Source organism: Myotis nattereri (genome assembly GCF_964212035.1).
Source record: "Myotis nattereri genome assembly, chromosome: 11".
Taxonomy (NCBI): Eukaryota; Metazoa; Chordata; class Mammalia; order Chiroptera; family Vespertilionidae; genus Myotis; species Myotis nattereri.
The window spans coordinates 24,239,796-24,646,546 of record NC_138086.1 but is presented as its reverse complement, the minus strand read 5'-3'; the positions used below and the strand labels follow the sequence as shown (position 1 = coordinate 24,646,546).

The 406,751-nt window shown below is 41.9% G+C and overlaps 1 protein-coding gene and 1 pseudogene across 3 annotated transcripts; both read left to right on the top strand.

Annotated features, from left to right (window-relative positions):
• The first annotated feature begins 60,576 nt into the window (after positions 1 to 60,576).
• Positions 60,577 to 61,706, top strand: LOC308527441 (adiponectin receptor protein 1-like; annotated as a pseudogene). The gene has a single exon. The product of its transcript is annotated as an adiponectin receptor protein 1-like (transcript).
• A 46,288-nt stretch (positions 61,707 to 107,994) lies between these two features.
• On the top strand, positions 107,995 to 364,319 carry CHCHD3 (coiled-coil-helix-coiled-coil-helix domain containing 3). 2 transcript variants are annotated; one of them, XM_081101974.1, is made up of 9 exons: positions 107,996 to 108,253; positions 119,743 to 119,830; positions 163,561 to 163,642; positions 204,955 to 205,072; positions 279,572 to 279,586; positions 280,492 to 280,575; positions 313,814 to 313,884; positions 351,726 to 351,861; positions 363,612 to 364,319. In XM_081101974.1, the coding sequence occupies exons 1-9, from the start codon at positions 108,173 to 108,175 to the stop codon at positions 363,633 to 363,635; spliced, it is 699 nt and encodes a 232-aa protein (XP_080958100.1). In that variant the 5' UTR covers positions 107,996 to 108,172; the 3' UTR covers positions 363,636 to 364,319. The 2 variants fall into 2 exon arrangements, with proteins under 2 accessions (XP_080958101.1, XP_080958100.1); XM_081101975.1 differs by lacking the exon at positions 279,572 to 279,586 and having other exon boundaries at positions 107,995 to 108,253.
• The last annotated feature ends 42,432 nt before the right edge of the window (positions 364,320 to 406,751 follow it).

The window sequence follows — 406,751 nt, the reverse complement described above, 5'->3', positions numbered from 1 at the left end:
TTGCCAGGATAAGAACTTTAAATGAAAGCTGTCCGAAACAGAGGTATTCTAGATGATGACAAAATCTAGGGCTGTGGCCTTGGAAGGAGGTGGCTGAGAAAAGGTAAAGGAGATGTTTATTGGCATTATGTAAATCAAGGAACTGATTGAGTAGGGTGTTGAATCACCCATGAGTTCTTGGTGAGAGGAACATTCAAAAGAATCCAGACTTGTTACTGATGTCAGCTTGTCCTATTTGCAGGTTTTGCTATTGTAAATGATACGGTACCTCTGGAGAAATTGCACTCCTAAACTAATAAAATGATCATAAAATACTAGTATGCCTGAAATATTTTGATCAGAAAAATTGTGTATTTACTGATCTATCTGGTGCAACCTTTTTTGTTGTTGTTGTTCTTTTATGTTATTTTTACCTTTCACGGTATAGGAATTTTAGATATCTATATTTATATCTATATCTATCTATCTATCTATTATCTATTTACCTATCTATCTACCTAGCTAGCTATTTTTTCTATTTATATACATATTAGAAAACTTCCTTTCCTGCTATTGATCTTTCCTAACACCTCACCTGGCAACTGTGCTTCAGCAAGGTAACTTGAGTGGTTATGATTGGATGAACTCTACGAAGTGAGGACATTGGATTAGATCAGTGAGAGGTTCTGGACCTTTTTTTTTTTTTTTTTTTTAAATTGTCAATCTCTTTGTAAATTTGATGAAAGTGTGACTTCTTTATGCAGGAAAATGAATGTTTTCAGATACCCACAGAATTCTGTCACTTAATATAATCTGAATTTTATTATTGTGGATATCTTTTCAGCTGTACAATATTACAACTACAGTTATACTATGAAATCAGTTGGCTTATTTGCCAATTTTTAAAGTCTAATTGCAATCTTTTCCCTTAAACTTGTCTCTCAGATCTCATTCTGTAATGGGTGAGATCAAGGGAGCATATACATTTCTGTCTGTGGCCTGATAGCTCTCTCTGAGTGTGACCTTTCCCTGACAGAGCACCGGGGAGTATTCTGCTAGTCACCTCAACAGGTTTTATTTTAAAAGGGTGGGTCTCTCTGACTGGAACAGCTGAGCCTATCTTCCTGTTTGTTGACTGGCAACAGCCCAACTTCACAGCTGAAGTGGTGGAAGGGACATCAGGGACACTTCTGTCAGCCATTTCACTCTGCCCTGGGAATTACAAGTCAGAGAGAGGAGTTTAGCACAGAAGGCAGCGAGGGAACTGATGGGCTGATGACAGTCTCCACTGAGCACATTTGTGCTCGTGGTCTCAAGAGTGCTTAGAAGGACAAGCCTAGGGAGAGACCCTGGGTGCAATGAGAAAAGAGAAAAGAAAAATTACCCCCCAAACAAGCAAGCAAGCAAGCAAAAAACATACACCATTAAAAAAAAATTGCTAACAGTTTGTCCAAAGTAGCCGTTGGAGATTTAACTGCTCAGTATCCAGAGTAGGTGCAAATTCGAATCCATTTTAGAAAATAAGTGGGCTTCATAGACCAGACTATTTCTTTCCACTCTTCCTCTTAGGCAGAAAAGCTACCTCTCCCCTGTTACTCTCTAACTATGCCTTCTCTCCTCCCACCCCCTTTTTTATGATAGTTTTATTCTCTCTTCACCTATAGCTATACTGTATCAAATTCCTAGAATGGTAAAATAAAAAATTTTGTACAATTTATTTACTTACCATTGGGAAATAGATAAAATAGATTTTATCTGTTGCCCAAAAGATTTGAAATGATTTACAATAAAGACTAAATTGCTAGAAACCACTAAAATATAGCAAAAGAATAAGAGTCAAACAATAGGTGGATTATAGTTGTGTTGTAAAAAATTAGGCCAAGCAAAACTACTACAATTGACCCAGAACATAGCTCTGAGTTCCACGGAATCCAAGGTAAAAAAATATAATCCCTTGAGGTAGGCTTCATTGCCTATTAAATTAAATATACACATTTCTTCCTGTTATTAAATTTTCAAATGAATTTATATGTCATAGAGGTATTCAATTAACATAGTATATTTAAATATCTTCAATTTTATTTGAGATATGGAAACATTTTTCCATGGAATGTTTTCAAGTATATCCTTTATAAATGCCAAGGGGGAGAATTTAAGTCATGGATTTGTTAAGGTTTTCTCATAGGTAGGTTGAAGAAATCTGTCATAGTAATGTTATTGGCTAGTTTTTGACTTGTCATGAGGATAGAATTTATTTATTTATTTATTTATTTATTTATTTATTATTTTTTAATTAAATCTTTATTGTTCAGATTATTACATTTGTTCCTCTTTTTTCCCCCGGTAACTCCCCTCCTCCCAGTTCCTACCCCACCCTCCGCCCTCACTCCCCACCCACTGTCCTCATCCATAGGTGCACGATTTTTGTCCAGTCTCTTCCCGCATCTCCCACATCCCTTTCCCCCGCAAGAATAGTCAGTCCATTCCCTTTCTATGTCCCTGATTCTATTATGATCACCAGATTATTTATTCACTTGATTCTTAGATTCACTTGTTGATAGATGCATGATTGTTGTTCATAATTTGTATCTTTACCTCTTTCTTCTTCTTCCTCTTCTTAAAGGATACCTTTCAGCATTTCATATAATACTGGTTTGGTGGTGATGAACTTCTTTAGCTTTTCCTTATCTGTGAAGCTCTTTATCTGACCTTCAGTTCTGAATGATAGCTTTGCTGGATAAAGTAATCTTGGTTGTAGGTTCTTGGTATTCATCACTTTGAATATTTCTTGCCATTCCCTTCTGGCCTGCAAAGTTTCTGTTGAGAAATCAGCTGACAGTCGTATGGGTATTCCCTTGTAGGTAACTGAGTTTCTTTCTCTTGCTGCTTTCAAGATTCTCTCTTTGTCTTTTGCTCTTGGCATTTTAATTATGATGTGTCTTGGTGTGGTCCTCTTTGGATTCCTTTTGTTTGGGGTTCTCTGCGCTTCCTGGACCTGTAAGTCTATTTCTCTCACCAGGTGGGGGAAGTTTTCTGTCATTATTTCTTCAAATAGGTTTTCAATATCTTGCTCTCTCTCATCTTCTGGCACCCCTATAATTCTGATGTTGGTACGCTTGAAGCTGTCCCAGAGGCTCCTTACACTATCTTCGTATCTTTGCCTTGATTCTTGCGCTCCTCTGGTCTGCTGTTGGGAGTCTGTATAGTATTCATTATTTCAGTCCGTGTATGCTTAATTTCTAGTAGGTTCTTTATCATAACATCGAGGGTCTCATTAGATTTCTTGAGGATCTCACTACATTTATCGACGGCTTCTAGACAGTTCTTAAGAGACCTTAAAAGTGTGGTTTTGAACTCAATATCCTCCATTGACAGTTTTGTCCTGTTTCTTTGTCTCCGCATTTTTTATGCTTTCTTGGTGCACCCTCTAGTGGTCTTTGTGCGCAGTCTTGTTGTAGTTAAGCCTTGATTGATGTCAGCAATACCGGGGGTGATTTGACCTCCAGGCTAACTGGCTATGAGAGTTCGCTGTGTCTGCAGTGGGAGAGCTTCTGTGCTGGATCTCTAGGGCGGTGCTAATCTAGCATTTGCCTGAGGCTATCCGGCAAATGGCTCTGTGCAGGGCTTGGGCAGGGTGGGTCCCCGGGGATCTACAGGGCGGGCCGGAGCGAGCAGTTATGGCTGCTCTCAGTTCCATCCCTAGGGGCTCTGCCTCACAGAGTCCCAGCAACCGCTGCAAACCTCGGAGAGAAAGCTGCCTTTGAGTTCCGACCGAAGCCAGACAGTCCCGCTTCTCCCGTATGAGTCTGGGTCCCTAGAGACTCACCCGGATCTGGAGATCAGAGTCTGAAACTCCCTCCCGATTGAAAACAACAACCGCGCCCTCCGCCACCAGCCCGCTCCGCGCGCACTCCACACCTGAGTATTTCACTTCAGCACTGCACCTCCTCTGAGTCTGGGTATGATATTCTCTTTCCTCCTAGTTGTAGAATTTCCACTCAGCCAGCCTTCCTGTGTTTCTGGATGATGTCCGTTCCGTCGTTTAGTTGTTTTTTGAAGTGGTTGTTCGAGGCAGCAATCTCCGGCGTTAACCTATGTCGCCATCTTGGTTTCTCATGAGGATAGAATTTAGGCTTGAGGGGAATTTAGTCTAAATGAATAAATTGTTAGCTATACTTCTTAGAACATTCTTTTCAATGGTCAATTGTCTCAGTTAGGTTATTAACCAACAATGGATGGCAGGTAATGTGAGATCTGAAGCATAGGTCTTCCATTGTGTTGATATTAGAAGGTTGGTGTATATTAGGTGTCTGGCATGCTGATGGCAAAGCCAAGGTTTTACTATAAAAACAGGAGCCTGATATGGAAAGCCTTCTCATTTTTACCCTGGGTAGGTTTCAGGTGCCTATGCAAACAGTGCCAACATTTTTCTCAGGAAGCAGCTTTGGTGGAAAAGTAAAATATCGCTGAAAACTGAATGAAATAACAAGGTTGTGCAGTCTATAAACTGAAGCACATCTGCCCATGGCAACGATTTTGAATTTGGCACAGTTCATTTTGGGCTTTTCTTCTTGAAAGCAGTTAGTTGATGGCATTATTGGCTTTAAGATGATGGCTACCATGGACACAGACAATAGTGTGGTGAAGGCCTGGGGGTGGGGGTGGTGCAGGGTGGAGGGGTCAATGGGGAATGAAAAGGGAACATCTGTAATACTTTCAACAAATTTTTAAAAAAAGAGAGAGTAAGACTATGCCATCATCAAAGGATAGAATGATGAATGATCTTCCTATTTGCTATTGAAAGAGAGAATGCATCCAGCTCATCTAAAAGTTGTTCCAAATATATTTGCATGAGTTTGAGAGGATGAAAAGGAGCTGTATAGTTGCTACTAACAAGGCCCAGGATCTCTTGTTTCTGCTCCTCAGGACTCATTTAAAGGTAACATTGGCATTAGACACAGTAGGATCAGATTTACATTATTCATTTCAATAAGGACAAAAGGGGACATAGTACAAGCTATGAGAAGCAAAAGATTCATAATGTCAGCATGGTTGTTAAAACAAGAGGGAATTTGCATTACAGTTTTTCAGATTATACCAAATTTTTTTTCTCCTTTAGATTCAGAGTCTACTTAAATACCTTGTCCTATGATTTAGCCTTTGAGAACAAAGAATTCCTTTCCTCTGTGTCCCGTTATTTCCCCTCTGGGAATTTGATTATCTTGCAAATCAATAGTCGTGTAGAATAGAGGTTCTAAGAAGAAAATAGTAATAAAAGACACTTCTTTGAAAAAACAAATCCAACCAATGTTGCCAGTGGGCCATGAACAGCAGAATATAATCAATAGAATCACCTAGACCTGACGTCCAAATAAACAACATTGAAAACAACAACCAAATGTCTAGGTCGTAAAATAGACTTTAATAATATTATAATAACTATGTATAGGGTCAGGGGGCATTAGGTTTATTGGGGTGATCAATTTGTAAATTATATAAATGTCTAACCACTGTGCTATACACCTGAAACTAATATAATGTTGAATGTCAACTGTAATTTAAAAATAAATATTAGAACATTCAATGGAGTCAAGACAGTCTCTTCAATAAATGGTGTTGGGAAAATTGGACAGATACATGCAAAAAAAAATGAAACTAGACCACCAACTTACACCATACACAAAAATAAAATCAAAATGGATAAAGGACTTAAATGTAAGATGGGAAACCATAAAAATACTAGAGGAATCCAAAGGCAACAAAATCTCAGACATATGCCAAAGCAATTTCTTCACTGATACAGCTCCTAGGGCAATGGAAACTAAAGAGAAAATGAACAAATGGGACTACATCAAAATAAAAAGCTTCTGCACAGCAAAAGAAACCATCAACAAAACAACAAGAAAGCCCACTGCATGGGAGAACATATTTGCCAATGTTATCACCGAAAAGGATTTAATCTCCAACATTTATAGGGAACTCATACAACTTAACAAAAGGAAGATAAACAATCCAATCAAAAAATGGGCAAAGGACCTAAATAGACACTTTTCAAAAGAGGACATTCAGAAAGCCAAGAGACATATGAAAACATGCTCAAAGTCACTAATCATCCAAGAAATGCAAATCAAAACAACAATGAGGTACCATCTCACACCTGTCAGACTGGCTATCATCAACAAATCAACAAACGACAAGTGCTGGAGAGGATGAGGAGAAAAAGGAACACTCATGCACTGCTGGTGGTAATGCAGACTGGTGCAGCCACTATGGAGTTTCCTCAAAAAGTTAAAAATGGAATTCCCATTTGATCCAGTGATCCCACTTCTAGGAATATATCCCAAGAAATCAGAAACACCAGTCAGAAAGGATATATGCACCCCTATGTTCATAGCAGCACAATTCACCATAGCTAAGATCTGGAAACAGCCTAAACGCCCATCAGCAGATGAATGGATTCGAAAACTGTGGTACATCTACATGATGGAATACTATGCTACTGTAAAAAAGAAGGAATTCTTACCATTTGCGACAGCATGGATGGAACTGGAGAGCATTATGCTAAGTGAAATAAGCCAGTAAATGAAAGAAAAATACCACATGATCTCACTCATTTATGGATAATTAAGACCATTCTAAACTGATGAGCAAAAATAGATACAGAGGCAGAGCAACATCGAACAGACTGTCAAACTACAGCGGGAAGGCTGGGGAGGGTTGGGGGGTGGGGGTAAGAGATCAACCGAAGGACTTGTATGCATGCATACAAGCATAACCAATGGACACAGTACACTGGGGGGCATGGGAGTCTAGGGGAGGGTCAAGGGGAGAAATAAAAAGGAGTCATATATAATACTCTTTGTAATACTTTAAGCAATAAAACAATTTAAAAAAAGAGAAACTAGTGGGGGGAAAAATAAAAATTAAAAAAAAATAGAATTTAAGTCAAAACTGGTTACAAGCAACAAGGAAGGTTATTATATTGTGATAAAGTGGTCACCTCATTAAGAGGATATAATAATTTTATACATATATGCATCAACATTAGAGCACCTAGTCATATTAAGCAAATACCAACATATCTGAAAGGGGAACTAGACAACAACACCATAGTATTAGGGACTTTAATACCCCACGTTCAATAATGAACAGATCATCCAGATATAAATTCATTAAGGAAACACTGGACTTGAACTACATCTAAGACAAAATGGACATTCCACCCCAAAGCAGAAGAATATATATCCTTTTTTAGTGCCCACAGACATCTTTAGAATGGATTCATATTAACTCACAAAATAAGCCTTAGCAAATGTAAGATTAAATTTTTATCAAGCACCTTTTCTGACCACGATGGTTTGAAATTAGAAATCAATACCTGGAGGAAAACTGGAAAATTCACAAATGTGTGAAAATTAAACAACACACCACTCACAAAAAATTAACTAGAAATGCATTAAAGGCTTTAAGACCTGAAACTGTAAAACTACTTGGAAAAAAAATACACACAGAAGGAAAAAGCTCCTTGGCATTGGTCTTGGCAGTGATTTTTTTGGATATGACGCCAAAAGCACAAGCAACAGAGCAAAAATAAATAAGAGGAACTATATAAGCTTCTGCACAGCAAAAGAAACCATCAGCAAAATAAAAAGGCAACCTGTGGAATGGGAGAAAATATTGGCAACTCATCTATCTGATAAGGGGTTAACACCCAAATTATATAAGAAACTTATACAACTCAGTAGCAAAAAAAACAATTAAATGAAAAAATAGGAAAAGAACTTGAATAGACATTTTTCCAAAGGAGACACAAATGGGCAAAAGGTAAATGGAAAGATAGTCAATATCACTAATCATTGGGACAATAGGAACCAAAATCTAAGAGAGGTATCACCTCACATCTGTTAGAATGGCTCCTATGAGAAAGACAGGAGACAAGCATTGTCTTAAAACTCATGGTAAGGCTGTGGAGAAAAGGGAGCCCTTGGGCACTGTTTGTAGCAATGTAAATTGATACAGCCACTATGGAAAATAGTATGAAGGTTCCTCAAAAATTAAAAATAAAGCTACCATGATTCAGCAGTCCCACTTCTGGGTATACATCAGCAGGAAATGAAATTACTATCTTGAAGAGATATCTGCACCTCCTTCCATGTTCACTGCAATATTCACAGTAATATTCACAGTAGCCAAGACAGGGAAACAACTTAATGGATGAACTAATCAAGAAAATATGGTTTTATATACTCAATAGAATGTTGTTCAGCTACACAAAAAAAGGAAATCCTGCCTTTTGCGACCACATGGGCGCAAGTTGAGGACATTATACTAATTGAAATTAGTCACACAGAGAAAGGCAAATACTGTATTTCTCCCTTATGTGTGGAATCTAAAAAAGCTGAACTTGAAGAAGTAGAGAGTAGAATGGTGATTAACAGGGTCTGGAGGTGATGAGGGTGGGTAAAGGAAATGGAGAGATGCTAGTCAAAGAGTACCAACTTTCAGATATAAGATGAATAAACTCTAGGGATTTAATGTACAATGTAGTGACTATAATTAACAAAATACTATACACTTGAAAGTTGTTAAAAGTAGATCTTAAATGTTATCACTAAAAAATGGGAATTATGTGAGGGGATGGAGGTATTAACTAACTATTGTGCTAATCATTTCATAATATATATGTTTACACATGTGTCAAATCATAACATTGTATACCTTAAACTTACATATGTCATATGTCAATAATCTATAATAAGAAAAGTATAATATGCTAATTAGACTGGACAGCCAAATGACATGCTGAACAATCTTCCAGATGAAGCCGGGGCTGTGAGGACTGAGCCCCTTGCACGAATTTTGTGCACCGGGCCTCTAGTATCTCAATAAAGCCGGAAGGGGGGTGTGCCGGGGGGGGGGTGGGGAGTCTAGGTATTGACTTGAGAACTGTTTGTGTGTGTACTCATAATGAAGGAAGCGAAAGAACTGTGAACACATTTGTACCCTGAGTTTGTGGAGCAGGCAGTCATACCACTGAAATAAGCAATGCTCTACTTCCTGAAGCATCTTGCCACCTTTCCACTCCAGCTCACCCATTACAGGACCTTGTTGTGTAAGCCTCTTAGAAGGAGCTGGGGAATATTCACACCACCCTTTTGCCACCATCTTTTGTGAACAGGGCTACAGACAAGCCTCAATGGGTTCTGACATTTGCCAAATTCCTACACAAATAACCACTACCTGGACCTCTAGCAGCTGGGAAATAGATCATATCTAATCGGTTTAGACCAGTGGTCGGCAAACTGCGGCTCGCGAGCCACATGTGGCTCTTCCACAAAATACCGACTTCTGCGCATGGGCCACGAAGTTTCAATCGCACTGTACGTGTGCGCCCGCATGTGGTATTTTGTGGAAGAGCCACACTCAAGGGGCCAAAGTGCTGCATGTGGCTCGCGAACCGCAGTTTGCCGACCACTGGTTTAGACTGACAAGGAGGTCGAGTCGGGCTGACTTTGTTTTGAAACAAGACTAGATACTTGTTTAGGAGCTGTGAGAGGGTAACTATGTGTTAAAAACAGCACAGTGAGCCTGGGAGACGCAGCTCTGGACTTCCCAGTGGGGTGGCTGGGGGGCAGTGGTTGGCAAACCGTGACTCGCGAGCCACATGTGGCTCTTTGGCCCCTTGAGTGTGGCTCTTCCACAAAATACCACGTGCGGGCGCACACATACAGTGCGATTGAAACTTTGTGGCCCATGCGCAGAAGTCGGTTTTCGGCCTGGGCGAGTCTATTTTTGAAGAAGTGGCGTTAGAAGAAGTGGGGGTACGTTTGCTGAGGTCGACCCCTCAGATTGAGGACGTTTTTAGCAAAGGCCAGCTTAGGAGTACCCTAATTAAGTTAATAATAATGTACCTACCTATATAGTTTAAGTTTAAAAAATTTGGCTCTCAAAAGAAATTTCAATCGTTGTACTGTTGATACTTGGCTCTGTTGACTAATGAGTTTGCCGACCACTGTCCTGGGTGCACAACTGGAGAAAATTTTAACACCTTCTGTCTCTGAATGAAGTACTATCATTCTGTTCCCTCTAAAGCCTCTCTGTTCTTGTTTTTTTAACATTCAGTTTAATTCAAAGAAAGTGATACATGGACATTTTAAGAGGGAGCATCGCTGGAAGAGGTCAGGTTGGAAACGTTAACTGCTCCAGGCTCTGGCGCTCTTACTAAGGAGACAGAGAGTGCCGGTGCTGACAAAGACACACTCTCAGATAGAGGGACTGTTTACTGCAGTTTGGTAGAGACCAGAAAATCTTTTCCTATAGGACAATGATCACAATGACCGTTGTGGACCTTCCATGGTGCCGACCTGCAGGTATGGTGGGGTTACAAATCTCTCTTCACAGTTAAGGAGGCTCTGCGTACACTCATTTGCATGAAATGAAGTGAAAGGGAATTGGTAGTGGAGAAGCCTAAAGGAGAGTGGGTTTCCATCTGAAATGTCTTCCAATTGTTCTCTGATACTCTAGGCCCAGCCGTGGGCAAACTACGGCCCACAGGCCGGATGCGGCCAGTTTGAAATGAATAAAACTAAAAAAAAAAGACCGTACCCTTTTATGTAATGATGTTTACTTTGAATTTATATTAGTTCACACAAACACTCCATCCATGCTTTTCTTCCGGCCCTCCGGTCCAGTTTAAGAACCCACTGTGGCCCTCCAGTCAAAAAGTTTGCCCACCCCTGCTCTAGGCCAGTGGTTCTCAACCTTCCTAATGCCACGATCCTTTAATACAGATCCTCATGTTGTGGTGACCCCCAACCATAAAATTATTTTCGTTGCTACTTCATAACTGTAATTTTGCTACTGTTATGAATCGTAATGTAAATACCTGATATGCAGGATGTACTTTTATTGTTCGCGACCCACAGGTTGAGAACCGCTGCTAGGCTAACAATTCAAAACGGGCCAGGATCTCAACAGTCAAGGGGCTTGGGGCTGAAACTCTGCCACCTGATGCCAGTCACCTGCCCAGGTGGGGTCTTTCCACCTGTAGGAGAATGACTCGTCTTGCAGCAGGGATGGGGAGTCCAGAGTCCAGAACTTCCCAGCATTTTGAAGTTCTCTGTGTCCCAAGACCTTATAGGAAAATGCCTGGGCTCATCCTGTGGCCTGGTGGTGGAGGCAGAGGCTGGGACATTTGAGCGTACCTAACTAGGGCCACTCATAACTCAGGTGGTAATGTCTGAAGTTTCAGAAAATGCCAAAGGGGTCTGTTAGGAATGCAATGGTCAGAAAAGACGTGGGGCACCAATAGTAGATTGTGTTATGGGGCACGTTTGTCCTGGTGTGAATGACAAGTATAGCGTATGGAAATAATTCTTGGTTCAAGTGTGACCTGTGCAACCTACCCCAGATCCTTCGGATTTTGCATCCTTAAAACTCTAGCTCCTGTCTCAGTAAGAGCTGGATGCTGTTAGTCGACGGGCTGAGAACCATCAATTTCAATATCCCCAGATTATGGCAAAATCATTTAGCAGCTCCTCTGACTGATGGGCTATTCTTTTTCTCTTCCATCATCACAGCATGCCGACTATGTGTTTGCCATAATTAACTAACTTAATGTTAATAGGAAACTTCAGTGATGTGTATCGGCCCTCAAACTCACTAAGATCTTAGGAGGGGAAATAAGAGAGTAATTTTTTTTCTTACTTTACACAATCCCCTGGGGAAATCAGAAGCTAAGGAAATTTCCAACGATGAAATTAAAAACCATTCCCTCAGTGAATTAAGTGAAATAATAGAGAACAATAGTGGCTGAAATGGAACTGTAAGGGACTTTTTAATGTCATTTTAGAGTTGACAATGCTGGCCCACAATAGGACTTCAATAAATGTTGAAAGCAAAAGGTGGAGGAGAGAGATTGAGAGAATGAGGGATGGATGGAGAGGTGACGGGGGAAGGGACATGGAAAGGAAAGATTGCTGACTCAAGTTTAGCGCTGATTTTTGAGGAAACCAATGAAAAGAGAGACTAAAATGTCTGTAAACAGGTTTGTTGCAAAAGCATTTCATTGCTTCCAAAACCTTTGGACATGTCAATAGTTACACTGACATGTAGCTAACAATCAAGGAGATCCTATAATCTCTTATTACAGTGGGAGCAGTGTCCCAACATTGCAGTTATGATACTGTCATCCGGAAGTGGAATGAGTAAGGCTTATTTGAGTCAGGTAGAGCTAAAAACTACCAGGAAAGATGTTCTCTCAACACTTTCGGATTAATATGAGAAAATACAATGGTACCCCATACTCTCAAGCTCTTAAAACATTATATAACACACACACACACACACACACACACATATACATATATATATATATATATATATATAGAGAGAGAGAGAGAGAGAGAGAGAGAGAGAGAGATGCACACATGTATATTTGGTTTTTAATTCAAAGATTCAGTTGTGGAAGTCAGTGCTCACCCAAGACCCTTTCCTGGTGATTAAATTAAAGCTGTCTATATCACTTGAGAAACCTGTCTGTACAGTTTTGGAGCTGAACATTAGCATAATGTTGACAGGCGATTTGTCCTAGTCCATAGTATTTTCGTTTGGGGCTTGGGGTTAGAATTATATACACTTTCATCACTCCGCCAGAAATTCTAAGTGAAGGATGTGACCTTAATCCACAGATATTAATCAAAACCCAATTAAATACCAAATGATTAATGATGACAATCTCAAGTTCCTCTTTTGAACTCACTTGAGGGAGAGAAGACTGGAAAATATATAAAAATGGAAATAGAATCAAAGGAAGAGGAAGGTGGGAAGAAGGAAATAATGACAAAAGCCTTGAGAAGCAATCAAAAGTAAAAGAAATCCCAAGAAAAGTCATTGATTAAGTGGGCCAGAGTGCCCACCCAGGAGATGGCTGTCATAACACCAACAGAAATGTATGTCACCATCCTCCGAAAGGCAAAGCTGTTGCATCTAAAGCGTGAAGTCTTATGTTCAGAGCAATTGCCTTTCTTCCCTCTGATGCTCTTTCTCAATCACATCTTCCACACAATACAGACTCCACCCTCCAGAAAATAGGGACCTGACTATTCATACTGTCCAGAGAGTAACCACCAGGGCTCATTCAGCCCATACAGCTTCCACATACTGATAAGCTACCCAAGAGGGGCTCCAGCCTTCTTTCTTAATTAAGGGTTTATACTATCATGCCTCAGTCTATTCATTGTGGATTATAATTTGAGTATAAAGAAACAAATCAAGATTTTGTTGTTGTTGTGGTTGTTGCAAGTGACAGAAATTTAACTCAAAGTGACTTTAGCACAAAAGAGGAACATATAGGTTCTCATGATGGAAAAATCCAGAACTTCAGGTAAGGTTGGGTCAAGGGGCTTGAATCATATCAAGTCATTATAACTAAACTAGAGGCCCAGTGCATGAATTCGTGCACCAATGGAGTCCCTGGGCCGGGCCTGTGAAATCCAGCTGAAACTGGCTCTCCGACATCCCCCGAGGGGTCCCAGATTGTGAGAGGGTGGAGGCCAGGCCGAGGGACCCCACTGGTTCATGATCTGGGTCAGGGAGGGATGTGGGAGGTTGGCCAGCTGGGAGAGACCACGGGAGGGCTCCAGGGCATGTCCGGCCCAGCTTGCTTAGTCCTGATCGGCCGGACTCCAGCAGCAAGCTAACCTACCTGGTGGTTAGTGCACTTCATAGTAACTGGTCGACCAGTCAACTGTTTGCCCCCTTGTGGTCAGTGCACATCATAGCGAGTGGTTGAGTGGTCTTAGCATACCATCAGCATATTATGCTTTGATTGGTTGAATGGCTGATCGGTCAACCAGACACTTAGAATATTAGGCTTTTATTATATAGGATTTTCTTATTTTATCTGTAATAATGTCATTTTAAAGATGTTCCCCATATGAGGCACCCAGACACTTCAAGTATCTATCCTCCTTCTGTTACTAGCCAGAAATATCTGCAAGGGCTTATCTTTCCCCATAATTCCAGCGAAAGTCACAGGATTGAATTTCATTGCTTGGCTTGGATTGCATGGCCATCATTAAACTAATCAGGGTAGTTCGCATAATGGAATACTAATATGTTCACGGGCCATGCTTGGGCCACATGACAATTTCAGGACGTGTGGGTGGGATGAATTCTGTAGAACTACCCAGACTGGGAGAGGTATTGTGACCAGAAGAGCAGTCAGTGACCATTAGGAATCCTTTCTCTTTTTTTTCTTTTTCTCCACATTCCTCGAAACTTTCCTTTGCTTTCCAGGAACCACTTCCCTTACCTCCAATTCCAATTGGAAAGTGAATTTCTCAGTTACTTATCCACCCAAATGGTGTGTTACTCATGCCCTGCCTTCTTTTCTCTTCTCTCAGAGCTTTCAAACTAAGTGAAAATATTCCCCTCAGCACTTGCTGCCTGCTTTCAAGACTCTTCTAGATAACTTGTCTCTGCTCAGGTAATTTTCTCTTCTCTGATGACTTCCGCTTTCCTCCAAATCCTGTCACATCGCTCTGCACCATTTTGCTGCCTGCTCCCATGCCTCTTAATACTTCCCTTTGCCTCATTCTGTCAGCATCTTTGAGCTTCCAAGCCTAAAGAGCCTGCCAAACAGTGCTGATGTTAGCGTATAGTAACACAATTGTTAAACTATTGACCAAAAAGAAATAGTTTTTAAAAATCCACAGGAATTTGTGTGTGTGTGTGTGGGGGGGGGGGGGGGTAATTTGCTATAATGAATGATGGTCATAATTGCAAAATTATTGCACCTGGGTAAATGTATGGACTTATTTTAAATTCCAGGGGTTAGTAATTTCATGGTGTGATAAGTATCCTGAGAGGTTAAGGGGAGAATTCTGAATTTATAGGCTGGGGTTTCTTTCCCTCACAAAATATGTAATGCTAAGATTGCAAATTCAAATGTCTACAGAGCCCTGGCAGGTTGACTTAAATAAGAACAGACGTGGATCTTAGATGGTAAAGTGATGGGGAAGACTGGTGAACTGGAACATGCATGACCCTTCTAATGGTGGTGGGTAGTGGTGAAAAGCTCAGATTCTGGAACCAGACAGACTGAGTTCAAGTCCTGGTTCCATCACTTCTTACTCTGTGATCATAGGCTGAATAGCTGACCTCTCTGTGCCTCAGTTCCCTGTCTGTAAAATGGGAATATCACCAATATCTGCCTTGGAGGATTGTTGGGAGCTATTAAATGAGATAATATAGCTAAAGCACTTAGAATGGTTTCTGGCACATAATGAGCACTGTATGTGTTGACAACTATGATTTCCAAGTGCAGCCTATTATTTCCATACAGAAATGTGTTCTATCTTGTGGGATCTTTTAATATTAATTTAGAAATGTAGTTTTATGTTGTTTCCAAATGATATTTGTTTGAATTGAAACTATTTAGTTGATTTTCAGTTTAATTAAAAATATTTTAAAACACCAAGAAAGCTCTATTGGTTAGAAATGCATTCAGTTGCTGATTACTGAAAATCTACCTTACATTAGGTTTACCAACTACAGCTTTATTTTTTTTTCACATAAAACGATGTCTGATACAACCACTTTTTAAAAAAATATACATTTTATTGATTTTTTATAGAGAGGAAGTCAGAGGGATAGAGAGTTAGAAACATCGATGAGAGAGAAGCATCTATCAGCTGCCTCCTGCACACCCCCTACTGGGGATGTGCCTGCAACCAAGGTACATGCCCTTGACCGGAATCGAACCTGGGACCCCTCAGTCCCCAGGCCGATGCTCTATCCAGTGAGCCAAGCCAGCTAGGGCTGATACAACCACTTTGGAAAACTTTTTAGTTGTGCATCTCCTAAGACCCAGCAATTCTACTCTTAGGTATATACCCAATAGGAATGTGCTTATTATTAGATTATTTAAGAATCTTCTTTGATAATAACCCAAAACTGGATAGTTCAGAAATGCTCACCAAGGTAGAATCAATAAATTGTGATCTTTACACATATGGATACCATAAGGTAATGAAAGCAAATGAACCACAAGTACATACACAAATAGGGAAGAAGCTCACAAACATAATATTGAGTGAATAAGATCAGACACCAATTCATTCACACTGTAGAGTCTCATTTATATAAAGTACAAAATCGGGCCCTAACCAGATTGGCTCAGTGGATAGAGCATCAGCCTACGGACTGAAGAGTCTCAGGTTCAATTCCAGTCAAGGGCATGTACCTGGGTTGCGGGCACATCCCCAGTAGGGAGTGTGCAGGAGGCAGCTGATCGATGTTTCTCTCTCACTGATGTTTCTAACTCTCTATCCCTCTCTCTTCCTCTCTGCAAAAAATCAATAAAACGTATTTAAAAAATAAAATAAAGTTCAAAATCGGGCCAAATTAATCAGGGGTATCGAAGCAGGAAGGGGTTATCCTCATGGAGGTAAAGACTGAAAGAGGGCACGGTGTGGGAGGGCACTGGGATGCTGGTCACATTCTGTTCTCGATCTGGGCTCTGCTTTCTTGTGTACATACAGTTTGTGAGATTTCGTTGAGCTGTACACTTATGGTTGGTGTCTTCTCTGTACGTACATTATACTTCAAAGAAAGTATGTTTTAAAAAGAGGAAGGAGTCTAGAGGTGAGTGATGTCTGGTATTGATCCTGGGGCCCAAGTCTGTATACATTTTTGCTCTGTATCCTCAGCCTGTTGGCCTTCATCCTCTGTCTGTCACCACATGTGGCAGTTACAGGCATACTTAATACAGCGTACTTGTGAGAATTAAATAAGATAGAGCATATAAAGTTTTTAGTAATTGCCTTCAAGCATTCTGTGTCATATTCACCTTTATGGACATCTCCCTTTTTACCACAACGTAAAAACATTCTTTCCAAAAGCTTCCCCTTACCCTAGCCCAGTGGTTGGCAAACTGTGGCTCGCAAGCCACATACGGCTCTTTGGCCCCTTGAGTGTGGCTCTTCCACAAAATACCGACTTCTGCGCATGGTACGTGCGTGCCCACACATGGTATTTTGTGGAAGAGCCACACTCAAGGGGCCAAAGAGCCGCATGTGGCTCGCGAGCCGCAGTTTGCCAACCACTGCCCTAGCCCAACAGTCTTACTTATATCTCAAAGGCCAAAGGTGGGTCATGTGCTCACTCTTAGTTGTAAAAGAGCAATCTCCCCACCCTCAGTAATGGGAAATACCAAGGAGGTAGACAATTGGAAAAGGTATTTTTGTAATCAATCAATAGTGTCTGTCTTTTAGGCAGATACATTTGCAAGCTGAGTGTAATGGTTGTTATTTCTTCCTAGAACTATAAGGGTATTTCCCTGTGTGTTTTCATGGATAGAATTTATCGTATTAAATTTAAGTGATGTGTTTGTGATTAACATGCTGCTCTTGTCCAGCCTGATAAGTCAGGTTTAGCAAAAATGATAAGGTGGTCCAACGTGATGGGACTCTTTCATCATGAATTGTGAGACTTTCTTTTGATTAAAAAAGCAATGAAATGTATAATTGCTCTTCTAAAAATATCTATATTAGATTTCAGACTACAAAGGCTAATTTTGTGTATAAGTAAAAGCAAATTTATTCATGAGGTGAACACTGAACACCTTTCCAAAAATCCAGAGTCCCTAGTAATCTCAAATTTTTGGCTCTATCAATTGGCCTCTTCTAGATATATCATGTAAGTGGAATCAAACAATATTTGTTATTTTGTGTCTGACTTAATTCACTCAGTATAATGTTTTTAAGGTTCATCTATGTTGTAGCATGCATCAGGACTTCATTCCTTTTTAGGGTTGAATAATATTCCATTGTACAGACATACCAGGCTTTTTTAATCCACTCATCTTCATTGGCTATTGGATTGTTTATACCTTTTGACTATCCTATATAATAAAAGGCTAATATGCAAATTGGTGGCTATGATGCACACTAACCACCAGGAGGCAGATGCTCAATGCAGGAGTTGCCCCCTGGTGGTCATTGCGCTTCCACAGGGGGAGCGCTGCTCAGCCAGAAGCAGGGAGCGGGCCTAAGCAGTCAGTCAGACATCTTGAGCTGGGCTGAGGGACACCCCTCTCCCCGAGTGCACAAATTTTGTGCACTGAGCCTCTAGTTGTAAATAATACTCCAATGAACATTAGTGTATAAGTATCTTAGTCTCTGTTTTCAATTCTCTTGGTAATATACCCAGGAGTTGAATTGCTGGGTCATATGGTAATTTTATGTTTAGTTTTTTGAAGAACCGCCAAACTATTCTCCACAATTGCTGCATCATTGTATTTTACATACAATTTTACATTCCATCAGCAATATAAGAGGTTCCACTTTCTTCCAGGATATGTTCTCTTGCTGAATTTGTGCCACTGATGGGCATACTCCACATATGTTTCTCCTCACTTCACATGCCATGTTTCTGGGAGAGAGTGCAAACGGCCCAGCTTAGGTTGGGTCAGGCGATTGCCCTTGTTAGCAATTGACAATGGGGAGGGAGAGGAGGGATCATGTGATATAGATGTGGTCACATGGGGGCGGGGTTGCCTGAGCTGTAAACAGTAAACCCAGGAAGTTTGTACAATATTAGGTTGCTTCTTTTCTGAAATGGGGACAATAATACTTAATACAGTGTACCTGCGAGAATTAAATAAGATAGTGTATACCAGGGGTCCTCAAACTATGGCCCACAGGCCACATGCAAATACAAATATTGTATTTGTCCCCATTTTGTTTTTTTACTTCAAAATAAGATATGTGCAGTGTGCATAGGAATTTGTTCATAGTTTTTTTTAAAACTATAGTCTGGCCCTCCAACGGTCTGAGGGACAATGAACTGGCCCCCTGTTTAAAAAGTTTGAGGACCCCTGGTGTATACTGTATGAAGTTTTTCATAATTGCCTAGCATTCAATAAATGAAAGATAATAGCAACAGTAGCAGCAGCAGCAGCATCTCAGGGTGGGAGGGAGTAAGGATGTTTATGGGCAAGCACAGCTCTTCTCCGTCAAGCATCAAGTGTGCTGAGCTTACCTATTACAAAGGAAACCCTCTGTCATAGACATATAAGTTTGACTTTAACCAAAGTAATTTTTGAGCCTATTTCTATTTTCACCCTATATTGCCTTCAGGGGCAATATGTTTCATTTCTTTATTATCTGCTTCGTCGAGTAGTAATTTGTTGTATTTCCTAAAAACCACCCCCTTTAAGCTCCGGAGGCAGCCTCTTGTGTCTACCTCAGTGGCCCTCAAGACCTTCTCCACAAGGACCCGCTCACGTCTCTGAATTCAAGTGAATGAGAGCATCTGTACAGGTGCTGGGCTTTCTTCTGGGTTGTATTCCAAATCACGCGTTTTCTTTGCCTATCTTCACAGACACGCTGGCAGCCTTTCTAGCTTTATTGAAGTGTCAGAGTGAAACCACTTCTTTACAGCCTTTGTGTGAGCTGCTGCCTGTAAGGACAAAGCCAAGATGCTGAGTGGCTGCTTGGTGACTGGATAGGTGCCGTCACCATTTATGCGCCTCGTGCCTGTCACATGTCACCCGGCACAGGTGATCCAAACTCATGCCTCAATAAAATGACTAATTACCTTACCTGCTTTTGGAGTGAGTCTGATCACAAACCAAAAATCATGAAGGCAAGAGTCTACTGGTTCAGAAGTTAGCGAGCACACACATTTTTTACCCTCCTATTCCTTTTATGATTAGGGGTGCAATTAGGGACATCTGAAAAGATATTTTTCTCTCTATAAAACTATAAAGATCTGGTTCATGTTTTTCCTTGGCCTCCATCAACTGAATTAGTCACATTAACCCAAACTCTGAGAAATGCTACTGTGATGTGAGCCACAGGCGACAACTGTGTATCTTTCCTCCATGTAGTCACCTCCCCATTATCTGCACAAATGCAGGGGTGCGGTGGTGCAGATAATTCAAAACAGCAAATAATCCAAATGCCATTTCTGCTTGGCTTGAGAAGACATTATGCAAATTTGGGGCAGCAAATTTACCTTCTTTATTACATTTTGCTTGCATTCATATTAAACATTTATTTGCATTCTCTGTGAGTGTGAGTGTGTGTGTGTGTGTGTGTGTGTGTGTAGGGGGGTGAGGGGTGTTGGGGGGTGGGGGTAGGAATGCCATCCCTGGAGTTCAAGAGAATCATAAAACCTTGGTACTTGGAGGAGCCGTAGAAATCATTATGCAACTTTTTCTTTTATTTTTGTTAGAGGAAGCAGCCTAGGCCCCCAGAGGTAATGTGACTTATGAGAGATCCCAGTGTAAATTGGTGGCAGAGCAGGGACCAGACTTAGCTCTCTGGCTCCCTTATTTCAAGAGGAGAAACACACACTATTAAATCAGAAGCCAGCCCTGGTTGAGTGGCTCATTTGGTTGGAGCATCGTACGTACATCAAAAGGTTGTGGGGTTCAATTCCTGGTGGGGGTGAGTACAGGAGCAACCGATCTCCTCTCTCTCTCTCTCTCTCTCTCTCTCTCTCTCTCTCTCTCATCAATAAAAACATATCCTCAGGTGAGGATTAAAAATAAATAAATCACAAGCTGACAGAGTGTCCCAGCCTTTAGGTTTCCAAATGCAAACCCATAAACAAACTCTCAGTTCCTCCAAAGGGTGAAGCCATCTGCGTTCTCACTTCTGGAGGCACAAACCTTCCTAATGAGGCTGGATCAGGAGACCCTCCCTCCTTGTGGACTAGACAACATCTGTTTCCCACAGCAGCCAATGGCCCTGTGGGCTCTGAGTCTTCTGACACATGCTGTCGGGATGTGATTTGCTTGGCATCAGCCAAGAGCTCGCTCTCCGGAAGTCAGCTGAGATCCGTGAGAGTTGGATGTGGGAATTGCTGGAATCAGTGCGTCTGTGCCTCCGGGAGTGCGGCAGGGGAGAGCTCGAGTGAGCACTGTGCTTTGAATCAGGACTCCAGGAGCTATGCCCACCTGATGGGTAATCTAGGGCTTGGCTGCCAGTGAGTTAAGTTGACCTTAAAATAACAGCTAAAGAGCAAACACGAAGCAGATAGGCAGCCTCCACCGCTGGCTAACTCGCCGAGAAGTACAGCAGGGAGGTTTGAGAAAAGGCACTCAGAAGACCAGCCAGCCAGCAAACATCAGCTCAGGTGCTCTGGGGAGCTGGGGGGCTGGAGGCGACATTAATGAGCTCGGCATCAACTTTCAATCCAACGGGTGGCTGTGCCAAGGGTCATTATCAGCTAATAGCTTTTTGTAGCTGGGAGCTGACTGGCAGTCATTTTCCGTGTGGGCAGGTGTTCTCGGTGCGGGTCCTCCTGGAGCAATGCGGCAGAAGCTCTGGAGCACCTGGAGGCGCCCAGGGGGCTGAGAACCGAACCCAGAGACGGAGATGCGCGGGGCAGGGGCACAGGCAGGCTTTGCTTTGAGCTTCCAGTCTGGCAAGTTGGATCTATCCGTGCCCCTCACCTGTGCGGCCCACTCTTATTTCCTGCCAAGGATGAAGACAATATTTACCGCTGAATGCAGAATAACGTCTGAAGCTACTTAATGGGTGAAAGACCTTCTTTTTCATCAGAGGTGGATTTTATTAATGGTTTCTTCTTCCTGGGCAAAGCCTTTCTCTCTGCTCATAGCCACATCTGCTTAGAACTGCTAGGATTATCAATGATAGCAATGTTACAATATAATAGGTTCCTAACACGAATGCATAAGAGTATAACTTTAGTTTATGAAGTGTTAGCATTGAGGGAATAGTTTGTACAGAATTTTCCACTTAAGTCTCACAACAGCCATGTAAAGTAGGTGAGAGCATTTTATTATCTCCAAGGCTCAGAGAGGTAAACTGCTTTAACAAGGACATAGAATAGAAACTTGAACCCAGGCCTTTTACGTCTTTTCCAGTTCCTATGGCTCTCCCTCCAAGCACCTGGGAGGAAAGATTAAATGGTTTATGAGAAGAAAAATGGAAAGCTGTGAGTTGAATCCTAGTGCTCAGCAGAATGCTCAGTGCATGGGAGACAGAGCAATTATCAGCTCAGAGGGACACAGAATGGGTAGTCGCCTACATAGGGTAATTTGAGGATTATTTGAGAGAATTGGAAATGCAAATTCGTCGGCGTGATCCAGACCAGCTGAATTAGAAACTCTAGCGGTAGACACAGCAATCTGTGTTTTAATATGTCCTCCAGGTAATCCTGAGGCACACCACTGGCTTAGACCAGGGGTCAGCAACTTTTGTCTGTTAAGGACCAAATAAATATTTTAGACTTTGGAGGCCACACAGTCTCTGTCAAGATTATTCAATTCTGCCAACGTAATGAAAGCAGCCACCGAGAGTGTACAAATGAATGGATGAGGCTATGTTCTAATAAAACTTTATTTAGACTAATTAGGGCTCACTTGGTTAATGATATTAATGCACTTCAGTGTGAGTACACCGACAGAATAAATTCCTGTAGGTAAAGTTGATTTTTCAAAGTGTAATGCACTTTTTTATGAAACTTTAAGATATTTATTTTTCCCGGTGACTCACCTCAAGTGTAAGAGGCTAGCTGTCCAGTATTACAAAGACATTCCCTGCTATCTTCCAAGTTCCAAGAATGCTGTTGAGAAGCCCACTGCCATTCTGATTTCTGATCTTTTGTATATGACTTTTAAAACATCTCCAAAAGTCTTAGGCCCTTTATTCCTGATCTATTGAAGTTTCACAAGGCTGTCCTTTGGTGTGGGTCTTTTTCATTCCTTGTATTGACATTTTGGGGCTCTTTTAATCTGGAGACTCATATCCTACAATTTTCTTGTATTATTTCTTTGATAATTCCTTCCACATGACTCCCTTTGTTCTCTCTTTCTGGTATATCCATTAATCAGATATTGGATCTCTTGGTTTCAAACTCTAATTTTCTCATTGTTTCTCTTATGATTTATCTCCATGTCTTTTTGTTATACTTTCTGAGAGATATTTCTTTAAGCTCTCCCTTCTCCGTTAGTAAAAAAAAAAAAAAAAAAAAAATTTCTGTAATATTTTTAATTTTCAAGGGCTTCTTTTCTCTGATTATTCTTTTTATAGTTCCCATTCTTTACCCATAGATATTTTATTTTTGTTATTTCTAAGAATATAAATTATATTTATTTTTTGAAGATAATGTTTTTGCTACCTACCTTGTCTCTTTTTCTTCCTAGTTCCTTCCCCCCTCTTTGTGTTTGTGTGTGTGTGGTATGTGTGATGTGTGTGTTTGTGTGTGATGTGTGTGTGCATGTGTTATGAATGATGTGTGCATGTTTGTGTGTAATGTATATGTGATATGTATGATATGTGTGTTTGTGTGTGATGTGTGTGTGTGATGTGTGTATGTGTCTCTGTGTGATTGTGTGTGTGTCTTTCACATTGGAAGATTTCCTCAGATGAGATTCTTGGTTGTCAGTTCATATTTTAAAGGGAGCTATTATATTAAAGAGCCGAACTTGCTGGTTTCCATGTAAGTTAGTGAAATATAACAAACTGCTTGGTTTTCATTGGTGGAAATCACAATTAGTGGTATCTCTATCTCTAGGCCGTTTCTCTGGGACATTCAGTGATTGCACGGAAGAATTCTATAACTTACTTTACTTTCTTTGGGTAGAGGTTGTGGGGAAGGAGGAGGCCACGGCAATAAGGCTGGGTCCTAGTGTTCCGGCAGCTTTGCATGGGTAGGAAGTGGGTCTCTCCATTCATTTTACACATGACCTTTTTTTTTTAAAGACTAGTGCCTATTCTCTGCCTTCTACTGGGCTGGTGTCCCTGAGTTTGAAGCTTCTCTGGCTTGACTTCTTCTTGGTACAGAATCTTGAAAGATAGTCACCTGGTTGCACAGGCCGGGTGAGGCTCTGAGGGGTTCTCTCTGCTCCTTATTTAGACTTTTAACAAATCTCCCCGCTTTCAGCCGCTTCTCTCACACATGCCTTCTGAGGTATTAAATGTCTTAAAAATCCTATTGTTAACCGATTATCAGGCTTCCTCCAGTCTGCAAAACCATTTTAACTCTTTCATTCCATTTCATATATTATAGTTGGAGGTTGTAAATATTTCCTGATTTTGTGGACTATGGAATAGCATTTTGTTTCTCATTATCCTTGTTGATTTGGGTGATTTCCGGGGAGAAAGGGGGCAGGAAAAACTTTACTCTGCCATCTTAAACTTGGACATCTCTGATAGCACATTTTTATCTTGTTAGATATTCTCAAATTGCCCTCCATACAGTTCACGTCAGTTTACACGCAGTAATATAAAAGTGTTCATTCCCCATATCCTCCTCACCGTCTTAATATAATCACTTTATAACCTCAGTCAATCTTAGTGAAAAGTGGAGATTAGAAAAAACACTATATCTTTTGTAAAGGGCACTGAAATCGCATTAATTCTCAATTCAGTCATTTAGTAAGTACAAGTTCCTACATGCAGATAGTTGTAGATAAATTACTATAAACCTCTCTTTGAAAAATACCTCCAAGGGCTCACTTGTCTGACAACAGAGTGACAGTAAACATGGACATTGTCAGCAGAGCTGTATTTATTGTTGAGAAATTGCGTCCAAGTGGGCTTGTTAGTATATAATCCAGGACCCAGGGAAGCAGAATCCGAAGAAAACTTGGAATTCTGTGCCATTATCCCCTCATTTTCCCTCTTAGACTTTCCTCCAGGGAGGCAAGGAGAGGTGATGGAACAGAGTTGGGAGACTTACCTGCATTATGCTTTCTTCTCAGACTCTTGACTTCTCACTCTTAGTTTTACACATATGTGTCCTCTCAGCTGTTCAAGGCGGTACATAATCTCTTTGGCAGTGAACATTTCATGAGCAGCACAATAGTCCAGCAGCTAGACACCATGCTAAAGGGAAGCATTTGGCACAGAAGCTAATCCAAATCTCTGCACTATGGTCACTGAGGGTTGTGGAAGGAGCCTTCTAGAAGAGAAAGATCTGATTGTCTTCATGTTTGAAAAATGAGAGCAGATGGGGTTTTCCATTTAGTGGCCACTTCTCCTCCATCAAGGGTCCCTGCCTATCTAGAAATACAGAGATAAAGGACCAGAGACGCTAATGGAAGGTCTATAGGGAGATTTGCCACAGTTTAGCAACTGCGTAGAGCAAATTGTGAAAGTGCATTGCTAATATGTGGAACACCTGCTTCTTTCCCCTTATGGACATCACTTTGATACCTAATTCCCATCCCTAGCTGGTATCTGTGGCTAAGCTGGAGGAGTCATCTCAGTCCGGGGGACACTCAGGGAGTGGATAAGAAGTGTTTCTATTTAGTGTGGAAGGTTAGCAACACAAAACTTTTTATTTCTTTTGAGCCTTTATGATTATATCTTGTCTTCTAAAACAAGATTTACTTATTTAAAATATGTTTTTATTAATTTTAGAGAGAGAGAAAGGGAGAGGGATAGAGAGATAGAAACATCTATTGGCTGCCTTCTGCATGCCTCCTACTGGGGATTAATCCCGCAATCCAGGCATGGGTCCTGACCGGGAATTGAACCAGTGACCTCTTAGTTCACGGGTTCACACTCAACCACTGAGCCACACTGGCTGGGCCTCCTCAAAGATTTAAATCAATTTTTAATGTTATGAATTTTTTAAGAAAACAAATGGAAAATAAGGTCAGTTTTGTTGGAAGATGATTTATGGTTCTGAATCTACCTCACTGCATTTCATCACCCTCATAAAAAGGCAAAAATGGAAATAAACTTCTTTCTTCTTTAACATTAGCTGAGAAAACACAAGCGTATACTCTGCCAGACGTTTTAGGTGGAATAGAGACAGGAATGTCTGCCATACATTTCAGTGTGATTTTCAGTTTCCCTGGTGAATGCTGAACACCTGTGGGTCTCCAGCACCATACCGCTTTTCTGCCTTATTTAAGAGACATCTAGCACGTTCATCAATAAGGTGTTTTTGTCGTCACTTGACAAGGGAACAATATGCTGACAGACTAAGCCCACAATAGCTTCTATCAGTCAAGCACGTTGGGAAATCACAAATGACAATGAAACCCACTGCATTAAATAACCCACGGTGCTGGGAATTAATCAGAAATCTGGTGTTGTTGAAAATAAATGAGTTTTTAATAAATTAGATTTGAGAATTACTTACAAGCTGTGGGTTATGGGTGTGTGCAGAGGCGGTTTCTGATTCACTGGGAACTCCATGGGGGGTAACTGCTGCTAAAGTAGATGAAAAAATATGCTTGTTCCCCTAGAGAGAAGGGAAGAGGGGGAGGAGGTTCCCCAAGTATGCGCCAACTTCTCTTGCTTATTCCCACATTGGCCAGGCCGGATCTTTGCTTGAGGCCCTTGCCTTCTGTGTTGACTGTAATATCTAACAAAAAAACCCACTTTTCCTACTTACACTCTTACTCTCACCATCTGCTTTTTATCTTGGATTTAAATTACCTGAAGTTTTAGAATAAATTATTAAAATATGATGATGCTCAATTTCATAATTAGATTAATCAAGATGAGAAACATTCAATTAAGGATCCATAATAGACAGCAAGACCTGGTCTACCAGACCCTAACAATCAATTAGATTTAATTCAAGACAATACACCAATTGGCTTTGGAGTGCGTAATGTGTGTGAGATGCTATGCTAGGTATTAGGAATACAGAGTTGCTAAAGTTCTCTCAAATATCTTAGAATCTTAAGTTGGATCTTAATACAAAACAAGATGTCCTAAGGGTTTAGATGAACTTGCAAGTTGCTATAGAATGGCAGAGGGCAGGAAATTCTAGCTTGAGGTGTTTGGGAAGACATCACAGATAAAGGGGCATTTGGAGTGGATGCTGGAAGAGTACTCTAATTACAACAGGTGAAGGAAGTGTTAATGGCATTCCCAGAAGATGAAACAGTATGAACTACTACAATGATGAAATCTCAAAAGTGCAAAATAAATACAGTTAACAATAATGTTTGTATACTTGAAATTTGCTAAGAGGGCAGATCTTAAATGTTTTCACCATGCACACACACACAAAAGAAAAGGAACGAAAAGAGGTAAACATGTGAGGTGATGGATATGCTAATTAGTTTGATTGTAGCAATTAAATCACATTGTGTATGTATAACATCAAGTTGTCTACCTTAAATATATATAATATTTATTTGTCAATTATACCTCAATAAAGATAGGGGGGTGAGAAGTGAAGGACATGCTTGAAAATTATAATTTATTCATTCATCCAACAATCATTGAATGTCTACTCTAGCTTAGCTACTGTACACTGTAGCTGAAGTGCAAAGTTGAGGCAGGAATAAAGTGGAGATGAGGCAAAGGATAGCTTAGGACTCAAGTTCAAAGGATCAAGGTTCATTTGAAATGTTAGTTTTATTTTGTTTAATATTGTTTTCATAAATGGGGATAGACTGAATCTATTTTTTCCTATTGCTTGATTTTTTCCCCCCACTTAATATATCTCAGAGATACTTCTACGTCCATACCTATAAGACTGTCTCATTCTTTGTATCTTATATAGATATTAGAGGCCCAGTGCACAACATTCGTAAAGGGGTGTGTGTGTGTCCTTCAGCCCAGCCTGCACCCTCTCACAATCCTGGACCCCTTGGGGGATGTCCAAATGCTGGTCCCTGTAGGATCGAGCCTAAACTGGCAGTTGGATATCTGTCTCGAAATCTAAGACCACTGGCTCCTAACCACTCGCCTGCCTGCCTGCCTCATTGCCCCTAACTGCACACCTGCCTGCCTGCTCACCCCCTAACTGCTCGCTGCCTGCCTGATAGCCCCTAACCTCTCACCTGCCTGCCTGATCATCCCTAACCACTCTTCCTGCCTGCCTAATTATCCCTATCCACCTCTGTCTCATTCCCCACCACCGCAGCTTCATCCAGAAGGATGTCCAGAATGACGTCTGGAAGGTTGTTTGGCTGCCCAGTCTAATTAGCATATTACACTTTTATTATTATAGACTAGAGGCCCAGTGCACAGAATTCGTGCACTGGTAGGGTCCCTAGCGCTTCCGGCTACTGGCTGCCAGCTGGATACTCCCTCCCTTCCCCTAGCCACCTGCAGCTGCCACCGGCCAGGGCCTCCCTCCCTTCCCCTGGCTGGCCCTGTCCCCTGGTAGAACTCCTGGACAATTCCCAGTCAAGGGGACAATTTGCATACTACGCTTATATTAATAGGATGGGCTATAATTTATTTAGCGATTTTCCTTTTTTTTCTTTAAATATATATTTTATTGATTTTTTACAGAGAGGAAGGGAGAGAGATAGAAAGTTAGAAACATCGATGAGAGAGAAACATCGATCAGCCGCCTCCTGCACACCTCCCACTGGGGATGTGCCCGCAACCAACTTATATGCCCTTGACTGGAATCAAATTTGGGACCTTTCAGTCCACAGGCCGATGCTCTATCCACTGAGCCAAACCAGTTATGGCTGCTATTTTCCTATTGATAAGTATTTAAGTTGAGAAAAACTATCTTAAGCATTCTCATTCATAAAAAGAAATCAACCTAAAGACCATTACAATGCCACAGAATTTCTTAAAAGGAGTTATATTAGAACTAAGACCTAATAATATCAATTAACCAGTCAATCAATCAATATTTGTAGAGGATTCTATCAGAGTCATGTCAAAAAAAAAGACAGTAATTGAGAATACTATAATAAAGTAATAAAGTTTGACAAAATTAATAAAGCTTAAAAATGCATTATTTACAAAAGCATAGCCTGGGTTTAGGGACACTAACAAAGGATGATGTTACTTTCCACAGGCTAACATCAGAGAGCTGTCAGCACCTCTAGGCCAGACTGGCAGGGAGGGGGAGTGGTTACTGGAACCTAAAGCAAGTAGCTGTGCAGAGAGAGGCAGCCAACTCCTCATGACTAAGCAAAGAGGGGTCCATGGGGAATAGACATCTTGACCTCACGCTCCTCTTGACTCTTATCTTTCACCAGGGTCTCCCATTGGCCAAACCATTTGGCGGCCAGAGGGCATGATGAAGCATACAGTCCACAGAGGTCAGCCTCATGGAGAAGAATAGACAGGAAATCTGGAAGTGCACTAAAAAAAATCTATAGTAAAAGGATCAATTAGGAGTTACCAAAACTTTTACATTGAAATTGATAATAAAATATGGGGATTTTTCATTGAGAGTTTCAGGATAAATACTTATCTAGGAAGAAATGAAGTATTTTTGAGGATGAAAAACAGGACATCTAGAACATTCTACAGTATACCTTAGCAATATTCCATAAAAACAGGACTTCTACATTATATCTCTTTTCTTGACTTTTCTTTTTCATTATTTTTTATTTATTTATCTTTATTGTTGAAAGTATTACAGATGTTCCCCTCTTTTTCCCCATTGACCCCTCTCCACCCTGCACCCCGCCCCTTATTCTTGACTTTTCTCCCGAGTTTCAGACTCAGACTTCAGTTGATTTCTGGGCATATCATTTCCATGTCAAACTTAATATGTCTCAATGATGCCTCTCCAAACCTGTCACTAACCCCAGCCCTCCTCAACTACTCCTCCCTCTCCCTGCACCTGAACTCTATTTCTCTCACCTTATTATATGAGCCATCACTGTAAGCTTCTTCCTCAACTAGAATGTTAGGTCGCTGAACTCAACACAAGGAGGTGGCTACTTGTTCACCCTCCACAATGCCCAGTGTAGAGCTGGTCTACCTCCATTTGGGGGAGAAATAGGAACTTTCTCTCCCGAAGCAGATCTGTGTCATGGGACTCCCCCTAGTTTGTATCACCTTAGTTATTCCAAAGCCATTCAATTTTGTGGCTATTGCCTTACTATATTGTAAGTTATGTGAGGGCAAGGACCATGTTTATTTACATCGACTTGTCTCCTGGTACCCCCTTTTTGAAGAAAAGAACTTAACACTCATTAGAAGACCAGTGGCTACAGTTGATGTTTTGTCCTCACTGTTAAGTGTATCTGGAGTTAACCATGTCTAAGCTTCCTAGACAAACTTCAGAGTAAGAGCTAAGTTTGGAAGTGTTTTCTTAAAGGTGGATTCCTGTTGTGTCTGGGCTCCCAACTGGGAAAATTGCTCTCAGTTCAGCCAGTATTTAACTGCTTCGTCACTGACATGAATATGCAAAGAGGAAAGAAAGGCCATCAGCAGATCCTGTGGCTTGGTGATTAGGCAATAATAGACAATCAAAGTTTGGACAGACCTCCTCTTCAAGTGCTGCAGGTATCAAGAAAGGGTATTGAATTGCTCTGATTTCCTTGAAATAGCTGTTTGACAAGACTGAAAAAATGCGTGATTATAACTATCCCTTTGTGGGTCTTTTCCACATTCATTTGAAAGAGGTATGGCAGCCCATAAAGAACAGCAACTTCCTCGCAAGCCAGAGGGCTTAATGAAGAATTAAGAATACTTCAACCTTGTAGCTGAAATAATAGAAAGAAAATTGAATTATTCTTCCCATAGTAAATGTATATATTCCTGAGTGTTTTTGTTAAAATGACTTTGCTAACCCGTGGAGTGAAATACACCTTGTTTTCACAGGGGTGCATTAAGCAGAGCTGTGGGCTCTACTACGCTGCTTAGCAGAGAACAAAACACATCAGAATGAAAAAGCACTCTCCACGTCCGGGCATATCAGCTCTAAATTGTATCCCAGCTGCTTCTGGCACCGTTAGATGGAGCACTGGGTAATTCAGAGAAGTCATTTTTAACAATTTGATTGTTGGTATATATCTGCTGAATTGATTGGTTGCGGAGACAGATCTTTATTTGTATAATAGCAATAACATCCTTTGCAGATTACTGCTCAATTTATTCCTGATGCTAACATTACCAACCAGCATCTATCAATTTATGTTGAAAAAATATGTTCTTATTTCTTAATTATCTGTTTAATTGTAGGGAGACTAGAGTCCCATGATGCCTCGATTTGCCAGCACTGGGGAGTCTGCCAGAGTCAATGAGAGTCATGCTGTTTGGCTTCCAGAGGGCCCTGTGCAAGCTCAGGATATTAACAACCTTCACCCCTGTGCACATGAAGGCGCTCATGCCCTGAATCAGTCACCAGCACAGCCTTCCCTTCTACACCCCAGCTGCAGTCTTCACAAGCCAGCAAATGACTTCTCCATTGACCTACTTTCCTGCTGCTCTAATCTTGCCAGCTCTAGTAATCAGGAATCCTGGTGATGACACCCTCCATCAGATCTCCCTTGGGGCACCATGGATGTCTCTGCAGAGTGAATGGCAGGAGGGCGGGATTGCCCAAAATTTTGTGGCAGCTCCCAGGAATAAATTATAGGCCCCATTTCTGACCAATGAGTTCGGATTGGCTGAGATGGAAGCTATACACATTTAGCCAGTTTCCTCTTCACCCCAGCTGCCACCACCACTAAATATAAACATTAATCTATGCAACAGCTGTGCTTTAGAAGGCAACTACTGTAAGTCATGTCATCCTTATTTGCCCACTCCTTTTAAATGAGATTTTCTTTATATCTTATTTCTTATTATGGTCAAATATATATAACATAAAATTTGCCATTTTAGTCATTTTTAAATATACAGGTCAGTGACATTAAGTGCACTCACATTGATTGTTCTGCAATCATCTCCACCATCTATCTTCAGAACTTTTTCGTCTTCACAAACTGAAACTCTGTACCCATTAAACAATAATTCTCCATATCTCTCTGCTCCTACCCTGACAATCACCAATCAACTTTCTGTTTATGAATTTGACTACTCTAGTGCCCTGAATAAGTGGAATCATATAATATCTATCATTTTGTGTCTGCCTTAAAAAATAAATTATAAAGAAATTTTTATTTAGAAAATCACTGAGGTAGTAGAAGGGCCTTTGGAGCATAGGAGAAAGAGAGATATGTGCCTTGAAAGAGGAAAGAGGGAGGGGAGGTATGGGCTTGCTCTGGAAAAGAGAGAGAGCACCCCCTGGGGAAAGAGGGGGGGGTGGAGGAAAGCACAGTGCCACCGGCCTTCTTATATCTTCAAGGTTCATCGATATAGTAGCATATATCAGAATTTCATTTTATTTTGAGGCCGAATAACATTTCATTGTATGGGTAGACCATATTTTATTTATCCATTTATCCATCAATGAACATTTGGATTGTTTTGAGCTCTAGGCTATTGTGGTTTTTTTTTAGTGTTATGCTTGATTACATTCTCTTTATTTTTTGTGTATCTACTAGAGGTTTTTACTTTGCGGCTACCATGATGTTGGCATAAAAGACCTTATAACATTCTCTTTTAAGTTGGCTATTGTGAATAATGCTACCATGAACTCGGGTGTACAAATATCTGTTCAAGTGTCTTCTCTCAATTATTTTGGTCTTTGCCAAATACTACTCATCTCCTTAACCATGTGAACCCATCCCAACTTTTATCTCTCTGTGATTCACAGTTCCTGCCAGTGCCTTTCACTGTTACTACCTAAATTTCACCTCTTCTCAGTATCTGCCCTCCCTGCGTCTACCTACTTCAGTCACAGATTCTGATTTATCTCCCAAGCTTCCTTCCCACCATGAGCCTGCTATGGAAGAGGCAGAAGCCCAGGCCAGACTCTGAAAAGAGGATACTCTCATCTTTTCCCACTGATGCCCATTAGCCTAGGTGGATCCCATTCCCAAGCCTTTCATAGCTAAAAGCAACAATCCCTGATTTCCACCTGGCAGCCCACATGAATACACAAAGATCATCCCTGACCTTGAGACTCTGGCAAAAGATAAAGGGTAAGCACATTCTCAAAGACCCAAATCCAGAACTGTGTTCGTGCTCAGCAGCTTTGAACTCCATCAGCACTGTGGCAGGAAGAGACAGTCTTCCCCCACATGTGGGATCAAGCACAAGTAAAGAAAGCCCTCTCTCCAATAAGGATAACAGTTTGCTTGGGGCGAGCAGCCCTTCCAGGGATTCTAATCACACCTTCTCTAAATCACTTTGATTTTTTATTGTTCTTTTCATCACAATTATCATCATTATTTTATTATTACTAGAGGCCCCGTGTACGAATTCATGCATGGGTGGGGTCTGGGGGAGAGGGGCAGGACACGATCAGCTCTCCGAGGGGGCAGTGGGATGCCCTTGCCAGCCTGGGATCCAGATCTGTCCTGCTGACGTTCACGCTGGTTGTTGGGAGCTACCTGGCAGCTGCTTTTGTATCCTTTCTTCCTTGTAGAACATCTAGGGATGGGGGAAGTGGCTGTAATGCCTAAGATTGAATTCCAGGAGGCAGGCAGCACTGTTGGGATCCTGCCAGTGGCGCTGGTCCATCAGTGCTGGGCCTGTTCTCCAGAGATTGGATAGGACTACTGAGGGAGTGGCTGTCGCCGGCCTGGTGGGCTGCTGGGATGGCTGAGCAGCACTCCCACTGTAGGAGCGCACTGACCACCAGGGGGAAGCTCCTACATTGAGTGTCTTCCCCCTGGTGGTCAGTGCGCATCATAGCAACTGGTCTTTCCGATTGTTCTGGTCATTAGGTCGCTTAGGCTTTTATATATATATAGGTTATTATTAATTCTCGCCCGAGGATATTTTTTTCATTTTTTTTTTTTTTTTAGAGAGAGTGTAGGGAAGGGTGGATGGGGTGCGAGAGAAAGAGAGAGAGAGAGAGAGAGAGAGAGAGAGAGAGAGAGAGAGAGAGAAACATCAATGTGAGAGAGATACATCAATTGGTTGCCTCCCACTTGGGCCCTGACCAGGCCAAGGATTGAGCCTGCAACTGAGTTACGTGCCCTTGACCGGGAATCAAACTGGGGACCCTTCGCTACGTGGGCTGATGGTCTAACCACTGAGCCACCAGCCAGGGCATCATCATTATTTTAGATTACTACCATTTGTTGCTTGCTTACCATACACAAAGTGCATGGTAAGGAATTTTTCTCTGTTTATATTTTTAACAATATCGCTATTAATGGGAGGCAGAATACTCTCTGGAGCTAGTCTGCCAAGTTCAAACCCCAGCTTTGCCACTTACTAATGGCTTGAAACTCTCTATCTCTCTGTTTCTTCATGCAAGAAGGATTATAATAGTTTGTATATTAACAGGTGTGATAATTGAGTGAGATAATGCATGCATCATACCTAGCAAATAGTCAGTGCTTGATTAAGATGGACTCTTATTATTTTCTCCATCTTGAAGATCAAGAAACTAAGAGCAGGTTAAGCAGCTTGCCTAAGGCAACACATGCTGGGTCTGTTGACTCTCAGGTGTATGCTCATACTATTTCTCAGGTTTATATATGCCTGCTCTCTTGTCCATGGAGGACGAAATAGAACAAGCTATATATCAGCCTTTTATATAAGTTGTAAATATGTACTCACTCCAGATATACTTTGTATTAACTAGTCTACCTCTACCTCAAGTTGCAAGGAGTAGATAACACAGAGTTAAATAAAATGTGTCTCTAATTTTTACTGACCTAAGGCAAGTGGCTATCTAAAAGGCTGATATACTAGTATTGATAATATCTTCCACGTACAAACACACATGAAGTGTGGAGATTCCTTATTGCGTCCGCTGCTAAATATCTATTCTCAACCTTCCCAGTCATTGGAAAGCAGACTATTAATCCTTTCTCCTATCTCACCACCCTCATCACTCTCCACAAATTGGTACATGAGAGATAGTGAATGTAGATGGCAGTTCACAGAGCAGGAAATGATCTCTACAGGTGTTCCTTATAGAGGAAACTCCCTATTCCCCAAGAGGAAGGACCAGATGAATCCCACTCAAGTGCATTTCAAAGTCATTACAGTAAAACTTTAAAAAAATCTAGACCATTTCAAAATTACTTTTAATAGACTTGCTTCATTTTCTCAGGCTTTCTTCAAATCAAAAGCAGTTTCACTCCCCTCCTCCCCATCAGACCTCATGCTGTGGTTGATATCGACTGGCTGTTTATAATTGGGCCTAACCCAGGGGTGGGCAAACTTTTTTACTTGAGGGCCACAATGGGTTCTTAAACTGGACCGGAGGGCCGGAACAAAAGCATGGATGGAGTGTTTGTGTGAACTAATATAAATTCAAAGTGAACATCATTACATAAAAGGGTACGGTCTTTTTTTTGAATAGTTTTATTCATTTCAAACGCCTGGCCTAGCCCATCTGACCCCATGAAGGTAATAGGGCAGGTTTCTGAATGTAGATTTATATTGGAGCATCATTCTGTCTCAGTTGTAGATGCGTCTCTGGACACAGATATGAGCTCATTTTTGAAAGATAACAGCATGTGGTATGGAAATTATGGAGTACATGTGAACTTCTCTTTTCTGGAGGTGGCTGACAAAAGGTTAGTGGGGCACATGTCTAGATTTTATGGGAAATTTTCTTACAGAAAACCAGGTGTTAGATTAGAAATTGCAGTGTAAAGTGTCTTCCAATGGCCACATTTTCTGATTTAATAATAATACTTTTTAAAAAAGAGTAAATGTGTATTTTGGGAGAAAGATTATATCTGGGTCAGGTGTTGGCAAACACTTTCTGTAAAGAGACAGATAGTAAATATTTTAGGTTTGCAGACCATATGGTCTCTGTCACAACTACTCAACTCGTCCTCTGTAGCAGACAAGCAGCCACAGACAATACAGAAATGAATGGTCATGGCCGTGTTCCAGTAGAACTCTGTTTACTAAGACAGGCTGTGGGCCGCTTTGGTGTGTGGGCCATACTGGGTCAGCCCCTATGCTGGGCACTTTATAAACATTATCTTCGTTGCTCAGGCCACTGAACATCAAGGTATTGTCTATGCTAACCTAAGCTAGGTAAATGATATGAACACAGGTAAAGAGACATTCTTCCCGCGCACCCAGTAAGGAACAGTAACCAGGCTGGCGCCAGACTTCTCCACAAAAGCATTCAATGCGAGAAGAAAGCAGAGGAGGAGCACCACCCAAGGTGTCAGGGAAGGAACGTGTGACCTGCGAGCATTACTTTATCTAAGAAGACGTCAAGTAAATAACTCAAAGAATACAGACCTGTGAGCACTTAGGAAAAAAACTGTGAGCAACAAAATTCTGCATTGATAAATAAAAATAGAGAATGCAGGAATGGACATTCCAGGATAAATGGGAGTGAGCATTAAATACATTTGAATATAGAGCCATATGTAGAACCAAAGCCAGATTCCAGCAACTGTGGGAATTATGTGCATAAATTAAAGTGAAAGTTACAAATATGGACAATAAAAAAAAACAACAGTGCAGCTAACACAAATCAGGAGGTTGCAAAGGGAGTTGAGAGGAACTGGGAGGATGCTGATGTCTAAAATATAAATAAATATCACTCTAGGCGCCTAATATTTTTATATTCTCTTTTTAACTTTGGAGGACTCTTTTAGAAAATTGTTTCTGTTGTAGTGAAAGAAATATTTATTTCAAGTTCAAGAATTCTTCTGTTTCACATCTATTAGATATAGTTAAGTTTAAATTTAAAATAGCATCTATAATGTGAGCTCATTTTTAAAAACAATGTATTTCCATCTATTTTTCTAGTTCCACATTTGCATTTAAAAAAAAGTGCTTTGGATAACAAAGTGATTTTGGTTGTGTTATTCTAAAGAAAGAATAGACCTTCAGGATGAAGAAATCTGAGCTACTTATAAATTTCTAATGTTTTTACATTTCCATATTAATTGAATTTATATCATGAGCAAGTAACTTTTTTATGAAATGGTGGTGTGATTTCCCTAAAGAAAATAATAAAAAAGAGAATCAGACACGTTAGCAGCAGTTAAGTTTTTGATGATACAAAGATAGATGATTTTTTTGTTCATTTATATGTTGAAATAATTTTAAAGAAACCAACATGGATTTGTAAAAACAGAATATACTGTAATAGAAACCATAGAAAGAGCATTTTCAAGGAGAGAATGGTTAATTCTAAAAAAAGAAAAAAGAAAAATGAATGAGATTAGTCCAAGTATTAGCAACAGGAAAATCATAGTTGACCTTAATGACAATAATTTCAAGGGAATGATAGAAGCAGAAGCCAGAAATAAGAGAGTATGGAGTGAATGGAAAATAAACAAATGAAGATTCTGAATTTAGGTGACTCTTCAGAAAATAAGTCATTATTCCTCACAAACACTTCTTGGGATGGATGCGATGTCGCTACTCTTATAGAGAAACTGAGGTTTATGCTTCTTAGCCAAGGTTATATAGCTGGTGATTACTGAGCTAGTATTTGAGCCTAAGTCTGTCCGACTCTTAAACTTATTCTATCTCACTATACCAGGATTTGTGTGAAGTTTGGTTGAAGGGTACAATTAAAGTGGAGAGAAAGCAGAAGTGATCAAGGGTGCCTTTTGAAGTGCAAGTCTTGACAGAGGTAGGAAGGTAACAATTTAGTCACATCAGGGAAGACTAATGGACACATGAAAGTTAAAGGATTACCTGACATCACCATGGCACCATGCCTGCTACTTATCAACAAATTGCTGGATAGATGGCTTATGCGTTGGAAGATTCCAAGACTGCTTACTGGAAAAAAAAAAATAGCCTTGACTCCTAATTCTAAGTGCTTTCCTTCCTCTATGGCTGGGCCAAGAGAACCTAGAGCATGAAATTTGCTTAAAGGATATAATAGGAAGCATCTGTAATCTAAAGGCAGGTTGGGAGCTCTTGAGGCCCTTCTGGCATTTTCTTAAGAGGAAGCCATGAGGATTCCCAGCCTGCGGTGAAACCGACAGCTTGAGCCATAACTCCAGTGCTTCTCAATTTTCGAGGGCTGTTATGTCCCCAAGTTCCGTTACCGATCCTTGAGTTGGGTTTGGAGAGCATCAGGTTTCCCGTAACTACCAGTCCCAGTCCTTCAGGCAGCAACTGGAGGAGGAGAAGACGATACAGTTTTACTGTCAATTCTTTCTCTATGGCAGTGGTTCTCAACCTTCTGGCCCTTTAAATACAGTTCCTCATGCTGTGACCCAACCATAAAATTATTTTCGTTGCTACTTCATAACTGTAGTGTTGCTACTGTTATGAATCATAATGTAAATATCTGCTATGCAGGATGGTCTTAGGCGACCCCTGTAAAAGGTTGTTCGACCGCCAAAGGGGTCGCGACCCTCGGGTTGAGAACCGCTGCTCTATGGCGAAGACTTGGCTTTAGAGTCTCGGGTCATTCATTTATTCATCATTTGTCATCAAAGTTCTCCTGAAAAGTCTCATGCATGGAATCAATTGCTTGGACAATTGATGATAACAAGCTCTTAAGTTTAAACTCCAAGAAAATCATTAAGCATTATTCTGACTTGAGGTGACAGTGGGAATCCAGTCATATGCTTCATAAGTTACTTGCTGTAAGTTTCAGCATCCATTGCATCCTCTGATTCATCAGCATCAATACTGGAAGAAGACCTGCTCACAGGGCACGGCCCATCCCACAGTAGTTTAGAGGTACCATCCTCTTAACAAAAGTTTGAAATATTTTCATCTGTCAGATCCTGTCTCCCAAGGACCCACTGGTAGTGGAGTTTACCAGTGGGAAACTGATACTTCAATGTGGCGAATGCACTTTGGCTCTCAGATGGAGAGTGACACAGATGCTCTCCCTTGGTGCATGTCATACCCCAGCCGGCACTTTCGGCACATTAGATCACTTCCTCTGGATAATGAGCATCTAGTGTCCAAGCCGATGTGTGCAGCTTGGCTGATGTAGACTTAAATGCTACAATGCATTACAAAGTGCTTCATGTCACCCCAGGTTGTGTTCGCCTCCATCACGGCTTAGGCTGATGGGATGCAACATAACGGGATGTGGCAAGCTGGGTGATAGCTAATGCACAGTTCCATGTTCTGCCTGCAAAGCAGTGTGTTCAGTAGGAGCACCACATGACCACAGAAAGCCCTGCTCTTAATGAATCCTGCCAGTGAACTGTCAGTGGACTGGGGGGAGTTGGCTCACTTAGGTAATGGGCTCTCTCAACACCTTAGAAACCACTGCTCAGTTCTAAGTTGCACTTATCCAATTCTATAGGCAATTGCTTTTTTTAAAAAAAAACACACACACAAAAACAAGGTTGAAGCCCACAGCTTCAACTTAAAGTCATTCCAGGGAGGAGATGAGCCTGGGCTTGCCTGTCTGTGGTTAGAATTAGTTGTGCTGGAGATCTGGGCATTGGCCTCAACTTCTGAAGGCTCTTATGAGGGCAACTTCCCATATAGCCCCTGATATGTTTGCCGGACTTGATTTCACTCTGAATATGATCAAGTCACTGGGATCCGCGTCTACCTAAGGCTACTGGTAGCCTAGAAGTTGCCTTTTTGTAAATTAGAAAAAGACACCGTTTTTTGTTTTTTTCTCCCAGATGTGCCTACACACATTCTGATCATAATTTTTGCTCTCCAGAACAACTGTCAGTTCTTGGTCACGTGAAAGGGTCTCTTACAAATTCCCTTCCCAGAAGACTTCCTCAGCCAGGCTGCCTTTGACTCTTGCCCACTGGCTTTGCCTCTGGAATGTGTCTGTCTCCACGGAGGGCATACTTCAGAGAACACTTACATGAAAAGTGAAAACTTAGATTAAAATTTCAAGCTGTTCCGGAATACCTGCTTCCTAAGGGCAGGACCAAGCACACCGATATGTATCCACAACAGTGGAGAGAATGGGGGTTTTCAATGATACTAGATATTCAATCATCATTAATAAGCGAGGTGTTGGTGTTTATGACTAAGGTGTTATATTGGCTTTCTCAAGTATAAAAATAATATCTACTAAAGAAAAATTGAAAAGTCCAAAGTAGAAAAGGTATAAAATAGAAAATTAAAATCGCTCATATCCTAGCACTCTAGTCACTATTAATATTTTAGTATATTTTCTTTTTGTTATAGACATACAATGCATTTAAAAAACTCATATATATATAATATGTATTATAACATATGTACATAATACATATAATGATTGTTATATATTATAACTATATGATACAGTATATAACATTATATGTGTAAAAATATATTATATGTAAATATATATAATTTTATGTCTTTTTTCCACTTAATAGAACTTTTTTTTGTTAATCCTCACCCAAGGATATTTTTCCATTGAATTTTAAAGAGAATGGAAGGGAAGGGGAGAGACAGAGAGAAAGAAACATTGAGACAGAGAGACATATCAATTGGTTGCCTACTGTACGCACCCTGACCAGGGCCAGGATTGAGCCTGCAACCGAGGTACATGACCTTGACCAGAAATCAAACCTGGGACCCTTCAGTCCACAGGCTGACGCTCTATCCACTAACCAGCGAGGGCTAATAGAACATTATTAACATTTCCTCGTGAGTTGCTAGCACAGAAATTCCTAGATCAGAGGGGTATTTGTAAATCATACAATACACATGGTCAAATAAGGGTATTGTCTGGCTTTGAAATCTGCACAGCCTCGCAGGCCAGTGGAGAACAATCCACCACCCTCCCCTGAGAAGGACCAGGTTCATTACAGGAACCATCCCACGTGGCTGGAGGCTGCGAGGGCTGCTGCCTCCGCTTCCCTCACGGAGTCTCTGGCACAATCAATATTTTCAGCCCCAAGTCTCAGTTCCACTTCTATAAGATGCACTTAAACATGAGGACCCCCAGGATTCCTCGGCTCGCCAGAGGACCACAGGACACCAGGTTGGGTTCTCAGACCTCCACACTCTTACTTTTCACCGCTGTCATGGTGGCTCCCCATCCCTGCCCCCCAGCAGGGCTCTGCCTCCTCACCAGGTCGGCACAGAAGCAAAGAATGAGTGTGAGTGTGTGTGTGTGTGTGTGGAGGGGGTGGGGAGGGAGTGGGTGGAGGAGGGAGGGCGGGGGACTGTTTCAGAAGCCTCAAGCTCTGCTCCATTTCCTGTCTTCTTGAATTCCCAAAGACTTCTCTCAGGAGAAGTTGGGAATAAAATAAAAACTTTTCCGTGAAACCTGCCCAATGCAGTAGCCACTAGGCACATGTGGCTATTTAAATGAAAATTAATTAAATGAATTTAAATGGAATACAATGAAAAATCCAGTTCCTCAGTCTCACTTCTCACCTCTTAAGCGCTCAATAGCACACGTGTCTGTGTAAAACATTTCCATGATCCCAGAAAGCTCCGTGGCGTGTGCGGCTCGAAGCTACATTTCCGTGGAGGAATGTAAATGCATTTCCCTGGGGCTCTGGAGCTTCTGCCAGAACTCTACCAGGGAAGAAAATTCTTTCAAATCTCTCATTTTCTTTCAAAAGCTCAGGCAAATTTTTCACTCTATGACATAATGCATGCACGTTTGCTTTAATGTAAAAATACGATTTTAAATATCGAAGATTGAATAAAACAGACAAACCACAACGGCATTAGATTTATCCTGCGGTTTTTCCTACTGCAGCTGGAGGAACACAGCTTTGGGGCACTGCTGTCCTCTGCCTGTCACCAGCGGTGAGCCTTCCTGCCTCGCCTGAGAGAAGGGGCCGTGCCAGCAAAGTGATTCCTGCTCCGGCCCTGAGAGTGACACAGGTGCAGACCTCTCGGAGAACCTCCGCTCCCACCCAGGGAAGCTCTGTGATGCTCAGGGAACAATGAAGGGCATCTCAGAATGACTACTTTTTGTTGTTGTTAATCCTCACCCAAGGATATTTTTTCTATTGGTTCTTTTTTAAAAAATAAATTTTTTATTTATTTCAGAGAGGAAGGGAGAAGGGGAGAGAGATAGAAACATTAATGATGAGAGAGAATCATTGATTGGCTGCCTCCTGCACACCTCTACTGGGGATCGAGCCTGAAACCCAGGCATGTGCCCTGACTGGGAATCGACCAGTGACCTCCTGGTTCATAGGTCGATGCTCAACTGAGCCACAGCGGGCTCTATGGATTCTTCTAGAGAGGGTGGAAGGGATAGAGGAATGGGGGGAGAGAGAGAAAGAAACATCAATGTGAGAGAGACACATTGATTGGTTGCTTCCTGCCTGTGCCCTGACCGGGGATAAGGATTGAACCTGCAACCCAGGTACGTGCCCTTGACCAGGAATCAAACCCGAGACCCTTTGGTGTGCAGGGTGGTGTTCTAACCACTGACCCACACCAGCCAGAGCAGAATGACCCTACTTTTTAACTATGCTGTGACAAGCTGGCAGGCTGAGTAGATGCAGGCTGAACTTGTTGACCACATAGCAGATTCCCTGTCTGATCACTGAGGCTCTAGGATGCTGTCCTCACAGGGATCCCTTCAGGCCCTCTGCTGAGCTTTGCTTGTCATAAGCCAGGGGTGTTCACAATCACTTGTGGGAAGGTTTTTAAACATGTAAATTTCCCGATGAAAACGGCCCTTAGTAATTATATGGCATGTGGTCCTTTAAAGGTGGGCGATAAAAATACAAGGCAAATAATCATTAATGTCTAGAATCTTAAGATTAGAAGCAATCTCCAAAGGATACAATAATTCACACGGAAGCCTTAAGTGGCTGCAGCCGTAACCTGCAGACTGACCTCAGTTCCAATGCATGAGATTGGGTCCTTTGCTATTGATTCATTCTAGATTTTTTCCAAAGCAGTGCTTTCATTTAGCGAAGGCTGCTCAGTGATTTCTAACAAAGAAGATGTCCAGCATAATATGAAGAAAAATTAAAATCTGTGCGGAGCATGGAGGGGGGGGGGGGGCTTCTGTTGGGATTTGTGACCTCCCTGCAGTTATAAAGCTTCAAGGGAATTGGATCAAATATATGTTATCACCTCCCATTTTAGAATCTAAAATTCAATTTTGTGCTTAGTTCAAATTTTTCATTGTCTAGTGGAGGTCTATTTCTTCTTTGTGCTGAGGAGAGATGGAAATGGCAAATTCCTATCCTTGAAAACAATGAAAATCTTACGGTTTTGAAAGTTTTCATTCATGTATTATGCAGATCTACAGCTTAGACGAAATCATCTCTTTTCTCTCACCTTCCCCACTGGGGCTATTTTCCAACTCAATTCATTCTTTGTTTCTGGAACTTCTCCAATTTATCTATGCCTGCTCTATAAAATGCTGGATAAAATAAGGTCCTAACCAGTGATACAGAACCTGATTCAACCAAAACGACACCAAGGCCATCAATTTTAACTGCCCATTTGGTTTTCCTCTAACCTGGGGCTTGACACCTGTTTTTCTGTTGTTTCCACCCCTGACCAGACCCCTCTATTAAGATTCTCTCGGCCAACTGTTGCAAATATATCATACACAGGAATTGTTATTGCAAATATTTGTTTCAATTAATTAGCAATGAACTTATGATGAAGCCTGACTGCCTTTTTCTATCATAACCATGTGGTAGCTCCAGCCCCAGGGTGATGCACAGCCCAGCAACATTCCTTAACGATCCTCTTAATTACACAGTTGGGGTAACCATTCTGTCTAAAAAATCTGCTTCGTAATTACAAAATCACCAGCCCAGCCAGCCGTGTTGACCCATCAATCGCTTGCCTTCCAGTGTGTCCTTAAAATGTGTGCTGTCTTCTCTCCAAACGACAGGGACGCGTTGGAAACGGATGAGCACAGGGTGCAGCTGCTCCTGTAATAAATGCCTCTGCCCAGGGCTGCTCCATCGCTGGGCTTTCTTCCTTTACCTCCTGCCATCTTTTCCTCCACAATAGCCTCCAACAACACAAGGGAATTCATCCTCCCTTTCAAAACAGCTCCAAAATGCTAGTTGCAGTAATTTAGCATAAGCTTGGAAAAAGTCATTATGGCCCCTCGGGTTGACTGGCTTGGTTCCTTGGATGCAGAGGCGGTGGCTGAAATTGCCACTTAACTTGTTCCCATTTACTTTCCGGTTTTGTCTCATCAGCTCCAAAATCAATGCGTGTCCCTTTGTTATTGTGTGCATTGCATTGAATCGTGATCGTTTGTGGGTGTGTTGGTCTCCTTGGTCGCACTGGGAGTTCTGGAATGCTAGCACCCAGCACAGTGACTGACCCAGAGGACAGGCGCAACGCAACTTTGTGGTCAAATGGTGGCAAATGAAAAAGCTGGCAAGTTCTTCAGTTCTCGGCTATGTCACATCTTTTCGCTCTCAGGGATCCTGCTGGTAGACTGGTCCTGACTGCAGTGTACATGGGGAAACCTTGGGACCACGGAACATGTGTGCATCTTGAGTGTCTGGTGAGTGAAGCTCCTTTTTGATATGACAGAATCTCTGTTTGACGGTGTAGTGAAGTTTCCTAGTCTTCTGGGTGTCCTCTACATGCCTGTTTCATCTAGGGCAGTGGTTCTCAACCTTCCTAATGCCGCGACCCTATAATATAGTTCCTCATGTTGTGGTGACCCCCAATTTCATTGTTACAAATTGAACATAATTAAAGCGTAGTGATTAATCACAGAAACAATATGTAATTATATATGTGTTTTCCAATGGTCTTAGGTGACCCCTATGAAAGGGTTGTTCGACCCCCAAAGGCATCGCGACCCACAGGTTGAGAACCGCTGATCTAGGGACTCATCACTTCCCCCCATATGACAAAAATATTGCTTCTTCAGGTGCCCTTTGGGGTCCCTGGAGTCATGAGAATGGTGATTTCTAAAGACCAGTGGTTCTCAACCTTCTGGCCCTTTAAATACAGTTCCTCATGTTGGGACCCAACCATAAAATTATTTTCGTTGCTACTTCATAACTGTAATGCTGCTACTGTTATGAATCGTAATGTAAATATCTGATATGCAGGATGGTCTTAGGCGACCCCTGTGAAAGGGTCGTTCGACCACCAAAGGGGTCGCGACCCACAGGTTGAGAACCACTGCTAAGGACTTAGGCCTCAGCCACCACCTCTTCTTGCGGACGCCCTGCCTTCTGCAGCAGCAGAGACTGGCTTAGGAGCTTTTCTTCACTTTGGGAGTGACATGATTGAAACTAAAAGGGAAGGCGTAGAGCAGCAGGAACCCTCATTCCTGGTAGGAATGCAAACTGGTGCAGGGACTTCGGAAGACAGGTTGGCAGTTTCTTGCAAAGCTAAAAATACACAGTCTTTTCACATGATGCAGGAATTGTGCTCCTGGGTATTTACCCAATTGATTTGAAAAAGATATGTTCACACAAAGGCCTGCACATAACTGTTTACACCGGCTTTATTCATAATTGTCAAAAAACTGGAAGGAATCAAGATGTCCCTCAATCGGTGAATGGTCAAACAAAATGTGGTGCATCCATACTATGGAATGTTATTCAGTAATAAAAAGAAAATGAGCTGTCAAGACACCAAAATATATGAAGGAATCTTTAAGCTCCTAAGCGAAAGGAGCCAGTCTGTAAGGTCATGTAGATTGTATGATTGCAATTATATGATATTCTAGAAAAGGCGAAACTATAAGCCAGGAAAATAATAAATGGTTTCCAGGGGTTCTGGGGGAGGAGAAGGAGAGATGAACAGGGGACTCACAGGGAATTTTTAAGGCAGTAAGATTATTTCATATGATACTGCAAAAGGTACATGACATTATGCACTTGTCAAAACCTGTAAAACTTTACAGCACAGAGTGAACCTTAATGTGAGTAATTTAAAAAATCATTTAGGGGATTGAGGGATCCCAGAGAAAAATGCAGACTATGGTAAGTTAATCTAAATGTAGGAAATAATTTCACTGAAGGGGGCGGGGGAAAGGTGCTGATCTTAGTAACTATAAATTAGTGGAGTCAGTAAGGTGCTACACATAAGCCCTGTGTTGCAGTAAAGGTGTGCACCACAGGGGTGCAGGCTAACAGTTCTGAGACTGCTATGCATGTATACTGGAAGTGAATGATGAAATAAATGAGTGGCAAATGGTAGAGCCAGGCTTCTTACTGTTGGAGTGAAAATTTACAGATCAGCAAAAGGAGGAACCTGCAGTGGTAATAAATTAGAGTTGGAGACATTCATATTAACTCATGTTTAGCATGATTACATATATGTAATTTTATTTCTCTGTTAGCTGAGAGGGCTTAAATGAACAATGCCCCAGGAACAACAAGCATACTGAACACCCAGAAATTGGTTTCTAATATCATTCTTCAATAAACAGAACCAGGGTTTCTTGAAAAAATGGCAGATTCTAGCCCTAGCTGATTTGGCTCAGTAGAAAGAGCAATGGCCTGCAGACTGAAGGGTCCTGGGTTCGATTCCGGTCAAGGGCATGTACCTCAGTTGCAGGCTCAATCCCCAGCCCTGGTTGAGGTGTGTGTGAAGGCAACCAATTGATGTGGCTCTCTCACATTGATGTTTCTCTCTCTCTCTGTCTCTCTCCCTTCCACTCTCTCTAAAAGTTAATGGGAAAATATTCTCAGGTGAGGATTAACAACAACAACAACAAAAGGCAGATTCTAGGAGTAGGGCATGTATGACATAACAAGAAATATATATTTGGTCTCTGTCTCCAGCTCCTGGCATAAAACTACCAAAACACTAGGGCTTTCCGGCATGTTAGGGTGAGAGAGACATCTTCGGTTATTCATAATAAGCCCCTTTCAACCAGGGGCTTATTTCTAAATTTCTGCTAACCAGGTTACTCTTGGGGGATTGAGGAGGTTTAGTTAGTAGAGGAACCAACTGTGTGATTAGAGAGTTGGAACTTCCAGCTCTACCTCCCACCTCCACAGAGGAAAGAGGGCCTGAAGATTGAGTTAATCATTAATGGCCAATGATGTAATCAATCACATCTTTGTAATTGAAGCTTCATAAAAACCACAGAATTTGGAGAGCTTCTGGGTTGGTGAACATGTCAAAGTGCTAGGAGGGTGGCCTAGCTGGTGAGAGCATGGATGCTCCATGCCCCCTGCTCCTTCCTTGCCCTGGGCATCTCTTCCATTTGGATGTTCCTAAAATGTATTTTTTTTATTCTTTTTTAAAAATATATATTTTATTGGTTTTTTACAGAGAGGAAAGGAGAGGGATATAGAGTTAGAAACATCGATGAGAGAGAAACATCGATCAGCCGCCTCCTGCACACCCCCCACTGGAGATGTGCCTGCAACCAAGGCACATGCCCCTGACTGGAATCGAACCTGGGACCCCCCAGTCCGTAGGCAGACGCTTCATCCACTGAGCCAAACCGGTCAGGGCCTAAAATGTATTTTTAAATAGTAAACCAGTCATAGTAAGTAAAATTGTGCTCTGAGTTCTGCAAGCCATTATAGCAAATAATCAAATCTGAGGAGAGAGCCATGGGAATCTTTAATTTATAGCCAAGTCCGACCTGAGGACCCACTGCTTGCACTTGACTCAAATTGGGGGCAGTCTTATAGAACTGAGCTCTTAATCTGTGGAGTCTGCACTAACTCCATGTACTTAGTGTCAGAATTGCTTAATGTGAGGGAGAACCCCACCATTTGGCATCATAAGTGTTCTGTAGGTAGAGTAAATTATTTTTATTTTAGTAAGAAATACACAAGATAAGCCTAGAGCATCTTGTAGTGCAAGAAAGTAAGAATATACACATTAAGGCTTCTGACAGCATAGGTAAATGCGGCATTCACATCCTCCCACAACCACATCAAAATTACAAATAAACTACAGAATAACCATCATTCAGAACTGCTTAAAATCTAGCTGAACAGAAGTCCTACAACTAAAGATACATAGAAGAAGCCACATGGAGCCTGGCAGGAGGCAGTGGAAGTGTAGAATGGGCTGGTCCCACATCCACATGTAGAGGACAAATTTTGTGAGGGACATCTCAGCTGAAGAGGTCCCCCATGAGGAGCAAGGGATCACAGCTCCACACCAGGCCCCCCCAGCCCAGGATTCCAGTGCCAGGAAGAGAAGTTCCCACAATTTCTGATAGTAAAAACCAGTGGTGATTGTGGCTGAGTGAGACAGAATCCCAGGCATTCCGCTTAAAGGGCTCACACACAAACTTACTTGGACTCATTCCCTCTGAGCTTCAGCTAGAAGGATACCAGGGACATGTGGGGAGAAACTGAATTGTCTGACATTAGTTTGAGGGATGGAGGAGCAGCTTTCTCCCAGAGAGAAGTGCTGGTGGAGGCCATTATTCCTTTGATGAGCCATCCCCTCACAGAGCTGGCAGGTGGGTGTCATTTCTCAGTCTCCATCAACCTGGCTATCACTGTTCGCCTGCCCTGGTGATTCCCTGAGACCCCCACCCAACCTGTTCCCAGTGGGTTTTCCATATGAATGGTCTTGGCTCATGCCTCAGACTTTTCTAAAAATTTCTCAAACCAGTAACATCTGGCCTTGGTGTGCCTGTACCTCTCACTAAGTGGTTCTCAACCTTCCTAATGCCGCGACCCTTTAATATAGTTCCTCATGTTGTGGTGACCCCCAACCATAAAATTATTTTTGTTGCTACTTCATAACTGTAATTTTGCTACTGTTATGAATCATAATGTAAATACCTGATATGCAGGATGTATTTTCAGGGGTTGCGACCCACAGGTTGAGAACCACTGCTTGATCCCATATCTATCAATAACTGAATCTAAAAAATAAAATAAACAAACTAGCAGAACGGAAACAGACTCATAGATACAGAGAACATTTTGATGGTTGCCAGATGGGAGGGGAATTGGGGGAATGGGTGAAAAAGGTGAAGGGATTAAGAAGAACAAATTGATAGGTACAGAATAGTCATGGTGATGCAAAGTACAATATAAGGAATATAGCCAATAACATACTATGTATGGTATGAGACTGGTACAAGATATATTGGGATGGCCACTTAGTACGTTATATAATGTCTAATCACTAGGGCGAGCACCTGAAACTAATATAATATTGTATGTCAACTTTAATTGAAAAATTTTAAATGATTTTTAAAAAGAAAATGCATATTAAAAAACAACAGAAACAAAACACATTGATGGGGATGTGTCAAAAGAGTGTGGGAGCCAACCACAATAGCTCCCAATGGCCAAAGCAGGGACAATTTGAGCAACAAGATAGATAAAATGGCATTGAATTATATCCTAAAGTAGAAGATAAATATCCAGGAGTCCATACTGATATAATAAATGAATGAATAAAATAATAAATGGAGAGAAAAGAGAAAGCCCCCATGCAGAAGAATTCTAAATAATTTATATAAATTCTTCACTTTAAGCTTATTCTCTACTCATTAGGGTTCACACACAGTGATTTCCTTCCAAGGAGCAAAATATGGAAAGGGGGAAAATTACTTTACAGTGCTGAAAGCTAACAAGCGCTGCTTCAGCCAGGTGATCAAGGTCAACATCAATAGTCATAAATCATGTTCATCGTATGTACTCTTGACATGCTGTGATAATGATGGTACTTTACCTCTGTGGTTTTCTTCCCCAGATCCCCTAACCTCAGTCTTATGATGAGAAAAACATAGAAAAATCCTAATAGAGTAGCATCCTACAAAATTCCTGACTAGCACTCTTCAAAACTGTCAAAGAACATCAAAAAACAAAAAAAGTCTGAGGAATTGCCACAGCTAAAACGAGCCTCAGAAAACGATGACTGAATGCAGTGTCATATGCTAGGTGGCAATCTGGAACCAAAAAAAGGACAGAGAAATACTTAAAAATCTGAAAAATCTATGCACTTTAATTAGTAGTAATATATCACTTTTGGTTCGTTAACCATAACAAATGTACCATACTAATTTAAGATGTTAATGATAGGGGAAGCTGGGTGCAGGGTATATGGGAACTCTGTATTGTCTTTTCAATTTTTCTGTAAGTTCAAAGCTGTTCTAAAATATAGCCTATTTTAAAGGGGAGGGGGCAGGCTCTATGGTCATCGAGGCTACCATCCTGGTCCCTTTCTCTCATGCATCCGCATTCTGGCATCCTTACAGTCCCTCTGCTTTGCCACCCTTGACCTTTGGCAAGGACGGTGGGGCAATGCTGGCAATTCTGTTGGCCTCTCCATAGTCACTCACCACCCTTTCTTTGTGCCTCTAGAAGTTGACCTTCATGAATTTCACCAACTGGGGCCCCTTGCCCTCTGCCTTCTGGTAGGTTCTGCAAATGGAAGGCACTGGTGGGAGATCAGAAAATAGGAGAAAGAATTTGGGATGTTTATTTCTCTGGTGCCAGCTGTGGGCTGGCAGTGACTGTTATGCAACCTCAGGCCAAAGCTCTGTCTGGGTGAGCCTCTTGACTGCTCTGTCTCAAAGTCTGCCTCCTTCAGGCCGAGGCTGGTAACTGCTGCACCCGCTGTCCAGGCATTTTCCCGTCACTTGCTGGTTTCTTTTAACCCTGCCCACACCCTTCATTAAAATCACCCCAATTTCCCCACTTGAATGGGCCATTGGTATCCTGGCCTGATCCTACTGATGCTCTGAGGCCTGTAGGGCCTCTTCCTGCTTTATCTACCTCCTGATACCCTGTACCCCCAACAGCCTGTAACCCACAATGCTTTTCTAAGAAAACAAGATAAATTTGTCTCCCACTAGCACTCTTGAACCCACCCTCCCTGCCCCATTGACTGCAGACCAGTCGGAAGTAGATGAGAGATGTGCTGAACCTCTCAGCATAAACTATTGGTAAATAGCACTGTCACTATTTACTGGGGTCTTCATGTGAAAAATGGGGGTATTGCCACAGGCCTACCTCATTTCTCTCTGTAAGAATTGCCAGTGATAACAAAAGTAAAGTCATTAGTAAACCCAAAGAAACAAGCAGTAACATCATTTTTATGACCTTTTCTCCTCATTATAGAAATAATATAACTTCTATAGTATTAAATTTTACAATAAGCATGTATTCATGTATTACTGTTATAATGAAAAGACTTTAAAAAGATAAAAGTAATATATGCTGATTATTAAAAATTTGAAAATATTTTTAAAATTCAGAGGAACATAAAAATGACCCACAATGCTGGGACAAACAACACGAGAATGCTGTTTGAACACGAGCATTCTCAGTTCAAATACTGGCTCCGTCACTTTTAACTGTAACCTTGCACAAGGCACCTAGCTCCTCTGAGCCTCATTTGTCACAGCTACAACAAGGGACACGAATACCTCCCTCGTAGTATTGTGGCCAGAATGAGAGATCCTCTCAGCATGGCCTTTAGCATAGTGCCTCATGCAGAGTATATACAAACAGAGGCTGACCTGGGTTTGAATCTCTGCCTTGCCTGTTATACCCTGTTTGACCGTGGGGAACCTAGGTCATCTCTCCAAGTCTATAAGATGGAGAGATAAAAATGATAACTATTTCCTAGGGTGGAGCAGGGTAGTTAATGAAAAAAAGAGCTTCTTTGTAAAATGAAGAGCCCACAGCAAGTACATGGCATTGCAGCCACTGTCTTCACCTTGTTCATGATCAAAACCTTTGTATCTTCATCATCATCAACAACCATCATCTTAGAAAAGGAAGTCAATCCCAAAGTGACCCAGCAGATCACAAGAGTATCCCCACTTCTGCGGCCCCAGACCAATAAAGCCTGGTAAGAACCAGAGCAGCAATAGCCCTAAATTAAAGGGGTGTGTGTGTGTGTGTGGTAAATTGGTGTGAATGAAAGGGAGGAAGGAAATGGGGTGGAAGGTGAAGAGGCTGGTGAGAGAGGTGGGAGTTAGGAGAGGCTCTCTTTTCGTATTTGTCTCAGCAGCGGGGAAAGGTGTACCGGCTTTTTATTTGTTTTATTTACGCTTGTTTGCTTGCTGAAGAAAAACCCCTGTACTGTTTTCTGTGAGCCAGGCATGTTCTAACCACCTTACAGATATTAAATTCATTACTTACAAATGTACATGCATAATCATTTGCTTATATGTAGGCCTCGGAGTCTCAGGCCTTTGCTAAAACAGCAGGTATATCTGTTCTGTCTCACTCCCACTCTCTTTTCTGGGGGTAAGACAGCATTTGTGTGCCCAACTACACACCACTCATTCGTTAATTTATTTGAGAAAGATTTACTGAGCACCTATTAAGCCAAGGAGACTTGCACTGACCTTCCGGAGTTTATATTCCAGTAGAAAGAGACAGACAACAAAACATTAGTTATAAAGCATTATTCCCGTGAACCCAGAATTTCAGCATGAAGCTCATCAGATAGTCTTTCTGAACTCAGCTTCTGATAGACGCGAGGGCGGCAAACACCTGGGATCTGGCTTTGGGGAGTGAGTTTACACGGAGACATGTCCATTAGAGGAAGACACAGATGGGGTGATCAGACGCCTGGGCAGGCACCCACCTCACACCTTTTCCTGGGGTGAGTCCGAAGTCCCTACCTGAAAACTGCAGGCGCAGCTCCGGCATCTCGAAGGGAAACAGTCTTCCCCACCTCACCACTTTCTCTGGCAGCTCTTGGATGAGACGTGTGCCCGCACAATCTCCAAGAATCCGATGAGTGCTGAACCCGAGGGCCGAGCGGTTTCAGAACTTCCTATCTCTTTATCTCGGGTGGGGACTCTTTCAACAGCTAGAGGGGAACTGGAGATGATAAATTTTCTTAGATAAATCATATTAAAGTTCAGTTTGTTAAATCAGCCCCCTGATCTTATCCACGGTGGGCACTTGTTCTAGCAAAAGAACCAGGAGGTGATACATCCTGTAAGCTAAGTCCGCAGATGGTTATCCGAACGGAGGACGAAATCAATGGGAAAGTCGTCTGAGGAACGTACTTGGTTGGGGCTTGTAGAACACCAGGCTCCTATACTGCTTGATCAGATTGCAATCATTATTTTCCCCTGGTGCGCGTGTCATTTCAATAACAAAGCTTTTGGCATGGTTGGGATTTTCCTCTTCTGGCGAGATCAGCAGAAACACCTGTTACCTGTGTTCCTGTTTTCAACACAAAATCCACTGTTTACTGTGCCAAGTTAATTTTTGGAAACACTGGAAAAGAGGGTTGTTTGCAGGTGGCAGCTAACGCAAACCCTGTGTTGTCAGTGCTTCCCAAAGAGCTTTTGGTGCTGAGGGAACATCCGAACAGCCTGCGGGGTATTAAATTGGGGAGCAACTGCCTTTGGGGAGACTTCATGGGCAGATAGGACATGAGGTTAAGCAAGTGAATGTTTTATAGGCAGCAGTACAGGGACTGGCATTTGTCCTGTTTATTTAGTCACCCAGTAAGTGCTGGGGGCAGTTTGTGTGCCAGGAAAGGCGCAGGACAGACTAGAGGCCACCTGAAAAACAAGCCTGTCCCTCCCCCCATGAGTGTGGGACCCAGGGCAGAGCCCGCTAAATCTGCACACGCTTGTTTTTGCACAGCCCGAGGGCTAAGAATGGTTTTTCCCTTCTTTGTCATGCTTGAAAAAAATAATATTTTCTGACCTGTGCAAATGACATGAAATGCAAATTTCAGCGTCCATAAGTAAAGTTTTATTGGAACAGCCCTGCTCCTACATTTATATATTGTCTGCAGCTGCTTTCTCACCACCATAACAGAGTCGAGTCATTGCGATAGAGACTTGCAGGCCTGCAAAGCCTGACATATGTGTTATCTAGCATTTTCAGGCAAATGCTTACCACCCATGACGTAGGGGACACCGGTGATAAGAGGAAGCTACCTCACAAGGGTGCAAGCGACAGAGGGGGTAAGTGCAGCAGCAGCTCCTTGCCTTGAGGACTCCAAGGCAGCCAAGATGTTGAGTCAGTCCTTAGCAAGTGTTATTACAGTTACAGAGAGCTGACTTTGCAATGAGGGAGCGTTTCAAAGAAAGGGGAGGCTGGGCTGGCTGGTGGTGGTTAATAATAAAAGTAAGAAGGCATCAACCTCGCCAGAGATGCAGAGGGTGGATTAGGGAAGGGAGCTGACTTGGGTATGGGTTTCTGTGATAGCAGAGCCTAAGACAAGAACTTGATATAAAGAGTTTATTTGGGAGCTGATCTCAGGAAACAGGACTGAGAGAATGCAGAGAGTGAAGCAGGGAAGGAAGGAAAGCTAATAGAAGGTGTGTTGATGATGGGTTACTGCCGAGGGCAGCTGAGGCTTAGTCCTTCTGGGAACCTGTGAGGAATAGGTAGAACAACCCTCCAAATTGCTCCACCCACCGTGGGGCAGCGAAGCTGGGTCATTTACTCTCTGATTCTTTATTGGTTAAGCTCCCATCTTCTCCTCTACGTGTCAAAGTTGCACCTGCAGGCGGCTGCTGAGCCCCTTCAGAAGCTAGGGAGGAAGTCCTGGGCCACCAAGAAAGTCCTGGGCCCATCTGGAAGTGGGCTGCTGCCCCAGGATGGAGCTGTCCACCACCGCCATGCTGGAGTCAAGTGGATCAAGGACCTGTGGCACCAGGTACCACAAGCATCTACTGCAGAGATGTCCACCCAGCTCGGTAGGAATAAGAGTAAGCTGTGGCCCACGGCTATGATATATTCTGTTAGCCTGGTGGCTCCTGCTGCTGGCTCCTCAGATCCCCTGGCTGGCTCCCGTCAGAGAGCATGTGCTAAAACGAACGCGTTCTGAGAGTTCAAAGCCTTGATTCCCTGGATTAGGGTTCTCCAGAGAAACAGAACCAATAGGACACACACACACACACACACACACACACACACACACACACACACACACAGACTTATCATAAGGATTGGCTCATCCAATTATGGAGACTGAGAAGCCCCACTATCTGCCGTCAGCGTGCTGGACACCCAGGAAAGCAAGTGATGTAATGCCGTCTGAGTAGGGAGGCTTGAGAACCGGAGTACCGAGAGCCAGAGAAGATTGATGTCCCAGCTCAACAGCCAGGCAGGAAGTGCTACAGTCTTCCTTCCCCTGCCTTTTTCTTCTAAGCAAGTCCTCAATGGATTGGATAATGCCCACCCACAATTGGGAGGCCAAACTGCTTTACTGAGTCCATCAATTCAAATGCCAAACTCGTCTGGAAATATGCTCACAGACACACCCAGAAAGAATGTTGAGCCAAGTGTCTGGAAGCCTGTGATCCAGTCAAGTTGACATAAAATTAACCATCGCAGTCCCCGACTGGCCCTGGCAAGCTATTTATCTTTTAAGACTAGAAAATTGTCCTCACGCATACATTCGTGATGAAGATTAAATATGTTTTGAGTCTCACAAAAAAGCAAAGTGCCATATAAACAAGACATTATTATTACTTTTCTGTCAAAGGCCCCTTCTCATTTCCTCTATAACACAGAAGACTTTCAGAGAGTCAGGCTCCTGCCAGCAGCTCGCCTCCAGCCCGATCAGTACACATCAGCAGTTCTCCGCAGTGGGAGTTGGCCCCTGTGCAGAAGATGGGTTTGCTTGGTCTCAGAATGTGTCTTGTTATCCACTCCGTATCTTGTCATTCCCCTACCTTGTTGCTGATCAGTGCAACTTCCACGCACTAAGAAACTGCAAACATCCACGAAAAAAACTATAGGAAGGTTCCTGTCTCTGACTCAAGCAGATAAATCTTTGACCAGGATTTTTCTTTGAAATTAAAAATGAATAATAATAAGAAAGCTATGGGACATTCCTGAAGCCCAGCCCACTCTTCGTTTCCTGGAGGAAAAAGAAAGACTATGTTGCCTGACTGGTGTGGCTCAGTAGTTGAGCATCAACCTATGAACCAGGAGGTCCTGGTTCAATTCCCAGTCAAGGCACATGCCTGGGTTGTGGGCTTGATCCCCAGTGGGGTGTGCAGGAGGCAGCTGATTGATGATTCTCTCTCATCATTGATGTTTCTATCTCTCTCTCCCTTCCTCTCTCTGAAATCAATAAAAAAAATTTTTTTTAAAAAAGACTGTTTGGGTGGCAGATGAGAAACCCACTCACATTATATGTGGCTTGCCTTCCTGGGACCATTGAAAAAACGCTTTTCATATTTCCAAGCAGTTGATTTTTTATTGTGTTTGCTACTTGTGCAATATCTGGGGAGAAAAACCCTGTTGCTTTTAAATATATGCAAAGTATCTCACCCTGATAGAAAACGGTTTTCATCAAAGGAAGAAATAAACAGGGAAACGGAGAGGGAGATAAGGAGGGGGAGAGACAGAGAGAGCAGTGAGCCATTTCAGGTTGCCATCCATACTCTGGGCTGTCAAAGAAGAGGCAGGCGCAGAGAGAAATGATAGCAATAGGGGAGCGTCAACATCTGGAATTCACTGCTCATCACTTCTTGGTTCAGGTTAGGTGAAAATGCTATGAAAAGATCTATTCTGTTTAAATCCATTTATTTTCACAACAGCTGAGAGAGGCACCAAGTAAAACCAATTCCATTTTACAGATATGGGACATGAGTACCTAGTTTTCTGTGACAGTGGGGTTGGCGAAGGCATCCAGAAACAACCATTCCCTAGGCCAGCGTTAGCTTGAAACAGTCCAGTTCCCTGGGGTCCTTTCCTTTTTGCCAGTTCATCCCTCACAGTCCATCCCCGTGCCTCTAATGGCATTTCCTTCTCCAAGGTAATTAGAAGCAGTAGTTCTGAGATTCTGTCATTTGTAGGAAGAATTTTTTTTTAATTGAAACTTTTACACTCTGGAATCAATTTCTTAAGGTTCCTTCTTGTTTTAAACACTGACGGGCAGAAATACTATTTTAAAAGAGAAGCACGGATCAAAGGCAAGAATTAAACCCACAGTGACAGATCCGTCATGTAAAAGATTCTCCCACCATTGCTGTGTTTGGAATTTGCAGGAAGCAACATGTCTCGTGTCCATTGCTTTGCATTTCTTTCATGCTCCCTATTCCTGAGAATTTGATAATCTAACAGATATGCTTTCCCCAACCACATAAGTCAACTTGATATCCTTATTTCTCCTTAGCAGATAAAGATCCTAAGAGGGGAAAATGACAAGTGTCTTTTCTTGCGGTCTTATGAAAATCAAGAGAAGAGTCAGCATTTGGAGATAGGACTCTGGAGTTTCTCCTTCCATGTGGGCTTCCTAGCTAATATACACAGTCCGGTCCTGGGCTGACTGGACTGAGCAGGGCAAAGAGGAACAGTTAACTAGAAAAACACCTTCACTGTGGCATCTGGATAGTATATCAGGGCATCCAGCACAGGGATCGTAAGGCAAACACAGATGGTTCCAGCAGAAAAATAGAAATTAGATGAGGAAGGAGAACCCAGCAGTCCCACTGTCCCCAGTGCCTGCAGCCCCCTGGGCAATGCTTTGGCAGGAAGCTTGTTACACTCATGAGAATAAGATCCACAGAGAGAAAGGCTCTGGAAGATGCAAGACATAAGCTGAGAGCCAGAAGCTTAAATCTTATTGCTGGTGGCTGCACAGCCCCTTACTCTGAAACAGAGGAGATGTCCACTAGCGCCAGGGAGCCAGACACAGATTCCACTGTTGATTCTACAAGGGAAGGACCTGATTCAGAGTAAGATGTCCTCATTGTCTCCAAGGAACCTGTGCTTGCAGAATTCAAATACGTTGAACCCAGAGGTACCCTGAGTTCAGTAAGCAACAATGGGCAAACTCGACAAGATTTCAATTATATAGTGGGAGTTGAACCATGCTGGGGCAGCTCCCCTACTGACTGTCAAAGTCAGAGCAATTCGTGGTTCCTGTGTGAGCTGCTCTGAGGACCCTCTACTTAGTATCTGGAGCCTGGATTTCCTAGCAATCTAATAGGTGATCATGAAATGGGATGACCCTAACAATGAGAATCAGATCTACAGGGAGAAAGTCTTCCCACCCTTAGGGTATAGATATCATTCCCCAGGCCTACACCCCAGCATTTGAAGCTTGGTCTGCGTGAGGGGGCCTGGGGACTGGAAGGAAGCTCTGGTCTCACAGAGCATAAGTGGGTTGGTTACAGTTGAAGAAGGTCCAAATTAAGTCAAGTGGTGAATAACTAGAGAGTTGAGTACACTGTTAGATCTGAGCCTAGTATAAGGCCTTATCTACTTGGATTATTTTGACTTCAGAAAATAAGTTCCTATATCAAAACCCTGTATAGACCTTCCCATTCATTCTTTAGACAGATATTTTTGTTGACCCTCTCTGGACTACCATTGTATTAGAAATTGCAGATACAAAAAGGCTAATTATTAAATGGGCCTTTCCCTTCAGGAAATCACAGTGGGCTTTCCAGTGCTATTTCCTGGAATCATTTTGCCAACCATAATGTTATATGGAACACGTTTAGGGTAGAGTAGAAAGCCTAATCAGGGTCTAGTCTGAAGCCCAAATGACCTTGATTATTTGATATGAACTCGAGGGTTTCTGCTGGGATAAGGGCCCTGCTCTGGACCTATGGCTCTTCTTATTTTTTAAATATATTTTTATTAATTTTAGGTTTTAGAGAGAGTAAAAGGGAGAGAGAGAGATAGAAACATCAACAAGAGAGAAACATCAACATCAATTGGTTGCCTACAGCATGCCCCCCACTGGGGATCGAGCCAGCAAGGGATGGTATGAGATGATGATTCCAACTTATGCATGGTCCAGCACCAGTGATTATTTGCCAACCATGTGAAACTTGTTTTTGGTGCCTTAATTTCTCCCATACACAGTAAGCAAGGGCCAAAGTCTATTGCCCTTTTTCTAACAGGAATAGACAGTGATGATAGTGAGGACCTTGTCATTCTCCCACGGAACAAGACCTCCAGTGACAGCTTTGGAACACATCATTTCACCATTACAAGAGATTTCTGAAAACTGCAATTTTCCAATCTGGCTTCCCCATCCCAAAACCTGTCCACAAATCCAGGATATAAGCATATCATACTTCCTCTCCCTCCTCAACTAGATAACTGTTTTAAATTCAGTATAAAACAATTCAAGATTAAAGTGACGAATTATCTTAACTGCTAAATATTTAATGTCAAGGAAAAGCCGTTTAAAACCCATAAAAATTCAGGCAGTAAATCTAAATAGTATAGTGGAAAAGTGTTATATTAACTTAGACTTTGCAGCACCTTAATATTGTCTTATATCAGACGATTGCCGATTGGAGAACACACAGCACATTTACTGCATGAATTTATGAACATGTTCCGGTAACCCCATCCATTTTCTCTGTATTGTTTTCTCTTGGCATTTATAGCAACTTCAGTTTGCCACCGCGCAAGGATAAATGATTTTTAAAATTTCATTCCGCTGTTGGCCCTTGTTTAGTGGAGTGCTCTCACGGCCCCCTCACTTTTCTTTCATTACCCTTGAAAAATCAAGTTGCGTTTTTAAAATGTAAGTGGCAGAATTTAAGGCAGGACTTGAGAGGAGCTTGAGCCCAAGGATGGGAGGCTCCCCTTCATCTCTGGCAGTAATTCACTCTCAGAATCCAGGTTGCTACTTTTAATGTATTCTACTGACGTTGCTCTGAAGGCAATAATACTTGCCCCAAAGCAATCCTCCAGAGAAATCAGGGGAGTTGAAATAATAATGAGGTGAAAATGCCTGTGAGTTATAGAATATTCCTTGAATTAAAGTGGTAATGAATGAATGTGAATCATACAAAAGTGGCTGGATCTTTAACACCGTTTTACTTCCTGGAATACTTAGTCCCTTTTTGCTGGCCTATCCACAGGGATGCCATATACAGCTATATGGACTGTGCACTGCAGACCACACAGGCCACAGTGTGAACACCTGTCCAGATCCTCATGCTCCACCTCTGAGAGGCCTTTCCTGACCCCCCACCCCCACCCTCACCCCTAGTCCTCAGGGCCCTCTCCCTTCAGTAGATACTCAAAGATGCTACCAGTGGTGCCTCTGACCCCAGTTTCATGAGAGACCATGCCCCCAAGAACGATTCTCACTAGGAAATCTAAAGACCTAAGATGAGCTGCCAAGAGTGAATCAAGAAGGGGGCTTTGACCCCACAAATGCAAGTCAGTCCCCTCAATGATTTTGTCACCTGCTGAAAAAGCAAGAGTTCCTGAGCCAAAGGGGACTCAGCATTGCCACAGGGAATCCAAAATGAATATTCGGCTGCCCTAGGCAGTTTGGCTCAGTGGATAGAGCAGGGGTGGGCAAACTTTTTGACTCGAGGGCCACAATGGGTTCTTAAACTGGACGGGACTGCCGGAACAAAAGCATGGATGGAGTGTTTGTGTGAACTAATATAAATTCAAAGTAAACATCATTACATAAAAGGGTACGGTCATTTATTTCAATAGTTTTATTCATTTCAAACGGGCTGGATCCGGCCCGCGGGCCGTAGTTTGCCCACGGCTGGGATAGAGCATTGGCCCAGGGACCCAAGGGTCTGGGGCTCAGTTCCTGTCAAGGGCATGTATCTCGGTTGCAGGCTCCTCCCCAGCCTGTGCCCTGGTCATGGTGTGTGCAGGAGGCAATCAATTGATGTGTTTCTCTCACATCGATGTTTCTCGCTATCTTTCCCTCTCTCTTCCACTCCCTCTAAAATCAATGGAAAAATATCCCTGGGTGAGGATTACAAAACAAAACAAACAAAATGAGTATTTCGGGCACAACCAATTCTTTCATCTGAGGGAAGCTGATGGTTGTGCCTGAGGCTACTGCTGAGTAGCTCAAGATACTGCTGCCAAAATTCCCTACCTAGATGCTGAGGCCTGAGCCAGTCGTGTGCACTTGTCCCCACCTCCATCCTTGGAAGCCATCAAGAACTGGGTTTAGGCCTTCCCTTGCGGTAGCTTAAAGATGGGGGCGCCTGGGCCGCAGGCCACCTGCGGCAGCACTGAGGGATGTAGTGCGGGGTCCGTGGCCCTAGCTGAGCCCGTCACCTGGCGTTTCTGCCCTCACAGGGAGATCTCTCCCCGTGGGGCTGAGACACCCAGCCTGTCCCCAAGCTGGAGCTGCAGGGTATTGAGGTACCAGCTAGATGTCTTCTCACAAAAGACCGGTGGTGGCATGGGGCAGTGGGGCTCCTGCCAGTAACAGGGAGACTGACAAGGTGGAGCTGGCTGAACTGGGACCCCTGCTAGAAGAGAAGGGCAAACAGGGAACCGCTGGCCCAGCCAAAGCTGAAGAAGAGCAAGCGTGCCCAGTGCCCCCGGAGGAGGAGGAGCAGGTGAGGGTCCTGACACTCCCCTGCAAGCACATCATGCCATGGAGAAGATGAGAGAGTTCGTGTATAAGGTCTGGGAGGGACGCGGGAGGGTCCTCCCGTACGATGTGCTCCCCGACTGGCTAAAGGGCAACGATTACGTGCTCCACGGCCACAGGCCACCCAGGCCCTCCTTCTGGGCCTGCTTCAGGGGCATCTTCCGCATCCACACAGACCAGCAATATCTGGGCCCATCTGCTTGGTTTTGTGCTGTTTCTGTTACTGGGAATCTTGACCCTGCTGAGACCAAACATGTACTTCCTGGCCCCCCTGCAGGAGAGGTGGTGTTTGGGATGTTCTTCCTGGACGTGGTGCTCTGCCTCAGCTTCTCCTGGCTCTTTCACACCGTCTACCGTCACTCAGAGTAAGCCTCTTGGACTTTTTCCAAACTGGATTATTCAGGGATTGCTCTACTGATTGCGGGGAGCTTTGTCCCCTGGCTCTATTGCTCCTTCTACTGCTCCCCACAGCCATGGCTCATCTACCTCTCCATCATCTGCGTCCTGGGCATTTCCACCATCATTGTGGCACAGTGGGACCAGTGTGCCACTCCTGAACACCGGCAGACAAGAGCAGGGGTGTTCCTGGGCCTGGGCCTGGGCTTGAGCGGCGATGTGCCCACGGTGCACTTTACGATCTCCGAGGGCTTTGTCAAGGCCACCACTGTGGGCCAGATGGGCTGCTTCTTCCTCATGGCTGTGATGTTCATCACCTGGGCTGGCCTCTTTGCTGCTCGGATTCCTGAGCGCTTCTTTCCTGGAAAGTTTGACACATGGTTCCAGTCGCATCAGATTTTTCAAGTCCTGGTGGTGGCAGCAGCCTTTGTCCACTTCCACGGGGTCTCCAACCTTCAGGAACTCCGCGGCGGCCTGGAAGGCGGCTGTACTGCTGCCTGTCTTCTCTGAGCCTCCCACCCAAGGCTGGAGGGGAACTTCCCAAGGGCTTTCAAAAAGAACTTCTTTGCTGAAGTGAAAGGAAGCGTCTGAGTTGTTTGTTTCTAAAGGAAACTCTTAGAGGATCTAGTGCCAGCCAGGCTTCAGCCCACCCTCCCACCTCAGGGCGGGGGGATACGCTTCTGTGTCCCTCGCCAAGGAAGGGGTGAGCCACCTGGCCATGCCCCTCCTCAGCAGCCCGCCTCAGCCAGCCAACTCTGTCCCCTTGGCACAGAGTGCTTTGAACCTCATGTTGAGGTTTTATCCCTCCTCCAACCATTTTGGGAAAAAGTGATGGTCTGGGACTCTTCAGAAATTCTATTTCTGGAAGAAAATGTCCCTCCCTTACCCTCATCCTTTGTAACCTGACTTGGAACAGGCCATCCATTTTGTAGCACACTTTTCAGAAATGATTGTAACCTGTCTCATCTTTCTGGGACCTGGATCTGCTGACAGCAGGAAGAAGCCACCAACTTTGAGGCAGCCAGCTAATCATGGAAGTGTGCCCAGGCTTCAGATAACTTGAGTTTTAATTTTTTTTTTCTTTAGAGTAATGTAATATTAAAATGGGGAGAGATATTTAATATTTAATACTAAGCTTTAAAAAGAAATCTGCTATCATTGCTGTGTACCCTGATACAAAGGCTATGATGATAATAAAAGGAAGTACAGAAGACAATTAGCATTCAAAAAAAAGAAAAAAGAAAAAAGAATTGAGTTTAGTTGAGCCGCACCTAAATCCCACCTGGCTTTAAACAAGAGCCTGCAGCCTTTTTCTTAATATCATTCAGGTCCCCAGCCCAACTCCATGGCCTGACCAGTTGGTATGTCCTCTAATCCTGGCTGGTATATCTTCACATCACTGCTTCTGTCCAGGCCATAAGCAGTCCAGGACAGGGCAGCTGTGCTAACAGTTTGACACTTGTCCCATGTTACCTGTGAAATGTCCTGTACATAGTACTCCACCACTCAGCCTGGAGGACACAGGCCAGGTTGCATTGATCCCCAGGGCCAGCCCGGTGATGAACACACAGTGGGTACTCAAAAAGCATTTGATAGGAGTGCCATGCATGTAAAATGAGCAGTTTTAAATTTCCTAGAGTAATAAAAGGAGCATAGCTCCAGTATCATCTGTTTTTTAGTGCCTGCTATTTACATGCCTATGGTTAATAATGCAAACCTGTTTCTATGGCGAATGTGGCAGGACTATGTGATTATGGGCCTGTAAATTTCTCCTCCCTTTGAAAAGCTATGTGATTACCACACCTATAAGTTTCTCTCCCTTTGTGAGTTCTTTCCAATATTAGCTTGAGCCTCCAAGAGTGGCTCCTCCTGCCAAATCATTGATTGTTTTGTGGAAAGTTCTTATAAATGTAAATGAAGAGCCAGGGCAGGAAATAACTAGAAGCCAGAATGAGAAGAGTCTAACATTTTTGTGGGGCTTTCTGATGCCAGGATATACATGACTTCGTTCAATCCTCACAACCCCATTTTACAGATGAGAAAAACGAAGCCACAGAGAGCTAAGTAACTGATAAGATTGATCAGGCCTTTGAAAGTAGAACTGGATCAAATCCAGATACGTCTGACTCCGGGGCCCGTGCACCTTTCCCTACCTGTGTTTCAGAAGATGGATCCGTAAGATAACAATGACACTATCGAAGGTCAAGGAAGTAGGTGAGAAAAATGATGTCCTATACAGGTGAATTGTTTGGAGATAAAGGAAGACAAAGGGAGGTAATATTCCTGTAATATCTGGCTTTGATTTTATCCGAGAGAAGGGCAAGGATCACATCTGTCTCATTTACCATTGTCTCTCCACTGCTTAGCACAGCGCCTGGCTCCTAATTTCTGCTTAATTGTTGAATAAATTTCCAGTCTCTGACATGAGGCTTTTTTTGCAATTAGGTCTCAGCAAGAATAATCAAGTGCACCTTTATTGGTTTTAGTTACTATGCTTGCAGATTGTTTAATGAATATGTAATCAGTGGGGCCTCGGAGCTTACCCTACATCTTTCCTAGAAAGCAATTGAACCAAGTGTTTGGTTTGGATAATCAGAGACCATCCAATATGAAAGTCACTAGCTGTGTGTGGCTATTTAATTTAAAGTTAATTAAAATTAAATAAAAATTCAGTTCCTGAGTTGGAGGAACCACATTTCGAGTCTCAATAGCCATATGAGGCTACTGGCCACTGCACTGAACAGTACAGGTAGCGACCATTTCCATCATCACAGAGAGGTCTATTGGGCAGCCCTGGGGCGGAGCAAAGCCTTTGGCATCAGACAGGCGGAGGCTGAGTCAGCAATGCACTATTGCACAGCTGTGTTACCCCGGACAAGTCATCAGTTGGCATCTGTAAAACAGAAATAACAATAGTGTTAGCCTAGCTCCCCAGAAAAAAAGAGTCTGAAACAGAGTATGTACACCTACGTTGTTGAGGAGTGTCACTGCAGGGAACAGGAATCAAAGATGGAACATGTGAAGTAGGACAGGAGGCGGAGCCCACTGCGGGTGTACATATGTTTGAGTGGCTTCCACTGTAAGAAACTAGCTACGTGATTCTGGGAGACGATCTGAAAAGCTGTGTACAGTGAAACTCAGATTCGGTTGTCTGGGAAGATGATGGCAAACACTTGTCCATTGGTTCCTACCCCCTTTGCTTCCCTCGTGGGGGTGATTCAGCTACTCATCTCTGAACAGTAAGCTTTGCTTGCCTTGGCCAGTCAGGCAGTGATCACTACAATTCCCATTCACCTCTCACTAAGAGATTCCCCTACTGAACCCTCAGACATAGTCCTCACACACTGAGGTAGAACAGTAATCAGGTCAATTACCCTTGCCGGTACATTAGTTCCTTTCTTCAGCATGAGGATCCGAAAGTGAGTAGTTGGTAGTGGCCGCTTCAAGTTCATTGACTAAGTCCCCTGGCACAATCCCTCCCCCTTCTGCATGCTAGTGTTGGGGAGATCGCACCATATCTCTTCTTTTGGCTCAATGCATATACTATATCCTGGAGCAAAATGTCACTACCCAGCAAGGGATTATTCCTGAGATGGAGCCTTATGGGAAATGACACTCCCTAGTAAAGTATTCTACCAGGCTGGTTGCCTCTGAATAATGGGATACGTGGTCAGACCAGAGGGTCCTGTGGTCACGTGTTCATTGTTGCACCTGTTTGTCATAAAAAATGGACCCATTCTTCTAAGGCAGCGGTTCTCAACCTGTGGGTCGCGACCCCTTTGGGGGGTCAAACGACCCTTTCACAGGGGTTGCCTAAGACTATCGGAAAACACATATATAATTACATATTGTTTTTGTGATTAATCACTATGCTTTAATTATGTTCAGTTTGTAACAATGAAATTGGGGGTCACCACAACATGAGGAACTGTATTAAAGGGTCGCAGCATTAGGAAGGTTGAGAACCACTGTACAAAGGCAATGTTGTGCTTGTTCTATACACATGCATAGGCATTCTGCAGATCAATAATGGTGGCTCTGAGGGAGACACTGTGCATGGAAAGGCAAATGCATATCTGGCGTAAGTATCAATTCTGTTAAGGGCAAATTTCTGCACCTTTTGGGGTAAAAGGGTCTGATATAATCAACCTGCTGTCAAGTGTCCGGGTGGTATCCTTGAGGAGTGGTACCATATCAAGGGCTCAAGGTCACTGTTTGCAGGTTGAACATTCAATGTGAAAGGGAACCCATGCTGTTGGACCCTTGCATAGTCTCCACTCCTGTTTTTAGATCCATTGTCCACCACTGGAGTGGCTTAGGCTAGAGGCTGGCTGACATCACAGGATGAGTCATCCTGTCTACCTGGCTGTTTACAGCCTTCCCCGCATGGGCCGTTCTCTGCTGAGCATTGGTGTGAGACACAAAGCACTGCATGCTTTCTACTCATTCCCAGAAGTCCATCCACATGCCTTTTTCTAAACTTCTCTATCTTATATCTTCCAGTCTTATTCCTTTCAAATCCATAACCAACTAGTCAAAGCATTCACCACTGCCCAGAAAACCATGTTTAGCCATACTTTTCTACCCATAGAAATGGAACAATTAAGTGACTATGCTCATTGCTCTGGCTAGTAGGAAAATTTTGTTTTACCACTGAACTTATAAAATCAATTTTTGGCCAGTACCAACATAAATGCCAGCCCATCCATGAGCCAGATGGAAATTCTTTCTTCCTCTATTAGTTTGCTGTAGGGACAGCCTCCTCCTGCTCCATAAAGCCTTTGGTGTAAATTGAGAGACAGGTGTTGGTGCAACAGGGGTAGGTGGCTTGGGAACTGGGCCAACTAATCATAAAATGTGCCTGTGTATTCTGGACCTGCTCTGACAGGATCCCAGATGCACTGTTTGTTATGCACAGTGAACTGCTGTTGTGCCCAACTGGCTTTGGACTTGGTAGTTCTGGTAACAGCGAGCTCAGAATGGTCACTTTGAGTTTCATAGTCATTTGGAGAGTCAGGTGTAAGATCTCTATTAGGGCCCAAGGGCACAGCTGCAACTACTTCTAAAAAGGAGAGTAATTCTTTGATTCAGAGGGTATAGTGTTGCTCCAGAAACCCGCTCTAATTCTCATGTCAGGGCTTGCCAGAAACTTCACACAGCATTCCTACCCACCAGGGACCACTGTCGTATTATTTGGTCTGCTGGGTCATGTGACCAAGGTGTCAGGGAGGTTTGCCCCACAGTCTGGATCTGTTGCTGAGTTCTTTTTGTTTTCTGCATCCCACTTAAAAATGGACACCTTTGCCCTGACCGGATTGGCTCAGTGGATAGAGTGTTGGCCTGTGGACTGAAGGGTCCCAGGTTTGATTCCAGTCAAGGTCATGTTCCTTGGTTGCGGGCACATCCCCAGTAGGGGGTGTGCAGGAGGCAGCTGATCAATGTTTCTCTCTCATCGATGTTTCTAACTCTCTATCCCTCTCCCTTCTTCTCTGTATAAAATCAATAAAATATATATTTTTTAAATGGACACCTTTCTGGTCCCCTGATAAACTGGTCAGAATAGTATTTTCAAATGTCCTGCATGCTGCTTCCCAAGTTCAAAAAGGCTCATCAAACATTGTGTCTCCTTCTTAGTGATAGGTGCAAGGTACAGAAACTTGTCCTCTACCTTAGAGTGGATATTCCAGTACATCCCAGACTCAGGGACTCCTAAAACTTTTATCACCAACTCTGTATTTACAGGAAACACAAAGGAATTTGCCAGAAGTCACCACAGGGAAGCCATTAGCAAAATCCAACCTTCAAAAAAAAATGACCTGATTTTTTAAAGTAAATTAATTGTAAGCAACAAAACTAGTGAGATGGAAGGGGAACTAATAAATTATAAGAGACTTAAATACACCTCAACCAATTGCAATCTATAGGCTTTATTTGTATCTATAATCAAACAACCAATTTTGAAAAATTTGTGATATTTATGAAACAACTGGAAATTTGAAAAATGACTGAATATTTATTTGATGAAATTAAGGAATTCTTAAGAGTTTTTGGATGCTCCCTGACCAGTTTGGCTCACTGGCTAGAGCGTCGGCCTGTGGACTGAAGAGTCCCAGGTTCTATTCCGGTCAAGGGCATGTACCTTGGTTGCAGGCACATCCCCAGTAGGGGGTGTGCAGGAGGCAGCTGATCGATGTTTCTCTCTCATCCATGTTTCTAACTCTCTATCCCTCTCCTTTCCTCTATGTAAAAGATCAATAAAATATATTTTAAAATAAATAAATAAGTAAAAGAGTTTTTGCATGCAAAAATGATATTGTAATTTTACTAAAAGGATGCCCTTTTTAGAGATATATATGGGATATTTATAGGTGAAAGGATATGATGTCTGGGATTTATTTCAAAATAATATGGGAAGGAGGAAGTGAATGAAGTCATAGATGAAACAGAATTGGTTATGAGTTGGTAATTGTCGAGGCTAAGTGAAGGATACATGGTGATTCATTATTTTATCTGCCTAATTTGTATATGTTTGCAATTTTCTATGGTAAATGTCTAACATTATTTTAATTTAAATAAAAAATTATTAGTACATAATTACTCTAGTAGTGCTTGCAACCTAAGTCATTGCAGAATTTATCTCCACAAATTGGTTCACTTACAAGGGCATCCAGGGCTTGCCATCCCATTCCCACCAAGTCCCATTGGTGTGATGCCGTTAATGTTCTGGTGGAACGTCATGTCAATCAAGTCCCTGCAGACTCCACTGGGGCAGCGAACAGGAAAGTTAACATCGCCCTGGGGCAAGACACTGAATGTACTTCTGCTCCTCATGTAAAATGAAACGGACTGTGATCCTCCCCACGCTGTTCTGGGTGAGGAAGAAGGCATTTGCCACATCAATAGCCACAAGCCGAGACCTAGAGGCTGTGTTGACCTGCTTTAGAACACAACAGCTGGCATGGCAGCTGCTAATTGAAGCTACCACCTGATTAAGGTTTATGGGTGTCATCCACCATGATCTAGCTTGGATTTTGTTTGTTTGTTTTTTAGCATTCAGATGAGTAAACTGGATGCAAATATTATGGGAATCACTACCCCTGCATCATTTTTTTTTTTACTTTAAATAATTTTTTTTATTTTTCAACCCTAAGCCTTTTAAGCCTCTGATGGTAGCGCTAGTCTACGATTCCTTCTAGGATGCACGATTGCTTTACTATGTTGGCCAGAATGATGGGGGAGGGAAGCAGTGACAAGAGCTTCCACACTGTCTCTCCTATCACAGTGTCTTTTATTCTAGAGGTCAGAGAACTAATGAGAGAATTCTTTCAACATCTGATTATATCCATCCCAGTGACATACTCAGGGACTCTTTCATATCAACCCATGCTGAGTGTGAGCAGAGAGGCACCCAGGCAGGCAGCACAGGACAAAGGGCAGATACCACCAGGTTGCATCTGTAGGAAGCTGGCTGGAGTCTGTGCAGGGCTGGTCACTGTAGCAGTGGCTAGACTAACAGGTAAGTGAGGCTCAGAACACTTGACGTATGTACAGGGAGTGTCCTATAGAGTCAAAACCATGTCAAAGGATTAATGGGGGGATCAAATGAGGAAACCATGTAGTGCTGCATTACACATTACATACTAAAGCTATTCTGTCATTGACGTAATAATTCTCCTCCTCCTCCTCCTCCTCCTCCTCCTCCTCCTCCTCCTCCTCTTCCTCCTTCTCCTCCTCCTCCTCCTCCTCCTCCTCCTCCTCCTCCTCCTCCTCCTCCTTCTTCTTCTTCTTTCCCTGAATAGACCTTTTGTTTAGGAAAAGGGCAAGTCACGGAAAACTTAGATTATTCTACCACCACCTCCTATCATTTCTGGAAACTTCTCATTTAAAGAACTAATTTTCCTGCTTGGCCCCATAAGGCAGGCAGGCATAATTGTCACTACAGTAGTAATTGTCTCTTTACCTCTTCTATGAGAATCTTCACCAATAACAAGTTATTTTTTTCAGCTTTCTTCCCATTGTTAATTAAGTTTTTGCTCACTAGTCATGCTGGATACTTCTCATTCCTTAAATTATCTTTTCAGCCTGTTGTGATTTCATTTTGGCACCTGGATTCTGAGCTGTCCTTATTCTGAATCTTGCTGATTATATTATCAGGTTCACAAAACTTGCTTTCATGATGTGTAATAGCCTAGCAACTTTTAAACTAGTCCAGAGGGGAAAATAATTTTTAAAAAAGTAAATAATTTAAAAGAAAGAAAAGAGAGAAATAAGAAAAAATATATAGATGGAGAGAAACAATATAAAGGTATCTGTGGGAAACAATATATCCCACAGATATAAACCTAAATAAATCAATAATTGCTTAACAAAAGTGGACTAATGCTTTAGCTAAAACACAAAGATTTTTAGACTAGACCTAAAAGATCCAATTACATATTATTTATCTAAAAAACACACCTAAAATATGAGGCTATTGCCTGGCAGGTGTGGTTTAGTGGTTGAGCCTCAACCTATGAACCTCCTGGTCATGGTTCAGTTCCCGGTCAGGGCATATTCCCCTGTTTCTGGCTCAATCCCCAGTAGAAGGCGTGCAGGAGGCAGGCAATCAGTGATTCTCTTTCATCATTGATGTTTCTATCTCTCTCTCCCTCTTCCTTCCTCTCTGAAATCAATAAAATATATTTTAAAAAATAAAATATGAGGCTATAGAAAATTTAAAAGTAAAATAAAACTGCTTCCAGCCAAGACAGAATAACAGGGATCAAACTTTACTCTCCCACTGGAATCAAATGATAGAAACAGACAAAATATTTGAAACAATGGTTTCCAAGACACTGGTATTAAGCAATGAGAAACAGTGGTCTCTGAAAAATAGGAAGCAAATGAGGTGAGTCCTGCCATTGTCCCAGTTTAATGTCTTAAAAATGTCCAGATTATAGTATAGGGAGGGAGAACCCAAGCAGAAATTAGTGGACTCCCTGAGTTGAGAAAACAGAGCTAAAAGTCTGAAAAGACACATGTGGCTAGGGTTTGCAGGACATAGTACTGTGAAGGAAAGAGCTGAACAGGTAGAGAAATCCAGGAATCGGCAGAGGGTCGTTTAATATTCAGCAGAGTACTGATCGGTGCATGCATGTGAGGAAACTACCTGAGACTGGGGAAAGAACCATTCGAAAGGCTCTCCAAAGGGCTGGGAACAGCAACTGTCCCCACTAGTCAGACTAGAAGGCTAATTCATGGATCATTGGATTGAATGCTTCGAAAGGTCTGGCTTTAGTAGTGAAGAATAATTAGTCCTAGACTAAATGCTGCTCTGGTCCTACCAAATGAAACTTAAAGAAAGAGCAGAAAGGATCAATTGGTTTCAAAGAAGCCTAGTCACCTCCCAGAACAAAGCTCAAAGATATTTATAGGCATACAAAACTATCCAGTACCCAGCAAGGGAAAATTCACAATGACTGGCATCCAATAAAAAATTACCAGGAAGGAAAAGAAGCAGGAAAATATAACCTACAAAGAGGAGCAAATTATATTCATTGAAATTGACCAGAACTGACAAAGGTATTAGAATTAACAGACAAGGATATTAAAATGGATATTATAACTCTTTTATATATTTAAAAAGGTAAGTAGTGATATGGAAGATATTAAGAAACTAATTGAACTTCTGGAAATGAAAATTATAATGTATGACATGCAAAACATGCTGGATGGGTTAATAGCAGATTAGGCATTACAGAAGAAAAGATTGTGAGTGTGAAGACAAATAGCAATGACAACTATCCAAAATAAAACACAGAGAAAAAATAATTTTTAAACAATAAAAAGAGTTTCACGGAACTATGACACAACTTCATGTAGGCTGATATATATATTAATGGAGTCCCTAAAAGAAGGGATTAGTAGAAATATTTGTAGAAATAAAATGGAATAATATATTCAGCATGAGTGAATTTTAAAATAATTTTGCTGAAAGAATTCATATAAAAAGAGTATATAATGTATTGTTCCATTTATATCAAATTTACAAAAGCTGACCATGTGTTAGGATAACAGAGAAATTTCCACCCATTTAAGAGTGTTGAAATCATGTAGAACAGTGTTGCAAGTTGGATTCTCCAGAATCATATCCCTTCCAAAGGGTAAGTGACCTAGGGGGACTTACATACCAACAACCATCAGTCATTATCTGAAGGCTGCTGCCTGGGTTCACTTAGGAGGAGGCATTAATACCAGCACTTCCCGTCTGGGTTCTGACTGCTCAGGCAAAGAAAAGCAGGGAGGGCAGTGGGAGGTTGGATCAGTGCCCACTGAAGTGGTAAGGGCAAGGGGATGGAGCACAACACCAACCACATTTGCCACATTGTGGAAGGCGGGTGAGGTGGGGAGTGTGGGATGAATAACATATGGATGGCCCTTTCCAAACATATACCAACTCTTGGTCTTTATTCCCTTTAATAAATGTGCTTTCTCTTATATTGTCTGGAGGGGTGCTGGGCCAATGCTGGCCAAAATGTTTGCAACCACCCCTTTTCCATGTCCTGCATCAATGATGTAGTACTGCAGTTTAGAATGTATGGTCACTTTGCACCAATAATTGTGAATCGGGGAGACTGAGCCCAAATTCTGGGACAGATACAATTCCCTTTTTACATCCTATTATAAATCCTTATAATTCTTTGTCCTTTCCTGTTTTCTCTTGGGGTAACTTGGGAAAATCTCTAGTCTTTGAAACCCTGAATACAATATAAATATACTAGAGGCCCGGTGCACAAAAAATTGTGCACTTGGGGGTGCCCTCTCACAGTCTGGGACCCCTTGGGGGATGTCCACCTTCTGGCTTAGGCCCGCTCCCCAGGGGATCAGGCCTAAGCTGGCAGCCAGACATCCCTCTGCTAGCCCGGGAGCCCTCGGGGGATGTCCACTTGCCAGCAGGGAGCAGGCCTAAGCTGCAGCCAGACATCCTTAGCACAGCTAAGGAGGCGGGAGAGGCTCCCGCCACCACCACTGTGCTGGCAGCCGTCAGCCTGGCTTGTGGCTGAGCAGAGCTTCCCCTGTGGGAGCACACTGACCACCAGGGGGCAGCTCCTGCATTGAGCATCTGCCTCCTGGTGGTCAGTGTGTGTCATAGTGGCCAGTCATTCCCAGTCGTTCTGCTGTTAGGGTCAATTTGCATATTACCCTTTTATTATATAGATTATGTTGTGAATGGGCTATTAATGATAGGACTGAGAACAGTAGTTTAAATATCTTTGGAAAGTATTGGAACATTAGTGATATTTGAAGCATATGGCACAAATTTTTTTTTGTTATTTCTTAAAGAGTGGAACAAAGTTTAGTGAGAAATGAAGTCTTCTAAATGCTGGAGTTCATTGTAGTCTGTATTCTCTAATATATCCATCTGTGCAGCCATTCCTTTGCCCCCAGAAGCTCAACTCCTACCCATGGTCCTCCCACCTACCCAAGTAAGGCATCCAGAGAAACTTTCTATTTCAAGTCCAAAAGCAAAAAGTTGGAGAGATCATTTAAAAAATCTGTTCAAATACCCACAGACTAGAACAACTTAATCCTCAGAAATGTCGGCAAAAATAATGCTGCCACATCCAACTGAGAGCTCCCACAACTCCTATCCAAAGGCTCCTAGTCCTAACCTCTGTTTCCCCACCTAGAAACACTTCTTGTTACTTCTTAATAGAAAGAATTTAAGCTTAGAGATTGAGATCACTGTTGTTGAGTAAGACAGAATTAAGTTTTAATTTCATGTACCGGATATTAGCTGGGTGACTTTGATTAAGATACTCAACCTTTCTGAACTATAACAAGAAAAAAATGAGTACTTTCCTTGGAGGATTTGTGGAAGAATTCAGTGAGAAATTGAACGTAAAGTGCTTCTTAGAGTGTCTTGTGTCTCTAAAGGAGGAACACATGAGGGCAAAAGTGGTAAATAATTATAAGTTTATTAGGTCATCTGGAAACCAGATGGGCTGAGCCCCCAAATGGCGCCAGACCCCAGGGATGGGGAATCAGGGATTTTAAAGGATTCTAGGAGGGCTTTTTGGACAGGGAATTCTCTGGTTGGGTCTGGATCCTGGGCAAGTCAGGAGAGGAAAGTTACTGGTCTTAGCAAATGGAATGTGATCTAAGTGAAAGGGAATGTTGGTTGTGAAATGATCTAAAGGTCAGTTTCCCAGGGGAGGGGATATCCATTCCATTATTTGATCAGACCTAACACGTTGGACATAGTAAATACTCAATAAATGTTAGAGATCAAGGCCAAGATCATCCACACCCTCGTAGTCCCAATTACTAAGTACAGATGTGAAAATTGGACAGAAGAAGGCTGATGGGGGGGAAAATTGATTCATTTGAAATATGGGCTGGAGAAAAGCTCTGGGAAAATGCTGGGCCACCAAGAAGATCAACCAGTGGGTCCTAGAAAACATTTAACCTGAAACATTGCTGGAGGCAAAAATGACAAAACTGAAGCTGTCTTATTGTGGGCACATCATGAGAAGGCATGGTTCTTTAGGAAAATAGAAGGCAGCAGGGAAAGAGGAAGACCATATCTGAGATGAACTGACTTCATAAAAGAAGCCACAAGCATGAGTCTACAGGAGCTGAGCAGGGCTGTTTAGGACAGGACACTGTGGACATCACTCACTCGTAGAGTCGCCAGGAATCAGAGACAACTCAATGACAGAACATATACACTCTTTCAATTTGAAAAAGAAAAAAAGACAAACAGGAAATATAATGTATATTTTTGTATGCATTATGATGTATATTTTACAAAAGGTAATGTGTTTAAATATACATATAATGCGTATAGTATAAAAATGTAGTATCTATCTGTCTATATAAAAGCCTAATATGCTAATTGTCCCTCTGACCATTTGACCATTCGACCAGTCACTGTGATGCACACTGACCACCAGGGGGCAGATGCTCCAGCCAGTAGGTTAGCTTGCTGTTGGGCTCCAGCTGATGGGGACTGGGAGAGATGAGCTGGACATGCCCTGGAGCCCTCCCGAGGTTCCTCCCAGGCCCCGATCATGCACTGGTGGGGTTCCTTGGCCTGGCCTGCACCCTCTCACAATCCAGGACCCCTTGGGGGATGTCGGAGAGCTGGTTTTGGCCCAATCTTTGCAGGGCCTCTAGTTTTCAAAATAAAATAATATAACAACCATGTGCCCACCACTAACAATGAACAACTGTTAACACTTCATCAATTTTTAGATATTTTCAAGTAAAAAAAATAGTGCATTTTAGATAAGCAGACATAAGTCTCTAGTGCTAAATGTGATGATTATAATTATTATTATTTTTCCACGCAGAAATGTTCCTTGAGGGTAATAATCATGTCATATATTTTTTCCACTCCTGCTTTCTTCCATTCCAGCCCTTCTCAAACAAATGCTGGCTTACGGGTTCTAGGAATACTGTACTTGTTGAATTAAATTGAGCTGGTAGTTTATTCACTGATTTAAATCTGTAAATTTAAAATCTGATTTAAAAAGGATAAGAGGTTTCTTGACTGTCAGAGCCAGAAAAAAGCTGCAGTGTTTTTAGATCACGTATAAAATATTTTATTACGTTTATCAGCTCTGCGACAAAGCTGGAGATAAGTCCTCTCCCTGGAAGACCTCAGAGAAACAACACAATTTAAAAATCACCAAGTGGGGGATTGGACCCAGAGGCACTTCACCTAGAAAGCCTTTGAAAGCAGCGCCAGCTCATCGGAGCTAGAAAGGCTTCCAGCAGGGGAGGGGTGATTAAGAAGATGGTCTTTTCCAGGCAGTCTCTTTTTGTGAACCAAATCAGGAAGCAGTGGGATTCTGGGTGCTGGGCGGTGCCACGCTGGGAGGCAGCACTACACAGAACCAGCGCCAGAGCCGCAGTCAGAAATGCAGGCCTAAGTCTTGCTGCTGCGGACTCGCTCCATGGCAATTCCCTGGCCTCCTTGGGCTCAGGGGCCTCATCTTCCTGATGAATTGGTCAGAACCTTTGAGCTCTCGGGTTCCTGTAAATTCTAATGTTGGGATATTCTGAGTCCAGTGTGTTTCTGAACCGTCTGCCTTCGTCATAGTTTGAGGTTGTATTTGTTATTCGTTTCCATGTAATAAGATAGCCCAAAACTTAAAGGCTAAAAGCAACATTTATTGTCTCTGTGTCTGAGTGTCAGGAGTCCCAGCACAACTTATCTGGGTGTCTCCTTAGGGACCCTCACAAGGCTATAGTCAAGGTGTTAGGGATGGGGGCTCACTTGGGACTGGTGGCAGGTCTCATGTCCTTGCTACCTGGTGGCACAGATCAATTCCTTGCCACCGATAGAGCAAGCATCTATAAGGCGGCTTGAAACCTGACAGGTGACTATCCTCAGAGGGAGAAGGATGGGGTTGGGGAGAGGGAGAGAGGGAAGAGGAAGACAAGGAGGAGGACGAAAAAGGAGGAGGAAGAGGAGCAGAAGGAAAGAAGGTGGAGAGGGAGTGCCCAAGATGGAAGCCACATTCCTTTTTCTAAAATAATTGAGGCATTGAAATCCTCTTATTTCTGCCCTATTCTCATTAGAAGTGAGGGAATAAGTCCAGCCCACTTCAACGGGAGGGGAGTAACAAAGGCATGAAAACCAGGAGGTGGGGATCATTAGGGCCATATGACGGGTGCCTACCATAAAAGTAGAAATGGAGATACAGGACCAGGAGGAATTTACCTGGTGGGGCCAGTGATGGGTACCCAGGTAGGTTGACCAACTCATCCCCATTTGCTCAAGGTTTTCTAGATTTTCCCCTGGAAGTCCAGCATCTCAGGAAACCCCGCAGTTCCTGTCACATCGGGACCGTTGGTCAACCTATGGGTGTTCTGACCATTGCTAATTCCCTTTCCGGGGTGTGTTCTGTCAGTGCGGGAGCCGCTCTCTACCACAGTAGCTCTATGCAGACAGAGCCAATGTTGCCCATGGGACAGTGTAATGAAATGGGCCATGCGTGACTTGCCATAATGAGAAACATGTTCCTCCTTTGGCAGCCTGTGCCTTCCCTGGGAAGACCTTCTTGCTGAATGGCATACAGTTTATTGTGTCATGCCGGGCATTGTTGCTAATGCCACTTTGGCTGGCGCCGGGGCTGGAGGATATTGGCATGTGGTCCTGCAGCAAGGGCACCATGCCATCCTGACAGATGGATTCGTGTGCTGGCATTTTGCGGAATCAACAGGTCCATCAAGTACGAAAGTGACGGCTAGAAAGTGATTTCAGAAAGTCAGAACTCAGAGGGAACCCTAGGAGATCTAGGGGTACTGTGAAGGCAGTGCTAAGAGCTGAAATTTTTCAGATGAGTGTTCTGAAAAAGAAACAAAGGAAACCAATTTCCTTTGAAAGGCTCTGCAGAAGAAGTTGGCATCAAAGAGAATTCCACCCACCCTTGCTTTTTGAGCTCTCAAGTGACAATAAATACCCAGATGGGAGAGCATCTCCTTCCCACCACCACCACAATGAATCGGAGCAAAGCAGAGAGAGAAAAGGAGGAAAAACAAGATCTTCCACGTCTAATTGGACTTTCAATCACCCCCTCTGCTTTTGCCTATTTATTTATGCCTGTATGGCTAAATCGGGTGTCAAGTTAATAGAAAAATCCTTTGGTGAAATCTCCTTTAAGAAACACCTTTGCAAAAAATATAGCATGCATTATTACAATTTTTTTTTTGTATCAGAAAGTCATCCTCATTGTATTAGAATGTAATTCAATTTACCCTGGTGACTTATTCCCTGCATTTTCCTTAAAAACCTTTGGAAATATACTCTCAGTAAAGAGAAATAATACCAGGAATAGAAAAGGGATGGTTTTGAGTTTCAATGTAATGCTTTCCTTAGCAATGAGGAAAACAGGGACAAAGGGTTAAAAAGTCAGGCACTGCACTAGACTGACATGCATCTGCTAATCCTTCCGGAGGCCCAGATGTTTGGAGCTTGTATCCTGATACAAACAGAAGCCACTACAAGTTCTAAACTTGGAAGGAAATTTCACAGGATCTCAGATGATGAGATTTCACAGGGTCTGTTAACTATTCTCTCTAATGCTTGCTCATCTACAATCCCACCTGGCCAGCGGAGTAGGGAGGGTGTTATGAACCCCACTTTACCCATGAAAAGGGGGTGAAGGGACTTATGCCACCTATCCGGACTCCCAGCCGGTGTCTATCCCTGGATCCAGAAGCTCTGACTGGAACCTGGCCCTAACCAGAGCTGAACCACATGGCATGCAGTGCCGAGGTTCCCCCCTAGCTCAGCACTTAACCCCCTTTACATAATGTGACAAAGGAAACGAATGTCATTTCAACCTCCCTCTCTTCCAAGAAAGGTGGATGCCAAAGAAGTTCTTTGTGAGGCTGCAAATAGAAGAAACCAGAGAAGTTCTTAGGTTGTTCCATGGAATAATGGAGCGAGGGACAGGGCGATGCTGAGCTCTAAATAGCTGGAGAGCCAGCAGCAGAGGGAAGGCTAGCCACTGTGTGCTGAGAGGAAATTAGAGGCCATCTTTATGAAATGTATTCCTCTGCTCTGTCTTATCACAGTCTGTCAAAATCTAAGCAACTTGCCAGTGCTTTTGGAGTTTGAGTTATTTTAGATGGGTTTGTGTGCTTGCTTGTTATGCCATAAGGGGAGATGGGGAGAATGCAGTGAAGTGCTGAGGCGACCTCCAGGGGGCAGCACTGAGAGTGAGATGGGATGCTGCCCACACAGGAAGTCAACCTCGGTCTTTCTGGCAGCTCAGGGCTTGAGCCCTTAGACCAGTGGTTCTCAACCTTCCTAATGCCGTGACCCTTTAATACAGTTCCTCATGTTGTGGTGACCCCCAACCATAAAATTATTTGCGTTGCTACTTCATAACTGTAATTTTGCTACTGTTATGCATCGTAATGTAAATATCTGATATGAAGGATGTATTTTCATTGTTACAAATTGAACATAATTAAAGCATAGTGATTAATCACAAAAACAATATGTAATTATATATGTGTTTTCCAATGGTCTTAGGCGACCCCTGTGAAAGGGTCGTTCGACCCCCAAAGGGGTCGCGACCCATAGGTTGAGAACCGCTGCCTTAGACGTTGTCAAAAATGATGCAACAGAGTCACAGAAGAGCTCAGGAACTAAGGGCATTCATTTCCTGATCTCAGGGAGTCATTTGGTGAAGAAGACCCTTGGCTATTACAGCTCAGGAGCAGGAATAGAGAGCAGCATTCTGATAGTGTGTAATGGGGAGCAGCATGATGGGGAGCAGCAGAATAGCATAGCGAGGCCATCCAGTGTCCTTTCAGGAAGGCTAATTTTTCCTACTTTCTCCATTCCTTTTCCTACTGATATGTTAGCTGCATAAAGGGAAATGATGAAACCTTACCCCTACTCATTTAATTATTTGTTAGGTCACCTCTGGCCCAGATTCTCCCTCACTCACACTTTCATCACCAAAGCTTGAAAACACCAGGTGGCATTAACCTGGTGTTTTAACTGAAAGGGCGAGGACTACGCCCTCCATCTTACCTGGGTCCTCCATTTTTGGGCAGAGCCATGTGCTCGGCAAGGCTTCTTCCCAGAAGCCCAAGCCTCTGCTAGCCACACCCAGGATTTCTCTGGACTAACCAATGATAATCAAGGGAAGTGCACGCCATCAATATAACCACATCCTGTGTAATGAGACACCGACTTGCGCCTGGCCAATCGGTGGGGCCCACAGTCCCCTCTCCTGCCCTTACTCCACCCCCCTATAAAACAACTCGTTCCATCGGGCTAGGCCTCTCTATGCCACTGGGCTTAACATTGCATCGGTGAGTGTGGTCGGGGAGCTGAACTAGTTTGAAATAAAGGACTCTTTGCTTTTGCATCAGACACGGCTGGCTCCCTTGCGTGGTCTCTTGGGAATCTTGAAATCTGGGCATAACATTAACTTGCTTTAAAATCAAGCAAGTCAAACACATCAGCGCCAGAAGCTTGAAATAAGAATCTTTGCACCAGTGTCTCAGCTGAGAAAATAACCTGTTGTAGTTGCTGGCAATTAATCAATTTAGTTCATCTGGGATTCAGGGGCGCCTGCTCTCCAGAGGCTGGTGGCCACTCCATTTATCCTGAGGAGACAGTCAGTTCTCTTCCAGTCCTCCATCACAGAAAGATCTAGAAGGGGCGATGCCCAGGAAAGAGAATGTGTGCTCAGCGTGGGGGACTCATACCGCTGGCCCTCTCCCCACGGCCCAGTGCTAGCTCTCAGTAGCAGAGAAAAAATGAGCTCCCTAACACCAGTGGAACATCTGTGTCTCCTGCAGCAAAACCCTGTACGCATTCCCTCTGCTTTTTGACTCATTGCAGGAATCTCATTATGAACTCATTTCATCTCTCCAGGGAGCAAGCTGATGGAAGACACTGCTAACATTGTATTTCAGTGTCTGGAACCCATTTAAAGGAGATTGCTGGGAGGTTATTATCACTTTTGTCATTAAAAGTGGAAACAATGATAACAATAATAATATTTTTATTGTGCACTCAGACCACAAATATATATTGGATAAGTATTATGTCTACCTAGCACTCCATCAGACATCAATGGAGTGTCAAAGCAGCTTGGTACCTTGCCCTGTCTCAAGAAATTCACAACATAGTTGGAAGACAAGATGCACTTCTAAATGTTTTTTGTTGTTGTCGTTATTGTTGTTAATCCTTACCTGAGGATGTTGTTCCATTGATTTTTAGAGAGAGTGGAAAGGAGGGGGAGAGACACAGAGAGAGAGAAATATCGATGTAAGAGAGACATATCGATAGGTTGCCTCCTGCATGCGCCACCTGACCAGGGCCGAGGACTGAGCTTGCAACCAAGATACATGGTCTTGAACAGAATCAAACCCAGGACCCTTCAGTCCGTAGGCCAATTCCCTATTCACTGAGCCAAACCAGCCAGGACACTTTTAAATGTTCTTATTAGAGTTGGCTGAGATTCAGCCCAGAGACACAGAGGACCTGGATCCTAGCTTGGACTCTACCACAGGTCTCAGAGTTCTTATGGATAGAGTGATGGGTTTATTCTGTCCACCAAACAAATATTGAGCATGTATGTATCAAGCATCATACTGGGAGTATAGAAACAAATCTACATTTTAGTGGGAACAGCAGCTATGTCACTTGGTAATTACAATGTCCCATGCAAGGTAATATAACAGAAATTCATTCTTTCAATTTCTCATGTATTCATTTAGCATCTACTATGTGCCATATTCTCTTATGTCCTTGGGATACATCAGGGACACAGATATGCTCTACTATTATGGAGCTTTTATTCTAGCAGGGAGGAGACAAAATAAATAATAAGTTGTATATTGGAAAGTGGTATGAGGAAGATAAAGTAAAAGCAGGGTAGATGGGATTAGGAGTGAGGAGAGAATGGGGCGAGGAGAGCTGAGAAGGTGACTTTTGAGCAAAGATTTGAAGGAAGTGAGGGAGTTGATTATCAAATAGCTTGGGAAGAGAGTTCAGCCAATGCAAGTTGAGGGGTGGTGAGGAGGTGAACATGGCTACATCTGGTGAGCAAGGGACAGATGAGCAGGTGCAGGCAGACTGTGTGGGGCGCAGACTGTCAGTTCCTGTGGGACTATGGAAGAATGGATGCCTATCAACCCTGCAAGATGGTTCCAGGAGGGTTGAGAGTAGAGGATGATATTCTCTAACTTTGGAGCAAATGAGAGCAGTCCTAACACCTCCACAACCCCGCGGAGCTTGAACTGTACCCAACAGGCAGGGAGCATTGGCAGCACTGGAGCAGCACTTCACTGCTGAGTTTGGAGGGAACCTGGCAGCTGTGCAGGTAGTGGGCTGAAGCATGAAGCCCGGAGGGATAAAAATAAGCCTCTTTCCCCCCAGAGCTTTATTGAAATACTAGAGGCCTGGTGCACGAATTCGTGCATGGGTGGGGTCTCTTGGCCTGGCCAGCGATCAGGGTCAATCAGGTTGTCTCACCCAGTCAGAGGACAGAGGCCATGGGAGGTTGGCTGTGGGAGTGCACTGCCTACCAGGGGGAAGCTCTTGTGTTGAATGTCTGCCTCCTGGTGGTCAGTGCACGTCATAGAGCAACTGACCAGTCGTTCAGTCATTTGGTTGTTCTGTTGCTTAGGCTTTTATATATATAGATAATTGACACATAATACTGGGTACGTTTAAGGTATGCAACGTGTTGATTTTATATGTTACAAAATGATTACCACTATAGTTTCGTTAATGCCTCCATCACATCACATAATAACTATTTTTTGTGGTGAGAACATTTAAGACCTACTCTCTTAGCAACTTTCAAGTATGTAATCCAGTATGATTACCTATAATCACCATGCTGTACATTAGATCCCCAGACCTCATTCATCTTATAGCTTGAGGTTTGCATGCTTTGACCAACATCTCCCCAGTTACTCCATTCCCTGGGCTCTGGTTACCATCACTCTACACTTTGTTTAAAAGAAGCCTTTTTTATTTTTTTTTATTTTATATTTTTATTGACTTCAGAGAGGAATGGAGAGGATGAGAAAGATAGAAACATCAATGATGAGAGAGTATCATTGATCAGCTGCCTCCTGCACGCCCCACTCTGGAGATCGTGTCCACAACCCAGGCATGTGCCCCGACCAGGAAGCGAACCTGTGACCTCCTAGTTCATAGGTTGATGCTCAACCACTGAGCCATGCTGGCTGGGCAGAAGTCTTTTCTAATACTCCAGGGGAGAAGCAAGGCAGGCTGAAAGTAAGGTGGTATTAGATGAAGAGGGAAAACCAAACCAAAACGTTTTAAGGCAACGGAATCAAAAAGGCCATGAGCAGTTGTATTTAGAGAGAAGTGGGGGGGATGGCCACCAGGCGTGGGCAGCTGGGTGGATGGCGGCGTCCGTCTCGGAGAGAAAACATCCGCAGTTCAGGCTCCAGTAGGAGACCTGTTCAGGTTCAGGTCTGTTGAGTATGAGGCCCTCGAGAGGGAGATGTTTGATAGGTACTACGGTAGACATCGCCGTGCTTGTCAGGCTTGCGGAAGCGTGCACGTCACAGCCCATGGCCGCTGGGCACGGCATGCAGTTTGATCTGACGCATGAGTTGGGAATGAACGTGCTGTGTGCCATTTCTGGGCTGAAGCACTTTTCTTTTGTGCAGACCCTGAAGCCTTAGCTCCCCTTGCCCACAGAAAGTAAGGCAGGGTACATGTCCCCGATGGTGCCCCTACCAGACGCTGGAGTCTCTGTCATGTGTGTCCCTGTGATGGGCTGAATTATGTCCCCCAACCCCTGATTCATATGTGGAAACCCTAACTCTTAGTACCTTGGAATGTGACCGTATTTGGGAAGAGAAAGAAAAAGACCTTTTTCAGAAAGATCACGAAGGATGTGCTCCATAAGAAGAGGGTAGTAACCCTAAAAAAGGGGAAACATGGACTCAAGGAAAAAGGAGGACAAATACAAGGAACCAGTAAAGGACATTCCCCGGGGGAAATTCACAGAGTTTGGAGCAGAAAGACAGAGTGCTTCTGGAGGTAACCTGCAGAGAGAAAATGGAACTGGTATGTGTGTGCATGCGAAGGTGTGATGCGTGGGCAGATGGCCCACACAAAAATCCAACTGGGTCATGATCAACTACTGAGCTCAATAATAAACAATATTTGCATATTCATTCAACACTTCGTCGTTGGATACCTACTATGTGACAGCCACTGTAATTGCGGTAGTGAGTGCAATAGACCAACTGCTTGCTTTTATGGACCTGATTCTAGTGTGTGTAGGGAAGGTGAGTTAACAAAACATTTTTTTCACCACATGTTAAGATGTGCCATATAAATGATGGTATGTCGTGCTTAATTGACATTTTTTTCTTAGCAGTATATAAAATAATAGTATGTTTTATAATTGATGACATCTTAAATTTGATAAAATATGGGTATAGATCATAATAGCCACAATAATATAAAAATGACTATTGATTTGACTAAAAGTTTGATATACTATGATAATATGTCACGGGAGAGTGAAAGCAGAGGTGGTATAAATAAGCGAAATTCTCCTCAATCGTTGTGGGAGGTCAATAAATAATGTTTAAAATGTAAATAACAGGATATGCCTATTACTTAAAACATTCAGGTAATTATTAAGGGCATTAAAATAATCCAGAATGATTGACTCTCTGCGACTGGGGTGGAAAGGAGTTGGGCAAGGGACTACTACTATTGACCAGTTGAAACCTTTTTATACCTTTTTACTTTTAACCATGTAATATATTTCTTTGATTAAAATGTAAACTAATTTTTAAAGAAACTACTGTGTGTCTTAGGGTTATGTTCCCTAAACGCAGAGGCTGAGACAGGGATTCAGGTACCTGGGACTTTCTGAGCTCATCAGGAAAACATTATAAAGAGGCGAGAGCAGCAGGTTGAGGAAGAAAAACAGCTGAGCAAAGAAGTGTCCTCAGCTAAAGTGGCCGATCCATGGAGAGCTCTGGGTCATAGGTTGTTCTGCCGAGTTGGCCCACCTAGAGCAGGACTGCATCAGTTAGCCAGCGGCTGTCCCTTGGAAAGGATGTGATGTCCTACGAAACTTAGGGTAAAGGTACATTGTCAACCAAGAGCATAAGCCATTAGCATAGCACCATGGCGTGATGCTGTCAATCTCGAGAATAAATGTATCATCTGTCGTAGTCAGGCCTCTTTGGATTGCAAGTGACAGAAAGCCACCTCCAATTAACCTAAAAGAAAACCAGGCAGGGAGAGGGTTTTATTGACTCATGAATAATCAGACTCGGCCGCATGCAGGGCTCATGCAATTCACCAGGGCTCCATGCATCTCTCCCCCTCTCAGATACGCTCTCTTGTTATGACGATAATGATGGCATCCCGCAGCCCAAGAATCCCTTCCTGCTGGCCTAGCAATCCCAGTGGAGAGAGAAGGTTGCTTGTAGCTCTGGCAGACAAGTAGCAGGGAGGCTGCTCATCGGCTCCTCCTTTGGTCCTATGCCTCTCCTTGAACCGAGCACTCTGGGCCTGGGTGGGGAGACGGAAAGGGGCAGAGAGTCCTCTGATTGTGGTGAAGGGTGGGGGCAACTCAATCCCAGCCCATGTAGAGGGTTTTCCATGGAAAAGAGGGATGCTACTCCCAGAAGGAGAAAGGGAGGCAAAGAACCAAAGCAGTCAATTTTCCTAATTCTTCTCATTCGCCTTGTGACCAGACCCCTAATGATCACAGAGATTTCGTCCATTTCTTCACTTTATTTGCTCTAGGAGTAATACACCTTTAACTGCCATCTTTAAGAAGCCCAGGGACTGAAGGGAAGCAATATTTGGGACTTGGCTTAGTTAATCTCAATGCTCTTTCTATGCCAAGGAAATCTAGGGAGAGTGGTGGGCTTGCGGAAACTCAAACTAGAGGTAAAAATTTTACCCAAGTGGTAAGACAATAACTTCTGCAGCTCTGAGGTCTTGAGTCAGGGTGTGATGACCTTTCCAGTCTTCAAGGTGTGAGCTCTGCTAACCTAGTTATTCCCTGAGCTGAGGAGCCTGGGGGATGAAAGGTCCTGTTGGGAGACTTTCAGCAATTACAGTTTAACTAAGCAGGCCTTGTACCGTTTCTTTCCTTCGACATTAAAACTATGCCTTAATGAAATAGAGGGTGACATTTCAGAAAAACAAGCGCATAATTCACTCATTCCACAATGCAGTTTATTTCCTCCCACTCACACGAGTATTTCTCAGCTCAGAATCCCTAAGCTGCTTTTAGTGAAGAAACACTCGCCCTTGTATCAAAATTAGATTCTGATTTAAACACCAACTGGTCTAAAATCTTGCACCTCCAAACCTATCTCTATCTCAAATCTGGACCTTGCGGGGCCGGAAAAAAAATGAAAAATTGGACCTTAATAGAGTCATTATGTGCACTGGGGAAATAGTCAGTATTGAAAAGCAGAATGACAGGGGTGTGTCAGATGCTACTTGGTAACAGTTTCTAGCCTAGGGAGGCAGGAAGCCACCAAGGGAATTTTAATCATTGAAACAGCAGTGTGGGGCTCAGATCACCTGCATCAGAATCACCCGGGATGCTCTTTAAAAATTGTAGAAGCCTGGGACCCCTCCCCAAACCTTTGGTGAATCACAATTTCTGGGGATGGGACCAGGAAATTGCACATTTAAGAAGTACCCAGTTGGCCCTGCAGGTGTGGCTCAGTGGTTGAGTGTCAACCTATGAGGGGATCACGGTTCGATTCCTGGCCAGGGCACATGCCTGGATTGCGGGCCAATCCCCAGTGGGGGGCATGCGCGAGGCAGCCGATTGATAATTCTCTCTCTCATCATTGATTTCTCTATCTCTCTCTCCCTCTCCTTTCCTCTCTGAAATCAATAGAAATATATTATTTAAAAAAAAGTGGCCAGGTGATCCTGGTGTATATTAATGCTTACAAATCCAAACAGCCAGGCACTAGAGGTAGAAATCTGTCTTTGGCACCTAACAGGACCTGGTGCTTGGTAGGCACTTAGATGTTAAGGCTACTTTGAGAGCTAGGCCTTCGTAAGAATAGACAAAGAAATTAGCAATGCACTGGCAATGTCATTCTCCCTAGATCACCCTGTGGAACGAGGGCAAGAAATGCTTAGCACAAGATTAGTATTTTTAAAGAGAATGTGCTATTTGATCAAGAAACCCTACCTTGAGTTTCAAAGGAGAAAAGAAATGAAAGGATCGGGGAGATCTGAACACGAATTTCTTTGAAAGTATATTTAAAGTATCACTTGAGTATTCAAACTTTCTGCCAGCCAGCATCACAGGGCTTTGTACGTGACCATGTTAAAGCTATTGCGAACAGCTCCGTCTCAGCGTGGAGCCAAATCAGGGACGTTCGGAGTGAAAATGCTACCTGCTCGCCAGGGTAACCCCACCAAGTTCCTGCGGGCTGAGCTCCCAGCTGTCAGGCCACAGGCCAGAGACAGGGAGAGACACTGAGGGCAGCTCCCTCCCTTCCCTGCACTGGCTGTCCCAGAGGAAAGTGTTTGTCTTGCATTTCATGGGGTCTTATAATTTCTAACTCAGCCTCAGCACGCTTTTGCAGTCTGGATTCTCTTCGGGTAAATTCCAGCTAGCACGAAAAGAGTTCCCGGTCAACTATTCACTTCTGACTCTGTTAGTTCTGTCCGAGGTTGGGAATTTGGCTTGTGCACATGGAACAATTTTCGCTCTGGGTCCCAGTGACGTGGCCTATACTAGTATACGGAGTGGGCTCAGTTCATTTTGTGAGAAAACATTCTGGAATGAGAGGGAGCTCAGTGCATGTTAATGGGAACAAATAAACGAGCAACAAAGTGACTTGCCTTTATTTAGCAAATTAAGTTTATGACTTTGATGGGTTATACTCTGGTGCCATATTTTGTCCACAAGTTTAACAGTATCCACAAATTGAAACTCCATTTCTATTCCAGGTGACCAGTGACTCCTAACCCTGACCAGCTATCTCCCGAAATCAAGCCCGTGGCCACCAGAGAAGCCTCATGGGTAACTGTCATTAACTCCATGGAAAATTATCCCCATTTTTGGAGAAACAACCGAGGGTGCATACCTACTGATGATGGTATAGTTTAAATGTTTTGTTCTCTAAAAAAGGAAAAAATGTATCTTCAAGTTCAAATGAAAGAAATATCATTTGGACATTGCACTTTCTTAGAAATCTTAGGAGGCTGCCTGGTGCTGCATAGATTTGATATACGTTAGTCATCTCAGGATCACCTGAGCTGAAAGTGTCCCCACCTGCCCCGAATGAGAAAAGGGAGGAGCCCAGGGACCTCCCCTCACTGTCCCTTCCCCCACATCCAGATCCCGGCCAGGGCTAGGCACGGCCTGTCCTCTCCTCCATTCACCTCAAAGCCAAAAAGTAAGTTGTTTACTGATTTACTAGTGGTTTGGCTTGTTTTAGACTTTTAGAAATTATAAAATATTCTCTTCAAATAATAGTAAAGTATGTACAGGAAAAATCTAAAGTCCGCTGTTCATCACCGGCCCCATTCTCCTCCTCAAAAACAACCAAGTTAATAAGTTTGTTGTTCTAAACGTGGACTTCTGTTTCCTTATACATTTATAGTACACATATCAAATGTTTTATTTGTATCAGTGCTTTCTACAAGGCTCCTTGAGTTTAGGAAAGCACTGGTATTTTCTAATTCTTTTTAGACTTATGACGACAGAGATAAACAATAATTGAAAATTTGTTTACAAAAACTAATAACTCTAAGTGCAAATTCCAGAGAACTTTCTAGAGAGGTTGCTGGGTTGTCAGTGGTCAAAAGCTTAATATGTGACACACAGAAGCATTGACATTATTATAATAATCCTTTTCAAAAAATTAAAAGAATCTTTGCAGAATTCTTCATAAACCACAATAATGTTTTAACTATTCTTGGTAAAGAAGAACAAGTACATGAAAAGATGGTATATTGTCATTAACATTATGTAATAGTTGGGGAAAGAGGTGACAAGACAACATATTCACTTTGATCCTATTTTTGAGGAGAAGAGTGTTTTTATATATGTCTCTAAGATATACACCAAAATATGACTTTTCACTTCTTTATATTTTTTGAACTATCTAAATGGTTTACAATGACCACACTGCTTTCTCATTGTGTGGTCTGGGGAAGTAGAAGGTGCCCTCAAGTGCCTGGAGCCCAGAGTTCAGGTGGGGACTCACACTTTCAGCAGGATTGCTCTGAATTCCCAACTCTTGGTCTTTGGACTCCTGCTGCTATTTCCTCAAAGCTTACACTCACCTCTGCCTCCAGCTCTGCTGTCCCCCCACCAACACCTGGTCTTTATCTGCCCCTCATCAGTCTGGAGCCAAATCCCAGCATGCTCACTACTTCCCACAGCCCCTTCGCTTACACCAGGTGTGCGGTAGGTTGGGGGGACCTTTCTGCAGCTGTGAAGTTCATGGGGAGGGGTCACAGGATACGACATGGCTTTCTTCCCTCTCTGACTACACTTTCTCCAACCAGGTCCCAACCTATCCCTCTCCCCTTTCTTCTTCCTTCTCCATTGGAAGCAAAAGATCTGTCCTTGTCTTAGAAAAGGCATGTCTTCATCTTTCTCTGAAACTTTTTTTTTTAAATATGTTTTATTGATTTTTTTACAGAGAGGAAGGGAGAGGGACAGAGAGTTAGAAACCTCAGTGAGAGAGAAACATTGATCAGCTGCCTCCTGCACACCCCCCACTGGGGATGTGCCCGCAACCAAGGTACATGCCCTTGACTGGAATCAAACCTGGGACCCTTCAGTCCGCAGGCTGACGCTCTACCCACTGAGCCAAACTGGTTAGGGCTTTCTCTGAAACTTTGACGTTTGTTCATGCCTGTGGAACTTGCCTACATGAAGTGATCAAATTTTTCCAACAAAAGGTTTTTTTTTTCTTTTGGAAATAAATTTTCTACCAGCATCTAAGATAATATATTTGTACTCATTTTGTTAAATAGATAGAGACCTCCAAATTCTACTTCAGAATCGGATGATTAGATAATAATATCAAATTTCTGCCCCGCCAAGAATTGTGTTTTGCTCAGAACTCCTGGTGTAATAGCCACTGGTTTACCCATATTTATCCCAAGCCACCCTCCAGTAATAACCTAGTGGTTATTGAAGAGTGATCTACGTGAGACAATATGGGGTGGATAGAAGGAGTCCATGGGGACCTGGTGAGCCAGTGTCCCATGACCTGGGAAGCTGACCCATTTGCAAACTCACTCCTGAGATCTTGCCACCTGGCAAGAAACGTTCTGGGGTGTGGTATGCCTGGTCCTGGCTCAGTAACAGGTGTCACCAGAGCTTCTGAGCAAGCCAGGTTGGCCAAGGTGAGTCAGTAATCAAACTCCAAGGCTGCCATCATGTGCAAGGTGAAGGGATGGTTCTATGGGGTAACAGGACTAGAAGTTTTCAGTATAGAGCAGAGATGGGTCCGAACAAAGCAGGGAAGCCCAGTTCCTGGGCACCAGGCAGAGACCAAGGCCAAACTCCAGTCCTAAGGGAGCGGAGCTGGTAGGCAGTGTAAGTTGTTAGAAATGAGGAGGGTGCAGGGGCCCAGCTTTTTAGACAAGCCATGTGGGGGAGCATTCTTAGGAATCCAGGCTTGGGACTGGCCTGGAGGGGACTGACTCAGTGAGGGAGGGGCCTAGTAGCATCTCCAGGCTCCTGGATTCCAGATCTGGAAGAATAATGGCTCCAGTTACTATGGGGTTGCAACAATATTGCCCTATAACAGCGTTTCTCAACCTGTGGGTCGCAACCCTTTGGGGGTCGAACGACCCTTTCACAGGGGTCGCCTAAGACCATCAGAAAACACATATATAATTACATATTGTTTTTGTGATTAATCACTATGCTTTAATTATGTTCAATTTATAACAATGAAAACACACTCTGCATATCAGATATTTACATTATGATTCATAACAGTAGCAAAATTACAGTTATGAAGTAGCAACAAAAATAATTTTATGGTTGGGGGTCACCACAACATGAGGAACTATATTAAAGGGTCGCAGCATTAGGAAGGTTGAGAACCACTGCCCTATAACTTTATGGCTTGAAACAAGACAACATTCATTTTGCTCACACATCTGTGATTTGGGCAGGGCTCCGCAGGGGTGGCTCATCCGCGCTTCACTCAGCAGAGGTGGGGATTGTGTCTCCTTCACTCACCTGTCCGGTGGTGATGCTAGCCGGAAGCGGGGGCCTGAGCTGGAACTGCCAGCTGGAACACGTGGCCTCTCTCTGCGGCCTGGGCTTCCTCACAGCACCGTGGCTGGGTGCCGTGGGTTGGCATCCTGTGAAAGAGAGATCCAAGCAGAGGCTATATTGCTTTCGATGACCTAGCCTAAGAAGTCACGTGGTGTCTCTTTGGCTGCGTTCTATTCATTGAGGTTGTCACAAAGTCCCAACCAGGCCCAAGGGATGGGGAAATAGGCCCCACTTCTTCATAGAGAATGGCAATGCTCTGGAAAGGAGCTCATGTGATGAAACATCAGAAATATTGCTGTGGCCATTTTTGGAAAATTCAGCCTGCCATAGTCATAACGTAAAATCATGATTGTGGCAGTTGACACACCTTCTCTCCTGGTCTGAGGGGCTCCGGTGCCTGGAGCCCACTTCAGCCTGAGAGGGGGTGGTCATGGGGGACGGGGGGCAGTGGCAGAGGTGGGAACTGGGCATTAGCACCCCATTCTTGTTCTGAAGGCAGGAATAGGCAGAGCAGAAGAAATGAAAGGAAAGAGGGGGAAGTTGACAAGAATGCTTCCTTCTGCTGTTCACAGCTACAGCAACCATTTAACATTCTGATAGGAGAAGGTGGCATTTCTCCCAGGGGTTTTGTTAAAATCAAATCCCTCTCTCAGAGCATACAGGCAGCAGACTCATGCAGATGGCACCAATACGCGATTGATAAGGTTCATCACAGCTCGAGATTGACTTTACATTCCTAATGTGTTTAGGTAAGACACATCTCTACTTCACAGCAGACAAAGAGAGGCGAACACAATGATCCATGAAAGAAAGAAACAGACACGCTGTCCAAGTGAAATGAGCCTTTATATGTCACCCGCCTCACCTTGTGTTTTTGTAGCTGTACCTGCAGACTTCCAGATCGCTGCCTGAGGTTTACTGATGGTTTCTTTCAGGGATCATTAAAAGTGATTTGTGGCCTGCAAGGCTTGCATTTTCCATGCTCAGGATTCAGTTTTCAGCATGTAACCTGGGAAGCGGTGTCTGGAGGACTTCTCCTCCACCCTGGGAACCTTTCCCTCCTGGAAGTCAGGGGGGCTTCCACAGCCCATTGGCGGTTGATGAGGCAGGGCTTGAGGAAATGGTTCTCAGGACTCAGGGTGAGGGTGAGGAGTGCGCTTTGGGACCACAGGGCTTCGAGCAGCCTACATTTGGGGCTCTAGAGAATGAAACTAATGAGAGAACTGACTCAGGTGAGTAGGCAGCGCAAGAAACCTTCTGCCTCTTTTTCCCCATTGCATGCAGAAGCTTGCTCCCCAGTGTCTCTCCTGGCCCCTTCTTTCTTCTTAGAAGACAGTTCCATGTACAAGTGAATAGCACCTTTGGACTTTGTGGATGGAGACACGAACTAAGTTACTGTGGATGAACCTACCCACATCAAGCATCAAGGTGCTCGCTTTCTCAAAACCACCCTTTCCTGGGCCAGCTCTTCATCCTGGGCTCACACATCAGCTTGCCCATCCTCAGAGAGGAGGCCCTCCCAGGACTCCTCTAAAGGCAGGGCCTGAAAGTCCCCCTGCCCGATTATTTTCTCTTTCTCCCCTCACCCTACAATTTTTGTTGTTGTTAATCCTCATCCAATATTTTTTCCATTGATTTTTAAAGAGCTTGGAGGGAGAGAGAGAGGGGAGCAGGGGAAAGAGAGAGAGAGAGAGAGAGAGAGAGAGAGAGAGAGAGAGAGAGGAGAGATACGTCAATTGTTACCCTCCCTCCACCCCCCAACGCACGCCTCCCTACTGGGGATTGAACTCCCAGTCGGGATATGTGCCCTTGACCAGGAATTGAACGTGAGGCCATTCACTGCACGGGGTGACCCTATAACTAATGAGAGAACTGACTCAGTGAGTTACACTGGCCAGGACTCACCCCCAGTTTTAATCAGCAAACATGCTTTACACAGCACTTGCTTAATCCTGGGAGTGGCACTGGTCCTTATGTTTGTGTGTCCAAGCTTTATCCTTGTTAACAGGAGTCAATCTCATTGCTCTGTGTGGTTCAGTATCTGGTCAGGACTCAGAGAAAGACCAGGGATAAAAATGTAAAGCAGCCGAAACCGGTTTGGCTCAGTGGATAGAGCGTCGGCCTGCGGACTGAAAGGTCCCAGGTTCGATTCCGGTCAAGGGCATGTACCTGGGTTGCGGGCATATCCCTAGTAGGAGATGTGCAGGAGGCAGCTGATCGATGTTTCTCTCTCATCAATGTTTCTAACTCTCTATCTCTTTCCCTTCCTCTCTGTAAAAAATCAATAAAATATATTTAAAAAAAAAATGTAAAGCAGATCCAATCTATACCGGTGTGATGGTCAGTTTTCTGTGTCAACTTGGCCAGGCTATAGTGTCCAGCTATTCAAACACACACCAACCGAGGTGTCCCTGTGCAGGCATTTTGCAGAGGTGGCTAACATCTACAATCAGATGACTTTAAGAAAAGGAAATGCTTCTTGATCATGTGGGTGGGCCTCACCCAATCAGCTGAAAGGCCATAACTATAAAGCCGAGGTATTCCTGAAGATGAAGAATTTCTGTCTGAAGATTATAGCATCAGCTTCTACCCCAGAGTTTCCAGCTTGACAACCTGTCCTGTAGATTTCAGACTCGCCAGTCCCCAGGTAAGCTACTCCCTACAAATAAATATCTGTCTCATATTATTTCTCTTACCCAGGAAAACCCTGACTGATACAAGTGGCATCTACTGAAAGACAATAAATAAAGTGGAGGCACTTCATAGTCCAGAGAAACATTTGTTGAATTTCTTATCTCTGTATCATTCTATTCTCTAGACCAGTGGTTCTCAACCTTCCTAATGCTGCGACCCTTTAATACAGTTCCTCATGTTGTGGTGACCCCCAATTTCATTGTTACAAATTGAACATAATTAAAGCATAGTGATAAATCACGAAAACAATATGTAATTATATATGTTTTCCAATGGTCTTAGGCGACCCCTGTGAAAGGGTCGTTCGACCCCCAAAGGGGTCGCGACCCACAGATTGAGAACCGCTACTCTAGACCCTAGTATCCTCATGGTCTGCAGCTAATCACAGTACCCGCTCATTCACATGTGTACCACCTATGTATAGATATCTACACAAATAGACAAATATGTAAGTTGACCATACCTCCACAACACCCCAACAGCCAATTCAGGAGGGAATATGCAAATTAGTGGGACAAAGATGGCGGTGGCCACGGGGCCAGCCAGAGTGGGCAGGAGACTTGGGTCACCCCTGGTGACAGAGGAAGCCAAGCTTCCCGCCCACCTGGGCCGGCTGCTGAAGGTGGGGCCTGTGGGTGGCGGCCATGGAGCAGGCCTGAACACGCAGGAGGCTTGGGTTGCCTGGGCTGGCCGCTGAAGGAGGTGCCTTCAAACAGCCCTTCAGCCTCTCGCCCAGGCTGGCCACGCCTCCCAGTGGGGACCCTCACCCCATGGGGGCGTGGCTGGCCTGCAAACTGCCCCAGACCCACGCCCAGGCCTGCACCATCCTCAGTGGGGACCCCGACCCCAATGGGAGCATGGCCAGCCTGCAAACCACCACAGGTCCCTTGCCCAGGCCTCCCTGCCCCCCAAGGTAACCCCCACCCTGATCCAGGGCACCCTTCAGGGCAAACCAGCCGGCCCCCACCTGTGCACCTGGCCTCTACCTATACTAATAAAAGGATAATATGCTAATTAGACTGGGAGACCTTCCAGGAGACCTCCCAGATGTTCTTCTGGACAAAGTGATGGTGGCAGGGCCAAGGTAGAGGCGGTTAGGGGCCAAGAAGGGAGGGTAGTTGTGGGTGATCAGGCTGGCTGGGGGGGGGGGGTCAGTTGGGGGTGAGCAGGCCAGCAGGGGGGCAGTTGGGAGTGAGCAGGCTGGTGGGGAGGGCAGGTGGGGGCAAGCAGGCCACAGGCAGAGTGGTTAGGGGCAATCAGGCAGGCAGGCAGGTGAACGGTTAGGAGCCAGCAGTCCCGGATTGCGAGAGGGATGTCCAACTGCCGGTTTAGACCTGATCCCACAGGTATAGGGCCTAAACTGGCAGTCGAACATCCCCTGAGGGGTCCCAGATTGAAGAGGGTACTGGTTGGGCTGAGGGACGCCCCCCCCATGCACGAATTTTGTGCACTGGGCCACTATTGTGTGTGTGTGTGTGTGTGTGTGTGTGTGTGTATGTATATATATATCCCATGTTCAAAGGCTGTATACACACACACACACACACACATACTGAGTGGCCAGATTATTATGACCATCTGACGTTAGTAGGCAAATTAACTATAATTTTGCACTGAAGTTGCTAGAGGGCCAGACCATTATAAACAGGGAAGCAGGTTGTTTACCACGACAGTAGAAGTGATTTTTTTCTGAAGATATGGGTAAACAACGCAATTTAACAACCTTTGAAAGTGGGATATACATATACACCGAGTGACCAGATTATTATGACCACCTGACAATTGTAGGCAAATTAGCTACACACTGCATCATATGGGATATGGAAGCCGAAGGCCTGTTTGAACACCTTTGCTGTCTGCAGTAACCGAGATAAAACGTCTCCAATTCACACAGGAACACAAGGATTGGATAGTGGAGAATTGGAAAAAAGTCATGTGGTCTGATGAATCACATTTCCAGTTGTATCATGCAGATGGCAGAGTGAGAATTTGGTGGAAACAGCATGAAAGCATGCACCCCACATGCATGAGTACAACCCTTCAAGCTGGTGGGGGCAGTGTTATGGTTTGGGGCATGTTTTCCTGGCATGATTTGGGCCCTTTAATTCATGTGGAACAATGTCTGAATAGCATAACATACCTAAGTATCATTGCTGATCAAGTTCATCCTATCATATTGATGGTGTATCCCAATGGAGATGGCTTCTTCCAACAAGACAATGCGCCATGCCACAGTGCTCGTATTGTGCAGGAGTGGTTTCAAGAACATGAAGGAGACTTTACCTTGCTTAGGTGGCCCCACAATCACCAGATCTCAATCCAATTGAGAATTTGTGGGACGAAGTTAAAAGAGTCATCAGGCAGCTGATTCCACAACCATCCAATCTCACAGAACTGGACAGTGCTATTCATCAGGCATGGTGTCAGATTCCTCGCATCACTTTTCAGCATCTCGTGGAGTCAATGCCAAGAAGAATCACCACAGTATTGAAGGCAAAAGGTGGCCCAGCGAAGTACTGATGGGGTGGTCACAATAATCTGGCCACTCAGTATATGTATATATATGTCCCACATTCAAAGGCTGTTAAATTGTGTTGTTTACCCATATCTTCAGAAAAAATCACTTCTACTGTCGTGGTAAACAACCTGCTTCCCTATTTATAATGGCCTGGCCTTCTAGCAACTTCAGTGCAAAATTATAGCTAATTTGCTTACAAACGTCAGGTGGTCATAATAATCTGCCCCTCATTGTGCCTGTGTGTTCCTGTGAGCTGTATATATATATATATATATAGCTCACTCCCGCTGTCCGTGAGGCTCTCCTCCTCTCTTCCCAACTCCGCCTCTCCCTCTGCTGCTGGTCTCTCTTGGAGTCAACCAGGCCCTTCCAGAAGAGAGCACCCATTCTCAGGCCTCTGCCTCCACTGGGTGAGCCTCTCTGGCCAGGGGTGGCGATGAAGAAAAAGGAAAAGGAAAAGGGGGCTGCTGAGTGAAAAGCCAAGCATGTATCTTATTGGACAAGAGCAAGGATAAAAGGACATGTAAACACATATTTTAATCTTTTTTTTTCTATTAAGTTTTTCCAAACTACTTTTTTTTTAATCCTCACATGAGGACAGTTTTTCCATTGATTTTTTTTTAGAGACAGTGGAAGGGAGAGGGAGAGACAGAGAGAAGCACTGATGTGAGAGAGACACATTGATTGGTTGCCTCCCACATGCCCCCGACCAGGGCTGGGAGCCTGCAACTGAGGTATGTGCTCTTGACTGGAATCGAACCCGGGACCCTTCAGTCCGCAGGCTCACGCTTTATCCACTGAGCCAAACTGGCTAGAGCAAACTACTTTTTAATATATATTAAATAATTAAATATTCTCCTGAAATCTTTCTAACCATTTCTAAGGCTATTTTATATTACCCTTATAGGGTCAAATAGGTAGGTACTATTACCTTTGAGAGATTTAAAAATGCAAGAATTAGAGAAACCAACCGTTGTATCAAAGGCTCCACCTTAGGTCTCACGTTACTAATACTAAGTTGAGGCTAGTACCTACGATTTCTGCCTCCATGGCATTACGCCAGCTCTTGATGAAAGAGAATTACTCGTTTCACACTATTAATCATTTAAAGAACACACATCCAAGGCTAGGGACTCCAGATGGGCTGAACGAGACACAACCCCCACCTTCAGAGTCAAGGAAGGAGAGTGGGTGCTATTCCATGGGTGCAACCCCTCTGGCTTCTCACCTCCATCAGGAGAGAGGCAGTCGTTGAGGGGACTTCCATGGGTGTGACCTCCTGCCTACCTCTCCACCTTCCTCATGGGGCCTGGTTGGCACAGCTTGCCCAGATCTGGTTGCCGCGTGTGCCAGGAATCCCACATGTTGACTTATAGCTCTGCAGTGCAGGTCGGGAAGCTGCAGAAGCACGCACAGGTCATACTGTGGTCAGAAGCATTGTTCTGTGGGTCCTGAGGGATGAGGAACCAACCTGGGAAGGAAAAAGTCCATTTCGTCTACAGAAGAGTAACCTCAGGGCGGCTGCGAGAGGAAGACTTCGGAACTCCCTGGAACAACATGGTCTCACCCCACCTGAACTATTGCGGGTCCTGTATCTCCTCTGAATTGTCCTATTATCATTACAAAGATCATTAAAAGCAGAAAAGATGATTTTCAAGAGAAATAAGAAGGGGATAAAACGAAGAATTATGTAAGAAGATAATGGTTGGAAGAAAAACTTTAAAAGACTCAAATTAGATAACAGCAATTATAAAAATTTGAGAACAAATTTGAAAATTAACAATTAAAATTAAATATAAAATGATTTAAAGTAAAAAATCATAATAGACTAAAACAAATTTGCAATTAATGTTAAAGTAAATTATAATTAAACTTACACTTTTTAAAGATTTTATGAATTATAATTACTTACACTTTATAAAGATTATAATTAGAGATAAATAGTATTAAGTTAAAAACTACAGTTAAAATAATATTTTAGAAATGATGAGCATACCAATAGAAAAATGGACAAAGAACATGAATTCACATATGAAAAATCCAAATAATAATATGTATGTGCAAAAATTTTCAATCTCTCAAGTAGTAAAATAAATGAAAATTAAAACTATGCATGCCCGGCCAGTGTGGCTCAGTGGTTGAATCTCGACCTGTGAACCAAGAGGTCACGGTTCAGTTTCTGGTCAGGGCAAACGCCTGGGTTGCAAGTTCGATCTCCAGTAAGGAGCATGCAGGAGGCAGCTGATCAATGATTCTCTCTCATCACTGATGTTTCTATCTCTCTGAAATCAATACAAATATTAAAAAAATAATTATGCACTATTGATTTTGATTTATCAAGTTGGTAACAGTTTGAAAAATAATGATATTCAGTATAGTCAGAGTACAGGAAACAACCACTTCACATTCTATAGGTGGAACTGTAAATTTTTTTGGCATATAGGGGTTAGTAAGACACACGAGAAGCTTGAAAATAAACATGGTTTTTTTTTCTTAATTTTTAAAATTGTTGTAAAATACATATAGCATAAACTTTATCATCACAACCCTGTTTTAAGTGTATAGTTCAGTGGCCTTCCTTAAGTACAGTCACCTCACTGTGCAATCACTACCACCATTTATCTCCAGAACTGTTCCATGTGACAAACCAAACTTTATAGCCATTAAACAATACCTCCCCATTCTTTCGGTCTCCAGTGCCAGGCAACCACTATTCCACTTCCTGTTTCTATGGATGTGACTACTCTATTATCTCATATAAGTGGAATCATACAGTATTTGTGTTTTAAATGCATACTCTTTTGCACAGTAATTTAATTGCTAGGACGTTATCCTCGGAAGATAATCACAAATATACACCACAAATTATCTACAAAAATCTTCAGCAAAACATTGTTAGTAATGTTTTAAAACTTAGGGGAAAAACCTAATTGCCCAATAGTGGGAAATTTGATAAATAAAGAGTTATTATATGAAGGAATACTATCTATCATTATTAAAATATTGTTGTAAAGGAATGACATGGAAAAGAGAATCACAATATATTTAGTAAAATCATTAGTAGGCTAAAGAACAGTAATTTTAGGATCCCATTAATTTTGTAGACAAAAAATGAAATGTATGTATATTCTTAATATATTAGTAGTTACTTATGGATAGTGGATATTTATGAGAGATTTTATTTTTCAATAGTCTGTTTATCTACATTTATACAATGAACACATGTCATTTTTAGTAACTAAAAGTTACTCAAAAAATTAAGAAAAATAAAATACTTTAAAATAGGAATTCTAAATTAAGAATTTAAACTTTTTTTTAAAAACATATATATTTTATTGATTTTTTACAGAGAGGAAGAAAGTGAGATAGAGAGTTAGAAACATCGATGAGAGAGAAACATCGATCAGCTGCTTCCTGCACACCTCCTACTGGGGATATGCCCGCAACCCAGGTACATGCCCTTGACTGGAATCGAACCTGGGACATTTCAGTCCGCAGGCCGACGCTCTATCCACTGAGCCAAACCGGTTTCGGCTAAATTAAGAATTTAAAAATAAAATTGATCTAAGTAATTTAAATACCTAAAACACAAACAAACAAAATACAATACCAGGTCTTAGAAATATTATTAATGAGATATTTTAAATCAAGCAGAATAAAATGAACACTACCAGAAAAAACACAGAATCACCATTTATTGAGCCCCATCGAATGCCAGATGCTGTCTGTACGAGGTGCTTTAAAATATGAACTGAAGCAGAGTAAGAGGTAAAATTATTTTTATTTAAATGAAGCAATGGTTCATAAAAACAGGAAGAGATTGACTGGGATCTGATCCTGACTGACTACGTGATAGCCAAGAGACCGAGAACAGATACATTTCATTTCTATGCAGTGCACCAAACCATGTGGTCTACCCTTACCTCCTATTCACCAACCTGCTGTTTAGCCATCAGCTTGAGGAAAGAGTAAAACAGCTCTGACTTGTAAGTGTTTGCCTTCTACTGTGGTAACACCATTCCCACCAGGGTCCATCTCAAGCTGCCCGGGTGATGTTGCTGCATGTAGCACTGGATGACACAGAATGGGGGCAGCTCGTACAAGGCAGGGAGAGCTTTCTCAGCACATTGCTGCCTTGAATTCCTCACTGAGGGGCTGCCTTGGACAGATCTGCGCTGCTGTTCCTCTCTTTCCATCTTTTGATTTTCTCGGTTTCCGAGATGAATGATTATAATAGATTCAACATGTTCTTTTGTTTTCTTTTTTAAATGTATTGATTTCAGAGAGGAAGGGAGAAGGTGAGAGAGATAGAAACATCAACGATGAGAATAATTGATTGGCTGCCTCCTGCACGCCCCACATTGAGAACCGAGCCGGAAACTGGCCATGTGCCCTTTGCCCAGGAATCGAACCGTGACCTCCTGGCTCATAGGTCAGTGCTCAACCACTGAGCACACTGATCAGCCTCCCTTTTCATCTTTGCCTAATAATCACATTTGCCACAATTCTAGCAATCACTGCAATATTCATATTGGGCTTCAGGGCTCGGGTATGTGGGGCTCATGAGGGCAGTTTCTTGTGAGAGAGCAGCATGAGGTGGTGGCAGAGTACTAGATAGCATCGCCGGAGATCTGGAATTTCCCCCGGCTCTGCTGAAATGAAGCTGTGTGTTCTTGGGAAACTCACTCAGCCTCTCTGTGCCAGCTTCATCTGTGAAATAAAGAGGAAGATTAGAGGATTGTCACAGTCACTTCCACCTGAAAGTCCTGAGATCCCTAATGAAAGCATTGCATTGTCTACTCTAGACTCTTGTTCCAGGCTGAGGATTGTGGCCCACTGTGCTTGGAACACGTGAGTAAGACAGTCCCACTGGAGCTGAGATGCCCACAAAGTGTCCTCCTGGGCTGCCTCTCTGAGCTGGGACAAAAGTGAAACCAAACAGGGCAACGTACTCGGTGAGAACCAGTTGTGTAGAATGTATACCTTTCCACGCGATTAGCATCAATAAACAGGCATTCCTCTGCTTGTCCAACCTCACAGTGGAAGTGCTCATGTAACCTTGATGCATTTTGAGCATTTGTTATTTGGAAGTAAAGAGGCTAACAGCCTGCCTTTCAGAAATCTCTCAAGATCTGTGACAGGTGGATATTGTGAAAGGGTTAGGGAAATGTCCTGTGCTCTCAAGGAAAAATTGTTTGAAAATTCATCAAGGCCAGAGGAGCCATTCAGGAGAGATGACAAATAGAATGTGCCTGTTTAAGGATTGGCGATGAGAAATGAGCCTTTTCTGACTTGCGAGCTGATTGTCAGAGGTGATCCCTCCAAATCTGACAGGAAGGAAATCAAAGGCTCTGGGACCCTGGTAGAGCTTCTGGGAGAATGAGACAGGAACGAGGCTGAGTTGGCCTCTCCCTCTGTCAAGAGACCTTTCCCCACTCACTGGCATCCCTCCTTCCCTGCCCTGATACCAGCACTCAGTATGTCAGCCACCATATTCTGATGAACGTAGAATAAGGAGAAAATAAATGAGGTGTCAAGGAAAAAAAAACATCAAAAAGAAAAAACTGTAACAGAAGAATGTCCAGGAAATGGCAGAGGATGGCCTTTTAGAAATCTGCTATAAATTTGTTGAGACTTTAAATAATCTTAATAGCAGAGGACCAAGAAATCCTGGAGCATTGCCAAGTTATAACTCATGTTCTAAAATTTATTTTAGCTACATGGTGTTAAGTGATGTCTGTGAAGCAGAATGGTCACCAGAGCCCATCCTATGACACGTTGTGGCCCAGAATATACAATTTTTTGTGAGCAAGAAATTAGTAGCAAAGGGTACTATTAAGCGGAAGTCAAAGATAGATGGAGAGGTTCCTGTAACATGGAATCTCTGACTCATGGTTTTACTAGATGCACAGGCAGTGCCATGAACAGTTTTACTTGAACAGTGATGAGATGCGAAAGGGAGACAATGTGATTTGTGTAGCATTGTTATATGGTATTTATGAATGATGTATTCATTGATGACTTGTTTCATGACATTTGGGGATATTTAATATCTTCTAGTTTCTTGCCCAAAATTCTTATATTCAAAATATGTCCAATAAGCACATTTGCACATGTACACACACACACACACACACCCACACACACACACTACAGTTTTAGGGCCTCATTGTTTTTGTATGATTCTTAATTGGTGGGAAAGCTTTAAGGCTGATGCCCTGTTACAGCTTGTCGAATGTCTTGGTCCATATTTGCAGAAAATCTTTATATTGATTGTGTGCACTACATAAGGAGCACTTGTCAGTGATTTTAATTAGTTTGCTATAACTATGGCAACTATATGCCCTAGATTTTCTAGGATGATCCTGATTTCAAGGACTGATGTAATTGTCTCTATAAGTACATAAGTAATAGTCAGAGCATGTGCTCCAATTTTTAGCTCATGTAGCATGATCATCCTATCTAATAAAAGAGAAACATGGTAATTGGCGTACGATCGCTACCCTTCCCATTGGCTAATCAGGGCAATATGCAAATTAACTGGCAGCCAAGATGGCGGCCGGCAGCCAGGCAGCTTGAAACTAACATGAGGCTTGCTTGCTTCAGTGACGGAGGACTCCAACGTTCCCCGCCTGCCGCTGCAGGCCTCTGAGCTGCAAGCAACTATGTAACAAACATAGAAGCTAAACAAAACCCCAGAAACCTGCTGGGCTTCAGCCAGCAGGATCGCAACATTGTAAGCAAAGGCCAGAAACCTACTTTCAGCAGCGGAGGCCTAAGAGCTGGAGCCAAGCCTCAAAGCTAAAGCTGGCCCAGAATAAAAAAAAAGAAAAGAAAAAAAGGAGCGGTTGGGAGCTTCAGTCACCCCCAGCCTGAAAACAGCCCTCAGCTCCTCACCCAGACTGGCCAGGCACCCCATTGGGGACCCCCACCCTGAAGGGTGTGTGACCAGCTGCAAACAGCCATCATCCCCTCACCCAGGCTGGCCAGGCACCCCAGTGGGGACCCCCACCCTGATCCAGGACACCCTTCAGGGCAAACCAGCCGGCACCCACCCGTGCACGAGGTCTCTACCCTATATAGTAAAAGGGTAATATGCCTCTCAGCACCGGGATCAGCGGAGCCGCGAGGCCTCCTGGCACTGGGATCAGCGTGACAGGGGGCAGCGACCAAACCCCCTGATCAGCCTTGCTCTGTGCCTGATAGGGGGGAGCTCCCCAACCCCCTGATCGCCCTGCGGCTCTGTGTGTGACAGGGTGCGGCACCCCAACCCCAAACCCCCCCCCCCCCCGATGGGCCCTGCTCTGTGTGTGACAGGGTAGAGCCATAACCTCCCCATCAGCCCTGCCCTGAGTGTGAGAGTGGCGGCGCCCCAACCCTCTGATTGGCCCTGCTCTGTGGGTGATAGAGGGCGGCGCCCCAACCACCTGATGGGCCCTGCTCTGTGCGTGACAGGGGGTGGTGCCACAACCTCCCCATCGACCCTGCCTTGAGTGTGACAGGGGACGGTGCCCCAACCCCCCATTCGGCCCTACCCTGAGCGTGACTGAGGGTGGCATCACAACCTCCCGATCGCCCTGCTCTGTGCATGACAGGGGGCGGCGCCCCAACTCCCCAATTGGCCCTGCTCTGAGCCCGACCAGGGGCTGCACCTAGGGATTGGGCCTGCCCTCTGCCACCCGGGAGCAGGCCTAAGCCAGCAGGTCATTATCTCCCGAGGGGTCCCAGACTGTGAGAGGGCACAGGCTTGGCTGAGGAACCTCCCTCCCCCCTGAGTGCACAAATTTTTGTGCACCGGGCCTCTAGTTATATCTATATTCTATTTCAGCACAGGTCAGAGTGCTCTATTGTGCAGTTTAAATGCTACTGAAAAGAGCTGGGGTGAGGGTAAGCAACACACTGGTTAGCTTTTCTAGCTGGGGACCAGACCCAGGGCTCTCCTCCCTGGTTCCTCATCATGCAGGTCATGGGCTTTCTGTTGTTACTCCTCCTCACACATCTTTTCCTACACTTCCAGCCAGCATATCAGGAACAGTCAAGTGATGTGTGAAGAAAAGGGTAGAAGGGGGATCACTAGGATTTTGCATTTGGCAAACTTTTGTTTAATGTTGGGATTGAGGCCCTAGCCAGGTAGCTCAGTTGGCTAGAGCATCATCCTGATAAGCCAAGATTGCAGGTTCAATCCCTGGTCAGGGCATATATAAGAATCAACCAATGAATGCATAAATAAGTGGAACAACAAAAATTTATGTTTCTCTCTCTCTCTCTCTCTCTCTCTCTCTCTCTCTCTCTCTCTCTCTCACACACACACACACACACACACACACACACACACACATATGCACACACACACACAGATCAATAAATAAAAATTAAAGAAAAAAAGTTGGGATTGAAAAACAGAGTATGTAGTGAAAACCTTCTTCCTACCTTGAGACTTTTGGAATTGCTTGTTAGAGTAATTTAGAAGTCTAGGTGGATTTCTTTCAAGGACGGGGGAAATTGGAGATGATTGGCATTTTAACAGCAAAAGCATTTGTTTATTTGTTTGCACCATTAATTCCAATTGCTAGCATGGTGGGAAAGCATGAAATTACTCAGGGTGAAGGAGTTTGAAGGTAATATTGCTCAATGGCCAAACTAAGATTTGTGAAGAATCAAATTACTGCTCAGTTCTCTGCCCTGCATCAAAGTTAACTGCTGATATTCATTCTTTTTACTTAGAGCACTGGTTTCTTGACTGGAGACTGAGAAAATATGTTGTATCATTGCTGTAGACATTTGGGTTGGCCTTATGTGATTAGGAAGATTCTTTAGTGAGGGCACCTGTGTCCCAGAACCTAGGAAACACAGAACAGCTGAACCTCAGGAAGACGAGGTGCCTTGACAAAACTGGCCATTATGAAAAGTACAGTTGGAAGGCCTTTCTCAGTTCTAGGCAATTCCGGAAGCTTCTGGAGCTGTGGGTCTTCACTCCAGTGCTCCTTGACTTGTAGGATTATGCTAATTCATGAATGTCTGATTTATTCTAGTCTCCTTTTCCACTGGCTTATTTTTCAGCACCTCTGACTTCTCACATTTTCTTTTCTTCCTTTTTCCTAAAAAAAAAGCACCCTATTTTGGACTTTATTAAATGATAAATTAATTTCTATCATGGTTGGATAGCTATGCATTCCTCAACAGCTTTATTGATATGTAATTTGCATGTCAAAAAGTTCATTCATACTTTAAGCAATTAAAAAAAAAAGTTCATTCATTTTAAGTGTGCAATTCAATGGGTGTTAGTATATTTACAGAGTTAGGCAATTATCACCATAATCTAATTGTAGACCGTTTTTTATCCCCCACTAAAAAAAAAGAAACCTTGTGCCAACTAGAGTAACACCTCATCTCACCCTCTTCCTGCCCTTGGCAAGCCTAAACTACTTTCATTTTCTATAGATTGGCCCATTCTGAACATTTCATCTAAATGAAATCATACAATATGTGGATTTTTGTGTCGGGCTTATTTTTTGTTTTGCATAATATCCTTGAGGTTCATCCATATTCTAGCATAAGTCAGTACTTTGCTCTTTTTTTATTGCTGAGTAATATTCCATTGTCTGGATATACTACATTTGTGTATACAGTCATCAGCTAATGGATATTTGAAGTGCTTTTATGCTATCATAAAGGAATTTCTTAGTTTAATTTTGGCATGTTAATTGCTAGTATATAGAAATGCAATTAATTCTGGTATGTTGATCTTGTATCTTGCACCTTGCTAAACTTGTTTTTTTATTAGCTTTAATAGTTTTTTAGTGGATTTCTTGGTATTTTTCTATTTTTAATGACACATCATCTGTAAATAGAGATAATTTTACTTCTTTTCTAATGGAAGTCTTTTATTCTTCTTACAGTTTATGTTTCCGCCTATCTCTAGTTTCCTACAATGCTTCATGTTTCTGAGTCAGTATCATACCTTCTCTGTTTCCTATCTTTTTGTATGTTCTAAATTTTCAAGTTTAAGTAGAGATACAGAAAAGGGAAAAAAAACTAGAGACTCAGATTGGCTCAAGTGTTAGCTATGATTTTTGTTTGGGCAAAGTTTGCATTCTAGCTCATAGCTCTCTGGTAAATAAATGCTGCCTTTGGGTTAGACACAGTGGTTCTCAACCTTCTGGCCCTTTAAATATAGTTCGTCATGTTGTGACCCAACCATAAAATTATTTTCATTGCTACTTCATAACTGTAATGTTGCTACTGTTATGAATTGTAATGTAAATTTTGGCATGTTAACTGCTAGTATATAGAAATGCAATTAATTCTTGTATGTTGATCTTGTATGTTGATCTTGTATCTTGCACCTTGCTAAACTTGTTTTTATTAGCTTTAATAGTTTTTTAGTGGATTTCTGATATCTGATATGCAGGATGGTCTTAGGTGACCCCTATGAAAGGGTCGTTCGACCCCCAAAGGAGTCACGACCCACAGGTTGAGAACCGCTGGTTAGAGGATCATTAATAAGCTGTGGTCAGAGAGAGTATAGGTTCTGGGTATTGCAACAGGTTTTCTTTAGGAGGGGCTGTAGGCCTGACTTTGAAATTGATAAAACAATATTGTTATATTAGGCATTTTTTATAAGAAGATATATCTTTTTTTAAAAACTCAGAAGTTTTCTTTGTTGTTTTTGGTTGTAATAGATTATGAATTCTAAAGTAATTTTTAAAAATATGTATTTATTGAATTTTTTTTGAGAGAGAGGAAAAGAGAGGTGGAGAGAGAGAGAGAGAGAGAGAGAGAGAGAGAGAGAGAGAAACATCAATCAGCTTCCCTCTCTCCATCCCTACATGCATTCTGGCTGGGGATCAAGTCCAAAAAATCAGACACACGCCCTGACCAGGAATCCAAATGGCGACCTGTGAGTGCACGGGAAGATGCTCAACCAACTGAGCCACACCAAGGCCTAAAGCATTTTTATTTATTTTATTTTTTAATTGATGTATAATTGACATATACACATTAGTTTCAGGCATACAACATCATGAGTCCATACTTGTACATATTGTGAAATGATCACCACAATAAATCTAGCTAACATCTGTCCTCACACATAGTTTCAATTTTTTTCTTGTTATGAGGACTTTCAAGATCCACTATAGTTAAAAATACTGTATTGCATCTCTAAAGTACTTTTAGATTACTTGATAAGACCATTTACATGTTTCTGTGTCATAAAAAGTGAAGGCACCACACTATAATTCATGATTAGCCTTCATCATATGTATTTGGTTGAATGAACACATTTAATATTATAAGGAGATAAATATATTTAAAATATATAGTGGTTCCTTTGTCTCTGTATTTCCCAAGGAACTCTTTCCTTTGTAATTGATTATTTTGGTAAGAATTTCTTGAGCACCTGTTTTATGTAGAACCTCCAAGAAGTGCTGTACTATTGGGGTAATAAGTGTAAAGGGTGTTGTTTGTGGAGGGGAGGTCCCAAAGAAACAAAAGACACCATTTCTGGGCTTTTTACTTCCCTGTAGAACGAAGGTTAAAACATATTGTACAACTTGAGAACTCGTACAAAATAGCATGTAGTCTCAGAACTGCAAAGGAGCACAATACAATTTGCATACATGTATGTCGAAAGTAACAAAATGATGATGTGCAATAATAAATCCAATACCCTGCTACTGATTAGGAATACAGAGATGAAAAAAACAGCCTCTGTCCTACAGACTCCAGGAGTAATAAATCAGCGCATAATTGGAGATGGAAAATGTTACTGCTTTTTTGGTGGTATCTTTGGAAGAAGAGGATGCCATGCTGTGTGGTGGCTGACTGCTTTTTAATGTTGAAAGGTACTGAAGATAGTAGTGTGGGCCACTTACTAAACCGGATGTGCTCAGGGGAGGCCTGCATGGTGGACTTCACAAACTCAGGGACTTCAAGCAACCACATAAGATGGTCTGAAAGTAAATCTTCTTAACTAAAATCGAGTCATGTGGATAGTTATGTCATAGGGCACTATCTTCCTTGACAAAGGTAAATCTTGACCCTAACTGAGCCTGTCTACTGTCTTTTTGCATCTAGGATAACATATCTTTGGAATGTTAGTATAATCCTCCTCTTTTCCAGACCTCTAAGGGCACCATCTCCCATCAGTGCAGGAGATCACAGAACCCCTCAATGTTACCCTGTTCCCTGATACCATCTCTATGTGCTGTAAATGTTAACTATCCTGTATGCACTGATGAAAAGAAGTATTTATTTCTTCATTTGGCTCATTATCCAGTCCCAGACATTTCCTCTCTTTGCTTTCTCCCACCTCCCTAATCTACCACTAATGAATTTCATGTACCCTCCTTACACCTCCTCCTTTGATTATAATTTGTAAAATAAACTGCAAAATTGTCATTCTACTGAGCATTTCCTCACTCTGTTGAGATTTTGCTTCCCAGCGACTGTCGTCAGTTTGGCTCAAATAAAGTCATAAAAATTCCTACAGGTTTGGATGTTTCTTATGTTGACAGTAGTTACTAGTAGAATGAACTTCCTGGGAAGTTGCCCCGTTAGGAGCCTTTGGAGCAGTGAGGACCACAACTCCCAGAATGCCACACTCCCCTTGCACTCTCCAGATTATGGGCGAGTTGTCCCGGCACCTCTGGCGCCAGATCGAGACTACAATTCCCACTATACCCAGGGGCTCCGGAAACCCTGTCAAACACCACCTGTTGCCATAGCATCCGGGTCCGGAACAACCAATCTGGGTGTCCCTTCAGAGTAGAGGCGGGCCGTTTGTATCTCCCACCAACCGGAGGCATTTCGTTGTGGAGCGTGACCGGAGGAGGTGGGAGCTGAGGGCCCGCGCCTTCTCCTTGCTTCTTGGGGTCGTGGCCTTGCCCTCGCCGTGCGAGGCAAGCGTCCGGGTACGTCCACGCGCGTGGGTGCGCGTGGGGCCTGAAGTGCTCAGGGGTCCGCGCTAGGGCTCTGCAGGGACAGAAGCAGCCATGGGCGGGGCCTCCAGCACACGCCGGGTCACCTTCGAGGCGGACGAGAATGAGAACATCACCGTGGTGAAGGGCATCCGGGTGAGTGACAGTGGGCGGGCGGAGGGCCAGTACTCGGACCCCAAACCATCGACCTTCCCGGGACCCGCTCAGCCTAGTTCCCCTCGTCCTGGCCCCCAGTGTTGTCCGGTCCGAAGCCGAGTTTTCTGCAAAGAAGCTTGAAGTTTCAAGACTTGGGACGTTCATTCAGAGCTGTGATCCGGTTGTGTGCCAAGTGCTGAGCACTGCTGGCTGGTCGGGTGGGGAGTGCCAGGTTGATTTAGATCCTCCAGAGGCTTGCAGTATAGTGTTGACTGCATTGATCACTCGTTGTGGGGCTTAATTTGAAACTCCTGCCTCACTGTACCCATCTGTGAAATGGGGCTCGTCTTATTTCTTCTGGGTTCAGGACCCGGACCTTGCTTGCGCACTGCCCACATTACCTCTCTTGGGGCCAAGTGGCATTTTTAAGGACCCCTTTATTTGTTCTGTCATTTAGTACTCTTTATCTCATGCCACCCATTTCCCCAGCACATACACACCCACACACCCATCCATCAGAGACTTTTTTGGGCCTCAGGTGACTTTTGGCTTCTCCCTCCTCCCATTTCACTCGACATCTCGTCTTTCCAAGGCACCTCCTCTGTGGCCCGTCAGGCCTTGGTTCTGGACGAGGCCCAGTTGCTTCAGGACCGGTGCCTGCCAGCCTGATAGGGCTGGAGATAGGATTGCAGTTTTTCAGGCCACTGGAAGGAACGCAGTCAGCTCCCACCCAGACATTGTAGGGAGTTTTTAAATGCCCCCAGCCATGTGCTTCATACATAAGCGGGGAACTTGATTTTTCTCCAGGGTGGCAGTATCCCAGCGCTAACTTCTCCCCTGCACCTGAACTTGGAGCCTCACATTTGTGGAAGTCTGCCTCACTCTAGTGAAAGGAAGCACTTTGACTTCAGAGAGTTTTATGATCGTTTTTACTTTTCTTCCTCTGTTATTGCACACCCAGCATAAGTGAATTATGTGTGTTAACTTTTAGCATTTGTGATTAGGAAATAAAACTTATTGAGTACTTTAAAGTGTTTAAAAACTTTTTACTCTGAAACTGTTAACCTTGAGAAGAATTTTATTAAAGTCTTCTTTACAGAAACTCAGACTGTTGAACTCCATTTTTGGTCTGTGACCAGCATTTCTTTATAGCATATTAATTAATGGCATAACCACATTTTAAAATAAGATGTCAGAGGCTGTATTCTTTGAGCTTTTGTGATTTAATTGGTACCATTTGGAGTAAAATAACAATTACTGTAAACTCTGAGTTTTATACAGAGATTTGTTTAATCTTGCCTTTAGGCATTGAGTGTTCTAAGCCAAAGGGTAGGAAAGAAATAAAAGCAAGGAAAAGCAAAGTAAGTTTTGGGTGAGAAGACACTGGGTAGAAAAATGTATAAATCCATGCTCACATATTCTAGTACAGATACGGCTACAGTACAGAGATTCTTGTCAAATATTAGGTAAAGTTAAATAAGTGTGATAGTAGGGATAGGCATTAGATCAAAATGGGAAGATGGACTAGAAAAGCCTTTTATTTTCAAACTTAATTTTTTTTTTTTTTTTTTTTTTTTTTACACAAAAGGAGCTATTTCCTTTGGGCACTCAACTTAATGGAGGTGTCTTATTTATTTTTTCTTTCTTGCAGAGTACGTGTTATCTATTCTGGTTCAAGCACACACCATGCTCCTTTGACCTCTGTGCTTGCTTTTCTGCAGTATATACCCTTCACCTGGAATGGCCTTTCAGTGTTCTCCCTGTTGCTTCAAATCCTTGTTTCAAGCATGATTTGCAATCTCTCTGACCTTCCGTTTTCTCATCTGCAAAATGATGGGGCTTGAGGACAGCACTACGCTCTCTAATCTCTTCCAGGTGTGAAATCCTGTGAGTTTAGTGGCACCATAAGTTTCTTGTGGCCGTACTCAGCCCATCGCAGCTTCCTCTAAAAATAGCACGCTGTTGAATTGTTGAGTACTAAGGGGCCACTGCGATTTTTTTCGAGGTCTTGGTCAAAAGAACACCAACTTGGAATTAAATAGACCTCAGTTTAAATTTCATATTAGGCGTTTACCAACCTACAGCCTTGGACAAGTCTCATATTTGTTCTTATTTCATTATCCTGAACCAGCACTACGCGATTGTGGTAAGAAGATGAGGTAAGGTATTGAGAGCACGTGGCACGTCGTGGATTTTTAATAAAAGGCAGCTGTTGTGTAGGGCTCCTTCCACACCTAATATTCTAAGGTTCTTCGGCAGTGCTGTGTGGTTTTGTGGAAAGAGCGTGGGCTGCAGAACCAGGCAGACCTGGGTTTGGTCCTAGCTCTGCCTCTCACTTCGCTGTGTGGCCCTGGACAGGCCACTTTGGATGTGTTTCCCTGTTCAGTCCATCTGGAGAATGCAGCCTAATTGTGATACTTAGGTATCCAGTGCTGCTTGTGAGAATTTGACATAATGTATGTAAGCATCTAGCACAGTGTCTAGTACTTTGAGAGCGTTTGGTACTTGTATGAGTAGTAGCTGTAGCAAGAGCTGATCAGAGGATGGATAGGTAAACGGATATGAACTTAAAATAATAGGTAAAAGCAAGAATATATTGTGCTCCCACAGGCACACCTGAAGAGGCATGGACTGGGAAAGCGAGTTCTGCAACGGATGGCCTGTGTGGTGGTTGTCTCGGTGTTTTTAGATATTTTCAGCTAATTATATTATTCTTAGCTTGAAACAGTCATCTCCTCTCCCCGAGCTATGGGGAAGGATAAGCAACAATGCCAGTTTTATGTTTGTCACTGTCTTTAGGTGATGGAAACGTGGTGCTGATGAGGCCCGAATGTCACTGTTGAATTGAAGATAGGCTAGTTCAACTTGGCTGAAGAAAACTTTCCAAATTTGCCCGATTGTCAAGCATTTATGGCAACACTCATAGAAATGAGAGTGTACAACAGTTCAGCAGACTCGGTCACTGCAGGAAAACCAATTCTGTGTTCCACTAATAAGGATACTAATTTCATCTTCATTTATCGTAATATACAAGGAGTAACATTTAGTAAGCAACAGGAGGCTTTGGGTAATAGGCTGTGTTTAGTAATTTTAAAATATGTTTTTATTGATTTTTTTTTTTTTTTAGAGAGGAAGGTAGTGGGGGGGGGGGAGAGACAGAAACATCAATGTGAGAGAAAAACATCTATCTGTTGCCTCCTGTATGCACCTCGATTGACTGGGGATCGAACCTGTAGTCTGGGCATGTGCCCTGACCAGGAATCAAACTGGAGACCTTTTGGTGCACAGGATGGTGCTCAACCAACTGAACCACACTGGCCAGGGCTAGTGTGGTTTATTAATAGATCATGTTTCCTAGATTTTTCTTGCTTCAATAGCTAGGAATTAAAGGACCTACTTATAATTTTAAGTTTAAAGTTTCTTCTCACCTATCAAGTGTTATTTTCATGGTATTTCTAAGGTCTTGTTTTTTTCTTTCTTTATTCTTAGTAATTGATAGCTTTCCCCACACTTCCATAAAATAACCCGTGTTCTTACACCTGATTCTAACTTTGAATCTGAAATAACTTACAGGTTGGATGAAAGGCCACCCTCCTGCCTTGCCCTCCTCTGCAAGTCTAAAATAAATTTCGTGTGATAAAAAAGACCAGGCATTTTTATTATGTTGCATGTGTTTAATAGGATTTTTCTGAGCACCTGCTGGGCCTGCTTGGCAAGTGTGGCTCTACTCAGTCTTTCACAAGTTTATCTGAAACATCAGAGCTGTGAGTGAACCCTTCCAGAGCAAATGCCAACTTCAATGAATATCACTTTCAAACTAATATTTATCATGCTTTCCAGGCATAAGCTAATCTCTGCACCTGGCCTTGAAGTTGCAAGCTGAGATTCACAGGAGCTGTACTCTGCTTACTTACATGGGACACAACTAGTGCTTTAGGAAGCTCTGACAGTGGAGAGCCTCTAAATCAGTGGTTCTCAGCCTTCTGGCCCTTTAAATACAGTTCCTCATGTTGTGACCCAACCATAAAATTATTTTCGTTGCTACTTCATAACTGTAATGTTGCTACTGTTATGAATCGTCATGTAAATATCTGCTATGCAGGATGGTCTTAGGCGACCCCTGTGAAAGGGTCATTCGACCGCCAAAGGGGTCGCGACCCACAGGTTGAGAACCGCTGCTCTGAATGAAGAGGTTATTTCATGTGGATGTTCTTGAGGCTCCTGGAGAGAGTACATTAATAGAAGCTGCAAATCCAGTCCGTCACTGGAATGTTAAGGCGTGTTGTCCCGGTAACCAGTTAACTGGTAGATGATTGGTTCCTTTCCATGAGTCTCTTGGGCATTGTACCATGTTCAGCTTTCTGGATGTTATACAGACTGTAGAAGTTCACATTTCCCACTAATAACAAATACAAAGAAATACAACTTACAAACTGCACACCTAAGCTAAAAATTACAACCTACAAACATAAGCTGAAAATTACATTATATAAATGGCATTTCCCCTCCTCCCATGCCCAAAGGTAAGTATTTGGGAGTAATTTCTCACAAAAAATAATGGCAATTTTTGGAGCCTATGTCTTAAAATGGTAATTGTAAAGAAAACCGGTACTCTCACAGAGAATGACCTATGCTGCATGGAAGGAAGACCAAGTGAGAAAATGGGTCTGAGTCCTTTAATCGATTTGATAAGACATCTGGAAGAAGATGAGAAAAACTATTGCACAGGTGAAGGTTTGAATGGTTCTGCCTCATGTGGTTCTAACTCTCCGTCTTAGAGAATGGCAACTTAAAAGAGTCTCTTTCTCCTTCTACTCTGTTCCTTGGAAGTAGAAATACTTTTTTTTTTTTTTTTAATCTATCTCATCCAGTCTCCTGTTCCTGAGAAATACTGGATTCTGGGTTGGTGGGTGGTGTATTTGTGCGAATTTTTGATAAGAACAGCCAAGGTGGGTGGGAAGAGATGAGTGCGGAGACCATAGAAGAGACACATATTTTCCTCTTCTCTGGAGCACATGGTGTGGTGAGCAGTACAAACCCAAAATTGGCCAGCCCCATTTACTTAGATTTGTTTCCAGGAGCAATAGAGAACAGGGTGGATAACCAAAGTCAGGGGACTGAATTCTGCTGTGCGGGCAGGCCTGCTTCTCTTCTCCCTACATTAGAACAGTGGTTCTTAACTTCTGTTCATTCATAGATTGCTGTACACCTGTAAGCTGGGACTCCGCCCAGAACAATGCAATAAGCAGACCATTTTGCATACAATTGAAGAATTAATCCATAGACTCCTGAATCCATGGACCTCAGAGCATAATTCTAGCATTAATGTGTATGAGTACATATGGGTTATTTCACCATTCTTTGCTACAAATAGTTTCTGTAAGTCGCACTTGGTATTTGCCTTGGTGGAGAGTCCAGAGATGTCTGGAAACCAGGTACAGTAGCTGTAGACCTTTATGGAAAGTTCTCTGTAAGCAAAGGTGTTTCCTAAAGAAGTTGCGTCTCATACAGAAGCTGCTTATCCGGCTCTTGCAGAAGCTTATGTTGTACTTTTGACCTCCATTTTGGGTCAGTTTCAATCACAAAGAAGAGCTGTTCTGTAGCTGCATGTTGTGTGTATAACCCTGGCCAGCATCTCTAAATCTTGGCAGCTGCTTCACAGTGAGTACCACAGTCCACAGAGGGGAGCAGGTGAGTGTGCAGGTCTGGAAGGTCAGCTCAGCAGGTATTAACTTGAGATCCAAAGGATAACATGGCTCTTGCTTGTATCCACGAAGCTGTGAGTGGACTGGGGAGAGGGTAAGTCAATGGGAGGCTGCCATTGCTGCTCCCAGCGAAAGACCCGAGAATGCACTTAGGAATGATTTTAAGAACAGTAACAACAAAAAAGAGGTTGACTCTCAATAAGGCAACCCTACAGCATGTTTATCAACTCAAAAAATGAAGTGTGCTCCTTTGAAGGACATGCTTATAAATTTACTTAAAAAACATAACCAAAGACCATAGTCGGAAATATTCTGAATTTGACATTTAAGTAAACAGTTTATTTTTGACAAAAATGAAAACAAGAAATAATTAGTGATTAGGCTGAAAGAGACATGCACTTTTACTACACAGAGAGCATAGATAAGGAACAATTAGCACCTTCTATGCTATCCCAGAACTCAGTGCAATGGCTAGCGGCCTTTTCTTCTGTATGCCGTAGAGCAGGAGCTCAGAACACAGCTCAGGCTGAGCCGATGAGAGGAAACCAAGATGAAGGCTCAGTTGAAATCCCAGTGACTGGAGCTGTATTGGTAATTGCCAGATATTTGTGGAGCACGTTAGAGTTTGCGATGCACCTGTTGTCCTTCCTGTAACTCCAGACGTCGGCATTATTTCCAGTTTTCATAAGAGGACAGTGAGGCCCATGGAGGTGCCTCCCTAGGCTGGTTGTAGCTAATAGGTGGCCAGTGTTTTTTTCCTTTGTTCTGGGCAAGCTTTTTATTTTACTCTTGAAGAATGATACTTTTGAGGCCGATTTGGGGGTTGGAGGATTTTTTGTAGCATTCGTTTTGAAAGCAGCAATAGACAATGGCAAGGCTTGGATTTTGGTGAGACGAAGATGAAGTGGTATTTAGAACTATGGTGGCTTGTCTCCAGTACAGGTGAGGGTGTATAGCTAGTGCTTGATTTTTAGCAAGCACATGCACCTCTGATTAGCTTAACTATATATACTAGTATATACATCTATAGTGTAGTTGTAGTTCTTTGACTTTGACCTGAGATATATAAATTCAAATATAAAATTATATTTGTCATATTAGCTTTATATATATGCGCTTTAAACACAAACTATATTAGATATGTAGTTTATAGTATATATTGTATATTGTAGTATATAGTATAGTTTATAACACAGTATAGTAATATATACTATAAATACAGATATACTATAAACATACATTGTATAACATACTATATTAGTATAATATATATTATATAGTACATGATATAGCAATTAAACTAGCTTTATGACTCTAAAACTTAAGGTTTATTTTATCTCCTTGAGAGGAAGTGGTGATATTTTTATTTTATCATGTGGGATTGAAGGAGTGCATTGTTTAATAGTGGAGAAAGCACTGGAGTAGAGGTTGGGGGTTACTGCTTGTCCTGATGTTACTCATAACTGGATGTTATTCAGGATCTCTCTCTCTCTCTCTTATATACATATATATATATATATATATATATATATATATATATATTATCTTGAGAGGATTAGAGTCAGTCTTAAAGGGTTTTTCCCAAGATGTATTTCAGCTTTGCAGGTGAGTTTCAGCAGCAGTCTCAGTGGCTTTCAGTTGCTGGAAAAGATGCACCTAGCACTGGCATCTTCAAATAGAAAGTCCCCTGGCGCTCCTTTCTATTTCTCTCCCAGGGAAGGAGTCATGGGGTTTTCCTTTAGAGCTGTGGTCTTTTCCTTTATTGTCTCACCATCATTCTGCTTTAGATCCTGAGATGTAAATAACTGTTTAGGTAGAAACTATTTTGTTCACTGATGTATCCCAAGGACCTCAATTAGTACTTGGCCTAGTGAACATAATATACAGGAACTCACAATTTTGTGGAAAGGCCTGTTGGAGATTTGTGCAGGGTGGGACACAGGGAAGGTAGCTTTGGTTAGGCAGTGTTGGGATGGAATGGGAAACTGGTGAGAGAAGGTGTTGGGATTTTTGAACTGGATTTTTGGAAAGGTGATTCCCTCCCAAGGTGCCAGGGAGGGGCAAAGGCAGGTAGGTGTGTGTAAAGGCAAAGAGAAGGCAATAAACAAGAAGCCAGTATGGGTGGAGAACAGGGTTCGAAGTATTACCAGAAAAGCTATGGAAGTTGAGGTTGGAGAGTTAGGCCATAAAACTAGATGATGAGGAAGTCTTCAACACCATGCAAAGAATTTGGAATTTCCTGTTGACAGAAGGTAATTTGCAGGATTTGAAGCAGGGAGTGATGTAATCAGGTTTGTATTTTAGGAGGATTATCAATGGTGCCATGAATTAGAGCAAGGGACAGGGGATTGGAAAGGAGATAATGGATTCATTAAATATTTAGGGGCTTAGGAAGTCATGGCTAAGAATGAGGGAGAGAGAAGAGTTGGGGACTGTCCTACGTTTTGATTTAGGAAATTCAATGGAAGTGGTCTCATTAATGAGATTAGGAATGCAAGAAGAAATTTTTGGTGAGCACCACTTCAATTTGCAACATGTTCAGTTGGACTGCTTGTAGTCTGAAGGGGAGGTGTCCAAAAAGCAATTCGATGTATAGGTTTGTCTTCTGGGATACAGGTCTTGGCTGGAGATAATGGATTTAGAATTTATTCATTATCAATAACAGTTAAAAGTAAAGAGTGAATGAGAGTACCAGCAAGAGCACTAGAGTGAGAAGAAAATGAAGGTAAAGAACAGGGTATGGGCCCCTCTAGTATTTAAGGGTAGGCAGGGAGAGGATGCCCACAAAAGAGATAAGATGTGGCCAGAGTCCTAGGACAGCCAGGCAGTGGGATGCCAGAAAAGCCAAGGGAGGGGTTCCCAGAAGAGGGAGTTACCAAAGGTGTTAGATGCTAAAGGGAACCCACATAAATTAAGTGCTTTATAAATAGAAATAGAAAAGATTTTTTTTATAGAAATATAAACATAAAGGTTATTTGTGTGGTCAGTGGTGACTTTCACTGCTTTATTGGGTTAGGGAAGGGAAATTGGAAGCAGGTCTTTGAGGGTTCAGGAGGGGACCACCCATTTACTTGACTCAGAACCCTGGGCGTCATGCTTGATGACTTCTGCTTCACTCCCACACCTAGTCAGACACTGAGTCTGGCATGGAACGGGGTTTCTGAGTGTGACCTTGAGATTCAGGATTTCTGGGTTTGAATCCTGGTTTCACTCCTAGTGAACTGTAAAACCCAGGGCGAGTTATTTAAGCTGGCTGTGCCTGGCACACAGTAAGCACCCAGTGAATGTTAGCTGTGTTGAATCCTAAATATCTTTTGGATGTGTTCTTCCTGGATTGCCATAATAGTTTTTTGGTTTTTTTTTCCAAAACAACTTTATCATGGTACTAGAGGCCCAGTGCACGAATTTGTGCACGGGGGGGTGGGGGGGGGGGAGGGAGGAGAGTTCCTTGCTTGGCCAGTGATCGGGGCCAATTGGGGCCATCTCACCCAGTCCCGATTGGGGCTGATCGGGGCCGGCCAGGAGAGGGCTTGGGGAGGGACCGTGGGAGGTTGGCCTGCCGCTGGAGGTGGTCAGTGAGCATCATAGCTACTGGCTGGTCATCTGGTTGTCCAGTCATCCAGTCGTAATGGTCACTTAGGCTTTTATATATATAGATATATAGATAATTTACCTATTATTAAATTTATCTGTTTTCTGTATACAACACATTCTAATAAATTTACAAAGTTGTGCAGCTGTCACCACAATTTAGTTTTAGAACATTTTCTTCACCCCAGTAAGCTCTCTCATGCCCATTTACAGTTAATCCCCACTCCCACCCCAGCCTTAGGCAACCATTTATCTACTTTCTGTCTAAATCCAGTTGCCTTTTCTGGGTAGTTCATAGAAATGGAATTAGACGATCTGAGGCCTTTTGTGTCTGGCTTCCTTCACTTTAATTCTCTTCTAGTTTTTTCTATGTTGTAGCATATATCAGAACTTCATTTCTTTTTATTGCTGAATTGTATTCCATGGTATGGAAATATAATGTTTTGTTTATCCATTCACCAGTAGATGGACATTTGTTTGTTTTCACTCTTGCTATTATGAATAATGATGCTGTGAGCATTCCTGTGCTCGTCTTTGTGTGGACATATGCTTAATGGCTTCTTAATTGGTCCTCCTGCTTCTGTTCTTGTCCCTGTTCAATCTGTTCTATACACTGTAGCTAGAGTGATCTTTTGAAAATGTCAGTCTGATTGTGTCATTACCCTGCTTAAATCCTCCAGTAGTGCCCAGTCTGCCCCGGGATCAAGTTGAAACTCCTTAACTTGAAGGGCTTACTAAGAGTATTCAAATGTAATCTTCTTTCCATCTTCTCTCACTAAGCCCCCTCTCCAGCTTCCTGCTTCAGCCATTGTTTTATTCATTCATATTGTTCCATTCATTTATTTAACCATTTATTCAGTTAACCAGGCTTATTGAGGCTCTGGGGATAACATAGTAGACAGGATAGCCATGTCCTTGCTTTCATGGAGCTTTCTTTCTAGTGTGAAAGGCAGGCTGTAAACGAGAAAGCATCAGATAATGGTAAGTGCTATAAAGAAAATGAAAAGGGATTATATGATAGAACTGAGGGATGATGACTCAGATCTTCTAACCTGAGTGTTCCTTAGAGCCCGCGCCCTATTGCCAACTGCCTATTTGTTATTCCTTCCTTTTGGAGTACTCTTATCCTACTCCTCTTCCTAAGTCCTATTCAGCCTTCCCAGCTCCATGCCCAGCCACACTCCCAAAGCCTACCTAGATGCCCCACCCATTATGCTTTTTGAGTACTTCATCACAGACCATCTGTCTTGAGTAGCACGCTTCATATTATATTTAAACTAGAGACCTGGTGCACGAGATTTGTGCACTGGGGGGTGGGGGGTGGGGTCCCTCAGCCCGGCCTGCACCCTCTTGCAGTCCAGGAGCCCTCGGGGGATGTCAGACTGACTGAGGGAGCAGGCCTAGGCTGGCAGTCATACATCCTTAGGACTGCACGGAGGTGGGAAAGGCTTCCGCCACTGCCGCTGTGCTAGCCACCTGTGAGCCCAGCTTCTGACAGAGTGGCATTCCCCCTGTGGGAGTGCACTGACCACCAGGGGGCAGCTCCTGCATTGACCACTGGTCTGCCCCCTGGCGGTCAGTGTGCATCATAGTGACCAGTTGTTCTGCCATTCGGTCAATTGCATATTAGCCTTTTGTTATATAGGATGTCTAATGATTTCCTATTTCTTCTTTACTTTAAGCAACTTGGTAATTGCTGAGTACCTAAAGTCTAGCTTAGTTCCTGGCACATAGTTGGTGCGTAATAAGATCTGTTGAAGACTGATTGTGGTTAGTCTTGAACAGAAGGGAGGACCAGACCATTTCCTTTGGGACTGGAGGGAAGGAAGGAGCTCGGGCGCATTGCATGCATACATTAATTTGTAGGATTGGGGGAAGCAAGTCAAAGGAGTTCTGGTGGCTTGCATTTTCTCAGAGGTTACCATTTAGTGCACAGTATAAAATGAGGAGAAGTTATTTATAATGAGCAATTAGCAGTGCATTAGAAGAAATAAAAAGTAGTGCTGTGGGGTGCATCTTGAAATCTTAAAACTGTTCTTACTTGCTTTTAGTTTTATAGCTATTAGATTTAGCCTAATTTCTTTAGGCCATTCATTATGTATTGATATGGATGATTAAATTACTTGGATGCTGTTGTACTGCTCTCTTTCTTGCTCTTTTATAATTGACTTTATTTCGATGTTGCTTTTTCAGCTTTCGGAAAATGTGATTGATCGTATGAAGGAAACATCTCCATCAGGCTCGAAGTCTCACCGATATTCTGGTGCTTATGGTGCCTCAGGTATTTCAGAACTTTAATATTAGAATTTTTTTGGTAGACAAATCAGAAGTCGTAAAAATCATTCGATAATCAAGATCTTTGGCCCATCTCTCTTTAGTTATCTGGATGTTCTGCTTTTTCTAGGGAATATTAGACATCAGGATCAGGGTTTCTTTTAAAGTGTTTTGAACTAAAAGTAGAAGAGTCTGCTTTCAAACAGTGTTTTGGAATTTTTTTTTCGTTCAGCTCCTGAACCCTCTGTTAGTCTTTGGAAGGTTATTTCATTATCTTTTTTTTGTGTAAAGTGGATTACTTACAGAGATATTAGAGATTGAATAGTAAATATTTATTAAAAAAATCAATTTAGAAAGTATTGATTTACTGTTTCCAAATTGTGACCTATCTCCCATGAGTTTATTTTCTAATGCATTTATTTTCTAAGTTTATAAACAGTCTATTTCTTTATAGTCATCTTAATTATTGATGAAAATATGGTGTTAAATGAAATACATAGGGAATTTTAAGCCTCATTTTATCTGTGGATCATGCAGGATAAGTGAGTATTTCTCTTTCCTTTCATCTCCCCTATCTGATCCATCTGCTCATCCAGCTACTATTTATCGAGCACCTGCTGTGTGTGGCACTGTTCTTGTTGCCCAATCCAATGAATGGACATGTGGTTTATTGATGAAGTGGCAATGAGAAAATACTCAGGATGGATAATTGTGGACTAAATGAGAATTTTCTGTGTTTATTAGGGGTTGTGTGGTAAATCTGGCTAGAGACAGAAATACATTGAGAAAAGTGAGATGCTGTCCAAATGCCATTCACTTCTCATAATCATTAAGTCGTAACCATGAATTCAGCTTCTGATATGTTTACAGCAGAAGGTACCAAGATAGAGAAGAAATAGTTCCTGCCCCTCTGAAACTTCTCGTTTAGTGGGAGCATTAGGAAGGCTTTACAGTTCATTAATGTTGGATAGAACATGACCACTCCCTCCTGGCTGGAAACCCCTTCTTTGGCTTCTGGGCTGCACTCTGGTTTTCCTCTCACCTCACTTGCATCCTTAGTCTAGCCTCCTTTGCTGATTTCCACTAAGTAATCTCTCCTTCTGAATAATTATGTAGATGCTGTGACTCCCCAAATTCCACCTAGCTTTGACCTCTCCATGCAACTCAACTGAGACATCTACCCACTTGAAGTCTCCACTTGGAGATCTTCCACTTAATCTAGCCAAATCCCGCCCCCCCCCCCCCCCCCCCCGCCCCACCACCACTTTTTTTTTCCTCTCCACAGTTCTATCTTTCCCAGTGAATGGTACAGGTAGTCAAGCCCCAAACTGGGGTTCATCCTGTTTCCTCTGTTACTTCTTACATAGCTAGTCTTGTCAACATCATCTCCAGAACATGCTGTCAACAGCTCCAGTCAAGGTAACCAGCTTCTCTTTATCTGTCTTCTGCAGAGGCCTCTTCACTGGCCTCCTGCTTCCACTCTTGTGTCCTTAAGCTTTGCCTCGCACACAGTGGCCTTGGCAGTCTTTAAAAAAAACTAGTTCATGTCTCATCCCAGTGGTGGAACGCAGTGGTACATAGAATATAATTTTAACTACTTTCTTGGGCTTCTGAGACACACCATGACTTGTCTTTTTCTGTTTTTCCAACATCACCTTGATATATGGATATTGTTAAAATTGGGATTTGATCTGAAATATAATTTGTTCTAGGTAGATTTTTTTTTTACCTAATGTGTTAAGGAGATAGGATGATGATAATGAAATGCTGGTAAATATTACTCAAATAGTGTTTATTACATGCCAGCTACTCTGCTAAGTCTTTGATATATCTTATCTCATTTAGTCCTTATAACCCTTTGAGGAAGGTGCTGTTATTAACCCATTTTACATAGAAGGAAACTGAGACTTGAAGTGATTGTCTTGCTCACAGACATACAGCTGGTAAGCAATGGAGGTGATAGTTGAATTCAGTCTGTTAGACTCCAGAGCAAATGCTGTTAAATGTTAACCACTCTGTTTTATTGTAATTTGAATGACACCTTGCTCCCTTTGTAGAAGGGATGTGACAGAAACTAGTTGGAGGGGAAGAGCTGCCTTGTAGTGATGTTCTGCTTGAGTTCAGGAAAAAACCTTCTATCTACAAGTGATTGTTGATGTTCATAGCTTTTTTGTTGTTGTATTGGTTTTTCATTCAGTAGTGACTTGAAGGAGAGAAAGTGTTTTCCTTCTTGGTTGGCTTCTTAATCTGACCCTTTGAGAGAGTGGATGTGGGTGGGGAGGCTTTCTGTAAATGCTCATGGTGCGGCCTGCTGGGCATGGCCCTGGCATTGTGACCATCTGGCTGTACTGAGGAAGCCACCCCTTCCCTTTGCTGGGTTTGACATGACTGATGGACTCTTTGGTTCATGACCAGCCTGGGCACTGAACACTCTTTGAGCACCACCTTGTATTCTGTTGGTCAGGCTAGAATTGCACTGTAAATGCTAGCCACTGGTCACCTGTGGCCTTAAGATTTAAATTAAAGTTAGTTAAAATGAAATAAAATAATTTCAGCTGCTCACTTGCACTGGTCACATTTCAGTGCTCAGTAAACCCATGTGGCTTGTGGCTACCATATTGGGCAAGTGTAGGTACAGGACATTTTCATCATCACAGGTAGTTCTGTTGCGCAGCTCTAGTCTAGACTGCATCAGTGCTCGGCGGTGTGACCTTCATCGGATGGTTTTAATGATGTGGTGACTGAGGTTATGGAGCTAGATGGCTCTGTGTGTTTGTGAATCTTGTTTTCTGCCTTTTCCACATCCCAGCTCCCCCAGGATTGTGGGTGAGTGGAAACACCAAGGAAGATTTCCCTCAGGTGCACTATCTTCACCTCAGTCTTTAACCCAGCTTCATAACTGCATGTCACAAGTGTGCTGGAGGTATTGATTCCTTAGACTCAGTGTCGCTGGGGAACACCTGTGTACCCTCATGTGTCAGATAAATTCCGTCTGCACCACGTGAAAAAGACTCAACAAAACTAATAGTGCAGGTTCTTTGACTACATGTCTCTCACCCTCTCCACCCCAGCTCTAGAAAAGAATGAAGATGTGTCATGATATTTTGATCTTGCCTTTAAGATAAGAATGCAATTAGACTACAATTGTGAAAATTAATAAAAAAGATTTCTTCTTCCTAAGAGTAAAAAAATGTGTATAAGAGTAGAAAATCTCAAAGTTTGTTCTCTTCAGTATTTGTCTCATTTGGGGGTCTTGTTAGTACTCAATAATAGATTTCTTAAGATGTATAATTCATATGTGTTACAGAATAATATTTCAAGTCTACAAAAATACATTGATAAAAATGTCACTAACCTTTTCTACATTTTTCAGTGTCAAGTGAATTATATAGTAAATGTGAATTGAAATTCTAATATTTATCAAAATGCTTTCTTCCTCACAAAACTGTAATTCATATCAGCCCTTGGCTATTCATATGTGTGAGTATAGGGCAGTGGATTTGATGGAGGGAGATTCCTAGAATTTATTATATAGGAACCAACTTTTGTCATATATATAGTTTTAAGAATATAATTTATTCTGTAAGAAAGTGAGTTACTCTAAAGAGTTTACTGAAACTATTTTTTTTGCCAAACCTTGAACCAGATCAATGACTCGTTGCAATAAGTATTTGCATGTTCAGGCAAAATAATAGACTGTGTGACACATGGCAGATTGTAATGCCACTTTAATAAATGAATGTGCTCTAAAGAAATTAACTGTGTCCTTGCTGCCTCAGATTCTTTGCTGTGTAATGTGTTATCTCAACTATATTGGTTTGCTTTTATAATAGGGAATTTTTTTTTTCTTTTGGCTGTGATAGGGTATGCCATCGCACATAGTTATAATCTTACCTTTTCATTAACATCTTGCCATCTTTTGATTTTACTTATTTATTTTTAATTTTTATTGAACTTATGGAGGTGACATTGGTTAATAAAATTATATAGGTTTTAGATGTGCAATTCTATAACACATCATCGGTATATTACGTTGTGTGTTCACCACCCTGAGTCAAGTGTCCTCCGTCTTCTCCTTTCCCCCACCCCCTTTCCCTCTGGTAATCACCATCCTGTTGTCTGTGTCTGTGAGTTTTTGTCTTTCTTTTTTTTCTTGGTCCCTTCTCCTTTTGCACCGAGCCCCACAACCCTCCTCCCCTGTGACAGCTGTCAATCTGTATCTGTGCGTCGGACAGCTGTCTGTCTGTTCTCCGTATTTATGAGTCTGTTTCTATTTTGTTTGTTAGTTTATTTTTTCATTAGATTCCACACATAAGTGAAATCGTATGGTATTTGTATTTCTTTGACTGACCTAATTTCACTTAGTGCAATATTCTCCAGGCCCATCCATGCTGTCACAAAAGCTAAGACATCCTTCTTTTTTTTACGCCAAGTGATATTCCATTGTGTAGATGCACCACAGCTTTATTATCCACTCATCTTCTGATGGGCACTTGGGCTGCATCCAAATCTTGGCTATTTTAAATATCACTGCAATGAACATAGGGATGCATGTATTATTACAAGTCAGTGTTTCCAGGTTTCGAGGATGTATTTCCAGAAGTGGGCTCGCCGGGTCATAGCAGCTCTTTAAGCTTCATTGAGACATAACACTGTAGGGAGAGGCCACCGTAAACAAGCTGTGCTTGCTCCTTTGACTTGAGTTACAAGAACTGAAGGCAGTGGTGATATCAAGGTTTCTAACTTTTAATAATCTGGAAATTTGTTGATGCCAGTGTCTCAACTCTCCACTTATTTTTGTGTGTGCTGTAATAGATAATGTGCCTGACAATTCCTAAAAGGAAGAAATATATACAATATCAATTTAAAGGTGTGATTTAAATAAAATTCTCTAGTTAGTAGTTTGTTCTTAAAAAGAAATCCATAAACAGTCCACTTTTAATGGATGGTTGATCTCCTGCTGTTTGCTCCATCAGTCAACAAGTATTAGCATGCAGTGGTTTTTGGCTTCAAGAGCTATTCGTTTGGTGAAAGCATATTTAACATTACTGTGTAGTAAATTAAGACTCGTGTAATACCCTTCACCTGCTTAGTTAATGTTTTTGAGTAGATTAATGAATATGTAAGTGACATAAAATATATAAGAGACCTAGCAAGTGCTTTAGGGATTCAGAGGAAGAAGGTCAAGAGCAGGGGCGGGCAGGCCATCAAGGAAAGTGGACCTGAGCCAGACCTTGAGGATAAGAGGGATGGGGGTGTTGTTTGTTCCTGGCAGAGGCGGTACACAGATTAATTCAGATAAAGAATGCATGTAGGTATCTCATGGGTGGGCAAGTTGGGCAAGTTAAGGAGCTTACTTTTATACTGTGGGGCCCAGTGGCTACTGAGCAAGTTTGTTTAATTTTAGGATGCAACTTTAAAAAGTTGCATTTGTTGCTACCTTTTAAATATACTCAGATATTAATAACTTTTTTTTTTCATACTCACCCGAGGATATGTTTATTGATTTTAGAGAGAGAGGGGCGGGGGGAGAGAAACATCGATTTGAGAGAAAAACACCATTCGGGTGCCTCCCAACCTTGGTATGTGTCCTGATCAGGAAATTGAATCCACGACCTGGACGATGCTCCAACCAACTCCACCAGGGCTTAGTGACATTTTTATAGCCCACAATGCAGTGCGGATTTTCTCATTGATATTTTTATATTTAACAAACAAATCCAATGGTAAGAATGTGTTTTCCACCACAGTACTATGTAAAACCATTTTCATGAATAAGATAAGCAACCCTGTAAGCATTTTTATTTGACCTTAATTGGCCCTATAGCAAAAAAAAAAAAAAAAAAAAAGGTTGCCCCTAACTGTTTGAGGCAGTGTAGGGTACAACCTACGATCCCTGAGCAGGGAGGTGAAATGATACCGGTGGGCTTTGGAAGGATCATGTAAGGATGAGCGGGGAAGCGCAGGCAGGGAGGACAGAGGCCGCATGACGAGGGAGAAGTGGCAGAGGCACAGAAGTGTCGAGTGGATTTGGTGACAGAGGCCGCGTGGCTCGTTAGTGGCAGTCCCTGACTCACACTTCAGTCCTTTCTCTCCTGGGCCAGGCCACTTTCCTCTGTGCCATTTGACTCATCACTCTTTTTGTGGTATTTAATTTTGAGAAACCAGCACACACTTAAACTCACTTTATTTTAAAATTGAGAAGAGAGCACAGGACACTTTAAAAAATGGAACAACGGATCATTGACAATGAGGTAAATATTCCACGGACTTTTGGCTGGTGAAAGGGGAGTCACGCAGAGAAGGAAAGGCTGCGGCAGTGGAGGGGAGGCAAGGAATTATGGAGAGAGCAGCTTCGAAGGTTCCGAAATGCTCGTGTCACACTGTCAGTAGTTCTGTGACTTAGAGCTTGGATTTCTTGGTTGACTGATTGGCCACTGGCCTCAGATGCTTATTATACCTTCAGAGGGCCCTGTGCTGTGACTACTGTAGCATAATTTACTTTCCATTAGTGCTTCCAAGTCGAATGAAATCAAGTGGGTCAGAGATTCCCTGCTTGTTCCAGAGTTACTAGAAGAAGCAGCTGTTTTGCTAGGTGCACTGCACACTTAGATCAGAAATCTAGTAATGCCATGGGTCATAGGACTCAGGAGCTGGAAGGAAGTCCCTGAGTGACCACAGGGAAAAGAGAAGCTCTATTAAAGAAACTCCATTTTTTGCTGTAGTAGATTCACTAAAGTGAATTGTGGGATAGCAGATTCTATTTTCTTATAGTACAAGTGTTGTTATTGGGCATAACAATCAAGAATGTCATGGGTGTCACCAATAATATAAGCTACAAAGAGATAACAACTGTAAGGTAAAAATTGTATAATCATGCTTTAAGGCTTATAAAATAAAATAAAATAAAATCAGACATTGGTTATATAAGCAGCTCTAATAGATCATATAGCATAGGACAGACAATAGATAAAAATGGTATTTTTGATGTAAATGTAATATGCCATTAGTAATAATGCTTGATTAACAATATTTGTTGCCTTTCTTGGCATTTAATAGACTTTGAGGGCATCGTCTGGATGGCCTAGAGATCTTAAATTGCCCAAAGGAGTTTCAAATGTGCATTTTTCTGCCGCAAGCAGAGCTTTTCAGAATCAATCCATTGACCCTTCCAGCTGTCAACCAAAGAGTAGGTTATTGTTGTTGATGATGATGTTTTCCTTGTAAAAAATCATTTAAAAAAGTAGGTCTGACCCAGCATTTCATTTCTTCCCTTTACCCTGTCTCTTCTGTTTATTCAGAATTATTGGTACAGCGCTCTGTACTGGTCCAAACCTGTGCTACCAGGGAACAATGAGTGCTTTTAAGTCCTTTTAAACTTGTTCTGCCCCCAGGGCTGCGTGACACTTTGTTGACAGCTGCCACTGCAGTTGAGTGTTCACCGAAAAGCTTTGGGAATCCATAGGGATCATTGTGGTAAGGTTCTTCAGATTGTTCCACAGAATTGCTCTGACACACTTACGACAGAGTTCTGGTTCTGCATGCCCTCTGTCCCCTGACTGCATGGTTAATTGAAATGTGGGTTTTAATTTGCTTGCATCAAATGATTGGGGTTTAAAATTATAGTACAGGGTAGTAATGATAAGTATCTCCTCATTTAAAGGTGTAAGGTGATGAGAATGTCTCACAGAGTGTGTGGTGGGGTGGTAGATGGCTGCTGAAAGCTCCTGTGGATTGACTCTGTTGGTGGGACTCACGTCATGCCCCCTTGCTCTCTTCTGATTGAGTTTTTTGCTGGCCCACCCTCATTGTCACTATAGTTATGAGAGTGACAGCCACAAGTCTTGCTCTGTATTTGATGAGTAGCAGCAAGGTTCTGTATTTCCAAACATGGATGTGATAGCAAAACATTGATTGGCTGCCTCCTGCACACCCCCTACCGGGGATTGAGCCTACAACCTGGGTATGTGCCCTGACTGGGAATTGAACCTGCAACCTTTTGGTGCGTGGGACAACGCTCAACCAACTGAGCCACACCGGCCAGGGCAAGATTTGATTTAAATAAAAATATTAAAGCAGTATTTAAGATTGACAGTTCGCCAAAAACATTTTTATTGTTTTATTAATGCAACCAACTGGGCTGTGGATTCTGAAGGTTGTCCTTATGATTATTTAACTGAATTATTTCAACAAATACTCTAACCAGATACCTGCAACAACCCTCAGTTTGCTGTCCTTCATGAAGCATGTTTGGCAGAAGGAGCTGGCTTTCACTCGGGTGTATGTACACACTTGCAGGCATGATGTGGCTGATCAACTCCGTTTTTTCTGGTAGGAAAAATGAGGCTGGCTGAGCAGCTTTTGTTTAATTCTGTGGGACAACATAGATACCCATTGGGCACAATGTTTTTCTTTAATTTTTCTAAATAACATGTTGAATTCTGGGAATCTCACAAGATTGAGCTCATAAACTGCATTGGTGACATCTTTCTTTATAACATTTTTCTAAGAAGTTGCTTTAATATTCTTTCTCAGAAACTTTTTAGAGTATCTATTTTAAGGTTATGGGAAGTTATAATCCTCTTTCATGATTAATTTTTGACCATTGACATATTTTATTAGTTTGTGTAGCAAAAGACTAAAAAACGTGAATTGCATTATATAAAAATAATGTTTTTTTTTATCAAACCTGATAACCATGAATGATAAATTGGTCCTTCTAATTTTTTTTCCTGACCTAGTCAACATTCTGCTTCCCCTGACATAGCCATTGTTTCATAACCCATGTTCATAATTTTGCAAAAATGATTAAGTAAAACTTTTTAAAGCAGTGATTTTAAAAAAATTGCTCATTATTGCTTATAGGGCTTTGAACTAAAACTTTTTAAGGCTATGTTATATATAATTTGATTGGGAATTACTGTCTTATCTCTATCCACTTAAAATTCTTACAGTTGAGTTGTCACAGAGGCCTCCCTAGTACCTCAGCCTGCAGCCTCATTCTGATGTATTTCAGGAGGCCTGGTGGGTACCAGTCTAGCCAGACCCAGGATGAGGCTGCACAGGCCGAATGAAATCGCCACTTCCTCTTCGCCAGTAGTGATGTATTGTGATTGCCTGCTTTCAGAAACGGGTTTCAGAGAAAATGAACCCCAGTTTCTTCAAATACGAAATGGGAAGTCTGCAGTCGAATTACCTCTAAATAAAAGTGTGTGTGTGCGTGTGTGTGTGTGTGTGTGTGTGTGTGTGTGTGTGTTCGTTCGCACTGTATGTTTAGTGTTCAAAGAGCTTTTGTCACTTAATAGTTGTGTGATCCTGTGTAAGTTATCTCAATTTCCTCCAGGATAAAATGGAATGAATAATTTCACATGGTTGCCATGGAGACTAAATGAAACATAGCAGGTGATCAATAAATGTCTCCTTTTTTTCTTCTTTTACATAGCGTCTAGGTCTGTAACTTTACTGTCACCTTTCACACACTTCAGGTTCATTCTGCCAACCTTTCTGTCTACCCTCTTTGCCTTTCACTTTGTTTTCTCTGCCTTTTCCCCAACAATCATTTATTTAGACCTGGCTATGCGCCAGACACTATGCTAAGTGCTGGGGTTTCATGGATGAACAGAGCAGAGAAATGCACTATGAGCTGGAATGGAGATACACATGTAGCATAAAGAACTGATTAGGGACTAACTCTGCCTGGGGAGGTCAGGGTAGACTTCATGAGAGAGGTGGTGATATTTGAGCTGAATATTGAAGGACAAACAGGAGTTTCCAAATCAGACATGATGGGCTTGATGGTGGGGCATGATGGGGAGGAGGGAGGACATTTCTTGGGAGAAAAATGCTGGCTGCAGTGGTTAGAATAACAAAGGGCTTAGTGATTTTTGGATCTTATCAGAACTTTATACTATTGACCTATATTTCCCCTAAACTCACATGGTATTTAGTCTGTATTTTTCGCTTGGCAGCCACTACTTTCTGCATTAAAACAGTACTTATTTATGGCTATGTTATTAGCATCTTACTTTGCAGTTAGCTCCTTGAGGGTGGAATTAGACCCATTGTGACCCATATGGCATATGTCTTACCTGTAAAAGGTGCTCAAGAAACACTTGAGAGTGCAGTGAGTGCGTGGGAGGACCTGTGAGCACCCAGCTTCTTCACAGTGCTTTTGACTTCAGAGTATTGTGTTCAATGAAAGAAGCCAGTCACAAAAGACCACATATTGTATGATCCCTTTTTTATGAAATATGCAGTATAAGCAAGTCATTAGAGCAGAAAGCAGATTAGTGGTTGCCTAGGGCTGGGGGTGGTGGGAGTGTGGGTGGCAAAGACAGGGAGTGACTGCTGATGTACAATTCTGTAAGTGTACTAAAACGATTGAACTGTACACTAGACAGATGAATTTCATGGCATATATATTTTATCTCAATAAAGGTGTTAAAATACTTTTGAAATCTTGTCAGATTTAAAAAAAATATCTTCAAATGCATGCTGTTTTTTTTTCTATTTCCACAATATACACTTAGGGCTTTGCGTTATCTGTTTCTTATGCTGTTTTAAGATTTGGGTTTGGGGCTCAGTAGGATGTAGGTGAAGTAGAGCTTTGGGTCTTCGGTGCCCCATAGAGATACAGGGGCATGTGGAAGGGAACCTCTGATGAGCTTATGCGAAGCCATCTAAGTCTCTGTCAAGGGAGCTCTGCACTCAGTTATGTATTTTAATATCAGTAGAGTGGCCCTTTGGATATATTGGAAAAATATATTTTTATTTTTCAAGTTTTTGAAGAAGTTGTCTTTAGGGGAGTAATGCTTTGCTTTGTCTTAATGAAGAGAAATATAGCATTTGCAGAAATAGAGGAATGGTGCTATTTTTCTGTCATCCTCAGAATAAGAGAGGCTAGTTTGTTTTTGAGCCTGTGAGTTTATATTCCTCATTTAACAGGTACTTTGTTTTTTAATTAAAAATATTTAAAATTTATCTTTATTATTGAAAGTATTACAGATGTTCCCCCCCACACACATTGATCCTCTCCCCCTCCCCTGGCGCCCCCCCCTCCCTGCCCCCCGCCTACCACACAATTGTCTGTGTCCATGGATTATAAAGGGTGTCCCAAAATTCACGCAAGAAGTAATTTTGATAGAAAACACGGGTTTATAATTAAAAATTGTAAATTTTTTATTGATTCATAAAGTATACAGTATAGGGTTATGTATGGAATAGCACATCGGGTAAATGGCCTCCACGGCTTTGCTGGCACATACGCAAAGCTGTGGTCTTCATTGGCCTTCATTGTCCCTGCTCCTGGGACATAATTGGTACTTGGTAATGCTTATCAAATTGAAGGGGTTGAAATCAAAGGGCAACAGATATTAGAATCTGATTCAATAAACCAAGTAAAATTAGGCTTTTATTTTTTGTTGTTGTTGTTGTTAATGCTCATGCAAAATTCAAATCTTGCGTGAATTTTGGGACACCCTTTACATAATATGCATGTAAGTTTGTTGGTCAATCTCCTCTCCCCCAATCCTCTTACCTTTGAGATTTGTCAGTCTGTTCCATGCTTTCATGTCTCCGGGTCTATTTTATTTGTCAGTGTATTTTGTATAGGTACTTTATTTTTAAAGAGTATTTTGTATGAAAACTTTTCGAAGCCATATGTATTAATATAACCTGCACCCTTAGATGAATTGTTTAATGTGGTTTTCTCTTTTCTTGCAAGTGTAGAACTAGTAGTTTCTGTGTTGATGTAACAGCAGGGAGTGCCTATTTCGGTGTGCTCATTCGTGGGAAATTTAGCCCTCTTGAAAAATGAACGAAGATCACAGCGAAAAGTATTCATCATGCAGTCTTTCCACAAGACATCTTGAATGAAATCATCATTAAAGAACTTAAGTAAAACAGTTATTTCCTGATACTATATCACCAAATGTACTCATTTAGGACATTATTATGCATGTACTAGTATTTTCTCTTTTTCATGTGATTGCCAACTATCTTAAAAAATGGGATGCTTCAGACTAATATTTTGGGGAGGCTGATATGATCTACTTGACCCTGATTTAACTTTAATAGTGGTAGTGGGTGTTCTTCATCATGGATCTGATTGTTATTAGGGTTTCTTCAGAGACTGCAAAATAGCAAAAACATTGCATTGATTTGTCTTCACTTACCCTGCTTGAGCCGGGTTAAAATCAGTAGGTCTTTCCCAGTAGGAATGGGAGGGCTTACTAGACCAGAGAGAGCCAGAGGCCTCAGGGTTTGGTGGGAGAGTTTCCCATTTGTCCAAATACGCCCCTCGACTCTCCTGTGCATGACCCAGTTCATTTCATTCTTTAGATTCCACGTATGAATGAGGTCATGTGACATTTGTCTTTCTCTGACTGGCTCATTTCGCTTAGCATAATACTCTCCAGGTCCCCCAAATTGGATTGCTGATTGGAAATGAGAAGATCTGACTTCTTCTTAGTAACCAGCCATTTTACCTCAGATAAGTTTCTTTTTTTCTCTGGGCCTTAGTGATCTTATCCGTCAAATGGTGCCGTGGCCTCTTGTCTCTAAGATTCCTTAGATAGATTGTGAGGTTTTTTTTTTAGAGAAGAACCATTTTCATTCACCTTTGAATATCAACACCTTACCTGGGCAAAATATTTTTTCAACTAATTAGTTTGTAGCTGTGTCTGTTTATCACTAGAGTCATAGTTATATCGTTATAGGTAATTATATAATAATTTTGAACATTTATAAATGGAAATTGTCTTTTGAAGTTTGTGCACAAGCAGTCCGATAAATGCCTTTATCTAAAAATTCATTCACAGGTACACATGTATGTGTGTGTATGCCTAGATCTAATGTATCCAATTTTAAAGTGAGACAAAAATACATATAAATGATCAAGGTGCAAGAATATGCATTTTTAAAAGATCTCTTGCTTTATAATAATTTATTTATGTTTCATTACTTGGATATGATACTCAGAATAATTGGCCAACAGCAACAAAAATGTTGTTGGCAGCTTCCAGTTTTTTAAAAAAAAAAACACTCTAGAGAATTAGGGAAAAATAGTAATTAACAGGGTACTGTCAAGGTTGGTAGGTCTAAATTTAACATACCAGCTGTGTTTTGGTTTGTGGTGGGGGGTGTGTGTCATGCTGTCCCCCCTGTGGTTTGCCTGCCTTGTTATGAGCCAGGAGCATGTACTGTGGAAATAGAGATAGTGCCTTCTGCATGCAGCCTCTAGAAGTGGCCGCTTGTGTGTGGCAGTGCCCTGCTGGCCGCAAGACCCTGTCCGTGTCTGGAGAAGTTTAAAGCTGCAGGTGGAGAATGCTAGGCTTTCCGCGTGGCTGTGGTCTGTGGTGAAGGAGCTCTTCAAGTACATACCTTCTCCTCTGTGCTGGAGACACTGTGGCTCATTGAATCTTAAGACGCCATTCATTATAAGATACACCATTGTTTTATGCTCCACTAAGAAATGACCTTGACAATTAAGCTCTGATAAAATGCTCTTATCTATGAGAATGTTCATTTTATATTTAGTGGAGGAGCATAGATTAAAACAAGAAAATTGAAGTGAAATGAATTGGTTATGATATTCTTGAAACGTATTCACGTTCAGAGTCCCAGTCTTTGAATCACTTTCTGACTCGGAGTTGTCCATGTCAGCGTATTTCTACACTCTCCCCCTCCGCACCATTGTGAGTGCGGGTGATGCAGCCGTTCTTCAGAGTGCTTCGCTCTTGACTGGAGTTTTCTCTCAAGCTGCAGACACTCATTCTTGCATGTTTCCATGTGATTGCTGTCCTGATCTTCTATAGACAATGCCATGAGGTATGTTATGATGGCCACGTGGCCATAGCAACAGCAACAGGTCCTCATCTCAGAGCTGTTACAATGTGAATAAATGTGTGTCTTAGGGTCAGTGGAATATGGCAGCTGTGGAAGGAACTTGGACCAAACAGTCCCTGTCCAGAGGTTATTAGTGGAAGTGTGGAAAATGGGGTGTTTTTCTTTCTTGTAAATGGTTAGCACCATGGTAAAGGGCAGTGTTTCACATTCAGACACTTATTCTCTAATTGCTTTAATGTACAATTCCCAATTCTCTATCATGGAGAATCTTAATTAATGGAAAGTTTAACCTGAAAAGATAGGCCGGTTTTCTCGGTCCTGTTGAAACATCTTTTAAACATCAAACTTGCTTTTCCCTTTAAACACTCATAGTTTATGTAAATCACAATGGATACAAAGATGAGTGAGGCTTGTTGTTCTCTAGGTAATGATGGTTAAATGAGAAATGGGAATGTACAAAACTGATGAGCATAGCACAGCCTTGTGAGATAAAGCATTTACTATATTTCATATTCTCAAATTTGTGTAAGTAAGCCTCTCCACTTTTTAAAATATGGAAGTCCACTATAATAGAATAAGTAAATAGTACTGAAAAATTGAGAAGGTTAAAATTGTTGGGCACTATGTCCCCTGCATTTATTAAGTTTGAGTTTGTCTTCAGTAAATTAAATCATACATTTAAAGAAATAAGATAACTAAATGCTTATGATCCTGCTTTAGATCTGAATCAGTTTTTTTTTTTTCCTTTAAAAAAGATATATGAACAGTTGGCTTAATAGAAGAGGGTTTGTGGATTATAGTATTATATGACTATTTCTTAATTTTGATCCTTTACTGTACTTATGTGGCACATTGTTTTTGTGTTTTGGAAATCACCCAGGAATACTTAGGATTAAAGGGCATCATGTCTGAAGCTATTAATTTCTTAATTTTGATCTTTGCACTATACTTATGTGGCAGATTGTCCTTGTTTTTTAGAAATTACCTGGGAATATTTAGGTTAAAGGGCATCAGATGTGCAGCTTATTGTCACATGTTTCAGAAGAAAGTTTTATGTGTGTGTTTAGAGAGAGTGATCATATATACTGTATCTGGTGAAATGTTAATGGGAAATGTGGATGAAGAGTACATGTGGTCTTTCTGTAATATTCATGCAACTTTTTTGTAAATTTGAAATGATTTCAAAATAAAAAGTTATGAAATTAAAGACTGTTGCTAAAATATCATATATACTAAATATAAACCAAAATATCAGGTGCCCAGTACTTTAAATTAACACATTTATTTTGTGTTTTTAGGGCAGATATGTGCATATTTTAAAAAAAATTCTACTCTTGGCAGAGACTTGCAACATGTCCTCACTTGTGTTCCCTGAGTTTGGACACCCTGAAGTACTTTCTCACTTTATGAATTTATATATATTTTGAGGCCTGTTTGGAGAGCATCTGCACATATGTTTATATTATTGCTGTTTTCCAGATACTCTATCATTATTGTTTCTGAGAGGTTTTACGTGGGGACAGTTTCCTACACTTAGCCTTTGATAGTGAATTTCCAACGATCTATGACTAGTTATTTTGACGATTTAATTCAAAAAGGTCTCCTTTTATTACTTTCTAAACTATCCCTTATGATCCTTGCTCCCCTCCTGCCTCTTTACCCTTTCCTACTTGATACCCCTCCCTTCTCTTCTTCATTAGGGCAGATTAATCTTTAAACTCAGTAAAATTCTGCCTCTTCTAGGAAGCCTTCCCTGGCCATTGCGATGGAACTGTGATCACTTATTATCTATCTATCTATCTATTAATTACTTGATTTATTTTTGTTAATCCTCACCTGAAGATATTTTTTCCATTGAGAGTAGAAGGGATGGAGGAGGTGGTGGTGGTGGTGGTGGTGGTGGTGGGGACAGAGAGAGAGAGGGAGAGAGGGAGAGGGAGAGGGAGGGAGAGAGAGAGAGAGAGAGAAACATTGGCGTGAGAGAGACACATCGATTGGTTGCCTCCTGCTTGTGTCTGGTCTGGAGCCAGGATCAACCCAGGTACGTGCTCTTAGTCCTGGAATCGTACCTGAGACTTTGGTCTGCTGGCTGACGTTATAACCACTGAGAAAACTGGCCAGGGCTGTGATCACTTTTTAATCAGCACTTACCACACTCAGTTTTGCAGTTATTGTAGTGTTTTACGTTGTTCTCAGTGTTAGATTAAAATTACTGTTGCTTTGTGGTCATTTAAAGTAATGTGTACATATATTATTTTCCCAGTCCATTGTCAGAATGTTGGCAGATACACACTGCTTTCTTTTTCCCCTTGAATTTATCCTCAGACCTCATGGCTGCTGTTTCCATAGCTGTGTCTCACTGGTTCTGTTGGAGTGAGTATCTCTTACTGGATCCCAAAGCAAACTACTGTGCTTGACGTTTTGGATTGTCTGTCTCTCTACTCTCTTCTGTGTAACCTGTCATCTCTGAGAATTAAAGATTTTCTTTTTGCCTCTGTTAGTTGAGATAGTTTTTAATAATTTGGCCAATTCATTTACTGTTTTAAATTCAGATATCACAAATTAGATTTTTCCTGCCTCTAATTAGAACCTATAATTGTAAATTACTTGTGTGTCTTAGGATTCTAGTCAGTTCTATGCCTCCCTGTCCCCAGAAACATAAAAGTTATAATGGGCTTTGGTATTTCCTTCATTGAAAAGTGTTAGGTTTCTGTATTTCAGCTCCTTTTGGGCAGCTGTTTGAATGAGGGTGACTAGCTGCCCGGAGGGGTCAGTTCTCTGTCAGGGGTGACTGGATGCAGGGCGCACACGGGACCTGAAATAGAATGCCAGATGGCGGAGACATGGTGGGCGCTCCTGCGCATGTTTAGCCCTGTAAGGTTTGTTTCACTGCTTTATACCTGGGAGGTATGAGCCTCTTCATCAGTTGTCAGACTTGACAGCTTAAGTGCATTGCAGTTGCTTTTGTCCTTGTCTAAAATCTAATTCTGCTAGTGCTTTTGTTAGTTAAATAGGAGGTAACCACTTAACAACATTGTATTTTCTCCCTAAGGTGGGGAATGACAGGTCCATGAGTTCTTCACTGTAAGGCCCCTCTGTCTACTCAGCTGTGGCAGGGATACTGAGTAGCTTGGGTGGTGCTGACAGGAGGAGCTTTAGGTTGGGGGGACAAGACCCCTTAGCATGTCTGCCACCTAACAGGGTGGCTGGCAGTTCCCCAGGACCAGGAAGTATGTGGCTTCGCTTTACCCAGTCAGCTTCCTAGGCCAGAGCTGTAGAACTTGAGAGGCACTGTGACACCGCCCTCTTCACCTCTCCCCCCTCCGGGGAGGAGGCTTGGAGAACTGGAGTAGGTGCCCCCATTCAACTTCCATGATTTTCTCTCCTGAGTCGGCCTTGCATTAACATCTACTGCATCTACTTCTGCTGTATGCAGTCTCTCCCTCTACTCTGCCCCGCCTCTCATTTGTTATTTTTCTAATCATTACCAACACTAACTTTTTGTACCTCATGTAAACAGTTAGCAAAAGCTTTTGGCCTGAATTTATATAACAAGCTTTTGCTTACAGTGGGGCTGGCGAATGCTGTTAACTCTGATTATTGGAAGACAAATCATTTTAAATTTGGCTTACATGTTGGATGGTACAGTTTCCCCTAGTATCTGTTTTATAATGACTTTTTCTGTATAACTATCCCCCTCCCTCCATTAACTTTTATTTTGCTGCATCCCCATTAGGAGACTTCTGAAGCCTAAAACATAAGCATTCATCCAATTATAGGGAAAGGTTGAAAGAATCCATGTCTGCTTAGGTGGATATTTTGTGCCATTTTAAAGCAGTATTTCCTGACTGGGGACTTGAATGACAATGTTCTGGAGAGCACATTGCCGTTAAAAGCGCTAATGGAGGGTATTTATTTTAGGTTCTATTAACAAATCAACCAGTAAACAGTTATTTAATTATGTTTTGCGTGTGTAATGAGTTTTGTGATTGTTAGTGGAGATTAGGCAAATGGGCTTCAGGCCCTCAATTGCTCCAACACAACATTGTTAGTTTATGGCACACTCTCCTTCCTGCCATGGCGAGTAGACATTTGTGTACTTTAGTGTTTTTATTCATAGTCATGTAGGGTTTAATTTGTGCCCACAATGGATTATTGACTAAAGTCTGTGAACATATGAGACACTGATGATGGAAAGCAGGTTAATGAACATCATAAAATGGTAATAGTTCTGAAAATTAGCTTTTGGATGCTCTTCACTAGATTAATAAGCTGTATTCATTTGATAAAAATTCTCACATAGCACATTGAGGTGTGTCTAATATTTTAATTTTCAATGTTAAAAAGAGAAAGATATGGTGATTATTATGTTTAGGTTTACTTTTAATTGATTGGGGAAAAACTGTTTTTTCCCCAAACATATTTGGATCCAAGAAATCTTCTTATATTATCATTTAGAAATAAAACACAAAAGGTCTGAAATTAAACCACTTAACTTACTTAACTGTAAAATGTGAAAATTCTGAACATTAGGTCCTGACTGTTTTTTGTCTATTTTTTTATTTTTGATAGTTTATTTAATAGAATTTATCTCCAAACCAAAGGTAATGTCTTTAAATATATATATATGTAAAATATATACATATATATATTTTGATTAATTGATTGATTTCAGACAGGAAGGGAGGAGAGAGAGATAGAAACATCAATGATGAGAGAGAATCATTGATTGGCTGCCTCCTGCACGCCCCCTCCTGGGGATCAAGCCCAAAACCTTAGGGCACGTAACCGTGACCTCCTGGTTCATAGGTCAACAACACTCAATGGCTGAGCAACACCGGCCAGCTGTAATGCCATTTTTAAAAACGTTTTTGTATAACTAAAGATAAGAAAAAGTTAGATTTTATTTTGATATAATGTAAATGCTATAAAAAGGTTATACTATACCTTATCATGATCATGATGTTATCAAATGTCTTAAAAGTCCTTTATTATATAACATATGAATTACAGATTCTTTAAGAACTTATGAAAGGGTTTCTTAAGATTGTTTTATTGTGAGAGGATTTGTACTTCTAAAAGCACTGAGAAACACAGTCGTCTAATGGAATGTGCAGCAGGGAGCAGAGCTTTGGGAAGGGAAATGAGCATCTTCCCAGTTTCTCTAACAGGGAGCCATGATATGGAAATGAATACTCACTGGCACAGACCGGAGGCAGCTTTGAATGACTTCAGCTGTACATTGGCCCTGCCTGGTTCCTTATGTTATTGCAGAGTTGATTAAATGATGAGTATTACCTTAACAGGGATGCCAGCTTCTTTCTGGGTAAGGATGGTTTGAGTAAAAGAGGTTGCCTGGAGGTATCAAATCCTGTAAGACTCCCTTCAAGGGTCTGTCCTGGGTGGCAAGTCAGTTGAAAGGAACAGTAATTGTGGATACTCAAAGGGAAACCTAAGATAGTTTGAGAGAATCTTAGGGAAAAGCAGAAATATTATGGCTGTGTAAGAGAAGCCTTTTTAAGATTATAAAAATGTACAAGTATTGTTCATTAAAAAAAATAGATGTGTTTCAACTAAGCCTGTTGTTATGTGAATATGTTTAAGTGGATTATAGTTCTCCATTTATATCTTTTATAGAGTTGGACATGCTATTTTGAAGTAATAGGGCCCCTGGATATAATTTGCATTTCATAAGAATGCAGCAAATCTGTTACTGTATGTTTAAAATAATTATTTTCTTATAAGATTTTAACACTAATGCTAAAAGCATCACCAGCAGCTCTAATGTATTAATATTCTTCCTAACTTATGCACAGGCAGACCATTTTTTAGACCTAAACTAATGTTTATATTTTTAGCTGATCATTGAAGTCCTCTTAGGGACTGTTAGCATATCAAAGCGAGTCTTGAAGTAGTGCATTTGTTTGTCTTGAGCCCTAGGGATTCCTGAAATCTTTGTAACAACAGAACTGGGTGGATGTGGGGCTCCTACCTGGAACACCAGGATAGGATGATTGCATTTGAGTTTTGTGCTTAGGGTGGAGATGGGGTGAGTGAACTTGTAACTTAATCCTTTTATTTTAAACTAGAGGCCCAGTGCACAAAAATTTGTGCCCTGGGGGGGAGGGGTCCCTCAGCCCGGCCTGTGCCCTCTCGCGCAGTCTGGGACCCCTCGGGGGATGACCACTTGCTGGCTTAGGCCTGCTCCCCGGGAGATTGGGCCTAAGCTGGCAGTCAGACATCTCTCTGGCAGCCCGGGAGCCCTTGGGGATGTCCACTTGCCAGTGGGGAGCAGGCCTAAGCTGCAGTCGGACAGCCTTAGCGCTGCTGAGGTGGCGGGAGAAGCTCCCACCACCACCGCTATACTGACAGCTGGCAGCCTGGCTTGTGGCTGAGCAGAGCTCCCCCATGTGGGAGCACACTGACCACCAGGGGGCAGCTCCTGCATTGAGCATCTGCCCCCTGGTGGTCAGTGTGTGTCATAGTGACCAGTCATTCCCAGTCGTTCTGCTGTTAGGGTCAATTTGCATATTACCCTTTTATTATATAGGATAGAGGCCTGGTGCACGGGTGGGGGCCGGCTGGTTTGCCCTGTAGTGTGTCCCGGATCAGGGTGGGGTCCCGCTGGGGTGCCTGGCCAGCCTGGGTGAGGGGCTGATGGGTGTTTGCAGGCTGGTCACACCCCCTTCAGGGTGGGGGTCCCCACTGGGGTGCCTGGCCAGCCTGGGTGAGGGGCTGATGGCTGTTTGCAGCTGGTCAAATCCTCTTCAGGGTGGGGGTCCCCACTGGGGTGCCTGGCCAGCCTGGGTGAGGGGCTGATGGCTGTTTACAGGCTGGTCAACCCCCCCCCCAGCGGGGACCCTCACCCCATGGAGGTTTGGCCAGCCTGGGTGAGGGGCTGATGGCTGTTTTCAGGTTGACCACACCCCCTTTAGGCTGTGGGGTCCCCACTGGGGTGCCTAGCCAGTCTGGGTGAGGGGCTGAGGGCTGTTTTCAGGCTGGCCAAGCCCTCCTGACGACGGAAGCTCCCAGCTTTTCCTTTTTTTCTTTTTATTCTGGGATTTATTTACCTTCTATAATTGAAACTTTGTTGCTTTGAGAGGAGCTCAGAGCCAGCCAGGATGGGCGGGAGGGAAGCCTTCTGCTCGCTCCAGCTCTGTGGCCATGGCTGGCTGAAAGCAGGTATCTGGGGTTTTGTTTAGCTTCTATATTTGTTACAATGTTTCTTAAACTGCAGGCTCAGAGCCTCATGTTAGTTTCAAGCTGCCGGCCTCCATCTTGGCTGGCAGTTAATTTGCATATCTCGCTGATTAGCCTATGGGAAGGGTAGTGGTCGTATGCTAATTACCATGTTTCTCTTTTATTAGATAGGATGTTGAAAAACTGAAAGCTTTTGCTCTAAGATCAGGACTAAGACAAGGATACCCCTTCTCACCACTGTTAGTCAGCAGAGTACTGGAAGTCCTAGCCAGAACAATCAGGCAAGAAAAAGAAATAAAAGACATCCAAATTGGTAATGAAGAAGTAAAATTGTCACTTTTTGTAGATGACATGATTCTATATATAGAAAACCCTAAAGGCTTCGCCAAAAAACTATTAGAAACAAACAAAAAAACAGTAAAGTTGAAGAAACTCAATGTACAAAAATTTGTTGGGTTCCTATATAATAACAATGAAATTTTAGAAAAAGAAATGAAAAAAGCAATTCCATTTGCAATTGCAACAAAAAGAATAAAATACCTAGGAATAAATTAAACAAAGGATGTGAAGGAACTATGCACTAAAAACTACATGACATTGTTGACAGCAATTGAAGAACATGTGAAAAAATGGAAATATATCCTGTGTTCATGGATTGGGAGAATCAACATAGTTAAAATGGCCATGTTACCTAAAGCAATATATGGATTTAATGCAATCTCCATCAAAATCCCAATGGCATCTTTTTCAAAGAAATAGAACAACAACAAATTCACAAATATGTATGAAACTCCAAAAGACCCAAAATAGCAAATGCAGTTCTTAGTAAAAAGAACTTAGCTCATAGGTATCACATTCCCTGATCTCAAATTATACTATAAAGCTATGATAATGAAAACAGTATGGCTGGCAGCAAAACAGAAACATAGTCCAATGGAACAGAATTGAGAGCCCAGAAATAAACTCATATGTATATGGGCAACTAATATTTGAAACAAAGAGTCAAAACACACAATGGAGAAGAGAAAGCCTCTTCAGTAAATGGTGCTGGGAAAATCAGAAAGCTACATGCAAAAGAATGAAAGTAGACTGCTCTTTGACACTATACCCCCAAATTAACTCAAAATGGATCAAAGATCCTATATAATAAAAGCCTAATATGCAAATTGTTCAACCTGGAGTTAGACCACTCGCTATGATGTGCACTGACTACCAGAGGGTGGCATGGAACATGGTGGGCATCCGTGACATGGCACTAGCAGCGGGCGGCAGTGGAGGTGCTGCCAGCCCCGATGGGCCCCGACGAGAGCAGGACTGTGGCGGGATGGTGAGCAGGTTAGCGGGTGGTGCCAGGCCAAGGCAGGTGAAAGCGGGGGCCCAATCGCCCCGCTGATCACCCCTCAGCGGGTACAGGCGGCCCAGCCCTGATTGGCCAGGCCACAATGGGGTACCAGGTGGGTCTGTGGGGCTGTGAGACTGGGGACATGAGCTGGGACCCTACCCCCACAGGCCACCCCAAGGGGCCCACTTGTGCACGAAATTGTGCACCGGGCCTCTAGTCTAAATATAAGACTCAAAACAATAAAATACATAGAAGAAAACATAGATTTTAAACTTATGGACCTTGGTCTCAGAGAGGATTTGATATCAATTTGACCTTAAAGGCAGGAGAAGTGAAAGCAAAAATAAATGAACATGACTACATCAAACTAGAAACCTTCTTCACAACAAAAGGAAGTTATCAACAAGACAAAAAGGCAACCAGCTGAAAGGGAGAAAATATTTGCAAACATTACCTCCAATAAGGGGCTAATATCCAAAATGTGTAAATAACTCATACAACTCAACAACAAAAATGCAATCAATCTTATTAAAAACTAGGGGCCCGGTGCACGAAATTCGTGCACTGGGTGTGTGTGTGGGGGGGGGGGGGGGGAGTGTCCCTCAGCCCAGCCTGCCCCCTCTCACATACTGGGAGCCCTCAGGCGTTGACCCCCATCACCCTCCGATCGCCTGATCGGCCCCTTGCCCAGGCCTGACGCCTCCGCCAGAGGTGTCAGGCTTGGACAGGGGACCCCCATCTCCCCCCGATCACTGGCTCTGGCCCCCGCCCAGGCCTGAGGCCTCTGGCCCAGGAATCATGCCTGGGCAGGGGACTCCCATCTCCCTCTGATCGCTTGCTCCACCCCCCGTCCAAGCCTGATGCCTCTTACCCAGGCTTCAGGCCTGGGCAAGGGGACCATCATATCCCCCCAATCCCCGGCTCCGCCCCCCACCCAGGCCTGATGCCTCAGCCAGAGGAGTTGACCCTCATCACCCTCCGATCACCAATCACCGGATCGGCCCCTTGACCAGGCCTGAGGCCTCCGGCAGAGGTGTCAGGCCTGGGCAGGGGACCCCCAGCTCCCCGCAGTTGCAGGCTCCGCCCCTGCCCAGGCCTGAGGCCTCTGGCCTAGGCGTCCGGCCCAGGCAGCGGGGACCTGCAGTGGCAGCGGGGGGCGCTGCGATTGTGGGCTTCGCTTTGGGCCCAGGCAAGGGACCCCTAGCTCCTGGGACTGCCAGTTTCGACCTTGCCCAGCTCCCATCGCTGGCTCCACCCCTACTTCCTGCTATCACTGGCCAGGGCGGCAAAGGCGCCTGATTCTCCGATCACGGCTGGGGGGCAGGGGAAAGGCGGCCCCAGGGCCGCCTTTGCCCTTCCCCCCAGCTCTTAGCTCCCCCCTGGGTTTCAGATCACTGTCAGTGGCAGGGGGCTTCTTCCTGCTTTCCCTTTCGTCTCCTTGCATTGTGCCTACATATGCAAATTAACCGCCATCTTGTTGGCAGTTAACTGCCAATCTTAGTTGGCAGTTAACTGCCAATCTTAGTTGGTAGTTAATTTGCATATAGCCCTGATTAGCCAATGAAAAAGGTATCGCTGTACACCAATTACCATTTTTCTCTTTTATTAGTGTAGATGGGCAGAACTTCTGAACACTTTTTCCAAGAAGACATACAAATGGCCAGCAAATATATGAAAAGATAGTCAACTTGACTAGCCATAAGGGAAATGCAAATCAAAACCGCAATGAGATGCAACCTCAGACCTATTATCAATAACGCATGAAAAAGTGTTGGAGATGTGGAGTAAAAGGAACCCTCATAAAATGCTTGTGGGAATATAAAGTGGAACAGCCCTATGGGAAACAGTATGGAGGTTACTCAGAAAATTAAGAATAGAGCTACCATATGAGCCAGCAATCCCTCTTCTGGGTATCTACCCTAAAAAGTTTTAAAACACTTATTTGTATAGATATATCTACCCCTATTTCAATGCAGAATTATTCATGGAACCAAGACATGGAAACAACCTGTGTCCTTTGATGGATGATTGGATAAAGAAGATGTGGTACATATATGCAATGGAATACTACTCAGCCATAAGAAAAGATGAAATACTGCCATTTGAGACAACATGGATGGATCTTGAGAATATCATGCTAAGTGAAATAAGATGAAAAAGGACTAGAACCATATGATTTCACTTATATGTGGGACATAAGTCAGAAAGCAACAAATGAACAAACAAAACAAACTTATAGTGACAAACAACAGTAAGATGGTAACCAGAGGGGAAGGGGAGTGAAGGGAGGATAAGAGAGGGTAAAAGGAGTCAAATACTCTAAGGTGACAGAAAGAGACTAGACTTTGTGTGGTGAGCACACCATGCAGTGTACTGATGATGTAGTGTAGAACTGTACACTTGAAACATAATGTCATGAGCCAATGTCACCCCAATACATTGAATTAGAAAAGACTTCACTTTCTCATATTTCTGACTTTCTGTTTGGATTTTGGTTACTCCTGATTTAGCAGCATGGATGAAATATTGTAAAGACTTGATATTTTCAGTTTATATCCACACTGCACAAACAGTATCTGAGGATTTCTCTGCTGTTGTAAGCAATGAATAATTTAGTTTGATTTTTCCTTAAATTCAAATAAATAAGATGAATATCAAACTCAAGATAAAGCTATAGTGTCCTGTCATTTGGCATTGCTACTCTGTCTCGAAAGCTTTGTGAAAGTGGTGGTTTTGATGTTTGTTATGAGATACAATTTCCACAAATAGGTGTTTAAAGCTTTTTCATTTTAGCCAGAGATTGCAGTGTGTGCATGTTCTAAGCAACTTAAAAAAAAACAAAGCAAGTTTGGTATGCTGAATAATAGGTTTCACAAGAAAAGCTTCCGGCAATGAAACCCTAGTGAGAAGTTGTCAGATACCATTTTAAGGAAGCAAGGTTAAATTTTGATGTGTATTTCCAAGTATAAATCTAATCAGCAAGCAGAGAACATTAAATGTTTTACTTTGCTAGTGGCAGCAAAGAATGTAATGACAGATAAAGTTTAAATTTATTATTGAAGTTATAGTTTCTTTAGGTTGGGTTTGTGTGGAATATAATACATAGGTCTCTATGTCTATCTCATAGCCAAAATTGACAATTTATAGAATGATTTTCTAGAACATCTCAAAATGTAGTGACTCTGTGTAGCAGTGACTTCTACATGCAGGAAATGTTTTTCATGGACCTTTACTATCATTGTGTCATTGGATATTTGTTGCATGATGTAGAAAATCCTATCAGTGGTTATATTTCATTCTTTTTATTGGACTTAACTTCAGTTCATTGCTTAAGTCAGTGACTAAGACTTTATCATCAGCTGCCCTTGGTGACATTTATTATTCATCATGCTAGGACCATTGGTGTTATCAATTGAAAAATGATAGACAAATGGCAGACAAAAAATTAAATGCTACTTGAAAAACTGAAGTGAGAAGAGACTGTTTTGGCTCTCTAAAATTCCGTCTATTTTCCTTTTCTTATCCTTACCTGAGGATGTGTTTAGAGAGAAGGGATAATGTGGGGGAGAGAGAGAACACAAAAAACAACAACAAGAATCGATCAGTTGCTTTCCATATGTGCCCTGTCCAGGAACTGAACCTGCAACCTTTTGGTGCCCGGGACAATGTTCCAACCATCTGTGCCACCTGGCCAGGGCTCCTTCCATTTTCTGCCTATTTAATATGGCCATGAAGTATTATTTTTCTGGCAGTTTGAATCTCATGCTTTTCAATGCAGAGGAGCTCCTCAGCAAATAGCCCTTGTCACGTGGGATTCTTTTAGATAGCATAATAAGAAGCTGTGATATAAATTCTGCTCTTCAGACATTATTATAATAGTGGTGTGTGATTGTACTTTCTTGAGTAACTTGCCTTTAAGAATACATAGTCTATTATAATGGAGTGAAGGCAGGATGGGTAAAAGGAAACAACAAAAACCAATTTTGTTTCCTTGAATCTTGTGGTACTCACTCTTAGGCACTTTAATCCCAACCAACTCTTTTTTGGTGTTAGTGTGGTTTGAACTTCTGTCAGCTAACCTGTTATGATTCATATATTTGGTGTTCATGATTAAATTGATAACGGTATTTTTTAAAAACTGGAACTTATTGCCCATTTATTCACACATTGTTTAAAAATTACTTTTTAAATGATTATGAAAGAAAAATGAATTTTTTGGTAAAATATTCAGTTAACTATAAAGAGAGAGGAAAAATGATCCATTTCCCACAAATTCAGAGTTAATCATTAGTCATTTTGTATGTATTATTCCAAGTCATATATGTGTATGTATATTTTTGTGATGGTTTCTTTATGTTTTTAAAGTACTAGATGTATATATAGCCCGGCGAGTGTTGCTCAGTGATTGATTGTCGACCCATGCACCAAGAGGTCATGGTTTGATTCCTGTCAGGGTAACATCTGGGTTGCAGACTCGATCCCCAGTAGGGGGTGTGCAGGAGGCAGCTGATCAAGGATGTTTCTCTCTCATTGATGGGTTTCTATCTCTCCTTCCCTCTTCCTCTCTCCCTAAAAATAAATAAAAATATTTTTAAAAAGCACTAGATGTATAACTTACAAAACAAAATGGATTTATATTCTTGAAAGCATGCTTTTTAATATTAGTATAGTATTTCATCATATGGTTATGTTGTATTACTATTTGATCACTTCCCTGTTTTTGGATATTGAGTTTGCTTATGGTTTTTCTATATAAAATGCATGTTGCTCTACCTCACTGTTTCAATTTTCTCTTTGCCACCAGCCTTCATGTTTCTAGGAGGAAGATTGAACAGTCATTTAAACTGGTCATGAAAATGAATTTTTAGGCAATGCTTGATCAACTTCAGTTTTACTTTAGCCTGTAGTCTCCTCATCATTCATCACAATCTATGACTTAGCACAGTTCCAAGACAATGAAAGAGATAGACTAATTCTTGTTACTGTCAGATCAAATTCATTCACAATACTAAATATGTGAACCTTCGAGATCAGAAGCTAAAGTACTTATGGAACTAGGACCTCAATATAGGCCAGATCCTGAATCCTCATAAAAGATACAGCACAAATTCTTTTTGTTACCTGATATTTTCTGTAGGTTGAAACAGTTGTAAATCCCAGCATGTTGGCATACTGAAGAATACACAGGGCCTAAAATAAAATATATTATTGGTTCAATGAGATGTTGTACAGTATGAAACAGTATTTTAAAAATAAAATACTGGCAGGTCTTCAGTTGAATTGAGCTTCATTTTGTTTTTGTAATGATGTTCATTTTGACCTTAAAATGCTACCTTAGTTCACTTCATCTCATCTTTAAGAAAACCTCGGGAGAACCAAGGTGGCGGCATAAGGTATAAACCTGTGCGTGCTGCCTCCCACAACAATGCTGAAATTACAACTATAAGACAAAACAGCTATCATCCAGAACCACGGGAAAGCTGGCCGAGTGGAATTTCTACAAGCTCATTGAGACCTGGTAGGAGGTGCAGACATACCAAGAACAGAAGTACGAAGGCATGCGCAAGGTGGCTGCACCTTGGTGTGTGGTTTTTTTCAATCGGAAGGGGATACAAGCTCTCGAACGCACTGAGCTCGTTTAAGGTGAGATTCTGAGGTCCCAGACTCCTACGGGGAGAAACTGGACTGTCTTGCAGCGGTTTGGAAAGTGAGGGGGGCTTTCTTGCAGAGCTGCTTGCAGGGATCATTGTTGCTGTGGGGGCGCGGGACTGCAGAGACTCAGAGACGCGAGGAGTTGCGGACACGCTGACGACAGTTGCTCCACCCTGGTGATTCTCCGAGACCCCGCCCCACTCAATTTACATCCCCTCCCAAGCTGTGCTCAGTGGTGCAAAGGAATCACCTTGGCTTTTGCAGCCTAATCTAACTGCAGCTGGGTCAGAGAGCTCTAAACCTTCCAAATTCCAAACAAAGAGGAGAAATCTGATATCGCTGTACCTCCTGCTGGGTGGACTCACACAGTGGTTGACTTGGAGATCCAGGAGCCAGGGTACCCCTAGTCAGATACCAGATTTCATCTCTTCACATCCATAAGGGACACACTCAAGAGGCAGACTCTTGAGAGCAGGCAGACCTGCTTCCAGCCATCCTCCACTGGGAGCTTGGGTGGCTGGGGGCCGTGGCCAGCCTGCAAACAGCCATCAGCCCCTCACCCAGGCTGGCCACACCCTCATGGGGTGAGGGTCCCCACTGGGGGGCTGTGGCCAGCCTGAAAACAGCCATCAGCCACCCACCCAGGCTAGCCAGGCACTCCAGCGGGACCCCCACCCTGATCCGGGATACCCTTCAGGGCAAACCAGTCGGCCCCCACCTGTGCACCAGGCCTCTATCCTATATAATAAAAGGGTAATATGCAAATTGACCCTAACAGCAGAACGACTGGGAATGACTGGTCACTATGACACACACTGACCACCAGGGGGCACACGCTCAATGTAGGAGCTGTCCCCTGGTGGTCAGTGTGCTCCCACATGGGGGAGCTCTGCTCAGCCACAAGCCAGGCTGACAGCTCCCAGTACAGCGGTGGTGGTGGGAGCCTCTCCTGCCTCCTCAGCAGTGCTAAGGATGTCTGACTGCCAGCTTAGGCCCAATCTCCCGGGGAGCAGGCCTAAGCCAGCAGGTGGCCATACCCTGTGGGGTCCCAGACTGCGCGAGAGGGCACAGGCCGGGCCGAGGTACCCCCCGAGTGCACAAATTTTTGTGCACCAGGCCTCTAGTTTTTAGATAAGAAATTAAGTTACAGAGGGTAGTGTCAGGAAAGGAGCACTGTTCTCTTTAAACCTGATTCTCTAATTAAAATTCCTTAGCCATGCTTCTCATGAGCCCTATTTATCTCTTCATTAAGAGAAATCAAACGTGATGTGCTTCTATATTTCACAGTCCTGCTTTGAACGAACACATGCACACACACATACACACACTCTGTATGTGACTGTGAAGTGCAAGTCATGGGCAGCATGTTGTTCCATTCTCTATTTCATGACCATTCTCATTATTTCATAGCCATGTTTCAGATGCTCATCAATTTAAATCTGAATCTTTTAAAAGATTTTATTTTATAAAAGTATAGTGTCTTGTTAGATTAACTTCTTACTGTTAAAGTCTATAAATTATATAATTGAGATAAAATATGTTAAAACCATAAAATTATTCAAGCATGCAGTAAAATCTTATAATTTGGGTTTATTTAACTTACAAGTTGTCAGGGAGTTAGAGAAGATTTATGTTTACTTAAACTAATAGCATTGAAGATGCATGGGGTGGAAGCGAGGTTAGGTTTGGTAAGAAAATTTTCTAAGAGGAAATCTCAGGTAACTTAGTAACTTATTTTATAATTGTCATGTATGTTAGAAGTTACTAGTTACAGAGAATAACCAGGTATTATAATTATTAGTTTCATTAAAACAGTTCCTAGGAACCTTTACCTAATAACACTTTTAGAAGACTGGATCCAATTGCTGAAGGTACTTGAAAATGACATAAATTCATTTATTTTAAAGTACTTAGATTTTACTCATTCTTGCTGTCCTCCTACCATTTATTTTAGGTAGTTTCATATTTTATGCTTTAGTGAAAGCTAATTTATTTTTGGTGTTTATAGAGAAATTATTCCTTACTAAACTCTTCATTCCTTAATTTCAAACTGGAATCCCTGTGAATTATTATATGTTAATTTAGAGTGAGTAACTTTAATTCCTTTTCTTATTTTCCTTAAATATAAAAACGATATGGCCGTATTGAACTGTTTGCTCATTGTTAATTCTAATATTGTCACCTACAAAACATACAGTTTTAATTGGCCAAAGGCTATTTGATGTAGATAAGTTTTGATGGGAAGTGTGTCAGCTTGAGATAAATCTATGTTTGGAAAATGGTTCTTTCAAAACCATTAACCTGAAAATGTCTGTAAATGTTTAAAAATGAAAAATTTTTAATAGTTTTTGGGTAAAGGGGTGTCACTCTGCATCTGTGTGCATTTCTGTGATATCAGAGAGCTGCAGTGTTTAAGCTGCAATTTGTACCCACCTTTCTCGTTTTCATTGGATTACTAATGGAGTCCTCGTCTGTGTAGACATCATGAGAGAAAAAATTTGACCATTTGATGGTTAGTAGAAAGTGGCTTTGGATACCCTACGGAAAATCAAGATGATCAGTGCGAAATACAGTTTTGGTGAGTGTGTTGACAGAGGAAGCTAGAAGTATGTGGGCAGCTCAAGGCAGAGAACACAGGAAAGGCATATTGCTGTCATCTGCAAATTTTTATCTGTGTTTGAAAAATCCATATTACTATTAGTGCATTATTTATGACTCTCAGTAGTCATGCAAACTGTAAGTAGCTAGGGTCCCATGTTTTTCTTGGGTCAGGGTGAACACTTTAGCCCAGTCTAAAACCATGGTGCTCAGTCTAGGGCAGTGCTGCTTCCATGGAGGCATCTTAGAAATTTCTGGGGGAGCTACTGGTATTTAGGGATGTGGGCAAGGATCTAGACCAGCGATTTTCAACCTTTCTCATCTCGTGGCACACATAAACTAATTACTAAAATTCTGCAGCAAACCAAAAAATATGTGTTTTTGCCAGACAAAAAACAAAAACAAAAACAGGTTAATTTTGATTCATTCACACCAGATGACTATTGTTGCTTTGGCTGTCATTTTTTTATTTGACAATCTATGGGCAAAGAGGTCAGCGCCCCTGACTAAGTAGTCAGGTATTGCATGTTTCAAAAATTCTTGGGACACATCTGTGTGCCGCTGCACACCAATTGAAAATCGCTGATCTAGACGCCTTGCTATGCCTGGGATGGTTCTGCCACTTGAAGAATTGTCTGCTCTCAGTTTCTGAACGTTCCTTCAGAAATTCATGCACTTGAAAACCTGCTTACCCAGCCCAGAACTTAATTGTTTTATATACTAGTATAAGCAGAGAGTATGTTTGGCACGGTTTTAAGACATACGGAGCTTTTCAGGAATGTGTAACAGTAGCTATATGATTTGCCATATAAGCTCATGATTCAGACTATTTTATTACATCTTCCAGTTAGGTTTGAGCATTTCATAGTGAAAAGCCATTATTTCATTATAAATTAGTTTATTTTTAAGTGTTTATTACACATCGGGTTTTATATGATCAAAACATTTAGTGTTAGATTATCGTCTATTTTCAGGATAGTAAAGGGAGTAGGACCACATGTTTGCTATAAAAGGGCAGCATTGGGCCTTTAAGGGTGAAACCACTGGGCTGCGTGGAGGCACCTTTTGCATTGCTGTTTTATAGTTCCAAGTATTCTAAAGGGTTTACACCTTACACAGCACGTAGTGTAAGTTACCAAGATGAAATGCTCCTGCAAGGCAAGAAAGTGTTCCGTCCCTTTCTTTCTCTATATAACACTGGCATTAAAGAAATGTGTGGCTCATCAGGAATATGATTATAATACATGTTTTTTACTGTTATCTTCTGTTCAGCTTAACTTTACTGTGGATAATTTACTTTATTTTTAGGAAAAAGGTTAAGTACCTTCTTGCATTTAAATTAAAGACAGGACCAGGCCTTTGGTCTTGAAATCCTTGTGCAGTCTTGTGTTTTGAAGGTGGTGAAATCATCTGTGATCAGCTAATTCCCAGAGCTTCCACAGTGCTTCATAGAGAATTATTTTTTAGAGATTATGACTACTTATGACTACATTGAAATGGTATTTTCTGAACAATGAGTGGAGATTTGTTACTTTAGACCAGCGGTTCTCAACCTGTGGGTCGCGACCCCTTTGGCAGTCAAACGACCCTTTCACAGGGGTCACGTAAGACCATCCTGCATATCAGATATTTACATTACGATTCATAACAGTAGCAACATTACAGTTACGAAGTAGCAACAAAAATGATTTTATGGTTGGGTCACAACATGAGGAACTGTATTTAAAGGGCCAGAAGGTTGAGAACCACTGCTTTAGATGAAGGAAAAAAATAACAGGGTTATGGATATAATTTGACTTAAAGAGGCTGAAATAATTATCACAATGTGAATTAAATAAAAAACAAAGCTCAGGATATTGCACTATAGTTTAATGAAAAAATTATACCAGTGCGTGTTTTGCTGTCTCACAGTTTTAATAAATTTGAAACACCATAAATAAAATATGAATTAAGCATGGGTAAAAAATCAGAATTGCTTTATTTAAAACGTCCCAGCAAAGGCCATTGTTCTGTGTGCGCTAGTGTTAACCAGTTAACTGCCATGCATCCAGAACGGAAGATAAACAATCCAATAAAAAATGGGCAAAGGACCGAAATAGACACTTTTTGAAAGAGGATATACAGAAGGCCAAGAGACATATGGAAACATGCGCAAAGTCACTAATTCGAGAAATGCAAATCAAAACAACAATGAGATATCATCTCACACCTGTCAGAATGGCTGTCATCAACAAATCAACAAACGACAAGTGCTGGCAAGGATGTGGAGAAAAAGGCACCCTTGTGCACTGCTGGTGGGAATGCAGACTGGTGCAGCCAGTAGGTGGAAAACAGTGTGGAGTTTCCTCAAAAAGTTAAAAATGGAACTCCCATTCAACCCAGTAAACCCACTTCTAGGAATATATCCCAAGAAACCAGAAACACCAACTAGAAAGGATATATGCACCCCTATGTTCATAGCAGCACAATTTATAGTAGCTAAGATTTGGAAACAGCCTAAGTGTCCATCAGCAGATGAGTGGATTAAAAACCTGTGGTACATCTACACGATGGAATACTACATTGCTATAAAAAAGAAGAAACTTTTACCATTTGCAACAGCATGGATGGAACTGGAGAGCATTATACTAAGTGAAATAAGCCAGTCGGAGAAAGATAAATATCATATGATCTCACTCATATGTGGGATATAATGATGAACATAAACTGATGAACCAAAATAGATCCAGAGACAAGATAGCACTGAACAGACCATCCAACCTCAGATAGAAGGCAGGGGAGAGCCCTGTGCAGGTTAGAGATCAACCAAAGGACTTGTATGCAGGCATATTAGCATAACCAATGGACACAGGTACTGGGGCAGTGAGGGCTTGCCCTCAGGGTTGGGAGTGGTGGGGGGAGGTCAATCGGGGGAGAAAAAGGAGACATATGTAATACCTTAAACAATAAAAGAAATCATAGCAAAATGTGCTGTGAGCCTTGCATCAGGGTGGTAATTAGGAAAGTGGACTAAAATATAACATATAAATATTAATTGGTCTGTGTTATGATACATTAAACAACTAGATATTTTTGACTCATGGATACATTGTAGTATCTAAATTTTAAAATTTAAATTTATTGAGGTAATTTTGGTTAACATAAATTTCAGGTGTTCAGCATTATAATTCAATATCTATGTACTCTATATTGTGCTCACCACCAAAAGTCTAGTTTCTTCTCTGAGTTACTTTTGAGAAACAACTACCATTCATCAGTTTCTTATAATTTAGTTACAGATTGTTGATTGTGGCTGCCCTTCACACTGCATAGATCTATTTGCAAAAATCACCTTCTATTCATTTTTTCCACCCTGTTCGTTGTTGTTTAATTTCTAAACTTGTTGAAGAGACACCTACCGTATATAATTGCTGCCTTCCGTTGTTCTCCTACTGATCACCGATGCCCACACACTGTGATTTCCATGCCCTCCATGGAGGGATAGGTAATTGTTAGCCATGCTGCCAAACCTTCCTCCAGTGCCCAGGGTAGACATTAATTCACTGAACTTGGATGTGGAGTCCTCCTACACACACCACCTCACGCCTCTACTGCCAGTTCATCAGAATTAGCCCATGGGATGAAATCTGTGTTTTTTTAAAAACATATTTTATTGATTTTTTACAGAGAGGAAGGGAGAGGGATAGTTAGAAACATCTATGAGAGAGAAACATCGATCAGCTGCCTCCTGCACACTCCCCACTGGGGATGTGCCCGCAACCAAGGTACATGCCCTTAACCGGCCGACTGAGCCAAACCGGGTAGGGCGGGATGAAATCTGTTTACCCTTTCTGCACATGGTATCTTGGTTCATTTCTTCCTTTCCATTCCATTTTTTCTTTGTCTGTATTGATGTTCTTTCACTTCCCTCCATCATCTGATGAATTTTTAAGGCCTATTCCTTAGCATTCTACTTTTTTTCCTTACACATTTTCCCCCAGATCTGTAATAGTCATTCCAAATCAGCTTTTCTAGCCAAGTCTCAAATCAAATCTGAATTTTAAATTCAAATATCTAAGTGCCTACAACTTTGTGTGGTGATTTTACCATTATTTTCAATTGAGTATGTCTGAAACTGAACTCATTATTTTTCTTCCCCAAAGAGCCTCTCCTTTACTTAATTGACCATAGCGTTTATTAATTTTTGGCATCTGGTTAAACATTTGACTTCTTTCTCTTCCATCTCTTGATCAATCACAGACGATCTGTTTTTTTCATGAAAGCTCTTGTGTTTTAGACTCCACCTTTATCGCCAGTATCCTCGCTCAGGTCCTCCTCACCTTATGTCAGTGTCTCAAATTTGAGTGAGCACCAGGGTCACCTGGAAGGGCTTGTTAATTCACAGATTGCTGGCCCTCATCCCCAGGGTTTTGTCTTGTAGATCTGGGGCTTAGCAGAAATACCAAAATGTATACACACTTTGAATGATGATAAAGTAATTGTTTACTAACATACAGTTCATTTTCAAAATTTAAAAGAACCTACAGAAATGAATAAATTTTTTTGTCAGTGCCTGTTTTCAAACTGATGACTGTTGTGGATCAGGCTCTGCTGATAACATGAAGCAGTGGAATCACAAACATTAAGAATCATTTCGTTCAGTATTTGTGCGCCCTCAATTCATCAACTGTTGCCGGGTTTTGTACTGTAAACTTTATCTTTTCTGTATCCCCCTAAAAAATAGTCTAGTGGCACTTTAGGATAAATTTTCTTTGTTCAAAGCTTAGTCTGCCTTCATTCACTATTTCAGATCAGTTAAACCTGAAAAAGAGTGAAAATTAAATGGGTTATCAGCTGTTAAAGTTTGTATACATTTTTTTGGGGGGACATCCTGTATTTGCATCTCTAACTAAGGCTACACTTTGAGAATCCATCATTGCCTTATACTTTCCCCATCCTGTTTGTCTGCAAACCTTTGCCAGCTAAAGTTTCCAATAACACCCTATATCATGGCATTATTCCCATACGTTAACAACTGTCCATGATGCCCTATTTTTTAAAAAACATTTCTTATCTAAATTTCTGCCTAGTTTCCAAGGCTCCTCATGATTGAGCATATTTTATCTCACAAACAAGCATTGTTTGCTTTCCTTTCCCTATGTCTAATGTAGGCCCTTGCTCACGTCCCTCCTTCATGAAGCACTTCATGACTGCAGCTGACCTTGGTAAGTGTCCTTAATGCTAAACCTCAGTAGTACAGTTTTGCTAACTTAGACTTTAGTCTCCTTAGTGGTAGGGACCATATGTCTTAATATCTTATAAAGCCTAGCATAGGATTGACTCAATGTGCATTTGCTACTAGCGAACTCATTGATTTCCCTAGTTTGTATATTCCCAGAGGTTGCTTGATTTTTGAGAAAAAAAACAAACAAAAAACACCACAAAAGGAACTTCAGATGGTTGACCAGGGAATAGAAAATTGAGCTTAAACATTAAAACTGGAACCATACAGCCAGCAAATAAGCTTATAATGAAGACCCATTCTTCTGTAACAGTATGCCATCAGCCAAGGTGGCTCCAGGCGTTACCCATTCTTTCCTTTATGAATATTATGCTGAGGGGCCTGGTGCCTGGTGGCTCCAGGTGTTCTGTAAAGGGTCCAGGGGCAGAAACCTGGGGTGGCAGTGGCGTGGAGAGGTTCGGGAAGGGGCTTGTCTGGCAGGGTTTTGTTGAGTAGCAGTCACACTATACTTCGATTGCATGACTTTTACAGTGTGTATGCTGTATTTCTTCTAAATCTTCCTTCAGTACTTCAAAAGTTGGTGACTTATTACCTAATGACTGACGTTTGACTCCACGAATCAATGAATTATCACGATTTCACGGACCTGTGTGCTTTGCAAAGCCTGTACAGTATGGCTCTCTTCCCCACTCTGTCCTGCCTCCCCTTAGATTTTGATTTGTCTGGAAAGCCTAGAGGCTGTTTTTGGTAGTTTGCTAGGTGAGTACAGATAGACAGTTTCTCCAAACGAACCAAGTGCAGTCACTTCAAGGCAAACAACGGACAGAATATGTCGCCAATGATACACTTTTTTATTCTTTTACCTTCCTTCTAACAGGTTTTCAGGGGAAGTGGAGGCTCCAGCATGAATTCTTGTGTCAGTCTCCCATTTAACATGACTGTGCCAGGGGAGGGCTGCTGGAGATTTTCCGGTTTGGGCCCTAATTTTACAGATGATAGCCTTGGCCTAAAGGAATGACATGTTTTTGAGTAAAATCACAGCACCTAAGGTGGCAGAGCCAGGACTGGGTAGGAACCCCCTTTATCACCATGTTGCTCCTCTTTGTATTTCAGAAGTCTTTCTGCAGAAACCTTGAATACAGCCCCAGTCAGGACCGCTGGAATGAGAGGAAACAGGCTTGGGTGGTTTGGGTACTTCATTTGGGGTTGGAGATTTAATGCTGTTTAATTTATAACTTTCTTCCCGGTGAACAAAATACATCCATTTGTGAAACAAACAAAAAAATTAAGCTATGCATCAAAAAGCAATATCCAGAGGTAATTATTATTTTTTAATTTAAATTATAGATCTTATTTTCCCAGAGGCTTTGGGAGGGCTCGCAACTGTTATTCAGGATATTAAGACACGAAATACTAAATGTATCTGATTCCCAATACTGGTTTAAAGAATTGTCTACTTACAAATGTGGGGACTGTGGCACATGAATGATGAGCTTGTCTGTGCTGTACAGCCTCTGCAGCCTGGTATTGATGTTTGTTTTCTCATAGAATGGGACGTGGATCTGGTTTCTGTGAGTGCTTGTTGTGGAGCAAGCAATGCAATGACACTATTTGCATATTATTAGAAATTTACAAATGTAGATAAATCCTACTGGCACAATAGTACTACAAAATAAACCATTAACTGAATGCTCTGAATGGTTAGGTTGCCAATCTCTTTGTAACACTGTGCATTCCAATTCAATATTTATGATTATGAATGTTCAGTTAAGGCTTTTCATTCTAACATCATTATTCACTTTAATGTATAAGTAGCCTCAGTTACCCTGCCAGGGATCTAGACAGATGGCTTTTTTTTTTTTTTTTTTTTTTGAAGGCAGTCTTAAGATACATTATCCTTAGGTGAATGTAATTGTCAGTTGAACATCATACTCTGTGTGTATTGTCTGCCAACTAGGTGGTGTCAGAAATGAATATTGTCAGATTATTACATGTTTTTTTCTAACCCCTGAGATTTATCCCAGTCATCTTTCGACTCTTCTTCTAATCAAACCCTGTACCTTAATAAGGAAAGTAGCAGGACAAGATTTATCCTGCAACCTATGCTGTGAGTTATTTATGTCTAATATACTGTGTGTTGGATCTCATGGGTGCTTCCATTATTATTTTTTAAACAACCAGAGCTCTTTTTGTATGAAGGAATTGGTTGAAATTATAACATTAAGGGATATTTCTATGAAGCTGAACATTTAATTTGGCTCTATCAAAAGGCATAAGTTTGGTTCAACTATCTCAATCCTAGCGGAATAATTCTTTATGTAAAATCTGCTGCTTGTGTTATGCAACTATATACATTTATTTTCTTTTTAGAGTAGATCTTCATATCTCTCCTCAGTGTTTTAAAACTAGCCTATGAAAATACAGGCTTTATAAAATTGGACATGGTATGTATCAACAAATGGTAAAGCCAGAAAGAGAAATGGAGTAAAGGAAAAAATCCCAAAGGACCTGACATTTTTCTAGTAGGCAAGGCATAATTTTTATTAAGTAACTTACAGAGATTCTTTAAGAATATTGTAATTAGGGAGGGGATTATAGGGTGAGGATTAGGCAAAGAAAATGAAGAAAAGGGAAAGTCATAGGTGGAAAAAGTTACCAAAGAAATTGGTATGTCCCTTGAGTTCCAGGGAATGAAAGTCTCAAATCGTGATTGCATTTTCAGTCTTTTGTTTTATTTCAGATGATGAGACATTTAATAAAGTCATTCTATTTTTTGGAGTCATTTCTGTTCACCAAAGAACTGTCTTAAATATATTATAGTGTCTCCCCATCCCCCTCATTCCCTCTCTACCAGTTTAACCAGTTTCTGAAAATGGAAAATTTGGACATAAAATCATATAACCCAGAAGACAGATGAGGTGTAATGAATTTATGCTACACGTTCTCTGAGGATTAAGATGTGGTATTCACAGTTGCTAAGAATACTCATAATTAAGTATAAGGTTAGGAGTTTCTCATTGATCCTGAACTCAAATTAGAAATATAGATTCTTAAAATGTCTTGAGAATTTAAATTCTTAGAAATTTGGAATGTGGCTAAGAGGGGTAAATTATTGCTAGGCATTCAGTAAAGAAGAAATTTTGGACTAACCAAAATATTCATTTAGAAATGTTGTTTACTAAACAAACAAACATAATTTTGTTAGGAGATCATGAGCTGCTTTCAACCACACAGATATTTATAATTTTCAGTAATAGTTTCAAATAGAGAGTTTAGGGCAGACTTGCTGTAACCAAGCAATAGCAATGCTTGACTTTTTCGTCATATGCCTTATGGTCAGTGTCGACCATATGCCAGTGTTTGCATTCACTAAGATACATTTGCGATTGAGACAGAACTTAAATTGGGTTCTGAGATTTTTAAAAGTATATGTACGAGAAGAAAACATCCTTTGTCTTCATACACTTTGAAAGGAAAGAGTGTATGTATGTAAAAGCTATAGAACCATACTTCCTGTGCTTGCAGTGGTTGTGCCGATTTCCATGGCAAATCTGATTTCTATGGCTTGGACATTTCTCATTTTTACTTTTTCTCATTTCACAGACTTTGCCAGTCCCTAAAGATCTGCTTGGAGACACACTGTGCTAATCAGCAAAGTTGGCCTTTCCTGTGCTTCTCTTAAAGTAGCCCATCCAGAAACACTGACCTTTTAGTTTAATAACAGTTTTGAGAAAATGTTCATATCCTGAGAGCTGGAAAGAGTGTTTTGAACAGGGCCGTTTAAAATAGCGGTCTCCCGAAGGTATATCTTTTCCCTTGCGCACTTGGGGTCAGACCTACCAGAAGAAATATGTTGTTGCTTTCTGTATTCTATTGATTTAAAAACAAATAACATGAAACTTAGATTTGCTAGAAACCCATTACTAGACTGGTTTATTTTCCTGCCTGGGTTTTGACTTGCTATTTTAGATTTTAAACTCACTATGCTCGATTGTGTTTTATCTTTTGTTATTTTAAATTCTCAATTGTAGCTAAAGAAATTACTTTTTCAGCTGTGACCTTGGAAGTGAGACCCAAAAGGTGTGTGTGTGTGTGTGTGTGTGTGTGTGTGTGTGTGTAATTTTTCGTTTCTCCCTTTGGTATATCTTCTTCAGTGGACCTGTAAGTGTGTCTCCACCCCCCCCCCCCCCCCCGCCACCACCCCTCCCCCCCTTGCATTGCTGCTGGTTTTCCTCTGCCGCCATCCCTGTCCCAGTTTCTCCCCACCTGACCTACCTAGATGATACCACAGTTGTCTCCATCTGTTTCTCACCTCACCCCGCAGCAGGTGGCAGGGCTGACTGTGATTGATAGGCAGGAGGGTATAGAGAAAGAAGACAGGCTTTGAAGCTACATTTGCTTCTCTGCAGTCTCTCCTGCATGGCTTCCTTTCCATCCAGCCAGCTGGTCCCCCTTGGATAGTGGAGTCCTTATTGTTCCATTCTAGATTGGAACATAATAAATAAAAAGCTCACTTCTGCCCTAGCTGGTGCTCAGTGGTTAGAGCATCAGTCCACAGACTAAAGAGTCGTGGGTTCTATTCCAGTCAAGGGCATGCAACTCAGTTGTGTGCACGGTAGGCAACCAATCCATATGTCTTTCTGTGTTTCTCCCTCTCCCTTTTTCTCTCTAAAAATCAATGGAAAAAATATCCTTGGGTGAGGATTAACAAAAAAACAACTCACTGCTGATTTCAGCTTTTCCCCTGGTAAGGAGCCCCTTTGTAAGAGGCACAACATGTATTGTGAAGATACGAAACTGTATTAGCAGCTCACTCAGAAAACTGATCTCATCGCTTCATATTTAGACCTGGTACACTGACATCTTTCGAAGCCGAGCCTTTAAAGGGCTGAATGGAATTCAGTTGCATTGTGATTGAGAATTTGAATTTTGCCTGAGAAAATTTTTGCTGTAGCAATTTGCAACAATCTAGGGGAAGTGGCATGATTTTACAGGTACAGTTTGGCTGTGTGTTGATCCTGATTGGTATGTAGAACTTCAGAGAATAGTTTTTTCAGATAATACTAATTAATTAAGTATTTGTTTCAATTTTTGCTAACAGAGTTAGTAGTTCTGAACACCTCCAAAAAATGAAGAGTCATGATTTTTGCTTGTTTTTGGGAAATCGATGAAAATGTGAAAATCATTACCTTGTGGGATGTATAATCTAGAACTTCTGAGATGGCAGACACCTATGTAACTCACCTGGTCCTGCTTTTGGGTGAGGAAATCAAAACTCAGGTAGGTTATCTGATTTATCCAAAGTTCAGCTAATAGAGAAACAAAGAGTATTCAGACTCTTTGCTGAGCTGTTACTAATTTCACTTTTATTTGTATTGTTTTCTAAAACTTTTAATATTGGAAAGTTCTAAGATTTGCCTGAATGCAAACAATTCCCTGTTCTAGTTTTTTTTTTCTTGATTTTGTGTGACCTTTTCAAAGCAGAGATGTGCATCTCTTCTACTACAGACTTTGAAGTAGGATCGAAGCCAAACAGCAACATGAAATACATAGTTTGAAGGGACTCTCGAGAACATCCATTTGAGAACATCTATTTGAGAAAACTGCTGCCCAGTTAGTTTACCAATAAAAGTGTACATTTTAGTGGTTTTTAGTATATTTGCAGAGTTGTGAGATGGCTCTCTCTCACTATCTAATTTTAGAACATTCTTAACACCCCCAAAAAGAAATCCTTTCCCCATTAGCTGTCACTCTCCATTCTCACCTTCCTTCCACTCCTGGCAACCAGTCTAGTCTCCTTTCTGAGTCTATAGACTTGCCTTTTCTAGATATTTCATATCAGTGGAAGCATGCAAGTTGTGCAACCTTTTGTGACATTCTTTCACTTAGCATGATGTTTCAAGGATCATCCATGTGGTAGCATCTATCAGTACCTCATGACTTCCATAGCTGAATAACATCACACTGAATGGATATACCACCAATTGTTTATCCATTCATCAGTTGATGGGCATTTAGGCTGTCTTCACTTTTGGGATGCCATGAATAATGCTACCATAATATTCATGTACAACTTTTTGTATAGACATATATTTTCAAGTTTCTTGTGTATATAGAATACCTAAGAGTGAAATTGCTAGCTAGGTCCTGTGGTCACTTTGTTTAGCATTTTGAGGCCCTGACTGTCTCTTTTCTACAGTGGGTGCATCATGTTATATTTCACCAGCAATGTATGAAGCTTCCAGTTTCTCTACATTTTCACTAACACTTGTTATCGTCTTATTGATTATAGTGGGTTCAAATTGGTGTATCACTGTGGTTTTTAATTGCATTTCCCAAATGACAAATGCTGTTGAGCAATTGTTCATGTGCTTATTGTGGTTTGTAACACTTCTTTAGGAAAATGCATATTCATATCTATGCCCATTTAAAATTGTCTTCTTATTGTTCTGTTATAAAAGTTCTTTGTATTTTCTGGATACAAGTTAATTGTCAGTTATGTGATTTGCCAGTATTTCCTCCTATATGTGGGTTGTCTTCACCTTCTTGATGTCCTTCGATGCTGTTGTTTTCTGATAGTCCAACAGTAAGAGAAAACATCCTTACGACCTCTCATATATCTTCTTTGTTATTGCCCAATGTCAACACAATTTAAAGAGGCTTGTGCATATCCTGTTGTAATTCACTTTTTGTCTGTGCCCTGAGGCAAGGTGCTTATAACGTTCAGATCATCAAGTAGAGTGTTGTTGCAGAGCAGACGGTGCTGTTTAGGTTTCCATTTAACAGGCTACCGTTTGAAATAAGTCCAGTGTGTCTTCCTAGATCCTCCTAAATGTTTCTGGTGCTTTCTTGGTCATAATTTTGGGTAGTGGGTTTTACTGAAGAGGAAATAGTTAGTCTCTGCATATTTTTTCTGTGGAAGGCTCTGAAGGAGTCTGTAAAATTTATCTATTTTGTTTGCTATCATAGCTGTAAGAATCTTTACAAAACGCATCGTACAAAATTTTCTAATTGTAAAGACCAGATGTTTCACATCAAGTCACCAGGTGTGTAAGAAGCTCCAGCCAAGTTCTCAGCACTGTTCTGAAGTCTCTCTCCAGTTGCTGGCACTTGAATTTGAATGATATGTATTCCCAAAAATAGGTTTCAAAATGTCCACAAATGCCTTTTTTTTCATAATTTATGGAAGAATGAATATAAACACAAATAATTTTCTCTCTGTAATAAATGATTTTTAAAAAATGTTTAATTATCAAAGTGAGAAAGCTTTGGTGTAATTTTCCTCTGTAAAGTCCCTTACATCGTCTCTTCGCTTTATATGCCATTGTCAGACTTTAGTGATAGGACATCCTTTTAAAGAATTTGTACTTAACAGCTAGCTCAGTCCCCATGGGCAGTAAGGAGCTCCTTGAGTTTATTCTAAATTTTGGCAGGTGTGGAAATTTCTAGGTCACCAGGGAACTCTTGATTAAGTCACTGCTGAAATGCACTAATTGGTCTTTTCTGTAGTGCTTAGATCAGCCATGGGCAAACTACGGCCCGCGGGCCGGATCCGGCCCGTCTGAAATGAATAAAACTAAAAAATAAAAAGACCGTGCCCTTTTATGTAATGATGTTTACTTTGAATTTATATTAGTTCACACAAACACTCCATCCATGCTTTTGTTCCGGCTCTCCGGTCCAGTTTAAGAACCCATTGTGGCCCTCGAGTCAAAAAGTTTGCCCACCCCTGGCTTAGATGGTCCCAAGGAGCCACTGGCCAGCTGGCAGAACTTTGCCCTTTTAGCTCCAGTCTCAGCTTGGTTTTTGTGAGTATTTTCTTGGTTTTGTTTTTCAAAAATCACTAATTTCATCTCCTTTTGCTCTGTACTGATTCCAGTTTCTGATGAAGAACTGAAGAGAAGAGTAGCCGAGGAGCTGGCTCTGGAGCAAGCCAAGAAAGAGTCTGAAAACCAGAAACGGTGAGTTTCCTGGCAGGCAGGAGATTTTGGTCGACTTGTTATAATTATTAAGTATTTTTAGAGAGGAATAATTGTAGTAAGACTCATTATTTGTGTCTGGCTGAACTTCAGAATGTGCTGAGCATATGAACTTGGCCATTTTCGGTTTTGGATTGTGCTTGTTAGCCCTAGGTTGCCCTCTCCCCAAACTTGGTTATAAGTGCCCATTATATCTTTTGTGTGGTTCTTTATTGCATGAATACTGACTAAGCCCTGTTTTCTCAATAATGTGAGAAGTAGTTCTTGAGGATTCTCCAGGAATTTCACAAGCTAGTTTCTTTCAATGAATGTAGTTAGGATTGAAAATTATATTGTCTACTGTGGTTATGAAGGTTAGCAATATTGTAGCTATTAATGAATGCCATGTATTATCCATAGTGCCCATATTAATAAATAGCACTAATTATGAATATACTCACTTAAAAAAACTGAAGATATATCAGAAAGATGTCAGGTTGAAAAATCAAAATCTTCTATAATTCCATTCTATGGAGAAAACCAATCTTGAACATTTTATTCCTCTGGATTTTTTTCTATATACATACTACTACATTATTTTTATCATTATTAAAACTACTACTACCACTAACAGTTAAAAGAATGTTCATTGAAGTGTTTTTGTAATAGTAGAAAACCAGAGGTAATTCATATGGCCATCATAGGGGACTGAATGACTGAGTTATGGCACATGTCTCAATACAGTACTAGACAGTCAAGTAGATCCTTATGTGCTGATTCAAAAAGATGTTCAAAGCTATAAACTAAAAACCATACAATATTCAAAACAGCATAGGTAATTTTTTGGGGTAAAAGGACGACTTCTTAAAGACCTTTAAAGTACACAGTTATTCATAAAAATGTGCCAATACTTTTTAATCTAAGATAGAGTCAAGTGCTTTCCATCTGTGCTACTTCTGAAATTTGCATACAGCACAGAGCATTACTGTTATATGATCATGCAAATGCGTTTCTGCTATGAGCACTAAGCACATGCCTGCCACCAGTGGATGCTTAGCGTGTGCTTGTTTTTGTTTTGGTTGCGTAACTGTTCTGCTTGGGAGAGCTAAATGTAAAGAATCTTTGAGTTGGATTCTTGTCTTCAATGGCCATAGGTCCTTCAACATATAATCTAACGTCTTTGAGCCTTAAATATTTCGTCTCTAAAATTTCTTTATTGATGTAAGTGCTAAGCTACCTCCAGTTTGCTTTCGAAACGTATAAAACAGAACATAAGTTTTAGATTAAGACTGCCATTGTCTCAGGAAATAGAGAAGGTTCATAGTTTAGGGTTTAAAAAATCAAGATGTAATTAGTACTGGTGAAAAGAGTCTGTGTATATTTCTGTAGTTTTCCACATAGCACTTTATAATTATTTAATTGGGTTAGGCTGATGGAGTATGTAATTAGATGGTGAAGTTTGAATATTCCAAAAAATTCAGACCATTTTCATTAAGAAGCAAAGAAAATCAATATATTATGGTAGAATTTCTTATCTTTGAAATTTTATTTTTAATTGAATTTTATTTTAATAAGGAGTTTTTTGGGGTTAAAATCATGTTTACTTTGCTTATTATATTTCACATAGAAATTTTTTAACTTCCCTTCTCTCCTTATGGTACAGGCTTCTTACAGTAACTCTCACTCTGGTGTTTTCTTTCTTTATTCTTCCTTTTTTATTCAGCTTCCATTTGCTTTGCCTTGGTCTGTGAGAGGTAAAGGGCAGATGAGATGAATAAAAGGTGCCAGGGAGAGCCAATTTCAAATCGCAAGTGGACTGGGGTTGGCAGCCTAGCTGTAACCTGGACAAATGACTATTGATAAAGAATTTATTTTCTGTCACCTTTTAGGAGAACAGAGGGTGGTATAGCCTTTTTATTATTTTTTTTCTTTTAAAAAATGTTTTATTTGAAGCCTTCTTCATGAAAACTTCCAGCTGTCAAATCTTGGCACAAAGTGTGTGTTCATCTATGTGATAGTTTTTAAAAGAATCAATAGCTGTTTTTTTGTTTGTTTTGTTTTTGTACCAGAGAAGAAACTTTAGAAAAAGCATTAAGAAAGTTTTGTGTGCAGTCTTTGCAAAGCAACTTTTGGTGTCAAGGCATTTATACATTACTAGAGGCCTGGTGCACGAAATTTGTGCAGGGGGGGAGGGGGTTGTCCTTCAGCCCGGCCTGAACCCTCTTATAATCTGGGACCCCTCGGGGGATGTCCAACTAATCCGGCAGTCAGACATCCCTCTCGCAATCTGGGAATGCTGGCTCCTAAATGCTCTCCTGCCTGCCTGCCTGATCTCCCCTAACCACTCTGCATGCCTGCCTGATCGCCCCTAACAACCTCTGCCTGCCTGCCTGATCACCCCTAACTGCTTCTGCCTCAGCCCCCACCATCACGGGTTCATCCAGAAGGATGTCTGGAATGACATCCGGAAGGTCGTTCAGCAGTCTGGTCTAATTAGCATATTACACTTTTATTATTATAGATTTTATCTGTTGCTTTAATTGAATGAAGCCTTGTAAGCAGTTATAGAGGGTTCCTTGTGCCACTGTTTCAGCAATCCTTGTGTCATCTATACATACCCCTACTCACTCTGCCTATGTGGTGAGTGGTAAGGAGAAGCAGTAACATTTTTAACAGGTGAACTTTGTGGCAGGGAAATACTCTGAAATGTCTTTTATTAGGGTAGCTTAAATAAGAACCTTGTTTCAGTCAGGATTTTTTGGTTGAAAGATTGAAACTTAACTCTGGTTAACTTAGGAAGCAAGGGGATTTTTAGAAGCATTTTGGAAAGCTCAAAAGAATCAAAAGGAAGATAGAGAACCCCAGCTAGGGAAGAACTGGTTACTACTAAGTTACTACTGAGAAGTACTTACTCAAAAGAAAATCAGGATAAGCATTCCATAACAAAAAGAAAAAGATGTTGGGTGGCTGAATTTCATTGAATTGAAGATGCCATTGATTATAAGAAGCATTTTATTTGATGTACCACAAGAAAAAAATTGCTGCAAATTGTAACACATTAGTTTATCTCTTAGAATTTTCTTATTGAAAGATCTCATTAAGCATGACTTTGATTTTTTTAAAAAACATCACTTGCATATTCAAAAAGAGAAAAATGTAAGCAAAATAAATAGGCTAAGGCATTGGGGGAGATTTTGGTCCCCAGGAGATACCTGATAGTGACTGGAGACATTTTTGGCTGTCACAACCTGTCAGGTGTTATTGGTATCTAGTGGGTAGAGGCCAGCAATGCTACTAACACCATTCTGGTGTGCAGGACAGCTCTCACCTCTGTCCCTGCCCAGAACAAAGAATTGTTGGGCTCAAAATGTCAACGTGCTGATAGTGAGAACCCCAGGGTTAAGGTCTTCTTAAAAACCGGCTCACATTGGGTCTAGTTCTTCTGAATCACTTCTTGACGCAGGGTCTTTCTGTCCTTGTTTTTCCTCACATCATATTCTGTGCCATCAAAGCCTTGGCGACAGCGTTCCTGAAATGATTGCTCCACTGCTGTTCCTGGGATTTTTCCAGGCTGCTGACACCAGTTTTTGCAAATTGTGATGCTTATGCTCAAGTTCTGACAACTGTGCAGGACCGCTGCCTGGCATACAGCAGTGTAAGATGCTCTCAGGCATGTGAAACAGAAAAATACTGTCCTAGGGCTGTATTTGGTCAATATAGTTCATGTACACTCTGGACCATACATTTGTGGGATTGGAAATGACTTCTGGGGTGACTTGCCTTACTTCCATCTAATGCAGAAGCCTTTTACAACCTCTCTGATTGGGAGTGCCACACTCGTTTAGATCCCATTCAAAAATCATTTAAACGGAAGATATGACATTAGACCATTTAAAATTAACCTAAACTCCTGTAAATCTCCACTCTTTCCTATCAGACATTAAAGGATAGTAAAGAGATGCTTTAAAGGAGTTTTCTGCTGGGCCACAGTGATGGTGCAGCTAATTGTAAAGCACTGTGACTGTATGTGTTGTATTCTCATTTCTAAAAACCATTTATTCATGAAATCTCAATTTGTCTTAGATCTGATTCTGTTTTATGAGACTCTTGAGTGATTTGCTTAGTTAACAAAATCATGCCCCAAAATATCACTGACATAATATTAGTACATGCACTAAATGTTGAGTTTAATTTGGCATTACAGTTTTGTTATCACAACATCTAATGGAGGGAATAGTTGTTTGGTGTATTGGGATTCAAGCGTAAATTAAATGCTCATGTCAGCAGTCTGTTTTTGCTGTAACACTCTATCGTGTGTTTTGGATAATAGCTGACCATATTGTGTTGTAACTATAGCAGGCCAATATAGCAAGGACATAATATGCCCCAGTTTGAGTACAGGCTTTTAAAATGTGATTTGCTTCTCTTCTGTGCCCTGCCTCCAAAAGTCAGTCTTTGACAGCAAGAATAATGTGACTGCTTCTGACCTCTGACCTTTGTCATTTGGATTTCACCTCTTTACCTATAAAAGCAAGTGAAAGTGTTTCAGTTTTAATAACTTTTCTTCAAGAAAACAAGAAGAAGGGGAACACCTATTGATATTGTAACTAGCTACACATCAACCAAGATTACTTGCTTGCTGTTTTTAAATGGACAACTGATGAGATTTCCCCCACTTTAAATTACTTGGATAATTACATTAGATATTTGAGATGTAAGCTAATTAATTTGATTTAATAAGTGATTTCATAAAGTAGTCATAAATTTTATTAACTGTATGGGTAAGTTAGAATATAGTACAGTCCATTAATTTTTTTCCACTTATAGCATGTACTAAGGGCTTAAAGATTTGGGGACTCTTTAGTTTCTTGTAGTAAAGGGGAAATTTATAGGGATGATACCTTCTGTTTAAATTCATTATATAAAAGAGTTCATTTCAATTTTATGAATACATATTTTCTGCCTCTGGAGGAAAAAGCTAAAAAAGGAAGGAGGAAAGAATCCAGTAGAGGCAAACAGGGTTTGTGGGTTAGCATCACACTGGAAATACATAATAGGGGAAATCGTCTGCCTGATGTGATACAAGTTACACAGTTATGATGATAGCACATGCCTTCAACCTGAACCTGCATGTGTTCTCTAGGTATATAGCACTAAAAAGAAGAAAAAGAGAAACCAACTTTCAGGAACAAGTACTTTTTGATAACTAATATTTATCAATGGCTTCTTGTAGAGTTTTGAAGTGAATAACAGATCAGTTAGCAGTGAGTATTTTCTCTTGGCACTTACAACTATTACAGGCAAATGCATCTCATTTCTAATTAATTAATATTTGCAAAGAAGATGGTTGCAGAAATTTGAGTTATAAGTCTTCAGTGACACACACCCTGCTGTGATGTGAGCTTATTTCCCAGTTCTGGTTCCAGTAGGAGTAGTGGAGACTTCGTTTGCATCTTCTGCAAAATGTTCCTGCATATACTCTGCCATATAGGAGTTCTGCAGTATAAAAGTCCTGTTATTTTAGATTAATTTTCTTACTAACCCCATTGTAGCCTTGATTTTAAAAATGCATACTGTGTTGCTGTTGTTTTACGCTTGCATGTTTCTATTCCGTTCTGCTTAAAAGTAGATAAAGACATACCAGTTCTGAAGGACACTCACACCCTAGCCTCCCGGTCCTTTTCACTGGAAGTTGATTGGAAGTGCTGTGTAGGTACCAGGCACTGGAATCGTGTGCCATCTGCTACTTTATCTTTTTCTTCAAGTGGCACTTTTCTATTTTTAATAAGGACAACTGCTTCCTATAATCAACAAATAGAGAAGGTTGGATTACCCAGTCTGTGTTTTATTCACATCTCTTTACTTATTTTTCCAAATCCAATTTTCTCTCCTTTTCAGTGTTATGCAGTTGTAGAGTCCTGCCCTGAATTCAGTTGTGAGAAGCTATTTTTACACTGTTGGAATATCAAACCTGGACTGGAATTAATCTAATTAATTCTAAGCATGCCATAGAATCAGCTTTATATCAGACTGTAACTTTTTTTATTGGTCGTGTTAGCAGCAGTGATGTTCAACCACTTTTTGTTCGGATGTTTCTTTTGACAGTAATTACAGCATTTTCTCTTGTGAAGCATAGTGTTTGATGTAACTTGTGCCAACGTTGGTTTCTGCCCTTGGAATTTCCTAGGAATAGGTTTCTGGATGTGCCATAGTTATAATAATCCTTGCTGAAGTTTCTCTTTTACTCAGAGCAATCTAGGGTAAGGGGAGAGAGGGTTGTAATGTACCCTATGAATAATTTATTATTCCTTACATAAACTATTAATGTTTATTGTCGGTGTTATCACTGTTTTAAAAACACCAATGACTGAAATAGATGTATGTAAAATTTTTCACTTTGCAGCAGAACCAGGACTTGAATTGCATGGCCCCATAACCTTACACTGTCTGATGAATCATTCTCTCTCATGATTTTGTAAATGTTTATTCAAAGGACACCCAACATGGCACTTCGATATAAAGCTGATTCAAGTGCCATCAGAGTATTGTTAGGACTAGGGATTTAGAGCTCTGTCCGCCCCTCCCCTTTCCCCTTCCTGGAGACCTGAGAATCATTCTTACCGGCGCTAATGCCTTGTCGGGCTGATTTTCTCTCAAAATTGGACACTGTGCAAGAGCGAGGAGCATACTTTTCTTGTGCAAATAGCACTGTTGGATGAGTTAGTTCCGTTTCTGTTTTAGAAGGGGTGGGGGGAGTGGCCAGATGTCCATTTCCTTGAGTCCAGAAGTCTGTATTTATGGGCAGTGGTCCACATTGTTTGGGTCTCACCCTGGCCGAGTCCTCAGTCCTGGACCTTCTGGAAGCCGTCTGCTGATCCTGCTGGTGATGAATGCTGTGTGAGGAGGAGTGGGAAATGTGAGGTCCTGGTATGCAGCTCACTCTGGAAACAGTGGGGAAATGTGCAGAGAGGGTCCCTGGACATTTCCTCTCCTGACCTGACCAGCTTTGCCTATAGAGCCTCAAGCTGAAAAGGAGCCTAGGCAACATGGTTGTTCCTTCCTTCTTCCCTTCCTTCCTTCCTTCCTTCCTTCCTTCCTTCCTTCCTTCCTTCCAAGGAGCCTTGGACTCATTCTATTATTTTGTATTGGTTGTGTTGGAGTTTTGGTTTGTAGTATTTATTATTTATTTGCCTTTTGTGTGATAGTCAAAGTATTTTGATAAGGCAGCACCTTTAGTCTAAAAGTGTACCTGTTTTTAAAAAATATATTTTATTAATTTTTTTTACAGAGAGGAAGGGAGAGAGATAGAGAGCTAGAAACATCGATGAGAGAGAAACATCGATCAGCCGCCTCCTGCACACTCCCCGCTGGGGATGTGCCCGCAACCAAGGTACATGCCCTTGACTGGAATCGAACCTGGGACCCTTCAGTCCGCAGGCTGACGCTCTATCCACTGAGCCAAACCGGTTTTGGCAAGTGTACCTATTTTTAAACCAGTCTTTAGAATTAGCTGCTGGGACAGTGTACCTCTGGAACTAGAACGTGGGTTCCTCCATTGACTACTGTGCAGCTGCAGCACAGGGACATTTCATCAATTCTATACCATTTTCACTTGCTTCCTTCCTCCCATAGAGCACCAGGGAGCGCCACTGGGCTTAGACCATTTCCTTCAGAAATTTTTAAAGTTATTCCATTAAAATGCTTCTTAGTGTGAAATTGGCATTGAGTATAAAGAATAAAATTAGAGGTTAACCATATAAATTTTTAAGATTATAATTTGAGTTTAAGTTCCTTCACAACTTCTTAGACCAGATCTCTTAAATTCTGTATTTCCTGGTGCCATTTTGTGAATGCTAATGTAAAATTTCTTAAAAATCCGTAAATTTTAATTTTGTTTTCCTGATAGGCTGATGGATTAAAACCAGATCAAATAAAAACAAAATAAAAAAGTCAACTGAAACTATTAATTTAATATGGATATGCCTATTAATTTAAAAACAATACCCAACAGAGTTTCTGCAATTTTTATTATTATTACAGAATCTGGTAGGTTTGACTTAGAGAGGTCATTCCATAAACGACTGAAAACATGGATGATATTGATTTGTTTAAAAAATGGTTACAAAAGAAATATACATCTACTGAAGAAATTAAAATAATACTGAATCATAAAAAGTTAATCATCCTCTGCCTTTCTAAAATCGTTCGCTACATTCTTACCCTAGGGAATATGTTTTCCTAACAGTGTTTTACATAAATATTTTTTATACCAAGCAAAATTGAAGTAATAATGTTGTATAACTTGCTTTTGTTTTTTGCACCCAATCATATATTGTGGTCTTCTTGTCTATAGTCTGTACTGATCTTGAGTAGACTTTAGATCTGATAATATATACCATTTAAGAAGACTTTAAGAAAAGTAATACTAATAGTAGTAATAATATATAATAGTAAGTAATCATATGCAATAATAGCAGGTAGTAGTTTTGAACAGTTTCTTTGTCCCAAGCACTGGTCCAAGCCCTTTGTATGTATTAATCCTCATAGTAACCCCGTAAGGCAGGTTGTGATCTGCTGGTACCTGACTTCATATTTGGGGTGGTTGGAACACAGAGAGATTCATTTGCTTACAGTCACATAACCAGAAAATAGAGGAGTTGGGACTTGAACCCAAGCAGTCTGGAATCTGAAGCTGCACTCATCATTGCTCTACTGAACTGTGTCTCAGAGGCTAAATTGAATTCCGGTCAAACAGTGATGGGTTACCTGTTATACATCATTCTGAGCCTCTAACTGAGGTTCTTCTGATGTGGTTGACTGAAGACTTATGTTTTTCAGGTTTCAGTGTAGTCAGTTTTTCCTTGATTATGGAGCTCATTAAATAAGGAATTTAGTTTTGAAAAGAATTCACAAATGAAGGGACCTTTTTGGTATTTTTTTTTTAATTCACAGGACTATAGTTTGAAATAAAACTGTCAAACTACTGTCAAATACTGGGTGAAAAATTTATATTTCTAGGTTTTTATGTAAAATGTTAGGAATTGTGTATTTTTTAATGAATATAACTGTCAACTGTACAATTCAGTTTGTGTAAGACTGAAGAAAAGGAGCCCGAACTATTGTCCTGGTGAGTTTGTGTGACCTAAATTATTTGTCAGCCCCAGGTAGGTTTGATTTGGAAAGCACTTCCTCAAACTACTGAATAGCTGGATGTTAGACTAACAAAAATTGAGGGTGACATCAGGATTTTGATGACTGATTATTCTTTTTTAAAAATATGTTTTTGATTTTATAAAAAGAAGAAAGGAGTGGAAGGGAGGGAGGGAGGGAGGAGGGGAAGAAGGAAAAGAGGGAGAGGAAGAGGGAGAGGGAGAGGGAAAGAGAGAGAGAGAGACATTGATGAGAGAAACATCGATTGGTTACCTCCCGTGTGCACTCACCCTGACAGGATCTAACCCTTAACCTGGGTATGGTCCCTGACCAGATATCAGACCGGCAACCTTTGCACGGGATGACACTCAACCAACTGAATCACACCAGCCAGGGCTGATTACTGCTTATTTTTGTTCCCTCCTTCTTGCCTTTATGTCTCTTCTTCCCCCCTTTAATTGATTAGCCCTGGTGTCTATTTTAAAATATATTGTAAGCCCATTACCTCTCACGATTTCTATCCCTACTTAGTCTAAGCCAGTGCTTCTTGATTGGGGGGACTTTTGCCTCCACATCTCCATTGGACATTTGGCCATGTCTGGAGATCTCTCAGGTTGGAGGGTGCTCCAGGCATGTAACGAGTAGAGGCCAGCGTTATGCCTCAGTACCCTACAGGCCAGCTATCCCACAGGACAGATCTCTACAATAAAGAATTCTTAGGTCCAAATGTCAGTAGTGCCGAGGTTGAGAAACCCTGCCTAAGCCATTGTCACTCTCACTTGGACTATTACAGAGTCTCCTGCAGGGAGCCACTCTTCTCTCCCGATTCTACTCTTCACCAAGCAGTGTTAATATATTTTGAATCACCGCAGTTTTTTTACTTATAATCCTAGGTTTAGCTTAAAGTCCAAACCTTTCCCTTGACCTTCTAGTCCTCTTCTTCCCTTTATATATTTATATACTCCTACCTCATCTCTTACCATCATTCATTGAAAGTTTCAGCTACATTAGTGGCCAAACCTCTTTGTGTCTGCAGCTGTTCGCCTAGAATATTAGTATTCCCTGCTCTGCATGGCTCGCTTCCTCTTACTATTTGGGCTTTGTTGATTGCTTTACCTAAATATTCTTTCTTTCTTGTCCCCTCTGTTAGTTGTCATTTCTGTCGACGGAAGAAAAGTCCAAACCTGTAAGAATTTTTATGAATTTATTTGCGACCAACTGACAATTGCTGGGAAGCAAAATCTCAATGGACTGAGAAATGCTCTGGAAAATGGCAGTCTTACCATTCATTTTATACATCAGAATCAAAGGGGAAAATGTAAAAGGGCTTCATGAAATTCATTGGTGGTAGATTATAAGGAGAGAGAAAGCAAAGCGGGGAAATCTCTGGGATTGTATAAAAAGTAAAACAAATAGGCAGACATATACTTCTTTTACATTGGTGGGTATAGAATAGTTGACATTTACAGCACATAGGCACGGCATGCGGGGGACAAGAGACAATGAGGGGTTCTGTGGTCTCCTGTCCTGGTGGGAGGTTGTGCCCTGAGGGGTCTACAGAAAGGATATTATTCTGACATCCGAAGGTATGTTATCCTAGATCAGCAGTTCTCAACCTGTGGGTCGCGACCCCTTTGGGGGTTGAACAACCCTTTCACAGGGGTCGCCTAAGACCATCGGAAAACACATATATAATTACATATTGTTTTTGTGATTAATCACTATGCTTTAATTATGTTCCATTTGTAACAATGAAAATACATCCTGCATATCAGATATTTATATTACGATTCATAACAGTAGCAACATTACAGTTATGAAGTAGCAACGAAAATAATTTTATGGTTGGGGGTCACCATAACATGAGGAACTGTATTAAAGGGTTGCAGCATTAGGAAGGTTGAGAACCACTGCCCTAGATAAAAAGAGACAATAGACAGGCTCAGTTAAGGTAAAGATTGACCTTTGTCGGGAAAGATACTGGTCTAGGACATGACTATCTGCCATGACACGCTTTTAGTTAAGTTTTACTCAGACCATCCTGTGTGGTTACTTGACGTCTCTGAGTTTTAAGGCCTGCCAGGAAGGCCTTTCCTGAGCTTGTCAGGTTTACTGAATGGCCCTTTTCCGTCCACATTTCTTTGCTTTCTTGATAGCACTTTATCTGTTTTATTGACTGCCTCCTCTCCTGGAATGTAAAACTCATTGTCTGTCCCATAGTAAGTGTCAACAAGAATGTATTACTAAATTACAGCTATATTTTATGGTTGTGGGTAAGTAGATTAAAATGGAATAGAATTTGTCCAAAAGGGAAAAGAGGCAGGAGAATTCTATGGCAACAGCAACTACCATTTAATGATTGCCTACTGTTTACCAGATGCTGTGCTGGTACCTTTGATTATATTAACCCTGAACATCCCCAGAGCCTTTTGCGGAGGCCTGCCTTAGCTCTGTGGCAGCCTGTAAGATGGTGCCCCTCACATGACCCCAGGAGCCAAGGCTGAGTGCCCCCTCAGCCTGCATACACACACACCAAACTGGGGTACAAAATGGTCACTGTGCTTCCTGGGTTTATTTCACAATCAGAATGCAGCTCGGAGAGGCTGAGTATCTGCCCAAGGCTGTGTTACTGACAAAAGGCAGCGTCAGGATTCAAATACAGTTCTCTTACTCCAAGCCTCTCCCCAGCATTTCCTTTTCAAGTTTTATTGGCTCTTAGAAAACAGCTGTCTTTCCTTCTCGCAGGCTTAATTGGCTTTTATTTTTTTGATATGGGGACTTAATTTTTAGCTTCAGAGGCAGCAATTTCTTTGGTTTCAGGTGACTTAGGCAGAAAGGATCTACTATTCCCTCCTTTCCTGCTTAGTAAGCATTGTCTAAAAGCGAAAAACTGATGTTATGAAAATATAGTCTGGGTTTTGGGTTATTTTTATTGGCAACCAAAAACAAACTCAAAATTTGTAACGAAACGTACAATGTAATATATTCTGTATGCATTCATATTTATGAGCCTGACCCTGAATGTGCTTTGTATAAGTCTTTGGGCCTTGATTATTGGGACGAAGTCAGGAAGTCTGTGGCTCTGGCCATGTACCTCTGATTAGTCCCCATGAACCCTGTCGAAGGCATTCCAATTTTCCATCGAACGTTTGGTGCTTTCAGTTCCAGAGGAACCTGGACGCACATGGATTTATGTCGTGGGAATTTGCATCCTTTACCTACTTGGTTTGGTGACAGTTTCTTTTGTTGAAACCTGAGAGATCGTCCTTCCCTTATCCTGCCTTCCCGGATCCTAGGAATCAGTGTCCACTCGAGGCACCAGGGGAGACAAAAGCCCCAGGGTGGCCCCCGATTGCAGATTGTTGTGCGTTTCAATGTTTCTGTCCCTTTCGAGAAATGAACCTTGTTGTCTGCGTCATGCTGTCTTGTATCTATCCTCCTACTACCTTTACATGTTTTTTTTTTCTTTTTGCTTGATTTTTTTTTTTTTTCATTTTCTAGCAGCTTGTCATAGAAATGACACACACTCAGCAAACTCAGCTTTAGACAGCTTTTTGAAGACAAGAACAACAAATTCACCAGTCAGGGAACAAAGTGAGAGAAAAATGAAGAACAATATTAGAAAAGAACCCTTTGGGAAGCTGCACAAAAAATGTTATATTAAAATCGATTCCAGGGCTTGACCTTTTGTGGTACTGTATATTTTAAAGCCTTCTATTGATTCTCTTTTAATAACATGTTTATTCTAGTTTACTGACATAAGACTAGGGAGAATACAAAAAGAAAAGATCAAATTCTTTATTATGTTGGTCATTTAAATTTGTCTCAGGCATTTTTTATAGCTGACTAGTATTGTCTTTATGTATTAACATACTATATCATTTTTAAACAGAATAAGAGGCTGAGAGATGTTATAAAAATGGCAAAGTGATTTTTAAGATGTACTTTTATTGAAAATATGCTGGCCTTGCGGTGAAATACAAGTGCGCCTCCCTGCCCCACTTCCCCCAAATTAGAATGTATTGCTTTTCTGCATGTGTGTAGAAGACAGAAAGGTCTCATTTTGATTTTTTTCCCCAGTCCTGAAAACCATCAGTAGTCATGCCGAGTCTGGGAACATTTGGTAACAATTCTCTGCATAAAGTCAGCTGTTTCTTACTGCATTCTAAAGTCAGAATGTCCATGCATAGGAAATCTCCTCACCTGACCATTTTGACCAATCTTTCCATTTCAAAGACAGAAATATTCATTGCTTTTCACTGTGAGGGGTCATTTGTACTACCTTTAGGAAGGCAGTCCTCTTAAAGGTGTCGTCTGGTCATGAATTTATTGCACTCTGTTCATCTCCTCCAGTTCATTGGGGGAAAAAATTAATTTTCTAACCTTATTGAGATGATTTTTTCTGAACATACAGATATTAAGAGGTATCCAGAACAGCAGGAAGGACTTGAAAGATACACCTGGAAAGGTTATTCTGTAAATGGCAAATTAAATGAGATTCAACCTGTAGAACATCAAGTTAATAGGCTTGGGGAGAAATGCTTGGATCTAATTCACGATTTTAATATAATAGTCCTGTTGTTTATGGGACATCTGATATCACATGTTGAGAAGCCAGACAGCAATTCCAGGAAGGCTGTAATGAATTAGAGGACATTTTGAAAGGGCAAATAAATTAATCAAGATGCTGAAAGTCACAGAAGATTGGGAGACGCAGAAGATTGCAATGTATTGTATCATTGTGGGGAGAAGGCTCAGCAGAGCTTGGGGCCCCCAAGGAGGTCCAGAGAGTTGCTCGTTACCTTTGGGTGTTTAAATGCTGTGAGGATCCGGAGTCGGCATCAGCTGTGATATAGTCATCTCTGTGCCCACCTTTGGTGGCCCCTTAGGCTGTTGATAAGGGAATTGGTTGCTGATTACTGACCATGTCCCCACCACTCCTGGAGTTCATCTCTGCTTGTTTCTCTTATCTTGTTCCATAGTCAATTCTTTATTGTAAGCTGGTGTTGGGGGGAAGCCCAAAAGTCTAAATTCAGGATCGATTCTGAAGAACTGACACGTGGCCTTATTCAAATTTATAAGAGTTTTAATAGGAGAAAATTATATTCTTGGGCAAAGCAGCTGCTTGCTCCCAGTAGCGGCCAGCCGGGAAGAGATCCACTCCCTCCCAGGACAGGGTCTCTTTTTTATAGGAGGTTAATAGTAAAACCTTATGGTAGGTAGTGACATAGACCACCAGAAAGAACAATGCATTCATAAGTTAACAGTTAGCGTCAGACAGTTATCACACTGTATACAGTCATTAACCTCTTTCCTGAGGCCTGACGTTTATCTTTCGGTGGCATTGCGGCTTTCTGGGCAGCCAGCCACACCCGAAGCTACAGAGAGTTAAACAGTCACAGAAGGTTAAACAGAGAGTCCAACATTTCCCAGACGCCTTTGCTGAGCTCCCCTCTACCTGGGCTGTGTTTCTATGTTCTCTCATCATCTCACCCATAATATCTTCCCAGCACCTTAGAATATCTATGGATCAAAGCAAAAGTCACATGGTAGTAAAAAGAAGTGTTTTTTTTCCTAATCACAAAAATAATATACACTGTATAGACAATTAGAGAAATGCAGCTAAACAAAATGAAGAAAATGAAAGTTGCTATAATTCCACTAGTCACACAAAACCATTGTAAATATTTTGGTATACAGGCATTAACACATAGGAGAAAGTAACAGAAGTGGTGTCATATTGTCCCTGTCATTTTCCCAAGCTTCTTTATTTTTGTTCTTAAGTTATATCATGGACTGTTTTGTCATTAGATAAATTCATGGCAGTTCACTATTAGACATTTAGTCTTCCCAACAAAATGGTTTGAAAATGTTTCACTATTATGAACACACTGTTTTAAATATTATTGTTATTAAATTTATCGGTAGCCAGTATTATTTCCCTAGGGTAAATTTCTGTAAGTGGAATTACTAGATCAAAGGTTATGTAAAATACTATTATTGTCAAATTACCTTCAAGAAATTGGGTTAGCTAACTTACTACCAATATGAGCCCCTGCTTGTGTCTCACTGTTTGGGAACACAGTAGTAAAACCATTGTTGTTTTATTTTATGCCCATGTCACCGTGCCTTATTTATCTATTCCTTTGGCAAGTATTTTCATTATTTCTAGATGGGTGGTTTTTAGTGTGATGGAATGGTCTTGTTACTGATGGAGTAAATGCCGTGAGAGTTTAAGCACCTGGTAAATACTTGCCAGATCATTTTGGGTTTTTGTTAAGCCTATGTAGTTTTAAAAAACCCCTCAATTTAAACTGTAATTTAATTTTAATAATGTTCTCTTGTTCTCTGCTATAAGATATAAAAACCTGTCACTAAGGCCTGTATCCAGCTGATGAGATACAATAGATACACAACATTGAGAGGGGCAGCTGGTGGTCTCCGTTTGCCTCAGAGTGAACTAAATGATATTTCTAAGCCACAAAAGATCTGGCCTAAATGTGAGTTAGGTATCCAGTCAACTTGCTGTATCTGTGAATGTGTGATTGTCATAAAATCAAGTGTCAGTAGAAGAAATAAACAAGCTTTGAGTTATTTGCAGCTTTATGAACAATGCTCTGCACATGATATGTCCTAATAAATAACTGTTGAATGTTGAATTTGACCATACTTTTATCTGTTGAAGGATAATATGTTTGCTTTTATACTTGCTACAAAAATAAATAAATAAATAAATAAATAAATAGAAAATCAAGTAAATCTGAATTTTCAGATGAAAAAATGTGGCAAATGAAGTGGATGACTGAACTCTAGGCTTTAAAAAATTACATACTTACACTTTTTTTCTTGATTCTCTATAATTACCTGATATTACATTTGTAATTAGCATAATTACATTATATGTTCTTATTATTTTAAAAAATATAAGTAAATATTTTTGCTAGAACTTTTCTTGATTCCAGACTAATAGCAGATGCACAAAACTATTTCATTGTTTAGGTTCACCCTGGAGTGAGGGAGCCTGGAGACATACATGCCCTTCACACTTACACACCACATAATGCCGATTAAGATAATGAAATGGCATGTTAGAGAAAAAGAGATTTTAGTGTGTGCATGGGTATATTTTGAGACAAAAGAGCAACCCAGAATTGGGAATCAGAAGACCAGGATTCTAGTCCTGCTGTCGCTACTTATTAGCTATTTGAGCATTTTCCTTATCTTTAAAAAATGAAAACTATTATGCAAGAGCAAAATCTCTCATAGTATTGTAGTGAAGATCCAATAATACGTTGCGTTTGCTTAGCCCCATAAGCTTTTGTAATAATGCTATTTTTAATAATAATACAAACAATAATGATTATTACCCCAACTACTTCTGTAACTATTAATCTCATGAATTACGAATATTACTGTGGAGGTTTCATGTGTTCGTTAAACCAGCAGAACCCAAATAGACTTTATTCAGTTTGCTGTATCGTGGTGATTAGACTCCATAGATCATTGAACCACAGTGATCTATTTGGTACTGGATTTTAAGCTTTTCTTCATTGTAGAATACTGTGTGTTTAAAAGGTTTCTCTTGCTTCTTTCCCAGCCTGGGTCTGGAAACTATTCCCCCTTTACATTGGATTTTTACTCATATTATCTTCCTTCTGCTGCTTAATTACCCCAGTGTCTTAATTGTTCTCATTCTCTTGGGCATAAGTCATAATTCAAGTTCAACCAGGAGATAGGTTAGCTTGACCTCTATGCTGGATATTGCTTTAAATCTTGGGGTCGTTTCAGTTTTATTTTTACTGGTAAGCCAGTTTCTTTGGAACTTGCCTTTTGCTGTCATAGCTCATCTTTGCACTGCTGTCAGAAAAGCTAACTCTGGTGAATACACCTTCAGGAGATGGTGTATTCATTTGCCAGGGCTGCTATAAAAAAAAAAAACAAAACCTACAGACTGGGCAGCTAAAACAACAGAAATTTATTTTTCCAGGGTTCTGCAGCTGGAAGTCCAAATAAAGTGTCAGCAGGTTTGGTTTCTCCTGAGGCCCGTCTTCTTGGCTTGCTGATGGCCGCCTTCTCTCTGTGTTTTCAACATGGCCTTTTTTTCTCTAGAGCTGCGGTCGTCAACCGGTCAGTGGACCACTGGTGGTCCGTGAGGTCCAAAAGTTTGGTGACCGCTGCTCTAGAGCACATCCCTGATGTCTCTTCTTCTTATATGGACACCAGTCCTACTGGATTTGGGCCCCAGCTTTCTGATTGCCTTTAACCATGATTACCTTTAAAGAACCCATCTCTAAATATAGTCTTATGAAGTATAGGAAGGACACAATTCAGTCCCTAAAAGATGGACAGATTGACAGATGCAAAAACTGATGGGTATGGTTTTATTTTATAGCTCTTCCTCAGCAGAAAATGATCCTTATAGTAAATCTTTAATGTATCTTTCCAGTCCGAAATTCTAAGTGTTGATTTTCTAATAGAAGTTATTTTCATCAGGGCTCTCCAGCGATTGTGGCTTGAAGTTTTAAGAGGGGTTAGGGTTAGGATTTCATTGACTTATAAAAATGTCATCTGTCCTTATTCATCTGTTTTTTTTAATGTAAGCAGTTAAGTTTGTGGGAGTAAAACAGGTGGGCCAAAGAGTTGCCAGTCAAAGGTGGCAAATTATGATGGGCAAGATGGTGTGTTGAAGTATAGAGCCTCTGCAAGTGTGGAATGGAAGAGTATCTAAATCTGAACTTGACAACTCACTATAAATTGTAGTGCTTTGTCATGGTAAGGAAGTTAAATTGGTCTTTACTGCCACATGGTGCTTGTTCACTGATGAAGGACAGTGAAGGAATTATCATTTCCTCAATTATTAAAGTTTTGAGTTATGTGAAATTTAACCAATTTTATGTATGTTACACAGATAAAAATAAAAAGCTCAGTGGTGGTATTTGTTATCCTTAATTTTGTTTTTAAAAAAGTAATGATTTATTTTGTTTTCCCTAGGACTGACCCAAATCCAGAGAGTTTACCATTTAAAGCCCATTTTTAAAGCACACAGGTCGCCTGCTATTTTAAGAGCATGTTTGCCAATCTTGTACTCCTTTAACCCTGTAGACCTGAATCTTAAAGGGCTTTTTGAAAATTGCCAGTAATGGGAGTTTCAAGTTTTACAAGCAATTTTCTGTAAATCATGTTGCATATTGTCTTTGAAACATTTATCTTACACGAAAATCGGCTTTTGGAGATTCATCTTCATTAATTTTAATATGTAGATAGATTCGTAATGCTTTTAGGATTAATTTTTTTCAAAACTGTCTGAATTGACCTCATTCCCCATTTCTATACTCCCAGATATATGTAAATTCTTAGCAATTAAAAAAATAATTTATTTTTCATGTGCATTTTCAATGACTTCGCCATTTCATTTCCCTCTGAAATCTCTAATGAAACCTAATAATGTTACTCATTTTCGTTTTTATTCTTGTTCAATCTCTACTTAAATCCTGTATAATAAAAGCCCAGAGACCAAAACAGCAGAATGACCAGAATGACCAGAGACCAGAATGAGTGCGGCCCCTCGCCCCGGCTGGCCCCGCCCCGCAGTGGGGATCCCCACCCTGACCGGGGGTGTGGCCAGCCTGCAAACTGCCCATGGCCCTGATCACAGGCCAGGCCTAGGGACCTTACCCATGCATGATTTCGTGCACTGGGCCTCTAGTAGTAAATAAATATCATTGCAACATTCATTGCCAACATTAGTGTATTGTATATCAAGGTTTCAGGAGGCATTATTGTTATGTGACATTTAATGGAAGGGCAATTTTAATAAGGGCTCTATAGACACTTGAAAAGAAAAAATTTATAAATGTGTTCAATAGCACTCCTGCTCTGAGTTAATTCTATTAAAATAAGCTGAAAATGAATTAGAAATTAAAGCAGTGTTGTAGCCTCTAAGAGTATTCTTATATGAGTGGCTTTGTTTTTTATTTTTGAAGTGCTTACTTTCATCCAGGCTATCTCTCTATAAAGAATGCCCTTTATGAACTGTTACATACTCCAAATAAAATTATTTTAGTAATAGGAAAGCCTAATGATTTCTACCATTATAGTAATTGCCACGCCACCTACATTATGAGGGGGAAAACGGGCTAAAGGTTATGTTGTTTTGGAGTTATGCGATTTGAATGCTAGCTTTGTCTTAGTAATCTGAGATCTTGAATAGATCTACACCTCAGTTTCCTCAGTTTTGAAATTGGGTTAAGTAAGAATGCCAACCTGATAAACTTGTTGTTGCATGGAAGTTAAATAAGATGATACATATAGTGCCTGGCACACCATCATTAAACAATACAAAATGCTTTTCTTACAGAGAACTCTTCTCCCTGAACTGAAGAGCAGTAGAATATGATGGTTAAGAGTGTAGTCTGGGTCAAATGGCTAGGACTTGAATTCCAACTTTATGGGTTATTAGTTTGGAAACTACATAGTGTATTAACTTTTTCAGGGGTCAGTTTTCTCTGTCAGATATAAGACAATAATAACATCTCCACCCTTGGGTTATTTTCAGGATTATTTTGAGGGTTAAAAGAGACATCCGCATGTAAAGTTCCTAGCACAATACAGAGACTCACACAGAATTATAATAAATACTCCATAAATGTGACCTATCTTACACATCTATCCATGTAGTAGGGAGTGAAAAATCTCTAATGTTCTCTACATGTGGCCTTTCTAGTTTATTCTTGCCTTTATTATTTCAAGGAAGGTAGAAAGTCTATATTGGTGAAAATGAGGGAAAAACAAGCAAAATGAAGGTAGGTGAACTTTTTCTTTTTTGCATGAGCTGTTGATAGTCTTTTCCCAAGGGTGTGCCCATGTCTAGTTTCAAAAGTGCTAAGTGGGTGGAATGAGGACATTTTTTCCTTATTAGATTACCGATATTTTAGTTTGAAAAATATTTCTTTATATATATACACTGAGTGGCCAGATTATTATGACCACCTGACGTTTGTAGGCAAATTAGCTGTAATTTCACGCTGAAGTTGCTAGAGGGCCAGATCATTATAAACGTCTGAATAGCACAGCATACCTAAGTATCGTTGCTGATCAAGTTCATCCTATTATGTTGATGGCGTATCACAATGGAGATGGCTTCTTCCAACAAGACAGTGCGCCATGCCACGGTGCTCGTATTGTGCAGGAGTGGTTTCAAGAACATGAGGGTGACTTTACCTTGCTTAGGTGGCCCCCACAATCACCAGATCTCAATCCAATTGAGCATTTGTGGGACGAAGTTAAAAGAGCCATCAGGCAGCTGGTTCCACACCATCTAATCTCACAGAACTGGACAGTGCTATTCATCAGGCATGGTGTCAGATTCCTCGCATCACCTTTCAACATCTTGTGGAGTCAATGCCAAGAAGAGTCGCCGCAGTATTGAAGGCAAAAGGTGGCTCAACGGAGTACTGATGGGGTGGTCATAATAATCTGGCCACTCAGTGTATATTATACACACACACATACATACACACATATAACTTTTAAAATTGCTATTGGTGCTCAATGGTTGGTTCTTATGTATTGGTGCCTTCACTTTTTTTGCTTGCTCAGAAAATTATTTTTAAGGGCTGGGAAGACCCTCTGTGAAGTCCATAGGCCTCTTCTGCTAGAGTATTGGAGTATTACATGGGAGGGAAAGGGGTGCATTGATTTTCTGAAAGGAGAGCAAGGTGATTCTCAGTAGTCAACTCTGCTAATGTAGTTAAAGCCCTGAAATAAATATAGTCAGTGTCATTCCACACAAATATGTAATTAAGAATTCTCATATAGCCTGGCTGGCGTGGCTCAGTGGTTGAGCATTGACCTATGAACCAGGACGTCATGGTTTGATTCCCAACCATGGGCACATGCCCCTGTTGTAGCTCAATCCCCAGTCGGGGGCATGCAGGAGGCAGCCTATCTTTCTCTCCTTCTCCCTTCCTCTCTGGAAAAAATTTATATATATTTATATATCTATCTATATCTATATCTATATCTATATCTATATCTATATCTATATCTATATCTATATCTATATCTAATCTATATCTATCAGGAAGGTAAACAACATGCAAGGGTGGTAGAGGTCATGGAATAGCAAGCTAAATATGACCTTGCAGAGAAAAGTTACATTATTGTTTAGTGAGGAAGATGCTATCAAAAGCTAAACCTGGATCCACAGTGAAACAGAAGTATGATGTGAGCTGAAAATTGATGAGAGAGAAGTTTCAATGAGTATCTCTTAATTGCTTTGAAAAATTTGGAAGAAAATTACCTACTTTGTGCCTGCATATGCCTTTTAAACTTTTTGTAACTCTGTGCTATCCTATTGTTATAGGTAAATTATTAATCACTTGAACTGTGGTTGGTTTGAATTGAGATTTGCTCCAAGTATACAACACATACCAGGTTTCAAAGACTCAATATGAAAAAAGCAATACAACATATTTTTTAAATAATTTATTGTATTGATTACATGTAGCAGTCATAATATTTTGCATGTATTGGGTTAAATAAAATATATTGTTAACTTTAATTTGATCTGCTTTTTTCACCTTTTCAATGTAGCTTTTAGAAAATTTAAAATTATATCTGTAGCTTGCATTATATTTCTATTAATCAGTGCTGCTCTAGCATATTTTATTTCACTAATACATCTAATTAATACATTTATTAACTTAATACTTATTAACTTAATACATTTGCATAAGAATGGCAGCATCACAAAAGTAAAAAATGCTAAGCCCAGTATCCCATCTTACTCCCCAGTGGTAACCCCATCATTAGTAATATCTCTTGTATTCTTCCTGTTATTCTTCTAAGCATACTGCTCTGCCCTTAAGTACATTGTAAATTAGAGAATAATCACAAGAGCTACTTTAATTTAATATAGATATTTGGATTGGGGTGCATAAAAAAGTACCAAGTGGATATCTATCTGCCTTTTTGTCTCAGTTATTCACATTTGAGAAAAGTCTAATTACAGAATTGGTGCTTCCTTAAAGAGACACTATCATTACCTGCAGGAGCATCAGGACCAGTGCTAAGGAGGAGTTAATTAATTTTCATTGAACTTGTAGCATCAATTCTTTTAAATAGTTTAACAGAAAAAAAAAAAGACTCTTCACTGAGTATGGTGGCACTATTACCTGTCATTGCCAAACTTCTCACGTTTTCTTCAGTATACAGGTTAAAGCAATTTTATTTCCATTTTTTAAAAATAATTGTTGATATAATTGCTGATCTTGTAAACGTGGAATAGAGTGAACTTAATTATGGCATTATATAAATGTTATGATATAAAAGAAGAAATGATACTGTGGTTCATGTTAGTATTGCTAATTTTTTTTAAAAAAGTATTTAGTACACTATTCTAGGCACATAAATGCTCAATGAATACTTTAATCAAGAATTAAAACATGTTATATCAAATTGATTACTAGAGTACTGAGTATCACTGATAATGTCTTTTTTTCCTAATTAAGACGATACTGTATATAAACTATCAAAATATGACATTAAAGGAAGTAAAATATTAGAAAATATTTCACTTATATGCTTGGGTTCATTCTCTTATTATTTTTGCACTTATTTTTTCTCCTTTATAGAAACTAAATGAGAAAACATAGAAATTGCCATTGCTTTCTCTTTATTCTAACAACAATGGTGATAACGTAGGTGAAGTGTTTGTGCAGGGTCTTTCTAGAGGTGCTCAGTAAATGTTACATAGATTTTGTTTTGTTGACTCACATTGGTATAACGCTTTCTGTTTGACTTAGTGCTTCATATTATTAATTCAGTTTGATTCCACAACAGTCATTTGGCATAGGGTGTTACTATGCCCATCTTCCTGAGAAAACAACAGTTCAGAGAGCTTATATTGACAAGTTCAGTATGTGGCAGAGTCTTAAACTCAGATCTTCTAACTCTAGGTTATTTACTATTGACATGGCTATTGTGAACTATAAATGCAAATAAATATTGAAAAGTCAGCCTGATTTTCATCTTGGGACTAGTATTTTATTTTAAAGCCATAGTAATATTAACATTCCCATCCTTCACAGCTCTAGTTTTGGGTATTAACTGATTTTAGTAAGTCCCTTATACTTATTCTGAAGACATAGGATTATTTGCAAATGAAGCAAGTCCAATAATGTGTGCAGATTACCATTCATTAGGTTAGATTGACACATTGAACCAACTTCAACTTCCTTCTGTGATCCTTTAGATTAGACATTTCCCTTTATAGAAGATATGGAGATAAGTCTTTATGTGATTTGAACTTTATTATAGTTTCACATATTTTTAAAAAGAAGAAGAATCAAATTGACATGTTGATGCAACTGGCAGATTTGATTCCTAAATGTGTTTGAATGCAGACTACCCAATGTTATTTTTACACTAATCCTCCTTTTTTTTCTACCTCTTGGCACAGACCTGTGAGTTCCTAGTAATTTAAAAGTTCTGTTGAATGACACTTGATAAATGATGTGATGTTGTGAATACTGATAAGTACTAGAAATTCAGTTGGAGAAGCATCAATTTCACACCTGAGACCCCAGCTCAAAGTTTAGGTTAAAGGTTTGCTTGGAGGCTGTAGTCTTTTTCTCAGGTCCCCTGATAGATGCAGTGATTTCAAACCACATTTTTCTTCTGCATCAAATCCAGGCAGCACTCTGAATCATTAAATATTAAACCTTATATTCAAGAACATTATTCACTCATTAATATTGCATCGTGGCCTAAACTACATTGTTCAAAACATTTTTGGATGTTATGCAAGTCTGTCAAAATACATTAACAAACTTAGTCATGTTGAACTAAGCAAAAAAAATGACAAACTGTTTGCACCACAAACGTGTTGTAGTTTAATTTTTGTACAATGTAAGCATTTTAAGTTGGGATATTTGGAAATCACTGTAAAGATAAAATGATTGCAGTGGAAGCCAGATGGAATGAATATTCATCTTCCACGTAACATCTGCTATATATCTTAATGAAATTTATAGTTATCCCTGAAATTTTTCTTCCTTGACAGTATATATTTATCTTTAAAATTATTTTAACTAGGAGTTGGATATGAGTTGGTACAATTCTAGCTGCTTATAAAAAGTGCATTATCTGATTCAGGGACCATTTTTCAGATCTCCGTGACGGCTATCATCTCTGCAAAATCGAAGCTAGATAGGCCTCCCGTGAACTTGGAGTAACCGGGAAGCTTTTGATTCTCGCCAGAGTGTAAGAGAGAGAGATGGAATTCAAGCCTTGCTCTCTGAGATAAAATTTGTTCTGGATTGCCGTGAACACATCTGGTTTCTTGCTGCTTCTCACAACCCTCTTAGTTCCAGTGAGAAGCCATAAAATTCTTCCCATGAAGGAAAACGACAGAAACATTTTTGTTTCTAAAATTGTTCTTTCTTTTTTTTTTTTTTTAAAAAAATCACTTCTGGTGCGATAAGGAGAATTCAAGTAGAAAAAGGTGTGGAAATACACAACTGATGAGATACATTGATTTTTATGCAGTGGCAATAACATAGCCTATGAGCTTTATTGATTATATTGATTATATATGGTTATGTTGATTATTTTATACATTAGTGATTATTGACATTTAATGGGTTACAGTTTAACGAGGAAAATCAATGAGAGAGTGTAGGTTGATTTTAAAACATCCTTGCTTACCTAGATTTTTTATTTTGAATGGAGAATTAACTAATTTTCCTGTGATCTGTAGGTCAGAAACTATGTAAGTAGCCAATGGGCTCATCTTGAATGCCTATAGCTATTGTTTCAAAAATGATAGAAATGGGTAATGTGAAGTTAATAATGAAGGTGGCTTCATGAATTCCTGCTGGCTGACGGATAAATTATTCATTTTGTTAGTTTAGCTAACAGGGTTTGTTCTGTGTGGGATGGGAGCACTGTGTCAGTGAGTAATATTGCATCACTAAAACGCCTCAGTTCCGTAGGCCTGCAATGCAGTGGAAATTTAGAAATGATTGTTAGCATCGTGGAAACAGTTTTATTTGTATAAGCAGATGTGGTTTACCTAGTGATTTTGAAGATTTCATGTTATTAAACATTCTTGGAACGTGTAGACAGTAATACACAAGATGTTTTTAACTAATGTTGTAATTCCTTTCCCTTGCTTTGCTTCCAAATGTTACAGCGTTTTCCTCTTGCAGGGCTGCCCCACAGTAAATAAATAGCCCATTTCAAAAGCCTGTCGAGCATACTCCCTCCTCACACCACCATCCCACTTCCTTTTCCTTCCCATTTAGAATTACATTGCTGATTTTAGGGGGCTCGGGAGCATCGCCACCCCTGTAACCACTGAGTTTGGGGCACTGCATTGGCATGTGTACCTTTACAAATCTCTTGAAACATTAATTTATTACCTTCTCAGCCTTAGTAACTCCGAAGGGAAAAAGGTCTAACATGAACCTTTTGAAATTTTTGTATCATGTTGTACACGATGTTTTGTAGTCATAGTAGTGTGGTCCTTAATCTTCACTGGGTGTAATTTTATATGCAGATCATACCTTCACAATAGAGCGGAAGCTGTATTTCTCACCCTCGAGTCTGGGAGCGAGAAAAGGAAAGTGTGGAGGCACATTGCCCGTCGTCTTCTAACCTCTCCTCGCCATGTGATGCCAGTACCTGTGTCTGCTTTTGCCGATGCATTAGAGTCGAGCAAAGGGCAAATTTTGTCCTGCACAAACGGATAAACGGCAGAAGGGCGTTGTTAAGGGAGGGCAGAGAGATTGTTCATGTATATTATTACTAGGGTTTGAGTTGGAACACAGAACGTTTTACCTTGAGAGGCTTCACCTAAGCAATCAAGATCATGCAGCATAGTGACTAGCACATGGGTTTTGGTGTTTTAAATCTAGAATACAAAAAATTCCACCACATACTGTTTTTCTACATAATTTTGAGCAACTTATTTACTTCTCTCTGCTTTTGCCTCTTTAGCTTTCCACGGCAAATAGTAACTACTCTGCGGGACTTTTGTGAGGATTTCATGAAATAACTTACGTGAAACACCTGTTAAAATATCTCGTACAGCCCTGGTCAGTGTGGCTCAGTTGGCTGGGTGTCTTCCTGAGCATCAAAAGGTTGTTGGTTCGATTCCTGGTCAGGGCAAATGCCCAGGTTGCAGGCTCAATCCCTAGTGGGGGCCTGTACGGGGGCAGCCAATAAGATGTTTTGCTCTTGCATAGATTTCTCTCTCTCTCTCTCTCTCTCCACCACTCTCTCTCTCTTTCTCTTTCTCTCTCTCTTTCTGCCCCCCTCTCCCTTTTCCTTCCTCTTTTTCTCTCAAAAAAACAAAACAAAATACAGTAAAGTAAAATAAAATAAAATACCTGGTACAAGTAGTTCTCCATAAATAGTAGCTATTATAAATATTACTAGTTGAATATTTTTTCATTTAAATGGAATAAATTGGATGTTAAAATCTTCAATAATAAAATAAATTAAATGGAATAGAGAGTGAAAGGACCACATGGGTCTGAACGTCTTTTGTTAGAGCCGGGCTATGGGCTCAGACCTTGTTCTCACATTGTGGCCTCCATATAAGTCACAAAAATACTTCTTAGTGTGTTTTCATTTCAGATGACTCCATTTGTTGTTTTCTTTTTGTTATTAATGTGAATTCTGAAGGGTAATTCTTATTAATGTATGTCTGTGATTTAATTTTTGAGTTGGCGATGGAAACTATCAAGGGAATGACCAGGAGTTACCCTAGAAAGACACCAGGGAAAAACCATACAGATTTTCACATTTTTTGCTCTTTTTGTTACATATTTATGCCATCTCATTTTATATTTAAAATGAAAATTAAATGAAATCCAGTATGCTGCTTAGTGTGGTTTTCAGATCAAGGTGTTTTTGTTAGAATTTGTTTTTTCTTTAGTGTGATTTCACAGAAATAAGCGTCTGCTCAGGAATGAATTTTTAGCTGGTGAAGAGTGTCAGAGAGGCCTGAAAATGGATTGATTGCTGTTATCTGGGGAGAATGCACACTGGAGCAGGCATGGTGGGTGCTGCTGTCCGTGGTACTTATGTGCAGATCAAGGTGACTTTTAACAGATGAGCTTGGTCAGGGACAAGGCTCCTTCAACTCTGCGATATTTCTTTTGAGGTTACAGATGAGTTGAAGTAAAAATATAGTCGTCTTTACTCAGAAGTGAGACTGATGGAGATTCTCTTTTAAGGCCTGTGTTTAACTAGCCAATAATAACAATTGTGATTGTGATCAATGGTGTAGAATTTGATTCTTAAGAGGCTATTTATCCTCTTGCTGAGTGGGTTTCAAATGGTTTTTGAGAACAAAATTGGTTTTGCTGCATATACTGTTGGAGATGGGTTGTGCCTGTTTCACGTATAACTTCATTCTGCTCCCAGCTTTCCAAAGGGGATGATGCTCTTCCCTCAGATATGCAGAACTTACGGCCACCTGCTGTGCGTCTCACAGCAATGCAGAGAAGGAGCTTGCTGCGGAGGCTGCTCCTGAGGTTACTACTGTGCAGTATTTAACCAAAGCAATACTCTGCAGTATAGGCAATCTGTCTATTCCTTGATCCTCTAAAACCTGCTCTTCAATTACTCCTCCTTATTGTCACTGAGCTGCAAAACTGGCCCGTGTTCTGTCCCAGTGTAAAGTTGCTCTCATTTGGTTGGGTGTTGGTGTCCGTAGTTCACATCCTGTATGTGTACCCAGGAGCTCTCCTAGTGCTTGTGGTACAGGCCAGCTATACTATACCTCAAGGTTCCTTGTTTTAGGAAAATGGAGCTCTCATAGTGAAAAGACAATATAGGGAAGTTATTTTCATAAGAATTCATGTGCAGTGCCCTAGATTGCCCCATTCAGCACTTTAGATCAATTCTGCACTAAAATGCTTTAAGTAGCCCTTTAATGTTAAGAAAAATAAAGATATAATAGAGAATTTTTAAGTGGAGAGGATTCTCGGGAATTGGAGGCTTGAAAGCATTGCTACTGTCTTCTCATTTCAATTGGAATTTCAGTCCAATTCCCAGCTGCTTTTTCTTAGAAGAGCATCTGATGGATGGATGGGAGCCAGTGGGTTAGTTCGGCATAGCATGTGGATCACCAGCATTGGCCCCAGTCTATCTGAATGTTCCTCAGAGAACCTTTGGGTTTCCATGTCCCAGTCAACTGGTCTGGGTGGGTAGTGGGTGGGAGACGGGAACAGGGAGACTTTTTTCCTAGTTCCCTTGACAAGGGGCTGAAAGCGTCTCAGCTGGAGGTATACACCAGTGAGCCATTCAGTGGTACCTCCACGTAACACAGCCCAGCAGCTGGGCCTGAGCCTGGTGAGTAGGAGGTGAAAAGCAGCACCGGCCAGGAAGATAAACAGAAGAGAAGAGCACTCAGAGAAGGCGCTTCTAGCAAGAAACGTTGGACTATCTCAGTGTGTTTTTGATATTTGTAGCATTGGCAACCATCGCCACTTGATTGTAAGATACATTAATTTTAAGGGGCATCTTGATTTCATAGATAGTGAAGGAAAGGGGGGGGGGATAAGCCCATGCACTGTATAGCTGATGAAATATACTAAATTCTGGTGGAGATAAAGGGAAGAGATAGAGGGGTGGTAATGGTGAAAGGATGTAAAACATTTTACTGAACTGAAGAAAGACTGGCAAATCGAGAGGCCTATTCTAGGAGGGACTGATGAGAAAAGATGCATGCCTAGTCCTAGGCTGCTCATGTTTCTGAACTTGAGGATCAAGAGGCTCTTTTACATGCTTCCCGACAGAAAGAACCACTAATTTATGAAGGAAGAAGTTTAGGCTTTTCTTCTGCCAAACTGGAAACTAGGAGGTGGAATGACTTCCAGGGATTCCCGAGAAAAAGGACCGAAGTCCCCAAATTCTGTGTTGAGCTCTCATTTACCTGTCAGGGTGAAAAAGAGACTTAGATATGCAAGGATTTAGAGAATTTATTAGTGTTATCAGCTAGCAGCCAGAATCCATTAAGGAGACAAAACTCATCAGTTATTTTTATAAGGAGAATTTAATATAAGAATTGTTAATGAGGTATTTGAGCTGAAAAGGCAAAACTCCCCTCCCCCAACAACAACACTAAGGCGGTGTTGTTTAATAGAAACATAATCTGAACTATCTATGTAATTAAAAAATGTTTAGTAACCACATTTAAAAAAAGTAAAAGGAAATGGGTAAAAATAATTGAAGGGTATTTCATTTCCCCCAATATATCCAAAAGATTATTATTTGCAATTGATTACCGAGGTAACGAGATATATTGCATTCCTATTTTCATGCTAAGTATTAAAAAATCCAGTGTATAGTTTTTACTGACAGCATATCTCAGTTTGGACAGGCGCATTTCATTCCATATGTGGATATAACATTGATGGTACTGGACAGTGCAGCCTTAAGGTGTCCCTGAGGTAGCACTGGGCGGAAGCAGTAGGAGTCGCTAAGATATTGGAGTTTGGGTGTCCCAGAGTAGCACTGGGTGGAAGCTGTAGGAGTCGCTAAGATATTGGAGTTTGGAGGGCAAAGGCACTTTGAAATTGCAGCTCAGATATCTGAAGAGGGGTGCCTCCTGGCTGGTGGGGCACCTGTCTCTGAGTTTGGAGGCAAGGCCAGGGGTTTGGGACTCAGATCTTTGAGGAGCCTACCAGTGGGTAGAACTGGTGTCTTCAGAGTGCAGGGTACATTGTGGTTGCTTCTGCAAGTGTGGGCAGACTGGATTAAACAGCTGCTGTGGTGACGCAGTGAGGCCTGAGTGACCAGAAAGGCTTAGACAGCAAGCAGGACAGCAGCCTTTTCTTCCTCCCGCCTTGCAGTCGCCCTCTGGCTCCCTCTATTGGCAGAGCCTAACAGGGACCCAGCTGCTAAGCACAGGATAGAAGAGGAGTGTGATGCTAGGAGTCATAGCTCAATACCTGACAGAGTGGTCCATCTTAGGAAAACGCTTAAAAGGACAATTCTAACCACATTACACATTAATTACAACGGAGATCTTAATGCAGAGAACTGCGGAGAGGAACGGAAGCACCCTTGGAGATCAGTCTTTGCATTGTGCACAGGAATGATAGACCACATCCGAAGGTGCTAATACAAGGTGCTAGTAAGGATTCTTGAGATTGAAGAGAAATCCTTGAAAAGAAAACCTAAAAATTATATGCATTTAAAAGCACTGCACTCTTTCTTAGCTAAGAGTTGGGTTGGAGGGAAAAGTCCAAGTATTCAAATGATACCATCTTACTAAGTTTGCAGAGTGTAGTGGTTGAGAAAATAACAGAAATTGTGTTTTTAAACAATACTTGGGGAAAAATGTGTGTGAATGTTCAGGAAGGGAATGATCACTCACTGCATGGAAAAATACCATAGATTTTTTGAGAGGGAAAGTGAATGTCTAGTAATTTGTTATAACTGGAAAACAAGGAAAGGGAAAAAAACATAAAATTAGTAGTAAACATAATATAAAAGGGAAGAAAAAAATTAAGTGTATCAGTGTTTATACTGTTAATAATTGTGACTGGCCACAGCTGCCGTTTAAAGATCAAGGCTGCCAGATTATGTTAAATACACATCACACACACCGTGAGCTATGTGTTATTTATATGACCTACACTTAAAACAAAATAATTTGTTTTAACCTTAATAAAGGTTAAAGGTTACTGGATCGGCAAAGCTATACCAAACAAAAAGAAGTATCAGAAAAAGTACAGTGGAAGGTTATAAGCACTAAAAGAATAAAGAAGCACAATTATGTAATGATAGCAAGCAGTTTATAAAGACAACAGTCATTAACCTTTATGCATCACTCAAATGAGCAGTTCAGTATATGAATGAAAAATGATTAGAAATTCAAAGACTACTTGATTTAAAAAAATAAAGGAATTTGTGTTTGTGTAATCATTCTTTCCTTAAAAATGTATACTCTGGTCTTGATGGAGGAATGTGCTGAGCTTTAACATTAAAGTGTCTATCCTGAGTAAAGGGGGAGCGAGTTAGGTGGTGTGTATGTCTGACACGGACAATGCAAGTAGAGGGGGAGAGGCTGTATTTTGATTCAAGCTTGAAAGTCCTTTGAAATAGGAAAGAAGTATTGATTCTTTCCCTCTGTAAGTCTCAGAATGGAGAATGATAATGTCTTCTCTCTCTTTCTCTTTCTCTCTGGCCAAGTTTCCCAAGACTGACCAGTTTACCAAGGATATAATTTCAAAATATGTGTCCTGCAAAAATGTCTCCTGCATGAAAAGGAAACATAAGTGCAAAACACTGTAAAAGGCAGGCATGCTGTATGTTTTGTATACATAAGGATACTAAGATGCCCAGAACCATGAATATTGTCCTAGTTTCTTATCTTCAGGAGGGAGCCATCTCACACTGTCATCTGTGCCTGCTGAAGCTGCCCATCTGGGAAGGGGCCAGTGCTTGCCAGAGGAGTCCATGGTTTGCCCTGCTGGACCAATGAAAGAGATTTACCCCACAGATGCCTGCATTTGACCTTAGTTCCTGTTTCCTGCAGCTGGCGCTGTGGCTGCCCTCCTCCAGCATCCAGCTGCAGCTCCATCCTGCGGGTGTTTGCAAGGGGAGGGGTGTGGAGACTTTCTAGACAAATCTTTGGTGGTGACAGGTCATGTAGGGGCATTAGCTCCCACTCCTTCTATAAAACTGTTCATTTTTAAGCCCTGCGGATGTGGCACAATTTAATAGTGTGTGTCTCTATATCCTCACTCCTACCTTTATTAAGTTGTATTTTGAATATTGTGCCAATTGGTGTATCCTTTAAGATAAAAAGTTCATTATTTTGGTTTAAGATGTCTCTAACCAGATAAAGAAGCAGCCGTAGGTCCCTGTGGTAGGGTGGAGACAGGGGTGATTCAGTGTTGTGTAACTTGGAGAGTTTAACTGAATTCCTAAAGGAGAAGGGGGTGCATAGGCCCTAGATATATTGACATAACTTGTGAACTAAAATCAGAATTCTTTTCAAATATAAATGCATTTTTCAGTGCACTAGCAGAGAGTATTTGATAAGAAAATGGTCTCAGCGCTAGCTGGTTTGGCTCAGTGGTTAAAGCATTGTCCTGTGGACTGAAGGGTCCCCGATTGGATTCTGGTCAAGGGCACATGCCCAGGGTTGTGGGCTCGATCCCCAGTAGGGGACGTGCAGGAGGCAGCCGACCAATGATGTTTCTATCTCTCTTTCCCTCTCCCTTCCTCTCTGAAATCAATTATATATATATATATATGTGTGTGTGTGTGTGTGTGTGTGTGTGTGTGTGTGTGTGTATATATATAAAATTTGCCCAAGGTCACAAGACTAGTGAGAGGTGTAGCCAAACAGCCTTCTTTAAAATATATATTTTGAAATCTTAAAAAAAAAGAACAAAAAAAAGATGGTCCCAGAAAATGAAAGTCAGGTAGAACTTGTTCCCAAGTGAGAACTGAAATGGTGACTTTAGGTGCAGAGTAATACCCAGTGTGGGCATGGTCAGTGATCACCTAGAAGGGGAGATGGGAACTGTTGGATTCCATCTGTGGGTGATCCTCAATAACAGTCGTAGGCTTCCAGTCCTGGGCTGAGTTTTCTTTCATCTGGCATCATTTTGAAGCTTTGCAGGAAAATCTCCAAATTGTGACTAAATTTTAGTGTGAATGAAAACAGAATCACTTATTCTTTTTTTAAAATACATTTTTTATTACTGATTTCAGAGAGGAAGGAAGAGGGAAAGAGAGATAGAAACATCATTGATGAGAGAGAATCATTGATTGGCTGGAGAATCACTTATTCTTAATGTTATTGTAGAAAAGAAGGTAAAACTCGCTTATTAAACTCTGAATGACATTTTAAATGATATTTATGTGGAAGTGTAGATGACCAGAATAAATGTCCTCTTGGCTACACCTCAGAACCAGGTCGTAAGCTGGTAACATACTACTGATTTACTTCATGGTTAGCTAGACTGCAGTTATTTTACTTTCTAAGACAGGGTTAGTTATTGCTGAGTTACTATTATGTAAAGAGTACCTGTGTTCCATAGTATTAAACTGTGCTCATCTTCTGTATTCATTCTTTCAAAAATATTTATTGAGTGTCTGCCAAAAGCCATATACTTTTTAGTGTCTGGGCTATAGTGGTGCATAAGACAAAGTTCTTATCCCATGGCTCACATTCTAATATATACGTGTGTGTGTGTGTGTGTGTGTGTGCGTGTGTGTGTGTCTTCTATAGACTGCAGGCTGCAAAGTCAAGCTCTCTGGCTACACTTCTCACTAGCCTTGTGACCTTGGGCAAATTATAACTTCGGTTAGCCTGAGTTTCACATAGCTTCTCTGTACCTCAGCCTCCTCATCTGAAATACAGTAATCGATTTGATAAGGCTGTTGTGAGGATTCAGTGAGTTATACTGTACCTGGCACAAAGTAAGCATTAATAAATGCCAATTTCTTCATCTGTGAAACATATAAATATTGTATATAGATACATATAGATATGATATATTAATGTAATATGGTTATGTTAATGTACATCTTATGAATTTACTTTGAAAGTTCAATGAATAAACATTCCTTCCAGGATTTTAAATAATTTTAACTGAGAAATATTAAGCTTGCTATGTACTTTTATTTTTGTAAGTTCTTATTAATAGAAAGCAGTATATTTATTCTGTCATTAATTTTAATAGTCTTACAATTAGTTTGCTGAATTACCAGTTCAGCTTTTCTGTTTAAAAAATGAACCGTAAACAGTATTTTGAGTGCTAGTTCAGCATGTTCTGACAAAGTATGATGCATTAAAATAAAATTCATCATTAGCATTAAAAACGACCTCTGAGGTTGTAGGCCTTCATTTTTCTTTTCCAGTGTTGGAAGCAGTCTTTCTGAGTCAAGTACATTGCAGTACTTTGCAGATATAATCTGTGTATAATGGTCATAGTTCAATTTTAAATAAATCATTTCATCAAATCACTTTATCTCTAACAATGTCAGTTTTCCATTTATTCTCACCCATTATCTGAGGTTCTTATCAACTTTCCCTCAGTAATATAATGGCCTTATATATGAAATTATAAAGTAATTTTCCAAGCTAGAATTAGATAGAATTACTTCTGTGTCAACCTACATGAAGATAAATCTGAGTATTTATGAATGGCTAAATGAGCAGTATATAAGTTCAGAGAAACATTTAGGACCACGTTGGGAAAGGGCTGGTAATAATTTTGGCTCTGGCAACCTCTGGCTGGATATAATGATAAAAAATAAAAAATCTTGTTTTAGAATAATTATGAATAATACAGGGTTTTCAAACTGTCCTTGTATGACCACGAAGGTGAGTAATGTAGTGGGAACTAATTCCTATAGGAGTTTACTTTCAGAGGTTTGAGAAGCTTGGCTTTGAGGACCAGATCAGATCATCTCACGTCTCCTGTGCCCTTGTCCACATCTCAGTTTTTCTCCTTAAAAAGGGGACATAGTAATGCCTCTTCCATGGAAGGAAATGAAGTTGAGTATATAAAAAATGCCTTGCTAAAGTTATCTTTAAAATGCCCTTCCCGCCTTCTTAAACCCTTTTGGTTCTTTGGAATAAAACAATATTGGCTAGTTTTATGTAGAAACCAAAATATATAGAACTAGATTTATATATACTAGCTACCTGTGGGAGCTGAATGTATATCAGTAGCTTATTGTTATTATTTTTTTTTTCCATTTAAAAGAACAGGTTCTAATAGTATTTATTAAAGGAGATTTGCTTGGTGTTTAGAAATTGATTTTGCTGGTGTATCTTAAATCTCTCACGTGACTGATAATATTCTAAGTTACTAGGGCCTGTGGTATAAGGGCAGAGCAGACTGGTATTTGTTTCATTAAGCTTAGGCAAGCTATCCAATTACTTAATGCAAATAAGAAAAGTTTACACTAAACTCCTACTACTTTGCTAAAAACTCTAGAGAATTTAAATGAGGAGAGATACGTATTTAAAGGAAGGAAATTTAAATGAAACTTATTATCACGGGCTTAATGTAGAATAATATTAGGCCAGGAGCTCTGAGATAGTAAGTGGGAAATGCCAATAAATAAAGAGAATGTATTCTCCAAGATACTTGGCAAGTTTAGTTTTATTTTGAGATAATTCTTAAATCTTTGGCAACCCAAGTTAATAATGAAAGACTTATTTTTATCTCTTGCCTTCTCTTCATGTAATAGGGACCTTAACAGTGAAGTGCTGCCTCTCATTGTCAGGGAGCACTTCCCCTTCTTTCTCTTGCAGAGTGTTTACAGAACAACCTGCTCTGACTATAGCTCAGCATTGGGCGGTAGCTTTCAGTGAGGCCCAGCAAGCATTGTCATCTCATTCGGCTCAGAATGAGAGAGAAGTTGTTTGAACATCTACCTTTCATAGATGACCATTGAACTAGGGCGGCTTGGTGGAATATAAAGCTCAGGGCACTGAGAAGAAGCTCGGAAAAGAACTGAGAATACAAGCAGCTGTTCTTTGCAAAATTGTTGTGAAAGGATCTAAATGAATCAGTGGGAGAGGACGCTTATAAGAAGAAAATGTTGCTGTAAATGAATTTCTTGGAGGGGAGAGTTGGGGAGACGAGGAGTAATACAGCTTAGAAGTGTTCAGTCTGTTGCTTTTACTTCTAAAGTAAAAAAGGAAACCTCAACTAGCTACACCATTTATGTGAAACTCGGCCCTTTAGAATAATTGGAAAGAAAGCAAAACTGTCTTCTAAGTTTTTTTTCTAAATTGCCAAGGCGATTTTAAGCTTTAGTGGACCCTTTAAGCCTTGCATTAATTTTTATTGAAAACTGTGTGTGTTGTGTGTGTCCGTGAGTGTGCTGTGGGGATGTGCCTGTGTTTTAAGAGAGCTCCCTCTGTGTCCCTAGATCTGCCAACCTTTGGTCTCTGAAACAGCAGTCACAGAATCTAAGACACTGGCCTTCCCTATGCTGCTATGTCAGTATTAATTAGATTTCAATTCAAATATCAGCTCCCTCTCATATAATTTCCCAGTATCCACACTTTGTATAAATAATGTTTTTTTCAGAGTTTGAGCTTCTTGAGGGTAAGGACGGTCTCTTTTGCTCATCATTTTATTCTCAGTAACCAGAATAGTGTCTGTCACCTAATAATTATACATAATTATATATATATATATATATATATATATTTTTTTTTTTTAAATATATTTTATTGATTTTTCACAGAGAGGAAGGGAGAGAGATAGAGAGTTAGAAACATCGATGAAAAAGAAACATTGATCAGCTGCCTCCTGCACATCTCCCACTGGGGATGTGCCCGCAACCCAGGTACATGCCCCTGACCGGAATCGAACCTGGGACCCCTCAGTCCGTAGGCCGACGCTCTATCCACTGAGCCAAACCGGTTTCGGCATATTATGTATATTGAATGAATTTGTGAATCCCATTTATTCTGACTTAGCATACAGTTTTATCAAGTAGTAGGAAACTCGAATGAGACTAGAAATATAAGTAAGTGCCCACTGAGATAACGATAAAATTTGGAGTAAACACTCCATAGTTTCATTTATTCCCTGCTATCACTTTTCTCACGAGTTTTAATGGAATGGGGAATAATATATTTAATGTATGATGCTTGTAAAACTTTTAGCTGAAAGGGACCTTAGGACTATATGTGGTTATATATATAAAATATGTAGTTCAATCTTCACATTTTAAAGCTGGAAAAACTGAGGTTTATTAAATTGTCCAGCTAAGTTGCTGGTAAGTAATGAGGATTTGTTCTGGGACCTCTCCTAAACTCCTACAGATACAGGCCTGTTTATAAGGATAAATGAAAGTAAAGGTAAGAATTAAGAAAGGAAAATAATTTTCTTTTTAGTCAGTTTGTGCCACTCCCAGTCTCTCTGCAGCCAAGAATCAAGCACAGCGAGGTACGGTATTCCACAGGCTGTGATAGCATCGGGTCTAGAAAATCTTCTATATTGAAAATATTATAACATCCTGCTGTTTTAAGGGACTTAGTGTATTCTGGGATTAAATCACACTCGTGACAGTTAGAACATGGTGGCTTGGCCCTGTAGGCTTCAACTCACCTAGTTGTTTCTAAAATTCTGTTTCTACAGCTGGTTTTCATTTTTTGTCTGAGTTTGGAAATATGCCATTCATTCCTTTATGTATGGGTACATTCAGAAGTATTTGAACACTTACCATGTGGCAGGGACTGTTAAAAGAATTGGGGATAGCCCGGCCTGTGTGGCCCAGTGGTTGAGCATCAACCCATGAACAAGGAGGTCACGGTTCGATTCCCAGTCACTGCATATGCCCAGGTTGTGGGCTTGATCCCCAGTAGGGAGCGAACAGGAGGCAGCCAGTCAATTCTTTCTCATCATTGATGTTTTTATTTCTCTATTTCCCCCCCCCCCCCCTTTCTTTGAAAAAAAAACCACCCAAAACCCAAACATTAAAAAAATGTGTCTATATAAAAAGAAGCATCAGGATATAGCAGTGAACAAAACCAGACCAGGTCCATGCCCTTGTGGCAAAGAAAAAAAGGCGTGTGAAAGGATGGGGCTGCCAGGTCATTATTGCCAATTTTTTATTTTAGAAGCTCTTGACGATAATAAAAAGAAAACAGAACTTTTTATTGATGAAAAATTGGAAACAAAGATAGAGAAAACAAAGCTGTATGTGGTGAATTGGGAGATTTTTCTTCTTTTCAGAAAATCACTGCTTTCTCTGAATTTCTGACCCCATAGTGGGTATTATTGCTGCTACTTACCTAACGTGTTGATTGCTTATTCTGTCACAGGCATTGTGCTAAGTGCTTTGTGTATATAGAACCCTGTAAGGTAGGGATTATACCATCCATTTTACTCTGAGAATACAGGACCCAGGGAGGTTCACTAGGTACTTACTCAGCTAGTAAGTGGTCGAGCCTTGATTTGGACCCAGGAGTCGGTCTCCAGAGTTTGTGCATCTGGGCCAAGTATTAAGTATTACAAGCTGAATAACCTATATTTTTTATTTTGACAGTAAAGGTTTTTGTGCTCAGTTTTTTGCTTTTATTTGTTAACTTGCCAAAACTTCATGATATTTCTTAAAGTTCAGCCACTTTTAACTCCATGTGTAATTAAAATTTATGCCATATGCAAGAAGATGCAGAAAAAACATGTACTATTAAAATATACTTTTTAAAAATGTGATATACCAAATATGGTAGATATGAGAAAAGTCTAGTGTATAGAACTCATTGTATAACTAATTTTTATAGGCGTCTTCTATATGTATTTAAAGTGCCCTGTGAACACAGTGCGTGCCATATAGTATAGGTGACCCGTAAATGATAGTAATTTTTAGTATTTTCGTTTCTACTTCACTTGTAAAGTAGGTAATAATTTTTACTTTCAGGTGATATGCTTTTAAAATACTTTAGCAGCAGAGGATGATAACCTGATTCAGTAACCTCAGCATTCATATGTGGACCTCTCCTTTTATATATCTCCAGGATTTATTTGGGTAAAACTGCATTTTGGTAATTGAGGGCTGAGGCCCACAAACTTCAGTATGCATCAGAATCACTTGGCAGGCTTCCTACAAGACAGTTTTCTGGCCACCCCGAGTTTCTGATCCCAGGAGGTGTGGGGTGTATCTGAGGATTTGCCTGGCATTCTCCCAGGTATTGCTGGTTTGTGGATCGTAGTTTTAGAATTGCCATTCCAGGAGTGACATGACTTCTAATTATGGCTGTTCTCTTACAGTCATACATGCCCAGTGAGTTAATGTGTGGAGTCATGATGTTGCTGTTCTTATTGTGAAATTTATTTTGATATGATATAGAGAAATTTGGTTTGTATAAGTATAATTGCTCTTTATTGCTTAAGAAAAAATATTCTAGCAGTTGCTTTTGCATTAGACAGTTTCAAAGTGCTGGTTTTAATTTGTTTCTATTCATCTTTATTTAAGAACACAAAAGCAAGCAGGTTTAATTTTTAGGGGGAGGAACGCATTACAACTTTTGATTTTAGAAGCTCTTGACGATAATGAAAAGAAAACGGAACTTTTTATTGATGAAAAATTGAAAACAAGGATAGAGAAAACAAAGCTGTATGTGGTGAATTAGGAGATTTTTCTTCTTTTCAGAAAATCACTGCTTTCTCTGTATTTCTGACCCCATAGTGGGTATTATTGCTGCTACTTACATGGTGATTTTATCTGTTATAATTGATATCTGAGGAATATAGTGTATCAGGATGACGTAGCAATTTAAAAATAGCAACACAAACTGTTTTCTTTTGCTCTTTTCAAGAATTATTTATTTAATTACTTATTTGTTTATTTTTCTGGCCCTCACCCCACGATATGTTCACTGATTTTAGACAGAGGGGTGGGGGGAAAGGGGGTGGAGAGAGAGAGATAAAGAGAGAGAGAGGGAGGGAGAGAAACATTGACTGGCTGCTTTCCTTTCATCCCCCTGACTGGGGATCGAACCCACAACCCAGGCATGTGCCCTGACTGGGAATCAAACCATGACCTTTTGGTCCACAGGAGGATGCTCCAAACTACTGAGCCAAACCAATCAGGGCTCAATCATTTTTTAAAATTAAAATTTGATAGATTAGTACTGAGTTCCATTTGTTATTCATCATTTTCACTTATAAAGTAGGTTTCACTGAGAATTTCACTTATACCAATGTAACAATTTTACCTTTTCTTTTCACAGCATGGCTTAGACCTTTGGGGATATGATCGTATAGAGGGGTTATTCTCTCCAAGAAGAAAAGGCAATCAGAAAATCTTTGTCCATGAAATTAAACTGAAATGTATGCTCATTTATCTGAATACCTTTATGTGCCAGGCTCTATGGCGAAGATCGGTGCCAAAGTAATTTATCTTTTTCATGCACAATGAGGGGTTTTAGTGGATTGTAAGTTAATATGACCTAATTGTGATGAGGTTTCTGATAAACCTAATGCAATAAGATGCTTTATTGCCGAAACCGGTTTGGCTCAGTGGATAGAGCGTCGGCCTGCGGACTGAGAGGTCCCAGGTTCGATTCCGGTCAAGGGCATGTACCTGGGTTGCGGGCACATCCCCAGGGGGAGATGTGCAGGAGGCAGCTGATCGATGATTCTCTCTCATCGATGTTTCTAACTCTCTATCTCTCTCCCTTCCTCTCTGTAAAAAATCAATAAAATATATTTTAAAAAAAAGATGCTTTATTAATATAATCAGCATTGTGTGCAGGTTTTGGGAGGTACAGTTCTGCTGTTTTATTTTGCTAGACCGTAGTGTTACATTTGGTGTAGAGCTAAGGGACAAATTGGAGCAGTTCCAGAGGTGAGGAGCTCTGCTGTTGAAAGGTCTGGCTAGTTTTGCATATGAGGATTGTTGGAAAATGGGAGTAATTCACTGGGTGGGAAGACATTTTTTTAAAAAAATACATTTCTATTGATTTCAGAGAGGAAGGGAGAGGGAGAGATAGAAACATTAATGATGAGAGATAATCACTGATTGGCTACCTCCTGCATGCCCTCACTGGGATCAAGAACACAACCTGGGCCTGTGCCCTGACTGGGATTTGAACCATGACCTCCTGGTTCATAGGTAGATGCTCAACCACTGAGCCACGCCTGCTGGGCCGAAAAGACATCTTAATTGTGATTTGAGTCCCCTGCTGTAATATAAGATCCATGAGGACTTCGACATGTCCACCTTGTTCAGCACTGTGTTATCAGTGCCTCCTATAGTGTCTGCTATGTATTCAAAACACAGTTGATTTTTGTGGGGAAGAGATGGTCACCTTCAAATATTGGTCTTATAGATGCTTGTTAATTAGATTTATTACTTATATCTCAGAGAGCATATGGTGGCATCGGAATTTTTAGGCGGCCAGATTTCAGTTTTACATAAGAACTTTGTAAAACTAGCTTAGCAGTCACACTGGTAAACTCCATGTATTTTAATTCTGTTATTTTAAATGCTCAGGGAAGAGCTGCATGAGGATTTACTAGAAAATACAACTGCTTTTGATAAAGTGTTGTCAAAATGATTTCAGCTGTTTCTCTTTATTTAAGTACTTTATTAAAAATAATGTCAACTAATAAATGTTTTCTTTCTAATTTAGACCTTTCTTGTCTTTTCAGACTAAAGCAAAGCAAAGAACTGGACCGAGAGAGGGCTCTTGCCAATGAGCAGTTAACCAGAGCTATTCTCCGAGAGAGGATATCGAGTGAGCAGGACCGCACGAAGGCAAAGCACCTGGTGAGCAGGAAACAAATAGTGGAAATGTCTTGTCTACAGGAAACCTCTGATATTTGGGGAAAGCTACATCAGCTTTTAGAGTTGATAAAATTCATGTTCTCTTTGCTTCAATTTCCTTGTTTTTGCCTTTTACAAGTAGTTGGCAATTTGCTTGGATTAACCACGAAGGACTTAAAAAGACAGGTAACTTCAGAATTATTGAAATAAAAGTCAACACAGAGACATAGGTACATGCATGTTGCCTGAAGGGATAGTGTGTGTGTGTGTGTGTGTGTGTGTGTGTGTGTGTGTGTTTCATCCATCCATCCATCCGTCCGTCCCTCCTTCCTCCCTTTTGATTTTATTGTATTGGAAATCTCTGGGGTGAGCAGCCTTGCTTGTTTCTGTGCTTCTGATGACTGCCAGATGTAAGTCTGGGAACTCTCCAGCAAAGGTGAGGAAGGTTGGATCAGTCACTTTCTGGGCTTTAGAAAGGGGAAAACATAGTGCAAGGGCTTTGAGAAACCAAAAGAAATAATTAAAACACTTTTTTTTAATTTAAAGAAAAGATGATATAAACATGTCTAAAAATAATTAGTAATAGAAGAAAATTTAAAAGGCATTCATCAATTTGTCATTATCTTGCAACCATTCCTTTCATTGGGTGTGTTTCCCTCTAGACCAGGGGTGGGCAAACTTTTTGACTTGAGGGCCACAATGGGTTCTTAAACTGGACCGGAGGGCCAGAACAAAAGCATGGATGGAGTGTTTGTGTGAACTAATATAAATTCAAAGTAAACATCATTACATAAAAGGGTACGGTCTTTTTTTTTTAGTTTTATTCATTTCAAACGGGCCGGATCCAGCCCATGGGCCGTAGTTTGCCCACAGCTGCTCTAGACAGCTCAAAAAAATGTTTTTATTGATTTTAGAGAGGAAGGGAGAGGGAGAGAGTAAGAAACATTGATGAGAGAGAGAGAGAAAAACATCAGCTGGCTGCCTCCTGCATGCCCTCTACTGCAGATCAAGTGCAACTAGGGCATGTGCCCTGACCAGGAATCGAACCTGTGACCTCTCGGTGTCCTTACTTTAGCAGGCATTTGGGAATTGTTGAAAATTTTAAGAAAAGGGCAGTTTCTGTTCTCTTATTCTTTCTCTCAGTCCTTTCTTTGGGAGGCTAACCTTTGACTGCATACCAATACGTAGAAACAGTTAAAGGAAGTTAGCATGTAATGAATCCATTACTTCAGTGACTCATCCAGGATCCAGGCTGAATGGGTAGACGTGAAGCTGGAATGGAGGTGATGGATTAAGAAAGAAATGTCAAGGTACTGGCTGGTAGCCATCATGAGGGGCGCACATGTTGATTGGAACCGAGGCCAAGACATGCGGAAGGAGAGCCAGGGGGATGATTTCAGAATTAAAGGCAGTAAGTGTTGAGTAATTCGATCATTGGTTATATCTGCTATACTCCTGAGAGTCGTCTTCACTAATGTCACAGCCTCCCAATTTGAGGGCCAGGAATGGAGTGGAGAGGGTTAATAGTGATGATGCAGAAGGAAGGCTGGGATCGAGCTTTTAGTTTCTAGCAGGTAGAAGAATCTTTGGCTGGCATTTTTCTTTGTGCCCCCATTTTTTTCTCTTGTCTTTGAAGCACTCTTTTCTCTACTTTCTTTGTGCCTAAATTTGGACATATTGTCATGTTCTTTTAGTTCAGGGAGATAAGCAAGATTGGGATTTAAGAACACATTAAACATACACGCATATATTAAAGCATAAAAAGTGTTTTCACCAAAAAATGTGAAAATATAAGAATTTCTTATTTAACAGTAACTAAAATATTATGTAATGTATTGTAAACTTGGTTGGAATAGCTATCTTCAGCCCATTTTTCTCTTTGTAACTTGCAAATCTTGTGTATTACACACATGTATATTTTAGCATGTTAAACATAAGAAACTGGCCTTGTATGTTCTGTTTTGTTAGGTCTTGTCTTTGTGATTCTGGGGATGTAGAATACAGATGGCAAATTGCCATGCTCTCAACTCCTGCATTTCAGCATCTATTATAATATTAGCCAAATAAAGCCTCAAAGCCCTTAGGGCAGTGGTTCTCAACCTTCCTAATGCCGCGACCCTTTAATACAGTTCCTCATGTTGTGGTGACCCCCAATTTCATTGTTACAAATTGAACATAATTAAAGCATAGTGATTAATCACAAAAACAATATGTAATTATATATGTGTTTTCCGATGGTCTTAGGCGACCCCTGTGAAAGGGTCATTCGACCTCCAAAGGGGTCGCGACCCACAGGTTGAGAACTGCTGTTTTAGGGAATAAAAGTAGAATTTATACAATAGGATCATCACTGAGTCAGAGGATCCTGTCCTGGCTTGAGTGTTCTCAGACATCTGAGTGACAGTTCCTGGCCACAGCAAGGTGGCTGCCTAACAGTTTTACCAAATTATCCCCTTCATTGTTATTATTCATTATTATAGAAGGCATGCATATTCATGGGTAAAGATAAGAAAATAAATACAAAAAATATTAACCCACTTAAATTACCACTATCCAGAGATAGTTACTGTTAAGTTTCTGGTTTATTGTTTTTATATTTCTTTTCACATTCCACTAAGTCTCTATAAAACAGAGTATATGTATACATATGGGAATATGTATACACACAAACATAGGTGATAATAAACTTAGTCTTGTATAACTCATGTAATAACCTTCATTTAAAAAATTAGACTATATGATAAAGGTCTTTCTATACCACTAAGTGTTTATGTGTGTAGTCACTTTTAATGGTTGAATGTATCTAACTGGATTTTTCTTTGATTATTAAAATAATACAGGGATATTTTAGAAAACTTGGGAGATATAAAAATTACTGAGGACCCAGCTCATATGCATGAGGACAGCCATTATAAAAAAGACAGACAACAACAAGATTGGCAAAGATGTTGTGGCAATATAAAATGGCAGAGCCACTGTGGAAGACAGTATGGCAGTTTTTCAAAAAATTAAAAATAGAATTACCATATGTTTCAACAATCCCACTCATGGCTATTTATCCAAAAGAATTAAAAGAGTGACTCAAGGAGATATTTGTATGCCCATGTTCATGGCAGCATTATTCACAATAGCCACAAAGTAGAAGCAACCCAAGTGTATAGTAGATGAATGGATAAACAAAACCGTGGTCTATACAGACAATGGAATGTTATTCAGCCTTAAAAAAAAGGAAGGAAATTCTGACACATCATGCAACATGGGTGAACCTTGAGGTCATTGTGCTAAGTGAAATAAGCTAGAGACAGTAAGTGGAAGGGTGGTTGCCGGTGCTGGAGGGGAGGGAGGAGTGGAGAGCTTTTTAATGGGTATGGCATTTCAGTTTTGCAAGATAAAGAGAATTCTGGAGATGGGTTGCACAACAATGAGAATGAACTTTATATTCTTGAACTGTATATTTCAAAATGGTTAAGACGGTAAATCTTGTTATGTGTATTTTACCACAATTAAAAGTTAGAAAAGAATTATTAAAGATGTAAGCAATATTACACATATTTTTCTATTCAAAATGGTTTAGGTGGACAATTTAATTCTAACATGTATTACTCCATTTCTTATTAACTAGATTATTTTTAATCGCTGGGTACCATCCAGGTTTCCAGATTCTGTATCGCACCATCTTGTAAAATGAGTGGTGTGGAACTTCAGGCCTGCTATTGTCCCTTACTTTTGTGATCCTGAGCTGGGGAGGTGGGCATCCTCAGAACCATGATCCATGTAAGCGTCACCCTGGGAACGTTAGCATTGCTCTGCTGCGAGTGCTGGGCTCCCATTGCTGCATTCTCAACCCTTAATATGTGGGGCCCTGAGTGAGGGCCAAACATTGATGTGTTCTTCTTTATTTAGAACCCAAATGTTGCAGCCTGTAAGAAAGTAAAGGTTAGATTTCACACATTTGAAGGAATTGGAAAGCTGTCTTTCTGGAGAACTAGGGAAAAACACACACAAAACTGATGTGGTGTTGGTACTGTGAAATAAAACGAACTCCTCCCTCCTCCCTCATCTTCCTCCTCCCTCCTCCCTCATCTTCCTCCTCCCACCAGCAGTTGACACTTGGATTGCTGTCTTTTTAGATGTGAATCCAGGCTTTTCCTCCCACAGTTGTAGATGCTGGCTTTCTTAAAGCTCTTTGAAGGGCAAAGTCATGGTGGCCCTGTCGTTGAAGTTTCAAAATAGGATCAGATTGAAATTTTCCCCTTTGGAAGAATTGCTTTAGCTGGAGAAGCCGGCAAGTCCTGCTCTAGATTCAAGAAGGGTACCCCAGCCACCCATTCTACCTCTCGGTGACGTACCAGTTTTCAATCAGCTGATTTCACCCCAAAGCTTCTGGGGAGGCAGTTCACTGATAATTTATGCACACAAAATGTTAATTAAAATCCACATTAAAGCTGTGCTTCTTAGGAGCAGGAAAGCACCTGCTCCTAAGAGTGAAGACTAAACAAGAGGAAACCTGTAAAGTTAACGCAACGTGACATTTTGTGTGATGTTTAAGATCTCGTACAGATCAATCTAATATTTGCTGTGTCGTCAGATTTTTTTTTTTTTAATAACAGAGCAGGAAGCTGTATTTTTTGACTTTTCAAATATATTTGATTTCTTCTTAAAATGTCAATTAAAATTTGATTGACTTCTTTTTCTCTCATTAGGCTGTTTTAACATTAGTCGTTCCTTATCACTGCAGAATTACGTTGTATTGTCTTTTTAAATTTAAACTTGAAAAGAAGCCCCACTTTACTTAAGGGGATAGCTACTGAAATATTCTGGAGTTTATCCAAACATACATGTGAAATAATTTTCTTCCTCTTTGGACAGATGCTTTATTGAGTGCTTACTGTATGCTAGATACTGAAGATATAGAAATGAAGACAAAAATCCTGTCCTTAAGGAATTCACAGTAAAATGTGGGAGATAGACTTAAAATAATGTTAAAAAGTGTTAAGTCTGTTATAGCGCCATGCTACTTACATTTTTGTGAGAATTCTCACTTTAGTGAAAGCAGGGACTTTTTTTTTTTTTTTAACTCATTGCTGTTTTTCATTTATTCACATTCAGACTTATTTCACACATTCAAGTGCCTAGTATGTGCCATTGCCTAGCAAAGAGTCAACAGTCAGTTAATACTTGCTGATGAAGTAAACAAAGACTTGAATCTACTTAAGCCTGTAAGTGGGAGGAGAGGAAAAGGGGAGGAAGCTTTCCTAGGCAAGTGGTGCTGAGCTGAGGCCTGCAGTGAGTGTAGGCATGCACTTCGCGGGGAGGACAGGGGATGATCCAGCCTGTGACATTGCAGGCAGAAGCATGGGGACAGTGGCACACTACAAGGGATGGCCGAGTGGGAAGGGCAGTGCCAGGAGTGTTGAGGGATGAGGCAGAAGAAGTTGGTTAAGGTCCTGAGTTTCATAGAGCATAAGGTTTGAAGGGGACAAATGAAATAGTTAGATGGGCATTTTGATAGCTCATTCTAGCAACATGTGAAGGATGGACTAGAGGAAGAAATGAATGGAAACTGAGAAAGCACTAGTCAGATCATTAGGTATTTTGGCCCCTTTCAACATTCCCCTCCATCACAAATTTGTTAAACACCTACTGTGTGCTAGGCACTGTTCGTTGCTAGAGATGCACAGGTGAATTCAACCTGGTTGCTTTTCCTCACAGTCTCCAGTCAAGTGTAGGGTTGTGGGGAAAAGCATTCTTACCTTCAGTTTTGTTTTTCTATTTATGCTACAATTTTGAATTTGTAAAAACCTCATAGTATTTAGGAAAAAAAGCCTTACAAAATTAGGGCAGGTGAGTGCATAAATCTAGTTTTTGCAAATTTAAGCAACTGTTTCACCAAAATGTCACTTTTTCTTTCCCAGTTTCCTTTTTGTCTGCAATGTACCAGTGAAGCAATCAATAATTGATTAATTTTGTGCTGTGTCCTTTTCAGTGTTTTGTTTGTGCTTCAAACTGTGACAGTTGAAATTTCATGGTAAAAGAGAAAAATGTTCTGAATTTGGGATATGGAGGGAAATGACTAAGTCAGAGGAAGTAGATAATAATACCACTGCTGCCCAGGTGTAAGCGAGGCCCTGCCCAAGGGCAGAGGATACGATTGGGGCTGTAATGTTGCTGTGATCAAGAAGGTCCATGCTCAGAAGTTCTGTGTAAAACAACAGCGAGTGATCATTTGGGGCTTTTAGTATCGATAATTATCCGGGTGAATGAGTGACAATGTAGCAGCGCTTATCCTGGGTTCTTTTATTGGGAACTTAACGAGAGTTAAATTTTATTTTAAGTTTTGCTATTTTTGGGGGTGCAAGTTAGTACTTTGATTTGAACTTCTATTAACGCGATCCCTCTGTTTATATATGCTTTGTGCTGGTTTTCTTGCTATATAGACCCTAAGCCCCAATTGTTTTGACATGCATTGAGTATTAATTTGCTTTCAGTTCCAAAGATGAAGTTGGTGATTCTGAGTTGTGCTTTTGAAGACTATTTAAATATAGAGTTTCTACTTTATGCTTGGGGATCTGAGCCATTTAGATATATCTTCCTCAGTGTTATTGGTGAGAATGGGCCTGGGTCCATCTGCAAGTCCCTTTCCTTGTAACTCTTTCTCAGTTACTCTCTTATTGGGAAATTTAAAGGGATGGGGGAGCAGAGCGGTAGCATCCTGTGCCTTCCGTGTGTTTGGATCCATTACGGTTTCCAGCACAGAGCATCCGCGTGCCATCTTCTCTCTTTATGTCCTTTGTTATTATGTGTGGTCCTTACCTCCTGTGTATGTTAAAGCAGCGTTACTACTGCCAGCTGGAAGGCATACTGCCCTGTGAAGAGACTGTTAATCAAAGATTGCTGGTCATGGAGTGCCAGGGCAGGTTCAGGTTTGTTTGCTTGCTGCTGCCGTAGAAAAGGAGAAACATGTTTTCTCTCAGTTTGCCAGCCCAGCCTTTGTTAAGGGCCCAGAGAAAGAATAGGACTGTTATTACAGATTGCAGGATTGCTTGCATACTGACAACTGAACCAGATGAATATATCTTTCTCAAATATACACAAACCACGCTCCCTCTCCAGCTCTGCAGAACTACCTGGGCCCTTAGCCCTAGCCAGCAGCCTCGGAGAGGCGTGGTGGCATGCTGGCGGGCACCGAGGGGCTGGAGGGAAGATTAACTCCCACTGTCCAGTGACCACAATGTAGAGGCGACTGCCAGTTGCTTGTATTGCTTTTTTCCAAGGGACTGTCTCAGCTTGTATGACTCACCTTGTTGACAAAGTGAGTAGAGAAGAAAATAGCACAGCTGAGTATAATGCTGTTGATGGTCTTGCCAACAATAAGTTGTATTTAAAGACAGCTATGAGGAGCAGCTCTGCTTAGAATGTGCTGTCATATTCTCATTCTAAATGTACTTGAAAAAATGCACCACGTTTCTTGCAAACTGATTGGCTCAAGGCAACTTTCGTTGAGCAGTGTCCTGTGTGGCGGCCCTGCCATAAATAGCATATTGACATCCCATCACTTGGGTCATTACGGGTGTCACGGTGAGGTACGGAGAGCGCTGAGTAAAAATCCATGGGCAACGAAGGTGCGGAAAGCTAGTTATAATTCCACCTCTTTGTAATGGCCTGGCATTTTGTTAACTTATTTGCTTCACTGCCTGGTCCTAAATGAACTGTCATTAGGGCTTTGGAATTTTATTGAACTGACACCAGAATCTCTTTTCCTACTGAAGAGGCTAAGAAATATGGCCCTGAGTGTTGGCTTTAACCTGTAACAAATTAAAAGTTTTACATAACCATAGTGAATTTCATCAATCCTTACAAACCCCAAATACGAGTTTTGCACAGTATGTTTTGAATGAGACTGTAAGGCACATGTTCCTGTGTGTTCAACATCGATCTGTCCACTTTGTCTTCAGTGGCCAGTCTCACACTGTCACTTCTGACACAGCCTTGAGAATTCCTCTCAGCCTGTTGTGCATGGGCCTGTGGCTCAGTGGCTTCAGTAATAGCAGGAATGGTGAATATGGGACTTACCTACCACGTGCAGTGAGATTTGCTCCCTTTTTGTTTATTGGTCATTAAATTCTTCGTAATGTTAAACATTCTCCAACAGCTCTGTATTTATTTCCTTTAATATCCCTGTTTTTATTGCTAAGATATGATTCCTAAATGGCACTGAGTTATGCTCTTTTTGTGTTTCTTGATATTTGGAGCTGAGCCTTGCTTTGGGGGTGTGAGGGTTTATTTTCATGTACCCTGGGTTATTCCTTTAACGTAAAGACGTTCACCATTTTGTCCCATTGTGCCTCTCTCCACTCTTTTCTTTACTAACTATATTTTAGGGATGACTTCTCCTGCAAATTACGAGGGGCAGAATTACTAAATGAAGTAAGGCCTCCATTCTCTTGAGAGCAGGAATCTGTTTACAAACCTGCAGTATTTATTACATACCTCATTTAGCTCATTCATCATTTTAATAGAAAAATGAGTCATTTTAGATGATTCTGAAATAATTCCGAGGTGAGCTACATAGCCCCAGGCAGAATATGATTTACTCAGACAGCACCAAGTTGTTTTCAAAACAATATAATGGAATGATCAGCACTAATAATTTATGATCACTTGTGGCAAACTTTATCGGATGTCTTTATTGTCACAGAAATTTGTTGATGAGATTAAATGTTTAGAGGAATTTTTGAGCTAACTTCTCTCTGTTCTTCCATCTTTTGTGACAAATATTACAAAGTTCCATACTTAGCTGTATGTCTAAATACTCTGCCTGCTTAAAACACTGACTGTAAATTTAATTCCACATTCCTGTTTAATATTCTCTTGATAAGAAAGAACACCAGTCAGTGTCACAGGCCAGTTTTATTGGAGATTATAAACCTACTCATATACATTTTCTGCTTTGACATTAAACATTAATCCTTTCGCAGTTTCCTTAGCCTCTGATTCTCAGAAACAGACAGAGCTCACCACCTGGAACCATAGTTTTGAACCCAAAAGGAATTAACGAAGTGTTTCCAGGTGTTGTAAGCTCATGAGCTTTATTAATAACCAGCATCACAACAAAAAATCGATATTTGTTTTTAGTACTGTTTATGTGAGAGCTTTTCAGTCCATTGTCTTATGTGGTATTAATGAATGCTTGCGATGGGTAGAACATCTAACATTCCTGTTAATGGATGATAAAACATGCTCAAAGAGACTGGGAGCCTGAAGGTTGCCCATGGAGAGAGCTACCAATCAGAGTCCCCTGCCTAGGTGATCTAATTGGGGTACAATTTAGCAAATTTAGTTATTGTTGTGTTTTTAACCTGTAGTGCATTGGAGCCATGTGTTAGCAAGGATGTGAGGGGCCTTTTAGGGACAAAGCTGATATTACTACAGACATTAAAAAGGCAATAAAAATGTATTCATATGATAAGCACACACGTGTGAAGTAAAAGCATCAAAGCACGATGGGCCTGCTCAGCACAGAGGCAGACAGCCCTGGCCACTCTAGTAGCCTTGTGTGTCATGCTTAGTAAAATAAAATATTCACAATCCTATCACTGCCAGGGATTAAGAATAATCTGTACAAGAACAAGGAATTGAGTAATACATGTTAGAATTAAATTTCCCACCTAAATCATTTTGAGTAGAAAAAGTTTTGGCACTTCAAGTTATAAATTCAGTATTCCCCAAAACATTTTCACCTGTGAATCTCTGCATTGCAGAGGATACTGGCTAAATGAGGTGTTATTACCTATGCTTATAAAGCCATTTCCAGTGTACTTATTAAAAAAAGTTTACTGTGATCTGTTTTTAGGGGGAGGTTGTTGATATAGATACAAAAGGACTTGATTTGTAGTAATTACCTTTTCCTTAAGAGGACACCAATTTATAAAGGCAGAAACTTCCCTTTTTTATGTGCATTGTAAACTTTTTTCAGGGGAAGTAAAAGATACTTTGACTATTTTTCTGCTTTGGATAATAAAGATGCGTTAATATGTAGGCTGCTTGTTGAGAATAGAGATAGGCTTGTTACAATAGGTTAGTTTAAAGATTATTTTATGTAATATATTTTAGCATTGACCACTTTACTCATGCAGTGAATTCAACCAATTTTATGTTTTATGTTTTTATTGAATTTTAAGAGAAACTGAAAGTGAAGATATTCCACAGGTTTTTTTTGTAGTCAACTTCTGAATTGAAGTTTAAAAACTATGTCATTGACCATTTTGGAGATTGGTTAAGTTAAAAAAAATGAAACAAATTTGGAACATAATTATATAACTATACATGTATCTTTTTTTTTATACATGTATCTTAACTTCAGAAGTAATTGTTATTGACATCAGGTTAATTAATGTAATGGAAAGTTAGTTTATTTAAAAAATTGTAGCTTTTCCCTCACAGATCTGTAGAATGATAGGAAAGAACTGGTAACTATTTTTTCTTTGAGTCTACTATTGTAAAATTAAGAGGTGAGTATAAACATTGCTAGATTATGTATACTTTATTGCCTGTGGTAAAGACATTTTTTTAAATGTGATAAGAAATAGGATTTTGAAATTTATTTCTTAAATTGTTTACTTTTAATTAATTTTTAGCTTACAGAAAAATTGTAAGAGCAAAGAACTTGACTCATTTATCTATTTCCTTAAAAAATTGATTTTAGTGGGCGGGAAGGAGGGAGGGAGGAATAGAGGTGAGGAGAAGAGAGAGGAGAGAGAGAAAGAGAGAAAGAAGAGGGGAAGGGAAGAGAGGGGAGAGGGGAAAGGAGGGGAGGGGAGGGTAAAAGAAACATCCATGTAAGAGAGAAACATAGATCGGTTGCCTCCAGGATGCCCTGACCAGAGCAAACCCACCACCATTTGGTGCATGGGATGATGCTCCAACCAACAGAGCCATACTGGCCAGGGCAGATTTATCTTTTTTGAAACATTTACTACCCTTGCTTTGTCATTCTCTCTCTTTTTACACACATAGACACATTTTGTGAACTACTTATACATGGTTTGCAGACATCATGCCAAATTGTCCCTATGCCTTAAAAATTAGTGTATTTCTTATATAACCAGTATAGTTTTCTAAATCAAGAAATTTGCATTGATGCAATATTTTAATTTTTAATCCAGATTCCAGTATTGTTCTTTACATTATTTTTCTCCCTGCTAAAACAGGATACATTCTGGGATCATATATTGCATTTATTTGTCATGTCTTAAAACATTTTAAACAAGATTTGCAAACTATAGTATCAAGATGAATGCCATGCTAACTTCAGTTTATAAATTCTTGCTATCTTGGTAGAGTTTTAGAAAGAGGAAAGTAGGATGGATTAAAGAAAGGGAATGAAGGCCTTACCATACTTAGATTAATATTTTATATTGTGGGGGAGGAAACAATTTTTTTTGGATATTTTCTTTCATGAACCCAAACTAAAAGCACTTAAATGCTTTCATCAGCATCTATATAGATCTTGTGTATTTTATTTATTTATTTATTTTTAAATATATTTTATTGATTTTTTTACAGAGAGGAAGGGGGAGGGATAGAGAGTTAGAAACATTGATGAGAGAGAAACATCGATCAGCTGCCTCCTGCACATCCCCTACTGGGGATGTGCCCGCAACCAAGGTACATGCCCTTGACTGGAATCGAACCTGGGACTCTTCAGTCCACAGGCTGACGCTCTATCCACTGGGCCAAACTGGTCAGGGCAGATCTTGTGTATTTTAAACATAGCAGACACTCAAGTTTTATCATTAAAAACTGTCAAAGAGTAAACTCTTTTCTTATTTTTATACAGAGTTTTTGGAAAAATAATTTAATCTGAAAAGGCCTTTTCTCTGGCACCTTCTGTAATCTCCCCCCCCCCCCCCCGCACCCTCCCCTCCCCATTCTGCTCCCTGTAATTTTAGGCAAATTGCTTTTTATTTTCTTATATTTTTGTTTCTATTTGTTTACAATGAGTACAAGGTCATGAATGTACTTTCCTTTCAAGTCTGTTACCTTGATGAAGAAATATATAAATACAGGAGTTCTTAGAATGCAAAGTTCTATGTAGTTATAAATTGATTTTTCATGAAGTAATTTTACTTTATGAATAGGTTACCAATTCCAAGAGTCACATCTATTTTAATGTTCTTTAGTTATTTAAAAAAAAGTCCACTTAAGAATAGAAAAATATTTAAGGTTGAAAGCCTCTATTTTCTTGGATAAATTGAATTTTGTTATTGAAAACCTTTTCTGATTAGTAGAAGTAGTTTAATTGTAGGCACAGTATTTAATCTTAGATACAGCTAGCAATCACTATATTGAAAGGGTCAAAATAAGAGGGTGGGGTCTTTCTGCTAATATGTGTTTGTTGGCGTAGAATGAAAATTCGACCTTTGATAGCAAATAAACTTAAATTGATATCATTTATATATATATACATATATATATGTATATATATATAAAATCAAGTTAAAAGAAACAATAATTGGTCTATAGTACTTTATGCCTTTAAGAAATGACTATTAAACTAAACTAAATTTCTGTATTACAATGAATTAAACCCATGTGCTACCACCAAGTCCAAATATTAATATCTTAAAATGTTTGCCTTATTTCCTATTTATTTCTTATTTACTTCTTCAACTCATTAAAATCTTTAAATTTTCAAATTTTATGATTATTCTGTGCCTTGCCCATTTGTGCCATAATTTTTCTTTTTTAAAATTTAAATTTAATTAAGCTTATTGGGGTGACATTGGTTAATAAGATTATATAAGTTTCACGTGTACATTTCTATGATACATGGTCTGGATATTGCACTGTGTGCCCATCACCCAAAGTCATATAATCTTTCGTCACCATATATTTGGCCCCCTTTACCCTTTCTGCCTCCCTACCCCCTTCCCTCTGGTAACCACCATAGTGTTGTCTGTGTCTATGAATTTCAGTTTTATATCCCACATGTGAGTGACTTCATATGGTTAATAGCTTTTTCCAAATGACATATTTCACTTAGCATAATATTTTCAAAGTTTACACATGCTGTCACAAGTGGTAATATTTCATCTTTTCTTATGGCTGAGTAGCATTCCATTGTATATATATGTACCACATCTTCTTTATCCAGTCATTGGTTGAAGAGCACTTTGGTTGTTTTCATGTCTTGGTCACCATGAATACTGCTACATTGAACCTAGGAGTGCATATATCTTTGCAAATAAATGTTTTCAAATTTTTTTGGGAAGATACCCAGAAGAGGGATTGCTGGGACAGATGGTTAACTCTATTCTTAATTTCTTGAGGAACCTCCATCCTGTTTTCCATAGTGGCTGTACCAGTTTACATTCCCACCAGCAGTGAATGAAGGCTCCTTTTTCTCTACACCCTCTCCAACACTTATTATTACTAGTCTTGTTTATAATAGCCATTCTAACAGGTGTCTGGTGCTATCTCATTGTATTTTGATTTGATTTGATTTGATTTTGATGGCTGATGGAGTTAACCGTCTTTTCGTATTTGTTGGCTACTTGTATGTCTTCTTTGGAGAAGTGTCTGTTCAGGTCCTCTGCCGATTTTTAATTGTTTTTTGTTTGTTTGTTTGGTGTTGCATTGTGTGTGTGTGTGTGTGTGTGTGTGTGTATTTATTGATTTCAGAGAGGAAGGAAGAGGGAAAGATAGAAACATCAGTGATGAGAGAGAATCATTGATCAGCTGCCTCTTGCATGCCCCACACTGGGGATCGAGCCTTGCAACCCAGACATGTGCCCTGACCGGGAATCCAACTGTGACCTCCTGGTTCATAGGTTGATACTCAGCCACTGAGCCATGCCAGCCGGGCTTCTTTATATATTTTGGATATTAACCCCCTTATTGGAACTGTTGTTTGCAAATATCTTCTCCCATTTGGTTGGTTGTCCTTTCAAATGGAATTTTTAGGGTGTTTTTTTTTTATATAAAGAACCATGTCATTTACAAAAATGGACATTTTACTTCTTCATTTCTAATTTAGATGCCTTTTGTTTCTTTCTCTTGATGGATTGCTCTGGCTAGGACTCCCCAGTAGTATGGCGAATAAGAGTGGTGAGCGTGGACATCCTTGCCTTGTTCCTGATTTTAGAGGAAAAGCTTTCAGTTCTTCTGCTTGGAGAATCATTTTTCACCCTTTCACTTAGAGTTTGTCTTTGTCTTTGCAGCTTAGATGTGTATCCTAAAGTCAGCATATGGTTGGGTTTTATTTTTTTGATCCAATCTGCTACTCTTTGCCTTTTTATTGGTGAATTCAGTCCATTTACATTTAGAGTAATTATTGATATGTGAGGATTTCCTATAGCCATTTTATTCTTTGTTTTCTGGTAGCTCTGTGCCTCTGTTCGTTCTTTACCTTTGTGTTTTTTTCTTTGGTGACATGCCATACTTCTTTCCTTTTTTTTTTAAAGTTGGGTGTCTTAGTTTTGGGTTTTGTTTGTGTGTGGTTACTATTAGGAGTATGTAAAAGGAAGTTTCATATAGTAGTTTTTTTTTCTTCTTTTGAACGCGTCTGATCACCACCTTCCTTTGCAAATTCAGACCTTTATTCCTTTCCCTCCCCTTTTATGTTTTTGTTGTCACAAATTATCCCTGTTTATGGCTGTAAGATTGTTGGTGATCTTACTCGTAGATTTGTGAACTTCTGTTCTTTGTTTCAGTAGAATACCCCCCTTCAGTATTTCCTGCAATAGAGGTCTTCTGATGATAAAACCTCTCAGCTTTTGTATGTCTGGAAAAGTCTTTATTCTTCCTTCATATCTAAAGGATAACTTTGCTGGATATATTATTCTTGGCTGGCTAGTAATTTCTTTTTTTCAGTAGTTTGAATACTTGGTTCTGCTCTCTTCTGGCTTATAGAGTTTCTGCTGAGAAGTCTGATGTTAACCTAATGGGCTTTCCTTTATAAGTTACTTTCCTTTTTTTCCTGGCTGCCTTGAGAATTCTTTCTTTAATTTTCGATAGTTTTAATATAATTTGCCTTGGAAAAGGCCTTTTTGGATTGAGGTAATTTGGTGTTCTGTTTGCTTCTTGGATTCAGGGATCTTGCTGTTTGATAGGTTTGGGAAATTTTTGTCAACTATTTGTTTGAATAGGGTTTTCGTTGCCTGCTCCCTCTCTGGTATGCCTATTATTCTTATACTAGTGGCCCAGTGCATGAAATTCATGCATATTAAAAGGAAATTAATTAGAGGAAATATTTTAATATTTCTATTTGCCCTTTCTCTATAATAGAAGTGTCAGAGATGAAAGAAAATTAGTAAAATGTATATGAAAATCTTCCTCCTGTCAGAGTCTGGGGAATGCTGCAGGACCCAGAGTCAAGTCCTTGCCCACCTGTGTGCATCTCGAAATTGTGCGAGACCCAAACCCGGCCGACCCCACCCCCGTCAAGCCCCGCTGGGCAGGGGGCGCAGCCTCAGGGCCCCCGTCAAGCCTTTCAGGGTGGGAGGCACAGCCTCAGATCCCCGCCCTGGCCTGGTGCCACATAGCCTCAGGTCCCTGCTGATTGCTCATTACAAGAACCCTGCCTCCGTTGTGGGCGTAGCCATCTTGTGACGGTGTGATGGAGTGATGGAGTGAGGGTCAATTTGCATATTACAGGTGTTATTTATATATATATATAGGATTGCTCTTTCTGATGGAGTCAAATAGTTCTTGTAGAGTTTTTTTTCTCTCTCTCAAGTCTCTTCTTTCCTCAACATCATTTCTAGATTTCTGTCTTCAATATCACTAATTTTTTTCTTTATCTGGTCAGCCATATTTCCTGTGCTTGCTAGTTCATTCTTGATCTCTTTTATTGAGTTCTTTATCTACAGATTTTCTCTTTGGTTCTTTTTTAAAGCTTCAGTCTTTTTGGTAAAGTACTCATTTTGGTCATTGATTTGGTTTCAGAGTTTATTAAACTATTTATCTGTGTTTTCTTGTATCTTGTCGAATTTTTTCAGAACTGCAATCTTGATTTCTCTGTCATTTAAAGTACATATTTTCATATCTTCAAGTTTATTTTCTGTAGATTTTTCATTTTCTTTCTGAGCTGCCTCATCATCTTGGTTATTCATGGTATTTGATGGATTCCTTCTCTGTCTAGGCATCTATATATGAGTGGCACTTTTCTAGTAGATTAATAAGAAGTCTTTCTGTTGTTTTCCAGTAGGTGGCCTTGAATCATAAAGTGTTTTGTTTTTTTTTTTTTTGCTCTCTTGCACTTCTCTGGCTTTTCAGGTCTCTGCAGGGTAGTGGAAAATCGCCTGTGCTCCCTGGGTAGGTGAGCGCTGCTCCTAGGATCCAGTTGTTCTGATACCAGGGACCAACACCCCAACTCCATAAGGAAATGCAGTGGCTGAAAGGGCTCCAATTTTGTGAAATCCCAGTGTTGTCTTCTGCAGCCAGACGTCTCCAGAAATGTAGTCCCAATACATGGTGGTGGGGTGAGCTGGGGGAACCTGGCTGCCTCCTTCGTTGCTGTCCCCTTCCAGCAGTGATGACCAGCGGACCTCTGAGGTGTCCGTTCTGTGCCTCCATCCGACCTGGGATTAGTCATAGAGTATACTTTTGCTCAGAGAAAAAGTAGTACCAGTTATCAGGTTTGCAGATAATGTACTCTGCAACCCTACCTGAAGGGGGTGAGTAAGGGAGGCAAGGTCTGGGAAGTTAAGGGAAAGCAACCAGGCTTGATGGCTTAGTTTCTCTGTCTGGTATGCTGATTATCAGATAACCGTGGCTGCATTTCTGTCCTGCCTAGGTCATTGGCTCAGCCGCAGCTCCTACTGCCTACTCCTGCAGGAGTGCTCACTCAATCTCTGTGCTACTTCTGGCTGAAGGGCCACAACCCGATTCTTCCCCTCTCTGAGCTGGATCCTGCAGTGAGCTCCCAGCTGCAGGGCTGTATCCGTAGTTCCTTTGAGTCCTTCTCCCTCTCACCTTCTCGGTTCACTCTCACTTGCCCACCTTTAGATGTTTCAATGCACAGATCTCTCAAATGTGTTTGTGCATTGATCAGGGGATCCTTTGTTGAATTATAGCTGTTCAAATTGTTGAATCTTCAAGGGAAGAGACCAAGGGGATCGTTCATGCTGCTGTTCCTCTGATATCACTCCTGATGTTCATAATTTTTCTTTCTTAACCCTCCCCCCTCTCTCTGGCCTCATGGTAAGCTAGCAGCACATGGGCAGTGGAATCTTTACATTGTTCCCATCATTACATGTCATGGTGATGACAAAATGTATTGAGTACTTCAAACTTTTTGAAAGCTTCTTGAGGAACTCAGTGTATTATAAAGAAATGGGCCAACTTCCAACCCTGAAGGCATCCAAAAGAACAAGTTCTAAATAATATCCTCCAATAGAATACAGCATATTTTAACTGGGTACCCCCCCTCTTTAGATCACCGTTTCCAAGGTATATCTATGGCTATACATGTGCTCTGCATGTACATTACAATATTGCTTCTCTCCGCCCACTCTTTTCTCTTTGATTTTTTTTTTTTTTTTTTTTTTTGTGAGCCTTGGGAACATGTGCACCAGGCCTGTAGAGTGACACAACAAAAGCAGACTCTTGAAATAGTCAGGCTTTGTCCTTGTAAATGACATGGTACCAATGCATGCAGTGGATTAAAATATGTTCACCCTGACAGAAATCTTTTGCTTGAAGTGGAAAAGCCTCCTGTTGATTCCAATCGCAGCATAGGTGGCTGCTGCGGGTGGGAGTGCCGTGCCAGGACTGCAGGTTTCTCAAGCTCACGTCTGCAGTTATGTTTGTTACTTGATTCTCAGCTTTGAGTTGATCATACTCTTGTCTTGGCATGCTCTTTTTCCAGTTTTCATGTTTTTCTGGCTTTTTCTCAAGATTTATGGGTGGGAAGATTTAGTTTTTTTTTGCCTGGTAAGTAGCAAAGCCTGTTTGAGTTCCCTAATCAATAATTGTAAAGTAACTAGAAATTGATCAATGCCAGTTGTAAATCCATCCATGCATTTCTGTTAATGTCTCATTCTAGAGAAGCTGTACAGAAGACATTTCTGTCCCCCCATCAGTGAAGGCAAGGCACAAGCAGGCCTCTGGGTGTTAAGGGATATTCTTATGGTGTCCACAGTTTGCTTTAAGGCAGTGATAGCGAAACTATGACACGTGTGGCAAACTCATTTTTTTGGTTGATTTTTCTTTGTTAAATGGCATTTAAATATATAAAATAAATAACAAAAATATAAATCTTTGTTTTACTATGGTTGCAAATATCAAAAAATTTCTATATGTGACACGGCACCAGAGTTAAGTTAGGGTTTTTCAAAATGCTCACATGCCGAGCTCAAAAGGTTCGCCATCACTGCTTTAAGGCAATGGGAGGTATTTGTCCAGATTTGTAGTATATGCATTGCAGGAGCCTGGAAAAGGTTCTGGGATATGAGCATAAACTGGTTTGGGGACTCGGGGATCATCCTGCATGTAGGTGGAGTCATGATGTTTCTGCCAGGTTATGCCTCCCCTGAAATAGAATTTTCACTGATTTGACATGGCCTCACCCTTGTCTAAATTTGGTCTGAAATTCTTATTTCCCCCTCTCTTTCAAGATAGAATTAGGGGTGAAAGTGCTGAGGGTTTGATTGGCAAAATCACATATCTGTTGTCTGGGCAAAAAGGATGCTGCTTAATATTTGGGGAACAAGAGCCCACCTTCTCCTCTCCTACTTACACGATGAGGACTCTGTCTGGCAGATATCCCCCTAGTCGTGTGGAGGTTTTATAAGGCCTAAGGTTCTCACTGGATAGGGCACTTTCACTTTGGGAGGTCTTTTCTGTGCTTGTAGATTGCAGTATGCCGTCTCCTTTTCAGTAGCTTGGGAATAAGGGAGAAATAAACAGGTGTCATACGATACAGTTCAAACATGCTCCGAGTGACTGCAGATGATGGACTATATTGCCTGTCACTGATGGAATATATTGACATATCTGCACAAAGAATGTGCCCATCTTTTTCAGTCTTTAAAGGAAAGTTTTAATGATTATTAATGTCCTGGGACATATTTGCAATGTGATGTTTAATAGAATAAAAATCAGCATGCTCTCTAATATCTGAACAAACAGAAAGCTTGGTATAGGATTTTAAAAAATATATATATTTTTTAAATCACCATGTTTACCTGATTCTCTTAATTGAATAGGCATTAATTTATCATGTATAGTAAAAAATAAATACGCACAATCACTCATTAATTAATTACTGTTTTTGAAAGATATATATACACACACACACACACACACACACACACACATATATATATACATACACAAAGAAAGAAAAGATTCAAAAGATAAGAACGCTGGTGCCTTCCCCAGCCCGGCCCTGGTCTAGCAATTGTCTGGTTCTGGTGGGTGCCTGTCTCTCGCGGAGATGCTTATAGGAGGCTCCTGCAGCTCATGCCAGCACTCTTCCCAGTCATAAAGCGTATCAACCAACCTTCTGGTTTCCACACAGACGGCCTGCACAAAGGGCCTGTCTTGGCTGGAGGTCCCATATGCCTGGTCTTCTTGGCAGATGTAATTCTTATTTTAAAGTGATAATTTGCCTTTTAGTTGGCTTGTCTCTCCAAACCTCTGAGGCTGTTGACAAATGAGGCTTCTAAATGTGCAGTACTAATTTCACCAAAGTAATTAATTCCTTACCTGGAGCCTTTTGACAGGTGGCCTGATGCCGTTCCCAGTAACAACCCCTGTGCCATGTGCCAAGCAGCCTCTCTCCTTTAAAAGCGCATTGAAGAAAGGGAGTTGAGAAGGATGTGCTCCGGAGGGCATGCCCCCGGATGGGAGCCACACCAAGCCATTGTGTCACGGTCCACTTCACCGCTTTGCCCAGAGCCTGCTGCTAGGGCTGCAGAATCTGAAGGGACTGTAGAGATCTCCCTACCTCACCTCCTCCTTCTGTTTGTTAAGGAAGTGTCCCAGGACTCCGGGATAAAGTGACAACAGACGGAGGATTAGCACCTAAATCTCTAGCTTCTCTGTCCGAGATGTTTTTCATCTTTCAGTGGTGATTATCAGATAGGCTCCAGGGAGTGCAGGCCAGAGAACACGAAGGCCAGGGCTCTTTCTACAAGTGTGAGCTGGCTTGGGGTCAGAAGCCCCACTGAGGCTGGGACAGCTCCCTTCTGCGTGAGCCAGACACACAGAGGGCATTTGGGATAGAACACTCTTCAATGGCGCTATGTGGAGGCATACTTATCTTCTGTGTTCCTTTGTATGTCACAGTTTTCTCAGGCGCCTTTTCTACCATTTACCTACCTCCTCCCGTAAGAGACTGCAGCAGCTGAGCAAAGATTAGTGTCGTAACTCCCTAGTGTCCTAACAGACAGTGAAATGGGGCCTTATGCCATCATCTCTCTCAAATGCTAGGGGAAAGGCCCATGCCATTTGTCAGTTATCTGCCAGGCCACTGCTTTGACAGCTGAGGTGGTAGGTAAATGTCCCTGGCTTTCTCTGATCTTACCTTGAAATACACAGGCAGAAATATGGCCATCGAACAATGATCATTCATAGATCCCATTGCATTATTTTAATGACATTTGATTGTACTAATGTGGGATTCTAATAAAGCTCTTATAATTTAAAACATAACTTGTCTATTATAACCAATCCCTACTGATTTAGCCAGTGAACTTTTTATTCTTGCTTGTTCCTCGTTTTGTGTGTGTGTGTGTGCGTGTGTGTGTGTGTATGTCATTTGCATGCACACATACGGGAGGGTAGCCATAATATAGAGTGCCATTTACAAAATACAGTAGTTAGGCTGGTCAGTGCCTCAGGAGGTGCCCCTGATTTCTTTTACCTCCTCATGCTGATCCCCATGCCTGGATGCTCTCCTCTGCTTTTTCTCCTACCTCCTTCAGCCTCCTCATTTAAATTTTGCTTTTTATTTCAAAGCACAGCATAAATACCTCTTTTGTAAAGCCATCCTGATTTTCTAATTCAGAAGCTATCACAACCTTTCCATATTTCTCAAAACCCTTGTTCCTAAGTCGATTACAACTATGGCAATGCTATAATTTATCATCCAAACAGGGAAAGTGGAAGGAGGCACTATTAATTAATTATATCAGGGCAGCACATAAACTGGGGCGTTCCAGGGAAGCCAGGATATATGGTCACCCTAGTTATGACCTTTTTTCCCTGTTTGAGTGAACTAGGTCTGGTCAAGTTTGTGTTCATCTCCTGTTTTAGAATGTAAATTCCATGGTAGGGGTAGGAGAGGCAGAAAAGAGCCATGCAGTTTATGTTTTCATTTCCACACAGGGATTCACACTCAGTAGGAGCCAAACAATGCCCACTGAAATGAAATTTAGGCTGTCCACAATGGTTTTCAGAAGTCGCAAAGTTGGGGCCAGGGAGAGTCAGCTGAGGGGACTCCTGGGTTGTCCAGTAGTCTAGTTCTCAGGGCAATGGCCATTTGGGCCCATTCTGGGCTGCTGTGGCCAACCAATGACAGGTCTCTTCTGTAAGGTGGTGCATGACCATGGATGATGTTCTTGGGTGCAACTATCTAAGGGGGCCTAGGACCCTAGCTGTGGGTGAGGCAGGCAGGTGGCAGGGCCCTGTTCCTACATGTCGCAGTTGGTCGGTATCTTCATTAAACTTGAACACCTGGCAATATATTAAACTCAAAGCACTTGAGAAGATTATAATCACTTAGCAAGGCTGTTAAAAAGTGGGTAGAGGACTCTATAAAGTTCTTTTATAGACTAGGTGTTTCTGACAGATTTTCTTGATGAAGCATCTACTTGACATTAGTTCATGGGCTTTGACCTTTGAATGAAGCACTTGCCATTTAAATAGTCCTTTTCACTGTCCAGTTGGTATAATGAAGGGAGGTACTGAATATAATGTTGAGTTTATTACCACATGGCTCTAAATTAAGTAAATAATAGATACATTGACTTCTACTTTATAGAAGGCTATAAGAGACCTCTTTTGAATACTTCAAAGGTCTTTTTAAAGGTGCAGTATTTTACCGTCACCTCCCTGTTATCATTATTCTTTAGTGCCTGGAGGTCAACTCCTGTTGCAAAGGTGGCCACTTGGAATCTTTTTGTGAGTAATGAGCATTTGGTTTTAGACTTCAATGGCAAATTGTTATTACAAACTTTTGAGCCTAGAGTATTATAACACTTTTTGTCAGACACTTATGCTCAGCAAAGTCTATAAGGCACAAGTTTATTGTATTTCCTATGAAAGTGAGTTTCCCATCTATCCATTTAGGGCTGCCTTGAGTGCTTTCCTTTCTGTAGTTAAAAATCCCTTAGGCTTGATGTTACCTTCCTGGACAGGATTGTTTATTGTTTAATCCTTGGCTACACTTTGCTGTCCTTCACTTGCTCTTGTAAAATCGGTAGCTGATTTTAAAGCTCTGAATTTTGCCCCAGCCTCTTTTTCTCTGTCAACTGTGGGTGGAGGTTGAAACAGCAAAGCTGTGATTCTAGGATGGAGGTTCCCAAGTCTGGCTGGTCACCAGAGTCTTCATGCCTCAGTGGACTCAGGCTTACAGGGTGGGACCTGGGCAAGTTTTTTTGTTTTTTAAAAACGTGATCCTCTGAACTCTTATTGTGCATGGCTGATGCATGAGAGAAGTGAGGCATCCTTCTCTTACTGGTGCTGGGAGCCCTGTCTGTGGTGTGATGGCTTTGATGTGAGCCTAGCAAGCTGTTTCTAAGTGTGCAAAGACCTCAGTGCCTGTGTTGATTTTCAAACTTCTACCACATTATCCAATATAAGAAAAGCCTAATATGCAAATTGACCAAAAGGCAGAATGACCAGTGGAATAACCGGTCGCCATGATGCGCACTGACCACCAGGGGGCAAGCGCTCAACGCAGGAGATGCCCCAGCCTGCAGGCCCCAGACCAGCCAAGGCAGGTGCCAGTGGGTCCCCCCACTCCCTGATTGCCCTGCTGGTTGCCCCACAGAGGGAGGCGACCGGTGACTGGTGGCAGCGGCGGCGGGGGGGCGAGGCCAGTGAGCTAGCCATGCCAGGCTGGCCAAGGCAGGTGCCAGCACTCCTCCCTCCCCCCTCCCCCCCAACACCACGCCGGTCACCCTGCAGATCAGCCCTGATCACCGGCTAGGTCTAGGGACCCTACCTGTGCATCAATTTCATGCACTGGGCCTCTAGTGCGATTATAAAATCTGTACTAAACATGTCATATACCAGTCATATTCTTCATATTTTTGTTAGGATTTAAAGAAGCTATCCCCACCTTCCTTCCTCCTGTTCTTCGCCCTCTTACTGCCACTTCATTCTTATTTGGTCTGAGAAAATCTCCAGCCTCAGAAACCTGACTTCTGGGCTCATCAACTCACCAGCTTGTGAGATGCAGCCAGTCACTTCCCATTATCTGAGTTTCAATTTCCTCTTTTCCAAAATCACTGTGGCATCTTGTGGATCGCCCTCTCAGTGGGACCCAGTGGGCTAATGTGTGCACTCACTTTGCGAAAATGCAGCGCTGTACTGCTCAGTTCCCGCAGTGTCTGGATCAGTGTTTCTCCTCAAAATGGATGACCAACAAGCACCCTAGACAGGCTGAGACAGAAGAATCTTGGAGTAATGGTGTGTTTCCATTGCCTCTTTCCAAACTATTCTCTTCTTCCCCCTGTACCTCTCTGAGGCTAGGATTTCCACCCCTTGATTTATCCCTAGGAAATTTAGGACTTGGTCTGCTTTCAGTTGTGTCAAGTGTTGGAGACGCACCAGCCCGTGAGCACATGGAACTTTCTCGTTGGCCTTTTCAGTGGTTTAATTCCAATCACATTGGTAAAACAATGTCTTACTCCTTCTGATTTTCCTAATTATCATGCAGATAAACAGTGGGGATCATGACATTAGAATAAGTGAGTGGCTTATGATTTTTTTGCCCGAAATAGAGGAACTCTTGCTGTTTCTCTCCCCCTGGAGCACAGCAGCAGTAATAAATGAGCAAGTTCAGAGCACTTTATGATGGATAGTTAATGGGGCTGTGCCTCAGCCAACAGGCCTGTTTCCACAGCATCTGTCACAATTCAGAGTCATTAGCATACCTTTAATGGTTTCTTTTCAAAATAATTTCTACTAAGGCATTTAAAATGCATCAGGAAAAATATTGAGTTATAGAAATGAGGAATTTTAAATGTAGACAAATGGTTTTCATTCTCTCAGATATAATTTTGAGAAAATTGAGATACCACATAGCAATACACTATAGAGCACAACACAATTGACAGCATTTAATGTACTATCTGGGAATTATTTTTTCGGGCATTCTAAAATAGTTCATTAAAAAACATATTATTCAGTAACAATTTTAATTTAAAAAATTGTAGGGTTTCTTAGTACCCCTGACCTCACCGTAGGCCTTCTTCTGCTCTGTGCTTGCACTGTCCATTGGCTGACTGTCTTTCACACTGTTTTATGATCAATCATGGAATCGATGTTATTCTCAGGCTATAAGATGAAAAATGTTTTATTGGGTACATGTCATTTTTGTATAACATGGGTAAATATTAGGCTTGTTTATTTAGTTGTGAGGGAGAAATATCAACAGCAGGTGAGAAGAAATCTTTATTAGACTTTTAAATATGAATGTATTTACAATGACATATATTAAAAAAATAAGTGACTTTCTTTACTTTTTAAACATGAAAGCCAAAGTATACTTGAGTGTGTATACATAGCTACTTGATAATAGTTCCTTATATTTGTAAAGGATCTTCTTTATTTAGATCTACTTATTATGTGTGGGTTTTTTTCATATTTTATGTCTACAATAGCACTGTGGAGTAGGTAGGACCACATATTACCCCATATTAGGAGTAGCTGGCAACTTAGCTACTCCTTATTCAAATTGTGAACTTCCAGGAGGAAAGCCAGTATGGTTACATTTATACAGCTGAGGATTGGAGGGGCCAAGGCTTTTGACTTGTTTTTATTAATCTTTAAAAAAAAATCAAATGTTGTTTTAACTATTCTGTGATCCTCTAGAACAGTGGTTCTCAACCTTCCTAATGCCGTGACCCTTTAATACAGTTCCTCATGTTGTGGTGACCCCCAACCATAAAATTATTTTCGTTGCTACTTCATAACTGTAATTTTGCTACTGTTATGAATCGTAATGTAAATATCTGATATGCAGGATGTATTTTCATTGTTACAAATTGAACATAATTAAAGCGTAGTGATTAATCACAAAAACAATATGTAATTATATATGTGTTTTCTGATGGTCTTAGGTGACCCCTGTGAAAGGGTCATTCGACCCCCAAAGGGGTCGCGACCCACAGGTTGAGAACTGCCACTCTAGAATGACTTTTATAGCCTCACAATATTAACATTTTCACACAACACTTTTACATCATTTTGGAGATACTTTTTTTCTATATTCTTTTCTTAGTACTTTGGAATAAAATAATTTGATTTTCAAAGATCCTAAGTCATATTTGATTAACTCTAGGGTCTGGGTATTTTTTTTTAAATTCGTTTGGAATATTGACACTAGATGAGGTCATTTATTCGTTGTTCTAGATTTTTTAAAAATTGGACTCTAGCATTTTGAACCAGTTGACTGAATTGGGGAAATACGTTTTCCATTTCTGGAAGACATCTGACACATTTTTGTGTTCTGTAACATTTACTGTTAAACTACTTAGGCAAATAAATAAAAGTCTTTAAAAGATGGAACTCATAATTTTAAACTTCATGTTATTATGTGTTTGTGGTTAGTGCTCATCCATAGGGTCCAAGAAAGCATATTTTCAGATTCTAGTTCCTAGTTCCAGACGACAGGACCGAGTGGGGGGAAGAGAGAAGTTGGGCTAGAGCCCCGCTAGTTGAGGATGAGTCCTGGAAGGTGCACCCATCACGTCCCCTCACATTCTGATGGTCAGAACTTAGCTACCTGTCCACAACCACCATCAAGGGAAGCTAGAAAAAAAAATTTTTCTGCTAGGATGATAATGATGCTTGCTTGCTATAGATAAAGATGACATGGATATTATGAGGAGTTATCAGTCTGCCAAAATCACATGGCTTTCAAAACTGATATTTGAGCTTTTCAGTGTAAAGCCAGTTTAAGAAGTGTTTAGATATTTAACATTTCTTGACAACTCCTCTGCGATTGAAATCATATTGAGTTTTTTTAATAGGTGGTAAACATGATGCCATTCTTTATTATGATGTGTTAACATGTAGAGGAAGAAAGAAAAGAAAGTGGGAAAGGGAATAACAAAAATTCCCAAATCTTTTCCAAGGCAGGATTCGAAAAATATCTAGTCTTTAAAAATGGATAAAGATAGCTACTTCCAGAACTTGTTAGGGAAATGGCATTTAGATCAGAAGCAAAGACATTCTTGAAATTCTTCTCTCATATGAGTGACACTCTTAACTTACTAGATAGTGGGGAATGCCATCTGTATCTCAGACCGAGCGCCTCGCTTAGGATTTACATTCCCAAGTCCAAGAACACTGTCACTGAGTTTTCCTTGTGCAGCTGTGATGGTAAATGAGACCGCACACTGATGCCTGTGCTGTGGACTCATGAAACTAAGTTGAAGGCCAGATCTCACTTACAGGCTGGCATCTTAGCTACTCCTGGTTCAAAGCTTAGAAATTACAGTTCTTGGTGGGGGAGGAACAAGCATAAGTTGTCTTCTGTAGTCAGGTAGGTGAGACCTCTTTAAAATTTTTTTAATTGAATTTATTGGAGTGACATTGGTTAATAAAATTATATAGGCTTTAGGTGTACAATTCCATAATACACCATCTTTATATTGTGTGCTCACCACCCCAGATCGAGTCTCCTTCTATCTCCTTTTATTCCCTCCACCCCGCCCCCCCCCCCCCGCAGCCTTAGCCTCTTCTACCTCCCCCCCTCACCGCTTTCCCTCTAGTAATTACCATACTTTTATGTGTGTCTTTGAGTTTTTCGTTTTCTTCTGTTTTTGTTTTGTTTTTTTTTCTTAATCCCTTCACCTTTTTCACCTAGCTCCCATAACCACCCTCCCCTCTGACAGTTGTCATTATGGTGTCTGATAGGCACTTGGTATAAATAATACTGCAGTGAACCTAGGGGTGCATATATTCTTTTGAATTAGTGTTTTGGGTTTCTTCAGATATATTTCCAGAAGTGGGATCACTGGATCCTAAGGCAATTCCATTTTTAATTTTTGAGGAAACTCCATACTGCTTTCCACAGTAGCTGCACCAGTCTGCATTCCCACCAACAGTGCACCAGGGTTCCCTTTTCTCCACATCCTCCCAGCACTATCAGACAGATGTGAAGTGGTATCTCACTGTGTTTTTGTTTTTTTATTGTTGACACTGTTACAGATGGCCCCCGTTTACGCCCCACTTTGCCCCCTCCCCGTTCCCAGGCCTTTGCCACATTATTGTGTTATGGGCTATGCATCTATGCATATATATTCTTTGGTTAATCGCTTCCAGCCCCTCCGCCCCCTCCCCTCTGAGCTTTGTCAGTCTGTTCCACGTATCTTTGCCTCTGGTCCTTTTATGTTCCTCAGTTTATTTTGTTCATTAGACTCCACATATGAGTGAGATTATGTGATATTTGTCTTTCTCTGACTGGCTTATTTCACTTAGCGTAATACTCTCCAGGTCCATTCATGCTGTCACAAAGGGCAAGAGTTCCTTCTTTTTAACAGCCCCATAGTATTTCATTGTGTAAATGTACTACATGTTTTTTATCCACTTATCTACTGATAGGCGTGCGGGCTGTTTCCAGATCTTGGCTATTGTAAATAATGCTGCTGTGAACATAAGGATGCATATATTCTTTCTGATTGGTGTTTCAGGTTTCTTAGGATATATTCCCAGAAGTGGGATTGCTGGGTCAAATGGTAATTCCATTTTTAATTTTTGGAGGAAACTCCATACTGCTTTCCATAGTCTGTGTTCCCACCAACACTACTCCAGGGTTCCCTTTTTGGTGGCCGTTCTGACAGATGTGAGGTGATATCTCATTGTGGTTTTAATTTGCATTTGTCTGATGATTAGTGATGTTTAACACTTTATGTCTATTGGCCATATGTATGTCTCTTTGGAGAAGTGTCTATTCAGGTCCACTGCCCTTTTTTTTTTTTTTAACTGGATTGTTTGTTCTTTGATTTTGAGTTGTATAATTTCTTTATAAATTTTGGATATTAATCCTTGTCTGATGTATCATTGTCAAATATCTTCTCCCATTCAGTAGGTTCTCTTTTCATTTTGTTGATGGTTTCCTTTGCTGTGCAAGAAAGTTTTAGTTTGATATAGTCCCATTTGTTTATTTCTTTTGTTTTCCTGCTGAGAAGATATGTCAGAAAAATTATTGCTATGGGAAATGTCCCAGATTTTACTGCCTATGTTTTCTTTTAGCATATTCATGGTTTTGAGTCTAACATTTAAATCTTTAATCCATTTTGGTTTATTCTTTTTTTATGGTATTAAAAAGGTCATCTAGTTTCTGGGTTTTTTTGTGTGTTTTTTTGTTTTAGTTTTTTTTTTTGCATGTATCTGTCTGATTTTCTCAGCACCATTTATTGAATAGACTATCTTTATCCCATTGTTTGTTCTTCCTCCTTTGGCAAATATTAATTGAGCATAAAAGCATGGGTTTACTTCTGACACATATTGACTGTTTGATTATATATATTCATTTGAAAACACCAAGTACTGTTATTTTCCTAGCTATTGTGGTGATTAAAAAGTTGTCAGTAAAATCTAGACTCTTTAAATACATTTTGAAAAGGGGTGATGGACCAAATGGAATTCTAATTACTTGATTCAACACATTTCTCTTTCATTTGAATCTTTGAAGAGAAAAGTGAAAAGCAGTATTATCCTTGAGAAATTCTCTCTCAGCATCTAAGCAGCCATTTTTAATTACAGAAAATGTCTTCAAAATCTATTTTGCTATTTTAAAGTTTTAGCTGTGAGAAAATCAATTGTCAGTTGTGTAATGGAGGGAAAAAAAATCTTCATGTATATATTATGTTGAGTAGACACATGTGTTATTTGAACTTTAGTGGCTGATTTTCCTCCTTGAATTTGGGATCATTATTGGTCATATGAACACCAAAGAGTCTTTGCTATTAACCCATTTTTGCCTGCAGAAGTGTGACTAAATTTAATGAGAATTGTGTAAACATAAAACAAAATCACATATTTCGAGTTCTTCCTTCTAAAGGAGTCTCCTGTGGAAACTGTGATATTTATTCTACTAGAACTATCCTTTTTCAAAGTCTCTCTCTAACGTCTGTTTCTCCCTTCCCCTCTTTTCCTCCCTCTTTCCTCTTTTCTTTCTTTCAAGAATTGCCGTAAAAAGCACATTTCTTTTAATATCCTCCAACGTAATAAATCTTCATCGGTTAAGAATAGATTTGATTTTTGGCAACAGCAAGAAGTCATTTGGAGTCAATGCTGTTGAGTGATGAAACTTGAATAACATTTTCATTTGGATACAAGGAAAACTATAAGTAATGAGACCAATTTTCCTGAGTTTTTGGAAGTTCCAAAATAGGCAGTCTCAAATTTTTATTCCAATAGAATGTGTTAACTAGCCTCATTATTTGATAAAACATTATAAAATTTGATTTTTTATTCACTCATTTTTGTGTTTGCCTCCTACCTCTTTTTCCCAGTGGCTGTGTCTTATGACTACTTGTGGGATTATGTTCATACTTCCATTTTATGATGATAGTTCTTTTGGAGTTTTTACTGATATTTTTATATCGTAGTTGTAATATAGTAATGAAACTGACACATAGGAGTAAATCAAACCATACTGAATGTTTAATTATAAAATTGGCTACCTGATAGATTTTTTTAACTTGATGTTTGACTTTTGAAAACTGGTGGCAAGGTTTTTATGCTTATTTTAAGCATAATTGTCAAGTATATCTATTATCAATGCATTGATATTATAATATCAAATAAGTGGTATTTTTTGTGCACTGTCAACTTATATTGCTTGAAAAGTATAACTTTCAAAAATAAATTGAGTTGTTCAGCAATTACACTAAACATTTGAGTCTTTATCTGTTAAATGTGAAACTTAATGATATTTAAACTTTAAAAATTTGTGGTTTTCATTTCTGTATTTCTTTTGCATTTGAATGGCATTTCATATTTTTAGACTATAATTTAGAAACTTTTTTATATTTCATTCTCACTGGCCATCAAGTTTTTGTTTTCTTTCCCCAAACTTCTTGTACACAGTTTTAAAAGAAAGTCAAGATGTGATTGAATTTTTCTGGCCCTGGCCAGGTACCTCAGTTAGAGCGTCATCCTAATACACTAAAGTTACAAATTTGATCTCTGGTCAAGGCATGCAGAAGAAGCAACCAATGAATGCATCAATCAATGGAACAACAAATGGATGTTTCTCTCTCTCAAATCAATAAATATATTTTTAAAAAGATGTGATTGAGTTTTCTTTATTAGGAAGAAAAAGAAATTGATATAAAAAGACAAATCAGTGTACTTAAATACTGAGATATACCTTTTGTTTTGATTGTGTTACATGGTTTATTTTATGTAATTTTTGATTAATGAAGTTATACCTTCAACTTTGATAACACAATTTAAGCCTTTAGTTGTGATTAGCTGTACATATAAGAAAGTTATTTTATTAGGGTATCCTTTAGTCTATTTGTTTTAAAAATCATTTATTTTAAAATAGCAACAGCCTTCATTAGATAATCTAGTGTTTTGACAGAATCGTCTCACTGGTTCTTGAGAATGAGCAAAAGTTTATGCTTATTTGGCAAAAGAAAAATGCTGACTCACATACTCTTTGGAACAATAAAAATACTGATAAAAGTTAGTGGCTTGGCAAAAGCTTCAGGATGGCGTAAATGTTACTGTGTATTTGAACATTAAAAAACAAACAATAAAATAAATAATAAAATTTAGATATTTCATATTAAAGACCTTATCTAAACACATAATGTTCACTCATTCATTTATTCATTTGATGAATGTAACAGGCTATAAGTTCAGTGATAGAAACCTAACTTTGCATTAAAATAGAATCCTATTTCATGGAACTCAGCCTGATTGATATATACCAATTTTTACTCTGTATATTTATGTTTGAATAGGAGACAAATAATTTTTGGGTAGAAATTCTCGGAGCTAACTCTCAGTGACCTGTGACAATAAAAAACTTAACATTTGCCATTCCCAATTGAGTGAAGTGCCAAGTGACATGAGAGTTCAATTTCAACTGAGCCTTAACCCTCTCAGGTAAACTGAGCAAGGTCACAAGAAGAATGGCGCTCCAGGCCTTGTGCAGACAGACCGTGGAGGTATTGGGGGTCGGTTCCAGACCACCACAGTAGAGCAACTCTTGCAATAAAGCAAGTCATAATATTTTTGCTGTGGAGGGTCTTATCTTCAATTTGTAAAAAATGCAACATCTGTGAAGCACGGTCACACCCGCTATTCCTGTAGTTTAAAACGACTGATTTTCTCAACAAGTATTTAATTAGTGCCTACTCTGTGCCAGGCTCTTATTTTCACCAAATCACTAAAGTTTTTAGTTAAATTATTCCCGTATGGTTTAATGAGGATATCTTATCAAGACCAAATATAGTAATCATCAGCATTATTTTTTAATGCCAGATATAATAATATGTCTAGTTTTTATCCAGTTTATAATTATTAAATAGATGTTTGGACAGTGTGTGGCTACAGATGGTTTTGTTTATTATTTTCCATAAAAACGTTTAGATGGCCTTTGTGAATCTGCCTTCTGAAGACATGCTTTATAGAATCACCAGTGTTTATTAGTATAATTGCTAACTGAGGTTTCTTGATGTAGATTGTGCTATTGTTTCAAACTTAATTCAGAAAATCTATGAGCACCTTTTGTGTGCCAAGTACATTTAGTTGATCTTCACTATTTATCTAAAGTAGCTTAATATTTCTTGTTAAAAGTTCTTTTAAAACCAAATTTTATTTGTTGAGTTGGCTTAAATTGGTATTATGTAAGTGATTGCCTATTCTTCATATTAATGTTATATTTCCAGCTTGCTCTTTTGCCTTTTCCCTTCTCTTGCTTCTTATATATCACTCTTGAAGTGAAGAAGTGTGGAGACATTTAATCACATATAGAGTATTTTAACTTTTAATAGAGAATAGGAATTCATTTTAGTGCTTGCCAACCCCATTGATGTGTGTGTGTGTGTGTGTGTAGATGTGTGTGCGTGTAAATTTTTATTCAGTTATATTTATTTGACATTGTATCACACCTAGATTTTATCATTATCAGTTTTTTAAATTATTTATTTATTCTCCTTAGAAGTATCTTGGTTATTTTACACCAAGTTCTAATGCAAATTTAAAGCTGTTTCTGATCTTTGAATTCTGTTCTCTTAGGTGTTTTTTCCAATTCTTTTTTTGTTTGTTAATCCTCACCAGAGGATATTTTTTACATTAATTTTTTAGAGGGAGTGCAAGGGAGGAAGGGAGGGCAAGAGAGAGATAAAGAGGGAAACTTCGAACCTGCAACCCAGGTATGTGCCCTTGACTGCTAATTGAACCCATGACCCTTTGGTGCACTGGCCAACACTCTAACCACTAAACCACACCAACCAGGGCTATATTAATCAATTCTTGAACCAATACCACACTTGTAAAATTATTGTAGATATACACTTCAATAAAATATTTGTCAAGGCAATTTCCCAGTCATGAGTATTAATTTTCAAAATTTTTTTATTGATATGATTTATCACAATGAACATTAACCTCTTCATTTAATAGTCAAGCTCCATTGTTAATCTTTTTGCATTAAAATACCTTTATGCAGTATTTGGAATGTATGTGTAAATAGGAATTTTTGTGCTTTGAATATTACTTTAGATAGTAGATGGTTTATTCTCTAAAGGATCTATTTATGCTTATTCCTTATTCTTTCTTTTCTTTTCTCATTGTTTGCTTGAGTACCTTCTCTCTATTTGCTACCAAACTATTATTTTTGCATGGTTGGGTGTGTGTAACCCTTGCAGCCAGTCAAATGCCTAGTGGTGGACAACACATATAATGTGGATTTTGCTATTAATAAATAACACTAGTTTGTTAATTATTTATGTTCACCCATAGCTCAAGAATTTGTTGAGCTAACTCTTCCTGTTTTCATTATGAAGAAGATTATGTCATAATGAAAATGTTTATCTTTTCATTGGACATTTGTGTCATATATTTTTCTCTCCATGTTTTAGGGATGTTGTTATATAGCATTTTCAAGCCTACAACACCAGTCTAGATCCCATTGTACCATTTTTAGCTCTTCAGTGTATTTCATATAGATATCCTCTTTTAATATCAGAAACACACAGGAGAAAGTGTCTGAAAATTCTTTGGATGTATAAAGCCATGGGACTCAATGATGTGAAATTATAGTGGATTCTTAGTATCTTTCGAGAATTGCAGTTATTAACACTGTGAGTAATTTTCTTTTTTTCTTAACTTGTAGTTAGAGAACAATTTAGAAAATTGATGCTTCTGTCAAAAATCTGGATGAGCAGGATACAGGCTACAACAGCCAGAACCCCACAACTTTTACTAACTGTGAAAAGAGGAATCTATTTTATACTTCATTAAACTGTTATACATCATAAATAATTTATTTCAACCCTTGTTCTCATCTGTATCTAGGATGATCAACTAGTCGCTTTAAGGGTGACTTCTGACGAATGAAATAGCCTTGTGTTACTGCCCACCTTCTCTCTTCTAGAAAGGTCTGTACACCCCAGTCAACAAATGCAGGCCTAGAATTGTTACAGGGATCCAGAGAAGCCACTTCAGGAAATCAAATGACTTGGGGTGATTTGCTCCCTAGTCCTCCTACTCTTCAAACATATTGTTTTGGCCACGATTCAGTCTTTCAGAATCTATTTTCTCATCGTTCAAATGAGCATAGGTACTTTAGAGGGCTATTTTGAGAATTCAAAGAGATATGTAAAAGTGCTTTATAAACTGTGATTTCTATACTCATTAAATTCCTATAGCTAACTATTCCTTTACTTATTTTTGGCAATATTAACAAGGATTGGCAGATCTATACAAAAATTTCACAAGTGGACATGGGAAGCCCAGAGCTGTTTTTTTTTTTTTTTTAAAAAAAAAAATATATATATATATTTTATTGATTTTTTTACAGAGAGGAAAGGAGAGGGATAGAGAGTTAGAGACATCGATGAGAGAGAAACATCGATCAGCTGCCTCCTGCACAGCCACTATTGGGGATGTGCCCGCAACCGAAGTACATGCCCTGGGCCGGAATCGAACCTGGGACTCTTCAGTCTGCAGGCCGACGCTCTATCCACTGAGCCAAACCGCTCAGGGCCCAGAGCTGTTCTTGACCATCTCCCACCTTGTCCTGTTCTTTTTATAAGCATCTCTTGCCTCCCTGACCAGACTCCTGCCCTGTCTGCTCACCCCACCACCACCCCCTCCACCCCACCGCCTCCAGGGTGTTGGCCAAAGAACAGTTGGAAGAGCAGGGGAGATGGTGTAATTGAAAAGAACAGTAATGAGTTTCTAATTTTTGGTGTCTCTAGACACATAGGGAACCCAACATCACCAGCAAGTGGGCAAATGATTGGTAAAGGTGGAAGGAAGGTTGGAGGAAGGATAGAGAGATAGGAGATAAGGAGGTTGTGGTGGAAGAGATGACACCCATTTAATATATTTCTTAACAAATTTGTTTATTCTCCCTCTGTCCCAGACAGTCCATGGAAGATGCAACAAACTCTTTGAAGGACGTAAATAATGGGGTCTGTGACTCTAAGCTGTCACAGTAATCAGGGGGAAATGACTGCTAGCAGCAGCCTGGCACTGAAGGACAAGACCAAATATAAAAGTGGGAACTGTATTACAGTACCTCAGTGGTGAATATGCCCACGGTGGTCTCGGTTCATCCATAAAACTGAAAACGCAGAATCACTTCACGCCTTTCCATCCATTTGCCTGTAAGGATACAGGGAAATGAAATACCCTGGGGAAAGGTTTCCTTTACAGAGGGCCACCAATGTAATCAGGGATTTAGGATGCATGAAGGGATAAGCCTGGGTTAGATAAAAAATGCACTTTATTTCCCAGGGACGCCAGCTAATTGAGTTACACCCCAAATATTGAACCATCTACATACATACATATACATCTAGCTTTGATGTGCCGAGAGGTGTTAAATGGTTTGAAAACCGTAATTAAATAGCTGAAATTGTGCTGCAAAGCCACTATAAGCATTGCCTCGTGTAGTATTTCAGTGTTAAGTGCTAAAATTTAATCTGAGTAGCTGTGACTAATCTAGTCTTTATTTGTAACACATTGAAATTAAGAGGTGTATGTTCTCGTTCATGTACTCTCTCATTAGCACTAATATTGCTAATGGGAGTGACAAATGTATTACGTTTTTGCCTTCTATCACTCACACCTTGTAGATAGCTAGCTCCTTAGAGGAGGCAGTTTTCAGTGTGATGCATTTATGCAGCTGTGTGTTTAATAGTTTTCCTCAAAAGAGAATGTGACCATAGGGACTGTTTATTACCTGATGCGCTCTGGGGAAAGAGTTTGAATTAATCACTTTGAATCATAGAAAAATTATGATGACAATCAATATAAATAGGAATACCACACACTCATTTTTCCTATATGTCTTTCAGGCTTTCTTTTTCTAATTTATTAGGCGATTTCAAGGTTTTTTCCTCCACGCTCTTGACTTTGATGCTTAAATACAACCTCTTCATTCCTCTTCTCTAAATGTCCCTGTTTATTCAAAGAACTCAATATTTGAATGACTGCATAGTTCTTATTATTTAAAGCCATGTTGAAGCCATCTTTTTGTCGAGACTCATCTCATTAAGGGCTGAGTGCTCGGTTTCCTTTGTGAGAGATGCAGAGTGGATTCTGCCCTGTTTTCTGGATCTCGCAGTGGTACACACTCTTACTAGCACACACTCACACTGGCACACCCCACACCCAGGGGGAGCAGGAGCAGTGGTGGTGTCTACCCAGCTTCCCTCAGCTCCCCCAACACACACACTCACACTCACACCCCCACTCCTCACACACCCTCAGGGCAATAATGGCTGTAGTTCTCACAGTTCTAGCTCCTCTTTGGGACACTACTGCTCTCTTCTCCCAAGGGCTCAGGAATTTAAGCTTTCCATCTGCAGAGGGGCCTCGTTGGAGACAATGTGTGAGAACAGTTTGGAAGCCTGGTCACTCTGGCCTGTGGGGACAGCTTTATGGCATTCCTGTTTCCAGTCAACATGCATGCTTGCTTAGAGACGGTGTTCTCCAGAGTGGTTAGGTTATTTAGGATTACGCAGTTTTTATGGTACTATAGTTCAGCTATATTATGGATTAGATAAGAACTTGTCTAGACTGGTCAGTACATTGATTTCTCAACACTAAGTTCCAAATGACCTTTTAGAACAGCCCATTTCTAAATTATGCGCTGTGTATATTTGTCATTTCTTTATGAGTTGCTCAAATTGTTTCCATCAGAATCAGAAAAGGAGTGTGTGAACCCTTGCTCTTACTAGCTTTATATCTTTGGACAAGTCATTTAACCTCCAGGAGCTTTATTTAGTATTTTCATCAAATGGAAATGATTAATTAGCCACATTATCTACTTCACAGAATGATCAAGAACATTATATGAGTCTAGGAGCCTAGTGCACGAATTCGTGCACCTTGAAAGGAACTGTGGGCCGTGAGGCTGCCATGGGCACAGGGGCGGGTCTCAGTTCATCCTCCGTGCCCTGCCTGGCCCCTTCCGCCGTAGCCCCTGGTACCCTGTCTGCCGGCAGCCCCGCTCCTGCTCCGGCTGCCGCCCCTCCCACACGCTGATGCTGCCGGCCCTGCTTGCACCTGCTGATGGTGCTGAGTGATCAGGGCCAGTGCTGGCGCCGGCTGCAGGTACAAGTGCCGGGCAGAACCGCAGCGTATGGGAGCAAAAAATTTTCAGTAGCCACCAGAGGCTTGCCTGAATGACAGCGACCGGCGCCCCACCATGGTCTGGCGCCCCCACTCACCTGCTCCACCATTCCGCCACGGCCGACACCCTCCATGTTCCGCACGTGCCCCCTGGTGGTCATCGCACGTCATAGCAACTGGTTGTTTGGTTGTTCCGCTGTTCGGTCTATTTGTATATTAGGGTTTTATATATATAGATAAAGTACATGCAGATACTGTGTAAGTTGTTAGGAAGGAAGAGATATTTAACAAAAAATACAATTATGGCCCTGGCCTGTGTGGTTCAGTTAGTTGGGCATTATCCAGTGCACTAATAGGTTGCCGGCTCAATTCCCAGTTAGGGCACATGCCCAGGTTGCAGGCTCTATTCCTGGTAGGGAGCATGCAAGATGATTCTCTTTCGTGTCAGTGTTTCTCTTTTCCTCTCCCTTCATCAAAAAATGAAAAAACAATTTTTTTAATTACAATTATGTAATATTTAATGATAAGACAGGTAGAAAATAGCTGTTTTTGCAGGTCTCCAATATATTACAAATTTTCTTTAGTTGCTAAAGGTATTTTCTAGGAGTTTTTTTATTCCTGTCATTTTATTACACCACTGGTGTTGTTTGGAAGTAATACAGATTTTTAATGAAATAATTTTTTTAATGGCAGTATGTTTATAAGTAAAGCACCTTACAGTAATAAGGTACTTCAAAAAGATGATGTCCTTTGACAAAGAAAGACCAGTCAGTCTCTTTATGTAGCACAGTGCAGAAATACCAGCCACATATTCATCATGTTCAATCTTAATCAGTAACAGTGTTCACTAACTTTAGGAGCTGATTTATATGTTGGGTGAGTTGCTATTTGTAAATTTTGGATTATATTAGCTAACATAGCTAATTGCCAGCAGCAGAATAAGCCTAAGATGTGCTAGAAGCTTTTGTAAGTAGGCACTGCTGCCTAGTGTTTAAGTCAGTGTGGAAAGGCAGGTAATGACATTATGAATACATTTATAATGCAGTCAATTTCTTCTGAAATGCACACAAGTATTATTACTTTACCAGGAGTCCGTGAAATATGATTTATTTAATGTATTTCAGCCCCCATAATATTAAGGTATAATTGAGATGCAGAGTAAAAATTTGCACGCAGTTAGTGTGGTATATGAATCATAGACTAAATTGCTAGTAATTTTAAGGACACTTAAAGGAATGGCGAAATTTATATAATGCATTCTTGTGTTTGGAAAAGGTTAGACGAACAATAGTCTGGTTATTTTAGTATTTCATTCTTAAAAATAGGGCTTTTATTATTAAACCTAAGATAGCCATATACATGATTAAACCCAAGTCCTTTTGTGTCCACTTGCCATTACTTAATTTTTTTGAGGGTTACCTTTTAACCTCTCATATTTAGCAAAGTAGTTGAGCAGCATGAAATTTCTGTAAAGGCCATAATCTAGTTTTCTTAAACCATACAACTGGATGAATGACATCAACATAAATGTTGCCAACATGTTTAGAAGGGAATCAGTTAGATGGTACTTGGAATTTTGATGATTATTGCTTTGAAAAGACTGGAAATCACAGGTCTGGGCTTTATAGTTTAATTACTTGCTTAACAATTGCTAGTGATTTACTAAATCACAAGGCTTCCAAACAAATAACATCAGTAACTGCTGCCATGCCTGAGCAACTCCAATTTTCTTGACAATGGCCCCCAGACTGTTTAGCCCAATAGAAACTGAGTTTCCCGGCCAGCACTAGGAGCTTCCTGCCACTGATGAGATGCCAGCACGCTGAGCGCGTTTCCAGAGGTGACGCACCCGTCCAGGATAACTTGAGCAGGTTTCATCGCGACCGCTTGGAAAAGCAAATGTAGTGATTATCCACATCTCCTTTCCGTGCTGGATTTAATAAGTGCTGTCCAGCAGTCTAGGGCTTCTAATTACTAATTGGTTCTTAAGAACCCAGCATGTGGCTCCTCACAGTTTGAATGGGACTAGGAAGCAGGGCACAGTGAAGGTGAAGGCCCTCCATACTTTTATGGGCCAGAGCCAGAATCGCTGGGGGCTGCGAGCAGAAGAGCTGGAGGAAGAGATCCAGGTGTCCTGGTGGGAAAAGCTAATTTGTGCCTCCCTTGACCTCCGCTCCCTTTCCTGGCTGAGCTTGTGGCATTTCCCAGAGTTCCGTCTTGCCGTTTTGTGCCGGCAAGCTCTTGACTTAAAATGGATTCTTCCAGAATTAGATGAGTTCCTCCGTTTTTACTTATGTAGTAGCCGCAGTCCTTTGCTCACACGTGAATGATCTTAACCTCTCTTGTGTTGAAATAATGGAGAAGAAACTCATCAGACCTACATTTACTAGTAAGCAGTGATAATAAAGACTAGAGCGCTTTCTCACGCCGGGCACTACGCCAGGAACTCTGCGTACATGTTGTTATATTGTGACAGCATGAGGTGGGAATATTATCTCTGTGATAGGAATTACTCAGGCTTAGAGAAGTTAAACAGTTTACCCAGAGCCACTGCGGTCAGTTTGGCAGCAGACCCATGCTCTGGGCCACACGGCCACACCACCTCTTTGGTATAAATGTCCACTCTTGCTTTAATTGTGAGCATTACTTATCCAGGTGAAATATGTTCCTTTTTGGTATAGGTGGATATTTAAAAATTTTTTAAAAATTGTGACCCATAATTTAATAATTTTACATGATGATCCAATGCACACACATAGGTTAATGCAAACATGAGAGATAATACTCCTTGTGATGTGTTCTATTTTATTATTTTCATTTTAAAATGCCAGTTGTGACCCACTGAAATGATTTCCCAGTGCACTAAGAGGTGGCAGCCTACGTTTGCAAATCATTGTGAGTCAGTGCTGGCCTTGTGAGGTTTATGCTGGTTCCACTGGTTTTACTCTTGCTCATATGCTGCCTCGGGTCCTTGCCCTTCTCATTTTGTTAGCTTTCTAATTTCATGAGACCTTGAATAGTTTTGCCGGTAGGCATTTGTGAGCGATTGAATTCTGGGGCTGGAGTAATACCTGTCCTGAGGCTGGGAGCGCCTCTCCTTTGCCATTTCATCATGGCCCTTGGGGACCAGTGGAGTTTAGATTTCAGGGTTATATTCAGAACTCGACTTTCCAGAGGCTGCCTCGCTTTCTTTCTGAAGTTCTCCGGGCCAGGCGAGTTCACTGTAGCAGTGAAGGAACCGGAAGTAGGAGGATGTTTTCTTTGCGGTTATCCCTCTTCCATCTTGTCTCATGCTGTGCTAGACACAGTATACCAGTGCGCTCTAAATGGAATCCAAAAGATGCCGAAAGTCTCTTGTCTTTGTCATCTTGTATCCTTTGCCAGGCAGACCTACCTAAGTATTAGCCAGAAGGCTCAACTCAGATTATTGTCCCACTTGTCTTTGCCTCGAATGAATGGGCGTCACAGGACCCGGGTAAACTATCCCCATCTTGATGTGCAGTGCCCATGGCATCCCATCGAATCCCTCCTTGAGCCAGCAAATTTGAGTGCCTGCCCTGTGCTGGAAGTCTCAAGGGTTACAGTGGGGGCGTGACACCCAAGTCGCTGCTGTCTTTGTATATTCTAGTGGGGAAAACAGACAACCAATAAGCAAATAGATGTATAAATATATGTTAATTTTCTAAAACACAGTCACTATTTGAGCAACAATAAGGTGTTAGAGAGTTGTGTGGACTGCAGCATTTCTCCGCTTACCTGGGCCCACACTCAGGGTTGTTAGTTTTTCCAGGACTTACACATCCTCCAAAGAAATCCAGACTGTATAAGCCTAAGACCACCACAGGGTTTTTGTTTGGGAGAGAACTGTAACTCAAGGGGAGAACGTAACAAGGCATAGGACCAGTGCAGTGCGTAGAGCTGTGTCGTTGGCATCCCTTGCAGCTGAGTAGAAGTGCAGACTCCTGCCCTGGGACCCCTCAAGGCAGGATCTGCACTTTAACAAGACCTCCAGCGGAATCCTCACACACTGGAGTTTGAGAAGTACGGTTAGAATGGTGGTTTTCTACTTGGCTAGAGATACAGTGTTGGACACCATAAGTCACTCCCAGCAAAATGACATTTGGCCAAACCTTTAAGCATCTGCCAATGTGGAAATCGCCAGATGCCCCCATTTTACTTACTTCTGCTACCCCCAGTTCTGCAAAGCAACCAGTTCTGCCCTTGTGACACATCCTTTCCTGAAATTAGCCTCTCCCAGCATTAATTCAGAAGTCCCACTGCCATGGTCCAGTCCTGTATGTATATCCCAGCACCAGACTGTTCTGTGTCCCTCCACATGGACCGGAGAGCCCTTTGCCTGTGGCTCTCGTGTCCAGGGACTCCCTTCGCTGTACCTGGGCCCGAGTGTGTAATAAACCTTTGATTTACTGTGGTCACTGGCTCCGCTGTGGTACGTTTTGACCTCCATTATCTTTCCAGGGAGGGACCTGCAGACCCAGGTGTGGCCAAGGCAAAGTAGGGCTCTTAAAAAAATTAAATAAAAGGAAATGTTGGTTCTTAGACATTACTCCAAACCAATGAAATCAGCATCCCTGCAGGGTGGGGATAGACCACAGCATTTTTCTTAAAAAACATATATATATATGTATATATGTATATGTGTGTATATATATGTATATGTATATGTGTATATATATGTATATGTATATGTGTATATATACAGATACATATATGTAGATAGATAGATATGTATACCTATATATATGTATGTATATGTATGTATATATATATATATATTTTATTGATTTATGGGAGAGGGAAAGAGAGAGAAAGAGAGAGGGTGGCGAGGGAGAGAGAGAAAGAGACTTCAATTTGTTGTTCCACTTTTTTATGCGTTCATTGGTTGTTTCTTGTTTGCGCCCTGACTGGAGATTGAACCTTGCCATATAGGGATGATGCTCTAACCAACTGAGCTACCTGGCCAGGGCCAAGCGTTTTTCAAATCTCCCAGGTGATTCCAAAGACCAATCAAGGCTGACAACCTCCGCTCTAGAGAAAAAATATCCTTTTTGTTGTTTAGGCCCTAGAACATTTGAGAAGCGACTTGTGATAAGTTCTGACATGTTTTAAATGCCCATCGTTGAAATACACCGTTCTCATGCTGATGTGTATGTGTACAGCACGCTGAGTACAGCACTAGTATTGCCTGGTCTCATCAAAACTGGCAGAGCTGACAGAGCCACCAGAGCTGAATTTGAGTCACCACAATGAGGTTGACGTCAGATCCTGTGGAAGAGATGTTGCAGCAAATGGACTCAGTTGATAAATGAATAATAGCATTTTTCCTTTTGAAAAATGACAGTTCCCCCTTTTCAAGTTTAGGACATGTGTGCTGTCATTGTCATCTAACTCAAATCAGAATCGGCTTAACATTTATGAAACTGATCAAGACCTAGGTTGTATGTGATTCTGAAGGTGACATCGCTAGTCCAATACTTCCATACTCTGCAGGGTTTTTGTGTCGGCCTTGCTTTTGCCATTAGCCTTTTCAGATGGCACAGAGCAGAAAGGATTGGCTGGGAGTCCCTCAAAGCCAGAGATGAAAAGGAATTAAGAGGAGGTGCTCTGCGGCTGGAAACTGGTTAGATGAAGGGACTCGCAAAAGATTTGGAGGTCCTTAGATTTTATGGAGTTTGATAAGCCAGGCTATAAGCTAGGGTGTGGAAGAGAAATTCAGGTGGAAAAATTGAAAGGAGGTCCCTAAAATTTTATAGGATGTAAAAAAAGGGAAATTTTTAATAGGAAAGGTTTGTGTGCTAATAATGAGCCTGATTTGAAATACAATCCTCCCAGCACTTTGATATTGTCTATTGATGGCCTGCCTTTGACGTTCAGACCCTGTGTGAGCTGGCCCAACGTGTGAATCCCAAAAAAAAGGGAACAGTTGGAGGTGGCAGGTCCTGTGGTCGTGTGCCACAGTGATTGGCTCCCAAGTTGCGTGGGCCAATAAGCAGTTCCTTCCAGGGTAGAGGCTGAGGGAAGCGCGTTGCTTTTGCTTTTGTCTTAGTGTCTGCGTGTCTTTTGACAAGTGAACAATGAAACGGACTGTTTGATTCCATACTGCCTTGTTTCTTTTCTCGGTTCCCTCCTGCAGTCTTTCTTTTTTATGTCACGTTACATGAGGTGCTTTTCACCTCCTTCCTGACCCTGGGTTCCCATGCTCATTGGCCGCTCTCACCCAGGATGCGCTGTAATTGGCAAAACTGTAACCTGGTAGCAGCGGTTCCCTGTTTCAGTTTCCTAATTGGTGTCAGGGGCTGTGGTGGAGCCTGGCCACGGCGGACTGACTGCGAGACCAGCCGCTGTGATGGCCGAGCTTCCGGCTGGCCAACAGGTTTATTACTTTTGAAACTAAAAATTTAAAATGTTAAAATATTTCCAATAGTGCTCATAGTGGGTCTGTAATAACATGAGCGATTTGTCATTAAGGAGCACTTTCCTTGTTCCCCAAAGGTCCCTTGAGTGTGCAGCTGACGATTTTGTTCTATTTTGTAACTCACAGCTGGCTGTTTTCTTCCCTAGATAATGCGGTGTAAAGCAGCATTCTACTTCACACTGCCTGCTGCCCAGTGGGTTTCTTCTTTTCAGAAATAATGCAGACAGGATGTTAAATGTGTGAGTGTGTGTATGTGTGTTGCGGGGGGGTTAGGGGTGCTTTGAAGGTACTCTTCTTACAGAGCTGGAAATTTATAAGCTCATTTACATTGGTCAGTGAGAATGTAAATTGTTAACAGTGAATCATAAGAAAAAATTGATATCAAGTTCTTTTTCAAAAGCAATTGCATGTAATTGACATTTATGTTGAAAGTATCACTGAGCATTTAGTTAGCCATATGAGTGTAATATAATAGTGTTTACTCAAATTAATACCTGTATTTACAGAAGACTCCAAAAATTGCATTTTAAAATCCAGTTTTAATACTTTGATTATCATATTACATCCCAGTATAATGAAACAATGCAGTGATCTTAAAAAAGATGAACTAGTACCAGTGAGCAAATCTCTTTGATGTTTGTGTTTCATCTAATTTCTGTAGCCAGTGATTAATCATTTATAGCAGCATTTCTTTTGTACAAAAATAAGTTTGAGTTAATCTTTATCAAAACACATTGAGTAAAATATTATAATAATACTGTCTTACACATTTTGTGCTATACTGGTTTTTTAAAGAACTTTCATACACATCACTTGGTCATTTGGATACCCTAAAGTTAAGAATCATTTTATTGACGAGGTGACTGAGAATCAAAAGTTCAGTCTTGATGGAAATCAGTACTTCCACATGTGACTGAGTCATGACGAGAGCCTGTCCTTAGGATTCCAAGTCCAGTGTCCCCACAGTGATGTGCTGCCCTCTGTGTGCTGAGTGTCACGTTAGTGCTTTGGGGTAACAAAGATGACTCGGACTCTCTTGGTCTTACAATCTAGTCTAGAAGATTGACACATGCAGAGACAGAAACACAGAGTGCTAAAGGGCTGAAGGATAAATCAGGCTCTGGAGATGGGGTTGGGCTGAGGAGGGAACCTGCCATAATGTCTTAGCAGAGTGAGCATCTGAGCTGGATGGAACTTTTCAAACGGGGGGATGAGGGATGTTGAAGGGTATTTGGCATCCAAAATGAGAGAGCAGCTGGGACAAGGTGTAAGATAGTAGCAGGTAGGCTCTGTTTCAGGATGTTGACTAAATGAGTGTGGTTAGAACTGAGAGTGCTGGGTAAGGGAGGGCTAATATGATTGACAGAGCAGCCAAGCTGCCACTTGTGTGCCCACGTTGAGGCTGGATTAAAGAGGGGATAAGAAAGAGGGAGAGGTCTGTTAGGAATGTGGTGCTGCCTTCCCAATGGGGTGTATGTGTGTGTGTGTTAAATTGGGGGGTTGTTTATTGGAGTCAGCCAGGGAGATTATAGATCAGGGGTGGGCAAACTTTTTGACTTGAGGGCCACAATGGGTTCTTAAACTGGACCGGAGGGCCGGAACAAAAGCATGGATGGAGTGTTTGTGTGAACTAATATAAATTCAAAGTTAACATCATTACATAAAAGAGTACGGTCTTTTTTTTTTTTTTTTTTTAGTTTTATTCATTTCAAATGGGCTGGATCCGGCCCGCGGGCCGTAGTTTGCCCATGGCTGTTATAGGTGGTAGACCTTATTGCTGAGGTTAGAGTGAAGTTAGAAGTGAGAGGTCAGAGTGAGCTGGGACAAACCATAGAGATCACTCCAGCTTTGAAGACTGGTGGGAGTCACATTTCAGTTTAATAAACTGGTTTATTGCTGAACTAGCAAACAAGCAATTTTAGAGTATATAGTGAGTTAAGGACCCAAGTAACTGGGTGAGGCTTCCTCTTGCCTTCTTCATTCATCACATAGCAGACCTAAATTTTCGTGGTCTTTATAGCCATTATGGAAAAAGTAGCCACATTGGTGCTAATCAGAAGCAGAGATTCTTCTATTTTCATATGCGAATCTGAGGAAGGCTCCCTCTCAGCCCTCAAGTGTCTGCCAGGTACCACAAGAAGAAAGCTTTCCTGTGCGTAGCTCTGTACTTGGTTTACTACTGTCTCATTGGGCCCACTGTGGACCTGGCCGTGGCCTAGCCACGGAGTAAAAGGTTATGTAGTATGAAGCTCAGTGACCAGCAGGATGGTGGTAGCTTTTGATTGGGTTAATGGCCAGTTACTTTCAGTTGCATGTTATGTATTTCCAAGGCTTACATCTGTCCATTCAGTAAATTGCAAACATGGGTCTGGAATTGAGAAGAGCAGCCAAGGATGGAGAGATTTCTGGGAATCATTCTCAAAGAGGTAAACATCTAGGAATGGGTGAGATCTGCAAGGAACAGAATATGGAGAGGAGAAAAAAGAGGGCAAAGGCAGACTTTTGGTGAACACCCACCTTTAAGTGGTGGGCGGAGGAAGCATTGTATATAGGGGGCTACATAGGAGCCTTTAGCAAGGCAAGGGCAGATGAGGAGTGCCGGGCAGCAGGTGCGGAGGTGTGTCAGGTGCAGGTTCCAGAGAGGGCCAGTGGGCTGAGCGCTGATGAGAGGCCATTGAGCCGGGCAACTACTAGCCTTAGCTACCTTACAAACATGCATAATCACAGAGAGCATTGGAATGGGATCCCAGATATCAGATGGTTAAAGAAGGGAAGAGCAAGAAGCTGAGGCAGCGATTATTCTCTCACAATTTTAATCTTTGAAAGAAAAGTGATAAGCATTTTAAAGCATTCTTTAAAGAAACTAATGTGTTTGAGAGCTGAAGGGAAGGAGCCAGTGGCAAGAGAAAAACTGAAATTGCAAGAAAAGGTGGTAATAAATAGACAGAGCACAATCTCAGAATTTTGGGAGAGGTACGTTCATTGGTAGAAAGTGTGTCTTTGCAAAGGGAAGGACACCCCCTCCTATTCAGAGAGAAGGAAAGAAAGGGTGATGGTGGACGTTTAGGTTGGAGGGAGGGAAGTTTCCTAATGGCCTCCGTTTTGTCAGTTATAGGATTTACTGAGATTCTACACTCTCTGTGTACTAGTCAAAGCTGAGTTAGTTTATGCTTTAGAGTAAGGGACTGAGGCACCCCAAGGTGAGTGAGGACAGATAGACAGAAGCGATGGAATCCCATCCTCGTATCCTGAGCAGGTGCATCTTCATTGCTGGTCAGATGTTGATACCTCTTACCTGACTTAATTGCCCCTTTCCTGGCACATCTGACTCAATTTCTGCTTTCATACAGGCCTCTTTAGTTTTTACTCTTTATGTCTGATTTCAGTTATAGGTCTTCCTTCTGCCTTAGCAGGATTCCTTCCTACTCAGGCCCCCAACTAAAGACCCTGGCCTAGTCTCTGGTTGGGGCTTGCTAGGCCTCTTCCGGAGCATGAGGAGGTTCTGTGCTGCTAAGAGAGAAAGGAGCTGAGGGTGCCTGATGGGTCCTCTCAACTGTATAGAGGACCCTTCAGGATACGGGTATCCTTGACTTTAGGGGTAGATTAAGACACTTCTTGGGAAAGATGGGACCTTGAAAAAAAAAAATGAAGTGAAGTCTTCAAGTTGTCTGACATCTTGTTTTCTATCAGATTCATTTTTTTCTTGCAGAAACATGCTTTTGAGTCTTTCTTAAGGCTGAGCTCTTCCAGTGCTTCTGAGATCTGTTCTGACGTTCTGACAGCAGAAATGGACATCCAATTCTAAGAATAGCCTTAAATTAAGGATTGCCAGTTTTAAACTGTTTAATAGATATGTGAGTGATAGCTCTATTTAACAGTGTCTTTCATTTTTTGAAAAATAACACGCGTTTTAGAAATTCAAGCTGATTTAAAACCAATTGCTTCCAGGCCACTTGGCAACAGCTGTTAGACACTGTTCTGCATGGCCTGTGCGAGGTTCAGTGTTGTTGAATGAAGTTGCGTGTTTTATCAAAATGCCAGCTTTTCCTGCCCTTACAGCTACGAGTAGACTGTTTCACATCTACCTATCTGGATTGGGAACACAGTTGTTTGATGGCTGGTGAGAAGTCAGGAACGCATGGAGAGGTTCCAGAGACTTGGTGTGCACATTCAAAGCAAAGGAGACCGCCGTTTCGCTTCATTCTGGTTCATAAAGGCAGCTGACGAAGGGGCCAGAAGGATCAGCAGTGTGTAGAAAAATCTGGGGGAATAGGCTAACTTCTCTTTCATAGGATTGGTTATAGTGGCCTGTTATCTGTATGTGGCTCTAATCTAGGGGTCATGGGCCTGTACGTTATCCACGTGTAGATAATGTTTTAGTAAATGACTCCCTAAAGTTGTGTCATACTTAGGATTCTAATCATTGATTCTATATTCCATGATATATAGACTGTTCATACAAAGATAATCAGTAGAGATTGTCGATAAACAAGATGGGCACTGATATCTTAAGACAAAAATACCTATGTGTCAAAAGCACAGCTTGCAGCATGCAGTCGCAGACGTCACCTCCTCTGCTTGTCTCAGATTTCTGAGTCCTTCTTCATCAACCTCTCCGATCTCCACATACAGTCCCGTCCATACCCATGGCTCTAGCCTTCCACTGGAAACCAACAACTGCAGAACCCATTGCCTTATGCTGTAGTTTTCAACATGTAACATTTAACTAGCCTTCTTTTCCCACTTGCCAACTTCATCAGAAACTCGTGTTTTCTTTGAGTGGGTGAGACCACCATCCCTATCAGAAATCCAGCTGTCCTCCTTCCCATCCCTGTCACCTTTTCCAAACTCTGCTGAAGTCAGTTCCTTATAACTCTGGAGTCCAGACCTGCTGCCACACTCTGTCCCCGCCTTCGGGACATCTTGCCTGTCTTACTTCAAGCACATCCCACCTGTCTACTCGCCTCTCTGTTCCAAGTCGCTCGTGGGCAGGTTCAGCTCGCATGGAACTGCTGTGCTACTCCAATGCAAGGAATCCTGCAGTGGCCCGCTGAGGCCTTAAGTAAAGCTGCAGGTTCAGTGTGATGCCGGGCCCAACTTCATAGGCCGCCCATGCTTGTTTTGGCGGCCTCATCTCTGGCCATATTTCTAAGCCACTTCCCTGAACCATGGGTAGGTTGCTGAACCTACTGGGCTCTTTCATGCTGCCATCTCGCCATGCTTTAATGCCTTTGCCTCTTTTCCCCCCAACTCCTTCTTGAACCCATCTTTTCTAACACTTTTGTTAATGTTCTCACCATCCACTATGGAGTTTGTTATCCTTCCTTCCTGTTCCCGCTCCACCTCCCCCGTGGACGGTGAGCTCTTAGAGGACGAGGACAATGTCTGATCATCTGTTACTCTAGCACCTTGTGTCATCTCTGTGTTCTTGAGTGTGCAAAGGGTGTTTGCAGTACACAAATATTAACTAAATGACTTCTTCAGGATTTCAGGACTAGAATTAACTACAACTGACTCTAAAATCTGACAAAAATAAGTCATGATTCAACTGACCAAAACTTTTGTCTTGGTTGAGTTAGCCTTTTTTTTTTTTTTTTTTTTAAGGAGTATTGATGTTATTCAGCTTGTTAGTGTGGCTGGGTGCTGGTAGGTTGTGCCATAAGTGAAAAATATTAGCCACAGATTTTTTTCCAGAAATTTCTATCGATAACAAACTCAGTAAGAACTTCTTCTTGCTGTCCAAAGGGTGTAGCTAGGGAACTGTGTCCCCTGTGAATAATGCATTTGGTTAAGTTCAATTTTAATGTTTAAAGACATCAACTAGACAAATTTATTACTCCCCATATTTCTATCTTATAAGTTGCTGGCAAGCAGTAATGAAATTCAGTCTTTTTGAAATGAATTCCAGAATTGCTATAGTGAGGGTTAATCCATGATGTACTGTGGCTTGTAGTTGGAGCTTTGCGCATAATCGGGTTCTTTCAAAACCATTCTTACTTAAATGAGAAACTGTCTCCCACTTATTTTTTAGAATATCTCCCCTTTCTAATGGGGATCAAAATGATTTTTTCCCACATTCATTCTTTTTACTTGGCTCACCTCTCTTCACTCCATTATTGATATTTTTATCTCATAAAGATTGTTTTGAGAATTTATTTCTTTCCCCCTAACTTCCCACCCCTTTCCCTTCCGAACAGATAAATTCAAAGAAAGAATAGGCCTTCTTTCATCCATTATAAATGATTTTTCATTTGAGCATGTCATCTTGCTTTTTTGTTACAATCGAGATCAAAGGGGTCCAGGTTCACCACCAATGTTCAGCAGCTCTTTTCAGTGCTGGGCCTTAAAGAAATGGGATCTAGTTTAATTTGTTGCCGCCTTAGATCTTTCTCAAGGCATGTGGCACTCAGCTGTTTGGTATTACTGCATGCTGTGTGTGTGTGTGTTTTAAGAAAGTGAGAGAGCTGGATATTTGGAATTTCATGTGCTTTGCAATACATATCCCAAAGATGTACATCTCAAAGGAATGTATTTGTGTTGAAACTACTACTTGTTTCTGTTTAAACCAAATTGGGAGTTCTTTGAAGATCCCCCTTTAACAGTAGCCACTTCACAGTTTGAACCTTGGTATCATTTTCAATTTGGAATATTCCACACTTGGTTGGCTTTTATTACTTTTTTAAATAAGGCTAAAAAAAAAAAAAGGAATTTCAGTTCTTTACCTTGACCCTTTTAAACAATGGCCTCTTAAGTTCATTGTCTCAGTTAGAAGTATTGGTTGTGTGAGAGGAGGTGAGATCAGGCATTACCTATACTTAAAACCAGGAACAATGAATTTCACTTAAATAGCTGTGAGACACTGACAGATTTATAAATTAAAAACAGCGGAACCATTATTGAATACCCTGCTTTGTATTTCACTCTGTGATTCGAGCATTTCTATCACAAGGCTATTGTGAGACCAGTGTTGGGTAATGTTAGATCAAAACCTCACCACTCAGGAGACTTACAGTCTGATCATCCTCAGTGTCCAAATTTCTATATTTCCCTAAAACCAGGCGTCTTTCCCCCAGTCTTATCATTGTCACCTATTCTCCCCCTTATCCCTGACCTTAACTCTCATCTAAATGCCAGGATGTCTTTTGCTGCCATCCCTTATTTCTCCATTTGCGGTCAATGTCCATTCTACTTCCAGTTGCATTGAATATCTGCTCCAAGATTTATAAGCCAGATATTATTCTTACAGTTCTGATGAATTACATAGTTTATCAGTGTTGTCTGCAAAGGATTGCAATATTCTTCAGAACTTTAATATCCATTCATTTATTGCATAGAAATAATGAATATTTAAACAAATCATCTATGTATTTTTTGTGCTTAATTATTCCTGCTCCTTCTCTACATCAAATTGAGCTTCCATATATCCATTTCTTTTTTTTATCATTGGGTGGCAAAAGCATTTAAATAAATTTTTCAAGGACTAAAGGTCAAAAATGTTTCTGGTTGCTGAGTGGGTCTAGCTCCTGTTGACAAGGCATATTTGAGGAAATGTGTTTATGGGATATAGAACTTGGGTACTGATTTTTGTCTTATTTTACATACATTTTTATGGACGAGGATCTGAAGGTAGATCCTCGTGTAGTGTTGGGTTTACAGACCCTGACACCCCTGTTGCTAAGAATTAAAAAAGAAAATTTTATTTGAGGTCAGTACTATATTCTATTGGTTGCACTTACCAGAACTCTGGCCCTTGCATAAATGGGATAATTTTAAAAATATTTTTCTTTCTCTGCATATCTTACATATTTACTTCTATCTGTGTCTAATCTTATCTGTTCTATCCATATGGAAAAAGCAAGTTTAGTGTCCAGTCACACATAAATCTGTCTATAAGTGAACAGCTATACTCTCCAACTATGTTGAAACACAGACATTTAAAATAAACAAAACTGAATTACATTAACTGAATTTTTGGAAAGGATTATTAATGTATTTTTTGTAACTAAACACATTTATTAAAAGATTCTCTTAATGCATTTGAACTTTGAGTGAATGTCTGCTGTGACAGTGCCTGTCATGACATATATTTGAACGGTATGTTTTATTCTCATTTGAGCAAGACATTATTCTTATTTTCTTGAATTAATCTTCTGAATGGCTCTTTCATTTTGGCTTTCCTTCTTGACCATTTTTAGATTCTGCTATGTGTGGGAATTGATAAGTTTCAAGTGTAAATTCTGTGTGAAAATACCTTAGCATGTTTATCCAGTAACAATCCCCACAACCATGAGTGGGGTAGGTTTGAAGAAGCAAGACTATTTGGAATAATGTTTCCTTATTATTGGCCAAGGGATAATGACAGCAAAGTAAGAAGTAGTTACAGCCGAAACCGGTTTGGCTCAGTGGATAGAGCGTCGGTCTGTGGACTGAAAGGTCCCAGGTTCGATTCCGGCCAAGGGCATGTACCTGGGTTGCGGGCACATCCCCAGTAGGAGATGTGCAGGAGGCAGCTGATCGATGTTTCTCTCTCATTGATGTCTCTAACTCTCTATCTCTCTCCCTTCCTCTCTGTAAAGAATCAATAAAATATATTTAAAGAAAAAGAAATAGTTACTTTATTGGTAGGTTTCCCCCTCCTTAAAATACAGGATAGCTGTTTATAAGTAGACTCAAGATAAAGCTGAGAGTTTCACCTGTGGCTAAAACCCTGAAAGTGAATAAAATTCCCTAAAAAAATGGTCAAGCCATTTAATTGGATTGCAGACTCAATCAGACTCTTTTCATGCTCACGTGAAAAATATGACTTATGCCTTTCAAAGCCATAACGATCATTTGACCAAAGTTCAAATTTATCAGCAGTACCTCCTAGTAGGTTTGCTGTTTTTCCTCTGTGGTATTGAGAGGAAGAGAAGTGGGGCTCTGTTATTGAGACCGCCCCCCCTGCCCCCCCTCCCCCCCCCCCACCCCATGAGTGAGCAGAGCACGGACTGTGGGCCTTGTGTGGCACATGGATGAGCAGCACTGCAGTGGGCCATGGCAGTTTTCTCAACTCGGAGGCATTCTCTTTGCCGTTTGGGCTTTGGAGGAGGTGAAGTGAGTACTGATGATTAATGAGCACACATGTTTAGTGGTAATAGCAGTTGTTTTGCTCAGGAGAGGCCCCTTTAAAAGCCTCTGAGCCGATTTTTGAGTCAGGAGATTGGTCAACCCCTTTCTTCCTTCTTAGGGTACAGTGCCCATGCCATACTTGCCCAATGTCTTCTTTTTCTAAAGCCCAGGCCAGTTCTCTACCATCTCAGGCAGCTTCACGTGCCCCAACTCTTGTCCACCAAGTTAACAGGTGCCCCCTTTAGTTTCTACATTCTCTTTGGGGGCCTAAGAAAACTGACCAAGTCTGGCTCAGTCATTCACATCAGGGAAACGAGGCAGAAGTGGGGCAGCCCTTGTTGCTCTTTCCACGGCCTCTTCCGGGCTGTGGGTCCTTGGCAGTCATTTATTCTTGCGGAACTTTGTTTCCTCCTCTGAGCAGAGATGTGGCTTGGTGGGAAGGCTTTCTCAAGTCCCCTGAAACTATAAAATTCTCTATCAAAGTCCTGTGTTCCGTAGGGAAATCAGGCATTGCGCTATCCCCAGTGCCATCAACTTCTGAGGTGATAAGAAGTTCTGCTTAGGCATTACCTTAGGACCATTTTCCAATGAAAAATTATATTCAAAATTCCAAACAATTGCTTTTGAATTTTTAGTCTTTGGATGATGATTTATATAAGCTGTTTTTGTGCTTTTTGTTTGTGTGTCATATTGAGTAAAAGACTCAAGCACTTCTTAATTTCAGTTTATTTATATATAAATTAAGATTTTGACACCTCCTGTAAGCAATTAGTGGGTTTATTTACTATTTACTTTTTCAATGAGCCTACTGTGATTTGTAGATTAGTAATCTCATTACTTCGGAAAAGAACTGTTTTGGGGGGGTGAGTACTGAAACTTGCCCTATACTTGGAATTTACTTCCTTTTATTACATTTCTTAAATGAAATTTCAGAGCCTGGAGGAAAGTAGTGGTGTAAGTTTACTTCAGGAATATATAATTGGTTTGATTCTTGGTAGAGAAGAATTTTATAAAATTAGAGTATCATTATGAGTACAATTTAGCTTTTTTGCTTGTGTATAGACCCTCAAATCTTTTGAAAATTGGAGTCATAATTTACTCAAATATAATGATATTAAAACTAAAATATCATTCAGGTTACATATATGAGTATTTTCTTTCCCTTGTTCTGCATAATGACATTCCATGGTTTTTGCTTCTTCGTGCTGGTGGTTTATCATGAGAAACTGGAAAACAGCTTCTCTCTGAGGGAGCCCAGAGGTGGGTAGGACCTGCACTTGTTGTTTTTGCCCAAGGAGTACCCATTACTGGACTTTTTACCCAGCCAGTGCGTGTGGGCAACTGAGCATAAAAGAACTGATGTTGAGAATCATCTTTCTTATAAGCACTCAACAAAGAAGCTGAGCTGCACTGGGATATATGGATATATGGTATGAAACCTGTTTTCATGATGAACTGCAGGGCCAGATTTTAAAGAAGATAATCTGTGAATAGCTTTTTTTTTTTTAAAACACCCTAAGAACATTAAAAAAAATTGATGCATAAAATAGTGCAACAACTGAACAGTGATTATATTTTTATCTGGGGACATGGCAAGTCTATGATGCAACTGACGTGCCAACCACGTGAACTTGTGTTGGAGGGCCATACATTGGCAGCCACATTGAGCACAAAACAAACTGGCCCTCAAGCATACAGGAGCATTTCATCAATATCCTTAAGCTCCAAACTATTCTTGCTTTTCTCTTTCAGGACAACAAACAGAAAAGAAAACCAATAAACAATACATAAATAAAACACAAATTAGGAAACAATATTCTCTCTCTGACTCATATTTTTTATATTTAAAAAGAGTAATAAATTGAGAGAACATATGGATGTTCATTGTGTGTTTGATCAGTTAGAAAATGGGCACTACATTTAAATGATCATTTTCTCTGTTTTTCAGGAGGACTGGCATGTCAGTATAGCTCAGTGGTTCTCAACCTTTCTATTGCCGCGATCCTTTAATACAGTTCCTCATGTTGTGGTGACCCCCGACCATAAAATTATTTTTGTTGCTACTTCATAACTGTAATTTTGCTACTGTTATGAATCGTCATGTAAATATCTGATATGCAGGATGTATTTTCATTGTTACAAATTGAACATAATTAAAGCATAGTGATTAATCACAAAAACAATATGTAATTATATATTCAATATGTGTTTTCCGATGGTCTTAGGCGAACCCTGTGAAAGGGTCGTTCGACCCCCAAAGGGGTCGCGACCCACAGGTTGAGAACCGCTATACACTCATTTTCTTACCCAAAGTGTTGGGAGGACTAGGATTTCTAGGTCTTTTGGATAAGATACCACGCTTTCTCTTAGAGCAGGGGTCAACCAACTGGTTTGGTAAAGGGCCTGATGGTAAATATCTTAGGCTTTACGTGCCGTACTGTATCTCTTGCAACAACTTACTCTGTCATTGTATTGTGAAAGGAGCCGTGGACAATACATGAATGAATAGATGGAGCTGGGTTCCCATAAAACTTTATTTCTAAAACAGATGGTGAGCAATATTTGGCTCTTGGGTGGCATAGAACACAATTTGTCAAAGCTGAAATGAGACATCTTCACTCATCCAATAGTGGGCCACACAGAGTTGGGTGTGCACAAAATGCTCTCATTTGTTGTTCATAGAGGTATGAAAATGAAGTGAGCCAAACAGTAACATGCCTTGAGCGTCTTAGGTCTTTTCCTGTCTACTGCGAGTTAGAATTACTACAGACTGATCTTGAAAACATGTGACTGGATTTGGCCAACTTGAAATTTTGTTTTATAACTTTGTGGGAGGGAGTTAGATCCCTTCTCGTAGGCTATGATTTGGAAGGGTAAACAATAGTTTATGCGGGAACTTCAAGGAACAAACCCACATAATTGCAATTAGCATGAAATGAAAGATAATGTTGTTGTTGGTGGTGATGGTGGTGGTAGTGATGATGATGGTGATGGTATGGTGCTGGTGGTGTTGGTGATAGTGCTGGTAATGATGGTAGTGATGGTGGTGGTGATGATGGTGGTGAAGATGATGATTGTGATTCAGATATAGTATAATTCTTATTTGACCCCCACAGAATCTATTTAGTAGGTTAAACAACTTTCATTCCCTCATAGAACTTGTTCTGTGATGTCCACGGCCCACTGATGCTCATCACCAGTAGACTTTATGACTTTTCTGTGCATTTCCTACCTAATCAGTTAGGTTGGATGCTTACCAAAAGCCTGTTGTGCTTCTTTGCAACGTGTTTATGTCAGTTGTGTTTGTTATTACATAGATTAGTTAGATGTCATGTCAACTGTTGCTATTCGTATAATACTAGTAATTAAGGTGAGTGGTTTGGAAAGACTTGTAAAGGTGATTTACTGAAAACTTGCTATTGAATTAGGAATGTGTATGGGTAGGAGAATGTGGAAAGAACTCAGGGGTAATCTAGAAGGATCTTGCACCTTGATTGCTCTGTGAATGCCTTCTAGTTCTCACTCAACTTTAAGGAAATTGGTTGAAGTTTCCAGGTAACCCATCATGAAGATGACAGGGAACCAGCACAGCCATTCTTGTAGCAGGCTCATTTTTGTATTAGACAATTGGCAAAGAATTTATACTTAGATATTTTATTGTAGTTTGATATATAAAGTACATAGATACCTTTTGTTTTTCACATTGTATTCTAAAGGTATCATTTACTGGTCCTGCCTGTATCTAAGTGCTTCCCAAATGTGCCACACACTGCAGCAGAGCTTTACATAAACTCTCTTATTTAATCGTCACAACAGCCCATTTGAAGAGACTCCTATTTTCTTCACTTTACAAATATGGCATCTAAGAGTTAGATAGCCCGTGTAATTTCCCCAAGCTCCTAAAACTGGTAAATGCTAAATCTGAGAGTCTGTGTTCTTGTCTCCCTAACTATACCATCTCCCATCAGCAGCCAATGCAATAAATCTTTTTGAATATAGTAGTTAGTAAGATCTTGTTATGAATCTGTAAGTCAGTCTTTATTAGAACCAAAACTGTAGGTTGTCAAAGAGTGGATTAGCTTTAGTTAGTGCAGGAAATATAGACAAAGCTTGACTTAAATCTAAACTATGTTTATGCTGCTTATACTGCATTCTGGTCCTTTTTCCCCCCCTCTTTTGTTTGGTTACATACCTACTTGGGACAAGAATATTGCTTTTACTTCTTAAAAAAATGCTTGTAATTCATTTGATTCTTAAAAGAAAAGTAATAGGGCAGGTATAATTAACTTCATTTTGTGGACGAAGAAACAGATCATTGAGAAGGATGTAGAGTTGCAATAACATAAAAAAAAGATCCATATTGCAGATGAAAAGTTGGATAAAGAAATATTTGTGGTATCAAACATATTTAGTTAAAAGAGAAGAAAGTTGAGGGGAATCATCTTCTAGGATGTGGAGAAGTATGATGTGGAGGCTTACGATGGGCTGTTTTCTGGCTACATCTGAGCATTGGGTTAATTTTTTTTAAGGATTCAATTTCAGGAGGGGCGATTCGGTGTAAAGATGGGAACTCACTCTAGTAGAAGGAAAGTATTGGTTAATCTTTTCTGTGGAATTGTATAAAACAGTTTTAGATTCTGTCCAGATTCAGAAAAATAAACTAGCCAACCAAGTACAGCCTTTACAGTTACAAATATTTATTTTACTCCTAAAAAACAACACCACCAACAACCGTGAAATCATAAACTTGGATGCAGCCTGTAATATTTGAATGCACTCAAAATAAATTATATAGATTTTTATTGTTCCTTTCATTCTAGGAAAATAAAGAATGGTGACATAAAACAATGTACTTAGGTAAAAAGAGGCTTCTCAACACTTTCACTTATAGCAATTTATATCCTTTCCTACTGAGTGATTTAGTTCTTATTCCTAATTCTCCCAAAGAACACTTTAAAAGTAGGCCCAAACAGCAATACACTGGTTAAGATGAACAGTGGAAGAAGAGATAACGGAGTTAAAAGTTGGAAGAATGTGAAATTCAGGAATAAGAAGCATTGTTGAACTAGATTACAGAAAAATAATTAGAAAAGTAATCAGTAGATAAGAGACACTTAGAAATCTATTTTAAGGAGGAGGCTCAGGAGTTCACTGGACTATCCACCCACACGTGTTAATTCTGTGGTGTGAGATTCCAGAATGACTGCTAATTTTCGCTTACCAGAGAAAACCAGTTTGCTTTCTGGGAGATATTACTTTTTTAAAAAAATATATATTTTGTTGATTTTTTTACAGAGCGGAAGAGAGAGAGATAGAGAGTTAGAAACATCGATGAGAGAGAAACATCAGTCAGCTGCCTCCTGCACACCCTCTACTGGGGATGTGCCCACAAACAAGGCATGCCCTTGACCGGAATTGAACTTGGGACCCTTCAGTACGCAGGCCGACGCTCTATCCACTGAGCCAAACCGGTTAGGGCGAGAAATTACTTTTTTATATATCACCACAAAGCTTCACAATTTTATGTTATTATTTTTATACTGTGTCCTTAATACACTTATGCTTAGAAAATTAAAAATTAGAGAAGCAATGAAAAGATTGGTGAGGCAGCACTATGAGCAGAGATGAAGAGAACTAAGAATATATTTGCTAAATCAGACATTTTAAAAAAAAAATCTAAAGTACTACTAATTATCTGGAGGGAAAAAAAAAAGAGAGAGAGAAATCAGACCACAAGTCAGGTGGTGGACGTGAGTTAATGCTTAGGGATTTTTAGTCAGAAATACTCAACTTGACCTCTTTTGTACTTCAAAACAAGACGAAAAACCTCTAATACATCACATACATTTAGCTCGCCAAGGATAAGAACCAAAGTGAGGAAGTAAAAATGAGGAAGAAGAAATAAGCAAAGAGAAAAAGTGACAAGAGAAAAATGAAAGTCTTGATACCTGGAAAGGTAGATAAAGGATAAAAAGAATATGCAAAGTCCAAAGAAAACACCAGAGGAGAGAGAGCAAGGGAGCTGCCCTCAACATGCAGTTCCAGCATGTTCTTCCTTTATCTGGTCCAGGCTTCTGTCCTCTAACATGGCCCAATCTGTTTGAAGGTTTGTCATGATTGCGATTGCCTTTTCCTGAGCCCAGGTTAAGAAGCCTGATCAAGCCCACCTCTGTTCTTATCTGAGGTCCACTGTTCCCCGACTCTCTCGCCCAATGGCTGCCCCCAAAAGCTATGAGATATAGAGGACTTTCAAGTGTCTCGTTGAATTTATCTTTCTCTTCTCTATTTTAGTTTCATCAGTGAAGTTTTCCTCCTCATTTCCAAACTGATGTATTTAAAGTATATTCTTTTTATTGATTTCAGAGAGGAAGGGAAAGACGGAGAGAGAGGGAGAAACATCAATGATGACAGAGAATCATTGATCAGCTGCCTCCTACATACCTGCTATCGGGATCAAGCCTGCAACCTGAGCATGTGCCCTGACTGGAATCAAACCGTGACTTCCTGGTTCATACGTTGACGCTCAAACTCTGAACCACACTGGCTGGGCCCAAAGGGATATATTTAAATATTCTGATTTATATCATTTTAGGGTCTCTGTCTCCCCCAGTATGCTTACGTTACACTCGCATGTGCGCGCGTGCGCGCGCACACACACACACACACACACACACACACACACACGTCAGGTAGGGCGCACTGGGGTTGGCATAGCCACACCCCTTTCTCTTTCTTAGTGGTATTGAGAACATTTGAAAGCTGATATCTGGAAAAGGAAAATTGTTTTATATTTTGTTGAAATTTAGGACATATCTATCACAACAAATAAACCAGATCATACTTTTTAAGTTTAATGATTTTTTTCCCATTCTGTGGGAAATATATTTCCTGTTGATTACTTACATAATAGTACTAATTTCGGGAGCACCTTGATGAGCACAATTGTACGCCGAGGCCTGGGTGATTGAGGTTGTAATGTCATTCCTGGATATTTGAGACATTGGTAGAGATCACTGTTCAAGGAAACTGACATGCATAGCCCTTTCTGTGGATGGAGGCTACATCTTAGATTAACCAGAAGTTGGAGAGCTTTTTGCTGCTTATAGCCCTGACTTCCAACCAAATAACCATAGAAGTACTTTGTTCAAAAGCACCCATTTGGCCTAGATGGCTGCTCACCAGTGTGACCTCATTTTGCGGTTGCTTCCACGTGGGTCACAGTGATGTCACATTCCTCTTCCCTGTGCTGCTGGCCGCTTGGCCCTAGCCCACTGCGGTGTCCCCCTGCAGATCCTGCTGTCATTAATGCCCCCCACATGTTTAGCCTGGGCGTGCATGGCCTGGACCCAGAACTCAGGGCAGTGGCTTATGCTTCTAACCTACTTCTTGGGGCATCTTAGACATCTATTGTAAAGGTTGGTCTTGTCATTGGAGGAGAGTCTAGATTTTTACCTTTTCCACCACACCTTGCAAACCAAAGCCCTTAGATGTTAAAGGATGCTTTTAAAATCAGAAAGCTAGTTTAATCATAAGAGAATACAGGTTACCTTGACTCATGTTTTAAAGGTAGCATACTATAAACAGCGTCTCAGTGAAATATCTGAGCAAATATTAAAATTCGATTATTTTAACATTTGTATCTAGAGCAGTGATGGCGAACCTATGACACACGTGTCAGAGGTGACACCCAAAGTCATTTCTTTGGTTGATTTTTCTTTGTTAAATGGCATTTAAATATATAAAATAAATATCAAAAATATAAGTCTTTGTTTTACTATGGTTGCAAATATCAAAAAATTTCTATATGTGACACGGCACCAGAATTAAGTTAGGGTTTTTCAAAATGCTGACACGCTGAGCTCAAAAGGTTCGCCATCACTGATCTAAAGCCACCATCATTTTTCTAAGGTTGAAGATTTTATGTAGTCGTCTGTTGTTGTTTTTTTTAAAATTAGGATAAAGGACTTAAAATTTAGTGTTAGGCTATAACATATATGAACATTGGTACTTGTGTCGAGCTGGACATTGGGAAACTCCAGTTATGTTTTCCTTATGGCATCATAATTCTCCTGAACGGCAGATTTTCCCATACTTCTCTTAAACAGCAGGTTAAAAAAAATAATTCCTATGGTGACTATAGTATTGGAAAGTTGCTAAAAGAGTAAAACTTAAAAGTTCTCATCACAATACAAAGAATTTGTAACTATGGTGGCAGAAGTTAGCTAGATTTATTGTGGTGATAATTTTTCAGTATATACAGATATTGAATCATTATGTGGTATACCTGAAACTGATATAATGGTATATGTCAGTTATGCCTCAATTTAAAAAATAATTGCTAATACCTCATGCCATATCCCAAATTTCCTCCTCTTCCATTAAATATGTTTTCTTCATTAAGTAATTTTATTTTAGAATAGAGTGTTTGACATCTTAAATGCATCAGTGGCCTATCTCCAGATTCCACATTTTCAGTGGTATTTCTGTTTGGAAATTTTCCATGCCATGTCTAATGGTATGCATCGTGCCCATTCTTGCACATCTCCCCTGTGTTTCAGTTTGTGCTTCACTGTCCTCTGGCTAGAATTCATACATTGACTTTAAACAATCCTTGGAAGATGCTCCCGGGAACATAACTGCATTCAGCACCTGTGGGCCCAGATTACCGCTCACCTGGATCCTTTCAACAGCCCCCTTAATGGTTTCCCCGCTGGCGTTCTCCCCTCTTTCTAATCCATCCTATACACCAAGACTAATCCTGTTACTGAAATACTGTTTTTCTCGCACTCAAAAACCTTTAGAGTCCCCTCCATCCTCCCACAGGATGAAGTCCAGACCTCCGACAGCCAGGTCTTCCTGTGCTGGTTCCATTCCTTCTGGCCCTCTTCCTGTAATTCCCTCTTCAACTGGACACTTGCCCCGGTCTCCTGTCTGCTCTCCTCTGTACCCCTGTTTATTGTGCCTTTTCTTATAGTGGCCTTTGTCTCATCCAAATCCTACTCACCCAGCCTTCAAGTTCCAGCCCAGCTGCAAAGCACTGTCCTTATATATTACGTTTTATTATGCTTGTTTGTTTATACGTCCTGCGCATCGCCCTCCACCCCAGTTTGTAATTTCTGGGAAAACATATCATTTGTAAGCAGGAATGGGTTGTTGCTCATTTTGTAGCTCTCTCTGTAAACTGGAGCTTTAGGACTGTGGTTTATTGTCAGTATGTGAGGTGCAATGGCCTCTTATTGATTGTATTCTACCATGAATAGCACAGTGTCAGAAGCTCTTTCTAAGATAAGTTTCCCTGTGTGCTTGTTGGATAAATACATAGGTACATTAAGTTTATTTTGTTCTTAAGATGGGTAAATTATTTTAGCATTTAACTTAACATGTGAGCATGCATATAGGGATTGGCTTATTTCTTCTGGACATGAAATACATCCCGAAAGCTCCAGAGTCATTCTGGGCTGTCATGACTTGTGTGGTTTGTTTAGATCACGGTTAGTGCTTAGTTAGAGTTAAGTTGGTGGCCAGGGCATTCTTCCAACCAAATTGGAGAAGTTCTCCAAAGTGTTCCAGGAACTATTTGGAGAATAGATCAGTTAATGGTTTTATGTTGCATCTCGAGGATGCAGGCCACCTCAGGTGACAGAAAGCTCAGGACAAAAGATGCTCGTTGCAAAGATCAGCTAAGCAGCCTTTTTACAAATATTCAGCCAGTTGTCAGCTCTTCCTTGATCGTACCATCATTGCTGCTTGCATTCGTCTGACAACAGGCGAAGAGAATAAAAGAACAAGACAGGGGCACTTGGGAGGGATTTTCTTCTGCGTCTCAACCAGGCTTGTCACGCTGCAGGGGCACTGTGTCTGGTGTTAGTAATCTCCTATGTCACTTGCAGTTTATTATTACTAAAATATAAACCTATTTCTTAGAAAATTTTAAAAATTTTTCAGAAGATTACAAAATGTCACTTAGACTCTTCTTTCAGGAAAGTGGTGGAGGGGTGTTAACTTGCTAAATGTCATTGCACTACTTGTTTTCAGTTGCAGATTAATAGCAGGTGGTGGCCATTTTTCAAAGCAAACAGGCTGTCTTTTTAGTTCAGTTAGAAAAAAGCACTAATTCTTTACTGTAGCCTGAAATATTCTGTGCAAGGTGACAGATGGCAAGGATCACAAAACATTCCACGTATTAGAAAATAGCTGGCTAATATTGTAAATTTTTAAAGGACCAAGCCATAACTTGGAGCAAAGTATTTCTTTTACCAGACATAATTGAGTTTCACACCTTGGCATTTATGCTTAACATATATATCTATTACTTTCAGTGAATGTATTTTCCTGCAGCTGTTTTGATTTGTGGTCTGTAATATCTTTGTCCACTTCTGCAGTACTCATGTCAGATAAGAAACGTGTATGGAAAAGAATCGCATCTCAGAAACTCTGTAGATGGTCACCCATCACCCATGCAAATGCATGCTTGTGCTCCTGTGTTTGGTGGGGGGTGGGGGCCTCAGGTTGGTGATATGATGTTGGAATAATAAAATTTTTTGGTTTTGGACTCTTGCTTATTCACAGACAGGTTTTTAAGAATATTTGAGATATTGTTTAGTATGCCAACATGAAATGTGAGTCAAGGAAACCTGTATTCTATTCTTAGCTCATGATTAACTAGCTTTCTGATCTTATGAGAGTATAGTTATTTCACGATTAGATCTTTAATATCTGAGTACCTTGGATTCTAAGGTATATGCCTCTTTCAAAGGTGTAATGGTTCTTTTTCCTTTTTTTCTGAGTATTTTTGATAGCCTATAAATATGGCATTAAATGTCATTAATGGTTTGTCATTAAGAACATAGTTTTGCATGCATTATATTTGCACTTGGTTTAAGAAGCTGGGGGGGGGGGGTCACTTTCCATTAAATTATCATGGGCTGGAATTTGATCACTTAGCCCCTCAGTCTGAACAGTTGCTGGGAGCATTCTAGCATATGATCAAATGATGGGTGAATGGAAATCATACCCACAGGAGGAGGGTTTTTAAGCCAAAAAGATAATATATAATTAAAATGAGAGTCATAACCATAAAGCACACAGGATATCATGTCAAACAATTAATAATACTCTGACCGCCCATCAGGCAAAACCAAAGCAAAGTCATGAAGTTGCTTTTTGCTCTTGGGTACAAACATAGAAGGGTCTACCTGGTGAGAAGCGCTGTGTTCACGAGACAGGGCTTCAGCTGTGGGTTTTAGGAAAGTCTCTTGTCTGCAACTGTTTGCTGTTGTTTTTTAGCTGTAAAATACTAAAAACTAAAGAGGTGGATGCAAAACTGTACTACTTCACATTGCTATGTGGTGAGGCTTTCTCGTGTGATTATGTAATTTCAGATCTCTAAAAGTGATTAAGGATGTTAAAAATTGTAAATTAACATTTTGATTACATCCATTCCTGAGTTTCTTCGTAGCAAAGTTCTGGTGAAAGTCACTCCCCAGTGTTTGAGATTTGGGAGTCATCTGCTTCATTGTGGTCCTTCCACACCTGTGTACAAAAGTGATGAGAATAAAGCTACATCTCAGCTAGCCTGGCCCTTCCAGTCGGGGGTTAATGGCGTCTTCTCAGCCATCTTGGCCCAGGACCTGAAGTGGCTTATTTACAGCCTACTCGTGGGCTCTGTTGCTTTCCAGTCGATGATTCATGGTTTGGGTGCATTCTCTTCTTTCCGTTCCTCCTATCCGAGACTTCTTTCCCTTCTTGCTTTGTCTAGGCTTCGGTTTAATCCCACAGCCTCATCTCTTAAAATATTTTCCTTGGTCAGGTAACCTGGAGGTTTTATACAGAGGATAAAGATTTTTTAAATTCCCTCGCTATCAGGTTTGGGGGAGAATGGGATGTTATAAAGGCCAGGTACTTCTTCATACCTTCCTTACCAGTAGCCATTGCTGAGAATGATTTTAAAAAATAACTGTTATTATCCTAACACTTTTCTAAATTTAATTTTTCTTGGAATACAGGGGAGTCACACTTACTTAAGGATTTAGTTTTAAATTATCATGTGAATTTTATTTGTCAGCTCTACCTCAATAAAGCTAGAAAAAACAAGATGAATTATTTGAGACAAAGATTTCTTTTGTTCAAGTTTATTTTTAAGAATTCAGCACTGGGAGTTCTGTTATTGGATTAGTTGGTTTCTTTAGTTGAGCACTAGAGGAGATGTTGGTTTTCATTTGAGGATTTGTGAATGAAAACTATCTTGAACCAATAGAATTCCACTCACTGGGAAGAGATGAGTGAGACCCCTCCTCCATCTAGGAGGACCTGTGGGACGTGACACTGACCGAGCCATCCCAGGCTTCTTCGGGGAGCAGGTGAAATCCTGCACTCTAGTTACATTTTTCTCTTCCCACTTTAACCCCAGTAGTTGGGTTCGCAGAAACTATATGTGCACATGATGCGATTGCACTGAACTCTCCTCTCTAAAGCACCACAGATGGGATGAGGATGCCCAATTATTTCTGAACTTAGTCATTTTGGGCAGAAAATGAGAGCCACTGGGATTTGGTGAGCAGCAGTGAGTTGAACTTGTTTTAGAAATGACCCCTTTCACCCTCAGTCTTACCTCTGAATCTGCCAGGTGGTGTGAGGTTCAGGCAACAGCCCAGTGAATATTGCAAAGCAACAGAGGGAGCTGAGCCCTATGGATCCTCCAGTCCTTGTAAGCCCACCGCTGGTGCCGAGTCAGGCAGAGAGGGAGCGTCGCTGCTGCCACAAGCGTCTGCCCCTGGCAGCCAGGTGTCACCTAATCAGGATATTTCCAAATGCTGTTTAATGTGTGCTTGTAGCATCCTAGCAATTTGGCGAATTTTCTCTGGCCTAGCCATAGAGTCAGTGCTGAATGGAGTAATAGAAAAAATGGAATGGTAAATGTAATGCATAACGTGAATATTAGTACGATCTTAGGTATTATTTAGTTCATCTCCTTAAAGTTACAAAGAAGAAAGCAGTCCCAAAAGGGGGAGTAGCTTGCCAATTTCATGAGTTTGCAGCCAAACTAGAATTCTAGCTTCAATTGTCTCATGACTTTTCTGTTGCTTTTTTTGCTGCATAGGATTTCTGATTCAAATTGTACTAGTATTTCATAGGTCCAGTAGGATTTACTCAGCCCAGCCTACATAAGTGAAGCAGTTCTATCTGGAATTGAGGTATACAAACAGATATACCCCCATTTTTGGTTTGCTGGTTTACTTTCTGTTCAAACTGGAAGCTGACGTTTAAGACCTGCTTAAAGTTCATCGTCATCATCATTTGTTTTGGGTTCATTAGCAAATCAGAGTATGTGGAAGCCATGGCGTGTGCCTTCAGCCCTGTCTCTAAGAGAGAACTTTCTGTGAAAGGTGCGTCGGCTGCTTCAGCTTTGGGGCCCATCTGTGTTCACCCCCAGCCATGCTCTCTCCATGCTAACAGTCTGTGGGCCATTCTGCTTCACCCAGAATCCCTCCAATTGGCACTTTGCCTGGGGCTCTCCACCAGCCTGGCCAAGGTTTTCTCTGAGCTGCACGGGTGTCTCATAGGTGCCAGACTACAGCATAGTCCGAGGCGCTCTCTGTTCCCACTCCTCTAGCCTATATCCTTACCCCTAACAAATCTCTTGTGATTCTGATTCTGTCTCAGCATCTGCATCCCAGAGGACCCGAACCGATATGGTACACAGTTGGCTCTGGAGACATTTTTAGAATATTTTGCATTAATTGTTACAGGAAGTCTTTAAAAATCTCTTTATGTTAAGTAGTGTTGAAAATAACTACACATGTATGAGTGATAATTTTTACATTTTCTTTCCTTAAAGTCAAGCCAATGTGAAAAGAAACAAGGTCGGAGCAATGGGAAGTACAATGCCATCAGGAGTTAGGAGCCCAGATGAACTGTCTCCCTGACCTTAAAGAATTCCCTTAGTCAACAAGGAACCTGGAGCCTCACCTACTGCCTATAAAATGAACTAGGTGATCTCTGGATTTATTTATTTTTTCTCCTAGCTCTGAATGTGGAATAGATTGCAAGAGAAGAGATTGACTGGCCAATTGGTCCCAGCAGTGGGAACATTAAATCCACATTTAAATTGGACAAATACAAGCCAATACAAAGAAAAGGAATTCAGAAGCGGTGCAGTAATTATCTCCATGTTGTTGTTCAATTTATTTGTCAGACGATTGGTACAAATATCTTCAACAGAGAGTGCAGTTTAACTAGCATCTCTGTGTTAAAGTGCCTCTGTGCCTTTTAATCTCCATCGTAAAACAGATTATATATACATGCTTGGAAATGGAAGCATTGTTCTCCACAATATGGAATAAGAAGAGAGAGAAATTTTAGTGTAATTGCGCCTTAAGTTACGTAATCTCAAGTGCTTAGTGCTCCTTCCCACCCTGCACCATATCAGCTGTGATCTAGGGGTGAGGACACTCTGCTTTTACATGGGATGGTAACACCCGGTGGTTCATAATACCAGTCTATTCTGCAGCTGAATTTGATGATAAAAGCCCTTTCTGCCCTAAGTCCATGTGAACACATGGTAGTTTTATTAAATATGACCCTTTTTACTGCCTTTTCCTCTTGCAATTATAATTCTTATCCGCATCTGACAGAGTCCTTATTTATTTACAGAACTCGGTCTTTTAGAACTTTTTTCTTTTTAATTGCTGAATTTGATTCAACAGGGCCTTTTCTCTTAGACTTGAACCATGTTTACAATTACTGTGTCTTTCATAAACGTGTAGTAGCTAAAGCCCGTGTCATTACAGAAGATCAAGCTGCTCATTTGAGAACTCTGAAACCCTAACAGTTCGGTTCACGTTTGATGCAGCATTTATTTAATGTTTATGCGCTGGGTGTCATGATGGGTGCTTTTTTGTTTTTTGATTTTTTTCATGGATGATGAGCAAGAAGCATACAACATGTGACACTGGACTGATGAGGTGATACATTTCAGCACCTTTCACGGTGAAATTTCATGTTGAAATATGTTGCTTTGGAAAAGGGAATGCAAATTATAATGGAATCACAATCTGCCTGTTTTCAGGAAGGATATATACATTATTTAACAACAGGTTCGTATTGTCCCTGTCCGAGCAGGAGAAATGTTAAACTGTACCAGTTCAGGTCAGCTGATAGCAGTTCTGCCTGAACTGAACGCAGCTGCTTAGATTTGGAATCGTGTAAGTTCTGTGGACCTGGGTTCCATTCTTACAGGGAGCCAGAGGGCAGATAGAGCCATTTTATGCGTTTACTACTTAGGTCAAGAAAAATGAATTAACATTTCCAGTTTCTTCTCTCATCAGGATATGATTCACTACTTTACATGCAGGCGAGCAACTCTTGTTGCTTTTATTCATTTTACCTTCACAGCACAGCCCTACTACCAAGTTATAACCAAGTGATAATGCAAGCATCTCTCCAGCCCAATTCCACCATACAAACAGCTAGTTGCTGAGCAAAAGTGTATTAGCAAGCAGGTCCCAGATGGCTCACACAGCCCGTTCTGTAAAACAGTGAAGTTCAGTTCTCTGTTCCTTCAGTGCTTTCTTTGCAGGAAAGTCACCGGAGGCAGGTGAGGCTGTTGATAGTTGGCCCCAGCTAGCAAGCTTGTAAGCAGTGGTTCTCCACGGGGCAGTTTGACTTCTGGGAGGACAGTTGGCAAAGTCTGGAAACACTTTTGGCTGTCACAGCTCTTAGTGGGGAGTGGTCCCGGTGTCAGAGAGGCCAGGTATGCTACTGAACATCCTACAGTGCATAGGGCAGCTCTTCACAACGAGAATGATCTGGTCCAAACATCAGTGGTGCCAAAGGTGGGACTATCTGTCTTGTCTGTCTTAAATCAATGGCTGGATGCGGGACTGGAGAGGGGTCTGGCTGAGGCTCTGTTCCTCAAACTAAAGCTGCAGGCATTGTTCTCACAGCTCCTCACATTCCCATAGCCTGTCACCAGCAGATGCAGGAGTCTCTCTATAATATGTTGCCTAATCCTTATGTCTTGTTCATAGTTTTCATTTTACTAACAAGAGCCTATACCTAACACTTACCATGCTAGTTAATGAACCATTTTCACTAAGGAGGTCTCATTTCCAACAGTCACTGTGCTAACTAGCAAAGCGTCGTTGTTGATCAAGACACGGGTGAGTGAAGCCCTGTAGAAGCCACCTCTGCTTTTTGGACTTCCCATTTTGAGCTTCTAAGCAAGAATACTTGCTGGTGCTCATGGATTGTGGGTGGATTGTGGGTTCCCGGGTAACATGCTGGCAGCGCCTGGCTCAGAGCTTCACCGAAGTGACCCGAAGTAGCACAGACATGTCGTCCCACCCTCGTAAGCTGTCGTATGTGAAACAGATCACAGATGCTATGACAGGTTTGTTTCCCAGAAACTGCGACTACAAACTCTTCCCTTCAGTGCCCTTTATGTCATTTTGGCTGCCTGTCCTGAGTGCTTCCGATGTAGAAGGCACAGACTTGGGTCACGCCAAAGATACAGACCGAGAAGAGCAAACCTCCTTTCCTGTCTCAGGGAGTTTACAGTGGAGAAGGGGCCAGTGGATAACAACCAAAAGTCCAAAACAGATGTTGCAAAGTTGTATCCGGTGCTGTCATAGGAGAGGCAGCCGGGGGAGGACTTTGCAAATGCTACGTTCAGGAAGTAGCCTTCGAAAGGGCTTGTGGAACATGGATGGGGGCGCAGTGGGTCAGTGCATGGTCACGCGGTGACTTAGCCGAGCAACAATGGGCCTCCGGTCTCCTGAGTCCTCATCAAGTGGTTTCTAGTTATTGTGCTAATAACTTCTGAATTAAACCAGAAAACGGGAGAACTAATTTTTTGGTTTAAGTCTTTCCTCTCTAAAGCTATGGAAGAAAGCTTATAAAATTATTTTTTAAATTTTACCTACTGCTTAATTTCGCTGCTTCTGTCAAGTACCATGATCTGCACAAATGTTATGTGAGAACCACTGGACTATTTAAAGCAAAGCGCCACTGGGTTGCTCTCTAGGTGTTCCCACAAGTGGTAGAGGACATGCTCAGAGGGCTGTCCCAGTGTTATCAGTATGAGAAAGTTGACATGTAGACCAGGTTCTTGAAGATCTTTTGGAGAAGACAAAAAAACACATACAACAAAAACAGAAACAAATGGATTTGCTCACATCCTGGGGACTTGGGTATGAGTTCCAGATTTAGGAGTAAGAAGTCTATTGAAAGAAAGGTCTTTGTCTTTTCATCTCTTGGTCTCTATTCAACTTATATCAGACATTACTGTGTTAGTGGACGTAAGTGTGGTTTAGCATTTCAAGCTGGGGTTTCCTCATTGCTTCTGCTTCTGCCTCTTAAGTTGTTGAAAAATATGCTAAATCTGACAATAGATTGGGTATCATTTAAGTTCATCTAGATGAGCTACCTTTTGAAGGTCACCTTCTGGTATGGTTTGGAAAACAGTGCTCCGCGTATAATTCTTTGTTTATTAACATGATAAAGGCTCAGTGAACCCTAAGTGATTTCTCATTTATAACAAAGTCTAGTATGTAGCTAATTGAGTACATGGCTACTTTAATTATTTTGTTACGGCTAATTGATATTCACAGTGATCATGTTCTGCAGCTTCTAAATGTAATATCACCTTACAAGTTTATGGTTCAGCCCCCTTGGATATTTCAGTTCTCTGTTTAATGTCAGCATATAATTTTATTAGGTTCCTACATATTGTCCCTAATATGTAATTCTGACAAGTAATAAAGCACTTTTCCCAGCTCTTGTTTGCCTATGTGAATTGTAAGATGGATGGATGGATGGATGGATGGATGGATAGATAGATGATAGATATCTTGTCTGCCACAGATTATCCATATCATTTTGAAAGGTTAAATCTTTCCCAGTCCATTATATTTGTGTTTAGATTTGTTACAAGGTTTAGAATGACAGGAAATGAATTATAAGGATTTCCTATTTATATTGATTTACAGTTCTTGCCTTTTTTCAATCCTAGTAATCTCTGGTTTCATAATATCATGCCATAGAAAACTGAACTGGTTCCTGCTTTGTTTTCTACCTGGAGCTGTTAAAATTGAACCCTGACATTTCAAGGAACTTTGCCATTTAAAATGTACAGGCTTTTCCATAGCACAACATCTTTCCTTAACACGCCTTTACGTGGTGTGTGAAGTAACAGTACTACTTCTGAGCTAAGAGATTGTGATGTCACGGGTTCCAAATGCCATGTACCCAGAGGGAGAGCTATCCCAGTCCCCAGGAGCAGCCAGGCCTAAGGGAGCTGAGCCACGATGTCAGAACATTATGGCTATGAAGGTTTTCCTGGGAGTGTACACAGGAAGGTAAAGCTCTACCGGCACAATATGCCATATCCGTAGTCCAAGTTGTTTTTGTTTTTCTGTTGACCTTTTTATATCTTGTTGTAAGCACTAGCAAGTACATTTTCAAAATACGTCCTCTGCCACTTTGAGGCAGATCTGCTTCTCCTCTTGAAAAAAAGAAAGCATAGGCAAAGATAAGTGGGTTTTAAAAGAAAAATGTAAAACCAACAGTGAATGAAGAGGAGAGAGGAGGTTGATAAGTACACAAACTTGTCAATCCTTTCTGAAAAGAGGCAAGTCTTCAAGGAAGGAAATCCATGCGTACTTCATTTTGAACCTAACTGCCAACAAGTCTGTGTTCTTAAAGAAAACTTGATTTTTTAATTTTCTTTGTTTCTCTGGCATATGGAACGTTCTAGTTTTCCATCATGACTCAACATAAGCTCTTTCTGCCATGGTTTCAAGCCCAATCATTTCACCCTAAATCTAACAGGATCTGAAAACTACATCAGGGCCCATTTTGTGTGGTAGGAGGAAGAGCAAACAGGAGGTGGGGAAACTTGTATTCATTTTTCCTGATAGATGATTCTGCTAGAACAGGAAATGATGTGTGATGCTGTTTGTGTTTATTTGTTCACTCACAGTGATTCTGTATCTGCTAGACTTGCACATAGAAGTTTTCTTTCCTTGCACATGGTGTCCTGCTTTTCCTTGGGTCGACTGTGACTCTCCATCCTCGGCAGCTATTAGCTTAGTCAATGTATTCCAGGCTTATTTAAGTTTTAGGATTCATATTGTGTGACTTTCGCTCCCAGCATCACATTAACTGTTTCAAAGCAATGTGCCATTAAAGTGTTGTGGCCACGTCTCTTGCTTTGTTGTTCTCCCCAGCGATCTCAGACTATTGATCCTGCTGGCCATCTAGGGAAAGATTTATGATGTTAGACTGTGGTTGGGTGTTTTCAGGTCTTTGGAAGTAGTTCCTCTTTAGTGTGCCTATCTGATCTTCTGGCGTGTTGCATTAAAGTTTCAGAGATTACATTTGGAAATATAAATGAGTGTGCTTTATTTAGGTTGCAGTCAGCCCCTCAGAATTAAACTTGTTGGTGTAGCCCCCAGTAGGCTCCAATAATACTGTAGTGTTGAATTTTAAAATAATCTCACTGCGCAACTGTACACGAACAAAAGAAACACTTAGTGCAAGTGTTTTAGGAACCATGGTGGGTCATGCATGCATTGAATGGGAGAGAGAATCAAGTGTTAATGCATTAAGGACTTAGTAGGTAAAATAGTTTCCATGCAGTAAATAACTCTTCAAACTATTGAAACCATTTTTTTTTTTTTTTTGTCAACGTGATTACTTAAGAGCTCACACTCTCAGCTTCATATATGTTTTCATCTCAGTCAGGAATAAATCTATGTGATATTAATGTTTAAAAAATATTTTTCTTATTATAGAAGTAATGATTGTTCATTATAGAAAATTTGGAAAGTGGAAAATAGTCCAAATAAGAAAAATATCCCACTAAGCATATCATATCCACTGTTAACATCTTAGCATACTTTTTATTTTTTCCATGTCTATATAACTACACACTCAACTCTCTCTGTTCCTCCCTTTTGCCTCCTAACTCCTGTTTCTTAGCCAAATTTAGGAACTTACTATACATGCTATTTTATGGCCTGTTTTTACCCCCATATAATATTTTGAGTAAAGAAATCAATTATTCTATTAAAACATTATTTTTAATGGCTTTCAATGTTTGATCATTATGGCTGGACTAAACTGTTTATAATCAATATCTTGTTGTTTGACCAAATCTTCTTTCTTTTTTTTTTTTTTAAATATATTTTATTGATTTTTTTACAGAGAGAAAGGGAGAGAGATAGAGAATTAGAAACATCGATGAGAGAGAAACATCGATCAGCTGCCTCCTGCACATCTCCCACTGGGGATATGCCCGCAACCCAGGTACATGCCCTTGACCGGAATCGAACCTGGGACCCTTCAGTCTGCAGGCCGACGCTCTATCCACTGAGCCAAACCGGTTTCGGCTGACCAAATCTTATTTACACACCCCTCTGTCATTCCCACTTTTTTGTTGCTGAAAATAATGCTGGCTGCATTTTCTTAGAGGTAAATCCTTGTATGCTTTTCTCAGTATTTCCTAGGATTAAATGCCTAGAAATAAAATTGGCCAAGTGATAAGCAGATTGACAGTAATAAAGATAGATACACACATACATCCATATATTTATATGTAGATATTTTCATAAATTCTAGTATGCTTTATTTGTATTCAGTATGTAGTGAAATTCATTCCTTGCAATATTAGTTCTACAAGTTTTCCACCACCATAATCAAGAAACAGAATAGTTCCCTCACATCAAAAAATTGCCTCCTGAGTGCCTTGACTACAAAGTATGTTTATTTTTTATTTAGAATATATAAAGAAGCAAAATGAACTAGAAACCACCCTGCTATGACCTCTGTTGATATTTTTGTTGATCTTTTTCCTTCTTTCCTACAAAAAAGAAAAAGGTCTTTTCTGTTTGTAGTTTTGTGGAGGTTTTTACTTAGTATATTTGGAGTATATTTATATTTAATAATTAGAGTGGGTTTTGTTTTTGTTTCTTTGCAATTCTAAATAACCCAATTATCTACGTCTCTGGATATTACTATAATTACTTAAGAGTTCTAAAAATGGTGTCTAGATCTCAATGAATGTGTACACTTTGTCTAATTAGATTTTGCCAAATTGTTTGAAAGTAGCTATACCAGTTTACATTCTGACCAACTGTATAGAAAAGCCTGGTTTTCTATATCTTTATTAATATTATTTTATAATTTTGTAAGTTCGATAGATGAATAATGGTATTTCATTATTTTAATTTTCATTCTTTGACTTCTTCTGGGGTTGAGTTTTCTTTTTCCGTGTTTTTTTTGTACTTTTGGATGTGATTTACCAGTCTATGTCATTTGTGGGTGGGGTAGAGGGCTTATTTTTTAAGTGCTCTCTATATTAGTAACATTAACTCTTACAGCTACATGTTGGAATGTCTTTTCCTTTTTTTCTCATTTGCTTTTTATTTGGTTTATGGATTTTTACGTTTTATGGAGGGTCTTATGGTAAGTCCATTCGTTTGCATTTGCTTTATTTTTGGAGTGTCTGTTGAATCTAGAAAGGTCTTTTCTCTGTAGGTCAGATATATAGTCGTGCATATTTTCTTCACACTTAGCTTTGTTAAACATTTCCCATTAATTTTTTCCTTTTATATTCCTGACTGATAGCAGGCTTTTACTGTGTTGTACCAAGGAGCTGTAGATTATGTACTTACATGTTAATGTACTTTTATAAAATCTTAATATTGTATTTGTGTGTGTTTTTTAATCATATGCTTTCACATACCATGATCTTTTCATTGAAATCTTCTATTTAAAATAATAGCCCAGTCACATTTAAGCAACTTAAGCAAAGCCCTCTTTTCCCGCTATTGCCTTCTTTGGTTTGCATTTTAGGTAGATATTATGCATCTGCTTTCTTTCTGACATTAGGAAACAGCATACTTACATTGCTAAATAACTATTTGCTTGTTTTTAACATGCTGCAGGACATTGAAGTCAAAGTAAGTAGCAAAACAACGACATGCAATGTGCAAATGGGTTCTCTTAAACTGAACCAAGTGGCAGTCACCTTTCTAGGAGTTGAGCCAGGTGATACTTGATCACCTTGCAAAAAAATAAAAAAATAAAAAGTCCGTGGCCCAAGGATGGGAATGCCAAAATGTATCCTTTCATAATTTATTAAAATTCCTGGTCAAGTGTATATTCAGCATTCACAGAACAAAAAATATGTTTAAAACTTTCCTAACTTGAGGTGATATAGGTACATGATATGTTTTTATTTTGTTAAAAAGACCATAAATTTAGATGTGGGAAAAAAGATTTTTAAATTAACTTCATTATTTTTATTATTATTGATTTTTAATTATTCACATAAACATTTATAGTAGTTTTTGGTCCTCTCTCTAAAGATAGCTGCTTCATAGAAAAGAAAATAGACCAATACATGTATTTATATTCAGGTTTCACTGAGTAATTTAAGGGTTCCCAATTATAAAGTTTATGTATACAGTGTTCCATAGGCATTTTTTTGTTGTTTAAGAAAGGTTAATAACCATCTGTCTTATGCCCAGATTAAAATCAAAGTTTTATTGTGTAAAAATATTAATGCTTGAAATTACTCTCCAAAAGAGAAGTTAAATAAAAACTGTCTCTGCTGTATTATGATGCATTTGGACAAAGTAGGACACAGCTGTTACAGTAAAAAGAAAATGAAAAAACAATGCAGACTCATTCTTTACATTTAAATACAGCAATCATCATCCTATTAATGTTTTTCTATGGCAGAGACCTAATAGTTTGCAGAAATCTTCCGCTTTGTGTACTTATTTCTAATGTAATTTATACTTGACTTTTGCTTTGCTGTTGCTTTTTCCTAATATGGTATATTCTTCATTTCTTTTTATAGGCGAGGATGCTGGAAGAGAAAGATCGAGTGATCAAGAGGCAGGATGCATTCTACAAAGAGCAGCTGGCTAGACTGGAGGAGAGGGTATGACTATTTCTTGTCATTGATTCTTCTATTACCACATCTGCAGCTTTCCCGTATATTTATTTAAAAATCAATAAATGAAAACTGTTACTGTTTTTCCTAGTTAAAAAGTGACCAGGAAGTGAAGAAGCCAAGCAGGGAATGTCATTTCTACCGTGATAGTTTTGAGTATGGTGGTGTTATTGGTTCATTGATGCATTTTACCACTCATAAACCTCCCTCAGATATTTTTCCTTAAATGCTTAGAAAGTGCATGGCCTCTAGGTTACACAGTAGAGTGCTACTCATCATCATCATCATCATCATCATTATTCATAGTTTCTTTTTTTTTCCATTAAAAATTTAAGTGAATATATTGGGGTGACATTGGTTAATAAAATTATATAGATTTCAAGTGTATAATTCTGTTAGTGTTACTCTGAACTCAAGCGTTGACTAATTGAGTTTGTTCTCAGAAATGATAGTGTTTTAATGGATATGTTGTCTCTGTGAAAACTCACTTTCACTGCATTTGTGGCTAAGAAATGAATGTCCCTGTAAAGAGTGGTGGACAGGAACCCCACCGGAGAGTAATTTCAAGCATTAATATTTTTACAGGAGCTGAATAGTAGGACTTAGGGAGAAGAGTTAGGAGGGGGAAGAGTTGAGGTGCTACCTGTAGTTAAAATGGACTTTGAATTGATAGAGTTGCAAAGGAGGGAATTAAGGCTGAAGCAGAAGGTAAGAATGGGACTTCAGGCATGTAACCAGTGCCCCTGTGCAGTGAAGTAGATTTGCGTGGAGTAATTTCATACAGAGAACATGATGTTACCAAGTTAGCTTTCTCTCCCTTTGATTGAGACTCCAGCATTTGATTTGTTTAGAATAAAGTGTTTACTAATAAAGTAGGTAAAATAAGAAGTATATTCTTAAGCCCCATTCGATACAATTTTTATATGTTGAAGATGTTCACCCATCCCTGTATGTCACTGAACTCAGTGATTCTTGAACGTAGGGACCGATTTCTCATTCTTTCAGCAGATACTAAGTACCTGATGTGTATCAGGCCCTGGTCTAGTGCCAGAGATATATTATTGAAGAAAATGAACTAAACTTCTGTCCTCCTGGAGCCTAATTACAATGAAAACCCAGTATATATATCGTGTGGCAAACTGAGACGATGTGGCGAACAATAAAGCAAGGAAAAGGGCGACTCAAGGCCTAGGAGTATAGATTCGGGTTGGATGGAGGGGAGAGCCTGTGTAAAATAGGATGGCAGTGGGAAGAGGTCTGCAGAAATGGCGGAGCCCTAGAACCCCGGAGCAGGAGCGTGGTTGGCATGTTTAGAAAGGCCAAAGGGTTGTGGGCAAAAGAGTATTCTGGCTGCTGTCTTGAGCAAGAAGCAAAGTCCTAGGAAGAAGTTACGACAGCGACTCAGAAAAGGGACGGTGAAGGCTTGGGCTGAGGAAGGAAAGAAATGTGTTTGGGTATTTCAGAGGCAGAGCTGAGCAGATTTGCTGATGGTTTTGGTCATGATTGAAAGAAAGAGCTCAAAGGTACTCTAGGTCTATGGTTTTTACATAGGATGTAAATTACATAGGATGGATTCTCCACAGGGGAAGGATTAAAATACGGTTCTGGGTGTGTGAGGTGGAGGAAATCAGGTGTTTGATTTGGGATATGTTAAACGTGGGATATTTTTTAAGACATCCAAATAGAGATGTTAAGTAAGCATAATGTGGAATGGCTTAGAGCAGAAGTCAGCACATTTTTCTCTAAAGGGCCAGATAGTAACTATTTTTAGCTTTGCAGACCATGTGTGGTTCCTGACATAGCCCTCAGCTGTATCATTGTAACGTAAGAGCAACATAGCCAATATGTCTGTGAACAAATGTGACAGTGTTTTAGTTTATTGAAGTTTGAGATAATCTTCTTTTGACACCACCTCCCCCCCCCCCCGCCCCCCCCAGTGCATCTGAAAACTGAAACCTTTCTTATGGCTCCACTGAAATGGCTGGGTGGCCAGTGGAATTGACCCAGCGCTGTAGGATGCAGAACCATGGATTAGAGCACAGGCTCTGACACCAGCTGGCTTGGATAGGAACCAGCTTTTACCTGCTCTGTATCTTGGAGCTCCTTACTGAAACTTTGTTTCCTCAGCTATAACATGAGGATATAATGATGTTACTTCACTAATTTGTTGAATGAGCCGATTTCGTAGGGCACCTGTCCTGGTGTCCAGTGCCGAGTAACCACTCAGTGGTGTTTCCTGTTTTACTGGTCCTTCCAGAGCACCCTACCTGCCATGCCTAGCCTCTGTTAGTGGAATAAAATGGGTGGGAGTGAAGGTCTGGAGATGATTCACTCAGCATCTGCTTTCTCTGCACCCAGAGATGGTTTTCTTTGCCATCAAATATTACTATGCTTGAATTCATGTATTTTCGAGTTTTGCATTTGTATCTTTTGAATTTATTATTGATCACTGTTAGTGGCAAGAAAAGGCTCTGAGAAATATTCACCCATTTCTCATAAGTTCACTGACTTGATGCAGGTGATTCTGGACTGGCGTGAGGAACTGTGGGGAGGTATTCCTGGCAGATTAAACCGGCTGCTCAGCAGCTGACTTGCTTTTGGCCTCAGGTTAGGTCGGACAAGCAGTGTGATGATATCAAATCACTGTAAGTAGTGTCTTCTTGTTTAGGCAAAATATAAGTGATTTTTCCCATTTGAAGATAAGTCTTCAAAGTACTTATTGAGGAATTTTTACAGAAAACTGATAAGCACCAGTGACCTGAGACAACTCCTGATGCGGAATAACTACATTACTATTAGTTAATACTTAATAAGTCCATGTTTAATGGCATGTGGTCAAAGGGATGCTGGACTAGGGGTCAGAAGGCATGGCTTTGTCATCTGCTCATATGACAATTTCCCTAATCTCTGTGGTTTCTGGTTGTATAAATTAGTGTGGAGACTAGTCTGTTCTTTGCTCACCTTTGTGAGTTATTGGGGGGACCAGATGAGCGGATGTATTTAAATCTTGAAAACTGGGGAGTGTTTAACACATATAGGCAGCTGCCATTAAAAAATATGTACTTTCTTTCCATTATGTATAAGATATTAATAATCATAAAATTACTTTATTGTTATTCAACATCTGGTATCTTTGGCCCATTTCTATAAAATCATGTTTTTGTTTGTTACTGCCATTCCTAAAGTATCTATGTTGAAATTTGTCCATTTAGGATTTCATCTAGGAATATTTGAGAGACGTTTAGTTCCCCAATGATGAAGCATTTTCTAGACTTAATGCCAAGGGTTGTGCAAAGGGTTTTTCTTGCATTGTGATGGTAGTGAAAATACAGTGCCTACCCATTTCTGTTAGGGTATCTACACTCTGTATTAAGAAGGCGTAAAAGCACTGAATCCAGTAGTACATAACATAAGAAAAACATTTTAATCTGATAACTTGCAGAATCGTCTAACTTACTATGAAATTCAGGTTACCTATGCTTTAAGAGTGCATATAAATACATTTTTTCTTTATTTTAACCAAATGAAATGTTGAAAGCATAAACTAGATACCACCTGTTAAATTACTAATAGAGAGGGGATGTGAGTCTTTTACAGAATCATTCCAAGGATGATTTTTAAGATCTCTGTGTCATCAGCCCATCAGCTGGATTAACAAACCCAGTAACTGTATATATTATCACTTTTTGATGGTTCATAATCTTATGACTTGAACTACTAATTTCCATTGACCTGATGCAGACTTCTTTTGAGACTATGACCCAAGTCCACAGAGTATGAGAAGCACATTCAGTTAGTGGTTCGCCGGTTGGATCTGTTTCAGTAAACTCTTTACCAATTAGATATTCCCTTGTGTGAATGGAGCCTTCCCCTCCCAGGTGTTTATATTGGCTAGTTCACCAGGTGTCTGAGATAATTTTCTCTTTCACTAACTTGTGAGGCATAATAAGTATAATTTAACTGGACACCAATTTCACACCTCTTAGAATCAGTGTTCCAATATTCTCTACTGAGAAAAAAGGTCAAAGCCATTTGAAAGTTTTTCAGGTCCTTATTTCATTATAAATGTTGCCAGCATTATTCAGCAACATTGTCATAGATGTGAAGTAAAGTTTGATATTTTAAGAACATTAGAGAATCGCATGTGGGTGTGTGACCTAACAGACTCGAGTGTTCATTCCCGTTGGTGAGCTGATGAGAGAAGTCTCTTAAATTCCCATGTCCCTCAGGCAGTTCTCTACAGACTGGTCTCTATGATGCCATATCTTATGACAACTGAAGTTAGTTATCTGTGTTTATCTTGTAAACTCCATGAGGGCAAAGGTCATTTTTTTATTTCTGTGTTTTTCACAGCTCACATGTTCTAAGAGCACAGTCAATGAATCCTAGGTTTACTAGGCTTATCCCATAACGTTATGTCTGAGCAGTTAGTGTAAGTTTTTAAATAAAACAAAATGCTTAGTATCTCCTTCACTAATGATTTAAATAAACAATTTAAATCCATGAGAAAATCAAGTTTAACTTTGAGTATCTGGCTATTTATAGCAGCAGCATCCTAGTAGCTTACAGTAACATTTATTGAGCATTTGCATTTGTGCTAGGCACTTGGCATAGATTATGTCATTTTATCTCCACAAATAATGCTATGCAACTGCCAACCCTGTTGTTTAGATGAAGATCCCAGGGCTTTAAATAATTAGCCCAAGAATGTACCCCCAAAGCATGATCTGGACTTAGGCCAGCTTTTCCACCTGAGCTTTTAGCCATTATCCAGTCTTTAATATTTGCCAGTTCTGCACTCAAAAAGCTAAATCCTGCTGATTGTTTTTAGTTCTTCAGATGGTAGGTTAGCTCTTTCTGGCTTGAAGTACAGCTTCTTATGTCCTGATGTTATAATTTGATTAATGCTACCTCATAACCTGAAAGTGTTAAGCATTCAAAATGCATAATTTTCTCCCCAGGATTTGGCACTTCCTGGGAAAATTTGACCGAAAGCGAGGAAATAAGTCCTTATTATCAAGCAAGTACAGAGTGATACTCCTAAGGATTGTTTTAATATCTAGTTGTACTTCTTTTACTTTGAAGTAAGACATTTATAATCATTTGAGTAGTTAAAAATATTTCTGAGGTGTTCATTTGTTCATTCATTCATTCACTCATTCACTCATTCATTTGTGGTATTGCTACAGGACAGTCATCCCATCCCTTCCCTAGAAAGAGAGCAAACTTTCTGTTACTTTTGATAAGTTATTTTTTTAATATATTTTATTGATTTTTTACAGAGAGGAAGGGAGAGGAATAGAGAGTTAGAAACATCGATGAGAGAGAAACATCGATCAGCTGCCTCCTGCATACCCCCCACTGGGGATGTGCCTGCAACCAAGGTACATGTCCTTGACTGGAATCGAACGCAGGACCCTTGAGACCACAGACTGACACTCTATCCACTGAGCCAAACCGGTCAGGGCATTGATAAGTTATTTTGATGGTTCTTTCATTAGAGTCTGGATTGCCTGCATGTTCTTCAAGAGAATGTGTGTTTTCCTGTAGTCTGTTAGTCCTGTGGGAGGAAAGTGAGTAGAAGAGCCCAGATTCCCAGGGAGCTTCAGGATGAAGGACTCCTTTCTCCGCAGACATCTCGGAGACACGGGTTCTTTGATGATTCGTGTGTCTTGCATGCCTAACTTCTCAATTATGAACTTGAATTGATTTGCTCTACTGCATCCACTTTGCTCTTGGCGTTCATAAGAATGGTGTGGTTTGGCACAGCGTGAAGAGAGCTTTAAAAGCTCTGGTGGTTTGAGGAGCTGAGGGAGATCAGAGAGCTTAGTCAGATATAGTTACAGTATTCAGATCAACAGGGTATGGGATATGTATTGCTTTCCGTTTACAGGCTTCTGTAGATTTCAGCAGCAATTTGCATACACACTGCAGTCAATCCCACACAATTAAGAATGAGAGGGAAGTGCACAAGCTGGGCAAAAGAGAACAATGCAAAGAGGATGGTGAAAAATAAATTATCATTAAGAAGAAATGTACTTTACTAGTTCGTCACCTGTGGAGAGAGTGGCTAATTAAATTCTAAGGTCATGCTTACATCAAGTGAGCAATTTTTAAAAGCCTTTTACTTATGATAGGTGGCATAACTTCTATTGCATCATAAAGTGTCAGGCTCCTCTGTATGATTAATTGGCTTTTTTGATTGCTTGACTTCTTCCTTGTCAATTAGTACCTTCATTTCTATATTCCTCTGTGCAAAGCTTGAGGGAATAATAACACCAACGATGATAATAAAGAGAAATGACAACAGAACAGATTATTGTCAGCTCTGTGTGCTGCTTATGGGAAGAAATTATTATGCATTTCTACTACCAGATGAAGTCTGTCATTGTAAAAATGTTTCATTGAGTGAAGCTGGGTCAGCCTTTTCAAGGGATTAATAAGGACACATACACAGATCACTGACATCTAAGATATTAAAACATAAACAATCCTTTTTGGGGTAGGGAGATAACTTAAACTCAATGTATGGGATTAAAAACTCCTTGGATATTTTCCCCCTGTTTGCTTCCTAAACAGTTGTCAGTGATTCTAGGTTGTATGGGTGGCTAATATACACTAAATTGTTGTGTATGCTTTGGTCATGCAATGAGATAATAGCAAATTTAGCACAATAGTTAAAAGCATCACGTTCTGGTAGATATGCCTTGGTAGGTCATGCTAGTTTGCATGTGTCAACCTAGAGAAATGTATTGTTTTATGACATTTGCAAATTTTGTTCTGGCTTCCTTATTCACCTTGAAATCAAGGCAAATTCTCTGTAGTTTCTGTCGTTACCAAGAGTTTCAGAAGCAGACAAGGTTCTCTGCTCCAGGAGTTTGCACATTGAAGACCGTAGTAGCCAATGTCACTTTTAATTTTAATGACATTACAAATGACAGAGATGCCAATAGAATGGTGGCATGTACCTTGAGTTGCTCTCAATTTTTTTTTTATCAGTAACGAATAATGGTAGTTCAAATAAATGCCCTGAGATGTTAATTGTTAGGTAGAAAAGTGAATAATGCCCAGTATCACCATATCTTTTGTTAATGTAATTGACACAGTTATTTATAACTTAGGTTCAAAGTCTGAACCCTTTGATACTCTTACCTGCTTCCCTAAAGGATGTTTATTATTGCAGATATTCCAAAAGTAACTAGCAAGATGCACTTTAAAAAAATCTCATTCTCTGAGGAGGAAAAATCAATACAGTATGTTGGAAATGGGGGTCTTATCCTTAATTCATTATTCAACAAGTCCTCCAAACGCATTGGCTTTCTGTTAACCTCTCTGAATTTTCTAATGGGGAATGTAGTTTGGGTAACCTTGAAATGTTTTTTTTTTAATCTGGCTTTAAGGATATGAGGTCCTTTTTTTTTCCCTCCTGGATAAGCATCCTGTTGAAAGTGCATCCTGTTAAAATGATCCCCTTAACCGGAGCCAGTTTTTCTGTGCCGAAATTTAGAAGAAAGATTTGCAAATCATGGGATCAGCACTTACTGTGGGGCTCTCTTGACCATGTAGGCTGTCAAGAAGTATTAACCTTAAGGTAAGATGAGAACATGGAGTACAAAGCTGTGAGATGATGGCACACAGTACACCAGGTATTAAATAGCATTATCCATCCTTCTCGCTACAGTAAATAGGATTTCACTATTACGATGTGTCAGGGCTTTCAGTGAAATCAAATTTACAAGACACTAAACTGCCATCCTCTCTGCTGAGCAGCTTTATTCTGGGATCTTGCTTTCATATTAATCCTGTTGGTAGGAAATACTTGTACCAATTGTGCATGGAAATTATAATTTAATGATCTCTTCCTTTTCTCTATTCAGAGCTTAGAATGGACCACTGTGCTTTGCAGTGATAGCCCCAGGGCTCTGAGAAAGAGATAATGTACAGTTCAGCTTTAAAGCCCAGCATTGCTTTTTTGTGAGTGCTTGTAATGATCACAAGTGCTAAGATGCCAACAATATGGGTTGCATACTTTCTCTACTCTGCACGTTTCTTTTACCTGGTGAAAGACTATGCAATAAAATAATTAGAGTCTGTTTACCATGACGGTTCTTTAAAATGATATGCCACTTGAATGTGGAAAGACAAGGTAAAAAAACAAAGTGTTATGAAATCGAGGGAAAATTAATTCCACTTTTAAAGGTTCTGTTCATTTTGTCTAGGGAGGCTCAGCAGGCTGTTTTATTTGAAAACACAATTAACAGCCCCTTTCCTTTCTTTGGGATCTTTTCTTGCTATTGATAACAATGTTGCAGCCAGCAAGTCATTCTGTGTTTCCTTTGTATGCCATTGCAAATGGGCTAAATCTCTTGATTTTTCTTTAAATCCAATTTTATAATTAGTGATTGTTTTGCTCCTTGATGTTTTGTTTATTTATAAATTTCAAATGTACTACGTTAGGCAGACCAACCAAGTCTTTTATTTCTCTATTTTACTGGCGAAAAATTAAAATACATAACTATTCTCTTTTTTTTTTTAAAGGAAATTGCAGGGATGGTGTAAGAAAATGCCTCTGATGGCAGTTTTATGTTCAGACCATGAGCTAGCTGTGCCTCTGTAAGGTATTATGTTTCAACACATTAGCTTCAGTTAGGAAGATACATTTGGTCATTCAAACATTTGCAAATAATATTAGCTCTTATGATTATCAAATCAGAAGTCCCCCACATCTGAACTTGGCATATAAAACAGGTTTGCACAATAAGGTCATCATTTAATGAAGGGAATCTAAAACCATTTTGACCTTGGTCATTCTTATCAGAATTTTGGAGGCTAGAGAGAGTCCTTGGCATTCACTGTTGACTCAAAAACACAGGCACTGTGCATAGATATAGTGACAAATGCAAACGGCACAACTGCCCTTTGGCATCTGGTACAGAGCTTTTAATGCCATAGTGGGTCCACGGAGGCTGGGTCTGACTATTCTTTTCCAGAGCAGAAATGTTTGATTTTCTTTTCTTGTTAATCCTCACCCAGGGTTATTTTTCCATTGATTGTTTTTTAGACAGAGAGGGAAAGACAAAGAGAAACATCGATGTGAGAGAAATACATTGATTGGTTGCCTCCTGCATGAGCCCTGACCAGGGCCTGGGCTGGGAAGGAGCCTGCAACCAAGATACGTGCCCTTGACTGGAATTGAACCCAGGACCCTTTGGTCTGCAGGGCGACACTCTATCCACTGAGCCAAGCTGGCTAGGGCCAGAGCAGAAATGTTTTGTGAGTACTTTTGTCCCATAAAGGTCTAAATCCCTGGGGTTTACAGGGAATTTAGTGGGTTGAAGAGATCCATCAGGTAAGTGCTTCAATAGAGACCCAATGAACTAACTGGGTGCCTCAAACAGTTCTCTCTGAAAATAAATATTAAATGTGTAAGTTTCCTCAGGACCCTCAGTCACCGTGATAGTACCTGGCACATAGCAGGTATTTGATGACTTTTTGAATGAATGTGTTCGGGAGTGGGATGGGATCCATGCCAAATAATCTTGAGGAATGTCAGGTTTAACTAAGCTGAACATATATTTCTGTGGGCCTGCTCAGAGTTGATGTACATCTGGAGCTTGCAAGCTGAGGATACGGCATGCCATGTTTCAGCATTACACTCAAACCACAGAATATTTTTTCAAGATATAAACTTAACACACATCTGAGATTTGCTGTGCCTGCATAGTGCCAGTAACTACATTGTTTTTAGTCCTTCCTGATTTGTATTCTAGGATGTAGAGGTCAAGAAGCCATCCATTTTATTGGTAGAGTTCCTAATTTGAGGGCTTCTGAGGACCTGCAACCCAGAATTGCCTTCCTTCACACTGTGTTGCCAAAGGGTAGGCACATGAGAAAGCAACCTGGAAATTCTCAGGGTCCTCTGGTGGGCTTGGTGCTCTTGTTTCTCTTCCTCATGCCCAGTCTCTGAGTCTTTTAGGAAATACACCACAATATCTAGTTCTGTATTTATGTTCACATTCGCGGTTCAAGCTCACATTATTTCAGGCTCCCCAGAATTGGGAGCGATGGGTAGTGGGGTTTCATCTGGACCCAGAGTCTTGCCTCCTCCTCCCTAGCAGCCTCTCCTGTGCGACCAGTGGGAGACTAGGATACTCCCAGGAGGCTTTCTGGCCTTAACATTTATTATGCAATTTCACTCTCCTTCCCCCAGTTTTTAGAAGATTTTTGATGGAAGTGGGCATGGCCTTTTTGTATAGAACCATTAGCGTTAAGTAGCAGATTCTCACCTGAGTTTCCCGTAGCAACTTTTGTTTTTTGTGCGTTTTTTATAAACTAAGCACCAGGGGTCTTAATAGTGGATCGTGTTCCACAGCAAAGAAAAATTATAGCAGTTCCCTTATCGGGTGTGGTATGCACTTAGTGTGCGGAAGTACATGGGCTAAATTCATAGGAGAGATGCTGAAAGGAAGGAAACAGTAAAGGATCGGTGGATGGGGCCTTACTCCTCCGAGAGGATGGAGAGAAAAGAAGAAATACTATGGGCAGAAATCAAAGTTGCAAGCCACGTTAGATCGTCCAAGGTAACGGCGAGATCTAGTGTGACAGCAGCAACAAGAGGAGGGGCATGGTGTCTGAGAATGGGCCTCGTCTGGCTGCCACTGCCACTTGGACACTTGTGCCTCCCCCATCTTCCTCTGCCGTAACCCACTCCCTTTGCAAAATCACTTCTTCCAAGTGGATCTGTGAAGTAGCCCTCGAACCACTGTATCCACAGCAGCTTGGGGGCTTCATTAGCCTGCTGTTTAGATTGCATAGATATGCAATCTTGGGGCATAAATTTCCTGCAAATTTAAATTATAACTACACATATTATGAGTTTACTGTCATTTCCCCTCTCTAGTTTAAGGCCAGAGATATTCCTCTGATCCCGAGCTACTTGAACTTCAACTCAGTGGCTTGCCTAGGCTCTGTCGCAGAATTAACCTGAGTAATTAGTCTCGGAAATTCACCCATCACTCAACTATGATTAAGCCATAACTGCATTTAACCTCCCGTGGTTGTTTTTCATCCATTCCTTGCTGTTGCTCCCTGGGAAACCCCCACACTAGCTGATTGTCGGTACAGTCTTCTGCCCTGGATATTGGATATTTCCTTACTGGGGGATGTTGAGCACTTACATGTGCCCAGGAATCGTGCATTGTTGGTACCTGGGATGCACACAGAGGGGCTAAATCAGCCACATGTACCTCTAGTATCTCATCTCTCCTCCTTGCCTGCTACCTCTTAATATCAGTATTTCTAGGAATTAATTGTAATGAACCTTGCAGGTGTCTTCTACCTTGTCTAGATGGACTATATGGTGCAAGTTAGAGTGAAAATAGAAGTGAGAGGAGAGTCGCTTGAGGCTCAGACCCTTAGCTTATGTCCTTGGGTAGGCAGTCCATTTTTGCTTTTCTGTTTCTCTAACTCTCATTAAAATGAAAATGTAACCTAGAACTACAGTGTGTCTGTAGCTCCGAAAAAATAATTCTAGTACTAAATTGTGAACTCTCCTCTCATGATGTAGTTGCTCTAAATTGCAGAAACTTGGCAGAAATTCCTAGAACTATTTGTAAAAATTCAATAGCATGTAATTAAAGACAGGGAGTGCTATTTCACTGTTGGGTACATTAAAAATTATATATCATTTGGATTTGACCTTGAAGTTGGTTCCCAAAAGAATAATGCCTGAAAGAGAAAAGGGTGAATATTTTTAGTCTAAATAGAAGCACGAAGTTATTTAAAGTAACTAACTATATTCACAGATATATCACTTATACTCTAGCTATTTAAGAATAATTATGCAAAAGATAGTTTTTGAATGAATATTACTTTGGAAGTAGCCAAATAGAAACATTTTTATGATTTTTATGATTATGATGAGATTCTGGGTTTCAAGCCTTGCTTGCCAGGCAACAAAACAAGGCTGATGTTTTAAGCCTATACTGACTAACAATTAAAACCACTATTAATACAAGAACCTGGATGCTGTATCAGTGAAATGAAATATTTATAGATACATAAAAGTTTATTGTTCCTTGGAACTTTAACATTCATGTAGTAGAGAAGCGTACTTTTGCAGGTAAGAAAACAGATTGTTTTATGTAGTAGGGGGAGTGGGGACAGTGTTTACTATGTCATTGTCTATCAGATAGGTTCCAAAAAGTGAATGCATATTTGTTTGTTTAGGTTCCTGGAACTAATTTTTGTCACCATCTAAATATTGCAGAGGTGGCTGCAGTACAGTGAATGCTTGGGTACCATTCCTGAGGTTTTATGAAACTCAATCAACTGAACAGTAAAGCTTTACTAGCTTTGCTGATATCCTGGTGCAAAGCAGGAACGCAGTAGTTTGTTTTTAATGAATGCTGTATGGAATGAAAGAAATGCTTCATAGAACTCACCTGAATTCTTCTGTCAGAGGAAAGCACTGCTGACTTCCTCATTTATTCCCATGGCTGACGTTCATATACCCACGATGTCGTAAAGCAGTAATTCCCAGGTGCTTGTCTCTTGGTCATTTCATGATTACGTGAGATATTCAGTAACCTCAGACCTCATTCTGCTGCAACGCATCAGACATTTGGGACCTCTCCTTCCAACGACCTCATGGTAAACTTTTTCTTAATCCTCACCCAAAGATATGTTTTTTATTTATTTTAGAGAGAGAGGGAAGGAATGAGAGAGAGGAACATCGACGTGAGAAACATCGATCGATTGTCTCCCCCACACTCCCTGACTGGGGATCAAACATACAACCTAGTTATGTGCTCTGCCTGGGAATTGAGCCCGCCACCTTTTGTTGTCAGGACGAGGCTCCCACCCATAGAGCCATCTGTCCAGGGCAGGGCCCTCATGGTAAATGTAATGATATCAAAGACAAGTGGACATGGATTCCAGTGTTACACCTTCTGCTTCTTGGCTCTTGGTCTTCGAGAAACACCAGGTAACCTGTCTCACCCTCAAGCCCTCATCTGTAAAGTGGCTTTTATAACGTACTTCTCAAGGGCATGGAGCTGAAATAAAACATTGTGTGGATTTACACGGATACTGAGTTAGGCCAGCACTAGCTATCGCCATCAGACCCCGGCATCTAGGAGACTGATGATTACACGCTGCTTGAGGGAACTTGTTGGGGGTTGGGGGCCTGGGAAAAAATTTATCCACTGTTTTATATTGAATTTTGCCAGAAAGAATAGAATCATTGGCTCAATTGTAGAACTACTTTGTAATATGGAAATAATAAAAGGAAACTATAATTAGGCTTACATAATCGCAGATATTCAGAGCTCTTTAATGTACTCATTTTATTTGATAAAATGGGATTTCTCTTGTATGTATTTGGCTTCAGATTGGGGAGATTACATCAGAGATGGCAACCTGAGCACTTCGCGTGTATCTTTCTGTCTTCCTACATCTTTGGACCAGAGGCTGTTGGCCTCTTGGTCCATTTAGTTAAAGTAATATAAGCCTAGCTGATGGTTGGGGAATTTTAAACAACAACAGTAAAACAGAACTGGTCGAACTTTTACTTCTCCAAGTTAAAAGTGGTTTCTTTATAAACCTGAGATACTGTAATGTTGGAGGTCAGCTTCTCGAGACCAGGGACCGAGCCCTGTGGTGGCGAGGTGTGGGGCTACCAGCTTGACGGAAGTTGCTGGGTGTGGGGAGCACAGGGAGAGAGGACATAATAGAGTCCTGAGGGAGTACAGACACCCCTTCAATAATGTGCCTGGTTTTTATGTTTATTTTTTGTTTTAATCTTCTGTTGCAAGTCTTTGACTTAGGACATCCATGCAGGACATGGGTTCATTTGTTCATTGTGATGTTTGGATCAGTCTGTTTAACAAGTAAGAACCGAATGAGTCTTTTTTTTTTCTCTCTTCATCTTTTGCATTATCCATTGAAATTGAATGGATAGATGATGAGGAGAAGGAAGCATGGGTGAGACCAGATCATAGGTAGTTTGGGGGCAAGAACAAGAAGATGTAGAAAGTCACAGGGGTGATTCCTGGACAGATACTGCTCTTCTGATGGTGGAGTTTTACAGTTAAGAATGTGCCTGGTTACAGGGGTCTTTTCTTGAAAAGAAATGAAACTTTGATTTTGGATAAATTCTGCCTAAGAGGCAGAAAATATTTCTGGTGGGGTCATGGCTTCAGGAAAATGGCAACGGGTTGTTTGTATCGATATTGTAGATTTCATTTCTACAGAAAAATGTGCTACATCAGACTTTTTTGCAGTTTATGCAAGAGTCTTACATTAAAAGTACTCACTAAGAGCAAAATCTTTACAGCTTCTGCCTCAAAAAACAAACAAACCAAAAAACACACAACTAAGGTTGGTTAGACCCCCAAATTATCGTTTCTTTATGCAGGTGTCTTATTTTTTAATCCCTTAAATCAAAGTACATTATAATGATTAATGCATTCAGATGTATAAATTATGGGCATTATAAGGATTAAACCAAGTTCCTCAGTTGTGGGAGAATGCCTTTTTTATTTGAATATGCTACAGCTTAAAGATAAAGGCATACGCAGCTATTGTAAATAGGTCTTTCTTTCTCATTTTCTCTGTGGTATAAAGTATGGTTAAATACCTGCCAACTTGCCACCTTAACCACCCACACTGCAATTTTAAAAATTTCCCATAGCCTATTTTATATAATGTACTCTCTGGATCTTCCTACTAGTATTTGAAGAAAATCATTTTTCTTTTGAGAAAATTGCAGCTGTTAAAGCTTATCTATGTAGAAAAACAGGGAATGGGAAGATACTCTTTATACTTCATAATTCTCATTATTTACTTATCTTAAAAGCAGTAATAGTAATAAAATACCATATACTTTTAAGTATATTAAGGAATTGAAATGTTGACTTTTATTTAACATTTCTAGTGTTAACTTTGTTCATGGACATTTTAAGGGAGAGCAAAATATGTGCAGATATAATAAGTGAAATAAAAATTCTAAAATATGTATTCTCAGAAACATACCTTGCATGTTCCTCTGTCAGTTTTATTTATTTATTTATAGAATTGCATTAACTTTATTTTTTTTAAAGTATTACATATAGTATTATATATGTCTCCTTTTTCCCCCCTGACCTCCCTCTGTCCACCCCTACTCTCCCAACACATGCCCTCACCACCGCTCCCCCCACCCCCCAGTGTCTGTGTCTATTGGTTATGCTTATATGCATGCATACAAGTCCTTTGGTTGATTTCCAATTTCTGGAATTGATTTAGAATATGATTTAGAATACTTTTAATTTGCTTAGATTTTTGTAAACTTTTGAAAAGTAATTATTGCCATGACTGACAATATTTTTATTAGTTTTTGGTTTTGTTTTAAAGCAAGCCATTTCTCACCCTTGTTATAGTTTAGAACCCGCTTGTATTTTCTTAGGCTTTGTCAGGGTGAGCTGTTCCAGGCTCTGGAGTGAACTGTGTGGGAGGCTCCATTGTGGACTCCGGGGGTGGACCCGAGAGGACAGCAGACAGAGAGCTTCCTTTTCATAGAGTTAACACTCTGTTCATATAGGACAGTCAGTAACAAATACCTTTTATGTTAAGTGGTGATAGGTTTTATTTAGAAAAATAACATAATAATGGAAGAGAAAACGCCAGTGTGTGGGGGTGGTGACGGATAGCGATCTTGTTTTATTGAGGGAGGTGGCCTTGGGTTAGGTGCCGCTTGGGAAGGGTCCGAGCGCCAGGCGTGAGCCACGGCTGTGGAAGAAGAGCCTGTGGTAGGTGCCGCTGAGCACCAGTTCCCCAGGTCTCTTCCTTGTTTCCATGCCATTTGTTACTCTACTGTATTCTTCACTATCTTTTCAGAAAGTGCCAGCTTTGCTTTTCAAGTACAGTATCAGTCTTGCCAAGCCTGGCAGGCGGTGCCTATTTTGGTCTGTACTTTGTTAGCAGATCGGTTCTATGCTGGGTTCAAATGGCACTGATTTCAGGAGTGGTTCTAATCCGCGTTCTCCTGGAGGAATAGTGTAATAGGCACTGTGGAGCTGGCAGGCGAATGGTGAAGTGTTTTTAAAAATTCCTTATCAAATGAAAATGTGCTGGAATCTCCCTGTGCCTTTGTGCTCCCTTCCTCCAAGTCCCCAACCCCCCAATCCAGGCCAACAGGAATACGTAGCTGTTTGAAACCGCATTTATTCTGAGCGTACGATTTTGCAGCACTGTGCAATGAACTTTGTGTCATCATTTTATTTAATCTTTCCGTCCATTCAGGACTTTTGTCCCCATTTTACCGAGTGGAGTGAGGCAGAGTAATGGTGAGCAAGGTCACAGAGACAGAACCCTGACAGTCTAAGCTCACATTCTCAGCCTCTACACTGCACAGACTTATGGGAGGTTAGAGTTGGGATGGGATTGAAGTAGACGCACAGGAGTTAAGGAGGCCCCTACCAAAGCTAAGCGGTGTGTGGGTGATGCCACAGATCTATTGGAATAATAGTTGGGCAGAAATTCCCTCTCTGACCATAGGTGGGAAGTGGTTAGCCTGCCCACAAGGTTGGCAGAGCTGTTGCCACCACCTCCATGCTCACTTTCTGGCTTTCTAAATTAAGCTTATCGAAGCAGAAAAGGCCTTATAGCTACTATTTGTACCTGTCTTCTGTGTACTGAGTCTTCAGTTTGGAGGTTAGTGTTCTTTTCCCCGCTCTCTCACCTTTGAGGGAATTTCTCTCCCTACTTTTAGGCTCAGAATGCCCCTGCTGCCCTCTAACCTCCTACATGAAGCCTTCTGATCATTCTGTTTACATGTGACCTCTTTTCATAAGGCAGTTTTTATATCGCTCTTGGAAAGCCAGGCTGCTTATATTCAATCCTGGCAGTACCACGGACAAGCTCAAACTGTCTTTTAACTAGAAGCCAATGCACAAAATTCGTGCAAGAGTAGGCCCTCGCAGCCACCTCCCCACCCCACTGGTCAGTCCGGAAGGTCATTCCGCCTTTCAGTCTAATTAGCATATTAGCTCTTTATTATATAGGATTACAGTGGGGCCTTGACTTACGAGTGTCCCGACTAACGAGTTTTTTGAGATACCAGCTGTCTCTCGGTGATTTTTTACATTGAGTTGCTAGAGTAATTTGAGTTAAGGAGCTCCTTAACGAGCTCGGTCTCGGAACGAATTAAACTCATAAGTCAGGGCCTCACTGTACTCTTTGGGCCTCAGTGTCCATCTCTGGAAAGTGGAGGTAATAGTACCACCCTGGTGGTGTTATTGGGAGGTCTAAATTAGGTAAGCTATAGAAAGCACATAGGTTTGTTAAGTATTATTATTAACATATCTTAACTCCTAGCAGATTCTACATGAGTGGAGGACAGAGGTTGTATAGTATAGATTTTTGTGTTCCTCACCTATACCTTCTTGTATAGAAAAGATAAAGAGTTTACTTTATCTCTTAAGGGCATCTTCAGAAAGTCTTTTGCAATGAACCTAAATTGAAAAATCTTATCATCCTGTGTTGTATAATAGAATCCGTAGGGATTGTTAACCCTTAAAAACCTACATTGCTTTTTGTCTAAGCTGGTTACATAAGACATAACAAAAATAAAGGCAACTCTAGTATCTAGCATCATCATAGCTCAGTATAATGTTCTTTTTAAGGAAGTATCCTCTGCTTTGTGTTGACATCGCCTATATTGGGAGGAAGAACAGAAAGTAATCTTGGGAAAATGGTATGCTGTGCTCCACCGGCTTCTGTGTAGTGGCTGAACATTTAAGGGGCTTTCAGTGAACTAACCAAGTGCATTGCTGCATCCCTTTCTTCCACTGAGTTCACTAACTGTACCTGAGGCTTTCATAAGAACAAGGATCTCTTCTCGGTGGTAAACCGAGGCTCCAAGGTAGCAGGTGAACTGATCTGTGTTGCAGTCTGAATATCAGTGTGGCTACCCCGGGTGCTCTCAGCTCAGATTTCCAATCAATTTAGGAAAAGAACATGTCTTTTGAACACTTAGCTAGAAGATGTCACTGATCTGTAAAGATAATATTCTTACTTGCATTTATACTTTTCTTATCCTCAAAATGGTTCCATGGGTCTTGAGGCATATTTTAAGCAATAGTATATCAAGAAGGCTGGAGTTCTCTAACATACAAACTCTATGTGGGCAAAAGACTAACAATCGATTTTTCTTTGTGCGGGCATAGTGCTAGACGGTCCATGCTTTGTGGAGCTGAGGATGAAACCCCAGCTCGTCGATGTCAAAATGAGGATGATCAGGGCAGTGCTGGGCTAGGCCAGCTGTTGACAGGTTTTGTTAGTGGCTGACAACCGCAGTGGAACTTTCCATCGCATTATTGCGTCTGCTTCTTGTCAAGAATGAAAGGTGTATAACAAAGGTTCCAGGGAAGTGAAGGCAAAGAGGAAAGAATAAAAGGAATTGGAGAGAGAAATACAAGGGATTGAAGACAGCTGTATCTAAATGAGCTCCCCATCCTGATGGGAATGACTTGCATCTCAGCCTGGAGAATTACAGATGGGCGTGCAGCTGTGCTGATGGAGTGGCTGCCTCAGAGGCCAGTCAGGTGTCTGTGACCCTCTGGACCAGTCATTTGGTCGAGATGAGATAGGTGAGCCTCTAAATGACATTCTTCTCCTTTAACTCTGATTCTTTCAACAAAAGAGCAGTTCAGTTTTTAAAACAAAGACCCTGAGACCCAGAGAGATTGGATGGCTTGTTCAAGGTCACAAGCAGTCAGACCACTTTTGGGAAGTGACCCCTGTCAACCAGAGGTCTCCAGCTCTGAAATAGCTGCCTTGTGGGCTCTGCCGGCTTCCCTGTCACCATCAGGGTTTTAGGCAGAATGAGAGTGTCCCTTGCCAGGCGTGCTGTAAAGAAGATGCTTGCAAAGGATTCCATGACTCGTTGGGTTCTCACAACTTGAGATTCTGTGATTCCAGCTTAATAAGACAGTGTTCCTCCCCTAGCTCCTTACAGAAATGGATCTTTAAAAGCATTTTCTTTTTAAAATAGTAGTTAGCTTTGCATCTCAGATACTTTACAGTGTACCATGTGCATCATTTATTTGGAATATTAGTTCGCCAGCTAATAGCCCACAATTTTAGTTATGTATGAAGGGTAGTTTGGTGAAATAACTGCAGCTCCTTGATAAACCCGGTGCCCAAGAAAGCTTCTTGTCTCAGAGAGACCCTCATTTTCCCGGCTGTCAACCTGACTGATATTTTAATTTTTCTGCCCTGTAGAAAACTTCAGTCTGTTATCCAATAGATAAATGAATGAGCCCCCAGGAAATGCAGGAGAATGTTTCCGTTTGCCAATGCAATAAATGCAGAAGCTAATAAATGTCTACTTCCATCAGGAGGAGGCGTGTAATGAGTAAATGATGAGAAAAGGAATTCGGGGAAACAAATGATCCATTCAATCTACGATGACAAACAATTTCTTAATAACTTGGCCTCTAGTTGGGAAAAGGGCTTTCACCAGGCAGAGAGAATGCCTGTTGAAATGAAGCCTCGCAAAGGCCGTTTACATCTAGTTGCTGATGGATTCGTCTGGTTACATTCGGGTCACATCGAGCAGTAAGCCGCTACTGAGACGCTGCCTGGTTATTGCAGACCTCCATGGCTCTGTAATTTCTGAGGCTTGTGTGCTAGGAAAAGGGATCATTTCAAGGCCTAATTCACATTCCTAACCCCAGATTACATTTATATTTCACATTTGTCTCTTTAATAAAGGCCTTTTTCAAAAGTAAAGATCCAGTCTCTTTCCCTTGCGATGTGCTCACATCACAGGGATTCCACAGTTGTGAACATCTTTCCTCTGGGTGAATATGCTGTTCTTTAAAGCACTTGCCGGACCTCAAGGCTCAAAGTCTCCAAGGTCTGTCTCTGTGGAAACTGACAGAATACAGGCTGCTTTGCCCCCCGTGGACGGCTGCATTTTTGCTCACAGGTCTTGTTTGGATGGACTTGCACCAGCAGAAGGCACAGCGTGATTAAGATGGGGGAAATGAGACAGGCCTTGGAAGGAGGACCGTCAGAACCCACATTGAAGACATGGGAGAGAGACTCCACGCCAGAACGAAAGATCATTTGATGAGATGCATTTTATTATCACCCCTCTGTGGGATCCTTCTAAGAACGTTTCTCAGAAAAGTCATGTGGAAAAGATTGGCTAGCAAACACCAGCAATTTCCAGGGACAGATTTTCATGAATATTTCTAGAAGAAGACTATCAGATTGGCTCACTGCATCTTCCATAATTATCTTTTCTTCCCCATCCTACCTCTTACCCCCCACCCCCATATTTTTTTATAAGAAAGACACATTCTGGCCTGGTGCAGTACCACATGAATGAATGCATTTCTGCCGCAGAGCAGCGGAACCTTTAAGCAGTAGTAGGGTTCAGGGCCATCATGCAGGAAAATGTTAATGAGTCCTCACATAAAAGCTGGACAGGGGAGGGAGTGCGGGCCTTAGTGCCCTGGCAGCCTGTGCTGAGCCTCCTGGATGCAGGAATCCGTGCAGTGCTTTCCGAGGGAGAGCCATTATACCTGAAAGCTAAGACTCTTCAGTGTGTTCCTATTCACATGCATATTTCCATGCCAGATCTTTCAGAGGCCTCTCCTTTGAAATACAAAAAAGATAAACACGTCTTTGAAATGGATAGGTGATCCCCTTGCCACTTTTGAAATCGGTCTCCCTTTCATATCTGAGATTTTTAACCCTTAAATTAAGACTGGCTTTCCTATTCACCGAGTAGCTTTGTATGCATTGCCAGCACTTGAGCGGACCATGTCACAGTTCTTTATTCACCTCTGAGTTTGGGCTCTAAATCGATGAAAGGAAATTAAAACTTGAGATAGGTGTTTCATCTGCATTGGATCTTATTTTGCTTGGGTATTGTGGTTCATTCTTATGTGACTGACCATAGAGGCATTATATTAACAAGGAAAATCATGAATTTGTCAAGTACTGCATCGAGTCTCTGTTGCTTTGTAAGGAAGAAACTACAGTACTAAAGATTTCACACCCTAAGGCCTTACAGCCTGGACTTGGAGCATAAGACTTGGGCTATTCGGTTTGCGCACTTGCTACCTATGGGACATCCAGCAAACGTGTAGCCTTGGTCAGGTAACCATTCTTGGTAGGTAAAGTGAAGCCATGGCTTCTGACCTTTCTTCCTTCTTGGCTGTTTTGTTGTGTGTGTGTTTTTTCCTTTTTAAATCAGTTGAGATAAATGGTTGTTGCCTGACCATGTTTGTTGTTGGGAAGTCCAAGTCTCCACAGCCTCCCAGCAGTTTGAACTCTGCTCTCATGGACCTGTGTTGACAGTAAAGGTGGGCGCCCCAGAGCCTCAGCTATTGTCTGGGCACTGTTTCACCTGGGTATCCAACCCTGTGGGTTGTGAACACTGGAATGGAATACTTTTTAAAAAGTGTTCCCTTCCCCTAATACCTGGCTCTTAGGTTGTCAGTTATTATTTGGGTGAATAAAAAAATGAATATTGACCTGCTTAGCAAATGGCAGAATAATTTCAAAGACACCAGGAATAAACTGGGCTTTAACCTTAATAATTTAAAATAGATGCCCCCCTGTTTTAAAATCTATCTTATCTGCTGTGGCCTTGTGGATGAATTCATTTTTGGTTTGTGGAAATTCCAGGTTTTTGTTTTTGTTTTTTATTTTTGAGAAGAGCTGGTACAGTTTGGAATATTACAAGAAACTGTTGTGTAATTGTCCTTTTTCTTAAATCTATTGACCAAGGACTAAAACTTAAAGGAATTTAAATATCTTTTTTTTTTTCCTCTTCAGGAAAGAACAAAAAGCCTAAATAACTCATCCCTCCATTGTCTGGGTGCTCTATTACATATGTTATCTGTCCGTTGTGGTTAAATAGTTACGTTGCTTTTCATTTTTCAATATTATAAATTCTGTGGTGAAAAATTTCCTAGTGAAATTTTTCTAAATACCCATAATTAATTTTAGATATTTCTAGAAATGAAACTGAGTTAAAGGCATTTGAAGCGTGTTGCCATAAATTGTATACTCTTACTAGCAAATTATGAGGGAGCCGATTTCTTCATATACTCATCAACACGTGGTAACATTTCTATAAACAAAAAGCAAACAAAGAAAACAGCCAGTTTGATAAGGGTAAAATAAATGGTTTTACCAAATGATTTTGTCTCACCAATTTTCTATAACCTATCAACTGCCACTTTCAGGGAAATGTATGTGCCAAATACTGGACTTGAGGCCTTGTTGTCCATCAGGAGATTTTGAAGAAGGGCATCTGCTCTTAGGTGAAAGTTTTGCTTAGAAAATTATTTGAGATGTCTTTGCTTTGGTTGAGTTTTGCATAGTGTTTCTCCTCGATCTCTGATAGTGCACAGCGGCGGGGACCAAAGTAAGTCCACAGTGAGAAACTGTCATGGCTGCTAGTGCCCTGCCCCTTACCTGTGCCACGCCCAAGACTCTTGACTGTAGGCATGAAATGTCTGCATTAATGAGTCTGTCTCAGAGGTGACACAGGTAGCTTCTATGCATAGTTATGACATTACCTTTTGAAGCACAGGAAGGCTTTGCCATTTCTATCGCTTCAGAGCACCCCTCATTAAGGCTTGTAGCTGGTGAGCCTGCGGAGGTGTCAGTGTGTTTTCATCATCTCCCTCTCTTGCAGAGATGGCACAATTTGGGACTCTGAGCCTGGCTGTGGCAGTCTCCCTTTATGTGAGCTGCTTATTTTCTGTAGTGTTGGGAAGGTATTGCTTCTGAACAAATAGACTTGATTCAGTTTGCATTTGCTGCTCAGCTGGTGCCAAGGAGCAAAGAAATCAGCTCTATCAGGTCTGGGGAAGAGTTCAAAGGTTCACTCAGTTTTCAGGAAACTCTTTCTTAAGTAGATTTTCTGAATCAGAATGAGTTATTGGTCCTGGCCTCAGTTACATTTTAAAAATTCAGGTGCTAGGCAGAAGAATTGGGACGGAGGCAGGCTTTACCTTGGTTCCAGCCTCTCTGTCAGGACCCCTTTCTTCTCTGGCATGCCTTCGCCCAGGGACTCAGTTCTTACTCTGCACACCTTTACCCTGGGAAGCACTCGTGGTGCCCCCACCTGTTTGGGTTTGAGTCCCTGTCAGAAAGTTAACTGATAATAAGCTCAAGTATTTAGAGTTTCTCACCCTGAACTCCAAGGAAACCATCTGAGAGGACTTCTCATCTGTGAGAATCCTATATCATAAAACCCTACTATGCAAATTGACCAAATGGCCGAATGACCAGTCACTATGACGTGCACTGACCACCAGGGGGCAGACGCTCAATGCAGAAGCTGCCCTTGGTGGTCAGTGCACTCCACGGGAGCGCTACTCAGCCAGAAGCTGGGCTCATGGCTGGCGAGCGCAGCACAGTAAGGAGCGAGGGGTCCCAGAATGCAAGAGCTCCGGACTGCGAGAGGGATGTCTGACTGCCGGCTTAGGCTAACATCCCCAGAGGAGTCCCAGACTGCAAGAGGGTGCAGGCTGGGCTGAGGGACACTCCCCCTACCCTCCGCCCAGTGCACGAATTTCATCTAGTCTTTAATATTTGATCCTGTTCTTTGATTTCTATGAATATGTCTATGATTAATATAATAAGACTAGAGGCCCAGTGCACGAATTCATGCACAGGTGGGGTCTCTCAGGGTGGCCTGCAGGGATTGGGCCAAAACCCGCAGTCCAACGCCGCCTGCAGCTCCTACCTGCCACTCCCACTCATCCTGGCCCCGCTGTGCCTGCTGCGGGTTCGTGCCCAATCAGTCCCGATAGGGAGAGGCTCACGCTGCTGCAGCAGTGCTTACCAGCCATGAGCCCTGCATCTGACACCCTCCCAAGGGGAGTGGCCTGTAGGATCGGGCTGAAACCTGCTCTCCGACATCCCCCAGGGGTCCCAGATTGCGAGAGGGTGCAGGCCAGGCTGAGGGACCCCATGTGGAGGGACTGCAGAAGGGCTTCAGGGCATGTCTGGCCCATCTCGTTCAGTCCTGAAAGGCCAGGCCCCAGCAGCAAACTAACCTACCAGTCGTAACATCTGCCCCCTGGTGGTCAGTGCATGTCATTGCAACTGGTCGACCCGTTGACTGTCTGCCCCTGGTGGTCAGTGCACATCATAGTGAGCGGTTGAGCAGCCTTATCATATCATTAGCATATTACACTTTGATCATTTGTTCGGTTGTTCTGCCATTCGGTCTATTTGCATGTTACCCTTTTATTATATAGGATTTTCAGTCAAGAGGATGGGCCTTACAAGTTTGAGGAACACCAAGTTAGATGTCAAAGCTTACTACCATCCCACCTTGGGAGAGGGGGGAGGGTTGGCAGTGTTTGCATTGTAATATGAAACTCTTAAAGGCAAAAGGACTACAAAACTGAAGGTGGTTGTCTTTGTGTGGTGTGATGGGTAGTGGTTCATGTTTCTCTCTCCACCAACTTTAAAGATGTCTTCACCTTCATCCCTAGGGCCCCACTGGGCTGGTCCCATATTAGCTCTTCAAGAATAAGTGCTTTTGGCTTGCCCGGTGTTGCTCAGTGGTTGAGTATCTACCTATGAACCAAGAGGTCTCAGTTGGATTCCTGGTCAGGGCATATGCCCTGGTTTGCAGGCTCAGTCCCCAGTAGGGGTCATGCAGGAGGCAAACAATCAATGATTCTCTCTCATCACTGATGTTTCTATTTCTCTCTGCCTTCCTCTTTGAAATAAATAAAAATATATTTCTTTTATAAAAAGAAGAAGAAGTGCTTTTGAACGAATGGATTTTAAGTTCCCCAGTCAGGGATCTGAAAAAGAGGGGGCATGTGCTGTAAATCCTCAGGTGATTAGTGTAAAACTGTGAATGGAGATATTGTTTTCAGCTTTCTTTTTAGGCCGGTTTTCAAGAGGACACTGTGTGCATAGGTGTCGGCAGTGAATGTGCTGAGCAATACCAGAGCGTTTGTTAGATTTAGTTCCTTTCCATGGGAGATGCTAGGAGAGCAAGCCTGAACTGTGTTGTCAATACAAATGCGATGCGTTCTGTGTAGAGCCATCCAGTGGCTGTGCTGTTAGCTGTGGCATCACCTCATCGAGCACTTCCCAAGTAAGACTTACGACCTTGACAATGACTGTCACATTACACAGTCCTCAGGAGACCGAGAGGTTCCTTTGCTGGGAACATGTAGTAATTTTAAGTTACTCTCCAGGTCTTGCAAGACATCATGGTAAATTCTCGTGATAACCCTTCTGATAGCTGTGAAATTGCCTGTCTCACCGTTGCAGAAGCAGCAGTGAGACGCACAGTCACGTGGAGCAGAAAGGTCTCAGGTGTGTAATACAGGAGTCTAAGAGGTGAAGTAGAAGGGAGAGATGCTTTATCTCAGAGAGAAGAGCTACAAACAACAGAAGAGTGTAAGACCTTTTATGGATGCTACATAGAAAAGGATAATAGTGAGGAAAAAGATATCTTGTATTTAGGGTAGATCTCATTATAAGCATGGTTAATGGTCACTGTGGGCAGGAAAGGGTCAGAGAGTCCTGTCCCAGTAATATCTAAATAATTTCTCTTTTTTACGTGTTCCGAATTTAGGCATAATGCCTGTTGGAAATTAAGATATAGTGTGTGTGTGTGTGTGTGTGTGTGTGTGTTTAAATGAAACAAGCCCATGGTAAAAACTTAAATTGTTATAGACGGCTGTCTGATAAAGAAGGAAAAGTATCTCGTCCTCAGATCCTTTCCAGGGGAAACAGGTATTTTTTGCAGAACATTCCTGGTTTTATGTGTACATATAGTGTACTTATTGTTTATAAAATATACTGTTCAAATCATTTTTTAGATTTCTGTTTTTCATACTACTTGGACCTCTTTTCACCCACATCCATACAAGTAGAATTCCTTTATTTCTAAAGGTTTTAGAATAAAGCTTTACAAGTGGAGAGATTTCTGATACGAAGCTTGGAATATCTGACCAAAAAAAAAAAAAAACTATAGAAGGGAAATAAAAACACGTAACTTAATAACTGGCTATGAAGGGTGGTTAGAGATTCATTAGAAAAACCACTTCTGAGAAATAAAAAATTCCAGCCCAGTGGCACAGTAATTTTTTATTAATTATACCTTGATTTCTGTGATTTAAAACATTTATGGCTGTCTCTACTACGCCGTAAGCTCCATAAAGGCCATGCATCCTGTTTGCTCACTGCTATAGTTTAAGTTGCTGGCCTAATGTCTGGCACAGACCTGCAGTGTTTGTGAAATGATGACATGAACAAAAAAGGGAAGCGGAATGCCACCTGCGCATGCGGGACAGTTTATTTAAATTGCCCAGGTGATGCAACTGAGGCCTGAGACAGTATCTCTAATGGATAAGTCATATAACTTGCACAGTGGCAAGGCTGCCAATGACTCTAGGATTTCTATTCTAATTACAAAGCTAAATCAAGAAAAACGCCTAAAACTCTAATTAAGTCAAGTTTCCAAAGTTCCTGGAAGAAAACTAGAAATGCCAGCAAAAGCCCTGAATACCTGTGTGTGTCCTTTTTTTAACTGAGAAATAGTAAAAATGGAATGAAAAGGTAATTACAAAAGTAGTTTATTAATTTTGCCCAGGTGCCCAGGAGACAATGGGGTTTTCCTGAGTGTGGTTTCTTAGAGATGGTAAGATTTGATGCTCGAGTTGAACATGGCTCTACAATTTTAATCCTTCCTATTCTTTGTCGGAAAAGGGGAGGAGCAGAAGGAAGCAGATTTCTGAACGAGTGAAAGTCACGCATTCCTGCAGAGGGGAAGGTGCTCCCGGTGTGTCCCGGCATTGGGCGTCATTAGTTACCTGTGAGGTGTACAAAGAGCAAGCATGTAGGGCGGAGTGAAGGTTTAATTTCTGATGAATTGGACTCTATATGTCATAAAAGTGGAATGGCTTAAATTAGAAAGAAGGTTTTGTTTCCTATTTAATAAAAGTCTCATAGAGGTTGTCCGTCAGGGCTGCGTGGTGGCCTCAGGCCAGCAGAGCCCCAGAACCTGCTGTTTGGCTCCGGCACCCTTGCCAGGGGTTTCTCTGAGGCCCAGGGTTTCTCTGAGGCGGCTTCGTGATGCAGGATGGCAGCCTGGAACAGAGAGAAAAGGCACAAGGGCTAAAAAGATTCCCTGTCACCTGAGGTCAGCTCCCGTTAGCAGCCTGCTAGGACGTCCTACACAACATTTCTGCTTACTGCATCTTAACTAGAAACAAGGTGGGAATTTTGGGCTGATTGACCATGTATTTAGCATAGAACTGGGGTTGTCGAAGGAGGAAGGAGAGATCTTGGGATAAACTGGTAGGTAGCCTTTCCACGGGGAATTTTCATTTGCCTTTGCTGTAGAACCTAAGAGTCAGGATTTTTGATCTGTTAGAATCTGCTAAATTAATAATTTATTGTTGATCACTAGTGATGCAGATTTGAAAAAAATAGGGTAGAGAAAAACTATGATACACTGACGGATGTACACAAATGGTCATTAACAGAAATTTAGAGATACTCAGGGTAAATATCTAGCCGTTTGAGTTTATTGCTTCCACAAAACCAACAGCATTACTCAGTGTGAGAAAAAGTGATTCAGTCTGATTCCATCCACTTGATCAGGTTTGTGCATAGTTGTGTAGCTAATTAGTGGAGATCCAGGCTCTGATGATGGGTTGCTAGGGAGCCGAGGGTTGTTGGCAGGAGTGGCATTGTGAGCAGGAACCTCTCTCTGGCTTCCACAAGGAGAAGCCAGGCTCCATGCCAAGTGCTGAACGTACATTGTCCCATTGATAGAGTCGCCCTCGAAGATAAGGTCCTTGTTTTATATTGAAAAAGCGAGACTCGGTTTAAATAACTCAAACCATTCCTTGGTGAGCCTTTTAGAAACAGAATACGGAATCTGATATACCATGAGTCTGAACCACTATTGGCAGTTTGCAAGTTATTCAAATATTAGCTTTGATTTTCCTGTCTCATAGACAGCAGGAGGGAAGGAGATGAAAGGAGAGACCGAGATCGTGGATCGGGATCATGGGTGTAAGGAGGGCCAGTAACGAAAGGTTCTCTAAGATGCCAGCTCCCCCATCGCAGGGCCACTTTCTCACCGAGGCTTCTCAGATTCCTTCCTCCGCTCCTCTACCACCTGTAACAGGTTTCGGAGCATACCCCAGCGCACAGGCAGTAAACTCAACTCAGCCGCCAGGCTTTCTGATGGACAGTTTCTCTGGAGAAATACTGAAACCACTAAATCAACTAAGTTTAGACCATTAGTGATTTTTGGAAATTCTATAGCTGTTACTATCGATTAAAAATCTGGCTACATTGCAGTGAGTCTCTTGATTCTGTCTGATTCTATAAAAAGAACCATGAACTCTTTGGGGCCACCTAATGCCATTCAGTAAATGACTCTTAGGGCTCTGTGCCTAGAATTGTATCCATGTTGCATTTAATTTTGGTCCCAAATGCTTAGCTCTCACCTTGGGGGAGACGTACTTACCTGAATCTAACTAATTGCATACAGGTTCTGGCAAAAGTAGGTTCACTGTTGCTCATATGGAAAGCGAAACAACAATTAGTAAATAATAATCCAAGAATAAACTCTGTTTCACGTACTCATAGCTGTAAACCTACTTTTGCCCCACCCTGTATAATAACAGTTCTGGAGCGAGTGTTATAACAAAACGTGTAAAGGAGTTTGCTTTGAATCTCACTACTTAACAATAGGGATGCTCTTTTAGAAATCTTCAAAAGGAAGACTTGTGGGTGGTTGTCAACACCAGACCTTTGTTTGAAATAGCTAGGCAGGTAGAGTCACACCTGTGTTTGGGTGGGTTACAGGGGGGGTGGCGAGTCGTGGTAATTCTAGATCAGCTTAGAGAGAGGAGAGCCCTCGTTCAGCCAGCCTGCTCACGTCCACGGTCAGACTTGTTTCTCCTCCCTTTGGCTCCTGCTACGCAGGAGCAGAGCTGCTTCCGCCCTTGAATGGACAGTGAGTTGGTGTTACCCTCTGAGAACCAGAATTTAAATTGTACCTCAGTGTGATGCGTGATGCAGTCGTGCCCAGATCTGCATGTGAAACATTTTGTAGAAACTGACAAGAGCTAGTTAACAAATTTTTCCTGTGACCTTTGGATTTGTTCTTTCCTTCTGTGCCACAGGTCTGATCATAGTAGTTATAATAGGAAAGAAATAAGGTTCAGAACTCGAAAAGATTGAAAGAATACTGTGTGTGCATGTTTTCTTTTTATCTAATTTAGACCGTGAAAACAGATACTTTTCAATCTAGCAATAATGTGCATCTGTGCATGTGCATTTTAAAATGTGCTTTTAAAGGGAGACTTTTCAGAGTGGAAAATGGCAACATATCACACAGTTAGAAGCCTGGGCCATAGCCAGCCCAGAGAAACGTGGGAAGGATGCCCACTCTTGTTGATTCCCATTCCCTCCCGACACTGTCAAGAAACTTTGGTTTGGGGTATCAGAATGCCAGATGGGTATCCCCCCCACACCCCAGATTAGAAGTTGAAGGGAGATGGGAAAGAAACATTAGGATACCTGCACCCAAAGCCAACCACACTGTTTTGTTCATGACTCTGTGCTGTTACTTCAACTATCTTAGCAGGTATGATAAATTGGCTCAATAAACACCAATTACACACTCCTTCCTTCTCTTCCTTTACTCTAGAAGTGAGAAAACAAACATACTGAATTTCCCAGCCTCTTTCACAGCCAGGGTTGTGCGTGATCTATAATTCTGGCCAAAGAGATGTGAGTGAAACCTCTGGGAGGCTTCTCTTCCCTTATTTACCTTCCTCTTCCTCCTTGAGACTGTGGGCATGATAAATGGAAGTGCAGTAGCTATCTTGAGACCATCAGGATAAAAGCCAAATGCTAAGGGCGGCTGAGAAGGCATACAGAAAAGGGCCTATTTATTTGATGATATCCTTGGCACCTCCATCAGCTTTGGGTTTCCAACATCTAGACTTCTTATTACGTGAGAAAAATAAACCATTTTCTCGTTTAAGCGACTATTTGTAGCTTTAAATGTTATTGTACTGTTACTGCTGTTGAACACAGTCTTGAGTGATATTCATTTCCTTTTTATGTGGTAGAGCAGACTGGCCTGTTTGTCAATTTGTAGGAGTCATGTAATAAATATAGTATGCGATTTCCTCTGTATTATTGCATCTATTTTAGACTTGTCTCTGTCCCATCCTGTTTTAAATAAAAGCAAAAGTTGGAATGCAGCTTAGCATTAATGGTGTCACTCTAACATCATTTCAGTTAAGTTTGTGTGTCACGTGCTTTGCTGGGTGCTCTGAGTATACTGGTGAGTGGGATAAGAGCCTTGCTTTTAGGGGTCTTGTGGGCAAGTTGGGGAGACCACACATACATGCACACTGGTTGAGTGCTTGGGTAAAAGTCCATGGTGCTGTGAGAATGCAGAGAAAGGGTATGAGCCAGTTAGCTTTTACTGTATAACAAACTACTCCAAACTCAGTGGTTTAGAACAGCCACCGTTTCCTTACCTCAAGAGTCTGCAGGTCACCACCTTGGGCTGCTGGCAGCTGGCCACTTCCGGCCTCGGCAGGGCTCACTCGTACTGAGTTGGCAAGGTGTGGGTGGTCTAGGCTGGCCTCACCCATCCAGGGCGGTTTGTAGTCTCTCCTTTTGCATGAGCTAGTTCTGAGTCCAAGATCTCTACTCCTTCTGAACTCCAGTAACACAACTTTTAAGTTAGCATTTGTGCCCTTTGTTATAATTATTTTTCCTTTATATCCGATGGAAAGCTCCATGAGGATCTAACTCCCCAAGATGAATATTGTTGGGATAATAAGGATTTGATTTTGTTGAATGAATAAGTAAAGGCTTAAATGAATTACACTTTGTCTGTGTTCAGAACTTTAGCATATTTGTGTTTATTCCCTTAGTTATGTGGTGTTGCCTGCTGGAGACTTTTCTTTGTTAGAAAGATTTATACACTGAGGGCAACAGGCCACCGAGGTGGAAATATGGAACATAAATAAAAACCAAAATTTTAAGTTGAGAAAGTATATGCTAAGTTTGCAGACAATGCAGGAGCAGGTATTTGTGTGACATCCCAGGGGAAAGTTTGGCAGAATGTAATAATTTTACCTGCGTTTGGCATTACACAGCAGAGGGGAGCTCACCAATTTATATCATGGGGGAACTCTTGCCTTTGTTCATCATTCTTGTTAGAAAGCTTAATATTTGTTACTGATCATTTCGAATTGGTACCCAGAATGGAATCGCCCAAATTAGTTCTTTTTCTTTGAAATGATTTTATTTTGATGTTGATCTTCCTCTGCAAAATCACTTAACAGGTCTCACAGCTTTCCGGCCTATCAGATTGGATGCCTACAGCAACTATGGCAGAGATAAGAGCTCTAGTGTCACCCACATTTTACAGGCTAGGAACACTGGAAAGGAAACGGGGGAGGTTGGAGGACCTAGTAAGGTCGCAGAACAGAACCACAAGGCACATCTTTCAGCCTAGCGCTGGCTCTGTCTGGACATTACAGTTTCAATGCTTAAAATATTTGGAAGTGTTAATCAAGATGTAATTGCTTGGCCAGCATGTTAATAGGTAGTTCAGTAACATAACACTCACTTGACAGTTCATCATAGTCATGTGGGGAGTTTCTCATCAGGGTCAGTAGCGACTAGTAAGTGCCTTTTTACTGCCCTCTTTGTTAGAAGGGTTCAAAGCAAAGCTTAAACCAAACATGGCAAAAGAGCCTTCTTGGCTGGTGTGTGTTTTGAAGGAAAGCAAAATCTTGTAAGTGGAACTGATAGGAAGGTATGACACAGCCTAGAGTTAAAATACCTGAGAAGACAAATGGCTTTTTGATCTCTTGAGACCTACAGATGAATTAAAACCCCTCCGTATATACACCAGTGCAGCTGATCACTCAAATTGCGATTTTAAAAAAAATGCAGAAGCAGGACACTTAGAATATTGTCTTCATGTCAGAAATGCACCTTCGTGCTTGAAAATGATAAAAAATTACAATCGATCCTTACAACTGTTCTGTTCATCTTTATTGATCAGGTGCAAGAAAGATAAATCGCAGCCCAAATAAGATTATAGTAAATGTTAGCATCGGAGGGAACTGGAGGTTGATAGAGAGCCATTCATCATCTCAAATGGTGACCTGTCCATTCTGCAGCCACCCCGAGTCGGCTGTCTAATCACATACCTATTGATTTTATCTACATCCAACCAACCTGGATGTGACTGTCATTGGACAACCCAGATTGTTAAATGCAAAGGGGTCACTGGTGTGAAGAGGATTTCATTTTCATTTTCTCACCAACCAACAATGATTTATGAAAAAATAAACTACCCCCAGTCATGCATGTGAAGCCTGAGTGATTAGAGAATGAAGGTGCACAATAGACCGCTGCATTGTGTTGTTTGTACTGCCGTGCCTTTGGCAGGATGTTTCATTGAGTCTGAAGGCCCCTGGGGTCATCGAGGCCACCCCCTGCAGACAGGCTGCAAAGTAGCCAGCCAGAGTGGATAATTTTTAATCTTGCTTCCCCAGGAAAGGCGTTACTTTGCTATTACAACTTGATTTATGTTGCTTATGTGTTCATTCATGGAATAATGGAAACATGTTTTGGTATAAAAATTATGTCAATCCATCCCTTCATTCTTACTGATTAATTTGTTATAAATGTTGATGCTCTTGTGGTCACCTGGAGGTGATTGAACACATTCTACTCCATAGAGAATCCATCTTGAAGACACAAATACAGTGTAAAAGGAAATGATCTTTAATATCCCAGGTGGAACACTGGAATAATAGGCTAGCGTGATAGGCGTGAATTTCATTATTCAGTCTCAAGCATCTTTTGATCTTACAGTGATCAATTCCAAATAAGGGAGAACTAAATAATCCTTCAAAACTATGTTAGGAGTCTTATCAGAGAGATCAAATAATGATGAATTATAACTATGAGAGTTTACTCTGTAATTTCAGCCTAGATACCCGCAACTGGATACTGGTACATGGAATTTTATAAGAGTCCATTCCACTTGTGCAAGAAGTCTTTCTCCTACTGCTTGAGTGGCTGAAGCAAGAGCTCATGTATTTTTTGTCATTGTACATCTTGCATACGTTTTGTCCTCTTGAAAAGTGAAAACTCTGCTATCAATCTTTATCCACAGAGCTCAGAGTTCTACAAAGTCACCACTGAACAATATCAGAAAGCTGCTGAGGAGGTGGAAGCAAAGTTCAAGTAAGTTTTTTAAAGTATTATAATTACTCTTCTTGACAAGATGAAAGGACAACTTCATTGCTTTTTGAATAGGAGATCATTTGGTGTGTAGCCCTCTGGATAAATTGGAAGTAGGTGGGTTGAGATGGACCCCTGTTATCTGCTGTAGTGGAATCCAAATGCAAGGACAAGACATTTGATAAAAGCTTGTTACCAACTCAATTTTATGAACTAAGGGGAAATAAAAAGCCATAATAATAGAATTTTCTTTGCGGTGATATATGATAGGCTACCCTTGTTAATGAAGGCAATATTAAATTGCCATTTCTATTAATAATAACATAGAAACCATTCACTTTTGCATAATAAAATGATGGGCATGTCCAAATTGGTGTATCCCCTTTTCTCATGTTTAAGCTGTTTCATTTCTTCACATGTACCTTGAAAGCATTTAAATCACAGACTTTACCTTACCCTTGATTATGAAGGGGATGTTAAATTGCTACCTCTATTAAGGTTCTGTAATTGATGGATCAAAGTATCTGTGACCCATAGCTCTATTTTTCCTCTGCTGTCAGGTTTCACATTAAGTAAGAAGGCATCATTCAGAATTTTCCCGAGTGTATAACTAGTGCTATTGTGTAACCTCTGTTGGTAGCAAAGCAAAAAAAAAAAAAAAAGTGTTGTGACAGGTTTAGTTGAAAGATGGCATTGGGCTCTGACCTCCTTCCTTGCGCATGTTTCTGAGCATTTGATAAAATGATTAAACCACAAAGTGGAACGTTATTGCTTTTTGCTATCATGTAATTTGTGTGATAATGTTATTTTAATATTGATTAAAAATGTTTTTTAAAGATGGTTTGAGGTATATTTAAATACACAGAAACCTCCATTCTTCATTAGTGAATTATTTAGGGGCTGGAGGAAGAGACCTTCTAAGAATGGCGCATAAATCTCACTCTTAAAGGGTTAATGTGCTATCTTCAGAATTTAGACATAGAATTGCATGTAGACTTGATTTTAGAAGGTGTACCATACAGGTATTTTTATGATTTTATCTTCCCCCCTAATGACAAAGCAACATTTTTAACCTTTTTGTCTCAATACTATGAGAACCTTTGACTTGGTACCCTGGCTGTTTCCTCAATACAAGATAATAGTTATTCAAATAACAAAAACTTGAGGTAAATCAAAGGAAATCACTTCTGACTAGGATGATCTAGGAAGTCATCATAAAGAAGATGGTTTAGATGAGGCTTGAAGTAGAGCTTTGGTGGAAAGGAAAGGTATTCAGAAGAAAAATCCACAGTTGATGCGGATCTTAGGTAAGATCCTCACAAGATAAAGTTGGAAAGGTTGATAGGGTCATTCATTAGTTGTTGGGCTCAGAAGTGGGTCTTAATTTAGCAAGAAGTCCTTGACCAGGTGAGTACCTTGATATCTGTGCTTTTTTAGGAATATTAGTGAATGTGAGCTTTGATTAGAGGCATGAGAAACAAGAGCCGGAAGTACTAGATGAGAGGTCTCTATAAGTGAGAAGAAAAGAGACTAATGCAAAAAAACTCATTGAAAGATTAGACATGAATCAGTGATTGATTGGTGAGTTTGCTAGGGCTGCCATAGTCAAGTACTGCAGGCTGAGTGGCTTAAACAATGGACTTTACTTCCTCACAGTCTGGGGGTAGAATTTCAAGGTCAAGGTGCCAGCAGGTTGGTTTGTTCTGAGGCTTCTCTCCTTGGCAGGTAGATGGCTGTTTCCTCCTTGTCTTCACATGGTCTTCCCTCTCTGCATCCGTCTCCTAATTGCCCTCTCTTTTTATAAGTCCCATTTGATTAGGGTTCATTCTATTGACTTCATTTTAACTTAATGACCTTCATCCAAATGTGCTTTCTAGCATACCATGCATCAGGACTTCAGTGTATGAATTGAGAGGGAGGGGACACAGTTCAGCCCATTCACCTGGGCAAAGGAGGGTCTAGCTGGATTTCCTAGAGAGAGCTAAAACTGGTTTCAGTGGAGAAGACACTCTTCTCCCGTGTCGTTTACGCTGGGCTCCTGCTGGAGAAGGAAAAGCTGCATGGCGCACAAAAATAACGTCATGAGGACTTACCTTCTGCAAGACAGCATGGCCTGTCGGTTAGACTTAGTTTGAAGCAGAGCCTCAACAGCATTCTCTCCTATCTTTATAACAGATTATTCTTTATTATGTCCTCCTCTCTTCTGGCCTAGTGAAGAATTTAGCCTTTTCCAAAGAAGGTCTTCGTACCCAGCTCCTGAGAGGTAACCTGATGGGCCCCTCAGGCCATGTGCTGTCAGCCTGGCCTCTGGGGAATTGCTGTTGGAGCCTGAATTCAATCACGTGGGCAGTCAATTTAATAAGCCTATGCTAAAGAGGCCCGAATGAAAGACACTGGAGGGTAGTTGAACTTCTCTTGCTGATGCTATGTTGCATATTGTCAGTTCTCCATACCAGGAAGATAGCGACTCTTTGGAACAATGGAAACTGCTTTTGGAACCCTCCCAGACTCTGTCCTCTGTATCTCTTCCCTTGGTTGTTTCTCTGTATCATTTTCCATAAGTCATAACTGTGCATTTAATGGCTTTCTGTGAGATCTGTGAATCCTCTTAGCCAGTAGTCAAAGGTTAGGGTGGTTTAGGGAACCCCTTGAATTTGCAGATGATGTAAGAAGTGAAAACAGCCCTGGCTGGCTTGGCTCAGTGGATAGAGTGAGGGCACATGTCCAGGTTGCGGGCTCAATCCCGTCTCTCTCATCATTGATGTTTTTGTCTCTCTCTCCCTCTTTCTTCCTCTCTGGAATCAATTTAAAAAAAAAAAAAACCTTTTAAAAAAAGTGAGAACAGTTGGGGGCCGTACCCTCAGACTTTGTAGTTGGCTAACTCTAATACAAACAAAAACCCAGGTTTTATATACTGTGAAGGACTTTTAAGAGCTAGTTTTGCAGAGTAGCTTTCATTATATAATTGTTTTTCCAGCTTCTGCCTGCTAGACTGAGCTTCCTAGAATATTGTATTTTGATTTGCAGTGATTTCACTAGCTTCACACCTAGGAAGTTGTGGTGCTTGGGCTGTAAAGATGTATCTATGCTCTTCGAAGGCACAGAGTTTGCTCAGGGAACTATGTTTCTCCTCAGAAAGTTGGCCATCTCAGATAACCATCTCAGACCACCACGACAAGGTCAGTCTCTCACAGGGCAGTGTACTGGAGTCCGTCCGCTGCATGACTGCAGCAGTTCCTCTGAGGGGCGAGCTCGGAAGGACTTTGAGGAGGATTTAGTTCAGCTTTTTCTGATGGAGGGGTTCATTTGGGTGCATCTTGGTTACAGGAGTTGGAAGCTTTTTAAATTGCAACTATAAGGGTGATGTTATACACCTGATAGGGGGTCACACAAAATCTCTGTAAAGAGCAAGAAAGCTGGGAGCATTTGAGGCTGTGCTTGGTGAACCCCAGTCACACTGATGCATCCTGCCATGAGAGCTAATGGGGTTATTCTAGGGATGCTTAAATATTAACTCACACTCAGGCCCTCCGTTTATAGTTTTGGCAGTAAACCATTGAAACACTGTAGATTTAAGGGGATTTTTTCCTTCTTTATCAGTACCTCATTCCTTCTTAGAGCTCCTGTGTGGCTCGTTCTCTGCTGAGTTCTGAATGCACAGCTGTGAGGAGTCAGGACGCCTTGCTAGCAGGGAACGTAGAGTTCACCAGCGGCAACAAGAGGAAGGCGGAGTTTAAACAGAGCTTTTTACAGACACAAAGTTAGGTCTGCTGTGATGGGCTAATTACATCCCTAATATTTACCTTTTTTCCCCCAGGGGGAATTAAACAATTTGGAGATAAAGAATCTGTACTGTTTATTTGCCTGCAAGAACTTTTTGCCCACAGTAGCTTTAAAATTTTAGCTTATAAGACTCAAATTACTGAGCAAATACAGCATATTTTACATCTAATTTTTATTCAACAGTTAACCTTTTCTTTTCCCAATCCAACCAGAGCAGTCTTTATTAGCACTTTATATCACCTTTACCACCCTTTGTCATTATCTGTTAATTAGAGCAACTTATGGTGCTAGTTACTCGTTACAGTGATGGTATCAGGTTATAGCTCAGCCTACTGAAAATTATGTTCTGTATTAATCCTTATTTTCTACCTTATAGGTGATTAATAAATAAAATGTCATAATGATGTTACATTGATAGTGCTTATTGGTCTTGCACAGATAAATGCCCAATAAATATTAGATTATTTTTATTATATTACATATTATAGGATAATATTCAGTTATAATATTATTTCATTATATCCAACTCAACTTATGAAACTGCACCATAGGAGAAATTTCTGTATTTGTTTCCAAACAAAATCTAGAAGGTGTTGGCCCGCCCCCTCTCCCCCTGAAACAACAATGACACAACGTTAGAAAGAGTGCTCATCCTTAGGGAGCTCACAGTCCAGGGCAGCCGTGGGCAAACTACGGCCCGCGGGCCGAATCCGGCCCGTTTGAAAAGACCGAACCCTTTTATGTAATGATGTTTACTTTGAATTTATATTAGTTCACACAAACACTCCATCCATGCTTTTGTTCCGGCCCTCCGGTCCAGTTTAAGAACCCATTGTGGCCCTCGAGTCAAAAAGTTTGCCCACCCCTGGTCCAGGGGGTGACAGCACCTGCAGCACTCGTGACAGGATGGCACTGTGGGGCGTGTGTCACAGCAGGGTGGACAGTGCCCCGGCCTGCTTCCTGGGCCGCCTCAGAACCCCCTCTCCGGTTGGAGTAGAGCCCGCACCACGCCTGCAACAGGCAGTGTTGTCACCAGTGTCTCATGCGTGCAATTTTTAAATTTTTTTATTGAAGAGTTTTATTCTGTCTCAGAGCAAAAACCTTGCTTTAATACTGTAAGGTGCATTGCAGGTGTGCCATGCCGCAAGTTATTATTGAGGCACCAAATGCCGTAGTTGGTGACCAGAGGGCTTGGAAAAATGCATAAATTTTTACCATTTAGAGCATGTAACACTGATATTTACAGGTTTTCTCATTGAAACAGGCCCAGGGCATCTCAGGCGGTACGTAAGTATTGCCATAGCACTTGTTTTGATGTTCAGGTGCCTCAGAAATGTGTTCAATGTCATGATTTTGTGGGCCCTCCAAAGGTTTTGTTGTTAACATGCAAGCAAATAATATTAAACAACATTCTCTAAATTATGGCTGCCAAATACTGAAACTTAGTAATGAAATCAAATTACAAAAAAATTTCATGTAGAGCTATACAAAATTCGTAAAATTAAAAATTTATAAAAACCAATATTAACTAAATATAAGGCAATATCAAAGGAGTGTGGAATATCTTTTTAAGTATATTTTATTGATTTTTTACAGAGAGGAAGGGAGAGGGATAGAGAGCTAAAAACATCGATGAGAAACATCCATCAGCTGCCTCCTGACCACCCCCTACTGGGGATGTGCCCGCAACCAAAGTACATGCTCTTGATCAGAATTGAACCTGGGACTCTTCAGTCCACAGGCTGACGCTCTATCCACTGAGCCAAACCGGTCAGGGCAGGAGTGTGGAATATTTTAAAGGCAGTGTAAACCTTGTGAAGACAATGTAATATCAAACAAATGAAAAGCATTATAAAGACACTCTGTATTCATTCCCATGCTGTTCTTTAGGCCAGTTTCTACCTTTCAGAAGGAAAAAAAAATACATTCTGGGAAGTGGCATGGTGCTTTCATTAGAGGTACATGTTTCCACCTGGCTTCCGTTTCTCTGAAGGATGAAGCGCTTGGAAAGCAGTGTGGTTCTATGCAATCATAGGTGGAAGGCTGGGGACATTCCTGTGTACCAGGTTATAGAAGGCACTTTCACGTTCATCCTTGACCAAAGTGGTCGAAACCTGACTTAAAATTGTACGATCTAGGCTATCCTTATAAGGTCTTCAAAGATTTATTACCCTGTGGAAGAAGTTTAGGCATTTTAGACTATCTGAGGAATGCTATGCAAAACTCCTACAGATAAAATGGATTTTGTAAGTATTATATACATTTAAAAGTTTTCCTTAAACTGTAAAAGTCTTGGTGTTACTGGAGTTTCACTTTGGCAATACTGTCTTGTTTCTCTTTGGGGGGTGTGATTGTAATAGCTGTGCAGGAACTCCTCACTTAGCATCACTGATAGGTTCTTGGACTTTAAGCGAAATACTGTATAACAAAATCGGTTTTTACCATAGGCTAATTGATAAAAATGAGAGTTAAGTTCCGATGGCATATTTCTGGTCACCAAACTTCTAAAACTAAAAACAAAACCAACCTTCTAAAGACCCCAAACACTTCTAATATTAAACATTTCAAATAAATGTGACCTGTGCATTTAAAGATGAATAAACACATGTAAGATAATGATTTTCCAACCTGTTGATTCCAGTTCAGGGTTGTGGGTGGCCAGAGCCCATCCTGGCAGCGCAGGGCAGGGTGCAGATTGGGACCCAGCCCTGGATGGGATGCCCTTCCATGCAGGGCGCTCACTTTCCTCACCCCCAGTGACTCAACACTGGTCCCTCGAACCTCACATGCACATCTCAGGGATGTGGGAGGAAACCAGAGTCCCAGAAGAAAACCCACATAGACATGGGGAGAAGGTACAAACTCCACACAGACAGTGGTTCCAACCGGGAATCTTTTTTTCTCTCATTATTATAACAAAAATACTGTGAAGAAAGTGCCATTATTCGAAGGCCAACTGTACTACAAATGAATTAGTGAAGCTGAGGGTGACACGCCAACGGTATCAGCAGGTGTTTCTCATGTTCTCTATAATTATACATGTGGATCATGGACAATTTTAAGCAACGGTGTTTAAAGATCCTGCTTAATTGGCTGTAAAATAATTAAATAAGCTTTTGACTGGCAAATTTATAATTCTGTTAGATGCATAAGCCAGCGTGCGTGCATGTCAATGTGACTTCAGTTTGAAAATATTAGATTAATAGAACTAATTGTACTGCAAGTACAAAGTTTACTCTGATTAATCGTCTCGGAACTCTTCTAGAAGTTTAGGCAAGTAAATTTATGTGACTTACCTTTATGCTTAAACTTTTAATTAAAACTTATTTCAAAAGTTTGAGCTTTTCGGGCTCTCTATACTTCTCTCTCCAGTTTTTCCAAAGTTGAGCTCCTGCAATTTTTCAGTGACTCCAGCTGCCTTATTGAATATCTTGGCTTATCAAAAGGATGAAAATTATATACTGTTGTACATGTATTTGTATCTGTAGCTGACAGGTACCCTGCACATCATCTCTAACACTTATTGATGTCTACTTATAACCTACTTTATGCTGCGTGAATGGCTATGGTATACCAAATGTACATGATAAATGTTTTATCTCTGATTCTCATTGATCAGCTTCTAAATGATCGAATGGTTTATCTCAGTAAGACACTAATTCACATTGATCAGATTCTAAATGACCAAGTTGACTTGGTTTCTGCTGAACACAAATTGTATTAAAACAACATTACTTGAACATGCTGCCTTTTCTAATGCAGGAGTTATGTTACCAGCAGTTACATTATAACTGGAGTTATTGCATTATAAAGATGTCTCCTTCATAATGAAAAGTTTACACAAGGAGAAAAGAATGTGATATTACAGGAGGAACAGGGCTTCGGGCAAGGATTGGGGCTTTTACTAATTAAATTCTACATTTGTACTGGGCCTTTCTTCCTCCTTTTTTAATTTGAAAGACTGCAAGCAGGAACTATAGCAGCTGCAGTGCAGGCATTGTATTCCCTGTGGTCCTTGGAGCCAGGTAGCATCGTGCTTAATTTAGTAAGAGACTTAGTTATTGAAAAGGCAGAATTCTGGGTAAAGTCAACAGACCTATACCCGCCGTGCTTACGCTTGGTTACAATAGCCTATTGAGAAGTTCCAGGCTATTTGTTGTTGTGATTTTGTTTTTTGAACATCAGCTCACTGATGTCAACTGCTACAGTTTCAGGTACCCTCTAGAGTTGGTCCTGTGTGTTGCTGGAGGAAGGTTGCAATTCTGAAAAGGAAAAGCAGTGTTTAGGAGCTAACACTATACTTTGTATAGGAAGCTAATGGCAACGACACATTCAGCTGAAACATAGCCTGGGTTCTTTAGAACAGTTCCATTCTGGGCAGGTATTTATTACACCGTTGACTTGTCCCTTTCATCTGTAACATGTAAATTGTAACTGCCACTCTCTTCAGGGCATTCAAGCTGAGGAGGTTTAAAAGTTATAAAACAAACACAAAAAATCAGTTGCCATTGATCCTCATGTAAAAAAAAAAATGATGTGAAATAGTAGTTTCATTCAATTCTAAGACACTGGCTGCCATTTCAAGAATGTTCTAGATGGCATGGCAACCCCTTCTCTACCTCACTTGTCAAGTAAATCAGGGCATATGTAGAGAGTAGGCTGCCACCTTCCTGGTGCTCACATCCCAACTGCCTCACCAGTACTGGACAATATTGCTTATGATAGGCATGTTTAACTGGTTAGAGCTGTGAAGAAAAGAAACTTTAGGCAATTAGTGTGGTTCTTTTTTCCCTCTTTAAGATTGGAGCCCTTCTCATCAGATCTAACTAGTCATTTTGTCTCATTTTCAATCCTTGGGTCGAATCAATAATAATAGTCTACATATTACTCTTTCTCTAAGGTAGCAGAAGTAAATGCCAAGAAACATGAGCAGCTCTTGGGAGTCAGGTTTCCATCTGCATCGTTTCTCTACTCCTACCTGTTCCTCACAGCATTCCTCTCTATCCAGAGGTGTCTGCAGGAAGGGACGGGGCAGGTTGTCAGCTTTGATTGGAATACAGGGCTCACAAGAGCAGGATCAGGGTTGTAAGCCATAGACAGTATTGTCCGTTTCACAAAGAGAACACACACTACACCCATCGCGTGAACATCTGTGGTTGGTCACAAGGTAAGGGGATCCCCGTGGAAATGTCCTCATTCCTTCAGCAGTGAAGGAACCTCACACCTCCAGGGATAGTCAGAGTGGTCACATCCTGTCATAAATGCATGACCCAGAATTCTATTCTCTGTCCCAGCCAGGGCAGCAAGGCTTTGGGTTGCCCTGGGCATCTTCTTTACCTAATATAATCTATTTGTTAGTTACATGTAAAGTATCAAAACCAGTCTTGTTGCAGCCCTTAGGTTTGTGGCCATAAGCACCTGAATTCATGATTTGTTCCCTGTGAGATAACAAATCACTCTGTTTTCCCCTGCAGGAACATTAGCATTGAACTTTCTTCCTTAATCAATACAATCCATTAAGAATCTAGCATACCCTACATGGTTATATGAAATATTAATTACACACTGCTAGTTAGATAAATGAAGACTCTACCAGAATGCTAGCTTGTTTCTTTTCTTGTATTATATCTTAAAGGAGAACATTTTGAGTTCTAGGGTGCATAGAATTTTGGAATTCGTTTATTAAATCTTGCTTATTTGAGTAATTAACTAACTCCATAACTCCTAGTTCCTAAAAGATATTTCTAACTGGGACTGCTGAGTTTTTTTCCTCTGGATAGAGTTCATTTACTTTTTAAAGGATCCAGTTGGAAATAATTTCTTTGATTTTCCTTTGATGTTTTCAAAGATGAGAAAAAATTATTTGGCTTTTTAAATGCCACTCGGCTACAGGTAGAAAGCAGTGGAGCTTGTAGGAAGGCCAACGAGACTTAATTATTGTCTGACTGATCCGCCTCATTCTTAGATGTCCAGGAAGACTTCTAGGAGGTGGGCTTTTAATTCTCTCTTTGTACCAAATTTACGGAGTGAACCATCTTATGTCTTGAGCGTGGTTAAAAATTGGGTCAAGTTATCTACACATAGGAATGATAGCTCTTAGGATAGTCTCTGGGAAGTTGTATGGGTTCAGCTGTACTGTGATATCTTTTTTATGTTTTATCACTCCACAGTTGGATAAGCCTATACCTAATGTGTTGCCTCTCCCTGCTTCCAACCAGATAATTAACTTATAGATAAATGTATGTGGTTGTCCACTCATGCAACTAGGTGGTAAAACCAAGTACTAAAATTGAAACCAAACTTTCAGAAAAGTTGTATTTAAAACCTATTTCTGCTGCTCATTTGAGTGTATTATTACCAAATCTCTCTCATGCATTCAGTCTATCAAGGATTCCTAGGTCTGGCTCTTGATTTTTCTTAAGTGTAAGGAAACAAAATACAAGAATTGATAACTTGAGCCTTATCATCATTAAAACATTCTGCTCATCTTAAGACACTCTTAAGAAAAGTTTAAAAATGGGCAAAAGACTTGAACAGACCCTGTTAATATTATTAGTTATCAGGGAAATGTGAATGAAAACCATTGGAATGGTGGAAATCCAAAACAACTGCCAATAATGGTTGTCCAAAAGGATGTGGAGAAACCAGCATTCTCGTGTTTGTCTGGTGTGGGTATAAATGCCTTGGAAAAACATGGTCAGTTTCATATAAATGTGAACACATTTGCTCTATGACCCGGCAGTCCCAGTCCTTGGTATTTGCCCGAGAGGAGAAAGTACACATCCACTGAAAGATTGGCACACAGGAGCACCAGGCTCTCTCCATTGCGGGCCTTGAAGAAGCGAAGTGCCAGGAGATCAACACCTTCAAGGAAATGAGTTCTGCCCTGTGAGCCTGGGAGGAGACCCTGGGCAGAGGCCTCTGAGATAATAAATGGGTGTGTTCTTAAGGTGCTTAAAAAAAACAAAGATTTGTACACATATGTTCATATCCGTTTTATTCATAGCAGTCAAACACTAGACACAACCCAGGTGGCCATCCGTAAGACACCCTGAATTTATTGTTAATTTTAACTAGGAGAAAATGCCCCAAATATTGGGAATACCCAACTCCTAACTGTCCTAGGTAAAATAAGTTTCCTCAGTTTAATCACAGTCTTAAGAAAATTATGACTTCTAATCCTATCCACGATCAGATTTTTCATTAGAATTTGAATCCCTTATCTTAATGTCAGGGCTATTCATTCAAGTGTGTTTCATTGCTATAGAAATAGGATTAATCCTTGCTTTATTTCTTTTTTCAAGAATTAGTCTTTTTTCCTGCCTTATTAAATTAGGTTTGCCTGTTATATTCTTCTTCTCATTAGCCTAAAGTCTTGTAGATAGGCCTGGTTACATTGTGAAAGTTATTTTTGATAAACAGATTTTAAAGGCAGTGTTTGTAAATGAAACATGTGCACAGTAACTCTGGGACTTTTTAATGTAATCTTAGGCAGCAGTTTGTACATGCTATGTATTGAATCCCGGCCAAATGCTTGAAAACGTGTAAAAGCTCGCATCTTGGCCCTTCCCTACATGTTGAAACGAAAGCACACATGTTCCCATGTTCCAGTGCCGCCAAGCACACCCAGCTTGCTCACATGGCTGCGGTGCTGTTTCCCGTGCCTCCTCGTTCGGTGGCCAGCAATTAGATTGTGCGTTCCTTTTGTGAGTGTGTGTGTCTAAATGCTGCGCATCTGCTGCATCCCTTGAAAATGGATAGATGTGCTCCTTAAGGGGAATCCTTGCTCCTGGCTCCTTTCAAAGTCACCCGCCACCCTCTCTGGATGAAGCTGGCGAGAAACACTGTGCAGTGACACATCTGGCTTTGTGCTCCCTTCTCAGTGTGTTAAACATGCTTTGGAGGTGTCTTATAAGTACAAAGAAGTCAGTTATTTGCCAATTACTGTCTTAACACAAGAAAGACAGAGGGCCGCTGCTGTGCGCTGGGGGGGTGTGTGCGTGCGCGTGTGTGTGTGCTGCCCTTTGCTCTCTGTCTTGTTCTCTGTGCTTCTGAGGTTACACAAATACTTATTCATTTGGGAGGCAGATCCCGCTATGGAAACTCTGAAGTCCACCAGCCGCACAGGCGTATATCTCAACAAAGCTGCCCATGTGAGGGGCGCGTTCAGCGTGGTTTCTGATTGGGATTTTGAGGGTAGCATACACCTGTTCCTGCTTTCAGGATGAAAAATGAGTTCCCAATTACTGTCGACATGTTCAGACATGACACTTCATATGGTAGAAGCTTGCTCAGCCTGCTTTATGCTGGGCCCCCAACTATGAAACCATCGGTTCTGAAAAGGGGGTGTGTTGGCAAGGAGGAGAGGGAAGAAGGGGAGCCACCCTCGCTCCGTGCGGCCATGGGAAGGAGGTCACTGCCTCTCACCTCTGTTTCCCGGCAGAGCTCTTGAACAAGATGAAGTGATCAAAGCCGGGTGCCAGCGCATCCTCGCAATCTCATTACTTTGCAAGCTGCACGCCCAGATGCTGCTGTTCCGCATCAGGCCTCACTGACTTACATTCATAACACCTCTATTACAGCTCATTTGGTACCACCCGGAATTAACCAGTTCTTCCCTTTTCCTGGTGGTGTTTCTCCAATACAAAAGATGCGAACGGGAAGCTGAGCATAACATTGCTGGGTGTAGAAGGCGTCTTGCAGGCATCCCAGTTCGTTGACAAGAAGCAGGAATCAAATGTTTTGTCACCACTTAAATCATTTCTGGTTTTCATTTGGTTGTGTGAGTGTTGGTTTGGAAGTATTTTCGAAGTCTTGGAATTTGAAATATTGGGTTTTGCCAGCAGACCAGTTTCATCGACACCCCGGTCCTGGGAGTTCTTTGCAATTAATGGACTGACACGTCCTCATTTGTTGGTTTCTTCCACCAGTGAAGAGCTCATTGACATTTATTTCAGAAGGTGTTAATGCAACAACTTTGCTCAGGAGAACTTAATCATCGTCAGTATCAACACAACTATCCATCAAAGGTCTCTGATGCTTCATGCTCTAGGAGCACTGGGAGCAGAAATCTGAGCCTGAGTCCCAGTCCTCAGTGGCCTTATATTGTGGAGATCATTAGCTCTACTGTGGAGGGTCAGAACCTCATACAAGAATTATAACTTTAATATTTGTTCAAGAAAAATTGTTGAATATCTCACATACTTTCAGGTGGTTTCCATAAACTGAAATACAGAGAGGTGAAGAAAGCATGATGCATATACATGGGAGACAGATTAATACACACGTGACTAAAATGTGGTAAATGCTAATATAAGGGTGAAAACAAGATGCCGTAGGAATAGGGAGGGGAATCTGGATTGCAGGAAGAGGTGACTGGTGCAGGCTGTCTTCTCACCTAGAGGTTTTGTGAAGGTGAGAAGAAGGAGGATGGTTTTCATGCTAGCAATGGCTGGAATGGACGTGGGCAGAGGTGGGACAGACTCTGAGGCCATCAAGGAAGGTTAGGGTCAGACTTTCAATGCCGTGTCTTGGAAGGCAGAGTTAATAGAGTTGTGAAGATTCAACCACAAGTTCTACCTACTTGGGAATATTTTTTTCCTAATTACCCATTAGATTATCACCATTAGAAATGTCTCTTGAATTGGTCATTGTTCCTAGATGTCTTCTGTGAAACACACAAGCATAATATTTGGCACATATGTATATGTTTGTGTTTATAATATCATCACAATTTGCTATATCATGTTAATTTCTATTCTTATGTTAACACTAGTGGCCCAGTGCACAAAATTCGTGCACATTAAAAGGGAATTAGAGGAAATATTTTAATATTGCTATTTGCCCTTTCTGTATAATAGAAGTGTCAGAGATGAAAGAAAATTAGTAAAATATATATGAAAATCTTTCTTCTGTCAGTCTGGGGCATGCTGCGCCTCAAAATCACAGGAGTCCCAGACCCAGCCGGCCCCACCCTCGTCAAGCCCTGCAGGGAAAGGGGCGCAGCTTCAGGTCCCCTGGTGCCGGGCGGAGGGCACAGCCTCAGCTTCCCCGTCAAGCCCCGCTGGGCAGGGGACGCAGCCTCAGCTCCCTCATCAATCCCCGCTGGGCAGAGGACGCAGCCTCAGCTCCCCTGGCTCGGTGCCAGGTGAGGGGTGCAGCCCCAGGTCCCCTGGTGCTGGGGCTGTGGCCTCAGGTACCCCGGCCCGGCGCCGTGGCAGGGGGCACAGCCTCAGGTACCCCGGCACTGGTGCTGGGGCGGAGGGCACGGCCTCAGGTCCCCTGGCCTGGCCTCAGTTCCCCCGACCCAGCCTCAGGTCCCCCAGCCCTGGCATGAGGGCACAATGACCATTTGCATATTAGCTCTTTATTATATAGGATTATTAATATCCATTTGAAAAATGAGCTCATGTTAGCTGACCATTAACTGTCTAGCAGAGAGAATGGGTCATAGAGAAAACAGTAGTTTTGATAAAAGGGTGGGGAAGATCCAGTTCAAGAAAGGTTTGTTTTACGGGATGTTGTCTGGGGGAAATCTTGGGGCATTTTAGCAGAGTAGGAGCCTTAGGTGCTAGAGGAGCACGGAAAGCTGGCATGCTGGTTGGTCATTTTAGCCCCCTCCCTGCGGTCCATGTCATAGGATCCTCTTTTAATTGAAATGGTATAATATGAACTTTAAAAAATATTCCTAGCCATGAGCTCTTTAAATGGCATCCTAAGAATTCACATGGTACAACATTCTACATGTGTGGGAAAGAGGGTGTTAGAGGCAAATTGTATGTGGTTTATAAAGATAGTGTTCATCTGGATGTATGATTTTTGGTTTATGTCTGTAACTGTGATTGTATGTACCCAAGTTATAGAAAATTAACTCATACATTGCTAGTTGATTATTAAATGAATCTAATAAGTATTCTTTCTCCTCTCCACTGCGTTTTGTGGTCAACTTTTGTCTTTTGATATCCTTCCTGTAGCTTAGTATAGTGAAAATAATCTGAAAATTAAATTTATTATGGATATATTCCCCATGGTCCACACAAAACTTCAACGTATTCTTTGAAATAACTGCATAGTATTGTGTGACATTGTTCTACCATAATTTAGTTGGCCCATCCCCTTCTGACAGGTACTCAGGTTGTATTTCAAATGAGTTTTTTGACCAGGTTGTGTTTTTTTCCCTTAAGTCTACAGTGAAACAAGTTTACACACAGAACCTTAGGAACTGGTGTGTTTGTTTCCATTGCATGGACGGGGTTTAAATTGTGACCAGCCCTTCTGACAATGTCGTATTGGGCTACTTAACCTCTTGGACTTATTTTTGCTGATGTAGGAAATGTATTATACTAACTCATAGGGTTTTTAGAAGGGGTGATGAATAATGTAGGTAAAGTTCCGGGCATGGAGTAGGACTCAACCCTATACAGGTTTAATTTCTTTAGAGATCTAGTGGGGTTAGGGTTGGCAAAACCAAGAGTACTTAACTGGAAATTGTATTACAGCAGTGAATTTAAATCTGGCTCCTAAGTGGCCCCTTTTATTTTTCCTAAAGAAAAGCAAAGCCCATTTTGTGAAAATTTTCAACTTTTTGACGTGTAATTTAAAAACATTACATTTTGGCCCAACCTTTTGCAGTTTTTGCTGCTAGTTTATAATTCCCCAGAGGTGAGTTGAAAAGATTAGTGGTAGAACTTATTCCCATTAACTCGGGGAAAACTACAGAGCAAAAAATTGTCCTCTGACAGAAATGTCAATCCATACCTCGGTGGAGCGTTTGGAAACTGAAGCTGAGAGCCGATTTAACCGGAGAATCGAAAACCAAAATGTATACACATCTTCACCTTTCTAACTGGTGGCAAGACAAGTGAAAAATATACTCTCAGAACTTGATGATGCAAAGAAAATAGGGTTGTTGCTCCGGGAGTGCATTAAGGCTAGGTCTTTAAAAGATTTGAGTGCGAAGCTTCTGGCCAAGTCCTTCAGAAAGCTGATCCTTCCTTATTAATGATACATCTGTTTGTACTTCCTACCATAAAATCCCCCCTACGTATGATGTAGCATCTAGGAAGCAGATTTAAGAGAGAGGGAATGCTAACTAGATCACAGATTTTGCTATCGAAGCTACCAAGAAAATAGGCTTTTTTTCTTGTTTGAGATTCTTGGTCCTTCTGATTTGTTTTTAAAAAAACAAATTAGGACTACTCTTAATTTTTCCATTCTATAATGCCAATATAGCTATCAGGAGATAGTAAATATCCATGTGAGCAAAAATTTTACTGGGCATAATCTTTGTAGGTGTCTTTCACAGTGAATGGATCTGTTCTAGCAAATTCTGTCTCTTCCTTTCTCAACCCCATCTTAGTTTTTCTATCTGTGAAAAGTGGTAATCAGAGAGATGTTATATGGGAATTAAATGAGGTTCCTTTATGCTCCTGGCACACCCGAAGCAGTCGATAGTTAGTTAATTATTATAGTCATCAATAGTTCAAGTTTCTCTTGAGTGAATTCCGTGTGTGTGTTTTAAATTGATGCCCATCATATAATCCAATATTTACTTCCCTAGGGGATAATTCCTAGACATATAAAATTGCAACTGAGCATATACCATGCCTCTAAAAACATGTGTTTAAAGACATATGTTTTCTGTCAAATCATTAACCAACACTTAAGCAACACTACTCAAAATAATAGTTCTATTTGAACATGCTAGGGAGTACATAATTTAGTAGAAATGCATATGGAGGCTGTGCGTGCATGAATGCAGTTGTCGTTAGCTTATGGTACAGATCACAGCCTTTAGAATATTTACATTAATTTGGGATTAGAGGCAATTACATGTTGGCAGTCTGTAATGAACAAACCAAAGTTTTCCTAAACATTTGTTCTCAAGTCAGTCGCTTGGCATTTGGACCATAATTTTCCCCAGAAATAAAAATGACACTTGCGATTGTCTAGGTGAGTCCTCAGAAACCTGTTTGTTTAACCCCTGATTGTTTGTGTTAAGAATGAAAAGCGGGGGGGGGGGGGGCGGGCGGGATGAGAGGCAAGGCCAGCAAAAAGAAAAAAAATGCTGCATTTGTCTGCGTGTGTGTGTCATTTACACTCTAGTTTTTAAAGGCAAACCTAGTCACAGGTATAGCCTTGTTTCTATGGGAAATGTAGGACTCTATAGAGTGTGGAAAGAAAATGCAGAAACCTTGGCAAGAAAAGCTCCCTCCCTATCTCCCAGTTCCCCCGGTCACTTTCAAGCTTTATTTTTTGTTTAACAGTGAATGAAATCTTCTTTTCAAATGAAATCTTGGGTGGAAACCTAACACAACTGATATGATGCTATTTTATTAACATAACTCTAGTTTATCAGCTTATATATAACCTTATATCAAGAAAACAATGAAGCATATTTTCATGAATACAACATTTAAAAATCAGGGGGCTAAGAATTCTGGCTACAGTCTTACCGTACATCAGCCTCAGCACCCAAAATTATTTATTTGGTTGCACAGGGTTGTGATAATCCTGATTTGCAGTGATAAGTAGTGGCAATTGATAATAGTTTTTTTTTTTAACAGCTTGTCTTGCAATCTCAAGATCTACTCATCCATCAGTCTGATCCATACGATTAAAAGCAAAATAAGTTTCTGTCTCAAAGCTGAATAATTGACAGTATCTAATAAATCATTATATAGAAGTTGGGATGAACACCCAAAACTTAAAATATTAAAGCACAATCCTATGTAATAAAAGCCTAATATGCTAAGTGTCCAGTGACTGGTCGACTGTTCAGCCAATATAAGCATATTATGCTAATGATATGCTAAGGCTGCTCAACCGCTCGCTATGACATGCACTGACCACCAGGGAGCAGATGCTTTGACTGGTAGGTTAGCTTGCTGCTGGGATCCGGCTGATCAGGACTGAACAAGATGGGCCAGACACGCCCTGGAGCCCTCCAAGGTCCCTCCCCGGCTGGCCAACCTCCTGTGTCCCTCCCCAGCAAGCTGGCCCCAATCGGGACTGGAGGAGATGAGGCCAGACACGCCCTGGATCCCTCCCGTGGTCCCTCCCCGGCCCTGCTCGTGCACCGATGGGGTCCCTCGGCCTGGCCTGTGCCCTCTCACAATCCAGGACCCCTGGATGTTGGAGAGCCAGTTTTGGCCTGATCCCACAGGCCACTCCCTTGGGACTGATTGGGCACAAGCCTGCGGCAGGTACAGTGGGGCTGGGATGAGTGGGAGCAGCAGGTAGGAGCTGCAGGTGGCGTTGGACTGCGGGTTTTGGCTGGATCCCCGCAGGCCACCCTGAGTAACCCCACCCGTGCATGAATTCATGCACCGGGCCTCTAGTATGAAAATAACCTCTGACACATCCTCAACCTCATCTCTCGCCATCCTCTCTCATGAACCTCAGAGTTCATCATTAAAGGGACACCATGCCTTACATCTTTGTGCTTCTGCAGGTGTGCTCCTGCTGCCTCCATAACACAGCACACCTTCACCATTTCCTCCTGGCAAACTCATCCAGTGGGCAAGAGTCTTATAAGTGAGTGCCTCTGAAGTCTCCCTTATGCCTCCCTTTCTACTCCCCTACCAAAAAAGAGGGCACAATTAATTGCTCCCTCTGTGTTCATGTAACTCAAGCCCTAATTACAATCCAATTTGTATTATAGTTGCCTGTACACCTATCTCCCTTCTAGAGCAAACGCCCCTAAAGGCATGAACTCAGTATACCCTGCCTTCAGTAGTACTCTCCCGAGGTGTTCATTAATATCAATATTGCTGTTTACTAAATTGAATTAATCTGTTATAACATTTTTTCTTGCTTTTCAGCTCCTACTCTCAGAATGTTTTCACTGTAGAAGGGACCTTGAGTTAGTTTACAGTAGGAAAAACCATTGTCTAAAAAGCTAAGTAAGAATTACAGACTCTTGGGAGTTTGAAAGGCCCATTACCAAGGTTGTATATCAAGTTACCTTGTGTGAATCTCATTCCCGGGTGAAAGGAAACGTTCTTGAGGGCAGGGATTGTATTCTGTTCTGTTTAATAGGTCTCCCCCAGCACCTGGCCCACATGCTGCACTCAGAAAATCCATGCTGGAATAAATTCATGCAGTAAATGAGGGGATTGTGGCTGTGTGACAGTCTGTCTGCCTAATGGTGTGATTTATCTAGTGGCTGATGGTCTTCATTACAGGCTGTTAATACAGGCTGATTTTTGTTGGACATTAGCTAATTGCCAGAGTGCATTTCCAATGCATGCCAGTGCGAAGGTGAGCTTTCCTCTTGACAGTATCAATCGGGTAGTTAAGACTATAGCAAAACTCACAATATAATGGAATATTGTTTATTAGATTGTTCTCATTAATTAAGAATTCCTTCAGCTCAGATTTCTGTACAGTGAATTTTTATAAAGGAAGGATTATTGATACGTTAAAATAGCTTTATGATCTTTGCTATTTTTGAGGACTACATTACTTGTGTTAATGTGGACAGATTTATATATTTTTCCACAATGAAAGTACATCTCATTAACATTTTCTAGTTGAACTTGGAAACATGACATCTTCAAGTCAGGTAGCTCGCCACGAAGAAAGCCAGTTAGATATTTCATAACAAGTTATCTTCTTACGAGAGCTGACGTACCTGCTTTCCCCTGAGGTCTCTATTGTCTGCCATACAAGTCTGCATCCAACTTGGTTATAGGCATTTTTTGAGCAAGGCACTGCTGGAGCCAAAGCCTTGAGGACACTCCTGTGTGTATACTTTAAGAAAAGTATAAGAGAGCCATTTCTTTTTCTGGCTGAATTAAAATGGTGGTGATTGTCAAGTTCCATTAACCTCCCGGGTCACCCCTTGCATGCATTAGTGACAGTGCCACTGTAATGTGGCACCCTCTTGCCACGCTGTGGACACGGTTATGAAGATGGATAACAGTGCAGGCTCACTGTTAACTTTTGTTGTCAGGCAGGCTGAACGAGAAACTGTGGGTATTGGCTTTTGCTTTGATTTATGGAAAGGTTGCCACATGAAGAAGACATCACGTAAAACAGCCCTGCTGGCAGCCATCTAATGCTCTTGTAAGTGTAGCAAATAGCGACGAACCCTCATTAGGTTCAGTATCCTCTCTTGCTACATTCTGTACTTCTGACCGGGTGGGTCCCTTAGCAGCACAGTATCTTCCCGAAGGAATGGGCCTCTCCCTTGCTCTCACTTGGGTTAGCATACTTCTGCCAAGGCTTCCTCTAAGGGCAGCTAGCAGTGGGATGCTGGCTTAAGGGGGGATCATTATGTAGCCGACTTGATGGTTCAGCTGTCCCATGGGGACAGCATTGAGTAATTACCTATTGGTTTTGCCTCGGGGCGCATGTGCGCGCACACTCTCCCAACAACCCCCATGGTGGCAGGGCTCTGAAATCCCGGCTCCCGAGGATCTGTAGTAGCTCCAAGTAGAAGCAGGTGGCTCTTCTAGAAAATGGCACCTATCGCTTCTTGCTCAATAGGACTTTTGTCCCCAAGGAGAATAGTCATTACTTTGCCTCGGTTTTTTAGTTTCAATGCACTTTGGTTCGGTGGAGTGTCTTTTATGCTGTGAAAACTTTCCTTCCCTTTGAAATCTTTGTTCGATCTCTCTAGTTGGAGTTGTGTCTTAATATGCGAGAAAGGCAGCTGTGTTTTTCTTTAAGCAAATATGAGGATGGGGGAAGGCGTCTCTGTTTATCCCTCGGACAAACACATTATGGGTAATGGCAAAAAAGGAAGAGGGGGAGAATCTTGGGACCCCAGAAAAATTACGTACATCTTTTCAACTCTCTGTAAAGCAGGCGAGTGCTATCCTTTCTATGGCCGCCTCCTGCAACTAGCATTTTCTCAAGAGCCCGCAGCTGTGGGGACCAGCGCCAAGCACACACACGGGAGAAATCCCACCTTCCCAGGTATAGACAGAGAGGTCTGTGTGTCTTTTCCAGCTTGTCTGTTTCCAGGCAAAGCCACACTTCTGGCCATTAGAACCTACCTCCATTTTTATTTTCCAGATTATTTTGAGGCCTTTAAGTGCCATCTATCATTAAATTCTGGCGGAGTTTTGCCATTCTCTGGTCTTCTGCTACTTCCTTTATGCAGGGGGTCCTTTGTGCACGTGTGGGAGACAGGCCTGTCTTGAGCGATAGACTGAAAGAATAGAGGCCGCAGCGTGTGTGAGTGATCCTTGGGAGCAGAACGTGGCCCTGGCCCGAGCAGGTTACGGCTAATAGCTCCTTGTTGCCCGGAAGGCTCCTGCTCCTGGTCCTGGAACGGCTCAGAGCGGCCAGGCAGTCCCGTCGTACGCAGAAAGCACAGGCAGCCAGGGAGAATCGCGTTTGGCCCGTAACCTGTAACCGCAGGCAGCGAGATGCTCAGGAAGCCCCGCTCTGAGGTGGGGGAGCCAAATGGCGAAGGTTGGATGCTAGATGGTGTCTTAAGGGCTTTCTGGAGCAGGAGAGCAATGAAATTCGGAGCCAAAAGAACGAGTACGTTAATGTATGGGGAAAGTACTCTTAAATGCTCATGCAGGCGTCCAGTGACTGCCACGAAACTTTCTGCTAAACGTGTGCCTTTAAAAAGGAGAGTGGTGACAGTATCAGTCGGACCTCAAGTCAGCCTTAAAAACAGTCAGTTACCACCGGGGCTTAAACGTTAATAGGAACCTACTCTTCCCTCCCTGTTCTTCTTCTCCAGGAAGTAAAGAAACAGACTGCTAAGCCCAGATGATTTTTGCTGGCTTTGCTTGCCTTTTAGAGGGATGTGGAGTGAGTCTGAAAGGGTTATTATCTGGTCTCTTTCTGACTTTCAGAAACCTTGGGTTTTGTACGGCAAAGTACTCCTTGAAGGAAGCCAGGCCTCTCGCGAATTTCAGCCCCAAAACACTCAGCCTTCCCTGCAGGGCCCTTGGAGAGCAAAGCCGAGAGGGCCAGCCCAGCGCTGCCTCTATCCAGGGAAACAGTGCAGGGGAGGGAGTGAGTCTGGTCCCAGGCACCGGCTCTGCCTGACGCAGTCACTCCCTGCAGCGTCCTGCTGAGGATCCGGGCTGTGACAAGGCTTTGCCTGGAGCGGCATGATTGACAGTGATCTCTGTCATTGGCAGAGGCAGGAGGAGCTGGCGTTGTTCCTCTGTATGTGCTTCCTCTGCGTTAGAAGCCTGTGTAAAAATCTGTTACCTGATCATTGGCAGTGCCTCGCCCAGGAATCGGAAGCCGGGGAAGGAAGAGGAGGAGGAAGGGACAAAGGAGTGGAAGAAGGCTTCCAGGCGGTGTGATGCCATTTAGCAGCTCCTCTCTTTTCACCTCTCCTCCTACCCGCAGGTTCAGGGACATGAAACACAGTGGAACCTCGTTTCTCGAACCTAATTTGTTCTGGAAGGCTGTTTGAAAACCGAATCATTGTTTCCCGTTAGAAATAATGTAAATTAAATGAATCCATTCCAGACCACATGAGTCCGTTTTAACCTCCTATATACAGTACATGTGTAATGTACTGTTTAATATATAAATAAACAGTTTAAAAACAAAAAGATCATGAAATATAAATGAAAATTTAACAAAAAGGAAAGGAAATGCACAGTAAAAAATAAAAATTTCACAGTAATTATAAGCAGCAACAGAAAACAAACAAACAAACAACAAAACCAATATCCTGAGATTTTAACAAGTGGTAATATGACTCATATTTGGGCCTTATCTCCTTTGTTTGTCACTGGGAGATGCTGACTGATCATACAGGTTATCAGCATGAGAGGGTTGTCAGGTTGAGAAGCGAATTGTTCGAGAGGGAGACATAGGAGAAGCGAGGTTCCACTGTACCACAAAACGGAGGACTCTTTCCTTGTTCCCTCTTGTCCTGGTGTGGTTCCTAGTAGGAGAGTGTCTCTCCCTTACTTCAGGCCACCTGAGCATCAGTGAGACTGTGACTGGCATTTGCAGGGACCTAAAAAATAGCAGGGTAGACACAGCTGTTGGAAAATGTCCTTAGTGTGCAGTCATATCTGCCATTTTCTTAGAAATGAATAAGAGAACATTTACACTCCGCTTTGATTAGCATTTGTAATACATGCAAAGATATTAACCTTGAGTACATTTCAGAAGTGGCTTCTCATGGGCAGAAGCTTTCGTTTACAAATAGGGCCATAAAAACTACAGTCAGATGACCTTTCTTAAAGACGGGGAGCAGCAGACCTCCACCCGTCAAACGGTTCTTCCTTCAGCCTAAAGAGTGGCCCTTGCAGCCTAAGCTGGGGGTAAAAAGCGGTGCACTTGATGGTATACTGGTAGAAATTCATATGACAGTTGATTTACTCTCATGTTGAAAGTGTTACTAAAAGCCCTCAGTGCTTTATTTCATTGTGTGTGGTTGTAATAAATTTAAAAAAAAAAAGGTATCTCATTACTGTGTCCAGTTTAGATGACAAACCAGTTTCTCGGACCTTGACCTGAAGTAATCGTCCTGAGCAGCACCCCGATCTGCCTTGTCAGGACCCTCAGTCCTGAGATCGGCGGGGCTGGGGTGGCAGCTGCTCCTGGCGGCCCGCCTTGATGGCATTAGGCAGATGCATCTAAAATTTCTACTCAATGTGCTACATAGCCACAGCCATTCTGTGGCTCTTACTGTGACATGTGAAATGAAATAACAAAACTTCACATTTGACAAGCTTTTTACATCCTAGGTTAGTCACATGTGACTAACGTGTGAGCAGCACCCGTCACGGTATCCGTTGTGGTTTTATTCTGTGCAGTGTTCCAGGTCTCACTTGTCCTCCACAAAGGCTACGTGCAGGCACCTTTGATTTCTGATCTGGGTTTCCTTGGCATCCGGTATTACAGAAAAGAGAATCCTTCCATCCCGTTCTCTCCCCGATCCCTGCTTGCGGCCTGGGTGTCGGGGTTCTCGCAGCGAGTGCCCGTGTGTCTTAAACCATTTGAAAGTGACATCAGCATTAGTGCTCGCATATTCCTCACTGTTTCTGAATGTCCTTTGCTGGTTAAAGTTTTGGGGGGTGGGGCAGGGGAACAGATCTCACTGTGAATAAGCTGAAGTGTTATCTGACATTTTTAATTAACGCTGGCGCTTCTGGGCCTCCTGCTGAGGACTGCCAGCTCCTTTACAAAGTGGCATTTATGACACTGAGGACACAGTGAGCTGAACCCAGTCCCTGGCCTGAGTATTGGTTTCATGGTAGTAGAACTTCAGCCGTGAGCTGTTCATTATTCTTGAAATGTCCAACTTGTATTAGACAGGATGTTGTCGCTTTAAAGCGAATTAAGGCAGTTTGCCATCGATGCCATTGAGTCCCCTCACTGCAAGTAGCAGCCCTGCCACCAGCAGTGGGCACGTCTGTGCCAACCGTAATTACTGCACCTACAAGTCCATTTGTTCGCAGGAAGGACTGTTGCTCCCCGTGAGGACTTAGTTGTGGGGAAAAAAGACATAAAGCGTTATGTTACTTACACACCCCAGGCAGGAGGTTGGATTTTTAACAGGAGCGCAGCTTGTCATGCCTCACCTGCCACACAGGCAGGGCCCTCCTTTGCCGCCACCCGAACACTCTGGGGGCACCTTCCAGTTTGTGAACAGTCACAACTCTCACATGGCTTGTATTCTAAAACATGGATTCCAAACTGCTGTTTGAAAGTGGAAACCCATTTTCCTTCGGAAATAAGGTGATAACAGGTTCCAGAATAACTTACTGGAGTTTATTAGTTGAAATAATAATAATAGCAATTAATTCAAGCTTACTACGTGCCAGGCATTGTGTTGCGAGCATGAGCATTACCTTACTGATGTTTACGGCAGACCTAAATAGCAAGAACCGATGGAAAAGTCGCGTCTTAGAGAGACTGAGCAAGTTGCTCCAGCTCCCATAGCATGTAAAGAGTGGAGCCTGGGTTTGGACAGGTGTGTTTTAGATGCCAGATCCTGTGTTCACCATCCTAGCAAATGGCTAACGGAAAAGCAGTGACTGTTCGAGCACCTAGCTAACGATGGTCATGCTGCTTTATTGGAAAAGCTGATCTTGGCTCCAGTGCAGATGTTAGGAGCATCTGTCTCCCAGCAGAGTTTGGCTCCTCTTCCCTACACGCCACCCTTCTCCCACACAGCCACACTGGCCGACACGGTGGCAGTGAGAGCCAAGAGGGGGCCCAGGGACTCCGTACGGAAAGGTCTGAGGGGTTGTGGACTTTGGCAGATTGTGTTAGGCACTGGGACTACTGCACTAAATGGGACATACGCTGGATTTGCTCTCCTGGGCCTCAGAGTCTAATGGGAAAATGACTCCGAAAGTGTAGTCGCGCCACACGCTATCAGGTGCTGTGAGAGCATGTCACCTGGAGTCACCTATGGGCGTCAGAGTCGGCATCTCTGAAGGCTGAAATCTCCTTTCAAAAAAGAGGACTCATTCACTTGAACAAGTGGTTGCTGACGTATCCTATAAGACATCTACTAAAAATTACTAGATTTGACTCAGTGGCTAGAGCATCGGCCTGCGGACTGAAGGGTCCCCGGCTCAATTCCAGTCAAGGCCGTGTACCTTGGTTGCAGGCTCAACCTGAGAGGCAACCAATCAATATCTCTCTCACACATTGATGTTTCTCTCTCTGTCTCTCCCCTCTCCCTTCCACTTTCTCTAAAAATCAATGGAAAAATATCCTCAGGTGAGGATTAACAACAACAACAACAGAAATGCTGGATTTGGCACCTGGCCAGTGTTGTTCAGTGGTTGAGCATCGACCCAGGAATCAAGAGGTCACAGTTCGATTCCCAGTCAGGGCACATCTCCAGGTTGTGGGGCTTTCGGGAGGCAGCCGATTGATGTTTCTCTCATTGATGTTTCTATCTCTCAATTCTTCTCTCTCTTTAAAAAAACAAAACTACTGGATTTGGCTACCTGGAGGTGTCTGACTTTAGCAAGGAGCCATTTTATTGCATGGCTGAGGGGAAGCGACTTTGGTGTGGATAGAAGAGAACAAATAGAGGGTAAGGAGGTGGAGGCAGCAGTTGTGAAGATACTTGCTAGAGCTGTGCTTTCAACGAAATGTTAGCCAATAACCATGTGACTGTTTCGATTTACATTTATTAAAATGGGGTAAAATTTAGCCTGGCTGGTGTGCTCAGTGGGTGAGCATCAACCTATGAATCAGGTTCGATTCCCAATCAGGGCATATACCCAGGTTGCGGGCTGGATCCCCAGTGGGGGACATGCAGGAGGCAGCCGATCATTGAGTCTCTCATCATTGGTGTTTCTATTTCTCTCTCTTTCCCTCTCTCTCTACCTTCTTCTCTGAAATCAATAAATATATTTTTTTTAACAATAAGTTAATTAAAAAATAAAATGGGGTAAAATCTAAAATGCATTACTTTTCATTAGTCACATTTCCGATGATCAGTAACAGTATATGGCTGTGACCATTGTGTTGGACTGAGAAGGTATGGAACATTTTCAGTGTGGATGTTAGGAGCATCTGTCTCCCAGCAGAGTTTGGCTCCTCTTCCCCACACGTCACGCTTCTCCCACACAGCCACACCGGCTGACACGGTGGCAGTGCGAATTGAGAGGGTGCCCAGGGTGCAGGGCGGTCTGTCAGCCAGCCCTGTTCTGGAGAATGTTGCAGTGCCAGTGAACGTGACCTAGGGGAGAAGGAGGTGAAGACACAAGGAGGGGGAAATCCCACTGACAGCGGGCTAGAGGGGAGGTAAGAACTGGACCCATGTGTAGGGACGGCTTTCTTTTTATGAGAGGCACTGTTCCTCTAAGTAGCAACAGAAAAGGTGCAGGTTCAGATCTTATGATGGGAAGAACAGGGAGCAAGCTCTTGATGTCTGTTTTGCTCAGTGAAAAATAGAAATATGGCCAAGAGTGAAAAGGGTGAGAATTTTGAGGAGTTGGAGATAGCATGAAACATTCGTTGCAAAGAGGGCCAGAGTGAATTTGCCACAGAAATGTAAATACATGGTTGGCGGAATTTAGTATCTGCTTATGAATTTATAACAATTCGAGTTTCCCTGGTTATATGACTTTTCTCCAGAACCATTCTACTGAGAGCTGTGGAAGGGACATTGGGAAGGCAGGCAGGCTCTTAGATTGGCGCTGTGTGCAGTGGCTTGCATGAACACTGCTGAAATGGAGCCCTTTGGAAGGTGTGAAACTAATGGAGCTCAGCAGGGCGAATCCAGCCCAGGACACACGTCGAGAGATGCGTGGTTTTTCCTTGATGTGGGAATCACTGAGATCCCACCCCTGAAATACGCTCATGGATAAGGCCCATCATTTGGAGAATATGTGTATGTAGTAGTTTGTTTTCTATATTTCATGGCTGGTCTTGTTAACTTAAGTCTTAGCGGCAGCCTATAGTGTTAAGCCCATTTGCTAAATCTTGCCGCCTCTGAAAAAATGCTCAAATCCATAAGTAACCCCAAAAGGGGTTGCGATTATATGATGTATTGGAATTTAATAACTTCTGATGGTATCAGTACTGAATATTTTAGTTAATCAGAAAAAAAAACACAAAAGGAACATGCTAGAATTTTTAAATGAAGGAATAACGGGTGTTCCAGAAATGCACATACAGTTTAATGTTATCATACACTCCACCTAAACTTGCACTGTTATTAGATATATAATGCGTTGGAGGTACATCCTTTATTTTTTAGGGTATTAAGTAGGGAAACATTAGCTACTTGAATTCATAGTGTACTTGTCTTCCAAAAATTGGCGAATAGTGTTAGTGTGTGATTAGTTGTGCTTAAAAGCTAGAGATGAAGCAGATTATAAGTTAGCAACTCACCTTCTGAGTTATACTTTCCCCTACCAGTCACCTTAAACATATCTATTTCCCAAATGCAAAGAGACTTTCTTCTCATTTCCAGGGACTTTCAGGGAATTAAGAGATTAATATTTATAATACTCTCCGAGTTTCAAAGATGCAAGGCACTGTGTACAAAGTGACGTTATTTGGACACTTTTTAAAAACGCCTCTTTTTGTTCAAGCCCTTTGAAATAAATTTCGTTCCTATGGAAACGTACCACTGTTGTAGATAGTGCCCTTGCGCACAAGTGAAAAATAAAAATTGGAGAATGGTTCTATAATTTGATAACATGGCTTGGGAAGTGGACATTAGGAATATGTGCAGTTGTGCCCTTCAGCTATTCTACTGGTTCCTGTTAGATTATGTTTGGAAACAACCTTGCAATTGTCACTGCCTGTCCTCCACTTGGAGGCCAGACTAGGTCAAGAGTGGTTTAGCCAAAGTTTCCATGAGCTCTTTTACTCCCAGCACTGCAAACAGACGCTTGTGAGGAGGCAAGGGATAGGAGAAGGATTTGGGAAGTCACGTTGGCTATGGGAGGTGGAGAATCCCGATTGACACCTAGGAGGGGTTGGCACTCATAGGGCATGTGTTTAGTGCAGTGGTCGGCAAACTGCAGCCCCTTGAGTGTGGCTCTTCCACAAAATACCACGTGCGGGCGCACACGTCCAGTGCGATTGAAACTTCGTGGCCACACTCAAGGGGCCAAAGAGCCGCATGTGGCTCGCAAGCCACAGTTTGCTGACCACTGGCCTAGGGTAATGATGGGGAAACTGAGGAAAGTTGGAAGTAGGACTTTTCAAAGGAAGAGCTACATTCTCAATAACTTTTTGTATATAGAGTATTAAGTAAGAGCAAAGGAGCCAAAATTTAATGCAAGATGATGAACTACCAATATTGCCAGTGGAGGGGGAGGGTGGATCTTGTTTGGATAAGAAAATGGAAATCAAGTAAGTTGAATGTGTTCAGTTGATGTTTAGTCTAGAGATCTTAGAGTTTTGAAGGATATAAGAAGACCGTCAAATCTAGGCCTGGCATCAGGTGGGTAGGGTTACTGTTTATGCATTTTATGAAGAGCTGAAGTCCAAAGAAACCTGAGATCACACAGCTACTTTCTGATGGAAGCAACTGGAAAACCCATCCAGTCACACCCAAAGCAGCAGGAGAACCCCCCAAAGGGGGAAGGATAACTTCACCAAGAACCATAGAAGAGCATTAGGGCAAAGACCTGGGCTTTGGGGATTACTCACAATTAAGAGGAAGGGAGGTCGAGAGAGAGCAATAAAGAGAGAAGAATTTCATGGATAGAGAGTTTCCAGGCTTTTCAAACCTCATGTTACATTTCACTCCCAATGGTTTGCCCTGTGACTTAGGTGGGTATATTTTCTCACGAGGTTGCTGAGATAGTAAATCGGAAGGGCTTGTGCTGAAGGTGGACATGTTTGAAGGTATGTTGAATTATTTCAGTTTTTTGCCAGGCTATATTTTTGTCTTTTTGTAGAGTTTACATGTGGAGTTTCATGTCTGGTGTCTCAGTGTTAAGTTTCCACTCGGTCTTCTATTTGTGCCACAGAACCCATAGAAATGGATGTTAGTGGTTAGGCATCTTGACAGAAAGCAGACTTTCTAATAGAAATTTCTCAGGGCCTACAAAACACACACACACACACACACACTGCATTGTAATCTTAAAAATGAATTATTTCTTGATAAGTAACATATGTCCATGATAGAAAATTTGAATATTACATGCAAAGTAAACCTCTTTAAGTCTGTGACCTCTTCTTACCCAAGTCTCTTCCTTGGAAGCAACTGCTGTTACCGATTGTTGTATATTGCTTTAACTGTATTCTTTGCACATTATCAGCATATATATGTTAAATGATTTTAAATTGAACTTTGAGCATATGCAGTGTAAGTAATTATAGTTGACCAATATCCATAAACTCCTATTTTTCAAATGTATTTTCTATCAGGCTTTCTCCATTTTCCATTAACCGTTAACCAGCCAATAATTTTAGCACATGTCTGTTTTGGAAAGCAAGAAGGGGGCGCTCACTGCACGTTCCAGACACCAGTGTGAGTGTAAGTGTGAGGACAAGACCTACAGCCAATGCACAGATACGCCCCTGCCTCAAGTACATTTACTTTATATTTGACCATGTGCCGAATGGGAAGTACAACTTGGGGGTATAGGAGGGTCTCTGGCCTGTTCCTTGTCGTCCTTGAGCATCTCCTGTGAAGGAATCCCCTGCACCTTCTGAGACACCCCTGTGCACCCCATTTCCATGCCTGTGTCTGTTCTCTGTCACCAATGCCTGACACTTTTGAGAGGAGAATCCTTTTTTTCCATTCCCTGCTCCCTTTCTTACTGAGAAGAATTCCATTACTGTCAGATGCCTCGTCTGGCTCCTGAGTTTTTCCACCAATCAGTCTCCTTCCACTCCTCCTGCACTCCCAACCTCACGTTTCAGACTCTGTACGTGGACTTTTGGCTTTAACCAATAGATCCATTCTTTCTCCTCAGTCACGTCACATCTACGTGTATTGGACCCCCCACCCCCACCCCCTGCCCGCTTTCTGCTCCTTTTGCCTTTCTTTAAAAATCTGTTGAAAACTCCTTTTTTCACACAACCTTCCCTATGTACTCAACTTCTGAGCACACACTTTTTAAAAAAATATATTTTATTGATTTTTTGCAGAGAGGAAGGGAGAGGAATAGAGAGTAAGAAACATCGTTGAGAGAGAAACATCGATCAGCTGCCTCCTGCACACTCCCCACTGGGGATGTGCCCGCAACCAAGGTACATGCCCTTGACCAGAATCGAACCCGGGACCCTTGAGTCCGCAGGCCAACGCTCCATCCACTGAGCCAAACCGGTTAGAGCTAAGTGGCTTAACACCAAAGGCATTTATGGCCTATCTCACGGTTCTGTAGGCCTCATGTCCAGGTAGTTGCAACCAGGTGCTGTGCTTTTAGGGTCTCACAACGCTGGCATCAAGGGGGCAGCCAGCGTGGGTTCTTGTCTGGAGGCCTGGGGAGAGTTTGCTTCCAGGTTCATGCAGATAGTTGGCAGAGTTTAGTTCCTTCTCCTGCAGGCGTAGGACTGACGTCCCTGAGTCTTTGTTGGGGGTCAGCCGGGGTCATTCCCAGCTTCTAGGGACCACCCACTTCATTGTGAGCGCAGCCTTCCTTACGGCTGCACTGATGGGGATTCCTCCGTCTACTTGTAGAACATGTCCTTGTCGAATGTGGTTGGGCTTTCTGATCTCTATGTAAATTTCCATAGGAATCTTTATTAGTGATGGCACTGCCTCTAACTCCAGCCTTTTCTTCTCTTGTCCTCCACTGCCTTCCTTTCACTTTTCTGTCTGGAGTGCCTTTCCACCTCACCCTAACTGCTGAGGTTCTCCCCAGTCTTCAAGACCCAACTGCGATTTTTGCATCTCATCTGAGACCTTTGCCAATCATCTGCATCCAGATTCATTCCCCCCGTTTCATATTTTTCTCACTGCCTGGTACATGCCATTGAAGCAGCTCTTGTGGATGGTTGTCTCTCCCTCTGCCCTACACATGCACACAAACATGCACACACACATGACCATATATGCACATGTACGCACATACATGCACAGCCTGGCATATAATAGGCACTCAGTAAAGGATATTGAACTGACATAACCCACAGCCTCCCTTTCTTTCCTGCCCATTTTCTTATTTACTACTTTCCTGTCATCTCACTTCTGCTTTGTACACGATGCTGATCGATTTCAGAGAGGAAGGGGGAAGAAGGAGAGGGATAGAAATATCAATGGTGAGAGAGAATCATTGATCAGCTGCCTCCTGCACACCCCCTAATGGGGAATGAGCCCACACACATGCCTGGGAATCAAACCATGACCTCCTGGTTCATAGGTTGACACTCAACCACTGAGCCACACCAGCCGGACTATCTTACTTTTTAGAGATATAAACCTTGTAGCACATAGCCCAGATATGCCAAGAATACCATGATATGGTGGAAAATAGAAATCAGCCAACTTATTGATTTTTTTTTTCCTGCCTCATGCCAGATGCCTGACTTCAGACATATCTTCTCAACTGAATTAATATTTCTTGTCAAAGACATTATTACTTGGAAAGATTTTCTGGAAAAATTTTTTACTAACATTTCAGTTGTGTTTAGCCTAAGTCACCAGATTTTAAGAAATTATTTATAAAACAAGAGTCGGGGCCCTTGTTCTCTGGAGATACAGCAGAAGATGGCCTTAGACCTAGGCAGGGTGAGCCCACTTAGCAGGACCCCACCCAGGGTATGGGCAGGTGGGCAAGGTGCTGCAGGGTTCTCTGTGAGGAATAGAGGAAGGGTCTCCTGCTCAGGAAAAGGAGCCAGGCACTGGGGATCCCCATTGCAGAGTGACAGTGCCAGCCACCCCCACCAGCCTCCATTTGGTCACCTGCTACCACATTCCCACTCCTCTCATAAGTTTGCCCTAACTGCCCCATTACTTCCCAGTAGCCAATATTACTGAATAAGGAAGAAACATGTGTTGCAAAATTGGAAAGTTTTTATTCACCGTGTCTTCTAGTGTGTTCTTGCTCAGATACTGGTGTACGTGAGGCCTCTTGGTCTAAGAGCAGTGTACCCTTTGTGTGTACAGCCCTGCATTGGTTGTTTCATTTGGGTGGGTGACCAGAAGTCCTGTCTTTTGATCTTCCTGGTTGAATGACTTTTACTCTCGGGATCCTAAACACTGGAGGAAGACTGGCAGTGCTTTCCCTGCTTGGAGGTCACTGCCTCCTTTGCATCCACATTAGTGAGCTGTGGTTCTGACATCTTTTCCCAGAGTCCACAGTGGTTTAGTATTACAAATATTTTTATAAATAGTCCTCTTTGAGGCCTTGAGTTTATGGAATAGAATTCTGTAGACTCTGTCTGAAGCTGAGTTTCTCTTTTCACCACACTCAAGTTGAATCTCCTGGTTGAGTGGTATGACACTCATGGTGAGTAACCATCTCCTATCAGCTTGATGGGTTCATTGAACTAAGTGCTGGACCAGGTGTAGCCAAAGCCAGTGTTCCCTCCTCATAACAATAGAGGCCCCTCCGGTGTTTTTGTGTTGAGATGATACACAGCCTCACAGCTAGCATTCATCATTTTAGAAAATAAATGTTTTAAAAAGCCTTCTGGTTTTATGTTCTTATTTTTTAAGATTTTATAGCAAAATGTCTATAGAGACAAATTGAAACAAAGAAAACTTTTGTAGATAGTTGACCTCTGAAGTGTAATTGTAGAAATTTGATTACAGCTCAAATAGCTACATCATTAATAAAGATGGTTAGCAGTTGTTAAGAATGTCAGAGAAGCTTGAAATTAAGTCATTTTTCAGATCCTGCATTGTTAGAGACTTTACATTTTATTCTGAGAAATAATATTAGGATATTGTAATTTAAGGTAAAATTTTAAATGAAAAAATGTTAATAGAATACATTTGAGAAATACTTCCCTTATAATGCATTTTACAATGGCTTTATTGCAATGATAAGAGAAATGAGGAAGTTATTACATATTTTTAAATATTGGAAATGTGCTCAGTAGCTTTAGTTTGTGTTGTAAAAGAAAAGCAGAAATCCTGACCACTGGGCTTAACATTGAATGAAACCTTTAGTAGAGAATAAAATTAGAGGTCTTGCATTGTGCCATAGGCATTAGAGCTCAAGATTTAACTCAGTATGGCAGTGTTGTGTGCCTGCTTTTAATGTGGTAGATACCGTTTTATGAGACCACCAGATCCCATGAAAGATGCATTGTCTGTTGCAACCTGTTGAAAATCAGAATTATCCTTTTAGTGCCAGCTGTTCTCATATCCATCCATCCATCCATCCATCTATCCTCCCCTTCCTTTCTCTTTGTCCCCTCTCTCCCCTTCCCCAGCTCAGGGTACTTACTGGTCCAAATATAGGAGAAGGATCCTTTTTTATGCACTTATAATGAATGACTTTTGTGTGCCCAAGAGCTTTAGGAATTATGGCTGCTAACTGTCATTAATTAGAGGACTTCTGTGGTCTTCTGTGTGGGGAATGGTATGAGGAGAGCTGTTTCCATATTTTTTCTTTCTCTGACGTTACCTTGTTATAGCCATTTATACTGGTCGAACTAAAAAGATGGGTAGGTAGTTTCCTTGGAAATATAGAGCTCAGACCCACATTGAAGAAGTTTCAAAGACATACAAGTAGGAGAGGCAGCCGCGAAACCAACAGCTCTAAACAGGTATGGGGTATAAATGTGGTTAGAGGCTCAAGGCGAGGGGCTCTGAACACTGCAGCTCTCCGCTTCATTTTACAACAGTGTTTTCATTTCTCTTTGACCAATTAATTCATCTTACCGGAAGCTATTGCACAAAAATCATCAGAAACAATAGTAATAATTTATCGCCATGTTATTTAAGCACTGAAAAATTAGAAAGAGCCTAGATGTGTATCTTTATTCTTTTTCCAAAGTTTCTACAGTGGGCCTGTCAGCATCATGAAAAAAATACTTGGCTATATTGTCTTAGCTGCCTTTTAAATGAATATTAGTATTAGCATTATTTTATTACATTAATACTATAACAAAATAGTATTGTAATCACATGTGAAAGGATCCATCCAAAGTCTCAATAATTTCAAGTAACCACTAAACTGGACTTTTTCATGTTTTTATTTGTTTGTTTGTTTGTTTTAATTTATCTTTGTTGTTGAAAGTATTACAGATGTCCCCTTTTTTTCTGCCATTAACCCCTCTCTGCTCCCTCCTCCCCCCTCCCCCAAGGCCTTCACCACACTATTGTGTCTGTCAATGGGTTGTGCATATATACATATAAGTTCTTTGGTTAATATCTTCCCCTTCCTCTGAGATCTGTCATTTTGTTCCATTCCATGCTTCTATGTCTCTGGATCTGTTTTGTTCATCAGTTTATTTTGTGCATTAGATTCCACATACGAGTGAGATCATGTGATGCTTGCCTTTCTCTGACTGGCTTATTTCGCTTAGCATAATACTTTCCAGGTCCTGCCATGCTGTCTCAAACGTGGATATTTTTCTTCATTGTTTTCGATGAATATATATTTTAAAATGTTGATTATACTTCACCATTTTTTTTTTGTTATTTTATTTTTTTTTTTTTTGCTAAATGTGTTTTGGGATAGCTACTCTGTCCCTCACTTCTTTATTATTATTCTGAATTCTCAAATTTATATTTTATCTTTCTCTTAACATTTGTCCTTCACTATTTCTTTCTAAATCTTATTTCCATGCAAAGTAATTAATTTGTTTAAATGTTTCTTGCAGCATAGATTTAATTTATCTTCTTAGGTATCTTGAAAGTCTGCCTTTTGTTATTTTTGCCTCATAGAGGCTTTTTCCATCAGCAGGAATGAAAGCCGTCAATAAAAATCAATTGCTGACACAAAGACTGTATGGAGGTTTACCATAATGCGTATTGGAAATGTCTTTGAAATCCTTTTCCTGAATGGAAGGTGCCATGGCTTGTGTTTTATGACTTTCTAATGTTAGACCGTAATCTCATTTAGCATTTTCCCAAAGTGAAAATGTTGCGTTAGGGCAGCATAACAAGCATTGCAGATCAATACGAGGCAGAGCTTTGCCCTATAGATTAATCCAAGAAAAATGTGCCAGAGTCTCCTCCAGGAATTGGGGAGCAGTTATGTTGATCCTCCACTCCTTCCCCCCTTTCTGCCATCTACTCACCAATACAGGTTGAAAAGTATACAAAAAAATTTTCAGATATCTTAACGCGCGCGCGCACACACACACACACACACACGCGCGCGCACGCTCGCTCACGCTCCAGACCACTGGATAGGAAGTCAAGGGCCCTGGGAGTGAGTAGCATTGATTTGTGGTAAAAGTATGTTTTGACACATTTCAAAAGATAAATAACTCATGGACTTTAACTTGCATGATAAATAGCTCAACGCAGGGTAAATGCTCATATACAACTTAAATGACCTCTTTCTAAGGAGTTCATAGCATTAGATGAGTCCCACTGTGAATTGTCTTTTTAAAAGCAAAAAGCCCATCTTCTGTCTAATGTGCAGAGTATGGAAGCTCATTCTTCACAGTTTTTTCTTCTAGGTAACAGGGAAGGGCTATATATCTGGTCAGAGTTGTTCTCACTCTCCCCATTCCCCTTTTAAAGCTAAGATATGTTGGGCAGAGGATGTTCCTCAACACTCGGAGTATAAATGTGTTTATACTCCTGCTTTCCTGGGAACTAATATGGGCATTAGTCGTGTGTGTGCGAGGTTGGGCTGACCTCTTCGAAGTCATATTTCACTCAGCCCTTCCCCAGATGTGCGTCTTGCGGAAGTCTGGGCCTCCGCTCTTGGAAGCACAGCTGACTCCTTTTAGATGCTGATGCTCACGGCAGGGGATTAAGGAAATCCATGTCCAGAAAAATCCACAGACATCTGAACTTTGAAATCTTAAAGAGAATTGAAACTCCTGGGATTGGATTTCAGTTCTGTTCCTAGATATTTGGCAGAGCAGTGAGGGAATGAATAAAAAAGTAAAAGCAAAGCTATGTAAAATTTGTGGGATTATTTTTCCCCTGTGTGTCTACTTTCCTTAGAGGCTAGTAAGAAGTAAATTCCCTCGGGGACCAGTAACGTGGTTTGCATTTCAGTTTTCTATTGTAGCAAAATATATATTGGCTTAGTGTGTTGGATAAAAGTAATGAGGAGACAAATCGTCACCCAGGGGTTTCCTTATTGATGGGATATAGACCTCCTTTGTTCTCTAGGGGTTTTTTAGAATCCATTAAATTTAAAATAATGCTATTTCAAGATTACTATGGCAATGACAAAATTTAAATTTCAAAAAAAGAACTGGTATGAGAGACTGGAAGCCTTTTGTATTAAGTAAAACTAATTTGAAAAAAATATATGAATTCCTAGATTGAAAGTGTTAATAGTATGTGTTTTCTGTGTGTTTAGTTCTTATAATCAAAGTTCCTCTACCATCTTAAGACTATTTCATTTTGGTTTGTATAATTAATTTGATTTATTTAGTTATCATTTCTCAAGTCTATATGATAAACTTTTTTGGAAGCACTTAAGCTAGGTACTGCATATTCACTGAAAGCAATCTAACTAAAATTTGAGATTTGTAAGTATATATAATTAGTAAAATGTGAGCCCAGGAATTAAAAATTATTTTTTCTCTCCACCCATTTGTATTCTCAACAACTAATTGCATGACTTCTCTAAGAGGTATCCTTTTCAGTAGCTGAGGTCACAAAGAAAATAAGACAGTTCTCCTCGGGATGTACATCCTAGTAAATGTAGGCTAGCAGGTGGCATAGTGCATAGACTATAGTCAGCAGTAAGTGCCCGGTGAAGGACTGAATGACGGTAATACAAGGTCAGCGGGGGTCACCACAGAGAGGGGTAGACTCGACCATGATGGGAGAGGGAGTGAAAGCTGTACAGAGACAGTTACACTTAACAGACGCGTAGGTATTTTCCACACGTATGGATGGGAGTTTGGGTGCAGAGCGTTCCCGAAATCAAGAACCGCAGGAGCTAAGATTTGAAGGGACACGTGAGAACCAAACCCAGAAATGGTTTGGTCAGGCTGCAGCACGTGGGGAATGAAGGCTAAAGAGTCGGCAGGAACCCAATGAAGACTTGCCGGTTGACCCTGCATTTTATTTAGAAAGCTGGAGGGAGAGAGGCTGTCTCAGATTTATGTATTAGAACCTTCTGGAAGGCAGGAGCTGGAGGTGAAAGCTGAGAGCCAGAGAGTGCAGTTGGGAGGTCACAGAATCCAGGATAGAAGTGTGAGGACAGTGTGTATGGGGACAGAAACCAGAATGTAGGGGGTCGAACTTTGTGACGCGGTGGGTGTTGGGGTGGAAGAGAGAAGGTACGCTCCCGGGCTTCTGGTCTGGCTGGCTGGGCCCAAGAGTGCGTGCGCCATTTGCCTGGTCCGGGCTTCGGTCTGGCGGAAGGTTTTAGTGTCCAGAGAGGCTTGTGGTTGTGTCAGCTAATGGAACTAATTTCAGAGAAATTGTTTACCTGTGTATCTTCAAGGTTGAAGAAAATGATTTCTCTTGAACTTTGTTTTCTACATTTGAAACATTTATCTTATTTTATGTCTTATACATTCTTTGGCCTCGACCTTTACTCTGACTGAAGACCATCTGCCTCAGCGATCCCTGTTTTTGTTTGCAGGCGGTATGAGGTTCACCCGGTCTGTGCGGACCTGCAGGCCAAGATTCTCCAGTGCTACCGCCAGAACACCCAGCAGACCCTCCGCTGCTCTGCGCTGGCCAGCCAGTACATGCGCTGTGTCAATCAGGCCAAACAGGTGGGTGTGCAGCCGCTCCGGCACCAGTGGAAGCGTGCCCAGTGTCATGGGACAGTGGTAAGGGTGTCACGGGCTAATGTGTGTGAAAAAGCTTTATAAACCAAACTAGGCGTCATCATCAAGAGTTGCTGTGACAAGTCGGTTAGACTGTAATCAACTTCCATCCAGATGGTTGTAAGAAGAGCCTTGTGCTCAACTCCTTACTTTCAGAAGGAAAAAAAAAGATTCTTACTACAATAATACTTTTCCCAGTCGTTCTGAACTTTTGTCCTCTATAATAATTGTGTCTTCAAGGTCATTGCTCCCTATTTCTGGGCCAATACTCAAAGCCAGCAGTGAGGAATGATACAAATTTAGGGGCCAGCAGCTTTGGATCTATAAGCAGCAAGTAGTCATGTGGAGAGCCTGGTTTAAAACAAACAAACAAAAAACTAAAACAAAAACGAAAACTTACCATTCAATCTTCTACCAGTTGGTAGAGTCTACTCACTTGGCCAGGGAAAGTGAGGCCAGGAGCAGGATTTAGGAAATATTTCCATCACTTTTTATACCAGAGCTGTATTCTTCTCTGGACCCTTCATTATCAGAATAAAGTGATGTTCAGAGGACATGTGTTTTCTCTCATTTATGTACTTTAGAAAGCTCATGATGAACTCTGAAGCCAATTATCAATTCTGGCCGGTCACATAATTGCCTATCATTTAACTGATTTAACAGTTGCATGTAGGCTGTTCTGAGACAGAAATTGTTGGAAACCTTGATTCTTTCTGCTGCTAAACTCCCCGGAGTTGACCTTCTAGCCCAACTAAATCTGGTGCTTGAGCTACACAGCATGCCTTTCTGCAGTCTGATTTGCTGTAGTTATAATAATACCACTTAGCATAAATTTCTAACATTCCTTCTGATGGGAGGATTGGTATTACCTGCATAGCTGGGCAATAATGGCAATGCTAGTGGTCCTCCTTAGCCACGGTTTCACTTGCCACAGTTTCAGCCACCCGCGGTCAGCCGCGATCTGAAAATATTACGTGCAAAATTCCAGAAGTGAACGACGATTCTTAAGTTTTAAATTGCACTGTTCTGAGTAGTGTGATGAAACTTTGGGCCATCCCACTCCATTCTTCCTGAGATGGGAATCATCCCTTTGTCCAGTGCATTCACACTGTACATACAGTACAATAAGATGTTTTGAGAGAGAGAGATAGGGAGACTGCATTCACATACCTTTTATTACAGTAAATTGCTATAATTGTTTAATTTTATTAGTTGTTGTTACTCACTGTGTCTAATTTATAAATTAAATGTCATAGGTATGTATGTGTGTATAGGAAGAAACTATAGTATATCTGTGGTCTGTGCATCCACTGGAAGTACTGGAACATATTGCAGATAAGGGAGGACTACTCTTACCAAGATGTATTAAAAGCCTATGTTGTCTTTGAAAGCCTGATGGCTTGAGGCTTTTTTCTATTTCTTGCTCGTAGTGACACTTGTATAGCTCTTAATAGTACGCCCAGGATTTTTTTCTTTAAAGGTCTTCAGTAGAAATAATGTTGATGATGTTGTTATACATTGTATTTGCAAAAGCAGCTTCTGATAGGCTCTTAACAAGCCCGGCATTCAATATTAATACCAGCGGAGCTATGGGACCTGCAAGTTGGCGCATGGGCTTTTCTGACCTGGTGTCAGCGCTGTATGGAGGTGGAGGTGACAGCCGGGCTAGGAATGGCCGTGATAAAGTGGATGTTTTGGGGCTGGTGTCTAACGCAGGTGCCCATCTCCCCTGCGTGACCTGTAGCATCACTAGTGGCAGCTGCAAAGGCGTCTGGGGTATTGACTCCATCCTGCCTGTCTGGTGTGTTGAATCATCCTCACATAGCCCCATGAGATTGATGACACACATCTATAGAATAAAACAAAGTTAACTTGCGACACAATCAGATAGGCCACGTGGGACAATTGAGAGTTCAAGTGTGCAGATCCGAGTTTATATCCAAGCTGTGTGTCTTACTAGCTCTCTGACCTTGGGCCTTGATTTTTCTCGTATGTGAATTGGGGCGATGTTATCTCCAGTGTTGCTGTGAGGATTACATTTATATACAGTATTCATAAATCTTATTGTTTCCTTTTCTCCTCAGTTGTATATTTCATGCTGAAATCAACTGAATGGATTAGACAAAAGCATCAGATTATTAGTAGCGATTCTGAGACCCTACTGTTCCCCTACCAAACCTACAATACGATTTAACACTGTTTTCAGCAAACATCTTTCCAGCACCTATTGTTTTGACCATTCTTACTTTCGGGTATTAGGGAGTATAACACTGGTAATATTAAAAATATGTATGTCCACAAAACGCTTTTATCCTAAAATGGGCAACACTGAAATGGGCAAGAACCAAGAAACATTAATACCTTGTATTTCTTTCTATAGTACTTTAGATTTCAAGGTGATTTCACATCCATTCTTTTACTTGTTTTTTTGGTGTTTGTTTATCCTTACCCGAAGATATGTTTTACTGATTTCAGAGAGAGAGGAAGAGGGAGGTACGAGAGAAACATCGATCAGTTTCCTCCCGAACGAGACCCCACCCAGGCATGTGCCCTGACCGGGAATCAAACCTTTCGGTGCATGGGATGATGTGCTAACCAACCGAGCCACCCAGCCAAGGCCTCCTGCTTGTTTTTGATGACAACCTGAGATGTAAAGAGAGATGATTTTGTTCTCTTCATTTTACAGTTGAGAGAATTGAAACCCAGGGAAGTCATCATGTTAAATTTAACATCTAAACCAAAATATACCTTGCCATCAAAACAAAAAATTTAAAAATAGTGTTTGATTTTTGAGTTGGGTGCATGAAGGTGCATCCATCATCCACCAATGCAGATACAAGGCAATGAGGGAAACTGCGTACAATAATCATGACTTGAAGGGAAACACCGTGAAGATCAAATTAAGTAGTTTGTTCTAGAGGCTGAGGGTAACCAATGGGGAGTGGAATTGCAGAGGGGCAAGCACAGGGGTAGTTCCTCACGGCCCCATGTTAAGTCCTCGCCAGAATGGCCACAGGGAGTTATATCGGCACTTCGTGTGCACTCTTCCTCTGATACCACCTTTCCTTTTTCTCCTTGTCAAGTTAGTCTGAGTGCTGTCCCCAGCACTCCCGTTGTTAGAAGAGTCTCTGACCGGACATCTGGTCCTGGTCATCTACTGCAGTTCCTGCCTGGGCCCCACCCCTTCTTATGTTTCCTTGTTACATCCAAAGAGCAAGCTAGACACACCAGCATAGAAAGCACTGACCATGACAACAGCCCATTAGGTTGCCCTGCCCATTTCCGGTGTAGCGCATGAGTTTTCCCCTTGGAATAATTCCAACAGCCAAGTCCACTCCACTTTTAAATGACTCATAAGGTGGGGCTTTCACTGGTGTCCTTGGGGCATTGTTCTGAGGCTAATAGACTTTAATGATAGGAAGATTTCCGGATATTCCTCAGCCTTACTTTTCTCCTGTCTTAGTCATCCACAGATTCACATCAGTCTTTTTTCAGCTGTTCTTGAACAGTTCCTCATGGCTTGACAGGAGACATTTAGACTGTTACTTCCAATATAATAAGTATGTGTCTTCACGGAGGTAAAGAGATATTAAATTGCTATAATTATTATATCAAAGACTTAAAAGCTACTGGCCAGCTAGATGGAGATACAACATTTAAAAATGTAGGGGGATGTCAATTGGTAGACTTCTGTGTCTTTTATTTCTCATATCTGCTTAGCCCCATAGCTTGTAAAAACTCCCCAAGATTGAACTACCTGTTCTTTACCGTTAAAACCCAATTCCCATTTAATCTTCATTCACCTACCTTACAGGAGACTGGAAGGGAGGGGGAGGTGGGAAGCCGATAGTAATTGCCCACTAGTCGCCCAAATGTGCCCAGGTGCTATTTATAAAAAGGGTGTGTGTGGAAAGGGCTTGCTCTCAGAAGATCTGCATTCCTGTGCTCCGTGGGACACCCCACTCACTGTCCCTCAATTTGCTTGCTGAATCCAGCTCCTGGAGGTGGGGATGGTAGTGATTCTAAGCATTCCGGCTCTGTCTCAGCCCTGCTGATACTGACAGAAACCTACAGAGCCGGCTGGACTCCTGGGAGCAGTCTCTGGTTCACTGGAGGGTAGTTTGTGGGAAGTGCTGTAGCCAACACCAGCCTGGTCATGGCGACCCGGGCTTCAGTTGCTTCCGTGGGAAATTAAGGGCTGAACTAGGTGATGCGCGAGGGCCTTCCTCTGTTACCTAGGACGATTCTCCGTCCACCTGTGAGAGCAGGCGGCAGTGCGCACAGGCACACCTGTTGGTGAGCACTTTGATGTGAGGAGATGTGGCTCGTGGGTACCAGCAGCACCCCTGCTGTGGCGGCCTCCAGCCTGTTCGATCCTGCTGTCAGCCAGAAGCTGTCACTCTAGAAGCACAGCTGCATTTCCCACCGGTCTGCCTGTCGTCTGGCCTCCCACAGCTGCACCCTTTCCTGGGAAGTTGTACGCCTGTCAGCCCCAGGGAAGCAAGGTGGCAGAATGAACTTGGGAGGAGCTGAAAACAGTTTCCAAGTCTCTCCTAAGCCAGTGAAGTGAAAAATAGGAATCTCTGCGCTGCCTGGCAGAGTGTAGGCTTCCGGCTAATCAAGTGCATTCAGAAATGCAGGCGGAGTACCTGAGCCACCCTAGGCCCCTCTGGACTGCAATGGCTTTCACCCTGTGTGCCACGGGTGGTGAGGGATTGTGAGGTCAGAGCAGAAGAGCCAAAGAAAGTCCAGGACAAGATGCAAGGGCCAGACCCAGGAGATGCCCAGAGGACAGAGGCAGGTGGAGCCCGGAGGCAGGTGATGGAGCCAGGCAGGACTCGATGAACCATGGCAGAGGTTGAATTCAACAAGTGGGCCGTAGGCAGGCAAACAGCTGGCTGAAGAAGGAAGCCCCTCCCGGGTGTGTCTACTTCCCACCGATCCCTCGTCCAGCTGTAGTGGGAACATGGGGTCAACACCCTGATAAGTGAGATCGGAACATGAAGTTACTTCATCAAAGGCTAGCGCCTCCCGTCCCGGGTTAGCCTCCAGTTCGGAAGCCTTAGGCTCGGTGCGCGTGGAGGAGGTTCCTGCGGCAGAACGTGCCAGCTTTCTTAAAGACAGTGTCGTTTCTCTCTCTCTAACTTGGATTGTGTTAGACCAGGGCTCAAATACTGCCCCATTATTTGAGTCTGAAGAGGGCTTGAAAACAGTGGTCGTTATCGCTTTAGAAATCAGAATTCTTGAAAGAAAAGCCTGGTGTGGTGCCAGAGCAGGCTGCACTTTATCATCATTTTCAGACCAACTATAAATGCAAATGATTTGATAGACGATAGGCTGGTGGAACTAGACAGACCTCAGATCGTGTAACCTGATCGCGTCTTTTCACTTGGAAACTCAGCGCCCGGAGTCCCAGTGCTGTGTACCTGGGGCGGAGTGCAGACCAGAATAGCTCACTCCTGTCGCCAGACCAGTGCGCTCTGCCCTGCAGTATCGGGTCTCACGTGCTGGTGAGCATCACAGTCACCTGGGGAGTTCATTTAAAACGCGCATGCCTGGCCCCGTCCCTGGAGATTCTGATTCTGATCGTGGACGTTGGAACTTTGAACAGGTTCCCCAGGTGACTGTCCACAGAGCGCTGGAGCTCACTGGCCTGCACTGCCCTGGAGACAGCCTTTTCGAGGCCCTGCCCAGTCCTTGTTCTCTCTCTTTCGGGAGGTGAGGAGCTGCCCCTGCCTGTCGCTGCTGACCTGATCTAAGCAGAGGTCTGATCAGATGGATCCTAGGGAGGAGTTCCTGGTTCGGCCTAGGAACAAATCAGAAGATGTCTTGGACAGAAGGCGGGAGCCCCTGAAAAAGTTCTCCTCTCTCCTCCCCTGACCATTGAAACTGTGGTGCCCTGGCTGAGGAGCCACGCCCAGTTTTATGGGCAGGAGGGAGGAAAGAGGCTCCCAGCCATGGTAACCCAGCGCCCTGACCAGCCCACATGCTGACTGGACCCTCGCTTGGCTCTGCTGCTTTAGTCACCCTACTCATCCTCTGAGCCCAGGACCCGTCCTGTGCACTTGCTTCAGATGCCACAGGCGCCCACCGTCAGGGAGCAGAGATAAAGCCGGAGGTTGACTTTCGGGAAGACCTGCAGGAGCAGGTTTTTATTGTGTTTGAGGGCTTCTTTATCTGCACCACCTGCTGGCATCCACCAGTCGTCCAGCCGGGCTGCCCGTGCTCAGGGTGACACAGGGATAGTCCACACAGATGTCATGTCCTTCAAGGTCACCGCCCTTTGAATTTGGAGCCACATCAAAGCAAACTAAATTCCAAACCAAATTGTTAGCCCAGCCCCTTCCATCATAGGAATCCTTTTCTAAACCACTTTCTGAGAGTAATAGTTGCTTTATGACCTTTCCTTTTTTAAAATCGGGGTTTAATAGAAGAAATGCTACCATGGTAATAGACTTCGATCTCTCTTAATAGGCATTTCTTTTGTAGTGCTTACCCTTCAGGTCAGGACTGCAGTTAATGTGTCTGTTGTGGCAGCCAACTGCATAAACAGTTCATTGCTTGTCACTGAATTTGAATATTACGCAGAGCATTATCATAGAAGATGTGGAACAAGATCCAGGCATAAAAAAGTTAAGTTGTGTTTCCTCCGAAGCAGGGAGAAAGAACAGCCCTTGCTGGGGGGGAATCAGCCCGATATTGAAAACAAAATGAGTTAGCTAATCAGATCTTCAGGTGGTCAGGAAGAGTACCTGGCGCGCCCGCAAAGCTCGCTTTGTGCTTCTCCTAAATTGAATTTATCGATCACTTTTGCTTCAATCTCACAATCGTCTCATTCTCTCTTTGCCACTTGCTCCATTCTCATCCACCCCCCACTCTCCCGTCCCTCCTTAGTAAAACTCGGGTGCACCCAGGACATGTTCCCCTTTTGGGTTCCCCATGACCCTTTCCCTGGAAGCCTTCCTGCTTCCCTACCCAGCTTTATTAGGGCTTTTGAAGTCTTGGCGAGACACTGGGGAAGCTCAGCCAGAGACTGAATGGTATCCTTTATAGAAAAAGAAAACTATTTTTATTCTCTTTGTGACGATTGTTTAGCAATCCAGGGTGGCCACAGTGCCTCCTAACTATATAGCTTCAGCCAATAGCCAACATGCCACTGTAATTCGGGAACCAGTTGACAAGATTACTGTGTGACAGAACTATTTGAGGAACACAGTTAAGATCGTTTTAGTAAGTGGAATTGGCACACAGTCTCTGGTCTCCCGGCCCTGCTCTGTCTGACCGTGGGAGCTGCCGTGTCCCTTCCTGGGCAGCAGGAGGCAGAAGGAAAGGAGCAGCATTGATGTGAACCCGGGCCTCCTTTGGAAGTTTCTCCAGTTATCTGTAAAGGGGTTTATGCAGGTCCCAAACGAGAATGATGAACAAATGCAAGGAATTTCTTTCTGTACGTTAAGATTAAGTCTTAACCATTCCTTAAATGAAGGAAGTGATTTTTTATAATTTGCAGATATTCTCCCCATTCTTCCGGAATTTCCTATGTTAATTTATGCGGTGGTAAATCTATGTGGTGTTGAAACTCAGCCCAACAGCAGCTGCTTACAGGACCCATACAGCGACTACAGGAGGACCTATAAAGGTGGCCACCACGTGACAGACCCTTCCAGGCTGGGGACCCTCTCACCCAGAGGCCCCCGGGTCTGGGTGTTCGCAGGTTTCACTGCAGAGGGTGATACAGTAACCACTCAGGGTGTTTTACCTATTCATCTTTTTTAGAAATTCTACTTGACCTTGCATTTGTTAATGTCTGTGACGGAAGGGAGGCGTTTGGTACCACCTCTGCCCCCCTTGGTGGCAACTGAAGGCAGTTTGACAATATAACGTGTGTGTAGACCAGTCCTGGAAGACACAGGTTTGCCCCCTCGTGTCTTCAAAGAATCACCCATAAACCAACCGGACTGTAAAGCATGTGTCATGGCATTTTGTGACTGTGGATACTTTCTGTGTCTCCTATTTGTTCAGAGTGTTCTTCTGGTGCCTTATGTCAGACTGGCCCATCGACCTCCACACCAGCTGGGCTCACCTTCCCTTTAAAGGAGAGTCTGACGTTCTTACCACCACCTGAGGTGGCTGAAAAATTGCCCTCTGTGTTTGGTTAAGGCTGCAGGGAGAAGAACAGTAAAAAGACCCCCAGATTCTAGAATAACACTAACTGTTGCTTTAATTACATTGGGGCCACTGCTGATTATTTTGCAACAGTTGAAAGGGAGTACATTTGTTAAATAAAAAAGCTTTCATGGCCAAGGCTTTATTAAAGGAAAGGGTTACTGAGCCAGATGCTAGCCAGAAGATGACCGGATCCTGGGTCCGCGGCCTACTGCACCATTAGCAGCAGGCTGGATGGAGAAGACAGCACGTCCGCCGTCCTGAAGTCTGTGAGCTCTTTTATAATCGCGTGGTGTCTTGCAGAAGAAAGGTGTGATTTGTTTTGAGACAATTTACATTGACTACCGATAAGGCAGACGGGAAGAGATGAAGTGGAACAGTGCAGTGTCCGTAAGAGGAGATACTTACTACTTTTGGTTGGTTGTGGGCCACAGTCCAGAAGTTCACGCACATGCAGGATGGGGTGACTGGTGGTCGCAACAGAAGTCAGTTCACAGCTCCACCCTGCACAGGAATGTGAGCAGTCCACGGTTAGCTGCCCACAGCTGTGAGCTGGTGAACACACTGTGTTTCTCTCCCAGCTGCTGTGATTTAATTTAGGACAAATCAGAATTTTTCTCTTGTTGATTATCATATGGTTGTCGCTATAACCATAAGATCTAAACGGTAGAGCAAGGCACAGCCATGTAATCTTGACCAGGCAGACAACAGCGTAAAGTTCCCATTGGCAAGATGAAGAAAGCAGTGAGTGTATAACCCCAAAATGTAAAATGGCTTCACTCATAGAGTAATTGTTTCCGTTAATAACTCAATACCCGTAGATGGGCTCAGTATAGATCGGCTTTATACTGACTTCCGTTTTGTATTAATAAATAATGTTGTGGCAAGGGTGTCTATGTATCTAGAATTTATAGTTTCCAGTCCATGTAGTTGGAGAAAGTTGCACATGGATCAAGCCACAGAGGGGAGGGGTGGGAGCTGGGGAGGGGGAGGATGAGGATAAATGAGATGCTATGATGTGTGGCATCGCCTGATCTGATTCTTCATGCTAGGTGCTCAGTTTTTAATTTTCCCAACAAGCACAGAGCTTCTCTGAATGGTGGGCTCGAGAGGAGCCTCGCAGTCAGGTGTGGTTCCACAGCACTGACCTCTGCTGAGCAGCATTTGGCCCGGTTTGCTTAGTCCTTCCTGTTTTCTCTAGATGCAGCTAGCTTTTCTGATTTACTTCCTTCTTGACCATGTCATTGTCTTTTTTTTTTTAATTCTTTATTGTTGAAAGTATTACATATGTCTCCTTTTTTCCCCTCATTGCCTTTCCTGACCATTCCTATGTGAGTTCTCTCCACACTAGCTTGCCTGCTTTTATATCTATTTTTCTTTTGTACCCCGTGGGCATGGACTTCTTAGAAACCTATGATCATTGAGATTCAAGGTGAGCCATCCAGTACTTTTGTGACCCCCACACTTATTTGTCCTTCTACTCTTTCTGTTCTGCCCCTTTATTTCAGTCTTTTTTTCTTGACCTTAAATCTTCATCTCTAAAGACCTTTGACCTCTTTTCCCAAGACTGCACTTCCTTCTAGACCAGTGGTTCTCAACCTTCCTAATGTTGCGACCCTTTAATACAGTTCCTCATGTTGTGGTGACCCCCAATTTCATTGTTACAAATTGAACATAATTAAAGCATAGTGATTAATCACAAAAACAGTATGTAATTATATATGTGTTTTCCGATGGTCTTAGGCAACCCCTGTGAAAGGGTCGTTCGAGCCCCAAAGGGGTCGCGACCCACAGGTTGAGAACCGCTGTTCTAGACCAGTGGTCAGCAAACTGCGGCTCCTTCAGTGTGGCTCTTCCACAAAATACCACGTGCGGGCGTGCACATACAGTGCGATTGAAACTTCGTGGCCACACTCAAGAGGCCAAAGAGCCACATGTGGCTCGTGAGCCTCAGCTTGCCAACCACTGTTCTAGACATTTCCATGAGGTCATTCCAGACTCACAAGCCCCAAACTTAAGTCATCTTCCTCATTTCCAGTGTGTCTCCTCTCACTGATTTCCCGGTTTCTCTGAGGATCCAACCTCCCTGTCACTGAGGATCCACCACAGCTTAGGTCTCACCATCTCTTTTTGTTCCCATGTTTTTGTGGCTCTCTCTCTCATCCCCACCCTTGCTTGGTTCCTAATCTGCCTCCTCCCTGGTCTTTCTTCCTCCAGACTCTCCTCTGTTGGCTTCATTATGCTCAGGGTGTCAGGATAGCCTTCACTCTGGGCCCCTCTTACTTCTCTGGTATATCCTGAGCACCCACCCTTTCCTCTAGCCAGGCCTGTCTCTTTCCTCCGGCCTCCGTACATACGGGCTTGTTCCCATCTGAGTCTGCACTGCCTCCCAGCCCGGCCTGTCCCAGCCCTACGCCTCTTCCTTAGCTCTCTATTCTGTCCGTCCTGCAGGATCATTGAGTTGCCTCTTCTGATTGCGCAGCTACAGAGCTGGCCTCTCCTTGGCAGAACCACTGTCCTGGAAGCATACACAGGAAACTAGGAAACAGGAAGGAAAAATTGCGTTTGATTGCATATTCTTTTGTTCTTGAATTTTATACTGTGTGTGTGTATTATTCAGTGAAATAATTTTAGCACATTTTAGCAAATATGTTTAAAAACCCAGTAATTACTCTGTGTCACACCTTAATTTTCCATGAGCGTGGATATTGGTCCCATAGCACCTACGTCAGCGCAGTGGGTACCTGGTAGGAGCTTTGTGAAGGGCTGGATAGAAGAGATGCGGGAAGAAGGCACGAACAGACTAGCGGCAACCTTGGGCCTGACCTAACTTCTTCTTGCTGAGTAATTTCAAAACTAAAAGGAAAAAGATCACTCTTGCCTTTTTTTAAGGTTCTTAAGACTAGAGGCTGTATACCTGGCTGCATCTGGTTATAGAGTTTTAATCTGATGATTAAGAATTCTTCCTGGCTAGGATTTATATACAGAAAATTCTAAAGAGTCATAAAAACATATTAAAGCTAAATTCAGTGAAGATGCAGGATACAAAATTAACACACAAAAATCAGTAATGTTTTCTACATATTAACAATGAATATTCGGGGGGGGGGGGGAGATTGGTCACATTTATAATAGTATCAAAAAATAACACACTGCCCGGCCGGCATGGCTCAGTGATTGAGCATCGACCTATGAACCAGGAGGTCACGGTTCGATTTCCAGTCAGAACACATGCCCAGGTTGCAGCTTGATCCCCAGTGTGGGGCGTGCAGGAGGCAGCCAGTCAGTGATTCTCTCTCCTCATTGATGTTTCTATCTTTCTCTCCCTCTCCCTTCCTCTCTAAAATCAATAAAATATATTAAAAAAATAATAATAAAGGCAGTGATCTTTTGAGACCAGAAGGTGTATGTTTTGCTTTGTGTGTTTTTGAAGTCGATCTTTGGAAAACAGTACAAATGATACTAAGTCCTTGCTGCCGTTTTCTGGTCCCTCCTTCTGGGGGTAAAACTTACACTTTCTCTTTCTCTTGCAGAGCATGATTGAGAAAGGAGGATAAAAGCCACTTTCAGAACCAGCAAAACTCCGTCAACATTGATTCCAGAGGTGGCGGGACATATTTTTTCCTTGTAAGAAAGTAACCTGTTTAGAGAAAAGCCAATGAAGAGACGCACTGGGAGCAGAGTGAACAGAAGCGCATCACAGTTATTTATTCAACAAGAACGGAAAGCCGAGGCCTCGCGAGACCAGGGGCCAGCCGCAAAGGACACGCCGCGTTGGTACCGCCGGCTGTGATGACAACGCGTGGGCAGCCCTTTCTGCCTTTCGTACTTTCTGTCCAACTTTCTCTTCTGACCAAGCTCCATCACTTGGTGAACCTCCACTCCGGCAAAGCGTGCGGGTGGGACCAGGGATGAGGAGATGGGAGGGGGAGGAGAGGGCAGGATGCCTCCACCCAGGCCCTCGGTGCTGGCGTAGTATCCAGACTGCATGTTGGGCTTCTGCTTCCTTTCTCCCTTGACTATAAGAGCTGTTTCATTTTAACTTATGACGATCATGTAAAGAAGACAAAAAGGAGAGAAAATGTCCCTCTTTTACTGGAATAATGTTTATGATTACACGTGAAATAAGGCATTTTTTATCAACATAAAGGCAACCTTGGCTTATACAACTGCTTCTCTATCGTGAATAGTGACACCTGACTTCACTCACTATCAATAATAAATTTATTTTCTGACGAAGACTTGCAGCCTGGGCCTCGTGTGCTTCTTTCCAGGGGTCGGATGGTTAAGCTATGGGAACGGAGTTGATTTATAGTGTTACTATTTTCCATGTGTGCTATACCCTTCTCCCAAAAGCTGCAGAGCCTCAGCCACGCAAGCGCTCCTATGGACTTGCCTCGTGGTAGGCATGTGGGCAGGTGGGTGGGTAGGTAGGTAGGTAGGTAGGTAGGATGCAGTAAGAGCTTTACAACCTGCATGGACCTTCCTCCCTCTGGGATGACCTAAGCCATCCTGCCTGTGGTGAGAACGAGCTTAGCTAACCTTGGTTACAAACTTCCCACCCTGCGATCTATGAAAACGTTATTTTTAAAAAGGCAACCAACCTTGAGTGTTTTCCCTCTTTCCAGTTTCATTAAAGCTTTCTAATTATGTCTCCCTTTTTTACCAGAGGATTGGTACTTCAAGCCTGGATTTTGATAAGTTGGAAATTAGTATTCACACTGAAGCTAAATGGAAAGGTCTTTCCAGGAATAGATGGAGGAGAAAATGCCAAGGCTCCATGATGTCATCTAAATATCTTCTGTTGTGTAGAATTTCTGTTACAGAGAGAAGTACTTTAGCAAAATAATTACGAATACAGGCTGTGGAGTAGGTGCATCTGTGCTCAGTTTGTGACCCCGCCCCTTTCCCCGTGGGACCTAATCAAACCCCTCACCATCCTGAGCCCCTGATTTCTCAGCTGCTGGGGTTGGGGGTGGAAGAAATCTGTGTAGACATACATTCGGTTGGGTCCAGTACATGTTGGTTTGTGTGATTATTCAGTAAACTGGTGTCTGGAGTTGGTGATGTGGGAAGAATATCCACAGGCCTAGATACCTTTTACTTCGAGATGGTCTTATGTTGGGAACATTTCAGCCAACCTCTAGAGACGGAAGTGTGGCCCCTTTTCTCTAAATCCTGAGTTGGCTCCATTTGAAGGCATCTCGTGGGCGCTTGTGGACACACCTGTGGACCTGATGCTGATTCTGAGTGACTGTCGACTCTCCCGCCGTAATTACCCCAGGCTCTGTGGTTCCTGCTCAATGGAAGCTTCTGTTCTGAGTTGTGTGTTTTTTATGGTACAAAATAAGCTGATTTGTTTAAGAGTGAAGGAAGGAGCATTGGTTGCTGGAGGAGCAGCACATCAGGCCCTGTCAGGATGGCAACCAGGTAACTACCTGGGGGAGAGAATAGGTACACAAAAACAAGTGTTTACAAGGTGACTTGCAAATCAGTGTGTGCAAATCAGCTAATTCACAGATTCTCTGCTTTGTTTTGCAATTTAGAGCGAAGAAGTTGGCGCATCCCAGGCTGCCAGTCTTGTCACTGCCAGAGAAATACAGCACTGAAGAGCCAGGCATTAAAGCTGGTGAAATCCATGAGAATGGAAGGTGGTTGGTCAGGACATCTCCCTCCCGCCACGGGTGGTTAATGTATCACCCTGATAAACAGGATGGGTGCAAGGGAGAAAGACTGTACTCGGGATGAAATAAAAGGGTGAGACGATGCCTTTTTCTACACCTTCAGGCGCCTTGCTCTTGATGGCCTGACAACTCTGTCCAGGTTACTGTTAACTTCAGGACAACTGCTTGCGAAGAATGTTGTGCTTTTGAGTCTCAGGGGAGTTACACATTCCAAATAGTTTCTCCATTAAGGAGAACACACCTTGAACTGTAGGATAGCTCATGAAGCCAAGAAAAGTCAAGTTACTTGAAAGCTGATCAGATGTTATCACACTAAACAAATGTCTGGTGAAAGAGAAGAAAGCTGGGTGGAACCAGCACAAAGTCCTCTCTTTAAAAAGCTAATAACTTGTTACAGAAAACTTACCAACGTGATGGTTTAGAAAATTACTGACTAATCCTTATTAGTAGCAGATGTGGACTGCTAACAGCCAAATGCTGTGGCTTGCTGGTCTACCAATGAGACGCCTCTACAGCAGCTGTACACAGTATTTTGCTTAGAACTGAACAAGCGGCCAGATGTCCTCATCATGTCTGCCTTAGGAGTTGGGAACCTGTGGTTCTTAGCTGGATATCTTTCAGCCCACAGGTATAATTGCTTTTGCCAGAAACCCACAGGATAATTCCCTCTCCCCCATTTCAGCCGTTAAGAGCTGACTCTTCCAAGATTTAAGACTAAGAGCCGTTGAACAATTGAAAGGGTAGCAGTAGCTTCCTAGGATTATTCTGTTTTGAGTTAATATACTTGAAAAGCTACTGCTTTGAATGAATGAGTTAATATGCGTTCATTCATTCTCTGTTGGTGCTCCCCTATGCCCCCAAGTTTTCATCTGTTTCTTCACCTCCCATCTGTATCTCCTCCTCTAGTCCCTTCTGTAGTGGGTTGAGACCTTTCTCACCTTTCTCAGCCTTCTGAGGCCACTTCCTGAGAGGTAACATGGGAGTGTACAGTCCTGGGCTCTGGCTCTGGTTTCTGCTGCTGTTGCCTTGGGAGGAGTCACTTCCCCACAGGGTCCTAACTGCCCGGGGGTGCCCTGGTTCTCCATTATAACAAATGACTTTTGGTACTTCCTTTTCTTACCAACCTCCTAAGTCGTAAACTAGTTATAGATTGAGAACTTTTTTTTTTTTTTTAGATTGAGAACATCTTTAGTGATTTCTTATTTTGCAGTTCCTAACTTATGAACTAGGTATATGGAGTTATTTTAATTTTCTGGGGGAAGTAACTTTGTATTTAGTTCTCTGTAGCCTTTGAGCGTGTTCTCCTATAGTTTGTGATCTTCATTAGAAAAAAAATATGGCTCTCGTCGGTTTGGCTCACTGGATAGAGCGTCGGCCTTGTGACTGAAGAGTCCCGGGTTCGATTCCGGTCAAGGGCATGTACCTTGGTTGCAGGCACATCCCCAGTAGGGGGTGTGCAGGAGGCAGCTGATTGATGCTTCTCTCGCATCGATGTTTCTAACTCTTTATCCCTCTCCCTTCCTCTCTGTAAAAAATCAATAAAATATGTTTAAAAAAAAAAAAGAAAAATATATGATTTGCTGTCACTTGCCCTGGGGGATGGGCTGTATCCATTCTGAAATGTCTTCCTAGGACATGTAGCCAGTCGAGCCAATGAGACTACAATCCAAACCACCCCGAATAGGAGCCCGCGGTGCTGCCACTTTTACCTGCAGCATCTGGACAGTGCATATGCTGGTTAACTTACGTCCATGCTTATTTTTAAATTTATTATAGACATTTGCTTTAGCCTCTCCCACTGGGCCCTTAAAAGAATGCAAAGTTTGCAGGTGCCAGTTTTTTAACCTTCTTCCCTTGACCCACTTAATGTCAGAGGTGCCAACAGCGACAGTAAAGGGAATTTAAGGGAGGGAAGACAGGTTACTATCCATGAGTGGAACACTGGTTTTTGGAGACCAAGGCTGCGTGGAGAGAAGGACTGGGCATTATTCCCATAAACTTCTTTTCATTTTCCAGCCTCTGTCATTTCGAATCCACTGGCACATGAAGAAGAGAGTCCTTTTTAATTATTCCAATTTAGATGATAGAGCTATATCATTTTATCATCATCCCAGCCGGCTCACCACCCAGGGAGGTGGGGAAGGCAGTGATTTTTCAGGCGGTGAAATGGGAAACTGAGGGCCTCCCTTGTGTACCAAAGAGATCGAGTCCTGCCCGACCCGCCTCAGGAGCCCAGCTGTGCTGCCCAGCTGCGCTGCTCTCAGCACTCCCAGGGAAATGCTGGTTTGAATGGATAAGCACTACAGGCAAAGGAGACGTGTTTCCCCACATCCAGAATGAGGGTCAGCTTGCTCATCTGACAGGGTCCCTTACTCTAAGAATTTTGGTTCAAGTACCAGATAGCTTCCGGAACTTCCAATTAATTACTTTACCTTCCAAAACCCAAAGTCATGGGCACCCCATTTTGGGAGAAAATGACCAACCACCTAATTCATTCTACATCCAGGTGATGCTTGAAGATCATGAAATTTCATGTCATTCATTCTCTCTCTCTCTCTCTCTCTCTCTCTCTCTCTCTCTCTCTCTCTCTCTCTCTCTCTCTCATCTCCTGGTGCCTCTGGCCTCAATGTTGCTGGCAGACCCCTAAAAAAAGAGTTGACTTGCTTTAGGGGAGACTGGAAAAGTCACCACCCAACTAAAAAACGTCTTCTACTTTTCCTGTGAGTTGTCTTGAACCTTCCAAATAGACCCCCAGCCTTCTGCAGAGCCTGATAATATGCCCTATGTTTTAGGGGACAGTCCAGTGCTAAACCCAATTTGGATTCAGAAAACATGGTTCCCATATGTATGCTTTTCAGTTAAGAAAGTTAAAAATTGAAACTATTAAGTTCAGTCCCTGAAACTCCCTCAAACCAAGTCAACTCTACCTGAAAAGCAGCTACGCCTCAATTTAATGCAATGCTTCAAACCACCAAGAGTGAGTTTGAGTAGGTGAGGCCTCCCTACACTTCAGAGATTTTCCCAGGCAGCAAAGCGGGGCTTCCCTCACCTCTGGTCCCCTCTGCCTCCCTGGGAGGGTCCTTCCTGGTCCGTGGTCACTGTCACTTTGCTGTGAGGCCAGTCTGCTTTGAATAGAACCCTGCCTTCAAAATGAATGGCATTTCCATAATGGCTTTTAAGTGCAAGTGTGGAGGCCCCAGAGGTCACTGGCCAGGATACTGGGTGCCACTGTGCTCCAGCAGCCTTTCCTTTCTGGGCTTCCTCAGGCAGAGGGAGTGGCCGCCTGGGCTGGAAAGTGGCCCATTTTGGAAGGAGCCTCCTGCAGCGCCCCTCTCTGTGGGGCGGTCCATTGGCCCGGCCGCTGCTGGGCCCTCATCAATGCCCACAGCGTGGTCGAAAGCCTGTGCTCATTCACTCTCTCCCCATCCCTGCCAGGTATGTCAAATAGGGGTTGAGGACCGGATAACAGGCCAACTGCTCATTATCTGCTGCCTGTGTGTCCAGGAGGCAAGGGTAGAGCCGTTTCCATTTCATCGCCACAGGCCAGGTTCCTCAGTCAGCATCAGGCCGCAGGTTCTAGCTTTGGAACTCCCTAAGGTAGTGCGCACCCAGACCTCAGAAGCGTGAGCACAGAGTCATTGAAAGTATTATTCAGCACAGAGCTGACGTGGCGGCGGCGTTGTATTCCCAGCTTGGAAGGCAGGCTGCAGAGCAGGCTGGGAACTCTGAGCAGAGGGCGAACAGGATGTCAGCTAACCTGCTGGTGGGAGTCCGTTTAGAGTCTTAGAGCGCCTTTGCAGCAGCCACATGCTCAATGTGAACCTAAAATAAAAGAGCTCACACTCCTCACCCTCAGGTACTGAATACACAGCCAGGAGAGCCAGGAATGGAGGCAGAAGGTGTGTCTGCATAGGAAATGGATGGATCAGTGAAGTTGGATACCACAGAGAAGCAGGAGAGGGAATACGAATCACCATTAAGGTGATGCTGTTGCAGGAACATCAGGAGTTAACGGTCCTGTGTATAACCACTTTCCACTTCCTCCTCAGGACAGGAGTGGCTTGTTCATCGCCTACTGATCAACTTGTCCCACTCCGCTCCCCATTCCCACATGCCTGTGTTCCTGGGAGAGGTGGTTTTCAGCCATGGCACCGTGTGACACTGGCATTGCCTGAGTCATTCATACATTAAATCACCAAGTCAGCGTAGTCTACCGCTGTGCCAGGCACTTCCGGGAGTGACCAACGGCCACAGCCAAGGCCTTAACCTCACAGAGTTTGCATTCTAGGGAGGGAGTGGGTTGTGAACAATAATGTCAGGGAGTAAGAAATGCTGTGCAAAATATAAAATCAGGGCACAGGAACAGAGTTTGGGGAGAGAGAATAGAGCTTTGGGGGTGTGTGTGGGGGGGCGTGCTGTGTTATATTGGGCGGTGAAGACAGCTATAGGAACTATACGCAGGTGACATTTGAGCAGATTCTAGACTAGTTAGAACCATCCATATGAAGATGGGGGCAGTGCGTTCCAGGCTGGGGAACAGAGAAAACAAAAGTCCTGAGGCAGGAACAAGTTTGCTTTGTTAGTGGAAAAGCAAGGAGATCCCTGTGCCCTGAATGGCAAACAGTGTTGGGGGATGAGTCCAGAGAGGTAGCCAGGGTCCAGACACATACAACCTTTTTGTCTTTGGTAAGAACTTACCGTTTTATTCTGAGTGTGATGAAAAACCATTAGAGGGTTTGGTGCAGGGCCAGCAAGGATCTGAGGTACATTTTTTAAAAGACCACTCTGGCTGTTGCTTGGAGAAGTGCCTGGTGTGGTAAAGTGGAAGCAGAATAGTAGGAGGCTGTTACATTCATGATGTAAGCAAGAGGTAGTGGCTTGGACAAGGGTGGTAACAGTGGAGAAAGTGAGAAGTCATCAGATTTAGGGCTTCTATACATATACCTAATGAGACTGTTGTATTAGATGTGGGGTATGAGGGAAAGAGAGGAAAAGTGTAAGAATCCCGAGATTTGCCTGAGCAACTAGCTGAATGGTGGTACCATTTACTGTGATGGAGACAACACTAGCAAGGTTCGGGTGTGGGTGGGCAGGAATCAAGGGCTCAATTTTTATCATGTTAAGGTTAATATATAAATTATAATTCCTGGTAGAAATGCTGAGTAGGCCACAAGGTATGTGCTGGAGCTAGATATAAGATTAAGTTACCACTCAAGATGGTATTGAGCCTTGGCACTAATGTGTACTCACGTGGGGAGTGAATGTGGAGAGTGAACACTGATGCTGCTAAAATACAGGATGGAAGAATAGCTCCATGACCTCAGCATAAGGAAGTATTTTTTAAAACAGGATACAAAAAACTCTAACCATAAGGGGGAAATGTTGATAAATTGGAATACTTTGATATTAAGAATTCATGTTCAATGTGACACTATGAAGACAGTGAAAAGGCAAGCCTTAGGGAAGATATCTGTGAAGCATACAGCCAACAAAGGGCTCATATCCAACCATATAAAGAACTACAAATCAGTAAGAAAAAGACAACTGAACAGGAAAATGAGCAACAGACTGAAATAAGCACTTCACAAAAAGTAAATCTCTAAGTGGCCAATAAGCAGATGAAATGCACTGAACAGCATTACTAATTAGGGAAATGCAAATTAAATTCACCATGAGATGCCACCAGACTGGCAAAAATTAAAAAGATGGAAAATAATGAGGGTTAACAAGGGTGTGAAGCAACTGGTTTCTAATATACTGCTGGTCAGGGTGCAAATTGGTACAACCAATTTGGGAAATGATTTGGCCTTATCTATTAAAGCTGAACACGTTGTCTTAGTTATAACAAAATTACCATAGATGACTGACTGGCTTATAAACAACAGAAACTTATTTCTCACAGTTCTGGAGTCTGAACATCCAAGATCTAGGTGTTGGCAGATTCGGTGTCTGGTGCAACCCACTTCCTGGTTCATAGATGGTGTCTGCTCACTGTGTCCTCACATGGTGGATGGGCAAGGAAGCTCTCTGGAGTCTCCTTTATCAGGGCACTAATCCCATTTGGGAGGGCTCCACCCTCATGAGCTAATCACCTCCCAAAGGCCCCACCTCCTAATGCCATGACACTGGGGATTAAGTTTCAACATAAATTTCCAGGGAACACAAGCATTTAAGTCTACAGTCAGATCCATAACCAGCAGTACCATTCCCAGGGGCATAGCTAGAGAACTGTTCAATAGTGTTCATCATAGCTACAAGGTGGAAACAACTAGACGTACATCAGAGTCAAAAGGACAGATATAGTGAGGCATGTGGAATAGTATACAATAATGCAAATGAATGAATTCTGGCTGCACATAAAAATGGAAGATTCTCACACATTGTTGAACAAAATACTAAAGAATGTACGTTGTATAATTCCACTCTTACAAATTTCTTTAAAAGGCAAAATAAGTGATAGTGTTTATGAGTGAATACTCATGTGGTAAAACTATAAGAATAATAAGGAAATGTTATTATGAATGGATAACAGTTACCTGTCTGGAGTTTGGAGGGAATACTGATTAGAAGGAACACAAATGGGTCTTCTAGGGTCTGAGTAATATTCTGTTCTCTTTGCCAGAGTGGTTAATGGATCTATTTAATTTATGATTATTCAATGAGCTATTCATTTGTTGGTATTTCATTGTGTCTTATACTTCACAATACAAAGGACTGGAAATAGTTTAAACAGGTTCAAGATTACCCTGCCTGGCCGGGTGGCTCAGTTGGTTAGAGCATCATCCAGTATAGCCAAAGATTGTGACTTTGATCCATGGGCAGGGCATGTATTCTCTCTCTCTCTCTCTCCCTTCGTCATTCTAAAATAAGTGAACATAACATTGGATAAAGATATTAAAAAAAAAAAGATTATCCCTGTAACAAAGTCATTTTCGTGCCCTTAATAATACCTACTATCAACATTTGTTGAAGGGTGCTCTGAGCCAGGCATCGTATTGAGCATTTTATACCTATTATATTTCTAACTGCAATCATCCTATAAATTAGGTACTTTTTAAACCCCCATTTTGCAGATGAGGACTCTGAGGCTTAGAAGGATTAAGTAACTTGCTAGGCGTCCTACAGATAGTAGATGGCAACCCAGTTTTGTCCTTCCCAGAAGCCTGGCTCTTACTGCTGTGAGGTTTCCTCTTCGCACAAACTCCTAGATTTTGAGGACAACCCCTGTTGATTGTAAGCCTCCAAATCCTCTGTGGCACCTGGTCTGCGTTGTACAGTATAAGCCTTCGGTAAACGTTGAGTTGAATGAATAATGAATAAAAATCGCATTCTTTTTGCCTGCTCCCTCCCAGATACTGGGTGCGGTCCTTGGAGATTTCTTGCCTGTGCAAAGTTGCCAAGGTTTCAAGCAGAGGGAAGAATAACAGGAAAGTCTCCTGCCTGTGGCTGATGCTAGTTTTGCTTGCTGGGGTCGGTCAGACAAATTCCCTGCTTCCGTTTTCACTTCCCCTGAGCGCCAAGACATCTGCCTGACACCGCTGGTCCCCACCTCGGCCTGCCACCCAGGAAGCCGTGGATGGAGGCAGCCAGGCTGTGTGCCAGCTGCTTCTGCCTCCAGAGGTGGCCCAGGTGCAAGCACTCCTCAGCCCCAGGTGGGCCAGGTGGCGCAGGGCACAGCCCAGACACGCTAAATAAAACTCCCAGGGCCACGTCTCCGCTGGTTTCCAAGGTCTTCTGAGGCACGGACTTGGGAAGGAAATGGCCTGTTGGTCTGGATTGTCAGGCCCTGTTCCGGGGTGATTTGTCACTGGCGGTGAAGCTGGAGCAGCGCCCACAGTGTGGTCCGGAGCAGCTGCGTGGGGCTCCATGAGCTATCACCAGCTCAGCCCTCGCCACCTGCCTGCACTGTGTGCCCTTCTCCAGTTGCTAGAAGATGAAAAACAACAGAAAAAGAAATCCAAGTTTGAGCACTCTACACTAGTACTTTCCTGAGGGATTTTGACCACAATTTTCACTTGTTCCAAACAGCCAGTTACTGGTATGATCCCCCACCTACCCCTCACCTCCCCAAACTGGCTCCTCCTCCTGACTTTATGACACCCTGCCCACCCACCTTGTGCTCCCTTCACCTGGCCTGAAGCCCAGCAGCCCACGGGTGTTCCCTCACCCCTACTCTTGCCTGCTCCTAGTACAATCCATTTGGATCTGGCATTCTTTTAGCACCAGGAGAATTTGGGTCAATGCATTGTTTTATAAACAGCTCGGAGCCACGAAAACAATGTCCTGAGAGTGAGGATTCCTAGGCACTAAAAAGGTCAAAGTTGTCTATGATGTCCGTCAGGAAAATCTCTAAATCTGCCAAAGGGCCAAGGTCTCTTTCTGCTCCCTTTCCCATCACCTTTCTCCCTAGAACAGCGGTTCTCAACCTGTGGGTCATGACCCCTTTGGGGGTCGAACGACCCTTTCACAGGGGTCGCCTAAATACATCCTGCATATCAGATATTTACATTGCGATTCATAACAGTAGCAAAATTACAGTTATGAAGTAGCAACAAAAATAAATTTATGGTTGGGGGTCACCACAACATGAGGAACTGTATTAAAGGGTCGCGGCATTAGGAAGGTTGAGAACCACTGCCCTAGAATGTAATAAATGATGCTTGGTGTGGCCCCCTCAGAGTCAGTGCCCTTCCTTACTGACTACACCGTGAATCTGTCCAATGCCAGGAGGCCAAGTCTCCCAGGGGAAACCAGCCTTTCCTTCCAGCCCCAGGAACCAATCGTAGAGGCTGGTCATAGTCATTCTACTTTTAGGGATTGGTGTAGGAATGGACATGTGACATAATTCTGGCCAGTAAGATAAGAAGGAAGCTTTCGCCGAAACCAGTTTGGCTCAGTGGATAGAGCGTCAGCCTGCGGACTGAAAGGTCCCAGGTTTGATTCCGGTCAAGGGCATGTACCTTGGTTGCGGGCACATCCCTAGTAGGAGATGTGCAGGAGGCACCTGATCGATGTTTCTCTCTCATCGATGTTTCTAACTCTCTATCTCTCTCCCTTCCTCTCTGTAAAAAATCAATAAAATATATTTTTTAAAAAAAAAGAAGGAAGCTTTCTGGGTATTTCTGGGAAAGTTAAAAAGGGACATTAGTGAGGCTGCATCCTATGCCTCCCTTCCCCCCCACACGGTGGCCTTTGATGCTGGCATGTGAGTTTCAGGACCTGGAACCTTGGTGCCCACCTGTGATCATGGAGTGACCACCCCAAGGATAGAAGCCAAGACCTGGGGGTAGCAGAGATGAAGGTGGAGGAGCCTGTGTGTCAACTGAAGCTGTTCTATCACTTGGACTTATTATGAGAGGGGATGCATTTCTGCTTTCCGTATGTGGTGCAATTGGGCTTTCTGCTATTTGAAGCTGAAAACTTCCTAACTGATATGTCTGCATTTGACAAGTTGCAATTGCCCTCGCCCACTCCCTGCTTCCTTCAGGCTCCAACTCCAGGCTCGCGTTTCTCTTAGCAGGGCTTGGGTTTTTACTGATATTCTCATGATCTTTCACTGAGTATCTTTCTCATCAAATGCTTGGTCAAGGTTAGACTTTTAATCTCTACTCACAGAATAGGACAGTATGAAATGAAGTTCCTACCCAGCTACATCAGAATCCTGGCAAATGAGCAGAGGACAATCCTCCAAAGAAGACATACAAATGGCCAATAAGAACATGAGAAGATGTTCAGCATCACCAATCGTTAGGGAAAAGGCAGCTCAAAACCACAATGAGCCAAAACCGGTTTGGCTCAATGAATAGAGCGTCGGCCTGCGGACTGAAAGGTCCCAGGTTCGATTCCGGTCAAGGGCATGTACCTGGGTTGTGGGCACATCCCCAGTGGGAGATGTGCAGGAGGCAGCTGATTGATGTTTCTCTCTCATCGATGTTTCTAACTCTCTATCTCTCTCCCTTCCTCTCTGTAAAAAATCAATAAAATATATTTTTAAAAAAACCACAATGAGACACTACCTCACACCCACCGGGATGGCTATGATCAAAAATGGACAAAACAAGGGTTGATGACGTGGAGCAATGAGAACTCTCGCCCGTGGCTGGAGAGGATGTGAAATGGTGCAGCTGCTTTGGCAAAGTGTGCCAATTCCTCAACAAGGAAAATGTAGACTTACTATTTGACCCAGCAGTTCAACCCCTGGGAACATGCCCAAGAGAAATGAGGGCATAGGCCCCACAAACACTTGCATGTGAATGATTATAGGAGCGTTATTCATAATAGCCAAAAAGTGAAACAACCCAAATTCCCATGGAATGAATAAACAAAATGTGGCCTTTTCATACAATGAAATATCTATATATATATAAAAGCCTAAGCGACCATCTGACCTTTGGACTGTTCAACTGGTAGTTATGACATGCATTGACCACCAGGAGGAAGACGCTCAATGCAGGGGCGGAAACCACATGCATGGAAACATGGAGCAGACTGATGAATCTCAGAGGGAAGTGGAGAGGGGGGAAGGCGGGAAGAGATTAACCAAGGATCTTATATGCATACTAGAGGTCTGGTGCACAGATTCGTGCACCAGTGGGGTCCCTGGGCCTGGCCTGCACCCTCTCAAAATCTGGCCGGTTTCAGCCTGATATCCGCAGGCCAGGCCGAGGGACCCCACTGGTGCACAAATCCATGCACCAGGCCTCTAGTTAATTGATAAGAAGAAGTGAGATTCTGATGCACGCTACAGTATGGATTAGCCTTGAAAACATTATGCTAAGTGAAAGAAGCTGGTCACACAAAGACTGTCATGTGATTCTATTTATATGAAATGTCCATATAGGCAAATCCACAGAGACAGGAAGTGTGTCACTCGTTGCCAGGGCTGGGTGTTAGGAGGAATAGAGGGTGGCTGCTAAAACATTCAGGGTTTCTTTCTGGTGTGAAGAAAGTATTAGATAGTGGTAATAGTTGCACAATTCTGAATATACTAAAAACCATTGACTTGTGCACTTTAAATGGGTGAATTTTATGATATGTGAATTATATCTCAATAAAGATGATCGAAAAAGAAATCTAATTAAGCCATTTTCATTTTCTGAATTTACAACTAATCTGTAAAATGGGGAGAATAATATGGCCCTCATAAGGCTGATGTAATAACTTGGAAATCTGAAGTGCTTCATACAAAATCACTCTTTAGCACATGGCTTTAAAAACCTTGTATTATGTTGTACAAGTTAGACCCCACATTCAAAATGAGTTGTGTTGTCAAATGCTGAATTAAGCAAATTAATACCAGTTTCTTTATTGCAGGACTTTTCAGAACCTTTCATTGTTAACATAATTTCCTAGGAAGGAAGGAGTGTATGTAATATTGCCCACACTTAACTATAGAACACCCCACATGTAAAAAAAAAAAAAAAGTATGTTTTAACATTTTGCTGGGAGTTAGGGTTCCCTGGAACCCCATTTGGGAAACACCACGTTCTATGGAGCCATCCAAGTTTCCATCTGGTTCACCTCCTATTCCTTAGCCAAAAATAGCGTAGGATTATGAGGCCTGGGGCTGATTGAGGAGCACTCTGTAGCTGTTTACTGATTTCTGTGTGAAGCAACCCCGGGTGAAACAGAGCAGTGGGTGTGGAATAGAACCTGGGGCTCAGGTCTTATCATGGCTGCTCACAACCCTGAATTTGCTTTGTCACAGTTGAGGCTGTTTCCTTGCCTCTGAATTGGCGATAAAAGCGTTGCCTCGCAGGGTTGTTGTAAAGAATAAAGACATTGTTTATGAAAGCGCTTAGTTAAATAGAAATGCTCTAGACAAGTAATTTTAAGGTGTTTATTAGTTATAGGAACAGGCCTCAAAACTGTAACCTTGTTAATATTGTGTTTTATCAGCATGGCTCTCCCTGGGGACTCCAGAGCACACAGGCCTCCCTCCCCTGGCCAACAGCATCCTCACGCTGTGGGTCTCTGGAGAGGAACACAGGGCCTCCCACCCTGCAGCACCCAACCCCTCCCAGGCACGATGGGACCCTGTCCTTTCGTGGAGGAGTCCTACTGCCCCAGGATGCCCAGCTGCGAGGCCGCGATGGTCCCAGAGGGTGAGGAGCAGCCAGGGTGCCAGGTGCCTTCCCTCCCACGCCATCCCATCTACAGGGCTTCACTGAGCGCGGCCCTGAGGGCGATAACCCCAGAGGTAGGCCTCGGAGGCTCTGCCTCCTGCCAGGGGTCCTCTCTCCCTGTGGTGGGGCTGGGCACGAACCACCAGCCTCAGAGTCTCCATTTCTTCTTCGGGTCAATGGCATCCCCACGAGACTTTTCCAGACAAGGATGACGTCCAACTCCCAGCCCTCAAGGGGCTTGCGTTTTCATGTGGGAGACAGACGCGCATTCTAAGTCAGAGCAGATGACTCTCTGATGATGGAGTAGCAGCCGTGAGGCCGGACGTGACCTCCACACACAGCCGCGTGGCTGCCTCAGCTGACCACGGCAAGGAGCCCCACTGGTGGTGGTGTGACGGTGTCTCAGCTCAGCCGCCGTAGAACACCTCAGCCGGGGCCCACACAGCAGGCCGTTATCTTCTCTCAGCTCTGGGGCTGGGAGGCTGAGGCCGGGTGCCAGCGTGGGCAGGCTCTGGTGAGGACTCTTCCTGGCTGTGGGCGCCACCTTCTCTCTGTCCTCACGTGGCCTTCTCTTAGTGCAAGCCTGGAGAGAGAGAGCGCTGTGGTGTCTCTCCTTTTTTAAAATATATGTTTTTATTAATTTTAGAGACAGAAGAAGGGGAAAAGCGTGGGAGGGAGAGAGAGAGAGAGAGAGAGAGAGAGAGAGAGAGAGAGAGAGAGAGAAACATCAAAGAGAGAGAAACATCTACATCGATTGGCCGTCTCCTGCACACCCTGTTGGGGATGAAGCCTGTGCCCCAACCTGAAATTGAACCGCAACCTCTCAGTGGACACTCAACCACTGAGCCACACCGTGTCTCCTCTTATAAAGCCTCCAATCCTATCAGATTAGAATCCTGCTCTTATGACCTTATTGAACCTTAATTACTTGCTAAAAGCCCATCTTCAAATATACTCACATTGAAATTAGGACTTTAACACATGAACTTGGGGGGGACACAGTCCAGGGCAGATAGTAATGAGCCCAGGACTGTGCATTGTATTCCCAGGGGCCCATGACTGGACTATGCATTGGATGCAGAGCGTCCTAACTATTGGAACGGCAAGATGTTAGACCCCTAAATGGAGTCTAGGTTACCCCTTCCTTTGACCCAGGAGGAAATCATGACTCCCAGAAATAAAGTGAGACTCTCAAGGTCCCACAGTCCAGATCCTTGACTCCCTCGGGGACTAGCACTTTAAAATGTGATTTCTGGAATAACCAGGCCCACGTAAGCCACCTGAACCCACTTCTGGGGCTGCGTTCTTCCCACATCCCAGGCCGATGTTCCCACTTGTTCTTGTTTCTTGTCAGGCCATTGGAAATAGGTTTTCAGCAGCCCCATGGTTAACTCTTGAGACAGGAAACCAGAACCCAAGCTATTCTCTTCCTACCACTTTCCCCTTAGAAACTTCTAGAGCCTTCAAGGAAACCCTAGGGCCCCTGGGCCACAAGCAGGAATCCCTTTATGCCAGCCCAACATCCTCATGGCAGAGACAGACAGGCCCAGAAGAAAGTGACTTCCCCAAGTCACACAGGAAGGTCAGAAAGGGACAGAGCCTTAGGAGACCCTGACACCCCACCCCCTGCCTTTCAGAGCACTCGGGTGATTAAAACTGATGTATTTTCAGCCACTGCTCCAGACAACTCAGTAGGTCTAGGGTGGGGCCCTGGTAGGGGCGTTGGAAGAAACACCACGTGGCTGCTGAGGCTGGTTTTCCGACAGCCGGGCATTTACATTCAGGTGTGTGGCTGCAGTATTGCAGGCAGGGGTGAGTCCCTGTGGCGCACAGGCCAGTCGCCACTGGCTTTGCGTGTCCTTCCAACACCAAGAGCTCTGTTCTGCACTCCACCGAGGAGCTAAAGGTGATTCCTCGAGCTATTGGTTGTATCTGATCCCACAGCATCACTTGCTAGACTCACCCAGGAGGTTCCCCACGCATTCCTATAGGTGCAACGTGTGCATAAACAGTAACAGGTGCAGACAGGCGATTCTACTACCAGTGATCACCATCTGGATGAATGGACTAAAAAAAAACAAAAAAACTATGTGATGGAATTTTTTCCTTTTTGTTTGCTTATTTCTGGTGTCTTAAATATCGTGTTTAGTTTAAATACAGACATGATCCGAGCATAAATATTATAGGCAGAAAAGCCAACACAGCACTGTGTGTTGAGACGGTGGCTTGCAGGTAGGACATGAAAATAGTGCTTGCTGAGCCTGCAGGTGTTCGGCTGCTTCTTGGCCGGTGTTACCTCGGTCCTCTATAGGACATCTCTGAAAAGTTAGCTTGGTCCCATTTTAGAGAGACTAACCAGAGGGGAGAGGTCAGATGGCTCAGGGTCACAGAGAGTTGGTGCCGGAGTTGAGATGAAAATGTGGACCGCATGTCTTTGCTCCGACCAGGTCTAGCCATGGAGAGAGCTGAGAAGGAGGACCGAGTTCATGGCCCCGGGATAAAGTCCTAGGAATGGAACTCCAGCCATGTGGGCCTGTCTTTTCTATGTTGATTAATACAGAGCAGTGGAAAGGTAATGGTCTGTGTACTTGTACCTGCTTATTCACCCTGCACCTGTGGCCTGCCGGGCTGAACCCCACACACTCTCCACCCACCTGCCTCCCTCAGGTGCTCCCTTAGCACCCCGTCCCAACCAATCATCAGTTCTGGCTTTTCTTGTGCGAGTGAAGTGCACTTCCCTGCGGCCGTGTTCTCCTTCATGTGGATTCTCCGTCCTGCATCGTGGGAAAGGAGATGCATGGCGTGAGCCCCCATGGAGTCCTGGATCTTCATCTGTAAAACCCAAGGGATTTCACGATGCCAGTAGTCCATAGATTTCACACATTTGGTGAATTGCTTCTGACATAACACGTGTGGTCATTGAGGCAGCTGAAATAAGAGGCAAATTAACTAAGTAAAGACGCCAGTTGAGCTGGTGTGTGATGGGCAGAAAGGAAGGAGTTGGCTAGTTCATGGGGTAGGAAGGATTCCGGGCTTACCCCAGAATTGGGCTAATCCTCGCATGAGTGTACCAGTGAAGAAGGCTAAGGGGCCAACCACAGCACCTCCTGGTGCCTGTCACCTTGACCTCTGCATCATTAACTACCAGCAGTGGGGATTGTGACCATGGAGCCATCCCCAGTCCCTCTCCTGGTCCCTCTGAGACCAGCAGCTCTCATTGTCAGAAGGACGAGTCAGAGTGAGGAATGTGGGAGGTGGTTGTAAAATGCTAGAGTTGAGTTGCACTTCGAAACACATCATGGGGGCAGAGCAGTAAAGAGGTTAAGCTCACCCAAAGAAAGCCGCTGTCCTCAGCTACAGGGAGTAGGCCCTTGCAATGTCCTTCATGGGGGCCTTGATGCAGTATCCACTCCACATCCAGAGGGGTCAGCCGTATGGCTGATCGACCACAGAGCAGCAGTGAGAACTCCGCACAGGAGGCTCAGGTGAGCTTCCCTGTGCCCATGTTCCGCGCACATGTCCCGCATCATTGCTGGGAGGAGCCACGCCATCCACACTCCACAGAAGCTGGGAGTGTGGGACTTTCCTGGACTCTGCTCTGTGTGCCTGTTCGCTCCGCTGACTTTACTCTGTATCCTTTAGCTGGAATACACCATAACCGTGAGAATAACAGCTTCCAGTGATTTCTGCATGGTCTGCTGGTGAATGATTGAGCCTGAGGTGGTCTTGGGGGCACCCATCTCCAAACCTTATAGTTGGCAATTATTCAGAAGGGTAGAATCTCTCACCATCTGCATGTCTTTCTAACGCTGGCTGATGTGAATAAGCTACTGAACACAGACTAAGTTGCACATGAAAGTCTAGAAAAAAGTGCTAGAGACACAGGCTCCCAGAGGCAGATGTCACAGCAGTGACAAACGGACTAGCTGGACTCTCACCGAGACACTTTCCGCTGCCAGAATGAAGAGAAATCCCAAGTAAATATGCAACTTTAAAGTGTACAAATGGCCCAGATGACTGTAGTGCATTCTGGCTGGAGGGGAACTCTGATTTCTGCAGTTCAATGGGCATAAGCATCTGGGTAAATTGAGGCTGAAAAGGTGGGTTGGTAACAGGAAGAAGAGAAAAAAACAGACAGTGAGTTAGAAGATGGGGATTTGGCTCCTAATATTGGTTCGACTGCTCCTAACTTTGGGGAGGTGATTAATGTCGCCGGGTCATTTCCCCACTTGGTGTCTTGCAGGCAGGCATTTATGTATTTAATAGGATGATGCACTGGACTCAGGGTACTGGGAAATGATGAACATTTGAGTATTTTCTTGGCAAAGGCTGTGTGAGGGCTTGACTTACTATACCAGCCAGAGTTATCTGTAGAAATAGGACCAACAGAAGAGAGAGGGGTGGAGGAAGGAGAGGTGGTGGTGTGTGTGTGTGTTGGGGGGGGGGATGGGGAGGGAGGGGAGAGAGGAAGGAAGGAAGGAAGGAAGGAAGGAAGGAAGGAAGGAAGGAAGGGAGGAAGGAAGGAAGAGAAAGAAAGGAAGGAAGAAAAGAGAGATGACTTATTTTAAGGAACTGGCTCATGTGATTGTGAAGGTTGGCAAGTCTGTAATCTGTAGGGTGGCTTGGCCAGCAGGGTGGTAACTCAGGTGAGAGTCCATGTTGATTCTGAATTCCTCAGCAGACTGGGAACATGGGCAAGTTTTCTATGTTGCAGTCTTGAGGAGAATCCCCTCTTCCTCAGGAAGTCTTTGCTCTTAAGGCCTTCACCTGATTAGACAAGGCCCACCCACGTATGGGGGATAATCTGCTATACTCAATGTTACTGAGTTAAATGTTAATTACATCTTAAAAATAACTTTACAGCAACATCTAGACTGGTGTTTGGCCAAATAACTTGGTGCCATAGCCTAACCAAGTCAACACATAACATTAACCATCAGACTTTTTCATTTAATGCTCAGAGCAACAACATGAAGTAGGCGGCGTTAGTAAAGAACAGCACTGGGGCTGGGTCTAAGGTGTTTGTGGCTCCATCTTCACATGATACCATCCTGTATCTTGTAGATAATCCTTAAGATCTTCCTACTGGGACATTTTTACCTCTTTGTAAATCAACCAACAGTCTCCCTTTTCCTTACTGTCTCCATTCCCAAAAGTGTTGCTAGTGTTAACTCCTTTTTGTTGTTGTTGTTGTTGTTGTTATTGGTTTTTTTGTTTGTTTTTTTTCTAACAAGGTAATGACTTACTGAGAGCCTGGAAAGCTTATCAGTAGCCAAAGACTTGACTTTGTGTCCATACTTTGCCAGCTACCTCTTAACCTCTAAGTTTGAATCTCCATCAAATGGTTCAGGGAATGCATCTATCCATTCACAAAGTCTATTAACTATTGATGATGTTCAGGTCTTAGGATGAGGACTGGGGATGGAATGTGGTTAAGACACAGATCTTTGTGAGTGGCTCACTCTAGCCAGTTTTGAGATTATGATAAGACTAGTGGCCCGGTGCATGGAATTCGTGCGGGTGGGGGGAAGGGGGGTTGTCCCTCAGCCCAGCCTGCACCCTCTTCAATCTGGGATCCCTCTCACAATCTGGGACTGTTGGCTCCTAACTGCTCACCTGCCTGCCTTCCTGATTGCCCCTAACCACTCTGCCTGCCACCCTGCTTGTCCCCAACTGACCCCTGCCAACCTGGTCACCCCCAACTGCCCCACCCTTCCAGCCTGCTCACCCCCAACTTCCCCCCTGCCAGCCTGCTTGCCCCCACCTGCCCTCCCCACTGGCCTGCTCACCCCCAACTGACCTTCCCACCAGCCTGATCACCCCCAACTGACCCCCTCACTGGCCTGCTCACCTCTAACTTCCCTCCCACACTGGCCTGATCACCCACAACAGCCCCCCCCCCCCACCCACTAGCCTGATCACCCACAACTGCCCTCCCATCTTGGCCCCTAACTGCCTCTACCTTGGCCCCGCCACCATGGTTTTGTCCAGAAGAACATCCGGAAGGTCTCCTGGAAGGTCTCCCAGTCTAATTAGCATATTACCCTTTTATTAGTATAGACTAGGGGCCTGGTGCACGAAATTCGTGCACTGGTTGTGTATGTGGGGGGGGGGGGGGCGGGGAGGGAGTGTCCCTCAGCCCAGCCTGCCCCCTCTCACATACTGGGAGCCCTCTGGCGTTGACCCCCATCACTCTCCAATCGCAGGATCGGCCCCTTGCCCAGGCCTGACGCCTCCGCCAGAGGTGTCTGGCTTGGACAGGAGACCCCCATCTCCCCCCGATCACTGGCTCTGACCCCTGCCCAGGCCTGAGGCCTCTGGCCCAGGAATCATGCCTGGGCAGGGGACCCCCATCTCCCTCTGATCGCTTGCTCCACCCCCTGCCCAAGCCTGATGCCTCTGACCCAGGCTTCAGGCCTGGGCAAGGGGACCATCATATCCCCCCAATCCCCGGCTCCGCCCCCCACCCAGGCCTGATGCCTCAGCCAGAGGAGTTGACCCTCATCACCCTCCAATCACCAATCACCGGATCGGCCCCTTGACCAGGCCTGAGGCCTCTGGCAGAGGTGTCAGGCCTGGGCAGGGGATCCCCAGCTCCCCGTGATCTCCCGCTCTGCCCCTGCCCAGGCCTAACGCCTCTGGCCGAGACGTTAGGCCTGGGCAGGGGACCCCCAGCTCCCCACGGTTGCAGGCTCCGCCCCTGCCCCTGCAGGACGCCTCTGGCTAAGGCGTCCGGCTCGGGCAGCGGGACCCGCAGCTGCAGCGGCCCCGCGATTGTGGGCTCCGCTTTAGGCCCAGGCAAGGGACCCCTAGCTCCTGGGACTGCCAGCTTCAACCGTGCCCAGCTCCTATTGCTGGCTCCACCCCTACTTCCTGCTATCACTGGCCAGGGTGGCAAAGGTGCCTGATTCTCCGATCATGGTTGTGTGTGTGTGGGGGGGGCGGGAGGGAGTGTCCCTCAGCCCAGCCTGCCCTGGAGCCGCCTTTGCCCTGGCCCCCAGCCCTTAGCTACCCCCTGGGTTTACGATCACTGTCAGTGGCAGGGGGCTTCTTCCTGCTTTCCCTTTCACCTCCCTGCATTGTGCCTACATATGCAAATTAGCCGCCATCTTTGTTGGCAGTTAACTGCCATCTTAGTTGGCAGTTAATTTGCATATAGCCCTGATTAGCCAATGAAAAGGGTAGCGCCGTACGCCAATTACCATTTTTCTCTTTTATTAGTGTAGATAGAGGCTTGGTGCATGGGTGGGGGCCGGCTGGTTTGCCCTGAAGGGTGTTCTGGATCAGGGTGAGGGTTCCCTTGGAGGGCAGGGCAGCCTGGGCGAGGGGCCTGTGGTGGTTTGCAGGCCAGCCATGCCCCCATTGGGGTGGGGGTCCCTGCTTGGGGAGCGTGGCCAGCCTGGGTGGGGGGCTGAGGGCTGTTTGCAGGCCCCTCCTTGGTGGTCAGCCCGGGGGACTCAAGCCTCCCACTTGCTCTGGCCTGCTCTGTGGCTGCCACCCTCAGGCCCCTCCTTCAGAGGCCAGCCCAGGCAGGTGGGAAGCTTGGCTTCCTCCATCGCTGGGGGCATCCGAAGCCTCCCGCCCGCCCGCTTCAGCTGACTGTGGCCGCTGCCATCTTTGTCCTGCTAATTTGCATATTCTCTCCTGATTGGCTGTGGGGTGTCGTGGAGGTATGGTCCATTTACATATTTGTCTATTATTAGTGCAGACGAGCCAATGTTTGACAAGTGCTTTTGATATTCTGAAATGCTATTTCTTAGTATGCACATGGTCATTGCAGCCACTGAACGTACAACCTTCCTATGATTCTCTGAAAATGACATAGTTAACTTATTGTCAGTGTGATAGGGACTGAACATTGCATGTATTCCGAAAATTTATTTGCTTAAAAGCTTAATTGCTTAACCACCTGTAAAATCTCCGGAGCCCTGGAAGAAATGCTCATAAAAGATCTGAGCTGAAGCTCAACAGTGAGCATCACCCAAGAGAGAAAAGAATAAATAGAAATGAGACTTTTTTTTTTAATGTGGGACTCATTTTTTTTTAAATTCTGGTACTAATAATAAAACTTTTACTAAAGCAGAAGAACACAGCAGAGGAAATGATACATCGGTGATCTTCTCATGCCGGAAAGACTTTTCTTATGCCCAAATGACTTGTTTTATTGGGAGAAATGCCTTTTCCTAAGGAAGAGGCATGAACTAGGCACCTTGTCCTGTGATTAGAGAGGAATGGGAGCAAACTCTTGTCCTCTTTCACCTGCAAGGTCACGGATGCGTCGTTGTTCTGAGGAGTGCCACCCTTGAGCTCAAGGGCTGTAACTAGAACAATGTTTTTACCCTGAAATGTGTGAATAAGTAGAATATATTTTACCAATGAAAAGTAGTGCTACTTCTTGACCAGTGATTTTGGAGAGAAACTGATGGAGGAAAATCACAGTGTTATCCATCCACGTAGGCCCTGCAATATAAGTGACCTGGAGTAAAACAGATCCTGGAGGGGCCCCAGAAGCTTAAGTTCTGGCATATGAAGGTCAAAGACAGTCTCTACCTGGGTGTCCTTTTAGTGCTCACGCCCCTGGTACGGTCCAAAAAGCTCACTGTCTACTTCCCTCTAGTTAAAGAGTCTCTCCCTGAGCTGTTTAAAATTTATTATTACCATAGTTAAGAATGAAACAAGCCATGGATAGACGTGGTGTTCGTTTCTGTTTTGCCCCTTCGTCTCTCCTCTGGGCCTCAGTTGTTTTAATCTATAAAATGTTTAGGTTTTCAAATGTGGAGGTTCTACTGTTTGCTGTTTCTTCTGCTTCCTGAAATCACAGCCCAGAGAAACAGAACCAACAGAAGAGAGAGAGGGGTGGGGAGGGAGGGAGAGAGAAAAAGGGAAAAGAGAAAGGGAAGGGAAGGAACGAGGGAGGGAGGGAGGGAAGGAAGGAGGGACGGAAGACGTGGAGGGAAGGAAGGAAGAAAGGGAGGCAAGAAAGGGATGGATTTACCTTAAAAATCCCCACTGTGAACTGCTCCCAGTACCACTCGGGTGCTCAGGTGAGGGAAACGGATCACCCGAAGCTCCGTGCTGTCCCTGTGGCCGCAGGCCCCGGCCATGCCTGGACTGTGTGGGCAGGGAAGGCGGGCAGTGTTTGTGAGGCCAGGCGAGGTCTAAGAGTTTATTCCCTCTCTCCGAAGTGTCTCTGAGACAAACATTTGGTGAGGAGGCAGGGGTGTGTGTGGAAAAGGGGGGTTGTCATGGCAACCTCGAAATGTGTGCGCTTCAAACCTGTTGATTTTTCCCCTCTCTGGCCTCATGTCTTTTCCGATGGGAGATGACAAATACTGGGAGTGACATGGGGATGTGAGCGAGTTCCCACAAACCACCCTGCAGCCCCCTGTCTTGATTCACGGAGGAATGGCTGGCAGGCTCTGACCAAGAACCAGCTTCCTGGACCTCTCGGGCTGTCTCCCAAGCCCACCTGCTCCCAGAGGCCCATGGCTGCGCTCAACCCCTGTCGGATCTGTCCCTCCTCTGAATTCCCCCAGCATGTGTGTCGGTTCTGATGTGCAAGTATTCCTTTGGTTTCTCAGCTGTTTAGCCTGCACAGAACAGAGTAGTTAGCCTCCGTACGCATGGTTTCTGTGCTGCATCACGTATCCATGCACCTGCAGCACGGGAAGAAACTGCTGGAACGGCAGAGATCTGTGCACAGGTCTAAGGGATGAATGAACAAGGAAACGAGGAAAGGGGAGGTCAGAGAGGGACTCACCTGAAGAGCCAGGTAGCTGTAGGGGAGTCAGGGAGGGGAGAAGGGGAGAGAGGGCGGGGTGGGAGAGGAAGAGGGGGCGTGTTAAGGGATGGAGGGTTCAGTGCTGCTCTGGAAGGAAGGTAAGAAAGGTAGAGGCAAGAATAGGCACAGTGTCATTAGGGGAAAGCTAAGGGGTAATCACATTCCTGGTAACGTTAGGGAACTGACTCTGGTTTCAGTTCCTGAGCACCAGGGCCTCCCAGGCGGAGGCTGCTGTGGGAGGGACACCGAGAAAGACCAGGTTCTGCTTTTTCCTCCAAGGCTCCTTCCGAGCCTGGGGCTGCCGCCCCGCTGCCCTGTCAGTGCCCTTTGTCCTGGCCGCAGGGACTGAAGACAGAGCTTTGGGGCCTCTGCTCCAGGCACCGCTGGCCTCCCCTTGGCTTTGAAGCAGTTACTGAGCAAATCTTCGGCATGGGCTCAACCATTCCCTCCTCAAGCACAAGCCTGTCTGTGCTGAGAAGACTGCTACTGTCCTGGCTGCTCCTGGCCCCTGAGCTGCGGGAGCAGGTGGCTGGCGGTGTGTGCTGGTCACACACGTGACTCACGGGAGTCCGGTGTGCGGGACACAGCTTCTGTCCCAGACTCCTCAGCCAGAAGAAAGCTCAGGCAAGAGCCTCCGTGTGTGGTATGGAGACCAGAGTTGGTGTGTGCTCTACACAGTGCCCAGGTGGCAGAGAAGAAGGATGTGTGCTAGGCATGTAGGATGTGGTCGCAGGACTCAGACGCACAGGTCTGTTTACTCACAGCCCCATGTATCTGCTTGCAAATGACGTACTGGCTCCTGCCCCAGACCAGGAAATTACTGAGGGATGTTCAAAATACACTGCACTTGTCAACATGTTCTAAAAGCCAGTGAAGAAGAGGAAAATGTCAAGTTGCTTCCCAACTAATCTAAGTAGAATTTTAAAAAATGTACCCAATGGAAGTTATTTCTATCATCTCATTCTCAAAACTCTTCAATGGCATCCCATTGCCATTGGTAAGCAATTTGGATCCTGGCTGGTCATTTAAGACCTTCCACAGTCTAGGCCTGGTATTATTCACCTTTAAGATTATGACCTCCGTTGCACATACCACAGAGGTAATTTTCGGCTGTATCCTTTGGACCGAGTAAAGAAATCATTTCTTGGACAAATATATAGTTGACACCAACATCCAATTTGCATACTGGCCGGAAGCTGGAGGAAGTGAATTCACTTATTCCACTACGATGGGATACCCAGCCCGGGCCGGGGCGGGCTCTAGGTCTGGGCATCCAGCAGGAACAGAGAAGCCTCGGTTCTTTCGGACCTTGTACACTAGTGACGGAGACAGACTCCGTGTCCGGTGCGGGAAGCGGAGATGTAACGCGGCTTGCGGTGGGAGTTATTGCTGGCCTCAGAAAGGCGCTTCTCTGATCGGGGTCTCTGAGCAGCTGCCTGTGTAGAATAAAGAAAAGCAACGAGTCTCGGGAGAATGGTGTTTTCAGGCTGTGGAAAGAGCAAATGCAAAGGCTGCGAGGCAGGAGCATGCTTGGTGTGTGTGTGCAACAGCAGAAAGGCCAGTTGTAGTTGTGGCGGAGTGCGTGCGGGTGAGGAGAGGAGAGCTGGGAGGGCATGGAGCAGGGGAGCGGAACCTTTGTCTGCCAAAGGCCGCTTGGATATTTATAACACCATTCACAGGCCATATAAAATGATCAACTTAAAAATCAGCCTGCTATATTTGATCAGACATTTAATTAACTCTCCCCTCATGCCTTGGCAGGGCCAGACCAAATGATTTCATGGGCCTTATATGGCCCGAGGGCCTGGCATTCCCCACCCCTGGTGTAGAGCGTTCTGGCCCTGGCAATGACTTTGGACTTTACTACAGGTGACATGGGAAGCCACTAGAAGGTTTTGAGTAGGTGACATGTATAATTGACTTATGTCTTCAGTGGTTACTCTGGTTGCCATATGCAGAACAGGCTGTGGACGCTGGGAATCCAATTTGGAGCTAACTCTAATGGTCAGGTTAGGGACAGTGATGGTTTAGACTAGGATGTGAATGATGGAGGTGATGAAAATGGTGGGATCCTTAGACATCTTGAAGGTAGAGTTGTAAGGATCTGCTGACAAATCAGATTAGGAATGTGAGAGGGGAGTCAGTGATTTTTAAGGATTTTGGATTGAACAATTGGGAAAATTGAGAATGAAGTCACTATTTATGGAGATGGGGAGAAGAAGTTTGGAAAGAGGTAGGGAGGGCCCTGGCCGGTTTGACTCAGTGGATAGAGCGTTGGCCTGTGGACTCAAGGGTCCCAGGTTCGATTCCGGTCAAGGGCATGTACCTTGGTTGTGGGCACATCCCCAGTAGGGGGTATGCAGGAGGCAGCTGATCGGTGTTTCTCTCTCATTGATGTTTCTAACTCTCTATCCCTCTCCCTTCCTATCTGTAAAAAATCAATAAATTTTTTTATTTTTTTTTTTAAAAAGAGGTAGGGAGGGAGAGCCCAGGGTTCTGTTTTGGATAGATTAAATTTAAGGTACCCATTTTGTAATTAGAGATATTCAGTGGGCAATTGGAATCTGAAATTCAAGGGGAAATTAGTACTGGAGAAACAGTGTTGGGAATTATTCAGCCTATAGATGGCTTTAGTGAAGAAGGGCAGATAATGAAGGGAAGAAGTCCGAGGATCCGGCAAAGACTGAGAATAGGCAGCCAATGGAACAAGATGATAACCGAAAGAGGGGGTTCCCATGAGGCCAAGACACGTGCCCTTGACCTGAATCAAACCTGGGACCCTTGAGTCCACAGGCCGACGCTCTATCCCTGAGCCAAACCGGTCAGGGCCATAGTTGTTTTTTTTTTAAACTGTAGTCCGGCCCTCCAACGGTCTGAGGGACAGTGAACTGGCCCCCTGTTTAAAAAGTTTGAGGACCCCTGACTTAGAGAATTTAGATTTAGAAAGTCCCCCACAGGTCAAAACTATTCTGATCCATTTAGTAGGAACCACACATGTGTTCAAATGGTCAACTTTTCATATACAGGATTTGGAAAATGGGGTTTCACAACAGGTCATGAGAAAGGGCCTGTGGTTTATGACCCAGAGATGATGGCATGGGAACCACTATGTGATGGGGAAGTTAAAAAAGGCACAGGAGCACTGACATGGGTGGAGCAGAGTGTCTGTACCCATGGACCGCAGTCTCTCTGAGAGGTACCCTCCCAGAACGTGGGAGTGTGTTTCTTTACCAAAACCCGTAGTTGTTAACAGAGAGAATGAGCCAGAGGGCCTTTAGAGACTTTTTCACAGTGGTGGAAATCTGTTGAAAAATGAAAGGTGCTTAGTTTAGAGGAAACCCAGGAGGGTCCCTCGCCATTTGAAAGATTAACTTTTGGAAGAGGGATCATGAAAGATTAAGGACAGAGGTTAAAGGATAAGTTATTCACTAACCTATTTACGAATAACAAACAACCCCAAAATATAGTAGTTTGATACAATAAGTTATTATTTTTCACAATTTTGTCAGTTGTTTGAGTGTTTTGGGTTTTTTCGGGGGCTGTTATGACTACAGTCCGATGGTGGATTGGTAAGGTTCTGGGCTCAACTGGGTTCTTCAGGTCATCTGGTCTTTCATCTTTAAGATGAAACTGAACTTCCTCACATGGTAAGAAATGGAGGTAGTATGATGGCCATAGGATACAAAATGTGGGTGAGAATAAGTCCCTATTATTATGTAACTAATTATCCCCAAATTTAGCAACTTAAAATAATAAACACTTGTTATATTACCCACTTTCTAAGGGTTTGGAATCTAGGAGCAACTTAGCTGGGTGATTCTAGCTCAGGGTCTCATGAGGTTGCTCTGAAGCTATTGACTGGGGCACAGCCATCTCTCGAGGCTTTATGGCAGTGGTTCTCAACCTTGGCTGCACATTAGAATCACCTGGGAATCTTTTAAAAATCCTGATTTCTGGGCCTCATCCTCCGGAAATTCGGTTTCTTTGTTATGGCATGGGGCCACAACATTAGTAACAAAGAAACAGAATTTCTGGAGGATGAGGCCCAGAAATCAGGATTTTAAAAAGATTCCCAGGTGATTCTAATGTGCAGCCAAGGTTGAGAACCACTGCTTTATGGGGCTGGAGAATCCTCTTTCAAGTTCACCTGTGTGATTGTTGGAAGGTTCAATTCCTCGCTGGCTGGCTGTCAGAAGCTTCCATTCCCTACCTCACGGGCTCCTCCCATAGTTATCACAACATGGCAGCATGCAGCTCCCTCTGAGCTGGGAGCTGGGAGTGAGGAGGAGGGAGGAGAGCAAGATGAAATCATAGTTTTTTATAACCGAATCTCTGCAGTAACACATCACCAATTCTGCCTTATTATTGGTCATAGGTACCACCTCTGGTACAATGTGGAAGGGGACTACACAGGGTATGAATACCAGGTAGTGGGAATCACTAGAGACCATTGTGGAAGCTGCCTACCATCAAGGAAACGAGACCTACTTGGGTTATAGAACAAACAAGGCTTTGCTGTTGAATTTAATGTAGTAAATGAGGAAAAGGGGGAAAATAAGGATGGCTTCCAGGTTTTTGGTTTGAGCTACTTACTGCAATGAGAGCTGTTGGAAGAGACACATGTGGAGGTGGGGAGAAATCAAAGTGTAACTTTCAACTTCGGAAGTTTTCAAAGCCTTTAAGATTTCCAAGTGGACAAGTCAGCAAGAAGTTTGAATGAATGAGTCTGGAACTCAGGGGACAGCACAAGACAGAAGATTAAGTTTACAACTCATAGCCTATGGATGGGATTTAAAACCAGGCACTGGATAAGATCTCTTCGTCGCAGTCATTCTCAACCTTAGTTGAGCATTTGAGTCACCTGGGAAGCTTTAATATAATTTGACACCAGGTCATTCTCCAAATCAATTGAATCAATATCTCTGGGGGTGGCACCTGGCCATTGGGATTTTTAAAGCTTCCCAGTGATTCCAATATGCATCCCAGGTTGGGAACAACTGACAAGGGAGAAAATGCCCATGGAGAAGCCAGGACTTGTGTATGTGTGTGAGGGTAGAGGACGACTTAGAGTTCCAGAGAGAAAGTTCCAGAATATGGCACAGCTTCTTTTGCAGTGCCTGGGAATTGGTTGACTTTGTGGCTGAGCTGTTGACCAGCTGGTGAGAACGTGCAAAGGGCCATCATCTATGGCCAACGGAGAGCATAGGATCACATTGGAATTTCAAAATGAAAGAGTTGAGTACACTGAATCCAGTTTGTAATGCAGTCGGGCTTAATTAGACACCAAGTATTTACCAAGTATCCCCCTGGCCTTTTCGATTAGGGATAGAAGTTAAGCACATTTGGACCTGACACTCTTTAAAGGGTGGATGATTCTGTGCAGAGATGTGGCTGCATTCCAGCTGGAAGCTCCTGAAGTCAAGCTATAAGAGGAAAGAGCAAGTCCCCAGCCCAGTGTCACTTCAAATGAGCAATAATATGTTCATCTTTGCAGTCAAAAAGATCTTGGGCAAGCCATTGTTAAATAGGTTTTGGAGGTATTTTTCCACCTGTGGGAATTTGTGCATTGAGAGAGCCATTTTTTAATAGAGATCTCCATTTATTACTCCTCAACTCTAATTTTTGCAGACTGGTGTTCCTGTGTGAGCAGATAACAATGGCTGCAGCTGTGTTCTCAACCCTGCTTCTTGAGACATTAACGCTGTGACCTTGATCTCATTAAATCATGTTTTATGACTCTTGACCAACAAATCAAACAGGCCAAGTTTGTGGCTATTGAGTCCCTTGAAAGTACACAGCATATCCCCCTCACCCGATACTTGCACCTCACCGGGTTTATTTAAAAGCTATCACTTTGTCTATGTTTCTATTTCAGACTATTAGGATATCAAAGGAATCCTAAATGCTCTGCAGTTGGGAATCCACAGTCCTCAGTTCAAGATTTAGCTCTACTGCTTGTTGCCTATGAGCCCTAGAGTAAGCCACTTAGTCTGGTAAGCTGATTCCCCTCTGTAAATGGAGAGGACTCCCCGCCGCCCCGCCCCCCCCCCCCCCCCCCCCCCCCCCCGCCGCCCTTACCTCTTTCCTGAGGTCATTGTCTATAGAGAAATGAGTGATGCAAACAGCTTTATCTTGCTGATGTAAAGACTTGCCATCATCACCATATCCCCTTCTCTGGGCAAATGCAGAAGGCATTCATCTGTCTTGAACATCTGGTTTCTTGCTTTCTCACCATCAGGCTTTTCCTTCCTTCCAAATCTTAGCACAAACCTCACACTCCTTCAGGAAGTCCTCCTTAATTAATCCCATGTCACCTGGGTCATCTCTTTTGTCTCTCTCCAAAGCCAGAAGAATCTGGTGTTCTCTTTCAATTAAGTACCATTTACGTGTGTGTTTCTCCATAGATGTGTTTAATTTGTCCCAAGTGTTCATTCTTGGATCTGCACTAGATTGTACATTTTTGAGGGATAGGGACTGGAGATGGTCTCAGCTTTGCAGCACTGATCAGTATGAAAGTTTATCCATGAATGTGAACTTCTAACTACTTTTTACATCTGATTTGTGTTTCTCACTGATCTTCACAAATCAAGATAATCTAGAAAGCAATCAAGTTTGGGGTGTTTGTAGACATTTTCCTGCACTTACAGCTCAGTCTTTCTGTTGTTAAAACAATTCTTGGCTACTAGAGTCTTAATGATAATTGGGTATCAACCTGTGAGGGGAGGAATGGAATCATCTATTTTTGCCTTTCATTATCACAAGCAAGTCTTCATCAGCACACTCCACTGAGAACTCACCAGCCTTCCTTCTCTTTCAAGTCGTTCCAAGCCCGGTGACATTTGAAGTGATGAGTCACTGTCTATATGTGGAGGCTGTCATTCTGCATGCACCACTGTGCGTGCTTGGGTGCCATCCCAGGCCCTGAGGGTAGGCATGACTCTGACCTCTCTGGGGAGGGCATCCTGAAAATGATCCTCCCTGAGTTGAAAGTGACATAAAGCACGATCTGATAGTTCTGGAACCCCCACAGGGATGAGAGAGCTCAAGCTGATGCTTTGTGGATTTTGCATAATGAGTGTATCTTGTGGACTTTCGTGGTACAGTGGAACCAACACAGTTCTTTTTTTTTTTTTTTAAATATATTTTATTGATTTTTCACAGAGAGGAAGGGAGAGAGATAGAAAGCTAGAAACATCGATGAGAGAGAAACATCGATCAGCTGCCTCCTGCACATCCCCCACTGTGGATGTGCCCGCAACCCAGGTACATGCCCCCGACCGGAATCGAACCCGGGACCCCTCAGTCCGCAGGCCGACGCTCTATCCACTGAGCCAAACCGGTTTCGGCACCAACACAGTTCTTACAGACCGGAGCCTGAAGTAGGATCTTGCTCTTTCACTAACTAGTTGTGTGATCTTGGGAAAGCCATGTTACCCCGCCGAACCCCAAAGAAGAAGCAGGTTGAAATGGATCAGCTTAATTTCCTTAACGTTCCCAGGGTCTACGGCAGGGGTGGGCAAACTTTTTGACTCGAGGGCCACAATGGGCTCTTAAACTGGACCGGAGGGCTGGAACAAAAGCATGGATGGAGTGTTTGTGTGAACTAATATAAATTCAAAGTAAACATCATTACATAAAAGGGTACGGTCTTTTTTATTTTTTATTTTTATTCATTTCAAACGGGCCGGATCCGGCCCGCGGGCCGTAGTTTGCCCATGGCTGGTCTACGGAGTGTTATGAGATAACGTGTCCTAGACAACAAAGACCTCACAATTCTTTCTTGGTCTCCTAATGTTTCTACTGATCTGGAGAAGTGGTGGGGAGAGGGGGACTACTCTGGGGGAGCTTTCTGGGTGTGTAACAGATACATATGTAACAGGTGCTGAAAGTGGATCAGAAAGGAGAAGGTGGAATTCTGGAAAGAGGACAGAACAGTGGAAAAGAGGGTGTCGTGTTTCTCGCCATACTGCCATTGTTCTGGTCTAGCTGCCGATTTCTGGTCATTCCCAAGGGGCCAAGGGTCTTGCTGATTGCTGTGGACCGAATGCTTCTCCCCACATTCTTATGTTGAAGCCTAATGTGACGGCATTTGAGGCGGGGCCTTTGGGAGGTGATAAGGCCAGGAGAGGAAAGCCCCCATGACGGGATTAATGTCCTTATAAGACGAGGAAGAGAGCTGGCCTTTACTCTTCTGTGTGAGGAAGCAGTGTGAGAAGATGACCATCTGTAAACCAGGCAGAGGGGTCCCCCACCTCACTGGCACCCAGCCAGACTCCAGAATGTGAGGCATGTTTGTTATTTAAGCCGCCCAGTCAGTGGTGGTGGCTATGGCAGCCTGAGCTAAGGCACTAATATCATCCAAGATGCAGGGTGTTTTCCTGCTTCAGCCCCAGTTCAGGGCTGGAGGGCCCACAAATCACTCAGTTTCAGAGACAAATACTTGTGGGGTTTCTACCTGCTCAGGCTGCATTTCCTGCCCTCGGAGCCCCAGGTGCTGAGCCCTGGTCCTGGCACATTCTAAACTTTATGTAAAGGTATCACCCTGTATGTGTCCTCCTGAAACTTGTTTTTTCTTTTCTTTCCTTTTTTTTTTATTGCTATGGATCCATGTTGAGACATGTAATTCTAGTTGATTCACTTTAACTACTATGTACTTTTCCATTGTAAAAATACATCACTATTTATATATTCTCTCTCTCTCTCTTTTTTTTTTTGATGGGCAGGTGTGTAGTTTCCAATTTTTTTTATATTAAAAGCATAGCTACCATGCATTTGCCTGCACATCTCCTGGAGCACATGGAGTTGCTGGGTCAGAGATGTGCGTAGCGCTATCTTTACTTGTTATTGCCACATGCTCTTACCGGGTTACAGTGCACACCCACCGCAGGAGAGTTCCCTTTATTCCAAATCCTTGTCTACAGCCAGTATACTCTAGACCAGGGATCCTCAAACTACGGCCCGCGGGCCGCATGCAAATACAAATATTGTATTTGTTCCCGTTTTGTTTTTTTACTTCAAAATAAGATATGTGCAGTGTGCATAGGAATTTGTTCATAGTTTTTTTTCAAACTATAGTCCGTCCCTCCAACGGTCTGAGGGACAGTGAACTGGCCCCCTGTTTAAAAAGTTTGAGGACCCCTGCTCTAGACCTTTCCGCTTTTGCCAATTTTTTGCCATAATGGCTATTTAATCTGGGTCCAGATTTTTAAGGGAACAATTTAAACATGTCCACGTTAAAGTAGGATGTTTACGGTCTGTTCATAACGGGTGTTGTTTATTAGATGAAGGAAGTTTCTAGTCTTATTTTCTTAAGATTTTTTTTAAAACCATAAAGTTTTGTCAAGTGTGTTTATTCTGCATATTTAGAGATGATCCCCTAACATTTTAACCAATTTTCCTAATGATATTAGACCCAGGGGGCTGTTATTATGGGAAATTGTGAGATGAGATAAAGATTCTTATCAAGACCAATTCCTTGCAATTTTTCAGAATATCACCTTCTGATGGGGCATCTTAAAAGTCACCTCCCACAGTCAGAGGGCTGGAAAGGAATGCAGGTATGGTCGTGTACAGCAAATGATTCATCATGTGCTAAGTGGGGATGTGCTAGCGTGTTGTTATAACTAGAAACTATTACCTAGAAGGACTAAAGAACAGCATGCTCACAATGGGCTATTTGAACAATATACGGTTATTATGGGCCAAGGCCTGGGGCTTGGATATATTTCTGTTAAGGTGAAATTTTCTTTGTAATGGAATTGGTTATAATGGGATTTGATCTCCATTCATCTCACTTACCCATTCTCCCTCTGGCGGCTTTGATAGCCTTGCTCCCTCAGCAGCAGTCTGCCCGGCAGAGTCTAAGGAGCCAAACACGCCTCTAATTTGTGACCCAAAGCTCTCTAACGGGCTCTCCTCGTAAACCCCAGATCTCGTTGACATACCACATGCCCATCCATCATCCATGGCCTTCCTCGATCTGCTTTCCCTTCCCAAGGTGTTTGTCTTCGTCCTTAGCTGATCTCCCTCTGAGCCCTCTCAGCTTGTTTAGACACAACTTGCGTTCATCCCACGCTACGGCCGAGGGACAGTTCCATTCTGGAGTTTTTGCGCCCAGCTGGCATGGCTGCCACATCTGTCGGGGCCGGGTAGTAGGCAGTTAGAGGAAGAGGCTGACAAGCCTGATATCATAGTGTTTTTTTTAATAGAGGCACCTCTGCCATCCACCTTGCACCGGTGTTTTGAGTGTAATGAATGTTTGACCTAGAAAGGAGGGCGAACATGATGAAATCCACCAAATCACCACTCCAGCTACTTTCAAAAGCCACACCCAACCTAGAGCTCTCCGGGATCCCCACCCAGAGTCACTCATCAGCATAAACTCAGGTATGACTGACAGGGCCTCCTTATGCATAAGGGAATGTCCTATCCCCGTAGGAAATTATAAGGGCTTCAGGAGCTCTGGGCCAGGAACCAGGGACAAAGACCAAATATATTTTTTGTTACATTATAAAAGGAGCCAAAATATCCTAATACAGCCATTTTCACTCCCAACCCTACGATGAGTGAGCGAGCGTGCCCGTGCCCACAGCATTGTCAACACAATGTGCCATTGAGTTTGGCCTTTTGCCACCTTGATGGTGATCAATGGACTCTCAGAGCAGTTTTCATTCGTATTTGTTTTATTCTGAATGAGGCTGAGCATCTTTTCATATATTGGAGAGCCATCCCTGTTTTGAACAAATAAATGGGAGGGAGGAGAATGGCAAGGTCTGGAACTTGGTCCTCCCTAGGAAAGGGGAGAGGAGGGGATGTGGGTTCTGCCAATGGGGACGCGAAGGGTCAGAAATAGAATGAAGGTCACTCATTTTTTTCTTACACATTTTTGTTAGAGTTAATTCCGTTTTCCTCATTCACTGCTGCCCCCAGGTCCACAGTGATCCTCCAAGTGACCCTCACACTCCCGTTGTTGGGACATCTCAGGTCCCTGGCGGTCCTGCGGGACCAGCTTTCCTGGGTGAACTGAGTGACTCTGCCAGCACCCAGCGGTCAGAGCCTGCTACTGTGTTTTGTGGTCGCTTTGTCTGGTGCTCTTTGGAGAATCTAAATTCCAGGTGAGGGGACCCTGGCCTCACCTAGCTCCTGTCTCCACCACACTGTTGATGTGGGGGGCCAGGACCCTGTGCATATCCAAGAAAAGAAAATAATCAGTAAGGCTCCTGCCCTTGAAACAGTAGGAGGGGAGAGCAAAGGAGAGGAGAGGAGAGGAGAGGAGAGGAGAGGAGAGGAGAGGAGAGGAGAGGGAAGAGAGGAGAGGAGAGGAGAGGAGAGGAGAGGAGAGGAGAGGAGAGGAGAGGAGAGGAGAGGAGAGGAGAGAGGAGAGCGGCTGTGATGTTGTAATGTTGTGCACTGATTTCACTGTCAGCCCCAGTTGGTTCAGATCCATTTATGTCCTGGGGCCCCTCATTCCGGGATGTGGGGCTGAGAAGCATGGGCTGGGGTGTCTCTTGGAGTTTTGTCTCTTCCTGTCGGAGTGTAGTGAGGCAGGGCTGGGAGAGTGAGCTGTCCCTGGGAGGGGACCCCAGCTGCCCACACAAGGAACTGGCCCGTCCCAGGGATGGATGAAGGACAGGAGCCGGTCCTCTTAAGGGAGCAGATGCTACAGGAAGGGTGATTGGCCTCACCTCAATCCCCGTGGCCCTCCACCAAAGCTGTACCCAATCACAGGTGTCAGCATAGATGCTGGGCAAGTCAGAGAAAAAGTGCTCCATTCTCAACGGCTGTCTCCACTCTGTCCATTTCAAAGCGCTGTTGGGCTGCAGCTATGGTTCCTATCTGTCTCTATTCCCTGATTTTTTTTAACCTAAATTACATTTAACTTTATGTTTCCATCACCATCTATCCCCTCTATGCTCTCTTTCGCATCCACTCCCTGTTTCCACATCTGTGAAATGCTAGAGGGAGTTCCTATATCAAAAGAATTTCCAATATCTCGAAATGGGGAGAGTTCTCCATGGAGCAGAGAGTGCGTGTGGAGAGTCGGGCCCCAGCGCCCAGCGTCTCCCTCCGAATCTTAACACACCTGAGGCCGAATGGTCCCGAGCTGTGATGGATGGAGGTCGCAGGCTGCGGGATCTTTGGGCAGCAGCCTGCTAGAATCTGATGAGCAGCCAACTCAGAATGAAGATAAAGCACCAGTGAGCTTTGATGGACGACAGACAAAGCCTGTCTTGAAATTGGTCTCTCAAAACAATATACAAACTAATACACAAATCAATGCAAAGTGTTTAAACTGCCAGGAAAACTCAGCCCATCTATCACACTTACGGGGAACCGGGGGCCATAGCGTTTGGCAATTGCCTGAGTCCCCAAGGCGCTGGGGAAGGAAACCGTCTCTGGGAACTGACAGCCCGATTCAGCGTCTCCTCCTGAGCATGGAGCCCTGCGCGGCCTGAAGTGGTAAATGGGGAGGAAGCCGGGCCCTGGCCATGCACCAGGGCTGGATGGGGACAGCTGAGTCTCTGTCGCTTTGATCCCCCACTGGCCACCCACAGAGGGACCCAACCTTTGGGGTGGCCATTGCAACAGGGGCCCTGGGGTGGGGGTGGCTCCAGGCCTTGTGCTGGTGACGATGCACAAGAGTTGGTTTCAACTTGGTGACTAAGAGCCCAGCGGACTGGAGACCTATAACCAGCTAACACTTCATTTCTCGTGTGTGTTTGATATACCTGTCTTTATTTTTAATAAAAATTGTATATAATTAAGGTGTAAAGCATGATGTTTTGGTATATATATATATTCATAGCGACATGATGACTACATCAAGCTAATTAGCACATATATCACTCACCTCACATTGTTACCTGTGTGTGTTGAGAGCACCTGAAATCTACTTTCTGAGCAAATGTTCAGCATTTGATGCAGTATTACTAACTTAGTCCCCATGCTGTGCATTAGATCTCTTGACTCATTCATCCCACATACCTATAACTTTGTACCCTTCGACCAACATCTCCCATCTCCCCCTCTCCCTGCCCTTGGCAACCACTGTTCTCTCTGCTTCTGTGTACTTGACTTGTTCAGAGTCCACACAGAAGGGAGGTCATACAGGGCTCTGCTTTCTGTGTTTGACTTATTTTACTTAGTATAATGTCCTCCAGGTCCATCCAGGTCATGCCAAATAGTAGGGTCTCCTTTTATGGTGAATAATATCTATCTATCTATCTATCTATCTATCTATCTCTCTCTCTCTCTATATATATATATAAATGGTGAGGAAAAGGTAGATTTCCAGTTGTGAGTACAGAAAGAAGAGTTTATTCTTGTATTGTTATTTATTAATTACTAGAGGCCTGGTGCATGGATTCGTGCATCAGTGGGGTCCCTCAGCCTGGCCTGTGCCCTCTGGCAATCCTGGACCCCTCGGGGGATGTCAGAGAGGCAGTTTCAGTCCAATCCTCACAGGCCAGGCTGAGGGGCCTCACCCGTGTATGAATCTGTGCACTGGGCCTCTAGTATACACCCACTGAAATTCCCCTTCCCTGTGAGAGTCATCAGTCTGTTCCATGTTTCCATGCCTGTGCATTGAGCATCTCCCCCCCTGGTGGCCAGTGCTCGTCATAGCTACCGGTCGAACAGTTGAATGGTCAAACGGTCACTTAGGCTTTTATATAGAGAGATTACATTATTTTCCATATGAACCACTATAAACCTACTTTTGCCCCACCCTGTATATATGTGTGTGTGTGTGTGTATACCACAATTTCTCTCTTCACACATGGATGGACACTTAGGTTGTTTCCATAGCGTGACTGTTGTGAATAATGCTGCAGTGAACACGGACAGCTGTTGTTCATTGTCTCTCAGCCCACTTCTCCTGCCGTCTGCCCACCTGGGGCGACTCAGTTCTTTCTTCATCCCTTGCACTGTCTACCTTGGGCTGTTTCTTCCATTGAAATCAAGGTCATAACTTTGTATCAACCTTATTTATTCTAGAAATGTTTAAACTGGTGTAGGGGGTGAATAAACGTATTTATAGCATGGCTTGCAATTTGCAAAGTCTTTCCATGTATATGGTTGGTAGTATCTTCTCCATTTGACAGGAGAGGAGACTAGAGGTCAGAGAAGTTAAATGCTGCGACCAGGCTGCCAGAAGGAAAACCCTTGTAGGAAATTATAATCGCGCTGCATTTCTCAAACCCTTAGCCGCAGAAGCTGGCCTCTGGCAGAGAGACTCTGTTCGTCCCAGCTTCCATGGAGGCTCTGGGGAAGGGCTAGCAGCACCATCCTTTCCTCCCACGGTTATGGTTTCTGACCCACCTTGGTGGGTATCAGCCATGTGGCAGCAGGGACGGCAGTCCTGGCCATCAGCCCCTGGACGTTGGTAGGCCGGGGATTTGGCCAGAATTAAAGATGGTTACTTTTTAAGAATTTTACCCCTGGGAGTCAAAACTGAAAGGACAAACCTATCTCCATCCATCAGAACAAAGAGAAAGGGTTGGGGAGCCCCAGCACCGGGCCTATAACTCACAGGGACAGAAGAGCCCCAAGGACGTCTCCCTCACCTTCCTCCCTCAGAGGAGGTCCAGGGAGAGGAAGGTGGAGGTGGGGGAGGGTGCTCTGCTCCTGCAGGGGGGTCACAAGGTGTCTGGTCATCTGTGAGACCACTGTCCTGAGGACAGCCATGGGGTGGCAGTCCCCCTCTCCCCCATCTCGCTGGGCACTCCAGTCACCCCACAATCCCTGTGGCTTCCAGGTTCCCTTCAGGGGAGAAGCCCTCAGAACGGTGCACAGCAGAGCGAGCAGCAGGGTGCTTCTAAACACCTGCTCTCTGGTTTCTGTCGACAGAAAACAACACCCCAAACTCCTATTTTAATGGACACACAGAATACGGAGGCTGAGGTCATTCCCAGGGAGGCCTCTGGGGACAGCGGCTCTCATCTGAGCGCAGCCTTGACCTGGTGGGGTTTGTGGAGGCCCAGGCCTGTCCCTCCAGAGTCTTTTTTTTTTTTAATTATAGTAAAATAGACACGACATCAAGTTTACCGACGTCACCATTGGCAAGTGTACAGAGCGGTCATGTTAGGGACATTCCGGCTGTTGCGCAGCCAATCCCCAGAACGCTTCCCCTCGCAGACCTGGGACTTCACACTCGTGAGATGACAGCTCCCGCCCCTCCTGTCCCTGGGAACCACCACTCGGCCCTCTGCCTCTGGGATCCGACGGCTCTACGTAACTTGTAAGTGGAATCACACAGTACTGCCTGCTCACGACAAGACATGCTATCAATAGGTTATGTTGATATAAATTGCAAGACATGCCGTAAATATGTTATGTTTATTGCTTAGCATCGCGTCTTCAAGATTCACCCCTGTGGTGGCAGACATTGGGATTTCCCTTCTTTTTATGGCTAAACAATATTTCCTGTTAAGTGTACACCACATAGTGTTTATCTGTTTATTGGCTGGTGGGCCCTGGGGTTGCGTCCACCGTTTGGCTACTGTGAGTAACGCTGCTGTGAACATGGGTGCACACATGTCTCTCCGAGACCTGCTTTCAGGGCTGGGTGTACACCCACACGTGCAATCGCTGGATCCTATGGTCATTCTGCCTTTCATTTCTTGAGGAACAGCCATCCCGCTTTCCACAGCGGCTGCCCCACTTTGCATTCCCACCAGCAGCCACCAACCACGGAGTGTTTATGACATGCCCGGAAGCCACAGGGCCGCCGCGGGAGGTGAGGACACAGGCTGAGTTATAGCCACGCCGGGCACATAAGTCAACCCTCAACCACGCCACTGCACACGCTCCAGCCGGGGGGTGGGAGACGGAGGCAGCGGAATCTCTAGGCCAACTCAGCTCAAAATTACTCTTGTTCCACTTCAGAGCCTTGGGTTTAAATGCAAAATAATTTCCCTAAATGTCCATTTGAGAAACAATAAAAGATTTGCGTAAGCTTTTCGAGTTGTAGAGCTTTAGGTTGTTTATCGGGCTAATTGCCTCACATCCTTTTTTCATTTCCTTTTTTATTATGGGAAAATTTTGAAATGCCTCATTCTAGGCGGGACTTGTTTGCTGAGGCTCTCAAGAGGCTGCAAGGACCGTTTGGCTGCTCAGCTCCTTGAAGTCAGACGATGCAAGGACTAGTCTTCCCAGTAATGGCTGCTGGAGGGAGAGGCGATGCAGGGGACCCTTACAGGGGTGTCCCCTCACACTCTCTTCTCTGGGAACTGTGAGCCCCTCTGCCCAGCAGCCATGCCTCTGGTCTGTTTCTCTGGCTGGCTGGTCACTGACTAACAATCTGCTACGGACCCACGCTGAACCATTCCGGTCCTTGCAGAAATTTGGGATTGTATCGAAAGCAGAGATCAACAAACTAGCCAAATCCTGTCCACTGCTTTTGTAAGTACCATCTTATTGGAACACAGCCCATGCGTCCATTCATTACCTAGAGCCTGGGCAGCTTCCATGTGACTGTGGGTGAGCTGAGTAGCCTCACCATGGACTCCATGGCCCACAGAGCTGCAGAGTTCCTCTCCGGCTGTTACAGGGGAAGTGAGGTCTGAGGGAAAGGCCGTCTCTGGGAACGGCTGGGCCAGGGTATGTGAACTCCCTGTCTGTGAGGTGGCCACCTCCTGCCATGTAGACTGAGGAGAAGAGAAAGCAGTCTGCAGACAGAGAGAAAGAGGTAGCGGAGAGGCCTGGAGATGGGAGATGAGGAGGAGGGCAAATCGCAATGGCCTCTGAACCCTCAGTTTCGTGCCCTTTCTAAGACTCCTGGGTTTCATTGGTTACTTTCAAACCCTTGTGATAAAAGCATCTTTTTTTTTTTTTTTTTTTTTGCTTAAGCTACCTCAATTGGTTTCTGCTTTTGGAAACTCGAGTCCTAAAGAAAGCTCTCGAAAAGCTCCGTGCCTTCCACTACTCAGAGATCAGTCATGAACCAGCCCATCAAGCAGTCCAGAGATCCGACCTTGCTTCCGACCTTCCTTCTGAGCTGGCCAGCCTCGCCTGGCCCTGCCCCGGGAAGCAGGTGTGCGCGAAGGTTGGCAGCTGAGCTGACGCAGGGAAAGGTTGCTGCTGAGGTGCCCAGGATCAGAGCCCTGTGCGTGGCCTCTTGCTCTTGACTGACAGCCACTGCAGGAGCTGGAGTGGCCTCCAAACCTCGTGCGCTGCCGCAGCTGAGGTCGGGGCAGATGCCAGAAGCTGCCAACCCTGGCCTTCCCGCCCTTGAACTTTTGGTAACATTCTTCCCAAGTCCACCTTGAATTTCCTTTTGCAACTTTTTAATAACAAAATGAACTCAAATGTAATCTTTAGTCAAACACTTCTTATACCGGCTGCCTATTAGAGTCAAACACACAATGTTTGGCACATAGGACAACAGCAATCATAGTTCTAATCCAAAGTAGAATTCGAGCAAATTTCTAATGAGAGCTTCTGGTGCAAGATGGCGGTTTGAACACATGCTTTTATCTTTGTCACTTAGGTTTCACTGGAATAAAACTGTAAGCGATATCTGTCATGGCAAAGACTCTGGGGAGGAAGATTGCCCAAAGGCAAGAGAGCTTTACATGTTTCTGGAAGACGAATGGATGGGATTTGTGATGCATGCAGCAGTCAGAAAAAGCATAACCTGGAATATAGGAGGGTTGCAATGAACATGGGAAACAATGCCTGTTAGAAACAAACAAAGAAAAAAGGCTCTGAGCTCAGAGTTAGCAGGTACAGTGCGAGGCGGGAACAAGAATGGAGCTCATAGAAGGGAGATGGCTGGGTTGGTGGGACACACCTGCCATACTTTGTTGCAGGTAGCCTGGTGTCTGCTACAAGACAAAGTAAAAAAGGTATGCCTCTAAATTTCAACCAGTCTCCGGAGAAGGCTAAGGCATCTAGTACAGATTTTGGTGTTCCAGAATAGAACCCACATCCTGGCATTCGGGAAACCCATAGCTGGACTGTCAAATTGGCTCCTTACCCACTCACCCGAATGCCAGACTGCCAGCCAGCGTGCACCCCGCAACCTTTCACACCCCACGGTGAGCTCCTGGCCGAGTTCTAGGGTAGAGGCCTGGTGAAAAATAGATGCCTTGAGTATCAGCGTAATGCAGACAAAATCCCACCTCAGCTGCCCAGTCCCTTTAAACCAGGGGTCCTCAAACTACGGCCCGTGGGCCACATGCAAATACAAATATTGTATTTGTTCTGTTTTGTTTTTTACTTCAAAATAAAATATGTGCAGTGTGCATAGGAATTTGTTCATAGTTTTTTTTTTTTAAACTATAGTCCAGCCCTCCAACGGTCTGAGGGACAGTGAACTGGCCCCCTGTTTAAAAAGTTTGAGGACCCCTGCTTTAAATGATGGAAAGAGCACAAGAATTAGAGTAGAGCCAAAACCCAAAAGAGACAGACCATAATAAATAGACTAATAAATAGTGGACATTGAAGTAATTCTGAAAAGGATCTTATAATTTATACATGCAGATTCACGAGTATGTTACACACATAAAATAAGTAATAACACAGGAACAGAAGGAGAATAAGGGACAGTTCATAGGGATTTGAAAAATTTTGATTTCCAAAACAAAAATATTCAAAACAAGCTTGAACTATAAAGTCAAGTGAATTGCTTAGAATGTAGAACAGAAATATAAAGAGAAGAGAAATATTAGAGGAAAAGTAAGAGACATGAGAACTCATCTTGAGGTCAAACATAAAAGAAAAAGGAATCGCAGAAAGGGAGAATACATAAAATGGAAATTAGCAAAGAAATAGTAGAATAAAAAATTTCAGGGCTGAATAAAGACCTTAGTTTTAAAAGGCTCAGAGTGTCCAAGAAAATAATTTGAAACAACCTAACACCTAGATACTGTTCTGCAAAATTCTAGACCAAGGATAACAGGGAGATCCTAAAATCTCCCAGAGAGATTGAATGAGCAACTCCAAGGAGCTAAATTCAAACCAGCAGCTGATTTTTCACCTATAGCCTTCATACCAGAAGACAATGCAATAATGCCTTCAAGTTTCTGAGAGAATAAGACCTAACTTAATTTTTTTTTTTTTTTTTTTTTTACTCAGCCCAAT

Excerpts from the sequence above, each read along its gene's own strand:
- CHCHD3 (XM_081101974.1), top strand. The coding sequence starts at position 108,173 with ATGGGCGGGGCCTCCAGCACACGCCGGGTCACCTTCGAGGCGGACGAG. Across the intron at positions 313,885-351,725 it reads GAGGTGGAAGCAAAGTTCAA|GCGGTATGAGGTTCACCCGG; the intron begins GTAAGTTTTTTA and ends TTTTGTTTGCAG. Across the intron at positions 351,862-363,611 it reads GTGTCAATCAGGCCAAACAG|AGCATGATTGAGAAAGGAGG; the intron begins GTGGGTGTGCAG and ends TTTCTCTTGCAG.